This window comes from Macaca thibetana, chromosome 14 (assembly GCF_024542745.1).
Source record: "Macaca thibetana thibetana isolate TM-01 chromosome 14, ASM2454274v1, whole genome shotgun sequence".
NCBI classification, from domain to species: Eukaryota; Metazoa; Chordata; class Mammalia; order Primates; family Cercopithecidae; genus Macaca; species Macaca thibetana.
The window spans coordinates 57892005-58468720 of NC_065591.1; the positions used below are offsets into that span (position 1 = coordinate 57892005).

The following is a 576716-nucleotide window of genomic DNA, read 5'->3' on the forward strand; positions in this document are numbered from 1 at the left end:
AGCTGATTAATTAGATAAGCAGATTTGAACTATAATAGCATAAGAACAGCATGTAGGGGATGGGTTGTGAGGGGACGAATGCATGGACGTATGAAATTCTGCATTAGTTTGAGAGACAACAAATGAAGGCTTGAACCAAGGCAATGTCCACAGAATGAAAAGGAAGGAATAGAAACAAGAAATGAGGATTGGGAGCCAATTAGATGAAAGGTTGTAAGGAACAAGGAGGAGGAGAAGATAGTATCAAAGTTTTGAGCACTAGAGACTAAGAAAAGGGTGCACAACAATAATAAAATCAGAAGTGGGGGCAGTTTTGCTGACCCAAGGAATTCTATTTGTAGCATATTGAGTTCTGAGGGAGACATCTAAGAAACTGTCATAAAAAATCAGGTCTGAAGTTCAGAAATGTAGAGATGACATCTGAAATGGAGTGTATGAATGAAACTGGTCCAAGGGATCATAGAGAGAGAGCATATGAGGATGAAGGCTAGAACCTGGGAAATACCTGCACTTATAGAATAAAGCATGAGGTCAGCAAAAGAAGAGTAAAGGGCCAGAGGTGGCTCATGCCTGTAATCACAGCAATTTGGGAGGCCCAGGTGGGAGGATCGCTTGAGTCCAGGAGTTCAAGACCCAGCCTAGGCAACAAAGTGAGACTCCGTCTCACGAATAATTTCTTCAAAAAAATTAGCCAGGTGTGGTGGTGTGAGTCTGTGGTCTCAGCTACTCGAGAGGCTGAAGCAGGAGGACTGCCTGAGCCTGGGAGGTTGAGGTTGCAGTGAGCTGTGATCATGCCACTGCACTCCACCCTGGGTGAGAGACTGAGGCCCTGCCTCAAAAATAAAAAGAAAGAAGAGTTAAGGAAAGAAAACCAATCATAGAATTTCAAGGTTAAGCAGGATCTAAAAGGAATCAAAAAGGCATCATAGAAGTAAAGACAGGAGAAGATTTCATGAAGAACAAAGAGTACATCAAGAAGAACCAGGAGGCTATGGTGTTTGCAGCTTCTAGAGGGAGGGGCTGTTGTGGTTAGCTGGCACAGCTAACCCTGACTCTCCTGGCTTTTCCTCCCAGCCAGGTGCAGTGAGCAGGATGTCACAGTCAGCGGGGCTGAGGGGGAGCTGCACTTCCCAGAAAGCCTCCACCTATATTATGAGAGCAAACAGTGAGTAACACCCTTTGCACTCCTCCTTACTCCCACCTCCAGTCTGGCTGTGCCCACTAATTGGACTGTGATAGTCATTTTCTGTCTAGAAATAACACCCTCTCCATGATCTGCCTACAGATGGTGTGTCTGGACCCTGCTGGTACCAGAGGAAATGCATGTGTTGCTCAGTTTTTCCCACCTAGATGTTGAGTCTTGTCACCACAATTACTTGTCAATGTATTCTTTAGAAGACAGACCCATCGGTGAGTGGATTTTCACAGTGTCAAATGGAAACTGGTGCCAAGTGGGCTTAATGAGGCCTCGTTATCTTATGTCTGGCACTGAGCCATTTGTAAATGCCGCACTGTCTGACTTCAGCTTTGAGACTCAGAATTGGGAGTGGGAAGGAACCAAATCTGAGCCTGGATGATGGCTGCAAGGTCACAGGGCAAATCTGCTTCCCATCAAACCAGGCTTCCTAGGCTCATTTGCCAGACCTGGTGTCCATGAGGAATAAACTCTAGATATAGTCAGGGCCTCTCAGGATCTCCAGACAGGTCACTGCTTTCCTAGCTGTGAAAATGACCTTTCCCTGCCTCATCAAGCTAAGAAGGGAAATACAAATAGACAACCATGAGAAGGAGACAGGTTACTTATAAGAAACAGAAATGGAATGGCGTTTCTGTGGTTTCTCAGCTGGAGGTGATGGACACATTTGGCAATGACTGAGAAGCATTTTTCAGTTGTCACAAGTGCAGGAATTGTCACTGGTAGAGGCCAGGAATGCTACCAAATATCCTACAAAAGATGCAGGATAGCAAGAACACAAAGAAGGTTCTGGCTCAAAATGTCAACTGTGACAAGACTGAGAAACTTAGGATTGGACTCCTGAAATATCACGGCAAATTCAGTTCTTCTTAAATCACTGAAGGGGGACTATTTTCTAGATTCTGAACAAAGAATCTTTTTTTCTCATCCTGCAGGAAAATTTTGTGCAGAAAGCCTCCCTTCATCCATTCTTGTTGGCTCTAATTCTCTAAGGCTGAAATTCGTCTCTGATGCCACAGATTATGCAGCTGGGTTTAATCTTACCTATAAAGCTCTTAAACCAAACTACATTCCTGGTAAAACCATTTACTTTTAATTACGTACTATCCCCACCTTCTGTAGAAGCTTAGGCCCCATAGGAATTAGGTGAGAGGCAGGGATGCCTCTCCCAAGGCTCAGCTGGCTCCACATGGGAGAGGGGCACAGGCTAACTAGGGAACAGGGGGCAGTCTCCCCCTCAACCCTGAGTTCACCCTGCTAGCTCGTAGTGATTGCCATCCAAGTGAGTTGAGAGGGCCTGAAGAGTTCTGGAGAATCATGCACTCTTTTCTTGTTGGCAATGTCTGAAAATGCAATTGGTATGCATCATTTTCAGGAGACAGGAGGGAGAGCAGTGAGAATTCTTCTTTATTTGAATGGTGCCATCTGTTTGGATTTTTTCTTATGTTTCAGATTCAGGTTGCAGTTACTTAACTGTCCTTTTTGAAGAAGGCCTCATACAGAGTCTAAACTATCCTGAAAACTACAGTGACATGGCTAACTGTGACTGGATTTTTCAAGCTCCCAAACATCACCTAATTAAGGTATTGACTTTGGCTGTACTTACTTAGCTATGGTAAATTCACAAAACAGCTAACATAAGGACCATGAGGTCAGAGGTTTTATCTGATTTATTCACTGCTGTATTTGCAGTACCTAGAACCTGGCACCTGACACACAAAGCTGTCAATAAATACTTGCTGAATGATGGATCCGCTCAGTTTCCCCTGCAACTACACATTTTTCCAGTAGATGACACTGTGCTCTTTACTTTTTGTTTACAAAAAAAAAAAAGTGCTGCTTTAATCTTTGCATTTAATTAGCCGGGCACAGTGGCGGGCACCTGTAGTCCCAGCTACTCGGGAGGCTGAGGCAGGAGAATTGCTTGAACCTGGGAGATGGAGGTTGCAGTGAGCCGAGATTGTGCCACTGCACTACAGCCTGGGCTACAAGAGCGAAACTCTTAAAAAAAAAAAAAAAAAAAAAAGAAAAGAAATCTTTGTGTTGGTGACTTTCTTAGTCTATTCCAGAAACAAGCATTTCTTCCTTATTTATTAAACTGCTCACAAACACATTGTAAGTTATAGATAACAAAAGTCAAGGACAATCAGGCCAAAATCACCAAGCCTTTCAAGCAGAGAGGACAGAGCAAGCCTAGAGGAACCAGTGCAGATCAGGCTCAGGGAATCACTGGTTTAAGAGGGTCTTAAGGTGTCCTGGAGTGGGCGGTGGAAGGCAAGGCGGAAGTCAATGTATGGAGGCCTTTGAATGTCTGGAAATGGAGTTTATTCCACATTTGATTAGCAGTGTTTGTGGTTACTTGTTTGTCCATTAAACACTAATGGATCATCTGCAGAGAGATATCATCAGGGAGGTAGAAGAAAGACTGCAGTCAGGGTGAGATTGGAATGAGGCGTTTTCTTACAGGTCTTTCTCTTAAAATAATAATTGAAAACAAGACAGTGTAAGATGGAGAGAAAGGAGAGTAGAAAATAAAGGGGAGAGGAGTGAGGGATGATGAGACCCCAGCGTTCTCATGTACTTAAGAGATGGAAAGAGCTCTGAGATGTGGGAGAACCAAATTGGTGTGTTCTTGTGACAGCCTGGAGAATGCAGCCTTTAACTTAAAACACAAACCAAACAAAAAGATGTGACCAATCATTTGGATACCACACTAAGTTAGAACTTAAACAGATGAGAACTGAGGTGTCCAGTCCCCACCACACACCTCCGTAAAAAGGGAGAATAATTAGACTGGAAATTGAACAATTGAGAGGAGTTTGGATTGGTGGTATCTGAAATATCACGTTAAGTCAGATGTTAATGGCAGAAAGAAGATCACACAGGTTTTATGAATGAGTGGGGAAAGATGATATGGAGGCAGTTGGTATAGATTTCTTTCTAAAAGTTCCTCAAACCTAAACAAAGTTGGGACAAAAATTTCAGCAGAATTAAGGAAAATTTGTTAGTGATGGAGGATAAAATTTAGGTTGTGAGCATGTTTCCAGGTGGAGGAAGAAGAGGAAATTTAGTTGAAAATCTGAAAATGCCAGAGCCAGAAGTGATTGAAAAATATCTCTTCAATAAATAAAGGTTGAGTGTTGTGCATCAGTGAAGTGATGTTCTCATACCCTGCCAGTGACAGCGTCATTTTGCAGAACTCATCTAAGATAGTAATTTGGAAATTGGTGTTACAAGTCATAGCAATATGCTCATCATTTGACTTGGAGAGAAAAGGGCCCCTTCCCAGAAAGTATCCCAGTAAGGGTTTAATAAATGTTTGAATGAATCCTATTTCTGATACATGTCCCCCTCCCCAAGCCTACCTTCACCATTAGTAATTATTTGCCTCCAGTTTTGTTTTATCCACACAGTCCTTTCTGCATCTCGCTCAGAGTCCGGGTCCCATTGAATCCCCACCAAACTATGTGTTAAAACTGGAACTCCTATTTCATCTGCCCTCTCTCCCGGCACTCTTCACTTCAAATTCAATTGGCTAGTGCTCACTAAACTGCTCCAAGATCACTCTTTATTGTTTCTTTGTTTCTCCTTCACACTGTTCCTTCTGTCTAGATAGTCCTCCCTTTTCCTGACACAAAACAAGTGTCCCATGCAGGGAATTATACAAGAGAAGAAAAAAAGTAAATGCATAAAGATATTCACTGCCAAGTTTTTAAGATAGCAAAAAATGCAGGTGTCAAGGATAGAGATAAATGAAATATTATGCTACCAATAAGCATCACAATTACAGAAACTATGAGAAAAAGTTTGTCATTATTTATTCTTGGTGAACCTAGGTTGATTCCAGGTGATCGCCTTTGTTTTCTAGGTCATTACTCATCATAGCCTAATAATCTACTTGAGAATTTTGCTGAGGTTTACATTTAAGCTTAGTATCCAAAATCAACTCTCTCTAACTCATACAAGGATTTCCTTTTTCATGCACATTCATGAGGATTGCTACATTTGACTCTGAGCCCACTTATGCAAATGCTTTCAGTAGCTCAGATGATACTTTGTTTTATATCAGCAATTAGACTCACTCATATCTGTGCCTTATCAGAATTTTGCTGTGAGGCATGGAAATTTAGTGGCAACAGGACAGAGTAGGTGAGAAGAATAGCCAGATATATCCTGCTGGGTAGAAAGACATGGTCTCCAAGGGGCACAACAAATTTTAGTCTTGATTCAGGAGAACTAGGGGTTCAAGATGAAACATCAGGAACCAGGTGAACAACACTAAGATGTCCAGAGAAGCAGTTTTGTGTATATGCAATTAGTTGAGTTGAGTGTCTAGTTGCTTCCAGGAAAAAAAAATCCCCATGCGGTAGCTCTTTTAATCTCTTAGGGTCGCTAGGAAGCTAAAATATTTGCACAGTTTCCTGCCCTTTGATTCAGGCCATATCTGGTAGCTATTTCAAAAAGTTAGAGAGCCTGTGATATAGAATCCTTTTGTTGGTAATCTGACCCACTCCTGAATACCCCATTAACTTTCTCATCTAAGGTCTTACTCTAGAACAAGTTGAGCAATTCAAATTTCTCTGCTGAATCAAAGTCAAGTAATTCATTCAGATTGTTTACTCTGCATGTAACTTCGCGTCTTCTCAGCTTTCATTTCAGAGTCTGGAAATAGAAGAAAGTGGAGACTGCACTTCCGACTATGTGACAGTGCACAGTGATGTAGAAAGGAAGAAGGAAATAGGTTAGGTTTGTGGCCCCTGAGCCTCAGCTCGCTCTGGTTTGCGTTTGGACCCAGTCTTGAGATGGGAACGAAAAGGAGACGGATCAATCTTCCTTCATCTTCCTGCACCACCTCCACCCCTCCCTGTGGTCTCACCATCACTCCTTTGTGTTCTTCATTATGGGGGCAGGAATAGAAAGAGGGAGAATCAAAGAACCACTGAAACAGAAATGTGAAAGGCCCATGAGGAAACTAGCAGTCAGAAGGGGGAAGTTCCATTGAAACAAGTCCTGAGGCTAGAACCAGTTCCCTTAACATCATTGAGTATGGGAGTGTTTGGGAGAGAAAACCAAATTGAAATGTCTTGGTGTTAATTACCTGTTTAAGGAGTGAGCCGCCTTCATTTTGAAAATGAATTGTGAAAAGCGTATTCATCAACAATTACCTGAAGGACAATTTTCTTTTTTCTTCTCTCCAATGCCATGGATATCTGCTGGGTGCTGGACAATGTCTTGCCTGGGCTGGCCTTCAACAAGCTCGGGTGTGTGGCTATGATGTCCCCACCCCTGTGCTGAGCCCCTCCAGCATCATGCTCATCAGCTTCCAATCGGATGAAAATGGGACCTTCAGGGGCTTTCAGGCTACAGTCTCCTTCATTCCTAAAGCAGGTAAGAAGATAGAGTCACCAGCTCTTTGGTTCCCAGTTCTAATCCTTGTGATATGAATTAGAGGGCAGTCTTTAGAGCCCAACACGGAGACAGTCAATTCTCACTATCTTCAATAATTACATCCTATCAAGTCACCATGGACACTGAACAAGAGAATACTCAGCCATCGCTCCTAGGAAATGTACAGGGTTAGGTGCCTGCAAGGTACATTTTCATCAGCTGATCAGTACATAAACTTGTTTTATGTGTGTTTCTGTTTAAAGACATCTTATTGAATATATATTGTTGGTTCATTACAATGAATTCATGGCCATTAAATTCATGACCAACAGCACTGTGACTCATGTCTGAACAAAGCTTAGATCTAACACGTGTGTTTTCTATGTGAGGCACATCACAGACTTTTGCACTTAGGAACACTAGATGGCACTTCAGCACTATGCTTGGGGCCATTTTAAACATCGAGGTCACCAATAAAAAGAACAGACTTGAAAAAAAAAAGTGCTACTAAATAGACCATGAAAAGGACACTTGTTTATAGGATGAGGGCTGAAGCAAAAAGGCAAAACATTGCCTTGTTTTACCTCATCTGGAAACATGTGTGTCTAACAACGTGTATTTTTCGTCACTCTTCACAAGCCTATGAATGATCCTGAGAACAACATAAGTATCACTTCTGGAGCTGTAAATAATTTTTAGTGAGTAGGTGAATTCACATATATGGAGTTCACAAAGAACGAGTGACTGTATGTCTGAATCCTGGCCGATCATTACTAGATGTGTAATCTTAAGAAAGAGACATCTAAGACTCATTTATTTCAACCCTACTAAGGGAAAACAATGCATCCCTAATAAGAATGCAGTGAGGATTAAATGAAATAAGATACACTTGGCCACAAGCAAGTGTGTAATACATAACAGAGACATAGAAATATGAAGTATCTTCACCAGTTCCAGACTCTGGACATCTGAACTACCTAACCAGCTTCCTTACACATTCTCACACCCATGATTCTTCTTTCCAAACCCCACAAAGTCAGTTACCTGCTTTCCAAGTTGTTCATTCTTGTCAGTATTAAGCAGCTGCAGATGGCAAAGCCAAGTTAAAGTTAAAATGCCCCACTCTTCATTTGAAATACCTACAGAGTCTAGCTGACTGAGGTGCCCCAGAATTCTAACAATAGCGTCATAAATCATTTTCTGATAAATCTTCAACCCTGGCCATCATTGTGGGAGCTGAGTAATTGTATCATACTTATACCCAATATACCCAGATTTAAACATCTCCGTATCAGAGGATGAATCAATGTTTCTGGAGACATGAGATGTGCCAAATGGACAAACCAATGTTTCTGGTAAGCTGTTTTGGGTACCAAGTGATACACACAGAGTATAATCCAGGGTTCAACTGAAGAAGCAGGTGATATAGATTTAATTACATCTTCCTCTAAAATATACTGGAGTCCTAACCTCCAGTACCCCAGAATGTGACCTTATTTAGAGACAGGGTTGTTACAGAGTTAATCAGTTAAAATGAGGTTATTAGCCTGGGCCCTAATCCAATATGACTAGTGTCCTTATTAAAAGGAGAAAATTGGAAGCAGAGAGACAAACACACACAGGGAGAAGATTGTGTAATGATGAAGGCAGAGGTTGGGGCAATACATCATCTACAGGCCAAGGGGCACCAGTAACTGCCAGTAAACCACCAGAAGCTAGAGGAGAGGCTTGGAGCAGACTCCTCATCAGAGCCCTCAGACAGAGTCAACCCTGCTGACACCTTGATCTTGGACTTCTAGCCTCCAGAATTATGAGACAATAAATTTCTGTTGTTCTAAGCTACCTAGTTTGTGATACTTTGTCATGGCAGCCCTAACAAACTGATACACCAGAATTGGCTTACGCAATTCTGGGGACTGACTAAGCAGGTAAATCTACAGGCCAGGCGGTCAGAAAGGGAAAATCATAGAAACACTGGAATTCCACAGCATGGGCTGAAGCTGTTCTTCACAGGCAGAATTTCTTCTCTCTTTTGGGGAAGCCTAAGCCCTGCTTTTAGGGCCTTCAAACTAATCAAGTCAGGTTCACCCAGATTATTCAAGATGATCTTCTCTACCTAGAGTCAAATGATTAGGAACTTTACTTACTTCTGCAAAATTTCATTACAGCAACAATTAGATTAGTGTCTGATTTAATAACTGTGGGTTGTCACCTAGCCAAGCTGACATATCAAAAAAGCCATCACATGGAGCTTCATGGTATGTGGTCATTGTCCCTTTTGCTCAAAGCAACACTGGAATATTTCCAGTCACCAGAATACAAGTTTCCATCTCAAGTGAATAATTTAGTGGCAATGACTACTTTCTGTGCCAAATTGTGGTCTCATCCACAAGATCCCACCTCTGAAAAATAGCAAGTATATCACTATGTTCTAGTGCCAATGAGCATCGAGAAGTTCTGAGCTTTCCGTGTTCCTTGTTTGTCCATGACATCCATTGGCATATATGAGTGACATCTTGTTCCATGTGGAAAACACAGTTGTGAGGAGAGCAGGCAGAAGATGAGGTGGGGAAACTTTTATAGTTTGCCATTTTGATACTTTATCAGGAGAAAAGTCAAGCCATTTTTTATTTTTATTTTTACAAATATTCTGACACATAGGACACAGAATAATAGAGAGAGTGGAGAATGAAAATTCCTTTTCCCGAGAAGGGATAAAAGCAGTTGGACTCTTTTTGTTCTGGCTTCTATGACAATGACCTCATAATGCATGGAAGCCCCGGGTAGAAAAATTTTTGTGAAGTGTGGCTGCAGTGATTCCTTCTCTTGGCCACCAGGGGGTACATTCAGCAAAGTCATTGCAAAGCACAGTATTTCCAAAGACCAAAAAAGAGAACTATCATAGCAGTAGCACATTTGAGGAGGGTGTGAGAGGTTGAAGATGAATTTAGTGTGTGCCTGTCAATTTACCTGTGGAATATCCAGCTGCAGATGTCCAGGAATTAAGAATCAAGCCTGGGATGGGGTGGTCTGGGAAGCAGCAGATAAAGGTGAGAGTTGCAACCCAAAAGAACCTATTTTTAGAGGAAAAAGAGAAAAGGGAAGACAGAAGAACCAAAGAAAGAGGCTGAAAGGAGCCTGGCATAAGGGGAGGAGGAGAACCAGGACAGACATGGCAGCTGTGTGGAAAGAGATTAGGTTTTGCTGTGGACTGAATGTTTGTACCCCTACCAAATTCATGTGTTGAAGCTTGATCTCCAATGTGATGATATTTGGAGTGGGTCCTTAGGGAGATAATTAGGTTCTGAGGGTGGAGCCCTCATGGATGGGATTAGTTCTTTTATAAGAAGAGATGCACGAGAGCGTGCTTCCTCTCTTTCTGCTCTCCCCCATGTGAGGATAAAACAAGACTTAGACAGACATCTTCAAACCAGGAAGGGGGCCCTCGCCAGACACTGGATCTGCCAATACCTTGATCTTGGACTTGGCAGTCTCCAGAACTTTGCGAAATAAATTTCTTGTTTAAACCAACAAGTCAATGGTATATTTGTTATAGCAGCCCAAGCAAAGACAGGGGAGAGAGGCATCAATAATGAAAAATGCTGGACAGAATCCAGTAATATAACAGTGGGAAAAGAGGCCTTTGGATTTGGCCATTGGGATGTTTTAGGTAACCTCAGTGAGTCGGAATTCCACGGTCTGATTGCTAAAGATGGAGAGTGAATAGGAGGTGAGAAAGAGGCTCCCTGGAAGTAGATTTCACTTTCATAAAGAAAGGTCCCCAAGTGTTGTTCTGAGTCTCTGGCCTCTGTTGCCTGAAGCTCTCAGGTTTCAGGAGTCATAGGGTCATAGAGGCAGTTCCGATACACTAGCATAATCCCAGTAACAATTTATTTCTCAGCCTTAGCCTTCAATTTTCTCAAAATTATGTCTTAGGCTTTATTATTATTATTCTTCCCACAGCCATCGCTTCTTACAAATAATGTTTTGGGTAACATCATATTTTTTGACAATTTGCACAGAAATATCACATACCTTTTAGGCCACATGGTGGAATCACCTTTCTTTTCATCTGTATGAATAAAATGCTCTAAAATATATCCCCTGAAAATATATTCTTTTTTTTTCGGGGGCGGAGGGGGGATCTTTATGACCTTAACAGAGATTCCTTGCCTTTAAGGTAGAAAGAAGTCTAACAAGCTACAGCAGCTTAAAATCCCCACCTTTGCATCAGAAGCATGCCAGGAGTATGCTGTGTTTCTCTCCAGAAATTCTAAACAGCGTAGCAGATGCGGGCAACGATTCCCGCTGGGTGAGCGCTCCAGCCGCCATCTTTCTGCTCTCCACAGGACACTTGGGGGCTGGGAGTGTCACTTTGTGGTTTGATGAAACAGCCTCTGGGTGGAGCTGCTGTGACAACTTATTTAAAATCTTCAGGATGCTCAGGGACACACTATAGACAATGTTAAGAACCTTCTTCTCAGAATTGAATGGTCTGTTCTAAAAAAAGCTTTCTGTGAATTTTTGGAAATGTTCCACTCTCTGATATGAAGTAAGGGAAAGGGTCCTTCTTTCATAGTTTCAGGATTTTGATTTCCTTTCTTCCTGCAGATACTTTATAGATTGGGATCAGGCTCAGTATAGACAAATTCATTTGTGAGAATGATGGTGCTTCTTTTTCTCTGTTGTTTTTAATAATTTTAAAAATCTATTAAACAACAAATGTCTGTCATTTTTAATTTAAAGTATGTAGTACTTGCTTGTTCATCATGAAAGAATGGCAACTAACATACATTAAGTGATAATTACTGTTATGGGTACTCTACAACTCATTTTTAAATCAAAACTTACGTAAAATTAATAATAGCATTAATATATAATTCATTATATGCTAGGCTTCATTCTAAATGTTTCATATGAATTAACTAATAAAATCATCGTATGACCCTAAGAAGAAAGAATCATCGTCATCATCATACCCATTTTAAAGATGGAGAAACCAAGACCTGGAAATGTTCAGTAATAGTCCCCAGCCAGATCATTTGTAAACTGGTGGAGCAGGACTTCATACCTCAGCAACCTTCTACCAGAGTTTGGCGCAGTGCTATGCTACCTCTCAGGTGGGCATATTTGGGTAGAAATAGAATTGCCTTAATAACACCCAAGTCCCACTTATTCCTGTGCCAACCTGTCATGAAGGGTCTCAGCTCTTACAAAATGCCCTTCCAATGTCCTGTAGCCCTCAAGGGGTATCTCACGTAGCTGGGTACAAGTATGCTCTCATAGGGTGGTGTGGTTCTTCTCCCTCCCACTCTGTGTCTACCAGGAACAGCATGTCCCTGCTCAGCCTCCAGCCCTCCTGGGGGACCCTGCCACCTGACTTCTCTGTGTGCCCCCACTCTCCTACCAGCTCCTCCACCAAGTCACTGGAAACCCAGCAGTGTCAAGACTCTCATGTTTCTTGTAAAGTGAGAAAGAATGTTTCTCCTCCATGAGAATTTCTTGAGTCCCAGTGTTTAAAGCAGACTTTAATGAAACTATTTTTTCAGTTTTGACTTAAAGACCTCAGTCTGGCTTTCCTTGAGATAAGTCTGGCAAGCTCAAGAGAGGGAGACAAATGCAAGAGGAAGACAAACACAAGAGACAGACACCACGATGTTCTCAGAATTTCCCCCTTAAGATGCTAAGATTTCATTGTCTCCCCAGACTCTCTGTGCCTGGATCACTGTTCCCTCAACCTAAGTTCCTCCTCAGGAAGCTCCTCAGCACTAAACAAATAGACTTTTGCTGATTCCATCCCACCAGTTCATACATCACTGGATATGTCTGAAATCTGCTTAGACTAAAACCAAGACTGCCCATCACACAAGAGAATCAAATATGTCTTATAAACAGACCATACACCTCATTTGTTGGGGCTAATTTGTAGTTACACTTAAGAAGCTAGGGACAAGATGAAAAAGAAATGTGCTCTAATATACCTTACCAAAACTGGATTTAAGAACCATTTTTTATATATATACATATACACACACACACACACACATATATGTGTATATATATTTGAGGGCAGGCAGCTGGCTTCCCAGGCACAGTGTCCCAAGGTGCTCTTCAGGGTCCAGGTCCTCAGCAATGTTGGCCCAGAAACTCAACCATGTCAAGATGCTCACAGGGACGAGGCTCACAAGAAATGAGTTCCCGACTCAACAAGAGGCTATGCAAACACGAAGTCCGGTATGTGAATGTGTGAGAAGGGCTATTTCTTTCCAGTAAATAGAATATATGTAGCATGAGATCCATACCTCCACTTCTCCTAACTTCTGCTGACAAAGTGTTTTGATGGTCAAGAAAGGTCAGGCATTATCCTCAAGGGCATCTCATCCAGGCATCCAGGTATAGAACAGGTCTGCTGACAAAGGATTCTGCAGTGAGAAAAACAGACAACAGTTTAGTGGGGATGGGGAAGCAGATAATAAGCAAAGAAGTAATATATATATTTTTAAATATTTTATATATATAAATATACATATATAAGAATGCCAGATGGCAATAAATGATACTGAGAAAAATAAATCAGGAATAGGGGATAGTGAATGCAGGTGGGCAGGGTATTGCAATTGTAAAAAAAAATATGGTCAGAGAAGAGCTGATAAAGAGACATTTGAGAAAAGGCCTGAAGGAGTTGAAGGCAAAGGCTATGCAGATAATAGGGGTTAGAGAATTCCAGGCACAAGGAATGAAAGGCAAGTGCGAAAGACCTGAGGTAAGAGCATGCCTGATATATATGAAAGCCAGCCAGGAGGTCAGTTATGTCTGGAGAGTCATGAGCATGGGGATATCAGAGAAGGTAGGTGGGAGGGCAGCTTGTGTAGGATGTTATGGGCTAAGGTAAAATTATTGGCTTTTACTCCAAGTGGAATGGGATGACATCAAATGGAGTAACGGGACCTAAAATCATTTTAACAAGATCACTGTTTCTATTGTATTGAAATTAGACTGCAGGAGAGGGAAAGGGAGGAAGCAGAGAGATCAGTTAGGAGACTATTGCAATAATCAACGTAAGATACTGAGATCTGAATGCTAACGGTGGAAGTGGTAAGTCAGATTCTGGACATATTTTCAAGAACAAACCAACAGGATCCCCTGATATATTGGATGTGAGGTGTGAAAGAGAGACATCAAAAGTGACCCTGGGGCTTTTGGCCTGATCAACTGGAAGTATGACATAGACCAAGGTATCAGAATTCAGGGTCGGGGCGGGTGGGGGGGGGCGATAGAGACCAGGAGTTAGTATTTGATCATGCCAAGTTTGATTTGCCTGTTCATTGAAAAGGATATACCAAGTGGGCAGTTGGATATATGAATGTGGAGTTCAGAGGACTGACCCATCCTGGATACGAAAACTTCAAAACTATGAGCATATTGTTGATATTTAAACCCAGGATGCAGGACAAGATCACCAAAGGAGCTGTCTGTGATTTGAGCCCTGGGACACTCCAACATTTCCAGGGGTTGGAAATGAGGAGAATTGACTGAGAATTGACCATTACATTAAATTTAGCAATGTGAGGATATTGGTGATTGCAACATGGGTGGTTTCAAAGGAGTGGTGAGAGTAAAAGCTTTTTTGGAGTAGACTTTAGAGAGAATGTGATGGGAAAAAAATAGAGATCACAAGTGTAGACAATTCTTTCAAGGAATCTTGTCATAACTAGGAACGTGGAAGTGTGTTAGCACCTGGATGGGGATAAGGAAGTAAAGAGAAGATATTTTGTCATTTAAAACATGGCAGAAATTACAGCACATATGTCTATTAATAAGAATTATCAAATGGAGAGAAGGAACTGATCATAAGGGGCAAAGAGAAAAGAACTGCTGGGGCAATGTTCTTGAGCACTGAGAGGAAAAGAGTGCTAGGACACAAAAGGAGCATGTAGTCAGATGGGAACAGTAACTGGAGGAAATGCAGAGGAAAAATGTATGTTTTCTACATCTCTGTACTTTCTCAATTTTCTTCCACTGGCTCTTAATCAAACTGCAGGCTGTGCAAAGCTGACACCTCAATACCAATGACCCAGTCATAGCCCTTCCTCCAAAAGCATCACTTAACATCTCCGGGCCTCAGCTTTACCAGCTGAAAATGGGGAGCTTCTTTCAATTTGAAATCAGAAATTTAAATTTGCATGACATTAAAATAAAAATGTTATTTATGCATTTGCTGGCCCACAGGTTGCTGTGGTGTGGGGGAAGAACACTAGGCTGGATTTAGGAACATGGGCTTACGTCCCAGCTTTGCTACTGTCGAGCGATGTGATCTTTGAGAAGGCAGAGAATCTTTCTGAGATTTTTTTTTCTCCAAACTAAATTGTTTGTAAAAAGATTATAACAATTTCAGAAAGATGTTTCATTGTTATGCTTTATAAACTATACAGCTCTATGAAAACGAAGGCTTTAGAACGCCCAGAATGGAGACTTTAGCCCAATTTGTTCTATTTTCACTTGTTTTGCTTTTTAAAACAGAAATTGTCATCACAAACAAAACTCTTCTCTGAAAAGCTCCTGCTTTTGTCCCCATAAAAGAAAAGGAAGCAGAGGCTGGGGCAAATTTGTGAAAAACCAAAGTCCTGGTCATGTTTAAGTAGGAGTCTGGAATGCGTCCCTTCATTTATCTTTTTTTTTTTTTTTTGACATTTTCCCCTTCTCCCCGTCATGGAAGCCAGCTTTTCTCCTATTACAAATCTGAAGCTCCCAGGCCCAGGCTTGCTCATGCAGGGGGAATTCTCCACTGGAAACTACCTCACTTACTCCTGGTTGTCTCCAAGCTGTGAACTCACAAGCAATTCATTCTAGAGGCTCTAAAACAGCCCCTGCCACAATAGATGCTGTTTATAAAGAGTTGAAACAACTGCTGTAAATATTGGTGAAGTAATTGACTAGCATCATTAGCACAGCTCTGTACACATAGCTAGGTGTGGAAGGTTCTACAGGAATAGGACCCTGAAAGTGGTTCTGTTGACTCTTCACAACCACACCATTTCTAGCAAATTCTGACCACTCCAGATTCTCAAGACTCTTGCTTGTATGCAGTCTTACCCTATCATGCCCACGTTAGCCCCACACTGCCAGGAGTGCACAAGGTTTTCCATGGGCACATTTATGTTGCATAAGTAATGGTTGAAGATATTCCAGAAAGCAAAATATTGCCATTGCTTTATGCCTGTCTATAGTGCTCCTTAGAGAATTCTGAACAGGTAGCATTAACATGCTTGGCATGTTAAAATCCTTGAAAAGGGAAGCTAATGAAACTCTGATTTAAGAAATATTCTGCATTGGTCAGCATTGAGTGTCTGAGTGGGCTGGGTGCTCCATCAGTGGTCCCTCATGAAGCTCAGCCCAGTCAACTGTACTAGTCCGCTGAGCCTCTTTGTTCAGGATGACATTTTAGCAAAATGCACAAAGGATGGGCCAGCGCCAGGGTGAAGAGGAAGAGATGGAGTGGGTGGGCTGCTTACAAGCTCTGGCAAAGACAATGAGCCGAAGATGTGACTGGGTAGCAGGGGGCACATTGGAAAAGAGGCCCACAATCAAAGCAAACAGAACATCAGAACAGGGGGCTCCTCCCTTGGGGGACTTCTGATCCAAGCCTTAGGAGATTTTTTAATACAGTAAATTCAAGTATAAATAAATAAGCCCTATGAGACAAAAGCAATCATTCATTTATTGTATTAGTTTCCTATTGCTACTGCAACAAATTACTACAAATTTGGTGGCTTAAAGCAACACAAATCTGGTCTATTACAGTTCTGGAAGCAAGAAGTATGAAATAGTTTCACAGGGCTAAAGTCAATGCATCAACAGGGCTGATTCCTTCCAGAGTCTCTGAGGGGAAAATCCATTTCTTTGCCTTTCAGCCTCTAGTGGTTGCCTGTATCCCTTGGCATGTGGCCCCTTCCCCCATCTTCAAAGTTCATTACGCCAATCAATCGCTGCTTCTGTTATGGCACTGCCTTCTCCTCTGACTCTCTTCTCCTGTGTCTCTCTTATAAAGACCCTTGTGATCACATCAGGCCCACCCGGATAATTCAGGAGAGCCTCTCTGTCTCAAGATCTTTAAATTAATCACAGTTTGAGAGTCAGAAAAAAAAAAAAAGTGTTTGTCCTGTTCTTTCTCTCAATGATCAACACTTCTGTGACCCTAGATTTGTGGAAATTTTTCCCCATACACCACGTGAGCCATTCTCCAGTAGACACTGGCTGAGAGTCCTCTAATTCAATTCATTTCTGACATCGTCTACTTGGAAGTAGCCTAAGAGACCACACATTGAGGGTTCAGTCCCTAAGACTGCCACCCACCCCAGATGCCAGTCTCAAGGCTGGGCTTCCAGAATTTCTGACTGATTGGCTATGAAGTGGGGTTCCCATGACTCCCTACTCAAATTAGATTAATTTGCTGGAGTTGCTCATAGAACTCAGGGAATCAAGCTAGTTATGTTGATCATTTTATAATAAAGGATATTCCAAAGAATACAGTTGAACAGCCAGATGGAAAAGATGCACAGGGCAAGGCATATGGGCAGGGTCATGGAGCTCCCATGCCTTCTCCTGGCACACTGTGCTCTAGGGACTTCCACATGTTCAGCTATCCAGAACCTCCCTGAACTCAGCCCTTTGAGGTATTTATGGAAACTTTGTTATGTAGGCATAATTGGTTAAATTATTGACCACGGGTGAGCGATTCATCTTTCAGTCCCTTTCCCCTCCCTGGAGGTTGGAGGGTGGGAGGCTGAAGGTTCCATCCAACCTTCTGTATTAGTCCATTTTCATATTGCTATAAAGAACATCCCTGAGACTGGATAATTTATAAAGGAAAGAGGTTTAATTGACTCACAGTTTTGCATGGCTGGGGAGGCCTCAGGAAACTTACAATCATGTCAGAGGGTGAAGGGGAAGCAAGCATCTTCTTCACAAGGCAGCAGGAGAGAGAGAATGAGGGAAGAACTTCCAAACACCTATGAAACCATCAGATCTGGTGAGAACTCACTCACTATTATGAGAACAGTATGGGGAAACTGCCCCTTAATCCAATCACCTACCTCCCTCTTTCCCTCTACACATGGGGATTATAATTCAAGATGATGAGATTTGGGTGGGGATACAGAGCCAAACCATATCACCCTCTAAACATGAGGTTGGTTTCCTTGGCAACCAGCACCCATCAGGAGGCTATTCAGGAGCCCCTAACAATCAGTCAACTCATTATCATATAAAAAGATCCATATCACTTGGGAGATTCCAAGGATTTTGGTTGTCGTATGCCAGGAAACTGGGAGGAAGATCAAATATATATTTTACAATATCATGCACAGCTACAAAGTCCCTTTTGTCATAAAGGGTAGCATTCATAGGTTGTGGGCATATCTGGGGTGCCATTATTCAGTCTGCTCCAATTTAGGTTCAACAGCTAGGACCTAAGAAATGGTCATTTATATAGAGAGTAAAATGGAAATAAATTATTTTCAAGAGTAAACACCTAATGAAAAGTTCACAGCTGCCTGGAAACCGTTTTGTGAGCAAACATTCATTTAAAGAAATTTTTACCTTTTATTTTAGATTCAGAGGGTGCATGCACAGGTTTGCTACGTGCATATTACTGCACAATGCTGAGGTTTGGGATACAAATGATCGTGTGACCTAGGTAATGAGAATATTAGCCAATAGGTAATTTTTCAGCCCATGCCTCCCTCCCTTCCTCCCCGTTCTAGTAGTCCCCAGTGGCTACTGCTCCCATCTTTATGTCCATGTGTACTCAATGCTTAGCTCCCACTTAGAAGTGAGAACATGCGGTATTAAGTTTTCTGTTTCTGTGGTAATTCACTTAGGATAATGGCCTCCAGCTGCCCCCACATTGCTGCAAAGAACATGATTTTGGTTTTTTTTATGACTATGTAGTATTCCATGGTGTATCTGTACCACATTTTCTTTTTCCAATCCACCATTGATGGGCACCTAAGTTGATTCCATGTCTTTGCTATTCTGAACAGTGCTTTGATGAACATGTAAGTGCATGTGTCTTTTTGGTAGAATGATTTATTTGCCTTTGGGGATATATCCAGTAATGGGATTGCTGAGTCAAATTGTACTTCTGTTTTCAGTTCTTTGAGAAATCTCCAAACTGCTTTCCACAGTGGCTGAGCTAATTTACATTCCCACCAACAGTGTATAAGTGTTCTTTTTTCTCCACAGCCTCACCAACATCTGTTATTTTTTGACTTTTTAGTAATAGCCATTCTGATTGGTGCAAGATGGTATCTCATTGTGGTTTTTATTTGCCTGCCTCTGATGATTAGTGATGGGGAGCACTTTTCCATATGGCAATCACTCATTGACCAATGACTTGGGCAGGACATCAGTTCCCCCAGAGGATACTCAGTAATGAAGGAGGCCTCGCTCCTGCACAGGAAGAGCTGAATCTTTGGGGGTGGAGTCTCACAGATGTTCAAACAGTGACAACAGAGATTCATCTTGTTTTGTTTTTCTTTTCCTTAGCAAATGCATGCTGAGAGCCTACCCTTGCCAGGCCCTATTATAAACCTGGGGATTTAGAGACATGAGACTTGTGCTTATGATTTATTTCAGGGAATTAGTAGAAAATGAGCCAAAATCCAGGCAGCACATGAGCATGTGAGGGACACATTTACAGTGTTTAGGAGTTAGGAGAAGAGAGGGGGATCACTGCCCTTTCAAGATTACCGGGAGCCCATATAAACGCCTTTTATCCTGCTCCAAGAATGAATAAAGAGAATGTGCTTGCTATCTGCCTCTCTAATAACAAGAGGGAACAGGCAGAGAAAATGAGAAGGAAGAATGAAGGGTAGAAACAAACTACTAAGAAAACCACAGGAAAAGGTGAGGTGCCTCTGGATTTCAAAGCCAAAAGTAAAGGTTTTTGACAGAGTCAAAGGGAGAAAACAATGTTTGTTCATTCATTCACACATGCAATAACTATTGAGCATCTACCAATTGCCAGACACTGTTCTAGGGATATAGCAGTAGCTAAAATAGACAAAGTAACTCCCATCCTCATGAAGCTTACTGATATGGTTTGGCTGTGTCCTCATCCAAATCTCAACTCGTAGTTCCCATAATCTCCATGTATTGTGGGAGGGACCCAGTGGGAGATGGTTGAATCAGGAATCATGGGGGCAATTACCCTTAGGCTGTTCTCGTGATAGTGAGTGAGTTCTTACAAGATCTGATGGTTTTATAAGAGGCTTTTCCCCTTTTGCTCAGCACTTCTCCTTCCTGCTGCCATGTGAAGAAGGATGTGTTTGCTTCCCCTTTTGCCATGATTGTAAGTTTCCTGAGGCCGCCCCAGCCAGGCTGAACTGTGAGTCAATGGAAACCTTTTTCCTTTGTAAATTAGCCAGTCTCGGGTATGTCCTTATGGCAGCATGAGAATGGACTAATACACTTACAATCTATGTAACAAATAAGTCAAATATGTTGTATAGGTAAAAAAAGTATATGATCTGGTGCTATGTCTTACGGAGACAAATTAAGCAAGGAAGGGAACAGAGTACGATGGAAAGGATTGTTCCTCTCCTAGGTGAAGAAGTATATATGGAGCAACTATCATGTGTTCTAAATGCTGTAGGGCAGAGATGAATTCATTCATTTGTTCATTAAATATTCATTGAATGTTGCCTTTGTGACAGTCAGTGTGCTAAACCCTGGGAAAACAAGGTGTCTGCCATAAAGGAACTTCCAGACTATTGTGAAAGTCAGTCATTTAATAATGCACTATTCAAATGTACAATTACAAACTCAAGTAAAAGCTATGAATAGGACCGGGTGTGGTGGCTCACACCTAAAATCTCAGGACTTTGGGAGGCCAAGGAGGAAAGATCCCTTGAGGCTAGGAGTTCCAGGCTATACTGTGCAATGACCATGCTTGTGAATAGCCATTGCTCTCCACCCTGGACAACAAAGCGGGACCCTTACCTCTACAAAAAATACAAAAATCACCCAGGTATATGGCAACAGTCCTTGCTACTCAGAGGCTGAGGCTGGAGGCTAGCTTGAGCTGGGGAGTTCAAGGTTGTAGTGATCTATGATCATGCCATTGTGCTCCAGCCTGGGCAACAGAGTGAGACTTTGTCTCTGAAAAAAGAAAAAGGCTATGAATAGAATAGTTAAAGTAAAAGAAAAATTAAATTTAACAGAGTTTCATTGAGCAAAAAACAAGTTATGAATCAGGCAACCCTAAGAACCAGAATAAGTTCAGAGCAACTCTGGGGCTGCCACATGGTTGCATAATACTTATGGACAGAAACAGGAAAGTGATGTACAGAAAATGTAAGTGAAGTACAGATACAGCGGGATTGGTTACAGCTTACCATTTGCCTTATTTGAACACAGTCTGAATAGTTGGCTGCCTATAATGGGCTGAAACTCCATGATTGGTACAATAGTCGGTTACAGTTCACTATGTACGAAGAAACTTTTAGGGTGAACCTAAAATATGTAAGGAGGCAGCTTTAAGTTAAACTTAATTTGACAGACAAATTAAGTTACAAACATTACAAGTTAAATTATGTTAAAACATTAATAGGTACATGTACTTAAGTTGGGGGATCACAGAAGCATCTCCAAGGGAGTGATATCTGACCCGAGATCCAAAGAATGTATAAGAATGAAAGACATAAACACTTGTTATAAACTACTGTAACTAAAACAGTGTGGTATTGTGACATGGTTAGGCAACTAAATAATGTAAGAGAAATGGGAGGCCAGAGCTACACTCACACACTTATGAAAACTGACATAGCACAGGGGTAGCAGATCAGTTGCAGGTCAGTGGCCAGGTGTGAGCAATTCAATAAATATTACTGAAAAAAACACATTAGCCACATGGAAAAATGAAATTGTATCCCTGCCTCACATCCTACACAGAAATCAATTCCAAGTGGTTGAAAAACTTAAATGTGAAAGGAAAATCTTTAAATCTTATTGGGGAAAATACACAATATCTTTAAGGGCTTGGGTAGAAATAGACAAGTCACAAAAATCACTAACTATAAAGGCAAAAAAATTGAAGATTGGTACATTTGGTTACACTGCAATTCAAATTTCTATTCGTCAGACTACACCACAAAAAAAGTGGGACAGAAAATAAAGAAAAAAGGAAGAAGTTACAAATTACAAGAAAACATTTATAACTCATGTAACTGGCAAAGAAGGGATATCTAAAATATATATAAAAGACTCCTAAAAATCAGTAAGAAAAAGACAACGCAACAGAAAAATGAGCAAAAATCATGAGCAGGCATTTCTTTTTTCTGAAAAGGAAGCTCCATGGGAAATAAATATATTAAAGATGTTCAACCTTATTAGCAGTTATTAGGTAATGCAAATTGGGTTCCTGAGACATCATTTTACACCTATCGCATTGTCAAAAATTAAAATATCTGACAATAATATCCAAGCACCTACGGGTAAATCAAAAGTAAAGGCATTTGATTAAGTCAAAGAGAGAAAATTAAGTTTGTTTATTCATTCACACAGCAAGAATTTTTGAGCCTGTGGTGGTGTGTGTTTTGGAGATAAGGGTTGGTGAAGTGTTACGGGTTATTGTTTTCACCCCGATTCTTATGTTGAAGCACTAACCCCCAGTACCTAAGGATGTGACCTTATTTGAAGATAGAGCCTTTACATAAGTAATCAAGTTAAAACAAGGTCATTAGGATGGACCCTAATTGAATATGACTGGTGTCCTCATAAAAGGGGAAATTTGGACACAGGGGACACACATAGAGGGATGAAGATGTGGAGATACAGGAAGATGCCCCTTCTCCTAGCCCCTCTCCTACAAACCTAGGAGAGGCATGGAACGATCCTTTCCTCCCAGCCCACAGAAGGAACCTACTCTGCCCACACCTTGATTTTGGACTTCCAGCCCCCAGACCTGTGAGACAATAAATTTTTGTTGTTTAAGCCGCTCAGTCTGTGGCTCTTTGTTACAGCAGCCCTAGCGGAGTCAAACAGGCGGGGATCTGCTCCTGGGCGTCTCTGTTTCACACAGGTCCTGAGGCAAGAATTTGCCTTTGCCTGTAATCAAGGGTGAGCGGGCAGCGAAGGCTCCAAAATGCACCGTGAAGACCCTCTAACTGTGCCTACTGTTCTGCTCCCCTCCGATCGGCGCGGGGCCCTCGTTCTCCCTCTCCAACCAGCGAATGAATGAACGCATGAATACATGAGTCTTCAACTCGGCGACGCCCCTGCTTCGGCCCCACCCGGAAAACACCCACCCCGGACCAGGCCCAGAGTAGGTGCCCAAGAGGCATATTGAATGAATATATTCACGCGTTCTTTGCAGCTGCCTGAATTCCTCCTTCACCAGCATCCCCCTCCGCCCAGTCCCCCAGACGGCCTTCTCCAGCCTTGCCGCGTTTAAGTAAGCTGAGGGGTGCTCAGTGTGGCAGCTCGGAAGGGGCCAGGATGCAGACAGGCAGCGCAGGAGCGACGACGCCCGGGCTCAGCGCCCCGCCAGCCTCAGGATCGAGCGCTGCCCTGGGGGCAGGGCTGACCCAGAGCCAGCGGCTCGCGAGTGAGAGCCCCCCGACCACGGCCCTTCTCGGGGAGCGGGCCAGCAGCCAAGGTCCCAGCCTGCGGGGTCCGCCCGAGCCTCTGTCCTCCTGGGCGCGCATGTCCGCGTCTCGGCCGGTTCCCCGTCGGCCAGGCGGAGCTGCAGGGCGGCGCCACGAGTCTGCGGGCCCGCGGGGGGAGCCGCGCACCGGCCCCCGGCCAACCCCAGTTCGACGACATGTTGGGCGTCTCACTCCGGGTGGGTTCCGCGGCGGGGTGTATTTATGGAGTATTTAAGAAATATCTCTGTCGGGACGGCCGGAAGGAAAGAGGCCGGAGGCCGGCTAGAGCCGGGAACGTCAGACCGGGCGGCTGGGAGCCGGAGCCGGAGGCGGGGGAGCGGTGGTGGGCGGGACCGCGAAGGGCTGGGAGCTGGGCGGGCCGGCTCGGATTCCGGAAGGCGTGGTGAGGGCTGAGACTCCAGCGCCCGGGCGGGAGGAGAGGGAACTTTCCCTGTCAGGCTTGCGTTGGGAGAGGAGCAGGCTGGCCTTGTGGGGTAGGGACAGATGCGGGGAGGCTGGCCGAGTCTCTGGCAGTTGAGTGCCCAGGCCCCCTTCGCCCTGTCCAGGAGAGTGTTGGGGAGTCCCCAGGCTCTAAGTCACGGGGCACCTCTTAAAGCTACGCACCCTAGTTCTGTCTTTAGGGACTGGGCCCCTTATTCCGGATTGTGTGTTAGGGGTAATGTCCTCCACCTTCACCTCGAGGAAGGGACTTCCAGTGTGTGAACCTTTGGCTGTAGCCAGGCGGGGCCTAGTGACCTGAGCACCCCAGGCCATGTGTGCGGCCCGGTCCAGGGGCCTGAAACATCCTTCCTGTGTGACCTGCAGCTGACCCCTCCCTACCTTCTGGTCCGCCACAGGCTGTCCCAGCCGCCTTCTGTGTCACTACCGCTCTCTTTGCCTATTTCCTTCAGGCAGAGCTCAGCTTCTGTGCCTTTGGTGAGGGGAGGGTGTACCGCGCCTGAGAGCTGCCCTGTCCAGGGCGGGCAAGACCTGAGGTGCTCTGCTTACATTGTGTCTACCAGGACCCGTCCCTGCTCCTGACCATCACCGTCATTGGGGTCACTGTGCTCGTGTTGGTCCTGAAGAGCATGAACTCCAGGAAGAGAAAGCCTATCACCTTACAAGACCCTGAAGCCAAGTACCCGCTGCCTTTGATTGAGAAAGAGGTAATGGGTCAGCCCTGCGGGTGTAAGGCAGTAAGTGGATGATGGCTGGGATGGCAGGGCAGCCAGACAGTCATCTCATGGCCTCCAGTTCACTCCCTGCCGCCCTGTGTGCCTGTGCTGGAATAGCGCCAAACGGATCTCCTTTCCCAGGCATCTCACCTGCCCAACAAGGCTTTCTAGAAAGCTGACAGAACCTGCCTATGTTTTGTTTTGTTAGAAAATCAGCCACAACACCCGGAGGTTCCGCTTTGAACTGCCTTCGCCTGACCATGTCTTAGGACTTCCTGTAGGTGAGCTGGGCTTGGGTCATCACCAGGACTGGGGCCTCTGGGGGCTAAGCCCTCCTCTCCGAACAGAAACACAGGTTTCCCACGTCCTGAGGTGTGGAAGATGCCCTCATGCTCCTCCTGAGCCTGTGTGCTCAGGAAGATAGGTGGATGCATGTGGGACAGAAAATTTATTTTCTTCATTATTCCAATTGGGCTGACACAAGAATGGTACCTCAGTGAGCATTGAAAAGAACTGAACCTAGAGCCAAAAGGCCTAAGATCTCACGGAAGGCTCCTTGCTGGGGAACTTTAGGGAAGTCCTTCAATCTCTCTGAGCCCCAGTCTATGAAATGAGATTTCCCAGGCCTGCCTGTCTACCTCACTTGGGTTGTTGTGAAAGTAGAGTGACTGATGGATATGAAAATTCAGAAACTGCAAAGTATTGTGCACCTGGGAGGGATGGGAGGAACCAATGGTCAGGGGAAAGGCCCAGAATATGCGGGCAGGCAGGAATGAGTTAGGTGTGCCCTGCCCCCACGGTCACTTGGATTCTCTGCAGGGGCCTCAGACCCACATAAGGAGGGGCCAGCCCTAGGAGTCCTAGAGTTGACTTATCCCATTTCTAATCTGTAACACCATCAGATAGCTGAGTCAGTCTTAGTGCAGTAGAAAACTGCTAGAATCAGGGATTCAGAGAAGCTTTGTATAATCTGCTAGTGCTGCTTGCCTGCCTGGTGGATCCTACTCCATGGCCTATTTGTCTTATATGCAAACAGGACAAAACTTTGACCTCAACTCCATCAGGGGGTGAGATTATACTCTAGCCAGCTGGCTGGGCCCCTGAGCCTCCTTGCTGCTCCCTCACTCCCTCTCTATGCACGAGAGCTCAGTGTTGTGCGTGCGGTCTCCCAGCTCTCTGCTTGGCCTGTCAGGCCGGTCCTGTTGGCAGGAAGCCTAAAAGAATGAAAAACTTTGAGATACAGAATTTCTTAGAAACTGCCTTGACCCACTATCTCCTCAGCCTTGGCCTAGGCCGTGCAAAGTTAGTGGGACAAGGTAATGTAGAGGCTTCTGAGAGAGTCTAATATGAAGCCTCAGAGTTCGCTGCTTTGTCCCAGGTCAGTGGAAGTGAAGCCAGTTAGAGATGGGGCCTGAAGGACCAGCCAGGGAGCCCCATTTGCCCTGGGGACAGCATCGGGCCAGGCCTAGGTGGCTGCATATGAAAGAGCCTTTCCAGGTTTCCAGTTTCAGGTTCTCAGAAGGAAGCTAGATGTCTCAGGCACTTATTCCTGCATATCCCTGGTGCCCAGAGGGACCATGACCAGAGTCATTGAGCCTGTTCTGAGCCCAGAGTGTTGGCACCTCAAAGACTTGGCTCATCCCCTTGAATCAGCTTCAGGGACCAGCCCCTCTAGTGCCTACTCTGCCTCCTTTTTTCTCCTCCTGCCACCTCCTCCTCCCTGCACCTTAGGTCTTGGTTTCTATCCATATTTCTGTTCCATGTTCCTTGTCTCTTGACTAATTTCCTGTATGTAGTCCACTCAGTTTCTGAGCGAGTAGAAACTGAGGGAGTAGAAACTGACTACATACAGGAAATTAGTCAAGGTTTAGGGTTAGGGTTAGGGTTACAAAACTTTATCTCTTGATTGCACTCCTGTCCCTGCCACTAATTGCCTTAGTAATTTGAGTCTCACATTTTGGATCCAACAGGTTGTAGCTGCCCAGTGTATCATCTGACAGTGGGATGTAGTCATGATCCATAGGTCTCCGGCCATACTTGGTTTATTGAATTCTACCCAGGAAGTGCAGAGTTACATGGTTTAAAACTTCACTGCTACTCCTCACAGGGCCATAGGCCAGGAAGACATGATATTGTTGCTTCATTTGCTCCATGGGTACCCAAATCCTAGGACCCTATAGTATCTATTAACCCAGGCCTGCTCTGTGCCTAATACCAGGATACAGATGGAGTAGTTGTAATTTATTCACAGACCCCAGTGATACATCCAGTTTAGGAAGAAATTAGTCTGTGAAGGCCACTATTTTTCTTGAATAGACAAATACTCCTTTCTGTATTTTTTTTTTTTTTTTTTTTTGAGACAGGGTCTCATTCTGTCGTCCAGGCTGGAATGCAGTGGCACAGTCTCAGCTCACTGCAGCCTCGACCTCCTGGGCTCAGGTGATGCTCCCACCTCAGCCTCCCAAGTAGCTGAGACTACAGGTGTGCACCACCACACCTGGCTAATTTTTTGTATTTTTTTGTAGAGATGGGGTTTCGCCATGTTGCCCAGGCTGGTCTCAAACTCCTGAGCTCAAGCAATCCACCCGCCTCTGGGCTGGGATTACAGGGGTGAGCTACCATGTCTGACCCCTTTCTGTAATTTTTAATACTCACCCTCCAACTTTAATGATCTTTTCCTGCTCCAAAAAGCAGTTATATTATGATCACAGGTGGGCAGACATATCATCCCTATTTTACAGATGAAGACACCAAAACCCAGAGAGGTGAAGTGACTTGCCTAGGGTAGCACAGCAAGGCAGAGCAGGCCTAGGATCCAGGCATCCCATATTGGGGCTCCTTCCCTGATCTCTCCTTCCCGCCCCCCTTAACATTCTGCCCCAGTATTTGCTCCCTTCACTGAAGCTCAGTCCTTTATCCGTGGGCCTTATTTAAGCTAAGTATGCTTTGACTCAGTGCTTGATGCCTTTTCTATAGGTAACTATGTCCAGCTCTTGGCGAAAATTGATAATGAATTGGTGGTCAGGGCTTACACGCCTGTCTCCAGTGATGATGACAGAGGCTTTGTGGACTTAATTATAAAGGTAAATAGTGCTCACCATATCTGGCTGCCTCGTGCTTTCAAGCCTATTGAGGGTGGTGGGGTGGAGGGGCAGTGCTTTTTCTCTGAGGGGACATATGCCCTAGACAGGGCTTTCCAGCAGTGAAGCTACAGTTAACCTTGAGGCAGCTTCATCTTCAGGGACTGCGTACAGCAATTAAGAGAGCAGAACATTTTCTCTGCAAAGCTTCCAGCAGTAAATGCATTTTCTGGTTGTGCGTGGCTGTGGCATTGTGTCTGGGAATGTGAAAGCAGTGCTGCCTTGCTTTTCAGATCTACTTCAAAAATGTACACCCCCAGTATCCTGAAGGGGGGAAGATGACTCAGTATTTGGAGAACATGAAAATCGGGGACACCATCTTTTTTCGAGGGCCAAAGGGACGCTTGTTTTACCATGGGCCAGGTACTGGAGGGGTTCATACTGGGCTCCCAGCCGGGAGGAAGATTCCTTCAATGGTTCCATTGTTCTCGTACACGCCTCAGATTTGAGTCACATGGGGTTGTCCTTAGTCTTCATTCATTCACACACAATGCATAATGACCACACTTGTTAAACATTCACACACCCACTTCATGAGGTTGTAAGCTTTTTTAAGGTAGGGGAATGATTTGGTGTTTCCTCGTCATTGTATCAATGTCTCCAGCACAATGCCTGATACATAAATGGTGCCTGCTAATACTGAAAAATGGATGGAGGAGTCCATGCTCCTTTGCTTACTCACATAGCTATTATTTACTCACTGGTTCACCTCCGTGAGTGAGAATGCTCTTTGAGTCTCTGTGTTAACTTCAGCTTGCCCCTCTTTTTCCTCAGAACCAAAGGTCCAGCGATTCCCTGAGCAGGCTCAGGCTCTATTCCCACTTTGTGCACTGGGGCGCCAGAACTCACTGAGGAGACTGCCCTGGCCTGCTTCACCAGCTTAAAATGGTGCAGACAGTCCTTTAGTTGGAGCTGCCTCCTGGGAGTCCTAAAGAATGTCAGTGATCTTTTGCAGTCTCTTAGGCAAGAACTGCAGAGGTCATAAGCATTCCCTGTGTTTCCAGGGAATCTTGGAATCAGACCAGACCAGACGAGTGAGCCTAAAAAAAAACTGGCCCATCACCTGGGAATGATTGCTGGGGGCACAGGTAAGAGGCTTCTAGGGGCTCCATCCGGAGAATGAGCCCTGAGACCATTCTGACTTGGGAGTCATTTGATCCTCGAAGGGACAACATGAGCGATTTCACCCCCAGCTGTAGAAGGTGGGAATGATGAATCAGTGACAGGTCTTGAAACTGACCCTGTGTGCCCTGCTTCCCCTAACCAACATGGTGGTTGCTCAGGAGCCTTGCGGGGACCTCTCAGGTCAGGCTGAGGGCCAAGCTGGGCAGGCCCACCCATGCTGTCCCAGGAGCGCCTGGATCCAGTTCAAGTCTGACTCTCCCCATCCCTTGAAAATGACTGCCTGAAGGAAGAGAACAATCTTTGAAGGAGACATACAATGTGCCAGGCACTGTAATAGGCACTCTTAAAGCTATCACATTTACCCATCATTAGTTGTTTGATGAATGAGGACACGGAAGAACTTAGAGTGTTCTTTCCATCTTGCCATATGAAAATGAGAAAGACCTTCTGACTTACTGTTGCATTAGAAAGGAAAACCAAAATGAAGGGCTGTTTCCCACTTTTGAGTTTTGGGGACAGAAGTGAGAAAAGGATAACTGGGGCTGGGGGCAGGTAAGCTTGCTGCAGGTCAGGGACTGTGGGCTTCAGAGACAGGGAGAAAGCTGGCTGCCCACTCACTATGTTCCAGGCATCACACCCATGTTGCAGCTCATTCGCCACATCACCAAGGACCCCAGTGACAGCACCAGGATGTCCCTCATCTTTGCCAACCAGGTCAGTTCCTGCTGAGCTTGCAGTGGCAGGATGGAATGTTTGCTGAGCTGGGCTCTTGTTTTCATTTCTCCTCCATTGACTGAGCTCATGCTGCTTGGGTGCCTGTGACTGTGGGAGGGCTTAGTGGGATCAACAGGGCTGCTGGCAGGGAAGCTGAGTCTAGGCCTGCTTTTTGCATGTATTTAACTCTTTTGTGTCTCCTCAGCCAACCCTAAGCACTAAGCATTCCTTTTTTCCTTAATATGTATTGCTACATTTTTGCTAAGTGCAAAATCACAGATGTCCTCAGTGGACACTTCAGAAAATACAGAATATAAATACTTATTTTTTAAATCTTTTTTCTATATATGCGATATATTTATAATTTATATATGCATTTTTTTCACTCAGCATTACCACACAGGCATTTTCTTCTCTTTAAACTGCTTTATAAATATTTTCATCATAGTTTTTATCAAGTTGCACTATAATCTAACTTCTATATTCAGGCTGTTTTCAGTTATAAATAATATGGTGATGAATAATTGTGCCTACGCTTGATTACTTTTAGATTATTTTCTAAAACAGAATCCCAGAAGTGGAATGACTGGGATGAGAATCATGAAGGTTCTGTGCAGGTCTTCTGTGCAGTACGTTTGAGCCTGTGACAGGTTATTTTTGGCTTTGGTTCCCTTTCTCCCAAATGAGGCTCCAGACTGTTTTCCTCTCCTTCACATATCCAGTACTGTTCTATCACAGGACTTTCTGAGCCCATTACATTTCTTCCAGAAGATCCTGGGCCTGCACTGAGCTTGTTCCAGTTAGGTTTGCTGTGCTAGAGCTCAGTGTAGATGTAGGAGGCAGGGCTGGAGCTCTGCGTGAAGCCATCCTGGCCAGTGCTTGGCAAAGGTCCTTCTAGCTGGAGGCAGTCACTACAGCTCCATGGGAACCTACATCCTACCACCAACTTCATCCACAAGACAAACGGTTTTGATCTTCACGAGCAGCAGCAGAACTCCTGTTTGCCCTGAAAGTTGGCAGCAAGCATTCCAGCTGGAGCGGCAGCAGCTTTGGCCAAGAGTATGCTGACCAGTGTAGTCAGTCCAGGGAACAACACGATGGCCCTGGAGGGGCTTTTCTAGTGTTGCTTCTTTTCTAGACAGAGGAGGATATATTGGTCAGAAAAGAGCTTGAAGAAATTGCCAGGACTCACCCAGACCAGTTCGACCTGTGGTACACCCTGGACAGGCCTCCTATTGGTACGATATCCAGTGCCCTCACCCACCATGGGTCAGCATCAACCCTTGACCACTTTGAGGACTGGTCTCTGTTTGTTTTGTTTTTGTTTTATAGGAACAGATGTGGGGGTGAAGCCTTGGGCTCTGGCTCCAGGTGGGAAATGTGAGAAATTGAGGGAGAGAGGATTTGGGATGGCCTGCTTTTAAGGGCAATCAAGAGCAGGTGTCTAATACATCAGCAGCACCCCACACACTGCACTGAACATCAAAAGGGACACTGCCCCTGTCCACTCTGAACACCCACCCACTCCACACACCATCACATACACATCTAATATGGGCACTGACCCCTTCACCACTCACGCCTCTGCTTACGGCCACCACACCCCTCACCACCCACCTCGCCTGGACAGCAATCTTCACATGCTGAGCCCCCAGACAGCTGCTGCAGCCCAGGCAGCATCCCAGCAACCACTGTGCACAGAGCACCCCACAGGCGCACATCTCACACTGCGCCCAGCGGTACCTGCTTGTCATACAGCTTCGTGGTTGGCAGAGGCCACTACCCGACTGAGCAATTCTGAGCAGTTCCACTAACACCAGGCCACACCCTGCCGGACAACTCCAGCCGGCCGTATTGATTCACACACCTCGGTATACCTCATTGTGTTCTCCTTCCTCATTAATGCTGACAGCTGACAGCAGCAGGGCTTCAGGGTCCCCGCAGTGAGCCTGGGACCTGGGGCGACTGCTGCAGAGGGCTGTTTACTAGTTCTGAGGCTTTTTGCAGGGAGCCGTAGTACAGACTTCTAAGCCTTTGTAGAGCAGCTTGTCACCTCCTCCCTGGTTGAGGGTGGGTATATAGGCGGCCTGGGATCAGGAACTCCACCTGGCATCCCACAGCTTTCTCCTGCGTCTGCTTCATTTCAGGCTGGAAGTACAGCTCAGGCTTTGTTACTGCCGACATGATCAAGGAGCACCTTCCTCCTCCAGGGAAGTCCACGCTCATCCTGGTGTGTGGCCCACCACCCCTGATCCAGACGGCAGCTCACCCTAACCTGGAGAAGCTGGGTTATACCCAGGACATGATTTTCACCTACTAACACCTCCATGTGCTCAGGAAATTTGCATGTCCCTTTTCATCTGTTTCAGAGTAAGTTCAGTTTCACCACGTTAAACTGGGATGTTTTCAAAAGTGCCTTGCCAGGTACCCTCACGCAGACACTGGTTCTCCTCTCTTTTGGGTGGGGGCCTAACAAGAAGGGCTTAAGGGGCTGGAGACTGGCTGCTGGGGCCTCCTTGCTTGGAGGCTGGAAAGAGCTCCATTTCAGTATCTTTCTCCATGGTTTTGTGAAATAAACTCAAGTACAAAGCAGACAGCCCATGAAGTGTGGCTCTGTGGGGGACCTGCTAGGTAGTCAGAGGCCATGGCCTGGCCTGTGAGTTGGCGTCTGCATACCCATGGGGGTCAGAACTGTCAAGTGTAGGGGCAATTCCCAAAAAACTCCAAGTGGGGTCACATCAACTCTCAAGAATCTCTCCATGGCACTGGGGGTCATGGTAGGAGTGGTTACACACAGAAACTTCTCAACTTTCAAAGTCAGATTCCAGAAGCTGCCTTAAATCCTTTGTAGTATCATGAAACCCAAACGATACGAGTGACCACATGGCCCCCTGCGGTTCATGGCCAGGATGACACAGTGCTGCTCTGTTACCTGTGAGTGGGTAGAGCTGCTTCTGCCCTGCTTCATAGAAGTCTCATAACAAACCAGAGATTCTGTAGGGATTTTGTTCTCCAAATTATAGATGAGGAAACTGAGGCCTGGAGACTGTGTTCCCAGGTCATTCAACCAGTGGGTGGCAAAGCTGGCCTTCAACCTAGGCCAGTTTTATTCTAAGTTGTTCCCCTTTTCACAAAAACTGACATAATGGTGGCCACATTGGAACTTGGTGTCACTGGACTTGTTACTCAGTGTGCATGTGCGTGAGGGAGAGGGGAGCGGAGAGAGAGAACAGGGCTCTGGGGAGCTGTCTGAAGTACAGCTGTGTCTGACCCTCCGGTGGCCAAACACAGAGATGACCTCACAGAAGGTCTGTGGGGGTGGGGGGAGGGGTGGCCAACCTCACCCATCCACCTGTTCAGTGTCTCCTTGGGGATCCTTCACTGTTTTCAAGGGAGACCCCACTCTGGCCACCCCTTCTCTCCAGGACGCACTCCAGGGTCTGGCTCCCAAGGCCTTTCTTGATTTGGCTCCTGCTGACTTTGTCAGATTTTCCTTTCCCTGGGCCCCCAACTCTGACCCCATTCTCTCGCCTAGTGGTTCTTCAACTAAGGGTGATTTTGCTGCTCAGGGAACAGATAACAAAGTCCAAAGACATGTTGGTTGTCAACTAGAGAAGGGGTGCATCTACCCTTTATTGGCACCTAGAGGGTAGAGACCAAGGATGCCGCTAAACGTCTTAAAACCCACAGGAGAGCCTCCATCACAGAGTATTACGCAGCCCAAAGTGACAGCAGCACAGAGGCCAGGAAACCCTGCTTTAGCCTACCAACTTTTGGCAATTCCTAGGTTGTGCTGCGCTGTTTCAAGTCTGTCTACCTGGAATGCCCTTCCCCTCTGGCATACCTGGGAAAATATGATTCATCTTTCCAAATTCAAGTGTCACCTCTTCCATGGAACCTATTCAGACTCCTTCCCCAAACCCCCATTAAAAATGATAACATGCTCTTTTAGGCTGCAGAAACTAATATTGGAGCATCTGTATCCTTTGGCAAAGTCTTGTTTGAAACTGGTCTGTACTCCACTAGACTGTAAGCACCTTCAGGCAGGGACCTTGGCATTCATGCCTATATCTGTAGCCCTGGCATGGAAGGTACTTAACACACACGTGTGAAGGAGTGGGTGGATGGGGAACTTAGGAGCATGGATCTCCTTGGCAATTGGAGGACTGTCCGTACGGGAACCAGCCCAGAGCAGGTGCTCCAAGTTTGTGGTGAGGACGGGTATGAAACTTCAAGGTGAGCTGTGCTCTGGCTCAAGGGCAGACACGGTACTGTGGGACACCTGACCTGTAACTGGATCATGCGGGAAGGCTTCCTGAGAGACGGTCTCTTTGCCATGCCTTGGGAGACAGGATTTTGCCTCATGAAGGGGACTAGGAGAAAAATGCATTCCCCAGCGAGGGAAGGGCCTGAGCAGATGCCTGGAGGGAGGAAAGACTAAAGAGTGGAGAGGAAACGGACATGTTTGGGAAGTTGGTGAGTTGCGGTGGAAACACGGAGCTTGAGGTGCCCAAGGGCCTTCCACTTGGGGGAGCTATTTAATCAGACATTATGCCTGAGCTGCTCCAAGGGCAAGGCCTGGGAGGCTGTGTGTCAGCTTGGGCGGAGGCAAAGGGCAGGGCGTGCATGTGTTGGGGACGCCTCTGCTCCAAGCTGGGAGGTTGCACAGATACCCCTTGCAGATGACGGGAGATAGAGTCAGGCAGGGCTATGGGAAAGGGGCCTCGTTGCTTTCCCTGCTCACACCCTAAACACCTGCCTTGCCCGGCCACAGTCCTGTGAATGGAAAAGCATGCTCCTGTGAAGCAGCGCCGGAGGGAGCTCCCGGTGATCATTTCACAAAACGCAGTCTCTACGGAACATTCAAAACAGTTTTTCGGAACTTTTTTTCCAGCAGGTTTTATTAACTAACAGCTCTCCTCCTCGGGTGTGAGAGCCTCCAGGATGTCACCAGGAATAGCATGAGCCATCTAGTCTGTGTGCTGATATCTCACTGCCCTCCCACAAAAGTGGTCCGCAGACCATGTATAAAAGTACAAAAGGTATGAAGCCTGCGGTGAAGAGCGCAGCATGGTTGAAGACACGCACGGACCCTGGGGCCACCCCTGGACACCTGTCCCACAGCTCTGCTTCGTGCCTGTCGGCACCCTGTCTGAGACACCCTGCCAGCCCAGACTGGGCTTGCAGAGAGGGCTGTGTGCCAGCTCCCCACAGAAGCAAAGGCTCTGGGCCCCCACACATGCCTCCCTACGCTCTCAGCCATGAAGAAAGTCATCTCCAGTCATCAGAGTCGGGGGCAGGCAGGCGAGAGTCATTCAGCAGCTGGTCCTGGCTCAGCATTGTCTGAAAAGGACACAGCCGAAGGGTCAGTTTAACAGAGTTTTGGTCCAGGCTGCCCTGCAGCAGCTGCATGGGAACTAGAGGGCACTGGGTGAGGGCTGCATCTGACGCAGGTGAACTGTATAGTGTTTATAGTGTCCCAAGAAACCCTGAGTATTGGATCAGAATAAACAATACTATTAAGATAAAAATAAATTGTTCATCTTAGAAATACATTTTCTATTTTCAGGCCACCGAAGGACTAGATCATAAGGGCAAGTGTGGTCAGATTCCTTTCATGGGTGGGCCAATAAATACAAACGTTGAATAAAACTGATGCTGTTTGGAGTCAGGGAGACTTCCCTGTTGTGTCCTTGGATACAAGGAGAGTCGTGTGTCCCTGTCCTTGTCCTGTCTTCCCAATGGGCCTTGTTAGACAAGCAAGCAAAGTACAGTGACAGGGGCCTCGATGGGGACAGACACTACAGCCAACAGGCTGAGTGATGGGATGTCCAAGAACTAAAAGGCCTTGGGAGTTATGGGTCCTCAAAAACAAATCCTGTGCTGTGGCTGCGCTCTGTGGCTGGCCTTTTCCTGCCGGCTCTAGTCTGCCTGTAAGCCTGGCAAGGAGGGTGTCATTAGCCCTGCTTTACAGATAACTAAGCCAAAGCTCAGGAGAGAATGACACCCCAGGTCACAGAGCTAGTGAAGTCAGAGCAGACTTGAGCCTCACTCCAAAATTGCTTTTCAAGGCCAAGCTCCTTCCCCATGATATAGTTTGTCCTTTCAGGCATGCCAGATGTGCTCACAAGCCTGTCAACACTTTGTGATACCCACAAAGTCAGAGGCACGATAGGAAATGCATTTGTCTCTGGGCAGAGGGTGGAAGTGTCCACTAGGACAGGATGCAGCCTGGGCTCTAGGCTGCTGAGACAGATGATCCAGAGCTGCTGAGCATTTTGGTTTCCTCATCTTTAAGCCTGGGAAGAGGACCTGAGATCTAGTGTGCTTTAGCTGGCTTTGGCTAACAGCCCATGAGCCTCCCCAATGCCCTTAAGGGCTCAAGGTCCAGTAACAGGCCAACAGAGAAGGCCCCTGGGCTGCTTTCTGCCTCGGGGCTGTTTCAGGCTCAGGCTGTGACCCCAGCACTGAGCACCATTCTTTGCCGTTCTCCAGGCCTTGTGCACTACCACACCAAAGTCACTGGGCCTCCCTAGCACCAGTCTAACTATGGGGAGAGGGTCAGAGTCCTACCGTAAGGCGGTGAATGTCTTGGGAGAGGAGCCCTATTTGCGTCACGGTACCTTCCGAAGGTGCCATCTGTAAAATGGGCAGCAGCCTGGTCAGCACACATGGACGTAGCTCGTGATTCACAGAAATGGCATGCAAGTCCTGTCATACTCAAGCCTGGCTTCTCCAGGGCATGCTTCCCTGGAGGGATGGGCAAGGAGGGGGCCGGGCCCTGAGGAGTGACAGGTGGGTGGAGCACAGGCTGCTTCTGTTTCCTGGGGAGAGGCATCAATGTCCCACACTGCATGCATACCTCTCCTGGGGCCCCACTGGGAACTGGCATTCAGGGTACACAGAGGCAGGACACAGGCTTGTCAGAAGCAGCCCTTCTGCACGTTTTCAATGTTCCAGCTATTTCCAGGAGCAGAGAGCAGTAGCAATGAAGGCCTTCAGGATGCTAAACACACTCACACTAACCAGGCAACAGAAGCTCAGACACCAATGCCCTGACATAGGTGGGCATCCTTCCTCACTACTCAAGAGCCTCCCTCCTGCCCCTCCTTCTCAGGTAATGCTGGTCTCTTCCTTCTTCCCTAAACCTACTTAGACACTGTAGATTTGGAAACATCCTCTGTAAATTTGGAGGGCACCAAGTGTAACCCCTCCCTTGTTTTATAGGTAGGAAAACTGAAGCCCACAAAGGGAACAGGACTTACTTGAGGGTGCAGAGAATCAGTGGCAAAACAGTTCCATGCAGGTTTTAAAAAGAGGCACATGCAGAGATCCCTGTACTGTGACATAAGAAGCAAGGGACAAAGCCTGCCCTGACTGGCTCTACAACTCCAATGGCCAGGCGTCAGCCTGAATGACCACTTCTCATCCAGCGGACCTGGGTACCAGGATCTAACAGCAGCATTGCCAGCTGGCAAGCTTGTCCCGACATCTCTCACCTCCTGTGGCAACAGACCATGCCTGAGGCTGCTGGTAGTTTAAGAAGCGAATCTTAGCATAGCCTCCATCTGGGACAGAATCAGAGTGCCACAATGGAATGGGGTCATCAGGCCGTGCCCAGGCCATCAGATGGCGGTGATGTGGTGTTACTTTTCTGCGATGAGGCCCAGGGGATTGAGGGGAGCCAAACGCTGCCTGGGGGCAAACTAAAGTCTCTTGACCAGGAGCCCAGACTGGCAAGGCACGTCTCTCCCTCAGTCCCAGCCAGACAAGGCCCATCTGGAGGAGCCATTATCAGTCAGTCAGTCTCTAAATCAAGGGGACAGATCTCTTTCAGTTCTGCCAGCAGACAGACCAGCCCCCACCATGGTTATGAGCCGGGCTAAATCAGTAACAGAGAAGCCAGAAAAACACATGAAAGAACAGAGAGTCTTTCCAGCAAGGTGCCCTTCTTATCTCCCCACCATCCCCTTCACTGAGGGAGCTCATGCCACTAAAACCAATCAGCTTTGAGGTCTGCACGACAGATGTGCCGTATGGTCAGGACGTGCATGAGACACGAAGCCCCCTCTGCTTCACAGAGGGAAGCAAATTCTGGAGCACTGAGGCCACAGACCTCCTCTGAAGGCTATGGGAGGGGTTCCCGCCTTGTTCTATCCCCTAGTGAATCCTGAGCCTGCACCTGGCTGAGGACCAGGCTCAGTGCCATCGGCTCTTCAGCTCTGCAATTGGTAGGACTCCATTTCCAGCTACCCTCAGCTCTCTTTCCCCAACAAAGTTAAAGATATGTTGCACTTCTTGCTTTCCACATAAATATTGCTTTTATTACAAGAAAGAAGAGACCACCTCTGAAGTAAGGCACAACACAATTCCATTGTCACTGTGGCAGAAGTCCCTGTGGCTCATCCCTTTGATCTCAGCCAAGACTGTGGCCCACGGGCCTAAGGCACTTGAGCTTTTCCCTCAACTGAAGCATAGAGGGTGCCTGAGAGCTGAGCCTCGTGGGAGTGTCCATGGTCTCTGGACCTGCATCGAAGTTCATGTGTTTCCACTGGTGCTGAAGATGAACATCAAGACTTACTAGAAATGTAAAGGTGTCTTTAAGTGTCTTTCCTGCTGAGTCCACCTTTGACAATGGTCCCCAAAGCCTGGCCCCTTAGAGATGCAGCTCCAGATCCTGGCCACCCTCAGAGTTCAAAGAGAGACTGGCCCAGGGGTACACAATTGCTGGAATGTTCTCTGCGAGTCATGCACATGTGCAGGGGTGAGGTGCAGTTATATGGTGACACAGTGTTACTGTGAGCTCTCAGGGTGCACAGAGGGCAGGTGACAAGGGCATCAGCTAATCTGTCCCACCTGGTCCAGCCCATCCAGTTCAGGGGCATCAAGGGGGCTGAGGTCCCGGTAGCCACTGTAGACCCTATGACTGTCACTGACACCGTCACTAGGCTCCATTGGGCAAATGTAGTCCGTCGATTCATCAAACTTCTTTTTTCTTATGTTTCCAAAGTGTGAAAATCCTAGTTTCCTTGGCTAAAACACAGCAAATGTAAGATTATGAGAAGGCAATCAGGGCAGTGTGCAGGTATGACTGACAATATAATTAAAATTTAAGAGCAGGCCCGCAAGGAGAGGAATGATGTAAACTGCTCCTAGAAAGATTCTGAACAAAACAGAGCTCTTGTAAGCAATTTATATGCTGCAGAAAGGCCAACAGGTAAATAATCTTGAACAATAAGAGCTGCCCCTCCAATACTATGCCAGAAACTCATGCCTGGCTGCCCCACCAAAGTGACTTTCTTATTTCCATAGATGAACTGGGAGTTTCTTTAGAATGTACTTGAGGTCGGCACTTGAGGCGAAGCACAGAGAACTTGCCTCAGCACAGCTACTGGCACCCCAACCCTTTCCCATCTGAGCACCTGGCACCATCTAAAGGCATGTAGGATAGCCCCAGGTTGCTCCCTGCCCTAGCGTCACACAGCACTGTTTCTGCTTGACTCCCCCAGACATACTTCCTGTCCTGCTCCCTTGGGGAACGAGGTCTGTGCCTGAGTTATAGCTGGGCATGAAGCCTCAACACTACCAGGGATAGGACCAGCCTGGCCTCCAGAGGTTGCCTGTGGGTCTTTAGTCTGGGAAGAATGTGGTTTGAGGATGCTGTGGCTCAGGCAGGTCTAAAGGGCTTTGTGGGATTCTGGGAGCCCCAGTGAGTAGTGTTGGTGCTTGGAAGACCTTGGGACCTCTGGGTATCTGTGTGCTGGCCACGTCACAAAGCAAGACAAATGGAACCAGCTTCCAATGGGAACACTTCCTATGTCAGCAGGACAGCTTTGGCCAAGATCCCACGGCATTGCGGCACGCAGGCAGGCCTGACCGAAGGAAAGCCAGACTCGGAGCACTTCTGCTCCGCAAGATGAGTCACGGCAGCAATGGGGTAGAGGGTGAGCTCTAAGTCACCTGAGGATAGGTGCTTCCTGAACATATTTTCTAGGTAAAGAAACCTGCACTGTCTTCCTTGGACTCAAAACTGGTGGAGAACTGGCTTAACAAAGACTGGCCTAACAGACCACAAGACCACAGCAGAAGCTGCAAGATCCTCCTTGTCCAGGCTGCGCATGCTGCTCTGGCTGCGGGCATCGAGCCAGGTGCTGTGCCGCCTGAGGGCCAGGAGGCAGCCCAGGGCCCACTCAGAAACGGTCTGCAACTCACCCGGACTTTGGCTGTGGTGGTCAGTGGTGTGTAGGCTGGTGAGGCCATCTTCTCTCGCTTTTCCTGTTCAGCCTCTGGACCAATCAGGGCATTGAACTTGGTGGTCAGGTGGCGCCTGAGGAGCGTCTTTTGTGGGGGGATATTGAGAAGCATAGCCAGGGTGTCCCCAGTGAAGCGCGGCTCCAGGATCTAAGAAGGAACCAGAAACAAACCTGGCCAGGAGCAAATACAAATAGCTCGAGGGGAGGATGCCGAGAGATTGGCCTGTTGGGCTGGGGGCACCTCCAGAGCAGGGGCAGGAGCTCAGTCACTTGTTCTGAGTCCCACTCCTCTCACTGGCTGGCACAGGACCTGACTCTGAGCACACACTAGCACATTTGCTGACTGACCACCTTGTTTTCACAGAGCAGCAGAGAACTGGGACCTTTTTGGTAAGGCTGTCTCTCAGGATCTCCTCTGGATGACATCCAAGCCACCACACTTCCTCATTTCCCCTCTGGCTTTGTCACTGACAGATCTGAGTAGTGATAAGAATCATACTGCAGCAAGTGGGAAGCTGCATTTTTATGGCTTCCCAGTCCCTTCCCCAGCCCCACTCAGGGACAGGCAGATCTGCCTTGTAAGCGTTGGTCTTCATGCAGCCCATTGACCTAGAATCCTCAGGTCTCATGCCAAGGAGGTGCTGCCAGAAGGCAGCTTGCTTCCATGAGGTATATTAATTCTCAAGGACAAGTTATCAAAATACTTTGAGATGTCAAATTATGCAAGAGCTTCAGATGAAGTACCTATTTTTTTGGTTAGATTTTATGTCTTGTCCTTAATAAATAAGTTTCTGAATATCCCATTTGCACCAAGGCAGGTGGGCTAGGCCAGAGAGCCACTCACAATAAGGCCTCCATGGACTCCACTCCCTCGAAGATTGGGTGCATACTCTGCCAGGTCCACAGATCGCAACCACTCCATCACTCTGTGGTTGGACCACTGTACAACTTCTGAAGGAGAAAGGTTACTCTGTCAGAGGGAGGAAAGTGAGGAAGTTAGGCTTAATAGGTCCCACCGTGGTCCTCTGTGGAGTCAGCCCCTGTAAGTAGCCCTGCCCCAGACGCATCACAACAATAGAAGACCCTCAAGCTTAGTGACCCACCCCATCTGCCAGAGCACCAGCCTCCCCAGTTTCCAGGAAACAGAGCTCCCACTGAATCTTGCAAGATCTTCCACACTGAGATATCTGAATCCAGAATTCTGTTGCTCCCTCATTTTCTGGCTAACTTTGAGACAAATAAATGAGGACATTATAGTTATTCTTTCAGTGATTCAATAGAACTTTAAAGATGACTGTCAATTACAATCCAAGTGGTTTACAGATGAAAGATCTCCCTGGCATGGCCAACAATTTTAGGGGAGCGCACCTTAAGATACTTATTCCTAAGTGCTCTCACCTAGCACTGTGGTCTTAAAAATGCACAGCGCTGTGCTTGACATATACAAGACATTCAAAACATGTTGGTTGAATAAGGAGAAAATAGGAGATAGATGGCAAAGGTAACAGCCTAGGAAGCTGAGTTAATTTTATATCAAGGTTGGACCTAGTTCCCAGGAACAGAGGAGACAGGATGTGACTGACAATCTGCAGTTTGAGGGTCCACCAAGAACTCCAAAGTTCATGGAACATAATCAGTTATTTCTTCATGACTTGGGGTGCTGTTATTTTCCTATACTGTTTCTTCTGTAGCAAGACTGCTCATGGATCCCTTGTACCTGGGCCTGGAAGTCAGTTAATTTTGGATCTAGAAGTAGGGATACCTATTCTGAAATGTCTAGCTTCTATGGGCTCCTGTTCCCTCTCCTCTGTCTCTTCTCTTCTACTGTGACACCCATCTTTCCATTTTTTGTTTCTGTCTCCCTCTCCTTTGCACCATATACTCATCTCCCTTAATCACTATGATGACTTTATAGCACGTGTCTCCCCAGTGGAGGGTGGGAGCTTAGAGGTTTATGGCTACTGTGAGACACAAAGTACAGGTAATGGGTGTTTGGGGCACCAGGAAGCACAAGCAAACAAAAGAATCCCAGGCACCATGATCCAAAAAACAGTGCTTTTATGATGTCATTCTTGTTTGCTCATGGTCGATGTTTCAGAGGTCCTGGTTCAGGGCTACCTGGAGAGATACTATTGTGGTCTCACCTCATCAGCTGGCCGCCGGTGCAGGCAGTGGGGGTTGAACTTGTTGACATGCAGCACGTGAATGGCACATTTGATGCTGAGATGATGTAGTTGGCTGGTGACTTTTAAGAAGAGTAAATCATTCTGAAAGAGGAAAGTTTGGTTGATACACCAGAGTTTCCAAAGTGACAAAAGACCTCTGATGTCCCTTACGAGACCAAACATAGACAAGTCAACCACATCTCAGGAAGGTGCACGCGGAGACACCAATAGCTTATCACAGTGGTTTGTACTCTGCTACTTGGGACCTCTTTTGTGACAAATGATACTATTTCAAGGCCTTAAGAATATATGGAATCAAGTTTAAAATGACCACTATGGGTACATGTGAGCTGAGTGCTCACAGGGACAACTGAAATTGAAAGAAAAAGTCCTCACCACAGTTAGGTATTGCAGCATTCGTCCGTCAACTCTAGATTCATGAAACTGGTCTTTGTACTGGGGTAAGCCAATATCATCAAGCCACCCTACAAATACAAAAACCCCAGATGTGTCAGGATTCATGAGAATCAGAGAATGTAGATGCAAAAAAAAAGGGGAGCAAATTATATTTTGAGGTTCGTGTTATTCCCCCAAAAGTTTAGTAATTCCTCTGCCTTTTACAAGGAGACAGCTGTCCTTGAGGTACCCATTTAACAGGGAAATTCTTTCTACCCTTAGTTGCTGCCAGAGACATACTTAATATATATATGCCTGTCCTTACGTGTCACCCAAATGTGGTCTAGCAGTGCAGACTTCTCCTCCTGTTTGGTGTTGATGGCTTTCACTGCTAAAACAAGCTTCTTCCTGTGGAGAGGGTGCTTAATTCCTAGCTCCTGAAATTAAAAGATGAAGACCACATGTGAAATTTTGGCAGGCAATTTGGTCCTCAGAGAAAGCTGTGTGTGGGTGGAGATGCTCTGAGAGTATGGCAGTGGATCTCTGCACCGTGCCCTGGGATGCCAACCTGCAGCTACAGAGGGACTATCACCCTCCTTCATCCATCCTCCTGTGTGTGTGACAGGAGTGGCGGACCCTGCCCTCCCCATGCATTGGTTTGGGAAGAAATGGGCGCCTCCTCTCCCCAAGCTCAGCCCTTACCTTTTCCATGTCCTGAGGGGTGGCTGTCAATAAAGTGTGGCCAGAAGATACCCACTGCCTGGCAAAGATCACATACTGAGCCAGGCCAAAGTCCTCCAGCCATGCACACACACGCTCTGTGCTCCACTGGGCAAAGGGGGCATTGGCGTCACTGGGAAGCAGGAAAACAGCATATTCCTGTTAGTGGGAGAGCCTGAGGTTCTGAATCTAATCATGTCTCACAAAACAAAACAAAAAACCTGTTTTTTAACAAACAACTTCCATCGTGAGATTCTGTTGAACAAAATTCCACTACAACACACTCATAGGAGGAAGACCCTAGAGTTTTCTTAATAACATAAGATCTGAATTTCAAATCTCAGGCTACTTAGAGAATGGGGCAGCCTGTATGACCCTCCTGAGATCATGTTCACATGTCCTGGGTGCACATACACACATATACATGACACAAGCCCAGAACTGTGGCCTCATTAGGCGGAATCATCTTTTTAGGAAAATGCTTAGAAAACTAGTTTTCTTAGCATTTAAGAGGGTCAGTTCTCTTAACATAAAAAAAAAAACAAAAAACCAAAAACAAACAAACAAAAAAAAACACACACCAAACACTAAAAGCAAAAACTTTCCAATCAACAACAGCTAACACATTACTTATTAACAAAACAAGAGGAACATTCACATTAAATTCAATAAAAGGACAATATGTTTTTTAGCAGTGCTAATAACACTGGTCTGAGAGTCGTAGCCAGTATTAGAGATAAATAAGAACAAGAAGTATAGCTATTAGGCAGAAATAAAGCCATTCTTTACAGATGACAGGACTGCCCATTTAGAAAACCCAAGAAAGCTCAGTAAGATGGCCAGTTATGAAATGCACATATAAACATATGTAACATATATGTTACAATACAAATATCAAAAAGTTTCTAATACCATCAATGCACAGATACTAATGCTGTTAAAACAATTTAAAAATCCCACTCATAGCAACCAACATTATAAAACGTCTAGGAATTGCCTTAACAAGAGATGTTTGGCCTTGTGTGATTATGTGTGGGGACTGCGGGGGTGGGGAGAGGTATTGACTACAACAGTCAACTGAGCAACATACAAAAGGACATGAATAAATGAAAAGCTAGATTATGTTCCTAGACAGGATGACTGGGTTTTATAAAGCCATCAGTTCTTAAAGACATCCATTTTTCATTTAAAGTGTGAATATAATAGCACACTAAAAATACCAATAGAGTCATTTTTTTTAGGGGGGGATTCGACAGAGCAACTTTATGTTCATAAATGAGGATTTATAGAATATTGAAGATTAGATATTCCTTCAAAGACCAGAAAGAGTCCTTCAAAGTAGCCCTAACATACTAGATTAAAACATATTTTTTTAAATGCCTGGTTGAGCTGTTCTTAAAGTGAGGGAATTCCTTAAAGGATAAGCATGATAAGAATGCCCCATTTTAGAACAAATGCTAGAGATGATGTATACCCTGTGGCAGGGACTGATCAATCATAATCTGGAACCTGGGCTTTCATGCGTCCTGAAAATGTTTTACGAGGCCTGGAACTTACAAATTTTCTCTTCAAAAAAAGTATAAAATTTGAATATGTAATTAGAAACAAAGGGAATATTTAGAATTAGAAAACAAGCCACAAAAATTGCAAGTTTTGCAAAACTGAAAAAAATCACAAAATGTAGAAATATTTTATTATATAAAAGCTTGAGATACCTCTATAGTTTGATTCTTTTTTGAGACAGGGTATTTGTTATTTCAGAGATGGGGTATTTATTTTAGAGACAGGGTTTTAGTAATTAATTATTTTTAGAGATGGGGTCTGGCTCTGCTGCCCAGGCTGGAGTGTATAGTGATGTAATCATAGCTTATTACAGCCTTGAACTCCTGGGCTCAAGCAATCCTCCTGCCTCCTCCCAAGTAGCTGGGACTACAGGTCTGAGCCACTGTATCCAGCTAAAGTACTTTTTGACTCTCATATTTTGGGTGGATACTCTTTGACTGCTTCTTTATATGTCCACAACTTTATAATATTTTCTATGACAACAGATGGTTGATTTAGTCTTCTAACATGATCAATATTTATCTTTTATGATAATAGTTAAAAAGTTTTGTCTCACAATTTATAACTGGTATGGTCATGTACATTTTTAGAATCATTTAAATTTAGAAAGGCCTCTATCAAATGTCTTTTATATGTAAGTTGTAAAACTATAATGCATTCAAGTTTTCTAATGCTATGGCTAATCTTAAACATTCTTTGAATTGACAGTATTCATTTAACTCATGTGTTGTCTATGTCCTTGTGGCAGTACATGAGTTTTATGTTATCTTTGTCACTGTCAGTATATCATGTAAACTCAGCAAGAAATTTCAACCTTTTCCCAGTGGGTTCATATCATTCATCTTATATGAACAACAATCTAGAAGGCTATTCACTTTTTTTGTTTAAAACTTACCTCTTGCTCTTAGCAAATTACGCTTTTGGTATGATCTGGATTTTTTGTTTATAATTTGTTTTTTAATGTAAGAAAGTAATTTCTCTCAAATTTCAATGTTCATTTTATCACTTTTGTTTTATATTCTATCTGGTTTTTATTTCATTTGTTTCCTTGTTTCTTGGAAGTGGGAAAAACAAACATATCTAAGGGACCTTTCAGTTCTTTTTTAAATTTTTTAACTTTTATTTTTTTGCCTAGTCTTTGTGAACCTAACATTTCAGCTCTAAAGGGGAAATAAGTGTTTTTGAGATCATAATTGGAAAACCTCTGTCCTATTGACCTTTTCAAAACCACCTAGAGCTCTGGGCCTCATCTCCAGTAGTCTTCCCATTTTTTGTTTTGTGAATCCTCTCCTCCCTCCTAAGCCTTGAAGTGTTCACACAGAATCAGACCCAGCTTCTGCACCTCCTCCTCAGCTCCTCTCAGTGCCAGCATCTCCCACCTCAGCCAGGGCACCACTGAACACGCTGGGAAATAATTTGGAGATGACAGAGAAGATGCCCTTCATATATAGCCAACCCATTTGTTTTGTTGACACATTCCAAAACATGTTTTCAAATTGCACTTCAAATGATGTAGCTGAGATTTCTCAAATATGCTCTTCTCATGGTAGGGGGAGAGCACGTGGCACATTTATAATTGTACAGTTCATAAGTGAGTACAGAGCACTGAGCGAATCGGCACAATGGGAAGTAGAAGAAATCCTGGAAGCCATTTGTGCAGTAGGAAAGCTAGTGAATTAAACCTAACTAAACTAAACATGCAGTGACTGCAAACCACACACACACACATCCCACCCTAAACCCAAACTACATGTATCCTCAGGCTAACTTCCCCTTAACAAGTCCCCCAAAATCCCCACAGCTGCCCTAACACCATCTGTTATAAGGAAAAGCATAGATCAAGGGAAAGTTGCAGTAAAAAGAGTCAGCAGTCTTAAAACTGGTTGTATTTAAAATACCTCTTTTATGCAAAATTTTCAAAACACCTGGCCCTGTTAACACTATGATCAGACTCTCTCTGGACCCTGGAAGGGCTCCGTACAAAGGAGGGTCCCTGAAGCTTAAGCATCTTTACATTCATGATGAATCTGACTCACTATGCGTGTAGGAAAAGGAAACAAAAAGGGGTCCAAGGTAGGGGAGCAGTAGGATTGGGGACCTCTCCTAAAGCTGGAATCCTGAAGGGCAATACACTCAGTAGATCAACTCAGGAAAAAAACACTCTGCAAAGATGGGATCCAGCCATGTGGCTCTAGAGCCTGTTTGCCTTAAACATTATACTTTACTGCCTTTTTCTCAAAAACAGTAACTCATAATAAACTCACAAACTAAAATAATTCCTAAATGGATTATTCAAAGTTTTTAAAAATCACAGAAAAAATTTAAAACAAAATGAAAGAATGCACAAAGTGGATAAACCTAATTCTATATCAACATAAAAATTCCATGTATCAAAGTATCAGAAACAAAAGTAAAATTCTGCCACAAACCTAAAAATACTATGTCACAATTATTAGACATGACTTAATATCTTAATAGAGAACAGTTAGAAATCTATAAGAAATACATTAATAATGAACAAAAATGCAGATAATTCACAAAAGAATTAAAATGACAAACATGAAAACTAAATTACCAATAAAAAGGAAATTTGGAGTTTCATTAAAAGTAGAAAACTTTGAAAAAGAAAAATGTAAATACTTAATGCTGACAAGGATGTGGGTGTAATAGACGCACTCTGTCCAGCAGTGCTGACTGGAATGTAACTCTGTAAAACTTTACCTGGGAGAAGAAAGCAAATAAAATGTGTTCGTCCATAATCTGAAAGAGAGTGCCTACGCAATGTTATCAATTCTCATATTTTTTAAAAAATCAATTGTTTTATTGAACAAAAAATGGTTGGGGCTGGAGGCTTTCAGTAACAAAGTACTTTTCCTAAAGAATACTAGCAACAACAGTTTTAAAGCTACACCTAAATATTAATATCTAGAAATTATAAATATTACCAGGGGACATTAACATATATCAAATTTCTACTTGAGAGTTATAAAGGCCTTTCTTTTCCACCAGCAAATTCATTTTGCACCGTTACGATAAACAAAGCAATCTCATCAGGACCTCTTCACACTTCTTCCCTTTCTCATCCACTGTTACGGTTAATAAAGCAGAAAGACATTCGAACAAAGCAGACTTGGGGCTGGAACTGCAGTTTTTTCCTTTGGCAAAGAAAGCTACTGACCCTGGTCATCCCATACCCTAAAGTGACTGTCAGAATACAGAGAGCTCCCTAACCATGCTCTCCTACTCTAGGGACAATGCTGAGGGGTCTTAGGAAAGTTTTTATACCCTGACCCAATGATTCCCCTTCTAGAAGCAATCCTTCAAGAACTAGCCAGAATTCAAACAAGGATGAATCATTCAAGCTTACTATAGCTTGATTTTTTTTCAGCTCACATAAATCAGAAACAACAGTAATATCTACATTGAGAAAATTGCTAAGTAAATTAGAATATCTAATTACTGAATATACAGGTAAGCTTTCTCTGGCTCACTTTCTAAGGGCTCTGAATTGGTCTCTGACTTACTTAGACTGTGTCCTTAGATTCTCTAGCCTGTAAAAGCTAGTGGTCTACACATTCTCATGTTTCTTTTCAAGGTACCTGGAGTCTGGGGATACTCATTCAAAGAATAAATGGATCTGGAAAGGTCCCATGTCTCATGCACCAGGAGGACCTGGTAAGACTAGAAACCTGTTTGGCAAGCTGGGGAAGTGGAGTATCATATCCATGTGCAAAATAAGCTAAGGCTCCCTTCCACAGGGGATGCAGGTCTGCAAACAATATGATGCATTTAGGGAAATGGCTTTTCTTCCTTAATTGGAATCTAGACTGTATTATTTCTGAGAACGGATATTTGAATTATACGCATCTTAACCAGCAACTACCTGTACTTTCCATTGGTATACGGCAATCTTGAGGGGACTAAACTGAAGAGAGTTACAGCTTACTTTTTGCTTTTTGGTTGGATATAAAATGTCACATTCAAATCCTGTGGAAGGCCCTCAGGAGTACTGATCTTGGCTGAGTAACTCAGAACTTAGGAGATATTGTGCTGGAGATGATGTTATTGTAGGGACTGCTTGGCTGGGGAAGAGAATATGGAAAGGGGTTTCCCCAAAACACAGTAGTAAAGATTCACCTGTGCAGGTTTGAGGGGAGATAGTCTTTTTCAGAGCAGGGAGATTAAAGGAAAGTGGGTAAAGCTAGTAACTGGAGGGTTTCCACCAGGGACACCTCTGGAGAAGTTTAACGTTTTCTATGCTTTTGTATTAAGGTATGATGGGAAAAGTGACATGAAACTTCCCACTTTGACTCCAGTGCCATCCCTTTGTAACCCCCTTTAGTTAACATCCTACAGTAAAGTGTGGCACAGGATTATGAAAAATAGTGGCAGGCGTGGCCAGCTCCACCAACATCTTTCTGCAGAGTCTTTGTGGCAGGATGGAGCTGACCCAGAGGCAGGTAAGAGACAAGGCTCACTTTCCCGAATATACTAGAGGCTGTTGACTCTTGAATGGCAGACAGCTCATGTAGTAGCTCATGTAATCCTCACGATAACTTTAATAAAACAATTGTTTTTGACATCTACTTTACAAGTGAGGAAATGAAGGCATAGAGAGAGATACTGTATAACCTGGTTTAAAGCCCACAGCTAGGAAGTGGTTGAGCAGCGATTCCCAGGAATTCCCTGGGATTCTAGAATCTGTGCTCTTCCTGGCTACACCAAGGCTATCCATCTAGTGTGTAAACCCACTGCTGAGAATGGGTTATACGTGTGTAGCACTGTTCAGGTGCTCAGGGAGGCCCAAGGGCCCACCCTTCTACCCTAGCTCCCTACCTCCAGCTGTAGGGAGCTTCTTATCTTTACCTCAGCATACTTCTTATCTTTACCTCAGCATACCTCAGCATACATGCATGGAGCAACGTCCATGCATATTGAATGGGCAAGTTGAGAAGCTCTGCACTAAGGATTCCTGGCTTCTATTTCTGGAGGCTGTGGGACAACAAGCACCCTCTCCCCACTCCACCCTGGCTGGGATTTTACACAACTTTTTGTAGATGGACTGGAGGGAACCTTACCTTTTCTGTCCCTTGGAGTCCCTGGTCCTAGAGAGTCTTGGCCCTGCGGTCGCCCGGAGCCCACCTCGTCGAAACTCTGCCATCCCCAGCGTGTCAGTGTTGAAATTTCCTGACTGAGTTCTTCGGATTCTGCATGGAGAAGAATCCATGGAGACTGTCATGGAATAGTTGGAAAGCCTACAGTCACTGTGCCTCCTCTTTTGCAAGGCCATGCAGGCCAGCACAGGGACTCTGGGCAGCATTGTTTCTCAGTACCTTCCTAGAGATCAAGGATCACAACCTATTGCAGCTCCTCCGCCAGACTCAAGCCTCAATTCTAATCCTGCCTCTGGGATTTGGTCACTTGCCATAAAGGTCAAAGCAAAGTTTGATGCCTTGTAGGAGGCCCCAGTTTCTGCCTCATGTCACAAAGTGGATCAGTTGGGTCAGCAAGTACTTGGCTTTCAAAGATTTTTCAAGGATTTCTTAAAACAGATTGACTCCTAAGAAGGGAGAATACAGTCTCATCTATGTCTGTCCCAAAGCCCATGTAGCTGCAGAGACTATGTTCAGGGTGTGTGGAATGGGTGGGTGCCTAGGATACATGACACAAAAGGCAACTGGATATATTTAATGGGTGCCTTTCATACTTCTCCTTCTCTTGGCCCTGAAAAATATCTAAGATTCTTCTCTTTAAACATGAACACTCTGTTCTGACTGCTGTTTCAATGTCTAATGGACCAGGGGCTTAGATAGACTCTTTGCCCAATCAAAAAGAAAAATTCAAAGCAATATAATTAGGATCAATAGCACCAACTTACTTTCCCCAGAACTTCTTAATGCCTTTGGGATTCCGTTTACCATCTGGTGTTAGAGGAGACTGAGGACCTGATTCAGTGCCCGATGATGTGGATGAGAGGTCATTGACCACAGCAGTGTCATCCCAGCCACTTTCTGTGTCTCCTGAGATTGGAAGAAGGCAATGAACGTGAATGTAGCCTCTGGAACCCTTCTTCCTCAAGCCTGGGCCCTCCCCTTCAGTGGGAGTCCAGAGAATCTGCCCAATTCTGCCTTCAGGGCAGAACTCCATACCAAGGTCCCAGAGACTAGTGGGGACTCCAGGCTTCCTTGCTGAGAAATTAGTGTGCTCAATATTTCAAATGTAGGTGAGCTAATGTCTTTAATGTTAAGGATTTGGGGTCCAAAGTACTTGTGGATTATTTCAACAAGGAGCTTGTTCTTTTTCCTCAGAGGGAGATGCAGGAATGCAGGCAGTAGTGGGACCCTGGCTGAGTGTTGGTGAGGGGGAGGGTTAGGGTAGGGAAACAAAGGCATTCTCACTCTCCATCTCACCTGGAATGGGTACAGTACCTAATACGGGGGCACTGACACTCCGGCCACGATCTCCAGTGAACCAAGAAGCAGAGAAGCCACATGAAGAAACAAGAGAGGCCAAAGTCCAGCCCAACAGAGTTACGGGGAAGCAAAGAAATAAACAAAAGAGTGTCATCGAGCAAGAGAGAAAAACTCAAACAGAAAGAAAAATAATCCCATGGAGAAGGATGGGGTGAGTGGTGACTGACATTGAGAGGAGGTTTCATGTGAGGGGACCAAGTGCTCCCAGTGCCCCTTTGTGACAGGCTGAGGTGTCCACACCCAGGGAAAGGAAGGGACAGCAGCAGGGGCTGAATACTCCAGGTCACGGGCAGCTCTTGTGCAGGTGCCTGGGCTCACTCAGCTCACACTAGAACAATCTGAAGCCGTAGTGAGTCCAGTTTGAGTGTCACTAGAACTCATTCAAGGGCTTATCTGAAGTTCCTGCAGCCAACGGCAGAGCTGGCCTTCACGAAGCCAATGCATAGGCCAGCTCAGAGAAAAGCTGAGGCTGAGGAGCCTCAGGAAGAACTCTGCCAGGACCAGAATGTTCCCTCCTGGGCCCTTTGAATCTTCTGCTGCTGGTGGGGAAAGATGGCTTGTTTTGAATGAAAAGCAGCAAAAGCCTCTGTGGTTTCAGGTCTTACCCACCGAAAGGATACCTGTAGACCGACACCCTTGCCCATTGGCCACTGACTCCATTTGCCTAAGGAAATGCTCCCACTTGGAGTGCATGATACCCTCCTACTGGGAATAGGGAAGCTGCAGAGAAGAAGGTGGAGGCAGGAGAGAGAAGATCAGAATGACAGAGGAAGGAAGCGCGAGGGGCAGGAAGGGTAGAAGGGCGTATCTGAGAGGAGGGAAAACAATGCTAGGAAGGACAGGAAGGGGTTCGAGAGGAGGAAGAGAAGAAGAGAGGAAATGAGGGTGAAAAGCTACAGCTGAAAAGAAGTAGGGGATACACACACCCTGGTTTGCTGAGACTGTAGAATGCTTACCTTAGAAAACAGCTCACCCAGGGGGAGCCTCTAGAGGTGGGACCACCCCAAGGTACAACTTGTTCCAGCCACCTACCCCACCATTCTCCAACTGTGGATTGTGGTGGTAGGTGCAGGGATCTTATACAATCACTGAAAGTGCCAAGGATGCTGCTCAGAGGCCACGAGCACCAGGACTGGACACTCACTCAGCCTCAGCAGGCTGCTCCCCGTGGCGTCAGGCTGGCAGACAGTGGGAGGAGATTTGGCAGCCTCTCCATTGGGCGTGGGTCCCGAAAGCTTCCCAGGTAAAGTGGGATATTTGTGCTCCGCCAAGAAAGGGCTGTCCTATTGGAAGGTGAGAGAAAAAGAGAGATATCGACTTAGCTGTCAGCCTCAGTTAGGAAATCCTTGGATACAGAACAACTCCCTGTTTTCTAAGAGACATTTTTCACATATGGTGACTTGAAGACCCCTCAAAGATTATTTAGCTAGTCTGAGAAAACGGACCAGAGTTCCAAGGAAGGAAGAAACTTTTCCAAGGCCACACAGTAAGACAGGGACAGAGTCAAGTGCAAATCTGGGGCTGACTGCAACTGCCTCTAATAGGAAGTGAAGTTGTCTTGCAAAGGGGCCTTTGCTGTCTGGCCTAGTGCACAGAGACCCAGTGAATTAACAGCCATGAATGACTCTGCAAGCTCTTTGGATATGAAAATTGGCATTCTAATAAAAGCTGCCTAGTGCTTTATCATACATACCTACAAATATATGTAAAATAACAATCCTGCAAGAGAGGAAACTGAGCTCAGTCTAGTCTGTTTCTCCCAGATTTGCTTTTCTGTGGTGAGGAGAGAGGTGTTTCTGCTCATTGGGACCCTTACTCAGACCAGGCAAGGGCAGATATCTGTGAGGGCCTGACCAACTGCACAAATGATATGGATCTTGCCTGAGAGTGGCTATGGTACAGAAGAGAAATTATAGTTTAAATTTGGAGCAAAAGAAGAAAAAAACCGTATATTGTGATCATGGCTTCTTTAAAAACATCATGTTAAGGCAAGCATAAAGATACACACACTCTTGGGGGAGGTGACAACAAGAAATGGGCCAGAGGACTACATGTCAACAGAGCTCTTTTGGGAACTTAGGATCATAGTCTGCACGAGGTAGAGCCTCAGTGCAGCCAGCTCCATGCTTGGACCCTGGCCATGGAAAGGTCCGAAAGAAACAAGTTGATTAAATGAGGAAGGAGATAGCACTTATTTGGTAAAGAGGCATATAATGGCCTCTAAATCTGCAAACCCGAGAGAAACACAGTGGAATGTACTGTGAAAGTGAGAATAAAAGAAAAGAGAAATTGAAGCAATGTCACTACAGGAATCAGCTGTGGATCACCTGATTAGATCCAGAAGAAAAGTAATATGAAAAACGAGCAAGATGGCCGAATAGGAGCAGCTCCAGTCTCCAACTCCCAGCGCGAGCGACACAGAAGACCGGTGATTTCTGCATTTTCAACTGAGGTACTGGGTTCATCTCACTGGGGAGTGCCGGACGATCGGTGCCGGTCAGCTGCTGCAGCCCGACCAGCCAGAGCTGAAGCAGGGCAAGGCATTGCCTCACCTGGGAAGTGCAAGGGGGAAGGGAGTCCCTTTTCCTAGCCAGGGGAACTGAGACACACAACACCTGGAAAATCGGGTAACTCCCACCCCAATACTGCGCTTTAAGCAAACAGGCACACCAGGAGATCATATCCCACACCTGGCCGGGAGGGTCCCACACCCACGGAGCCTCCCTCATTGCTAGCGCAGCAGTCTGTGATCTACCGGCAAGGCAGCAGCGAGGCTGGGGGAGGGGCGCCCGCCATTGCTGAGGCTTAAGTAGGTAAACAAAGCTGCTGGGAAGCTCGAACTGGGTGGAGCTCACAGCAGCTCAAGGAAACCTGCCTGTCTCTGTAGACTCCACCTCTGGGGACAGGGCACAGTAAACTAAACAAACACAGCAGACACCTCTGCAGACGCAAACGACTCTGTCTGACAGCTTTGAAGAGAGCAGTGGATCTCCCAACACGGAGGTTGAGATCTGAGAAGGGACAGACTCCCTGCTCAAGTGGGTCCCTGACCCCTGAGTAGCCTAACTGGGAGACATCCCCCACTAGGGGCAGTCTGACACCCCACACCTCACAGGGAGGAGTACACCCCTGAGAGGAAGCTTCCAAAGCAAGAATCAGACAGGTACACTCGCTGTTCAGAAATATTCTATCTTCTGCAGCCTCTGCTGCTGATACCCAGGCAAACAGGGTCTGGAGTGGACCTCAAGCAATCTCCAACAGACCTACAGCTGAGGCTCCTGACTGTTAGAAGGAAAACTATCAAACAGGAAGGACACCTACACCAAAACCCCATCAGTACATCACCATCATCAAAGACCAGAGGCAGATAAAACCACAAAGATGGGGAAAAAGCAGGGCAGAAAAGCTGGAAATTCAAAAAATAAGAGCGCATCTCCCCCGGCAAAGGAGCGCAGCTCATCGCCAGCAACGGATCAAAGCTGGACGGAGACTGACTTTGACGAGATGAGAGAAGAAGGCTTCAGTCCATCAAATTTCTCAGAGCTACAGGAGGAATTATGTACCCAGCGCAAAGAAACTAAAAATCTTGAAAAAAAAGTGGAAGAATTGATGGCTAGAGTAATTAATGCAGAGAAGGTCCTAAACGAAATGAAAGAGATGAAAACCATGACACGAGAAATACGTGACAAATGCACAAGCTTCAGTAACCGACTCGATCAACTGGAAGAAAGAGTATCTGTGATTGAGGATCAAATGAATGAAATGAAGCGAGAAGAGAAACCAAAAGAAAAAAGAAGAAAAAGAAATGAACAAAGCCTGCAAGAAGTATGGGATTATGTAAAAAGACCAAATCTACGTCTGATTGGGGTGCCTGAAAGTGAGGGGGAAAATGGAACCAAGTTGGAAAACACTCTTCAGGATATCATCCAGGAGAACTTCCCCAACCTAGTAGGGCAGGCCAACATTCAAATCCAGGAAATACAGAGAACGCCACAAAGATACTCCTCGAGAAGAGCAACTCCAAGACACATAATTGCCAGATTCACCAAAGTTGAAATGAAGGAAAAAATCTTAAGGGCAGCCAGAGAGAAAGGTCGGGTTACCCACAAAGGGAAGCCCATCAGACTAACAGCAGATCTCTCGGCAGAAACTCTACAAGCCAGAAGAGAGTGGGGGCCAATATTCAACATTCTTAAAGAAAAGAATTTTCAACCCAGAATTTCATATCCAGCCAAACTAAGTTTCATAAGTGAAGGAGAAATAAAATCCTTTACAGATAAGCAAATGCTTAGAGATTTTGTCACCACTAGGCCTGCCTTACAAGAGACCCTGAAGGAAGCACTAAACATGGAAAGGAACAACCGGTACCAGCCATTGCAAAAACATGCCAAAATGTAAAGACCATTGAGGCTAGGAAGAAACTGCATCAACTAACGAGCAAAATAACCAGTTAATATCATAATGGCAGGATCAATTTCACACATAACAATCTTAACCTTAAATGTAAATGGACTAAATGCTCCAATTAAAAGACACAGACTGGCAAACTGGATAAAGAGTCAAGACCCATCAGTCTGCTGTATTCAGGAGACCCATCTCACACGCAGAGACATACATAGGCTCAAAATAAAGGGATGGAGGAAGATTTACCAAGCAAATGGAGAACAAAAAAAAGCAGGGTTGCAATACTAGTCTCTGATAAAACAGACTTTAAACCATCAAAGATCAAAAGAGACAAAGAAGGCCATTACATAATGGTAAAGGGATCAATTCAACAGGAAGAGCTAACTATCCTAAATATATATGCACCCAATACAGGAGCACCCAGATTCATAAAGCAAGTCCTTAGAGACTTACAAAGAGACTTAGACTCCCATACAATAATAATGGGAGACTTCAACACTCCACTGTCAACATTAGACAGATCAACGAGACAGAAAGTTAACAAGGATATCCGGGAATTGAACTCATCTCTGCAGCAAGCAGACCTAATAGACATCTATAGAACTCTTCACCCCAAATCAACAGAATATACATTCTTCTCAGCACCACATCATACTTACTCCAAAATTGACCACGTAATTGGAAGTAAAGCACTCCTCAGCAAATGTACAAGAACAGAAATTATAACAAACTGTCTCTCAGACCACAGTGCAATCAAACTAGAACTCAGGACTAAGAAACTCAATCAAAACCGCTCAACTACATGGAAACTGAATAACCTGCTCCTGAATGACTACTGGGTACATAACGAAATGAAGGCAGAAATAAAGATGTTCTTTGAAACCAATGAGAACAAAGATACAACATACCAGAATCTCTGGGACACATTTAAAGCAGTGTGTAGAGGGAAATTTATAGCACTAAATGCCCACAAGAGAAAGCAGGAAAGATCTAAAATTGACACTCTAACATCGCAATTAAAAGAACTAGAGAAGCAAGAGCAAACACATTCGAAAGCTAGCAGAAGGCAAGAAATAACTAAGATCAGAGCAGAACTGAAGGAGATAGAGACACAAAAAACCCTCCAAAAAATCAATGAATCCAGGAGTTGGTTTTTTGAAAAGATCAACAAAATTGACAGACCACTAGCCAGACTAATAAAGAAGAAAAGAGAGAAGAATCAAATCGACGCAATTAAAAATGATAAAGGGGATATCACCACCGACCCCACAGAAATACAAACTACCATCAGAGAATACTATAAACACCTCTACGCAAATAAACTGGAAAATCTAGAAGAAATGGATAATTTCCTGGACACTTACACTCTTCCAAGACTAAACCAGGAAGAAGTTGAATCCCTGAATAGACCAATAGCAGGCTCTGAAATTGAGGCAACAATTAATAGCCTACCAACCAAAAAAAGTACAGGACCAGATGGATTCACAGCTGAATTCTACCAGAGGTACAAGGAGGAGTTGGTACCATTCCTTCTGAAACTATTCCAATCAATAGAAAAAGAGGGAATCCTCCCTAACTCATTTTATGAGGCCAACATCATCCTGATACAAAAGCCTGGCAGAGACACAACAAAAAAAGAGAATTTTAGACCAATATCCCTGATGAACATCGATGCAAAAATCCTCAGTAAAATACTGGCAAACCGGATTCAGCAGCACATCAAAAAGCTTATCCACCATGATCAAGTGGGCTTCATCCCTGGGATGCAAGGCTGGTTCAACATTCGCAAATCAATAAACATAATCCAGCATATAAACAGAACCAAAGACAAGAACCACATGATTATCTCAATTGATGCAGAAAAGGCTTTTGACAAAATTCAACAGCCCTTCATGCTAAAAACGCTCAATAAATTCGGTATTGATGGAACGTACCTCAAAATAATAAGAGCTATTTATGACAAACCCACAGCCAATATCATACTGAATGGGCAAAAACTGGAAAAATTCCCTTTGAAAACTGGCACAAGACAGGGATGCCCTCTCTCACCACTCCTATTCAACATAGTGTTGGAAGTTCTGGCTAGGGCAATCAGGCAAGAGAAAGAAATCAAGGGTATTCAGTTAGGAAAAGAAGAAGTCAAATTGTCCCTGTTTGCAGATGACATGATTGTATATTTAGAAAACCCCATTGTCTCAGCCCAAAATCTCCTTAAGCTGATAAGCATCCTCAGCAAAATCTCAGGATACAAAATTAATGTGCAAAAATCACAAGCATTCTTATACACCAGTAACAGACAAACAGAGAGCCAAATCAGGAATGAACTTCCATTCACAATTGCTTCAAAGAGAATAAAATACCTAGGAATCCAACTTACAAGGGATGTAAAGGACCTCTTCAAGGAGAACTACAAACCACTGCTCAGTGAAATAAAAGAGGACACAAACAAATGGAAGAACATACCATGCTCATGGATAGGAAGAATCAATATCGTGAAAATGGCCATACTGCCCAAGGTAATTTATAGATTCAATGCCATCCCCATCAAGCTACCAATGAGTTTCTTCACAGAATTGGAAAAAACTGCTTTATAGTTCATATGGAACCAAAAAAGAGCCCACATCTCCAAGACAATCCTAAGTCAAAAGAACAAAGCTGGAGGCATCACGCTACCTGACTTCAAACTATACTACAAGGCTACAGTAACCAAAACAGCATGGTACTGGTACCAAAACAGAGATATAGACCAATGGAACAGAACAGAGTCCTCGGAAATAATACCACACATCTACAGCCATTTGATCTTTGACAAACCTGAGAGAAACAAGAAATGGGGAAAGGATTCCCTATTTAATAAATGGTGCTGGGAAAATTGGCTAGCCATAAGTAGAAAGCTGAAACTGGATCCTTTCCTTACTCCTTATATGAAAATTAATTCAAGATGGATTAGAGACTTAAATGTTAGACCTAATACCATAAAAAATCCTAGAGGAAAACCTAGGTAGTACCATTCAGGACATAGGCATGGGCAAAGATTTCATGTCTAAAACACCAAAAGCAATGGGCAGCAAAAGCCAAAATTGACAAATGGGATCTCATTAAACTAAAGAGCTTCTGCACAGCAAAAGACACTACCATCAGAGTGAACAGGCAACCTACAGAATGGGAGAAAATTTTTGCCATCTACTCATCTGACAAAGGGCTAATATCCAGAACCTACAAAGAACTCAAACAAATTTACAAGAAAAAAACAAACAACCCCATCAAAAAGTGGGCAAAGGATATGAACAGACATTTCTCAAAAGAAGACATTCATACAGCCAACAGACACATGAAAAAATGCTCATCATCACTGGCCATCAGAGAAATGCACATCAAAACCACAATGAGATACCATCTCACACCAGTTAGAATGGCAATCATTAAAAAGTCAGGAAACAACAGGTGCTGGAGAGGATGTGGAGAAATAGGAACACTTTTACACTGTTGGTGGGATTGTAAACTAGTTCCACCATTATGGAAAACAGTATGGCGATTCCTCAAGGATCTAGAACTAGATGTACCATATGACCCAGCCATCCCATTACTGGGTATATACCCAAAGGATTATAAATTATGCTGCTATAAAGACACATGCACACGTATGTTTATTGCAGCACTATTCACAATAGCAAAGACTTGGAATCAACCCAAATGTCCATCAGTGACAGATTGGATTAAGAAAATGTGGCACATATACACCATGGAATACTATGCAGCCATAAAAAAGGATGAGTTTGTGTCCTTTGTAGGGACTTGGATGCAGCTGGAATCCATCATTCTTAGCAAACTATCACAAGAACAGAAAACCAAACACCGCATGTTCTCACTCATAGGTGGGAACTGAACAATGAGATCACTCGGACTCAGGAAGGGGAACATCACACACCGGGGCCTATCATGGGGAGGGGGGAGGGGGGAGGGATTGCATTGGGAGTTATACCTGATGTAAATGAGGAATTGATGGGTGCAGCACAGCAACATGGCACAAGTATACATATGTAACAAACCTGCACGTTATTCACATGTACCCTACAACTTAAAGTATAATAATAATAAATAAATTTTAAAAAAAAGTAAATAAATAAATAAAAAAAAAAAAAAAAGAAAAACAAACAGATTTCAAACTGACAAGTCAGAACAGTAATGGAAGGCTGCTGTGACTGAGACATCTTCTGAAGTTCCACTTAGCTAAAAGCCAAATATCCAATATATTTCCAATTCAATTTGCTTATAAATATATGTCCTAGAAATTGTTTGAGATTCAGTTCATTCATTGACGATAACTCCCTAAAAATAATTCAGAAAGGAGAGATACAGGAAGAGGAAACTGAATTCTGAAAGAATTCTGGAAGAACTGGCTGGTAGAGGAGAAGTAACTAGAACCTTAAGAGAGGAAGGCCATGAGATTTTCAAGTTTGTGATGACCCATGACATAAAGATTAGACATGATCAGACATGTGGTCAAGACCCACAGTTTCCAAATGGTAGTTCATGTGCTGGCTGCTCTTCATAATTACCTGCGGCACTTGTAAAACAACATGAATTCCCAGATCCCTCCTGTGCCCAGTCCCTGATTCAGTCCCTCTGGAAGCACACCCCAGATGTCTATATTTTTAACAAGCATCTCAGATTAGCTCAGATTATACTAATGCAGTCAAACCCAGGAACCACTGACTGTGAGAAGGTAGTGTTCAAAAATTTTAGAGACCTGAAGGACATGACTCCAAGCTCCCTATTATATAGGACATATGGGAGGGGGGAAGAGCTCTCAAAAACAGGTTTCTGGTTGCATCATCATGTATGCTCCCTCAAGGCGGGGTAGAGACAGCCAAGGAGCCAAGTGGGCCACCCGGGGAACTCCCTGAGGAGCTGAGATGCAAAGAGAACACATACCTAACCCAAGGATGGGGTTTAAAAGGCAGCCCAGACCTATAAGAAAGATAGCAAAAATGAATCAGTGACAATGGAAAGGACTCTCTGAGCTCTGCTCAGGCCAAGAATAAGAGCTGGGAAGAAATGACTCACTGATGTGGAAGGCAGTGCAATGTCAGGACATGACGCAGATGCTCAACTCCAGTTCTGTTTCTCCAGTCTCCAAAAAGAACAATCCTCCTGGCTGTGGGGGAACAGAAGCCCCAGCCAAGGGAGTAGTATAGAACTGATTACCCAGCTGCTTTAAATTAGAACAGAGAAGCAGCACTCCAGAATGGAAAGGGCCTAGCCTTTGAGTCAGACCAACTCAGACAAAGCTCTTTCTCTTCCACCTCTCAGGACCTCTGTTTGATCATTTCTAAATGGAGAATAACAATTCCTGCCTCAAGTTTGCCAGGAAATAACATATCCACAGGGCCTAGCACACAGTGGACAGTGGATAAGGAGAAAAACACAGGAAATATCACATACCCAGGGCCTAAAGAAACAGCAATCTAGAAGAGCAGTCCTTAGACCAAGGCAGGCGCTGGTGAGACTACATCTAGAATATCACACTCCAAGTCTGGTCCAGGGCACAACTTGAAGAATACATTGAGAAACTAATGCTGATCCTAAGAAGACTAAGTAGCAGCTGGAAAGGCTTGTGATCCATGCACATGAGAAGGTGATGTTCAGCACAGAGAACAGAGCACTCAGAGAGGGCAAGAGGGACTTAAATTCCAGAACTGTCAGAAGTAAAGGAGATTGACTTTTTCCATGGGCTAGACACGGAGAGAGAGGATCAGCAGATGCACATTTTAGAGAAGCTCACAGAGGTAGAAAAGAATACAAAGGATGTCTTACAATGAAATGAGCTCTCAGTCACAGAAAGCAAGAGCCAGTTTAAGCAAGGGCCAGATACCAAAGTTAGGAATGCTGCAGAAAGATGGCTGTGGAACGGTTCTGCACCTGTGGAGCAGTTCTGGGGAGGACAGTGGTGTATGTGGGTGAGGGGAGAGGGGTGACCATGTTGAATTACTGAGGTTGTATAAGATTGTGATTATGGTCAAAACCATAAAAGAATTAATCTTTTAATCTGGAGCATTTTTTCCTTTATAAATAGTCCCACATCACTCATATTTCTTGGTAATCAAATTGGCATCTTAAACCTTGAGCCTGTGAGCTGGGCATGTTTCCAAAGGAGGAGGTGGTCACTTACAGGTGTGCTTTAGAAACACCTGCGAATGATCTCTGTGAAGCTGAGGTGGGAGGGGGGACTGCTGAGCGATTTAACAGCTGTCTCCATAGGAAGCCTTTCAATTCACAAAGGGACCACACCAACCCCAGGCTCAAGGGCCTGTGTTCCAGAGCACCTGGGCAGGGGAGCAGGCAGAAGACTTTTGCTGTACAGTTCAGATGGCCCAAGGAATGGCTGCCCACTTGAAGCACCAACTGCTACAAATATGGAAGTGTAGAGAAGCCCCTTACATAGATGCAGATGTGCAGAAAAGATCTTTCTCTTACACAGATGTGGAGGAGCAGAGATGCCTCATATGACTCACCATATGGATGTGAAAACAAAATGACCCTCTCAGGCAGAAGTCAGAAAGCAATGAGAAGCTCCATGTTTCATATGGACATGGAAGCAGGGGACAGAGAAGGGAAATGCCATCAGCCTCACAATACATTTTCCATATAATGTTATAAATGGTCGTTGGGTGTGGCTGAAATAATGCTAATGATATGAATCTTCATTTCTTTATGGGCTCAACATTTGTGCACTGGCCTAAAAACTTAATCCTCTTCCATGACAGGCTTCCCTGGAGAAAATCAGTCCTAATGAAATTTTTATAACATGACTTGTTCATCAAAGCGGGACTGAGTATACACTCGTGTTTTTTTAACCATGACGTATCAGTCCAGAAAGGATGAGAGCTATCACATTCTTCAGTGTGCTGAGATCGTAGCAATCCCCTTCCCAGTGATTAAATCTGGATTACTTTGTTAAAGATTAATTTATCTGAGCCTACAAAATGGAGGTGATAATAATAAATCCTGTCCCACAGATAATGGTAGTGAAAGCATATTAAATAGCTGAGTGCACATAAAATTAAAATGGGAGAGAAAAGTTGCTTCTTTCCTCTTGCCCTCTTACTCCTTACAGTTAGCACATTTTAAGGTTAGGAAAACTATGACGTGCTAAGTTAAAATACTAGCAAACAGTGTAAGCACAAATAGGCGATGGGGCATGAAGTCAACGTACCTTGGGTTCTACCACCGGGAAGGGCTGGTTCCCATCCATACACTATGGAGTAACAAGAGGATTTCGTTTATGTGGAGAAAAAGAGACTCGTGTTATTCACAAACAGCAACAACTCAGGACTACCTGTTTGCTTAAATCTGAAAGGCTCACCCCCTCCCTCCACATCTTCATGTCAAGTAATCATCATCCACGGCAGGAAAGATCCCCATCCCACTCCATGGACAGATGTCCTGGGCAGCTGCCAGCAACATGACCATGGCAACCAAGAGACACGTGACCAGAGCCATTGAATAAGCCCAGGGCTCCTGCCAACTTCAGCCTTTATGGTTCTCCACTGTATCAACAAGGAGGCTGATGAACATTATTGGAGACCAAGGGATGGTATGCAGCACAGGCTCACTGAAGGGTCTCTATCAGGGCAGGTTCCCTTGGTCTCTAATGACCAAGCTCAAGAGCCTGCTACTATCCCTTGCAGGATGAGGTCCACCCACATGATCAAGGGCTACTCCCATATAAGGAGCCACAAAACCCTCCTCCATAGACTCTTACAACAGCTCACTCTCCAACATCCTGAAGATCTCACATCTTCCCTTGGGATCATCTCCTTTATTCACATTAATTCATCATTAAAAAATCGGTATGATGTCCCCAAGTGCCCCAGGGATATAGGACTAGTAGTCAAGATCTTCCCTGGCTTGATCTGTCTCATGGCTCTGACCTTACCTCGTTCTACTCCCCACCATTTCCCAAAACCTGCTGGTACCCGGCAGACTCTAACCAAGCTTTGCCGACCTCAACATCTTCTCTCATCAATTCCAGGCAGCATTTCCTGAATTGTCCTTCCTATAAGATGCTTTGGGCCATACCCAGTTGGTTAATTTTCTCAAAATGTTCATGTAATTCCTGGTTCTCCAACAACTTTATAAAATCCTCTACAAGGTAGGGACCAGGACCTGCCTGTATATATCCCAGTACTATGCTAGGCCCAAAAAAGTAACTCAGTCATCTTTAAGGATAGGTTGATGAGCTGACCTTATCCATAGATTCACTTCTCAAGTCTTCTAGACTACAAGAGAGCTTTTTCTGAGCCCTGAAAAAAACACAAAAGAAAGAAATAGTTATGAGAAGGAGGTACATGTTATCACTCATGCAGACGCCATTTCAAATGCTTAACCAGTGGTCTTGGGCTTAGGTTCAAGGTCATTGAAAAAAAAAAATTACCCTCTCATAATAGCCTTTACATACAAAATGAGACTGGCCCACCTTGGGGGATAGACTGGATCAATAATGTGTTAGCAAGGGCATGAGGGGGTCACTTAAATCCAAATGAAATGTTCTTGACATTGCACAAAAAGCCAGAATACACTCAATTCTGCTGCACTGAGGTGACAATTGTGTGGTCATAAAAGACCAAGGTCTACAGTGTCAAAAGAGCGGAAAGGCACTGATTACTCTGATTCTAAGAGTAATCCAGACACCAGGGAGCAGGGACCTGGGCCTCCTCAGAGTGCAGATGAACACATTAGCCAGCCATGGCTCTAGAACATCACCTGCTAGGACCCTTCCACACTCTGCTCTGGATCTGCATGCCCATCTAGTCTGCTTAGACTCATTTGGTTCTTTCAGGGTCTATTTTGCAGAGAAGGGCACCAAATGTGTCAAGAGGCAATGCCACCAGTGGTCACAAGGGTAACCTGTGCCAAGTCTCCTTGGCAGTCATATTTCTCAGTTTATACAAATAAGTCATCATTTAAACAAATATTAGTCTCTTGTAAATCTGGTCAGTCTGAGTTCCTTGGTATTGACCTTCCCTCAGTGAACTCATAAACCACAATTCTTATTCTCCAAAACTAAGGATTGCCTGATCAACTTCTTTAACATTACCATTTTCCTCTGGGCTAAAGGCTCAAGGGAACAACTGCTTTCTGGAAAGTGGACTCAGAGTGCAGGCTCTGGAGACTCAGCACCATTCTGGGGAGTTTCTGTGATGCTTGTGGTCATCTGCCCCAACACCTTAGCTGAAAGGCAGCCTGTTCTTTGTAGTGAAGCCTCCATGTTACCCTTACATGGGGCTCAATTTCAAAATGTGTGCTAAAGTGCAGGCCTAGGGAACTAGATTTAGGTTTATTTTAGAGGGAACAAGAGAGATGGCAGTCAAATGACCTCAGAGGTGAGCCCATTATTAGTTCATTGTTGTGAAGCATCCCTAAAGCAATTAGACCAATTGCTATGAGAAGACATGGCCATCCCTGGAGAGCTTTGATTGCCAAAGGGCTAAATTCGCTCTAAGAGCAGGAAGCAGAGGCTGACAAAAGCAACACACATCACACGATGCTCTCAGCTCTGAGGAGCTGTTGTAAGACACAGATGAGTTGCAGCCACCTCTCCTCTGACGCTCCAATCCCTGGCCAGATCCTTTCTCAGTGACAATGATCCACACCTTCAGCCTGAAGGATGAGAAGCCCCTCTGTGGCCAAAAGAGGTAGGCTTGGTTTGTAACTGCCCCTAACAACAGATGGGCAGGTGCACCTAGGATGCAGTGGCCATGCTTACCATTCACGGCCCTCACCATCCACTTCGGCAGCCCCAAGGCAAGCCTGAGAGCACACTGGCTGTGGGGAAATGCCCAGGTCTCTTACCTGGCTTCCAGTGATTTCTGTGGCAATGGAGGTGGCCCCACTGTAGGAGAGCTACATCTCAGAGGCATCTGCATCAGAGACAGAAGAGTCATGGTAGAGGACAGTCTGTTTGGGGACCACCCACCATCTTTCCCCCTTCTTTACATGATTCCTTTTAGGGAGATATTTCCTCCCTGGGTACAGCCATAGTGGATACATCATTATAGATGCCTTGCTCTTTCAAGATGCCAAGGGGGCGTGGTAGGCCTATCAGTCCATCTGGGCCAGCTTGCCTCTCCTTCCTGGGCCCTAGAGCGTAGATCATGTTCATATCCCAGCAGTAGAGTCCTGAGACCTGGGTTCTTGGGCTTTTTCTGCTCCTTCCCTTCCTGAGCTTGGTTCTTCAGCTTTTCCTTTCATTCAGCAAGCCACTGCACACTCTTTTAAAAACAATTCTTTTTGGCTTAGGTTAGCCAGAGCCAAATTTTGTTGCTTTCAATGAGAGAATCCCATTTGATATGGTCACCCAATAAACATCAGCAACATCTACTCCCTGCCAGGCCCTGTGCCAGGTCTGGAGCTAGCACTCCTCACATCTGGGAGACAGACAAGTAAATTAGGAGAACAGAACAATGTGCAATGTTCTTTTGGCTCCAACACCTGTAACACAATATGGGAATAGTGGGAGAGAGGGGCTCCCTCTCACTGATGGGAAGGCTGAGAAAGCTTTGGAGAGGAGAACAGCTGAGCTGAATTTTGAGAAATGAAAACTGGTTAAGGCAAGAAAGGAAAGAACATTACAGGTGGAACGACCACAAGCTAATGATGGTATGAAAGAATACAGTCCCGTGTCTTCAGTATTGCACCTAGCACAACACTGTGCCTTCAGTAGTGCACCTAGCATCACAGGCGGAGCCACCTTGAGCTAATGGTGGTTATGAAAGAACACAGTCTCCAGTACTGCCTCTTTTCTCTAGATCCTAGCATCCTCTTGGTCTACTATAAGAACAACCCTGGCATTACAGTATAGTTTTAAAAGCCTAGGCTTTGTGGTCAGACCTGGGTTCAAGTCCAGATTCTGCCAGATAGATTGTTCATCACAGTGACCACATGGAGGTATACAGTAAGACTTGGACACCGCTATTCTGTAATTGCCAGCAATCTGGTGTGCTTGTTCTGAGTCAATAACTGGCTCACTGGATGATGCTTTTGCTCCTTAATTAAAAAGGTTGAACTGAAGCACTAAGATTCTTTTCAGCTTGATAGTCTGAAGTTTCAGGAATCTTTTGGACCCTAGGCTGAAGCCCCTCCTTCACCTGAGGTTTTGTTTATTTGCATCTAGCTTAAGTCTAGAGAGAGTCATACAATAGGACCAGATTTTAAACAAATGAAATAGATGAGAAGGAAAATCTGTGTCCTGGCTATAGGGGCTGAAGGGCATATCTGTCAGGAAGGAACGCAGCATTTCAGAGGTTGCAGTTGATTCCTCTAAATGAGCAAGACATGTTCGTTCATTCAACAAATATTTGTTGAATTCTACTGGGTATCAGGCATTACTGCAGACCTTGGAGAAAGGGTGGTAGATAAATCAAACACCACCTTTGGTCTATGCTTACATTCCAGAGAAAAAAAAAAAAAGATAAAAATAAACTAGCAGCCTGATTAAAAAGAAGAACTTCTATCCTTGAAAGTTCCAGTATCCACCATGCTGCCTCCAACCAGAGCACAGGCCAGAGCCTCAGCCTCTTGCTCCCCTATCCCCACCACAGCCTGAGGGGCACTTTATTAAATTTAAGTATTCACCTGCCAAGATATGTACCTGACACATGTCTGACTAGATCCTCCCTCAAGCTTAGGGCAAGCTTGGAGGAGCTGCTGAAACCCTACATCATGGATGGAAACACAGTACCTCTTGTTTAAATAATTCTTCAGGGCCCTTATTTGTAGTGTTCCACTTTCTGAAACCTCCCTCTAGTTCTTCTTCATTGATTGAGAGAGTTCTCTCTGAAGGCCCTGCAAGCATTAATGCAGTAAGAGTGAATTGTTGAATTCATACTACGTGAATTGTTTAGAAACTTATAATCGTACCGCAAAATTTTAACATTGTTTCCCCTTCATTAAGAAGGACTAAGAAATATATAAAGGGACAGTAAGAGTGTGATTCTGAAGAATCTTCAGGGCATCTGAGCAAGGGCTGGCATCAGGATCATTTCAAGGTCAAAGTTTATTTGCAGAACAGAGGTAAGGTACCCCCTGCCTCCAAACTTCTCACTCCTTAGCTACAGGCAATCAAAGCCCTGAGAGTGGCTTGATCCATGATCTTAAAAAGAGGGCTGTGAGGCCAGGTGCAGTGGCTCACGCCTATAATCTCAGCACTTTGGGAGGCTGAGGCAGGCGGATCACTTGAGGTCAGGAGTTCCAGACTAGCCTGGTCAACATGTTGAAACCCCATTTCCACTAAAAATACAAAAATTACAGGCAGGTGCCTGTAATCCCAGCTACTCAGGAGGCTGAGGCATAAGAATTGCTTAAACTTGGGAGGCAGAGGTTACAGTGAGCTGAGATTGTGCCACTGCACTCCAACCTGGGTGACAGAGTGACACTCCATCTCAAAAAAAAAAAAAAGAGGGCTGTGTGTGAGGGCTGGCAGAGGCCCTGGTCAGTGACCAGTCAGCCACATCCTGGCAGAGGCTTGGCTTCTTCCCAAGAAGAGGCAGAAGCTCAGCCAGAATCAGAGGTTCCTGAATATCCTTCAAAGCAGCCCTGTGCTGTGAAACAGCTGCTTCCTCAGGATCTATGATGGAAGCCCAGGTCAATGGCATGAACAGTGAAGGCAGCCTGGCACATGCACCACTATGCCCATAAGAACCCTGATGCTGCTTGCATGTTGCATTCAGTCTGGGCAGCAAATATAAAACACAGCAGCTCTCTCTGTCCTGTGACTTCCTATAGCAACTCAGGCCCAGCAACTCGAAGAAGGCTCCCAGAGGGCCCTCTGAGTCTGCTGCGGAGCTTTAGATTTTCTAGGAGGTGGATGAGCTCTAATCCTCAATGACAGCACTGAGTTGATTTTTGATCCAGGTTTAATTGCACTTGCTGCCTCTAAGGTGTGTCCTGGGAAGGTGCATAAGAGACCCTCCAAGGATGGGGAATTCACAGGCTTTATATTCTTGGTGATCTGGATAGTCCCTGAAGGCCCTGAGCTGACTTCCATTTGGTAATATTTCTGGAAATCAACAACTGCTAATTTCTCATCATGCAGAAAAGTCTAAACAGCTCTGTTCTCCAGTAGGGAGTCTTCTCCGAAATAGAGGTGAAACGGCTGCTAGCAGGACTGCCCCTGGATTTAACACAGCTGATGGAATATCTTTCAGAGACAATGATAGGATTGCCCTTGCTCTTACCTTGAGTGACCACCACAATCTCCTTTACCTTCCGGTACTGGTTTAACAGCCCCGTAAGCTCCTCTATCCGACGGTCCTGCCACAGTGTGAGCAGAGATTTAGATTAATGCTACGCTGGCAGCTCAGATGATTTCATTTTGGGACCCACGCTATGTTCTGGGCACAAGGAGAAGAAATCCCACGTGGAACCAAAGGAAAAGAGTGTCCAGGCCCCATTCCACAGAGCTGGGATTTCAGTGGTCTGCCTCATAGGCATCTGCAGGCATTCACGACTCTACCTGAAGACTGTGAGTCATCTGAGACACCCTTCACAGGGCTTAAACATTTTCAGAAGCACGCAACTCACTGTCTTCCTACCTTCCTGAAGTGGTCATTGAAATCTGCCTCCTGGTCCTAGTGTTGCCCACTGGAGCGACACAAAAAAAGACTAAAATAAAGCTGTCATATTTATCCCAATATACTCATTTGTTCCCTAGGAGTCTGAGATACCTCATACTGCAGAGTAAATTCCCAGAGAAGATTGTTTCATTCAAGGCAAAGGCCTTGAAAGGAACTTGGGAGACCACACAGGTCGTAGATAAACTTGGGTGTGAAAGCTGGCTGTGCTATTTACTAGTTACCTGACCTTAGGCCAAATTACTTAAGTACTCTGAGTCTGTTTCCTCATCTGTAAAATGAAGGGTTGTGATCCTCAGAGATGATGTTTATACCAGCCAGGTACTCTTTATTTATAGAGGTGGCTATTTATGACTGTGCCAAAATTAGATGCAAAGGATATAAGATGGCAGAGTAAACTGAGGCACAGCATGCTGCCAAGTGTCTCTATGATGGTTCTATTGTCAGATCATGCATATGGGAGATTGGGGGGGCTATTTTGCTAGGAATTCCAGCAAGAGCTATGATATTGGCAGTGATCACAGCAGCAGCAGTATTTTTTTTCCCCCCACACCAGCAGGAACAGGCAGGGCTATAATCTGCCTTTAGGAGATTCCATTTAGACAAACTTTCCATTTCTCAAAGCTAAAAACAGGTGGCTGAGGCCAGGTCTCTAGGAGGCATAAGTCATTCTCCTGACATACCCCTATGTCAATGGCATAATAAGTATGGCCCTGTCCAGAATATCAGAGACCAGCAGGGACCAAACAGAGCCAGGGATGTAAGCATGGAAAAGACAAGGCTACCCAATGACCATCTCACCTTATCTTCATTGGCAAGCAGCAAAGTTTCCATCCCCATTTTCAGACGTTGAATTTCTTGGTCTAAAAGAATTCGGGTATAGAAATAATTATTTATATAAATGCAAACAGCTATCCACACTTGCTATGATGCCTCCCAAGTTCAAATGAAGACTTTCCATGTGAACATGGCTCTTTTAGTTCTTTAAAGAGGCCAGGATGGTGTCTGCCACAGACTCATTCTCTTTAAATATTTGCTAGACTACTAAATGAAGGAATCCAGTATGCTGTCTTCTCTTTACAGACATTTATGGGCAAAATCAAAATGCCCATGTACTTGAGGTGACACAGATCTTTCAAAACCAACATCTCCTAAGAATATAGACATTTTTATCCTTTACAACTTGAGTAGGCATGTACCTGGGCTTCTGGCTGGCTTTGAAGAAAATCATACAGTCTGACAAATCGTAGGAAGAGGAGAGTTTAACATTAAAAGAATCTACAGTTGAGTGAAGACTGGGAAATAAAAATTATGTAAAAGAGTTGGTACTTGGCTTAATTTGAAATGATATAGTCAAAACTGACTAACAAATGTTTAGATGTATTGGGATAGATACATATATGCAAATGCTGGGTTAAGGATGAACAATCTTATTTCATCATAAACCAGAATTTCCCTATGGGCTGAGAAATCTGTCGGTCTGCGGTGGAAAACCCGCAGCCTTCTCTCAGTTTGGACCCAACAGGGACTCTGTTGATTCCTTAACTGTTTTGGAGAGCCTAAGGAAGCTGGAGGTCATTTGCCAGATACTCTAGGAATTGGCACGTAGCTAGATTGTTCAAAGAAGGATCTATGCCTCCTCCTAAATGGGAATAGGGATGTCTATATCAAAAAAAAGTACAGGAGTCAAGGGAATATATAGGCCTCCCATTTTCTTTTGGGATGCTTGTTACATCTAACAAGAATAGCAACAGTAGATCTATGGACTTTGTGTAAACAGTTGTGGAGATGAATTTTCAGAATAAAGTGGATAATCGCTTGCTCATTATTTAGGCTCTGGGTAGCTAATATCAGCTCTGCAGCTCACTTTGCTGGGGAGGGCAGTAAGCTTCATATGAAGACTGGCAAACCCTGATCCACTGGTCAGAACCTAACTTCGACAGCAAATGACCCAAGGACCAGCTCTAGAAAGTACCCAGTAATGGAGTGGGGTCGGGCCTGGGAGGCTCAGACTGTGGGGAGAGGAGGGGTAGACTGGGAAGGCTGCCTGGCCTAGAAGTCATGACATGGGGCACTCTCTGTCCAGGCTTAGCATCAGAGATAGTCCAGGTTGTCTTAGTAGAGCCCGGCCTCTACAAGCAGGCCTTGGCAGGTAGGCAACACAGCCAATGGCTTGGGCGGACACTGAGAAAAGCTAGGAGAGGGATGAGCATGTTGATAACTAATTTCCTTCTCCAGCCTAAGCCATTGTTGCATGGCTTCCACACCCCAACTGGGGATCCAAGCTAAGCAGTGCTGAGGCCAGGATGTGACTAGGTAGTGACACCAACCCGTAGGACTATATGATCTTCAGCATTGCTCTGCAGCCTGGTAGTGAGTGGAGAAGTTGAAAGGTGTGTGATCATTTTGTATACATGGCAAACAGCCATAAAGATTTATGTGTTTATTACAGTAGTTGAGGATTTATCCTCTATTTTTGATCAGCAAGACTTGAACTCCTCAGGGACCATTCACCATCCTTTCACTTATTCAAGAAATATTTCTTAGGGAAATATTTCTACAATGAAATATTTCCACAAGAAATATTTCTACAATGGGCCGAATATTGTGCTGGGCTTTGTGGATACGCTCTTAAACAAGAAACATATAGTCCTTGCCCCAGAGTGGGGATAACACACAACACTGGTAAGTTATAATAAGTGCTAGGCAGGAAAAAGAAAGGATATGGAGTTAGAGAATAATAGGACTGGGACCACCTATTTGAGTTAGGGTGGCCAGGAAAGGTGTTTCTGAGAGGTAAGATTTGAAACCTCAAGAATGAAAAAGAACTGACTTGTTTCTGTAATCTCAGGGCCTTATACAAGCATCAGGCAGATCTCCATGAAACGACTGAATAAATTGCTAAAGCCTCCCCTTTGGTGATGATACAGAAGTAAGGCCTTTCAATCAAATGAGAGAGTTAGGTATTTCCTGCATTTTCAGTAAAAGCTCCAGAGGTGGCTGCACAGAACTTCTGTGCATCTGAAAAAAGCCTTCTAGTTAGGGGAGAGTTCCATGGGAATGATTCCACAATAGTGCTGCATTATAGGGACACACACAAACACACAAACTGGTGCATCCATTCACTTGGCCATGCTTGCACACATATATGCATGTCCATTAGCATGGCTATACACACAAGCATATGCACACTCATTTATAGAAAAACAGGCTCACTTATAAGAGTAGGCCCAGGGACCCAGACAACTGCATTTTGTCACAGCCAAGCTAGTCACCTCTCTCTGTGTGGTCACCGTGGAGAGCTGCTGTCCGGGAGAGCTGGCTGTGCAGACGCTCAATTTCTGCATCTTTCAGGGCCACCTGTTCTTGCAGCTGGGCGACTTCAGCCTGGAAAAGCAACAGAGGATCCCTACCAGGTCAGAAGGACTGCTAAATCATGATGAAGTGCCTCTCGTCAGAGTCCAGAGCCCATCAGGCACCAGGGTGAATCAGGAGTTAGGAGAAGAGGTGAGCAGTAGCAGGGGCTCACTGCCCTCTCTACAGGTGGAACTCTGCTGACTGAACTCACTCTTCTAGGCCATCCTGGCCCTCCCCCACAGCTCTGGACATCAATGTGCTTCTTCCCCTGCATCTTCCTACATGACCAGGTTTTCTCTCCCCTGCCCTGTGAGGACTGGGATTGTGATGAGGAGTTGGGATTGTGTGCAATGGGAGGGCTGTCCTTGGTGCAGAGGAGCATATTCTGGATGTGGTCTTCCTTCTCCCAAGATACTCATGCAATAACATTTAGAGACACCACTGTAATAAGTGCATGCAGCTTTCATCTTTCCAACCCACACAGAAAATACAGCAGAAGCCAAATCACCACTGGTGGAGAAAAGGTAAGCCAAGGGCTCCCTCCTTCAACACGCTCCTACCCTTTGGGCACAGTCACTGCCTCTCTCCAATGTCCAGGCATGTGTGCATGTTCACTCATATATAGATGTACAAACATTCAGGAGTGCTTAATTTACATACTGTGGCAAAAAAGCATGTATACACAGCTCATAAGTACACACATACATTCATATTTGCACACACACAGGCAGCTGCACTAGATGGTTCCCAGGTCGCAATTAAGTAGTGCAGGTTAAATTTCATACACAACACTAGGTGTGGTTGTTCATGCTTTCCCATACTCATTAGGAGATCAGAATTGTACAGGTCCTGTCCCAAGAGGTACCTGGATTTTGGAGTCAAACAAACCTTGATTCTCTTTAGTTGGGTGACCTTGGGCAAGTAAGTTAACCTTTCTGAGTCTCAGCTCACCTATAAAATGGGAAAAACTACACCTACTTCATGGGACTGCAATAAGGCTTAAGATAATGGTTATGAACGACCTAGTCCAATATTTAGTATATACTAAGAGCTCAATAAATGCTACTGCTATTTGCTCCTCTCATCCTATTCTTTTCTTTGTGGATAATTGGTTCAATTCTCTCTGCATCAAACCAGGTAAGAAAAGGGATGAGCATCGAATGTGGAGTTGGTCAATAAAAGACAGCAAAGGCTTCTCCTCTGGCCACCCCTTCCCCATGTGTTGGCCCTATCATGTCCCACCTTTGGTCCTGAAGGTCATAGTATGAGCTGTTCATTTCCACAAAGGCCCAAGTTAATATTTGAACAACCCCAAGTAATTAAGTGAATACTGGCCCTGTTGGCAACTCTGTTGCTGGACAGGCCTTGTGTTCAGTTTCAGCACAAAGACTGAGCACCCACCCTGATCAGCCCCTGCGCTCACTTTCTTACATCAAATCCTCACAAGAAACCACCTGAGGAAACAATATCTCCGTAAGTCATCAGGGAGCAAACGGGAGTAATACAAGATTCTGTGTCAGTCACAGAGCTACTTGGTGACCAGGCCAGGATGCAAACCCTGGCCTGCCTGCTCCAGTGTCAGGGCTCCACCCACCACCGCATGTCTGCTTCTGAGTTAACAGGACAGATGAAGGCCACTCTTACCAGGCTTGGGCTCCCTGAGCTCACCTCAAGGGTTTCTGAATCACCTTCCCTAACATCCCCCAAATAGGACAGGGATGACCATATAAAGAGATGACAAGGGGTAGGGTTTCCTTATTCCAAAGTTCATAATGAAGCACTGCCCCTCTACTCACAGAGGCCAAGAGCTGGGTCCTGCTGTGCAACCCGCTTGCTGAGACATGCAGCTATGGAGCAGTTTATCAGAGCTCACTCAAGGCAAAGATGCCCATGGGCTTATGACTCATGGTGACAATGGCTTCTGAAGATATTAGCTTTGGGAGTCTCAACATCCATTTCTACAAAGGCCAGATGATTCTTGAAAGATATTCCTTTAACTTTTCTTGTACCTCTCCACACCCATTTCTCCCTTTCTTTGTGGACAAGATGGGCACTGGTCTCTGTCAGAAATCTGGATACCTGATGCTTGTCTGCTGGCCCCACAGTTGGGAATTCAGCAGTGTGGACTGATCAAGACAGAATCTAGCACCTGGCACTATGAGGGCTCTTCTTCCTGAGCCCTGCCTCTAGGGGAGGTCCTGTAGGTATATACAATGGACCCTACAGACCACGTGACTGGGTCCAACCTGCCTTGTGCCAATTTCCACAGAAATAGGCCAGACTCTATAGGGGCTCTGTTATCCTTTGAACGATCTCTGTCCCCGCAGTTGGGAAGGCCAAGAACACTCCAGAGACCTACTTGACTGTGTATGTTACTGCCACTTGACTGTGTATGCTACTGTCTGAGTCCCTGCAGATGCTGTGCCTCATTAAACCCAGGGACCATGCCCTACTGTCATTGCACTGGGAGATGAATCCACTTCAGGGACTGAGAGGCCTTAAGCAGAAAAGTGAAAAACTTCCAAAAACAGTGCTGGTTTTCTCTGCAGGGAATCAGGATGATGTTGGAAACAACATGAAGGCACAGGAATGACACAGACCCAGATGTGAACCTCAGCTTGGCCATGCTGAGCCTCTGTTTCCTTCCCAGTCAAGTGAGAATAAAAAAACATATACCTCACTAGGTGATTTTATGGATTATATGATCAAATGTGTGCAAATAGCTTGGTACATTCTGGCACATAGGAAGTGCTCCACACCTGGTAGTTATTAAATAACCCTTAGCATCTCAAAGGTCTACATGCCAAGGCAAAGAGCTGGGGTAATTTAAAAAGAAAAGTATTATTTGGTTTTATGACAGAGGGTGTACAACTTCAAAGGTTTCCCCAAGACAGGGCTTGTTTGAGTGGGGCATTGTGATGGAAGGTTCTGAGCTACTGGACAAAACCAGTGCCCCTAGAGCTGGTGCCTGTGAAGCATACACATACACAACTACACTCAGATACACACAGGCCAGGACACAGATGGGTCTGATTGCCTAGGCTTGGTACCAAATAGCTGTAAAATCCTGGGAAAGTTAAATCTCTCTGTGCATCCATTTCATTATCTGTAAAATGATTAATCAAATTATTTTACATGTATACACTAGATTACATATTTACATATGTTCAGTGCTTTATTTTGATAACATGAGAAGTCATAAAATTTTAAATAATAGCATGATATAAAACTGCACATAAATTATCAACAATAAAAATTAAGAGACAGAGATAGGGAGACCCTGATGTTTGAATATTTCTTCCTGCCAAATCTCATGTTGAACTGTAACCCCCAGTATTGGAGGTGGGCCCTGGCAGGAGGTGAATGGATCATGAGGGTAGATTTCTCATGAATGGTGGTGCCACCCTCTTGGTGCTGTCCTCGCAATTGTGAGTGAGTTTTCACGAGATGAGGTTGTTTAAAAGTTTGTGGCACCTCCTCTCGTCTCTCTCACTTGCTCCTGCTTTTGCCTTCTGCCATGACTGAAAACTCCCTAAGGCTTCACTAGAAGCTGAGCGGATGCGACCAGCATGCTTCCTGTAAAACCTGCAGTACCCTGAGCTAATTAAACCTCTTCTTTATAAATTACCTAGTCTAAGCTATTTACTTGTAGCAATGCAAGAATGGCCTGACACAGACCTAAAACAGAAGAGAATACATGGAAGGAAATATTAGCACTGGTAGTACCTGGGTGGTATGAGTGCTTTTGATTCCTTTAATTTTTTATGTTTTGAACATTCTCTATAGTGTGTGTTACTGTTTTTATAATAATTAGCAATTAACCTGCACAAAAAATAAAAATACAAAGTAGAAGTTAAGAAAATTCTAATAAAAACGATCCAGTAATGCCCTTGGGTGGCACTGCAGACACAGTAGGGGAAGGCAGGTGTGAGCCTCCCATCTCCCCATACTCCCCAAAGGAAACCTAACTGTAGCCTAATGTAAACTTCCTGAAATTTAAATAACAATTCACCGTTTTAAAATCCAATGTGCAGGCCAAAAAAATTCATGGGCTACATGTAACCCACTAGTTTTGATCTCTGCACTTTAGTATAGGAAAAGAAGGAAGAAACAAAGAGGGGATGGAAGAAATTTATTTCACAATATAATTTATTTTTGGTGTCCTTTAAATTGCAGGCTCCCTAGTTTAAGAGAAACATGATTTGATTGAAGAAATAATTCAAAGCTTATATCATTTTTAGGATTATATTTTGTGCCAAATATAAAGCATGCCTATTTCTTGAAAAACTGATTCTAGAAGGGACTACTGAATTTAAAATGATGCATCCAACATCTGCTTTAGGACTCATGACTCACTGCTTGCCACTCACTTGCTCCCCCACTCCTAGCCCCTTCTTGGTCCAGCTTCAGCCAGGCATTATGGGGTGCAGGGAGAGGAAGCAGACTGGGTTACTACACTTGAGCAATTCATAATCTCACAGGCTTTCTCCATGAGGATCTTTCCTGGATCAAGTCTGTCTGCTGCCCAATCTGAGCACTGTTGTGTGTCCACACTGGAGGGCTGATTTGCATTTTCAAACTTAGGCTACTGGAAACCCCCAAGTTGGAATGCAGACCTTCTCCACAAGGCCCTCGTACTCTCTCCGTAAGCATCAGGAGTGCCGTTTACCTTAGTGGCCTTTAGCTTCCATTCATACTGGTTCCGTTCATTTTCCAATTCTTCCACTTTGATTTTGAGGTGCCTGAGCTCTTGCAGTAACTCCTAGAGGGATGAGGGAGAAAGACAAAGTTCTGATGGTTAAAAGATGTGCTCTCGATTTACCAACTTGGTTAAGCTCATGCATAGGGGATGCAGCAACCACATCAAGCTCCACATAGCAGCTTTAATCTTTAAACAAGACCCTTGTTTCAGGAAAGCTGTATGGCCATTAAAAAACAAAGGCCAGTGCATTCCAGACATAAGAAAGTGAAAACTTTCCTTTTAGTTTTAGAACCTGTTCTGCCTGCCCCTTTCTCTGACATCTATGTCCTCTGCGGGGTATGCCAGCATCACACACGTGAGTATAGGCAGGCAGGCGAGGCTTTGGAGTGGGAAGAACAGAGCTGCTGAAATGAAGCAGCTTCTTCCCTGTGATGCAAAGTAGTAGAAAGCAGGCTAATTGGGAGCATCTCTCTGTGCTGGGAGTGAAGGAAGATAGAAGAAGGGGCCTGTGATCCCGGAAGGCCTCACAGAGGAAAAAAATGAAACCCTAAGGGAACAAACGTTAAGGGCCAAATATAGATGTCATAATGGGTGTTCCAGTTCAGAGGAAGATAATAGTTTGAAGAAAGAAAGGAGGGAGAAAGCATCCAGGGAGGAGTAAAGATAGGAGACAGAAAGGGAGATAACTCATGGGGCTGGAGCTGAGGATGGGTGTAGGTACACAGTGGAAGATGAGGCTGAGAAGTTAAGGTGAGGCCCTAAGGTAAAGGCTTGAGGATGAGAATACATATGATGAGTTCTGATGCCATTCTTTGGACAGTAGTGAGTCACTGAAGGTTGCTGAGTGGGGAGGTGACACAAACAATTTTCTCTTACATGGAATTCAAGCCCCTATATTCTGACTCCAGGACCCTTGTTTGTGAAACTACTCCTTCTATAAAGATGACTCCACTAAGCACTGTTATCTTGAACCAAGATTCTCTTAACAGACAATTAGTCCTGCTGACTAGCTCCCATCAGAAGAATTGGCATAAAGATAATTATTTCCATAGGCTTTCTGAACTGCAGTCTCATACAACAAACTTCCTACTTAACATCACATGGATGCTCATAGGCATCTCCGGACCGTCATGTGCCAAGTGGAATCCTCAACTCCCCTCCTAGTTACTCTCATCTTACTAAATGCCATATCCATCGCTCTAACAGCTTATCCAGAAACATAGGATCTATCCTCAGCATCTCCCTCTCCTTCCTCCCCTATGTATGCAGTTCATCCCCAAGTTTTATTAATTCTACTTTCAGGAAAACGACTTGAATGTCACATTTCTTTCCCACTCAGGCACCACCACTCTGGTCTAGCAATTAGCACTGACAGCCTGGACAGTCAATTCATTGGTTGCTTCTCGGTTGTCTTGCTCCTCTCAAAGCAGTTGACCCCGTGGCATCTGGGGGAGTGATATGATCAAACCATACATTAGATCACGGCACTCCCATGCTTCTCAAAGCTCATAAACTTCAACACATGACCTGACACCTCCCTGCCTGCCTCTTGGATCACTCTTTCTCCCTAGTTATGCTCTAGCCACATGGATAATTTTCAGTTCCTCTCTCCAATTTAGGTGTTTGCAGGTAACATTCCCTCTGTCTGGAATTTTCTGCCAGGTTAACTCCTGCCCATCCTTCAGGTCTCCCTGAGTAAATCTATCCTGACCTCCATACTATATCAGGCCCCTCTGCTATATTCTCTTGTACTTCCTACATAATATGCAATTAAATATTTATTTGTATGACAGCTAACAGCTAGCTCTCCTCCTAAGCTGTAAACTCCATGAGGCATTTGCTAACCTCTGATTATCCTGCAGTGCCTGGCACATAGTAGGTATGCACAATTTGTCAATGAATGCACACGTGAAACTCAAGTCATTATTTAACTGGCCTGGAGGTCTTGGCCTTCTGAGATCATCCACCACGAAGTGACATTGCTTACCCTTGAATTTCGTAGGGTCATTTATTAAGATTGCCTTCTAGCTGAGGTGAGCATTTGCTGATGCCCATTAAAAACAAAACAAAGAAAACTTCTGGCCAGGCACGGTGGTTCACGCCTGTAATCCCAACACTTTGAGAGGCTGAGGTGGGTGGGTCACTTGAGATCAGGAGCTCGAGACCAGCCTAGCTAACATGGTGAAACCCTATCTTTACTAAAAATACAAAAATTAGCCAAGTGTGGTGATGAGTGTCTGTAATCCCAGCTGGAGAAAAAAAAAAAAAAAAAAAAAAAGGAAAAGGAAACTTCTCAACTAAGGCTATTGCATCCATGATCTGCATCACTGGATATCAAGGCCTCAGTTACCTGCTTTGACTTGCAGCAGACCCTGAATCATTCTCTGAGAACATTATTGGCCCTGCCTGAGAGGCTCCAATGCCCACAAGTTGGGGGTTCTTCTGCTCAGCCTTGTATCCTAGCCAGGCTACTCAGTCTGTTGGAGAGGGTGTCAGGCCAGCTGATATCAGAATCGGAAGTATGCAGGTTCCTACTGCCTGAGGAGCTGCCACTGTGGGTACACAGCGATCATCCTCTCCAGGCTCTGTGACCTCTGGAACATCCTCTTCCTTCCATGTTACTTGTTGTCCATCACTGACTACCAACATGAGTACACGCACATTTTACCTTCCTTTAAAAGTCTTGCTGGAGTAACCTACTCAACATAGGTCATGGGCAACACCCTCTCAAGGCTTCTCTATCCAAATCTACATTTACATCTTGACTTTCCTATTTTCCCCCTGTCCTTTAATGCAGCAGGAAATCTTTCCCACCGAATCCCTCCCCCCAAAACCTATGTCTAGATTTTCAACAGGCTCTCTAATTGAGTATGGACCATAGTAACTTCCTACAGAGCCAGGGTACCCTCTGTAGTACTCATGGCTGCTGTGACCTCAGTCTTTTCTTGGGGCGCTTCCAAGTCCTTTTCAACAGTAGGCCTCCTTAGAGGCATAGGCTTGTCTCTGCTGAAGCTGCTATCACCTGCCATGAGCAAAGTCACAGAGGACCAGGTCATCCCCATGTGGAGAGCCAAGTCCAGAGTCCCAGTCAGATACAGCCCTGCGTGGCCCAGTGGTTATAAAATCAGCCTGATGTGATTACGTGGGGGGGATTTTTCCTGGAAATTCAGATGACGACTTAATTATTCACAGCACATGAAAACTTGCATTTTATTTTTTCACTGGGGGTAAACATAAACTTGAAAGGATTCTTTTTCATAATACTTTTTTTTCCTTAAAAAAAAAATCATGTGAAACAAAACTTTGTTTAATCTCCCAGCCTGGGAGGAGGAATCAGGATCTGAGTCATATACATGGGAAGGGGAATCATGAGGCTTCCTGTGGCACAAATGCCCCATCACTCAGAGCACCTGGTGCACCTCATTCCCAGCCCTTAAGGAGATGAGTGCCACCTGTTTGAGGGTTGGCCTCACCTGCTCAGACCCTGCTCAGTGAGGGTCACTGAACTCACTTCACATCCCAAGAGGATTGAGTGAGTCCAAGCTCTGCCCAGAGGTAACAACAGATCCATGCCAAGCCACTGCACTCTGTTCTGGTTAGGAGAAACCCCAGCCCCTCCACGAGTGAAATGCCCCACACACGCATGCTCTGGTATACTTAAGTGTGGTTCCTACAGGTGACCCCTCCCAACAGGCACAGTCCTGGCCGCAGGACTGGGACTCGGCCACACCGTCACTGGCCGCTACCTCCTCAGGGTGGTCCCTACTGTGTAACAGGCGCTCTTGAATCTGCCTGTGGATGTCCAGCTGCAGCCTACACATCTGCTCCTGCAGCTCACTGATCACATTCAGAACCGACTGTAGGAAGGAAAAGAAAGAAGAGAAAAGCGCTCCAGGTCAGACAGCTCTCAGATGCAGAACTCCTTAAGAGAAAAGCACAGAGGTGCATGGGGCAGGGAGGAGGTGGCACCCAGTGGTCACTGTCGACAGCCCTCCACTTTCCTCACCAGAACCAAAAGACATGGCATTTTTCCTCAGGCCTGCCCCATCCAGGTGCCTGTCTGGCAGTTCAAACAAATCCCCAACAGCTCCTTTGTGCCATACAGTTGTGTCAACACCGAGATATGGAGTCTAGAAGAAACCCTTCATCCAAGCAGAAACAATAGCAGATGTGGGTGCACACCGGGGCACACACACAAACACATCCCCTCTCCACATATGCATGATACACATACTGACTCCCCTTACCCAAACACCCAGTGTGTCAGCACGTATGCACAGGCGACATACGGCACACATAACACTTATCCATGACAATATGTACCTAAACTCTGAACTCGGTCAGGCACCAATATGCTATTTCAGTGTCTTCATCTTACATTCCTCCATCTTGTCTACAAGATTATCCCAAGCAACGTTTTTGCAACACTTCAGTGAAATGTGGATTTACCTGGTCTACCACAAGACACATTCCTGGCCAAACTGATAAGGCCAATCTAATGTGACTCAATCCTCGAGGACACCAATCCCCACTACTTTGTCTCCTAGCTTCTTGCAAACCATCATAGAGTTGGCCCCAAACTCAATAGACTAAAATCTATTGAATCTATCACACTTTTGCCATTTTGAAAATCAAGAAGGAAATGGTTCCAGTTTTCTAGAAACATTTGATTTTCCTGATTCCTTAAAGTTAACTTATAGCAAGCACTTTGGGGGACTACTGTCCTAAATTTTTTGTACCTGTCAGAGGCATCCATGGAATCAAGTCCATTTTTTCTTTGTTTTTCTTATTAAGAACATAACTGTGTGTGTGTGTGTGTGTGTGTGTGTGTGGCTTTGTGTTGTCCTCAGCATTATCCTTTAGTTTGGGATGTCCCCTTCCTGACACTGGTCATGCAGGTGCACTTTTGTCTTTAGCGTATGTCCTTTCTGCCTTTTGTACAAGCCCCTCTGAAAACTACTTCCTTTCAAGACACCTCTAAGCTCTTCCTTTTTATTGGTATTATCTGTGAGATTGCACAGTCAGAATTATATTTAAGTAGTTCAACATTCTTGGGTCTTCCTCTATTTGAGAGTTCCCCATCCATTTTATTTTGAAACTGTCAGAGTTATGACTGACCCAAGTTTACAGTGCATGTCTGTTTATGCCTAGTTTTTTCCGTGCTCACCCTTGTGAACATTCAAATAACAACGACCACTTTCTCTCAAGGTACCTATCACTTTTACTTCATAAACCAGTGCCTCCTTTTGCTTCAATATTGGAGCTAGAATGGCAGTTTTCCTAGTTTTGTCTTCTACCCTCTGAGTAGAGGGTAAGCAAGTGAGAAAAACAAACAAGTAAACATTCAAATGCTTCAGAATTCAGCTGGGAGACATTTAGGAGCTAGCCAAGTAAGTTGCTGCTCCCCCTCCTCCATCACTGCCCCTTGTGTGTATCAGTCTGGAGACCTGCATCAGGAACACATCTGTTTTCCTCCCTCTGCTCAGCGTGTGGTGTATCCAAAACTTCTGGGCTACTCTGCTTTAATTCTCCTGAGCCATGTGTTGTCACTGTTTTATGGTATGTCTGTCCCCAGGCTTGGCATTTCAACTTAGCTTTATAATTTTTTTTTTTTTTTTTTGAGACAGAGTCTCGCTCTGTCTCCCAGGCTGGAGTGCAGTGGCGTGATCTCGGCTCACTGCAACCTCCACCTCCCAGGTTCAAGTGATTCTCATGTCTTGCCTCCCAAGAAGCTGGGACTACAGGCGCACAATACCATGCCTGGCTAATTTTCATATGTTTTAGTAGAGACAGGGTTTCACTATGTTGGCCAGGCTGGTCTCAAACTCCTGACCTCAAGTGATCCACTCTCCTCGGCCTCCCAAAGTACTGGGGTTACAGGTGTGAGCCACTACACCTGGCCTAGCTTCATAATTCTTTATCTCCAGGGCTGGCCCATCTCCTCTCTTAACAGGTCTGTTTCCCTCCCATAAAGCAGACCCTTTTGTAGCTCTATTCCATTCTGGGTCCCACATCATGATGTCTAGGTGGCATTTATGAGGTTATAATTGCTGTCCTGTGTTGTAATCTCAGCTCACTTTGTTTTTTAATCACACTTTGCCAACCATTAAAGTTCTTCTTTTATGGTTCTTTTCTGTGTGAAACTACTGAGCACCTCCTGTAATCACAGTTGTTCCCAATTCCATCTTACCTGTTAATCTTGTATATAATTTTACTTAGTTCTTTCTTCTTTTTTCAGGCTCAGTTTAATACTGTCCTGGCACTCTTATGCATTACATTGCTCATGGGAATATAACCTCTATGTTCTAGAGAGGGCAATTTGGAAATATCTGTCAAAATGTCAAGTTCACGTACTCCTTGACCCATAAACTCCACATCAATATCTTTACATATATACAAGATTATTCACTGCAGCATTATTTGTAATAGCAGAAACTTGGAAACCACCTCAATGTCCACTGAGAGAGGACTGGTTAAATAAATTAGGCTATAGTTGGATGGTAGAACAATATGCAGACATAGATATGAGGAGGAAGTTTTTAAAAACATACTTGGTGTAAAAAGAACTCCAAGACTACTAAATTTAAAAAGAAAGGTCTAGAATAGTGAACATCTGTATAAAAATGAGGGGAAGTGTGTGTGTCTGTGTGTATCCACATGAATGTACTTGTCCACACATAATATAACTCTGGAAGGATACAAACTGATGGCACTGGTTCCTGACTGCTGACTGGAGGACAGGTGTTGAATGAGATCTTTTGCTATATGCCCTTTTGAACTCTTGATTTTTGAATTGTGGGAGTATATTTCCTATATTGATGCAAATGAGTAAAGAAAGAAAATAAAAGCAAGAATAACAAAACTCTCCTCATTAGGCCAGCTCATCTCTGAGCAAACACAATCTTCCCAGATCTTGCTCTGTAGTCCAAGTCCATCATTCTGTTGCCTCAGTTCAGAAATCAGAATCCCTTTCTCCCAAGGTCCTAACCACAAGAAAGAAGAAATGATGGCATCATCGCTTGTGCTATAAGATGTGTCCATTTTCTGCAGGAAATCCTAAAGATTCTTTCCTGTTCTCTTCTTGCTCACACGTACGCCTGATCAGTTGGGCTGACTCCCCTTCCTAGCATATCTGGGGTCCTTGCTCCCTTCTTAACAGGCTGTTCTGGTAACTACTCACAGAACCCTCCAGTTACCACAGTGGGGTCCAGCTGCAGGTTGCCGGCACCCCCACAGCATGGGGAAGCCAGATTCCTTTCTCAGAGAAGACCCATCTGAGCAACACGCCTATGCAATGCTTTGATCTGTGGCCACACACAGGTTTCCCTTTACCTCTGGATCTCTTTCTTTCATGCTCCATCTCCTTATTGTGGTATTTACTTTCCATGTCAATCATTCTTCCATAGTCCTGCTTTTCAGGAGTACATCTAATTTATCCAGTCTTCAGTACCCTCATATGACACTGAACCATTGCAAAAGGCTGATGAGAAAAGGTAAAAAGGAAACCTAGTATTCATCCAAATCTCATTTGGGCCACTACTCATTCCTGAGCAAGGCTGGCCATCAAGGAACCTGTGCCTGCAAGTCCTCAAGTCTTACAGAATGACTGTCAGTAATCATTTCCACAACTTAAACAGCAAGATGCTGGCTTGAGCTATGATCAGAATCAGAGCAGAAGGAGCAGTCTGCAATGCTCTTGCCACCAGCATTCTCTTCTTTTCATTAAAACATAAAACAGAATTTGAGGATAAAGCCTGAGCTAAGCTGAGGAGGTTTATTTCAGATCTGGCTACCTCATACCTAAGGGGGGAAAAAAAAAAAAAGAATCCTGCCTGTTCCAAACCATACACAATGAGCCCTTAAGCTAAATACATTCACCGGAAAAAAACAGCTGCAGTACAGTATGGAAAGCAGCATTCCCTTTATTCATGCAATTACAACATCTGATGACCTCAGCTAGCAAAATGTCTCACTCAAAATAAACATCTCCATGCACATGACAATAGTGCAGCTTAAGCAGCACCCTGTGGTTTTAAACCCCTGGTGCTCCAGATACTCACAAATAGAGGTAGAAGTTCTGTGCATACCAGCAAAGATTATGTGCAACTACAAGAATGAGGAATTTGTTTCAGATCATGTGGCTGCTCACTGATTATCACAGGTTTGCACAGCCTGCAGAATTCCTCCATGTGGAAACCTAATATTTGTACTAGCAACTGGAAAGGGCTGTTATCTGGTAGAATTGAGGCCAGACACTCAGAGTCTACGTTGCCTTATGCATGAACAGACCAATGAAAAACAAAAACAAGAAATTCAGATTTAAAAATAATCCTTCAGAAAAGAAAGAAAAAAGCAAACAGCAAGATGACTGTGTTAGTGCTTCTTATCCCAGAAGCGGGAGCTCTCCTTCCTTTCTGATGTCCCTTTAAAAGGACTGCATTATCCCAGCTTGGTGCTAACTCTGCATACTTCCACAGATGGGCTGACTTTAATACTCACACCCCCCACCCCTCATGCACGGATCCCAGAGGTGACTGGTGTAGAACCAGGTATATGACCCAAATTGACCCAATGAAATGCACTCCTGGGGCTTTTGCTGGAATCTTTGAGAAAGCACCTCTTTGACTGCAGAAGTTGCCTGGCTGGTAGGATATCATTCTGGAGCTACCAATGGCTATCTGTGTCACCACTTGGGGAGAGTCTTCTTGAGAACAAGGCTAAAACAGAACCAAGTGATACAACTGAGACTAATTTCTAGTGACACTGTGAGATTACCTGGATCTAGTCATACTGCATTTTTTAAACCCTAGACTTTTCAAGTTACGTGACATAGGTCTCTCTCCTCCCTTTTTTTCTTGATTTTGAGTTGAGTGTCTGCCACTTTAAGCCTTCTCACAGAGTTTATGGAATTCTGCCCCCGAAGTCCTAATGTGTGTTCACATACAATCATGCATGTTGAAACATTGGTAAAATAACTTTAAACCAGAAGAAAATTCAGTTACTTCTCCCTGAACATTTAATTCAACTAACACTTCACACAGATTAGCTTTCAGGCTGTGTAAACTTTGCAATATGTAAATAACGTATCTATGTCTACATTTTCATTTCCAACATGCTTAACAATACTATCAGTAAGTGATCAATAAAAGCTAACTATTACTATGCTAAGAGTTCCACATACATTGTCTCATTCACTCCTCAGAATAACCAAAGAAATTGGAAGTATTACTACCTCCATCTTACAGAAGAAGAAACGGGTTTGGGAGGTTAAATTACTTGCCCCAGATCACAAAGCCACTGAGCTCAGTTTAAAGCCAGGAGATCTGATTCATCAGCCTGGACTCTTAATCAATACAAGCTACTGTTCTCAGCTTATTGGGGATATCTTCTTTTGGCAACTGTACTTCTAATTAATGAACATGTTCTCAAAAGCAATGCAAGGAATATGCTCGCACATTAGAAATATTCTAATCACCAGTGTGTTTACTCAGCAAACATGGCAGGTTTCAGTATGCACTAATGCTGGCACTTATCAGAAGGGAACAATATCTGTCTTTGGCCTAAATGTAGGAAGGAGATGAAGACATACCAGGTACTGACAAAATGCCAAATACTATGACAGGTACTTAACTTTCATGATTTTATTTGGACTTTACCACACAGTTATCCGCTAACAAGTAGTTAGGTCAGTAAATGAGCAAGGTGTTTCTAAACCTAAAATCTATCTTCTTTCATATCTCTCATTGTTGGTGTGAATACAAGAACTTAAAGGTAGAGGCACAAGAAGACGGTTATCTAAGGTTAAAACAGGCTGCCTGCTCTCAAAGGAGTCTGAGTCTAAAATTCTGTAAACATTTATTTAAAAAAGTCTGGCATGTTCCAGCCAATGGCATACAAAGACTGAAAAACAAAATTAGGAAAACATTCTCTAAGAGAAGGCCTTCAGATGGCCGCTCCATAAGACCCATCAGGAGAAAAGAAACACATAACCTGAGGTTCCACCTGGGTCAGGGAAATGCACGTCAAGAAATGTTTCCAGACTCCTTGGATCTAGTGACAATGGGCTGTTGGGAGGCCAACTTCATTATGGTACGTCGTCATTTCCTTGGTTCTCACAGAAGACATCTTGTGTCCCTCCATATTTTGTCTTATTCTTCCCCAACTATTGCTTCTCTTTCCATCCTTGTCAGCAGTTTGAGGGCAGATAAAGCCTTAGAGCCAAAACTGGGTGGTTTGGATATTGCTGAAATTTGCAGCCACAGCAAAACTTGATAACTTGGTATTAACAGATCACTGCATCTCTAGTGTATAGATATTTCTGGCACCCAATAGCTTCCAGGCTGGGAGTTGACAAGACAGCCTAAATTCACATTATGACAGCCTTCTCAGGTCTGAGCTTAAGACAGTACAAGTTCACCCTCACCTCTGCTTTTCTCTGCTTCTCCTCCTGCTCTCTCTGCTCCTTCTCCATGCCAACCAGCTTGAGCTTCAGCTCAGACACTTCAGTCATCAGATCAAGCTTCTGGGTCTCAAGAGATGTGCGGCTTAGCAGCTCCTGCAAGCAAAAACAGATCTTGAAATCAGAAACCACCATGGCAATAAGAACAGCTCTGGCTTCATCTACAGCACATAAGGCAATACCTAAATTGTGTGTTCAACAACACAGAATTGAGACTGGTACATATGAGTCACAGGCCTATTATGGATGGGCCTGGGCTGATGCTGGGCTATCAGGAATAACACACCCCCGATACCACCCACTATGCTTTGATAGACAAGGTGAGCTACATTTCTCAAATATGTTTGCCCATAGAGACCATTATTCATTATTTCCATATCGAGAAAAGCGAATGGATACTTTCAAAGAACCAAATTTATCAATTTTTTTAAAAAACAAAGCAGCAGATCCTCTCTATCAAAACAAACAAAAACGCTTAACAATATATTTTTTTCAAAGTCAAAATTTCTAGATCACTTTCTGGGCTCAACCAATGCTCAGCCCAGTCTTCAATATGTTTGAATACAGGACTTCACTGCAATGAACCTAGACAGGAGCTAGAGCACAAAGTAGATGTCCAAAGAGTATTGAATGATTACATATGAATCTTATGTGAGATGGATCTTTCCTGGGCTATTCCAAAATTATAATCTGGCCACTCTGGAATGTAAATAAGATTGTTCTTTCCCAATTGTGAGAACAGACCAGGAAGCTTATTACTAGTCTTGCCATCACTAGAACAGTAGCAGACTATAACCAAATAACCCAGGTCTTTGACGACAAACCTGTCACTAATAAAAACACTTAATAAGCATAAACAAGGTAAAAAATAAAGATGATAGACAAGACACCCACTTAGAACTAATATGATTATAAAGGACCTCAAAAATCAGGATCATTTCCTAAAGTCCAGGGCAACATATTTTTTCCATTGGCAAAGGACAATGTCCTGTAAGGTCCAAAATCCTGGCACATGGTAGACACTGGCTACACAGGTTGTGGCAAGAATAGACACAGCAACCAGGAATAGCAATGGGCCAAATGAACAGAAGAATATGCAATATCCTGCCATGGTTTGACCATTTTGTATCATCTTGGGCAACCCAAGCTCAGCACAAGAATGGCAATCTCAACACCCTGACTCAGCCACTATGAGGTCACAGATTTGGAACTGTCCTCAGATCATGAATCAAACCACGCAGGACAGAAATTTTTGACTTGGAATACATGATTCCCCAGGCCAACGGCCTGGGAAACAGCCTACCTGGGAACGGCAGGCAACAAACTGTTCATCTGCTAGTCTGAGGGGATGGGTATCTATCTAGAAGTCCAGCAACTCAGCATAATAAGCTCCCCAAGCTCTGGGACTAAGGAGGCCAGCTCTTCCTGGGCCAGCCAGACTGGAAGCTGGCTCACAAGGCAGAGGCAGAGCACTGCAGCCAGAGCACAGGCTACTTGGCCACTAGGAGTCAGCCAGATGAGTGTGTCCAATGCACTGGAGAACTGAAATATTTTGAGTGCCTCTTCTGTACCAGAGACTGCTGGTGCTTTTGTATACATCTTCTTAATAAACCCTCCCAGTGAGTTGGCAGTAAATATTATCCCAATTCTACAGATGAGGAAATAGGCCAAGAGAGAGTATGTAAATCTTTTGGCCAAGGACACAAGCCAATCAGCAGCCAAGTTAGTTTTTCTTTCTTTTTTTTTTTTTTTTTTTGAGATGGAGTTTCACTCTTTTTGCCCAGGCTGGAGTACAATGGCGCGATCTTGGCTCACTACAAGCTCCACCTCCCGGGTTCAAGCGATTCTCCTGCCTCAGCCTCCTGAGTAGCCAGGATTACAGGCGCCCACCACCACACCCAGCTAATTTTGTATTTTTAGTAGAGACTGGCTTTCACCATGTTGGCCAGGCTGGTCTTGAACTCCTGATCTCCAGTAATTCACCCGCCTCAGCCTCCCAAAGTGCTGGGATTATAGGCGTGAACCACCACGCCCGGCCAGCAGAGTTAGTTTTCAAACAAAACTCTGTTTGACCCCAGAACTCATTTTAGTCTATTGTATTACACAGTTTCCCAAACAGAGAAAGAAGTCCAAGCATTTTAAGAGACATTTTAAAAAAACACGCTAAAATAGGCAATCAACAAACATTCAGTGAGCCCAGGAAATGTCCACTCAAATTGCCAAGACTTCATTGAGCACATACTACCTATCAGGGCCTAGTGCTAAGGCTATGCAGGCCACAAAGGGCCTTAAGCAGTTCTTCCCTGAGTGTGAGGGCACACACAGTAAGTTCTCTGAGTCTTGAGTACATGAGTATCTTAAGATATAATCATCCCCCACACCACCTATTCTCTTCCCCTTCTTTCCTTTCCCTACCTCCCTCTCTTCCTTTATTACCTCATTCTCTAGTTCTCTATCCTTCTGCCTACCCACCTTGTTCCCAAAATGTTTTTAGGCAGTTTGCAAAATAGATATTTTCAAGTTAAAAAATAAATCATAAAAATTAAAGCAGGTAGGAAAATAAGTTAAAGTCAGAGTTACAGTCAGTAGAAAATCTATGCCATAAACTTCTATAAACAGCTAGAGATAGACTATAATGTACGTGTGAGCCTCCCAGCTGCCAATGCAAAGGGGAAAAGGAACAAGTGCACAGGTCAAGGTCCACAAGAAAATGTCTTTAGACTACTAAGATCTCAGGGAAAAAACATCCTCCATGAGACTTCATTCTTTCATTCAACAAATATGTTTTTAAACAGCTACCAGATGCCAGTGCCTAGACACATGACAGTTACTAATAAAACAAAGCCCCTGTTGAGTACTTGAACATCTTAAGATGATGCTCAGCCTGGGCACAGTGGCTCATGCCTGTAATCCTAGCACTTTGGGAGGCTGAGGTAGGTGGATCATTTGAGCCCCCAGGAGTCTGAAATCTGCCTAGGCAACATAGTGGAACCCTGTCTCTACAAAAAAAAAAAAAAAAAAAAAAAAAAAAAATTGGCACCCGTGGTGGCATGGGCCTATAGTCCCAGCTACTTGAGAGGCTGAGGTGGGAGGACTGATTGAACTGGGAGGTTGAGGCTGCAGTGAGCTGTGATCATGCCATAGTACTCCAGCCTAGGCGACACAGTGAGACCCTTTCTTAAAAAAAAAAAAAAAAAAAAGATATTCACGCAGTTTTGTCTTCTGATCAGCATTCAAAATATTGCTTTGATGTGATTTTTAAAAGTTTCACAATATATCTCTTTTGAAAGCTAAGAGTCTACTCTGCTTCCATCATGGCCAAAATCCCTATTTTAACTACCAGGTTGTGATTGGTCATACCAATGTTCCAGCTGATGAAGACAATATTTTCACTAGTTCCAATAGCCATTCCAATTGGTCATGCCAGTGTTTGAATTAGTCACACTAACATTCCAAATAGACATTCACAATTGGACACACTAACATTTTAATTAGAAACCTGGGGTTGTGGCCGGGCGCGGTGGTTCACGCCTGTAATCCCAGCACTTTGGGAGGCCGAGACGGGCGGATCACGAGGTCAGGAGATCGAGACCATCCTGGCTAACATGGTGAAACCCCGTCTCTACTAAAAATACAAAAAAAAACTAGCTGGGTATAGTGGCGGGCGCCTGTAGTCCCAGCTACTCTGGACGCTGAGGCAGGAAAATGGCGTGAACCCGGGAGGCAGAGCTTGCAGAGAGCCGAGATCATGCCACCGCACTCCAGCCTGGGTGACTGAGCAAGACTCCGTCTCAAAAAAAAAAAAAAAAAAGAAACCTGAGGTTGCTTAATTTCATATAGTTCACTGATAATAGAACATTACTTATTCTCTTCAGCTTATATCTATTAGCATGTGCTTCTACCTTTCATGATCATCTTCCCCTTGTCCCTGTCATAATTACTGTTCTGGTCCCTAAACTCAAAATCAGCCTTCAACAAACTTATCCCAGTCCAGCTCTACTTCCCCATCTCCAGATCCAGCAAGGCCCTTAGCCACTATTATGAACTGTGATCTCTAAAATGTGTGTTTTAATAGGAGTTAACTTATCCTACATCCTCAACTGCTCCTTCTACTTCCAACATAAAGTGAATCTTGTGCTTTCAACAATATTACACATTCTTCCCAGTCATTTCAGATGGAGGCCACTCAGCTTCTACCAGCCTAACTTACAGAACACTGTGCTCTCTATATTCCAGGGCTGCTTCCAACCCACTATTTGGCCCCCCGACCATCCACATCTATCCTCCTATTGTAAGGCAGTGCTCTTCACTTATACCACATTCTCCCCAAACCGAAGGAACTAACCCGCTTCCTTCAGGCTGTTTTCTTGATCAACAGATTTTCTACCTACTTTAGGCGCATTCCACCTCCTCAATAGCTTCCACATCCTTGTTATTAATTTTTCCATTCAGCATCCACTCTGGCTTCACATTCTTTGACCTCAGCTCCAATAGGCTTTGCTTTCCATTTCGTTCAGCTTTTCAGCAGCACAGTCACAACTTGGATCTCACGTGTATCCAGAATGTGTTTGCTTTGCTTCTAAAATCTTCAGCTCTGAAATTCTCTCTGGCCACAATCTTCTGACCTTTCATCTGTCCCACTTGCTCACTCAACCTCTAAGTTCTTCTGTGGCCACTAGTTACTTAGTAACTCTATTTTCCTGGTTTATCAACTTCCTTGAAGCAACATTGTTCTCCTTATCCACTCTGTACCTTGAGGTGAGTCATTTCAATTGTATTCATACCTACAGCAGAAAATCCTCATGGGATATCAACCCTGTACCAGGCCTCGTGTGCATTTGTTAGTCTTTTGTCTGATTCCACTCTCCACAGCTTAAAAATTGCTAGTAAAAGTAACTTGATGCCAGTTGGTTTCCATACAAATTTATGCTATCTAATTACAGCTGATCTTCCAATACTGCCTGGCAAAACTTGTGTTTGTCTCTGTCTGATTCCTTTCAGGAACTGTTCCAAGTCTTTTCTGTTCTGCTCAAGCCCTAAACCCCTACCATGTCCCCCTCTTCTCTTCAAATAATCTCTCCTCATATTTGCTGAAAAGATAAAATGCATCTGTTCACTGAATGTAAGTTCTATTTCAAAGTTTCCTAGCATCATCTTTCATTCATATATCTTAAATCCCTGTCTAGAAACAGCAAGCCCATAGTTCCTTTCCAAGGATAAATTGCCACAATTGCACATTGCTATCTTTTCTACAGGCTTCTTTCATCTTTGAAAACTGTTCCCTAGCTCAGAACACTTCCAGGTGCACATAAAAAGTAACCATCAAAGGATATAATGCTTCCAGAATTTGTTCCTGAATTGCCCCTGACTGACCTTCCCATTTCTGGCTATTTCTCAGCCTCCTGACTCTTCATAACCTTACGGTAACTCCCTGGTCAACCAGCAGCCTTTGGCCCTGTTCTCTGAGTTCTGATCCTGTTTCTCCCTCCAGCTGGTAACTCAGAATGGCTCCTGCTCACATGGTCCCAGACTCTCCCTCACTTCTATACTGCCTTTGAGCAAGTTCCTACCAAGCTCTGTGCTACTCTAGGTTAGGGCCATCAATCATCCACTCTGGCAGGCATTTAATCTCTCCCTAACCATCAGCTCCCATTCCTCAGGCTATAAACATGATCAAATTTCTGACATTCTAAAGAAACTTCCGTCTTGACCTTGCACTCAAAGCTACCACCATCAACTCCCATGTCCTCTTGCTGGACAGATGCATATGTGTGTGTGTGTGTGTGTGTGTGTGTGTGTGTGTGTGTGTGTGTGTGTATGGGTGGGTGAGTAGGTGTGTGTGGGGTGTGTATGTGTGTATGGGTGGGTGAGTAGGTATGGGGTGTGTGTGTGTGTATGTGTAGGTGAGTAGGTATGAGGTGTGTGTGTGTGTGTGTGTGTATGGGTGGGTGAGTAGGTGGGTGGGTGTGGGTGCATGTGGGTGTATGTGTGTCACTCCTCAATAAGATTTCTGCCTGCCTGAACCTGGCTTCTGCCTTCACTAACTAGGGCACAGAAATAATCCTGAAACCAATGTACAAACTTTGAGATGCAGCTTGCATTTCTCGTATCTTAACTGTCTCGCCCTTCATCCATTCAATGTAAGGTACTCCTAGCCACCCCATCTTCCTTGCTTCAGGTTTTCCTGACCTTTCTTTTTTCTTCTCCATCTCCTTTGCTGGCTGCCTTTATTCTGTCTATCCTGTAAGGAAAACATTCTTGGAGCCCTTATTCTCAAGACTGGAGTGAACTGTGATCCAGGCTGTCTGGAACACCCACATCCTCGCCAGGCAATGCTTGCCCCCTGCTGAAGGCTTCCTGACCTTCAGGGTGGAATTCTGTTGTAGTCATGCAGCTACCGCAGTGTATGAGGAGGAAGTTGAGGGGAGGCAGTGAGCTGAGGATAAGGGGCAAAGGCTTCACAGGCGGCATTCTGCTTCTGCTCTCAATTGTTTGAAGGTTGCCTGTGCAAATGAAGAGGGAGGTGGTCTGGGGGAGGGTGGTTTGTTTTACTCACTGTGATGGACCATGAAACTGGGTAATAAATGTTTAGAAAAAAATCAATGGACAAAACTGCCACTAACCTTTTCAGAAAGACAAATACTTCTTCTTTCTAAGAGATGAAAGAAAGTTTATATCTCGGAGCAACTCATCATTTCCTTTTTCCAAAACTCAGGTTCTGACTAAAGCTGAAAAAAAGAATTTGCCTTTCAACCTATTTTCTCCTTAAAGGGCCACATCTTGAAGCAATTACCTCTATCTTTCAGTGTGGAATATGACCCAGGGAGTTACTGACCAATGACAGAGGACTGCAGCCAGACTGGCAACCTGAAACCAGAACGAAAGAGTGGGCAATGGAAAGGCATAAAAGGAAAAATAAGTCTCTTTGCCCTTTGAAGTAAAAGGCCCAGGTCTTGCAGGGAAGTCTCTTTCATGAGTAACACTGTGCAGAGAAGAGGTGCTTGTAGTCAACTCGAGTTTGAGTCCAGACTCAGTCCTCAGTAACTCAATCATCTCTCTGAACCTCACTCTTATCTGTAAAATGGAGTTAAAGTATCTACTTTGCCCTGTAGTCTGGATACCCAACATCACATCGGATAAGCATGAAGAAACTCATTAGCTCATAAATCCCCAGAGGGAATTTTGGGGAATATTTGAAAAATTCCTGTTTTCTTCACTTCTGAATCAGTGTCTTACCCACCTCAGAGAGATTTGTGTTCCCACCGGAACATGTACACAGCTCTGTTTAATATTCTCTTTGAGATAGAAATACCTGCTTAAAGGCACTCCTGGGAAATTTACCAGGCAGCTACTAGGCCTAAGTCTCAGGCCCACGACCTCCTGCTCAGTGTCTTGACTCACAATGCCCAACCGTGTGATAGCACATGCTTAATAACACTGGAATAACTTTACTATAACTCTGAGAAGTAAGAGGTGGGCAATACAGAGTCCATATTGTCATCCTCAATCTCTACTAGTAAGAAAACAGGTGCACTGACTTTCCCAGATCAACAGCAAATAGCGAATCTATAGAAACTCATATCCATGAACTCTTAATCCCCTATATTTGTCACTCCCCAACCTCACCTAAAAGTAAAAAAAATGAAGTTGCCTAAACCCTGAAGCTCTGGCTCAGTAGGGAGGATGGAAATAGAGGCTGGTGTTGTCCAAGATTTCCCAAAAGCAGGATTATGTCCTCACAAGGTTTGCATCCTTACTTCCTCCCCACGGTGCTCCCTTTCCCTGTGTTGTTTTGACACTGAACATTGTTTCTGTTTATATGGATTATATCTGTAAATGGCCAGTCTCTGGAAAATGCTCCATTTGGCCACCAGCTCCATGTAAAACCTCTTATCCACTGAGTAGCATCAGCTTCTTCCCAGAGATCCTCTTCCTCTAGAGAAGGGTGCAGAACCTACTAGACCCCAGTGAGCTCACAGTGGCTACTTTAGAAAATGCCACCACGGGCCTCAAGTATATCACAGACCAGGGAAACCCTCCCCATGATACAGAGATTTTTGCTGCCAGCATAGTTTGAGCCAGTCACGAGAACATTGCTGGTCCGTGCCTGAAACCCTAGGGTACAATTCTGGGCCCTGGCCTCTGATAGCCTCAGTGTGCAGCTGAGCAATGCCTTGATCTGCTTAAGGACCAAAGAGGCAGGGCCCAGTGCTGTGAGTTCTACTTTCAGGCTCAGACAATACCAGACCAGTGAAAACTGACACGGACTGTCCCTCCCTTAAAGATCCTTTTGAGAAATGTCTCTTCATTTTATTTTATTTTTTTGAGTTTCATTCTTGTTGCCCAGGCTAGAGTGCAATGGCGTGATCTTGGCTCACTGCAACCTCCATCTCCTGGGTTCAAGCGATTCTCCTGCCTCAGCCTCCCAAGTAGCTGGGATTACAGGCATGTACCACCACACCTGGCTAATTTTGTATTTTTAGTAGAGACAGGGTTTCACCATGTTGGTCAGGCTGGTCTTGAACTCCTGACCTCAGGTTATCCGCCCACCTCGGCCTCCCAAAGTGCTGGGATTACAGGCGTGAGCCACAGTGCCTGGCCAAGAAATGTCTCTTCTTAATGGGGAAAGTTTCCTGGGCAATCCAGACATGCTCAGTGAGTCTAAGACCACATCTGACTAGGTGCTTCCATAGGCAGTCCTGAGAGATGCTTGTAGCTGTCTATACAGACAGCTACAAGGTATGTCTATATGTCTATGTTGACAGCTATGAGATGCTTGTAGCAGTCCTGAGAGATACTTGTAGCTATCATATTCCCTTCCCATCCCATATCCTGCCATGGGCTGCAAAATAGAAACATTATTTTGCCCTGAAAAGTGTTCATAATCTAGGTGGGCTCATGTGGACCTGCCCCTTTGCTGGCTCTGGTTGGTTCTGGTTTGCCTGTCTAACCCCAAGAGAGGTCTTTTTGTTCTTTCTGGAGGCTAGATGAGTTCATGTGTAGACAAAAATAGATACGAGTTGGGAGGTCAGCCTTGAGCAGGGACAGGCTGAGGATGTTGTGGCTGGGGATACAATGAGTACATTGTTCATGAACTGGGTAGGGAACTAACTCCTCACCTCCTGTGCTCCTGGAGGGAGGTTGACATTGGTCAAGAGAACACTATGGAGAGAGACAGCTCAACTGGGGTTCCTGGAGCCCCTCTAAGCACAAAGTTTGGGCTATGCTCATTGATTTGGCTTTCCCCAGGTCCCCCTAGAGTTATTCCAGACTGTGGAAGGGGCCAAGTCTAGAGGAGAGGTTGCAGATTAGAGGCCTGCAGGCCAGGCTTGACCTATACGTACGTACTCTATGATTCACACAGCATTTAAAAAAACTTAAATTAGCTGCTAATATTTTAAAAGCAGACGTCTTTAACTCTTTAAATCTGGATTTTGAGTCTTGTGAAAAATGAGAATATCTAGCATTACTGGGCCTAAATGGGCAGTCAACGAGTAGAATAGCAGCTGCTGCCTTCAGACAGGATGTCTTCAGCCTGCAGGGTTATCAGGAGCAGCAAACCCAGAGGAAGCACCTTATCTATAGGCAGTCAGAAGGGCGCATGCTGAGACAGTGAAAGGATTTCCTTTAGAGCCTTTGAGCAGTAGGCTCGCCTTGGCTCTGGGCAGGAATGGTTTCTGAGGCTGGCAGAAAGAGGCAATTGTTTGTCTCCATTCTCTGCCTCTAGGCCATGAGTCATTCTTGCTCCTACCACCAGAAGCCAAGGGCCCTACAGCCCAGGATATCTCAGTCAAATCAGGCAAGTGTTTGCCTGTCCCTAGCTCAGAGAATGCATACATAGTCCAGCCAGAGATATTGCATCAGCACTGTGGTGCAAGAATCAAGTGTCTTCACAAACAGCATCAAACAGACGTCAGGAAAGCAACAGCATGTGTGGCCGAACATTCAACTTTGGATTTAGATCTGGGAACTCAAAAGATCCCAAGCTCTGGTGCCACCCAGCCCAGCGAACACATGAGTGGGAGATGGGGCTCAGATGTGTCCTATGGCTTGAACTCAATTTGTTAAGAAAGGAGCACTGCACACTGCTATCATTTTACCCTTGACAATTTGAGAGAACACAATGAAAGCTTACGAGCAGAAAAATAACTTAGTCAAGCTCAGGAATCTTTGAAACTCAGAAGTGGCTACCATACTCCAAAATATGCCAGGTTAAGACATCTACTTGTATGGCACATGGTACCACATGCCCAATACCAAACCCACAGCACACAAGAAAGAGGATTTAGAATAAACAGAATAAAAAAGGTAACTGAGCTTATGACTTTTTAAAAAGTCTAAAATGGCATCCATGGGATGATGCTTAGAGGAACTAGACAGCCTCTCCCCAAGTGGCACAGGGCATCACAATCAGACTCCTTGTCACAGAGACTTTGACAATAGAGCAGAAACACTGCCGTGGAGAGCTATGCAGAGCAGGCACAGCAGCACGGGCAGTCAGATAACTCAGGCACTACAATGCAGCTATTCTCTGACCTCTGATTATGTGGTTACTCTCCCGGCATAACCTTCCTGAAACATCAGCCTTCTGACATGTTCCTTTCCATATTCAAATATTCTTGATCTCTTTCTGGATTGTTTACACCATTCCATCATCTTCCTCCCTTATCCTTCTCACCTCAAAACCACACCTTGTGCAGACTTCAAAACACAATCTAGTAGGTTGTTTTCTGCACTCTTTCTGAAAATACTTTCATCATTTGAGATTTTTATCCATCAGGCTATTTTCTTTCCTGGGTCTTCAAAAGAAAGATTCAATTAAAAAAAAAAAAAAAAAAAAGCTTCAATTCCTCTTGCTAGTCAGATTTTTAGGGAATATTATGAACAAGAGAAATGGCACACAACCTAAGTAGAAAATCAAATGGAGCCAAGAATGTGGTAATTTATTAATCAGCAATGAAAAGATAACAAACAAAAGTTTCAGAGCCATTGGAACTGGTTTTTATGGAGACATACATATAAAAACACTGACTTACATTTATATAAAGTTATTCAAAGGCACTCAAACTAGCAAACACCAGAATTAAGATGTTTATCATGTGACCAAAGGCAAAACACAAAGCCTATGTTCACCAGTATGCTGTCAAGAAACAATCTGAGTCTTATGCTGATCATGACAATTAAAAAAAAAATGCTAGTGCTTTTGAGGGAAAGATTGTAAGTAGTCCTCTAATTGAATCCACTCATTTTCAGGACCAAACTTTTGTTCTTTAAGTAATTGTGAGCACCTTTTATGTGCCAAGTACTCTGCCAGGAGTTATAAGGCATACACACATAAACTTCAGTCATTGTTTAATTTTCAAGATAACTTAAAATGTAAGAATGATTTAAGGAAAATTAAATATTAGATATATTAATACAGTTCATTTAAAAACCTAATTAGCTTCTCAACAAATTCTGAAGAGTTTTGATGCAATACAAATTCAACACCCCTTCCTAAAAAATTGTAGCTCATTATTTACAATACAGAAAAAGTATTTAAGAATTGAAAAATAGTTAAGTCAATTCTGATACTTTTACTAAGAAAATCTATTATAAGTGATAGTAAAGATGACAATACAGTAAAAATTTAAAATGGGATAAATTATATGATATTAAGCATACAAAATCAGAGGACTAAATTGCATATCTCTTGGGACTACAGATTTGGAAAGTACACGTATACACATAACAAGGACCAAAAGAAAATAAGGAGAAGACATTATTTGAATGGTAGGGAACAGTTTAATATTTTTTCCATTTTGATAGCTATTAAATTATATTAAAATGTTATTTATGTAGTAATTTTTATTTAAAAAACTATATAGAGTAGGAAGAGGTGGAGCGGGATGGGAAAGGGGCATAGAATCAGCTGAGAATTGACTTTCTAAAACTCCAGATGGCACCCACAGGATGAGGGTGAGGCCCCCAGCTGAGGGCTCCCTCACTGCACCAGGTCTGGGGAAAGTGCTATCTCGGAATCTGTCTAACCAGCTCAGCAGGTTATTCATCTCAGGGCAGCCCTTCCTTTCCCTACCCCCTCTGCCACCCTCAACGTACAGGTTGGTTTCACTTGCTGTATAAACACTATACACTGAGCAGCCAATCCCACCTCCAGGCAGGATGGGAAAGACGACAGCGAGATCTGTAGCCTGGGCATACAAAGGAGCTTCAGCACGAGCTGCTTCAGAACCCAAGGGCCTTCAGTGCACCCGCCCTTACCTGTTGAAGCATCTCTTCAGCAGCATTGAGTTTCACCTGGTGTCCTTCCAGACACACTTCCAGGTCTCGAATCTTCTCTCCCTGGGCTTCTACTTGGTCTGTGAGGACACTCACCTGTTCCAGGAAATAAAGCAATGGTGGAGGACCAGGGACTTCACATGGTGCAGGAAAGCCTCCCCACCGCAGTCAAGCCGTGAAACCTCACCACTGACTCTTAAACACAGGAAACAGTTTTGCTTTTTGCTGAATGGCGGGTGGAGGAAGTGCCCTGAATGAAGGCAGCTCCAGTTAGATTCTTACCTTACCAGGGAATCTCGGCCACTGCTCTGATGACATGGGTCACGTTTACTGTTCTTGACAGACTCAAGAGTAAAACACCCAACAGCCACAGGAGCTGCCTCTGGGCTGGACTCCTGCTCCTTATTCCTTTTCCAGAACAGCCCCAACCTCAAGGCACATCTCAGCTGGCTTGTCAGGACTTCTGTCTGCAACTTCATGTGGAAGAGCGTTCCAAACTTCATGGAAACTAACCAATGACCTTACCTCTCTCATAAGGGTGTGAGGACTGCTCACCTATCAGGCGAGTGTTTTGTTGCAATTAAGGAATGTGGGCTGTAAAGGGCATGTATTAGCGCTGACAAAACTTGGCTCCAGAAAGGTTTTTGTGCTTCACAGGCCAAAACATGACTCTAAGTCATAAATATAGAGGAGCCACATTACACATACGGTGGCAGGAACAAAGTCATCTTTCTGAAGAATACTGAGAATCTCTATTGAAAATATTAATTAGTAAAAACTCATTTACAGGAAGTCATTCAAATTATGCCCTAACTATATATTAACAATGGTTTTCATAGCCTTCTCTATTAGCAAACTGCCCCAGGATCCTTTTTCTTTATTAAGAGATGGCTCAAAGCAAGAAGAAAGAGAATGAGTGTCCTCTCCAAAGTGAAGAAATTAACAGTTGATAAACTGAGATCCTTTCGACCTTTTTGATTAGAGTCATTGCCATTTACATATAGATTATCTGGAATTATTTCCCAGTCTGTAATGGAATAATAGATGGAGCATGAGTTGATGTAATTCATTTATGAGTGTTTAAATAAACTTTCTGAATTATAAAGCGCCTGTTTAAAAAGGAACTAATCTAAATTAATATGCCTACTTTAAGATCTCCATTTTTATTTTCCCAAACGATGAATGAATTATTGAAACATATTCCTGGAGTCGACACATGGTTAACATTCCACTTTTAACCAAAAAATCTGTTTAAAAAAAAAAAAAAAAGGCTCTATCAACTTGGTCCACCTTACATGCAAACCTTTGTGGGTGGGTGTTTATTTATTAATTCCTGTGGCCCAACACTCTCAGCCATCCTGAACTAACTCCACTTTCAAAAGGGCAGGACTCTTGGGGTGGGCTTTGTTCGCTGGAATCTAGAGTTTCTGTTTGTGAAGGATGTTTTCTGGTTAATATTATTATGAGGGTTAAACATTTCTATGGTCTATACCATGCCTTGAGGCCATATGTTGGTGATACTCAAGGAATTATAGGATCTCTAGCATTCTGTAACTAATTGTTCAGCTCCAGGGTCCTTCTGAACCTCAAGGCTGATTCTAAGTATTACGAATGAAGGGATGTAGGAAATCCAGACAAAATACATAAAGGTCCTAAAATGTGACCTTCGTTCACTAAAAAAAACTATTTTTGAAACCCTAATAGATGCTAGGCATAATTTTAGGTACTGGAGGATACACAAGTTAAAAAAAAAAAAAAAAGGATGAAAATCCTTTTCTTAAGGAGTTACATTATAATGAAGATATAAGAGATTTTGGTTTTGTTTTTAACTAATCCTAGAAACAAAGTATTTTGTTATGTGTGATTTGCCTTTTTCTACCAGTAGAACCAGGAAAACTTTCTGGGCCAAGGACTCTAAATTAATTCAGTCTGGCTAAGCTGCTGTGTTCATTAAGCAAGAGGCTCTACCCTGCTGAGAATCTGCCTAACCAGCTCCACTGGGCCACTACAGAACAGCAGTGATCACGTAACAGATACTCCTGGAGTCTGCCCATAAGCTCCCAGTAAAGTAGAAACCACTAGGGTCAACTTCTGACTTTACTGGTAAGCAGCTTCCCAATTGTGTTAGGATTATTTAAATGGGGATTATTCAAGAATTCAGAATTTTAGAAAACTATGAATGTGAAAGGCAGCATTATTACACAGGACTTTAAAAAATTAAATTGTAATCCTCTCTAAATAGGAATGTGCTATTTCAATCATGAAGGGTCCTGGTTCAAAAGTTTGCAATGCCATACTGTTTGCTGCCAAATCTTACATTGGATACTCTTTCATTAATCATGTCATTGGGATAAGAGTTTCAAATTACATATCCCTCAAATATCTGTGCTACAATGTGCTATTCAATCTGGTCCCTGCTACCTCTCTACAAGGCAGCTTGCACCACACTTTTGGGCACAGACTCCAGGCACAATGGCCCCTTGCTATTCTTCCCACACCCCAAGCACACTCTTGCCTCATTGTGTGGGCTGGACTGACCACCTGCTCTGCCTGGAATGTACTTCTCCAGGTATCTGCATGGCTCCCTGCCCGGCTTCCTCCTGTAAAGGAGATCTTCCTTTTACTACACAATCCTCATCCTGCTTTACTTTTTTCCAGAGTTCTTACCAGTGCCTGAAATAGTTTATGTATTGGCTTATTGTCAATTCACACTCTCCTTTTTCTTTTCTTTTTTTTTTTTTTTTTTTGAGATGGAGGCTCGCTCTGTTGCCCAGGCTGGAGTGCAGTGATGCGATGTCAGCTCACTGCAACCTTCACCTCCTGGGTTAAATCAATTCTCCTACCTCAGCCTCCTGAGTAGCTGGGATTACAGGCACCTGCCACCATGCCTGGCTTATTTTTGTATTTTTAGTAAAGACAGGATTTCATGCTGGTCAGGCTGGTCTCCAACTCCTAACTTCAGGTGATTCACCCGCCTCAGCCTCCCAAAGTGCTGGGATTACAGGCGTGAGCTACTGCACCTGGCCCACTCTCTGTCTTTCAAATGGAAGATCCACAAGAATGGGAACTTAGTTTGCTTCCTTCACTGCTGCATCCTAGCATCTAAAACCAGCATCTCACAAGTTGTAGATACTCAATTATTTTATAATGAAGAAATTAATGAAGTGAAGAAAAACACAAAACTTCAAAGTAAAACTGTATATTTGGTATGAGCTCAGTTATTTAGAATAGAGGCAAGAGAAAAAAAAAAAAACATACACTGGAAAAAAGGCCAAAATGTTAACCTGGTTCTTCAAATTTTTAGAATTTTAAAAGCTTCTAAAATCATTCATTACCCTTATGTTCATAAAATACAATGAAAGAATAAAACATATAAGGTAAAAAGAGAGAAAACAAACACATTGCCACCTCATAACCCTAGTGCTCCAAGCTAAAGCCCACAGCCTGGGGTGGGGGCCAGGCCTCCCTCAACCCCTCCCTTCATTCTATCACTAGTCTAACTCATCACCCTTTAAGCTTTTAAGGAGCTGGGATTAGGATACGAGCCTTTATATTTTCCAAATCACCAATTAATATCTGATGCATACCAGACCTTGAATAAATGCTTGCTAAATCAATTTATATTTTCAAGAGTTAACACAGCAAAGTGCTAGACCTGCTTCTTCAACAGCCTTCTTATGAGAATACCTAACTCTATGTCCTACCAAGGCACACAAACTTTCAAGAGCAAAAAAAGCTCCCTTGACTATCCTTCTCCGTAAAAGGTTTTAGAGTTCCTCTCTTTCAAGCAAGACAGCGATCAAAGGCTTAGCCCATTACCAGCTCGAGGGGATTTGGCATCAAAGTGATCAGTCTAGATCCAGCGTCAGACAATTTGGACTTGATTCCATTAGCATTCACCCTTAGGCCCATATCACCCACAGCTCTGTTTTATTAGTGGCATGAGGATATATCTCCCCTCCCGCACAAGACTCAGGGGCTTCTGGGGGACAGGGCCCATTTTGTTCATTCTTAGTACCTGGAAATCAGCCTGGTCATGGGGCTTCCAGTGTATAGAGGCAAGTGCTTGGTAGTGCATGATCAATGAATGAATGAATTCACAGCCCCCCAAAGCCAAGTCTAGAGTTAAATGTCCCCTGAGTTACTTAATGTTTTATTTCAGGAAAAGTCTTTTCTAAAAACATATGCTTTGGAAGGAGAAAAATTCCAACAGAGAAAATCCCTTGTGCTTCCCTTCCACGTAGGGGAAACTACATAGTAGGAGGTAACAGGATAAGCTGGTTCTCACCAAACAGTACCCACCTGCAATATGAGGGACTCCTTATCCCCTTCTAGACGTGCCAAGCGTTCCTGGTAGGTTTCATTACTAGCAGCACTGTGGTGGTTTACCTGGGACTAAAGAGGACAGAAAAAAAAGAATACACTTAAAAGGTTGGAAAAACATCTTACCAACTTCTAAATGAAATAGGGGATGCATGTAATTTGTGAGGATAGCTTCACTGATTATATGTACAAAACCACTCATCAAAACAGGAAACCACAAGATTTCAAAACTACCATGAGGAGAACCAGATCACATGCCACTGAAAGGTGTGCCCTGGAAGTTGGCACAACCACCCCCTGGATGACCTCACTCCTGGCCAGGAGGGCCTCTGTGAAACTCTAGGCCCAGCAGTGCTTGACTTGACCAGCTGGGTCTGGGTTAGCCAGAGGCACAGCCTCCAGAGGCATGTTGACAGTGAGGGTCTGCTCTTTGAGGAGACTGGAGAGCTGGCACCATACACCAAGGGACTACATGGGAACAGCTTCTGGATAGATCTTGGTATCTCCTAACTCTCATGCCAGGGTCCCCTGAAGCCAAGGCACACCTTGCTGCATGGAGGCCCATCCTGAATATCACAGTGAGCACGAAGGATGGAGGATGTCAAATGCAAGGCCCTTCACTCACACATCCCTTCCCACCCCAATCCCACCCTCTAATAAGAGCTTTGGTAGCCAGGCTAGCAGGTCACATTTCTGCGGTGCTAGAGCTGAGAGAAGCAAGCTAAGACAAACATCTTGAGAAGAACTTAAATAATAGCCAGAGGGATGCCAGAGCAAAAGCACAGGAAATGACAGGTAGCCAGAAACTACAGAAAACAGAGGAAAGGGAGAGGATGTGAAATGTCAGAGGAGAAGCAGAATCTTACAAATGCCCCGAGCAGAGAAAGGAGGTGTCACTTTCTTGGGTGTGTCTGACCTGGTTGTGGGCAGACAGGAGAGAAGGAGCTAATGTCACCAAGCTGGCCCCAACACCTCCTTCCTCCATGCGAATGGAAGACTGAAACCAGACTGGTCTGCAATAGGCCACCTAAAAGGTTGGCAGTCTGAAAAAGTAGATCCAATTGCTAAATGCGGAACTGAGTATCATATAATCTGAGCTGGTCCAGTGAAATCAGTGCTTCAGTATTCACGAGGGAGGTGTCTACTACCCTAGAGGAAAGTCTTAATTGTGCAGAGGCAGATGTGAGAGACCCAGAGTTGGGCTACCTTGTCCTAGGCCATTTCCCCACATTTCAACTTTTAGCATGGGCTCTCCCACCACCATGAGAAAAGGCACCTCCTTCCTCCTCTCATCCCACCCCTTCCCAATGCACTGCATAGGTGAGGGAGGCAACAGAGTCATGCCCAGTCCTAGAACAGAAATGTGGACCAAGCATACTGCATTCAAACCCTGGAGTCTCACTAGTGAAAGATGCATTGCTTGTTTGTTGAAGGTGCAGCCGGAGGACAGGCCCAGGGGCCACTCCCCAGGCCAGCTGTGCCAGGCAGCACCTGCTGCCACACCTCTGTCTTCTGCTCCAGCCCCTCTGGAGTCTATGTCTTGTTCATTGTTATGGAAGCTCTTAAGAACGTTAACAATCACAAATGACTTCTTTGTTAATGGCAGTTTATTGTTGCTAAATTAATATTCCAGTTCTCACATGATCAAATCCTCTGACTAGAATCCAAGAATATATTATAATCTATATTTTCTCAGAACCTGAGAAGGAATGATAGGAGAATAATTCTTAATAGCAGGTCAACTTCTTTGTCAAATAATTCATATGATGGTGATTTCCAGTGGACAGAGAATTAAAAAGGACCCAGGTGTCCAAGTGAAGCTCTGCACGTAGAACCCCAGTGCCAAGTCCACATGGACACGGAGCCACCTAGCTCTGGCAGCTGCCCATTCTCTGGCAGGAAATGAAGGACAGAAGACTAAAGGGAAGACTCCTTCCACAGACTCCAGAAGCCACTGTACCAACTATGCCTTATTCAAATGGTGTGCAGTATATTCTTCATTATAATAAAAGGTCTACCCAATCACCCAGAGAGGTAACTATTTTTATTAGTTGACAAAGAGTAAGAAAGTTGAAATCAGAAATTCAGTTAATAAAATGTATGACCCAGATTCTATAACACATGCTAGAAGGGGGATCAAAAATCTAGATCCACGCTAGCAGCCAATGAAAAAAGAGAAGCACAATCAAGTTAACGGATGCGCAGATCAGTGTGGTAAAATCAAATCAATTGCCTAGGAGAAGCATAATTATTCTGGAGCAAGGGATAAACTTCATGTTTTCATCCAGAGATTTTGTGTAATGGGATCAGCAATACCCATGATGACACTCTTAGAGTAAACAGAGCCCAGTAGAACTCATTGTTTTTGTGTGATGTTCTCAGAATAGTTCAGAGGCTAGTGGACAATATGGGCCAAAGGTGAAAGCAATTCTATGGAGACTAATATAATACGATTCAGGCACAGTGCTGTAAATATACAGCAAGCACCTTGTGCTCAGTATGTGCCAGGCACTGTTCAGAGCACTTTGCCATAATGTTTGAGTTTCCTACAAAATGTTTCTATTAATTAAAATATATTTGAAAATCTAGAAGCACTGTTAGAGGACCTAGAACAGTGATTCCTGATATTTGTCCCTCCTATAACAGATTCAAGGAGCCAACTCCTTTCCTAGCAGTCATACTGGTCCATACAGCAGTGGTGTGCATGGCAGACAGGTCCCTCCCGCACCCAGTGCATCTTCCTCTTCTACAGGTCCTTCAAAATCACTGGTCTCCAGCAAGCTTTTTAAAGGTATTAAACAGCAGTGAAAGATAATGTTCCAGACAGAAACGCAAAGTATCACTAGCCTTTGCTTTTGATGAAGTCAGAGCCATGTGTTTTCATGATCTATATAGGACTGGGATGTTAAAAAAAACTGAATTCTTCAGAAGGGCATAGGCCAGGATCAAATGCCACCTACGCCTGGAGAAAAACTTGGAAAGCATCTGAGAACAGGGCCAAGAAGAGGATTGTCTTGCTGAATGCTAATACTCATCAGCCAAAGGTAAGGATTTGCCTTTGGGTGAATCTGTATATTCTGTATTCTTATAATATGGCAACAGGTTCAATCACATTCTGGTATCATTCTTGCATTATAAAATGACTACATCATCAGGGCATAATAAGCTTTGTGGTTATCAAAATGTGATTCCAATTTATTGAGAAATATATTTTAAAGGACTGAGTTAGGACACACCTCTGTTTTGCTCTACTTTAAAGAGAGCTTGATTGGTCAACAAGTATACCTGCTTCTTTAATAGTGGAATTGCAAACAGAAGGCTTGGATGGATAGTGGGTCCCTGCATGATTCCAGGTTTGAGGCGTCCCTGAAAAGTCTTGTCCATGTTCCTGATTAGGTAAATCAGTGATAGGGCAGTTGCCCAGCTCTCCATGAATGAAGTCAGGTTGCAAGAACCAAGCCCACATTCCACAGAAAAGAAAGTCCAATCAAATTCTGAAGGATGCCACATGCTAATTTTCTGGGTTTTTTTTTTTTTTTTGGTTGTTCTTTTTGAGATGGAGTCTCATTCTGTCACCAGGCTGGAGTGCAGTGGCGCGATCTAGGCTCACTGCAACCTCTGCCTCCTGGGTTCAAGCGATCTTCCTGCCTCAGCCTCCTGAGGAGCTGGGACTACAGGTGTGCACCACCACGCCCAGCTAATTTTTTGTATTTTTAGTAGACATGGGGTTTCACCATGTTGGCCAGGATGGTCTCCATCTCTTGACCTTGTGATCGGCCCACTTCGGCCTCCCAAAGTGCTGGGATTACAGGCATGAGCCACTGCACCTGGCCTACATGCTAATTTTCTATTGTTTCCCACTGTGATATGGCAAGTGACTATAAAGGAGAGTATCATCTACCCCCTGTTCTACTTGTTAAGGATGCTCAACCCACAGATGAATATAAGAAAGAGCTAATTTTTACTCAACCAATGACATTAGCCACTAGGCTAGACCTGCCAATGGTAAGCTCTGTTACATATATTTGATCAAACTTCCTCCCCCTCTGTTTTGATGGTTATTGCTACAAATGTGACAGGGAAAAGTCAATCTTCTCATTCAAATTTTCCATTGTCAGAACTGTTTCTGATACTGTAATTCAGGTTAGTTACCTAAAAATATTGTGAGAACCATGTGATCTGTGTGCCCTATGGAGAATTGTTAACTACAGATATTTCCATATCCTCTTCAATTTTGACTAAAGAATGCCACAGTGAAACATACTACCTCTCCTATATCATGGAACTGAATCAAGACAAGGGCTTCTTGAATGCATATCGTTAAGAACTCAGCACCTTTAGTCAAGATTATTGAAGCCAAACCACCTTTCTGTCTATCAAGCTTTGCTCTCAAGAGGTTGAAAAAAGTCTCAGACACAAGGAATTCATCCTCTAAAACTCAGATCTTGTGGAGGCAAATATAAAACACAGCACGGAGTTGTCATATCAAGGTCTTCCCTAGGCCTTGAGAGTAATATTCCAGAGTGTTTCAGAAACAGTGACAACACATCTCCTTGATTCTTACAGGTTATCCTAGGGTCTGTTTCTATAAGACCCAAACAGCTACCACTGCTGGGGCTGGGCAAGCCTAATGTGCAGCTTGAGCAATTAACAGCCTAAGGTGTGGGTATTTTCTAAGCCATCCCTAACTGAGAGGGGCCTCAGAAAGATGTATCAGCTGTGCAGGATATTCTATGGTTGGGATTCTGGAGTTGATCATGATAGTCAATCAGCCTCAGCAGGGAGAGGATAGAAAGAGAACTGTGAGTAGCCAGGAGGGAGAGGACTGGCTGACCAGCAAGATTCCAGCAGGGATAGTCTCCACATAAGGGGCATTTTGGACCGTACAATGACACTAGCCTAACCTAAACCAGGTCCTGTCCCTGCCTCTCCCATCCCTCCCCTTGGTCAGTAAGAAATTTACTCTTGATAAGTTCCTCAGGCACAGAGAGCTGGATGCTGGCAGACTCAAGAAATCAAGATTTCTGCACCTTGGAGAACATTGCATTTTAGGGATGAGATTTTCAGGGGATGTGTAAGGTCCAAAAAAGAAACTTCATCAGGAATTGTGGTGAACCCTAGATCAGCCGAATTTTCCCCTTGTTCTCTTGCGAAGGAAAAGGAACAGAGAAGACTTGTATCAGTCTTGGCAGAGAATTCTTCAGCACCCTGCTTTAATGGAATCTATTGTTTGTGTAGAGTAGGCTGAGATCATCGCTTTTACTGTAATTATAATTATGTGGCACAAATGAGGGCTGCCATCTTCTTAGAAAGATCCTCATCTCCCTGCCACTTGATCCAAGCTTGACTTGTTGAAATCCTTCCTCTGAATTTTTAAACTTGGGAACATAGCATGGTAGTGGTGGTGCAATAGTTCTGAGGTTGTCAGTGGCCATGTCCTGCTCCACGGGGAAAAAGCTGGTTTGCAGCAAGAGACAGCTATGAACCAAATGTGCACAGAAAAGCAAACAAAAGCCAAGAAAAAGACTGGAGGCATTCTCATCCCTGGTGCATGCTGTCTAAAAGCAGAGATATATTCCAGCCCTTCCTGTTGGTTCCCTCTTGGCCTGGTTCAAACTGAGTTTCTGTTATTTGCAACCAAAGTTCTGGTTAATGCATTTGTCTCAAAAGGTGATCAACTGACTAAAATTTACTCCTTTGGAAACAGACCTGTAGGAAAGAATTCCTGCTATTTGGATATAGTTCTGAATTGCAAAGGAATTCTGCCACTATTGCTTGATTTGTTTAAACTGGTAATTTTTAAGATAGGACTGTCGGTCCTAAGCCAACTATAGTTCAAACCAGGATTATCGTCAGGGGCTAACTGAGATCTACTTTGTGGCATAGGGAGTGTCTGTGTGGGATGTACTAGGATAAAAAGGAAACCCAGTCTCTTTTGTGTGTGGAATAGATGACTTTCTATCCACCACCTGTTTGCTTCCATTCTTATTTCCCATGTAGAGCAAAAAGGTTAAGACAGGGAATGAATACAAGATGCAACAGGCCCATGGGCATCAACCGGGGTTGGTGGAGGTGGGGAGCAGGATGTGGGATATGAAAAAGTAAGTTCAAACAAAACAAGAAATAAACAGGAGCTAAAGTCTAAAAGATATAATCAGAAAATGAATCAGAAAATGAATAAATGAAGGGTAAATAACAGAAATATATCTAACAACTGTTTAAGTAGTTATGTCGAGAGAATTACATGTCAGACACAGCTATACAAATGCCAGGTCTGGGCACTGGGAGGCTGAGAGCTCTGGGTTTCCTGTGCCCCTGATTTGGCCCAGCTGAACTTCAAGTCAGGGGATCCCTGGGGACTTTCTTGTGTTGCTTCCATATTCATTTACAGAATTTCTGTTGCATCCTCCTCCCCAAGGGACCACCTTCTCTGCAGAAAGAGGACAAACCAAGAATAATTAGGAGGCTGGGGATGCACCTAACCATGTGTAATCTCAGGTAGGTCACCTCATCTCAGGCTTTCCATCCTTTCAAAAGAAAAAATTATGCTTCATGGAGCAACAGAGAGCGTCAAGTTGGGTCAGTATACCTGAAAACGTGTGGTACTAAAACTATAGAATGCTCTTTATAGTAGGGTGCTCTAAGTATTCCTGTGTGACATAAACAGTTTTTGAATAATCATAGGAATACTTTTTTTTTGAATAATCATAGGAAATGATTTTTAAATTATAATTTAACACATGAATTTAGCTAACTTATAAATGAATTTAGCTTTGTTTAATCTAAAAGACCAATGTTCAGTTAGAAGCACCAGTTAGAAGGCATCATTTAATGCTTTCTACAAAAAGTTTTAATTAATTCACTTTTTTTGTGTAAGAGAACAATGGGGGCAATATTTCTGATCAGGATGCCTAAGAAATATCTATAAAGATCTGTACAAACAACCCAAGGAAACAATAACCAAAATACTTTCAGGCTTGAAATGAAAAACAAAACAAAACAAAAAGAAAGCCTCTGTGATAGTGACAACACAGAACCCATCATTAGCTAATAGCCCTGGGATCATGCCTTTGGGCCACAATGCCAAAGATGAGTTCACTTCTGCACTATCCCTGAAAAAGTGCTCACATTTTGGAGTCATATATTCATGGCCACATTTTTGGCTTTCGTACAAGTGTTTTATTGTGTACTGTAAGTATTATGTGCTAGATACATGTTTATAATGAGTATACTGGGAATTTCTGTAGCTAATAATAACCAATCATAAACACATGGGTTTTTATTTCTGTTCCAATCTAGTGGTTAGTTCAAATGCGGGTTAAACATGAACTTTTCAGCCAAGTTAACCCCCAGCAGCCTCCTCAAAGACATCACCCTCTGACTGCAGTGGCTGTTCATATCCATGACAATGCTCTCTCCTGGCCTAGCCCTTCCACTGTAGCGTGGCCACGGGATAGCCATATTAGTCTCTCCATGGAGCTCTAGACAGGGTGTGAGTGCTTGATGCCATGGCTGGGGTCCTGCAGATTTGTGGGCAGCATGACTGCTTTATGGCCTGGCTGGCATTTGCAAGGAGAACACACCCTTCACATGTGCTCTGGTACACCTCAGGGATGCTGGGTGAGGGCATTTCTGTAGCACTCCCCAACTGGCACGACCCAGGAGACTTCCTTCTGGCACTGTACTTCACTGAACTAGGGGAAGGAGTTGGTTCCAGAGTAGTCAAATGGGGCAAGGGGAAGATCACAACAGGGCTGTCATTGGTATACAAGTAAGGAGTGTGGGAAAATCTAAGACAGTCAGTTCCCCAGTGTGACAGCTCTAGCCATCATGTTGGTTTCTGAAGCCAACAGTTGCTTCTCAGGGCTCTTGCCTTGGGATCCTCAAAATGCATCTGCCTTCCTTTTTTTTTTGATATCAATAGCTGTCATCTTGGCCAGGTAGAGTTACATTTCCTTCAGTGCTTCTAATAAGCTATAAATTCCAGTGCCTTCAGGATCTTGGCCATAGTACATACACTGTCCCAACTGGTCAGAGCATGTTAAATTATATGACGGCTCTTTGCCTGTAAATACGCTGAGATTTTGAATACAGCATGTTGGGTAAGCCTGTAAATACGCTGAGATTTTGAACATAGCACATTGGGTAACCTTGTCCTGGATAAGCCTTAAAATGATTCTGCCTTATTTAGCCATTTAGATGACATGTATTTTTAGCTGAATAAGAAAACAAAAGAAAATGTATTGTGTTTCCATGCTGCCTGGTCAAAAGGATCTTATCAAAATCCAGAAAACCAGTTACAAGTGAACCATAGCTGCCAGGCACAGGGCATCAGGGGAGATATTCAAGTTACTAAGGCTATATCTTAAGCTCAGAAGCACCACTCACATGCAACCCCTTTTAGAAACTTAGAAGACATAAACCTTAAAAGTAAGGGGACCAAAATAAATAAATAAACAAAAATGAATGGATCACAAAAGCTAGTCAATTCCTGCTATAGGACTCTGGTTACCCAACACCAAGGGATCCCAGCAGTATGAGTGTAGGCAGGTGCTTATAAAAAAGAAAACTTCCCTTAGATTTTTTTATTAAGGAGTTCTAGGGCTTTCTGGCACTTATTATAAACCTGACTATTCCCAGGACCAGTTCTACTTTTTCTAGGTGAAGAATGGTCAAGCCAATCTACCATCTTTGGCACAGTGTTAAAGAAATTTCTTCCAAATGCAATGTGAATAGAGTGCAATCAGATCCTTTGCTACTAGGAGTCCAACAAGATAAAATCTATCCTGACCTTGACCCTTATGCCCTCCTCCCCTCAATTATATATAAGGTGAGGTTAAGTATTGCTGATGGGGTTATCATCCAATGATCTAAATGTCCTCTTTTAAGGAAGAACAAATCAGAGTTCATAAACAGCAAATAAATAGCTTCTTGGTTGACCAATGTTCACGTCATCACACTCCATGCATGTTCATTCAATGACTTGAATAATCTTGAGCACCCACTAGGTATCACTTTCTGTACTAAATAATGATTTAGTTCCTGCCCTTAAAAAGCTCTGTAGTATTATAGGAATAAGGACAGAAGTTAAAAAGAAATCAACCTTTGCAGCAGGATGTAATAAGTACTATCATAAAGAGTTGTACACACATGAATGGCAGGGGCATAGAGGAGAGACAAAAATATTTCACCTTCAAAAGAGAGAAGAGGCTTTAAAGTGGAGGCACCATTTGAATGATTGAGTCTGAAGGCTATAAAGGAATTCCCCTAGGAGAACGTGAGAACAGCAGCTTTGCAAATAGCCTTCCCAATACAGACATGCTACCCATGAAGCTATGACAATCACTACCCTTCAGGCATTCTGGTCTTCTGGAACTAACACGGCAAACACAGGACACCTTGAAGATGAACTGGCCATCAGCTCTCCAACCAAGGGGCTGGCACAAAGCTCCTAACTGATCTTCCTGGGGAGCTAGATTTGTAGAGAAACACATTTGATTTACCAAGATTTTTTTTCCCCAAAATTATAACCTTGGCTGAGCTTAGTCACTGCTAAATTCTCTTTATCTGGTGGCTGGACACTTAAAAAGCTTATATCACTGGGCTGCAGAAACAGCATTTGTATGTGTGCTGGTATCCTGTAATGAGAGGATGTGAAAGCCAAGAGGAGAGTAAAAAGAGAATACTCTTTGAAGACTGTCCTCACCTTGCCAACTCCAATAGACGCACTGAGTCATTATTACTGGAAACAGCTTCAGAGACAGTGCAGCAGGACTGGGTGCTAGAGTTGGGGTGGAGTGGGCGCTGTGACTCTCTTAGCTCCCCTGGAGGCTTTGGAGCCTGGTGTCTCTTCAACTGTCTAGACCTCCCATATGAGCAACAAACAATCATATAGGCATGAAAGATCCAAAGTTGGAGAACACAGAATTAGGCAAGGGCCAAAATGAGGAGCTACTCCTTGGGTCACAAGAATGCCATTAATCCTATAAGATTTCCAGATGGAAGTGAATACAAAGGAAAGTATATGGGGAAGATTGCTTGGGAACTAGAGGCAGCAAGAACATTACAGAAGGAATTTAAAAGCTGACTATAGGAACAAAGCTAGTGCTCACTGGCTTCAGGAGTGACCAGGAGGGAGTAGAGATGAACAAGCAGGCTAACAACTCACCAAGGATCTTACTGGTGAAAGGAAGGTAAGTTATAAGGCAGCATGAAGAGGCAAGCACAGGGTCAAAGACAGTTTTGATTTGTTTTTTCCCTGAGAATTGAGAAGCATTTTCCACCAAGGGCAAGGGACAAATAGGCAGGGAGGAGCCGAGAGAAGAAACAATCAGAGGAAGAAGAGGAGATGGAAGAGGACTGGGTCAAGGACAGGATACTGGGATAGCCTTGGCTGAGAGAAGAGACTCTTGGCCATGAAACAGAAGGATGCTGAAACACAGTTACATTTTGCAGTGAAAGGGAGGAAGCGTAAGAGACTCATCTCAGTTTGGCTGTCTTTTATTTCTTTCTTTTTTTTTTTTTTTTTTTTTTTTTTCTATGACATTGGTAGCGACATCAGTTGAAAGGGGAGTATAAGGTTGGAGACTAATGGAAAAGTGTGAAAGAGCTGCTATGGAGGATGGGACAGAGAAAAGCAGGGACGAGTCAAAGGATCCCTAAGTGCTGCTGCCAGCCCACAAAACCAACAATGACTGCGCTGCTCTGCAGTGCCCACAAGTTATTCAGCAAATGACCCTGGTGTGATGCCACTTTGTTAAATCCCACTGGGTAAAAGAGACCTCTCTTCAAGGAGCTGGCAGGAGTAACAGGTGCTGGGTGTCAGAGATCGCAGAATTCTAGCTTCTAAATTATACCAGGAAATATGATGTACAGGTACCTTGGGTGTGTTGACTAGAAATAGGAGGTATCATAGGAAATTGAGGACAGCTAGTGCTCTTGGGTGACCATATCCACTGTTGCCTTTCCCATGGGATTGAAAAACCTCTCTTTTCAGAATCAAGGTTGGGTACATGGCTCCTGAGTAACCACAGGTTGTCAGTTCTGATCGATGTCATCATCCCCATAACTCTAACACTTATGAAGTGCTTCCTAAACACTTAACACATATTGAATTGGCTGGGCACGGTGGCTCACGCCTGTAATCCTAGCACTTTGGGAGACCGAGGCGGGTGCATCATCTGAGATCAGGAGTTTGAGACCAGCCTGGCCAACATGGCAAAATCCAATCTCTACTAAAAATACAAAAATTAGCTGGGCGTGGTGCCGTATGCCTGTAATCCCAGCTACTCAGGAGGCTGAGGCAGGAGAATCGCTTGAACCCAGGAGGAGGAGGTTGCAGTGAGCCGAGATTGCACCACTGCCTGGGTGACAAAGCTAGACTGTCTCAAATATATATATATGTGTGTGTGTATATATATATGTGTGTGTGTGTGTATATATATGTGTGTGTGTGTGTGTATATATACACACATGTGTATATTATATATATAGAATTGTTTATCCATATATTATAGTCAAGGAAATTGAATTCTAAGAGGGTTAAATAAATTGCCCAAGTCTACACAGAGGTGAAATATGAGCCCAAGGAATCTAGATCCAGGATCCATGCTCTTAACTGGTAGAAACAGCCTTCACAGAAGCTCCTGCCTATTTCTATAACTTTCTCTGCAGTCCAACATGAATGCAAGACAAGTCAGTGTCTGGAGCAAGGATGCCTATGTGTCCGCCTTTGCAGCTCTTCTGGCCCAAGTGGCCAGGCTACTGGATCAACCATTTGAGCACCAGATGACACAGAATAAAGTCTCACATTAGCAGCTTAAGTTCATTCCACTTTCTACTGCAGAACCCAAGCCAATTGCATGGGGGACCTGTAGTGATTCCATTTTCTTTGTGACTTCGAGTTGGAATTTGCTTAAGCACTGAGAGTGCTGGAAGCCAGGAAGCAGTGTGAAGATGCTGACAGTCTGGGATTTCTGTTCCTGGGAAAATGAATTCTTGCTGAAAGAGCAGTGGGTGGGTCCCACAGACCCTGCTCGGAGCTATTTTTAGAGGCGTGTTCATGGTTGTGTGGGTTGGATCCACTGGCCTCAATGTAGGACAGGTGGGAGCTGTTTGTGACTGAGTCCCTCTGGATACTTGTGGCAGGAGACTACCTTATCCCTAGGCTTTGTCTGTTAGAGAATGAACTAGAGCATCAGCCCTGATTAGCCTTCACTCAGCAACCACAGCCAAGCTGGCCGGATCCAGCAGCCAATGAGGCCTCTGGTCACCTATGATGGCCCAGGTTGCAGCTGCCTCTTCTAGGTTTTCAATATGCTTGGTTTGAGACCTCAATCTGAGTGTGGGAAAGCGCATAGAGCTGAAGCACTGAATGGCCTGAGAGGCACTGCTAGGAGAGAACCTGGTCCCATCTGTTCCTCTTTCAACTTCTCCCTTCCTGATAATCACCAATAGCAGTTAATAGCACACATGTTATTGAGTATTTCCTACATGCATGACACTGTACTAATTGTATCGTTTTAGTCCTCATAAAGCCTGTATGTGGTAGGTACTATTATCTCCCTTATTTTACTGTTGAAGAAATCCAGGCTTTTGAGATAATTTACCTTGGATCACACAGCTGGTAAACGTGGCAATGCCAGGATTCTAATCCAGGCCTCACTCCAGACTCCATATTCTTAACTATAATGTTAATATTATAGTATCTCTATATATTATATATATAATATCTATATATTATATATATAGTATCTATATAATATTATATCTATCTATCTATATATCTATCAATATATCTAATAATCTATATATATTATATCTATATAATATTATAGTATCTATATAATATTATATACTATCCCATCCCACAAGGACCCTGGAGCAAGGTTTCTTTTCTGGGCAAATATTTCCCCTCCAGTTCCTTGCCTCTCTGACCATAGGTATCTCCCCTTTGCCCTGAGACACTAACTACCACCTTGGACTGCTCAAAGGGAAAGCTTTCCTGCTCTGTGCACCAGGTACCTCTTCTTCCAGAATCTATGCCCTCTGTAAAGGAGAATGAAGATGACAGTGTTTCTACCTTCAAAAACATGAGTTCAGAGAAACCAGCTCTCCATGCCACCTCAGCTGAAGGGAGCACAGGAGAAAGGGTGCGTGAGCTGTGCAGATGGGAAGTGCTGCAGACCTGGGCTACAGGAGGTGGGGAGGGAGGGCCAGCAGAGGTTTCCTGGGAAAAGACAGCCTGGATGGAGTCAGATGAAGTGGAAGAGAATTAGATAGGAGGTGGTCATCTGGGGTAAAAGCTCAGAAAAGGGAAGAAATACACTTGGGAGCTCATCAGGGTAGATATAAAAGATAAAACTAAAAAGGTAAGTTAAGGTGGGACTGCTAATGGTCTCAAAGGCCAAGCAAGCTGAAGGGCCTGAGATTTTTCTTCTAGACTAAGGGTGAGTCCAGGGGGGCTCATCATCAGGGTCATAGGATGAAACGGAATTTATTTTTGTTTTTTTTTTCAAAGAAGATTTTAAAAATCTGGCAGTAGTGTTTAGGGTAGAGAATAGGGAAAATACTCTTTCACACTGCCTATGAAATGTCTAACACTTTGAGTTTTGCTTTTGTAAAATGCTCTTTAAAATTCTAAAAGTAGAAGAAAAATATCTGTTTTGCTATGAGTCATCCTGGGGGGTTCTAAAGTCTCCTTACCTAAAGTTTCCCTAAGCAAACTTCTAACTGTCCACAGGAGCCAGAATACCCTGGGTCTTGGGACAAGAAGGGCCTTCTTACATTGCATCACATGCAAAATTAGTTCTTTCGCACACAGAACTTCTCCTGTAGTAGGCAGAGTTACAGTATCTGCCCCAGGGGCTGGGACAAGGCTCTGACAATCCTAGGCATATGTTGGCTGAAAGGATTTCTTGATTAAAAGTTTCATTTGGAATACAGGGAAAGAAGGACCAAGTGATGGACAGTGCATTTCTTACATATTTCCTGCCAGTATCTCCCCAGTGGGACTTTTAAAAAACGTAAGATGATGCAAACCCTTCCCAAAACGTCTGGTCATCTCAGCATGCTCTCTGGTGACTGTGATGCCCTAGGGGCTGGGCACAGACAGGATTTTTGCTGGGTTCTAAAGCAATAATTTTATACATACTTGGCAGAGAAGATGAATAAAGAGAACTAGACTGGGAGATACAGAACAGGGTTCAAAACCAGGCTGCACCACTAATAGCTATGACACTAATACCATGAGGTTCTTAGCCCATCTTGGGCTTTGTTAAATGAGGGGTTTGTACTAACCGATCTCTTCAAGCCCTACAGCCCTATAATTGTGTTCAGCTGCCTCACTTTTCCCAACATAGCTTACCATATACCACATCACAGCTAGAGTAATTTTCTTAAAATACAAATTGGACCGCCGTAAGGTATCCCATGTCACTTCCCTGCTACAAGTCCCCCAGCACACAAACCATGTCGCCCAAAAGCCTTACGGTGGCCTTCACTGTCCTGCGTGATCTGGCGTCTGCCCACCTCTGCCTGCCATCACTGTGCTCAGCCACACGAGCTCTCCCTCAATCTGGACACTTGGCAGACTCTGTCTTGCTTAAGGACCTTTGCATACATCATCCCCTTTACCTGGAATGTTTTTCACCCCATTCTTCACCTGACTCATTCTTACTGCTCTTTCAGTTTTCAGCAAAGTATAATTTTCTCAAACTCCCTGACCACTCCCCCCAATCCCCCACCCCTTGTCCATCAAAACAGCAGTCCCTTGTCTTCTGTTCTTCCTCCAGGCACACTTATTGTTTGTAATCTGAGGTTTATTTCCTGGGACTGTTTCACCTACATCTCCAGCATTAGGTAGAAGATCCACAAGAGACTGGCTCCATTTTGCTCACTACCATACACCCAGTACCCAAACTCAGTAAAGATTTGCTGAAGGAGTGCTGCTGCACTCACACAAAAGCCAGCCAGCCCAGTGTCTGGGAGTCGAGGTCCAGGCATCTGCATGCCCCTTCTGAACTGGATGCTTCCTGGCTCTTCTGTCCTTCTGCAGTTACAATGTCAAATTTCTAACCTGTCAGCTGCTTTTGCCATTCCTGCCTCTGAAAAACATTCAGCCTAAAATCCCTTAGTGTGAAAATCAGTTCATACCTATCTTAGCCAATTTAAAGGCAGCCACAAAAGAAGAAAGAGCCTTAGGAGTACGATGCTACTCCAGCCCCCAACGTCCATTCATTCCTTGCTCATACCACACACTCAGGTTTGTCCTCTAAAGAAAGGGCATGAACAACTTGCAACATAAACCCTCAGCTTCAGAGCATTCAAAAGAGAACTCCCTGAAAGCTTTCCTCCGGAAATGCAGAAGCTCATTCTGCTGATAGCAGATGTGTGCTCCACCGGATAACATCACAGTGAGAATGAGTTAAACAACTTCCGAACCCAGTACATTTAAAAAGGCAGCAGCTTCCTCCCTACATCCTCAAACTGAAAAGCGGTGGGCACATTTTTCTGGTCACGGTGTCTGGAGCTTCTGACTGTTTAAGTGCCAAAGTTAAAATAACCAACTTTCCTCACTCCATTCTTGCCTTTCTGTACAAAGGCTCATTCACTAGAATGTCAGTGGAGAAACAAAGACAGCTGACTGTTTACTCCCTGGTGTCTATAATTAGATTCTCATGAAGAACTTGGCCACAGCAGGGCTTTGCCGGACAATACCTCCCCCTACCACACACACGCACACAGCCCCAAAAACACCCTAAAGCGTCTCCCCCTCACTCATCTCCACGGAGACCCAGACAAAGCAGCCAGTCACTTACCCTCTTCAGCCACGAGAAATGCTTGTAAACATCAATGTCCCCATCCATGCTGGGCACCCATGTCAGCAGTTAGATGCCTTGGTGGAAAAAGCCCTTTTTCTGGCTGGAGACCAAGTTCTCTCCTCTTCCTTGCCTCTGCCCCCTCCCCCACTCAAGAACTCCAAGCTGTGTTCAAATTTCCCCACTTCCCTGGCCTGCGTCCTTCAGCCTCTCCCTAGACAGTTTCAGACACACAGCGACTCAGAGAAGAGCGCGCTGCTCCAGTGTCCTCCCCGACCACCCCAACAAACACACACACACACATACACGCACACACACATGCACCAGGACTGGGATTCAGAGCCCTGAGGAGAAATCAAATGTAACACAAAGGTAGGGGAAAAAGACTTGGACAGGAGTTGTACACACAACACACAAGCGCACACACACGGGACCGTTCTCAGTGATAATACCGGAGCCTGCCAGAGGGAAACAGTCCTGAAGAAAATTCCTTGTCTGGCTTCCCCCTTCTGGAGTGGCTGGAACTCATTACTGAGAGCCCCGATTTCCTGTCTCTGCTTCACTCTGCATTTACCCAGGGCTCCCAGCTGCTCTCAGTTTATTTGGGACTGGGGAGAAGACTAAAAATAAGTGCTGCTCTTGGAGGAGCTTGCTGGTTCCCACACACAGCCTGACCCCCACCCTGAAGCCCACGCCTACCCGTTTTCCAGGCGAGTGACAGGCTGTGCCCTGAGGAAAGCCTGTTGTTTCCAAAAAAGAGCAGATTCAGAAGCAGCTCCAGTCTGGGTTCTTGGTCCTGCTGTGCGATGGGCCCTGCACAGAGCGTTTGCTGTCCTTGGCGCTGGTGGTACCATCCATTAGAGACCAAATGCTGCAAACTCAGGGGAGTCTGGCCCTGGGCTGTTGGCCACGAGCCGGGGCTCCCTAGGGGCCACATTCTGGACAGGGGCCAGGGCTGGAGGGTCCTGCCTCTCTGGCTGTCCCCCACTCTGGACTACCTGCCTTACAAACCAAGGAGGTGGAAAGGTTGAGGCTGCTTCATGTGCATTTCCATGAGACTCAGGGAGCAGTGCTGGGTAGACAGGGGCCTTGGAAAGGCTGACGGAGACCTGGAGCTGTGACTGTTTTCCTCCTGTCAGGGCAGGTCACATGCGGGCTCTCCAGGTGGCCCCTCCAGCACTCCCTAGATGCCAGCCCCCACCTCCTCCTCATATTCCCATCTCCTTTGAGAGCTTCCCGCTAAAAACAGCTTTTCTCCCTTGCCCAGCCCTTAATGTGTGGCCTTTGGCTATGACTGATTATGAAAGTGACCTTTGATGTGGGTGCGGTGGGAATTGTGGTTACATGCAAGGCCCTGAGCTCTGCTGTGGCAAAGGACTTGCAGATGCATATCTTGTGACTGCCCTGGCCTTCCCAGGTCCCTTGGGGGTCACCTCCAGGGTTTCCTGGAACGCCCAGTCTGAAGAGAAGTCCCTATTCGGTGTCAGCATGTCCCTCAGCATGGCTTCAATGTCCACCAGGGCCAGAAGCAGGGCCCAACAAAGCCTGGCAGCACAGTCCCCAGCAGGCTGGGCCAGCCCACAGAGATCACAGAGGCAGCAAGGAGGAGAGCTCTAGCCAGCAGCTGGCATGAGGGGAGGAGTAAATTCCTGGAGACACACCCAGACAGAGGCCAGAAAGGAAAAGCAGGCTTTCCTACCCATGCGCTGAGCTCTAGCCCCTTGCTCCTTACCTCTGGCCCAGCTCCACAGCACAGTGTGACCCACCCAGCCCAGGTTCCCTGCCCATGCTATGGCAGGATGTTGCCAAGGAAGAATATCTCTAAAGGTACAGGGGTAAGTAGGTTGGTTTATCTCTGTCTAGAAGCCTGAATAAGTCACATAAAGAAATTCATCCAGTCAATACACATTTTCCCCGCATCCAAGGCAAACGAAAAACTTCCTGCCTTGGGTTAAGAATTACCACATGGTATGCAATAAAGGTATATCTAGGACTCCAAGGAAGAGGAGGTAGACAAGCTGATTTGGGAGCTGGATAGGGAGAGGTGGTGCAGAGTTCCAGCCTCTACAGGATGGTAGACAATCCCCCACGCTCCTGGGATGAGCACAGTGCTCTCCCTTAGGTTCTGGTACAAGAGAGGAGGAAAGAGAAAGGTGGCCAACATGGCTGCTCTCATCAGCCTTGCTCACTCCCAGCTTACACAGAGCTGTGACTCAGGTGTCCCTCTTCTATCCCCTCCTGAGCACCTGCGTTCCCTTCTACTTCATCACTGACCTTGTCACACCAGACCACCCCTACTGCGCCAGACTGTCAGAAGTATGTCTGATTTCCAACTCACTTCTCCTACTTCCATGCCTATAATTCTTAGCACACAGTATGAATTTAAACATTTTTTGGATAAAAGAATAAGGCTCAAATGATAAGACTGGTAAAGTAAGACTAAAATTCTACTTGAAGAAAAGAGACTTGAAGGTCTGTTTCTCCAGGGTAAAGATGTTTGACACAAAGAGGAAAAGACGGGACCTATTTCCTCTGTTAGCTCAACTCAATGTGTGATGAACAAAGGTGGGGGGTGCGGAGTGGGGGAGAGAAAGGGACAGAAAAGGGAGGAAGGTAGGGAAGAATCCAGATAAACTGCAGTTAAATTCTTGACATTTTTATGGCATCCTCAAGTAGCAAGTCTTACCTCAGCATTGTTTTTCCTTAAACACCAAAGTACATTTTACTTATATTGTAATTCAACTCAAAAATCACAAATTAACACCCCAAAAGACCTAGGAGCAGGTTGGCAGGGGGAAAACGGGAGGGGCTGAGTGAAATGGGATGGATTGAGAAGCTAAGGTGCCTCCTCACTCACCCCACCCCCAGGGGCAGCTGGGTCCCTGTTGTGGCTCCCTCATCACGCTGGCCTGGCAAGGCAAACCCATGGCTGCACCACTGCCCTAGAAGTCCATCCTGTCCAGGGCACCTCACTTGATCTACGGATGGAATTCCAGGGATCAGAAAAGCCCCTAAATATGTTCACCAAATATATACAAAGTACCACTATTTGTATTCACAAATCTTTCTCTGAAAAAGAGTTGTCAGATTATCAGAACAGTCCATGACTCCCAAAAGGCTAGAGGCCCAGATTTTATTTGGCCTAGGTAGTTACTCCCAAAGGTCTAGGCTGTCCTTATTATTGGGAGCTCGGGTGCCTGGGCTTCCTGCTCCCATTACACTGCTCCTGTGAGGTGGTGTCTCAGACTCGCTGGACCCGTCCCTGAAGACAGAAGTCCTCAGGAAGCACAGAGAGTACACAAATAGGGGTCACTACAGTGACCTAACAGCCCCCAGGGCCTTCCTGGAAGTACTTTGCTCACCTACAACCAGACTCATTACTGCCTGCAATATGCAGCAGTCAGCTATGGGAAAAGGGCAGGAGACTGTGAGGCTGAGCGTTCTGGGAGTGAAAACACAGCTAAGAGGCCAGGGTGGTCAGGTTTGCTGGGGAAAGTCACTATAGCTTGCTCCACCCCTGTCCTAAGGTCCAGAAGAGAACCCCAGGATTGTCACCTACCTGACTGGAATTCCAAGTACTTGAGGGAATGGCTGAAAAAGGAGCTGAGGTCCCCTGATGTGTTACTCCAGCTGCCTACCAGAAGTCAGCAGCATCTTATCAGGCAGAACTGTAAACTGAGAGGAATCTCATGGTCACATGCTGTTCCACTGACCTATCACCTACAGGCATCCTGGGCTCCGCTCAGCCCTGAGCCTTCACCTCTGGGCCATGGGTGGCAGCTGCTAGGACACTCCCTCATAAATCCTCATAAGTCAGATACAAACTTGTGTTCTTCAACAGACATGGTGCACAGTGGGCCCGCTGCTAGTAAGAAGAAGCGGGGGAAGGGAGTGAAGAGCGCAGTGGAGGAAGTCCTGGCCACTGCAGCTCAAGCCTCCACAGAACACAAGCATGGAGAACGCACTTCCAAAACAGATCAGGACAAAGGTCACCAGGCTTTTCCTGTAAAGGGCTAGATGGTAAATATTTTGGGTTTGGTGGGCCATATAGTCTCTCTCATACTCAACTCTCCCATTTGCAGGGCAAAAGCAGCCACAGCCAACACCAAAACCAGTGTGTGGCTGTGTTCTAGTAAAACTTTATTTATGAACACCAAAATGTGAATTTATGTTATTTTCCCATCTCAAAACATTCTTGTGATTTTTCTGCAGTCTTGAAAAATGTAAAAATTATTCTTAGCTGATGAGGGTAAGAAATATGCAGCGGGCTAAGTGTGGGCCATGGTTTGCTAACCCCTGGGTTAAAACAGTGCTTCCCCATCCAGAATGAACTGCCTGGACCCGAGGGGGTTCTAGTAAAAATGCAGATTCTGGTTCAGTAGGTTGGGTATGGGGCCTGCTGTTGTGCACTGCTGACAAGCTCCCAGGTGATGCTCGTACTACTGGTCCCAGGACAACACTTGGAGGAGTAAGAAGTTAGGAAACTGCTTTCAAAAGTTCCTCAAGGCCGGGCATGGTGGCTCATACCTGTAATCCCAGCACTTTGGGAGGCCGAGGTGTGGGCGGATCACCTAAGGTCAGGAGTTCAAGACCAGCCTGGTCAGCATGGTGAAACTCTGTCTCTACTAAAAATACAAAAATTAGACCGGCGTGGGGGTGCACAACTGCAATCCCAGCTAATTGGGAGGCTGAGGCAGAATTGCTTGAACCCGGGAGGTAGAGGTTGCAGTGAGCCAAGATCATATCACTGCATACCAGCCTGGGCAACAAGAGTAAAACTCTGTCTCAAACAAACAAACAAACAAAAAACAAAAACAAAAACAAAAACCTCCTAATTACTAAACAAACTTGCCTAGAAGCATAAATTCCCTGGAGGCCTGCCTGCCCACTAGCAGGTACCTGAAAGGGCAGAAGGCTCTTGGTAGTGTGTCTCTGGCAGGTTTTTCTTTTGTGAGTGGAGAGTAAGTGGTTGTCCACATGCTCAGACCTCAAGTTATGCTAACCTGGCAACATCGTCCACCATGGCCCCTGGGCCTGAAGCAGGAAATTTAGTGGGGAAGGATTTATTTGCTCTTTCACCAGTGTTTGCACATTCTTGGTCATTTATAAACATTGGTTCTTAGAGGCTGAAATAGTCTCTTTAGGTCAGGTCTGAAAGGAGCCGGATTGTTAGAATTTAGTAGGGTAAATTTACTTTAGGGGGCAGGGATCAAGATCCAGGAAAATTAAAACTGCTAAATTTGCAGTGGCTGAAGGCCCCCTTGGCTGCTGTGCCAGGAAAAGGGCATTCAAAATCCCCCAGGGGACAGGAAGCTTCTCTAGGGCAGGGCATGACATACACTGTGGGCTAGGAAATGCCCCCAGGAATGGAAAGGGCCATCCTACTAGCACCCCAGCAGAAGGCACTGCAGTCAAGAAATCTGGAGAGGTTTCTTCATATCCACAGGGGAAGGTCAGGTCTATGCTCCCAGGACCAGCCCTGTCTCTTCTCCCCCACCCTAAACAGTGGAGCCCTCCCTTGACTGCCCTTTGTCCACTGTTTCTAAGGAAAATGGCAAAGAATTATCTTTGCCAGCAGACCTAGGTGCAGTTAAGCAGTTTCAATAATGAGAGATGCTTATGTTATCTTTATCTAAAAGAGAAAAATAAAAAGTTGTTTTCTCATACAAAGCCCATGCTGTACCTCATTCTTTGGGATTTCACTTCCCAGCATTTGTCCCTGACTCCCACCTAGTGGCTTCTTCCAGCACTGCACAGGGACAAAGAACCGCCACTGGTGCCATGGGAGTCTGGCCCCGGAGCCCCTTGGGAGCTGAGCACAGAAAGAAAGCATGGACACCTATTCCTTTCTCATCTCTCACTCAAGTTCACACCTGTCACAGGGGAGGTAAGAAAACATGCTGGAAACAGGCTCTACTTTTTTTCTTGAAAAATAAGCACCGAATTTTCCCTCCTCTTAAGATCCAGAGGAAAAGGTTTACCTATAAAACTCCTTCTGTAACTTTTCAAAATTAAAATGTTCAACACACATGTATCCTGACTATCTTCTGTTTTCCATTCTGGAGATACAGAAATGAATCACATGGTAAAAAATTCAAGCTCACATTTTATAATTCACAAAACAACTTTTTCTCTCCACCATTTTTTTGCAACTCCTCTGGCTTTTCAATATGGTAAACAGATTTGCTACTTTGGACAGAATGAAAGATTGCAAGCTGGATCTGGCAGTAATGTATGGGCTTTGTTTGAGGAGCTTGGAGCTGAAGAAGCTGCCATCTGTGACAAGGTGGTTTGGAGCTGAGAAGGCGGGTGGCTGTGCTCCCCAGCCTGGGTCTGGGTTTCTTTGTTTTTTGGGAAACTAGTTAAAAAGGTAACTGAGGGCATCTGAACTGACTGCTGGGCTGTCAGAGGTGAGCACTTACCCAGCTGGGGCCAGCAGAGGCTGCTCATTCAGGAGGGCAATTCTTCAGGTTTTTCAATATGGTAAACAGATTTGTCTCTCCACTGTTGAGATGTGGGCCTCCGTCAAGCTCTAACATAAGGGCAGCAGTAAACTGAGAGGATCCTAACCTGTCTCCACACTTTGGAACTCAAGAGGTCAAGACTGAGGGAGGCAAAGGCGGTGCTTACAAAGAGACCACTCCATATAGCTCCTAGAACAAACTGCAGAATTGGAATGCTTGGCCAGATTTTGCAGACACTTTCAAACTCAGCTGTCATTTCCAGTAGGGAAACTGAGTCCCAGAGAAGTGAAAAAGAGGCTCATATGAGTAGTAGGGCCAGGGTAGAACCCTGGCCTTTTAACTCCTTCCTACCTTCCATACTCCCTCACCCTGGTTCAATTTGCTTTCAGGTGAAAAAGCACACTGACCAGGACTCTTGCAACCTTGCAAAGAAAAGCCTGGGTTCCTGCTGGGTTCCATGTACCCCAGTTCCAAACAGGGCCTACAGTATAACCCTTCTATGGGTTCTCTGCCAACCACCCCTCACGCTTGAGCCTGAGCTCTTCCTTGACTTGCCTTCACTTTGCTGCTGGGTTTGCCTACCCCCTCTCTGGCTTCATCTTGAAACTTCACTGAGAATCTCCTTGGCCCATACCCAGTGTACTAAACAGCAGAACAGACTGGCTGGCAGGTAGGAGATGAAGGGTATACATAACATACTGTTAGAGAAGCACCCATAGCTACTTCATATGGAGACTCTACTGGCTCTGGTATCTTCTGGGCATCACCCAAAGACCTGGGACACGAATCAACACTGTGTACCAGCCTAGGTCTACTCCTCCCAGCTAACTGGCTATTCCCAGCCCTGTAGAGCCCACTTGAATCTGCTGGCTAACCTAAGGTTTCCACCACCCAACCTAGCTGTAGATCTATGCAGCCAACCACCCAGCCAAGCCAAGCAGGTGTGGAGGGGTAGAGACACCCCTTTCAGACTATGGGAAAGCCCCACTCAAGGCACAGCCAAAATCCTGGAAGTGGTCACAGTTGTACCAGCTCCTTCTTGCCCGGGCCAGGTACCACATGCCAGGGCCACTGATGAGTACATGTCAGTACATGCCAGGGCCACTGATGAGCACTGCTTCCATTTCCGGGCTTCAGGACCACCTGTGGGGTTCTGGGGCTCCTGACCTGAAATAAGCACACCCTCCTGAGGGCATCATCCTACATTTCACCATAGTAAACAGAGAAGAAGGAGGATGCCCCTTTCTGGAACTCAGCTCTGTTCCCATCACAACAGAGCTGCCTCAGCCTTCCAGCCAAGGCCTCAGCTGCATCCTTCATGAGCACTGACCCTGAGCTTGGCTCTGTCTTCCAGTTATAAAGGACCACCTTCCCATCTCCTAAGGGTAACACTGCTCTGCTGCACCACAGGCAGGACAGCCTCCCAAATACTTCCTCTGCAGGCCAGGTCCCAGCTCATCTTAGACCCCAAGATACCCTCTATACAAGGTCCTCATTCACCAGCTTTCCAGAGGAAATACTGCTCCTAGACCAAGGGAATCCAGGCCCTTTGTTCCTTGCCTCACTGAGGCCCCAGAGGGTGTCCCCATTAAGAAAACCTCGCACATGCCCTTCTAGGCCCGGAGCCCACTTCTCCTCATTATACCTACTGTCAAGGGGCAGGATGCTAGTTTAGACCCCAGAGCATGGGAAACTCTCTCACAACCGAGTGCCACTGACTCCTGGGCAGGTCTGCTCCACTTGGCCTTTACAACGAGTCTGCTCTGTTTTATACCCATCTCCAGGCAGAGTCCTGGCCAACAGCACTCCTACTGCTGCCGACTGTGCTGGCCCAGCTGTGCTTCAGCTCTGCCAGGACCCAGCAGAAGAGGAACCAGCCCTGCCACAAAGAAACAGCTGCCCAATAGGAGGCACTAGGACTAGGAGTGTCCTTTCCATGTAAGACATAAAAGAGAGAGCCCAGGACTAATCTGCTATTTGTCCTATTCTAACTATGGACCACTCCTCCACATCTACCCCTGCTTCTCAGCAGTCCATTCTTCTGGTGGACCACAGATGCCCCAGTGCCAGAAGGTCTGCAGTCCCAGATGAGCAGCAGCAGTACAAGACCACATTTTCCACTACGTAATCCCTCCCCTCTGCTAACAGTTGATTCACTCTGGGGTAGACACCTGATCTAAGGTGTGCATCCATAGCTGTGAATAAATTAAAAGTCTTTAATGCCTGTTTCTTTTACACTTAACACTTCTTCATTGATCTGGAGGACTTCGCTCAAAAATAATTAACTGGGTCAATCAGATTCTTTTCCTGAGAAACTTGAGTTTAAAAAGAAAACATATTGAGAAAACATGGAAAGAATTTGTCAGTCAACAAGAGTAAACTCAAACCTAACAGAAGTTTGTGGCAGTCACTCTGAGCTGTCTTCCTGAGGGCCACTCACTTTCCCCCACTCTATCGTCATTCCTTTCTGACAGAGGCCACCTCCCTGTATGGCAGATGGAAGTGCCAATACTTGCTTCCCCAGCCTCCCTTGCAGCTAGGGTATGCACAGGTGAATAAATCCTGGCCACTGCGGCTAAATGGGAAGTCTGCTAGAGGGTTGCAGAGAGTTTCCCTCCTGATTAAAAACAACAACAACAAAAACATACTAAAGAAACGATTCTCTACCTCTGCACATAGTTGTATAGTTGTGTCTTGTAAGGACATGCTGCCTGCGGTTCTAGTGGCCATCTTGTGACTATTAGGGGATATGCCTGAGCAAAAACCACCCCTTGAGGATGGCAGGGCAAAAAGATGGGAAGAACCAGTGTCCGTGAGGTCACTCAGAGCCACTTATTTAACCCTGTGACTGTCTGTCTTCTGTACATCTTGTTAGTAGTCTATCTTGTTATTGTTTACATCATTTTACTGGAAAAAGTATCCCAACTGATATAGATGCCACAAGACAGAGTTGGACCATGTCAGGCCAGTGTCATGGCCAAGCAGGAACTCTAGGTGTGTAACAATGCCAGTGTGTCTACAGAGGAGAAGGGAGCAAATATGCAAGGGATGCACAGACATCACGCATGAGAAGGCACTGGGCAGTGCTGCCTAATCCTTCAAACCGTCTTATTAGTTCCAATTCCAATCCTAATCCACATGGGATTCTAAAAAAATAATTCAACTGAGTCTCCATGGTTGAAAGCAGTGCTTCTTAAACTTTAATGTGCTTATGAGTCACCTGGAGATGGTTCAACAAGTGTGAGATGGGGTCCATATTCTGCATTTTTCACAAGCTACTAGGGGATAAGAAAGCTGCTGAGCCAGAGACCAAAATTTGAGCAGCAATAACTTCTAACTAAAAGTGTCAATCTAAAGCCCGCGATGAGTTTGCTCACCAGTCTGAATTTTATTTCCATACAGATTAAGACCTTGTGTGGAATGTGGATGTGCCGATTGTAAAATGACTTTAGGTCTGCAAGATCTAAAATACAGACAGGCTATCTCTGTCCAGAATAAAAACTTTAACATACAGCTCTTACATCTTGGAATGTTTATATGAACTTCTGACCCCCTAAAAGTACTTGCTTCCCCATTCATAGGTTAGTGATGTCCATAATTACTCTAGAAGATTTATGAAAGCAATCACTTTTAGGGAAATCTCTTCAAAGGCAGGCATGCCCTAAACCATTGTAAATAACCCCAAGACAAAACTGCAAATCTGAATGCAAGCTGTTTTCTACCAATGCATCTTGAAAAAAAACAACCATGTCAACTGCCTTTGGATCAAAAAATATTTTTAATAAATTTCCAAAAACTGTTTTAAAAGTTAGATTCGTTGTTTATACCAAACACTAAAAAATATTGTTGATGGACTGGAGTTAACCATAAAATAATCAAACCATAAACTTACTAGAGGAAGATACAGGTGAATAGTTATTTGTTCTGAGGTTGGGAAAGGCCTTGCTAGGGCCAAAAGGAAAACAAGAAACCAAAATAGGAAAGACTGATAGAGTGAAGTACAGTTGGTTAAAATTTTATGTCTCAAAAAGTTCCCTAAACATTTAAAAACAGAGTGAGGAAAATATATGCTACAAATAAAGCAAACGGCTAATAAAAGTTCATTCAAATAGATAAGAAAAACACTAAAATCCTAATAGAAAACAACAGCACAGAATACGAATAGACTAGAGTGGGAGAGGCGCACCCAAGAGGCTCAAGGTGATTTCTGGGTGTATAGGGAAAAATATTGGAACTATTTTTTAATCTATCCTTTAAAACTCTATTTTGGTGAGCAATGGATACCCTAAATACCCTGACTGACTTGATCACTATGTGTTATATAACATGTAACTAAATTTCACATGTACCTCACAAATTCATACAAATAAAAAACTTCAAAATTCTGTTTTGTGGTATTTTTATAATTTAGGTATACTAGTGAAATACTGGCTAGGTGCAGTGGCTCATGCTTATAATCCTAGCACTTTTGGGAGGCCAAGGTGGGTGGATTGTTTGAGTCAAGAGTTCAAGACCAACCTGGGCAACATATGGAAACCCCATCTCCACACACACAATTTTTTTTTTTTTTTTTTAATTAGCCAGGTGTGGCGGTGCACTTCTGGGAGCAAGAGTTGGGAGAATTCCCTTGAGCCTGGGAGGTCGAGGCTGCAGTGAGCCATGATCAAGCCACATTGCACTCCAGTTTGGGTGACAGAGCAAGACCCTGTCTCAAAAATAAAATGCTGCATGTGAATATGTATATGGGAAATGCATTCTTTTTCCAGATAGGATAGAATCAAAAGTTTAGAGACCATACAGAGGAATACGAATAAACTAATTTTTAAAAGTTTAGCCTTTTTACCAAACAAAGAAATGCAAAAATAAGAAAACATTTCCTCCTAAGAAATTTGTCACGCTTTTTTTTTAAATCAATGAGGTAACCAGTCTTTTGTTTGTGGTAAGAAATAAGGGGTAGTGGGATCTAGCTGAGGGGAGAGACACCAGCCAGGGATTAGAACTCAATAAGCAGTACTTGTAATTCGAGGGTGTATGTGTGTATGTGTGAAATCGTCAATGTTTGTCCTTCTCTAGCCCTGGATTTCCTCAGGAGAGAGAGACTGTGGACCACGGAAGGGCAGAGGACATAGCTTAAGTCCCTTGACTGGGCTCTATACTCCTTGATAAGAAGGGCCACCCTGCAGCGTTGGCTAAAGTGGGATGGAAGAAAAGGCTAGAAGGTGTACAGATGAGTCAACAGCCCCAGTCAGTAGGGGCACTCCATGGGCTGCACCATTACATTCCCCAGTAGTTCCCAATCAGGCCACGGGACTACTCACCAAGCTCTCTTCAAACCACTCCTTTATGTAGGCAGCCGTTGGGCCAGGGATCTGGCTCAGGAGGGCTGCTCTCTCCTGAGGAAGCTCCAGCATCTCCAAGGCCAGCCTCAAGTCCTCGATGAGATGGAGCACCGGGAAGGAGTTCATGTATGAGGCTGGGGAAGCCAGTCCAGGCTCACAAGTACCATCACTAAGATCTGCACCTGTTTTAGTGCCTGCAATGAGAGAGAGGTGGAAACTCAGTAAGAAGGGTGGACACCATGGGCAAGGAACTAGTAAAGGGCAAAGGTGGTGAAAAAAAGGTGAAAGGGACAGATAAGAAGCTGGGAGTGAGCTGGGCATGGTGGTGCATGCCTGTAGTCTCAGCTACTTGGGAGGCTAAAGCAGGAGGATCACTTGAGTCCAGGAGTTCCAGGCTATAGTGCACAGTATCAGGCTTGAGAATAGTCACTACTCTCCAGCCTGGGCAACAGAGTGAGACCCCATCTTTAAATAAAGAAACCTGGAAGGCCACCTCGACCCCAGCTGAATCACTCACAATGTAAACTTTCCAGAAATCATCTTTATCTAATCTTGGGCTGGACAGTGTAAAAAGAGGCATGCAGAGGTGGATGACCATACCCTTTGGGACTGACATATGAAGCTCACACACTTAGACAACTGGGAAAGCACAGCCAGTCCTCACTAGGGACCACAAACTGCTAGTTTAGGCAGTAAGATCTCATTCTTCAGCTTTTAGAATAATTTTTTTCTTTATATTAATGTCATAGATTGCAGTTGGCCATCAGAGATTCCTCTATTCCTGTGTGTGCATTCCACTCCTCTGATAAAGGGATGGATCTTGACTCTGGGCTGGCTTGGTGACTTGCTCTGATCAACAGAATGCAATGGAAGTGACTCTGTACCAGCTCTGGGCCTGGGCCTTAAGAGGTCTAACAGGTTCCACTCTTTCTTTGACCCTAAACCACCATGTAACAAAGCCCAGTTACCCTGCTAGAAAAACAGCCCCACCTTTCTTAGCCCTCCCAGCTGTAGTGACAGACATGTGAATGAAGCCATCCAGGATCTTCCAGCCCCCAAGAGCCACCCCAGCTGACACCATGTGGAACAGGGAGGAGACACACCTGCAGTGCTACTCAAATCATGAAATTACAAGGAAACGATGGTAGTTTTAAGCCAATATGTTTGGTTTGGCTTATCCCACAGCAATAGATGACAATTACTATATTCATTTTGGTGAGGGTTTAGTGAACTGGAATCTTTCTGGATCTTCCCAGTTGGGAGATCTTCATATTCCCTATATATCTCTATATGTTCTTAAATTTGTATTTATATATATCTCCATACCTTATCTCTTTATTGTGGGCTGTGGAGTCTCTGAGAGAGTCCATGGTCCATGTTACATTTAGCCGAGTTCCCAGCATCATGCACTCTACCCAGTAGACACTGAAAAGGAATCTGACCAAATGCCTGCACATATACCTGAACGAGTATCTGGAGAGAGAGTGCTTCAACGTCCTCAGAGATCTGGTATATTGGGTCAGCTCTTTCTAATTTGATAAGCCCCAAATTCGACTGTTCCACCATTTTTTTTTTTTTTGAGACAGAGTCTCGCTCTGTTGCCCAGGCTGGAGTGCAGTGGCGCGATCTCAGCTCACAGCAAGCTCTGCCTCCCGGATTCATACCATTCTCCTGCCTCAGCCTCCCAAGTAGCTGGGACTACAGGTGCCCACCACCACACCAGCTAATTTTTTGTATTTTTTAGTAGAGACAGGGTTTCACCGTGTTAGCCAGGATAGTCTCGATCTCCTGATCTTGTGATCCGCCCACCTCGGCCTCCCAAAGTGCTGGGATTACAGATGTGAGCCACTGTGTCCAGCCTGTTCCACCATTCTTACACCCATTTAACAGCAGCAGCAGCAGCAGCAGCAGCAGCAGCAGCAGAAGCAAAAATCTCCTTTCCATAAGCTCAGGGATATATTTTTCAAATCAAAACTGGGGCAACAGTCTAACAAAGGAAGTCTGTGCTTCTTTCAGCAGTAAACACTTTAGAAACTATGGTTTAGGTGGTGGAATTTCTAGGGCATTTGGATTATTTATAAGGCCAACCGGATGAAAGATTTGAAATTAGGACTCTACTGGAAAATGTGAGCTTGGGGCCACCGCATCCATGGTATGCTGCAGGCCTGACGTCCAATTTCCAGGTCCCTTTACTCTTCTCAGAGCCAACCTCCTCCTTGCCAGGCAGTCTTGGGAATGAGAAATCCACACAGATGGAAACAATTACCATTTGATTGCCAGTTTGCTTTCTGAAAATGCATGATACAGGGAATCATGGATCACAATCCACAAACAAGTCAGAGGCTCTGGGGAGCCAGGAAACTGCCCAATTACCCACCACTGTGATGTGTGCTCAGCACTTTCTGGCTCCTACAAATCCAATTAAGAGTGGACTGGGAAGAGCCACAGCCAAACTTCAAGGAAGAAAATGGACAGAAGCAGAGCAAGACCTTCAATCTCCAAATCATTGCTGAGTAATCCCTCTCCATTCTGTATACACGAATTTCAAACACGTAGCCATTCAGTTTCATTTTAAGTATTTCATAAATGTAGGAAGAACGAGTCAGGCTAAAAGGTGGATGGAAGATCTGGGTTTTCATTAACTTTATACCACTGTGTGGCCTTGGAAAAGTCTCTTCCTTTCTCTGGGACCCTCTCTGCCCTAAAGCTTTGAGATTCTTTCCTACTATTCAGAGTGTGTGTGTGTACATGTATGTGAGTACATGTATATCTGTGCCAAGTTTTACAGGCATATGTGTATATATGTATAAAAACTTTAATTTATATTTCTTTGCAACTTATATTTCTTTTATTACTTTATCAAAACCAATAGTCAATAAATACTAGATGAGGGAAGTGAAAAGATAAATATTTTGTCCCTGAGCTAGTGGTAATGACAGTGACAGAAAAGCCTCAGACGACAAACTCCACTTGATTTTAAATTTAATCAGATAAGGTTACAGGGCAGAAAACGAAGGGAAGAAGAAACTTCCAGATGCCACCATTGGGCTTTGGGATGCAAATGACAAAATGATATTGAATAAGCATCTACACAAAAGGAGATACAATTCTAAATTTCTTCTCAGAGGAAGAGTTTGGTAACCAGCTTCCAATAAGCCGTCAGTGACCCATTCCTCTTAATGTTCGTAATTTGTGGATATTATATCATGGTTGCTCCATGTCACCAGTAGAATATGACAGAAATGATGGAACGTTGCTTCCAAGGCTAGATTATAAAAAGCACTGTGACTCCTTCTGCTTTATTATATCAGGCCACTCGCTCTAGGGGAAGGCCGCTGCCATGATATAAGGACATTCAATCATCCCTACGGAAAAGTCCATATGGTGACGAAATATGGCTACCTGTCAGCAGACATCAAAGAACTGAGCCCTTCTACCAATGGCCATATGAGTGAGCCACTGTGGAAGGGATCTTCCGGCCCAGGTGTTCCCAACCCCAGCCACAGACTGGTACCAGTCCATGGCCTGTTAGGAATTGGGCCACACAGCAGGAGGTGAGCAGTGGGCCAATGAGCATTACTACCTGAGCTCCACCTTCTGTCAGATCACTGGTGGCATTAGAGTCTCATAGGTGCGCGAACCCTATTGTGAACTGTGCATGCGAGGGATCTAGGTTGCTCACTCCTCATGGGAATCTAACAAATGCCTGGTGATCTGAGGTAGAACAGGTTCATCCTGAAACTTTCCCCCGACCCTCCAGGTTCATGGAAAAACTGTCTTCAACAAAACCGTTCCCTGGTGCCAAAAAGGTTAAGGATTGCTGCTCCAGCCCCAGAGAAGCCTTCAGATGACTGTAGCCCCAGCTAATATCTTAACTATAACCCTTTAAAAGACCTAAGCCAGAACCACCCAACTAAACCACTCCTGAATTCCTGGCAGATAGAAACAGATGATAAATGTTTGTTATTGTATGATGCTATGTTTGGGGTAATTTATGTTACACAGTAAAATAACTAACCAATAAAAATAGCTGAGAATATTCTGAGAAATACAATCAAGAGACACTTGCCATGCACTGCTAAAATATGTTACTAGAATTACTCTCACAGAAAAAAATAAGATCTTTATTCTATACCATACACAAAAATAAAATTTAGACAGACAAGGATTATATGCTTAAAAAACTGAACTAGAAATACAAAGAGAAGATAGATCAAAACTGAGTTAGAGGAAGATTTTATAGGCACAAGAGCAATTGAGCAAGACATAAAAGAACAATAAATCTGACTACGTAAAATTAACTTCTGGAATATTAAAAACACAATTAAATTAAAAGACAAATTATAGCCTGAAAAACCTACTTGTAAGGCCAGGCGTGGTGGTTAATGCCTGTAATCCTAGTATTTCGGGAGGCCGAGGCGGGCAGATCACCTGAGGTCAGGAGTTCGAGACTGGCCTGGCCAACATGGCAAAACCCTGTCTCTACTAAAAATACAAAAATTAGCCAAGCATGGTGGCAGGCCCCAGTAATCCCAGCTACTCGGGAGGCTGAGGCAGGAAAATTGCTTGATCCCAGGAGGCAGAGGTTGCAGTGAGCCGAGATTGCGCCACTGCACTCCAGCCTGGGTGACAGAGTGAGACTCCGTCTCAAAAAAAAAAAAAAAAAAAAAAAAAAAAAACCCTACTCATATCAATTACAACAAAAGCTCAGTACAGCCTTCATTAAAAAAAAAAAAAGAGAGACCTTATCTATCAATAAAAAAATCCCCAATTCACTTCTCACACATAAAACAGGCACAAGGTTCTTATGTGGGTAATTCTAGAATTAAAAAACAAAAGTAAAAATTAAAAATATGGAAAGAAAATGTTTTTGCACTAGTAAATAGAACATTTAAAAATGATATTCAATTTTCACCTATGCAAATTGTTGAAAATGCAAATGCAATGATAGTTAATGTTGGCAAGCTCGTATGCTATTCATAAGGGTACCCTCATACACTGTTACTAGACACAAAGACCAGCCTAATCTTTCTGAAAAGCAATTTGGCAAGATACAGGAAAAATATTCATGGCTTTTGACCTAGCAAGTCCAATTCTAGAAAGTTAACCTACGGAAATATAACCAGACATGTAGTCAAAGATTAATATATAAGAATCATCTCAGCAGCATCTTAATTTTCAAAAAGTAGGGGAAAAATCCCCCCAAATTGCTGAATGTTTAAATAACTTCTGAAACAAAGAATATGATTCATATAGCTATATAAAAAACAATTATCTAAAGACTCAATAACATGGGGAAATACTTGCCTTATTCAGTAAAAAAAAATTATAAATATATGTATACGGTGTATATATACAGAAAAATACACAAATGTTGACAATATTTTCATTACTTTTATAACAATTTGTTTTAAACTTTAAATTTGTTGAATGTAAGTGAGACATTCAAGTTTGACATTTAGTTTGCACAGGGACTGTAGGTTCTCTTGCTCTCTGAAAGTCCCCACAGGATGCTAGACAATATGGAAGAATTCAGGCCTTTATTTGGTCAGGAAATGAAGTGAGTAAACCCAGACAGGTTTCTTCCTTGTGCTATTGATTAGCTTTCCCTCTCTCCATAATTGCATTAGTGAAAGGGGGGAAAACCTGGTAGTATTTCCACAGAACAATCATTTCAGAAAATCCCAGAGCAGGCTTCTTGGTAAGCTAGCCATGTACTGCTTAACGGGGAGCCTTCTGGAAACAGGACAGACTCAACTGCCAGGAGTCCCTGTTACCCACAATGAACAAACAGAAAAGCTGAAAAAGATAACACCTTTATTTCATTTTTATTTTTTAAATGTGGAGCCAAGCTTGAAAGACAGTAAAAACCTTGGGTACCAGAAACAGAGCGAACTCAACAGTGAAATTAATTCAAGCTGACTCTACAGTAGCCCGGGGCAAAATACCCAGCTATACGGAGGAACCGAGGTTGGGGCTTGAGGTTTTAATGTCTCCAGTGAAAGCAGTAAGTTGAAAGTGAGACCCCTATAGAAAGAAAGTACCCCGAAGTATTGCCTATTTCATAAAGGGGTGTGAAAAATTTCACCCAATGGCAGGGAAGCTTGCAGTATGCTAAGGGGCCCCCTACGTGTTTATAATACCACGTATATACACCCTCCCTCACCCGCAGTGAGACATCAAACCTACAGGCCTCTGCATACTACTGGTATAGTGCCAAATTTCTACTATGCACTTACTACTGAAACCCCAAACCAGAAATCAACATACATGCACACAAAATGGTCCAGAATAGTGCAACACCTAAAGCCCAGCATTAGCAAATGCAAAATCTCCCAGGAGACTCATTTCCACACTCTACACACATTCCCCGCAATTATCCCCTGTAAAAAAAATTACAACCACAGTGGGAAACAAATCAAAATAGAACAAAAACAATAAATAAAGAAAATGTGTACCCTAAAACCTGGGATTAACAGGACAATTTAGAAGGCACAATAAACCACTAATACTGGATATGCCTAAATATAAGGCAAGATTTATCCCCCAAATTTCTCAGAAAAGGGTAATTCAACTTACAGTCAAGCCTAAAGTTTCTCTTTGGGGCATTCTATTTCATTTTGAGCAACGAAGTATTCAGAGTAGCACAAATGTTTTCAACTTTCAATGCTCACTGAAGTCACCTGAGCAGTTTTACAAACTACAGATGCCTGGGCCCTCCTCCAGGGATTCTAATTTAATTGGTCTGAGGTGTGACCTGGGGTAATAAAAAGTTTTCCAGGTGACACTAAAATGATGCTTAAGCTGAAACCATGGCACTAGCAGATCACCTCAATCAAGTCTAGCTTTGATGGTTATAGAGGTCACCTGAGAATTTTTATTTTAAGGAAGAAAACCAAAATTTAATGAAGATGTAGTAATTATTTTTGAGGATAAGACCACATACAATGCAAGTGTTATAGGATTTCATTGAAAGCCTTTTCTTTTCTTATTTTTATTTATTTTTTTGAGACAGAGTCTCTCTCTGTCACCCAGGCTGGAGTGCAGTGGCACGATCTCAGCTCACTGCAACCTCCACCTCCCAGTGATTCTCCTGCCTCAGCATCCTGAGTAGCTGGGACTACAGGCACGCACCACCACGCCTGGCTAATTTTTGTATTTAGTAGAGACGGGGTTTTGCCATATTGCCCAGGGTGGTCTCGAACTCCTGACCTTGTGATCTGCCTGCCTCCGCCTCCCAAAGTGCTGGGATAAAGGCGTGAGCCACCACACCCGGCTGAAAGCCTTTTAATGATTGCTTTTGAAAACACATAGGTATGTATGTGGTAGTGACTGGGGTTGTTCAGGTATTTTGTTCTCCTCTGCTTGCATTCTTAGTAGGCTTACAGTTCTGTCCCTTGAAGTCACTCATGGTCACATAACTTCCTTTGGCCAATAAACAGAAACTATGTGTATCACTGGGAGAAAGTCTAAGAGCCAGTACACAATTCCCCATATCTCTTCCACCTTCCCTGACTCCTGGCAATAGTGGAGACTCAATCAGCCTGTGTTCAAGTGAAGATGATAAGGACCAGAGCTCTTGGCAGATCTCAGAGAACTTGCAATGTGCACAAGAAGTAAACCTTTGTGTTTCAAACTACTGACATTTCAGTAGTTTCTCACTGCAACATAACTTAGCTTATCTTCATTCATGCAAAATATATATGTTGTACAATTAAGACATATAAACAAGATAAACTTTTAAAATCTAATCTTTTACTATGTAAATGGAGTTCTTTGGCATGAGATGAAATAGCTGATGACAGCATCATATGTGAATTTTAAAAGTGTTGTATTTAAAACAACTTCCAAGTAAGGATGGTGTGTTCTAAAACCTTGCCACTTAAAAGTGGGGTCCACATGAGTAGCAATAGCAAAACCTGAGAGTTCATTAGAAATACAGAGTCTCAGATCCCATCCCAGACCTACAAATAGGAATCTGCATCCTCAAATGCTCTACAACTGCTCTAGAATGCTAGGATTATTCAAAAAGAGCTCTTATAATGATAGAAACAAAGATAAGTATAAAAAGCTTGAATAAAATTATTTCATCAGATGTGCCAGTGACAGGACTGGTGGCGGGCACCTGTAATCCCAATTACTCAGGAGGCTGAGAATTGCTTGAACCTAGGAGGTGGAGGTTTCAGTGAGCCAAGATTACGCCACTGTACTCCAGCCTGGGCAACAGAGCAAGACTCTGTCTCAAAAAAAAGAAAAAACCAAGTGCCAATGAGACAAGAAGTTCATAAATTAACATATCATTTTGAATTACTGAAAGCCTTTTAATTAGTGCTTAAACATATAACTAAATTAATACATGAATATTATGAATAAATATTTTGTCTATTTGGGAATATTTGGGCATATTTCATATGTTTTATGTAATTAAAGGAGAAAAGGAAGAAATAAAAACCTTAAAGAAAATGAAAGCATGATTTTAAAAAATAGGAAAATTTGAAAAAAAAAATACAAACCAAAATAAAGAATGCAGCGAAACAAATTAAAAATTAAATGAACAGGTTAAATAGCAGATGAGAGAATTATTGGAGAGGAAGATAGATCTGAAGAATGCTGCATACAGAGACACAAGTGAAAAATATAAAAGAGGAGTAGCAAGCATGGAATTAAAAAAGAATGACAAAGTCCAACACAATTCTTCAGGAATTCCAGAAGAATACAGAGGATGAAGCAGAGGCAACAAATAAAATGGCTATGAATTTTTCAGAATGGAAAACTTGAGTCCTCTCAGTTTAAAGACACTCACTGAGTCCCAAGAATAATACATCGAAACAAATCCACCGAAGAAACAAGACAGTGAAACTGAAGAACACCAAAGATAAACAGGAAGTTTAAAAACAACCAGAGACAGAAGACAGATACAGATTGCCAGACTTCTCATTAGCAATAAATCCCTGTGACCACAAAATAATACCTATGGATAGTGCCCAACCTACAAGCCTGTATAAGATAAACTATCATTCAAGATTAGGAACATTTAAGGACATTTTTCAAATGACAACTAATACAATCTATTACTCACAGACTATCAAATTTTAAGGAAGAAAACTATATCATGCAAAAAAGCAGCAGGATGAAAGAATCAACTATGATTGGAGAGGTTGTTAAAATTGTTAAAACGCTGCCAATTTAAACAACAATAATTTGGAGAATATAAATAAAGATACTAGAATACTAAACAAAAATAATGTGGAAGATGGGGCAGTGATGGGAATTAAAGCATTCTAAGAGTCAAGTATTATTTATTTTATTTTTATTTTATCTTTTGAGATGGAGTCTGGCTCTGTCGCCCAGGCTGGACTGCAGTGGCGCGATGTCAGCTCACTGCAAGCTCCGCCTCCCGGGTTCATGCCATTCTCCTGCCTCAGCCTCCCGAGTAGCTGGGACTACAGGTGCCTGCCATCACGCCCGTCTAATTTTTCACTGTGTTAGCCAGGATGGTCTCGATTTCCCGACCTCGTGATCCGCCCGCCTCGGCCTCCCAAAGTGCTGGGATTACAGGCGTGAGCCACCGTGCCCAGCCCTCTTATAAAGAAATTTAATCGTAGTTTAAATTTTTTTCCACACAGAAAACACCAGGCCAAATGCTTTTATATGTTAATTCTATCAAACATTAAAGAATAATTCTAATCTAAGAAAGTATTTTAGATAAAATATAAAGGCCAACTTGATGCTAACAAAAAGGAAAGCCTCAGTAAAATGGACACATTTCTAGAAAAACTTAACTTGCCAAGACTCAATTAAGAAAACCCGTCCACACCATTACAAGAAAAAAATCTTCAAACAAGAATACATGATGCCCACACAGTTTTGCAGCTCAGTTCCTATACCTACAACTATAGCAAATATTTAAGGAACACATAGTTCCAGCCTTATCCACTCTTTCAGAGAATGGAAAACAAGGCACAGTTCCATAAAGGACTGGGAGATGGGGTCTACCAGTGAGGGAAAAATGGAATGAGGGCTGTCAAACAGCGGGTGCCCCAGTAGCAGTTTTGACCTCTTCATACAAAGGGCAGTCTTTAATAGCTCTGCCCCTTAGACACTCCTAAAACCCCCACTCCAGCTCTTCTGAACAAAGTCCTAGCAGGGCTCTCCCACCCCGCAATGGGAAACAGTGAGTCTGTTACTGATGACTGCTATATGAGGCTCCACCTCAGAGAAGCCGGGATAAGACCAGTTAAGGACTGTTCAGAGTATAGTCTCAACAGCCTTCAGCACCACAGCTGACTTCATTCATAGGCCGACGTGAAGAATCTTGGTCTTGATCAGAACTTTCTCTGCCCCTGCACAATCTTTTGTTGTTTTCTTTTTACAAACCCAGACGCTAATCAGAGTTGGCAGAATGGCCGCAGCTGACAGGGCAACCTCTTTAACTGTCATAAAACAGACTCCTCTTAACTATTCCTCCTCAATGAGTACTGCTTGTACATAACTGCATGAGTAACCTCCTGCACAGCCAAGAGGAATAAGTGGCCCTCTGTGTCCTGACCACGTGGCTCTCTGGTCCCCTGCCAGAAGTGGCCTGACAAAGTAGCCACTGAACCTGTCAGTTCACAAATTAAGCCCCATGCAAAATTAGTGTCTGTGGCAGTTGCTCTGGGCCATCCAGAGGGAGGTAATTAAGCAATATATAGTTCAATTTCAATTGTCAACAGTGTAATTCAATTACAGTGTAATTTGCAAGCAGAATCACAGGGACTAATCAGGAGGAAGACTAGATCAAAGGTTAACATCCTACTGAAAACTATAATAATGGTCTTTCATATTGGAACCAAGTCATTATTGACACAGGTCCTAGAGTCTTTAACAGCCACCCTTTCCCAACTTTCTGATATAAAATCCTGAGGTCCAAATCTAGTATAGTCCCACTCTAGTATAGTCTAGTCACCTGGGATTCAGCCATTCAGATTTCAAGAATTCAACTTTACAAGGAGTTTCATTTAATAGTCCTGCTTACAAGGCATTTCTTTTTGCATTTACAAGAACCAATTTCTATCTCTCACACCTCCCAAGCGTTGACCACCTGAGATGAAGGCCATCACACTATGGCTCTGGAGGGGCGTAATTACCACTTGCGCATTAGGATGTCCTCTCAGAGTACTCCTGGTCTGATTGTTTACAGGAGTGATAATCATCCTGCACTGTTTGCACTTTTTTAGTTGATGGGGGAGGAGATGGACATTTTTTTGCACTAAAAGCTTAATTACATAAACACTGATATCACATGCCCAAAGTGCACTCCTTTTAGAAGGAGTTTGGGAAAGTAAACAGTAACCTAGCCTACTGTAATTAATAAGAGGCAATTCCTTGTTACATAGTATATGATTATTAGTGATCACTGAATAAATTACATCCATTTTAGTAGGAAAATGTGTTGTTTTCGTGTAAGTGGCTACTATTTGGGAGGTGCAGGAAGCCCATAAAGGTTTTTTCCATTGAAATACATGGTAAAACACACTCTTTGGGTACTTGAGTACTTTGATGGAAAAGCAGTTGTGTTTTGGCAGTGGTGGTGGCACTACTTGACATCATGCAATCTGAAATCAGAGAATATAAATAAAGAGAGGAAGATTTAAATGTTCACACAAAAATGTCATTTCTGCAGGATCTATGGTATCATGATGTGGTGCCACAGTTTTTCAACTTCTTTAGCTGTGCCATCCTTAAGCAAAGGAACCCTTGTTTGGAAGAAATAATGTAAGAGAGACAAGAACAAAACCACTTTGGCTTAGGGATTGTGATCAAGAAGAGAAAAGTATCCTTCCCTCTGTTAATTCTTTTCTCTTACAGACAGCCCCACGCATCAACATAAAAACCAGCCCAGGAATAAAAGGAGCCCGGAAGAGACTCAGATGACCCTGGACTCAAATCTCAGCAGTATGATCTTGGGGGGTAAAAATAATTTAATGCTAGTATCAATAAAACAAATAACTTGGACCAATTCAGCACTTTCTAGGTGCCTTATTTGCATTAATTCAACCCTCACAATAATATGAGACAGGTACTATTATTACCGCTATTTTATCAATAAGTAAATTGAGGCTCAGAAGAATTAAGCAATTTGTCCAAAGATCCCACAGCCAGCACTAAATGGCTGAGCTGGGATTCAAATCCCTACAATCCAACTCTGTAGTCCACATTAATAACCACAAAAATTCTTAACCTCTTTGGTCCAATTTGGCTCAGCCATTTTAATGCCATCATAAAAATGAGGAAAAGTGTCCTCAACAATCTTGAGAAAAAGTACCCTCAACAAGACATTCAAAAGAATGATCATTATTTTTATCAAGAATAGCATAGAAAACACGCCCTCCAGATACTCACTAGTAACCTCAATGTTGAATAATGTGTCAAATAGCTCCTGTCAAATATCTACGCGAGCCAGTTACTACTTCAGGGATGGTTCACGGGACATACAAACTACTAGTTTTCCAATAAATAAATAAATAAATAAATAAATAAATGATTTGTTATTCCAAAAAGAATCAGTGAAACAAAGGTGAAAATAGAGAAAATAAATGAAGTTCAGTAGGCAGTCAGATAGAGGATGTATACAGAAACCTATATGTATACCTCCTAACCAATGAAAAGGAGATCCTAGTCACAAAAGCAAATAAAAAAAATACATCTAGCATATATTAAATGCTTATTAACTAAAATGCCTAAAACCACCAATTAAGGCACTGGAGATACAGTGGCAGAGCCTCTATCCTTAAGAAACTCACATGCTGGTGCAGGAGGCAGACAATAAACAAAGAGGCAAATATGAATGTAATAGGTCAGGAAATAAGTGCTATAAAGAAGTATAAACAAGATACAAGAACAGAGTTATGTGAGAATGCATGATAGACACAGTCAGGGAAGGCCTTCTGATATGGTAACATTTCAGCATAAGCCTAGATCTGGAGGAGGGCATTCCAGAAAAGGGGAGAGCAAGAACATGGTTAAAGTGAGATAAGCCCTGGGAACATAAAAGGGATGCATAAAGGGCTGCAAAAACCAAGTCATACCAAGACCTTGCTGGCCATGGTAAGGGTTTTAAACTTTATCTTGAGATGGGAAGCCATTGAGGAGTTTTGGAGACAGGAGTGATATGACTTAATTTACATTTTCAGGTTTACTCTGCAGCTCTGTGGAAAAGAGTCTACAAAGGAGCAAGAACAGACACAGAGGGCAATCAGAAGACTATGTATCAATCTTGCAGACCCTGGGCAAATCCAGCAATGGATGCACAAGCCGTATACAGTGAAAACCACAAAACTCAGATGGGTGAAATAAGAGCTTTAATAAATGAGAATGCTACCCTGTCCCAGAAAAGATTCAACATGATAAAGATTATTTTTAGTCCCTCATTACTCTATCAAGAACTAACATTTTATAGTGCTTACTATGTGCCAGGCACTGTTCTAAGCACCTTACGTGTGTTAACACAGGCAACTCTCCAAGATGGGTACTATTACTATTCTCATTTCAAATATGAGGAAACTGAGGCACAGACCATGCAAGTAACTTGTTGTAGAGCTAGGATTTCAAACAAGTAGTCTGGCTACAGGTATTCCTCCCTACCAATCTGCAAAGAACCAATTTGCAAAAAATGTCTTCTCTCTATAAAACTCTCACACCTGCTCCAGACAGAGAAGCCCAGGAGTCCTTCTAGATGGAACCTTCCAAGATGGAGGACTAAGGAATGGAAGGACAGAGCAGTTTGTACTGGAAGATCAGAAGAATAGGTCTCCTGGGTTTCACACAACCCACACTTAGGGCCCCTCTCTCCACACACATCCCAGATTCTCAATTGCAGATCCTGGGTCAAGGCAAGGCCTTAAGGATCCAGTCACATAATGTCTCTCAGAGACAAAATGAATTTTCCCAGAGGCTCTGTCATTTCAGGAATGCCTGTATGGAGAAATCAGGAAGCAGAAAGAGGTACTGACCCCATACAAGGCTACTTTTCTTTAGAAGTCTGATTCATCGCTCAAAAATTCAATATTGTGAAAGTGTCAGTTCTTCCCAACACGATCTAAGTTAAATGCAATCGCAATCAAAATCCCAGAAAGGTACTTTGTGATAAAAAGAAAAAAAAAAAAACAACTGACTCTAAATTTCATATGAAGAGGCAAAAGGTAGCCAACATAACATTGAAGAATAAAGTTGGAGGACTGACAGTACCCAACTTCAAGACTTACTATAAAGCTACAGTAATCAACACAGTGTGGTATTGGTGAAAGAAAAAATAAATAAATCCATGAAACAGAATAGAGAGCTCAAAAATAGACCTGAATATGTATCACAAAAATATAATCAAATGGCCTTTGACAAAGCAGCAAAGATAACACATAGAGAAAAGACAGTATTTTCATCCCTCCCTGACAACCATGGAAGAGGTCTGACAGGGGCTCGCTCAGTCTCCCCTTTGCTCTTTGGCTGAAGGCTCTGAAGTGCTGACTGCCTCAGGCATTTTCAGGCAATGATCCTGTGGCTCTTATCCCAATGCACATATGCTCCCAAGGAGCTCGCAGGTCAGTATCTCTAAAAGGATTGCTAGGAAATCCACTTTCTTGACTCTTTCTCCTCAGTAAGGCATCAGAGACCCTAATCTAGAACATGACATCTGTATTGGCCAGGGTTCTCTAGAGGGACAGAACTAATAAGAGATATGTATACATAAAGAGGAGTTTATTAAGTAGTATTAACTCACACAATCACAAGGTCCCACAATAGGCCGTCTGCAAACTGAGGAGCAAGGAAGCCAGTCACAGTCCTAAAGCTGAAGAACTTGAAGTCTGATGTTCAGGGACAGGAAGCATCCAGCACAGGAGAAAGATGTAGGCTGGGAGGCTAAGCTAGTCTAGACTTTTCATGTTTTTCTGCCTGCTTTATATTAGCTAGCAGCTTATTAGATGGTGCCTACCCAGATTAAGGGTGGATCTGCCTTCCCCAGCCCACTGACTCAAATGTTAATCTCCTTTGGCAGCACTCTCACAGACACACCCAGGATCAATACTTTGCATCCTTCAATCCAATCAAGTTGACACTCAGTATTAAACATCACGACATCCCAGTCTATGGAGCCTCTGAAAAGCAGGACATTAGTCATGGCTTCTCAAGGGCTCTCTATCCACTGAGAAATTGAGAAGCAGACAGATGATAGCTAGAATACATCACAGTACCAACAATAACCTGAAGAAGCTGCAAGACACAGGCACACTCTCCCACCTCAGGCTCAAACACTAAGAGCCCTCTGTAAGTCAGGTGAAACCCTCCAATGGGAAGGAAAAGCAAATGCCTGAGAAGCGGCAGTGTCAGGTACTCTGTATACTTCCTGGGGTCTAGCCACACTTGGCCCAATACCTTCCTCCATGCTCTCTTCCAGCCACAGCTCAAACAATGAAGAGCAAAGTCCCAAAGAAGCATATCCAATCTACCAATGAGGCTACTGAAGTGTACCTGGTAAAGTCAGAAGATTTGGGACCTTCTGGAAAGATTTCCAACAAAAGGTTTGGTCTAATCAATACAGGCTTCTGGTTGCTCCCGTAAAGAAAGGAATCAGCTGGAACAGCTAATGGATAGTACTTTCAAATTAACCACAACTTTGCTAGATCTTTTCTTAAAAAAAAAAAAAAAAAAAGTCCCCTACTGGCTAATGCAAATATTAAAACCAAACAGTTGAGATGGATAAAAAACAATATGGCATAAAGAACATTTGAATCACTAATTGAATCAAAACAAAACTGCCTCCCATCTCTGAAACACACTAGAGACCATCTGAGGAAGCTGACACCTGCATTAGGTGGCAAAGTCTGCTAGATTTCAAGTTTCAGATCAGCTGTAATAAGCCATGAAAAGCCCTGAAAATTTTACATTAGAATCAGTCTCACTGAACCCAAACTGCCTCGCAGCCAGAATCCAAACTGAGGCGGTAGATGGTAGGTACATCCACACTGTCTCAGCAGAGACCAGAACGATCACACCAGACATCAGAGAGTGGTATAAGTTCGTATCAAAGAAAAAAAGAGAGTTGATATACACAATAACACTATTGAAAAATAAATACAACAAGAGACTTTTCTCTATGCCAAAAAAAAAAGTAAAAGGAGAGAAGCAGTTTCTGGAATGTGGAGGATGAGACCTCAGTTGCTGGGGTTCCCTGGGCATACCTGCAATGATCCCGTCCATTTGCTCCAGGGCAGCTTCCAGCGCATGACTAGCATCAGAAGCCATGACTCCTTTTGCCTGCCTAGTCTCCTCCTCTTCTTACTGAAAATTCAAATACAGAACAAAAGAAAAATTACAGAGAGTTTCACGTTACGCACACAAGATCACAAAAACCTTTCATTCCATCATCACACAATGTGTTTTCATAAGAATCATAATAGCCGACATGTAGTTTCTGCATCTCCATAGCCTTTCCCCTCCTGGCATGAGTGCTTTTTCCATGAACCTTTAGCACACAATCCCATTCACTTCTGTAATGAAAAACCACCAGGGCTCTCCAGAGTCACCTGTGGCAGCAAGATGGCAATTGTTAACACTTCACCAGGTGTAACAATTGGAGTCCCAGGTTCCAGAAGCTCCAACCCCACTGTTTCACTGAGTCTACTTTGCCACTCCACTAAGTGGCGTAGGAGAGCAGCGTACCTAACAGGGATACTGCCAGGGTCAGGGCGTACAAGGCAATGCAGTGCAAAGGCAGGGCCTGGGACAGTCCCTGCAGGCATTTAACTGTCTTACATCTGCATTTGCCCTAGGCCTGCAGTGCTTTCCTTGGGTGGGTGTGAGCCAGGCTGAGAGGGCTCAAATGCCACTTCCACTCCTTCAATTGGGAAAGGGTGCACTGCCTAGGATGGCTACAGGCCACGAGGATGTAGAGAGAGCACTGTCCCAGGAGCACTGTAACTGACCATCTTAGATCCACTCTACCCAGCACCATTCGAGGTTCAGAATCCCATCTTTTCAGGGCAGATGAACACCTGCAAGGATACACAGTCCAGTCACTCCCATAATGCTGTATCCCCTAGCTATAGCAAAGGGGAACTGCTCAGTGCCTCTCCCCTGTCCCTTGGACAATTGCTTCCATCTCTAGACAACTCTACCTCAAGGAAGGTCTTTAGTTTAAACTCTCTTCCTGCCGCCTCCTCTCATTTTTCTTGTTCCCCACCCTCTCCCTGGGTAGCAGGGAGGGATTTACAATACCACTTGTAATCTCAAGAGAATTAGCTCACGTCTGTAAACTAGAGGAGTTGCTGTTTGCTCATTCAGCAAATCTACACATGTGCCTAATGGCCATACATGCTATGGAGAACAGAGGCACAGCTCCCACATTCAAGCATTGTGCAGCACAGGAAACAGGTGGTTCTGAAGCTCTTTGCCAGTTTTTCCTGTGAAGTGGGACATTTAGAGTGAAGACAGGAAAATGGGCACCACCCAGGAGTGGCTTTGGAGATGGTGTGGATAAGCATATCAAGACCAAGGAACCACACTTAACTGCACCAGGAAGTAATAGTTAAAATTCACAGGCTCCAAAGTCAGATAGCTTGAGTTCAGACCCAGCTCTGCTATGTATTATGTGATCTCTGAGCCTCAGTTTCTTCATCTGTAAAATGGGGATAACAGCATAATCCATAGATGTCATGATTAAAATTATGTAGAGAGCACTAAGCATATTCCTTTGCACAAAGTGTTCAATATGTTAGCTGTTTTTTGTTTGTTTGTTTATTTTAAGTGAGGATATAACATCAGGACATATTTTTGTCAGCTCAGAGGAAACTTTAAACAAAAATAGGTAGGTGCAGGGAGGGAGAACCAGATAAACTCAGGAGGCTGGTTTGTTTGGAGGTGGCAGGCATGGGGAAGGAAGATAAGCAACCATGCTTGTGAAGGGGGAGAGGGCAGGGATTTACAGGTGCTAAGGCCAAGGAAGGTTCAGAAGCAGGCATTCAGCCTCGGGGGTCAAGAACCGCTGCACAGTTAGCTTAGAGAGAATGAGAATGGGAGCTCTCAGGGGTGTCGGGGAACTTCAGTGTACCTTAGGGCCCTGGCAGGAGCCAGAAAAGGCTGCAACAAGGAACAGAGCTGCTCCGAGGTGAGATGAGCAGCCCAGGCTGCTACAGAGTGAACACGGTGTGGAAATCCTGGGGCCTGAATGGAGCCAGCTTCGGACAGGATAAAAGAAGAGGTAGCAGGGAAAAGGGGGGAAGCAGAAGGAGGGAAACAATCTGCAGACTGTCACCTGTTCAGCATAAGAGATATTAAAAGTTTGAAATAATCCCTCCAAATCCTTCCCACTGCTCTTTCAATAAGGGGAAAATTCCCAACTCCTCACTGTGGCCTATGACGCAGGTCTCAGGATCAGGCCAGGCCATGCTCACATTTCTCCCCTCATGGCTCCTCATGCTTCAGCAGCACTGGTCTCCTGTCTGCTCCCAAGTCCTCCAAGACCTTCCCTCCTCTGCAATACACCTGCCATCCCCCTACCCTGAGCTCACTTCCTGGTTCTCTGTACAGCTGATTTATTCTCATCCTTCAGGTCTCAGATCCAAAGTATCAGAAAGGTCTTCCCCACACTACCCTCCCCGGCACCAGGTAAAGCAGCCCCTTCAAGGCACAACAAATCCACAGTATCTTGTTCTATGTATTTGTTTCCTTGCTAACTGGCCACCTTCTCACAGAGGCAGAGGGACCCTGTCTGCCTTGTTTACTCCTAGGTTCCCACTGTCTAGCAGATAGATACTTACGAATAAATGGATAGATCCATGCAGCCAGCATTGTGCTAGGGCCTAGAAGGATACTGATAAATCAGACCTAGTCTCTGACCCCCATGAACCACACAATCTAGTGGAGGAGATGGAAGTATGAACAAATAATTATGACACAGTGCAAGGTGTGTTGATAGAGGCAGGTGTGCAACTTCCCTGGGTCTTGAAGGATGATAGAAGCTTTCTCAGAAGGTGAGGAGGAGAATGCTGTTCCAGGCAGAGAATGTGGTGCACATGAAAGCCAGGGAAGCATGCACAGGCAGGATGTAGTTGGCAAAGGCCAAAGTGGTTGATGAGATTATGCAGCAGCACCCAGCTGCTCAAGATGAGTCAAAGCCTTCCATGGAATTCACATATGCAGTACAAGGGCAATGCATGAGAGGAGCCTGGGAATCACACCCACCACATCAGGGGACTGGATGCCAGTGCCTAACAAATCAAGTGGCTTCAGATGTAAACATGACAGAGTGTCAAATCCAGAGGGCCCAGGCTATGTGCCCCTGCAACAGAAGGGCCATAAAACAAGACCCACGGGCCCTCTGCCCAGCGATGAGTTTGCACTTGGCAAACAGTAAGCTGGGTGGACCCGTGGGAGCTGGCCTGAAGTGAAACATGATTCAAGGTGTATCCTATTCACAATGCATGACTAGCATCAGAAGCCATGACTCCTTTTGCCAGCCTATTTTCCTCTTCCTGAAAATTCAAATACAGAACAAAGAAACATTACAGAGAGTTCCACATATGCATACAAGACCACAAAACCGCTTAAATCCATTGTCATACAATGTACTTTCATAAGAATCCTAGGAGCCGATGTGTAGTTTCTGACAACACAGAAGCAACCAAATAGAAGAGATGCACAGGGCAAGGGACTGGGTGGGGTGGGGAATGCATGGAGCTTCCATAGCCTCTCCAGGGCTGCTACCCAGCAGCACTTCCAGGGGTTGACCAACCCCGAAGTTCTCCAAACCCCTTCCTTCATTTAGGGTTTCTTATAGAAGTTCCATTCCATAGACATGATTAATCCAATCAGTCCTTGGTGATCGAACTCAAGCTCCAGCCCCACTCTCCTCCCTGAGGTAGGAGTCAGGAGGATGGGGAGTGGAGCTGAAAGTTCTAACCCTCTAATCACAAGGTTGGTTTCTCTGGTAACCAGCCCATCCTGCAGGAGTCGCCTCATTAGCATAAAGTTGAGTAAGGTTGAAAGGGGCTTATTATGAATAACAAAAGTTGCCCCTTTTCTGTGCTAGGAAACTGGAAGGAGACCAACTATATATATTTTTTAATTATAGTAGTCCCCTCTTATCCTTGGGGGATACATTCCAAGACCCTCAGTGAAAGCCTGAAACAGTGGATGGTACCAAGCCCTATATATAGAATACAATGTTTCCTGTACGTACAGACCTATGATGAACTTTAATTTACAAATTAGGCATGGTACAGTAAGAGATTAACAGTAATTAGTAATAAAATAGAACAATTATAATAATACACTGTAGAAACATTATGCGAATGTGTTTTTTTATTTTGTTTTTGCTTTTTTTGAGACAGGGTCTCACTCTGTCACCCAGGCTACAGTGCAGTGGCACGATCTCGGCTCACTGCAACCTCCACCTTCCAGGCTCAAGCAATTCTCGTGCCTCATCCTCCTAAGTAGCTGGGATTATAGGTGTGCACCACCATGCCCAGCTAATTTTTGTATTTTGGGTAGAAGACAGGATTTCACCATGTTGGTCAGGCTGATCTCGAACTCCTGGCCTCAAGTGATCCCCCCACCTCGGCCTCCCAAAGTGCTGGGATTATAGGCTTGAGCCACCATGCCTGGCCCTGTCTCTTTCAAAATACCTTACTGGATGGTACCTTGGGTAACCAAACCCCGGGAAAGCAAAACCATGGGTAAGAGGGGGCTACTGTATCTCATAGTATCACAGGTCTCAGAGGTAAACGTGCTGTCTGATGACATGCAGTGTGTTGTTCAGTGGCTTCCACATCGGTTCCTCCCACAGGGACACGGTATCTCCTAGGGAGCCAGGGCTCTTCAGGGATATGGGGCTTAACTGTACCAAGCTCCAGAAGCAACATGCCAGGGAGAAGACAGAGGGAGCCAGAATCCAAGACAAAATCCCAAGTAACATGTGAAAAATCAGGATATCATCTAAGCAGATGGTGGGAAGTAGATTTTTTTTTTTTTTTTTTTTTTAAAGGAGTCTCACTCTGCCACCCAGGCTAGAGTACAGCAGTGCAATCTCAGCTCACTGCAACCTCCACCTCCCAGGTTCAAGCAAATTCTCCTGCCTCAGTCTCCCAAGTAGCTGGGACTACAGGCACCCGCCATCACACCCGGCTAATTTTTTGTATTCTTAGTACAGACAGGGTTTCACCGTGTTAGCCAGGATGGTCTCAATCTCCTGACCTCGTGATCCACCCGCCTTGGCCTCCCAAAGTGCTGGGATTACAGGCATGAACCAGGATGTAGAATTTAAATCATGCTCCCCAGCAATGAGAGGAGAGCTACAGCAGCTAGTCGAGGGCTTTACACAGCACGGACAACAGAGGAATCAACAATGTGCCATGGGGACTGTACGAGGGGCACCTAACCAGCCCAGGAAAGAAAGGAGCGGACACAGAGAAGGACATTGCTCTTATCACAAACAATACAGTGACAGTTGTTACACGGAACCAAAGCACTTTTCATTCTCTCTGGACACTTAACATAGCTGGCATTTGACCCTAATGAGCAGGCTGGCTTCTGATACTGAGACACTGTCTCATCCCTGGCCATAAAGATAAGGCAGGGTATGTTGTTTAAGAAAAAAGGCAGTCCATCCACAATTCATCCTTCCTTCACTCACAGACCTATATGTGAGTATAGGTCTCACATATATGTGCTGTCATCTTCCTATCTGGGACAGCGTCTGAGGTTGGGGCTCCTGCTCATTACAGGACTTAACCCTTCTCTTCACTACCAGTGAGGGAGAAAATGATCCCACACCCTCTTAGCTGTAAATGCAGCCAGTGAGGAAGTAATAGCCATGTTTTAGAATGGCAAGGTATATGACATGCCACAGCCACATGAACTGCACCACACAAAGGCCAGTTTGGCACCTGGAAGTTGATTAGGGAGCAAGATCTGTATGTGTTCTAAAATTTAGAAAGTGAGTCACAATTGACCCTCATCATCTGGTATGTTCTGAGGCAAACAGTGATTTATATACTACGTTAACTCCTTTCATGTTTGGCAAAAGAAAATTCTAAGTAGGCAGCATCCACTGATTAAGGTGAGTTTGAAGCAAGTAAACCTTAATTTACCCCACCCACACTGAATTCCATTTCTAAACTTCTTTTCTCTCAATAAAAATGGTTAGGGTTGTAACTGACGTTTGGAGCAGGCTAACACAGCTTTGGATGCTGAAATGAACTAGGAACAGATCTGGAAGTCACCGCTATTCCCTGTTCCTCCAGGATATTCTGGGCCTTGGACACAGTTCGGCTAGAGCTGAGACCTGACTCCTCAGCAGCTGCCACTAGACAGGGGCCAGTATTTCTGCCAGAAGGCAAGGCCTGGGGAAGGAGGCCTCAGCCAAGAACCCCACCACAACCACAGAACCTAACTCCTTTCCTACCTCTCCCTTCCCCAAGTGGCGAACAGATGACAAAGAAGTGTCACCATATCACAAGAAACTGGAGTCTTTTCCCCACAATTTACAGGCTTCCCATAAGCCATAGCTGCTCTTAAATGGTTATTTTAAGAAATACCTTTTGCTATCCCTAGGCTTAAGAGAAAGCCTCTGAAAAGGATATAAGAAACCTCTTTGGTAGAGTGGAGCAAGAAGCCATTTGGAGCGTCCAGAAATAAAAAGGACAAAGACAGATATGAAGGAATTTGATGGCAGCGCTAACAACATCCCATATTAACCAATAACTACTTTCTTTCTAAAGGACAAAGGAGAGAGAGTACAGCTTTTATAGACAGACGAATTAAAACATGGGCTCTGCTGCATAATGGCTGTGAGTCTTTTAACCTCTTTTAGCCTCAATTGTCTCATCTGTAAAATCAGTATAAAATCACTTTCATTGTTATGGGCAAATGTAAATAAGAGAGAACTCAGATAAACACTGCAGGCTGAACCTAAACATTTAATTTAACTGCTAATTTAAACAAGAGAGAGATTTATTCTGAAAGACATAAACTCAAAAGGACACAATGTCATAGCCATAAGGGAAATGCTAGGGTCCAGTTCTGCAGCAAGCCTGCAAGGTCAGCCTTGGGAGAGACTTCATCAGTAATACGAAATTGACAGAATACCTGGTGCATCTGAACATCTTAACAGACTTATATAATTGGTGAAGACCTTGTTTAATTCAATAAGAACAGATAATGACAACTGGGGGAAAATAATAAAGCAGCACAACAAGCATTTTTCTAGAGCTACAGATAAAAATACAGGACTAGAAGAATTAAGGAGCTCCATCTGAGGAGGAACAATGGGGTGGGGAGGTGGAGAGGTGGCTGTTTTAACAAATTACATACAATTATTTGAGTCTTTAAATTGTGTGGATATATAGTGGTGACGAAAATTAGAAGAAATAAAAAAGATTAAAAGAGATAATACATGTGGCATGCAGGCACAGTGCCAAGATTAAATTAATGCGGCGTCTGTCTCCTCTTTAGTTACCATATATTGGGCAGATAACTGTTAGCTACTTGCTAAGGGTTTACCCAACATTATCTCACGTAATCTCCACACCAGTTAGGAATTATTCTCCCCCGTTACAGATGAGAAAACAGATTAGGCAATTTGCCTGAGGATGCACACCATTTTTCCTCCTGTTCTTCCACTTTCCTGAGACAGAAACCCATTTGGAGGGTTCTAAGGATAGAGTTGACATGATCTGACTTAACCTTTTAAAAGGATTACTCTGGCTGCTGCTTGGAAAATAGACTGCAGGGGATGCAGCAGTGAACACAGGAAACCCGGCAAGAGATGAAGTGACTCAGATCATAATAAATTAGATGTTCTAATTCCTGATATACCTTGAGGACAAAGCCCGTAAGATTTACTGATAAACTGGACATAGGCATGAGAGAGCAGAGTCAAGCGTGCCTACACGGTTTTTGCCCTGAGTACCTAGAGAATGTGGAGGTCTGCAGAAGCAACAATGTAGGGTGTCCGGGGATGAAATCAGGAGATTGGTTTTGGAAACATTCAACTTAAGATGTCTACAGACATCGAGGAAGTTACGCTAAGTAGCCATTTGGAAATAGGAGTCTGATGTTTACAAAGTCTGGGATGGAGATGTCAAATACATCTTCATAAAGATGTATTTAAGCAATTGCATGAAGTGACTTAAGAAGTGGTATTAAAACAGAGGAAGCCCCAGGACTCCCTGAAACATTCCACCATGCAGCCACCGGGGAGAAGAGGAATGGACAAAGGAGACAGGAGGAGCAGCCAGAAGTGAGAGTGGCACCCAGAAGCCAACCGAAGGGTTTCTGGATAGAGGGCGCAGTCAGGTGCACCAAATGCTGCTGAATAAGACCAGAGCACTTCTCTCCACTCTCACGCTAGTGGTGATCTCACCTGCTCACACAGCCTCACCTGTCCCTGTATTACCTCACCCTAGATGACTACAATAGTCTCCTAGCCGGTTACCCTTCTCCGAGCAGCCCTCCCCATTCACTCTGCACTGAAGATTCACCTATCTCAGTGGTCCTCAAACTCTGCTATTAATCAGAATCACCCTGAGAACTAATCGAGCAAAAAGCCCAACCTCCTGTAAGTAGAGCGCCTGACCTTTATGGCTGATCTAGTCATTCGGGTGATTCTGATTCTGACCAAAGTTGAGGAACTGATGGAATGCAAACACAGCCCTGCACCAGGCACCCTTTTGCTTAGACAGCCTCAGGGGCTGGCCACCAGCCACAACAGTAGAAATCATGGTCTATCATCATATGGACTCAACCTACTTGGTCACAGCTTTAACTTTTACCGTACATACCTTTTGGCAGACCTCTGCCCCATCCTAACCAGATGCCTTATCACTAGTGGACTGATCCCAATTGTTAGTTAATTGGCTGGCTGTCTGCACTGCTTTCCAGCTTTTATGCCCATGCCTACTGCTGTCCCTGCTAAATTCCCATCAAGCCAGCTCTTCCAGGTAATTGTACTTAATTCTGGCTACCTAAGTGGGATCTCCCTGATTATCTTTTTCATCCGGAAGGAAAGGGATGACAGCAGCTGTGCACAACCATCTCCCTGACAACTGTGCCATGTGTCTGGGTCCCTGTGGGGTCCCCCATTCTGTAAGCACTGGATAAATGTTTACAGATTTATTGATAAAATAACCAATTCATTGTCCATGGGAAGCTAAAGCCTGGGAGATAGTGGGGACTGGAGTGAGGTTACAGCAGGTTCCCCACAACAGCCCCCAAATCTTCCTATCCTGAACACCCACCTCCCTCTCTATATTCTCACAATGGGTGGCAGCCAAATGCTTCCCATCCCACCTTGGTGATGCCACCATGGTCACCAAGATAAAAACCTGGGAATCAGCCTTGGACCTTCCCTTTTGTTACCCATATCCAACTGGGCACCAGATCTGGTAAAATCTCCTTCCTCACCCTCTTTCAGATCTGTCCCCTCATCTTCACCCGCCCTGCCATCATCTATCAGAGTGGCTGCACTGGCTTCTAACCAGTTTCTCTGCCTCCAGCCTCACTGCTCCCCCATACACCTCATCCTCCACATTGCTGCCAGGAGGATGGGTCTATTTCACAAATTTTACCAAGGCTCCCCAGGGTTCACAACGCTTCACCAGCTTTCTATCACCCAGGCAACAAAGGGGTGCCTGGGGACCTGGAGAGGAAGTTAAGGACCCACAAGAGCAGTTAGGAGAGTGGGCTCTGTAGTCAGACATGCATGTAGATCCAAGTTCTTTGCTTCATGAGCTGTGCCCCTGACAAGCTCCTTAACATTACTGAACCTCATTTTACCTATTTATAAAATTCAGGTGAAAAGAGACACATTGTGGGATTGTAGAGATTCAAAACTGGGTGGGAGTTCACAACCCCAGCAGTCGTAATTCTCCTGGCTATATCTGGCTCCTGCCCTGAGCAACAGCCAAGCTATTGTCTCCAGTTTACTTCTGCTTTTGGGGCTTCCTTGGTGTTTTAGCTGAAGTCCTTCGTTCCACCTGCTTGACTCCCACTCCTGTTTTGAGGCCAAATTCCATCATCATTATCTCCAAGGATCCTCTTCCATTCCCCAGATGGAAGTGACTGCTCCTGAATGGGTTTGTCCCCCCTCGCCACTCCCAGGACAGACCTTTCTAGGGCACTTTTGTTGAGTGGTAAGGCCCTCACAGGCAGGGCCATGTCTCTGACCCCGGAGCTCAGCTCCCATTCTAAAAGGGAGAAAGTGAAAGGAAATAAAGAGGTCACTGGTCTACACTGGCGAAGCTCTCAGCATAGCAGTTGAAGTTGTCCCCACCTTCTGCCGGGGCCACAAGCTGTACCTGTCCTCTACAGATCCTATACCATCCTGAGGTCACCACTCCCACAGGATCAGATCTGACAGTGGAGAGAAGCCGCACACCTGGCCTGCGAAGACAGCTCCTCAGAGCAATGGCAGAGCCCACAGACACTGGCTTTATATCACAACGCTAAATTTCACTCAGGACAGAGGAGCTCAACACAGCAAGACATCCTGTCAGGACAAAGAGGAGCCATAGCAGGACAGAGGGGCCAGGCTGCTAAGAACATTGCTATCAGAGTTGCTGAATGCCTTTAGTGAATGTCGGAGTCTAATAAAAGTGAAGAGGCAGAGCTTTGTTCTCTTTTGTCAATGAATAGAAGCTTAAGTAGCCTAAAAGAAGCTGAAGATGAGAAAATAGAAGAATGCCACTGAAGGTGAACAAGCATGCTTAACTGGTCCCCATCTAATCATATTATCAGTAACTCCTAAGAGCAAACATTTGTTTAAAGCTTTATAGTGACAAAAATATTTGGCACATACAAGGTTCCTTGTTTCCACCTAAACATCCTAGATCAGGCTGTTCTGATTAGTCAGTTAAGCTCAGGCCGGTGGGGGCGGAGATCTGTCAGAACAGCCGAAATGGGCTCTGAATCTAGACGCAGGCTGGCAGTGCTGGGTGGCGGCAGGGGATGAATGCAATATTTCTTGCTTAGCATCTTTTTCCCGCTATACCAGGTTAGTGAGTTGTGTGCGCTGGGCATTCCCAGCCACTCCTTGTCAGGCGAGTTCCAGGACATCCTTAAGAACATTTGTGCTGGAGCCTAGTTCTGCTGAACCCACTGGGAGGATTCCTTTTGCTTTCCGGTCCTTCCATTGAAGACACAGCCCAAGTCCTGCTCCACCACCAGCCTCCTTTGGCATAGCCAAGCCCAGATGCTTCCACTTAAGCATTCCCAAAAAGCTCAAGCCCTTCTCACGAAACCACAGCCCTTTAAGCAAGGCTCCATGATCCCAAACAGCATTTCCAGCAACATATCATAACAGCAGGGCATTCAGTCACAAAGCTGAACACTGCCCTCTGAAGAAGGCAAAGAACAGCACCAGGCACTGAGACCTCACCTCCGGGCGCCCCGAGGCCAGACTCCCTCTGAGCCTAGCTGTCCCACAGTCTCAGGAGCGACATCCTCCTCCTACTGGAAATGGCAAGCTTCTTAAGAGAAACGCCACCCCAAAGACATGAGCATGAGACACCATGAGCCCAACCCACAAGGAGGAGCACAGGGTCTAGCCAGGAAACGGGTGTGAGTCTGAGGTTCTGATGGCTCACACCCAGAAGCACATCTGACCTTCTGGGCTTTAGGAACACTGAGAAGCTGATGTCAAGTTTCCTTCACTGTGTTTGCCTGATGTTGTTGAATGCTTGCTTCACCCTCCTCTGACTCTTCTCACCTCCTATTTCTGCTCTTGATATTCTGCCTTTGTTTCCCTCTCTCCCCAAGCTGGTCCTTTTCCCAACTCAATCATTGATTAGGGTAAATGGGCCACAACAATCTTGGTGACCAAGGCCATGCCTTAATGCCAGGTCTGTCAAAGAATGGTATGAGGAGACATCAAAGGTCAAACAGTGTAGGTACTCCAACAAGGAGAGGGATTGGGGGTGGGGGGGAAGCGAGGCAGGGTTCTGTGCCTTTGGGAAGAATTGAGATGGAGAGCCAGACAGCATCCAGGGAGCAAAGCATCACCAAACTCCATCAGTCTGCCCTTCAATACTGTAAGACAAGTATATCAGTGCCCTAATGGGGATGGGGCCCACCGCAGCCACTTAGAGAACTTGCAGAGAGGAGGCTCTTTCCCTTCCTTCTGAACCACTCAGAAAGAGTGGGTCTAAGAAGTAAACGTAAATGACAGTCTACCCTTTGAGGCTGAGATATGAAGAGCCAGGACTAGGAATAAATAACTCACAGATTCTAAGATTTGGCTGCCTGCCCTGGCCACACAGCCATTCACAATAGATCAAGATGATGGTGAATTACTTCATGCCTGTGCAATATCCACCTGTGTGTAAAAACTGCCTGCTCTGGAAGTTCACAGGTTTCCTGTCTCCTTTGAGAAGCTGCTGCCCCTGTGGAAAAAAAACAGTATCTTCCTTTTTGTTTTCTCATTTAATCTTCAAGGGGGTCCTGTGAGGGATATAGTACAATTATCAGCCCTGTTATACAAGGATGTAGCTCAGTGGCCAAAGAGCAGGGGAAAAGTGACAGCGAATGAAGCTGACCCAGCTTGAGAAGGGTCTCTCACCTCTCACCCCTATAACATAGCCTGTAGCCATTAGGCAATTACAGCCACCAAGGGAGCCACCTAGAAGCCACCCACTCTTCCCAGCAATAACATAGGAGGAGGAGGCGGGGACCTGAAGGAAGGATCCTTCTCAGTGAGCTCAAGGATCTCTCTGGATTCCCCTCCCCAAGGGTAACCATGCTCTGCCGGCCTGCCCCTCTACCTGCCCACTTCAGGTCCCCACCTATCCCCTCCCTCCCCACACTTCCTTGACTCCACTTCCTTTTTCGCCATAGCCCTATTCCGGACAATGTGGAAGCTCTCTCCCTGGCTCTGTTCGTCAGAGCGTAGAGTCCTCACCTCTCTCCAGCTGCCTCCCAGCTCACACTGAACCTGCTTCTCAGCTCATTCTGCCTCTCTGGTCACAACTTACCCTCATCCTCCCTCTGCCTGGGGTACCAGGTTCACATGTCTCTTCTTCCTTCTGCTCCCGGGATGCTAAACAACACATCAGACATTCATGCGCCCGGGATCTCTAATCTCATGTTTCTTCCTGTCAAGACTCCCTCAGCAAAGTACCATGCATCTTTCTTTAATGAGAAACAAAACCTCTTGATTTCCCTTCTCTCATCTCTTACCCTCTCTTCATATGCTGTGGAAAAGCTGCCGCTCCTCTCTGTGACCCCTAATCTCCAATCATCACTGAGATCCAACCTCTCAATTATTCCCCCTCCAAACTGAATCTGCACTCTCCCTCTCCTGCTGCTTCCTCTGCTATCCTAGAACATGTCCTTTGACCCTGCACCCGACTGCTATTATTCCATGTTTCTCCTTCGCCTCAGAGCCCCACTGCCCATCTCCCATGCTCTCTGACACCCCCAGTGGTGGGATGTCACTCATCTGTGTGCACCCGTGCCATGCTCTCATCCAGCCAGCTGCTTGTGTTTCCATTTCCTTAAGAGGCAGTCTAGGGTGGGGTTAAAAGCCCAGGCTGGGGTTGGACTGCCTAGGTGACAGCCCTGATTCCGACACTATATGTCCCAGGGCAAGACATTTAACCTCTGTGCCTCAGCTTTGTCATCTTTAAGATGAGGATAATAATAAAACTGCCTCCCTGACAGGGTGTTTGTGAAGGTTAAATGTTAACAGAGTAAAGCACTTAGACTCGCCATCAGTCAGCATTGCTCCAGTGCCTTCTTTGGCATCTCATCAGTGCTGATACTCTCCTCCTCTGGCATTTGGGAGAAGCGCTCTCCGGGTCCCTCCATGAATTATGCAGCCTGCATTCACCTGTCATGCTTCCCCACCCTATTCCCCTCCCCTGTGAGCCACCAGGTCTCTGTGGTCTCCCCCTGCAGGGATGCTCTTCTCCATCTCATCCTTTCCACTCCTACTGCCCAGACTGTGTTCAGGTATTCAGAACTAGGACACTGGAGGACCTCCTCTCACCTGAGTAACACCTGGCCTCTCCCACAGCAGTCCAAATGCATGAGCTGACATCCAAATTGCAGCTGACCCCAAAATATCCTGGACTCATGATGGTAATTATAATGGCTACCATTTATTAAGCACTCACTTCTATACTGAGCTAAGTTCTTATATTTATCTCATATCTCAATATTTATAACTATTATTATCCAGATTCTACCGATAAGAAAACTGAAGCTTGGAGAGGTTAAGTGACTTGGCCAAATCACACATCCAGGAAGCAGTAAAGATAAGATTTGAATTCAGGCAGTCCAACTCCAAGGTTATGTTCCTAACCACACTTGATGCACTTCCTCACTGAGCCTGACCTGCTCCTGGGTTCCTGATACCCCAGCCGCAAGAGAGCGTTCTTATGCCACTGTGCCTTTTTCATGCTGTTTCCTCAACTAAAGGCCCCTTCCCCAATCTCTGTCCATCAAAACTAATTAATTTTTCAATGCTCAGGCAAGTTTTCTCTGTGACAGCATCCCCACCCCTGCCTGTTCAAATGAATCTTGGCTGAGACATGGGCTCCCAACTCCATTTAGTTTCTGCTTCATGTTGTCACGGGGAAGATCCAATGGGAGGATACTGACTCCCTCTTTTTCCAGGATTTCCTCCCCGGGGAAACAGGTCAGTATCTGATGGTAGAAATCAAAGAAGGAACTGAGCATGTGCAGCTCAGCCCATTCTCCCCTCTCCCTAGAGCCACCTTGGTGAAGGAAGTGGCCTGTGCCAGAAAGAGCCTATGAGGTCCCATCGGGGCCTGTAGTGATACACCTACAATGGACATGGTGCCTTCCATTTGAGAGCATGGCTCCCCAGCAACCTGCGGATGATGCTGTAATTCACTTTCCCAGGTGGGGTAATGCCAGGAAGGCGGTCTGGGAAAGTAGGCATTTGTGTTGTGGCCACTGCACAATGCCTGCCAGAGTAAATTAAATTGGTGTCTGGCTTACGGACTAGCCTTGTCAGGTTGGTCAGTGTGAATTAAGCTCTGGGCAACAAACCCCTCCCAGAGAATGGATAAGGGTGTGTGACCTGTGGTAGTCCTTACCTCCGTTCTCTCCCCTGTCCACACCGCACCTGGCCCCACAGCAGACAGAGAGCCTCACGCTCCTGACAGGACCCTGTTGGCAACGTGCCTCCTTAGCCCCAGAACTCACCCTTCAAGGGAAGCTACCCTCATTTTCCTTCTTACAGCAAAGAACACACAGGCATACACACAATTTACCTCTAGGGAGGAACAAATGGACATGAAGTCATTTCATTGCCTCAACCGGATCATAAACAGATTCAGAGAAATGCTTCAAATGCAACCTCAAATTGAATATTTCCAAAAAGCTTCATCTCAAAAATTGCCCCCCTAAAAAATAATACAAGCAAGAGGTTGTTAAGCAAATGATAGGTGAGAGCATTCATTTTACTATTTCTATTTCTGTGTACATTTGAATTCTTTTTATAGTAACAGGTTAACACAAGAAACCAAACCACCACCTGGGGATGTGGACTTTTCAGGGCAGGGGGCACAGAATTCTACCTTCCCTTCCAGCAGAACTGAGATTTGAACCTAAGTTCCTGATGACTCATTTGGTGCTCTTTCTACTGTGCCATTCAAACTCCCTGAATAGGTCCTAACATTCCACCAAACTCTCCTTACCTCTCACCTCACCACAGTTTAGAACCTCATCATCTCTCAGCTAGATTGCAAAAGCTGCTTCCTCTGGGCTTTCTACCTCTAGGCAACTCCCCTGCAATCTTTCTTTCTTTCCTCGTGCAGGCAGGACATGTTCCATGGTGCTCATGACATGCTCCTCTGCTCCCAAACATTCCTCGGCTCCCCAGTGCTTTCAGGAGAGAAGCTGCATTTTGCAGCTCTGCCAAAGTCCTCTAATACAGTTAACCTTCCCCGCTACACTCCTCACCACTCTGAGTTCCAGCTTCACTGGACCACCTCTTACCCTCAAATACAGAAATACTCCATTTTCTGTACTTCCTCTATGTGGGTGCTTTTCTCCATCTCTGCTTTCAAATCCCACCCATGCTACAGCCTTATCCAAATGACCACTGCCAGAAAGCCTTTCCTAACACCATTACCCCGTCATCCCTGAAGGCGCTGGATGCCTCAGCTCTGCTCTTGTCATATCCAGTATGCACAAGCAAGAGGTTGTTAAGCAAATGATAGGTACAAGCCTATCTATAAACAAGCCATTATTTATAAAGATGATAATAATTTGTATTATTTCTCAATATGTCTGCCTCCCTGTCTAGATTAACTCCTAGGGAGCAAGGAGTATGCTCCATTTACCTTTCTATCCTCAGAGCCCAGCAAAGAACCTGGCACAGGACTTTCAGTAAATGTTTGTTGATACAAAATGTTAAGTGTTTGTGTATCTGAGTGGAAAGTTGAAGGGAGGTTGGGCATGTAACCTTGGCCAGCATTCTGAAATAAGGATTGGGGGCAATCCATGACAGCCTCTCCCATTGAACTTTCTCCATACCTGGGGCCCTTCTCTCTTATAGCCAGATATTCAGAGGTGAAAGCGTCTCTACCATAACGGGAACTTACGCTTGGGCTTGGCATGAGCGAGAGACATCACTGATGGATGCAATTGTATTCCTGAAGAACCAATGAGAAAAAAGGATGACACTTCCCCTAACAGATGATAAAACCAGGCATTTCTCCCCATTCCATTATTTTAGAATGCTAAGCAACAAGATTAAAAAAAAAAAAAAACAGATATGAATTGGTAAGTTTTCTCTATTAGCTGCAGCATGCATAACTTTTGCCTATAGCCAACTCCCTCCTACGAGCCTCCCTGGCTGCCTGCTGAGGGATAGGCCCCAGAATTTGGCAGGCTGGAGGTAAACACTAATTGAATTAATCAAAATGTATTCTGTAATTTGAGCCTTCATTTCAACATTTGTTGAACGGTTTAATTTTGATTCAATGCAATGCTTTTCCTCTTGCAATAAAAAAAAATTAAGCCAGTAGAAGACCAAAGAATTTCTTTAAAGACAGGCCTGTGTGCACCGTCAACAGCCTGGTCCCTGCCTCCATCAGAGGAGAAGGAGGCTTCCCCCAAAGGCCTGGACTGGAGGGTATTAGCAACTCTGTCTTCACTGGAGTTTCAAGGGCCACACGGGAGCCAGATGAAGTCACTGCACAGAAACTACTACTGCCAGAGAGCCTGACTACAAGTAAACAGCTCGGCCTGGAGCTGAGCTTTTGGACAAGGCCAGTCAGGCTTCCTCCATTAGCTAGCTGGGTCCACCATCCTCTCCTGGTCCCAAGGTTGGCAGGATCAGTAATAAGTACCTCTCCATCCTTCACCATGACACTGAGCCTTGTTCAGTGAAGATTTTGGAAACACCCTGTTATGAGCTGAATTGTACCCACACACTCAAAATTCTTATGTTGAAGTCCTAACCCCCGGTACCTGAGAATGTGACTATATTTGGAAATAAGGTCTTGAAAGAGGTAATTACATTCCAATGAGATAATTAGGGTGGGCCCTAATCCAATAGTTGGTGTACTTAAAAGCAGAGCAGATTAGGACACATGGGTACAGAGAAAAGACCATGTGAAGACAAAGGGAGAAGACAGCCATCTAAAAGTCAAGGAGAGGCCGGGCATGGTGGCTCACGCCTATAATCCCAGCACTTTGGGAGGCCGAGGTGAGTGGATCACCTGAGGCCAGGAGTTCAAGACCAGCCTCGCCAACATGGTGAAACCCTATCTCTACGAAAAACACACACACAAAAATTAGTTGAGCGTGGTGGTACACGCCTGTAACCCCAGCTCCTCAGGAGGTTGAGGCAGGAGATTCACTTGCACCCAGGAGGTGGAGGTTGCTGTGAGCCAAGATCGTGCCACTGCACTCCAGCATGGACAACAGAGACTCTGTGTCAAAAAAATTAATTAATTAATTAATTAATTAAAAATAAATAAAAGTAAAGGAGAGGCCCCAGAAGAAACCAATTCTGCCAACACCCTGATCTTAGACTTCTGGCCTCCATAATTGTGAGAAAATAAATTTCTGTTGTGTAAGCCCCCCAGTCTAGCACCTTGTTATGGCAGCCCAAGCAAACTGATACACACCCCCATTTGATCCTGCACACGCAGCTGGGAAAGTTATGGGAAGAAGGCAGCCTCCTCTCCCAGGCTGTCGGCCTCTATCCTGACCCACTGGTGTTCCCCTTCCCTCTTAATCCAGGGGAGACTTTGCTTCACATCCTCAGACCTTAAACCACATCCAGGTAAGCACAGTTCCCAATATTCCTTTATCTGTATTCTTTGTAAGTCAGCTCTAAGTCGAATCACACCTCTGGACCAAGACCATTTAGTGAGGCCAGTCTTTAGGATGCTACAAAGAGGAAACTCTAAGATCCTGCAGCCTGACCAGATGTCAAGCTGCATTCAAGGACCAAGAGCCCCAGGCCCAGCTCTCTTCAACTCAGTTCAAAAGCTCCAGCATGTGGGGAGGCAGGGGAAGGGTTGGTCCCTAACCTCAGCTTGCCAGTCACAAGATATTTGCCACTTGGATCACTTCCCTCCCCTAAGAATTCAGAAGCCAGAGAGTGGTTTAGGGACTTTCCCAAGAAAAGTGCTCCAGGAATCCCCCACTTGCACAAGTGTTCTGCAGGCCAAAGACTGGCCTGCTGGAGAATGACACTGTACTAGGTAGCCCCTTCCCTGCAGGCTCAATTGGTCTTGCTCCTGGAAGTTTGTTAGCTGGACTCCAGGGGAGTGGGAAGGTCTAACAATCTCCTGGGACCTCTCTCCTACCTTTCTCAGCTCTTCCTTTCCATAAAGCAGGGTCTTTATTCCCCTATAGAAGATACCAAAAGAGTTCCTCAGAATGAAAGGAAAAAGTGAAAAGCACAGAGGTCTATGTGACTCAAAAGGGCCACAGAAGGGACAGTATAGATGCCAGGTCCCCATATGGGGGGATGCTCCCCAGCCCCATGCCTTCTGAGGCTCCTTTTTTCCCAAGTGAGGAGGGGCTTCTTTCCCTGAAGAAAGAGAGGCGCAGCAGGCAGCAGAAAGAGCCCAAGCTTTGTCTTAGTCTGTCCAGGCTGCTTTAACAAAATTACCATAAATTGGGTAGGTAGCTCACAAACAATGGAAATGTATTTCTCATAGCTGTGGAGGCTGGGAAGCCCAGGAACAAGGCAGCAGCAGAGTCAGTGTCTGGAGCAGGACTGTTTCCTTGTTCACAGATGGTGCCTCCCAGCTATGTCCTCACATGGTGGAAGAAACTAGCTAGTTCTCTGGGGCCTCTTTATAAGGGAACCAATCTCAAGCATGAGGGCTCCACTCTCATGACTTAATCACTTCCCAAGGCCCCACCTCGTAATACCATCACTTTGGAGATTATAATTTCAACATATGAATTTTTAGGAGACATAAACATTCAGACCATAGCAAAGTCAGACAGACTTGGGTTTAAATCCTTGCTCCACTACTTATGAGCTGGATTCGTTTTTTACCTTAGGTAATATGGACATTAACCTTTCAAGTTACTGTGTAATGGATATAATACCTGCCTCACACAGGGTTAGTCAGAGGGTTAAGAAAGAGGACAGAATAAACTACCCACCTCAGTGTCTGGCCCAGTAAGTATGTAACAATCTGCCTCTCCTCATCAGAGAACAGGTTCCCAACTGCACTATTCCAGAAGATGGCTTTAGCCAAGACCCTTCATCGGGGCCTAAATGTTGGGATCAGGGGAAAAAAACAACCACCACGATGTTGAGTTCCTTTGAGAAGTTGCCAAATCTCTCGCAGGTAGCCCCCAAAGTGGCAGACCCTGGGGTACGGCAGCTCAAACAGCCCACATGCTCCAGGTTTTCTGTATCTCTCTAGTCGTACCTGACAAAACAGAGCAAGGCTAGGGCCACACGGCCTTCCAGAGCTGAAGGTATCCTAGGGATCACATGCCCACTCTTACGGCCCCTCGGTGCCTCCCTCAGCCATTCCACCAGGGTTACAAGGTGACCTGCTTAGGGACAGTGAACAGGCTGAGTTATGAGGCTCAGGGGCCATCCCAGGGGCAGGTACCTGACAGAGAAGACACCGCTGGGGAAATGGATTTGGGAGGCCTCAAACACATAGGCTAAAGCTGAACTGGGCTCTGTGGAGTTAGGGAGGGGAAGGGCCAAGTCTTGACCGTGTTCATGGCTGGCTGCCTTCAGCCTTGGTGTAGCAGGTCCCTGGCTCCATGCACTGGCATCCAGAGAGTCCACAGTAACTCTAGAGATGGCCTTGAGAGAAGATGGCTGAGCTGTACTGGTATCCGAAAAAGGCCTTCTGGTTATTCTCAGTGGACACCACACTCTTGGGGGACACCTATAGCCAGATAGGCAATCACCCCAGGAGTTACTAAGGGAAGGTTTCCATATACGATGTGTAACAGTGATGTAATGAGATGCATTTTTCATGCAACTGATAAGATCTGTCTCATTAACTCCATTTCCCATTCAGCTGTCACTTGGCTTATTTAAAATTCTCTTTTAAATATAAATCATAACAAATTTGTGACCCTGGAACAGCCTTTAACGGGTTCTCAAAGTGCTCCTTATTAAGCGGTAGGACAAGGAGGTAGAGCTTCCTCCCACATCAAGTCTCCTGTTAACTTGAGATCCTGAGTCACTGCAGCCCAGATGCTCCCCCAACTTCTTCCTCTGAATATTTCCTCTGTCTTCTCAGTGGTTACTACTGCCCCCCAGGTGGTCTCAACTTTTCTCTCCAGGCTGATGAAAAGCCTCCCATTAGGAAGTCTGAAGGACCCTGGGTCCACCCTGAGGACAGAAGCAAGGTGTGGCCACCAGGGCTAGATCTGATTTCTGAGCTCCAGGAGGAAGGTCAAACTGGATGGAGAATTGGGCCCTGGGCAGATCTGCTCACCAATAAAGACTGGCTGACTCTACTAGATATACACATCAGAATGAACCCCAACTTGAGCAGGCAGTCCCCACCAACACCCACCTGCTCAGAGCTTGAACATGCTATCTGTGAAAACAATGCTGTCCTTTCATGCAGGTATCCCAGCACCCACTCCACAACCCTGCATGGGCAGGCTCTCAGCAAACGCTTACTGAATTGTATCAGTCCCTCCTCTCAACCCCTACAGCCCCACCTGGGTTACTGCCCATGTTTCTCTGACTCTTACCCTCATCCCACCCTTCCAACCCACTTGGAGTACCACTCTTGCTAAATATCTCTTAGGGCTGACACCTTGGTATCCTAAACAGGTAAGGTTGGTTGTAGGTAACTTGTTACTAATGATAGAAGCTTTTTGTATAAATTGGAGAAGATTCAGGCTTATCTTGCCCCATTCTAATATACTTTATTGATGGGATGAGAAAATATTGGAATTTAGCCAGCAATTCAGAAATTGCCTGTAGCAGTCTGGGAGTAACAGTTTCTATTATAATGTGAAAACTGCATTTAGGAAGTTAGAGATTAACTTCCTAAATATACATGTGTATGTATACACATATATGTATTGGAACTGAGATATGCTTTGTGACAATCTGGCCATGTCCACCAAGTACCCTCTCAAAGGTTACTGTGGTTTGCCATGTGCCATCTGACCATCTTCCTGCCTCAGTACGGTAAGAACAGGCCTTCACTGTAAATTTAAGACTGGATAATCTGGACTCTAAACATAGTGGCAAGATTAAGTGGAAAGAACAGAATTTGGGGTCAGGCAGCCTGGACATCAATCTTATTTTGGCCACTCACCAGCTAGGGAACCTTGAGATGATCAGATATCTTCTTGGAGCCCATTTCCTCCTCAGTTAAAGCCCTGAAAGGCTGCTTTGAAATTTAAGTGAGCACAGACTCTGTGCTCAATGGCTGATGCATGATGGGTACTTTATAGATGGTAATTTCCAATTCCTGATGCCCTATTTAACCTCATTTACTCCTCAGTTCCAGCCAAATCATGCCTCCAGCTGTTTTCCACAGGTGCCCCTTAATTGGTGTTACTCATGCCTTCCTTTGTGCACTGCTGTTCCCTCTGCCAGCAATTCCCTTCAGCCCCATAGAAAAGCGTGTCTCCAGTCCCTGTCTTTCCTTCAGGACACACCTCAAATGCCACCTCCTCAGCAAGCCAGGTCCCCCAACATCTTTCTCTGAATATTAACTGTATCTTCTCAGCAGTTACTACTATCTGTTTGAGTAAGGGGGTATATTTCTTAAGTTCCATTCAGTCAGGTCAGGGGACATGTCTGTTCATCTTGTGGTCCCATCATCACCATTCTCAGCATAGAGGACAGTTCAAAAATTATTTAGAGACTGAAATAATAAATACTGTCATAAGCCTACTGATTCCACAGTACTTGAGAAGTACGCTCTACCTCTGCTGCTAAAAGGTAGGTTTCCCCAGATCCAATGGGCCAGTTCTGACCTTGGGGTTCCATGGCCACTCTTCCTACCATTCTGGCCAGACTCCCTCCTTGCCACCCAGACCAAGACATGCCGCTCAGGCATCCATGTTGCCTAACCACAGCAACTCTCTCCTCCCATACACCACACCCCACCCAAAACCTCAGCCTACTTGAATGAGGTACCCACATCCTTTCCTTGCCTCCCCTCCCAGGGATGGAACCTTGCTCACTCTATGGCCGGAGCTGCAGTCAGTCAGATTTCCCAGGGTAAGGTAGGTATAGAAGGGAGTGATTCAGGAGGACATTCTTGTGACCAGTGTCCTCCTGGATCACTCCTTTCTATACCTGCTATGCCCTCTAGGATGCTGTGAACCCAGCTGTTTCACACCACATGCCCTGGTTCTCCAGGTCTCAGGATCGTGTGTTCTCAAAATCTTCAAGGGATGGCAAGTGAGTCTACAACAGCTCTCAGGCCACAGTCAGGTGGCTGGGCCAAGGTAGGCATCAGCAAAGAATATACACAGTCCAGTCACTTCTTGGGATCATAGTCTCATTTTCAGCCCACAAAGACATTTGCTCAGAGCCTTTCCCTTCTCCCAGCCCTTGTTACTAAGTGGGATGTTCAGGCTGTGACTTGGGATAGAGAAGCTTCTGCACAGCTTTAAGGCTGCTCTTTCCCCAGCCTCCCACCCTCACTCCAGCCTACATCTGCTGCAAGTCATTTCTCTCAGAAGCCACCAATTATTCCCCACTGCTGACAGGGTAAAGTCCAACTTCCTAGTTTGGTATTTAAGTTCCTTTTCCCTTAGAGTCCCAACTTCTTTCTTTGACTTTTAACAATGGGAAGAAGCTGGTTTCCTTATGATTTCTTGATCCCACTTCACTCACTTGCACTTCTATGCCTTTTACTTACTTGACTGACCAGGGATCCCCAGAGAACCTTTTCTTCCCAGCTTCCCAGGATCCCACCCCAGTTGGTTGATCTACAAAGCCTTCCTTTTGCCAAAATCTTACAGTACTTTAATTAGAGCCATAACCTTTCAGTACACCCTCCTCCCTGTTATTTCATAAACTCCTCTCTAGTCAATACTGCTTGAACAATACCCTTTGCAGGTAGACTCCAATATCTGCTCTAAAACAGCTGTTTGGCCATAGAGACAAGCTTGAGTTCTTTAAAATTTCTTACATTATGTCAAAGTAGAATCTGCCCTGTCTTTAGTTTTCTTTGCCATCACTACCATAGGCCTTCGTCTCTGCCCTCTGAGCAACACAGAACACGCTGCCCCTCTTGCCCACCTGAAAATAGCAGTCATTCTGCTATATCTTCCTGACTGTCCTTGGGCCCCTCCAAAGCTTATAAGACAGGGATACTAGCTTTGCACACTCCAGGTGTGGCCAGTCTCAGCCAATGCAGGGAAAAGATACTCTACCAAGGTCTAAACCCAGGACTTCAATTAATGTAGCCAGGCTAAGCCAACATATTGGGCTTTTCTATATAGATGAATAGGACACTCACAGAATTAATTTTCAGGGCCTAAGGGCAGGACTTTGCACTTAACCCTGCCACGTCTCATCCAGCTGGTTTGGGCTCTGCGCTGTTTGCTTCTTTTGTCCTGTACGTGGGTGACCAGGCACCTGAATCCAGGCTGTTTTCTACCTTATCATATACTTCTGCCTCCTGGACTTTCCGCTCACCACCACCATGGCTGCCCTTTCTGTGTCATGCCTGGAAGCCCAGAGCGTGCAACTTCCCACCTGAAATTTCAGGATAAGTCCTCTGGATGATCGAAATACCTCTTGACAAACGATTTCTCTCAGGCTTCCTGAGAAGGGAATAATAGCATTTACTGACTACCTATGATGTGCCAAGCACTGGAGTCAACATTTCATCTCATCTAATTTTCTTTTTCTTTTTCTTTTTTTTTTTTGAGACGGAGTCTCGCTCTGTCGCCCAGGCTGGAGTGCAGTGGCCGGATCTCAGCTCACTGCAAGCTCCACCTCCCGGGTTTACGCCATTCATCTAATTTTCACAACCACCAAATGAATTGGCCTATTATTGTTCCCATTAAACAGATGAGGAATGTAAACCTCAAAGAGGTAAGGAGACTTGCTCAAAGGAGCAACAGCAAATTTGTGTAGAGCTGAGATTTTAATGGAGGACTGTAACCCTCCACTCTAGAGCTACCAGGGTCCTCAGGAGTTAGGGAGGCCAAGTCCTCATGCTGGAGAAAACCTGTTGCCTGCCATGATAGAATGAGGGGGCGGGGCAGGCAAGAGGAGTCAGTTTCCTCATCTCCAGAAGCAGGACAATAATCCCTGCCAGGGGCATTGTGCCGCACCAGTGAGCAGGCACAGTGAAAACCCAGACAGACACACAAGGCTGTTGTTGTTACCAGGTGAGCACATGCATCCAAGAACCAGATGTCTTGGCTGGTTGGTCACAGGAAAAGCTTATGTAATAAAACTTTTTCATGACATCCAGTCAAGGTCAGATGTCAGAGTCAAGAATTATTCCTCTGCCTTGGTGAAATGTTGAATTAGAAGAATCTGCTATTCCTATCCCAAATCAATTTCCACCCCCTCAGGCCAATCCACTCTCCCACCCCACCCCTTCCCTTTTCTGCCCCCATTGCTCATAGAATTCAGAGTTTTGAACACTGAATTTGAAACCACACATCCCAATGTGCCTGATCCTGATCTTTCCCAGGCCCCATCCAGTTTAGCATTTATGTGCCTCCTTTCACTTTCAAAAGTGTTCAGTTTGGACAATAAATTACATTAAATCTAATACTCTGGAACCTTCAAAAGTGTCTTTACTTCTCTGGCACCTGTTTCCCATAAAATGGGAATAACACTACCCTCACCTCAGGAAACAAGCCATTTGTCAAACCCATCAAAGTTGCAAGTTCTGCTCTATCCTTTCCTGTGGAAGAAACCTTCTGTGGGGCCAGTCTACACCTCCACTGCCTCCATGAAGCAGTCCAACATTGAACTAGTTATTCATGCAAAAATGTCTTTGATTTGGAGGGAACATGGACTTGCGTGTTGGGAGAAGGAAACTGTTGACCCTGAAGATAGAGGCTTTCTTGCCTAAGCAAGCAAGAAAGAGGTAACCCAGTTTTGGTCTTCCTAAGCTTAAGCGTCTGTGGCTCTACCCACTGTCTGTTCCCCTTGTCCCTATAACAAACCTCTTGATTCCTACACAACTCACACACACACACACACACACACACACACGTGCACGCACACACACACACACAATTGTCAACCAAGTAGTTCCTTTTGGCAGAGTTCTCTGAACCTTTCACCAGAAGCAACTTGGAGAAGTTTGCTAAGAAGGCCTCTTGGGATAACCAGTGCAGTCACAGGAGTGGCCCTCCAGGTCAGAGTGAGAGGCCCAGTTGCATGTGATGGCTGCATTTCAACCATGCATACAAGTCACTGTGGAAGTGTAACTTTACCCTGGAGAGCAGGGGCAAGAGTATCCCCACTAAACATGCCTCATTGGCATCCCTAAGCAGGCAGAGAAATCCTGAGATCTGGATCATCTCCTTCCCTATTCCCAGGAGGAAAGAGACATACCCGAAGCAGAGCCACCTAGGAACACCACAGTGGCCATAGGCCAGGGAAGAGGCAATGTAGGATCTAGTCCCCATAGCCTCCCTTGGGCTAACAAATCCCTTCCTGGAGATGCATTAGTGGTTCCTCCAACCACCTACTTCCTAAGAAATGGGAAGCACAAATCTAAGTCTGTAATCTGTGCAATTTGTGGAGTCCCTGACACTTTACTATGGGTGAGCAGGCTCATGCACATATTTTGGCCTTAATATGAAAAACAGAAACAAAAAACCTTCAGAACAAGATGAGGTATAAACTGGCAAGACCCCACTACAAAGCTCAAAAGAGAAGGGGAGGCTTGACAAGTTTTCCTTCAACATTGGCTCCCAGTATTCTTTGTGCATACGTTTTTATTTGGCAACTAACACATCTCAGACAATAATCCAAATGTTTCACATTCATTAACCCAGCTCTTCCTCAAGAAATAGAAGTGACCACTGTGTCAGCATCCACGGCAAAGACAAGACTCCATCCTGGGAGGCTGGAGGCTGAGGAGCCTGGCTGGGCAGAGAGCTGTGGAAGGGAGGGGTGAGGAGGATTGAGGAACTCCAGCCTCAGGGCCACTGAGTCTCCCTACAGCAGTACAGATTCTAGATAAGATCCTCACTCCTCATCCGACAGCTGTAGCCCTCATCCAGCCATCTGAGTCCCTGATCCTGACTCTACGCTGGCCCCTGCTTGGATGAGGTCCTCATGGCTGGCTGCCTTCCCTAGCTAGCTGTTCCCTGCACCCAATCCCCACTCCAACACTATAAGAGGCAACTTTTCATGAATTGGCTGGATGTGTCCCTGAAGTTTGGGTAAAGGAGGTGTTTGGGCCTTGGAATACAACTTTCCATGGAATTGATAAATTGACTGGTGGTTACATTCCCAGAAGAAAATTAATACACATGTGCCTACATTGAGCATAATAAGTATAAGAGCACTGATACCCTAAAAGTACTTCCTACCTCCAATCAGTCCCACATACAGCTAGGTCACAGGGCAAAAAGGAGGCCTCATGAGCCTTCAGGCCCCCATGGCACTGGCAACCAGCAGACATTTCCCATCTGGGTGCTTGACCTGTAAGACTCCAGCCTTAGCTGTTCTGCAGGCTGAATTCACCCCAAACCTGGTCTCATTCCCATTTTTCATTGCCTAATGGAATCTCCATCTCGACCTTCTGGCAGCTCTCCTCTGTCTATACTCATGCGCTACAGAAAATAGAAGCCCAGGCCATAACGTCAGGAGGCCTGAGTTCTACCACCAACAGCTAAGTGATCTTGGGTAGGTTTCTTTGGGCTTCACCATTTTTTCACGGGTAAACATATAAAGGGCAAGCAAGAAACTACCCGAGACTCCCTTCTGATTCCAAAAGAATCAACCACTTTCATTTCCCTTCCCCCTTCCATGAAGTGCCTCCATGCTTTCATTAACATGCTATTGACAGTTGCCTCATTCTTCTCCCAGCAAACTAACACACAATGTCAGTATCCAGTTTGACTCTTTTCTCTCTCCCTCAAACACAATCAGTCACCAAATCCTCCCAGATTTCTTGGCATGCTCACTCGCCTCTGCTCCCTTCTCTATTCCTACTGCCATTGCTTTGATTTAGGTCCTGAGCTACCTCAATGGGTTATTCTAACAGCCTGTGCTCATAAGAAGTTCCTCCCTGTCCCTCCAACCTGCCCTTCCCAGCCAGAATCATTCTGAACAAACAGTTTTACCATGTCTTTTCCATACTTGAGTATGGAACCTTCAATGTCATCAAAATAAAATTTAAATTATATAGCTCCAACTTTCAGGGCCTTCCATGATCTCTTCCCAGCCTGAGATTCTATCCTCACCTCTCCCAGTGTCCACCCAACCCCCTGACTCTAGCCATGTGGGCTCACTCTTCATTGGGCCTGTCCTTCCTCCCAGGCTCTCAGTTTCTGCTCCTGTTCCTTCTTTCATCTACCACACGAAATAACCAGCCCCTTTCCCTCTTTACTGAGGTAAACATTGCAAAGCCAGCCAGCTTAAGGCCCATATCTACCACAGACTCTTCCTGAACATCTGCTAACTGTGGGGCCACACACAACAGCTGATAGAGCCCTAAAGCAGCTCAGAGTTTAGAGGGGTATGGACAGAGACATACACATAAAGTGATGAAACAGCATCGCAGATCTTTATTTGATGTGATATGTATGTAACAGAAGAGTAAAAACGACTTAGGGGCAAGGGGGTTTCAAGAATTTGATCTATATCCTGAAGGATTAATAATCTTGTAGAACAGAGACAAAAGGGCTTTCTGGGAAGATAAAAATAGTGTATGCAAAGGCAGATAGGCACAAACAAATAGAAATTATTCAGCTTCTCAGTTTGGGGAACAGTAGAGATGCAGCTGGAGAGCTAAAGTAGGGCCCACCACTGCAGAGACTTGAATGCCATACAAGGATGGTATATTTTATCCTATCAGAGAGACAGTCCTATACACTTCTGTGTCTAGGCCTCCCATCTACAGGTATGTTAGGGGTCATGATTACTATGCAACATAGAATAGGGTGATTAAAAGCATCATGCACAATGAATGCTCAGCTTTCAGTGTGCATGAATGTGTACATATGAACAGGACAGAGAGAGGAAATGAAAGTAAGAATTACAAGGGAGAACCAAGCCAAGGACCGTAAAGCAAACAGAAATCATACATTTGCTGAAGACAAAGCTCAGAGTCAGCAGTCCCCTGGAACTTGAGGCGCTAAGGAGATCTGGACCTAAAGTTAAACAGATTGTTCTAGGACAGCCTCTTTTAGAGGATTATTTACCAGATGAGTGAGAGATAAGAATGAAGCTTGTGAAGATCCACAAAGTCAAACAAGACTTGACTTTAAGGGTATATAAAGGATAAAGCCCACCTTCCCCAGACTACACATAGATTCCATGAAGACAGAGACACATAGGTGCCATCAAGCATTGGAACCAAAGAATGATACTAAGAAACATAAAGTTCAAGAGAAGTGGAGCTCCTCTGAAGAAGAAGGAAGCAGGAAAAATAGTGACTCAGGAATAAACAAAGCTGCCAAAAGTTTCAGCCTAGTTGTGCCCACACCAAATGGGGACTGAATGTCACATCTTGAATGGGGATGAACAGGCTGTAGAATGGAATAAATGTTTAAATACCTTATCAGTTGTGTTTATATTAGTACTTCCTTCTTATATTTTGCATTAGGATATCCACCAGAGGATTTCAAACAGGACAGCATCATGAACAGATTTGGATTTCAGGGAAAAAAAAAAAAGATCTTAGGGCCAAGTAAAAAACCACTTCTAAACTGAAAGATTCTCCCTGGGATCTGAGAGCTTGAAGAGATAAGTAACTCCTCCCTTCTCAGGCCCAGTCCCAAGGCGCAAGGCCTACTTGTGCTAGCAGCCTGTGTCAGCAAGACAGCAGAAGCAGGAAGAGAGCCAGCCGGAAGACATCTACCCTGCCCGGAAGACACGTACCCCCTGAAGATCGAGAGGTGGGCCATCTGGGTACCGCCTAGCAGCTACCGCAGACTGAGACACTTCTTGTTTACAGGAGACTATAAAACCCCTACCCCATCCTCATTTGGTGCTGATGCTATTTTAGGCCTCAGCCTGCCTGCACCCAGGCGCTCATTAAAACAGCATGTTGCTCCAACCGCCTGGTGTTATGTGTTGGTGCGCTCTCGGGGTTTGAACCAATACAAGAACCTTTCATCTGGTGCTGAAACCCAGGAAGGGCTCGGGTCTGTGTCCCCCGTGGACCTACCACTCCACGCTGGAAAGCAGGCCACAGCAGCTGGACAAAGGAAGCTCCCCAGCCCCTCTGTGCATGCACGTCGGTCACTGATCTCGCTTACTGGTAAGTTTCGCCGGGAACCCAGTTAACAGGGAAAAATCCGCTCGGTCTTTCTTGGTTTCTCCAGTCCGAAAATTCAACGTTGGTCCAAAAAGGCTCCAAAGTGTGCCAGGCACTCGCTGATCATCTGGTCTTAGGGGGACACCTCTAAACCATTTGACCCCGTTCCAGGAACGAAAAAGACGGTGGTGACGATTGCTCCTTTTATTGTCTCCATCCCGCCATCCAGGACAGTCTCCTTTTTCCTTGTTCTCCTATGCCTACCCTCCGTTATGGGAAACTCCTGGTTCTCCATTCCAAAAAACAGCCCTCTAGGCTGCCTCATAAAAAACCTGCAAACCTTAGGCCTCAGGCAAGATATCCGCCCTAAGCGCCTTGTCTTTTTTTGCAATTCAGTCTGGCCACAGTACAAATTAGGTAATGGTCCAAATGGCAGGCAAATGAAACATTCGACTTTACAGTTTTAACTGATTTAAGCAATTATTGCCAACGACCAGAGAAATAGGGAGAAATTCCTTATGTCCAGACCTTTTTGCACTCAGATCACAACCTGACCTCTGCAATTCTTGCTCACCTGTTCAAATCCTTCTCTATTCTCGCCACCCTAATCGCCTTTCTCCTCCCAAACCTACCTCTTTTTCCCCATTAGATCCAGCAGACTGCTATCCATCCCTCCCAGACTCTACCTCTCCTCTCAACCATCTTCTTTAACCCTGCAAGCCCTTCTCTTTATCTTCTCAGCTGTACTCTTCTCAGCCGCCATCTTTCCAGTCACCATCTTCTCAGCTGCCATCTTCCCAGCTACCATCTTCCCAGTCAGCAGTACCCACTTCTTTTCCTACACCGTCCTCTCCTGAGGACAACTCTAGCATTATTTGTACTCATTCTCCTTCCTCACTGCCCTCTCCTGAAGCCTGTAAACCCATCCCGCCACCTTATGCCCCTATCTATCCTCCACTGCCTATCAAATCAAATCCCCTTCCCCATTCAAACCCTCAGCAGGAACCACTTCCGGCTTCTTCCTTCTCTCCTGCCCATACTTGCTTGAGTGCCATCTTTGGCCCATGCCCCACCCTCACTTCAGCACCAGTGCTAGAGTGCCTCCTTTGGGAAGTAGCAGGAGCTGAAGGTATTGTTAGAGTTCATTTTCCCTTTTCCCTCACTGATCTCTCTCAAATTAACAAAAGACTTGGTTCATTTCCAGAAGACCCTACCTCTTATATTAGGGAGTTTCAGTATCTTACCCAGTCTTATGAACTAACTTGGCATGACCTCTACGTTATCTTCTCTTCTACCCTCACCTCAGAAGACCAGGACTGTATCTGGACCCCAGCTTAGGTGTATGCTGATACAGTTTATCACCAAGCTCCTGCCGAGCCTACTGGTGCAGAGGCAGTCCCCAACCAGGCCTCCCACTGGGATTATCAAGACAGGGCCTCTAGATGCTGCCATCGAGACCACATGATTGTGTGTCTCCTTGCAGAACTCAAAAAGGGTACCCATAAAGTGGTAAACTATGAAAAACTTCCAGAAATTACCCAAGGTCCTGACAAAAACCTAGCCCTTTTTCTCTCTCATGTAACTGAAGCCATGAGAAAATATACCAACCTAGACCCAGCCAGCCCAGAAGGAACCACTATCTTAAACCTTCGGCTCATCTCCCAATCCATTCCCGATATGGCTCAAGCTTCAGAAGCTTGACGACAATGAGACAACAAGCCCTCAAACCCCCACAACGAGACCTTCTTAATTTAGCCTTCAAAGTCTTTAACAATCATGATGAGGAAAGTAAAAGGCAAAAACAGGCAGAGTTTCAAATGCCTGCCTCCACCATCAGGGGCCCTGCAGGCCCACGGGGCCACAGCTCCACACAGAAGCCTCCTAGCAATCCACCTCCACCTGGCGCCTGTTTCAAATGCGGCAATGAAGGCCACTGGTCCAGACAATGCCCAAACCCAGGTAAGCCCACTAGGCTGTGTCCCCTCTGCAGAGGACCCCACTGGAAGTCGGACCATGAGCAGCCCCTGCAAGGACCACCCCCATCCCTTCCCGAGCAGGCCAAAACCGCCTACTCGGATCTCGTCCGCCTTGCCAGTGAAGACTGACGGTGCCCTGGAACGGACGCCCCGGCAACTACCATTGCTTCATCTGAGCCAAGGGTAACCCTGATGGTGGCAGGTAGGCCAGTATGTTTTTAAATTGATACCTGGGCGACCTACTCTGCTTTACCTAATTTTTCAGGACCCACCCAGTCCTCTCACGTCTCTGTTGTGGGAATTGATGGACAAGTCTCCAAACCCCGAGCCACCCCTCCACTTTTCTGCTCCCTGCACACCCTTTCCTTCACTCACTCTTTCTTAGTCCTGCCCTCATGCCCAACTCTGCTCATAGGCAGAAACATCCTTTCAAAACTCCACACTACTCTCCACTTCCACGTTCCCCATAGTACCCAACACATCAACCCAGACCCATCTGAGGCTTCTAATTTTCTTCTACTCCTGCAACCTCCCACTCTAAAACCTGCAACCTTTCCTTATCCCCCATCTGTAGTTAACCCCACTGTTAGGGATACTTCCACACCCTCAGTCGCAAAACACCACACCCCACACTATTGAAGTCAATCCGCGCCTCCTAGGCACCACTTCCCAAAAAGCTGAACTCATCACCCTCACTCGAGCTCTCACTCTAGCAGCCGGACAACAGTTCTCTAATTTTGGAGGATTTAAAACCCTGGTAGGGACAGTAATCGTCATCACTGGGTTCCTCCTTTTCCTCCCCTGTGTTATCTCACTAATAATAAAAGCCACTAAAACTCTTGTTGAAACTACAGTTAGCCACCGGACAATTCAGATTATGCTCCTGCTACAGTGACACGATGGATACCAACCCGTCTCTCAAGAATACCCTAAAAATTAAGTTTTTCTTTTTCCAAGGAGCCCATGCCACCCCTATGTCACACCTGAAGTAGTTATTGAGAAGGTCACTCCTTATCCCTTTTTACTATAACCAAATAGACAGGAATGAAAGATTCTCCCCGGGGTTTGAAAGCTTGAAGAGATGAGTAACTCCTTCCTTCTCAGGCCCAGTCCCAAGGCGCAAGGCCACTTGCGCCAGCAGCGTGCGTCAGCAACATGGCAGAAGTAGGAAGAGAGCCAGCCAGAAGACACCTACCCTGGCCAGAAGACATGTACCCCATGAAGATTGAGAGGGAGGCCGTCTGGGTACCACGTAGCAGTTACATCAGACTGAGACACTTCTTGTTTACAGGAGACTATAAAACCCCCGCTCCGTCCTCATTTGGTGCTGATGCCATTTTAGGCCTCAGCTCACCTGCACCCAGGCGCTCATTAAAACAGCATGTTGCTCCATACCGCCTCGTGTTGTCTGTTGGCGTGCTCTCTGGGTTTGAACTGATACAAGAACCTTTCATAAACTTTACCTTAAGTATTACAGTCTAAAAGCCATACCATTCCTCAGGCCCAAAGCTGAATCTTCCCAGCATTGTTTCTCCCTCCTCACTTGTCATTCCATCTAATCAGTCTAGAGACTGTCCCATTCCCTAGTCCTCCGTCCTACAGATTCTATCTCTCCAAAGTCTCCCTACCTGTCCCCTCCTCACCACTCTCTCAGGCCCAAAATAAGGCCTCATCCCTTCCACCCTGAATCAGCCTCCCAGTTTCCTATCCAGCCTCACCGCCCCCACTGTCTTTTTCCCTTGGACTTTGCTTCCCACCACACTGCCAGAACTTTGCCATTGCAGCAGTGGCCTTCGGATTTGTCAACAGAATCACCTGGGGGAACTTGGTAAAAACATCCCAGAGTACTTAACCTGGACATTTTACAAAACTCCCCAGATTATGAGGCAGTTTGCAAACTGCTATTCTAAATTCTTGCTATACATAGGGAAATGATCAGCAAGCTCCTGGGAATCTGTTAGAAACGCAGAATGTCAGGTCCCACCCATGACCTATGGAATTGTAATTTGCATTTGAACAAGATGCCTGCATGATTCTCAAACTGGTTAAAGTTTGAGAAGCTCTGCTCTACAGTGTTGTCACATCATGCACTCCACAAATATTTACTGGATTTTCTCTGTATCAGGCTAGGAATTGGGAGGGTTAGGGACCAAGGTCTTTGACTTTGAGAAGTTCACAGAACCATCAGTCAGTCCCCTGCTGTGCCTTCAGACCAAGTCCAGACTTCTGCACTGGACAGCTGGCGCCATTTTCCAGCCTTATCACCAGTCTTACTGTCTAGCACTCAACATAAGAGCCAAGCTGGACCACTGACCACTTCTCATGGTGAGTCCATGCCTGCCTGCCCACACAGTTGTCACAGCCCAGGCCACACTCTACCCTTTTCTGCCTTGAAAAACCCAGGAGGGATCCTTTGAGGTCCATCACATCACCCTTTCTTAAAATTATCCCAGATTTCCCACTCAGATGAAAGACAGGAATTCCCATAACTTTGTTCCTACCGTCTTCATGTCATTGATCTCATTCCACTTAATCTTAAAGTCAAAGCGCATCTCCTTTAGCTACCCAGTAAAGAAGGCATCATGATGGTAAGCAGCTTGTCTCTCCAGTAGCAAGAAGCTAACAACTGTCACATCACCAAATCTTAAAATAGTATTACTAATAATTGAAATATGTTAAATAAAACATGGATATATGCAATCAGTGAAAACCTCATCAATCATCCCCATCTCCCACTTCAATGTTATTTAGATATTAATTTAAGCAAAGTGCAAATGGGTTGCCTCTTTTAAGCCAAAGAGAGAAATAATTTCTAAATTAGATAACACTTAGAGTTTTCCATACACCTATAATAATGAAAGACTGAATATGCTGAAGATGAATTATGTCTAAAGCCCACTACTTTTCTGTAGTTCACCATTTAACTTCACATAATACACTATAAAATTTGAAAAAAACTTCAGATTTGTATTATAATCAATTAAGGAGGGGTTGAGAAAAGAGAGAGATGAAGAGAAAGACAGAAGAGAGATGAAGAGAAAGACAGGAAATAGACCAAAATATAGAAAAAGGAGACGGATCTATACCAATTATCCGGTTGCTCTAAAAGTAAAAATATAATTAGATTCGTTTTTTAAGAAGATTAAACACTGGCAAAAATGCCTGTCTTAATCCTACCCAAATGCTGGAAGTTCTGTTCTCTAGTTACATAATCTTATTTTCATCCGAGGAAAATCTGCGGGTCTTAAGTCTGATGTGATGAGGTGAAGAGCCCACTTTTAAATAGGACCGTCCCCATCCTGCAATCTACGGGGAGGCAGTGGTTTTAGATTTTGAAAAGCGTGCTGTATTTTTGCACTTACACTACAGAACTGGCTTTAGCCGAGGCGTTGCATCTAGACACACGCTGTGTCCAACAGAGAATTGCCTGGGCTGGACAGACCTAAAGCTTCCGCAACCTCCTTAGGCTCCCTAGTCCACACAGCTGCTCCCCGGGCTGAGCAGGGCTGAGACGCGCCGCACAGAACTCAGGGACTGAGTTCAGGGACCTGAGTTCTGTGGGACCCCACCTCCCTGCGCATCTCCAGGGCCACGCTGGCACCTGCAGGAGTGCGGACTGTCCGCTGATCCCAGGCAGGGTGGGGTGGAGATTCGCAGCCAACCCACAGGAGTTCTGCCCTCCTCCCAGGCTTCTGGCCAGTGGAGTTGCAGAAGGGTCCCCGTCCTCGAGCCTGGGACACGCTCCGGGGCTCACGGAGACACTGACCCACACGCCCCCGTGGTTCGTAGCTCTGGGGGCGCTCCACTCCCCAGGCAATGCTCCCGACGGGGATCCCAACCCCGACCGCGCGGCGAGCCCGGGGTGTTGGGAAAGCCCACTGACCTGGGTGCGGGGCCGCGGCTCCTCTCCGGGCGGCTCAGGTGTGCGGGCCGCTCCCGTGTCCCTCCCACCTTCAAACATGAGAGCCCAGAAGCGAGCGACAAGCCACTGGCCCACCGACCAACTGCCGGACCAAGCGCCCGACCAACCAGCGGACCGACCGCAGCGGCCGGGGCCGGCGCCCACGTGACGGGGCGGGGACCTGAGGGAGGCTCTTCCCGGAGCGCCGCGCCCCCACCCCGGGACCTGCCAAGGGGACCACCCTCTCGGGAACCCGCTCCCTCTCGGGCACCGAGGAAGCCTGCTGGGACCCGTCCGCCAGAGTTCCTGTTCCCCGGGGACCGGCCTGGTCAGCCCCGCCCCTTCGAACCTGCCTAGTCCCCACCCTCTGGGCCTCGAGTCCCGGCACCAGCCCGGAGTCTCTCGGCGGACCGCGCCCCCTCCCGGGAGCCCCGCCCCGCCCCGCCCCGCCCCGCCCCGCCCCGCCAGCCGCACCTCCTCCTCCGCACAGCTCCGGTTGCTGGGAGGCCCGGGTGGGTCCCCAGCGCTCTGGCTGCTAGTATCCTGGGCTTCTCCAGCCCTTCAGCGCCGTTCTCCGGTCACAGGGAATGAAAGCGAGGAAGAAGGAAACTGTGTCGAGAATTGCAAAGGGAGAAAGCATAGAAAACCCACATTAGAGGCACACCCAGAGCAGCAACCCTTCGAAGCATCCCGACTTCCTCAGGCCGCATGGGATCCCAGCAAAACTGAGGTGGTCTCTGAGCCGTCCTCCCTAAGCAGGTCGGAAAGCCCCGAATCACCCCAGGTCCCGCCGCGCTCCACTCGCGACCTGGGGTGGTGGAGGTCCCTCTAGTGGTTGGCACCAAACAAAAGTTCTGTCTTGCGAAGAGCCGAGGTCAGGAAGCATTTCCCTCTGCCCAGCACCAAGGATCTGGGACCTTAGGTCCAAGAAAAGCGTTGGCAATGTCTGACCACAGGAATGGGTTCTCGAACTGGGGAGGACTGAACCCTGGAGACCTGGTCCAACCCCTACCTCCAGTGTGTGGCCTGAACCCGTTTTGGTTGTACTGCTAGGCTGTGGCCCTGCCCAGGCCTCCAAGGACTGGCTGCTGTTAAGCTGTTTAAAATCCCTGTAGGCCTCAGATGGCAGCGACACCAGGGACTCTGGCATAGTCCCCAGCTCTGGCAGGAGTCACCACAGCTCTGGCCTTTAGTTCTCTACAGGCTGGAGTGTCAACAAACTCCACAGGATACAACTTTTTCGAACCAAATTTACCCTCGCGGTCTGAAGTGACCAGTGGGCCCAGGAGACTTTTACATGTGAACAGAACCTAAGCCACCCTGGCAAATATGAGACGTGTGGTCACTGCAGGAACCTGGCCAGCAGCAGACCAAAGCACAGCCAGCAGGGGAAGGCTGGGGCCCGCAAGAGTTGTGTTACAACAGGACACCCTTCAGTTCTCTTTCACTTCCTTAAAATAGCAGCAGAGAGGCTTTTGTAGACCGAGGCTGCCGCAGTTCACAAGAGTTCGTGGCCGTTTCCAAACCCCACACTTTATTGCCCTAGTGGACCCACTCCCTTATCTCAGCCCCCAGAAACTGCTAGCCTGTTCTTAAAACGATACAATTACCTTTTTAAATGTTCTAAGTCACCGGCTCTGGAGCTTCTTTGCACTTTGGAACCACATTGCGGGAAGGGACTTTAAAAATACTGATGTCTTGATTCATCCCCAGAGGTTATGATTTAATGGTCTTGGGGGTATGGCCATGGCATGAGGACTCTTAAAACTCCGCAGGTGATTCTTATGTGCAACAAAGTTTAAGAATCACTGATGTAGGTCATGTTGATGTCAGTCTTCACTTAAATCCAACAAGACCCCAGAGCTAAAAAGTTCACCTGAAAGAAACCCCATTCCCAGGCCTGCATACTGACCTGCCCTGGCTCACAAGAAGCAAAGTGGTCCCTTAACAGGGGCTTCCTGGAGAAAATGTCTTGACCTAAAAGAGTGATTCAAGCTGCAGGGATTTAAGGTAGCTACCAAGGTGAGTTGTTAGGGGCAGATGTGCCCCGCAGAGCTGTCCATCAAATCATATCCCAGATGGAATCTAGAAAGCACATTTCAGGCAACCTCTTCTCTGTGCCTCCAAAGGAACTATGGTTGCAGGACTCACTCCTATTGATAAATCTACCCCATTATCCTCTGTGAGGCAGCCTACATTGCTTATATCTGTGAAATAGGTGGGTAATAGGGCAGGTAATATCACATTTATTTTATTCATACCTGTCTCATTCCACAAAGGATATGGGCTCTCTGTACCCTTCTGTTAGAACTGTGGGTAATTACACTGTATCCATGGGTTGAGTAATTCCCTTTTGCCAAAGATCTACTCAAATGCTATGGAAAAAAACATTTTGTCTTCACTGCCTATGGTCCCAGCCTGGGCTTGGCAAAGACAGGAAAACAGCTGCAAGCACACAAAGCAAACTTTCTCATGTGACCAACCTGGAAAGAGAGAGGCCTCAGCACGTGACACAGACTGGCACCACAGCCTGCACTTGTGACTTGAACTTAGCTGAATTGGACAAACACGTGGGAAACACTGAGGAAGCCCCTGTCAAGAGGCATGCTGCCCTCGGTGCCACAGGGCATGCCTGCTGTGGCAGAGTCGCTTGCCTGCTGTATGACTTCTGTCCAGATTCCAGAATATTTATTAAGGGCCTCAGTGTGTTGGAAATCATTCACTGTAAACCTAACACAAGCAGCACTCCCAGAAAGCTTTTATGCTTAGGGTATGTGGGCAAATACAACCTGATGGGGTTATTTGCTCAGTGTCACTTTTATTGAATTTAAAGCAAAAAGAGAGAAACAGAGGACAGCAAGACAAGGGGAGGCTAGAGTTGGGGGTCCTCACTCTTAGACTAGTTTTCTGGAGGAATTATTGTTTGAAAGGCCTATTGAAAGGTCTTGCACAGACATGAAAACTGGCTAAAGGGGCAGACTGTTATTTTTAAGCTGAAATGATGAACACATTGACTATAAGAGTAGGTGAACAAACATACATATTTGATGTTTCCTTGGGCGATGGAAAGACCGGCATTTGTATTTTCTAGCTGTATCTTTCACTTTGTAATTGTGTTACTCATCTAAACTCTAGAATGACAGCTGTAAAGACTTGTGCATGTTTCACAGTGGTGAAATGAGAATTAAATGATGTGCAAACACTCTACACCTGGAAAGTGGCATTCAAATGTTAACATTTTCACTTTATTATTACACCTGCCTAGCTTAGTGGAAGGGCTAGGGGAAATAGAGGTTAGACCTCAATAAGGACAGGGCTAGGGGAAATAGAGGTTAGACCTCAATAAGATATAGTACTTTAAGCCAGGTGTGGTGGCACATGCCTGTAATCCCGGGTACTTAGGAGGCTGAGGCAGGAGGATCTCTTGAGCTCTGGAGTCTGAGACCAGCCTGGGCAGCATAGTGAGACCTTGTCTCAAAAAAAAAAAAAAAGAAAGAAAGAAAGAAATATTAATAGTACTTTAGTTGGGCAGTGAAAATAGGAGAATATCAATAGACATTTGAAAAAGAGGGAAGAGCTTCAGCAAAGGCCAGGGGAGAGAAAAGCCAGTGGTGAATATTAGGGGCTGGTATATAACTCTAATTGTGGGAGGGAAGAGGGCAGAGTTACAGTAAATGCTGGGGGGGAGTAAAAGAAAAGGCTTGAAGTAAGCTGTATCAGAATGTGGTCAGCCTTGAGAACCAGGAGGTTTGGGGGAGTAATGGACATTGTTGAAACTTTTCTAATGATATGCTCTTGCTCTCATCTAAGCTCCTGGAAGATACCTAAGGCAGTGACATCTGGGTAAGGATGCATATGTATTTCCACTTCTACACACTCTTCCTGTGTGTGATTAGAGGGATACCATATTGTGAAGGGGCTGTAGCCTCACTGTCCTGTAGAACAGCTGCCAAAGCCACAGTGCTCTTTCTCCCAGCTGTAATGCATTACTTCAGAGGCAGCTTTCTCTTTGTCTGGAGCTTGTAAATGATTTGGTTTCCTTCATTCCAGGCATAGAGCTGCTTATCTCTGGGGTTGTAATGGATCATGGAGTGACTTCTTGGTCTCTTGGGGAAGAACAAGTTGGGCAAGTCCTCCTCACTGATAGTGCCCAGTGGATCATAGACACAGGTGATGCGATGAGGGCCCTGGCCTCCAGTACGGTAGACCACATAGAGAACCCCACACAAGAGGAATGAGGCTTCAGCATCCTGGCTTCTGCATGGGGTATCCCATGAATGCTCCACTCCCAGTGTGCCCGGCTCAATCTTTGTGAGAACCAAATGGCTATGAGTGCCTGGCCCGGAGTGGATGGCCCAGAGCCCATGCTCATCCACAGCCAGATCAATATAAGTTGAAGGGGAGTGCTGGTAAACCAATGCTCGGCCTACCCCTCCTGGGAGCAGCATTCGATCTTCCACAGTCCTCTTCTGCAGGTTATATTTGATTATCTCATTAGAAGTCGCTTGGTTGTGAAAAAATAGAAAACCTTTGTAGATCACTTGGCCTGTTCCCTGCCAGGAAAGTGTTAGGATTTGCTTCCGGGGAGCTGGCTTGGTGTTATCCTCCATGAATGCCCGTATGTTTGCAAATTCCCAAACAGTGTTGTTTCTGGATCCAATTAACAAGTACACCTTTGGAGAGTTATAGACAGCATCTTTCATCCAAGAGCCATGTGTGTCCATCATCTTCTTCACTATTTTCAGAGACTTTATGCTCATCAGCATGTTGTCACAGCCTGGCCAAACAGGAGAAAAAGGAGAGATTACTTTAAAAACATGAGCTGTCTGCTTTCTGGAAGGCTCACTGTGCTTGGTAAATCTTGTTTCCTTTCAGGTTTAATACTGGTGGGGAATATTTTCAGTTCTACTGTGATATGACAGTCCTTAGAAGAAGGGTTTCCCTTGGAAAATCCTAGAGTGAAAATGCAACATAGGCATGCATTTTGTTTCCTTAAGAAAAAGGGCATTTAAATCCCAGCAAGAAGCTAAGCCCATTCTTTCACCTCCTTATTTTCACAGATTGTTTTTTCCTTAGTGTCTATAATAGTTATTGTATATAGATCAACCACAATTCATTGTATGACTCAATGAATGAAAGAATAAATAAATGGTCTCTGTTAAGGGACTTGCTATCCAGTTCTAAGAGTCAGCATTTTATTCACTTTAGGATATTAACAGCTATTTGCTGTTTCACAGACCGTGTTCACTGTCTAGAGCACTTGGGATTGACACAGTGAGAATGACTTAGGTGTGAAGACACTAATTCAATTCCATTTACCACGATTTTATTGTACTGTGTACTTAGGTTACAATGTTTCCAGAATGGTTCTAAGTATGGAGGATAAAAAATACAATATCAACCCTACACCTCGAGGAGATTATCTCCTAGTGAAGGATTCTGACCCTTAACATGACTACAACATTATAAGAGCTCTATTTATTTATTCATGAATGTATGAATGAATGCATATAGTTAGCAGACACCGGATACCTACAAGGAGCAAGATAATGAGCGAGGTATTATGAGCTGGGGTTATGAGCATAAACTGGGCATGGTTCTTTCTATTAAGTCCAGGACTAACTAGAATATAGGGAGTAAAGTGGAATTTTAAGAATAGAGAAAGGAAATGTCATTTGATGCAGGGAAGAATCTGTATTTGATTTGGTCCTTGAAGGATAAATGGAGTTGAATACTCAGAGAGGAGTGGAGAAGCATTCCAGACAACAAACAAAACCACTTTCAGGAAAGTACTCTAAGATTAGGTAAAGAAGTGTAGAGTTTAGACCAATACAAGCTAATGTTTGATGTTGCTTCAAACTAGATATATAAAGCAAAGTACAGTTGACCCTTGAACATGAGTTTTAACTGTGCAGATCTCTTAAAATGTGGATTCTCTCCTGTCTCTGCCAGCCCTGAGACAGCAAAGCCAACCCCTTCTTTTCTTCCTTCTCAGCCTACTCAGTGTGAAGAGGATGATGAGGATAAAGACCTTTATGATGATCCACTTCCACTTAATGAACAGTAAATCTATTTTCTTTCCTTATGATTTTCTTAATGACATTTTCTTTTCTCTAGCTTACTTTATTTTTAGAATAAAGTTGCAGTGCTCTTTCTCCCAGCTATAACGCATTACTTCAGAGGCAGCTTTCTCTTTGTCTGGATTTGTAAATAGGAAAGGACCAGATTAACATTCACAATATGTGTTAATCGACGTTTACCTTATCAGTCAGTCTTCTGGTCAACAGCAGACTATCCATAGTTAAGTTTTGGAGGAGTTAAAAGTTATACATAGGCTGGACATGATGGCTCACACCTGTAATATCCCAGCACTTTGAGAGGCTGAGGTGGGCAGATCACAAGGTCAGGAGATTGAGACCATCCTGGCCAACAGGGTGAAACCCTGTCTCTACAAAAATTAGCTGGGTGTGGTAGTGCGTGCTGGTAGTCCCAGCCACTTGGGAAGCTGAGGCAGGAGAATCGCTTGAACCCAGGAGGCGGAGGCTGCGGTGAGTCAAGATCATGCCACTGCACTCCAGCCTGGCAACAGAGGGAGACTCCATCTCAAAAAAAAAAAAAAAAAAAAAATGTTGCACATAAATTTTCAAGGGTCAGCACCCCTAGCAACCACATTATCCAAGGGTCAATTATAGTAGATTGAAGCCATCTCTATGCCTGGAACCTTAAGGGCCAGGCTAAGGAATTTGGATTTTATTCCATAGATGGAGAGATACTGAAGTTTTTGAGCAGGAGTGAAATAAAGGCTGTCAAGACTGTTCCGCAAGGTTAAGCTAGAAGTCCTGTGTATGATGGACATTTGGAGTGAGACCAAAATCAGGGAAATCAATTAGTAGATTATTTCTTTAATCCAAATGGGATGATAAATGATCTAAACTGGAAGAAAGGAGAAAAGTGAAGTAAAATGAAGGAGTTACAGTTTTCTAGCTCCTCAGTGCCACTTCAGGCTACTATTCTTCCCACCTACAGCAAAATCTCTTCCTTTTTAGTATTCATGCTTTGTGTCTCATGCTGTCAACTCCTCCCAGTCTAAATCATTGGCAATTCTCCAGGACACTACCCTATATGCATGGAGCATGTCCACCTCTTCAATTCCATGGAAACTTACTTTTAAACCACATTAGCATCCTTCTCCAGGGTTATACTCTGATCTCCCATTCCCAACAACTATTCCGTATCTGAAATCGAAAACCCCAGTATCCCACTCACCATGGTTATTCTTCCATTCCTCACTCCTTTGCTCATGCCTTCCAGTCCCTTGGCCTCTACTTTCTCCCAGGTCATCAGCCCTCTCTTGACCTTGCTTTCTTTCCTATACAGCCTAAACCACTCTAATAGCTCTCTCACTGGCATTCTCACCCATCAACCCCTAGTTATGCCACAATATCCACCCAACAAAAGTCCCTGGCTCAGAATGAGTTCAAACATCTGCCTTGTCCTGGAGTTGAGTGTTGATGGAGGAGAAAATCTCACAATGGTGTATATTGGTGCCACTAGACATAAGGGGTCTCCAGTGTCAACTGAGCCCCAAATACCATACTGGTCTTCATGGTTAGCCCACCATCTTCACATAATACTAATATCTTCCCTACCCCACCCCACCCATCCTGCCCTGGCCAGTCCCTTCACCAACAGCAGATTAATTCCTTTGAAAAAACAAATACCATTAGACATGAACTCTTTTCACTTCCTGTCTCCTCACTTATAAACTTTTCTTTAGTTGTTCCCCTGTTGCTACCCTCACACACATCTTAGAAGAAACTGTGTCATTTCTCCTGTCCAAGACTAATACATTCACTTGTAGTGTGATCTCATCTTTTCCTGGCTTCTTCTAGACTTCCTTGATGAATTATCCCTTTTCTGTTATCTTTAATTTCTCCTTCATTACTAGATTCTTAGCCTTAGCTTATAAGCATCTAGCCTACATTAAAACAACAACAATTCACCTTCAACTAGGCACCTTTTTCTAGTTGCTTCATTATCTCTTTCCATCATTTTATAGCCAGCTTCTCCTACAGAATAGGCTATACTCTGTAATCTACATCTTCATCTCCCATTCTTTTACTTCACCATAACTCCATAGAAATTATTCTATATAATGTTACCAGGAACCTCATAACTGAAAACTCAAATAGATATTTTATGTCCATATTTTACTTGATCTTCCTGGAGCATGGTCTGTTCTTCCTCCTTGAAGATTGATGTGAATCAGGATAAGATCAGCTCTACTGGTCATTTCAAGAAAAGTCGGTCATCAGTTCTAATTTTGGACTTTTTTTTGGAGACAGCTTTTTAACTCTATTAAACAGGCTAGAGTGCAGTGGCATGATCTTGGCTCACTGTAGCCTCAACTTCCTGAGCTCAAGCAATCCCCCCACCTCCTCCTCCTGAGTAGCTGGTACTAAAGATGCATACCAACAGGCCCAGCTAATTTTGTTTATTTTTTGCAGCAATGAGGTCTACTATGTTGCCCAGGCTAGTCTCAAACTCTAGGACTCAAGTGGTCTTCCTGCCTTGGCCTCCCAAAGTGCTAGGATTACAGGCGTGAGATACCACTCCCAGCCAATTGTGGACTCTTGTTGAGACTGCCTTATCAGGCCATCTGTTGTGAGGTGAGCAATGTCATGGAAGCAGGGAGTGGTGGTCTTGCTAGGAGCATGAGGAAACTTGCAGGTCTACCGCAAATCCTGCTGAAGTTTCTTTTATGGGTAGGAAAGAGTAGTCTTAATAAGAGCATAGGAATCCTGGGCCTCCCTCATTGACTTCTGGGTGTGAGGTGGTGGAATGATAGTTAGATAGAGTCTTTAAAGGACAACTGAGCACTCTGAGGAGCTCCTTCAAATCCTTTGAAAGGCTTTGGTATAAGAAGCTGGATGTGGACCGGACACCGTGGCTCACACCTGTAAGCCCAGCACTTTGGAAGGCCAAGACAGATAAATCACTTGATCTCAGGGGTTCAAGACCAGCCTGGGCAACAGAGTGAGACCCCATTCCTACAAAAAAATGCAATAATTAGCCGGGTGTAGTGGTGTGCACCTGTAGTCACAGCTACTCAGGAGGCTGAAGTAGGAGGGTCATGTGAGCTCAGGGGGTAGAGGTTGCAGTGAGCTGAGATCATGCCACTGCATTCCAGCCTGAGTGAGAGAGCCAGACCCTGTCTCAAAAAAAAAAAAAAAAAAAAAAAAAAAAAAAAAAAAAAAAAAAAAAGTTGGATGTGTCAGCAGGTTGTCATTTTCTTAATCAGTGCTTGGGTTCTTAAAGCCCACTGAAGGTCAACTGGAGTCATAGGACAAGAAACAGAATGAAGGAAAGAAGACTGGACAGGAGGAAGAGAGATGCACAGTGAGATGGGTCCCAGAGGTTCGGAGGTAAGCAAGCATGTTAGCAAACTGCTTGTTATATGCCAGCTGTGGGCAGCAGTCCTATCACGCTTTCCATATGACTATCACACTTTCTCATCTCCCTGCAAGCCTCCATCATACCCTCGCATGGAGATCTTCCCACTTACTCCATGAGAAAGTAGAAGCAATCCTAGGAGAACTGCACCATCTCCTGCCTGGACTACTGTGGCAGCAGTCTCCTATATGGTGTTCATGCCTCCATGCTTGCCTCCCATAGTCCAATTCCCACAGCAGCCAAAGGCATGCTTTTAAAATGTAAGTCACATCATGTCCTGTGTCTGCTTGAAACCCTCCATTGGCTTCTCATTTCACTCAGAGTGAAATGGATAAAGCTTGGGTCTTTACCTCCAAAGCCACATGTAAGCTGTTCTCCTATTGCTTCTCTCTCTGTTCTTCCACTCCTTGTCCCCTACAACTTCTCCACCTTGTTCATTTTTTTCTACCACACTGACTTCTGCTATTTCTCAGATTGTACCAAACACACTCCTGCCTCAGGAACTTGGCACTTTTTGTTACCTCTGCTTGGAAACAAATATCTACATGGCTTCTTCCCTTGCTGCCTTTAGGCCTGTTCCAAATGGTCCTTGATCATTTAGACCTTTTCCCATTACCCTATAAAAAAGGCAACCCTCTTCTCCAGCTCTCCAGGGACTCCTTTACCCTAGATCATTTTTCTCCATAGTGCTTATTTTGTCTGACATATTATACATTTGTCATTAGCATATTATTGCTTGATTCCCCTCAATAAAATGTAAACGCCGTGAGAGTATAAGCTTTGTCTTATCTGTTTCATTCACTACTGTATCTCTTGTTCTTAGAATAGCATCTGGCATATAGTAGTTCCGTATTTTCTGAATGAATAATGGATTTTCAACAACCAAATCCATCAACAAACTGCTGCTGACCCTGCATTCTCTGCCGTCCTTCTTGCGTCCTTTACTTTTGCAGTGGATCTCTTACCCTTTCACCTACTCAAGAACTTATGACCTGAAATTATCTTCCCTTTCCTACCTCAGTAGTCTCTTCCTCCCTATTGGATCATTCAGTAAATCATCCATCCTGGAAAAACCTACTAGCATGGCCCCATTTCTCTATTCCACTTTATATTAAAACTCCTTGAAAGAGGCGTTTCCTTACTTCCAATGATCCTCTAAGCCATTCTATTCAGACTTCAGTTCTCCACTGGTCTAAACTCTGCTGCCCATTTTTCTGAATCAGTCTCTGTCAAGGTCACCAACAGCCTCCATGTTGGCAAATCCAAGGGTCAATTCACAGGATTCATCCTTATCAACTTTACAGCCGAATTTGATTATTTGGTCAATATTTTCCCTCGAAACTCTTTCTCTTCCTGATTCTGGGATATCTCCCTCATGTTTGTCCTCCCATCTTTCTGGATTGTTTTTTATTGGTGTCCATTGCCAGTTTCTCCTCATCTTCCTCTTTTAAATACTCTATCCTCAGGCCTCCTCTTTTCTTTGTCTACAATCACTTTCTAAGTCATTCCATTCTATCTCTGAGACCATGGAAGTTCTAAATAATGATGACTACCAACTTTGTATCTTCAGCCCCTGTCTGGATATCTACTTAGTCCCAAACCTATTTATCCACCTGCTTATTCAATGTCCCTACTTGGATATCTTCAAACTTAACCTGTCCAAAGCAGAACTCTTACTTTTATCCTCCAAACTCTCTTTCTCCCTACTTTTTCCAGTTCAGGCAAGATCCATAAACCAAGTTTCTTACTTAGAAATCCTTGATTTCTTTCCTTCTATTCTCCAACACCAGCAAATCCTGATAGTATAACTTCTCTTGAAATTATAATGTTACATAAGGCCAGGAGCGGTGGCTCACGCCTATAATCCTAGCACTTTGGGAGGCCAAGTTGGGCAGATCACCTGAGGTCAGGAGTTCAAGACCAGCCTGGCCAACATGGCAAAACCCCATCTCTACTTAAAATACAAAAATTAGCCAGGCATAGTGGTGCATTCCTGTAATCACAGTTATTTGGGAGGCTAAGGCAGGAGAATTGCTTGAATATGGGAGGCAGACGTTGCAGTAAGCCGAGATTGTGCCACTGCACTGCATCCTGGAGACAAAGTGAGACTCCGCCAAGAAAAAAAAAAGAAAAAGAAAAATTATAATGTTACATGAAAATACTCAAATATACATCTCACTTTCAACCTACTACCTCTTTTTTCCCTGGAATCCATTCATCATCACTTTTTGCCTAGACCACTATAATAGTCTCTACTTTGTCTCCCTGATTTTATTCTTACTTACCTATAGTTAGTATGTTCTCCATAAAGCAGTATGAGTGATCTGTTTGAAAACATAAATTATGTGACTGGCCTGGCTAAACCCTTTCTATCATATTTAAAATAAAATCCTAAACCCTTGCCTAAGGAATCTACATAACGTGGCCCCTGCCTTTCTCTGTGACTTTCCCTGATACCTTTCTCTCCTTGCTCACTGTGTTGTGATTACATTGGTTGTCTTCCATCCTGCCAGGATGTCAAGTGTGTTTCTGCCTCAGGGCTCCCGCACTTGCAATTTTCTGCCTAGAGTGCTCTTTTTCTTGATCTTCCCACAGTTAGCTCCTATTTAGCCTTCAAGTCTCATTTTCAATATTATGTCTTTAAGAGGCTTCCTGTGACCACACTATGTAAATATGTCCACCCAAAAATTGTCTACTCTAGCCCTTTTCTTATTTCCTTGAGATTGCTTATCATATTCTTAATTATTTCATCTGCTTTATTTACTAGCTCATTGTCCTTCTCTCCCGCTCCCAGGCTTCTAGTCTCTGCTCCTTCATCTTCATGGATAGTGTCGTATCCCAGTGCCTAACTCAGTGAGTTGGGGGTTCGTAAATATCTGTTGAATGAATTTAAAAATAGTCTCATTTAAGCAGATATTATTCTAAAGTCTAAATATTACTGCACTTCCAGAGTTCTGACTGCAGGCCCATCTTAAGTAAATAATAATTTGTAAAGTACTTTAAAGCTTTTAAGATACTTTCAAACCCATTATTCCATTAAAAAATCTGACCCAAGGTTTTCATGAAGGGAATACATGGCAGAAGTGGGGGTGGGAGCAACCCTAGCTGGGAAGAGCTGAGTCTCAGGAAGTCAGTCCTTTCAGTGGTCATGACATCACTGGCTGTTCCCAGGGACACAGTGGCCTTGCCTGGCTTACACTGTGGCCAGAGCCAGACTTGGAGGCAAGCTGTAGAAGTCTCTCAGCCATCAGCTGCCCCCATGCTCCCCTGCTGACATGGTTCATCAGCCTGAGGGGTTGCTTTCTTGTGGCCTCCAGGTCAACATTGTCCTGGGTCAGCCCGGGTTATAGGAAGCCAAAGCCCTGGGGAGTGTGGAGAAGTCTGGGACAACAGGGAACCTTATGCATTGCAGGAGCAGCTAACAGAAGGACCCCCTGACACACTGAGCTACTGGGGTCCATAGGCTGCAGTGCAGAAGGATGGGGAATGATCTGCCCTGTTTGCTAGGGCCACCCCTCCACCTGAGCCCGAAAGAGCTTTCTTCAGTTTCCCAAGCCTAACCTGTCTCATGTGAAGCCTCTGCTCTTCCCTGATTCTATGCTGATTACAGAGGATGAGTAAGGGTTTAAGCCTGTGAGTGACCATAGAGGACTTTTATGGGGTAAGAGGGAAGGTCTATTGGCTGTGAGAAAAGCCCAGAAGCTATTCCTATTAAGGAACAAGCACAAGGGCTAGAGAAGTTAATAAATATCCAACAAATATATCTGACATATAGTATGCTTGGTACTGTGCTAGGCACTTTACATTAACTAATATAATTCTTTTTTTTAAGTTTTTAAACATTTTTTATTTGATTATTTTAGAGATAGGGTCTTGCTACGTTCACCAGGCTGGTCTCAAACTCCTGGCCTCAACCAACCCTCCTGGCCTTGGCCTCCCAAAGTGCTGGTATTACGGATGTGAGCTACCATGCCCAGCCCTATATAATTATTATTTTTTTAACTTTTTAAAATTTCTATTTTTAATTGACAAATAATTATATATATTGGTGGGGGGATACTATGATGTTTTAATATAAGTTTAAAATGTAGAACTCACAATTCTTACAATAAGCTTAAGTGGTAGATGTTTCAATACTCATTTTCCAAATGAGAAAACATTAAGGCCTGTATAAATTACCTGGAAAGGTCACACAGCCATAAAGGGGGATGCGGTCCTCTGAGCTCAGTCTGAGCTGGGAGGCAGCCAGTCAGGACCCCTCCAGCCAGCCCCAAGGGCACAGTGATGTGTATGTATGTATGTGGAGGGAAAGGATGAATAGCATCTGGGTGTGCAGAACGGTGGATGAGGGCAATGGGCTCTCTGGGACCTAGTCACAGACTAGGGGCCTTGACTAGGAAGCCCCCAGCCTTCCCATCCTTCTTGCCTGAAGAAAAGCCAACAGGCTTGCAGCCCAGCTACGGAGGGACTGTGTCTAAGAGCAAGGTCAATTAATGTCTCTCCCATAATAAAATGTTCATTTAAAATACAGTAGAAATGACTGGGCCCAGTGGCTCATGCCTGTAATCCCAGCACTTTGAGAGGTTGAGGTGGGAGGATCCCTTGAGTCCAGGAGTTCAAGACCAATGTGGGCAACATAGTGAGACCTCACTCCACAAAACATACAAAAATTAGTTGGGCTTGGTGGCACACTCCTGTAGTCCCAGCTACGTGGGAGGCTGAGGTTGGGAGGATCACTTGAGCCTGGGAGGTTGAGGCTGTAGTAAGCTGACAGTGCATCATTGTATTCTAGCCTGGGCAACAGAGGGAGACCCTGTCTCCAAACAAACAAATAACAACAACAAAACAAAACAAAACAATAAATCAGTCAATAAAATAAAATACAGCAGAAACCAACACAAACTGCTTATTTTACCCTCTTCTTTTCTAATGCAGAACCCTTGGAGAAGTAACACAAGAGTGGATATATGGTTTTGGTCAGGGAAACATAGTTCTGGAAAAAAAAAAAAAATTCCCCCCATGTTCCTTCTGCTTCTCCTATTCCTTCCTTTGTAGATGAAACCCAGGATTTGGAGTCAGAGATGTGAGTGGTCTGAACTCAGCCTTTGGCTCTGTGTGTCTCCCCAAAAGTCCCTTTGTCAACCCAACCTTGTTTTTCCCAGCTGTAAAACAAGAGGTTTAGGTTAGATGCTCTCTATATGTAGTTTTCAGCGCTGATACTCTGTAGGTTTTATCAATTCCTTTTCTTTTGGAATTTGAGGATAATATATTAATTTACAGTGTTCAAGTAAAAGGGTAAGTTAAAACTCCCTGCTGTGCTTCTCTTGAGAAGAGATAATTAGCAGGAAGAAAAGGTTGGGGAGGGATGGGAAATAAATTTGAAACCTTTGGGTCCAGCCAAGATGCAAATTTTTTTAACAGAGACAATGACATGCAGGGTTTCCCTGGCAAACCAGAGAATGAGAATCTGGGTTTCCCCCTCAGGCAGAATTGCAGACAAGCAATTAGGATAGAATTTGGCACAAGGCCTCACAGTAAATTCATACACAAGTATTACTTATTTGAATCTTTTCATATAACTTGTAAATTCATACACAAATATCACTTACTTTAATCTTTTAAATACTTTCCCCTGATTTAATAGCAACACTTTCCATATCTGGTGAGACGTATTACTTTATGTGGGAGTCACTCAGTCTGAGTTAAGGATCAGAAACACTGGTCTGGCTGCTGGTGGAGAATGGCTTGGGGATGGGGAAGGACAGAGGGATACCAGGTAATGAGTTTGTAAGTATGATCCAGATGAGAACTATCCAAATAGTGACGGATATAAGTAGTTAGAAAAAGGAGAGATCAGGTTTTAATAACTGATTCAATTGAGGGAATCTGTTGATACCAAATCAGACTCAAAAATGCGATAGGGTACATGAGATAGCAGCAGAGAAGGTTGGCTTGGGAAGAGTGATGAATTCATTAAAGAGAAGAGAATTCTCTTAAAACCCTGAGTATTTTGACTGCTTCCTGAAATGCTGTTATAAAACTTGACTTTTTCAACCATCTAGATTGTATTCATGTTCATAAACATTTGTCAATACTAATCAGCTGATAGGTAGGATGTAGGCACTGAGATGACAAAGATGATGGCTTTCAGACTTGTAGTCAGATATAAAATATCTATAAAATTGTCAGCATGGACTTATTCTAAAAATTAGGGGTATTTCATGATTTCGCCCACGGAATAAGTTTCAGATATCTCAGCATAGCATGCAGAGTGCTTAATCAACTTCCTCTCTTGTCACTTCCTCATCATGCTAGTCACTAGTCACCAAACCTGCCATGGCTTCCCACAAGTTTTAGACTTTGCTCAGACTTCTCCTTAGCTCTCCTTTGCTAACTTGGGATACACCTGCTCATTATTCAAAACAAAATCCTCTGCTCCTGCAGAGCAGTTAGGTCATTCTCATCTGCGGAAAGCATTCTGTGCAACCCCTTCTAGGGCAGTTATTATGCTGAACTAGAATTGATTATTCACTTTGTTTCCTTGCAAGCACTTTAGACTCTATTTATCCTAAGTGCCTGGGACACAATATATATCTCCCTCAGTAGTCAATTTACTGCTTACTCTCCAAACTCAGAAGCCAATTAGATTCAGATTATGCAGAGTTTGTCAGTTTCCAAACTTGCTATCCCAATTCATGCTGTGCCAGCCTAGAAATCAAATAGATTAGCAGGTGATATTTCGCTGAGTGCTTCAGTGGATGGGTAGTAGGAAAATAGGTACTGTATAAAATTCAGTGAGCCATGGGGCAATTTGGCATTGCAGAAGGGCTGTGAACCCAGGGTTAGGGCTTAAACAGGGCCTGGCATACAGTAAGTGCTTTATATGTTGGTTTTAGTGAATCACACAGAATCCTTTATTAAATCCATATCATAGGTTTTTCTAGCTTTCCAGCACTAAATTCAGAGTATTCCATGGCACCCTGTCCTGAACCCTAACAGCTTTATTGATAATAGCAATAAATTATGAAAAAGAAACAGACTTGACGCATGGCTTTTCACATGCATAGATATATGTTGCCCAAAAACATCAAGTTGAGAACTTCAATGGAGAGTGTGGAAGCTGCGAAGATGTGTGAGGTATGAGTGTGAGTCCAGCCTGGCTCCACCATGGGGTCCCTACAGTTGGAGTCCAACACAGGCAACATAGACAACTTCCTTACAATGCCTCCTTCTGGAAGAGGCCAAGTCTCCATAACCCCTTTCCTTAGTTTATTTTCCTCTATAGTACTTATTATATTCTGTCTACATATTATACATTTATCTGCTAACATATTTATTGTTTGGCCTCCCTCAAAAGAATGTCAGCTCTAAAAAATGAAAGAAAAATAAAGCAGGGGCTTTGTCTTATCTGTTTTTCTTTTCACAGATGCATGTCTTATCCTGGAATAGCATCTGGTACATGTTATTACAATTTCTCCATTTTAATTATGAATATGATAAATGGTCAATAGTTATAACCAGCCTCAACAAAACCTATTTGGAGGCCTGAATAATTTTTATGACTGTAAAGGGTTTCTGAACCTGACAGTTTAAGAACTGTCCTAAAGCATCCAGGCTCGTCAACACTCACATAAAGCATGAAAATGGGCCATCCTCTGGGGAATTTATTTTTTTGAGACAGGGTCTTTCTCTGTCACCCAGGCTGGAGTGCAGTTGCATGATCAAGGTTCACTGCAGCCTAGACCTCCCAGCTACATTGTAGCTGGGACTACAGGCACATGCCACTATGCCTGGATAATTTTTTTATGTTTTATAGAGATGGTGTCTGGCTTTGTTGCCTAGGCTGCTCTGGGGAATTTCTGATCAGTTTCCATTTTCCACCAATTATCTGACTGCAACAACATTGTAACCATTCCAAGGTTATAATTATGAACTTCTTGTTTTTATTTATTTCTCATTTAAAGACTGAGCTGATTTTTGCAGTGTGTGTGTGTGTGTGTGTGTGTGTTTCCTGTAATATTCCAAACTGAAAAGGGTGGAAATGCTCTCAATTTCTAGCTGTGGCAATGCCATTCGCCTGTGTGTAGTTAGAAGACACAAAGTCATTTTGTTGTTTCCCCATGGATTCTTCCTGTGAAGTACATCTCATTTCATCCTATTCTTTTTATCCTTTCTCAACATGTGATGGTCTAGGGCCTGCTTCCTGAACCTGAACTTTGCAGCCGCCTTCTCGCTGGTTCTTTGGTGGATACTTCTTCAAAACTGCTAATCATACCAATGCCTGACTCATTGCTTTCATGTAGATGTTTACATATTTTAAAATCAGGCTTGATTGCTGCCCGTTTCCATGGGCATTGAGATGAAAAGCCTTATATGGGTATAACTAGAGGTCATAGTATATGGGTGAGCTTCAGAGCCATACTTGGAACACCAAAGTGTTAAAGTGACCAGGCTAAGTTCCTAGGGACCTTGTGTGCTTCTGCTTTCTCTCTTAGACATCTGCCTCCGTCATGAGGCCGGGCCAGGTTAGCGTCATACAGGAGCAGAGGCCACACAGAGGGCAGCTCAGTCACCCCAGCTGAGGCCATCCTCACCCAGCTGTTCCTAGGCAATGTGCCACTGACTGCAGGTGCACAAGTGAGCCTACCCAGCCACCCTATGGACCCCTGAGAAATGATAAATGATTGTTGTCTGAACCCACTAAGTTTGGGCATGGTTTGCTATGTAGCATTATCGTGGCAGCAGATAACTGATTCAGGGTGGGGTGGAGATTGTGAGTAGACACAGAGGCAGAGATGGATCTGGTGTGTCTGGGGTGGTGCATACTCCTTATGTGGCAGGAATGTGGGGAGAGGAGATGGGCTCTGTGGAACTCTCTAAGCCACAGTTTCTTCATCTGAAAAGGAGCTATAATAGTATCGACCTAGCAGGGTTGTTGTGGTCATCAGACAAGACATCAGATTTAAGGGCTGAATGCTATCTCTGGCAAATAGTTTCCTCCACTTTCGAATAAACGATTCTTTCAGGTCAGAAAAGATTGATCCCCTTCTCTGTTCTACGCACAATGCTAGACTTAGGGAACACAGCATAAATGACTCAGGCATGCATGAGGTATAGTTTACGTTTTCAGAATAGCAGGTGAGATGGACAGAGCACCAGACAGATAGGGACAGGCAGCAGCGGCACAAGATGCTGAGGGATGCTCAAAGTTGCCGTGTTCAATTGTTGGCTTCTTATCCACTTTTATGATAAAAGTAAGCACAACACATATAGTGGATACCATGGTCACAGTTTTTATTTAACTTGTAAATATTACTTTCATACTTAAACCAAAGAGAGCCAGGCTGGCAGGAGTCAGGTTGTAAAGGACTTTCTTTATATGTTATTTTGTGGGGGTTGCTTTACCCTGCAGGTTTTGGTTGCCATTGAAGGGGATAAAGCAGCGATGTGGTAACTCTGGCAAGATTACTCTGTGGCAATATAGGATAAGCCCTAGAACAGGGAGAAATGGGAGGCAGGAAGGTCAGCGAGGAGGCTTTCATAGGAATCAAGACTAGAGATGGTGAGAGAGCAGTGCAGGTGGAAAGAGTACACTTGAGAGAGATTCACAAGGAAAAATCTACTGGATATGGTGACCAATCAGACGAGGGCCAAAGGGAAGATTTCTAGCCCAGGAAAGTGTGTGTGTGACTATTCTGTTAACTGAGCAAAAAGTGGGGAAAGCACAGGAATTTTATTGTTTAAAAGTCAATGAAGAAATGGCAGGGAACTAAAAAACAAGAGGGTAGGGAAAGAAAATTGGACCTTCTTGGCCAGAGTTTAAGAATCTAAAACCAGTCTGTTTGTAAGTAGGAACCATCATCCAATAGTGACCAGGAAAACTAACATGGTCTTCATACTGTGACCCATGATAAGATCAGAAACAGCTAGAACTTCTAAGCCCAGGCACCTACTCTCACAACAGAAGGCTCCTACCTCATGTGCCTCCCTAGCAGTCCTGGAGATGGCTTCACTGGGTTCAGCCTGTTTCTTCTGTGTCCCCTCAGCCTCCCCTACTGCCATTCTGCTCTGCACCTTGTGGCCAGAATGAACCTCCTCTGAGCCCCGATACTCCCATTCTTATCACTACTATGTAGACAGCACAATGGAAGAGGTGAGTGTGTGCAGGACCCAGCCTGTCTGGGTCGAATTGCAGCTCTGCCATCTATTAGTTGTGTGACCTTGGACAAATGACTTATCCTCTCAGTGTCTTTGTTTCCTCATCTATAAAATGGGAGATAATATACAGTACCTATCTCACAGGGTTATTGTGAGTATTGCATGACATAGTCCAGTGAGATATGTAAAATGCTTAAGGATTATGTGGTACATAATACACATTCAGTAATATTAATTGCCGTCGTTCACATTATTCTGATTCCCTACAGCTTGCAAGTGTCAACTAGTTTAGCACAAAGGAGCTTAGCTCATGTCTGGTCCTTTCATCGCCTCTACAACTTCCTCCTTCACCTGAGCTCCATTGAACAACTTGCTCCACAAACACACTGAGCCCAATTATGCTTGTGCTGCACCATGCTGTTTCATTTTCTTGAAATGCCCTTTACTTGATTCTCCACTTAATTAGCTTTTTTCCATGATTAAAACTCAGCTTGAGGGCTACTTTCAAGATTCCGTAATCCCCCCATCTACATGGCAACCCTGACCATATCTACTTGATGCCTGTACCGTGTGCTTTTGTGACATCCTTTGCATCCCTCCATCAGAGCCATTATCACTCTGAATTTGTCTAGACAGCTTCTCCCCTTGGCCGTAAGCTTTTTGAGGACAAGAATGTTATCCTATCCAACATTCCATTTCTAATGCCTGGCACAATGCCAACATATTTCTAGAATTCAGTTGGACATTTGTTGAATAAATAAAACAACTAAGTTATAGCGAGAATGAGTGGATGTTCAGGGCACCTGGAGCCACAAGCTAACCCTCTGTGAGAATCCGTAGTGATGGGATTGGAGGTATCCTCATAGACCACAGGCCTTTCAGATGGATAAACAAAAGAAGTGCTATGTACGTAGGTCTTTCTGAACCCAGCACAGTGATCCATGGGCGTGGCTTCTCCAAGGGAAAGCACAGGATAAGCTGTACTCTACACATACGTCCAATGTTGCTGTCCCCGTGAATGCAGAAATAGCTGGGTGTACGCAGGCACATGTACACGCACGTGCACACACACACACGCACCTGTACTTACACTTGCATTTATACTTTCAATCCCTTCTTTTGTGGTAAACACATCTGTTGCAAATTAGTTATACTTCTTTTCATATTTTGTTCTGCTCATGACAAACTAATGGACCTTGAGAGTTGGCTAACAGATACATTTTATTTGGTTAATAGCGGGGATTTTTGTTTAGTTGTTTTGCTTTTAATGGTTTTGAATATGGGTCATGCACACTTATAAAACCTGGATAGATCCCGGAGGCTTTAAATATGTTGCAACAGACTTTCTTATTTGAAACATGATCTAGCAAAAGATATGACTTATTTAATTCAGCAGGGTGAAAATTACTTGAGGTAACTTTCATGCACCCTTGCAATAAAAAGAACTGGATGACAATAGGAAATAAAATAAAATCTGCCATAATGGCTTATTTTGACTGCCTGGAGAATTTTTCTTCACAGACTATTTACAAGTGAAAAAGAGGTTAATACTTGTATGCACACAAGAATGCAGCCTGTGGAATCTTCCAAAGAGTATCAGTTGGATAAATTCTTAATCTGGGTGTCTGAGGCAATGATTCTTTGTCATAAGTTATAAAGTGCAATGCAAAATTTTATTTTAATAATAGTTATAGTTTCAAAGACTTGGAATAATTTTTAAAAATAAGTTAGACTTAGTGTTATAGTCAAATAGTGTTCACTTCTTTGCATCCTAAATTGTGTATGTGTGTAAATGAGAGAAGAAGAGAGAGAGGGAAGAGTGGGAAAGTGGGAGAGAGAGTTAAGATTCTAAGATTGTACCTACCCCCAAAATGTCCCTGAGTTGAAGCCCTCATGTGAATGTCATTTGGGGATAATCTCTAAATAAAGGTTGAAGATTTGAGAACAGCTTTCTAGGGAATGGCTTAATTATAGAGCCATTTTATCTTATTATTCTCAGTACTTGGCCCTTAGTAGTTGCCTGAATAATATTCCTAAAATAAGTGAGAACCGTTGAAATTAGTACTAGAATTTCCTGGAAGTCTCCTGAGATATAAGGTTAAATTTTCCAAGAAAATTGTATCATCTATTCTGTAGGGGGGTTTACAAACTCTCTAAGACAACGCATACATATGAATGAAACCCTCTGAACTGACCTCTGGCAATGCCTTCCTAGCCCATAATCCCATGGTTTTTGCCCACAGAAGGGTGCTAACTTGAGTCTTCAGGATTTTAGGGGAAGGTCTGTAACTGGCACAGTCTCTATAGGCCAAGGTTGGAAGACAGGAAGATCAGAGTCGTCCAGGAAGAAGGCAGGTACAGGTAATTAGTAGCACCAGCTGAGCCTATCAGACTAAAGCATTGTGATAGGCAGAATTCTTAAACAGTCCCCAGGATTTTTACCCCCTGGTGTATATGCCCAGTGTAATTCCCTTCCCTTGAGTATGGGCAGGACTTGTGCGTGTATGACAGGACAACACTCTGTGATTGCATTACATTGTAAGACAAAGGTGAAGGAATTTTGCATATAAAAATAAGGTTCCAAATCAGTTGATTTTGAAGTTATCAATAGGAAATTATGGGTGGGCTGGCTGAATCACATAAAAGCCCTTAAAAAAGGGACTAGGCGCTTCCTAAAGAGAAGCACTCTCCATCTACTTGAAGGAGCAATAGATGTGTTGTGCAGTGCCTACGGCAAGGAGAGGCTGTAGGAGCTGAGGATTCCAGCCCTACAAGTAGGAGCTGAGGGTTCCAGCCCTACAAGTACCAGCAGAGGACCCAGCTAAGCCATGCATGGACTCCTGACCCACATAAACTCTGAGGTAGTAAACGTGTCTTGTTTTAAGATGCTAAACCTATGGTAATTCGTTGTACAGCATGAGAACTGATATAGGCATAGTTACTAAAAGAAATGGTAAAAAGCAGGAGTGTGCATAATATATACAATACAAAACAGTACCTAACAGGGGAATAAATTGACTTTCCAAAGTCTACTCATAGATGGAGAACCTCTAAAAATAATAAGCTGGAAGGGCACTAATCACACAGTTGTGCTTGTTTCTAGGTTTGTCTTTCCCTAAACTAAGCTCTGCAGGGGCCTCTGCCATCATTATTTCTTCTGTAAACAATTTCTGTGGCCTTCTCCATGGGAGGGCATGACCTAGACTCTGTTAATGCAGAAAAGAAGATGTCAGTATGTTTGTGGAATGACTGAGGAGTCAAACACATACAGACTTGTGTGGTCGGGTATGTGAGATGCTCCCTGAGAGGAATGAATGAAGTGCTCCAGGAGTACTGTAGGCCAATCTGCCTGGCAGCCCCCTCACCTCTATCCTTACCCTCATAGGTCTTCACAAAGAATTCACAGCATTTTTGAGTCACAAAGGATTGCTAGGAAAAATATATATAAATATATATTAATCATATACATTTTAATATATACATATATACACACATACATAAATATATGTATATGTATATTTAAACTGCATTTGGGTAAGTTATGGGAGAAGGAGCTGGAGATCAACTTGCATCACTTCATAAAGGGCCTTTCTTATATAAAAGAAAGCTAGGAGATTTCAATGGATTTTTTTGTTGTTGATAATTGATGGTAAATGACAAAAATATGTTCCTCACAGAGGAGAATTATGATCTATTTTGTGTTGTGGAAAGTCTACATGACAGCAGGCAGACTGTGGGAGGCAAGAGAAATGGTAAGGAAGCTAGAGCAGGATGCAGACGTGTCCTACTTGGTCCTCCATCCCTCCTGTGCAGCACAGGGCCCATACAGTAGTGGGAGGCAAGAAGTATTGGCTGATTTGCAAACCAACACAGCATCAAATGTGAGCTCCAGAGGCAACAGACAGGGATGCAGCAATCTCTGATAGGTTCAGAAATGTTTTCATATACCACAGAGCTAGGAGAGGGGATATTTCAGAAGTGCAGTATCTGAGGGGCAGAGGATGGGGGTTGAAAAAGCAAGTCCAGTCTCAGGACCTCCACTGAGCTCTAGCTGGAATGGGAAGGGGTAATCTCAACACCTGGTAGGCTGCGAGTGTCCAGGGACCAGGGACAGCTCAGGAATACAATTCAGCACAACTATTCAGACTTAGGGTCCTGCCTGACCCTCCAGTGTGAAAGTTCAGACACATTCTAGATCAGGCCACATTAGCACCCAGTCCTCTCCATGAGCATTCTAGGAAGCCCCTGTTCATCTCGGTTGGCCTATTTCCTTCCCTCACTCTGTGCTAACCCCCAGCTTCTCCCTCTTTGAGGATGATTCATCTCAGGACAAAGTCAGGGCCAAAAAGGATTGCTCACTTGACCTATTGCTTCATATTATAGGCAAGGCACCCTCCTCTCTTTCTTCTGACTCAGAGATAAGATGTTTTTTGGGTTTTTTTTTTTTTTTTTTTTTTTTTTTTTTTTTTGCCTCCAAAGCTTGACTAAGCCCTCTGCCTGTGTTGACAATCCCTACATCCATTCATTTATTTGTTTTAATTATTTAATTACTCACTGAAAACTATTTATTGAATAGACCTCATTCTAGGCACTGAAGACACAGCATTGAACGTGAAACTGGGGTTCCAAGTTCTCATAGAGCTGACATTACAGGTAGGGAGGTAGGAAATAAGCTGTGAGCCAATAAATGAACTAAACAGTTTCAAAATTATAAATGGTCTAAAAAAATCATACAGTAATAAGTGCTCCCAAACTCCTTTTGAGTTTTCCATTTCAATATATTTCATACCAACCATTCGATGACCTAAGCCCAAAACCTGGGAAACATCCTAGAGTCATCTCTCTCACTCATCCTTTACTTTTAATTAGCAGTCAGAAAGCCATGTGGATTCTAACTCTCAGTGGCTCTCAAATCCACCTGTTCTCTGTCCCATGACACTTAATGCCAACACTCTCACTTGTTGCCCAAATTATTGCAGCATTCCCTGACTGGTCTCCTCCCTCTAGTTTTACCCTCTTCCTTCTTATCATGCCCTTGTTTAATATTGCTCAATAGTTCTCTGTAGTTTCTCCAGTGAGCTTCAACTTCCTTTATCTAGCATGCAAGGTCTCTCATTAACTGGGTCCTGCTGAGCTCTTCAACCTAGTTTTCCTACTGTCACCTCTCTAAAAAGCTTTCACTCAGCCATATTTGCGGGTCTACATGTCAAGGTGCTACAGTACCCTCATGCCTTTGGTACATTGTGCCCTGACTTGAAGTACCCTCTGCTCATTCTTTTCTAACTTCTTTGTTCAAAAATCAGACCAAGTGTCACCTCATTTAGGAAGACTCTTTTCCTTATAGTGATCATGAAGTTCTTAGAAGGATTTCATTGAGAAGGTACGTGAAACTTTTAGTACAATGATGGCACTCAGCTTATATGTCATTTCCCTGATGGAGGTTCTTGAATTGGAACAGATGTAATTAGCATGTAAATAAAGTCTTCCTATTTGTAATGAAAACATCTCAGAATACAAACCCTGAGGTGGGAGATTTGTCTCCCTCATTGTTTTAATGAAATAGACTCATGCACAGAAAATTTTTCTTTGTCATTTGTGTGTTTATTGCCTGATACTGTTTATTATAATTTGAGCTGCTACACATTATTCTTAATGGCCTGGAAGTGATTCTGATGGATCACAAGATTAGACCACATCCCATGCCTATCACCATCTCAGACAGCACACACAGTAGTAATTCACTGCAGTTTCCAGCCCTGAGAGTTGGCTGTTGCCATTTCCAATTTAAGACTGTTTCTTGGTACGTTTGCAGATGCTATCTACACCCTGGGTACTGGATGTAGAATCCACCGAACTGCCACTTTCCCTGAAAAAATCTGGGACCACACATCTCCACCAAATCAAGGTTTATCAGGAGGTGGTCTCCTTGGGCTGACCTTTGACACTATAGTCTTGACCTTCTATGGAGTCTTTAGGCACTCTGTGTGAAAGAAAGAGTGGCTTTCTGAGAATGGATTTCCCTTTGGACACCTGTTCTCTTTATAGCTTTCTCTCTCAGCAATGCACACAAAAGCACACCTCCAGCTCTTTCATTACTCTACGATGCTCCCTGACTGCTCTGAGTCTGTGTGTTTCTGAGCATGATAGCCCCTAGAAGGGCTAGGAAAAGATGCAGTTTTCTTACTTGCATTCAGCAGAGTCCGGATCTTTTTCTCTTCTTCAGCTTCTTGGAGCAACATTTCTGCCAGTGTCTTGTCCTCTGATTCTATGCACTCGTCAGCTTCTCGAAGGTATTGTATGTAGTCAATCTCCCGTTGGGCACGTTCAACTCTCAGTGCCAAGTTACCCACCGCACTCTTGTACTCACTTGTGTAGGTCTGACATCTTCCCAGCATGACAGATATATTTTTTGAGAACTCTTGGAATTCTTGAATGTATGCCCTTGTTGCTTGGGTACATTTTTCCAGCCCTTGCTTCAATCAGAAAATAAATTTGCAAATTATTGCTTGTTATTTAAATTACCCAAATAATATAAATAGCTATCATTTATAGAAAAGGATTAGAAAATTATACATAATCGAATAGGAGAAAAATTGAAATCACCCCTAATTCCTAAATTCAAAGGTACTATTGATACTTTAGTATATCAGTTTTTAAAAGTTTTCCCGAGCATTTAGTCATACATATGTAAATATATTTTTAAAATGTGATTTTACTATATGTTTTGTATCTTTTTCACCTGTAGATATATTGTGAACATACTTAGATACCAATTAATGTATACCTATACCATAACTTTAATGAGCACATTCCATTGAGTTGATATCCCGTTATTTATTCTTAGACTCTTTTTGATGTATATTTACAGTTTTTAATTTTTTGTCATTCAATCAATGCTGAGAAAAAACTTTGTATTTACATCTTCATCAGATTATTTTAAGGGAAAAAAAAACCTTTGTATTTACATCTTCATCAGATTATTTTAAGACAGATTTCCAGAATATCCATCCCTAGCACTTGGCACAGGGCCAAGCACATAATAATACTCAATAAATATTTGCTGAACAAAAGAACAAATGAATGGGAATGGGATTGCTTCGTCAAAGAGAATGTCGACTTAAAGCTCATTTGCCATAGTTTATCAAAATGCTGTCCACAAATGTAAAAATGTATGCTCCAAACAGCAATATGTAAGGCTGTTTATTTTGAAGGGAGAAAGACAGAAAGACCCAAAATACTTCCCTAAATCCCTACCCTCTTTTTTCCTACCCTTCTGACACTGGCTTCTCAGGCTGGGAATGCTATCACTGTGTTGTTAAGTGTCTGCGCTGGCCAACGGTGACTGCCACATGCGACTTAGCTTCACCTCAGGTCAGGACTGGGGTGGGAAGATCTTGTCTTTTTCAAATCCACATTCATAACTATAAAAGGATTAGTCTGTACTTTATACCCTTGACAAGTTCTTAAGGTATTGAAAGACAATTTGCAGGGATTTGGCTGGCTTTACTCCCAAGGCAAGTCGGTGCTAAATGCAGAGGGATCCTGGGTGAGCATCATTCTGGCACTTCTAAGGAGGTGAGGCTCAGGAGGGAGCAAGTGAAGAAGCACAAGAGGCTGCTCGTCTGGGAACACTTCAGCCACTGCCTCCAGGCCTCAGCCTGTTGGCTGGACGCCCTTAGGAAATGTGTTTGGCCTGCTGTGTGGAATTACTTTACCCTGACTGTAACTAGAAGAACACGTAATTTGGACATGAAGATTTTTCAGGAAAATGTAGAAAATAATTGTTAGCAATAAGAGTGTCTTTGAAAGAAGATAAATAATTTATCAGTTTAGCTTGTACAAAAGCAAGTCATTAAGTATGAATAGTCAGTGCCAGGGTGTGGCAAAGGCTAGGGTGGAGGGTTACATTTGTCCCTGGGAGCCTGTCCAGGCCGCCAAAATGTTGGGTTTTGCACATTTTAATGAGGTGGTAGCCCGAATGCTTTCTTTCTGTTTAACTTGGCCAAAATCTGCTCATTTCTAAATCTAAATCCAGTTCAGCAAAAGAAACTAAGACTTCTCAATACATCAATATCATGACTTTTTACAGTGACCTAATGGTTTATCATAAAAGACAAAAAGAAAAGCTGAAATTCATTATCAGCCTGCAACACTAAACATGAAGAAAAAGTGACCAACATTTTTAAGTTTCATATTTTAAAAAATGAACTATGGTGAATAATAACATTTTAGATACATACCATTATGCCAGGCAGTATTTTAGCTATGGATTAAATCTTCAGAATAGCCTTACAACATAAATTCTACTGTTATCCCCATTTTACAGACGAGACAAACTGCCAAATCAGAGCACACAGTGCAACTATGCTCAAGGTCTGGGAGTGGCACACTGGACACTGGAGTTGGGCTCTAAACAGCTAGATTATGAGCATTTTGAAGTGTAACTTTGGCAATGTGTCATTTGCTATCTGGGAAAAATACAACCCAGTAGATAGAGAAACATGGGTAAAATAAGGTATTTCCGGGAGGCCTGTTCCTTGTCCAAGGTGTACAGATGCCACCTACCTCCAAGACTCGAAAGCGCTGGTAGATGTAATGCACCATTGCTGGGTCCTGAGCACACTGCGGCGGGGGCAGAAAAGCTGCAAGGAACAGAACGAGCAATGCAGAAGCTCCTCGAAGGGCCACCATCATCCTGCAAAACACCAACCAGGGTAATCTCTTACGCTGTGGCTCTCCTCAAAGAAGTCTCGAGGGTTCCAGTGGTGGTCTCCTGCTTTCTATCCACTGCTGTGGCAAATCCTCTAAAAACAGCGTTTTGCACAGCAGAGAGCAAAGTCGGCTTGTTATTCCACCCGATGCATGAGCTCAGTTTGCCAGCTAGTGATCAAGTCCAACTGTTGGTATGTTGGTCCCTGAGGCCTTGCAGACTGGCTTGTGGCAGAGAGCTCCCTGGGTCCAGCATCTGTTGCCCTCACCCTTGACACATGTGGACCCTCCCCAGGCTAGTGGTTGCACGCTGCTTCCAGGCTTAATTGTGTGTGCGTTGGGGTGGGGGGTGAAGATGGCTTCCCCCCTATTCCCTCGCCCTAGCTATTTCCTTTTTACTTTTGCTTTCCTCCTCCCTAGTGAATTCTGCAGTCCAATCACAGGCCTTCCCCAACACAAACCACCCCCAACTTTTCAAAGTTGGAATCTCAGTTTAGCTTCTGGCAGAAATTCCCAGGATCCTTTTCCCAGAAGTCCTACTGGGAGACCCCACCCCTCATCCAGACTCCCTTCACATTCCTGCAGCTCTTAAAGGCACAGCCAGGAAAAATAAACATGGATCTACCACTATCTCTGAACAGCCAGTGCACAGGGCTGTATCACCCCTTGGGCAGAAAGGTACAATGGGCTACAGGCCTGGCCACCCAGGCTGACAGCTGAAACTTCTCAGGATGGAGCTGAGAAGAATTTGATTAAGAGGAATAACAACAATCGTTGATACAGTGATGCTTCCAAAGTCAAGCCATCAACAAAATTAATTCCTTACAAAATTCCTTTGTAAGGAAATCCTTGAGTTTTCTCAATCATTAGAGGCAGAATTCCCTTCATGTAGCTGCAGGCCAGAAATATGTAGGACTAAACTCCTGCAGGCCCTGGTCCAATTGAAGATAAATTACAGCCCTAGGACAAGGTAGTAAAATCTTTGATTTTGTCTGCAGTCCAGCCTTCTTCTTATCTCAACCTGTCTTTCCGTGGGAAAGGCCAGGACACCTTTCTCAATCACCTGCCAAAATGAGAAAGGTTGGGGCATCTATGGGATGTGAAAAGAACGCTCTCCAGGAGTCAGAAGGCCTGTGTTTCCATTTGGTTCTCACAAGAGACACTAATAGATACCTTTATCAAAACATCTCATGTACCCCATAAACACCTACTATGTATCCACAAAACTTTTTTAAAAAGAGACACTAATAGACTGAGAATTTGCCACTGGTGGTCCTTAAACTTCCTTATCCCCAGTAATATTTCTCCCCACCCTTCTTCCATATGGCCACAGCTCCTAACTATTCCTCCTCACTCTCTTGCTAAAATCCCAAACAGTAGTTCCTCATCCTTAGAAACAATTCCTCATATTTCTGAGAACCATCTTTGCACTATTCCCTAAACCAGTTGAACTTCAGCTGACCCTGCCTCCTAAATCCTTATTAAAAAATCTGCCTGGCTCACGCTCCTTCTCCAAGTGAGAATATTCTCTTTGAAATTACTCATGCCCAGCATTTTTGAATAAAGTCTTAGAGTAAAGGTGCTCTAATTGATTTACTTCCACAAATGCCTCAAGTCCTAACTTTGAGACTGTGAACTAAGATGGATAAGGTCCACTGGAGGAAAATTCTGATTGTATCATAATTAACTTTTGGGTGGTGGTGGTGTGGATAATTCTTTCCTGGGTTTTCTAGAGCATGCTTATATTACTTTTTCAATGAAATACACATACCATACTTACGATGTCTAAAGAATTACAGGAGAGTCTGTGAGGGGGAAATGCAGTGGGAAGCCTTGGTTGCAGCAGAAGTCCTTGGGGTGCTTTCAGGGCTGCTGTTGCTCTTCTCTCTGTGGAGTGGGCTCCAAACAGCTTGCTCAGGCCTGGCAGGCACCATCTCTGCCCACCAGTGATTCAGGCCCAGTACCACCTTCTCTGCGGTCACCACCTTCTTCAGAGGGACACTCGTGGCCTCTCAGTTCTGACTGCCCACACCTGGTCTTAATTGGAGAGCTTCATTTACTCTTTGTAATCCCAAACAGGGACCGCAAATCTCACAGCTGGAACCCATAACCCATTAGGATTGATGACCCATGGTTCAGAACCAGAGTGGAAACTCTCATATTCTTGTGACCAGAGGTTTCATAAAGAAAAACCAAACTCACATTGGAGACAGACCCAACTTTGACTTGCGGTGGCCTACTGAAGCCATCTTTATTAGAACAGTCCCTCCTCAATGGGTGCCGGGTGGGTAAGGGTGAGAAAGATGGCCTGCTGCACCTAAACCTGCGGTTGGATGAAATCAGTTAGCTCCACTATCTTCATTACACTTAACCTCCGGCCTTGACTATTGCTGTCACTAACTGGGACAGTGGACAAGCACAGTGACTTCTCTTTTCTCCTCTGCAAGTGTCTGATCCATCAGCTTTTCTACCCCAGTATCCTGAGAGGGGAAATAAGCTCCTTAATATCCATCACTATTTCCTCTCTGTGGCTGGATCCAGGTGATTGGTCCTTAATCTATAAGCCAGGCCTGAGCTGACTGTTTTCTCTACATGAGAAAGAGCTGGGTATATCAATGCTCTCAGCCCAGTTAGCCCCCTGAAGCTGATTACATCCAGATCTCCAGTTCCTTTTGGAAATTGTTGCTGTCTTCATCCCTCTTGGCTCCATTTGCTGCTGTGCCTCCACATTAACTGACCTTCTGATATCTAGAGCCTTCTCTGCTTCCAGTACCCCCTCACTTTGCTGAGAGATGCTAGTCAACTCTAGCAAAGTCTGGAGGAGACTTTGCCTTTTTGAGGTTGCAAAACCCAACTCAAAAGAATTCCTTCTGGGATATTAGAATTCATCATTTAGATGTGAACAGGATGCCTCATTTTTTTCTGTTTTTTTTTTTTTTTTCTCTTTGCCTCTACTTTTCCCTTTATCTTTTATTTGTCATGCCTCCCCTGCTCCTCCCTTCCTGATAGCTGTTTGCTTTAAGTCATCTTCAAATCTTCCAACCTTTTACCAAGTTAATTGCATTGTTTCCTGCATGAGTGATTGGAACAGCCTCTAATTCCCTATCTTCATCTCCTTAGATAAAGTGTTGGCTGATTTTATGCCAAAATGAAAGCTTTTTACAATATAACCTCGACCAACCTTTCTTCCTTCAACTATTGGCATCTACCACATTCATCCCCTACAACAGCCACATCTAATTGTCCCCAAACTACCCATGAAATTTAACATGTGGTATCTTTCCTTATGCAGTTTCCTCAGCCTAAAAGGTCTCTCCCTTTTGTAACTAGTGAATTCTTCAAGTCCTCCTGCCACCTTTTTGACCCCATTCCAGGCAGAATAATACCCGTAACATGTTGAAGCCTGAATCTTGGAAATTTGAGGGGAAGGCTAATCTGGCCATTGGTGCTTGATGAGAGCTGTGGGCTTGCTGCCTCTGGGACAGACAGCAGTGTGGAAGGGGAAAGAGAAGAAACGTTGAACTGTTAGGGGCTGAAGTATGTTGCCTCCAAATTCATATGGTAGAGCCCTAACCCCCATGACTTCAAAATGTAATTATATTTGGAGTTAGGGTCTTCTAAAAGGTGTTTTAGTTAAAATGATACAATTAGGGTGGACTTTCCAATCTGACTGGTGCCCTTATACAAAGAGGAAATTTGGACCAGGGATGTAGCTGCACAGAGAAAAGCCCTATGAGGACAGAGCAAGAATGTGGCCATCTGCTAGCCAAGGAGAGAGGCCACATAAGAAACGAAACCTGCCCACACCTTGATCTGGGACTTCTGACTTTCAGAACCATGAGAAAGTAAATTTCTGTTGTTTAAGCTTCTAGTCTATGGTATTTTGTTATGGCGGCCCAAGCATACTGGTACATATTATATCCTAGTGTGTTCCGAGTACTGGACTATGCACTGGGGATACAACAATGGACACAATAGACATATTTCTTGCACCCTTAGAAGATGTAGTCTAGGCTGGGCATGGTGGCTCATGCCTGTAATCCCAGCACTTTGGGAGGCCGAGGCGGGTGGATCATGAGGTCAAGAGATCGAGACCATTCTGGCCAACATGGTGAAACCCCGTCTCTACTAAAAATACAAAAATTAGCTGGGCGTGGTGGCACACACTTATAGTCCCAGCTACTCAGGAGGCTGAGGCAGGAGAATGGCTTGAACCTGGGAGGTGGAGATTGCCCTGAGCCAAGATTGTGCCACTGCATTCCAGCCTGGCAATAGAGTGAGACTCTGTCTCAAAAAAAAAAAAAAAAAAAAAAAAAAAAAAAAAAAGGAGTCTAGTAGGGGAGGTAGCACATGGATACATAAATAGAATGCATTATAATTTGTCTAAGCATTGATGAGGTAGTACTAAATGTCATGACAACATAAAGACAGAGCACCTGAGCTTTGTGAATCAGGAGGACTTCCTAAAGGAGGTGACATCTTAGCTGAGACTTGAAGGTAAATAGGAAAAAGGTAGGAAATGCTCTAGGGAAAAGAAATAGCTTGTGCAAAAACCCATACAGCAGAGAGAGCTCAGTGGACTTGAGGAACTGATAAAAGTTCCATATGAACTTTCTATGTCTGAATAATGTTTCTGGGAGAGTATTGTAGGTCAGACTCTCCAGGAAACAGAGTCTGAGACCAATTTACATGCATGATGTTTCTTCAGGTGTGCTGTCTGGAATACCTGTGGGGAGTGAAGGATGCATGACTGGGCAAAGAGAGAAGTTAAACTGCCATGCAGTTACAACACAGGCCTCAACTGATCCCATGAGGGGCTCTGGAGATAGGAGGGCCCATCAGCTATGTCCCAAACTGAGGCAAGGAGACCAGACCTTGGCACTCCCGCATCAAGCAGTCATTGGATGAAAGCTGTGCCCAAGGAGGAAGAGTAGATAATCTTGAGTGAGGTGCTTTTCTTTGGATGAGGGGAATGCCTGGAAAGGGACTCAGCTGTGAGTTGTTAATAGCAACACTTGCACAGCTGGGAAATGAATGTCCTCCTAAAGAGTAAATTTCAGCGATGCACCACAGTGTCTGCTTCAGTAGGTTAAGCAAAAGCCAGACCTTGTCAAGTTTGTAGGACATGCCAAGTATTTTAGGTGTTATGGTAAGAACAATGAGACAGCAATTAGAGTTTCAAGAGAATAACACATAAATAGATGTGTGTTTACAGAGGTCTCTCTTGAGGCCAGGTGAAGGACAAATTGGAGGGCAAGACTAAATTCAAGGTGGGAGACGGATTAGGAGGCTGTGAGAATGATCTGAAAAGAGAATGATAAGAGCCAGAACTAGAGTTGTGTCAGTGGAGAGAGATCTAACTGGTTGCCTTTGAGAAATATTTAGAATGTAGAATTGCTAGAGCTTGGTTAGTGATTGAGAGGAAAGAGAGGGAGTCAGGTTGATGGCCAGATCCTGCGTTGTCTACAATAGGCTCCCTTCTAACCCCTTCAAGTCTAGCGTCCGCGTTGTAGCCAGAGTGAGGGAGCCAGTATGCAAACCTCATTGTGTAAGTTCCCTGCTTAGAAGCCTTGATTGTTTGCCAATTCCTTCCCAAGAACGTGTAGACTTCTCAGGCTCAGGGAAGTCTGCAGTTACATCTAAGCTAAGATCTACAACGTGAGTAACCAGTAGGCCAAGGAGGAGGGAGTATGTGTTACATTCCTTATGGAGGGAGACACACACAGACAGCCCTTTAAAGGTTGCTCTGAGGCAGAGGCAGGAGGATTGATTGAGCCCAGGAGTTTGATATCATCCTGAGCAACAAAGTGAGACCCCATCACTACGAAAAATCAAAAAATTAGCCAGGCATGGTGGCATGAGCCTGTGGTCCCAGCTACTTTGGGAAGCTGAGGTAGGAGGATTGCTTGAGCTGGGAAGGTAGAGGCTACAGTGGGCTGTGTTCGTACCACTGCACTCCAGCCTGGGAGACAGAGTGAGACCCTGTCTCAAAAAAAAAAAAAAAAAAAAAAAAAAAAAATCATCTCTGAGCCACGAGGCTCCCTGTAAGCATTGAACATTGAGCATTGCCTCTTCCAGATCCAATCTCTGCTGCCTGCTTCTTCTTCTTTCTTTCTTTCTTTTTTTTTTTTTTTTTGTCATGTATCTCCTACTTAGTTTTGGAGCCCTATTTGATCACCCTTGCCTAGACTAACACCTGAACCAACGGTACTTTTCTTCTTAGCCTGGGCTTTTGTCTGCCTCCAGAACTGGCCCTTTATATAATTCTTCCCGCCCTGACTTTGCAACCAAGTTGTATCACCTGATGTCCTCTTTGAAAGACACCTGCAAGTTTGCATGGATGCACGTAAGTACCTCGGCTCTATTATTGGGGCCCACTTAATAGATTTTAGTACAAATCATATATTTTTGAGGGGCTCAATTGTCTCTAACCCTTAGCAAACTGGAGACATGTGAAGTGATTTCTCTAGTTCAGCCTATCCCACATACCTGTGAAGACAACGCTCTTGGTAATGTTATATTTACAAACCATGCAATACTGTAGATGTGTCATCTCATTTCTCTATGAGACATTCCTTGTAAATAAATTTTCAGAAAACATGGGATTCCTTTTACCTTGGGAAAATGCCAAAACATTTTTTACACTTGATCTTAGCCAAAAGGTTGAAAAGCGATGCCAAAACATTTTTTAACTTTAAATATTTTAATGGAAATCTTCCCAAATGTGTTTCAAACTTACTTACTTTTCCAAAGTCATTTGTTAATGTCATAAGATGACCATAGAGATATCAGCTATTGTATCATGTATAGTGACCTTTCAGAGATTATTAAGTATATAGAAATGTCTGCCTTGGTACTTTCTGGCTAAGGAAAAAATAGGGATTTTGAGTTCCTGTGTCTGTTGTTATATTTTCTGTCTCCTTTTCCCTGTCTCTGTCCAATCTTTGTAAATAAAAGAAGCTAATTCTCATGCTGAGATTCTGAGCAGGTGAAATAGCCCTGTTTGGCATTAGGTTTAGACTTATGCTTCAGAAATCATTTGAGGTTGCCCCCTATTTTGCTCACTCAGCTGCTCTCTGTCTCTCTCCTGGGATCATAACCTTGATCCCAGTTTCCATGACTTGCCCTGGCTCTCCCGTGTAGCAAGATCTAGAACTGGATTTGGGTTTGTTATTCTGCTTCACTTCAGCCCCTTCTAGATCATGGCCCCTGGACTCTCTCCTCCAAGTTCATGGGTCTCAGCAGTGAGTATGGGATACACCATCCCATGACTCCAGTAGAGATCTGTGGGACCCACTGGAATAGGCAGGGGTGGATGTTTGATTATACCCTCTCTTGGAAGTCTCTATTCTTTTCATCTCTGGCTTCTGCCTACCACTTTCTGTAGCTCGCTGTAGGCTCTGTCGTGCATTTACATCCAAGGGAAGAACAGAAGTTTGACAGAGAAGGTTGGAAAGGACTTTTCAGGGTTTGAGGATCATCTTGTTTCTTCTTAGTCTGTAAAGAGTGGTTTTTTTTCCCGAATGTAAAAATTGTATTATAATCCACATGAAATTCAAGAGGCCCTTCCACAAGTTAAGGAGGAAATCATCTCCTTTCCACCTTCCCCCATACCACAGAGACAGTAAAAGATAACCTAAACCCTCCAGACTCCGTGGTGACTGTCCAGGGAGACCTTGGCAAGGACCATCATACCTCCCAAGTGCAGACCACTTGGGGTAAGGGAGTGGGCACTGAATGAAGAAGGGCTGGCCTCAAATACCAAATTAATTGTTACAAATTTCAGAGTTAGTATCTGTCAGTCTGTATGAAAATCGGAGCTAGAGTCCTTAGGAGTCTGGTTTTATTGAAGGTAAAGAAGAAGAATGGTTTTAATAAGTGTGCCAACTTATGGCTACATGTCTTTATTGACTTCTTGAGCCAATGTGCTATGAAAATTAGAAGACATGGCTCTGCCTTTCGGGAACGTACAATTACTAGAACACGCACACACTCAGAAAATAGTGTAAAAGAATCCAGTTGTGAGGCCACAAGAGTGAGAGATGCTGAGTGGGCATGAAAGAGTGTTCTTTCTTAAGTACTGTAATGTTCCCTCAGATATATTCATTTTCTTATCGTCTACTCTTGTCTTTTCAAATCTTTGGATTATATAAAAGAGAAAGATGTGAGAGTGGAGTTATAGGGAGCAATCTGTGGAATTTCATGACTAAATTCTGCTTCAGGTTAGAATAAAAAGAATAGATATGTTGAAGAAGGAGTTTAAATTAGATATTAAGAATAGTTTTCTGACTGAGAAGTTTTGGGCAAGAGGATGTTTAAGCAAGTGCGTATTTTTCTAGTGTATTTGGGAATCATTTAAAAATCTTCAATTAATTGTGTTAAGGAGTCAGGAGAGAGCCCCCTAGAAGGCCCCATAAAACCAGGGGCTGCCAACATTTTTTACATTGTTTACATTGACTGTCAAAAATGACAGTCATATGTAAATACTTGTGATATCTCCAATTATTGTCAGATATACATTTAGTTACCTTCTATCTCCACACACAATTTTCTGTGTCACCAACTTAGTCTGTCCAGACTACTATAATGAAATACCATAGACTGGGTGGCTTAAACAACAGTTTATTTCTCAGTTCTGGAGGCTGGGAAGACCAAGATGAAGGCGCTGGAAGATTTGGTCAGGACCTTTGTCCTGGCTTTCAGATGGCAGACTTCTGACTATATTCTCACATGGTGGAGAGAGAGCAGGTTCCAGTCTCTTCTGCTTCCTATGATTTGACATAAGTGAGAAGTTCCCCAAAATGCCACCTTTTCCCCCATTCCCTCCTCCTTCTTCTTCTTCCTTCTCCTCTTCTTCTTCTCCTTCCTCCTCCTCCTCTTCTTCCCCCTTCTTCTTCCCGCTTCCTCCTCCTCCTTATTCTCCTTCTCTTCCTCCTCCGTCTCCTTCACCTCCTTCTTCTTCTTTCTCCTTCTTCTTCGCTGTGGAGCCTCACTATGTTTCCCAGGCTTTAATGCAGTGGTTCCTCCTAAGTGCTGTTATAGCACACTGTAGCCTTGAACTCCTGGGCTCAAGCAATCCTCCCACCTCAACCTCCAGGAGTAGCCAGGACAACAGGCATCTGCTACTGCACCTAGCCATTCACTTCTTCTTACCCTTTTTGCTCACTTTTGGCCTCGGTCTACTCAGAGCAGAGTCTAGTCTTCTCAGTTCTGAACATTCTCCCCCAACTCCCTGTGCTTTACTGGAAATGCCTTGTGGTCTGAAATATCTCAGTGATTGGCAGTGGTACATTCTCTGCCTGAAGTGAAGAGCCTGGTCCTGCCTTCCCACAGCCCCCAGGATGGGACAGCTGCCTGCCCCACATGCACTTGGTGGAATGGCCTCACTCTGCTCTTTAAAATAAAAACCATGTGTGCCGGGGTCCCTAGAATGCTCACACCTCTCATTGTGATCATTCTGGTTTGGCTTTTGAAGTCACTTGGGAAGTTTCCCATGAACTTATTCTCCCTGGAGGCTGAGTATCTGGTCCTAACTGGCACTAGCCAAATGCAGGGTATGCCAGGTGTGGCTGGGTAGACTCAGGTGGCCTACACTGAGTCTCTGTTTCTTCAGCACCTGGTAACCATATCTCTGCCAAGGGCTTCTGAAATCTTGTTTACACCCACACAGCTTGTGGAGTCCCTGGGAGTGGATAGTGGGAAGGTTACAGGGAAGGGGACTGATTACTGAGGGCTGCTGATGGGGGTGGGATGTGGATTAGTGAATCTGGAGGTATGGAAGGTGTGGTTGCAGCTGGAGAAGGCATGCTGGCAAGGATATGATGTCATGTTGCTTGATGGTCACCTGCACAGTGCTTCTTCCCCGCAGGTGAAGGGAAGTACACCCTAGGGCCAGGGTTGGCTGGCATGGGTGGGAAGGCTGAGTCTTATTTGGCCTATGTGTCTCCCCAGGATCTTGGTCTCTGCTGCACAGGTTCCCAAGTTAGGTCTCTGGGGTTCTATAAACATTTTTTTTTTTTTTCTGGTGGGAATGGAGCACCAGGACATAAAGCTGAGGAGTTACCTGCTGTTCCCAGAGAGTTCCTCCTTGGGAGATTTTTGTTCAGTGTCCTAGATCCAATATTGGGTCAATGTTTGTGCAAACTATTGGTTTCAGAGCCTTTAGTTACTAAAGGCCAGAGGCTTTTCAGATAGTCATCTGACTATGGCCAAGGTACTAGTCCTTTTCCTTTTTAGACGTGAATGAGAACATATTCCATCTAGAAAAAGTACTGCCCAAAAACCCTCTCCCTTCTCGCCTCCTCACCCAATAAGTCTGATTTATATTCTTGCTAAATTGATAATGGAATGGGTAGTTTGATTTTCAAAAACATACGCTGATATACAAGCATAATGGTTCTTGCAGTCAATAGAGTATCAGGCCCTGGAAATCCACATCTCAGTCCGGTGCACACACAGGCCTGGTGGGTGGACAGCACTGGCTTGTGTGAGCCATGCAGTGTGGAGAAGGAAGGTTCTTGCTTTTGGTGCTCCAGACACCTCTGTCTTGATGTTCTCAGAAGCACAGAGTGGCATGAACTGGGGACAGATGCATGAGCTTCCTAGGATAAAGATTTCTATCACTGCCCTAGGTGAGGGATCACAGACTGGTTCTTAAAGAAGGAGGCTAGGGCAGGAGGGGCCCAGCATCCTCCCTGTGGGTCCCAGTTTCCTGCCCCAGATGTGAACCAACAACACAGATTGCCTTTCTGTCTTTTCTTCATCTAATACCTGCTTCTCTGTGCACAAGCTCCCCATCCAGGAGCCTCACCTTTCTGCTGCCCTCCTCTCACCCATCTGGCTTACTTGTAAGACTGTGATGAACTCTTTAGGGTATATTGAAAGAACTTATTTTGGTATTTAACTCAAAATGGAATTCCTGTGTTTAGAGGGCCAGTTGTGGTTTTATAATCCATGCTAGACATGACTGGTCATTACAAGGGCTTTCAGGACAATCTCAAAGTCAAATTCCTTTCCATTTATTAAACATGAAAGCCCATTGAAGAGGAAACTGAGAAACAATGGAATGGGTAAAGAGACAGCTGATGTCGGGGGAAATCACCAAAACCTCCCCTTCAGAGTTAGCCTGTGCTTGGATTTCCAGCAGTGTTGTCTAGGATTGCATAGGCCCTACCCCAGGTGTCTGGTTTCCTCAGTGCTGGGCAGAAGGAGTTTCCTAGATTCACAGACACACAGACACCAGAGGTGGAAGAGCATAGAACATAGTAGGCCAACTCTTCCTCATGTGAGAAGAAACTGTGACCAGCAGGGGTGGTTTCAGCCTCAGCAGCAGGAGCAGAGCTCTGGGACCCAGCCCCAGCTCATGGCTCTGCCCACCACACTGTGATCCATCTTGGTCTTGCCCAGTGTTCCTCAGGCTGGCAATCAGTTGCAAACACTGCAGGTGAAGGACAACTTTTCAATAGAAATGGAAGCCTTATCAAACATTAATGCTGTAGTCTTGGACACGATCGTTTTTTGACCCACATATGATGGGCCTGGAAAGGTGGGGTCACCTCTACTGATACTTTCCTGGCTACACACTGGGTTATGGAGGTGAGTGTCATCCATCCTCATATTGGATAAAATGATGGAGGAGCTGACATGACTGAGGGTCATAGGTATCAAAGGAGACAGGTGGCTTCTCAGAAGACTAAGCTACTCTGTTAGGTGGGCAGGTGCCTTATCTCTGGCATTTCCATGCAGCAATTTCTGTAAGAGCCAGAGAGTTTCTTTCTATAAAGGGATGCACAAAGTCAAGTCTCCCAGCTGTGATAGGATCATGGTCCCCTCAGCCACTTTCTTGTGCCTGGGAAGGACATGAAGCCCTGCACCAGCCTCTTTGCAGCTCTTCCTGCACAATAATTGCATCTGTGCTTGTGTGTGTATGTGTGTACAGTGGCCTAGAAATGCCAATCACCATTATGTAAAAACCAGTGATGGGCTGGGCCAAGGCAGGAAGTTCTAGGCCGGGGTTTCCCATGATCATGTTGTGTCTGAGTCTTTGGGGATTGCTAAAGTCTTAAGCCCAGAAGGGTGGGAGCCAAGTATAGTCACAGGTGCAGTGCTGTTTAGCCCTCAGATATGGCCGTGACCTGGCTGCACCAGGGGCTGAGAAATGTCTGGCAGGATCCCTGACAGCAGGGAGTGTCTAGGAAGGTGAGACCTGGAAATCACAGGATTGGTCAATGGCAGAGCAGGTCCTCAGCCCCATCTCAGAAAAAGGCTGTCTCCAACCTGCACTGTGCTTGGTGGTAACTGGGTGGAGTTCCCTTTGTACTTTCTAGGAGCCAGCTGGTCTCCATCACTATGTCCAACTACCAGAATGGGGCAAATATTTTAGGATTAGAATCCAAAGAAGTGAGATCATACACTAGAATAATTTCAAGTAGTGAGTAAAAGTTTAATCTTCCTTCCCAGTCATTAACCCCTGTAAAATTACAGCTTCAAGATTGAAAGGTACCTTTCCCAAACTAGTGATTTTTTCCTTGTTCCCTGGAGTCAAAGAAGGTCATAAGTTGAAGGTAGGTAGGGGAATCTTTCCTTATTTATATAAACACCTCTACAAAGACCTTCCCTCTTTATATAAACATCAGAAGACTTGAAGACCATGCTGGGGTCTTTTTTTTCAAAGCCAGAAAAGGCCCACTGAGGGGCAATGGGTCCCACTGAGGCTTCACACATGGAAGTGGTCCTTTAGCGGGGAGAATTGGTACCAGCAGAGAAGGGTACTGCTATAAAGATAACCTAAAAACGTGAAAGCAACTTTGGAACTGGGTAACAGGCAAAGGTTGGAACGATTTGGAGGGCTCAGAAGAAGACAGGAAGATGTGGGAAAGTTTGGAACTTCCTAGAGATTGGTTGAATGGTTTTGACTAAAATGCTGATAGTGATATGGACAATGAAGTCCAGGCTGAGGTGGTCTCAGGTGGAGATGAGGAACTTATGGGAACTGGAGTCAAGGTCACTCATGCTATGCTTTAGCAAAGAGACTGGCAGCATTTTGCCTCTGCCCTAGAGATCTGTGGAACTTTGAACCTGAGAGGGATAATTTAGGATATCTGATTAAAGAAATTTCTAAGCAGTGAAGCATTCAAGAGTTGACCTGTATTTTTCTGAAGGCATACTGTCATACATGTTCACAAAGAGATAATTTGAAATTGGAACTTATGTTTAAAAGGGAAGCAGAGCACAAAGGTTTGGAAAATTTGCAGCCTGACCATGTGGAAGAAAAGAAAAACCAGTGTTCTGGGGAGAGGTTCAAACTGGTTATAGAAATTTGCATAATGAGAAGCAGAGGAAGTTAATAGCCAAGATAATGGAGAAAATGTCTCCAGGGCATGTCAGAGATCCTAGTGACAATCCCTCCCATCATAGGCCAGGAGGCCTAGGAGGAAAAAATGGTTTTGTGGGCTGGGCCCAGGGCCCCTGCTGTTCTGTGCAGCCTTGGAATATGGCACCCTATGTCCCAGGCATAGCAGCTCCAGCCCTGGCTAAAAAGGAGCCAAGGTACAGCTTGGACCATTGCTTCAGAAGGCGCAAGCCCCAAGCCTTGGTGGCTTCCATGTGGTGTTGGGACAGCAGGTGTGCAGAAGAGTTGAGTCTTGGAAATCTCTGCCTGGATTTCAGAGGATGTATAGAAATGCCTGGATGTCCAGGCAGAAGTCTGCTGCAGAGGTGAAGCCCTCATGGAGAACCTCTGCAAGGGCATCGCAGTAGGGAAATGTGGGGTTGGAGCCCCCACACAGAGTCCCACTGGGGCACTGACTAGTGGAGCTGTGAGAAGAGGGCTACCTTCCTCCAGACCTCAGAAAGGCAGATCCACCAACAACTTTTACCAAATCCCTGGAAAATCTGCAGGTACTCAATGTCAATCCGTGAAAGCAGCCATAGGGGCTGTATCCTGCAGAGTCATGGAGGCAGAGCTGCCCAAGGCTGTGGGAGCCCATCCCTTGCATCAGCATGCCCTGGATATGAGACATGGAGTCAAAGATTTTGGAGCTTTAAGATTTAATGACTGCCTGGCCAGATTTTGGACTTGCATGGCCTTTGTTTTGGTTAATTCCTCCCATTTGGAATGGAAACTTTTACCCAATACCTGTACCCCACCATATCTTGGAAGTAACTAACTTGCTTTTGATTTTACAGGCTCATAGGCAGAAGGGACTTGCCTTGTCTCAGATGAGACTTTAACTTGAAATTTTGGGTTAATGCTGGAATGAGTTAAGACTTTGGGGAACTGTTGGAAAGGCATGATTGGTTTTGAAATGTGAAAAGGACATGAGATTTGGAAGGGGCCAGGAGTGGAATGATAGGGTTGACTCTGTGTCCCCACCCAAATCTCATCTGGAATTGTAATCCCCATGTGTCAAGGGAGGGACCTGGTGGGAGGTGATGGGATCATGAGGGCAGTTTCCCCATGCTGTTTTCATGATATTGAGGGAGTTCTCATGAAATCTGATTGATAAGTGCCTGGCATTTTCCCTGTGCGCCCTCTCTCTCCTGCTGCCATGTGAAGAAGCTGCTCACTTCTCCTTCACCTTCTTCCATGATTTTAAGTTTCCTGAGGCCTCCCCAGTCATATGGAACTGTGAGTCAATTAAACTTCTTTTCTTTATAAATTACCCACTCTCAGGTAGTTCTTTGTAGCAGCATGAAAACAGAATAATACAGAAGGCAACCGCCAGTAGCTACTTTTACATGGCTGGGAAAATGGACATAATGCAGCCAGTCTGCTAAATGTCAGTATCTGATCTACAGATATAAGAAGTATTTTAATAACTTACTGAAGTTTTTGGATTTCATGAGACTCTTTAAAGACATAGATATACCCCTTGTATTTCCTTTGAGTCCATTGTTCACATTTTTTGAAATTCCATCATTATTTTTCTGAAAATTTCAAGATTAATGAACTTTAAAACATAGAAAAAAGATAGAGATATTGCATTTGGTTGGCTTTAGGTGACGTTTCTCTCCACTGCCCTGTACATACACACACAGTGGGTGTCCCTGCTCTTATCCTGTTTGGTGACATGGATACATCCTCCATGACTTTGTTGTTTCTTTTTTTCAGGGGAAGGGTGAAGAGGGCAGGAAGGACATCTTTCAGAGTCAGGAGACAACAAAACTGTAGCAGTTGCTGCCAAAATGGGATTATCTTGATCCAGGAGCCCCAGAGGTTTTGTCTAAGCTGCTAAGTGTACTGCTACAGGTAGGACTGTCTCATCTGTCTAGGTGGTCACTGTGAAAGGACTTGCAGGCATTAACAGAACCAGCAAGAACCCAGGGACCCACTGTAGCAAGTCAGGCCTGACCAGCTGCCCTTCATACATAAATGCCACTGCCTCCTCAACATGGATGTCAAGTGTGGAAAACACTGGAAGTCAAAGTTTAAATGGGTTTACTGTTAATTTTATGTAAGCAAATACAATTCCTTCAAAATCAGCAGTGATGTTCAAGATAAAAATATCATATTGCCGTTTTCTTTATTGTGATGGCCAAAACACTTCCTTTCCCCTGGGGGCTTGCTATTGGGCTGCCTGGGTCTTAGTCTCAATAAAACACTTTGTATTCACCCTTTCCATCCAGAAAACAAAACTGGAATACACTGACCATAATATTGGGCCATAATGCAGATTCACTGCTTGTTTAAGAATGAACAAGGCCCTTGTTGGCACCAGCAGGCCCAATGAGCCTCAGCAGAGTTCCAGTCTGAGTTGTGGAAACACAGGCAGGAAAAGCGCATTTGTTTCTGTTTTCAACATGTACAATTTGTGGCAATGCTTTTCTTTATTGAGCTCTTATCTTGCTTGTAACATCTAGTATGCTGTTAAGGTAAGGATTGTTTGAAAGCTTTGTTTTAGATAGAAACATTTAAATTTAGTTCTAAAACTCTTTGAGGAGAAAATATATATTTTTAAAATCATTATGTTTTTGAAATGAAGGTAAAACTTTTTTCTGGAAGATCTACTTACCAGTTTATAGAGTTCATAAGCTCGTCTCTGGAGCCCTGAATACAAGTGTCTTCAGGTATTTGAAAAAGGATTTCATTAGTCTTTGAGCTTTGAAGTAGGCAAATTTTAAAAATTGCCTTTCTTTGATAAATTTAAATCTAAATCCAAGACCAAGCCTCTGTATGCAGCTGCTGTGCAAAAATAATTTTATCTAAATTGTGTGAATATCTTGAAGATGATGTTCACTTGGTAGGAAAAAACTATCAATATTCTTATGTCAAATAGTAGTTTTGAAATAACTTTAATTCAATGAATAATTATTGGAATAATAGGTATAACAAATTTAGTATTGAGCCAAAAAATTAATTTTTCTACTATATTTAATGTTTAAAATCACAAATTCAGTTTTCAAAAAATAAAGAAAATAGATAAAAGCAATACCATCCATGTACTATAAACTATAATATGCAGTATTGATTATCATCTATCCATTTCATATATATATTATGTTTTAAATTGTCTGGCAATGGTCATCCAACTTTCACAGAGTAATCTATCTTAAGATATAGTTTAGGAAGGCAGAATCAATGACTCAAGAGGACAGAATCTGTGGCCCAGGTTCTTTTGACCTATTCTTTCCTTTTTACCAGGAGGAGGTGTCATGGGAACCACTAGCTGTTGTGAAAGTTTGGCATTAGCCTATGGTGAGCTGGGGGCCCTAATGACAGAGACTTAGCCAAAATTTCTGGACTGCAGGGCTGGCTCCTGATCCTCTGAGGCCTTGTGAGCCATCTTTAACCTTGGTTGTTAATCCTTCCCAGGCCCAGAGCTCCTGGACACAAGTGGGAAGACACCAGGAAGTGAGGTGACAGAGGTGATCATGCAGCTAGTTGAATTTTGCAGCCCATATGCCCAGGGATCCCAGGCAGCAAGTGACAAGTCTCTTGAGTGAAAGAAGGAAGTGGGTTCCTGCCATAGTCCTTGGGAGAAGCTTGATCTGTTCTCTTGGGAGACTGAGCAAAGACAGCTTTATATCAGGGACACTGGAAGCAGGTCTGTGACACTGCTCAGAGCCTGCCTTCCTTCCTTCCTTCCTTCCTTCCTTCCTTCCTTCCTTCCTTCCTTCCTTCCTTCCTTCCTTCCTTCCTTCCTTCCTTCCTTCCCTCCCTCCCTCCTTCCCTCCCTCCCTCCCTCTTCCCCTCCCTCCCTTCCTCCCTCCCTCCCTCCTTCCCTCCATCCCTCTTTTCTCATTTTTTCTTTCTCTATCTCTTTCTCTCTCTCCCTCTCGCTTGCTTGTTCACTCCCTTTTGCTTCCTCCAAAAGAACATAGCCTATTTTTGCCTCAAATTCATCCTGGGCTTAGGGATGAAGACCAGGGCTCTCTCCTTCTGCAGCTCCTAGATTGCCAACATTCTCTTTTCCCATTTGTCTTGGAAGTTGTCCTGTAGGTCTTCCTTGGGATACTTTCTTGACTGATGAGACTTTTTTCTTCTGATTATTTTCTTTTCCTCAGTTTTCTATTTCACTTCTTCCATGAAGATCAGCCTATCTTGGAATGTACTCAATAGAAAGTAGAATAGTGGGCCTGGGCACAGTGGCTCACACCTGTAATCCCAATACTTGGGAAGGCCAAGGCGGGTGGATCCTCTGAGGTCAGGAGTTCGAGACCAGCCTGGCCAACATGGCAAAACCCCGTCTCTATTAAAAATACAAAAAAATTATCTGGGTGTGGTGGTGGGTGCCTGTAATCCCAGCTATTCGGGAGTCTGAGGCAGGAGAATTGCTTGAACCTGGGAGGCGGAGGTTGCAGTGAGCTGAGATTGTGCCACTGCACTCCAGCCTGGACGACAAGAGTGAAACTCCATCTCAAAAATAAATAAATTAATTAAAAATTAAAAAGAAAGTAGAATAGTGTGTGCTATCCCAGAAAGGCCCCATTCATACATGCCTCTCCTCTTGAAAGCTCATCTGAGACATACCAGCATTTCCTGAATATTGCCAAAGGCTTGACTCTGTCTTAGATGATCCCAAAGCAGCACCTCTATAGCTGGGGAAGTGTCCACAGTGATTGTGAAAGGATATTGAGGGGTATCCTTCCTCTTTGGTCCCAACAGGGGACTGAGAAGGAAGAGTCAGGAGTTCCCATTAGAGAGAATACCTGATTCTCAGAGGAGTCTCACTGGCCACTCAGCCTCTGGGTGAGTTGTGCTCTGTGCCAGCAACCAACTCAGGACTCCTGTGTGAGAGAGATACTCTTTGTAAGGATGTGGAAGGGCACAGTAAGCAACAGGTGAGCATTCTCTGGGTTGAGTTTGAGTGGCAATACCAGAGGTTGGGCACTCCTAAGCTAGATACTCTCAATAGTTCAAGGTGGCTATCCGTGAAGTGGGTGGTCAGGGGCAGCTAAGTGACCTGCAGAATTATCAGGAGCCACATACTGGCAGCAGACATTGTTTTTGGCTATATTCACATCCATATTTGTGTCATTTTCTCAGTTCATTAAATTACTTTGCATAAACTTGTTTTGAAAGTTCATAAGCACTGTATCAGTCAGAATCGGTTGTTTTTCTTTAGCTTATACTCTGTTTAACTGTCCATGTTTAGCCCTTCCCTTCTCCTCTTCCCCTTATTACTAACTGCATTCTCCATGTATGTTGAGCATTCAATGTGCTTTTAAAATGACAGCTATCTTGGAAGCCCTTTAACTCATTAACCTCCTGACTCCCACTCCCATCCCCACTGTCTCCAAAGATGGCCCTGATGAGCCACACTTTCTGGTATTCCATTCTTGTGTAATTTCTTTCCCTTTGAATCTGGGCTAATTCAAGATTATGGCTTGCTCTTGACCCATAATATGTGGCAGAAATGACTCTAGGTTCCTTTAGAACTTACTTAACAGAACCTTGTAGCATCTAGCTGGATCACTTGAAATGCTAGTTCTAGAGGAAGCCAGTCACTTTGTCAGAACACTATCTTGAGATGTCCATGCTAACCATGTGGAGAGACTACGTGTAGAGAGATGTCCAGCCATTCTGCAGCTGTTCCAGTTATTTCAATTCCAGAGCCAGATGTGAGAGAAGAAGCCATTATGGACATCCATCCTAGGCAGGCATTCAGATGATGCCAGCCCCGGATGCCATCTGAGAGCAACCATGAGACTCCAAGGGGAGAGCATCAACTAAGCTCAGTCAACACAGATAATCATGAGAGACAATATATTTCTATTTAAGCCACTATGTTTTGGTGCTTTGTTATGCAGCAATAAGTCATTGGAATGCCCCTCCCCCCCGGCCCCTCAAATTGCAGGACAGGATGTCCATGAAAATAGCAAGCCATTTTCCATACCTATCCTTTGTCAGTCTCCCTGACTCAAGTGTAAAATAATTATTTTCTTCTCATCATATGAAATGTAGTTCTACTGATGGCCATGTGAACTAAATCATACCTTTGTTTTTTTTCTTTTTTAGAGAGACAGGGCCTTGCTCTGTCACCCAGGCTGTTGCAATTATGGCTCACTGTAGCCTCAAGCTCCTGGACTCAGGTGATTCTCCTATCTCAGCTTCCTAAGTAGCTGAGACTACAGGTACATAGCTAATTTTAAAAAAATTAGCCAGGGGAGTCTCTTTTAAAATTAGATGGGGGGGTCCCTCCATGTTGCCAGACTGGTCTTGAACTATTGGTATCAAGTGATCCTCCCGCCTTGGCCTCCCAAAGTGCTGAGATTATAGGTGTGAGTCACTGCACCCAGCCCTAAATCATACCATTTAAAGTCATGATTGTTGGAGAATTTTGAAAACATCCGCATTGTATAAACCTTTCCCCTCCCCTCCCTGATCCTTGCTCCTGTCATGTACCAGTGTACTTCCTGGACATCATACTGCCTGCTGCATGTGTCCAGTTCACTGACTGGGAGGGTGCTTCAGCAGCAACACACATCAAGGGCAGATCTCCTTGAAGTCAACAGAAGTAAGAGGAAGGGGCTGATAATCAGTGCCAGTTGGTTGGGGGGACACCTGGCCTCTCCCTCTCTCTTGGCACCAGCTTTTCCCAAGGTCTCATCAGAATGTTTCCCTTCTACTGCCGTGTCCATTTTTTCATGGTATTTAAATTTACTTCTTTATCCTGGAAAAGACATTGGAGAATCCCCTTCCCCCAAGTTAAATGAGACAAGGTTGTAGTTTTTCAAAAGGAGCATTTACTAGGAAACTAAAGGGGAACCAAACAGAATGCAAGAGAACAGAGGCAGAGTTGCAAATGGGCTGAGGGAGTTCAAATTTATTACCAGCCTCTGGCCACAGCTGTACTGGCTAGGCAAAGCTTTCCAGACACAAAGCCACCTGCCTGCCATGTGGACAGTCCTCTTTGCCTGCTTGCCCCTACATAGCCACCTTCTATTTCATACCAACAAACCAGCTGCATCCTCATTAGTATCCCAAGGCTGCTGGCTTTCTGGGCAGGAAGCTCCTGAGGTGGGGAACAGTAGGCACAGCTGCCTCAGGATCTCCCGCCTAGGCTCCCATTGCCAAGGACATGTCAGAATTTATTGGGATGGCTGCCTGATACCTATTGAAGACAGTTTTCTTTCTCTGGGACCATTCTTCTGGGCTCATCTGCCTAGCGTTACAGACAATATTTCTGCTAACTATCCTGGTAGTGCTAGCCCTTCATGTTTTGGTTCTAAACACTGGTATGGCGGCGGATGTCTGAATGAGGAAGGATGAGCAGAGGGGAACCTTGAGCAGAGGAAGTTGAATTTTCCTTATGGCATCAGACATAGGCAGAACCTTGGATTCTCTGAATCCCAGTGGGTGGAAGTCGATCAGAGAAGTGAAGCTTGAATGTAATGACACTGCTTCCCACAACCAAAGGCCTATAGCCTTCTTAGATCTGCCATCAGAGTAGAGCTTCTTGTACAGTACTAGGCAGCTGGGGCAATGAGAACTTTCTGAAGATGTGTAACGATCCTTCTTCCACCCAGTTAGTTCCATGATGAAATGTTAATTGAAACAAAGATAATGAACTTTCCGGGAAGGTAAACTACTATCCAACTCTGGATTCTGCTGCAAAGAGATTGTGTGAAAAGAAAAATATTATTTTGGAGAAGTGGTGCAAATGTGTGGATGGGGTGCCTTGCACCTATAATGGGACAGAGATGACCATTAGGTAACAGCCCCCAGTCCTCCCAGGATATGCTGAGGCCTGTGGTTTCATTTACAGGGAGGCAGAAGCAATGAGGATGAGGCGCATAGCTGGCCATTGGTTGGCAGACTTGGTCAGGAAGGAAGCTGAGTAATGAATGAGATGCCTGGGGAGGGCCCTTGACCTTCACTCTTACAGGTATTTCCATCCCCAAGTGCTGTGAAAGTGATGTATGTGTCTGAAGAGAGAAGAAAGCCTCTGTGTGTGGTTGCCCAAGGCTATGACTCTGGGCCATTGCATATGGAAATACCCTAGAAGGCACTCAGGCCAGAGAAGCCCAAAAGCTGTGCCTTTCTCTAGGGGATGGCTGTGTTCTCTCTCCATGATCTCATCTTACCCCTTTTTGTTTGAGATGGAGTCTCGCTCTGTCGCCCAGGCTGGAGTGCAGTGGTGCGATCTCGGCTCACTGCAAGCTCTGCCTCCCAGGTTCACGCCATTCTCCTGCCTCAGCCTCCTGAGTAGCTGGGACTATAGGCGCCTGCCACCACACCCAGCTAATTTTTTGTATTTTTAGTAGAGACGGGGTTTCACTGTGTTACCCAGGATGGTCTTGATCTCCTGACCTTGTGATTCGCCCGCCTCGGCTTCCCAAAGTGCTGGGATTACAGGCGTGAGCCACCGCGCCCGGCCAACAATTACTTTTCATTCTAATAACATTCCCAGTTGAAAGGAAGTGGCTGCTGGTTACTGAGTGAATAGTGTTGGGGGTCTCTGATTCCTCAAAATCTGGTTTTAGCAGAAAATAGGGCCATGTTGATACTGGTACTCTCTACCATGTGCATGGGAGGAGGCAGTGAATTTGCTGTGAACTAGCCCTCCTTGCACTAGATTTTTTTTTTCCAGGGAACAGCCTGCTTGTCCTATTATTCTCTTGGGGCTCTTCCTTGCAAATCTGCAGCACTTTTGGGGCACAGTTATTTTCTGGAGACAGTCATTAGCTCAAAGGTAGTCATGTGTGAATTGAGATCTGCTGCCTATTTAGCACCTGGATATATTTTTAAATACTCTGTCCTTCCAGGGCATTCTAGAAAATAATATTATGTTAGAATAACAATTTCCAGGGCAGATGCTATGTCCTCATCACCAAAGGCTTCATATGAAACACTGAGTCCTGGTACTCTTGGTACTGTCACTATATCTATCATTTATTTTCATTCATAGTCCAATCTTGGTTCTTGGCATGAGAGACATGCTACCCTGCAGCACATCACCTTGGGCCACCTGCAGAACGTGGCTGAACCATTCAGGTTCACCAAACCCGGTCTAGAAAGAAGGCCAGTTATTGCTGTGGTTACAGCTGAGCGTTTGGTCACTGAAATTGTCTGGGTGTTGCTGGATGGAAAAAGTTACTTAAGATCTTTGTGAGATGGTTGTCCTATTGTGTCCTTGGCGCAAGCAGTCCTCTTACCCATGGTCATCGTTTCTGCAGGAAGAAAAAACAAAAAAATAATTTGGCTTTCATTCATACTTTTTTTCCTCTCTTTTTTTTTTTTTTGGGATGGAGTCTTGCTCTGTCACCCAGGCTGGAGTGCAGTGGCATGATCTTGGCTCACTGCAACCTCTGCCTCTTGGGTTCAAGCAATTCTCCTGCCTCAGCCTCCCAAGCAGCTGGGATTACAGGCACCTGCCACCACGACTGGCTAATTTTTGTATTTTTAGTAGAGACAGGGTATCACCATGTTGGCCAGGCTGGTCTTGAACTCCTGACCTCTTGATCTGCCTGCCTCGGCCTCCCAAAGTGTTGGGATTACAGGCGTGAGCCACCGCACCTAGCCCATTCATACATTTTTAATGTGCATCAAACAAGTGCCAGACATGCTAATAGATGCTGGGGATATAAAGACCATAAGTAGGACACTCACCCTGCTTTCAAAGGGCTCACAGATGGAGAAATTACAATGTAAGAAGCTGCATAGAATACTGCATAGAATACTGCAGGGGCAATGAGAGGGAGAAAGTAACTTCAAAAGGATTGAGGAGGTCTACAGAGAACATTCTGAAGGATGAGTCTTGAGGTAGGCCATTTAGGCTTAAGAGGAATCCCTCTGGAAAGAAGGAAGAAACGTCACTTGGGGTAGAGAAAAGAGACTGTGCAAAGGCAGAAATGCAATAAAGGGCATGGTGCATTGAAGGAATCATCACAATTTGGTGTGACTGGACTATAGTGTGAGGAGTGAAGTGGTCGGAGGTAAGGCTGGTGATGTGATTTAGTTATGCCCCCACCCAAATCTCAACTTGAGTTGTATCTCCCAGGCTTCCCATGTGTTGTGGGAGGGACCCGGGAGGGGAGGTAATGGAATCATGGGGGCCAGTCTTCCCTGTGCTATTCTCGTGATAGTGAATAAGTCTCATGAGATCTGATGGGTGTATCAGGGGATTCCGCTTTTGCTTCTTCCTCATTTTCTCTTGCTGTTGCCACATAAGAAGTTCCTTTCACCTCCTGCCATGATTCTGAGGCCTCCCCAGCCATGTGGAACTGTAAGTCCAATTAAAGCTCTTTTTCTTCCCACTCTCAGATATGTCTTTGTCAGCAGCATGAAAATGGACTAATACAGCTGGGATGGAAAGATGAGGTCTGAGTGGTGCAACATCATTCCTTGTCTCCAAGATGTGAAGGAGGGGCTCTCTTAAGGAAGCCCCAGACTTAGACTAGCAGTATCTCTTGTGTTTCACACTCAGCCCAGCATTCAACTTAATTTAAACTCAGGGCACCTGCCAGCACAGATTAAATGTAGTAATACTGTGGCTATAGAGAGAAAAAACTGAAGTGACTTCTATGGATATAAGAATAACAAAATTTACATATAAACTATGAAAGAGTAGCAACCATTCTGACACTGAAATTTATGGACTTCCTTTCAGGGATCAAAAGTTCACATGTGAGGCTATTACTTAAGGGAAGTATTAAAAAGCAGTGTGTTCACTGCAAAGGGAAACCATGTTTGATTGTGACCCATGGCTTTGAAGTGTGTGCATGTGTGCGGGTGCACACACACATCTCTGGGAAAGGGGTATTTGTTTCTGCGTCTAGGAAGAAAGCATGAATGATATTTGTCTTAATATTGTGGTTCAAATATCAGTTTGCCAGGTCAGCTGCTACCCTGGAACGTCCTCCGAATAGCTCTACTTTCTAAGCCACCACCTACGTCGGGCCTTTGGTTCCCTAGCCACTCTTTCAAACTGTGAAACCCATACCCATATCAGTTTGCCAATTCCTGAGTCCTTTCTCATCAGAGAAGGCAAATTGTTAATAGGCTCAGTGCCACCAATGAATGTGATCTGGAATTAAGTTGTGATGGTATTAGCCAATATTCCTTCATTTTTGGGTACTTACTGTATGCCAGGCACTGGGATATAGACTTTACAAGTTCTTAAAAGACCCCTTGGCGTTCTTTAATGGAGGATGCAGAGTTGTAGAGACACTAATTTGTGCAAAGCAACACTGTGACTAAGGGTCAGAGCTAAGATTTAAACCCAAGACTTCTAATTTCAAAGTCCAAGCTTTAGCAATTATGTCAATTTCCTCTGTAGGTCCAGTCCACATTTCTGATGTATTAAAAGTACCTTATCTGCCTTGGCTTTCTAGACTCTAAATCTAGCCAGATTAGCTGCCTTTAAGAAGCCTAGTCCAAACTAGTAGCATACAGCAGGTGCCATATCCCACTTGTGGCTTCCTAGCTGCTCATCCCATTTCTCTGGATTCCCCCAGCTAGTGACATGCATATGTAACTTGTTTCTCCCCTCAGTTCTGTGTACAACCTCATTTTTCCTTGTTATGACCTAGTTTTACCTCTTCATTTAAGCAGTTCCTTCAGAATGCTTTGGATTTAGCTCTCCCAAAGTACCCAGCCTTAGGGAACACCTCTGTACCTGATTTCTTATGGCCTGTCTAAAGCCTCCTTAGAGGGCTAGGCTGCAATCTCAGCCAATTTTTACCAGTCCCTATACCCAGGGATACCACTAGCAGAGGCATTGTTGCCAATGGTCAAGTCATAGCATAGCTCCGACCTGAACTCCATAGCTGGACTTTGCTCATTTGGTGAATTTCCTTGTGCATGCAATTAGCCAGTCAAGGTCAGCCTCTGGAAATATGGCGGTGTGGCCTACTAGTCTACCCCTTCTTAAGGTGCAGTCCTTCAGTTGGGTGAGTTTTCTGGGCTCTGAATCTTTTCCTCTTCTGGACAGTGCCACTAAGGTCCTAGAATGCTTATGAGCTGGGACCGAGCCCACAAGATGACAGGGTTAAGGAGTTTCAATACATCTGGTGGCGTGGTAGGGTCATTGATATCAGCAATCTTGCAAGAACAGCCTCTTGAAAACAAACTTATTCTAGGGAAAGTCAAGTATACAAGTTAGGTCTGAAAAAGTTGTCTCAGGAGAAGACATGAGTAAATTTTGCTGTTGTTGCTCAGCCCCTTTTTGTCTGGCTTCTGTTGGGGGAAAACTAGAAAAACTCAACCAAATCAAACAAAATAAGCAAATTACACCTTTCCAAACTCCTATAACCTAGTGAGCTGTTTTTCAGCTAAACATTTCATAAAACAAAATGGGAGAAAAGATTTTTCCATAATTCAGAAAAGCATTGACTCAGTGGGATTTTGGTGAGACGAAGGTGGTAGAGACTGAGGCATCAACACCAGAGACTGTAATGGTGGTTTAATAACTATTAAGCATAATGCTAGCCTGGCTGGTTCCAATGCTGGTGCCAGCCCTACTTCCACGGGCAGAAGCAGCAGTGTCCTTGTTATGAGACTTGGTGGGCTCCCAGGCAGTACCAGGGGTTTAGAAGGTACCAACAACTCCAGTAGTATCAACAGGAAATAGTGGTTACAATCCTATCTGAACAGAGGAGATTTTAAGTGAATTCAGTTGTCCTGAGACATAAGGATCTAATTTGAATTAAATTGAATTGAAACCAAAGATGAGAACTGTCCTAATGAAAACTGTAATGTGAAGTGACATTTCGATCACAAAAATGACAGCTGATATGAGACAGGCCATTGAAACAGACCCCAAATTAAGAACATGAAAAGACAGAGTGAAACATTAGATAATATCTCTCTGTGAATATGAAAATGGGACTTTATTACAGGAAGTACCTAAGGGCTCTGAACTAAGAAGCTTGTCAAAAATGGAAGTGATTCTTATTACATGATTTAATCTTATATGTACTTAATATTGTTAAACTTACATTTAAAATTTTATTTAAAAAGCACAAAAATCTCAGGATTTTGTTGACTGTTTATTGCTTACCACAACTTTGCAAATATATGAAGATTCATCATGCTCTGCTGGTTTAGAATCTGATTTTGTTGATTGTTGCTTAGCACAGCTTTACAAATATGTGAAGAATTATCACACTCTGCCAGTTTACAATCTGATTAGCTTTCTGTAAAGAGGGCATTCTATTTTTTTTTTTTTTTTTTTTTACTTTCCCTCTCCCCTTTAAGAACAAGTATGTTAAAGAAATAAAGCAGTATGAATGTGACTATCCTGCCTTTCAGGAGACTGGGTCAGTAGCATGGAGAATGAAAGAGTCCATTTGGGCAATAACTACTATTTATTGATTGCTTAAGCACTAGCTCTATCCTAAGAACTTTGCATACCTTATCCCCTTCACGCCTCACCTCAACCCTCTGTGACAGATATTACAATTACAGTTTTACAGTGAGGTAACTGAGTCTGAAAAAGGCCAAATAATAAAGGTAGTAAATGGCAGAGCCAGAATCTGCCACCATGCTTTTATGGATTCAAATGTATGCTCTTAAGTACTATGCCCAGAATGGTAAATTATTGTGCTTTGAATAGTAACTCCACTACAGCACCTTTCTAAAAAGGATTCGCAGTCCAGAAATGAATTCTGACCAGTCCGGACTTCATAGGAGAGTGTGTTAAGATTCACTGTCAAGTAGACCTTGAGGGGAAAGGTGGCAAATGGTGTGTGGCATGTGTGACATATAGACTGTTATTTACTGAGAGGAGCTCATTACAAACAATCAAGAAGCAAAGGCTACAGTGAAGGCACCATTCAGAAGGTAAGACAAGGACTGTCATATTTTTCAGATGAGGTGGCAAGATAGGAAATTACTACAGGGCCAAAATTACTATACCTGATGAAGTAAAGCGGAGGATGTTTGGAGTTTGTTACTTCAAATTAATATTCATTACATGTATTCATCATTCAACAAACATTTATTGAGTCCCAGGCATCTGTGCTGAGCAATAAGAAAACAAAGTTAGGCTCGGCGCTGTGGCTCACGCCTGTAATCTCAGCACTTTGGGAGGCCGAGGCGGGTGGATCACCTGAGGTCAGGAGTTCGAGACCAGCCTGGTCAACATGGTGAAACCCTGTCTCTACTAAAAACACAAAAATTAGCTGGGTGTGGTGGTGGGTGCCTGTAGTCCCAGCTACTTGGGAGGCTGAGGCAGGAGAATCACTTGAACCTGGGAGGCAGAGGTTGCAGTGAGCCAAGATTATGCCACTGCACTCCAGCCTGGGTGACAGAGCCAGACTCCCTCTCAAAAAACAAACAAACAAACAAAAAAACACAAAGATAAATAATGCACATCCTATTCTTGAAGGGCTCAGTGTGGTCAAAAGAAGACTATAGAATCAAGGATGAAGAGAAGGAACAGAGAGTAAAAGGACGTCTCAGCAGGAAGCTCTGATTGTGACTACTATGTGGGAGTGTGTGTGTCCATAATTCCATCTACCCAAATCAGGGAATAGGAATGATAAAAGTTATAACAAAAAATTCGATAAGGGTGAAATTGGAAAGATTCCAAGGATATATGTGATGCACTGGGTTACAAAATAAAATTTCATTAAAAAGCCTAGGATTGTCTCCCACTGACAGTACAGCAAGCAGAAGCCAACCAGAAGAAGAAACTTGCCTTATTAATTCATAGCTCTGGTAAAATTCCCCTGTGAGGCAACCAATGCCCCGTCCCATGTCTGTGCACAGTTATTCTACCTCTGCAATTTGGGACTCAGATCTCTGGTCATCTGTAATTTCAATTCCTAGAAAGAGCTTCTAAACTGATCATTTTGTTCCTATTAATTAGAAAAGGAACTGTGACACAGAAAGGTTTAACAAATAAGAATTATAAATGATGCTTTTGTGTAAATTTTAATTATTCAAGTGCAATATACATCTTGTTATTCCAGTTTTTCTTTTGTTTTTAAGCTAAATGCTTAACAATCTGATATACCAGAAGATTATAAAATTCATGATTTTAATGGACATATTTAGAATAACTTAACTAGTTAAATTTATAGTCACCATTTAAATGCTTAGGAAAATCTATTATACTACATTTATAAAGCTTATTTTTAAGATGTTGAAATGCTTAAGATAATTTCACCTAAATGTATAAGATTTTATTTATTAGCATTATAAGAGTTATGTGATTGAGAACAATTTTGTTTAACAACTGCATTAGATGTTTGGAGTGTTTAATATAATCACATTTTAAATTTATGATTTTAGTTTGAAATATTCACAGAAATTTAATTAGTCAATTGCTTAAACAATGCTTAAAAATTTAGGAGAATTTTACTCACTAGATTTCTATCCTTTTCCTTATTGAAAAATATTTAAGAGAATTTGATTAAACGTAAAATTGGTGTTTAAAAGTTTAGGAAAGTTTAATCTGTTAAATTAATGAGCTAATGAGAATTTAACAAAGAACAAGTGAAGAAAGTATTATTTCAAAATAAAATTATTAGATCTATAATCATTATAACGGTTAACATGTAGAATTTGGTATATACTATTATAAGAATATTAGATATATTATTACTCCTTACCACAATTCTCTGAGGCAGGTACTGTTATTCCTATTCTACGGCTGAGAAAATCAAGGTACAGACAAGTGAGTAACTGCTTTATCAAGTGTGTTAGTTTCTTGGGGTTGCCATAATGAAGTATCACAAACTGGATGGCTGAAAATAACAGAATTTTATTGTCTCACAGTTCTGGAGGCTAGAAGTCTGAAGTCAAGGTACCAGTGGGCCCATACTTTCTCTGAAGGCTCTACGGGAGAATTCTTCCCTGCCTCTTCCTACCTCTTAGTGGTTGCCAGCAATCCTTGGCTTATAGCTGCATCACTACAATTCCTGCCTCCATTGTCACATGGCAGTCTCCCATATGTCCCTCTATGTCTTTATATGACCTTCTTATAAGGACACTAGTCATGGGATTTGGTGCCTACCCTGATCCAGCATAAGCTCATGTTAACATGTTATCTGCAAACAACTTATTTCCAAATAAGGTGACATTCTGATGTTCTGCGTAGATATAAATTTTGGGAGGACACTATTCAAACCAGTACCCCATAGTCACCAATATCCAGCATATTGATAAGCCCAATGTCAGTTTGTAATCCTCATTTTGTTTACATCTTATTTGTCACATCTGGGCATTCCCTCTTTCTGGAAACAATTTCTTTCTTGCCTTCTAGGATACCACACCCTCTTGGTTTTCTTACTATTTCAATGACTTGCTCCTTCTCAGTCTATCAGTTTCTCTTCTTTTCTCTACCTTTAAATAGAATGTCCCAGTTCTTAGTCCTGGGACCTCTTCTCTTTACTATTTATATCTCATCCATTTTTATAGCCTGATCTTTCTCTGGAACTCTAGATTCCTGCATCTAACTGCTATTTTATGTTTTCCTATGGATATCCAATAGTTGCTTCAAACTTATTAGGTCCAACTCCTGATCATCCCACATAGGTGCTCTACCTGCAGTCTTCCCGAGCTCACTTAATGGCAGCTCTGTCTTTCCATGGTCAACCTTGGAATCATCCTTTACTTCTCTCTCTCATACACTACAGAAAACCCTACTGGGTCTCCCTTCAAAATATACCCAGAATGTAATCGTTTCTCACCACGTTCCCTGCTTCTACACTGTCCAAGTCTCTGTTATTGCCATCTGGATTATAGCAGTAGACTCCTAATGGGTATTCTCATGTCCAACCTTGTCTTTATCTAGTCTATTCTCAACACAGCAGCAGAGAGATCAGTGATAACTTTGGATCATGTCACATCTCTCTTAAAAATTGCCATCTTGGCAAATGAGCCAAAGTACTTTTGAAGCTCTACTGGGTTCAGGTAACCTGAGCTCTACCCACTGTTACCTTTCTGATCTCATCCCCTACTTCTTTCTCTTTTTTCTCTCCTGCATCCCCTACATTGCTCTCCTCACTATTCCTCTTGTGAACTTCCTTAAGACCTTTGTATTGGCAGTTCCCTTAGCCTGTATTTCTGCATGGCCACAGGGCTTGCTCCCTCATCTCCTTCAAGGGTTTGCTCAAATATTCCAATTGTTTGTGAGCCCTACCATTACCTCCATTAAAATTAACCCCCTGTAAAAAGTAAACAATCTATATCACACTTCTGATCCCCATTACATGCTCTATTAAATTAAATTAGTTAATTAATTAATTAATTTTTTGAGATGGAGTCTCACTCTTGTTGCCCAGGCTGGAGTGCAGTGGTGTGATCTCGGCTCACTGCAACCTCTGCCTCCCAGGTTCAAGCAATTCTCCTGCCTCAGCCTTTTGAGTAGCTGGGATTACAGGCACCCACCACCATGCCTGGCTAATTTTTGTACTTTTAGTAGAGAAGGTGTTTTGCCATGTTTGTCAGTCTGGTCTCAAACTCCTGACCTCAGGTGATCCACCCACCACAGCCTCCCAAAGCGCTGGGATTACAGGTATGAGCCACTGCGCCCGGCCCTATTTTATTTTTCATAGCATTTACCTTCAGTATAACATAATATGTCTGTGTCTCCCACTAGGCAAGTTTCACTAGAGCAAAGATTTTTGACTATTTTGTCCCTAAAAATGTATCTTCAGTACCTATAATAGATATTCAATCAATATTTGTTGAACAAATAAATAAATGCTTGAAACTTTCCATTTCCTTCTGCAAAGTGCTTGTTTCAAAGGAAACTTGCTTGACTCTTACTTGGACAGAATTCTTACAATACAGCAAACGATGCCATGTAATGAGGCACCTTGAAAGATTGCTGGGATAAGCTGACAGCATGGCAGCCAACATAGTGACTCCAGGCTTGCAGGAGTTCTGTGCTTTCTGGAGGAAATGGTCATGGGTTTCCCACCCTGCCTTTTAAACTAAGGTAAGTCTCTTATAAAGACCTTTGTGAGAACTGTTTGAGGCTTCATGCCACTGCAAATCCATCTGAGATGATGACTGGGACCTTCATTGCCATTGTCTTAATTCTCATGGGTGTTGACTTGCTCTCTGGCATTCAGAGTTAGCTCTCAGTTACTTTGGTGCATTAATAGAACCACTATGCCTGCAGATTTGAAAAAAAAATGACATGTAGAATTTGTCTAAGAAATCAGTAAGTAAAACTTGTAAAAATCATTTTACAAGTTGTAAGATAGAAGAAATTGAAATTTTATCCAACAAGAACTTATTCAATGCTGACTTTGTGCCAGGCATTTTGCCAGGTGGTTGTTATACAATGATGAATAACACTTAGGCCCATTCTCAAGGAGCAGTGGGAGGTGCTGGGGATGACACACACACAGATAACATCAAGTAGCACAAAATGCTATGTCAGGGGCAGGCATAGGGTGCTAGGAGAAGATAGCACAGACGAGAAATATTTAGCTCATACCACAGGATCTTCAGAATGTTTCCTGAAGAAGCTGACAACTGATTAGATGCTAAAAAGACAGGCTGGATCTAGCCAGGAAAAGAGGGGTTGAAAGGACAGCATAAGAAAAAGTTAAAGCAGAAGCAAAGGCATGGGGGTGAATAGAAAGCATTGTGTGAACCACCAGCAATTAGGTGTGGCCTCAACATAAAGTATAAGGAGGAGATGGAGGCAGAGTCTCAGAGAACCTTGAATGCCAAGGTAGGGAACTCAATCTTGATCTTGTTCGGAATGAAGGGCAGTTATTGAAGGATTTTTAAGTGGGAGAGTTACATGCTCAGATTTGCACTTTAGTACTTGAAGGAGTGTAGAGGTTGGATTGAAGAGCAAATAGGAGAGTCAGTAAAACAGAATTGAGTGATAGTATGGGATCAGCTGAAGCACCCCTCTTGCCTTGACAGATCCCACTGAGCCTGACCCTGTAGAATTACTGGTGAGTGAAGATGGGAAGGAGGTCGTTGGCTTTGGCACTTGAGAACTCTAGGTGGCAGGTTCTAAAACAGGACTAGGGTGTTTAAATTTAGCATTTCCTGAATAGGGACCAATGGAGCTCTGAAAAAATAAGTCAAAAATATAAATACCAAAGAGATAATGAATGAAGAGTCATATATCTATCACCCACTCTCAATTGACCCTAAACTTTAGTGATCAATAAAATGGACATTAGATCTGTTACCCTATGACCTTGACTTCAGGATATCACCATTACGACTTATGGAGGGTGGCCATTTTCTGGCTAAAGAGCAAGATCCCAAGGTCCTCTAGTTCTCATTCTCCTGACATGAGGAAGACACCGGAGGGAGGTATAAGCAGCCTGCTGCGTGTGCAGGCACCTTGCCTCTCTCCTCTGGGTGCCTCCACCCACTGTGAGGAGCTGTGTGCAAACTGCACCTTGTCTTAATCCTCCCTTGGGTACTTACACACTGACCAGCCCCCTCCTGCCTCCTGACTATTGCACACTAGAAACTTCTCCATGATCAGAGAGCAAAAGCTCAATTGCCATGTGTAGTAAAGGTCTGCAGTAAGCCCAAATCAACTAAATAGTCAATTCAGTGGGCACCGACCGACCCTATGCCCCAGACCTAAAGGAGTCCACATCAGGAGGGAAGACAGATGTATCTGACTAACTACAAAATAAAAACGAGAGGTGATAAGTGGTCAATGTACAATCAAATACAATATAAATACAATCAAACTATTAAGGGAGTACTTCATTCCAAATGGCGCATTGCTCACTAGAGACTTCATGGAGGAGGTGGCACCTAAAATGAACCCTGAGGATTATGTAGGACTTACAGATAGTGGGTGACTTCCTTCTTGGGCATCTGCTGGGATCAGCCCCATCTGACTGGATGGTGATACTTGCTTTAGCAGACATGACCCAGGGAAAGGTCATTTTTGCTCAGAATTTACACAGGCCACGAAGAGCAGCTGTAGAATGCATAGCCTATTGTGGTACCATGAAGGACTAAATACCAACCCCATGAAGTCCTCAAGCAGGGGCCTTCACCCCTTTCCCAGGACCTTCATGCTCTCCTTTCTTTTTCCAGTTGTGATTTATAGATATGTTTTTCTCTATTTGGGAAAAAGTCTCAGAATTAGCTTAAATGGGCCAGAGACAGCGGCTCATGTCTGTAATCCCAGAACTTTGGGAGGCTAAGGTGGGTGGATCGCTTGAGCCCAGGAGTACAGGACTAGCCTGGGCAACATGGTAAAATCCCATCTCTACAAAAACAAAAACAAAAAAAAACAAAAAAGCCCCCAAAAATACAAAAATTAACCAGGCGTGGTGACGGGTGCCTGTAGTCCCAGCTACTCGGGAGGCTGAGGTTGGAGAATCACTTGAACCCAGGAGGTGGAGGCTGCAGTGAGCCTAGATGGCACCACTGCACTCCAGCCTGGGTGACAGAGCAAGAATCTGTCTCAAAAAAAAAAAAAAAAAAAAAATTAGCTTAAACATTGGGATGTTGTATGGAATATACACATCTAATAGGTTGAACAGAACTTGATTTTGAAAAGTCAGTTAAATATGTGCTAATTTTAGAAAATGTATTGTCTTACAGCTTGCTTTTTTTTTTCTCAGTGAGAGAAAGAGACAGAAACAAAGGCCCTTAAATGTGTTTGTTTGAAAAGAGGATACAAGATAAGAAACTTTCTTTTATCCTTAAAGGTTTAGAGGCTTTTATTGGTATGTTATTAATAATATTAACATTTTTGGCACTATTCCAACTATTAGCTTTTCATCTCAAAGATACTCACAATGTCAAAACAAATAAAACCTATTAGCCGAATTCATTGTCTCTCATCTGTGTATCTGCTGTTCTCTATACACTGTGGCTGATAGTAGGCCATGGCATATATCTCTCAACTATACTGTTAGCATTGGGTCTTTGTGTGACTTAGAAACAGAAGCCTCCTCCAGGCAAATTCACCACTTGGTAAGTGGAGAGAAAGCTGATTTCAAGCTGACTTTAGCTTCACACATCTCCTCAGCCTGGCACCCTAGTGAAGAAATCACCTGCAAGACAGTGTGCTGGGGCCCTGGGGAAACAGCTCTTTGGGGAGGTATCAGGGGCCTTAGGTTATTAAAGGTAATGCCCAGGTCCTATCTCAGAATGACAGGCTGTGTTATTCTGCATAACCATGTAAAATGTGTTTCCCGTAGGCAGTTTCCTATTCGCAGACACAATTATGATATTAGATGGATGTTTCTTTCCCTGGCTATAGAATTTTCAATGTCAGTTACTTGCATTGTCTTATAATTCACTCGTGTTATCCCCAGCCCTGAGGAAATCTTCATTAAATGCTACAGTCTGGCATTTGCATGCTTTGGGGGAATGGGGAAAGGGACTGTATCTGTGCTTGGGATAGGATAGCGGGATAGGGCAGGGAGAAGATGGTGGCTGGGAGAAGCAGCTGAAAGCCTCTAAAGATGGCCGTAGAGAAGCCTGGAGTGCAGCGGGGAGCAGAAATGGTAAACATCATCTGGAATCATGACAAGCATAAAAGACCATTCCTCAGGCCACCGCAGAGACATATTGGAGGAAGAAATCAACTAAGGGCTAGAACGAAAGGGTGAGGACTCAAGGTATTTGAGTATTAAAATGAAGGGTGATTCTGGGAGCTGGAGGCTTAGAATCTCATCAAGGGCTGGAAATCGGGTAGGTAGCAAGGAAAGGAAAGAAAAAGGACTGGGGAGCAGCAATGTCAGAAAAGGGGCAACTTACCTGGACTTAGGGATTGGTGTCCTGCCCTGTGGGGAAGCTAAGCCCTTTTGGCCAGCTGGGAGCCTTTAGCCTGTCAAAGCAGAGGAGACCGCAGAGGGTGCCTGCTGAAGGAGACTGGGCTTAAGGCCTCTTCCCTGGTGCTTCTCAGGAAGGAGAGTGAGATCTGAACTTAGGGGCCATGCCCTCTGCACCCTGGCCTGTCTCCCTTTCGACCTCCTCTCCTACAACTCTACCTCTCGTTGCTCATGGTCCTGGCCACGCCCGCCTCCTCTCTACTTCTGGACAGGCCTCCCTGGTCCTTGCTCCAGAGCTGTGTGCTGGCCATCTGCTCCGTGATGGAAACGCACTTCTCAGGCCTTTGCTTGGCTGTCTGCTTCTGGTCAGTCAGGGAAAGTGTCATTTTCTCAGGGCCTACCCCAGCTACCCAGGACCAAGGAGTGCCCCATCACTGCTGTCACATCTTGCTGTTGTATTTGCATCCTCCAGCTTGTGATGACTTATTTTCTGTTCAACTGGATTCAGTTTGCCTGTCTCCCTCCATCAGAATGCAACCTCCATGGCGCAGGGGTCCCCACTGCCTTGCTCAACACCTTATTCCCAGTGTTGGGAATAGCATGCGGCATATGGCGGGGCGCAATAAACACTGGCTGAATGAATGTGTGCATGCTAGAGACCAGGACAACTGAAGATGGTCATGGGAACTGATGATAGATAAGCAAATGGCTGGCTCTTAGGGGTTAGGGAAACACTTTGGAGTATCTTCCCAGCTTGCACTCACAGTACCCACTCCTCCCCATAGTGGGCACACCACCATGCCTGGCTAATTTTTGTTATTTTTTTGTAGAGATGGAGATCTTAGTATGTTTCCCAGGCTGGTCTAGAACTCCTGAGCTCAAACAATCCATCCACCTTAGCCTCCCAAAGTGCTGGGATTACAGGTATGAGCCACTGTGCCTGGCCTTATTTTATTCTTTAAAGGAATTTCAGGGCTGGGCATGGTGGCTCACACCTGTAATCCGAGCACTTTGGGAGGCTGAGGCAGGGGGATCGCCTCAGGTTGGGGGTTCAAGACCAGCCTGACCAACATGAAGAAACCCTGTCTCTACTGCAAATACAAAATTAGTCAGGTGTAGTGGCGCATGCCTGTAATCCCAGCTACTTGGGAGGCTGAGGCAGGAGAATCGCTTGAACCTGGGAGGCGGAGGTTGCGGTGAGCTGAGATCATACCATTGCACTTCAGCCTGGGCAATAAAAGCGAAACTTCGTCTCATAAAAAGGAGTTTGAGTTAGGTTTTCTGTTCCTAGAAACCTAAAGCATTCTACTTGACTCAGGGTGTGATAACTGTCCCATTCAAAGCTCTCTGGGCAACTGGCTCCATTGCTATCTTGTATGGAATTTATGCTCTGCTCTAGGGACTAGTCTCTCTGAAAGGACTATGGGTAAGGCAACAACAAAAACAAAAGCACTCTGGAAGAGAGGGGGACTTTCAGAGCTGTCCTAATGGATAGACCAGCAGCAACATGTCGAAGCCCCAGTGAGATCATTTTGACTGTGTAGAAGCAAAACTTTGTCAAAAATCAGAACTTCTTTAGAATAGCCTCTCAAGACATCGCACAAGAAGATGGGAGAAGATTGCCTTTGAAATGGGCCCAACTTACATACCCATACCTCTGTGGAAAGAAGCAGTGGATAGAGTCAGAGAGCAGCTTTTCTGAGTGAGCAGAACTGCAGGGAACAGAATCAGGAGTGAGAAGGCCTCTGGGAGCCAGGACATTCTTATCTAATACTTGAGGCCAATGTGGCAACAAGCAGAAGTGCTTATGAGTAGATTTTCTAGATGTTAATTACTTAAGATTATTATGATTTTGATTTATTTCACATTTGAATTTGATTTCTTATCATTGTTTGTTTTGTTTCCTCAGTGTGTGTGTGTGTTTTTAAATATAAACCTGTAATGCTGTCAGTTCTGCCTTACTCAGTGACCCTTGATTGCTCATTCACATTTTAAAATTAACAACTGGGTATTTTGTATATATTTTCTCTGCTTTCGTGTGTGCAGACTAATTTTCTAGCTATCTCCTTCTCTAGAGTTGGGATCCAACCAGCAGCAATGTCAGATTTGTTGTTGTTGGTTATGAGGTACATGCTAGTCCCTTGCAAGAAACAGTTTCAGGCACAGCTGGATCCAGAGGTTCAGACAGTGTCATCAGGACTCATTATCACCTTCTCCACTTCTCAAGTATGCTTTCTTTTGTTTCACTCCATCCTGTAGTGCAGTCTATTATTTTGATGGTGAGATAGCAGCCAGCAACTCCACATTTATATCCTCGCAGCTTCAAGTCCAGTGGAAAGGTGTGACTTTTCCTGATAGTTCCAACAAAATTCCTGGGCCTAAATTGGGTCACACACTCACCCTGAACCAATCCCTGAATGTGATGATTGGGCTTAAGCCTGGGGAGATGCAAAGACGCTCCTGGAGCTGAAGATGTGGATACCTCTACCCAAACTACATGGTTAGAGGGGGAAGAGGGGATGAGTCTTCAAAGGAAAATGTGGTTCTTTTATCTGAAGAGGAGAAGAAAAGCTGCATAAGCAAAGTCATACATTTTCACTTCAGGCCTTTTCAAGCTAAGATAACGAGGGAAAATTATGTTCTGCTTTGGAGGAATAAAATCTTTGCAACTATAAAATTTAGTCTTAACAGAATGCAACATTTAAAACACATCCGTGGGAAAACCACACAGAACATAGCATGACTTCTAAAGTAAAAAAGAGTATTCCATTAACTTTCAGAGTTTTAAAAACAAAGGGCTTTCTGTTAATAAATGTTACTACATATTGTTCAGTGCATGTCCTACTGGGTTTAGAAATTGTGGTTATTTTGAAGCATTTGATTAGGTGGGGAGGAAACATCAGAAGCAAAGCAGCTGAAAGTACATTAGCAAAAAACCTACATCCCAAATTATTTGGGAATGTGAAGTCATAAAGGATGATGAATCGGTGCCAGCAGGATGGAAACAAAATAATTTTCTTTAAAATTCTAAGGCATTGTTCTAGTTTTAATTGTTAAGTGAGCTGAATAATAACAGCTGAGAAGGAAAAGTCTTTTAAAACCAGCATTACTGTGTGATCCCTACACTGACCATGCCAGAAACTGGTTGTGCTCTGATTGGCATAGCTGTGTCTTCAAAGCTGCTTGACCAGCACAGAAGTGAGGTTGAGAGGTTTGCTGACATGTGTCGGCATATGTAAAACTTTTTCCAGGGAGAGGGCAAGAGAAGGAAAAGAAAAGTTAAACTGGAACTCCAATAGGTTATGAGATTCATCTTGATGATAAAACAATGAAGAGAGAAAGCCTTTCCTAACAGGTGGAGAGAAGTAAGTCCACATTTGGACCCAAATAAGCTTGGTAGCTATGCCCAACAAGCACTGGGATGGAGGAACACTGTGAGTTTAAATCTGTATTTAGTCAGCTTTTGTTACAATAACAACCCCCAAATCTTAGTTGCTTACAACAATACATGCTAATTTCTTGCTGATGAGTTTGTGGTTGGCTGCAGCTCTGCCAGACAGGTAGAGATCTACTTCTGCATTGTCTTGTTTCAGGACCAAGCTGAAGAAGCCCGTTTTCCAGGGCATGTTATTCCCATGACAGATGCTAAAAGTTCAAGGGGGTGAGTAGAAACATGTGGAACTGGCATGTTGTCATCCATTCATATTCTGTTGATCGAAGCAAATCACAGGCCCGAGTCCTAAGTCATTGGAGTCAAGACCCTGACAAGAGTGTGGTGGGGCATATAACAATGAAGAAATAATACCATCTACCTTAATCTGACAGCTCGGCCAGTTATTTGTCTCATGATGTTGGATAAATTAGTTAAGCCTCAGTTTCTTTTATCTGGGGAGACAAAACTGTTTACTTCACAGGGTGACAGCTAAACTAGGGATGCTTGTACAGCGCTGAGCACAGTGGCCTGGATAGAGTAGAAAATCTAACATTGGATTGTTATTCATTGGAGGGATCATATTACAGGCAAAGCATGCCTCCTTGGGAGGAGTGGCATCCTGACTGGCATCAGGGAGAAGGCAGACAGGAGTTGAGAACTTAGCTGGGCACAGGGGAGGGTATGGTAGTGGGGCAGGCAGGAGGGGGTTTAAGGTGGAGGGAAGAGCAGGGGCCCACCAGACCCAGTGCTCACAAACACTGGGGAATGGATGAATAAATGGGTACATGAGGAGAAACAGTTCAGGCCCTCTCTCAAACAACTCCAGGAGAACAGCTGGTCTGAGGATGACTGTGGCTTTATTTTCTAGGACAGCCTGGTCACCTTGCTTCCTCTGGGTGAAGCAGACTTTGCCCCTTGAGATCAAACCTGGCAGGCTGTGCTTTCCACACCCCCAGTCCAGTTGCCTCTCTTGTCTCTCCTGTCATCATATCCTGCCCTGTACTTCCCCTTCTCCAAACCACTTCCAAACCCTGTACTTCCCCTTCTCCACTTCCACTGTCTCCAGCCCTCCTCTGGTGCTCCATGCCTACCTCCCCTACATCCTTAATCCTTTATGTAAGCTTTCTATCCACTTTCGCACTTCAACTGAATCCTGGTTCTCCCTTGAAGTCACAACACTTTCTTTGTAGCACTCTCAAGAGGCCTTTTAGTCCCTCACATTCCATGCATGTATGTATCTCAGGGTGGCCTGGCAAGGTTGTCACTTTTGCTCCTTGTTTTTTTTTTTTTTTTTTTTTTTTTTTTTTTTTTTTTTTTGAGATGGAGTCTCACTCTGTTGTCCAGGCTGGCTCACTGCAACTGTTGCCTTCTGGGTTCAAGTGATTCTTGTGCCTCAGCCTCCTGAGTAGCTGGGATTATAGGCACCCACCACCACGCCCAGCTAATTTTTGTACTTTTAGTAGAGATAGGGTTTTGCCATGTTGTCTAGGCCAGTCTCGAACTCCTGATTTCAAGTGACCCTCCCACCTCGGCCTCCCAAAGTGCTGGGATTACAGGTGTGAGCCACCATGCCTGGGCTCTTTGGCTCCTTGATGCCTTTGCTTCTCCACTTTCTCATAACCCTCTGAGTCTTGGCTTCTCCTCCCTGGTTCCATCAGCAACACCCTTGGCCACCCTCCTTCATTCTGTGAAGACTATGCCCCTGCTGCTCCCAGTTTTCCTTTCCACCTCAAGCCCTGAATCTGCCCCACCCCAGTCAACCGGGCCTGGCAGCCATCTCATCCTTAGTGCTGACCCATCCACTGTGAAGCCACGACTGAAAAGGGGGGTTCAGGTCTCTGGGGAAGCTGGAGAGACCCTGCCCCTCCCTCATTGTGCCTGCTAAAGAATTACATTTGAAGGCCTATGAAAAGTGAGTTATTTTGAGATAATTCTTTTTGCTCTGTAGAGCAGGGTTTGCCACTTTTTCAAACTATTTCAGTATGTCTGGAAAGCAGAACCACACATCATACAACATTGGAGACACAGGGGGCACAGTTGCCATTTTCAGCATAGATTGACGTGCATAATCGTAGTGTGAAATTGCAATAAATAAAGCACAGTCATCTTGCTAAAGCGGCACACTCACAGCGGATGCTGTCGTCCTTGGAGCAGGAGGTGTGTGCTGCTACCCTGTTCCGCCTTGAGGTAAGCCGCAGCAGGGATTTGGAGCCCTGAACAGAGAAGATCTGCATGAGTTGCCTGTATCACACCGCTTTTAGCAGGCGCCATCAAAGGCAATGATGTTTTCCCCAAGCCTCAAGCCAGATCCCTGAACCTGAGTATGGCACCCTCTCACTGTAAAGGCTGCATTCAGAATAAATCTCAGATAGAACCAGATGGCTCTGAAGCCCTTCGGAGAGAAGGCCTCCCGATTTCTCCTCAGTTTCACAAAGTCACTAGATTGTCTCAACAATATTTGGGATATTTGTGAAATATCCCAAAGTTCACGGGACCCCAAGCCCAGTGGTAATTCTTTCCTTGCAGACTGTCAAGGCTTTGCTTAAAGCCCCTCCAGAGAGGTAGAGCTCATGCTGTTAAGCAAAACATGAGATGCTGTTGGTGAGGGTGTTTTTCATTCAGCTTTTTAGAGTGTAGACGTTTGAATGTGCAATCTTCTGAAACCATACAATGATTGTCAATGAAGGATCTCTAATTTGTGAGTCTGGAATGAGTTTGCACACTTCATGCAGAGCACATGGGAAGCTGAGCCCACCCTCTTGATCTCATTCAGCCAACACTGAGCACCTAGTTGTGTGCTGGGGCCTATACAATGGTCTCAGGATTCAGAGATGAATGAGATACAGTATCTGTTTTCAAGGAACTCATAGTTTATTCAGGAAAACCAACACAAAATTACAAAATAGCATTTTGGGAGCTATCACAAAGAGATATATACAGAGAAAAGGTTGTCTGTATGTTGAGTTCAAAGGAAGTAAATGTTTGTGAGGGAGCTTTGTGTAGCTATCACAGACAAAGAGAACAGCACATGCAAAAGCAAAGTGGCACCGCAAAGCAGTGCTGCCAGGGTCCTAGAAGTGGTCTGTGTGCTGGGGCTGGGGCATAAAATGTTCAGAGGCAGTGATTGGCTATGCCTCCAGATAGAGAGGGGCCAGGTTGTGAAGGCCTCTGTGTGCCCTCTAAGGAACTGGGTTCTAACCTATAAAAGGAAGCCAAGGAGAGCCAGAGAGAAATACAGAGAATTGGAGTAAGGTACCAAGGTGAGTCGTGAAGGGGGTTGGCAGTTCCCTGAGGTATTCACTATGGCACAGGAAGGTGGCCACATCTGTCCCTGCTCAGAGAATCAGTGATACGAGGGCAAGATTGATCAGACTCTGAATCGGACAGTTCCAGAACATTGGAAAGCCTTTGTGGTCCATCAGACAGAGTGACCTCACCAGCTCTGCAGACACACTTCCATTTGCCAAACTGCAAATACTGAAGCAAAAGGGCACCAGGATGCATGCCTCTGGGCCCTGAAGTGGACAGCCCTGGTGATGCTGGTGTGTCCCATGCTTCTCTCCCAAGCTCCCCTCAGGGATTGGGTCCTCACTGCCTAGTGGATCATTCGTGATTCAGCAGTGATTGCAGGAGGCCTGCGGAGCTGACCAGGGACCAAAGTGGGCTCACAGACAGAAAGGCAGGGCAGGAACAACCTACCCACATTCTTCAGCGGGAGGGGAAGAGAAGCAAGGAGAAATGAGGGTACTAGTCTTCCGCTTCTGGAGAGGGAGCTTGTTGGTGTCACCTCCTGCTTCCCCTTGAGGGAGTCAAGGCAGAGGGGCTGGGGGGATGGCCAGGGAGGGCTTTTTCTTCCCTTGCTCTGGGAAGCGCTAGGATCTAGGTTCTTAAAAGACCGTCCTGTGGTGCCTGTGGTACCACATGCTAATGTTTGGGATCAGGAAGTTGTTATGTTGTCACTGGCTCCAGAGATCACTGGACAGGAGGACCAGCCCAAGAGTAAGCCCTCTTGAGAGTTCTCAAAGCAGGAGAATCAGTGTTTCCGGCCAAGACTCCATAAACCTCATGAAGCCTGGTTTCTCCTTTAATAATAATGATACTAATAATAGCTAATATCCATTGAGCAAACATTAGGTACTAGGCACTCTTGTAAGTGTTCTGCATTTATTAACTTATTTAATTCTTACAACTCTCAGAGGTGGTTAAAAATTAGTCTTCACTGTACAGTCCTTCCAACGATAACTATGATTATCCTTGAACACAGAGACTTGATATTCCAGCTCCATGATTTCAGCAGTTGGGAGCTTCTCATTTCCTTTGCAGCCCTTGGCTCGGCGATAGGCACAACTATAAGGTCAAGTGGGTATTTTCCAGGCAAGTCTAGCACGTGAACTTGATGCTGTGCCTGAGGCTGGTTCCCAGCTTGGGGCTCCCACATAGAGGCTGCTTATGCCAGGGCAAAAGCCAGCCTTGTGACCAGTTCTATGCCAGCTACAAGAACTGGGTTTTTTAGTAACTTCAGCACAGGAACCATGTGCCGTGGGCAGTAGGGTAGGATGGTCTGAGCCCAAACACCGGCCAGAGGACTAGTGCAGCCATCTGGAAGAGTCAGCTCACAAAGACGAGACTTCCCCAGGGCCCCACTGTATAGATAGTGCCTCTGGGATTCCAGTATTAGGCATAGTCTGAAGAGGATTCAGCCCAAGCCTCCTGTCTATTAGAAAAAGTGTCTCCCTGGCTGAAGGAGGCCAGGAAGCAGTTGCATCCCTGTGGGCCATCTTCTCAGATGCTGCTTTGTGTGGTGTAGTAAAAAACAAAAGTGACTTAGGTCAGAAACTTGAGGCATGACTATGTCCCACTGTTAGCCAGTGAAAGCCCATCAGAAAGAGAGAAAAGGGTGGTTGGAAGTGTAGGAGGAGAGCAGGCATATTCAGGGGGCCAGCAGTGCAGCAAGGTTTTTGGAGAAGCACCAGGGCTGGAGCCATGAGAGGGCAGGGTCAGAGAGGAGGGGTGCAGAGGGGGACTGCAGTCAGAGGCTCCCAGGGGACCATCCCCAAGGGAAGTCAAGGTCAGAGAGAGCAGAGAGCGCCCGTGGAGTCCAAGGCTGGACAGCGAAGCCCAGGGGCAGCCCCAGCCCATGCCACATGTGCTTTCAGAGGCCCTAGTTCCCGCTGAAGCACATTTTTGGACATTTGATTTCTCCCTTCTGCTTCTCTTCTTTTCTTGTGCATACATGTATGTTAAATAATATCAATTATCAAAGTTTATCTAGCATCCATTAAGTTCTAGATGCTGTGTTAAACATGTTACATTCATTTCTTCACTTAAGTCTCACACAACTCCCTGAGGTAGGATCTATTGTGTTGCTAAAGAGTAGAAGAACCTGAGGTTTAGAGGAATTTAGAAACTTGCTCAAGGACATACAGCTCAAAAATGGCAAAGCCAGAATATGAAGCCAGCTCCAGCACTCATGCTTTTAAATACCACACTGTCTCCTGGGTTCGCATAGTGAAAAGACCCCATCCCGGCTTTGATAAGCGGATGACGGCCCAGGGCCCTAGCAGAATCCCAGCAGGGGAAGACTCTCCTGGAAGCTCCTTGGCAAAACAAGTCACCTTCTAGTCTGTCCCCAGCCACTGACCTCTAAGTCCCAGTGCTAATCCTGCTTTGGAAAATCACAAACTACATGGGAAATCAAAGGCAAAGTCCCAGCTCCCTCCTATCAATCCATTCCTGCTTGGCCCTTTATGTGGTGCAGGCCCCCAGGGAGGCAGCAACTACAAGCCAGGAGATACTCTTGGCTCTGCTTTCATAGAGAAAACCTCCATTGGCTATGGAAATTGGGCAATTTTTCACTTAAAACCATCTGAAAACAAAATTCAGTGCCTTCAAAATTATATATTCACAGAACATTTCCAGACTCTGGAATAGGATTAGATGGTAATGATTTAATTGATGGTTAAGTGTGTAGATAAAATGAATATGCTGAATTCTTTCCGTAATTATCTCTCCAAGGAGCCCCAGCAGCTGTAATTACTGTCTGAGGCCAAAATTACAAACCAGCTGTAGTTTTAAGCAAAATACATTGCAGCCTCCACTGGATCGCTGAGGAAAAGTCGGTCCCTACCAGCACAGAGGCCCACTAGGACCCATCAAAAAGGGAGCACAGCCCTTAAAGAAGTTTATTCCCAAACCTCAGGGAATGTGTTCTCGCAGCATTGTTCTACATCCTGGTGCTTCACTGTCACTGCACGCTGCTCTCTCGTTGCAGCTGGAAACCCTTCTTCCTCCCCTAGGAAGATCAGTTCATACTGATCTCTCATCCTGAGGACCAGAGAGCAGACTGAGCAAAAAGAGGCACTATTAAATCTCAGCCCAGGGAGGATGGGGGAGCCCTCGCGGGCCTGCAGGGAGACTGGCGGTCTCACTACAACTCAGAGTCTGTACCCTTTTGGTAGCCAATAGGCCAAATTAGGTTCTAAATCTACTTTTGGCTATAGTAAACTGGAATGGCTGATTCCACTGATCAAATGAATCCAATCATGACCAAATTCTCTGTAGAAGCTAAGCTCCTTCCTGAATAGTTATGCAAAATCCATGCATTCATTCAACAACCATCACAGAATTATGGAGTACCTCCTATGTGCCAGGCACTATGTGAAGGATTGGGTATACAATGATAAATAGAGCAGATATGGCTCCTGCACTATTGGACTGTGGCTCTTGAATTATCCTTCACTTGACTTGGAACCTGCCAACAGTCCTGTCTGGGACACTAGGATCTGCATCTTTAGATGAGGTGGTTGGGTAGAAGAGAGTTTCAGGATGAAGTGGGCATGCTGCAGGTGAAGAATGGAGCACGTGAGCTGCTGATTTCAGCTGAGCTGGCTGGAGACACTGGCCTTGGCTCCCAGGAGCTTTGTCTGCTCTGCAGCCTCTTTCATGCATTCAGCACTTCCTGAGGTGCCTACTGTGTGCACAGACTGTGCCCTCTGTGGTTCACTCCTTTACCCCCTAAAACATGGACATCATGCCCTATCCTTGTTGTGTGGAGCTCTTGCTAGGTATGACTAAGACAGAATACAGTACCAGGTAACACCATAACTGTTATTAAACAATCTCTATTATTTTCTTATGTCTATTTCCTCAGCCAGATTGTAAATTCTGTGGGGGATGGGACCAGCATTTCCCCATTATACCTCCAGTGCCGGGTAGGGTGCTTTGCACTTGCTCAGAAATACTCGGTTTAAAATAAATTCTCCAACTCCACTTCCAAAGGGGAAGCCGGGGGAATTCCTTTTCAGGTGAAGGTGTTAGGCAGTGGGGACTGCAGAACAATGAGCAAATCGAGACTTCCACAAGGGCACACCAGAATCCACTCATTCCCATTCAAAAAGTCCTCTCATTCTCATTCCTTCTTTCATTCTCATTCTCATTCTCATTCATTCATTCATTCATTCTCTCTCTCTCTCCTTTTCTCTCTCTCTCTCTCATTTTCCTCCTGGAAGACAGGTGCCATGTATTTTTATCACTGAATCCTCAGTGTCTGGACATCGCGTGGTACAGAGGGCCCCTAAACAAGTGTTTATTGAATCGACCTATCAATGAATCCATCAGAGTCCTGAAGAGTTACCTGCAGTGATGTCAATGGCCAGGGGAGGGCAGCAAAGGGCAGCAGAGCTGACGGCTGAGGCCCTAGGAAAGGGCTACTGCTCTTTGGGAGACAGATGCTTGGCATTGAGTCAAGGAACCCATTACCCATGTGAGTATCTGCAGACACTGAGAACCCCAGGACTGGAGAAAATGGCTGACAGGAATTCAGCCAGTGTCAGAAGCCCAGTGTCATACAGGAGGGGGACTAATTTGAGTGGGGAGCTGCTGAAGTGGGTGCCCAGTGCTGGTGGTGAAGGTGTGTGGAGAGAGGAGCTGAAATCCCGATTCCCAGAGAGATAGTCTAGAGTCACAGTGTTGGCAGCATGAGTCCTGTGCTGAGCTCTCTGGGATTCCAAACATGCCTGAAGGGTTTTGACTCTCTGGTTCTTGAAATGACAAGTGTTCCAAAAGTCGGGTCTCACATCATCCTCCACCCTGGTTTGCACTGCAGAAGAGTGGGAAGAGAGAGAGAGCCAAGAGCAGACCACAGCCGCATGTGTGTGGAGACGTGTTCTCCAGCCCCTCCTCAAGTCCCACCACAGGGGAGGGAAATGGCAGCGTTGGGTCTGTAGAGGAAAAGCTCCTCCCCTCAGCCATTTTCACTGGAGAGTAGAGCGTTGATGGCATGTGCAGAGACATGGCACGAGGCGGTGGGTTTGCTGGGACCATCTCTTATCTGGAGAGTTTCTCAGTGGGCGCTGCTGGTCTGGCAAGCTTTGAGATTCAGATTTGGTTTGTTGCCCTGTGGTGTGTGTGCTGGCTTGAGCTTTTTGGAATAGGCTACAGAATGGTTTGCTTCCAGGAAGGTGGATAATGGAGTGCAGAGTTGTCATGAGAAGAAATCGGGTGTCTGTGGGGGAGAGTTGGCTGGAAGGTTGGCTGGGTATTGCCAGGGGAGAAGGGGATGGTGTTTTTCTTGGTGTCCCAGAAGAAGGGATCCATCTTCAGGGCTGAACCTGTTTGGCCCACACAGTCCCATTCCTTTTGCCAATGACTGCTTCAAACACTGGCATACTTCTGGCCATGATGTGTAAGGAGCCGGTTTGCTGGGCACTTGAATAATTTTTTCCTTGCTCTTAACAGAGAGCTACAAGAAGTACATTTTCCTGTGGATACTTTCATGTCTGGATGCAATGCCTAGATCTGCATCCATCTTGCGACCAACCTGAAGATGAATCGAAAGGAAGGAAGGATGGCCCAGTAGCCTGGGAAGAACTGGTGTTCCTGATACCATCATTAACCACAGAATCTACAATCCCTGAACCCCCCATCCTTAACTACAGAATCTACAATCCTATCTCTAGACACTCTGTCCGGATGCTACACTTTCTTTGTTCAATCTAGTTTGTGTCAGGATTTCTGTTCATTACATCCAAAGTATTCTAATACTGGTAGCAAAACAACTGGAGAAGTTTTCACTTTGTCTTTAACCAAAGAAGACTTCCAGGAAACATCTCCTCAGTGGATTTCTCCCTCACCACTGGATTTTTGTCTCTGTACTAGTGCTTTGATTTGTTTTAGGAGTTTCACCTCTCCACCTGTCATATGCCCCTGGCAGGCTCCTTTCTGCTAATGCCCACAATATGCATATCAATGAGCTTTCAACCTTAGGTACGCAGCTCTTCAGGCATGTATAGCACATTAATCTGTCTGCTTCTAAGTGGTCTGTTGATATGTTTGGGTTACAGTTATACCTACAAGGCTGTGGTCATTGTCCTGGGTTATTCTATTTGTTCTCTCTGCAGGATGCATTAGGACACCCAAGGCCATGGCCGTCATTTGCATCTAGGATTCAATCTTATCTCCTGTGAATCACTGGAAATCTCCTGTCCTGGAACCCTTTTTTTCCACATCCCACTGGATGTCATTCATAGCAACTGGTCTTGTGGGTTGTCTGTTTGATTGTGTTGTCTTACTCTTCCTCTTGGTATCAGTTTTTAAATCCTCTTGATGAGATCAACTAATCAATCACTAAGCAACATAGTCCCTCATGTAAGATTCTCTGCACTCTTGGCTAGAATGATTTATTCTGGTATCTTAAGCTGTGTTTCAGAACCTCATTCTAAATATCAACCTATTCTTGTGAGTCCACTACTGATCATCTTTAGATATTCTTCAGTCTTCCAGAGTTCCAAAGGGCAGTAGGAAGAAGCAATGAAAATACCACCTGTATTCTCACATTTTTCATTTTTCCACTCAAAAAATACTGCCATGTTCACTCCTGGTGAAATGTTTATGTCCATGAGAAGCAGTGGCTTTGAATAGTTTTGGCAGACTCTTCATAGCGCTTTACTCAACATTGGGAAGGTATCTTGCCATCAGACCTTTTGGGTCTCCATGAAACTTCTTATACCCCCTCTAGGAAAAGTCAGTAACTGTGATCTTTCTGAGCTTCTAAACACAGCATTTTTTGTACACTCAAGTGAGTGGGGGTCCTCCCTCATTTGTGCTTCTCTTCCTGTAAGTGTGACTTCCTCGCAGTAGGATGAATCTCATGCCTATTTGTGTTATTTTGCTAATTCCAGCTTCTGTTCTACTTGGGGCGGGGGGTTCCAACTCTTTTAGGGTTTCATCTTCAGCACTTCTAAACCATGGGAAACTATGTGAAAACAAATGTAGTAGCCAAACACACCATTCATCACTGTGCTTCTGGACAGCTACAAGTCCATACGTGTTCAGGTGAGTCTTCAGGTTGTACGGGGATAGAGGCTCACTCAAGGTAGTTCAATGAAAGTCTAGATGGGAGTGCTTATGGTGTTCTATAATAAAATACTCATGGAACAATAATAGAAATGGATTCTTAGAGAAGCCCAAGAGAAGGAACTATGATTGCTTCATTTCCCTGACATTTCTAAGTTTGGTGGCGTAATCTAATCAACTCAACTCACCTTAGGGTGCCAGGCCATGTCATAAGTCACTGGACTGCCCATAAACAGGTTTCTGGGAGCATGTCCCCATCTTGATCCAATCACCTGTGGCCAGGGACACACATTTTACAAACCATGGTGGTTAGGGCTGCCTGTTCAACAGATATTAGGGGTGAAGTTGTACATGCATGCAGGGGAGGCTGAGATGGTAGGCACCGTGAGTAACATGTTCCAGGGTGGGCTCTGCCTCTTGTCTGCTCTGTGACACACCCCGGCTTCCTTGTCCTGACCTCTCATTTGCTAAAGTCTGATTTCCATCTTTAAAGTCTCTGCTCAATCTTTCCAGCCTTCTGCTCATGTCTTCACCTCCTACCTTGCAGCCTGTCTTTTGACTTGATGTTGCTTGACTGCAATTCCCGTGGTTTGGCCTGAGGGTCCACTCCAATGAAATGCTCCTCTGGCAGCCTTGGCAGGTGTGTCCCAGTGTTCCTGGCTGTCTCCTTGCACCAGTGCAGGCTGCTTGAGATTAGACATGCTCCTCCCTCCTATCAGTCCACCTTGGCCCTGACACTGACTTTTCTCAGCCTCCTTTTGTTTGTCTGCTGGGGCAGAACAAGGTTTCCCAGAAGGTTTAAATTTACATTCTTGGTCAAGGTCTCACACCATCATGACACTGAAGCAGAGAGAGTGACTTCCTTCTCTTCTATGCTGTATGCATGCCTCCATGCCCCTACTAGTCTGTATAATTCCAGTTTCTATACTTTCTTCCATTCTTTCCTGAAACTTTGTCCTCTCTGTTAAAGTAGATTTTTAGGGATTTGTTTCAGGTTGGTTCATCCCTCGGAATATCTTGGGTTTGTCTGATTGAAGCCAAATGGACACAGTGAGTGTTTCCTTTCTGAGTGGTGGGAGGTGGCTCTTGCATCACCTTTGGGTCCCTTGGAGCTTTAGAGTAAATGTTCAAAGACTGCCCACAGCTGGACTAGAGGCTGTGAATTAGATCTGGGAGGAGAGGACTTAGCAGGAAAAAGCTTCTGTATCTGATGCTAAAATCAGAGATGAAGTCTGAACAGAAGTGGGACATCCAAGAGTCAGGGGTGGGATGTAGGAGGTGCATGGGATGACAGAGGCGGGGCTCAGTTCTGAGAAGGGCAGTTTCAATGTGCACAGCAGAGCACTGGGGAGGGGATGTATTGTTCCGTACAAGCTGATGAAAGTTGATAGAAGAATAGGAACAAGGCTTGGATGGTGACAAAAGACCTACCTGCACCAATGTGAAAAAAGTGGCCCTTTCAAGGCTGAGCCAGGTTGGAAGAGGGCAGAACTGCTTCCACGACACCAGAGAGTGCTGCAAGTATGTGAGAAAACCTGGGCACCAAGAGACCTGGGAGAGAGGAGGCAGATGATGGGTGGGCCAAAGTTCTGGTAGTTGGGAAAGGTGATAGAAGGCATTGCATTAATGCTGGGTCCTCTGCCCTTGTCCTAAGAGCAGCACATGGCTGCTTCCGAATCCTGCCCATGTAGTAACATTTGTTTCCATATGCCACAAAGATGAGATGGGGCCCTGATGTGCCTGCTATAGGAGGGCAGAGCATCCTGTGTGCTCTGTGAGAAGAGCTGGGCCACGTGTCTCTGGGTCAAAGCCCATACACCAGTTATCCCCTCTCTCTCGTATCTTCAGCCTTTCCTTCCCTATTGGGAAGGATTTCCATATTTCCAAGAGCCTGCTCAAGTGGGGTCAGCATGTGTCTCTGGTCACCACCCTCTCCCCTGTGGAAGGTTGGCAAATTACAAAATTTGAAAGCACCAATTATATGATTGACACTGTTACACTGGAAAACAATTTCCTGTCAGACTCCCCCACTAGACTTTTTACAGGCAGGTGCTACATCTTCGTCTCTCTCTCCACAGCACTTGTTGTAGTATTTGCAACCTGGCAGGAATGAAGGAGTCCACGTGGAGTCAAGCACCTCAGGGAACCCCTTCATGGCAGTGACACATACCTCCAACAAGAATTGCCTCTTCCTTCCTTCTGTGGCTTTGCACAGCATTTTTCTTTAATTATAAATACACAGTTGGTCTCTCTATGCTGTTTAGGCTAAGCACAGCACAGCTCCAAACTGGAAAGTTAAATATTTGTGGTAAAAATAACTTATTTGTGCCTATGCAAATGTGGCAACACAAACTCAGGCATGTAGTGTTCTATGCAGAGAAGCTAAAACCAAGAGATGACATTAATTTCCAGTGAAAATATGTGATGACAATTTTAGAATTCTGGCTTTTCAGAAAAAAATCACTCTAGAGGGTCCTAAAAATATGTGCAGTTAGTTATGAGTCCATATTTCCTTCTTACACTCCCACACTGGATCAAAATGCAGCGGTCGTTTTCAAAGTGCATATCACACAGTGTTTTTTGAACACTGTGTGTGTTCAAAAATGGGCTGCTGCCCATTATGGGTTTGTGCAAAGGCAGTGCAATGGCAGTGGCCCATTATGGGTTTGTGAAATTAATTTAATGATTGTGACCAGTAGTCTATTTTTAATAAAAAAACAAAAAAGTGCATCATGTTATATGTATTAATTTCATGAAACTGTTGTTTCAGTTTTATATCTATGTCCATGTTATGATTGAAATGTATATCCAAATGTGAATCAATGCCAAGAACATTTGAGGCGCACTGCTCCCTTCCATGTAGAACTAGGGACTTATTGAAATACTGTGCTACATCTTACATTCTTAACACTAAAGTCTTTGTGAAGCACTGGAAATTCCAAAAGCCAGAGAAATGAGAAACTTGGGCTATCTCTGGAAAAGTTATCCTTATTTAAGCAGTACAATAGAACAATAAAAAATAAGCTACTGGAAAGCCAGTATAGGTAGAGTTACAGCTTCCTAGAACCTTAATTGGCTGCAGAAGGGACACAAACACTTGTCCAACATCCTTCACTGCTTTCACCAGATACTATGCTAGGTGCTTTCATATATGTTATATCATTTAATCATCCACACACAGTTATCTAAAACCAGCTACTAATATCCCCATTTTACAGAGGAGGAAATGAATCCTCAGAGAGAGAAGATAATTCGCTCAAGCTCAGCAGTTCTAAGTGGCCTAGCTGGAATTAGGTTCCTCTTCCTGTTAGACACTAGTAACAACAGCACAACTGAGGTTGTCCACCAGGAAGCTGAGCTGTGCCATGTCTTCCTCTTTGATTAAATGATTTTGCTTTTCTCAATTTGTCTGCTTCGATCCCAGTAGCTCTTGCATTTATCTGTTTTAGACATTCAACTTTCAAATTAGATTTGACTTCATTAATGAATTTGGCCAAAAAGAACCCAAAAAAACAAAAAACAAAAACCCAACTGGACACCACTGTATTAAACAAGTAATTTAAGCCTTTGTGTGTATGCTTAAGTTTGCTAAGAGCTCTTACATTTGTACATATACATGCATATAAACAACATATTACAAATAATCTAGAAATACATACGAGCACCATGGACCCTCAATCTGGGATCAGACTAAGCAACTTCTCATTTTACAATTCAAATGCAAATCCATGTTAATCCTACAGAAGATACTGCCCCCACTTTCCCTTCCTCCAAGGCCACCAAATTCCTTTCCCTGTGGCTGGCTGCTGCACCAACACTTCTATAACCTGCTCTTTCTTCAGCTTCTTTACTGCCTGGAAGGAACCTTATGTAACCTACCACCCTACCCACCTCAATAGCAAGCATGTCCTGCTCAGCAGCACAGTGTCTTAAACACAGAGGCCACCTAATGTTCTCTTAGCATGGAGTGGGTAGTGATGGTGGAAGGGCTCAGTCCTTAACTTCCAAGCCCTCCTCTCTAAAATTGGAATGCGTGAAGTCCTGAATCTGGCCCAGATCTGTTTCTCCTATAATAGTCCTGGCTCACCATTATTCCCTGTCTCATGGAGTTCTCTTCTGGTCTTTTCAGCTGATTTTTTTTTTTCTTTTTCTGAGATGAAGTCTGGCTCTGTTGCCCAGGCTGGAGTGCAATGGCACAATCTTGGCTCACTGCAACCTCTGCCTCCTGGGTTCATGTAATTCTCCTGCCTCAGCTTCCCAAGTAGCTGGGGTGACAGACGTGCACCACCATGCCCAGCTAATTTTTGTATTTTTAGTACAAACAGGGTTTCACCATGTTAGTTGGGCTGGTCTTGAACTCCTGACCTCAAGTGATCCACCCACTGTGGCTTCCCAAAGTGCTGGGATTACAGGCATGAGTCACTGCGCCCGGCCTTTCAGCTGATTTTCTAATCAAGAAGCTATATCAGTCTTTGTCTGCAGTTTGTCAAGGGCTCTCTTTTAAAGTGCAGAGACTATCCACCTCAGCTACAGCACAGGGCTCAGCACTGTATTTCCAGTTATGGAATACAGTTATTTCAGTTATTTCATATATGTTATATCATTCTTAATTCTGTCCCTAGTTCCTGCTACTGAGGAAGTCCATACTCTGCAGGATAGTGTCCTGGTCTGCCATGAATTCAAACACAATCTGTAAAGAGAGTGAAGGAAGCTACATCTGTGCTTGGGGGCTTTAGGGAATTATTGGCTTGAAGCAATAAGAGGAACATCTGGGCTGAGTAGTCCTTGAAGACTCTCATGTGATTCAAAAGTCCTTTCCTTCCTTATTATTTCCTCTCTTGCTATCAAGCATCTCCTCTGGTAGCAGCAACTGAACTAAAAGTGATTTCTCTATAACAGTGAGCAAGTTTCTCATGGCCTTTGCTATTAACTCTTTCATGCCTGCTGACCTGCAAAAGAATCAGGAGGGCTGGTGCTGGAGCGGATGGCGCACTGTGAGTGATGGTTTAGATTCTGCCTGGACTCAAACCATTTGGTTGATGGCAGTATCCTTGATTTTCCCCCTTCCTATCCTGAGAGTATACGGTTTCTCTCAATTATTACTTCTTTCTTTGCAAGGATCCATGGATCCTCATTCCTGATATAAGACTAGTTCTAGGTAAGCGCACATTCGTGTGATATATTGGTTCCATACTAGGCAATGGAAGTGCCACATTATCTGTAAGGAGCAGGAGAAGAGTCATTAGCCCTAATCCTGGGAATGAACTTTCTGTAACTTTAAGAAACATAAAATTTCAAATGCAGCTGAAAGGTTATATATATTCTGTCACCTCCAACTATTCACCCATAAATACAATAGGCACCATAGAGGCTAGGATAAAGGGCAAATTTAAGATTACAAGTGTGCTTGTAATAAATATTGACAACATCATGCCTTCAATGTTATCAATGTTGATGTCACCCTGCAGGTCTAAGGTAGAGAGGCAGAACTGCTCCCCTGGCTGCCCTGCCATGCTTTAGGGTCATGTGATACAATCTTCCATAGCCACGGGGCCTTGGTTTTCAACTCATTCCTGGACCTTGTGTGCCAAAGTGAGTCCAGCTTCCACACCCTTTACCTCCACCTCCAGGCTGATCCAGACTGCCAGGCCAGGATCCTCCAAGCAGGATCCTACCTTGATCTGAAAAACTTCCTATGAAGAGCTCTACCATCATGTTTTCTAAAACCAGAAGCCCACCCTAATCCCTGCCTGGCTTTTGGTTCCTTCATTAGAGGCAATCACTGCCATAGAGAGCCCCACTCACTATCCCTCCATAGATGCTTCTAGAACTAGGTTGGGAGCACGAGATGCTCAGCCTTTATATTTTGTTATCTTGAACCACAAGGGAGTCTTTGAGGACTACCCAGCCCAGATCTTTCTCTTAGTACTTCAAGCCAACAATTCTCTAAGGCGCCCAAGCACAGACGTAGCTTCCTTAACTGTCTTTACAGATTGTGTTTGAATTCATGGCACAGCAAAAGACTGTCCTGCTGTGTATGAAGTTCCTCAGTAGCAGGAACTACGGACAGAATTGAGAATAGCACTAACACTGGAAATACAGTGCTGAGCCCTAACACTGGAAATACAGTACTGAGCCTTGTGCTATAGCTGAGGTGGATGGTCTCTGAGTCTGTGGACCTCTCTTCAGCCAGTCCAATTCCTGTCTTTCTCTTGTGAATAAATGTTGCTGGCTCCAACTCAGCCTTATTTCTTGATGTGATTCTGACTCCAGTCATTAAGGGGGATGTCTTAGTCCTTTTGGGCTACTGTAACAAAATATCTTAGACTGGATAATTTATAAATGACAGAAATTTATTGCTCACAGTCCTTGAGGCTGGAAAGTCCAAGATAAGGTGCTAGCTGATTTGGTGTCTGATGAGTGCTAGCTCTCTGCCTCATGGATGGGGCCATCATTCTGTGTCCTTACATGGTAGAAGGGGCAAACAAGCTTCCTTGGGCCTCTTTTATAAGGGCACTAATCCCATTCACGAAGGCAGAGCCCTCATAACCTAATTGTTTCCCACCTCTTAATACTACCACATTGGGGATTAGGTTTCAACATATGAATTTTGGGAGGATGCAAGCACTCAGACCATAGCAGAGAGAGACTGCAGATAAGGCCCAGCAGAAAGCACAAGCAGATGTGGATGTATTTGGATCCACTTCTCCATTCCCATTTCCAGGACTTCATTAAGCATTAATAACAGGAAAAAAAATTCAGAATGTTCATATTTTAAAATTTATAGTCAATCTTAATCCCTTTGGGTGGTATTTACTTTCTTGATTGGTATATTAGTCCATTCTCACATTGCTATAAACAAATAATCCAAGACTGGATAATTTATAAAGAAAAGTGGATTAATTGGTTCACAGTTCTGAGGGCTATATAGGAAGCATGGCACTTACATCTGCTTGGCTTCTGGGGAGGTGTCAGAAAGCTTTTACTTATGGCAGAAGGCAAATGGAGAGCCAGTGTGGCAAATGGCAGAGCAGGAACAAGGGGGTTGGAGGTGCCACACACTTTTAAACCAGATCTTGCAAGAACACACTCACTAGCATGAGGACAGCACCAAGCCATGAGGGATATTATCCAAACATCTCTCACCAGGCCCTACCTCCAACTTTAGGGTTCACAATTCAACATGAGATTTGGGCAGGGACAAATATTTAAACTATATAATTCCACTCCAACCCCTTCCAAATCTTATGTTCTTCCCATATTGCAAAATACAACCATGTCTTCCCAATAATCCCCCAAAGTCTTAGGTCATTCCAGCATTAATTCAGAAGTTCAAAGTCCAAAGTCTCATCTGAGACAAGGCAAGTGCCTTCTACATATGAGCCTGTAAAATAAAAAATCAAGTCATTTACTTCTAAGATACAATAGAGGTACAAGCATTGGATAAACATTCCCATTCCGAAAGGGAGAAATTGGCCAAAAGAAAGGGGCTAGAGGCTCCATGCAAGTTTGAAACCCAGCAGGGCAGTCATTAAATCTTTTTTTTTTTTTTTTTTTTTTTGAGATGGAGTCTCACTCTTGTTGCCCAGGCTGGAGTACAATGGCACAATCTCAGGTCACTGCAACCTCCGCCTCCTGCGTTCAAGCGATTCTCCTGCCTCAGCCTCCCAAGTAGCTGGGATTGAAGGCACCTGCCACCACACGCAGCTAATTTTTGTACTTTTAGTAGAGACAGGGTTTCACCATGTTGTCCAGGCTGGTCTCGAACTTCTGACCTCAAGTGATCCACCTACCTTGGCCTCTCAAAGTGCTGGGATTACAGGCATGAGCCACCATGCCCGACTGTTGTTAAATCTTAAAGCTCCAAAATAATCCCCAACTCTATGTCCCATATCCAGGAAACACTGGCGCAAACGGTAGGCCCCCAAGGCCTTGGGCAGCTCTGCCCCTGTGGTTTTGCAGGGTTCCTCCCTCAAGGCTGCTCTCATGAGCTGGGGTTGAGTGCCTGTGGCTTTTCCAGGCACACAGTGCAAGCTGTCAGTGGATCTACCATTCTGAGGTCTGGGGGATGGTGGCCCCCTTCTCATAGTTCCCCTAGACACTGCCGCTGTGGGGACTCTGCGTGAGACCTCCAATCCCACATTTTCCCTTGGCACTGCCCTAGTAGAGGTTCTCTGGGAGGGCTCAGCCCCTGCAGCAGGCTTCTGCCTGGGCACTCAGGCTTTCTCATACATCCTCTGAAATCTAGACAGAAGCTGCTAAACCTTCACTCTTGTACCCACAGTTAAGCATCTGCAGACTTAATGCCACAGGGAAGCTGCTCAAGCTTCTGGCTTGCATTCTCTGAAGTAGCAGCTGGAGGTGTATCTGGGCCCCTTTGAGTTATGGCTAGAGCTGGAGCAGCAGGGATGGGGGGAGCAGTGTCCTGAGGCTGCACAGGGCAGTGGGGCCCTGGTCCTGGCCCACAAAACCATTCATCCCTCTTAGGTCTCTGAACCTGTAATGAGCAGGGCTGCCGCCAAGGTCTCTGAAATGCCTTTGAGGTCTTTTTCCCATTGTCTTGGATGTTAGCACCTGACTCCCTTTTAGTTATGCCAGTATCTCTAGCAAGTGGTTGCTCCACAGCTTGCTTGAATTTCTGTCTTGAAAAGCCTTTTCTTTTATTGCCATATGATAGGCTGCAAATTTTCCAAACTTTTACACTCTGCTTCCTGTTTAAATATAAGTTCCAACTTTAAGTCATTCTTTAGGCTATCAGAAGCAGCCAAGCCAAATCTGGAATGCTTTCCTGCTTAGAAATTTCTTCTGCCAGATACTCTAGATCATCACTCTCATGTGCAAACTCCCACAAATCCCTAGAGCAGGGACACAACACAACCAAGTTCTTTGCTAAAGCATAACAGAGATGACCCTTGCTCTTGTTCCCAATAAGACCCCATTTCCACCTGAGGTCTCATCAGTCTGGACTTCACTGTCCCTATTACTATCAGCATATTGGTCACAAACCATTTAACCAGTCTCTAAGAAGTTCCAAACTTTCTCTCATCTTTCTGTCTTCTTGTAAGCCCTCCAAACTCTTCCAACCTTGGTCCATTACCCAATTCCAAAGCTGCTTCCACATTTTCAAGTATCTTTATTGCAATATCCCACTTCACTTCTGGTACTGCTTTTCTTGCATTGCTATAAAGAAATACCTGGGACTGGGTAATGTATAAAGAAAGGAGGTTTAATTGGCTTATAGTTCTTAAGGCTGTACTGAAAGCATGGTACTGACATCTGCTTGGTTTCTGGTGGGGCCTCAGGAAGTTTTTACTCATGGTAGAAGGCAAAGGAAGAGCCAGCATCTCACTTGGCAGAGCAGAAAGCAAGGCAGGATTGAAGGTTCCACACACTTAAATGACTAGATCTTGCAAGAACTCACTATCAAGAGGACAGCACCAAGCCATGATGGATATGACCCAAACACCTCCCATCAGGCCCCACCTCCAGCTTTGGGGATTACAATTCAACATGAGATTTGGGCAGGGACAAATATTTAAACTATATTAATTGGTTTTATGACCAACCTTTAGTAAACTTTATTAATATGAACACTTACTATTAACATGCAAAGCATCTAAGCACACACCATTCAGATCCTGAGCTATGAAGGAAAAAATCACCCCATTGTTTTCCTGCCTTATTCGTAACTGCTTCTGTTTCTGATAATTTGAGTATAACTCACCGTAGTGTACCATATACCTAAAAGTTACAATTGCATTGTGTGATTTCTCAATGAATTATAAAGTTCCCCTTGCTTTGTAGAAAGCCTCTTTTCTTTATTTCAAGCATTTTGATTATCAATATCATCACATTTTATGTCCTGAATTTTATCTAAGGTGTGAAAAAATATATGTCTACCACCACTGACTGAAGACTTTATAATAATAAAAATAGATAATGTAGAAATAAAAATAATACTACAATTGCTAAAATTATTGTTGTTAAAAGAGTATAGATTTTCATTTTTTTTCTAAACAAATGAATTGCAGTACATCACATAAGACATTGAAGGGAAAGGTCAGCTATGTGACTAATCTTCACTCCTGAGGAACTGTGCCTTTATCAGCTCAAGGGAGTGATTATAAAATGAAGAGCTTCCCACAGGCCCTGAGACTCCATGTAGAATTTGAATAACATATAAATACAAAAGGAAAGCAGTTTTTTCCTTAACCTTATATAATATTTGTATGTCATTGAAAGCCAAGTGTCCCTCTTTTCGCCATGCTTGCTTTAACACACAAGTTAATTATCTGAACATTAATAATTTGCTCCATTAAGAAAACTTTAATGGGAGTCTACTGTCACTACACACTTTGTAGGTATTGGACATACCACAGTGAGCCAGGCAGAAGAGCTGATCTCGCGACAGCTTTGGGAATGGTTCTCTTCACTCCCAGAGAACACCACCTGGGGCAGTGTGAGTGTTCACCTGTATCCTAAATAAGATGTTTTTCATTTCAAATAAGAGAAATTCTGCTTATCACTGCTTACACAACAAAGGGAATTTATACATTTACATACTTATAAAGGCCAGAGGTAACACTATGTTTGGGAGAGGTTTGATTCAGGAGCTCAACCACGTGACTGAGAGTCTGGTTTCTTTTTATCTATGGGCTTGGTTTCTCCCTAAACCTGGATCTTTTATAGAGATCCAAAGAAGCCACAGCTGCTCCCAGGGTATATAGTGCTTTGTTTATATCCAACAAGAAAGAGAGAGTATCTTTGTCCAAACATCCACACCAAATGTTTTATAATACTGTTGGACTGAATCAGTGCATGCAGTGGTAATCCCTGTGGTTAGCTTGACAGGTTTAGCCTGGAACTAAGTCACACATACTGTCACCAGAGACAAGAATGGAGCCAGGCTCCCTAGAATCATTAATCAGAAATCAGGGCCATCAGAAAGGGGGCTTGATGCTGAGGAGGCAACTAATAAATATTCACACTGTTGGTGTATGGGTCCCCACAGGACTGGGCAGGATCTTTTGTGAGGTTCCCTTCTGCTTTTTGTTGCTGGAGTGTGAGTACTAAAACCACCTATCCCAACATAGACTCTCCATTAACTTGGCTGTACTAGTCTACTGCCTTTATTACTACAACTTAAGTATTCACTCATGGGACTTCCCAATTTCTATTCCTTAGGAAGCATCAACAGTTTACACCCCAAGACTCTTTGAATCCCAGGCTCAAAATCATCAACTTGCTGTTCCACCTCAGCTATTGTATCATGACACTGATCCAATCCTAACCAAGGTCCCCATCCCCCCACTTCATCTCCCTCATCGCATGGAGAGACCCACCTTAAACCACACTTCAAAGTCTCAATAAATAAGACTCTGCCCTTCCCCTTCCATTACCTGGGAAAGCAATAAACTCAGCTTTGTCTTATCAATAGGTTGTTCTGGTAATGTTTGGAAGACAGCATTTGACAGGTGCATCTTCTGAAAGATTCATATCCAGGAGCAGTGGTCTTCCTGAATGTCCTCTGCCAGGGTGCTCCGCCTTTGCCCCAGGCCCCATTCCCCAGGAGGGAATAGTCTTCCTCCCACCAGACTATGAGGAGGGAGTGTGTTTCTTTCAGAGAGTGGTATAAACCATTCTGGTTCATTTCATCTGCGGGGAAAGAATTGGCCTATCACGTTAGCAATCACCTCTGAATGCCATCCCTGGAGATGGAGACAGCTGATGGCTCAAGCCCACTGTCATTCACCTTCCTATTTAATAGCTATACAAGTGTGCAGCAGGGATGCTCCAAGGCAGTGACTACTGGAGCAAGGTCATCTGTGAATGAGAGGAGAGTCAAGATGCAGTTGACTTTCTGTTCAGGCAGAAATGTTATTTTCTACCACATTGTCATTATCTTTTATACTTCTAGTGTTTACCCTAAGTACTTCTATGTTTTGTATGATTACTATCTCTACAAACCTTCAGAAAAGTCACAAAAGTCACCCATTCCTGATAAAGATGAGAAAATGCCTACCGTCTCTCTCTCTTTTTTTCTACAGATAATTCAATACAAGAAAGAAGATTTGCTTGGGAAGGTCTGAATGACTCTGGCTTTGTTTGTTAACCATAACCTCTACCAGCTGGAAACACAATGCCCCACTAATACTAACACTGCCTGCTTGTCCAAGCAGCATTCTGGCCACTTATAGCAATTGACACAAATTCTAACAGGTCTGTTAACGTTATTCAGATCCCAAACTTGCAGTACATTTTTATGTTCTTGGCAATCAGTTTTGCTTCAGCGGCCCTGCAGGTGTTTATGCATGCTGGCACGCTAAATCTCACCATTCAAAATAATTTAATTTTACAACAAAATCTGAAGAATAATTTCTTCATTTTGTCAAAAAATACCCCAGTCCTATTATTTTTCTCTTCTTTATCTTCACGGGTAGGTGGGGCAAAGAATTACCTTGTATAAAACTGCTGCTAAAATATATTCCTAGTGAGAAAGGTCAACTTTCTCCTCCTGATCAACTGATCACCTCCTGATCAGTTTTCACTCAGGGGACAGCAGTCCGCCATTCACCATTGGGATCTCTGTGTGTTTCTTCTCTCTTATGAAAGGAGATATTGAGTGCTCTAGGACTTGGCTACCCACATCAAGTACAGGGGGACCCTCATGATTCGCTAAGGGGCCTCAGTTCTGAATATTTCTCATTATTCAAAAATGCAAAGCCATTGTCATTATGTGGCAGTTCACTGGAACCAAGGGAGGAAATGATCCCTTTTCATGTTCTTCTCCTAAATAGAGAAAAGGTAATTAAAACTTGGAGCTTAATAAGGGCCATCTCCATTTGAACAGCCTAATACAAATCCATTCTCAATACCTTTTTACACCTTGTCTGAACTGACTTCTACTGTGTACTCCACTGCATGGAGAATTCTGGAAATTTAGAACGAAGGGAACCCAATCATTTTACATATATCACATTCATTCTTTTTTTTTTCATTTATTCACCAAATGCTAATTCAATACCTATGTAACAGAAATAATGTTCTTATTGTCTGTAAATCATGTTGTCCCATGCATTGAATACATGCCATATATTATAGGAAGCTGAGGGCTGATAACTCAAGGCAAATGATCAGCTAGTTCCCTATGAAATAAGTATCTTATTTCATGTTACATGTAGAAATGACCATGTAACTTTATCTTAAAGCCAGGCCTTGTTGAGAAAAATGGGATCCAAATTCCAAATGTTTCCTTACATGTTGAGAGGAAACCTTGGAGGTCTGAGCATGAGTCATAGGTAGAGAGAAATCATGCTAGGATATATAGTGTTTCCACCAGATAGGAAGACGAAGCAGAGAGTCTTTGGCAGAAGAGATACAGAGAAGTGAGGAGGAGAGGTTCTGGCTTTACCATTCAGGCTTGAAACTCCACGTTCAGATGGATTGAGGGGGAAGCTGAAGGCAAACTTGACCCTTGGGTCAACACAGGCTAGAGGAACAATGTAGAAATGACCATGTAACTTTATAGGCATGAACAGGATGCCTGTGATGGCACTGAGTCTCCTGTGGCTCCCTTGTGTGCCCAAATGCCTGAAGGGTGTGAGAGTATTGGTTGTTAGAATTTCAGGGAATTCCACCAAGTGGGGAATGACTCTGTATTAAGGGCTGCAAAGAAAAGCTCCCAGGCCAAGCATTGAGTGGGAGGTGCTACCCACCCCCGGGGATCCACAGGGACTTCAATAGCTGATGTGGGGCCTCATCAGCCTCAAGATGGCCAAGTTTCTATGCTGAGACAATAGCCCACAGTTACACCAGCCAAGATCCTCAGCAGCAGAGGCAGTGATGATGAAGTCTGACGCCCAAAGGCAAGCAGAACAATATGCACAGTGCCGGTCAATGCCATGAGGTAGCCTTCGTACTTCCCTATACCTAGCTGGGAGGGAGGAAGGAGAGAGGAGACCCCCAGGAAGAAGAGAAAATAATTAACCCAAAGAGACTGACATAACCTGGAAAAGACTAAGAACTACTAATTAGCAAGATAAAGTTCATTTTCCCCTTACTGTTTCTTACCAAGATGGTATGTATCCTTTTAGATAATAAAGAAATTTATGTTTTCTTGCCCTATTTTAATGTGATTTAAATGTTTCTTGTTTTTTCTATTTTCATTCATAACAAAAATTTTGTTCTCAGAGACACTAAGACATGATGCTGGACTATATGGGGGGAGCACCTCATAATATGGGCAAGATGCTGCAGCAGCATGTAGCCCTCCATGTCCTGACTGCTCACTTCTCTTTTGCCATCCCCTAATACACATATTAGGCTTTTGCTGTGTTTATTTACCTAGCCCATAAGCCACTCCTTCAGAGGGCAATGCATGGAATTGCCAGCCTTGGTTCCACACCAACTGAAAGGGGTCTGGAATTCAGGTGTTTCCAAAGACCTGCAGTCTTGGGTGCCTTAATGCTTGCTGAGTAGCAGCACTTTCTAGGATTTTCCCCATTGTATGTTTCAGTCCATACTTTTCTTTTTTTCATGTCTCAGTCTTCTTCCCTGCTAGTCTGGTTCTCAACAAGACCCAAGCCCTGCAACACAACCAAATCCCCTTGATGGGAGCCTGATTTCCTACGTGGCTTTTCCCAGTCACCCCATCCTCTCCCCACTCCCATCTTTCCTGGTGAGTTACTCCTTTCCTAAATCTGTTGTGAATAACAATTTGGCCATAGTGCTAAAGCCTCTCACTTTAAATTCCTTTGGGAGGCAGTCATTCACATTCATTTTAGACAATTTCCCTGTCCTGTGAGGACTCTTCTCAAGAAGTCTACTCCCAAAACTCCTGCTGAGGTGGGTACCAGGTCACATTTTCATGACTCCAGACCCGCAGCAAATTGCACCAGGATGGACACCTAATCAAATCTTGGGCAATCAGATACATTCTCCTGGGAATATGTGGACCTCCAAGACTCCAGATAGGCCCTGCTGGACAATTGATAGATAATATCTAGACATGGTTTATGGGGGCTACTTGTGTAACTCCAAGACAAGTCTGGGTAAAACTGACAGTTGCTGTAGTCCTTTGACTCTACGTTTATACCCTTCTGGATGCTGGGGGTGATAAATGAGGGCTCTGTTTATGTCTGGGCATATTGTACCATAACTGCCCTCTGGTTATGCTTGGCATTATGTAGTCCTGAGTTGAAGAGGGCCAGGACTCTCAATGAGCTGGTCCCAGCAGACAGTCAGACATGCAGAATTTTGTAGCTGTATGTATGTGTATGTACAAAGGCTGAGCTTGGAGTGAGGAAGACATCCAAAATGGGCCACGCCTTGAATAGAACTTTGGTGTTTGGAATCTTACACCTATGCCTATTAGGATAATATTGCTGATCTTGACTGTATATTCTGGTTGGATTCTCTTTCTTCTGTCTTTTAGAAAAGTGAAATTTCATTTAACCAGATAGTATCTGTGTCTGTTCTTCCCACCAAACCAAGATTAGTACTTATTCATACAACAGATGTTACATGGCACTACACAGGGAAGCGATGAAAACTTGGAACTATGTCCTGTTATTCTCCACGAGGCTCATGATGTTGGTTATCTTGACATATAGGAGGGTAGGAAAGGTGTTGCGATATGGCCAGGCCAACACCATCTTCTCTTGAATTGGTGGACAAGGGTGCCGAGCGAAGGGAGCTCTTAGAGCTCTGTCATCTGAGGCCCTATGAAGGGGGCGCTCTGATCCCTAAACCCCAGGCAGTCTGCTCGGGGGAGTTTTCACAGCTTTCCAAACCTTTGACATCATGGGGAGTAAAGGGAGCCCTACTGGCTGACCTTTGAGTGTGCAGTGAAGTCATCCAGAATCCCTGTGAGAGAAACGGATTTTTGAACTCACTGGCTTTGAAGATTCCATCTGCCACCTGCCCTGGCAAGGTCAGGGTGTATTGGACACAACCTTGAGCAGGCTGCCAGATCTCTGCAGGGCGCAGAGTTTAGACCTAACCAATTCCTCAGCAGTGAAGAGCTTCTGTGAGGCCAGCCTCCCTCCATGCTAAATCCCAGTGCCCCCATCTTTGTTCTCTCTCCCTCTCTCTCTGTCTTCTATACAGACATGCTCATGAGTGCACCCTCACATACTCTGTTATCATGAGCACTGAGATTTAATTGCTGGTTTTTGTTTTAAAGCAGACATTTAAAAGGTTCTTAGAGAGCATAACAGCAGCTTGTCTTTAAGACCACGAAAAAGAGGAAAAGAAACAAAACTTAAATATGTACATCTGGTTTAGCCAAGTACTGGATGACCCCTTCCTCCAATCTGAGATGATGGCTCACTGGGGTGCAGGAGTGGTGGATTCCTGGCCTTTCTCTTATTCTCCATGACACACATGGATGATATTTCTTCATAGGACATAGTCCCATAAGGACACACAGCAGCCCCTCAGAATCTGGGGCATATATAATAACAACTGTAACTGAAAGCTTTACTCAGTGTTTACTATATATACATCAGCTACAATGCTGCATTTCATATCAATAGATTGTTTAATCCTCACCATCCCTCTTGTGAGACAGGAAATGTTATGGCCACTTTACAGATGTGAACACTGAGGTTCAGAAGGCGAAAAACAAACATCTAGTGAGTGGAAGGACAGCAATTTGAATGTAGGCCCTTCCAACTCCAAAGTGAATGTTTCTGGCCACTCTGCCTATTGCCTCCTCCATCCTTACAGCTGCTAACGAAGTATGGCCAACCTCTCCAATACTGTTTTTCATCTCATCTGGTACCATTGCCCCAATTCTGCGAGCTCAACGTTCATTTTTAAAAGAAAAAGCATCACTTCCTCTCTCAGGATGGATCTGGAGTCCCGGACGTGTACTTCAAAGACACAGGAAGCAACAGGGAAGAGGCAGCCTCCCTCTGCCTCTGCTTACATGAAGGTTTGCCCTCCCTCTGCTTATATGAAGGTTTGTCCTTCATATAAGCCGTGCAGGCATTTCATTTCCTTAGTTCTGCTGTAACAGTTGAGAAATGACCATTGTACTGGCCAAAGTAATTTTAGCCGCTGTAACAAATGACTTCTAAGTTTCAGTGGTTTAACCCTAATGGCATTTACTTTTCAGTTACATAACTGTGGAGCACAGATTTCCAAAAAGCTGAGTGTTTGGGGTTTAAGGAATATCTCTCAGGTGAACGAATTTATACCACACTTTTTCTCAGCCATGAAGGAAAAGGCCTCCAAGGCCTGCTCCCTGCACTCTCCTTTGTGTAACACATGCATATACTGCCACTCAGGGGCCCATGTGCAACACTCTGCCCGGGGCTACTCCCCTGCCTAGGTCACCAAAAAAAAAAAACTGCTGGTGCACGAATCAGGGCTCATCTCTCAGCCCTACACCACACGCCTCATCCTTACTCCTTTCTCATTTCCTGTTTCCTGAGAAGCACAGAACTTTAATACTCTCTGATACTACTAATTACAAATAAGAATTAAAATCAGCAATGGCTCATAAGGGTGCAAAAAGTCTATTACAACTCTTCTAAATGCCACTGCTAGTGACAGGCCCCCAAAATTTAATGAGCCCGCAGATGGACTCCTTTGAGAATTCCACCAGGAGCTGAAGAAGTGAGGTATAGTTCAGTGGACACCAGTCCCCAGCTCCTTCTCAAGTAGCTCATAGATCCTGTGGGTCTCCCTTAGGGATTAATTTTGAGTCTAGAAAAGAATGATTTTTGCTCCTATGGCCCAGGGGCAGAACTATCCTTAGGAACCTGCAAATTAGGGGGCCTTAGGCTCTTTTTGAATACATCTGGGTGCCCTGATAGAATCCATAAACCCTGTCTTGCCCTTCTCCTTCCTGCACCACCTCCAACAAAGATGTCCCTTGGTTCCCCTGTCTGGGTTTGGGGCCTCTCTGTCTCTCCACAACTGCCCTGTGTTCACTTCAACCAGACTCACCTGACTATCAATGGCAGGGAGGCCCACACTGGGTGAGGCTCTAGTCTTGGCCTCTCAGATGGCTTTGCATGGAATGGAGCTGCCTGCACCAGGAGAACAGTGGAAAGTTCTCTGCCTGGAACCCATGTGTCCTCAGTAAATAACTGCTACTGCCTTCCTGGTTTTCCAATTCCCGGAGGCTCAGTTCTCTTTACTTATTGAGAGCATGAAGGAGAGATGCTTCACAGTCTCCTCTAAGCACAATAAACGCCTCTCTCCTTTGCACTTTTGTAGCACTTTATATGGATGGAAATGCTTACATTTGTGTCTCTCAGTGATTAGTTTACATGTCATCTTTTGTTTATTTTACAGTCTGTAAGTTCTACAAGTGAAAGGACTGTTTCTTATTCTCATCTGTATTCTCTGTAGCTATTATAGCATTTGACCCTCAGAAATGTTACTTAGGGAGTGCAAATTATTTTTGAGAGAACGAGTTAGTGAATAAATAAGAGAGTGAATCAATGAGCAAAGATAAGTAGGGGAAGAGTGAATGAGAAGTAAAGGGGGAGGGAGTGAATGAATGACGATGTGAGTGGCAGAATGATGGCCAATTGCCTTCAGGTTTTCACTCTCCTCTTATTCTATGCAAACAGAACCCTCGTTTTTAGTTGGACACATTGACACCCAACAAAAAGATTACACTTCTAACTATTCCCTGCAATTTGACATGTCCACGTGACTAAGTTTTGTGACTAAACTAAATGTAAGTAGCAGTGTTGCATGAGAATTCAAAGAGAATCCTTAAAAAGGGAATGTGTGCCCTTTCGGCTCTTCCCCTTTTGCACATTTTTGCGGCCTAGAAAATATGCAGTGGTTGGAGCTTAGCAGCCATATCGTATAATGAGGGTACTTCAAGGAACAAAGCCACACTGGGACAGTGAAGCAGAAAGATAGAAGTCTAGGTCTCTTGTTGAACATGGAGCTGCTAAGATATCCCAGACTGCCTTCCTCTAGACTTTTTTTGTATATAAGAGAGAGACATAAATTCTCATTTCATTTGTTTTTAATTTATAATTGGTTGTTTTGGTTTTTATTATATGCAGTTGAACCTGATACTAACCAGCTTGCCCAGAATCACAGGTTGGTGCCAGAGCTGGTCTTAGAATCAAGGCCTCATGTTTTTTCCAAAGTCAGTCTCAAGTCACTGTATGAAAGCCTGAAAGTCCACACTCACCCACACCTTGCAGATGCCCTCCAAGTACCAACCCAAAGCCTTAACACAGAAGTACAGAATCTTGATCTTTTAAAAACACAATCAAAATGAGGGATGATCTCTGATCAATATTCAAAACCCACCAGACTGGTGGGAAGCACAGATTCAGCCTCAAATTGAATGCAAGTCCCAGCAGCCCCAGGAAATGTAACCAGGAAAACCTGTCTATGACATCCATCCTGGTGCGCTCACATGTTTGGCAGCTCCTGCATTTCAACACTAAAGCATTTACTCTTATGTAAAGTGGAGCATGTGGGTTAGGGTCTTACCTCCACCAGGGAATGCCAGTGTGCAATGGGCTTCCGAGGATATGACAACATTTCACTCCAGTGGTCTCTGCCCAGCCTCTCAGCCTCGTTGCCTACTTGACACACGCCGATGATCTCATTGTGACCTACACTGTGAAAATGGCCCACAATAGTTTTTTCTTAAAATTTTGGTATGTAAGATCAACAGCTACTCAATTAAACTGATGAAGGAATTGGGGACGTGGTGAGTTTTTTTTTTTTTTTTTTTTTTCATTTCCTCACTTAAAACTGCAGGCTAAGCATCACGGCCAATAGAACTTGGGATCTAACATATACCCTGGCTGTCCTAACACTGACATGGGTCAACTTGTTTCCAATAACCTTGTTCGAAGAACCCCATGATTTGTGCTAAGGATGCCACCTCTTGTTCTGGATCTAGGCTGGCCTCCACATAATAAAGAGGAAGCCATCTGAAAAGAGTTTCTTGCAATAATGGCTGCTCTAACTCCCACAAGAGGCAACCAAGCATGGGTGAGGGAGCAGTTTTGTGTCTGGCAGCCATGGGTCTTGAGCCCACAAAGTAGAGTAAGTGAAGGAAGCTCATAGATCTTCCTGCTCCCTCTCTTTAGAGAAGACTGTTATTGTCTTATACTCATCCCTCTTTTCTTCTAAGTTCAGCCTCTTTGGCCCACTTAATTTCCCAACTATAGAAAGATACATAGCTCCTTTGACCTTGAGGCTAATATTTCCTTTTTTTTTTTTTTTTTGAAATAGAGTCTCGCTCTGTTGCCCAAGCTGGAGTGCAGTGGCATGATCTCGGCTCACTGCAACCTCCAGCTCCCGGGTTCAAGCAATTTTCCTGCCTCAGCTTCCAAGTAGCTGGGATTACAGGTGCATGCCACTATGCCTGGCCAATTTTTGCATTTTTTAGTTGAGACGGGGTTTCACCATGTTGGCCAGGCTGGTCTCGAACTCCTAACTTCAAATGATCCACCCGCCTCGGCCTCCCAAAGTGCTGGGATTACAGGTGTGAGCCACCGTGCCCGGCCAAGGCTAATATTTCTGAAACTTTCCCTAGGTAGGTCTCTGCCTTGAGCCATTTTTGTTTTCCCTAGCAGTTTTTTAAAAAGTCCCTGGTATAACTGGACTGATATGGCCAATTCTTTAACTCTATAGGATCCAAACTCACATACTTTCTCTTTTTTTTTCCCTCCTGCAAAGACGAGTGATTTTTCTCCTATTTGTGTAATGGAGCATAAAGGTAAGATGAGGGTGGGGAGGTCATGTGAAGGATATTTGAGTCTCTGCTCATTAAAATCAAATGCATGCAGAAGCCCCATGAATTCTGCCATGAATTTTTCCAGGCCAGATTCATGAGTTTACTGAGAATTAAATTAAGGCAGAGCTCACATAATCAGATTTGTCCATGCAGGAAACTTGGCAATAGCTTAAAAATTGCTGGCCTAGGCTTCCACGGTTGGTGGGCAATGTCCCCTACTGGGGCCTGACACTATTGGTGTTGTTTCTTGCCCACAGGAGATGGGACAAGGTCTACTGCTCAGCATGGGTTGTCACACTCGTGGGCAGCTGAGCCAATCCACGTGCTCCTTGGGTTGGAAGACTGTCATGCTTCACGCAGGCATCTGCTGGAAAGAGTGTGCAGGTCACTGAAGCTGCCTTCCTGATATTTCAGAGGTATGTGGGAAAATCCTTAGTCACAAATAATATTAGAAGTCAGAATAATTTTTTTTAAATAATGTGCCCAGACCATGTGGGAGGTTTCCAATTAAAGAGAGACTTTGCATTTCAGTCTAATGACTGGTTTAACATGTATAATTCCCTGTTGGTACTTCCTTTGCATATTAAAATGACTGTTTTTCAAATCTGTCCTTTAAATACACAATTGGCTACAATGCAGGCTATAAATATCTCTTCTGTGCTGTATTAATTAAAAAGTCGAGCATCTTATACATTTTAATGTACCTTGTCATCCATACTGATTCTAGCATTTTCAGGAGAACATTTTTGTGTTTGCTTTCAGACTTAAGTGGAAGGAAACAATCTTTATTAAATACTTGCGAGAAGGAAAAAGATTGAAGTTGTGTATTTAGAAATGTTGATGGTCTGGCTAAAGTAGTCATTCTGCCATTTTCAGTGGAATCTTTCCAACGAAGGGCAGTGAGGACTGCCTGACAGAAGATAAAACCTGTGGGGCCACAGTTCTTCAAGCTGAGATTCTAGGAGTTATGCAAAGATGAAAAGGGGAAGAGGTGGAGGTTGGGGGAGGATGGAGGAAGAGAAAAAAAATGAGAAAGGGGCAGAAAAGAATGGGAGTGCTGAGAGACACTTTGGTAGTCTGACTCTACAGCATGGTTTAGAGGTGACTCCTGTCAATGTGCTTCCCATGCACTGCTAGTTGACTCATTTCCTGCAGCCTGGAACACCAGCTAAGAATCTGTGGCTGCTGCTCCCCCTCTGCCCTCCCAGCCCTGGACGCACTGAACTTGCACTGGAAAAGAGTTCCAGGTATCTCACCGGTCATAGTCCATGACTGCTATGGACAAGTGGATTTGGTCAATGTTCTCGGGAGGGACATCAAAGACTATGGCTTCATTGTAAACAGGATTCAAGGTGTTCCTCTTGGTGGATGTTTTCCTCTTCTTCAGTCGTCTGCCATCACACATCAGTGAGACTTTCACGTAGGGATCTGGACAGACCATGAGAAGCAGGAGTACTGTGAGGATTAGTGTAGATTTAGGTGGGCAGTTATATCACTGTGGGTTTTCATGAACTATGGTATGTCGAATTCCTTTACCTGCCTGTGGACTGGAGTTGGAGGATTGTCATTAATATGATATCTGGGGAGCAACTAGAGTGAGGATAATTAAGTCACTAATTCAAGATAAAGCACAGGATACTGTCTCCTGAAAATGTGTGAAATTTAAAAATAGTTTGAAAACATCTGTTATGGAATTAGGAGACATTCCAGCTAGAACTCAAGACTGGCCTGGCCAGGATGGGAAGAGAAATGCACCGGCATTTCCAAGGCTGAAAACAGGCCCCCCAACTCTGAGCCACCTCAGGGAATATTTTCAGGATTTTAAGAAAGGGAATTCCTAGACTCTTTTAATTTCTGAATTCCTAGAGGACAGAGAGAACATCTGGGAGTGGAATTCCTTAAGTACAGAGACTCTGAGCCCCTAGAGTGGCCTGCCCTTGGGTTGCAAAGGGAGAAGCAGCTCAGCATATCAGGGAGAGAAAGGCCACAGGCTTCCTTGTGGTGCAACACTGTGATGGGGTGACAAGTGGCAAGGCTGGCCTCTGCTCCAGATAGGGCTCTTCTGGTCCTAACAGCTATCTCACTCTTCTTCTGTTCGGTGGGAAGTCCTTGTTCTCTTTTCACCTGCATAACCATGCATTGCTCTGACTCCTATATACAGTCCAGTAGGGACTTAGATGACCAGAGGGACCACAGCTATTTTTTTTTTCTGCTTTAAAAAAAAACACTGGGGTATAGGATGCAGAATATATTGCATATGGTGTTCTTTGATTTCAGAGGATGTAAGCCAGGGTGTATTGGGTGTTTTGTGACCACATTTGGGAAACACCTGCAGAGGTTGCTTGTGAATTTGCAGTTAGCAATGCATATAGAGGCATTTTTTTCTTGTTAGGGTTCAGAATTTAATGCTTGGTTTAATGGAAAAACTAAAACTCATAGTTCACTTTAATAAGGAAATAGGATTGTTCTCAGCCTTCAATGAGCCTCGGATGATATTTGAGGAAAGACCAAATTAGATAAGCTTTATCAATGTGTGTAAACAATAGGTCCAATTCAAAATTATGGTGAGGGAGACCCAAGAGAGTACTATTGTCCCTTGTTATCCACAAGGAATTGGTTTCAGGACCCTTCATGGATAGGAAAATCCAAGGATGTTCAAGTCCCTTATATAAAATGGCATCATATTTGCATATAACCTACGCACATTATCCTGTATACTTTAAATTATCTCTAGATTGCTTACAATACCTAATCTGGTATAAATGCTGTGTAAATAGTTGTTATACTGTATTGTTTAAAAAACTGTATTATTTTTATTGTTGTATTTTTTTTCCTGAGTATTTTAAATCCATCATTGGTTGAATCTACAGATGTGGAACTGGTGGATACAGAAGGCTAACTGTATTAATAACAATAACTAACAATATGTAGCATTTAATATATGCTAGCACTGTTCTCATGGCTTTATATTTATTAATTCAGTTTTACAACAGCCCAGTGAGCCAGATATCATAATTACTCTCATCTTACCGATGGGAATCCAAAGCTCAGAGAGGTAAAATGACTTGCTCAAGGTCACACAGGTGTTAGGACTAGGATTAAGCCTAGGCAGTCTGGTTCCAGAGTCAACGTGCTTTATTACCTTACTAAAACTTCATAAGGTACTTACTACAGTAGAAGTGCATGAGAAAGTCTGAATTTGAAAATGCCCCACCTGATGCTCCTGTTATGTCCATTGCCTTTAAATTCCTTGCTTTTATAATGGTAATAGTCAGCCTGCCAGCCGTTGGAAGATAGCACAGGGAAAACATCAGCTCTCCCAGATCCACGTTGTCCTGTTGAGAAAGCACAAACTAAAGTATTAGAAAGTGTCTCCAGACTGGTGTGCAAGAGGCTCAGCTTCAGGCCTCACTGAAAGGGAACACACTGCCCCTTTTGCTCAGCTTGTAAATCCCTGGTATCTCTTCCCTTCATGTCAGTCTCAGGGAGAATAATAAATCCCTGCACTTTGGGAGCACCTCACCCTAAGGAGGCATAATCTATCTTTGGATGGCAAAGCTGTAAGCCTGTTCAGGCCTCTGCCACCATGTATCCAGCCACAGGCAGCCCTGTACAGACTCATGTGTCCAGGTAGCCCAGAACATATCCTCCAGTGCAGAGTCCCCCATGTGGCTCCATTCATACCACTACTACAATGCACACAGAGCCTCTAGGTCAAAGCTACACAAAGAGGTGCCCTGCAGTACTGTGGTGCGCCACTCACAGTCCAGGATAGCTCTGCACACAGCCCTATGCAGCATCATGAAGCCTCTCAACAGGTTTCCACACCGCCCCACACACTCCCCTACACAGCCCCCTCAAACTTGCCACCATATCCCTGTATACCCCTGCATACGCCCAACCTCCCACACGCAATCCCCATGCCACAGAGCACAGCGCACACCCTGGTTGCACACAATCTGTGCGGACCAGCACAGGGCTCCACTGGACCCTGGAAACTTACAGCCTGTCGCATAGCTCCAAATAAGGACACTGTGTGAGCCTGAGAGTGGCACCCTGCGAGCCTACACATTCAGAGCCCTGGACACATCCAAGTACTTGCCTAGTCCTGCACTGCCTCCATGCAGGGAGAGAACAGAGACCCAGACTCCCAGGTGGCCCTTGTGCCTCCCTCTCATAGTTCCACTTTGTGGCAGCTCTTTCCTTTTCTTAACGTGCCTCTAAAGACCCCCATTTCCCTCTACTGGGGAAGATATATCAGGCAGTGTGCAGCCATTCAAATAGGTCAGAAGACACAATTCTCTTTCTCCTTTTTAGCTCACGGGGAGTATAACCAGAAAGGAGGGGGAACAAAAGCCATTTCATTTCGTTTCAATTTCTGAGAGATACCTGAGGTTATCGAGCTGAGGTGCCTGTGTCTAATTAATACAGTTTCCTACTGACAATGCTCTGAGGATTCAGGTTCTTGCCCTCAGTGTCCACAGCTTTCCCTCCCCTCCTCAGTTCTCCAAGGATGCTTCTATTTTTAGAAGCACAGATTCAGCTCTGGAAGGTCACCTCGCCCAACCTCCCTTTCTTGATTGCTTCCACAGGAGGATGAGGCAAAGGGATCTATTTGGTCACTAAGGCAGACGGATTACTCTGTGTCTTCTTGCATCATGCATTGCTTGCCCAGTGTAAATAAATGACCTCTCCTTGTAAGCTTGGCTTTCCTGGTTCCGGAAGCCCTGACCTCAAGACACCCAGGTGACTGGGCCTTCCCCTTTTGGGAGATATGGGGGCTTGGGGACTAGAATTCTATAGGACTGGAGGTTTTACACACAGCAGACTCTGGCTTGCTCTGCGGTGCTGGGTTCCCTATTGTAGGAGCAGTGTCTGCCCTTACTGAAGAGGGGATTGACCCAGCCTCCTGCTGGTGGCAGAAAGGAAAGAGAGACCACAGCTGTCCCCACACATCACCCTTTTGTTTCCTGACTCCCTGGCCCACTTTGCTCTTCAACTTCTGTTCTTCCTTTAAAAGGCTTTTCACTGCACCTAGCTCTCTCCTCTCCCCTCATCCTTCTCAGAAAATCTTGGTTTGGCAAAGTAAACACAGAATTAACCAAAACTATGCCTATGAAGCTTCATAATCAATTCTTTCAACATACATTTCCTGAGGGCCTGCACTGTGCACACACTTTGTAAGGTTCAGGATGTGAAAATGCATGCCATCTAATCTCTGCCCTCAAGACTGAGGCACATAATTAAATGTGATGTGTCAGATTACTTCCATGCTAGGTATGTTGGTTTATTTGTTTTCCTCCGACATAAGCCCATTCACAAATATTTATACAATATAGCTATTTGCTCATAAGTTAAAAGAGAAAAGTCAAACCTCAGACTTGATGGTATATTCAGAATGTAAACCAAGCAAAAGTCCACATTTGTACTTTAAAAAATAGCAAATTAGCTGGGTGCAGTGGCACATGCCTATAATCCTAGCTACTCTGGAGGCTAAGGCAGGAGGATCACTTGAGCCCAGGAGTACAAGTGCAGTTTAGGCAATCTAGCAAGGTGCTGTCTCTTCAAAAAGAAAAAGAAAGAAAGAAAGAAAGAAAGAAAGAAAGAAAGAAAGAAAGAAAGAAAGAAAGAAAGAAAGAAAGAAAGAAAGAAGGAAGAAGGAAGGAAGGAAGGAAGGAAGGAAAGGAAGGAAAGAAAGAAAGAAAGAAAGAAACGAACAAACAAACAACAGGCAGCTAAGTGCCTCTACCATGGAGAAGAACCAAAATAGCAAGTAGATATTCACACTTTGAATAGATCATCTAAGGGAGAACACTGGAATTCAACAAAAAAGTGACAGGAAGCACCAAAAGTAACAAAGGAAAAGGAAGCAATGTAGCCTGCTCAGTGGGGTTTGGCTGGGAGCTGGGAGAAGCTCCCTAACATAGGGAAGGGGTTAAGTGAGAGACCTCTCAGGGTCCACATTTCCACCACATACTATCCTACTCACAGGAGAGCCCCTCGACCCTCACAGTCCTCGAGACTAACAGAGAGAGCTGCCTAGAAATTGCACAGTGGTATTGTTTCAAAGAGAGAGCTCATGCTGTGACCCACAGGCCCGTAAGCCCTGAGCAGCTACAGCACAGTGACATTCTGAAAGCTGAGCCCCTAAAGGACTTGTCTTACCCTGGTTTTGGTGCCATTGATGCTACTACCAGGCCAGGGAGGAGATGAGGCCAGATCCTTTCATGCACCCTAAGGATAAATAACACTGTCACTAGTGCTGCAAGCTGCTGGGGGACTGACGCATGAGCAAATCACATGCTGCACAACTACCTACCTATGCTGCTCCCAATGAGAGTGTCTGTGCCCTCCCCAGTGGCAGCCCTGAACTGAAGCCACCACTGCCCTCATCTGAGCATTCTTCTGACTGCCTGGGGACCACCCTGTTCCTGCCTATCATAGGTATGCCTGAACATATTACCAGGGGGCCTGAGGACAAGTCTCAATTCTGGCAACCTGGTCCTGTCTCCTCAGTACTTGCAAATGCCATCCAGGGGCCTGGCAATCATCCAGCCTAGTCTATCACTGCTGGTACATGTGCACTCTTCCCAGGGTCTGAGGTGGGGGCAACTCAACCCCCTGGTACCACAACAATTGGCACCCACTTGCAAGCACCATGAGACTGGCCCATCCAACCCATTACAGCTCAGACCAACTTGGATTTCAGTGAGTGGCCGAATCACTGCTATTGCCATTGCTCACATCAAGCCTGCTCACCTAGAGCAAGAGAACCAGTTTACATGCCAGGCCCACTGCTGCCACTACTAGCATTTCAGCAAGACACCTGGAAGCCCAATAATTGGCCCACTTGGATCCACTAATACCAGAGCCAGCATACATCACTCTGGGGCTCAAAGACAGGCATCTTCAGCCCACTGCTGTACCACTGGGGCCAGAAGACTGGCCTACCTAATAACTTAGTTCCCAGAAAACTTTACCACAGTCTCCACTATCCACACCCTAAGCTATCAAGGAAATCACAGATACCACTGACGCTATTTATAGCCAAGGAGATCATAGAGACTACGCTATTGCTTGCATCCAAAATGAAACCCAAAATGCCCTACTCAACCAACATCATAGATAATCTTCAGAGAAGAGTCCTCTCTACAAAAGTAAATTTACAAAAATTGGAAGAAGTGATTGTTACACCAGATGTGCAGATATTAACATAATGACACAGGAAACATGAGAAAGCAAGAAAATATGACACCTTCAAAGGAACACAATAATTCTACAGCAACAGATACCAATAAAAAAATCAATGAAATCATGGGTAAACAATTCAAATTACTGCTTTTAAAGAAGCTCAGCAAACAAGATAATTTTGAAAAACAATATAGAAAATTGGAAAAGAATTCATCAGAGAGATACACATTTTTAAAAGAACCAAACAGAAATTCTGTAACTGAAGAATTCATTGAATAAAATACAAAATACAGTCAAAACCTCCAACAACAGATTAGATTAAGCAGAATAAAGAATCTCAGAACTTGAAATCTTTTGAAATAATCCAGTCAGACAAAAATAAATAAAAAGAATAAAAAAGAATGAGAAAGGCTTTGTGACATATGGGACAACATAAAGCGACTCAATATTCTAATTATCAGTGCCCCCCTTTTTCGCAACGGGTTTGCCGCCAGAACACAGGTGTCGTGAAAACTACCCCTAAAAGCCAAAATGGGAAAGGAAAAGACTCATATCAACATTGTCGTCATTGGACACGTAGATTCGGGCAAGTCCACCACTACTGGCCATCTGATCTACAAATGCGGTGGCATCGACAAAAGAACCATTGAAAAATTTGAGAAGGAGGCTGCTGAGATGGGAAAGGGCTCCTTCAAGTATGCCTGGGTCTTGGATAAACTGAAAGCTGAGCGGGAACGTGGTATCACCATTGATATCTCCTTGTGGAAATTTGAGACCAGCAAGTATTATGTGACTATCGTTGATGCCCCAGGACACAGAGACTTCATCAAAAACATGATTACAGGGACATCTCAGGCTGACTGTGCTGTCCTGATTGTTGCTGCTGGTGTTGGTGAATTTGAAGCTGGTATCTCCAAGAATGGGCAGACCCGAGAGCATGCTCTTCTGGCTTACACACTGGGTGTGAAACAACTAATTGTTGGTGTTAACAAAATGGATTCCACTAAGCCACCCTACAGCCAGAAGAGATACGAGGAAATTGTTAAGGAAGTCAGCACTTACATTAAGAAAATTGGCTACAACCCCGACACAGTAGCATTTGTGCCAATTTCTGGTTGGAATGGTGACAACATGCTGGAGCCAAGTGCTAACATGCCTTGGTTCAAGGGATGGAAGGTCACCCGTAAGGATGGCAATGCCAGTGGAACCACGCTGCTTGAGGCTCTGGACTGCATCCTACCACCAACTCGTCCAACTGACAAGCCCTTGCGCCTGCCTCTCCAGGATGTCTACAAAATTGGTGGTATTGGTACTGTTCCTGTTGGCCGAGTGGAGACTGGTGTTCTCAAACCCGGTATGGTTGTCACCTTTGCTCCAGTCAACGTTACAACTGAAGTAAAATCTGTCGAAATGCACCATGAAGCTTTGAGTGAAGCTCTTCCTGGGGACAATGTGGGCTTCAATGTCAAGAATGTGTCTGTCAAGGATGTTCGTCGTGGCAACGTTGCTGGTGACAGCAAAAACGACCCACCAATGGAAGCAGCTGGCTTCACTGCTCAGGTGATTATCCTGAACCATCCAGGCCAAATAAGCGCTGGCTATGCCCCTGTGTTGGATTGCCACACGGCTCACATTGCATGCAAGTTTGCTGAGCTGAAGGAAAAGATTGATCGCCGTTCTGGTAAAAAACTGGAAGATGGCCCTAAATTCTTGAAGTCTGGTGATGCTGCCATTGTTGATATGGTTCCTGGCAAGCCTATGTGTGTTGAGAGCTTCTCAGACTATCCACCTTTGGGTCGCTTTGCTGTTCGTGATATGAGGCAGACAGTTGCGTTGGGTGTCATCAAAGCAGTGGACAAGAAGGCTGCTGGAGCTGGCAAGGTCACCAAGTCTGCCCAGAAAGCTCAGAAGGCTAAATGAATATTATCCCTAATGCCACCCCACTCTTAATCAGTGGTGGAAGAACGGTCTCAGAACTGTTTGTTTCAATTGGCCATTTAAGTTTAGTAGTAAAAGACTGGTTAATGATAACAATGCATCGTAAAACCTTCAGAAGGAAAGGAGAATGTTTTGTGTAACACTTTGGTTTTCTTTTTTGCGTGTGGCAGTTTTAAGTTATTAGTTTTTAAAATCAGTACTTTTTAATGGAAACAACTTGACCAAAAATTTGTCACAGAATTTTGAGACCCATTAAAAAAGTTTAATGAGAAAAAAAAAAATTATCAGTGTCCCCAAGGGCAAAGAGAGAATGAAAGGGTTAGAAAATCTGTTTAATGAAATAATAGATGAAAACTTCCCCAATCTAGAAAAAGACTTATACAAGGGGCTCAGAGAACCCCACATAAATACAAAGCATGAAGGTCTTCTCTGCAGCATGTTATAGTCAAACTATTTAAAGTCAAAGATAAAGAGGGGATTCCAACAGCAGCAAGACAAAAGTGTCTAGTCATCCATAAAGGAAACCCCATCAGGCTCACAAAGTATTTCTCAGCAGAAACAATACAGGGCAAGAGAGACATATTCAAAGTGCTGAAAGAAAAAAAAAAGCCATTTAAGTATACTATCTACCAAAATTATCCTTCACAAAAAAAGTCCTTCCCAGAGAAGAAAATGCTGAGGGAATTTATCACCACTAGACTGGCCCTAGAAGAAATGTCCAAAGAAGTCCTAAACCTGGAATAAAAAGATAATATTTACCTTCATGAAAACACATCAAAGTATAAAACTCACTGGTAAACCAAACACACAAATGAGGAAGAGAAAGAATTCAAATGGTACAACTACAGAAAACCACCAAACCAAAATGACAAACAATTAGAAAAAAAGAGAGGAATAAAGAACATACAAAACAACCAGAAAACAGTGAAGAACATGACAGGAACAAAGCCTTGCATATTAAAAGCAATCTTGAGGCCGGTTGTGGTGGCTCACACCTGCAGTCCTAGCACTTTGGGAGGCCAAGGCAGGTGAATCACCTGAGGTCAGGAGTTCGAGACCAGCCTGGCCAACATGGTGAAACCCTGTCTTTCCTAAAAATACAAAAATTAGCCAGGCATGGTGCTGGGTGCCTGTATCTCAGCTACTTGAGAGGCTGAGGCAGGAGAATCACTTGAACCTGGGAGGTGGAGGTTGCAGTGAGCTGAGACCATGCCACTGCACTCCAGCCTGGGTGACAAGAGCAAAACTCTGTCTCAAAAAGAAAAAAAAAAGAGCTATTGAATGGAAATAGATTAAATTATCTCTTTAAAATATATAGACTGGCTGAATAAATAAGAAAACATTATCCAACTATATGCTGCCTACAAGAAATACACTTTACCTGTCAAGATTCATATACACCCAAAGTAAAGAGATGGTAAAAAATTCCACTCAAACAGAGACCCAAAGTGGGCAGAAGTAGCTATACTTAGATCAGATCAAACAGACTTTAGGTCAAAAACAGCAAAAATGACAAAGACAAAGAAGGTCATTATATAATGCTAGAGGGATCAATCCAGCAAGAGGATACAACAATTCTGAATATTTATGCATCCAACCCTTGAGTGCCCAGATTCATAAAGCAAATATAACTAGAGCTAAAGAGAGAGATAGACTCCCATAAAATAATATTGGAAAATTCAGCGCCCCACTCTCAGCATTAGTCAAATCATCTAGACAAAAAATCAACGACAACAAAAAATTGGATTTAAACTACACTTTAGAAAAAGTGGAACTAATAAACACACACAGAACATTTTATTCAACAACTGTAAAATACACATTCTTCTAAGCACATGAAACATTCTCTAGGATACAGCATATGTTAGGTCACAAAACAATTCTCAACACATTTTTAAAAATCAAAATCATACCAAGTATCTTCAGGTCACAATGGAATAAAACAATAAATCAATACTAGGAGGAATTCTGGGACCTATAGATACATGGAAATTAAAAAACATGCTTCTGAATGACTACTGGGTCAATGAGGAAATTAAGATGAAAAGCAAAACATTTCTTGAAACAAATGTAAATAAGACATGTGCCAAAACCAATGGGATAGAGCAAAAGCAGTGTTAAGAGGAAGTTTGACATAGGCAATAAATGCCTACATCAAAAAAGTAGAATGATTTCAAACAAATAACCCAATGATGCACCTCAAGGAACCACAAAAGCAAGAATAAACCAAAGTCAAAATTAGAAGAAAAGAAATAATAAAGAGCTGAACCAAATGAGATAGACTAAAAAATACACAGAATAAATGAAATGAAAAGTTGATTCTTCAAAAAAAGACAAGCAAAATTGCTAAACCACTAGCTAGACTAACCAAGAAGATAGAAGACAAAACAAGAAATGAAAAGGGAGATATTACAACTGATACCACAGAAATACAAAAGATCATCACACACGATTATGAATAACTGTACACTAACAAACCAGAAAACCTAGGAGAAATGGATAAATTTCTGGAAATATACAAGCTACCAAGATTGAATAAGGAAAAAATAGAAAACCTAAACAGACCAATAATGAGTAGCAAGATTGAATCAGTAATACAAATTCTCCCAACAAAGAAAACCCAACTAGTGGATGGATTCACAGCAGAAATTTACAAACATATAAAGAAGAACTAATACAAATCCTCCTAAAACTATTTCAAAAAATGACAGTGGAAAGCATTCTCCTCAAGTCATTATATGAGACCAATATTATCCCAGTGACAAAACCTGACAAGGATACAACAAAAAGAAAACTACATAAATCCTCAACAAACTACTAGCAAATCAAATCCAACACACATCAAAAAGATAATATACCATGACCAAATGGGATTTATACCAGGGATGCATGGATGGTTCAACATATGCAAATCAATAAATGTGATACATCACATAAACAAAATCAAGGACAAAAATCATATGATCATCTCAATAGATGCAGAAAAAGCTTTTGATAAAATACACCATCCCTTCATGATAAAAACTCTCAATATACCAAGTGTAGAAGGAACATGCCTCAAAATAATAAAGGTCATCTATGACAAACCCACAGATAACATCATACTGAATGTTAGTATGAATATTACTACTGAAAAGATGAAAGCCTTTCCTCTCAGATCTGTAACTAAACATGAAGGCCCACCTTCACCACACCTATTTAACATAGTACTGAAAGTCTTAGCCAGAGCAATCATGCAAGACAAAGAAATAAAAGGCATCATTCAGAACAAGGATCTCTGAGGAAAAGAAATTTAAAAAATGAAATAATAAAAGGCATCCAAATTGGAAAAGAGGAAGTCAACCGTTTCTTTACTGATGATATGATCTTATAGAAAAATCTAAACTCCACCAAAAAACTCTTAGATATGACAAATTTAGTAAAGTTTCAGAATGCAAATCAACATACAAAAATCAGTGACATTTTTATATACTGATAATGAACTAGCCAAGACAGAAATCAAGAAGGTAATCCAATTTACAACAGATACAAAAAATACCTAAGAACAAACTTAACTAAGGCATTGAAACATCTCTATGAGAAAAACTACAAAACACGAATGAAGAAATTGAAGAGGACACAAACAAATGGAAGGACATCCCATGCTCATGGATCAGAAGAATCAATAATGTTAAAATGACCATACTACCAGCTGGGCATGGTGGCTCACGCCTGTAATCTCAGCACTTTGGGAGGCCGAGGCGAGTGGATCACCTGAGGTCAGGAGTTCAAGACCAGCCTGACCAATAGAGAGAAACCCCATCCCTACTAAAAATACAAAATAAGCTGGGCATGGTGGCACATGCTTGTAATCCCAGCTACTCAGGAGGCTGAGGCAGGAGAATTGCTTGAACCTGGGAGGCGGAGGTTGCGGCAAGCAGAGATCATGCCATTGCATTCCAACCTGGGCAACAGAGCAAAACTCCGTCTCAAACAAACAAAAAAACAAAACCATACTACCTAAAGCAACTATAGATTTAATGCAATCTCTATCAAAAAACCAATGTAATTTTTCACAGAATTAATAAAACAATCCTACAATGTGTATAATACCAAAAGAGAGCCTGAATAGCCAAAGCAATTGTGAACAAAAAGGACAATGCTGGAGGTATCACGCCACCTGACTTCAAAATGTACCAAAAGGCTACAGTAACGAAAACAGCATAGTATTGGTATAAAAACAGCCATATAGACAAATGGAACAGGATAGACAGTCCAGAAATGAATGCATGTATTTACAGCCAACTGATTTTTGATGAAGGCACCAAGGGGAAAGAACTCATGCTTCAATAAGTGGTGCTGGGAAAACTGGAGATCCACATACAGAAAAATGAAACCGGATACCTATGGTTTCCCATGTATAAAAATAAACAAAAGATGAATTAAAGACTTAAACATAAGACCTGAGACTGTAAAACTAGTAAAAAATGGAGAAAACATTTTAAGACATCAATCTGGGAAAATATTTCGTGGCTAAGGCCTGCCTGAAGAGCAGACAATAAAACAAAAAATAAACAAATGGGATTATATTAAATTTATTAAATTTAAAAGCTCATGCACAGCAAAGGAAACAATCAACAGAGTGAGGAGACAATGTGTTGAATGAGAAAATACTTGCAAAGTAGTCATCCTAAGAGGAACTAATATGCAGAATATAAAAGGAACTCAAACAACTAAAAAAATTTCAAAACCCCAAATGATATAATTAAAAGTGAGCAAAAGACATGAATAGATATTCATCAAGAAAAGAGATACATACAAATGGCCAACAGGTTTATGAAAAAATGCTCAACATCACCAGTAATTATGGAAATGCAAATTAAAACCACATTGAGATACCATCTTATCCCAGTTAGAATGGCTATTATTAAAAAGACAAAAAATAACATGCTAACAACGATGTGGAGAAAAGGGAATTCTTACACACTGTTGGTGTGAATGTAAATTAGTACAACTACTATGGAAAACATATGGAGATTTCTCCAAAAACTAAAAACAGAACTACCATATGATCCAGCAATAACACTACCAGGTATCTAACCAAAGGAAAGGAAATCCGTGTATCAGAGGGATACCTGCACTTGCGTGTTTGCTTCAGGGGTATTCTTAACAGCAAGATATGGAATCAATCTAAGTGTCCATCAACGGACAAATTAATAAAGAAAATGTGATATATATGATATATACGATATATATCATACACACACACACACACAATGGAACACTATTCATCCATAAAGAAGAATGAAATCATGTCATTTGCAGCAAAATGAATGGAAATGGAGGTCATTGTGTTAAGTGAAATAAGTCACGCACAGAAAGACAGATACATGTTCTCACCCATATGTGGGAGTAAACAAGATAATCTCATGGAGATAGAGACTAGAATAGTAGATACCAGAGATCAGGAAGGGTGTGTGGGTGGCAGGTGGGATACAGGGAAGTTGGTTAGTAGATATAAACATACAGTTTGATAAAAATAGGTTCCATAGAGGTCTTTATAGTATTCTCTGATGGTAGTTTGTATTTCTGTGGGGTCGGTGGTGATATCCCCTTTATCATTTTTTATTGTGTCTATTTGATTCTTCTCCTTTTTCTTCTTTATTAGTCTTGCTAGCGGTCTACAAATTTTGTTGACCTTTTCAAAAAACCAGTTCCTGGATTCATTGATATTTTGGAGGGTTTTTTGTGTCTCCATCTCCTTTAGTTCTGCTCTGATCTTAGTTATTTGTTGCCTTCTGCTAGCTTTTGAATGTGTTTGCTCTTGCTTCTCTAGTTCTTTTAATTGTGATGTTAGTATGTCAATTTTAGATCTTTCCAGCTTTCTCTTGTGGGCATTTCGTGCTATAAATTTCCCTCTACACACTGCTTTAAATGTGTCCCAGAGATTCTGGTATGTTGTATCTTTGGTTTGTTGTATCTCTGGTATGTTGTATCTCATTGGTTTCAAAGAACCTCTTTATTACTGCCTTCATTTTGTTATGGACCCAGTAGTCATTCAGCAGCAGGTTGTTCAGTTTCCATGTAGTTGAGTGGTTCTGATTGAGTTTCTTAGTCCTGAATTTTAGTTTGATTGCACTGTGGCCTGAGAGACAGACTATAAACACCTGTACACAAATAAACTAGAAAATCTAGAAGAAATGGATAATTTCCTGGACACTTACACTCTCCCAAGACTAAACCAGGAAGAAGTTGAATCCCTGAATAAACCAATAGTAGGCTCTGAAATTGAGGCAATAATTAATAGCCTATCAACCAAAAAAAGTCCAGGACCAGACGGATTTACAGCTGAATTCTACCAGAGGTACAAGGAGGAGCTGGTACCATTCCTTCTGAAACTATTCCAATCAATAGAAAAACAGGAAATCCTCCCTAATTCATTTTATGAGGCCAACATCATCCTGATACCAAAGCCCGGCAGAGACACAACAAAAACAGAGAATTTTAGAGCAATATCCCTGATGAACATCGATGCAAAAATCCTCAATAAAATACTGGCAAACCGAATCCAGCAGCACATCAAAAAGCTTATCCACCATGATCAAGTGGGCTTCATCCCTGGGATGCAAGGCTGGTTCAACATACGCAAATCAATAAACGTAATCCAGCATATAAACAGAACCAAAGACAAAAACCACATGGTTAACTCAATAGATGCAGAAAAGGCCTTTAATAAAATTCAACAGCCCTTCACGCTAAAAACTCTAAATAAATTCGGTATTGATGGAACATATCTCAAAATAATCAGAGCTATTTATGACAAACCCACAGCCAATATCATACTGAATGGGCAAAAACTGGAAGCATTCCCTTTGAAAACTGGCATAAGACAGGGATGCCCTCTCTCACCACTCCTATTCAACATAGTGTTGGAAGTTCTGGCTAGGGCAATCAGGCAAGAGAAAGAAATAAAGGGTATTCAGTTAAGAAAAGAAGATGTCAAATTGTCCCTGTTTGCAGATGACATGATTGTATATTTAGAAAACCCCATTATCTCAGCCCAAAATCTCCTTAAGCTGATAAGCAACTTCAGCAAAGTCTCAGGATATAAAATTAATGTGCAAAAATCACGAGCATTCTTATACACCAGTAACGGACAAACAGGGTTCCAAATCATGAATGAACTTCCATTCACAATTGCTTCAAAGTGAATAAAATACCTAGGAATCCAACTTACAAGGGATGTAAAGGACCTCTTCAAGGAGAACTACAAACCACTGCTCAGTGAAATAAAAGAGGACACAAACAAATGGAAGAACATACCATGCTCATGGATAGGAAGAATCAATATCGTGAAAATGGCCATACTGCCCAAGGTAATTTATAGATTCAATGCCATTCCCATCAAGCTACCAATGACTTTCTTCACAGAATTGGAAAAAAACTGCTTTAAAGTTCATATGGAACCTAAAAGAGCCCACATTGCCAAGACAATCCTGTCAAAAGAACAAAGCTGGAGGGATCACGCTACCTGACTTCAAACTATACTACAAGGCTACAGTAACCAAAACAGCATGGTACTGGTACCAAAACAGAGATATAGACCAATGGAACAGATCAGAGTCCTCAGAAATAATACCACACATCTTTGACAAACCTGACAAAAACAAGAAATGGGGAAAGGATTCCCTATTTAATAAATGGTGCTGGGAAAATTGGCTAGCCATAAGTGGAAAGCTGAAACTGGATCCTTTCCTTAATCCTTATACAAAAATTAATTCAAGATGGATTAGAGACTTAAATGTTAGACCTAATACCATAAAAACCCTAGAAGAAAACCTAGATAATACCGTTCAGGACATGGGCATGGGCAAGGACTTCATGTCTAAAATACCAAAAGCAACGGCAACAAAAGCCAAAATTGACAAATGGGATCTAATTAAACTAAAGAGCTTCTGCACAGCAAAAGAAACTACCGTCAGAGTGAACAGGCAACCTACAGAATGGGAGAAAATTTTTGCAATCTACTCATCTGACAAAGGGCTAATATCCAGAACCTACAAAGAACTCAAACAAATTTACAAGAAAAAAACAAACAACCCCATCAAAAAGTGGGCAAAGGATATGAACAGACAGTTCTCAAAAGAAGACATGCATACAGCCAACAGACACATGAAAAAATGCTCGTCATCACTGGCCATCAGAGAAATGCAAATCAAAACCACAATGAGATACCATCTCACACCAGTTAGAATGGCAATCATTAAAAAGTCATGAAACAACAGGTGCTGGAGAGGATGTGGAGAAATAGGAATACTTTTCCACTGTTGGTGGGACTGTAAACTAGTTCAACCATTGTGGAAAACACTGTGGCGATTCCTCAAGGATCTAGAACTAGAAATACCATTTGATCCAGCCATCCCATTACTGGGGATATACCTAAAGGATTAGAAGTCATGCTGCTCTAAAGACACATGCACACGTATGTTTATTGCAGCACTAATCACAATAGCAAAGACTTGGAATCAACCCAGATGTCCATCAGTGACAGATTGGATTGGATTAAGAAAATGTGGCACATATACACCATGGAATACTATGCAGCCATGAAAAAGGATGAGTTTGTGTCCTTTGTAGGGACATGGATGCAGTTGGAAACCATCGTTCTCAGCAAACTATCGCAAGAACAGAAAACCAAACACTGAATGTTCTCCCTCATAGGTGGGAATTGAACAATGAGATCACTTGGACTTGGGAAGGGGAACATCACACACCGGGGCCTATTATGGGGAGGGGGGAGGGGGAGGGATGGCATTGGGAGTTATACATGATGTAAATGACGAGTTGATGGGTGCAGCACACCAACATGGCACAGATATACATATGTAACAATCCTGCACATTGTGCACATGTACCCTAGAACTTAAAGTATAATAATAATAAAAAAAAGAATAGGTTCCAATATTCGATAGTAGAGTAGGGTGACTATAGTAGCAACAATATATTTTATATTATAAAGTAGCGAGAAGAGAAGAATTGAAATGTTACCAACACATAGGAATGATAAATACTCAAGGTAATGGATCCTGCAAATACTCTGACTTGATGAATACACATTCTATGCATGTAAGAAATACTCATATGAACTCCATATATATCTATAATATTTTGTATCAAAAAAAGGTATGTAAGCTGTGTAAGAACAGGAACTTTCTCTGTCTTGTTGCATCCCAGCTGCCTAGAAAAGCACCTAGTTCAACAATAAAAGATGCTCAACAAATACTAGTTGACGCCTCTAAGGAAAACAAGCAGATTTTTAAAAACGTTCTCAAGGAGAAAATGCTTGATTTTATTTTCAAGTGCTTGTAAAAACATATCCTTTTAAATTTTCTAAATTATAAAAATTAAAATGACAAAATTCCAATATAGAAATTTTCAAGTAAAATAGTAAAATATCCCATTTTCTCATACATACATTAGCCCATGTCATTCCTTTCCTAAGAGCAACAGAGTGAATAATCATCCAGATTTTAAAATTTTCACTCATTCATCCATCCATCAATTTATTCATCCATTCACCTATTCTTTTAGCATTTGTTGTGGTTGTGATATTGGAGCATTGTTTTTCCAGAGGCTGGGAGCTAAGTCTTCAGTGGTAAACAACAGACACTATGTTTTGAGGAGATATGGGCTTGCTAGTATATGGAACAAGAGTTCATTGGCATCTGATGCTAATTCTGCTTCCTCCCCATGAGGTGATGTCAATTTGTGGTCAAGAAGCTGTAGATCTTGATGTTTGTAAACATTCCCTTAAATCAGTGATTCTCAACCAGGACTAATTTTGCTCCCCAATATGACATTTGACATTATCTGGAGGAATTTTTGCTTTTCACAACTGTGGAGGAGGGTGTGTTACTGACATCTAGTGGGCAGAGCTCAGGGATGCTGCAAAACATCCTATGATGCATAGGGAAGCCACTCAATAAAAAAAATTATCTAGTCCAAAAGGTCAATAGTGCTAAGGTTGAGGAACTCTAATTTACATAGAAATGCTTAGATTCTTACTAAAAGTTTTCTGGAATGATAATAAAAGTCAAATATAAAGGGGTGGCAGAGTATTTGGCTTTTTTTTTTTTTTTTCAGCTTGACAAGTATCAGATGTGAAGAAGTGTTACTGATAGCTGGGTACCCTGGAAAGCACAAGGGGAAGAAAAGCACCATACAAAGAAAGCTTCATTTACCCCTGCTTTGTGTGGCTAAGTTTGGTATTGTTAGAAAGATATATTGGAAATTTATAGCAAACCGATGTGAATTCTCTACCTGTCAATCTGTAAACTCTTTCTGTGATCTGTATGGTTGTAGTAGCCTTTGATCACTGAGGTTTTTGTTGAATCAGTGCATTTTTGCATTCCTTTTCTCATGTAGTTTGGTGAACTCCTTCCCAACTTCATGAAGTTCTGAAAGGGGTGCTGCAGGAATTCAGGCTGACCAAAGCATTCATGCCTTGTCCACTGTTGTTTGTTTAGGGATGTGCATGTAATCCAAACAGGACCACTTACAGTCCTCTCTGGGGTTGAAAAATCGATATGGAGACACATAAATGTTTATTTTATTAACCCAAATAACCGCAGCTAGAATTGTTGAAACTGTTGTAAGGTTCTTATACTATATATGGTATAAATGGCATAATATCACTCCAAGTTAGCTAGTATAAGTTAAAGATATAACTCTAAACCTGAAAGAATTGGCTAAAATAAAACAAAGAGTTATAGCTAATAAACCAAAAAAGGAGATGAAATCAATGATCAAAAATATGAAGTGAATCCAAGAAAGGCAGAGAAAAGGAAAAGAGAAAAAGATTAGAAGAGACAAATTTTGATAGAAATAGATATCAAATAGTAAGGTAGTAAATGTAAACTAAACTATCCCAATAATTACATTAAATGTGAACAGTCTGAACCTCCAAATAAAGGCAACAATTGCCTGATTCAATAAATGGCAAGACCCAATTATATGCTGCCTTCAAGAAATCTACCTTAAATGTACAGATATAAATAGATAAAAAGTAAAAGAATTAACTAATAAAATAACTAACACTAATAAAATTAAATGCCACACCAACACTAATAAAAATAAATCTGGAGTGGCTAAATTAATATCAGACAAATTATATGTCAGAGCAATAAATATTACCTGGGACAAATAGGGTCATTACATTATGATAAAGACCTCAACTCATTAAAAATGTATAAAAATTCTAAATGTTTATGCACCTCACAGCGCACTTTCAAAATACATGAAGCCAAAACTAATAGAACTGCGAGGATAAATAGACAGACACATCCCTAATTATAGTCAGAGATTTGAATACCTAAATAACACTATCAGCTCACTTGGCCTAACTAATGGCATTTTATAAAGAGCTGTTTACCAAACAGTAACAGAATATATATATTTTTAAGGTGCACCAAGAACACTGTACAAGATGTCAAAAAACAGGTTTCATTTAAATTTGAGAATTTCAATCATACAAAGTATATTTTCTTACACAATGGAAATAAATTACAAACAAATAATGAAAAGGTATCTAAAAAATATCAATGTATTTGAAAACTAACACCTCTCTCTCTCTCTCTCTCTATTTATTTTGAGACAAAGTCTTGCATTGTTGCCCAGACTGGAGTGCAGTAGCATAATCACAGCTCACTGCAGCCTCAATCTTCTAGGCTCAAGAGATCCTCCCACGTTAACCTCACGAGTAGCTGTGACTACCGTCAGATGTCACCATGCTTGGATATATTTTTTAATTTTTTTGTAGAGATGGAGTCTCACTATGTTGTCCAGGCTGGTCTCAAACTCCTGAGCTCAACACCTGAGCCTCCCAAAGTGCTGGGATTACAGGCATGAGCCACTGTGCCTGGCCCCAACACACTTCTAAATAATCCATAGGTCAAAGAAAAAATCCAGAGGAAAACTAGAAAGTATTTTGACCTGAATTAAAATGAAAACACACATATTAAAATTTGTGGAATGTAGCTAAAGCAGTATTTTCAGGGGAATTTACAGCACTAAATATCTATTTGACAAGGACAAAAATTTCATGTCAATAACCTCAGCTTCTGTCCTAAAAATCCAGAAAAATAAGAACAAATTAAAGTAAGCAGAAGAAAGGAAATAATTAAGATTAGATAAGATAAAGATGTATAATTTCGGCCAGGGTGCACCCAAGATGATCGAATAGGAACAGCTCCAGACGCCAGCTCCAAGTACGAGCGACACAGAAGACGAGTGATTTCTGCATTTTCAACTGAGGTACCGGGTTCATCTCACTGGGGAGTGCCAGACAATTGGTGCTGGTCAGCTGGTGCAGCCCCACCAGCGAGAGCTGAAGCAGGGCAAGGCATCACCTCATCTGGGAAATGCAAGCGGGAAGGGAATCTCTTTTCCTAGCCAAGGGAAACTGAGACACACAACACCTGGAAAATCCGGTAACTCCCACCCTAATACTGCACTTTACAAAGGGTTTTAGCAAATGGCACACCAGGAGATTGTATCCCACAGCTGACCGGGAGGGTCCCACGCCCACGGAGCCTCCCTCATTGCTAGCACAGCAGTCTGAGATCTAACCGTAAGGCCGCAGCGAGGCTGGGGCAGGGGTGCCGGCCATTGCTGAAGCTTAAGTGGGTAAACAAAGCCACCGGGAAGCTTGAATTCAGCTCAAGGAGGCTGGCCTGCCTCTGTAGACTCCTCCTCTCGGGACAGGGCATAGCTAAACAAAAAGCAGCAGAAACCTCGGCAGAGGTAAATGCCCTTGTCTGATAGCTTTGAAGAGAGCAGTGGATCTCCCAGCATGGAGATTGAGATCTGAGAACGGATGCACTGCCTGCTCAAGTGGGTCCCTGAACCCTGAGTAGCCTAACTGGGAGACATCCCCCACTAGGTGCAGACAGACACCTCACACCTCACATGGCAGGGCACACCCCTGAGAAAAAGCTTCCAGAGCAAGAATCAGACAGCAACACTCGCTGTACAGCAATATTCTATCTTCTGCAGCCTCCGCTGCTGATACCTTGGCAAACAGGGTCTGGAGTAGACCTCAAGCAAACTCCAATAGACCTATAGCTGAGGGTCCTGACTGTTAGAAGGAAAACTAATGAACAGAAAGGACACCCACACCAAAACTCCATCATTACGTCACCATCATCAAAGACCAAAGGCATCATCAAACCACAAGATGGGGAAAAAGCAGTGCAGAAAAGCTGGAAATTCAAAAAATCAGAGCGCATCTCCCCCCGCCAAAGAACGCAGCTCATCACCAGCAACAGAACAAAGCTGAACAGAGAATGACTTTAACGAGTTGAGAGAAGGCGGTTTCAGTTGATCAAACTTCTCAGAGCTAAAGGAGGAACTACGTAACCAGCGCAAAAAAACTAAAAACCTTGAAAAAAGAATGGAAGAATGGATAACTAGAATAATCAACACAGAGAAGACCTTAAAAGAACTGATAGAGATGAAAACCACAACACGAGAAATATGTGACAAATGCAGAAGCTTCAGTAACTGACTCGATCAACTGGAAGAAAGAATATCAGCGATTGAAGATCAAATCAATGAAATGAAGTGAGAAGAGAAGTGTGGAGAAAAAAGAGTAAAAAGAAAAGAGCAAAGCCTCCAAGAAATACGGGATTACGTGAAAAGACCAAATCTATGTCTGATTGGTGTGCCTGAAAGTGATGGGGAAAATGGAAGCAAGTTGGAAAACACTCTGCAGGATATCATCCAGGAAAACTTCCCCAACCTAGTAAGGCAGGCCAACATCCAAATTCAGGAAATACAGAGAATGCCACAAAGATACTCATCGAGAACAACTCTAAGACACATAATTGTCAGATTCACCAAAGTTGAAATGAAGGAAAAAATGTTAAGGGCAGCCAGAGAGAAAGGTCGGGTTACACACAAAGGGAAGCCCATCAGACGAACAGCAGATCTCTCGGCAGAAACTCTCCAAGCCAGAAGAGAGTGGGGGCCAATATTCAACATTCTTAAAGAAAAGAATTTTCAACCCCGAATATCATATCCAGCCAAATTAAGTTTCACAAGAGAAGAAATAATAAAATCCTTTACAGACAAGCAAATGCTTAGAGATTTTGTCACCACCAGGTCTGCCCTACAAGAGATCCTGAAGGAAGCACTAAACATGGAAAGGAACAACAAGTACCAGCCATTGCAAAAACATGTCAAAATGTAAAGTCCATTGATACTAGGAAGAAACTGCATCAACTAGCGAGCAAAATAACCAGCTGGTATCATAATGACAGGATCAAGTTCACACATAACAATATTAACCTTAAATGTAAATAGACTAAATGGTCCAATTAAAAGACACAGACTGGCAAATTGGATAAAGAGTCAAGACCCATCAGTTTGCTGTATTCGGGAGACCCATGTCACATGCAGAGACACACATAGGCTCAAAATAAAGGGACGGAAGAAGATCTACCAAGCAAATGGAAAACAAAAAAAAGCAGGGGTCGCAATCCTAGTCTCAGATAAAACAGACTTTAAACCATCAAAGATCAAAAGAGACAAGGAAGGCCATTACATAATGGTAAAGGGATCAATTCATCAGGAAGAGCTAACTATCCTAAATATATATATACCCAATACAGGAGCACCCAGATTCATAAAGCAAGTCCTTAGAGACTTACAAAGAGACTTAGACTCCCATGCAATAATTATGGGAGACTTTAACACTCCACTGTCAAATTTAACAGATCAATGAGACAGAAAGTCAACAAGGATATCCAGGAATTGAACTCAACTCTGCACCAAGTGGACCCAATAGACATCTACTGAACTCTCCAGCCCAAATCAACAGAATATACATTCTTCTCAGCACCACATCACACTTATTCCAAAATTGACCACATAGTTGGAAGTAAAGCACTCCTCAGCAAATGTACAAGAACAGAAATTATAACAAACTGTCTCTCAGACCACATTGCAATTAAACTAGAACTCAGGACTAAGAAACTCAATCAAAACCGCTCAACTACATGGAAACTGAACAACCTGCTCCTGAATGACTACTGGGTACATAATGAAATGAAGGCAGAAATAAAGATTTTCCTTGAAACCAATGAGAACAAAGATATAACATACCAGAATCTCTGGGACACATTTAGAGCAGTGTGTAGAGGGAAATTTATAGCACTAAATGCCCACAAGAGAAAGCAGGAAAGATCTAAAATTGACACACTAACATCACAATTAAAAGAACTAGAGAAGCAAGAGCAAACACATTCGAAAGCTAGCAGAAGGCAAGAAATAACTAAGATCAGAGCAGAACTGAAGGAGATAGAGACACAAAAATCCTTCCAATAATCAATGAATCCAGGAGCTGGTTTTTTGAAAAGATCAACAAAATTGATAGAATGCTAGCAAGACTAATAAAGAAGAAAAGAGAGGAATCAAATAGATGCAATAAAAAATGATAAAAGGGATACCACCACCGACCCCACAGAAATACAAACTACCATCAGAGAATACTATAATCACCTCTATGCAAATAAACTAGAAAACCTAGAAGAAATGGATAATTTCCTGGACACTTACACTCTCCCAAGACTAAACCAGGAAGAAGTTGAATCCTTGAATAGACCTGAAATTGAGGCAATAATTAACAGCCTACCAACCAAAAAACGTCCAGGACCAGATGGATTCACAGCTGAATTCTACCAGCGGTATAAGGAGGAGCTGGTACCATTCCTTCTGAAACTATTCCAATCAGTAGAAAACCAGGGAATCCTCCCTAACTCATTTTACGAGGCCAACGTCATCCTGATACCAAAGCCTGACAGAGATACGACAAAAAAGGAGAATTTTAGAGCAATATCCCTGATGAACATCGATGCAAAAATCCTCAATAAAATACTGGCAAACCGAATCCAGCAGCACATCAAAAAGCTTATCCACCATGATCAAGTGGGCTTCATCCCTGGGATGCAAGGCTGGTTCAACATACGCAAATCAATAAGCGTAATCCAGCATATAAACAGAATCAAAGACAGAAACCACATGGTTATCTCAATAGATGCAGAAAATGCCTTTGACAAAATTCAACAGCCCTTCATACTAAAAACTCTCAATAAATTCCGTATTGATGGAACATATCTCAAAATAATCAGAGCTATTTATGACAAACTAACAGCCAATATCATACTGAATGGGCAAAAACTGGATGCATTCCCTTTGAAAACTGGCACAAGACAGGGATGCCCTCTCTCACCACTCCTATTCAACATAGTGTTGGAAGTTCTGGCTAGGGCAATAAGGCAAGAGAAAGAAATCAAGGGTATTCAGTTAAGAAAAGAAGATGTCAAATTGTCCCTGTTTGCAGATGACATGATTGTATATTTAGAAAACCCCATTATCTCAGCCCAAAATCTCCTTAAGCTGATAAGCAACTTCAGCAAAGTCTCAGGATATAAAATTAATGTGCAAAAATCACAAGCATTCTTATACACCAGAAACAGACAAACAGAGAGCCAAATCATGAATGAACTTCCATTCACAATAGCTTCAAAGAGAATAAAATACCTAGGAATCCAACTTACAATGGATGTGAAGGACCTCTTCAAAGAGAACTACAAACCACTGCTCAGTGAAATAAAAGAGGACACAAATGGAAGAACATATCATGCTCATGGCTAGGAAGAATCAATATTGTGAAAATGGCCATACTGCCCAAGGTAATTTATACATTCAATGCCATCCCCATTAAGCTACCAATGAGTTTCTTCACAGAATTGGGAAAAACTGCTTTAAAGTTCATATGGAACCAAAAAAGAGCCCACATTGCCAAGACAATCCTAAGTCAAAAGAACAAAGCTTGAGGGATCACGCTACCTGACTTCAAACTATACTACAAGGCTACAGTAACCAAAACAGCATGGTACTGGTACCAAAACAGAGATATAGACCAATGGAACAGAACAGAGTCCTCAGAAATAATACCACACATCTACAGCCATCTGATCTTTGACAAACTGGAGAGAAACAAGAAATGGGGAAAGGATTCCCTATTTAATAAATGGTGCTGGGAAAATTGGCTAGCCACAAGTAGAAAGCTGAAACTGGATCCTTTCCTTACTCCTTATATGAAAATTAATTCAAGATGGATTAGAGACTTAAATATTAGACCTAATATCATAAAAACCCTAGAAGAAAACCTAGGTAATACTATTCAGGACATAGGCATGGGCAAGGACTTCATGTCTAAAATACCAAAAGCAATGGTAACAAAAGCCAAAATTGACAAATGAGAGCTAATTAAACTAAGGAGCTGGAAACCATCATTCTCAGCAAACTATCACAAGAACAGAAAACCAAATACCACATGTTCTCCCTCATAGGTGGGAATTGAAGAATGAAATCACTTGGAGACACGAAGGGGAGCATCACACACTGGGTCCTATTGTGAGGAGGGGGTAGCAGGGAGGGATAGCATTAGGAGGTGTACCTAATGTAAATGACAAATTAATGGGTGCAGCACACCAACAAGGCACATGTATACATATGTAACAAAGCTGCACGTTGTGCACATGTACCCTAGAACTTAAAGTCAAAAAAAGAGATGTATAATTTCAAATACTAAAATAGCCACTAAAAAGCTAATCTGTATATTTAGTAAGCCATTATTACAGAAAAAATGGAATAATAAAAGTGCTCGATTCAAAAGAAAAATAAGAACAAAAGTACAGATGAAACAATTAGAAATTGTTAGAAAAGGCAGATTTAAACACTGACAATTACATTCAATGTGTATACTTAATAACTTCATTTGAAAGAATAGAAATGGTCAGATTGGATAACAAGGCATGACTCAACTATATGCTGTCTACAAGAAACCTACTTAAAATATCAAGAGAAAAATATATTTTTAAAGGATAAGAAACAAATTAGGCCATGTAAACACTAGACAAAAGAAAGCTAAAGTGACTATGTTAATCTCAAAGAAGTTTCCAGACTAAGGAACATTTCTATGGAGGAGACAGACATTTCATTGATAAAGGGTACTCAAATCATCAAACAGACATAACAATTATAAATGTCTAGGCATCTAATAACAGACTTTCAAAATACATTAAACAAATCTGATATAATCAAGAGTAGAAACAGTCAAATCCACAAGTAGAGTTAGAGATTTCAGCACTGCTCTATTAGTAACTGATTGAACATACAAGAAGAGAAGAAGAATATAAAAGACATGAACAATGTTATCAATCAACATGACCTAACTGGAAATCTCTCCACCCATCAATACTCCATCCTACAACAGCAAAATGTTCTTTTCAAGTGCATACTGAACATTCACTAAGATAAACCATATTCTTGGCCCTTAAACTCAAGAAGACTAACATTATAATGAAGTATATTTTTTGACAAGAATGAAATGAAACTAAAATTTATTCATAGACATCTGGAAAATCTCCAGATATTTAGAAATTAAATAATATGTTTCTAAATTATCCACAAATTAAAGAAAAAATAGCAGGGATATTAAAATTATTTTAGAATGTATTGGAAATAAAAACACAAATATCAAAATCTGTAGAACACAAAGCAGTGCTCCTCAAAATAATGATTTAAGCTTCAACTTAAGGAACATGAAAAACAAGAGAAAACAAAATGAAAAGGAGATATAAAGAAAGAAATAATAAATAAAGGGCAAAACCAATAAAATATAAAACATAAAAGAACTAGAGAAAAATCAATAAAAACAACATCCTAATGACACTGGATCAGAAAAGAAAATGAGAAAATATTAAATATCATCATAAAAATGGAAGTCTGTAAATTTGTATAGATGCCATAGACATTAAAATAATAAGGAAATTTTATGAAAATTTCATGGCAAGAAATTTGACATCTTATATAAAATAAACAAATTACTTAAAAGATAACAATCACACCACACTAAAGAAAAAATAGATAGCTTGAATAGTCTTACATCTACTAAAGAAATTAAAGTCATTGCTAAAAACCTTCCAACAAAGAAAACTCCAGATCATTAAGGTAAAACTACCAGTTCTACACAGCTTTTCGGGAAATCAGAAAAGGTGAGAACACTTCCCAACTAATTACAGGTTGAATATTCCTTATCCAAAATGCTTGGAGCCACAAGTGCTTCAGGTTTCAGGTATTTTTGGATTTTGAAATATTTGTATGTACGTGTATATATATGTGTGTGTGTGTGTGTGTGTATATATATATGTAATGAGATGTCTTGGGGAAAGGATAATGCCTAAGCCTGAAATCTATTTATATTTCAGATATATCTTACACACATAGACTGAAGGTAATTTTACAAAAAAAAGTTTTTTAGTAATTTTGTGCGTGACACAAATTTTGTGTACATTGAACCACCAGAAAGCAAAGATGTCATTATCTCAGATATTCCTGTGGAAAATCTATGGTTGTTTGGCATCACCATCATTCTTGACTCTAAATTTATGCTACTGATAAATAATCACTTTCTCATATGAATTCACAAATAAATAATAGTAATAATGACATATCATTAATACAGTGAAAAACTAATGTATTCAGGGTAACCAAATAGCACACTAGCGTCACCAGAATACCTGTATCAGCTGTTAAACAACAGCAACAACAGATAGCAGCAGGCTTTCAGTCTCCACCTACATTATTAAACATATTGCATATTATACATATGTTTTGATTAAAAGGTTACTGTATACTGTTTTTTATTTAGGTGAGAAGGAACATCAGAAGCAGTTGAGGGACGAGGAGGTGGCTTCTCTCAGGATGAGGAGGCATTCTGCTAGAATGGCTTTTAAAAATATTTTCTCCAGAGTCATCTGCTTTGACACTGATTTTTGTCTTAGAAGTTTCTCTTTGATTTTATAAACTGGCATAATTTCTAGTTGTCTTATATACGTATGCTGCTCTAGTGAGTGCTTCAATAAACCTATCACACATTTTCATCATGTTATCTATGGACACTTTTTCTGAAGTATTCCTAATGTTATCTTCAATGTCATTATTATTACAATCACCTTGTTTCAGAACTGTTTGACTGTTTCACCATTGTTTGGTTAATGAAGGGACAACTGGAGTCTAATTACTGATTTTAGAAACTTCTTAATATCCACTTCTTCCAGCTTACTGATAGACTCTGAAGGTATATTTTTTGCATATGGAAGAAGGTCAGACATTTTCTTCCCTCACTTGACATGTGGAATACTTCAAAGTGATCACTCTGTTCATCATGATCAGTGGACATAGTTACAGGACAGAAGTTGTGTCAGGCCTGCATAACTGTGTATTCAGTTGCTGTGTTCCAAGCACTGGCAACAGCATATATGGCATCATTCATGCTAAACTTCTTTTGAAAACACTCCACATCCATGCCTCTGCTCACTGCTGCTAGCATGCTGTTCAAGAAAGTGTTTTTATATTTACTCTTCACTGATCTAAGCATACCCTGACCACATGGCTGAACTCAGTAAGTCACATTTGGGGAAAGTACATGGTATAAACATTATTTTTGATGAAAATTTCAGCTGGAGGATGAGCAGAACAGCTGTCAAGAAATAACAAAATCTTGCAGTAATTATCCAGTCTAGCTTCCCTGCAGTGGGCAACAGCTACTGGTATAAAATGTTTGTGAAATCAATCAGAAAAAGATGTCCCTGATGATCCATGCATTTTTTGTTAGCATAATAATGGATTGGTAAAAAAACCACTCCTTGAAAACAGTGAGGATGCATGCTTTTGCCTGTGACAGCAACTTTACATTTATGTGTGTCTTATGCATTAGCATATCCCAGTGCAACAATTTTATACTTGGCATCCTTTGTTCCTATAGCGGATATCTCATCAGCTGTAGTCAGTGTCTTTCTGGGGCAATAACACCAAAACAGTGATGTGTCAACAACTTCATAGACTTCTGGTGTCAGATTTTCATCAGTGAAAACTTTGGCAAACTTGTCAGTAAATTTCTCTGCTGCCTCATGGTCAGCATATGCTTTATTACCAAAAATCTTTTAAAATTTAGTGCTGTGTCTTTTCTTAAATTTCTGCAAGTAGCCTAATAAATATTCATAATTCCCTTTAATTTTCATTGAATCATGGCAGATCTTTGCTTGTTTAATAATCGGCATACCATTAAGTGGCATGTGTTCACTGTGATGTTGATGGATCCACTCTTTCAATACATGATTGAGATCTCCATTTTTAATTTGGTGCAGTGTTTTTTAATTTTTTAAATTAACTTCTGTTCATCATTTTCAGCACAGAACTTCAGCAGTGTATCCTTCTGTTTCTTCAGGTCATATATGGTGTTCATTCCAACACCATACTCTTCTGTAAGACATTTCTTACTTATATGATCATCCAGTTTCTCCAAATAGCTTGAATTTCTGTGCAACAGACAAACATAAATGCTTCCTCTTTTTCTTATCACTGTTACCATAGGGATGTCTGCAGGTCTTTTTGACATTTTCAACAATATCTTTACACCACATTGCAGAGAATAAGCAAAAAACCACAACGAGTAAAACATACGTCTCGGCCCTATATGGAGCATCACGGGAGAACCTGCTGTTGGTGTGTCTAGGCTACACACACACCACTGTATTGTCCTTTGTGGAAATAATTGCATAAGTGTCTATGGAGAAGACATATCACAGCTAAACAGGGCTGGGGGGTCCTTTTATCCTTGGGAAGGCTGAAAATTGTGTGCTGAATGTTTTGACTACAAACTGTCACATGAGTTCAGTTGTGGAATTTTCCATTTGTTGGCACTCAAAATGTTTTCAATTTTGGAGCCTTGCAGACTTCATAGTTTTGGAATAGGGATGCTTAACCTGTACATGAGAATAGTAATATACTGATACTAAAACTAGAGAAAACCGTAGATCAGTGTCCTCATGGACACAGATATAATCAACCTTTGTAACATTTTAGCAAACTAAACCCATATAAATGTTAAAAAGGACATGTATTCTGAAAAAGTAAGATTTATTCTGGGAATGTAAGGTTGGCTTAACATTTGAACATCATAATCAAGGTAAATCACCAAATCATAGACAAAAAAACATGAATAGATGCAAAATGATCATTTAATAAAAGTCAATACTTATTCAGGATAGCAGCTCCAGAAAACTTGGAATAGAAGGAGATGTCCTTCTATTAGGATGGGGATCTATAAAAAGCTACTGCTAACATTACACTCATGATGAAAGACTGAATAATTTCTCCCTAGACTCCAGGAGCATGGGTAGGATGTCTACTCTCATCTCTTCTGTTCAGTATTGTACTGGAAGTTTCAGTCAATGAAATAAGAAAGAAATAAAAGACACATACATTAAAAAGAAGCAAAACCATCCTAACTTTCAATGCAATGCTTATTTATGCAGAAAATCCTTAGAAATATAAAACACGCTACTAAAACAAACAAGTTTAGCAAGGTCAGTGAAGCCAGTACAAAAGCATATGATTTTTATATACTAGCAATAAAATAATTGAGGAGTAAAATTTAACAATGCATTTATATGTATAGTTAGGGGTGCATTTAACAAATTATGTGCAAGACTTATATGCTGAAAACTACAAACATTGATGAGAGAAATTAGATAATATATAAATATATGAAGAGATTCCATGTTCATGGATTGGGATACTCAACATAGCTAAGATATCAATTCATTCCCATTGATCTGTAAATTTAGTGAAATTCCAATCAAAATCCCAATATACATTTCATAAATGTTGAAACACTGATTCTAAAATTAATATGAAAATGCAAAGAACCTAGAACATTCAAACTCATTTTGAAAAAGCAAAAAATGGGAAAACTTAACACTACTAGATTATGAGATTTAGAATAAAACTACATTAATCAAAATAGTGAGGTTGGCAAAAGGACAGACATAGCACTCAATGGAACAAAATGAAGAGGCTCTACTTAAACTCTCATTTATATGGTCAACAGACCCTCATTAAATGTTCATGATTTTTCTAGAAGGGTGCTACATAATTTAATAAAGAAAGGATATTCTTTTTAACAAATAGTGCTGAATAATTGGATATCTATTTGCAAACAAACAAACAAACAAACAAAAAAAGAACCATGATATTTTGTTCACTTTATATGAAGGACTTTGATGGAAATGGACAATAGATCTACATGTAAAAAGTAAAACTATGAATCATCTACAAGAAAACATAGGAGAAAATGTCCATGATTTGGATTAGACAACAAATCCGTACATGGACACAAAAAGCCCAAAGCCAAGCAGAAGAAAATGGATAAACTGTACTTCATTAAAGTAAAACACTTTTGCTCTTCAAAACATATTGTGGAAAAGGGGAATGGCAGGCCACATGCTGAATGATATTTGTAAAATATAAAACCAATAAAAGACTGTATGTATAAATATATAGAAGTCATACATTTCAGACAAACAATCTGACAAAAATATGGGCAAAAGATCTAAATCTACTTACTTTATCAAAATTAAATGGAACCATAGTGAGATATTTCTACACAACCACCAGTCTAATTATTTAGTCTAACTAAAATGAAAGACTGACAATATGAATTGTTGTATAGGATGTGGAGGAACTGACCATCTCATAAGCTGCTGTTTGAAAGGCAAAATGTTACATTTTGGTAAAACAGTTTGGCAGTTTCCCTTACAATTACACATTCACTTGTCAAATGACCCACTAATCCCACACTTAGTTATCTACCCAAGTGAAATAATATCATGGAGTCATGCAAAGACTTGTATGTCATTGTTCTGACCCAAACCGAAAAGATGCCCAGATGTCTATCAACTGGGGAATGAATAAACAAAGTGTGGTATATTCACATAATGGAATACTAACCAGCAACCAAATGGAACAAGCTACTGATAAAAGAAACAACATATATAAATCTCAAAAGCATTATGTCGAATGAAAGAAGCCAGACACAAGAGACAATGTACTATATGATACTCTTTACATCAAATTCTAGGAAAAGCAAAAATACAGCGAGATAAAGTGGTTGGTGGATGCAGGAGGCCAGGAGGAGGAGGAAGAGATTGATTGCAGAGGGCATAATGTTTGAAGAAAATAGAAAAATTCTATGTTGTGATCATGACAATGTTTACATGATTATAAGTATGGGACAAAACTTATATGCTTAAAATTGGTTAATTTTATTATATGTAAACAAATATTAATAAAGGGACTAAAATAATTCTGAGAAGGACAAGCAATCACTAAGGGAATTTGTTACCACTAGACTAGCCTTATAAGAGAGCTTAAGAAAGTTCCAAACATAGAAATGAAAGAACACAATCTGTTACCACAAAAACACAACTAAGTACATTAGCCAAAGACTCTATAAAGCAACTATGCAATCAGACTACAAAGAAACCAACTAACAACATCATAACAGAAACAAAACTTCACATATCAGTATTAACCATGAATGTAAATGGTCTGAACACTCCACTTAAATAAGATAGAGTGACAAGATGAATAAAAAAACAAGACCCAACTTTTTGCTGTCTTGAAGAGACCCATCTTACATGCAACTTATAGGCTCAAAGTAAATGGATAGAGAAAAATCTATTATGCAAACAGAAAGCAAAAAAGAACAGGGGTAGCTATTCTTCCATCAGGTAAAACAGACCTTAAACCAACATTAGTAAAAACGGACAAAGAAAGTCCTTACATAATGATAAAGGATTCAATTCAACAAGAAGACTTAACTATCCCAAATCTAAATGTACCCCACATTGGGATTCATAAACAAGTGCTTATAGACCCAGGAAAAGACTTAGACAGTCACACAATAATAGTGGGAAACTTCAACATCCCACCAAGAAGCATTAGACAGATTCTCTCTTTGCAGAAAACTGACAAATTATACATTTAAATTAGACACTTGACTGATTGGACCTAATAGATAGTTTCAGAATACTCCACTCAACAATCATAGAAAGGACACTCTTCTCATCTATACACAGAACAAAATCTGAAATTGGACCACATGTTTGGCCATAAGGCAAGTCTCAATAAATCCCCCAAAACTGAAATCATGCTAAGCACTTTTTTCAGACCACAGTGGAATAAAATGGGGAAAATAGTGGGAGGTAGGTGAGGGATAAAAGACTACAAATTGGGTTCAGTGTATACTGCTCAGGTGATGGGTACACCAAAATCTCACAAATCACCACTAAGGAACCTACTCATGTAACCAAATACCACCTTTCTCTCAAAACCTATGGAAATAAAAATTAAAAAAAAAAAAAAAAAAAAAAAGAAATGCCCAGAAGAACTCTCAAAACCACACACTTTACATGTAAGTTAAATAACTTGCCCCGAATGTCTTTTGGGTAAGCATTGAAATTAAGGCAGAAATTTGAAAATTATCTGAAACAAATGAAAACAGAGAAACAACGTATCCAAATCTCTGAGAGCAAAAGCAGGGTTAAGAGTAAAGTTTACAGGGATATACACCTATGTCAAGAAGACAGAAAAATCTCAAATTAATAATCTGACTTGTACCTAAAAGAATTAGAAAAACAAGAACAAACGAATCCCAGAGCTGGCAGAGGAAAAGAAATAGCTAAAATCATAGCAGAACTAAGAAATTTGAGACCTCCAAAAAACATACAGATGATCAATGAAATGAAAAGTTTGTTCTCTTAAAGGATAAACAAGATTAATAGACTACTAACTAGATTAACAAAGAAAAAGAGGGATCTAAATAAGCACAATCAGAAATGACAATGGTGACATTACAACCAATCCCACAGAAATACAAAAGATCATCAGAGATTATTATGAACAACTCTATGCACACAAACTAGAAAATCTAGAGGAAATGGATAAATTCCTGGAAACACACAACCTCCCAAGATTGAATCAGGAAGAAACTGAAACCCTGAACAGATCAGTAATGAGCTCAGAAATTGAATCAGTTAAAAAAACAAAACAAAACAAAACAAAAAAAAACTGTCAGTGAAAAAAAGCTCTGGACAAGATGGATTCACAGCTGAATTATGTCAGGCATACAAAGAAGAGCTGGTAGCCGTCCTTCAGAAGCTATTCCAAAAATTGAGGAGGAGGCTTATTCTACAAAACCAGTATCATCCTGATACCAAAATCTGGCAAATACACAACAACAAAAAAGAAAATTACAGGTCAGTATTGCTAATGAACATAGAACAAAAATCGCCCCAAAAATACCAGCAAACTTCATTCAGCAGCACATCAAAATGTTAATTCACTATGATCAGGTAGGCTTTATTACACAGAATAAGGTTGGCTCAACATATGCAAATGAATAAATGTGATTGGCCATATAAGCAGAATTATTTTAAAAAGGTCATCTCATAGACGCAGAGAAAGCTTTAGATAAAATTCAACATCATTTCATGATAAAAAAAAAAAAAAAAACTCAACAAACTAGGCATTGAAGGAACATACCTCAAAATAAAAAGAGCCATCTATGACAAATCCAGCCAACATAATACTGAATGAACAAAAGCTGGAAGCATTACCCTTAAGAACTGGAACAAGATAAGTATGCCTACTCTCACCACTTCTATTCAGCATAATACTGGAAGTTCTAGCCAGAGTGATCAGTCAAGAGAAATAAATAAAAGACATCTAAATTGGAAAAGAGGAAGCCAAATTATCTCTCCTTGCTGACAATATGATTCTATACCTAGAACACCCTTAAGTCTCCACCAAAATCTCCTAGACCTGATAAACAACTTCAGTAAAGTTTCAGGATAAAAGATCAACATATGCAAGTTAGTAGCATTCTATACAACAATAATGTTCAAGCTGAGCATGGAATCAACAATGTAATCCCATTTGTAATACACACACACAAATAAAATACCTAGGGATACATCTAATGAAGGAAATGAAAAATGCCTGCAAGAAGAACTACAAAAAATTATTGAAAGAAATCATAGATAGTACAAATGAAAAAATATTCCACGCTCATGGATTGGAGGCATCACTATTGTTAAAATGTCCACATGGCCCAAAGCAATCTATAGATTCAATGCTCTTCTTATCAAAGTAGCAATGTCATTTTTCACAGAATTAGAAAAAGCTATTCTAAAATTCATATGAAACAAACAAACAAACAAAAAAACAGCCTGAATAGCAAACAATCCTAAGCAAAGAGCAAAACCAGAGGCATCACTTTACTCTGCCTTAAACTATACTACAAAGCTACAGTAACCAAAACAGTATAGTACTGGTAGAACAACAGACACACAGACCATTGCAATGGATTAGAGAACCAAGAAATAAAGTCACACAGCTACAACCAACTGATCTACAATACTGACAAAAATAAGCAACGGCAAAAAGATTCCTTATTGAATAAATGCTGCCAGAATAACTTGATAACCATATACAGAAGAAAAAAGTGGACCTCTATCTATCATAATATATAAAAATTAACTCAAAATATATTAAAGATTTAATGTAAGGCCTCAAACTATAAAAATCTTAGAAGAAAACATAGGAAATACCATTGTGGTTATCAGCCTTGGCAAATAATGTATGACTAAGTCCTCAAAAGCAATTGCAACAAAAGCAAAAATTGACAAGTAGAACCAAAGTAAAACAAACAGCTTCTGCACAGCAAAAGAAACTATCAGTAAATAAACAACCACAGAATAAGAGAAAGTATTTGCAAACTATGCATCTAAACTAAGGACTAATCTAGAGAATCTATAAGGAAATTATGCAAATCAACAAGAAAAAAATAACCTCATTAGAAAGTGGACAAAGGACATGAACAGATATTATTATTATTTTTTTTTTGAGACAGAGTCTCACTCTGTCGCCCAGGCTGGAGTTCAATGGCATAATCACAGCTCACTGCAGCCTCAACTTCCTGGGCTCAAGTGATCCTCCCACCTCAGGCTCCCAAGTAGCTGGCACTACAGGAGTATGCCACCACACCTGGCTAGTTTTTTTTTTTTTTTTTTAAGAGATGGGGTTTTACCATGTTGTCCATGCTGTTCTCAAACTCCTGGACTCAAGTCACCTGACTGCCTTGGCCTTCCAAAGTGCTGGGATTACACACATGCACCACAGTGCTTGGCCTACAAACAGATACTTCTCAAAATAAGATATACAAGCATTCAATAAACATGAAAAAATGCTCAATGAAAACCACAATGCAAATGAAAGCCACAGTGAGACACTATCTCACACCAATCATAATTGCTTTTATTAAAAAGCCAAAAAATAACAGATGTTGGTAAGGCTGCAGAGAAAAGGGAATGCTTATACACTGTTGGTTGCAATCTAAATTAGTTCGGCCAGTGTAGAAAGCAGTTTGATGATTTCTCAAAAAACTAAAAATAGAACTACCATTTGACCTGGCAATCCCATTAATGGGTATATACCCAAAGGAAAATACATCATTCAACCAAAAAGAGAGGTGCACTTGTATGTTCACTGCAACACTTCACAATAATAAAGACATGGAATCAACCTAAGTGCCCATCAGTGGAGGACAGGATAGAGAAAATATGGTACATATACATCATGGAATAGAATAAAATCATGTCCTTACAGAAACACAAATGCCATTGGAGGTCATTATTTTAACTGAATTAATGCAGAAACAGAAAACCAAATATTATATATTATCACTTATAAGTGGTAGTTAAATTTTGGGTGCACATGGACATAGACATGGGGACAAGAGATACCAGGGACTCCAAATGGAGGGAAGAAGGCAGGGTTCCTATTGGATACTATGTGCACTGTCTCCATGACAGGACCAACAGAAACCCAAACCTCAGCATCGCACAACATGCCCTTGTAACAAACCTGCACATGTACCCCCATATCCCAACTGAAGATGGAAATTAAAAATTTTTTGAGAAGACCGGACGGATTTTTGCAAAGGACTATATCTTTGCCTTGTAGCTTTATTGCCTTGAGTTCAGAGAATATGCCCTGATGGTTTCAACCACTTTTTAATTCCATTCTATTCTATTATTTGTGCTCAAATGCACTTGGAAACAATGTACGCTTTATTCATAGGGGACAAATTTCTATATGTCAATTAAATGAAGCTTGTTAATTTTATATCCAAATCTTCCTCTAGAATTTATTATGCTCCTGTATTTTACATATGGCTTCTTACTATACCATTATGTTTCACAGCCAAATTATTAATAAACATTTAAACCATGTTTAAAGTGTTCTCATTTCTGTAACTGCTACAGTTTCTTAAAACGATCATCTATTCTTCCAAAACGAAAACCGTGACACATGGTTCATTTTGCTTGAGTATGTCACTAAGGGCTTCTAAAAACTTCCAGTGGGTTTCGCAGGTAGTTAAAATAATATTCATACACCATGGAATACTATGCAGCCACAAAAATGGATGAGTTCATGTCCTTTTCAGGGACATGGATGAAGCTGGAAACCACCATTCTAAGCAAACTATCTCAAGGACAGAAAGCCAAACACTGCATGTTCTCACTCATAAGTGGGAGTTGAACAATGAGAACACATGGACACAGGGTGGGGAACATCACACACCAGGGCCTGTTGGGAGGTGGGGAGCTGGGGGAGGGATAGCAGGAGAAATACCTAATGTAAATTACAAGTTGATGGGTGCAGCAAACCAACATGGCACATGTATATCCAGGTAACAAACCTGCACGTTGTACACATGTACCCTAGAACTTAAAGTATAATAAAAAATATTTATTGTGCTCTAATTCTTAACAGAAAGTTGACTGGGCATAGAGTTTAGGTTAAAAGTATTTTATTTTAGAATCATTTTACATCACAAAGTCTTCTTGTATTTCATGTTTCAGTTGAAATGTTTGATGCCATTCTTATGTAGGTTTTTTTTTCCTCTCAAGCAGGTTTAAGAATGTCTTTTCATACTTTTACTTTGTACTTGTACCTTCTGAAATTTCTCCAAAAGTTATTTTGATATCTTGTTTCACTGATCTCACTTGGTCCTTAATGATAGATGTTAATTAGAAATCTTTCTTCTTGCTTTGGTCTCCTTTTATTCAGTGATCGGTTGATTTTTTTTTTTATTTTGTACTTTCTCTTTTGTGATGTTGGTTTACCTCAGATTTTAGGACATTCAGAATGTCCTACAATATAAATTAATTGTCTGCATTTATAACAGAATGGTTAAACCAAAAAGTCTTCTATTGCTTATTCCTTTTGTAGTTAATCTACTCTCATTTTATGGGGGAGTTCTCAAGAGACAATGAGGGTAGTAGCATCTTATGTTTTTCACCTTACATATTTAACTGGAAGTCCTGGTGAATTATTCTTTAATACTACTTGTATATTTATATCACCAAAATTATGAAATATTGGCTTTACAAAAGGTCATGCAAGGTAGGCAAGGAGTAAGGTCACACAGGGTAGATAAGGAATTAACAGACTTTTGATACCCCAGTCTCCTCAATATTTTTTTAGTAGCATTGTGTCAGGGGTCCCCAAGACCATCCTCAGGTTCAATAATTCACTAGAAGGACTCACAGGATCCAGAAAAGCTGTTATATTCAGAGTTACAGTTTTCTGGAGTGGCCCAAGGTCTGTTATATAAAGAACTCTCAGGCAGAATATCCTAAGGGTTTAGAGATTATCTCTCTGGAACCAGTAAAAAGATGGTACTTTCTTTAGAATGTGCAGGTTCAAGCACACCAAGCCTAGTGACTTAACCCTTTATTAAACAACCACACAATGTCCTCACTTCGATTTCTTTTTCACACATATTTTCCTGGACTGTGAAGGGGAAAAGTGGTTGTGGTCCATATGCTTGTGTACCCAACCATCACACATTTTCATCCAGAGACCAAAGTTGATGTCATGAAAAACATTCTGGAAGGAGGTTAGTTAACATCAGGGCTGGCAAAGATGTTAGATCAGATGAGGAATAATCATAATGCAATTAAACTCAAAATCTATAATGACGAGATAACTAGAATGTTTCCATATGTTTGAAAATACTTCTAAATAAACCACGGCTCAAAATAAATAACAGAATGAAAAACAGAAATACATCGAACTCAATGATAATAAAATAAATGTCAAAACATTTAAAATGCTAAAAAATTATATTGAGAAATATTTTTAGCTTTAAATGAATAAAATAGACCAAAATAAGGCCAATTATCAGAGATCAAAGCATTTATCTAAAAAACTAGAAAATAACAACAAATTAAGTAGAATGAAACAAATAAATGTAAGAACAGAAAAAAATGAATAGAAAATAAGTATATTTAGGGAAGATTAACCAGCCAAAAGTTAGCTTTTGAAAGGCAAATAAAAATAGCCCTCTTTCAAGACAGAGAAAAAGGAAAGGGACAGGAGAGAGAGAGAGAAAAAAGGCACAAATAACCATGTCATAGTTGAAAATACAACACCACTTCACATCCTAAAGGTAATGAAAGATAAAAGAATTTTATAAAAAACTTTATACCCATAGATTTTAAAATTTGGATAAAATGGACTAGTTCTTCAAAACACAAAACTCATAAAATAGATAAGAAATACTGACTCTGAATGTCTATGCCTCATTAAAGAAGTGGAATCTGTAACTAAAAACCTTACCATAAAGAAAATTTCAGGTGCAGTTGGGTTCAAAGGTGAACTCTATTAAACATTTAGGGAAGAAGTAAATTCAATATATGCAAATATTTCAGAAAATATACAAAGAGGGAATATTCCCCAATTCATGGTTTTTAGACATAATATTTCAGGTATTAAAAGCTGAAAAGGCCATTACAAGAAAGGCAAAATTATAGCTCCATCTCAGTTATGAATTGAGATTAAAAAAATTAAACAATGTAAAACTGAATCCAGAAAAATACAATATATTACAAATGTTTTCAAGTTTACATGGTTTATTAAACATATGAAATTTAAACAACTTAATTGCCCATAAGAGAATAAAGAGATAAATTATGTGATGATCTAAATAAATGTAGAAAACGTGATGAAATCAGGCATCCAAACCAGATATGGAAAGGGAATTTTCTTAAAGAGAGCATCTGAAAACAAGACTACAGCAATGGTGTATTTAATAGTGAAATGTTGAAAGCTTTTTAATTAATGTTAGGAATAAGATACATCACCACTTCTATTAAACATTGTATTTGAGGTCCTAGATAGTGAAATAAGGTATGAAAAAGAAAGAAAAGGTACAAAGTTCTGGCATAAAGAATTCATTCTGTCATTATTCTTAGATGACATGATACGTAAAATAAATTCCTACAATTACAGATAAATTATTAAAATTTGTAAGTATGTTTATTGATGGTGATTAATAGAGTGGATACAAGCTTAGTAAACAAAAATAAATTGCCTTTTTATATACCAGAAAAAAACAGGTTAAACAAATAAAAATAGAAAAAAACCTCACACCTGCCTTAAAAACATTAAATATCTGGTAATACACTTACCAAAAACATCCAATATTTTTCTGCAGAAAAAGATAAAAATATTATTGAGCAAAGTTAAGGAAAGTCTAAGTAAATACAGCAATACTCCATGCTTATGAGTTGGAAGACTCAATATTGTGAAGATATTCCCCAGACTTATCTACAGGCTAAATATAATTACAGTCAGATTCCAACTTGACAGACTGATTCTAAATTTTATTTGGACATGCAAAGTGCCAAGAATAACCAAAATTCTTTTGATAAAAAGCAAAGTAGAAACATTTACTCTCCTGGATAGGAATAAGAATGCGACTGAACTAGCGTCCAGGATGGACTGCACTAGTGTCGCATTTGTGCAGGGTAAATAAACCAGTGGAGCTGCACAGAGAGCCCAGAAACTGACTCATGCATATAGATAGTTGCCTGATGTGTTGATTTTTTTAAACTTTTCTTTTTAGGTTCAAGGGTACATGTGCAGGTTTGTTACACAGGTAAATTGTGTATCACGGGGGTTTGCCATACAGATTATCTTGTCACCCAGGTAATAAGCATAGCACTCTATAGGTAGTTTTTCAATCTGATTCTTTTCACTTGCCTTCCTACACCACTGCCAGGCATGCTCTTTGTCCTAACATGTTGTCCTCTATAGAAAGAAATGAAACCTGATGTATTCACGAAGAGACTTAAATGTCTGACAGAGTTTGGAATGAATTGTCAATAGGCTGCATGGACACACACACACACACACACACACACACACAGCAAATAAAAACAATATAATTCATTCCTTTATTCTTCATTCAACAAACATTTATAGAAAGCAATTATTTATACCAGAGTACCTGGTACTCTGGGTTCTGGGAATCTGACAGAGAACCAAACAGGCAAAAATTATTTACTCTCATGAAGCTTATATTTCTTGTGTGTGAAGACAGACAATGAGCAAAATAAATTATACACACATGCACACATATACACACATATACAGAAGTACACATATAATATACATATGGAATGCAATGGGAAGAAATAAGCAGGAAAGGGAGTTAAGTAGTGGAGAGTTAAATAATATATTAAATAGGGTGGTCAGGGAAGGCATTATGAGAGGGTGACTTTTGAATAAGGACCTGGAGAAATGAGGTAAGGAAGCAAGCCACGCAGCTAATTGGGGAAATTTCCAAACAGAGGAGCGAGCACTGATGCCCCATGGTGAGAGAGTAGCCTTCTGTGTTTGAGGAAGGGCAAGGCAGGTGTAGCTGGAGTATAGTGAAAAACAAAGAGACTGAAAATGATGAGGTCAGAGAGGCTGTGGTGGACCAGATCATGTAAACTATGAAAGGATTTTTGCTTGTACTCTGAGTGGGAATGGAATTCATTACAAAAACTGAAGTAGAAAAGTAGCACAATGTAGCTCATGTAGCACACATACCACTATTACAGGATAGCCCACAGCAGTGTTAAGAATAGTCTGGGGAGATCAGGGTCATCAGTTAGAAGGTTACTTCAATGAACCTGGTGAGAAGTGACATGGTTTGTTCCAAAGAAAGCAGTGCAGGTGGTGAGAGGTCATCACATTTTGAAGATAAAGCAACAGGATTTTCTAATGGATGAAGTGATAGAGAAGATCAAGGACAATTTCAGAATTTTTTGCCTGAGCAAGTAGAGAGATTGAATTGCCATTAACACCCACTTCCAAGTGGAGGGGGAGAAATCACCGGACTATGGGAGAGATCAAGAACTCAGTTTTGCATACATTAAATGTGAGATGCCTATTAGACATCCAAATGCGGATGTCCAGTAGCCAATTAGATATAAGAGAATGGAGATCAGGGAAAGATTCAGGTTAGAGTTACAAATTACCAACTCTTGGGAGGAAAAAAGAATGAAACCACAGGGACATACATGGTTCAGCTATATTTATGTTTACATAACAATAATGATATAAACATGTATAATTATCGCCACAAATGTATAATCATTTTGAGAAAATGGGAGAGGGAAGTAAGGTGTGAGGGTGTGAGTGTGTGTGTGTGTGTGTGTGTGTGTGTGTGTGGCTAGTGAATTTAAGAGCTAAATCTTCATCTTCCATAATAAAATTTAATAGAAATATATATATATATATATTTTTTTTTGGAGATGGCGTCTCGCTCTGTCGCCTAGGCTGGAGTGCAGTGGCGTGATCTCGGCTCACTGCAAGCTCCACCTCTCGGGTTCACACCATTCTCCTGCCTAGCCTCCCCAGTAGCTGGGACTACAGGCTCACTCTGCCACGCCCGGCTAATTTTTGTATTTTTACTAGAGACGGGGTTTCACCTTGTTAGCCAGGATGGTCTCGACCTCCTGACCTTGTGATCCGCCCACTCGGCCTCCCAAGGTGCTGGGATTACAGGTGTGAGCCATCGCGCCTGGCCAGAAATACAAAATTAAAAATCAAGTCAAATCTAACATTTTATATAAAATATGAAAGCATATTTAAAATGAAACAAAGTAGCTGAAAGTATTTCTGAAGACAGGGAATTGAGGTTAGGTGTCTAAACCTAAAGATGATTTCATTTGTATTTAAAAATCTACTCATCTGACAAAGGGCTAATATCCAGAACCTACAAAGAACTCAAACAAATTTACAAGAAAAAAACAAACAACCCCATCGAAAAGTGGGCAAAGGATATGAAGAGACAGTTCTCAAAAGAAGATATTCATACAGCCAACAGACACATGAAAAAATGCTCATCATCACTGGCCATCAGAGAAATGCAAATCAAAACCACAATGAGATACCATCTCACACCAGTTAGAATGGCAATCATTAAAAAGTCAGGAAACAACAGATGCTGGAGAGGATGTGGAGAAATAGGAACACTTTTACACTGTTGGTGGGATTGTAAACTAGTTCAACCATTATGGAAAACAGTATGGCGATTCTTCAAGGATCTAGAACTAGAAGTACCATATGACCCAGCCATCCCATTACTGGGTATATACCCAAAGGATTATAAATCATGCTGCTACAAAGACACATGCACACGTATGTTTATTGCGGCACTATTCACAATAGCAAAGACTTGGAATCAACCCAAATGTCCATCAGTGACAGATTGGATTAAGAAAATGTGGCACATATACACTATGGAATACTATGCAGCCATCAAAAAGGATGAGTTTGTGTCCTTTGTAGGGACATAGATGCAGCTGGAAACCATCATTCTCAGCAAACTATCGCAAGAACAGAAAACCAAACACCGCATGTTCTCACTCATAGGTGGGAATTGAACAATGAGATCACTTGGACTCGGGAAGGGGACCATCACACACCGGGGCCTATCACGGGGAAGGGAGAGGGTGGAGGGATTGCATTGGGAGTTATACCTGATGTAAATGACGAGTTGATGGGTGCTGACGAGTTGATGGGTGCAGCACACCAGCATGGCACAGGTATACATATGTAACAAACCTGCATGTTATCCACATGTACCCTAGAATTTAAAGTATAATAATAAAAAAAAAATAAATAAATAAAAACTCCTGCAGCCTAGACATATAGTGCAAGGGACTGAAGCTGAGTTCAAGTCTTGACTCCTCATTTAATCATTCTGCAACATCAAATAAACTATGTTATTTCTCAGTTTCTCAATTTTCTGTTCGCATTCTCCTCCTTTGGAAAAGGAAACTAACATCTACAGCATAAGGTTGATAAAAAGGTTAAATGAGAAAATGGCTTTATGCAGTAAATACTGAATATGATGTAGCTGCTATTACATTTGATTACACATTTGTCACTCTCACCAGTCTGGGTTCTCTTCAAGGGGAAGGCCCACTTACCCACTTCTCCCCAGTGACTGCCACTTAGGAGTGGCTCTGTCCCTATTTCTTTCACTAATGAATTGATACACAAATGAAGGAAAGTTTAAGGGTCCTTGGATATGTGTTGTACCCTCAGTAGCCCAGCCTCCTGGGGTCTTTGGATCAAATGTCCAGTGAGCCACCAGGCTCTGGGGACATCTGGTTTCCCTTCCATCCTTCCCTGCCACCATATTCCCCAGCACTACTGGCTTACTGAGAAATCCTGTACTTACAGAGCGTCTTTCTAAAGCAAAAACCATTGTGAGAGACAACAGCAAGAAACCATTTATTTAGCAAGGGGAGAGGAAATATTAATTGTAACATTTCTCTCAAATGTCCTTAATCTTCACCTGTAATAATCACACTGATGCTCCAAACTGGGTCCACCTATAACATGGATGACGTTAATAATTTGATCATCCTATGTTCTCAGAAATGCCAACTCTATTCCTGATATTTTCCCAGACATGACAAGATTGGCAAAAAGTCCCTCTTAAGCGATGGATCCTACTAATAATTAGCAAGAACTGTTAAAGTAACTGTTGACTGCACTTTATTTATAGATATTAACATGATTAATTGAACTGGAAGTGTGCCTGGAGGATGACACTTTCTGAGCTGGTGCTGGGGCTCGGGCGAACTCTGCAGCCTCACAGGGCCATGGGAGGGGTCTGGGATCAGCCCACTCCTTTTCTCTTTCTGAACTGCTCCGTCAAATACTTCTAGGTCTAATTCCCTAGGACTAGCCCCAATTTGAAAAGAATTTTCTTTGGCCAGTGACATGTTCAGCTAGGAATGGACAAGATAACATCATCACATTATTTGCAAAGCTCCTTATGGTCAACGAAAAGCATTCACATCGCCATCTTATCTGAACTTCTCCAGTTCCCTGGTTTAAAATATCATTTATATATGAATGACTCCAACATTTACATCTCTTCCATGCACCATAGACTCATATATACAAGTGTTTTCTTATTTAATGATCTAATAAGCATCTCAACATTAATATTTTGAAAATGGAACTGATTTTTCCTCCCTTGCTCACAACCTTCCTACCCAAGTTGCCTGAAGGCAAGATGAATCTCGGTTTGGAAAAAAAAAAATTCCTCTCAGTGGCTAAAGCTAAAAATCTGGTAGTCACCATAACTCTATTCCCCTCTTCTCTCACCTTCCCACATCTGCAAGTCATGACATTTATCCTTCCAAAAATATCTAGAATCTGTCCAATTTTCTCCTTTTCCATAATGCTACCCTATCTCAAGATATCACCTTCTCTCTCACATGTGCTACTGCAGAACAATGAAGGCAAAAGGAGAAGTGAGTCCACTGGCCAGGATGGCTGGTATGACAAGCTAATATCACAGGATCCTATGTTATACATGAGCTGCACAGCACAGAAGGGAGCCTCAGCTGCTTGTTTACATATCCTCATGCCTACACTGCAACATGACTCTGAGTCTGGGCTTCCCAGTCTGGGCTGACGCACTGACACACAGGTGAGTGCTCAGAAAAGGCTTGCCTCTGCTCGTGGAGATGATAAGATATTATAGTTCCTTCCTTTCCCACATGATTGGGATTCCCCTCCTCCAAAGGCTTCTAGAGTACCAGCGGCTGGAGGGCTCCTATCTCATCTTCACCACATAGGCAACTGCTTGTATCCTAGAGCTGCAGTGGCAGATGGGATTGACAATAAAAATAACACAAAGAAGAGTTTAATAACAATAAGAGTAATAATTGCTCAATCTCAGTAACCTCTTTGCCTTCCTGTAGAAAAAGAGACAGCTCTAGTTTGTCTTGAATGACATGATGTCCAGTTTTGCACTGCTGGGATTTGAGTCTTTCACATTTCAAAACACACCCCAGTCAGGGAAGGTGTGGTACATTTGGCAGACACTCTCTTCTGTGACACACTTAGCCAACAATATCTCACTGAGGGTTTACCAAGTACTCTGCTTTTCTCAGTACTAAAGGCAACTGGCTTCTTTCTGCTCCATAGGGTCCCACTGTCTAGGATGACAGGGCAGAGCTTCACCACAGGGCAGTGGCCAAGGACCCTAACTGGCAGAGAGGGAAACCATATAGGTAAATGTAAAGAGCTCGGTCCTTTTCCTGGAAAAGTAAACTCAGTGCTTACTGAGGCATGTTGTCAGGATTTATTAAAAAGTATGATTTCGGAACCCCTAAAAATAATTGAGTCCCAATAGATTGATTAAAAGCAGATGATACCAGACCAATATCACTTCCTTTTTTCTGACTTGGGCTATTGGACTCACATATTAGAGAGCTGTTGTAGGCAGAGTAAATGTGGACCTTGACAGACCTTACCAGATGCTGTGTCAAGGGGATGGTCAGGGAAGACCTCGAAGATCTAAGAGGAGACCTGAAGGAAGTGAGGTAGCAGGCCATGTGAATATCTAGGGGGAAGTGGTTCAGGCAGGGAAAATGACCCTGAGCAACAGCATGGAGGCTAGTGTGGCTGGAGTGGAGAAACCCCATCGTCTCAGCCCCAAAACTCCTTAAGCTGATAAGCAACTTCAGCAAAGTCTCAGGGTACAAAATCAATGTGCAAATATCACAAACATTCCTATACACCAATAATAGAAAAACAGAGAGCCAAATCATGAGTGAACACCCATTCACAATTGCTACAAAGAGAATAAAATACCTAGGAATCCAACTAACAAAGGATGTGAAGGACCTCTTCAAGGAGAACTACAAACCACACTGCTCAAGGAAGTAAGAGAGGACACAAACGAATTCCATGCTCATTGATACGAAGAATCAATATTGTGAAAATGGCCATACTGTCCAAAGTAATTTATAGATTCAATGCTATTCCCATCAAGCTACCATTGACTTTCTGCACAGAATTGGAAAAACGACTTTAAATTTCATATGGCACTAAAAAAGAGCCCATATAGCCAAGACAATCCTAACAAAAAGAACAAAGCTGGAGGCATCACACTACCTGATTTCAAACTACACTACAAGGCTACAGTAACCAAAACTGCATGGTATTGGTACCAAAACAGATACATAGACCAATGGAACAGAACAGAGGTCTCAAAAATAACACCACACATCTACAACCATCTGATCTTTGACAAATCTGACAAAAGCCAAGCAATGGGGAAACGAGTCCCTATTTAATAAATGGTGTTGGCAAAACTGGCTAGCCATATGCAGAAAACAGACTGGACCCCTTCCTTACACCTTATACAAAAGTTAACTCAAGATGGATTAAAGACTTAAAAGTAAGACCTAAAACCATAAAAACCCTAGAAGAAAACCTAGGCAATAATTCGGGACATAGACATGGGCAAAGACTTCACGACTAAAACACCAAAAGCAACATAAGCTAAACTTGACAAATCAAATCTAATTAAACTAAAGAGATTCTGCACAGCAAAAGAAACTATCATCAGAGCAAACAGGTAATCTACAGAATGGGAGAAAATTTTTTGCAATCTATCCATCCAACCAAGGGCTAACATCCAGAATCTACAAGGAACTCAAACAAATTTACAAGAAAAAAAAAAAAAAACCATCAAAAAGTGGGTGAAGGATATGAACAGACACTTCTCAAAAGAAGACAGTTATGTGGCCAACAAACATATGAAATAAAGCTCATCATCATTGGTCATTAGAGAAATGAAAATCAAAACCACGATGAGGTACCATCTCATGCCAGTTAGAATGGCGGATCATTAGAAAGCCAGGAAGCAACAGATGCTGGAGAGGATGTGGAGAAATAGGAATGTTTTTTCACTGTTGGTGGAATGTAAATTAGTTCAACCATTGTGGAAGACAGTGTGGCAATTCCTCAAGGATCTAGAACCAGAAATACCATTTGATCCCACAATCCCATTACTGGGTATATAACCAATGGATTATAAATTGTTCTACTAGAAAGACACATGCACACGTTATGTTTGTTGCAGCACTATTCACAATAGCAAAGACTTGGAAACAACCCAAATGTCCATCAATGATAGACTGAATAAAGAAAATGTGGCACATATACACCATGGAATACTACATATTCATAAAGAAGAATGACTTCATGTCCTTTGCAGGGACAGGGATGAAGCTGGAAACGATCATTCTCAGCAAACTAACACAGGAACAGAAAACCAAACACTGCATGTTCTCACTCATAATTGGGAGTTGAACAATGAGAACACAGGGACACAGGGAGGGTAATATCACACACCAGGACCTGTCAGGGGATGAAGGCAAGGGGAGGGAGAGCATTAGCACAAATACCTAATGCATGTGGGGCTTAAAACCTAGATGATGGGTTGATAGGTGCAGCAAACCACCATGGCACATGTATACCTGAGTAACAGACCTGCACATTCTGCACATGTATCCCAGAACTTAAAGAACAACAACAACAACAACCCCTTTATCCAAATGTCAGATCTGACTATTAAAAAGCAGTTTAGTGATATATAAAGTTTAAATGTACAGACTGACAAAAACTAAAAATATGAGTATGTGTTATATGCTAATATTGGTAGTTTAGGAAATGTCAGTTTATTCAGACGGATTGAGATAACTTAGTATTTGGGAAAAATTAGTTAAAATCATTAGCTTATACTTTTACCAAATTAATTCCAAATGGATTCAAGTTTTAAAGCAGATATCACAATTTAGATTGTGGCCTCTGGAGTCAGACTACCTAGGTTAGATTGCAGGGTCTGCCACTCACTATGTGACTAAGTCACTTAAACATTTGTGTTTCAGTTTCTTCTTTTGTAAAATGATTTATAACAGTATGTGCCTCATAGAATTTTGTGATGATTAAAGGATATCATATACAAAGCTCTTAGAAGGTCCTGGCAAATAGTTAGTGTTAACTTAGTAAATGTTAGTTCTTAATGTTGTTGTTACTGTTAATATAAGCAGTTTTTATAATCTCAGGAATGAGGGTGTGGGTTGGAGGAGCATTCTAAGCCTAAATCCAAAGGCAGAAATTCCAAAGGAAAACAAATTGTATCTGAATGAATAAACACAGCAATATCAAAAAGCAAACAAAACCTGACACTTTTAATTTCAAAGAGATCTTAAAAATTACTAAGAAAAAGCATAAACCCCAACACAAAAATGAGTAAAAAAGAAGCAGGCAAGTCACAAAAGAAGAAAAGGAAATGGCTTAAATAAACTTACAAAAAGATGTTTAACTGCATCAATGTTACAATAAACACAAATCATGTCAAAATGACCATACTATATTTTGTCTATTACATTAGCAAGCAATGAAATTATGATAACAGAAAAAAATCTGGGAGATCTACACTAAATAAAAGGGGAACTATAACAACTAATGCAAAAATGAAAGCAGCTATAAAGATGGTCTCCTGGGAAGAAGGATAATGATAAGAGGGCATTTGTTGTCTTCTTTATACCTTCGTATACACCAGAGCACAGAATATCCACAAGAATCAGGTATAATATCTATAAGTCATAAGTTTACTGTGTGTATATTTATTCACAAAAATTTACAATATATTAAAGCTAATTCAATAATAATAATAAATGTTTATGAGGGAGAATTGAATCTGGCACTTGAACACAATTTGTGGAACTATAAAATAGTAAACCTAGACCAGTTGTATCAATATATGATCAAAAGCTATAAAATATGTATAACATTTGTCCCCAAATTTCTATTGCTAGGACTTGAGGAAATAATTGGACAATGTAAAAAATACATATATGCGGATTTACATCACAGCATAAAGCCAAAAACTGTAGCAACTCAATTATTAATCACCAGAGGATTGCTTAAAATATGTAATAGTAATAAACGTGAAATGGAATAATAATAACCAGGAGGATTATGACTTAAAATGAAGATGTGGATGTCTATTAATTAATATGGATGTCTATAATAGATGTGGATGTCCATTAATTAATGTGGATGTCTATTAATTAACTCTATTAAGAGTTTTATTAAGAGAAAACCATCAGATTACAAAGAAGTATGCATAGATTGACCTCAGGTTTATTGAAAACAAGTGTGCATATTTATGTTTATGTCTAAGTATTGAAAAAAATCCTAAAATACATACACCAACATATTAGCAGATTGTTAGATTAAGACTGCATAGGTAGAAAGCGGCCAGGACCTGGGAATTCGGAAGGTTAGAATAATAGTCTGTATGAGAGAGTGATCCATTTGCAGAAGAAGGCCCAAAATCCAGGTATGTCAGAGCTTAGAGAAACTGCTAGCCATAGAGAGACCAAGATAAGGTATCAACATGTCCTCATGGCTGAGCAGCAAGGAATCATGGGAGCCAGGATTGGAGAGTCATGTGGTCAGATAGGAGCACCTGGAGAACAGCTGGGCCACCGTCACATTTCAGTACCTTGAAGGGTAAGTAACCAAAGCAAGTAGGACTTTCTTCAAGGGCAATTACAAGGCTATAGGGTACATCAGCAGAACAGGGGTCAGAGATCAGTATCAGTGTCCCAAATTAGAGGCCCAAGAGCCACCAGTGTGGCATAGTACTGACTTTACAGATTGTGGCTAGAGCTGGATCGGAAGGGAGAAGCCTGATATATATCAACAGTAAATACTACCCAATCCTGCTCACATATTTCACAATTTTAAGTCATTTTGGTAACTAAAACAATAACTACAGCAACTAGAAAAAGCAAAATTAAAACAGGTATGAAATCCCCTGAAAACGCCAGTAAAGAGAAAACAATGAGAACCAGAGGCCAGTGAAAACTATTAGTAAAAATACTCTGAGAAGGAAGTTTAATTAACTAATTCATTCATTTATTTTTTAAAAAATTGTCACCTATACAATGTCAGGCATGGCAGGAGGTGTTAGGCTTTGCGGTGAGCAAAGACAAACAAAACAGTCCCCTGACCTTGCAGAATTCCAATTCAGTTTGCTCAGAAGTCCACATAAAATACCAACTACAGTTAAACCAACGAAATGCACATGATATCAGAACCTGATGTACTCTAAAGTCTAAAAAATAGTTTTAGACTTGAAAAGACAGAAAAGAAGACATTTAAGGTTTTCTTCCTTTCAGCTGAGAAAATACCAAAAAAGTGCTCTCCTCTATAAACTGGGAGGGGAATACATCTTTTATTCCATCTTGGATTTTTTTAGATTGGAGCATTTATTTTCCCAATGAATCATTTGTTCCCATTTTCCCACCCCATATTGAGGATTTCTAAATAATTTCATCAGGATTTTTTTTCACAGTCATGAAGACAAAAATGCTTACACTTCATTATCAGAGCTTTCCATTTCATAAGCCTTGTAGTCAATGGAGTGTTTCACTGTGCAAGGAAGTGAAGGCAGAATACGTGTGGGGTGGGCCTGGGAGGAGGGGTCTGGAAGCCTGAAAATCACACTCACTCAGACACATCAGGGCACAAATTGAGACCCCCAGCAATCCATAAAACCTGTCTGGGAGGCAAGTCTTAACTGTCTGAAAAAAGGTTCAGTTTAGGACAGATTCTTTTTCTTTCCTTTTTCCCTCTAGCATTTGCTCCCTCATCCATCTGTCACAGCTGCAGAGCTCCCCAGCCATGAAGGAATCTGACCCCAAATTCTATTTTAGTTCTAGTGATGCTTTGCATTTATCAGAAATAAATGCAACCACTGAAGACAACTAATTCTGCTCAGGCAGGTTAGAGTTTTCAACTGGGTCACAAAACGATCTTAAATATCCACATGAACTGTAATAAGGCCAATGAAGAGACAGCAGAGAATTTCCAACTAGCCAGTGAAAAACTGGAGGAGATAATTTGTCTTTGTCATACTCTTTTAATTTTTCAAATTAGTGTCAGTTTTAAAGTCAAACAAATCTGGGGTTCAGTCCCAGCTCTGCCATCTGCATGGCATACACCCCAGCTATATGAATTGGGGTAAGTTATTTAACATTTGTTTCTTTATCTGTAGAATGAGAATAATCACATCTATTGGATTTTTTTTGGTGGGCATTAGAAATAATATGTCCCTAACACTAGAAATTTAACAAAATGTAGTTATGTATTGATTGACCAGGCCTACATTTCTTCTCAAAGCTCTGACCTTTATTCATTATCAGAAAATGACTTTGCTTCTGACTTCATGTAGAAAACAAAAATCATTAGACAGAAACTGCCTTAACTCACTGCCAATGTCACTACAAAGAGGTTTGCATCTTTATCCTTCTTCCAATGTTGGCAGATTCTTCTTTGCGTCTTTATGCTTCTTCCAATGTTGCTTCTCATCCTATCAAGTGGGATGAATACCCCACCCCCCTGAGCTTTCTCAGAAACTCAGTGGATTATCTTTGTTGTCCTCTTTCTTCAGCCTTTTCTTTCCCATTGGATTCTCTATTAATATTTAAACATATACTCTATATTTTTAAATAAACCTCTTCCTTGAAAGCATGGCCCTCTCCCAGCTATTGCTTGTCATTTTCTTATCTTATCTGGCTAAATTTATCTAAAAGCCTGTTTAAAAGAAATAACTCTAATTCCATATCTTTCACTTGTTCCTCAGCTCACTTCTATCTGGCACAGGCACCTAGGGCTCTACCTAAATTGTTGTCACCAATATGCCCCTATGTTGCGGAACAGACATCTCTCTATTCTCATCTTGACTTCTCAGTGGTATCTGTTATAAATGATCACTCCCTCCTTGGGAAAACACTCATTTCTCCTGGATTCCATGATATTAGATTCTCTTGCCTCTCATTTTTGACTTTATCTTTTCAATTTCCTTTGGGGAAGCTTCTACTTCATTGGACCTTTAAATGTAAGAAGTTTTCATGGCTTGGGACCAGGCACAGATTTCTCTTCACTTTAGATGACCTAAAATGATCCTTTCTCAAGCCTTAAATATGTTCAATGTAAAGACTTATCTTTAAGTTTCAAGCCCATTTATCTAACAGCCTATACAGCATCACCCTTTGGATGGTGTACAGATAACTTACATTCACTATGCACAATTGCACATGAATCATGAATTAATTATGTCCTACTCTAAATATGTTTCCTTGCTCGTATTCTACATTTCAGTAATAGTATTGCCATTTATCTAGATGCTAATGTCAGAAATCTGAGCAACATCATTTTCCTTTCGTAAGTTCTTGGTATTAAAAGTGCTCAATTTAATTGGACAATGTGGGTAAGTTGAGGAAAACTTAGGCTAGTTGTTTTCCCAGTAATTTCTCTAGCTAGTCCAGTGAAGTCATTCTGTAGTAGCAGCAAGAGTAGATTCCAGGACACTAATTAGAAAGTAATGAAAAAAACTAGCAGAGTAATGATAGTATCTTGGGCCCAGATAGTAGTAGTGTAGATCCAAGGTAAATGTGCAAAATGAGATTTACAGACACTAGTGACTCATGGAATGTTTGAGAAGAGCAAAAGAAAGGTACAATGGAGCTGTCCCAAGTTCCTGATATAACTGATGTAAGAAAGACATGATGGATGACCAAAAGAAAAGAGCCAATAAATGGCAAGAAGAAAGATAAAAGAGACAAAAATTTAACATATTAACTAGAAAGTAAAACATAATAAAATGGTAGAAATAAATCCATATATATCAGTCATGGCAATATATGTAAATGGTTACATCTTCAATTAAAAGATTTTAAAATCTTGTTCTATGTTATTTACAAGAGACACTTCTAAAATATAACAACACATTAATGTTGAAAGTAATGAAATACATATATGCAATAAGTACTAAACAAAAATTCATATAAGGTTGGAAAGCATGGTCTTCAAGGTGAAAAACATTACTTAGGTTAAAGCAAGTATGGCATACCCTACCAATTTTTCAGCCTAATATTCTTCAATTTCTCTTCTTCCTGACTAATGGAATTTCAATTTGGTTTGGGCCTCCAATGGGCCCAGCTAAAAATACTCATTTTTCTACACTCTTTTGCGTCAAGGATGATCAGTGACCATTTCTGGACACAAATATATAGGTGGAAAACTACTGGGGCTGGTCACGGTGGTTCAGGCCTGTAATCCCAGCACTTTGGGAGGCCAAAGCAGAAAAATCACTTGAGGCCAGGAGTTTGAGATCAGTCTGGCCAACATCGTGAAACCCAAAAAATTAGCCAGGCACTGTGGTGTAGGCCTGTAGTCCCAGATTCTCAGTAGGCTGAGGCAGCAGAATCACTTGAACCCAGGAGGTGGAGGTTTCTGCAAGCCGAGATCACACCAGTGCACTCCAGCCTGGGTGACAGAGGGAGACTCCATTTCAAAAAAAAAGAAGAAAAGAAAACTGCTGGATGGTACTTTGGGGAAGACTATTATTTTCCTGATGTAATTATTTTCCTGATAGTTTTAGCTAGCATAGGGCTTTTGTCCTTCAACCTTCTACCACCTTCTTATGTGTAATGCCAAGTTGATGCTGGAGGAAGAGGAACTTTTCAGTGACCATAAATTTGAAAATAAAATCGCAAGAGTGGTGGAATAGGAAATTAAAAGGTTATAAGTCTTTGAAAACTAACTTGAAGAGCATGACCAGCCCTGAGCTATTACTAAATTTCTTATTTCTTGAGAAAAATGTAATTCTCTTACTAAGCCACTCTAGTTGATTTTCCATAACATGCAGCTGATCTCATTTCCAGCCAACATAATAATATAAGGAACAATTTGCCAGGAAGATATAATGACCTGAACCAGCATACATTTGCCAGAAAGAGCGATCAATAAATTCACAATCATAGAGGGAAAGTAAAACATACTGCTTTCTGTAAATGATAACCCAAGCAGACAAAATATATAAGAATATAGATTATTTGAACAATACATTAACAAGTTTGATTTAAGGAACACATATGGTACCATGAATTCAACAACAGGAGAGAATAATTTTTTTAAGGAATGAGAGAATAATTTTTTTAAGGAATCATGGAACAGTTATAAAAGTTGACTATATACAAGGCTACAAAGTAAGTCTCTGTTAATCCAAATAATTGGCATTCTTCAGACAATGTTCTACGACCAAAATTCACTATAAGTCAAAGACAAAATGTCAAACAAGTCCACAGATTTGGAATTTCAAAAACACACTTCTAAATAACCAGTTAAAACAGTGATTATTATGAGAATTTGAAGCTACTCAGAACTGATGACCCACAAGATGCAATGAAAGACCACATCAAAAAGTTGGAAAAAAGACTGAACTGCACCAAAAAGCAAAAGTCAAAACAAAATAGAAGTAAGGGGGGAAATGGAAAAAATAAAGAAAAAATATAATACCAAAAGCTGGTTTTAAAATTAGTTATTTCCATGATAAAATTAATCAAGAAAAAAGAGATAAAAAAGTTAGAAATGAAAAAGAAGCCATAACTATGTGTATTTTAGGAACTTTTAGAAATGTTAGAGAATACTATGACCAACTTTATGCCAAGAAATTTGAAAAGTTAATGAAATGGAAAATTGTCTAGAAAAAAAAAACAGCTACCAATGTGAGAATCAAGAATAGATAACTTTAAAAATTTATAACTATTAGATCAATCAAATCAGTAATTTAAAACCCACCTCAAAAAGCTCTCTAAGACAATCTTCAAGGAACCAATATCCTCTATCTTATACAAATTTTCTAGAGGAAAGATTTTAAAAAGGAATTTTCTCCAATTCATGTTATGAAGCTAATGTAACCTTGATATTATAACAACATGAACAGTAGGAGAGAGGAAAATGATAGGCCAATTGCCTTTATGACTAAAGCTACAAAAATCTAAAGAAATTAGAAGCAGGGAAAATGAAGCAATATATGGAAAAAAATAATAAATCATGATAAAGTAGGGTTTATTACCAACATTCAAGGATGACTTAACATTAGACAATCTAATATTGTATTCCACCACATAGCATGATGGAAATGGAAAATGTAAAACAATATTATCTTCTCATTAGGTTTTCTAAAAACATGAAAATTTAACACTCATTCATGAGACATATATTTTGCAAGCTATGAATCTTTAATCTGATAAAATATGTCCATCAAACATTCACCAAAGACATCATTCTTAACGATGAAACACTAGAACCATCCCTTTAAGAAAAAGACAAGAGTACTTGCTTGCCCCATTTCTGTACAATATTGTACAGGAGGACCTAACAGTGCCCTACTTAAGAAAAATAATAATCAGATGGAAGATTAAAGAGGAAGAAAAATTGTGTTTCGTTGAAAATGACAATGTTATGAGAATCTGCAAACCAAAATTAATAACCAAATATAAAAATTTCCTGGATATAAGATCAATTTTCAAAAGCCAATAGCATTTTTATTCACCAGCCAGAAAAAAAGGTAACTTTAAAAGAAACAATGTCTATGCTAGCATCTAAAACTATATTGTACTGATAAATAAATCTAAAAAACTTATGATTTTAAGAAGACCATTATTATTGAATGACCCCTCTATAAAACAGTATTCGTCATTCTTTAACCCTTTCTATACCATTGTCTTCTTTGCAGTACTCATCATGCATGACTTTATCAACATAGATAAAGTCAATATTATAAAGACATAAATTCTAGTCAAATTAATATATAAATGCAATGCAATTTTTAAAATAAAAATGGTTACATTGGTTTTCATAGAGCTGGATAACCTGATTCTAAAATTCTAAGGGAATAATGAAGGGCTAAGAATAATTAATTCATGTAAGAGGGAGGAGAGGGAAGTTGAGTAGGAAATTTGAGCTGGGAGTTGAGTGAGGTGATTCATGGTAGCAGGTTCAACAATTACTAATATAATTAGTATTATATTGATGGAATTGATAGAATATAAACTGATAGAACAGAAAAGAGTGCCCAGAGAAAAACAAATGCATATATGGAAGCTGACTTCACATTGATTTGCTATCTTTAGGATTCTCTCAGAGAAGTTGGGGGCCAATTACTACCGGTTCATCTGCATTACTGTCTTTGAGGAGACGTTTAGTGATACTCACACAGGTTTTGAAGACCAGTGTAAAATTAATATTGTTTTTGTCTTACGCTTTATTTGCATCATATTTTTCCAAACACCAGATATTGGCTCTCTTTTGCTATTCTATCAAGGTAAGATGATATTAACATAGTCCTTGACAATTTCCCAAGACACTGTCTTTTTTACATAATAGGTAGAGGGTTATTTTTTTAGATGCAAATGGGATATCACTCTCCTCCTAAAAATCCTTCAGTAGGTTTCCATTGTGGTTTAGAGGAGAAAAATCTCAAATACTTAACATGGCTTGTGTTTCCATTGTGAAATTCTCTTTGAACAACTTCTCTTTGATCCTCTTCTTCTGGTACTTTCTATTCATACTTTAGCCTCAGCATAAGTGCTAGTTCTTTGGGAAAACTTTCTCTGGCTCTTCATACCAGATTTTACCCCTTTGGTTCAGGTTCCTTGAGTATCTTGTACTTTTTCTTGCATTACTTCTCACTATTTTAACTAAATAACAATCTGTGTAATCATTTGCTTATGGTCCACCATTCTCCTAGTTGAAACACCATGAAGGTAGAAAACCTGGAACATAGCAGTGCAATGCCTGGCACATAGTAACAGTTCAGTGTAGAATTGTAGAATGCATAAATTTGCATGTTTATTATTACAATATGACTAGAAAAAAGTGAAATAAAAAATAACTGTATTCCAAATAATAGAACCTGTAAGTGAAGCTTCTATTACTGATGATCAAAATTACTTTTAATTGCATCTACTGTAAAATGTGACAGTTGTCTCCAAAGGACTCATAAGGTTCAAAAAGTGGCTTTTGTTACTATCTCAAATGTTCTCAAGTCAGAAGTTTAAGTGATTAAATTACAAGAGGAAAGGAGCATCAGTGGAGTACAGAAGAGTAAAGTGCAGCAGGGTGTCTTCTCCTCCTTCTTCCCTCCCTGGAGGGCTCACACTGCAGGGAGTCAAAGGAAGGTTGGGAGGAAGAGAACAGAAACAGCAGAAGGGGCAAAGCCCCCAAGCCAGACACAGGTTGCTAAGGCTACAGCCTTGATGTTAATTGCTCATAATTTAGAACACTGAAATACAGGAGTAGTCATTTCACCCAAGGGACAATGTGGATGCTGAATGTCAGCATTTCAAAGAAGGTATTGGAATTAAATTTCAAGAACTAGAAAAATGACTCAAGTTTGAAAGCACAAATGGTAGACTTATCAGTCTTTCCAATTAGCTTTTTGGAACTGCTTCTTCCATCCTTTGATGGGATTATCACCATTTTTTGACTGTAACTACAGTGACCAATCTCAGCTCCTGGACAGGCTCAAAGATATTATCAGTTGTATCATTCTAGACCTGAAACAGATGATGAGCAGAAAAGAAACTATCATTCCTTTGGAATGATTTGGGATTGATTCCCAAATGAAAGCAAAGGAAAATGCTTGAGTGTGACCAATTAGGTTCATATTGGAAACATCTCATGAGTTCCAACTTCGTGCAAGGCTGTGGGCCAGGCTCAATGTGGTAGACACAAGGCAATCAGGAAAGGACTGGACCACCAAGGAGCTCCTGGTATATTTGTGAGCAAAGACACAGCATGAGAAATGCAAGTAGCACAACTGTGGATCAGTTATTAGAATCGTGGAACTCCAATACCAGCTCCAGGTAATGCTGAACAAGTTCCACTTAACCTTGATAAGACTTCTTTTCTGTCTATATATCATTTGATCAGATGATCTCTAAGGTGAGTTCCACCAATCTCGCTGGCCCCCCTCTTCTCTTTAACTTAGCAATAGCATATAGGTGATGTCTCAAGGACAGTAGCTGAGTATTTGTTTAACTGTCTAATCAATGGATCAGACAATAACTGCAGTAGAAGCTTATGGAAGAAGGTGGGGTAACCTGCATCACATATATGCTTTTGTTTCTTCTAGCTGAGAAAGGCAGAAAAGAATTTAAGGGGAAGGTGAGATTTGAGTTGAGGCCAGAAAGATCAACAGAAGAGATACTAGGGGAAGAGTGTAAGGTAATTCCAACAGCATTGCCCTAATATTTTGTGTTGTGGTAAACACAGGAAGCCACATCTGGTGCATACTGGGGTAACCCCACCAGGTGAGAAGGTAAGGTTGGGGGTAAAGAGAGACCACTTGGTCTTCCACAAAGCTGAGGGAAAATTTGTATCTCAGCATACCTGTAGGTCATCAGTGGCACACCTATGTCCTGCAGCTGGCATTTGTGCCAGCTGGGAAACTCCGATCCAGGAGTCCGATAGCAGGAAAGAGCATTCTGCCTTTTTCAGATTTCTGGTGAAGTCAGGTGTAGAAGTGTGTGAGTAGAGGGCGCCTCTCCTGCGCCCTCTACTGACAGAGCTTAACATTGTGTTGGGTGGTAAAAGGAAATAGATGTAAAGGTCCGAACTCGACTTTTCCAGAGCAGAAAATGAAGGGTGAATTTGAAGCTGAGAGAAAATAAGAATTTGAAGCAGGGAGAAAACATATGGAAACATGCTTTTATCTTGGTTGTCGACCTTGAAAAAATAACAATTAATGTGTATTGAAAATCCCTTCTCTATTACAGGTACTAGTCCAAGCTATAATTCATTTTTTTTACAACTTTATAGGTAAATTCAGGTGTTAATATCTTTAGGAGAAACTGAGGCACAGAGGGACATGGTATCATAGCATCTGTGGAGGGGTAGCCTGGGAGAGTGTTCCTGACAGGCAATGCCATCACTGTGTGAGAGGCAATATCACTGTGGTTGGGAAGGGGATAGTGTCAAGTGAGATGACTGATATATTTCAACTGCCCCTGCACTCCAAAGGCTTCCAGCCTGAGAACTTCCAGCCTGAACAAACTTCCAGCCAGAACTTCCAGCCTGAGAACAAACTGTAAAGCATCAAGCTGGGCCCAGCACATAAGAAGCTTCTTGCAATGAAGTAGCAGTGCATTACGCTGTAGAAAGAACAGAGAAGCACACAATCAGCAGAGGGCGTGGGAAAGTAGAACCTGGAATTACTCAATTTACTTAGGAGCTTTTCAGAACTGAGGAGGGGTCACATATCAGATTAAAGGAAGGAATTCCAAGCCTCAGGGCCTGGGTTTCAACAGGAAAAGCCCTGGTGCAGCATCCCTCAGTGTATGTTCCCTACCTCAGGCCTGTTTGTGGGGTGAGCGAGGGTAGGTGACAAGACTGGGGAAAAAGACAGATGTTGGTTCTGCCAGGGTTTGGACCATCAGATTCACCATGGCCTTAGCCTGCTCAAAACTGTCCAGAGGTAAGTTTCACAGTTTATCATAAGACTGATAGGGAGCCAATGAAGTGCTCTAAGCAAGTGAGTGACATGATTTTTATGTGGATCACTATGGCTGGAGTATAGGTAATGGACCAGAAAGGAGACAAGGTGATGGCTTAGATCAGCTGTGTCCAAAGAGGACTCATATGCCCTGGAGGTGTGCATTGTGGTGCTCTGGAGTATGGTAAGGAAATCAAATAACTTTATCTTTGTTATTTTAAAAATAAAATAAAGTCTACTCAAACTGAGTATAAAGATGGACACAGGTACCCTCTTTTAATTCCAATCAAATCATTATTTGAAATTTAATTTCAATTTCAATCATTACTATTAATGATTAACCATATCTGGTTCATATTGTTACTTGAGATATTTGCTAATTACAGTATAAAGCCATTATAATCAAGATGGTTCAAAGACAATATTTCAAATATACAATATTTCATCTTTATCTTAGTAAGATTTTGTGTATGTTTTTAACATGTTTATGAAAATTAATCAAAGAATACATGAATATAATTGATAAGCAAGAAAATATACATATATTGGCAGTCAGTGCATGCTCAACATTTTTTATTAATAGAAATGCAGTGAATCAGTCTGGATCTGTTCAGGAGAGAAACCATCCAGTAATTCAAACGGGGAACGTTTAATATAAATAAATACTATAACAGAGGACTGAACTAATGAAGGATTGGTTAGCAGGAAGTACAGCGAACTCTTAAAAACTATAGGATTAGCAGATATGAGGAGCAGAGCACTCAAGGAAGAGATCCTCCCTGCCCTCACGGCTGAAACCCAGACCTTGTTGGAGAGGGCACAGCCATCACTCACAGAATGGCAGAGAAGTCAATGTGGTACTACACCAGCAGAACTTACTGGAAATCTGCCTCTGGCACTGGCCAGAAATCTGCCATCTAGGTGCTAGGAAAAGCTGTTCATGGGAAGGTGTCTCGCCAAGGGAGTGCCTGGGGAAGCGGCTGCCCATTGGGTGCTGCTGATTGCTACGCGCTGCAGGGGCTGAGTACTGGAGAGGCCATAGGTGTTGTCGAGCCTTGCACTGAAGCTGCTGCCCACATTACAGGAAAGCGATTCCTGGGTGCTGGAGGAACTGTGCCTCCCTGCAGAGGCCTCAGGGGAGGACAGCAGAGCTGGGAAGAAAAACTCCCCCTTCCTCTTGCAATGCCTCTCCTGCGCCCTCTACTGACAGAGCTTAACATTGTGCTGGGTGGTAAAAGGAAGTAGATGTAAAGGTCCGAACTCGACTTTTCCAGAGCAGAAAATGAAGGGTGAATTTGAAGCTGAGAGAAAATAAATTTGCAACTGGTACATGAATATCAAAAAATTGGGGGGCACATACCCTATATATATATATATATATTTACTTACTTATAAGTTTTATACCTGTATAGAATTCTAACATTATGTATGTAATAAACATATACAAAAGAGAAATAACAAAGATGAGAAAACATAAATAGAAGTCCTACTATTTTATTCTTGCACCCCAGTGTATGTCATCCCACAACCCACTTTGAAGATGACTGCACCCAGTCAAAGCCTTCAGGGACCAGTACCAAATGGCTTACTCTATGATGCCTTTCTCGTCGTCTTAGCTCACAGTAATCTCTGTGTATTTCACTTGTTTGTATGCATCCTGCTCTGTGCTGCTACTTCAGCTTTTCACAGGTGTGTCCTATCTTCCCTAACAAGTGCAGGGAGCACATGTCATATTATTTTGTACTATTCTTCATAGGGCTAGGCACAAATTACACAGTTATCATAGACCCGTTGGTTCACTGACTACTCTTAAATAACATCAATATTTACCTTAACGCTTCATTTTTCTTTTTATTCAGATCATAACCATCGAGAAGCATCATACGTTTCTGAACTTTAAACCATAGATCTAGGTCTTCTTGTCATCCAGGGATACTAGGCAAGTGAGTAATAAAGTGCATTCGTTGATTTCAGTATTGAATATCTGCTGCACAACTTTCTGACTAGTCTACACAAACCCTCTGTCAATCCCAGTGTAGATACTGGGGACAGGTGTGCAAACCCAGCTGCTTTGCTGGAGAGAAATTTATCTCCTCTCCATCTCTGATGTGACTAAACATTAATTGAATACAAATTCGAGATTCTAACCTAATATGAGTTTATGCTTCTTCAAGAAGGAAAACGCCTACTTCCTTTAAATTCATTTATGTCAGAAGTCAGTCTGAGGCAGACTGCTCTACACTGGGTAAATTCTCACAGCACTTCACAAACACATATATTTCCCAAGCCCCTCAGGGATGTTCAGTTATCTGCTGAGCTAGTTGGGATTTGACTAAATAGCCACACAATTGCTCACCATCTGGGCCATCCTCAGACCTAGACCTGCAAAGAAAAGGAAGGTCTGTTGGTCCCTCTGTGCCCTCTCACTCCCATCCTGTCCCCATCACTCCTGTAGAGTTTTGTTTTTTTTTTTTCCTGGAAAACACATTTGCAAGCCAATTACCATCAGCTCACCCATACGACAGACTCTGAAATAGAGTGGGTGGTTACTCATTAATTTTTCTTTCCTTTCTCCTTACTCTCAGGCCTGAGTGTCACACTCCTGGTGATGTCTGTAAAATAGAATCCTCCCAGCCCTGGGGATTCAAATACCAGCATATTTTTCAAGTAAACTTACAGTTTGAGGATAATTTGCTTGCTAGAGAAGCAAAATGTTGACAAAACATGGCTTAGTCTCATCTCAAGTTTCTACTTCCATCTTCAGAATCGATGAGGATGCTGGAAAGTGCATCATTAATCCCATTACATCATCTTATTGAAGATGCTGGTGTGGTGTTTACGAAAGGAGATGCTTTCTTTCCCCATAAAATCGATGATGACAGGGTAAGGCTCTGGGCAGGGAATGAGCAGTCTGGAGCTCCAATTCGACATACAGCTCCCACACAAGTAGCCCGTAACTCAGGGGCTGCTACCAAAAGTGGGCCAGCACTGCCACTGCATTCTACATTAGGTGGCTGCCTTTGGACAGGCTGTCCAAAGCCTCAGGGCCCTCTTGTACTGACCGTGGGAGCTTGACCCTGGCCAGCCACAACCCTGGTCAATTAGCATGGATGGCAGATGCTTAAAAATGTAACCACTGCTCCAAATGACGTTCAGATAATACTCTCCTTGTATAAAGACCTAGGGAATTACTGGGCTTTCAGTTTCTTTCCCCACCAAAGTTCATGATATTTAACCATTAAGAAATAGGCAATACATACCACTTCATCTTTTTCAAGGAGGTTAAAAAATCATTAAAGATAATTTTTTAAAACCCTGGTTATTTATGTAGGAGCAGGACTTTATCAGCTGGCCACTTTGATGTTGATGTTTTTCTTTAAGACAAAATCATGATATCATTAAAAATTCACTGGTTTTGTTACCCTAATACTTACTCCATGCCTAATCTCACGCCATAAGTGACCATCACTCACACATAGGTTGAGAGTGAGCAATGGGGTCAGGGTCAAGTATCCACTATAAATAACTGTTTTATACATTATTTAGAAATGTTTTTAAAGCTAAACATTTATCTGTTTGCTTTTAGATAGTGTCAAAATGCACGTAGCATTTATTTTCTCCCTCTTGCCCTACATCACATCTTCTGGAAAAATCATGCTCTCAGATTGAAAGTTGGTGGTGGTGGCAATAGCAACAGCAGTCACCAAAGGAGGAGCTGTGGCAGTGGGCATTGAAAGGAGAAGAGATTGGACCTGAAAGAAGAGAGAATGAGCCCTTAACATAAGCCTTGAGATACGGAAGATGAAGGAAACTGAGCCCGGGCCCCAGGGCTGCACTTTGGAGATATGTATCTATGAGGCAGAAGTAGGCTGAGACATAGGAAAGAGGGGATAAAAACTTGTGGCCTGCAGGACAGATCAATGCATGTAGGAGGCGACTTTGGCCATTCTTCAAACTGATGTTATTTAAATATCTGTTCAGTATTTATGAGAAGTTGGCTGCTCTGATGGGTAGAGAAAGAGGATTGTTGGAGACAGTGCTAGTCTTTCCTCTACCACCCAAACAGCTCAAGCCTGAAGCCTGCAGTTGCCTGGACCTACACCTTCAGGAGACATGTTAGTGAGCATCTACTGCAACTGGAGCTATTTGGGAATGTCATCACTTTTTCAGGTATTATTCCCAACTATATGTAATGTTCTCCCAGAAAGAAATAGAGATTAATAGGTTCCTCCACCTCAATGTTTTAGTACCCTTTATTGGAAATCTGTCTGGCCAGCCTATTCCTTATTCAGGCTCTGATGTATCATTTATTCAGCAAAAACTATATCGGCCCATGAGGCATCCTTGGTGGGTCCTCCTGACATGAGTGACTCACAGGGTGGAGTGTGATGAAAGCAGCAGAATGCCAGTGCCGCTGAAGTGTACTGGATTCAAGTCACGACACAAACTCATTTTTATTCTAGAGTTGATGGAAGCATTGTTCAGGATCTATTTTTATACAAAGATGGATATTTTGAAGTTTAGTATAAGCAGGAAAGCTGAGTTTTGGAACACAGGCTTTAAGTAGACTTACATTCAAATGCTATCTCACCTTTATCACTTGTGTGGCCTTAGGCAAGTAATGAACCCCTCTATACCTCAGTTTCCTATTCTGTAAGATGAACATAATAGCGATTTCACTTTTGTGAAAATTAAGTGGGAAACACACTGGAACTGGGGTCTGGCATATAGGCAATGTGGATAGATTTATTAGGACAGATGTTGGTAGGGTGATAGGCCTGGGCTCTGGGAAGCTGAGGGAAACGCAGCCCTTGCTGCATGGAGCCTCTTCTAAAATGAGTAGGTGGCCCCTGCAGGAATATTACCCCTGCCGCCACCCCACTTCACCTGGCTGGAAGCAGGGGCAACTCTATGCATTTGGGCCTGCGCCCTTCTCTGTTGTCTCCAAGTCTTATTTGCACTCTGGTAGAGTTTTCAGGGGGTGTATGTGTGTTTGTATATTTTTTATTGTGGTAAAGTGTACATCATAAAAGTTATCATTTTAACCATGTGTTTAAGTATACAATTCAGTGGCTATTAAGTACATTCACAGTGTTGTACAACCATCTCTACTGTCTATCTCCAGAATGCTGGCATCACCCCAAACAGACACTCTGTATCCATTAAACAATTTCCCCTCCCCGAAGCCCCTGGCAACGCTTGTGGAGTTCTCTAATCCCCAGTAAAGAGAGTAAGTGACTCTGACAGTGAGCAGGAGCCCACTTGAAATCTCCTATTCCAAACCTACCTCTGAGTTTTATGACTCCTTTGGAAGCCACTCCCTAAAAGCTGCGGGGAGCTCAAAAGCACATCTGGATGTGTGACCCCTCTGCCTGAGAGCCCAGCAGTACACCCATCCTCCCACCCCCAGCCCGCCTAGCGGTGGCCCTGCAACCTCCTCAGCGTGGGGAGTTCAGCTTTCTTTTCTTTCTCCAGGACCAGTCACACCTCCCTCAGCTATTTCTGTAACTGCTAGAATGGAGAAATATACAGAGCAGAGACAGGATAAGGGTCTGATGCCCATGACTGGATATGAAATCTAAGAGACAGTAAAATAAAAACCCATTTTAAAAAAAGATCAGGTCAATTCCTAAAATCCACCCATCCACACTTTGAAAATACAGAAGGAATTTCTTCTGTTAAAAAAAAAAAAAAAAAAAGAAAAAAGGAAAGGAGGTCTGATGGCTCTGATACGTGGAAGGGATTAAATACTAAAAATAGCCTAAGGTATTGAGAATGCCAAGGGAGTGCTCAGTTCATGAAGCTGAGGGCAGTAAAATCTGGTATTAAATGCTAACAAGAGAGGAGTTCTTACAGAATGTTCAGTATCTGTGAGTCACTGGGACCTTCCTCCATCAAATGTGAAGCAATATTCTTTAATAGCAGGATTACAGATCTTACTGTCCAACCCAGTGTGTTAAGAAAGCACTATATACCCAGTAAAGGATGCAAACTGACCTGAAATGATGGAAATGAATGATGGATTAGATTCTCTAATGCCTCCCTGTTTTGAGTGAAGCCATGCTGATGGCCAGGTGACATTTGCAGGGCCATCTGGTGACATTTCTTTTTGGGAACAGATTAATAGTGACTGAGGAGGGGGGTAGAGTTGGTACAGGGGCCAACACAAGATTTTCAGGTGGCTTCCTGGAGTTGAGTATGTCTTTGAAGGGGGAGGTCCTGTATTTTTTCTAGGAGAATGTGGCCAAACTATAATTGTTAAACACTGCATGACCTGATGGGGGACTCCTTCTGCGCAGAAAGAGCTCCTTTAAATTCTGAAAGCATGAATTAATATGAAACCCAAATATTCAGGAAAGTCCCTTGTTAGAAAAGGATGTTTCCCCCTTCCCCTCACTCCTCCAGGAACAGAGGGAAATAAATGCAGCTAGGGCAGAGTCACTGCTTCATGGAATTGCTTCCTGCTCTGATGACACAGACCTAGCCTTCTGCCAGCCTGTGGTTTCCTCCTTCAGTTTCCATGGGCATTCCAGTGCTAGCACGGAGCCTATCTGTTGAAAGAACAAATGCTTCAGGAGACCTGGGACCACTCTCTCATGCTCTGCCTTCACTCAGTTCTTGATCCCTGTCTCAATCTAGCAAGACTCCAAAATTCCTTGTCCTGTTTCCCACTCCCTCAAAAAGCTGCTGGCCAAGGCTGTTGTGAAAGAAGAGGAAACCTTTTCCTCTAGGCACAAGTAGAAGCACATATCCACAATCTTCCTGATTCCCCAGTTCCCACAGCATGTTTATTTGAGAGCTGCCAGCCCCAAGACCCCTGAAGCTGCATATGAAACTTCCCCATGCTTTGATTGAAATATTTGGACCAGGTGTGGTGGCTCACACCTGTAATCTCAGCACTTTGGAAGGCTGAGGTGGGTGGATCACCTGAGGTCAAGAGTTCGAGACCAGCCTGGCCAACATGGTGAAACCCCATCTCTACTAAAAATACAAAAAAAATTAGCTGGCCCTGGTGGCAGGTGACCATAATCCCAGCTACTCGGGAGGCTGAGGCGGGAGAATCGCTTGAACCGGGGAGGCGGAGGTTGCAGTGAGCTGAGATTGCGCCATGGCACTCCAGCCTGGGGGACAAGCAGGAACAACAACAAAAAAGAAACATTTTGATGAAAATGGTTTGAAAGCAGTATTGGTTAATTGATAAGTCCCAGCTTCTCTTCTGGGCACACTGACTGTGACCCCTCAGCCTCCAAAAGAGAGAAGACAGACAAGCTTCCTTTGAAGGCTGTGCTCTGCATTTTGGCTTGTTCAAGGATGCCTGGCTAGCAGGGAAGCCCTGATCTCAGCAAACATGGACAAAGGAAACGAAACCCTGTTCAGGAACAGGGGCCTCATCCACCTGCAGAAACGGTCCTTTGAGACCAAACTTTGTGTTCGGTTTCCTTACTTAAACAAATTATAGCAAAGAAGCTGGCAAAATAGTGTCACAACCATATAAAAATTGCAAGTGAAGAACCGTGGACGGAGATTATACAGGAAAGATATATCAAACTTTAACAGTGGCTACTTCAGGATTATCTACTCTTCTGTTTTCATTCAAGTTTTCTGTATTGAGCAGACAGATTACATAATAAAGAAAAATCTGGCAAATTATCTTTGAAAAGTAAAACATTTTAAAATTTAAAAAGGACCCAAGTTAAAGTGAGACTGATTACTGATTTTGTAGTTACTATAAAAGAAATCATCAGACCAGTACACACCAAAAGACCACAAGCTCCCTGAAGGCAGAGGCTCTTTCATACACTCAGCACACAGCCCTGTCTCTTCCCTCACAGAGAAGACAGAGACATTAGAAGGGCTACACTTGACTTCCTACCTTTGGATTCATAAATTCATAAGAGGCACTTTCACTTGCCTCTCCCTCCCACTGTGACATGGGAAGAAGAGTTTTATCAAAAGCAAATCCGCCAACTCTGTTCTGGGTCCCATCCACTCGTGCCATCCAATGGGGTCTCAGCTACAGGAACCCCTCTGCTGTTCATCCTCTCTTTCTTGCATCTCCAGGCTTCCCCACTACTAGCTTTTAGCTGTCAGTATTTAAATGATCTGTTTCCTCCCATTTAAAAAAATTCCTTCCCAATTTCAGTCCTCCTCTTCCCTTTTGCAGCCAAATGTGCCATGGAGCTAAACATGCTGCCTCCTGTTCCCATCATTTGCTTTCCAGTCTACTCTCTTCTGGCTTTGGTCCTTACTGCTCTATGGAAAGTTCCCTTACTAAAGCCACCAATGACTTTCCTGTCACATAATCCAGTGTGCTCTTTTCAGTCCTTTCTTCATCAACCTCAATGTAGCTTTGTCACTCAGTCACAGTGACTCTGACCACTCTTGGTTCCTTGAAACATTCTTCTAGTGACTGCCATGATACAATTAACCAGTTTCCCTTTCACCTCTTTGGCTGTCTCTGCTCAGATTAAGGTTTTCTATTCTATCTAAAGTCTAAACATTAGTATTCTTCAAAAACTGGACCCCTGTCCTCTTTTATCACTCTACATTCTGCTATTAAAGACCTTCGTCAACCTCTATTATTCAAATACCATAAACAGGATATGTTGACAATTTGTAAATTCATATTTCCAACTCAGGCCCTGCTTCTGAGCTCCAGTCTACTCTATACAACTGTTTTTTTTTTAATTTTTTTACACTTGAATGTCTCACAGGTAGCACAAACTGAATATGTTAAAAATGGAACACATGATCTTACTTATACCAAAATATAGACTATTCTTCACCTAATATTTTCTGTCTCAGTAAATATCAACATCTTCCTTGAGTTTGCTCATGCTGAAAACCAGAAAATCATTCATCTTTGACCACTCTCTTTCTTCAATTCTCACAGAAAATCAATCACTTCTGACAATGATGGAGAGGCAGGAAATGAATTTACTCTCACATTTTAAACAACTAAAAATCTGGACAAAATATATGAAACAATGATTGGACATTAGGTAATGAAGATATGTGATCCTTGAGTGACAGGAAACAAATGAGGCAAGAACTAAAATTGCCCATGTCATTACCTGGAGAGAGTTTCAAAGACACAGTACAGACAGGTGAAAACCCAAGCAGAGCCCAGTGGGCTCCCTCAGTTGAGGAAATGGACTTGGGAGTCTGGAGAGGCCATCTCACCTAGAATTTGCAGGGTAGAGTACCAGAGAAGAGAATGATAAACAATGAGAGAGCTCGAGAGACCTGTCTTAGAAAATATTGCTGAGGAAAGGTAAAGACAATGTACTAAATGGAGAGAGATACACTGTTTGTGATGGGAAGACTATTTTTAAGAGTCTTATTATTTCCAAATAATAGAAAGTGATTCTATATTTAATGCAACTGCAATAAAAATTCAAGTGTGTGTGTGTGTGTAAAATAATGAGCTGATTATAAAATTCATATGGAAATGCAAAAGACCTAGATAAGCAAAACAACTTTGAAAAAGTAGGGCAAAGTTGCAGCACTTACACTATTTGATTTCAAGATTTAGAAATCTGCAATCAAGACACTGTGATATTCGAGTAAAGCTAGACAAATAGAGCAATGGAAAAGAATAGAGAGTCCAGAATAGACTCATATATGTGATCAATTATTTTCTTCAAAGGTGCAAAAGGCAATTATGTGGATAAAATATTTTTTATCCACATGGACTTTTCAACAAATGGTACTGGAACAACTTTGTAGCATACACACACACACACACACACACACTCACAAGAAACAACTTCAAACCATATCATACTATACATAAAAATTAACTTAAAATGGATCATAATTATAAATGCAAGAGTTAAAATGATAGAACTTCTAGAGTAAAACAGTAAAAAAAAAAACTGTATAAATTTGGATTAGGCCAAGATTTCTTTGACACACTACTGAAAACATACCCTATAAAAGATCAAATTGAGTAAATGGACTTGAGCAGAATTAAGAACGTCTCTCTTTCAAAAGAAAATGTTAAGATAATAAAAAGCCAGCACAGCAACATGGCACAAGTATACATATGTAACAAACCTGCACGTTATGCACATGTACCCTAGAACTTAACGTATAATAATAATAAAAAATAAATGAAAATAAAAGATAATAAAAAGCCATAGCTTGGGAGAAAATATTCCCATACCATATATTTGATAAAGGGCTGACATCCGGAATACATTAAAAGCTCTCACAACTCAATAATAGAAAAGAAAAAAAAATATGGGGGATTTAGGAAGAGAGACTAGGGGAACCAGGCTGCAGGCCTCCTCCTGGTGGAAATTAATGAGGAATGTGACAAAAAAGAAGGAAATAATCAAGTGTGGAAGTGTTCACAATGGAAAGCTTCTCTTCCCTCTTCTTCCATAAAGACTGATATGGTTTGGCCATGTCCCCACCCAAATCTCATCTTGAATTGTAGTTCCCATAATTCCCATGTGTTGTGAGAGGGACCTGGTGGGAGATAATTGAATCATGGGGGCAGTTTCCACCATACTGTTCTTATGGTATTGAATAAGTCTCACAAGATATGATGTTTTTATAAAGGGTTTCCCCTTTCACTTGGCTCTCATTCTGTCTTGCCTGCCACTACGTAAGACATGCCTTTTACCTTCCATTGTGACTGTGAGGCCTCCCCAGCCACATGGAACCATTAGTCCATTAAACCTCTTTTTCTTTATAAATTACCCAGTCTTGGGTATGTCTTTATCAACAGTGTGAAAATGAACTAATACAGTAAATTGGTACGGGGAGTGGGGCACTGCTGTAATGATACTTGAAAATGAGGAAGCGACTTTGGAACTGGGTAACAGGCAGAGATTGGAACAGTTTGGAGGGCTCAAAGAAGACAGGAGAATGTGGGAAAGTTGGAACTTCCTAGAGACCTGTTGAATGGCTTTGACCAAAATGCTGATAATGATATGGACAATTAAATCCAGGCTAAGATGGTCTCAGATGAAGATGAGGAACTTATTGGTAACTGGAGTAAAGGTGACTCTTGCTATGTTTTAGCAAAGAGACTGGTGACATTTTGCCCCATTTTAGAGATTTATGGAACTTTGAACTTCAGGGCGATGATTTAGGGTATCTGGCAGAAAAAATTTCTAAGCAGCAAAGCATTCAAAAGGTGACTCGGGTGCTGTTAAAAGCATTCAGTTTTAAAAGGGAAACACAGCATAAAAGTTTGGAAATTTTGCAGCTTGACCATGCAATAGAAAAGAAAAACCCATTTTTTAAGGAGAAATTCAAGCACGCCATAGAAATTTGCGTAAGTCACAAGGAGCCAAATGTTAATCACCAAAAGAATGGAGAAAATGTCTCCAGGACATGTCAGAAACCCTTGCACAGCCCCTCCCATCATAGGCCTAGAGGCCTAGGAGAAAAAATGGGTTTGTGGGCTAGGTCCAGGGTACCCCTACCATGTGCAGCCTAGAGACTTGGTGCCCTACATCCTAGATGCACTAGCCATGGCTAAAAGGGGTCAAGGTACAGCTTAGGATGTGGCTTTAAAGGGTGCAATCTCCAAGTCTTGGCAGCTTCCACATGGTGTTGAGCCTGTGGGTGCACAGAAGTAAAGAATTGAGATTTGGGAACCTCTGCCTAGATTTCAGAGGTTGTATGGAAATGCCTGGATGTCCAGGCAGATTTTGCTGCAGGGGCAGGGCCCTCATGGAGAACCTCTGCTAGCGCAGTGTGGAAGGGAAATGTGGGGTTGAAGCCCCCCACCAGAGTCCCCACTGGGGCACTGCCTACTGGAGCTGTGAGATGAGGGACACTGTCCTCCAGAACCCAGAATGGTAGATCCAGCTACAGCTTGCACCGTGCACCTGGAAAGGCTGCAGACACTCAGTGCCAGCCCAGGAAAGCAGCTGGGAGGGAGGCTGTACCCTACAAAGCCACAGGGGCAGAGCTGCCCAAGACCAGGGAACCTACCTGTTGCATTAGCGTGACCTGGATATGAGACATGGAATCAAAGGATATCATATTGGAGCTTTAAGATTTGACTGCCCTGCTGGATTTCAGACTTGCATGGGGACTTTAGCCCCTTTGTTTTGGCCAATTTCTCCCATTTGGAATGGGTGTATTTATCCAATGCCTGTACCTCCATTATATCTAGGAAGTAACTAACTTGCTTTTGATTTTACAGGCTCATAGGTGGGAGGGAATTGCCTTATCTCAGGTGAGTCTTTGGACTATGGAATTTTGAGTTAATACTAAAATGATTTAAGACTTTGGGGAAGGCATGATTGGTTTTGAAATGCGAGGACATGAGATTTGGGAGAGGCCCAAGGTGGAATGATATGGTTTGGCTGTGTCTCCCCTCAAATCTCATCTTGAATTGTAGCTCCCATAATTTCCACATGCTGTGGGAGGGACCTTGTGGGAGATAATTGAATCAAGGGAGCAGTTTTCCTTATGCTGTTCTCATGGCAGTGAATAAGCCTCATGAGATCTGATGTTTTTATAAGGGGTGTTCCCTTTCACTTGGCTCTCATTCCCTCTTGCCGTAAAGCTGTGCCTTTTACCTTCCACCATGATTGTGAGGCCTTGCCAACCATGTGGAACTATGAGTCCATTAAACCATTTTCTTTATAAATTACCCAATCTTGGGTATGTCTTTATCAGCAGCATGAAAATAGAATAATACAAAGACTGACTGCTTCTTGCAAATGTGACTGAGATGTGAGTCATATCAGTATGATTACACATATGATTACACATATGTAATCATATATCCCCCACTGGGGCTCTTGAGCCAGTAATAGCTCTGCAACTGCCTGGGACAGAACTCCCAGTGGGAAGTGGATTACCATCTTTGCTGTCATGCAGTCATCACCCTTGCTATCTCCAGGCTTTAGAGAGTCTGCAGGGACCAGGGGCTGGTCCAGACCTCCAGTACAGAGTAGCTACCTCACAGAAAAGTGACCTGTTCTCCATACAGGTCCTGGTCCTCACTTATCCTCACTGGTTAGGGCTGCCTGATCTCAAACTCTAGCACAACCACCCTGCTCCTGCCTGACCATTTCAATCAGAAGCAGCCCAGCAGTTCAAAGAATACCCACATGCAGAGATGAGAAAGAACCAGCACAAGAACTCCAACAACTCCAATAGTCAGCGTGTCTTATGTCCTCCAAATGAGTGCACTAGTTCTTTAACAAGGGTTTGTTACAAAGCTTAGTTGTCTGAAATGACAGAAATAGAATTCAGAATATGGACAGGAACAAGGATTGTTAAAATTTAGGAGAATGGCAAAACTCACCTCAAGAAAACTAAGAATCACAATAAAATGATTCAGGAGCTGACAGAAAAAATAGCCAGTATAAAAGAGAACCTAACTGACCTGATAGGGCTGCAAAACACATTACAAGAATTTCACAATACAATTGCAAGTATTAACAGCAGAATAGACCAAGCTAAGGAAGGAATCTCAGAACTTTTAGACTGGCTTTTTGAAATAAGGCAGTCAGACAAAAATAATGAAAAAAGAATGAAAAGGAACAAAACCTCTGAGAAATATAGGATTATGTAAACAGGCCAAATCTATTAATCATTGCCATCCCTGAAAGGTATGAGGAGAAAGCAAACAAATTGGAAAACATATTTCAGGATATTGTCCATGAAAACTTCCCCAACCTTCTCAGAGAGGCCAACAGTCAAATTCAGAAAATAAAGAAAATCCCTGGCCGGGCGCAGTGGCTCAAGCCTGTAATCCCAGCACTTTGGGAGGCTGAGACGGGTGAATCACGAGGTCAAGAGCTCGAGACCATCCTGGCTAACACGGTGAAACCCCGTCTCTATTAAAAAATACAAAATACTAGCCGGGCAAGGTGGCGGGCGCTTGTAGTCCCAGCTACTCAGGAGGCTGAGGCAGGAGAATGGCGTGAACCTGGGAGGCACACCTTGCAGTGAGCTGAGATCTGGCCACTGCACTCCAGCCTGGGTGACAGAGCGAGACTCCGTCTCAAAAAAAAAAAAAAAATCGCTGCAAGATTCTACACAAGAAGATCATCTCCAAGACACATAATCATCAGATTTTCCAAGGTTGAAATCAAAGAATGTTAAAGGCAGCTAGAGAGAAAGGGCTGGTTACCTAGAAAGGGAACACCATCAGGCTAACAGCAGACTTCTCAGCAGAAACTCTATGAACCAGAAGAGATTAGGGGGCCTATATTTGAAGTTCTTAAAGAAAAAAAATCTTCAACCAGGAATTTTATATCCAACCAAAGTAAGCTTCCCTAGTAAAGGAGAAATAAGATCCTTTTCGGACAAGCAAATGCTAAGGGAGTTTGTTACCACCAGACCTGCCTTACAAGAGATCTTGAAAGGAACGCTAAATATGGAAAGGAAAGGTTGTTAGCAGTCAGTGCAAAAACATACTTAAGTACACAGACCAGGGACACTAAAACACAACCACACAAACAAGCCGGCATAATAACCAGGTAACAACACAATGACAGGATCAAATGCACATATATCAATATCAACCTTGAATGTAAATGGATTACGCGGCCCATTTGAAAGGCACAGAATGGCACGCTGGATAAAAAAAGCATGACTCAAGGACATGCTGTCTTCAAGAGACCCATTTCACATGCAATGAGACCCATAGGCTCAAAATAAAGGGATGGAGGAAAATCTACCTAGAAAATGGAAATCAGAAAAAAGCAGGAGTTGTAATCCTAATTTCAAACAAAACAGACTTTAAAGCAACAAAGATCAAACAAACAAAAAAAGCCCATAGAAGGTCATTACATATTGGTAAAGAGTTCAATTCAACAAGACCTGATTACTCTAAATATATATGCATCCAACACAGGAGCACCCACATTCATAAAGCAAATTCTTAGAGACCTACAAAAAAACTTATACTCCCACACAATTATAGTGGGAGACTTAAACACCCCACTGACATTATTCAACAGATCACTGAGGCAGGAAATTAACAAAGATATTGAGTACCTGAACTCAATATTGGAGCAAATGGACCTGATAGAAATCTACAGAACTCTCCACTCAAAAACAAAATATATATTCTTCTCATCACCACATGGCACATACTCAAATCGAGCATGCAATGTAGCAAATGCAAAAGAACCAAAATCATACCAAACACACTCTCAGACTATAGCACAATAAAAATGGAAATCAAAACAAAAAATCACGCAAAACTATGCAATTACATGGAAATTAAACCAGCTGCTCCTGAATGACTTTGGGGTAAATAATGAAATTAAGGCAGAAATCAAGAAGTTCTTTGATACTAATGAGAACAAAGATACAACATAACAGAATTTCTGGTACACAGCTAAGGCGGCATTAAGAGGGAAATACATAGCACTAAACACACACATCAAAAAGCTAGAAAGGTATCAAATTAACAACCTAACATCACAACTAAAAGAACTATAGAAGCAAGAGTGAAGCAACCCTAAAGCTAGCAGAAGACATGAAAATCAGAACTGAACTGAAGAATATTGAGACATGAAAAATAATTCAAAAGATCAATGAATCCAGGAGCTTGTTCTTTGAAAAAGTTAACAATAATAGATAGGTCACTAGCTAGATTAATAAAGAAGAAAATAAACAATATAAATTAGAAATGACAAAGGAGATGAAACCATAGATGCCACAGAAATACAAACAACTATCAAAGACTACAACAAACACCTCTATGCACACAAATTGAAAAACCTAGAAGAGATAGATAAGTTCCTGAACACATACACCCTCCCAAGGCTGAACCAGGAAGAAATTGAATCCCTTAACAGGCCAAAAACAAGCTCTGAAATTGAAACAAGAATAAATAACCTACCAACCAAAACAAACACAGGGCCAGAGAGCGGGTACCATTCCTACTGAATCTATTCTAAAAAATTGTGGAGGAGGGAATCCTCCCCAGCTTATTCTGTGAGGCCAGCATCATCCTGATATCAAAGCCTGGCACAGACACAAAATAAGAAAACCTCAGGCCAATATCATTGATGAACATTGAGGCAAAAATCCTCAACAAAATACTAGCAAACCAAATCCAGCGGCACATCAAAAAGTTAATCCACCACAATCACTTAGGCTTTATCCTTGGGATGCAAGGCTGCTTCATTATATACAAATCAATAAATGTGATTAATCACATAAACAGAATTAAAGACAAAAACCACATGATTATCTCAATAGATGCAGAAAAGACTTTTGATAAAATTCAATACCCCTTTATGTTAAAAATTCTCAATAAACCAGGTCTTGAAGGAACATACTTCAAAATAATAAGATCCATCTATGACAAACCCACTGGCAACAGATACTGAATGGATAAAAACTGAAAGCATTCCCCTTGAAAACTGGCACAAGTCATGAATGCCCTCTCTCACCACTTCTATTCAACACAGCATTGACAGTCCTGATCAGAGCAATCAGGCAGAGAAAGAAGTAAAGGGCATCCAAATAGGAAGAGAGGAAGTCAAACTATCTCGCGTTGCAGATGACATGATCCTATACCTAAAAAAACTTATCATTTTGGCCCCAAACATCCCTAAGCTGGGAAACAACTTCAGCAAATTTTCAGGATACAAAATCAACATATAAAAATCACTAACATTCCTACACACCAACAACAGCCAAGCCGAGAGCCAAATCAGGAACGCAATCCCATTCACAATTGCCACAAAAAGAATAAAATACCTAGGAATACAGCTAACCAGGGAGGTAAAGATCTCTACAGTGAGAATTACAAAATACTGCTCAAAGAAATCAGAGATGACACAAACAAATGGAAAAACATTCCATGCTCATGGATCAGAAGAATCAATATTAAAATGGCCACACTACCCAAAGCAATTTAAAGATCCAATGCTATTCCTATTAAACTACCAATGACATTCTTTACAGAACTAGCAAAAACTATTTCAAAATTCATATGGTACCAAAAAGAGCTCAAATAGCCAAGGCAATTCTAAGCAAAAAGAACAAGGCTGGAGGTATCACATTCCCCAACCTCAACATGTTACCCTGTTACCACAGGGCTACAGTAACCAAAACAGCATGATACTGGTACAAAAACAGAAGCATAGACCTGTGGAATAGAATAGAGAGCCCAGAAATAAGGCCACATACCTATAACCACCTGATTTTCGACAAAGCTGAAAAAAACATGCAGTGGGGAAAAGACTCCCTATTCAATAAATGGTGCTGGGATAACTGGCTAGCCATATGAAGATGATTGAAACTGGACCCCTTCCTTACACCATATACAAAAATTAACTCAAGATGGATTAAAGACTTAAATGTAAACCCCAAAACTATAAAAATCCTGGAATACAACCTAGGCAATACCATTCTGGACATAGAAATGGCAAGTATTTAATGATGAAGATGCCAAAAGCAACTACAACTAAGCTAAAATTGACAAATGGGATCTAAATAAACTTAAAAGCTTCTGCACAACAAAAGAAACTATCAACGGAGTAAACAAACAAACTACAGAATAGGAGAAAATACTTGCAAACTATGCATCTAACAAAGGTCTAATATCTAGCATTTATAAGGAATGTAAACAAATTTTCAAGAGAAAAACAAACAACCCTATTAAAAAGTGGGCAAAAGACATGAACAGACATTTTTCTGCAGACAGACACGTGGCCAAGAAAAACATGAAAAAGAGTACAATGCCACTGATCATTAGAGAAATGCAAATGAAAACCCCAATGAGATACCATCTTATGCCAGTCAGAATGGCTACTGCTAAAAAGTCAAAAAATAACAGATGCTGGCAAGATTGTGGAGAAAAGAGAATGCTTACACACTGTTGGTGGAAGTGTAAATTAGTTCAACCATTGTGGAAAGCAGTGTGGCCGTATCTCAATGAGCTAAAAACAGAACTACCATTTGACCTAGCAATCCCATTACTGAGTATATACCCAGAGGAATATAAATTGTTCTATCATAAAGACACATGCACATGTATATTCATTGCAGCACTATTCACAATAGCAAGACATGGAATCAACCTAAATGCCCATCAATGAAAGATTGGATAAAGAAAATGTGGTTCACATATACCACAGAATACTATGCAGCCATAAAAAATATTCCATGAACTACTATGCATCCATAAAAAAGAATGAGATCATGTTCTTTGGAGGAACATGGATGGAGCTAAAGGTCATTATCCTTTGCAAACTAACACAGGAACAGAAAACCAAATACCACAGGTTCTCACTTATAAGTAGGAGCTAAATGATGAGAACACATGGACACAAAGAGGGGAACAGCAAATACTGAAAACTTCTGGGGCTGGAGCATGGGAGGAGGGAAAGGAACAGAAAAAATAATTATTGGGTACTATGCCTGGAATCCAGGTGATAAATCATCTGTACAACAAACTCCTATGACATGTGTTTACCTATATAGCAAACCTGCAGATGTACCACTAAAGCTAAAATGAACATTAAAAAAACTATTAAAAATTGACCAAAGATTTTGTATACTTTATCAAAAAAGATAAACAGATGGTAGATAAGCACATGAAATGATGCTCAATTTCATTTGTCATTAGGGAAATGTAAAAATCACAATGAGATTCTATTTCATACCTCTTAGAATGTCTAAAATGAAAGACCAACTCTATCAAGTGCTGGTGAGAATGTAGAGCAACTAGAACTTTCACAGTTCATAGCTGGTGTAAATGTAAAATGATACAATCATTTTGGTAAACAGTCTAGCAATTTCATCAAAAGGTAGACATACACTTACCATCTAATTCAGCATTCTATTCATAGGTCATTATGTAAGAGAAATAAAAGCATATGTACATACAAAGCACATGAATGTTCATGGCAGCTTTACTTGTAATATCCCAAACTGAAAATAATCCAAATGTTCATTAATAGGCAAGGGATAAACAACAAGTAGTATATCTATGCAATGGAATAGTATTCAGCAATAAAGAGATTGAATTATTAATATATACAACATGAATTAATCTCAAAAATAATTATTCTGATTGAAAGAAGTCAAACAAAGTGGAGTACCTTCTGTATGATGCCTATTTCTATAAAATACTAGAAAATCCAAACTAATGTAGTGTGACAAAACAGATCAACACCTGCCTGGGGATTGGGGGGATGGGTGGCAGGGAGTGGAGGAAGAGGTTGCAAAGTGGTACAAGCAAGGTTTTGAGGTGACAGATACGTTCATTATTTCGAATGACTACGGTAAGTGGTTTCACAAATGTATATATATGTCAAATACTGTCAAATTGTATGCTTTAAACATATGCAGTTTATTATATACAATTATTCCTCAATAAAACTGCTTAAATAATATCTGGAATCTGCTGCTTTTCTCCATGTCTATTAAACACACGTGAGTGGCCTTCTATAATAGAATGACCATCCCCTCACTCCCCACTCCTGTCCATTCCTCATTGCAGCCAGAGTGCTTTCTTAAGAATGTAAATTTCTATGTGTCAATTCACTGCTCAAAATTGTTAAAAAATTACTCATAAAGACTCAAAGAATTATTCTTGCCTTAAAGATCTTAATTATTCTTGCTTCTGCCTGAGTTCTGGTCTCTCTTCCATTTTATTTCCCTATCTTTAACCACCCTGCACTTTTTGTCCCCTGAACTTGCCAAAACTGTTCCTGCCTCGAGGCCTTTCCACATTCCAGTTCCTTTTGCTTGGGACTCTTCCCTTCTTCAGGCAAATGCTTACCCGTCTTTTTGTCTCAGCTTCAATGTTATTTCCTCCAAGCATCCCTCTTTAATGTACCAGGCCAGGTAAGGTACTGCATGGAGCGCTTGCCTGCGTTTCCTCTGCAGCACCAATCACACATGTGAGTACTTATCTGTGCAATGTTTTGTTTCACTATCTATCCCTTCTTCTCACATTCCCATCCCCCAAAACCATAAGCCCCAAGAGAGTAGGGACCATTATGTACTTGATGCCCAATACATTGCCTGGCAGACAGTGAGTATTCAAAAACATTTGTTGAATGACGATAGAGACAAAACTGCAACTAACTTCCTGACCCAGAACTCACTTTCTGACTTCCAAATTGGATTTCTCTCAGTCCACTCATGCAAAATTCATCCTTCCATATCTGATAGCCAGATGTACTTGTCCTATAGCTATTTAGGTCTCAAACTGGTAAGCATTAAGAAATGTGTAATAGAGGAGTATCTTTACATATTAAAGACTTCGAACCAAAGTATTAGAAACCAAAGTATTAGACTTTTTATAAAAGAAGGTTAGCAATGTTTAACAGAGCCAAATTCATAGATCCATTTGGTTTTTAAAAGTCAGTCATGCTCATTTTAAAGATATATTTATTCTGGAAGTTACATTCCAAGACAGGTAACACAGGAGAAAACCAGGTTAGAGAGCCAGGGCCTTATAGAAAATGAAGTCATAGCTCCTTGATGAAGGCAGACTGATCCTTGATCCAGCACTACCATATCTTTAGCAAAGCAGTGGTCTAGATTCTCCACATAGCTGAGTGTGTGGAGCTGGAAAGATAAAGATTGCAAATATGGCCACTTTCCAAAACAGCTTCCTAAGAAACAGCCTACCTTCCCCTCCCTCTCACTCCCCCACTATGTTTATTTAGACTCCCCTTAATTAGTGCATTTCAGCCTGGAAGCATAATGCAATCTGAAGGAAAATTTCCCTGGAGAGCCATCTGTCAGAATTAGACTACACTTAGCTACTGGACAGTAAGGCTGTATTGTAAATACCACAGACTGTTTCGATTCTCGAAAGGTTGAAAACTCATTTTCCAAGCAAGCAAATGCCAATCCATGGGACAAAGCTTTCTGTCAGGAAACTGGCTCACTATTTTGGATAGTAATGCTTCCACAGGTAGAAGACCATTAAATGTAGTCCCAGGGGAATGTTCTCCCTTACTGGTCTCACCTTTCTTCAGAGATGAAATTGCTGTCCTTGACAACTCTATCAAGTTCTTTTACAGCTGTGCCAGGTTTGTAGACTTGTTTTTTCATGTAGTTCAGCCCTCGCCATGTATTCAGCCATGGAATAATTTAACTGTGTGAAGAGGATGCAGCAAGAGTCCATCTCAGCTCTCTGCAAAGCAAGCCTCCCTCTCAGGAGCATCCAGCCTGCTGTGCAGACACCTGTCTTTGGTAGCCACAGTGCCAAGGTAGCAAGCCAACTCTCGCCTAGGAAAGGAGTATGTGGGGTGGGAGGTGACGGGAAAAGGATTCCTTTTCTCTTTCTCCTTCCTTTTCCTATATCTCAGAGGTCATGGGAGTCAGGGTCCCACCTACATTCCCATAACCCCTTTCCCGTTGTCCTGTCACACTGCAGTAGACCCTATTGTTCCCTGCCTACATGCCCTTTGACCAAGCCAGTGCACCCATTCCTTAGCTGCTATGAGTGTTGGCTGCAAACAGTTTATGGCTATACATTTCTTGGGAAAATTCTCCTCAGCTGATGGGAACCATCTTGAAAATGACAGGCAAGTTTTACCCTTTCTCAGAGGTGGCCTACAGCCCATGAAAGACTAGCACAGGGTAAAATGGTGGTCCCCTTGTCTCAGGGTGGGATACCTCAGTGGTGCTCTTCATGCTCCAGAGCTCCTTGTGGGATCAGGCTCAGGAAAGGCTTTAGCTGATACACGTTTACCTCACTCTTTCCCCTCACCCACCTGCCGCCCCTTCGTCCTTATGGGTTTCACTTGAGAGCAGTCCTTCACTAAATCACTTGCATGAGAATCCCTCTCAGTTTCTGCTTCCAGGAATTCCAATTTAAGATTCACATGCCATGTTGGAGGCATTTTCATTTCATTCATTCACGTGTTCACTCAAAAAGAATTTTACTATCCACCTTTTAGGTTAAATACTGAGAATATAGTTACAGACTTTTTCTTAAAGGAGCAACTATTCTAGGGTGGTAGGCAGAGATACATACTTACAATCTAATTAGTGATAACTGTGGTGAAGAGGGACATATAGGATGCTCAAAGAGCACACAAGAAGCATCTAATCTATTCTGGTTGCACATATAGAAGGTTTGCTTAATGAGGACTTCTAATGTAAATAGCTTTTTTTTTCAGACAGGGTCTCACTCTGTCCCCCAGGCTGCATGCAGTGCAGTGGCACAATCAAGGTTCCCTGCAGCCTTGACCTCCCTGGGCTTAGGTGATGCTCCCACCTCAGCCCTCCAAGGAGGTGGGACTATAGGCACCCGCCACCATGTCTGGCTAATTTTTGTATTATTATTATATATATATAAAATATATATAATATATATAAAAATATACATATTTGGTAGAACCAGGGTTTCACCATGTTGCCCAGGCTAGTCTCAAACTCCTGGGCTTGTGAATAGCATTTAGTTAACCAAAGAGAAGTGGAAAAGTAAGGTTATTATAGGTAGAGAATGTGTGTGTGATTTCTTACAATACATACAATTAGAATTAGCTGAAATAATAGAAGGTAATTGGTTGTTTAAAACTTGTGGCAGACACTGCCACTAGATCCTAGTCTTCTCATGTGTTGAACCTTGATATTGCTTGTAAATCCTTCTTAACACAACACATTAGTCAGCTACTACCAGTTGATTGGTATTGGTCCTCAATATAAAAAAATCCCTGCTATCCCTTTTGCACATTTTTTTGTTGTTGTTTTATCTTTACACTTCTCCAAATCTACAAACTTAACTGAATTTGCTCTCACCTTTTCCCTATTAATTCCTATAACAAAGAAAATATTGTCCCCCAGCTGGGCACCATGGCTCACACCTGTAATCCCAGTACTTTGGGAGGCTGAGGCGAGTGGATCATTTGAGGTCAGGAGTTCGAGACCAGCCTGGCCAACATGATGAAATCCCAATCTCTACTAAAAATACAAAAATTAGCCGGGTGTGGTGGTGGGCACCTGTATCACTTGTGGTCAGGAGTTCAAGACCAGCCTGGCCAACATGGTGAAACCTCGTCTCTACTAAAAATACAAAAATTAGCCAGGTATAGTGGTGGGCACCTGTATTCCCAGCTACTTGGGAGGCTGAGGCAGGAGAATTGCTTAACCCGGGAGGTGAAGGTTGCAGTGAGCCAAGATTGCACCATTACACTCCAGCTTGGGCAACAAGCTGGAAATTCCATCTCAAAAGAAAATATTGTCCCCTTGTTTATCTAAAGTGAACCTCCATACCTATAGTTTAGATCCTGTTGGCTAACTTCTCGGAGAACTTTCTCTATTGATTATTCCTATCTATTCTATATCTTCCTAGATAGATAGAAATATTTTATATATTCCTGTATCTTCAAACTCTACCGTCACTCTTTTCATTAGATTTTTCTCATTTAATTAAGTCTTTATTTTTCTCCTCAAAAAAGTGATTTTTAAATTTTCACTTATTTTTGATTTGCAGTTCCAGCTCCTTCCAACCCCTTAATCCCCTCACACTGCCGCTTGGTCATCAACCCATCTCCCTATCCCGAAGCCCTGGCAAATGTTGATTTGTTCTCCATCCCTATGGTTTTGCCTTTTTCATAGTATCATATAAAGAGAATAATGCAGTATATAGAATTTTGAGTCTTGCTTTTTTTACTTAGCATTACACACCTGATATCCATAAATGCTACTGCGTGTATATTATGCACACATTGAGTGTTCCTTTCATTGCTGAGTAGCATTCCATTGTATGTATGTAACAGTTTATTCTTTTACCCATTGGAGGACATTTAGGTTGTTTCCAGTTTTTGTCAATTATGAGTAAAGCTGCCGTGAACATTCACATATAGGTTCATGGAGAGTTTTTTTTTTTTTTTTTAATAAGTATGTTTTAATTTCTTTTATAAATTTACTGTTTTTCAAATTCCATCCAAAATAAGGAAAACAAGGATAGATTTTATAGCGAAAAATACCACTATCCCCTGTAATCTTCTTTGGGCTGTGGATCCACCTCCACACATGTTCACAGGAATCCCAACAAAGCCAGCATGCTTTCTCAGCTTTCTTTCTTTCTTGGGTCCTTTTGTGGACCCAGTGTGACTAAAGGAGATGCTGCAGTTCAGACTCAGATTCAATAGAAGGTTCCTGAGCCTCTCCTTCTGTGGTACGGGGGCAAATGCTAGAGCCAACTTAAATTACATTTCCAACCCCTTCATCTGGCCACTTTCCAGAATACAGGCTGAAAAAGCTAAAAATATGCTTTCATTACTTTTCTTGAGTGTGAGGTTTGTTTTATAACAGAGCTTTGTCCACTAAGAAACAAGCGGAGACATTGGGATGACTTTTAGGACAACTTTGTCTTTCAAGACGAAAAAGAGTCCTTAGAGGTACTTATCACTGCTTTCTTTCCTTGTCACTTTCCTTTTGTCTCAAATGCAGAAGTGATGTCCAGCCATATATTTTATAATTATCTGACAGAAAATACTATATGAGCAGATAAGTTTAAAGAACTGAAAAGTTGTCAAAAGTATGAAAATGGATCAAATAATTACACAAATGAACAAAGTTTTAAAAGTCAAAGCTTCTAGGAATGAAAATTATATCAATGTAAATGAGAAATTCAATGAAATTATTAAGTAACTAATTGGAAACTGCTAAAGAAAGAATTACTGTACTCAAAAACAGATGTAAAGAAATTACCAAGTTGCACTATCAATAGGAAAAATAATAAACAAACAAACATGGAAGATAGAGTGAACAGGTCTAAAATATCTAAAGATATTTCCAGGAGGAAAAGATTGAAACCATCAGGGAGAGACAATATGCAAAGAGATCATGGCTGTGAATTTTCAGAATTGATGAGACACCCACATCAAAATCCTGACAACCTATGAATCCTAAACAAGATAAACAATACTTTTTAAAAATTCGACACCATTCATACTATAATCAAATTTCAGACAGAGAAGTCTTAAAGTATGGCACAGAGAAGAGAAAAGAATGTTACAAATAGCGACTTATTTCGCAAAACCAGGAGTTTGGAGGCAAGACTCTAAAAGAATAGGTACTGAGAAAAAGAATTATCCACACAAGATTTGTATACTTATGTTTTTTTCAGTTATTAATGTGAAATGGTAATATTTCCAAACAAGTAAAAACTGAGAGGGCTAACATCAATAGATCTTTAACTAAAAGAATTTCTCTATTGAGGGAATCCTCCCTAACTCATTTTATGAGGCCAACATCATCCTGATACCAAAGCCTGGCAGAGACACAACAAAAAAAGAGAATTTTAGACCAATATCCCTGATGAACATCGATGCAAAAATCCTCAATAAAATACTGGCAAACCGGATTCAGCAGCACATCAAAAAGCTTATCCACCATGATCAAGTGGGCTTCATCCCTGGGATGCAAGGCTGGTTCAACATTTGCAAATCAATAAACATAATCCAGCATATAAACAGAACCAAAGACAAGAAACACATGATTATCTCAATAGATGCAGAAAAGGCTTTTGACAAAATTCAACAGCCCTTCATGCTAAAAACGCTCAATAAATTCGGTATTGATGGAACGTATCTCAAAATAATAAGAGCTATTTATGACAAACCCACAGCCAATATCATACTGAATGGGCAAAAACTGGAAAAATTCCCTTTGAAAACTGGCACAAGACAGGGATGCCCTCTCTCACCACTCCTATTCAACATAGTGTTGGAAGTTCTGGCTAGGGCAATTAGGCAAGAGAAAGAAATCAAGGGTATTCAGTTAGGAAAAGAAGAAATCAAATTGTCCCTCTTTGCAGATGACATGATTGTATATTTAGAGAACCCCATTGTCTCAGCCCAAAATCTCCTTAAGCTGATAAGCAACTTCAGCAAAGTCTCAGGATACAAAATTAATGTGCAAAAATCACAAGCATTCTTATACACCAGTAACAGACAAACAGAGAGCCAAATCAGGAATGAACTTCCATTCACAATTGCTTCAAAGAGAATAAAATACCTAGGAATCCAACTTACAAGGGATGTAAAGGACCTCTTCAAGGAGAACTACAAACCACTGCTCAGTGAAATAAAAGAGGACACAAACAAATGGAAGAACATACCATGCTCATGGATAGGAAGAATCAATATCGTGAAAATGGCCATACTGCCCAAGGTAATTTATAGATTCAATGCCATCCCCATCAAGCTACCAATGAGTTTCTTCACAGAATTGGAAAAAACTGCTTTAAAGTTCATATGGAACCAAAAAAGAGCCCGCATTGCCAAGACAATCCTAAGTCAAAAGAACAAAGCTGGAGGGATCACGCTACCTGACTTCAAACTATACTACAAGGCTACAGTAACCAAAACAGCCTGGTACTGGTACCAAAACAGAGATATAGACCAATGGAACAGAACAGAGTCCTCAGAAATAATACCACACATCTACAGCCATCTGATCTTTGACAAACCTGAGAGAAACAAGAAATGGGGAAAGGATTCCCTATTTAATAAATGGTGCTGGGAAAATTGGCTAGCCATAAGTAGAAAGCTGAAACTGGATCCTTTCCTTACTCTTTATACGAAAATTAATTCAAGATGGATTAGAGACTTAAATGTTAGACCTAATACCATAAAAATCCTAGAGGAAAACCTAGGTAGTACCATTCAGGACATAGGCATGGGCAAAGACTTCATGTCTAAAACACCAAAAGCAATGGCAGCAAAAGCCAAAATTGACAAATGGGATCTAATTAAACTAAAGAGCTTCTGCACAGCAAAAGAAACTACCATCAGAGTGAACAGGCAACCTACAGAATGGGAGAAAATTTTTGCAATCTACTCATCTGACAAAGGGCTAATATCCAGAACCTACAAAGAACTCAAACAAATTTACAAGAAAAAAACAAACAACCCCATCAAAAAGTGGGCAAAGGATATGAGCAGACATTTCTCAAAAGAAGACATTCATACAGCCAACAGACACATGAAAAAATGCTCATCATCACTGGCCATCAGAGAAATGCAAATTAAAACCACAATGAGATACCATCTCACACCAGTTAGAATGGCGATCATTAAAAAGTCAGGAAACAACAGGTGCTGGAGAGGATGTGGAGAAATAGGAACACTTTTACACTGTTGGTGGGATTGTAAACTAGTTCAACCATTATGGAAAACAGTATGGCGATTCCTCAAGGATCTAGAACTAGATGTACCATATGACCCAGCCATCCCATTACTGGGTATATACCCAAAGGATTATAAATTATGCTGCTATAAAGACACATGCACACGTATGTTTATTGCAGCACTATTCACAATAGCAAAGACTTGGAATCAGCCCAAATGTCCATCAGTGACAGATTGGATTAAGAAAATATGGCACATATACACCATGGAATACTATGCAGCCATAAAAAAGGATGAGTTTGTGTCCTTTGTAGGGACATGGATGCAGCTGGAAACCATCATTCTTAGCAAACTATCACAAGAACAGAAAACCAAACACCGCATGTTCTCACTCATAGGTGGGAACTGAACAATGAGATCACTTGGACTCAGGAAGGGGAACATCACACACAGGGGCCTATCATGGGGAGGGGGGAGGGGGGAGGGGGAAGGGATTGCATTGGGAGTTATACCTGATGTAAATGACGAGTTGATGGGTGCAGCACACCAACATGGCACAAGTATACATATGTAACAAACCTGCACGTTATGCACATGTACCCTACAACTTAAAGTATAATAATAATAAATAAATTTTAAAAAAAAAGAATTTCTCAAAAATGTACTAAACATAAAAAAAAATCTAGAAGGAAAGTCTGAAGAAATAGTAAACAAAGAGAAGTAGTAAATATGTGGTAAATTTAAACAATCATTGACTTTATAAAACATTAATTATAATATCAAATTGCTGAGTGCAGAAAACCATGGCAAGATAGGAGTAAAATATCAGCAAATAATAGTTATGTCATCTGGAATGGGGGTAATCGGAGTCAAATATCCCAAAGTAAAAGTATAGTTTTGATGGAGGTTTAATACACTGATTAACTTTTTATTAAATTAGCCATGCATATTGTAATTTCTAGGAAATTACTAAACAAGTAGAAACAGAGGTTGTATCTTTTAAGTTGGTAGAAGGGAGAAAGTAAAATGGGGACAAAACAATTTAAAAGAAGAAAAATTATTTAAAAATTAGAATTAAAATAAACACAATGTAAAATGGTAGAAATAAACCCACATGTATTTATAATCACAATGACATAAATAGACTAATCTCACTAGTTAAAAGTCAATGATTTTCAGAACGGATTAAAAAAATCCAGCTATACTTTGCTTACAACATTTATACTTAAAATATAACGATGTAGGAAATTTGTAAGTAAAAAAAGAGAAATATACGAGACAAAACTAAAAGAAAAATTTTTAAACTTTATAAATGCCAAAGAACACTTGAAGGCCTAAAAAGCATTTCTCTACATAGAGACACTAAATAATAATAAAATGTTGAAAAGACCAGACATATATAAAAAGTACTAATATTTTTTATGTATACACATTAAGCAGAAGTTTTGATAGAACTACAAGATGAAATTGAAAATCCACCAGCATAGTAGGAGATGAAAAACATATTTTATCAATAACTGATATATTAGACTGATGAAAAATATTATTCAAGATGCAGATGTGAGTGAGACATAATCTTTTCAAGAAAACATAGCACATTTATAAAAACTGATGTGTAAGAGAACATAAAGCAAATTTGAACAGATATCAAATAATCTATAAAATACACTCCATATTATCTATTCACATTTTAATTGTTACAGAAATAACGCTTAAAAAAACTATGCAGTATGAAATTTTAAAAACACACCTTTAAACCACATATAGACCAAAGAAAAAATCATACTTGATATTAGAAGATGCTTTAAAAAAATGAAAACACTAAATATCAAAATTTGCAAACATAAAGCTAAAGCAGTACTTCAAGGGAAATTTATAGTCTTAAACGCATATTTAAAAAAAAATTTTAAAAGACTGCAAATTACTAACCTAAAGATACAAGTAATTATAAAAAATATCAACTGAATAAAGAAAAAAGAAAGAAAATCATACAGGAAAAATAATGGAAAACAAAAATTAAATAGAATTAATAGAATTAAAAGTTGGTTCTTTGAAAAGGATAAGAAGACTGATAAACTCCAGCGACACTGATTAATGAGAAAGTGAACAGGAATTAATACTCTATATTAGAAATGAGAAGAAGGACATAACCAGAAATAAGGCAGAAATAAGAAGTTAAGAAAAAATTATGAAGAACTTTAAGATAATACATTTAAAGCATAGATGAAATAAGCAAATTTCTAGAAAAATCTAAATCACCAAAATCAATTCTCAAAGAAATAAAAAATAATTTGGTATTATAATCATCAAAGAAATTGAATTAATTTCTCCTAAACATCTGACCCAGAAAGTTATACTAGAAAGTTCTAGTAAACATTGACAGGAAAGATTATTTCAATCATACACAAAATCTTTAAGAGACTAGGAAAAGAGATAATATGCCATAACTCTTTTTTTTTTTTTTTTTTTTTGAGACGGAGTCTCGCTCTGTCGCCCAGGCTGGAGTGCAGTGGCGCGATCTGGGCTCACCGCAAGCTCTGCCTCCGGGTTCACGCCATTCTCCTGCCTCAGCCTCCCAAGTAGCTGGGACTACAGGCGCTCGCCGCCTCGCCCGGCTAATTTTTTTGCATTTTTAGTAGAGACGGGGGTTTCACCGTGTTAGCCAGGATGGTCTCGATCTCCTGATCTCGTGATCCACCCGCCTCGGCCTCCCAAAGTGCTGGGATTACAGGCGTGAGCCACCGTGCCCTGCGCCGTAACTCATTTTTAAGGTTTGTACACCTTTAATAATAAAATACAGATGAAGAGAGAAAAGAAAATCAGTTTGATCTCACTCACGAGTTTAGTCACAAAATTTTTAAAATATTAGCAAACCAAATAGCTGAACACACACACGCATACACACACACATTCATGTATATCCATGTCTATAAAAAAGCAACACATTGTGAACAAGTTGGATTTATCTCAGAAATACAAGTTTTTATAAAAAGTATAAAATATAGCAATATAATTTATTACCTTAAAACGTAAAAGGTACAAAACACATGATTCTCTCAACAGATACAGAAAATCAACTGATAAAATTCAATATCCATTTAGGTTTTCAAAAAGTCTATAGCCAATGTCCTACTTAGTGATGAATAATCAAAGCATTTTTTTGAAGAACAGAAAACAAGCCAAGGTTTACTCTACTGGCATTTGTATTGGTGATTGTTATAAATGTAAAACAAGCAAAAAAGATGAGGTAGGGAGAGAAAGCAAGATAATTAAAAAAGAAAGAAGAAACAAAATTGTCCTTATTCACGCATAGCATAATTGTGAATGTACAAAACTCAAAAGAAATCTGTGGTCAAATTATTAGAATTATAGTGTATAGCAAGTCCAAGTGTTGGAGAGAACATAGTCTAAGGCGGTCTCAAATACTGCTAGTGGGATCGTAAGTTGGTCAAACTTCTTAGAGATACAATTTTCTTCAACCTAGCAACTCCATTCCTAGGTATATACCTTAGAGAAATTCTTGCATGTATTTACCACAAGACATATACAAGAAATATTAGTAGCAGCATTTTCTGAAATAGAAAAAACTTAAAATTAATTCAAATAACCATTGACAGAAGAAAGATAAATTGTTGTAGACCATATAATAGAATGCTAAAATCATGGTGCAAAACAACAAAAAAGAACTACAGTTATGTCCATGAACATAAATTATTTTAATACACATAATATTGAACATAACAGTTTGCAGAAGAACAGACACAATATAATATCTTTCACATAAATTTCAACAATGGGCAAAACTGAATAACCTATTCTTAAGTGGTAAAATGATTTTTAAAAACAGGAAATTATAGATATAAAATTCAGTATACAGATAATCTCTTAGGGGGATTTTTGAATGGAGGAGGGGCACATAGGAAGCTTCAAAGAGACTGATAATGTTCTCTTTCTTCAGCTAAATTCTGGATTGACTGATGTTTATATATTGGCTAATATATTGGTAGTTCATATGTTGATGGTTATATATTTTATTTAAAAAACCAAACGCTTTGTCCTGGCACCCTCACTAGAATAAAAGCTATTAAAGTCTCTTTGTCGGACACCTATAGCTTCATCAATCCCTTCCTTCAGTTGTGCTGTTCTACAGCGCCGCCAGTTTTCACTGCCTCTGAATAATCTAGACATCAAGGGGATAACATGTCTGAGGGATCACGAGTGGGAAAAATGATAGAGTGAGATTCAGTGGACTCTCATAAAGATACAGCTCAGTAGACCCCAGTGATATCCAGACTTCACCCACATTCTAGAAGGAACCTGGCTTCCCTCTTGGCAGCTGGAAATCATGGCTTTCTGTGGCGTTTTTCGAGTTGCTTGTCCCTTGGGATCAGTGAAGCAGCCGGTCCTTTTTGCATTTTTAGCACTACGTGTAGTGGTGTCCTGGAGCTGGCTCCTATAAACTGGCAACAGCTTGGGGAGGCAATTGTGGGTGAGCATCTCTTGCCAACTCTGCTTTCAGTGATGTCACACTGGCAACTTGAAATCAGCCCTTCTGGGAGTATTTACAACCCAGGAATCAGCAAATGCTAAAATCAGGTCCCCTCCCTTCCCCCATCCCTGCCCCACAACCAGTTGTTAAGCATCCACCAGGACACCACTGAATGTAACACAACCTTAACATCATACGAAGGGAGGACACGAGCAGGCTATTTCCCAGTCCTACTGGGATGAAGTGAAGGAACCAGCAAGAGCCAGCAGATAGCAAGGAAAGTGATCCCTAGCCGCCCTCACATTTGCATAATACACTCCTACCAGCACGATGACAGTTTACAAATGCCGTGACAACAACCCAGAAGTTACTACCTTTCCATGGCAATGACTCAGAGAAGTTACCGCCCCTTTCCTAGCAAGTCCTAAAACCTGCCCTTTAATTTGTATGTAATTTAAAGTGGGTATAAGTGGGTATATATTCAGTTGCCAACAGCTCATACATTGCTGGCTGTGGGCACACTGCCTATGAGTTACCCCTGCTCTGCATGGAGCAGTACTGTTCAATAAAAGACTGCTGTCTAACATTACCGACTTGCTCTTGAATTATTTCCTGGGTGAAGCCAGGAACTCTCCTGGGCTAAGCCCCAGTTTTGGGGCTTACTTGTGTTGCATCAATATAATAATCACTTATGACTTATGGTACAATGAAACGAAAACGGATTCAAACTAATAAATATCTTCAATCACAGAGCCTGCCTGCCCCATTTGTATTGAACTATGAAGAACAAGCACTCTGGACTTCCCCGAATACTTATATCCCCCCTGCCTGGGTGGTTCCGGGTGTCCATTTCCATCAGGTCTGCAAAAGGCCCCAGGCTTTTGGGAGACAGAACAGGGAAGTCTCCAAATCAGTGACTACAAAATAACAAATCTTGCTGAAATAAGATTTTTAAGTTCTTAACATTACCAGAAAGTCTATGCTGTTGTAAACTGCGTCCTTGCCTTTTCTGAACTGGAATCTATATTGGCATAGAGGGAAATTCATGACTTCTACTGTCATTACATGAAAACTGTGGCATCTTCTCCAAATCAGAGTCTAACTGAGGTGGTCATAGGTCCCAGAGAAAGTCTCCGAACCAGTTTCTAAACCAAGAAAGAGATTCCTGAAGTGTGCTTCATGCCTGCTTTTTCAGAAAGCCCCTAACAAGTGGGGTATACTAAAAATGCCAAGAGGATCGTCCTGACAGGCAACATTAACCCAGAACACTAGACTTATACTCTCCGATATTCTGACCTTTCCCCTAGATGCTGTCTTCTCTCTTGCTGACTGATAAAATCCTCACAAAGATGTATTGTACTATTATTGATTGATCTGGCTTCAGTAGTTGAGAGGTTTAATTACACCATCATTTGTACACTCCATAATTACCAGTTTGTTCCTTCATAGGAAAGCATGAGGATTAATTTTTATTTGAGTGCTAACATTTATAAAACTTACACTCTCCTTGGAGAAACAAAGAATTTTTTTAAAAAGATCAGTTTATGAGTTCATAACAGCCTCCAACTAAATCAGCCCCTAGAGCTTAAACAAATTAGTCCCTCATAAGGAGTTTCGCTTTATGCAGCAAGTGCTTATTAAATAGCTAACTTTCAGGCGCCATTCTAGAGGTTGAGCACCCAGTAGGAAGCAAACCAAATTTGGTTTTTGCACGTATAGAAAGAAAATTGAACAAATACACAAAAGAAGCACAAGTAATGATAGAAATACAGAGTGTCATGGAAACAAATGCCAGAAAAACCTACGCTAGTCCAGGGCTCAGAAAAAGACTTCCCTGAGGAAATGGCACATAAGCTGGGATTTAAGAGCTTAGTGGGAGTCAGCCAGGTAAAGAGGGGAAGGAGAAGTAAACCAGTGTATACGATCATTTTGAGCCACCTTTTCCTGCACAGACTGAATTGGTTTTTTAAAAAAACTTAGTCTTAATTTTGATTTGGCTATTATTCAGCTATGTAACCTCAGCTGAATCTCCTAACGGCCATTCATCTCAGCATTATCTGCTAGAATGAAAGACCTCTAAAGTTCTACTCAATTGAAAGACAAATATACACAGATTACTATTCAGTTAGTATAAGTAAAACAGCTTTTTAAAAATAAGCTTTGAGCAATATATCAGTGTTTCTTGCAATAGGTGTGACTACTCACAGAAACTCCTTCAGGTAAAAATACTAGATTAAAAAATTCTTCTTAATGTATAGCAGAGCTGACGGACCAGAAAGAGAATTTTTCAGTGGACAGAAACAAGACAGCATGAATCTATAGAGGTAAGTAAACTCGAGCTGGAGCTTGAATGGAGGTAACTGTGAATCTCTGGTGGCTTAGCTTCTGGCATTCAGAAGACTGCAGAGCCTGAGTGTCACATCATTAAAGGATAAACAACACAGAACTTCTGCCATGCTTACTAAATGGATATTGTCCCCAATATCATGCCTGTCTTAGACTTGCTCTATGTAAAAAAGAAACAAAAGTCCCCTCAGCCAGTTTCTAACCATTAATACAAACTAGCACTACCATAAGAAAACTACTCTTTCTAGCTGCATTTGACCTAATACTGACAACTCGCATTGTTATGCATTTTAAACTTTCGTACCTAAATTACTACTGAGCTAGTTTTATGGGGTCTGTAGTAATTATAGTTTTATTCCTATACAAAGGAATAAATATTAGACTAAATGTCAACTTCTCAAAAACAATTGGAAGTCAGAAGAAAATGAAATGATAGTTTTATAATGCCAAAATCAAAGTAACTCAGTTTTGTGCTCCCAAATTGTTATTCACAGACAATCTTTTAAGAATAAAGGCAAAATAAAGGCATATTCAGGAGCTGTGGCTTTCAGTTGAAAGTTATTGCCAGCCTACAGATACCTCAAGAAATAGGCCTGAACGACAAAGCAAGACTCCATCTCAAAAAAAAAAAAAAAAAAAGAAAAGAAAAAAAGAAATAGGGAAATGAATATCCTGACTCCACTCTTCTCCCTTTCTTGTTGTCTGAACCTAAGCAGAAGTCAGAAACTAGGGGTATTCTTCCAGTTTGAAGAAAGATATACAAAAACCCAAAGCCTTCAGGGACACTGAGCAGAAACAAATGGCAGGCACCCAAAATAATGCCCCAAACTAACTTTATAAAGCAAGAATTACCTCGATTCCAAGCCAGACAAGGACAGTACAAGACAGTAAATTACACGCATCACTCATGAGCACAGAAGCAATAAAATGCTAAATGAAATATCAGCAAACTGAACTCAGCAGTGTAAAGAAAATGTACTATATCAAGATCAGTGTGGATCACTCTAGGAATATATGATTGGCTCAAAATTAGAAAATCAATCAACATAATTGACCAAAATAGCAGATTAAAGGGGTAAAAAGCCTCACTAGATTACAGCATATGATAAAACAATTATGTGTAATAAAAAGGCTTACTCAACTCTGAATAGAGTAAAACATTCTTAATATGGTGAACATATCCACAAAATATATATAGCTAAGTCCGGGCATGGTGGCTCATGACTGTAATCCCAGCACTTTGGGAGGCCGAGGTGGGCAGATCACCTGAGGTCAGGAGTTAGAGACCAGTCTGACCAACATGGAGAATCCCCACCTCTACTAAAAATACAAAATTAGCCGGGTGTGGTGGTGCATGCCTACTAATTCCAGCTACTTGGGAGGCTGAGGCAGGAGAATTGCTTCAACCCGGGAGGCAGAGGTTAAGGTGAGTTGAGATCACGCCTTTGTACTCCAGCCTGGGCAACAAGAGCAAAACTCCATTAAAAAAAAATAGATATATATCTATATCTATCTATCTATATATCTAAAATCATACTCTATAGAAATTTAAAGACACTTTATTAAAATAAGAAACAAGTCAAAGATATCTACTATCATAATTATTATTTAGCATTGTACTGGAAATCCTAGTGTGTGCATTAAATAACAACAAAAAGGGAAAAAAGGTATACCGATTAGAAAGAAACAAAGAAAACTATCATAATTCACAGATGACTGATTATCTACAAAGAAAATCCAGGAGAGTCTACAATCAAATTATAAGAATTAATGAGTTCTAGGCTGGGCACAGTGGCTCATGCCTGTAATCCCAGCACTTTGGGAAGCCAAGCCCGGCGGATCTACTGAGGTTGGAGCTTGAGACCAGCCTGGCCAACATGGTGAAACACCGTCTCCACTAAAAATACAAAACTTAGACAGACACGGTAGTGGGTGCCTGTAATTCCAGCTACTCAGGAGGCTGAGGCAGGAGAATCACTTGAACCCTGGAGGCAGATGTTGCAGTGATCCTCAATTGCGCCACTGCGCCATTGCACTCCAGCCTGGGCAACAAGAGCAAACGCCATCTCAAAAAAAAAAAAAAAAAAAAAAAAAGGCCTTAATGAGTTCTACAAGACTGCCAAATAGAAGATAAATTAATATAAATAATTTTAACTATACACTAGCAACAGTTAGAAAATGAAATTTTAGGTGGGGCATGGTGGCTCACGCCTGTAATCCCAGCACTTTGGGAGGCTGAGGCTGGTGGATCATGAAGTCAGGAGATCGAGACCATCCTGGCTAACACGGTGAAACCCCGTCTCTACTAAAAATACAAAAAATTAGCTGGGCGTGGTGGCAGGCGCCTGTAGTCCCAGCTACTCAGGAGGCTGAGGCAGGAGAATGGCGTGAACCTGGGAGGTGGAGCTTGCAGTGAGCCAAGATTGCGCCACTGCACTCCAGTCTGGGAGACACAGCGAGACTCTATCTCAAAAAAAAAAAAAAAAAAAAAAAAAAAAAAAAAAAAAAAAAAAAGAAAATAAGAAAATGAAATTTTAGAAAAGATACCATTTAAAAGAACAAAAAGTAATATACCTAGCAGTAAATCTAACAAGATTCATGCAATATCTTAATGTAGAAAATTATAAGCTTTGGATAAAAAACTTTAAAGAAGAAATATGTAAATGAATAAGTAAATGGAGAGATATACCATGGTCATGTGTAGAAAGACTTAATATCACAAAAGATACAAAATTTTCATAAATCAATAGACTTCATACAAATCCAAATACCAAAAAAAGAGCATTTAACTTGGCAATGTGATTCTAAAATGTGTGAGAAAAGTCAAATACCAGCCAGGGCTGAACTAAAAAAGAAGCAGGCTGGATGATTTGCCCTTCCAGATGTTAAGGCTTATCATAGAACAATAGTAATTTGCAAATTGTGCTATTCATAGAGATAGTTAAACATCACAGTGGATAGAAAAGAGAATCCAGAAACAAGTTCTGCATATACAGAAATCTATATAGGACAGTGCATACAGTGCATATTATTGGGAAAATATGCCAGAAAATTTTTTACCCATATAGAAAAATAAAAATATGGATATGTTATGGACTGAATGTTTTTGTCCCTCCCAATTTATACGTTGAAGCTCTAATCCCCAGTGTGATTGTAACAGTATTTGGAAATGAAGCCTTTGGGAGGTAATTAGGTTTACATGAGGTCATGAGGGTGGGGCCCCCATCGTAGGATTAGTGTCCTTATAAGAAGAAGAGAAGAGACTAGAACCAGAGCTGTCTTCCTGTCTCCATCACATGAGGGCACAGTGAGAAGGTGCGCCAGGAAGAAAGCCTCACCAGGAATGGAATCTGCTGAAACTTGGTCTTGGATATCCCAGGCTCCAGAACTCTAAGAAATAAATATCTATTGTTTAAGCTGCCCAATTTATGGTATTATGTTATGGCAGCCCAAGCTGACTGATATATGATGCCTATATCATACTATATAAACATTTCCATTCTAGATGGATTAAAATCATAATTGGGGAAGACAAAACCTTAACACTTCTTATAGAAAGCATAGGAGAAATATCTTTCTGACATAGGATAGGGAAGTACTTCTTAAGTAGACACAAATGCGCTAATTTACAATGGAAAATACTGACACATTTTATTAAACTAAACATAACCTCTATTTATTAAAGACACCATAAAGTGAATAAAAAGACAGCTATAAACGGAGAGATGATGTTTGTAAAACACATAACCAACAAGGGATTTGCATCCCGACTGCTTAAAGAGCCTATGTGAATCAACAAGGAAAGGAAAATACTAGAGTAAGTGCTGAACAAGAATTTTCACAAGAAAGAAAACATGAATGACCAATAAACATATCAAAAGATGGTCAAACCAGGCAACTGAAGAAATACCAATAATACATAATTTTACATACATGCACACACATACATTAATCAGTGTGGCAATTGCAAGAGTTGGAGACAAAGTGGAACACTAGGGATTATTACATTTCAACAGTGGAAGGATCAATTTGTGATATGTGAAAATGACTGAAAAAGACTTTGTCATTATCTAGAAAAGTTGAACACATGTATACTTTACCTCTATCAGGGATACACCCTAGAGAAATGATTGCATATGTGAACCAAAAGATGCGTACAAAAATCTCTGCAATATTATTCAGGATCACAGAAAAACTAATAACATCCTGAACATCATCAATACAAGAATGCTAATTTGTCATATATTAATATTAATACAATGGAATATTATATAGCAATGAAGATACATAAGCCACAGCTGATCTACTTATTTCTATTATTAAATGCCATAATCAATGTTGACCAATGGAAAAAAACTAGTCGAAGAAGAGCTATAAAAGGCCAAAATAGACAAAACCTAAACCCATATTGTCATATCTATATGCATATGTATTTTTAATATCACGATATAAGTAAAATTAAAGATAGTAGTTTTCTCTTGGCAGGACTGAACTGAGAGGGAATGTAATAGAGAACAATTTGAGGGTCAATAAAAGTACTGGTAATGTTCTAGTCTTCAACTAAATGGTGGGCTCAGTCCTGTTCATTTAATTATTCCTTCATTAATCCATATTATTACATTTACTATATTATATACATTCTATATTATAAAAAGGGAACCATGGCAAATCTCAGATCTTTATGTTCAGTCTCTGTAAAAAAAAAAAAAAAAAAAAAAAAAAGACAAAAAAAACCAACACAGTCCCAAATAACACTTTTAAAAATGGAACTTAAAAATATGGCAGACTATGAAATAGCCTGTAATTTCATTGACAGGACCTACCCTCTCCCGTGGCCATCCAAAGGCTTAGATCAATGCTCAGAAGATTTATTGTTTGCCTGAAGAAACAACTGAGAAATCTGAAGCCTGAGGGTTATTGGTTTTCCTCCTTGATAAATAATTTCACATTCTCCTTATGGAAATCCAGGATTTTCCAACAATGGAAAAGAAAACCTTACTCCCAAGAGAATGCTGAAATGGCAGTGATTTCAGGGCCAGAAGGTCTCTACCACCTGCCACTCCATATTCTTGTCCACAGGAACCTGTGCTAGGAGTCGTTCCCACCAGGGATCGTCAGCCTTATCCAGATTTGTATCAGCCACTGTGCAGTCAGTGTTGCTCTCACCACAAAGTCTCTAGAAGGCAACTCTCAGCAACATCCTCACTGAACTTTCTAATAATCTCTCCAGCTATTTTATGGAATCCATTTGTCAAAAAATGTAAGTTGATGTCTCATTAGATGGTGTGACCAACACCTCCCTACCATACCTGAGATAAGACATAAGTTCAAGGCACCTCACTGCAGCTGGCAGTGTCTCAGCTCCCATAACCAGAGAGACTTAGTAAATACCCCAGTGAGAGGGGTGATGCCTGAGCCATTGGTATCTTTGTATAAGCAGCCTTCCCATTTTGTTTCTTTAAACGTTCTCTCATGTTGCTTCCTGATTTTGTCATTTGGGATTTGGGAGACAATCCTTGCTTTCCCCAGCATCCATTGTTGGGTTTACATGTATTATTATCTTTTAAGATAAGGAGACCTATTCCTTCGCCAGTATCCCAAATCACCTTGGTTTCATCAGCTGCTATTCTCTGCACCTAATCCAGCTCCAACTCCTTTCTTTCCTCATCATTGTGATAAAAGCCAGCAGAATCCCATGCTACATTTTGTTTATTTGGATAGCAGCACAAAGCTGGCACTGGAACCTTGTGGCATGTGGAGAGGAGGTGTCCCACAGGGCAACCAAAGCATGGGTGAGTTCCTAGTTTATAAAAGTGGCTAAGAGGGTACTGGTGTAGCTATTTGGTCATTAGGCAGAGGTTAGTCTTTCACTAAATAGGCTCCAGACTCAAGCTGAATCAGTGTCTGAACTGAATAAGGATGGTGGTGCTTGGTCCCTTTGGATGCCATGGCAGAGAAAGGGAGCTACGCTGGCCTCAGAATATTTCATATCCAAGAAGAGGAACTAACAAAGTTATCTCAGGGAATTTGGACAGGTGAAAGAAACAAGTGGCCTTAAAATATCAGAGTTACCTAAAAATGTTCAATTTTGCTTTCTATTTCTGGAATGCCAATACACCTCAACAGGATAATGAAAAGGATGTAAATGGAGTAGAAATATCACCTCTGAAATCTTGTGTTTAAAATGTAGACATAGATGTATTGTACCACTACACAGCACCTTTGACTTCTCTTCTGAGCGCTAAATTTGATGTGACTGTCGACAGATTAGTTTTGCCATTATCTATAGTTTCTTTCCAGACTTCCCTCCTTGTAGCTTGGATTTTGTGAGTTTTACATTTAAAAATGTGGTTCCAACTCTTCTCAACCACTCCCACTTGTAGGGTTGAAGTTGAGGATCCAATCATGGGAAATGCTCTTGAGCCAACTTGAGAACACAGGTAAGTACCTACTGTTCTCAGAGTCAGGTAATGGTCTCTTAGCTGCAGACTATGATTAATAGAATGCCGGGTTGCATTTAGCACAAACAACCTGAAAAAACTCTAAAGAAAATGAGGTATGGAGGACAGATAACACCTGTGTCTCTTAGGGACTAGCTAAGAATCTGAAAGTAGAAAAGAGAGAAAGTTATTCTTTAATGTTTGCATGTAATAACACTTGGAAACTTCAAAATCAATGTTGTTAAAACCCTGTTTCTGAAAAGGTACAAGGAGGTTCTGAAATAATTGCTACATGCACACTGATATGAATTTTACACTTTGCCCTCAAGATAATGTGTAAGTAATCTGTTTTCCTGCTAACTAAGATGCCCCCCACCACCAAAATGAAGAAATGCTGGACTCACATTGGTGACATATTCGATATCCTTCCAAAGGATGCACTCCCTGGGGAAATCAGCCAAGTCTAAGAAGTGATCCACCACCACTTGGCCGATTAAGTCATGACGAGAGAACCTGTCAAAGTCGTACACAGAGAAGTGAAGCTTCCGTGCTTCAAGGTCATTGTAGGAAACCGGAAATAAAAACACTTCATCAAACACAGGGTTCAGGGTCTTTCTGTGAACTTTAGTCTGGTGTTTTGTTTTCCGATCAGGAAGCAAATAGATCTTGACATAAGGATCTGAAGTCCCAGAAAAGTCCTTGGCGGGCAAATTGACAGCTTTGTGAATCTTCACTATGAGCTGTTCTAAGTCACAGTCATATTTTAAAATGAAGTTCAGTTTCCCACAAGCCTTGCTGTTACTCTGTCTCCCGTCATCATTATCCAATGACCTCTGCTTATATAACTCTGGTTTAATTCTACCAATTCCAGTCAACTGTTCCTGTTTTTGAAGCTGCTGGATATTGAAGTCCGGGTTTGACAAGTTGAGTTGTCTTCGGATTGAATTATGCCTTCAATGAAGAGCAACACAGAACAAAGTTACAATCTTATTAGCTATGGGTCTCTTGGAAACTTTTGCCTGGGATGTAGGTAGACCGTTATGTTTTGTTAGGAGCTTAGAACTGTGGGCTTTTTTTTTTTTTTTTTTTTTTTTTTTGGCCTAAATTCAAAATGCTCATCAGTGTGAGTAAGCTGTTCCCTAAGGCTTGAAGCTCAAAACCGAGGGTTGGTATCAGGAAATGAACCTAGGAGCATGTGACCTCGGAGCTTTAAAGGTTTAATACACTTTCTAAACTGTCTAATATGCCATTAAAGAAGCTTATTCATCTGGTGGAATGTAAAGATTTGTACAAACTGCTTTAAAAATAAAATTATTCAACTTTATATATAATATCATTCCGAAATTGAAATAGCCAAGTGTTGCCTTAAGAAGAATGAATCTTTCTCTAAATTACACAGAATTTCTTGCCACAGGCTTATAGCTTTATAAGGATATAAATTCTTACTGGTTCAAATCAAATAATTTCATCACAAGAACACAGCTTTTGCTCATGCAAAAATGTATGTGACTGGGATGTGTCTGTATGTAGTGGCTCTGACAGGTACAAGTGGGATATGTCTGATTGTAGTGGCTCTGACAGGTACAAGTGACAGCATTGGGATTGTGTTTTTGCTGTACACACGGGTGATTAGTGATCAAGAGGACAGGTTTTATTTCTGAAATAAACACTAATGGCACAAAAATTAAAGATGAGCTACTATAAATGTATGTATGGATTCAACTGGAGACGTTGGATACTGTTACTTTTAAATTAAATATTTGCTACTGTAGTATACTCTTCACCCTGTAAGTGTATTGGTTTGGGTTAGAAGTTTCCCTAAAATTCTCTTTAAAGCCTGTCTGATCTGTGCATTTCTTCCCAAGTTGAGAGTAGTTATCACATACAAGGTTGTTTTTAAGGTTACTTTTGTTGTTTTTAGCTCAGTTTAGAGTCATTATATTGTATTGTATGCATTTAGTCAACAACCTTAATTAAAATAGCCTCTTTACTAGAAGGTGAAAGAGAACAGCTGGGATGTCTCTTAGGGATTGGTAAACAGTTGGAGAGGCAGAGTAAACATTTGAATTTGCCCTTCTCTTCCTTCCTTCAGACAATGAAATAAAGATGTAAATATGGAATCAAGGGACCCCCAGATATGTTTGAAAGTGTTCTCCCTTGTCACCACAGATATTGCTATGCTGAGCATTCCTCTTTATCCTAAAATAGCCTCCTAATCACTAATCACCCACATGTATGACAAGAGTAATGTCACAGAGCTGTCACTTGTACCTGTCACATCTATCACAGTCCATAGCAAGCAGACATAGCCCAGTCACATACATTCCCACATGTACAAAAACTGTGTGGTCCGAAAGTTGCTGATGGGAGATTTTAATCACTTACAGAGAAATCCACAATCTTAAGGTTTCTCTGTATTTTATGATTTGGATGGGTGAGGGAGGGAAGACAGGAGTTGCTGTTAAGCATCTAAAACTGGCTTTCTGCGCTAGTGCAGCCAGGTCATTCCCTTGTCCAGAAGTGGAACCAATGTAGTGCTAGAATAGAGCTTGAGTCTCACTTTACTGGACTCTGTGGGCAGAAAGGACTGGGAGGCAGCAGAAAGTAGCCTGCTATATGCAGAGGTTGGAATAGGTTGGTGCCAGCCCTATTTCCCTTTGCTATTGATTTTTCTTTACAGACTAGATTCAAAAAAGGGCCATAATTGGGTCCTGCATCAGTTCCCACCCTTCTAGGTACTGTCTGGTAAGTGGCACTGTTTACATCATAAAAGTGCATCCTCAATATCCACCGGATGCTCCTTTTACAGATGAGTCTGTGGAAGACCAACAGTTCTGTGTCTACACAATCCAGTCCCAGACAACAATCTCGTGTCAGTCCTAGGCCCTGTCACTCTGCTGCTCTGCAGATGGTTGCTGGGCAGACTGTGTATTACAATTTACCTTTGAATTTTCTTAGTACTGGCATTAGATTAATCACAGCAACATTTTGTCTTCACCATTGTCTGTAGGACTAAATCTACCATAGTGGTGTTTTTTTGTTTTGTTTTGTTTTTTAGATGGAGTCTCACTGTTATCGACCAGAGTTGAAATGCAATGGCATGATCTCAGCTCACTGCAACCTCCACCTCCCAGGTTGAGGCGATTCTCCTGCCTCAGCCTTCTGAGTAGCTGGGATTACAGGCATGTGCCACCACACCCGGCTAATTTTGTATTTTTAGTAGAGACAGGGTCTCTCCATGTTGGTCAGGCTGGTCTTGAACTCCCAACCTCAGGTGATCCGCCCGCCTCGGCCTCCCAAAGCGCTGGGATTAAAGGCGTGAGCCACTGTGCCCAGCCACCATACTTTCAATTTTGATTTAAAATACATGGATTTGGCTACTTAGTAGTGTGACATATTCTGTTCTACATGTACATTTTCTTAGACATGAAATCTGAAGATAAATTGTCCCACATGCTCAGCCCTTCCTAACCAAAGTGGATTGCCAACAGGGAGGCGGGGTTGTTGGTAAAGGTCAAAGACTGAAAAAAGATCCCATTCCCTGAGAACCCAATTGCACAGGAATACCTCCAAAAATTCCCAATATAGCTGACCTCTTAAAAACCAATCACAGGCTAGGTTCAGTGGCTCATGCCTGTAATCCCAGTACTTTGGGAGGCCAAGGTGGGCAGATCTGAGGTCAGGAGATTGAGACAATTCTGGCTAATGTGGTGAAACCCCGTCTCTGCTAAAAATACAAAAAAATTAGCCAGGCGTGGTGGTGGGCACCTGTAGTCCCAGCTACTCGGGAGGCTGAGGCAGGAGAATGGCGTGAACCTGGGAGGTGGAGCTTGCGGTGAGCAGAGATTGCGCCACTGCACTCCAGCCTGGGCCACAGAGTGAGATTCTGTCTCAAAAAACAAAACAAAAACAAAAACAAAAACCAATCACAGTTATGGGCTAGGCGCAATGGCTCACACCCGTAATCCCAGCATTTTGGGAGGCTGAGGCAGGTGGATCACTTGAGGTCAGGAGTTCAAGACCAGACTGGCCAACATGGTAAAACCTTGTCTCTACTAAAGATACAAAAATTAGCCAGGCATAGTGGCACACACCTGTAGTCCCAGCTACTTGGGAGGCTGAGGCAGGAGAATCACTTAAACCCAGGTGGCAGAGGTTGCAGTGAGTGAAGACTGAGCCACTGCACTCCAGTCTGGGCAACAGAGAAAGACTCCGTCTCAAAAAAACTCAAAAACCAAAAACCAACCAACCAAACAAAAAACCAGTCACAGATATGAATACTATTATCTACTCAAACATTTTACATGATTAATTTCATTCCTAACACTTTCCCCCCCATTCAGAATCACACTTACTATTGGGAAATCAGTTGAATCTAACTGTAAGGTAGTGGCTTAAAGCAGAAAGCAAAGACTGCAACTGGGCATGACAGGTTCTCACTCCTGGGGCTCCCTTTCAATCTCTTTCAATTTCCATTCAGAAGAAAGTTAGAGTTTACTGGAGTTGGGGGAGAGGCATGGTAGAAGAGAGAAGCTTAGAACAGCCAGAGAACCAAGGTAACTCATAATCTTCCCATATAACCTCTGGAGGTCTAGGGGCTGAAAATAAGAAAGTAGAGCAGGGAGACTGCCCCAGGGATGTAAAGGAGAAAAGGGGGTGGAGAAAATGGAAAATCAATATTCTATAGCTCTCATACGCTACTCAAACAGAGGTGGGAAGAGAAAGCAAGTCCAAAGCAAGAGGGAGGAAAGATACGGAATATAGTGCCATGACCTGAGCTTGCCCCACCCTAGGTGAGGTGGCTCTAAATGGTCAATGGAGGTGGTTTTGAGTGCAGTAAATGCGAGGCTCCCAGGACAAGGGTCTAGAATTTTAATGCCATTGACTGATGGTTCCCCCCTCAGAAGAAGAGAGGGAGAAAGACCTCTGGCTGAGGAAATTTTTATGAAGGAGATGATACTTGAGCTGGGCTTGCCTGCTTAACTTGGCCTCATCCTTAGCCACCTCCAAGCTGATGCTGTAGATGTCAATATGGGCATTAAATCTGTTTTCATCTTGGTCCCAGTTCTCTAGCAGAATGGTACTTTCAGCTCTTCTGCCCCAGTAGCTTTTTCCAGAGTCCCTCACATTCACCCACTGCATCTTTGAGTCCAGGCTCTGTAAGCCAGCACTCATATCCCCAACACCCTTTCCATTGCGGGCTTTCACGTGCAGCCATGAACAAGTGCATCCTAATATGTGTTCGTTCACTGCAGTGGCCCATCTCAGAGGTGAAACCTGACCTGTCCTTTCCCTGGTTCTCGGGCACCAGTGTCTACAAGGCTTCAGGATCCAGGGAGAAAAAAGAGAGAAGCAAATTGTGGTTTCAGAAATGTTACTGGTTTCTTTCCTGTGTTCAAGTCAAGGCAGGGAATTATGGAAAGAAACAGTGGAGACAGGATGTTTTTCTTCTTCAAAATTCCCCTGGTCATGAAGAAGAGAGGGTTGGGTTGTCCTGAACCACAGGCATACAGAAGAAGGGGAAATCCTGGATAGGGACAGACACAGTTAGTAGAATACAAGGGCTGGAGGAAGTGGAAATTTGAGGTTTTCTTGGCCTGAAGATTCAAGGATTTCCGCATGAGTGAGATAATGATGAGACAGGCATCAGGCCTTGGGGCCAGTGGAGGTGTGTTGTCAAGGGTAGGTGGATACACTGAGGCAAGACCTGCTTCCTCCCACTCCCTCCCAAGTTAAACAGATTTGAAACCTTGAATACTTTATCCTCCATAACTAAGATGAGCCTTTGTTCACCAAAACGTTCTCTACAGTAGCTCACGTCTTATGTCTCTTTTCATTACCATTGATCCCAGCTGAGTTCAGGCCCTCAGAGAGGCTCCTGTATATATCCAATCTTCACCACTGTCCCATGCATCTTATACACTTATACATTCTTTCCAGATTAATCTTCTAAAGAACAAATTGAGCACTTCAGTGTGTATAATTGGTGCTCTTGCTGTGGGTCTTTTGTGGGCAGGGTTGTATATATTTTCTCTCTTTATTGACACTACCTAATACTGAATTTTGCACATAGCAAATGCTTGATATCTTAGAGTAAATACAGAAATGCTATGGATATAATAGTTTCTGATAATTTAATCCCAGTAGAGAAAACACTCATTTACATATCATTTCAGGGTCTCATGGAAGTTGAGATAGGGATAGGCAACTTCCACTTTTGAAGCAGTTAGTTTCTTTAAATCTAAAGAAATAACTTCAGATTCAAAAATTATGTTTTAGATGTTTACATTGAACCACTGTTCTCACCACACAAAAATATAACTTAATAGAAATGTGCTACTCATAGTATAATTACAACATTTAATTTTTGTGTACTATTTACTTGAGTTGTGGCCAATCACGGGACCTAAATTTAGAGTGTGATGGTTATCTTCCTCTTTCAATTCTGTCAGCATATTTCTGTAACTCTATGGATTGCTTAATTCAGAGATAAGGTCAAAAATCTAATGTGGGGCTCTTAATGAATGTGAGACCTGGGACAAATGGCCTTCTGCCAGCCTCACACCATTATAGGCTCTGCTCAGTTTATACTTCTGGCCCTTTGCCATTCTTGTCAGAAGAGCAAGAGAAAAGTAGCCTGATATTGACCAATGTATTCTGTCAGTCATTCATGGAAAAAAGTCCTCCGTGCACCAAGTGGTGCTAGGGGCTGGATAGACAGGAAGAAACAAAACAGATGTGGTCTCCGAGTTCACAGAACTCAGTCTAGAGGGGAGTACAAGCAATAAAGAATCACTTAAAATAATTTAATCCTGTGAATGAGGGAAAACAAGGCAATGCGAGGGAGAATTGAAGTGGGAAGGAGTGGGGACAGAACACAGGCTTCACATGGGGTGGCCGGGGAGACTTTTCTGAGAAGGTGATGTTTCAGCTAGGGCATTAGAGAAGTAAGGGACCCAAGAAGGACAGAAAAAGAAAAAAAAGAAAGAAAAGAAAAGCATTCCTGGCTGAGGGAACAACATGTGTCAAGACCTCAAGGCAGGAAGGGGCTTGGGATGCTAAAGGAACTAAGAGAGGAGCTAGTGCAGCTGCAGTACAACAAGCTTCTTCCACGCAGTCTCCTAGTGAGTTCATGTTAAAAGTGTCCCCTAGGGTCCTGCAACATGGTGGCCCTGGCCATAAGGTAAGGCTGTTGGAAGCAGACTGTGGCAGTATTATCATGCAGGGCCTTAACAGACCTGATAAGGGGTTTGTGGTGTGGTAATTGAAATTTTCGAAAAACCGAAGTGTTACATAAGAAATTTGAGAAAGCTTAAAAAAACAGGATGAACTTTCATCTTAGGGCATGAATCAGGAAATGGATTAGATGGCCTTTCAAGGTTCCTTCTATTTTGGGGATCTAGGGATTTTCATACATTTGGAGTAGAGAACTTTATAAAGCTCTGGAATTAAAAAATTCCGAGAAAATTGAAATATCCACATTTCCAGCATATTGGATCACTAAACAAAAAGGATTTCATTCAAATAAAAAAGAATTGACAGGAATTTTGTATGGTATTAGAGTCACTGAAGTAACTAGACACAGAACATGCTTGATCTTGAAAGTCATTCTGACCAGAAACATTCTTAGAAGATAAAACAAAGCTCATCTTTAGGACATTTCAAAAAGGCACCGTGTCAGCCAAACATATCCAAGGACACATCCAAGCTGAAGAGGCCAGGTGAGGTTGAGATTTTTGATGTAAATGGTGTGACAGAAACTGTGCCAATCACAAGGATCCTGAAGACACCTTTAAATGGAGGCTATGTCTTACGTGCAATGGGAACCCTGAGACTGTGATAATGGCTGTCCTGAGACAGTGATAATGGCTGCAGGATGGAAGCAGTAAGAGAGTGTCGGCAGGGAGGAAGTAAAGAACATAATGAGAAAGAAAGGAGAAGAAACAGTAACTGGAAAAGCAGACTGTTTAGAGCTTTCTCAGCAAAGCTTACCTTTCCCCTCCCCAAATATGGGTATCAAAAATATTACTTAAAGAAGAATGTTAAAAACGATTTGAGGCATAAAGGAAATTTCATTCTCTTTTTCCTTTTTGTTAGCAAAAAGTGTGTATGTGTGTGTGCATTTTCTCATGATGCAACATAATCCCCAAAGAATTAGAAGACCATGTACTGCTCTTATTGTGGTGAGATCCTGAGACAAGGATATATATTTCTAGACAGACCCCATAAAACTAGGTCAGTAATTTAGGTATGAATGTTTTAAATGCATAAAAATGCAAATTGTCAGTATTAGGTCAAATGCAGTTAGAAAAGAGTAGTTTTCTTATAGTAGTTCAGATGTTCCTAAACTTGATTTTTGTCATCAGAAAAGATAATGTAATTGCATGCCTTCAAAACTAAAATAAATCTGAACACAAAGTGCACTTTACAGGGACAATTCCTTCACTCTTCCTTTTAATTTTTTTCTTTCTACCCAATTTCTACAAATCAGTAGTGATGATAAGAGTTTTTATGTTTTAAGCAAATACTTATTGATTTGCAGTATATTTATATACTTTTCCAGTATAAATATTGTGATAATTAGAGTGGCATCATTGCTATTAGTTTGTTAAAATTATGGCAGAGTCCTCAGATCAAATCTAAAAAGATCACAGTACTACCACCATATATTGGAGGAACTCAGACCAGAAAAGTTACATGCAGAGTAGAACCAAATAGGAGGCAATTTCGAAGGAAATTTCAATGGAGACTCTATCTAAAAGGCTCTAGCTATTGAAATACTGAAAGGATTTTATTATGAGTCTGCACATTGCGTGAACTCTATGACAGCATCAAACAGAGCTCTAGTTATATTTAAGTTTTAAATCTGAAGATAAATCCTAGTGATAAAATCTGAGGATTTCTTCTAAATCAAATGGCAGACAACTACCCATCTCCTCACAGTGGAATATTTTAGATTTGGCTCTTTGATTCAGAATTGAAAATAATGCTAAAATAAGTTTCTGAAACAATCAAATTATAAACTGACATATTCCATCCCACTTAATGAAAATGAGTGGAGCCTCTAGGATAAACTCGATTAACATAAAAAGGGTAAAGTCTTATTTCTGTTTCTGGAGAACAAACAATAAAGATTTTAAAAAAATACCTCCAAATTGTGTTTTATACTTTACAAATAACAGCACATGCTATTTCTCTGGCCATCACTCAGGCCAATATTTTCATTCTACAGAAAGCTGCTTCCTGAGTCTCTTTTCCTGAAATATCTTATTGAAAATGAGTTTTTATATCCAGTGATTTAGAACTGGTTGTTTAGCCTCAAACACACTTTTGTGCAATGTCTGAGCCTTGGGAGAGGCCATAATAGCAATACTAACAGCAAAATGGTAGCTCACATTTTGGAGCTTTTACTAGGTGCCAGACCTGTGCAAGCACATGTTATCATTTCATTCTTAAAACCACCTACAAATCAGTAGTATCTATTCCTCTTTTGAAGAAGAGGAAATGGACAGATATGGAGTTTAAGTAATTTGTTCAATGTCACACATGTAAGTAAAGCCAATTCATTTGACTTGAGAGACCGCATCTTTTTTCACTGCATTATATTATTTCTCTACTGCTGAAGAGCATAAAGCATCCAGACAATAAAAAGAGAGTGACCTAGGTGTTGGTACTCTGTAAGCCTTCCAAAGGCTGAAGATGGACAAAAACCTCCAGCCACACGGTGGAGTCTGAAGAGAGCCTGTGTGTGACTGTTAGGATAGGTCAGACGCACAGGGAATAAATTTTAAAGCAGTAGGAGGGCAGCAGGGAAGAGCGGTTAAGAGTTCAGATTCTTGTGTTGGTTGAACCAGGGTTCAAATCCTGACCTGGGTATTTACATATATGGCTTTTAAAAAAATGTAATCTCCTTAAGTTTCTTCTGCTGTAAAATAAAAATGATATCAGTATACATTTCATGCTAAATTGTGAGCTATAACAAAATATGAATATAAAGTTCTTCCAGAGTACTTCACACATGCTGTCTTAATAATGTTAACTATTATTTTTATAAACTAAGTAGAGACCAAGAAGGGCTCAGGAACCTAACTTCAACGTTAGGTTAGCATGGAGTTTTCCATATTCATGTCTCTGATACAGAACAGAAATCTAAAAGGTTATAGACTCCTTGACCAATCAGTGCTATTTTTGCCAGAGAGGGGAATGGGGTGGTCCTTCCTTGCATTCAGAAAGGAGGAGGCATTACTGACCGAGCCGAGGAGGTTGGCTCTGTGACTTGGCGCTGCACGCGGACGCCATGGGCACAGTTCTCCTGGACTCCCGTCTGGGCGGAGAGGGGAATGTCAGGGGAGGTGTGGCTGATCTTCATGGAGGAGTCAGGGCAGGGTGTGGGAGGGTCTAGGAAGTCCTCACTGTTCTCCTGCTCATTGGTCTCTGTGTCCGTGTAGTTAAGAGGCTCCTGGTTGTTGTCTTTGCTACCAGAGGGCAGGCCTCGTTCTCGCCACGGAACCCAGCAGAGTTTCCAAGATACGAAGAGAGACACGCCAAACAGAGCAAGACCACAGGCAGTGACCACAAGGGTCAGCAGGCTCACTGAGATATCTGCAAAGAAGCAAAGATCAAAAGTCAGTGTGATCATTCCCCGCAAGTCCACCCATTGCATAGTATGGGCAGAATGACCCTCTCATCCACTCATCCCTTGGGAGCCGACTGTGGAAGGTCATGCTGGGGCGCACAGCTACGTTACTTAATTCTGGGGCAGTGGCGATGAGAATTCATACACAAACCAGAGGACCAGTGAGCAGAAACACAGAGGAGGTACCATAGCATGCAGGTCATGTTTAGAAACAATAAACAGCCTGCTATGGCAAGAAAATGGATACATTCATGGAGACTAGAATGCCCTTCAAGTGAAATGATACTCTATCCTACAGGCAGCACCAATCATTAATGTTTTTTGAGCAGGGCAGTTTCAAATGTCCTTAAAAATTATTCTGTCATCTCAGAGAGCTGTATAATGTAACTGGGGAATTGTGTAAGTCATAATTTTTTAAAATAAGAGAAACTAGAGGGCTTTTTCGGGTTCTATTTTTCCTATTAACTTTTACGGTTCTAAGCAAAATGAAGCTCAAATCTTCTGTGAATTTTGCAGCTTCAAGAATAACCCCCACTCAGTGGTAAGTCCTCAGGACTCAGGATAGAATATTATAGTTTGGGTTTCCCCAGTAGTATACCCTAAAACAAGTATTCAAGGGCAAAGCATTATTTAGAAGGAGAAGGAAACACAGGAGAAGTGATCCAGAAAAGGAAGTCAACAAAAGGTACACTGTCAAGTCAGTTCCCATAGTGAGGGAGTAAAGGTTAAGTCTGCTAGGGAGGTTTAATACACCTCAGATACACCTCACCCAAGTGGCAAGGGATCCGAGGTATTACACATTAGCTCTCTTTAGTTATTAATTGGAGGGCATTTCCCAAAGGGCATTAAATTCCCATCATTTGACACCTGCCCGGATGAACAAAGTAAGCTTCAGTGGCCAGGAAAATCCCACATTGAAATCAATGCAGAGGCTGCACTGGAGGTCAACAGGCACACAATGAAGTGGTAAGGGGACACGGCAGGTAATGACAGCATCTGCTACATGGATCATGGACCACAGCCCCACGGTGTCAGCAAGTCTTGGCAGTTCAGTATCCAGTGACTGTGCCCCTAAGGTTTAAAACAGTTCACCCCCTCCAGGCTTCTGCCCCAAGCTACAGTAGAGCCAGGAGGCTGAGCATCAATCTGAAAGCATTTCTGGCACTATGGTAGCCATAAAATCCTTATTTTTTAAAGGACAACACTGCCTGTCATTACGGTGCTTCATTACACCTGGAGCCCCATGGATTCTCCCCAGGGTTTGCCTCTACTGCCCATCATTAATATTTGCATTGCTGCAACCAAAGTTTTCTGAATGCCTACTACATGCCAAGTGCCACGCTAAGCTCTGGAGATACAATGAGGAATATGATAGGCGCACGCTATGTCTTCATGTATCCATATTCTAATGAAGGAGAAAATTAGAAATTGGTCATTTAGTACTCACAATTTCAACTGTGCACAGCACTGCCAACATACTATGATCTGTGACAAAGCTGTATTTCTGCTGAAGCATGCATAGGAACCCCTCCTGCAAGTCACTTACCTACTGAGTCAAGCTGAACAACTACCATCCATGTGCTTTTTAATATGACTCTGAAGGTACTTGGTCATTCTTGTGAACTGATAAAACTGTTTATCAAAAATTGCTCTTAAAAGCAAGCCAGCTGCCAGGGCTGTTGATGGATTTAACATATTTCCTCTTTGCCTCCAAATCAATCTTCACCCTTCTACTGTAACAATATTATATCTCTGTTTGAAAATACTGGGGTTGAAGTTTCAATATGGGTAACTGTGCAAATCTTTTTCACTTTTGTCTCCTCAAATCCCACAGAAATGGGATAAGCAATGGGAAATAAGAAAGGACATCATCAATTCATCAGTTAACCACTAACTTTGAGGAATATCTGGAATTGTTTTAAAAGAAAAGGCAGTTAGTGTTGAACATTTAACACAGGCAAATGAAGGGAGACTGAGAGAAAATAAAAATTAAAAATCCCAGGTGCAGAGCAACAGGCAAGGATGGGGGACAGGGAGTGGAGTCAGTGGGGTCAAAATAAAAGGGACTGTAGGAACTATACCTCACAGAGCCCAGCATGAGGTGGGGAGGGCATGGTTTGACCCCAGACTCCACCTGGTTCTGACCACTCACACAGGAGAGTAGACAATATGCTGGTGCAGACTTCTGTGGTGGGTGATAGTGCTGGGGGACCAGGAAGGAGGAAACCTTGTCCCAGGTAATCCAGCTGCAAACATCAATCCCCACCCTCTCCAACACAAAACAGGCTCCACATAGCAGTGAAATCTCTTAATACGTTCTACAGTCTAAATGGAGACAGAACTTCTTCTCTACATTCTGTTAATCACTTCAGCTCTGTCCTGACACAGACACTGCTAGGAGACCACCACCAGCAAAGGCTGGAGGAGGGGCACACTGGGAAGCCATAGGATTTAGGAATGTGATGAGATAACTGTATTATTAGACACTCTGCCCTATCACAGGGCTCCTCTCCAAGGGAGAAGCATAAATCCCAATCCTCAATGTTGGTCTTGGGCATACGACTTGCTCTGGGCAATGAAATACAAGTGAACATGGCCCACGTCACCTTGAAGCAAAGGTCCCTTGTGATCCCACCTTATGCATGAGAAAAAGAGCTCTCAGATAAAAGCTGATCTTCCAGCCTGATTGCCATAATGAGAAGACTTGTGGCATGAGCCCAAAGACCAAAACAAGGAGTAAACTTAAACATCACTGACAACCTGAGGCAAAGCTACAGCTGATCCACAGATCCATTAGCAAAACCTAAATATTTAGTGTATTAAGTCCCTAGAATTTTGAAGGGATGTTGGCACAGAAAAAAAAAAAATGGTAATTTATGTGATCATATAATTTACCGTCCAAAGCTGGGACACTTTTAGGAGAGAAAAGGGGTTATATTAATAATTACATGGGGATAAGATACTTAACCTAGGATTGTCCAGGCAAAATTAGGACGTAGGGTCATCATAAACTTAAGAACTCCATGTGATCTCTGAACTCATCAGCTTAGTACAACATGACCTCTTGGGATTCACTTGGCATAGTAGCATGCTAAGTAAATTGAAGTTCTGCCTCACTTTTACTAGTAACCACAGGACCCCGACCCAGTTTAAGAACAACTCCAGCTTGATAGTTGACTACAGCTCATGCACTCACAAAACAGCCTGCTCAGAAGTCCAGTCGTGGGGGATCCAGAAGAGCAGAGATCTTGTCTCTCTCAACACTGACTGCCAAGAATCTAAAAGAGTTCCTGGCACACAGTAGGCATTCAGTAAGTGATGAAGCCCACCTGAGGAGCCCTGTACCATGTGCTATGTCTACCTTGAATTACGGTTGTGTGGGTTGTGGCCTGTAAACTCTAGGGGGCACCAGTTACAGTCATAGTCATTATAGATTTTTGTGCATATTGTTATTTTTTAAATTGTGGCAAATGGCAGGAGTGGCTTTTTTTTTTTCTGATTTACACAAAGGTGCTGTGTGAGTTAGCAGTGGCCCAGAGAGAAATGCCACAGGAAACACCAGTGGTGACCTACACAGCCACACCAGACACCAAGCATAACTGTCTAGGCTTCTGTTTACAAATAGCCGAGTATGCCTTCTAGATGGTACATTTCTACCTTTCTCTTGTTTTTTCAGAAAGAGGTGCTAGAAAGCTACTTTGGTATCACTAAGGCTATACTTCCCACCTCAGACCCATGACCTCCAAAAACGGAGCGGGAGCATCAGCTTAGAATCACGAGATATTATTTCTTAAGTTAGGTGGTAGAAACATGACCATTTATTTTATTGTTAATTTTATATGTGTTCATGAGATTTATTATTGTCATTTATGGTATATCTCATTTTAAAAATTGAAAAATATATGACATTAAAAAAATCGTGACATAATTTTTGTAAAGAATAGGAATAGCATAATTAGTCCTTTTTCCCAAGAGTCGGGGTAATAGCCAGATAGTCCCTCAATGATGAAAAGAGGCAAATGGCAAACCAGTTCTGATCCAGATCCCTAGAAGTATGGCTGCTGTGGGGGTGATTGTGCATAAAACTATACCCAGAGCTGTCATGGAGTGTATTCTTCCCAGGAAAGGTGTGGTATAGGATGCCCTGTAATCATGCCTGTTTGTCAGAAACCTCTTCTACTGGCTATTAGCCCTAGCCATAAGACATGATGCATTGTAGCAACATCCCTAGCACACCACATAGAAGACACCCATGACACCTTGGACCCAGCAGACATTCCAGCTGGACACCTATAATACTAGAGGATTCCTGCAAGCATTAAAAAAAAAAAAAAAAAAGTGGACGTGTTTTACAGTGACAGTGATTACTGGCCAAGAAGTAAAACATTTAAGCCCACATACTAACATGGATGAAAAAAATTGGTTGTCTTCCTAAACTGTGAAGGGCCAGGAAGAACACATAAACAGACAAAAAAAAAAAAAAAAAGAAAAGTCATGGAAGAAATGGGCAAATCAACACCTCAAAAGAGGGTAACCAAGCTGAGCCATCAGAATAAATAGCCCCTGATATGAAACGAATTACAGTAATGCAAGAGGCAAATTAATTCATGTACTGAGATTTATAAAACAGCAACCAAGGGTGAGAATTATGACTGCAGCAGTAACCAGAAAAAAACACAATTGAGATCCAATCTGATCTAGAAGTAAAATAATGTGATCGGTGTAATAGAAGAAAAATTAAATAGAAAGCAAAGTCAAGGAACAGGTACCTGAATGTAGACCAAGAAAAACAAAACCAAACAAAACAAAGACTTGGGAAATTTAAATGAAAGATATGATATGTAAAGTATTTATCCAGGAGGTCTAATATTTAAATTTTCCAGAAATGAGGGCAGAGAGAATGAGAGAATGAAGGTGAAAGATATCAAAGAAAAAAACGAAGTCCCCTGGAACTGAAGGACAACTTGAAAGGGGTCCACTGAGCATCTATAATAAAATACCACTACCTTAATCGCATTATTGTGAAATTTCAAAACACGAAGATTAGAGAAAGTCACAAAACTTAAGAGACAAAATGAATTTGAAAAAATAACAAAGAAATTAGAACCATAGTGGCATCACACTTTTCACCAGAAACCACAGATAATTGAATAATGCCTGCAAACTTCTGAGAAAATTACATTTAACCTAGAATTCTATACCCAAGCATGATATCAATAAAGTGTGAGGGCTGAAAAAGTCATCTTTCAAAACAAGTCAGAAAAATTATTTTCAATGTATTTATCATAGCAAGTTACTTGAGGATGAATGTAGGAGATTAAAATGAGGCAGACAACACAGTGTACAGGAAAAATTGTACTGAAGTTGGAAGACTGGAGGAAGGAAGTCCCAGCATGCGAGCTGAGCAAGAAGCCTAAAGAGGGGTCAGTCCAGCCTGGATCAGTTACGTGATTGGGTTTGAAACACCATACAACTAAGACACATTTACAAAACAAGAAATATTTGAACTGAAAATGCAATGATATTAGAGATTATTGTTAATTATTTTAGGTATGATAATTGTATTGTGGTTGTGTGTTCTAGATACATATAGGAATAGTCAAATGATATGTCCACAATTTGCTTTACATTATAGGTAAAATAACATTGACTGTGAATTGATAATTGTTGAAACTGAATTTTGAGTACATGGAGTTTATTATATTAACCTCTCTACTTTTAAATGTGCTTGTCAATTTCCTGATGGAAAGTGAAAATAAAACATATTTTGGTAGGCAGAATCTCTGACTTCAATCTTAGATATTCTTATTTAATATGTCTTGGGTGAGGTCCAGAGTCTCCATTTTTAGCAAGCATCTCAACTCTGAATAAATCTGATCTCTCTCTCTCTCTCTCTCTCTCACACACACACACACATACACACACACACACATACACACACACACACACGCAGACACATACACACACACACACCATGGTTCAGAATACAAGACATTTTCCTGATCCTCAGATAATTGTGTGTGTGGGGGGGGGGGCTAATAAATATATTACTGGGAAATTTAGTTAGAAAATCAGTTCATGGAGAACTTGAGGATGTCAATGGTGCTTTGTAGGGAGGGTGGTAACATAATGAGATAGCGGAAACAGGTGGGACCAGACAGCTCTGATGTTAAGTGTTTCAAATTGCTGAACCAATGAGGAAACATTGTATTAAGAATGAATACCATAAAACCTTACAGATAATCCAGAATAATTCGTGCCACAATTACCTCATCAATATCCCTTTCACATAAATACAATGCCTTCATTTAATATCTTATTTTCTGTATTTTTAAACTTTATAAAATGAATATTTCTCTCTTTTGCAGTTTAAAAAGATATTCCTGTGAAACTAAAACTTCTCTAAAAATTAAAGTCTATTTAAATAAAAAGAAAGAGAAAGAGGAAGAAGACGAAGGAGGAAGAAGAGGAGAGGAAGGAGGAGAAATTGTTGAGTTTAAGCATCACAACATTCTGGAATTATTCAGTGAAGGAGAACTTAGATCCATACACACCTCAACAGGCCAGAGGGCATCCTGAGTGGTGATCCTGCAACATCTTGAAGAAGCATGTAATAGATTCTAGTTTAAATCAGATATTTTGTGTTTAAATGATTGAACTTAAGTCATCTGGGAAATGCAGTATTGCCAAAACATTGTTCTTTAATTATACTACAGGCACCATAGCACAGTAGTTGCAAACACAGGTTATAGAATTACACATCAATATCTGCATTTCAGCGTTGTGTAACCATAGATAAATTTTCTGTATCTTGTTTTGTCATAGTAATATTGGGATAATAATAGTACCTATCTCTTGGGGGTTTAGTGAATATTTAGGAAGGTAGCAGTGCTCACTGAATGTAAGTTATTGTTTCTGTGTTTTCCCTGAGGTAACCCAGGATTTAGCTGCTCCATATCAGACTTATTGCAAATAAATAATCACCTTGTTTACTAAATACTGAGGCTTCCTGCAGCTTTAAAAAATGGCCTGGCATCAAACCAATGTCAGGTCCTCAATAGGTGCTTATTGAACTGAATTACTGAGAACAAGAGAAGGAGCTCCTATGGAGTACCTGATATTTGCTAAGTATTGAATTAGGGATATAAAATAAATAAAACTAATCCTTGCCCTCAAGGAACTACTAAGCAAGAAAATTTCAAGAGTGCTAGTAGCAATTTATAGAGTACCACTATAGCCTAGAAGTCAGGCATACATAAACCAATACACGGAGTTCAGAGAGGCCTTTTAATAATACTAACAGAAATTGATACCAAGAAGTGGGGGTGCTGTTGAAACAAATAAATGCCTAAAAATATGAACGCACTTCTGAAATTATGTAATGGCTAGAAACTAGAAGAATTTTGAGGTGCATGCTTGAAAAAGCTTACACTGCCATGAATGGACCATTAAGAGCAATTCTAGTGAAGGCTCAGAAAGAAAAGAGGAGAGCTGTAGAGAAAGCCTCAAGCTTCTTACAGAATACTTATGTGCCCATGACCAGAATGTTGGTAGTGTATGAACAGTAAAGACCATTCTGATAAAGTCTCAGAGAGAAATGAAGAACGTGTTATTAGAAACTGGAAGAAAGGTGATCCTTGTTATAAATGGGGAAATAACTTGGCTGAATCATGTTCACGTTCTGCTGTTTTGTGTAAGGTAGAACTTGGGAGCAATGAAAGGGAATATTTAGCTGAAGCTATTTATAACCAAAGTTTTGAAGGTGCAGCTTGGCTCCTCCTGACTGCTTATAGTAAAATGAAAGCGAGAATGACTTAAAGACAGAATTGTTAAGCAAAACAGAATGAGAACTTGTAGATTTCGAAAATTATCAGTCTATCCATATTGCAAAAAAATGAGAACCCATGTTTGGAAGAGAACACTAATAGTGTGGCCAACTTACTATTTAAGAGATTAGTATAGGTATGAACCACAAACTTAATCACCCACCCCAGCAGGGAAACTGCCAATTTGAACCAAAGGGGAAGGAAATGAGAAGGAATGAAGGAAGGCTGTCAGATTTGGATTTTACAGGATGGGACCACAGTGCTTTTCAGCTGAGAACATTCACTATTTATCAAGAGAAATGATGAATGATCCTGAAGAAGATTAACAGATCATCAGGGCTGCCTCCTTGGTTTTAAAAAGGATGACAATTGTCTTCCTTTCAACAGGCCAAATGGTCCCACTGAATTGAGAACCATGGGGAAAGAGCTGCCCAGAGGTGTGGGTGTGTGGGCCATGTGGCAGAACCCTGGGGGCACAGTTTATACCTGGCAAAGCAACGGGGGCAGAGCCACAGCCCCAGGCAGGCCCTCAGTCCCATTGAGCCTGGAGGGTGGAATATTAAGCCAAAGAGGATGATTTTTGAGCCTTAGGACCTCATGGAGTTTGCCTTATACCTTGGACTTACTCAGGACCTGTTACCTCTTTCTTCTTTTCTGTTTCTCCATTTTGGAATGGAAATGTCCATCCTATGCCTTTCCACCATTGTATTTGGAAACATGTAACTTGTTTGGTTTCACAGGTTCACAGCTGGAGGAGCAATTTGCCTCAGGATAAATCATATTTTGAGTCTCATCCATATTTAATTTAGATAATAGTTAGCTGAGGCTGGATTATAGACTTTGGAGTTAATGCTGGAATGAGCTAAAACTTTTGAGGCTTCAGGCATGTAATGAATGTAGTTTGCAGCTACGAAGGGCATAGATTTTGGGTGGCTAGTAGTGGAATGATATAGATTTAATGCTTGTGTCCCTCCAAATTCGTATGTTGAGATCCCAGCATCCAATGTGATGGTATTAGGAGGTGGAGCCTTTGGGAGGTGATTAAGTCATGAAGGTGAAGCCCTCGTGAATGGGATAAGTCTCCTTATAAAAGAGACTTAAGCGTGTTCCCTTGCTTAAGTCCACCCTATGAGGACACAGAAAATATGCTGGTGCCTTGGTTTTGAATTTCCCAGTCTCCAGAACTGTGAGAAATAATTTTCTATTGTTTATAAGCCATCTAGACCATGGCATTCTGTTATAGTAGCCCAAATAGACTTAGACATCATAGATGAGGAGTGAGCCAACTACTACTTATTACTACTTCTCTTATACAAATATAAAACCCAGGTCATCTGTCATGTGGCCAAAAGACTTCACCAGGAGAAAGAGAAAGTGAGGGCTTCTTTCTATGGCCATGCATGTTGCACAGGGCACAACTTGCTGAGCTTTACATGGTGTCCCTGGGAAACAGCTTGTATATTCCAGGTGACCTAAGACCAGCTTTGCCATCATTTATATTTTGTGACCTTGGCTCACTGCCCCTCAGTGATCTTCCTCTATCATAACAGGTTTGGGCATGGCTCTCACATTATGTGGTTCTTGTGAAACTGCCATATGACTTGGGGTACACAGCAATGTCTGTATCTAAGACGGAAACCATTATAATACTTCTCATTAGTGACCATAAGTCAATGAGTGCTAATTAACTGAAGGCTAAAACCTAGGACCATTCCTGCTTTTCATTCTTGGAGCAGACATGTAGTTCTCTTAGTACTGACTCATGGTGAAAATTGCAAGGATTAAGGAGCATTAACCTGGATCTACAGGGCCATACCATTTTTAAGACACTGAGCCTGCTAAACAAAGAACTCTGCTGCCTTAAATATAAGAAGTTTGAGGGCTGGTAAAATGAATTGGAACATGGAAATTGGCAAATGGCATTAAACACATTTTTTTCTGTGACTGACACAGAGGGAAGAACATCTGAAATATGGCTGTTTCTGGCTCTCTGATTCCTTCCTCAGAAGGCTGCCCAGATGATTCTGCCTATGTTAACTAAGGAGCTGGCCTAAAATTAGCATTGAGAGAACACTTTCTGTTACACCTTCTATTTGCAAAGTGCTGTCTCATCAGTGTGACCAGCTCCTCTTCACACAGGCATCACCACCCCTGCATTACCCAGATGGGGCAGGGGTTGCTGAAGCTAGACACTGACTGCCTGGAGCCATATACCCTAAGAGCTGGATTTTAGTTCTTGTGTCCATAACCCTGTTGCACCTGAGTCCCCCCTGGCTGCATAACAGGAAGGTTCAGGAATCATTATTAGGTTCGCCACTGGGTTTCTGCTTTCTTTTAATTGGGGAAAAATCTACTTAAAAATATTTTATACCCACATAATTGGAAGTGCTTGCAAAATATACAATGTTTTCTACACCATTGGATTCTGGCCTGTTCAGTGTAAACAGAAACACTCAGATGTGCTAGGATTCTTAAGAAACTACAGAAAATCTGATGTGCAGAGTTTTAGACAATTGAGACTTTTTGCTGAAAAGAACTGTGAAACAAAACTCAAGAACACGTGGGGACTGGGGACAGGCCAAAGAGGTTAACAACCCTCTTTGGTGTGTCCACAGGAAGTGGGATCCTGACCTGCCCTGTAGGGCAGTGTGGAGTTGGAGGGGAATGGGATTCAGGATATGGAGACCAGCTTTGTTGCCTGTTGTGAGACTTTGGACTGCCTGCACTCTCTCCTAGGCCATTTCTCACCTTTACAATGGGGGAAGAGATTCCTCCTAGCCTGGCTATGCACTTGCATCTGTATAAAACCTGTCACAGTGCTTTCTTAGTGTTGCCTGAAATTCTTTTTAAGCTTGGCACTACTGTATTGGCTCAAATCTTTACACTTCCCACAGGACCCTTTTCCACACTTTTTCAGTGGATGTCCTTTCCTCGGCCAGATCTTGTCTTGCTTTGATGAAATTCATGTTTTAATCTCTCATCTACCCTGTGGAACAAGATCAAAAGGCTGCTTATAATCACCTTTGTGAATGAGCATTTAGAAAAATCTCATAAAGCAATATATAATGTGGGAAAGTTTCTTCCCATTTTTGCCTTCCATGAGAAGTGACTTTTCTCTAAATGCTTTTGCTCACTTCTCTCATCCCTCACTTCTGCATTCCAAGGAGAAGTGAGTTTTTTGATTGATTAGAAAGCCACACTCAGTCTTGCCTCTCCTTCTATTTGACCTTCACCTTCCTACACAAGGCAAGGTGCAATATTGGGATGTTTGTTTTTGCTCCAAACCCCAGGATTAGGCAGACTTCCCCTCCTGGCCTTCCTCAGGCATAGCTGAACATCTTCAGGACAAGGTCTTGATCCTTAAACACATGGCCCTACATGTTTTTAGAGAATATACTGCATATATGCTCTCTGCTAGCTGTGCTTATGCTGGTATGGGCAGAAGACTTCCAGGCTTCTTTTGGCATGAAGAGAGTACACGAGATTTTTTTTTTTCCCCCAGAGCACAGCAGTTGTGCAAGACACAAGATATATGAGAAAATGACTTGGAGATTGGGTGCAGACTTGTTTTTAAACACATGTGAGACACCCCCTAGAGCCTTCTCATAGTTCTTGAAAGAAGGAGCAGAGCCCCTGGTGAGTCCTGGCGAGCTGTTGAGAGCAATGGGCCAATGCATTTTGTGTGTGAGTATCTGCAGGCTGCTCAGGTTCTTGGCATTTCAGTTTATAATTCTATGATTGTAAAACAATATTTTCTCTTTCAAATTAGAAACTTAAAATATCCTATACTCAAATAACACAGCATTTATATGTGCTGCCCTTTAGAGTCAAAGACTCTCTTCCAACATCTGATGAATACTGAAACCATGTCCTAACATTTGCATTTTAAGTCTTTTAGTAGGGAACTATGGAAGTTCCATTTACTATTGCAAATCTACTCTCCTCCACTTTCTCCCCAGCTTTGTGCCCTGTGAGGCTGACCTACATGGACTACAACAAGGGATTCCCTTACATTTGGATTCTGTTGAGTCCAACCAAAAGAAGACCCTAAAGGGAAATGGGCGGGGGGCAGATGAGTGAAGTTATAGCACTTATTCCTCCAACTTTCTTCCCACTAAGTCACCCCATTGCATGTACCCCTCGACTGAAAGCCACAGCTCTTTTTTGGGGTTCTTTCAGGCCTGTGGATAGCAATGGCTCCCTACTATTACTAGCCCTGGAGTATTACACTGTCCTTTGCTCCTTTCCTTGAATCAAGTCCATATCTTTTTTATATGTTCCTGTACTAAAATCTCCTCAAATTACCTATTTTGACCATATCACCTATTTCCGCTGGGACTCAGACTGATTCACTGTAGACTGAGCTGTTTCCTAACATACAACATGAGATGAGCTTTTATATATTAAGGGGCTTCCATATCTCATATTCTCAAATTGTGTGAGAAAATCTATCTCTAAAGTATCTCCTACAACTTAGCATGATGTCTGGCACACCAGAGGAACTCAAATTTAATGAGTGATAAAATTCTAAGCTACATATCATTTCTATTTTATACCTATTCCTTACGCCACTAAAATGTGCTTTAGGAAAAGGAATTGGCAAAGAAGCTGTGTGTTTAAGTATATATACATATACAACAGGCATTAAGATTACATTTTCATCGTGATTGAAAATGATACAATATTTCATGCTTCTCTAAACATCTAAGACTCCACCGAGGCAGAGCAGTATAGTAGAAGGAGCATTGGTTCTGGGACAAGCATCATGTATTAAATTAACCTCACGACATGTTGTATTGAGCTGCTGCTCATGGAGGTATTATATAACTGGGACTGGAGTGGCCCATCTAGGCTGTTTCAGGGAAATGAATCTTCAGGAGAAGTTCCTAGTGCCTGATGATAGCTCCAAATAGTCTTGCTTCTGCAGTCAATATTAACTTTAGAAGAGTCTCTCCTGAGAAATACTTCCAAGCTACAAGGTTGCCTAATGTCAGAATAGAGAGTAGACTCCTGGTTCAAAATTTTCCCTATTTTTTTCTCATTTGTCTGTCTTCACCCCTTGTCTGTGGTTAAAAGCACAGACTTTGTTCCAACGTATAACTCCTTACTACTTGTACTGCTATACCTGAAACCCACCTCTACACCCCAGATCATGGATCTATCTGTGCTGAAAGCATGGTCAGGCTTCGACTATTAGTAATTGGTTAAAAGCATAGGCTCTTGTGTCTTTGTATTCAACTGTCAGCTTTCTACAAATAATATGATTTGAAGTCAATTTCATTTTAGCAAATAATTCATGCTACTAAATAAAGATGGTTTCTTTTAAATTGTCAATTTTTATCAGTAGTCATGCATAGCAGTTGGCGTTTATTCATCATTACAATGATTATTAACAATGCCATATGACCAAGAAATGTAGTAATTGTTTCAAAAATCATTGATCAATAAAGAAAAATAATACTTAAGATTACAACACAGTTTACTCTTAAATCAAAGTGGAAGATACAAAGAATACCAATTCTTTTCAGAAGTGTTCTCCTCAGGCCTGCCCTCTCTGAGTCTACAAATTCTGCATAACAGGCAGTGGACAGAGCTATAGCTATGAGCAGGCAGTGTTGTTTTTCCTAAGACATTTCTGTAATCTTCACTTATCTTTTAACCAAGTAGGGTTTTTTATTCACATTTTTAAAAATTGTAGCAAAATATACATAACATCAAATTTACCATTTTAACCATTTTAAAGTATAGTTCAGTGGTAATTAACTACATTTATCCTGTTGTGCTGTGGTAGTGGTGATCCACTATCCATCTCCAGAACATTTCACTATCCCATGCTGAAACTCTGTACCCATTAAATACTAACTGCCTCCCCCGGACCCTGGTAACCACTGCTCTACTTTCTGTTTCTATAATAAACCAAGCTGTCTCATTTTACTGAAAGTTGGTCACTAGACAGGATCTTTGCCTCGCAAAGGTACATATGGAAGAACAGGAGCCAGAGTGCTCAGGCAGCTCCTGAACAAATACTGAGGAAGGAAGGGAGTCTGCAGCATATCTCAAATGATGCTCTGGAGACTGAGGCAGGAAAGAGGGCTACAAATAGGTGTTTTACTAACATTTTCCAGATCCTCTGGCCCTAGATGGAAATTTTCTCTCCTCAGGATGCACAGAGCTTTTCACACTTTTCTGGGCATCCATCAGCATCCTGTATCACCAGGGGTCCAAGCAGCATTTCCATGAGACACTCTCTATAAAAAACTGGGCTTGAGATAGAAGTGCCTCCCTACACGCCAGAAATGTGAGCACTGGAGACAGGAATAATGAAGACTCCAAAGAGCAGCCATAGAGAGAGCAGGGTTCTCACACCTGAAAGAGTGGAAGAAATTGAAGCTGCATCACTAGTAGGAGATCAGACAGTCGTCTATGGACAGAACAGAGGTTAGCAGACAACAAGGCAAAGAAAACAGGAGCAGCATCAGGAGACAGAAATAGTAAGAACAAGTATAAATGAGAAGGAGGACAAATGCAGTAGGCTCAGATGAAAGACAGCAAAGCCAAAAATTTGGCTCATTTTATGTAAGATGTTATTCTCCACCATATCCCTAACGGGGAACTCACAGGAAAACACGAGAAGTAGTAGGACAGGGGTCCTTCCTATCTGTGGACAGGTAAGGGGTAACGATCCAGTAGGCCTAGATATCCAATGCTAATGTATCAGGCCCAAAGGGCATGATATTCTGGAAGACATTTGGGTGATGTTCTGGAAGATATTTGGGTTAAATAATAATAAATGGAACAGAAATAAGAGGTATTAGAAAGGGTGAGACATTATCATAAAAATATAAGAGAAGAAAATCAACTAAGGAAGCGGAAGGTAGATGAAGAGTTAGATTTTTTTTTTACAAATACATATAATGCCATAGTTTTACCAAATACCAATAACAGCTAGGTACACAGTCCCTTTCAAACTCTTCTGTCAAAGTACTCCTATGGAGTACTGCCTCTCCACCTCGAGAGTCTGGGGTCCCACCCAGGGTTTCCCAGGCCCCCGACAGTGACAGTCACATACTTATTTCCCACTATTGTGCCTCTAGGAATCTGTGTCAGAAGACCCTTGGATAATCCTGTAAAGCTAAGTGTAGGGAGCATCTCTGCCATCTGCTGTGATGTTATGATGTTTCTGTCTACTGGGAACACATAGCTTGCTATTTATCACTTGGAAAACATGGTGCACAGAACTTAAATAATGCCACTTCCATCAGCAAACTTATACAATATATAATAAGGAAACAATAAAAACATAAGGTGTTTGGTTGTCTTTTCATAACTTCTGTATTGTCTTGGGAATTCCTAGATGTTTGCTGCTTTATAATTCGTTAGAAACCAGAAGAGAGCCATTATCTCATTGTCCCAAAATAAGAAAGAAAAAGTTGCAGTTAAAAGTCATCACTATTTATCATGTCATAAAAAAGGGATGCAGATTTTCTCAAGAGGAAGATGCAATAACCAGGTTATGAGTAAGAAACTTCAGCATTAGAGAATGCCTTCTCCCCTTCTAAGACAGTGAGTAACTCAATTTCTACTCTGGCCTTTGAATAACTAAGGATAGAGGCCAAAACCACTAGTGAGCTGAGAAACCGGTGTGGGTGATGATATCCAATTATTACTTAATGTTATCTTGAGAAGAAACGGACATTGCTGAAACTGCCTTCTGACTGATGTTGGTCAGGGTTCTGAACTCTTCACTCAAGGACTTATAAAAATAACCACTAATTTAATATGGGCATTGATATGGTTTGGCTCTGTGTCCCCACCCAAATCTCATCTTGAATTGTAGTTCCCATAATACCCACATATCATGAGAGTGACCCAGTAGGAAGTAATTGAATCATCAGGGTGGTTACCTCCATGCTGTTCTTGTGATAGAGAGTGAGTTCTCAAGACATCTGATGGTTTTATAAGGGGCTTTTCTCCCCTTCACTCTGCACTTCTCCTTGCTGCTGACACGTGAAGAAAGGCGTGGTTGCTTCCCCTTCTGCCATGATTGTAAGTTTGTTGAGGCCTCCCCAGCCCTGCAGAACTGTGAGTCAATTAAATCTCTTTCCTTTATAAATTACCCACTCTTGGGTATTTCTTCATACCGGAATGAGAATGGACTATCACAGTAAATTGGTACCGCAGAGAGTGAGGTGCTGCTATAAAGATATGTGAAAATATAAAAGCGACTTTGGAACTGGGTAACAGGTAGAGGCTGGAACAGTTTGGAGGAATTAGAAGAAGACAGGAAGATGTGGGAAAGTTTGAAACTTCCTAGAGACTTGTTGAATGGTTTTGACCAAAATGCTTATAGTGATATGGACAATGAAGTCCAGGCTGAGGTGGTCTCAGATGGAGATGGGGAACTTGTTGGAAACTGGAGTAAAGTTCACTCTTGCTATGCAAAGAGACTGGCAGCATTTTGCCCTTCTTGCAGAGAACTGTGGAACTTTGAACTAGAAAGAGATAATTTAGGGTATCTGGTGGAATAAACTTCTTTTTTTTATTATTATTATACTTTAAGTTCTAGGGTACCTGTGCACAATGTGCAGGTTTGTTACATATGTATACATGTGCTACGTTGATGTGCTGCACCCATTAACTCGTAATTTACATTAGGTATATCTCCTAATGCTATCCTTCCCCACTCCCCCCACCCCCCAATAGGACCCGGTGTGTGATGCTCCCCTTCCAGTGTCCAAGTGATCTCATTGTTCAATTCCCACCTATGAGTGAGAACATGTGGTATTTCATTTTCTGTTCTTGCGATAGTTTGCTGAGAATGATGGTTTCCAACTGCATCCATGTCCCTACAAAGGACACGAACTCATCCTTTTTTATGGCTGCATAGTATTCCATGGTGTATATGTGCCACATTTTCTTCATCCAGTCTGTCACTGATGGACATTCGGGTTGATTCCAAGTCTTTGCTATTGTGAATAGTGCCACAATAAACATACGTGTGCATGTGTCTTTAGAGCAGCATGACTTATAATCCTTTGGGTATATCCCCAGTAATGGGATGGCTGGGTCAAATGGTATTTCTAGTTCTAGATCCTTGAGGAATCGCCACAGTGTTTTCCACAAAGGTTGAACTAGCTTACAGTCCCACCAACAGTGTAAAAGTGTTCCTATTTCTCCATATCTTCTCCAGCACCTGTTGTTTCCTGATTTTTTTAATGATTGCCATTCTAACTGGTGTGAGATGGTATCTCATTGTGGTTTTGATTTGCATTTCTCTGACGGTGAGTGATGATGAGCATTTTTTCATGTGTCTGTTGGCTATATGAATATCTTTTTGAGAAGTGTCTGTTCATATCCTTTGCCCACTTTTTGATGGGGTTGTTTTTTTTTTTTCTTGTAAATTTGATTGAGTTCTTTATAGGTTCTGGATATTAGCCCTTTGTCAGATGAGTAGATTGCAAAAATTTTCTCCCATTCTGTAGGTTCCCTGTTCACTCTGATGGTAGTTTCTATTGCTGTGCAGAAGCTCTTTAGTTTAATTAGATCCCATTTGTCAATTTTGGTTTTTGTGCCATTGTTTTTGGTGTTTTAGACATGAAGTCCTTGCCCATGCCTATGTCCTGAATGGTATTACCAAGGTTTTCTTCTAGGGTTTTTATGGTATTAGGTCTAACATTTAAGTCTCTAATCCATCTTGAATTAATTTTCGGATAAGGAGTAAGGAAAGGATCCAGTTTCACCTTTCTACTTATGGCTAGCCTATTTTCCCAGCACCATTTTTTAAATAGGGAATCCATTCCCCATTTCTTCTTTTTGTCAGGTTTGTCAAAGATCAGATGGCTGTAGATGTGTGGTATTATTTCTGAGGGCTCTGTTCTGTTCCATTGGTCTATATCTCTGTTTTGGTACAAGAACCATGCTGTTTTGGTTACTGTAGCCTTGTAGTATAGTTTGAAGTCAGGTAGCGTGATCCCTCCAGCTTTGTTCTTTTGGCTTAGGATTGTCTTGGCGATGCGGGGTCTTTTTTGGTTCTATATGAACTTTAAAGCAGTTTTTTCCAATTCTATGAAGAAAGTCATTAGTAGCTTAATGGGGATGGCACTGAATCTATAAATTACCTTGGGCACTATGGCCATTTTCACAATATTGATTCTTCCTAGCCATGAGCATGGTATGTTCCTCCATTTGTGTCCTCCTTTATTTCACTGAGCAGTGGTTTGTAGTTCTCCTTGAAGAGGTCCCTTTACATCCCTTGTAAGTTGGATTCCTAGGTATTTTATTCTCTTTGAAGCTATTGTGAATGGGAGTACATTCATGATTTGGCTCTCTTACTGGTGTATAAGAATGCTTGTGATTTTTGCACATTAATTTTGTATCCTGAGACTTTGCTGAAGTTGCTTATCAGCTTAAGGAGATTTTGGGCTGAGACGATGGGGTTTTCTAAATATACAATCATGTCATCTGCAAACAGGGACAATTTGACTTCTTCTTTTCCTAACTGAATACCCTTGATTTCTTTCTCTTGCCTGATTGTCCTAGCCAGAACTTCCAACACTTCCTATTCAACTATGTTGAATAGGAGTGGTGAGAGAGGGCATCCCTGTCTTGTGCTAGTTTTCAAAAGGAATGCTTCCAATTTTTGCCCATTCAGTATGATATTGGCTGTGGGTTTGTCATAAATAGCTCTTATTATTTTGAGATTCATTCCATCAATGCCGAATTTATTGAGAGTTTTTAGCATGAAGGGCTGTTGAATTTTGTCAAAGGCCTTTTCTGCATCTATTGAGATAATCATGTGGTTTTTGTCTTCGGTTCTGTTTATATGCTGGATTAGGTTTATTGATTTGCGAATGTTGAACCAGCCTTGCATCCCAGGGATGAAGCCCACTTGATCATGGTGGATAAGCTTTTTGATGTTCTGCTGGATTAGGTTCGCCAGTATTTTATTGAGGATTTTTGCATCGATGTTCATCAGGGATATTGGTCTAAAATTCTCTTTTTTTGTTGTATCTCTTTCAGGCTTTGGTATCAGGATGACGTTGGCCTCATAAAATGAGTTAGGGAGGATTCCTTCTTTTTCTGTTGATTGGAATAGTTTCGGAAGGAATGGTACCAGCTCCTCCTTGTACCTCTGGTAGAATTTGGCTGTGAATCCATCTGGTCCTGGATGTTTTTTGGTTGGTAGGCTATTAATTATTGCCTCAATTTCAGAGCCTGCAATTGGTCTATTCAGGGATTCAACTTCTTCCTAGTTTAGTCTTGGGAGAGTGTAAGTGTCCAGGAAATTATTCATTTCTTCTAGATTTTCCAGTTTATTTGCATAGAGGTGTTTATAGTATTCTCTGATGGTAGTTTGTATTTCTGTGGGGTCGGTGGTGATATCCTCTTTATCATTTTTTATTGCATCTATTTGATTCTTCTCTCTTTTCTTCTTTATTAGTCTTGCTAGCGGTGTAACAATTTTGTCGATCTTTTCAAAAAACCAGCTCCTGGATTCATTGATTTTTTTGGAGGGTTTTTTGTCTCTATGTCCTTCAGTTCTGCTCTGATCTTAGTTATTTCTTGCCTTCTGCTAGCTTTTGAATGTGCTTGCTCTTGCTTCTCTAGTTCTTTTAATTTTGATGTTAGGGTGTCAATTTTAGATCTTTCCTGCTTTCTCTTGTGGGCATTTCATGCTATAAATTTCCCTCTACACACTGCTTTAAATGTGTCCCAGAGATTCTGGTATGTTGTATCTTTGTTCTCATTGGTTTCAAAGAACATCTTTATTTCTGCCTTCATTTCGTTATGTAGCCAGTAGTCATTCAGGAGCAGGTTGTTCAGTTTCCATGTAGTTGAGCGGTTTTGATTGAGTTTCTTAGTCCTGAGTTCTAGTTTAATTGCAGTGTGGTCTGAGAGACAGTTTGTTATAATTTCTGTTCTTTTGCATTTGCTGAGGAGTGCTTTACTTCCAACTATGTGGTCAATTTTGGAATAAGTGCGATGTGGTGCTAGAGTGTATATTTTGTTGATTTGGGGTGGAGAGTTCTGTAGATGTCTATTAGGTCCGCTTGGTGCAGAGTTGAGTTCAATTCCTGGATATCCTTGTTAACTTTCTGTCTTCTTGATCTGTCTAACATTGACACTGGGGTGTTAAAGTCTTCCATTACTATTGTATGGTAGTCTAAGTCTCTTTGTAAGTCTCTAAAGACTTGCTTTATGAATGTGGGTGCTCCTGTATTGTGTACATATATATTTAGGATAGTTAGCTCTTCCTGATGAATTGATCCCTTTACCATTATGTAATGGCCTTCCTTGTCTCTTTTGATCTTTGATGGTTTAAAGTCTGTTTTATCTGAGACTAGGATTGCGACCCCTGCTTTTTTTTGTTTTCCATTTGCTTGGCGGATCTGCTTCCGTCCCTTTATTTTGAGCCTATGTGTGTCTCTGCATGTGAGATGGGTCTCCTGAATACAGCAAACTGATGGGTCTTGACTCTATCCAATTTGCCAGTCTGTGTCTTTTAATTGGACCATTTAGTCTATTTACATTTAAGGTTAATATTGTTATGTGTGAACTTGATCCTGTCATTATGATATTAGCTGGTTATTTGCTCGCTAGTTGAAGCAGTTTCTTCCTAGCATCGATGGACTTTACATTTTGACATGTTTTTGCAATGGCTGGTACCGGTTGTTCCTTTCCATGTTTAGTGCTTCCTTCAGGATCTCTTGTAGGGCAGACCTGGTGGTGACGAAATCTCTAAGCATTTGCTTGTCTGTAAAGGATTTTATTTCTCCTTCACTTATGAAACTTAGTTTGGCTGGATATGAAATTCTGGGTTGAAAATTCTTTTCTTTAAGAATACTGAATATTGGCCCCCACTCTCTTCTGGCTTGTAGAGTTTCTGCCAAGAGATCTGCTGTTAGTCTGATGGGCTTCCCTTTGTATGTAACCCGACCTTTCTCTCTGGCTGCTCTCTTAACATTTTTTCCTTCATTTCAACTTTGGTGAATCTGTCAATTATGTGTCTTGGAGTTGCTCTTCTTGGGATTATCTTTGTGGCATTCTTTGTATTTCCTGAATTTGAATGTTGGTCTGCCTTACTAGGTTGGGGAAGTTCCCCTGGATGATATCCTGCACAGTGTTTTCCAACTTGGTTCCATTTTCCCCCTCACTTTCAGGCACACCAATCAGATGTAGATTTGGTCTTTTCACATAATCCCATACTTCTTGGAGGCTTTGTTCATTTATTTTTATTCTTTTTTCTCCATATTTCTCTTCTCGCTTCATTTCATTCATTAGATCTTCAATTGCTGACACTCTTTCTTCCAGTTGATCGAGTCAGTTACTGAAGCTTGTGCATTTGTCATGTATTTCTCGTGTTATGGTTTTCATCTCTATCGGGTCTTTTAAGGTCTTCTCTGCATTGATTATTCTAGTTATCCATTCATCCATTCTTTTTTCAAGGTTTTTTTGTTTCTTTGCGCTGGTTACATATTTCCTCCTTCAGCTCTGAGAAGTTTGATTGACTGAAGCCTTCTTCTCTCAACTCGTCAAAGTCATTCTCTGTCCAGCTTTTTTTCCGTTGCTGGCGAAGAGCTGCATTCCTTTGGAGGGGGAGATGCGCTCTGATTTTTTGAATTTCCAGCTTTTCTGCACTGCTTTTTCCCCATCTTTGTGGTTTTATCTGCCTTTGTTCTTTGATGGTGGTGATGTCCTGATGGGATTTTGCTGTGGGTGTCCTTTCGGTTTGTTAGTTTTCCTTCTAAGAGTCAGGACCCTCAGCTGTAAGTCTGTTGGAGTTTGCTTGAGGTCCACTCCGGACCCTGTTTGCCGGGGTATCAGCAGCAGAGGCTGCAGAAGATAGAATATTGCTGTACAGCGAGTGTTGTTGTCTGTTTCTTGCTCTGGAAGCTTCGTCTCAGGGGTGTACCCCTCTGTGTGAGGTGTGAGGTGTTGGTCTGCACCTAGTGTGGGATGTCTCCCACTTAGGCTACTCAGGGTACAGGGACCCACTTGAGCAGGCAATCAGTCCGTTCTCAGATCTCAACCTCCATGCTGGGAGATCCACTGCTCTCTTCAATGCTATCAGACAGGGGCAATTACCTCTGCTGAGGTTTCTGCTGCTTTTTGTTTAGCTATGTGCTGTCCCCAGAGGAGGAATCTACAGAGGCAGGCTGGCCTCCTTGAGCTGCGGCGGGCTCCACCCAAGTCGAGCTTCCCGGTGGCTTTGTTTACCCACTTAAGCCTCAGCAATGGCAGGCGCCCCTCTCCCAGCCTTTCTGCCGCCTTGCAGTTAGATCTCAGACTGCTGTGCTAGCAATGGGGAGGCTCCGTGGATGTGGGACCCTCTGGGCCAGGTGTGGGATATAATCTCCCAGTGTGCCATTTGCTAAGGCCCTTGGTAAAGTGTAGTATTAGGGTGGGAGTTACCCGATTTTCCAGGTATTGTGTGTCTCAGTTTCCCTTGGCTAGGAAAAGGGATTCCCTTCCCCCTTATGCTTCCCAGGTAAGGAGATGCCTTGCCCTGCTTCAGCTCACACTGGTCAGGCTGCACCAGCTGACCAGCACTGATTGTCTGGCACTCCCTAGTGAGATGATCCCAGTACCTCAGTTGAAAATGCAGAAATCGCTCGTCTTCTGTGTCACTCACACTGGGAGCTGGAGGCTGGAGCTGTTCCTATTCAGCCATCTTTGACATTCAAACTACTCTTAAAATCTGGTGGAATAAACTTCTAAGTGGCAAAGCATTCAAGAGGAAGCAGAGCATATAAGTTTGGAAAATTTGCAGCCTGATAGAATATGATAGAAAAGAGAAAGCCATTTTCTGGGGAGAAATTCAAGCTGGCTGCAGAAATTTGCATAAGTAACAAGAAGCCAAATGTTAATCACGAAGACAATGGAGAAAATGTCTCCGAGGTATGTCAGAGACCTTCATGACAGTCCCTTCCATCACAGGCCTTGAGGCCTAGGTGGGAAAAATGGTTTCCTGGGCCAGGTCCTGGGACCCCCTGCTGTGTGCAGCCTCAGGACTTGGTGCCCTGCATTTCAGCGGCTCCAGCCATGGCTAAAAGGGGCCAAAGTATAGCTCAGGACATTGCTTCAGTGGGTGCCAGCTCCAAGTCTTGGCAGCTTCCATGTGGTGTTGGTCCTATGGGTATGTAGAAGACATGGGATTTCATAGGATATATGGAAATGCCTGCATGTCCAGGCAGAAGTTTGCTGCAGGGGTAGAGGCCTCATGGAGAAACACTGCTAGGGTGGTGCAGAAGGGAAATGTGGGGTTAAAGCCCCCACACAAAGTCCCCACTGGGGCACTGCCTAGCGGAACTGTGAGAAGAGGGCCACCATCCTCCAGATCCCAGAATGATACCTCCTCTGATGGCTTGCACCATGTTCCTGGAAAAGCCACAGACACTAAACACCTGCCCGTGAAAGCAGCTAGGAAGGGGGCTGTCTCCTGCAAAGCCACAGGGGTGGAACTCCCAAGGCTGTGGGAATCTACCTCTTGCATCAGCATGACCTGTGAAATATGGAGTTAAAGATGATCTGGGAACTTTAAGGTTTAATGACTGCCCTGTTGGAATTCAGACTTGCATGGGACCTAGAGCCTCTTTGTTTTGGCCAATTTCTCCCATTTGAAATGGGTGTATTTTCCCAATGCCTGCACCCCATTTTATCCAGGAAGTAACTAACTTGCTTTAGATTTTATAGGCTCAAAGGCAGGAGGGACTTGCTTTGTCTCAGGTGAGATTTGGACTTGGACTTTTGGGTTAATGCTGGAATTAGTTAAGATTTTGGGGGAATGTTGGAAGGGCATGACTGTGTTTTGAAATATGAGGCCATGAGATTTGGGAGGGGTCAGGGGTGGAATGATATGGTTTGGCTCTGTGTCCCCACCCAAATCTCATCTTGAATCATAGTTCCCATAATCCCCACGTGTCATGGGAGGGACTGGTGGGAGATAATTGAATTATGGGGGCAGTTACCTCCATGCTGTTCTCATGATAGTGAGTTCTCAGAAGATCTGATGGTTTTATAAAGCGCTTTTCTCTTGCTTTACTCTGCACTTCTTATTGCTGCTTCCACGTGAAGAAGGACATGTTTGCTTCCCTTTCTGCCATAATTGTAAGTTTCCTGAGGCTTCCCCAGCCCTGTGGAACTGTAAGTCAATTAAACTTCTTTCCTTTATAATTTACCCAGTCTTGAGTATTTCTTCATAGCAGCATGAGAACAGACTAACATAGTCATGGAAAGGAGAAAGAATCCTGCCTGATATTTAGCTCCCAAATTCCTCTGAAATAGGTACTAGGGATAGCTCGGTGTCTTAGGGAGGTGGAAATAAAGCCCAATGGTCCGGGTAAACTCATGCTAAGTTTTTGTTTGTTTGTTTCTCAATGCCCAACCTCCATAGTTAGGTGACAGAGTGGATGAAAAATAATGGTGAATGTGTCTTGTAAAGAGAAAAAAGTATGGAGAGGTAGGGGAGGGAGCAAAAGGTTCACCCACACTAAAGTACTCTGAGGTAAACTTTTGTCTTTGAAGACACTAGAAATATGAAGCAAATAGAGATAAAGCAATAGAGGAGCAAGGAAACATAGAAGATTAACCTAGAAGGCTCCCCGAAGAGAAAACAGACAACGGAGGGGAAGAAATTGGCAAAAAATAACATTTCCCAGAATGAAAGACATCTTATTTTTATTAACTGTCCTAGGAAATGCTGAGAAAGATGAATGAAAAAGAACACACCCAGACACATTGCTATGAAATATCAGAACTTCAACATGAGAGAGAAGACTATAAAGAGATCTAGAAGCAGACTGCCCTCAGACTTCTCTTAAGGAATCTAGAATGCTAGAAGCCTATGAACCCCTTTAAAATACTAAGAGAACATAATTTTCATTGTAGAATGTATGCTTAGCCAAATCATTATTTTAATATCAGGGCAAAGTAAGAGCATTTTTAGAAATGTAAAAGACTCAATACTTATATACAATGTTTCTTTTTTAAAATTTACTTAAGTATGTACTCCAACTAATTAAGGAAAAAGGAATTCAAGAAAGAGAAAGTAGGGAAACTAATGTACCTAACCTTCAAGTGGCAGTAACTTGAGGCTCAGCTCTGTGCAGGTTTAAAGAATATCTCTCTAGAAGAATACTGTCAAACAGAAGAAAGTTGGCTTCTCAATGCAAAATGTATGATCAAGAGGCTGGATATATTTAACAATATAGAGAAGAAGTATGCTTTTATTTAAAAGATGCTTTCCTTGTTTATGAAATATCCTAAGTATTTTATGATAGAAATCTTATAAAATAGCCTAAGAAACACATAATGCCAAAAGGAAAGCTAATAGCCAAATACCAAGACAATTAGAACATGACAAGATTTTGAATAATTGATGGAGATAACTGAAGGCTTTAGATGCAACGAACAGAAATCTTCAAGTGGCAAGAGATTAGCATAAAGCTGTGTTGCCTTTTTGGAGGGTCTAATCACACTTCAAGGCTGGGTAGTCACTAATTTTTTACAAAATTGCAATATTGTAATAGCAATAACAACAGCTCCACATTTGAGTTCCTAACAAGTGTCAATGATGTGATAAGGCAATTCACACCATGAAAACCCAGGATTACTACAAATTAACAGATAATGAATCTAGGCACAGAAAGGTGAAATAACTTGCTGAAGGCTACTCTTAACCACTGTACTCTAGAATTAAAAAGTCTTCTTGGCTAATGTGATTGGGATCAATTAATTGAAAATGTCACTTAAACCAAAAACCACCTCTGCTTAAACCTTAAATATTTTATTTTAATGTAAATATTTTATTTTTACTGAAAACATTAACTGAGCTTTTGACAAAGGGTAATGGTCTTTTCTTTGAATATGGATCCTCTGATTATATTTTTGTGTTGGCTTTTTACATAAAAATACCCATCATGCAGTTTGGTGTGTGTGTGTTCAACTTGTACTTCCTTAAAGTAGAATAAGAAATTAAAAATATTTGTGGAGTAATCTGAGAAGAAAATCCTTGTAGGTTTTTACCACTGTCTCCAATCTTTCACAGTTTTTCTCCATCCTAATTTACCAGCATTTTTATAAATAACTTCACTGAGTCTTACAAAGCATTTGATTCAGTTTAGGAGCAAAAATAGCTGCTTCTTAGTAAGTATTCAGTTTAACATATATATGTGTGTGTGTGTATGTGTAACATATATATGTGTATATACATATATATGTATGTATACACACACACACATATATAATCTAAAGTTGGTAAACCAAAAATTAAAGTACAAGTACATTATTTACAATATAGTGGGAATTATCAGAAACCTAAAACTAGAAAAGGGTAAATAAAATGGTTGCCTCTGGGAGCAGACCCACAGGTCCACTTTAAATCAAAGCTTTCTCTCTCTCTCTCTCTGTCAATCTCTGTTTCTCTCTCTCCCTTGGTAATGTGTGTGTGTGTGTGTGTGTGTGTGTGTGTGTGTGTGTGTGTGTGTGTGTTTAACACGGTGCATATATTACTTGAATAATTATTAAAAATTATAAAATGTAGAGAAGTTAAATGTAATTTAAAGAAAACATGCTTTAAATTAGAAGGCTGAAACATTCCAAATTCTGACTCACAAGGATCCATAAAGGGATCAAAAGGGGCGTGTCTCAAGGGAAACAGCTGCCAGAAAGCACAGGACAGCACCTAAGAATGTTTCTCCTCTCAGGGACTTCCTACCATGCTGTCTACAGGCTACTCCAGGTTGGAGAACCCCGAAGACTGAAGATACCTCTGGGCTAGCAAGCGTGCACACAGTACTCAAAGAGGTGCACACTAGAGGAGCTATTATTAGGTACTGCTGGTCATCAGCACCTTGTAGCCTGGAGTTCCTAGCCTGCCATCCATCTACCTACCTGTCTCTGTGAACTCACACCTCCATATTTACCTGGGCAAAGGATATTTTATAAAAGCCCTCAGTCATGGTTCCATTTTTTTTGCCCCGAGCCAGGGCCATGGAATCAGTTGCACATCCCCTTAGGAGATTTGTATGCAATCAACTTGGCTTGAAGAGAGCATGGAAAAACAACATAAATATTCTGAAATGGGTTTGGCATCTCCTCCCAGCCAAAAGATTATTTGGTTTTACGTTATGTTCTTTATAATATGGAAGAATGTTGCTTATTTTCATTTTATAATGTAAAATTTTTTTACATTATAGGAGAGAAGTTTTCTTACCCCAATCAGGAATGAGTAGACTCCATAAGAATTTTTACTTGAGATAGTATTTGAGGATCTACAGAAAATCTCTTATGGTTGAAATAGTAGCCAAGTTGCCGGGTCATGGCCAATGTCCACAGCAGGAAGAACAATTAGCAACTTAAAGCAATTTTGTGTTTATATTTGTTTGGCAAGCAAAGCTCTGTTTAAGTAGTCCCCTGTGTCATAATTACAAAAGTCAGTACAGAAAATATCGATAGAGCTCAGGTACCTACAGTGGGAAATTCCAACACACTTCTGGAAATGCTCTTGGGGAGCAGAATGAAGTTATTTAACAATTTGCTTGCAAGCATAACAGTGAGAAAACAGGAAGAGAGAAAATAATTGTGCACTAGAGGTATATAGCTTATTCTATTACCATCCAAAAATTCTATCCAACAACAACATTGCACAGCACTGTCTGTTTTTAATAAGAATTTACATAAAAGTTGTGGCCCAAATCCTCATATCTTTGTATGTGGCAGATAGCCTCAAACTTTGAGCTCCAAAAATTTTTACACACCAAATAAATTCTATATCTGGCTTTGAGTAAATGGCTCCAAAAATCTACTCTCATGGCCACAACTAGGCTGCCATCAAATTTTAATTGCAAACTGAATACCCTTTTACAGAACAGGTGTAGAAGAAAGGAAGTGGAAATGTAAAAAGCAGTAATATCATAACATCACTGTATTCCGAAGGGCTTGTAGAAAGTGTCAAGATATCAAAAACAATTTTGCTGAAATCAGTAGGATGTAACATGAGAGAGGTACATTTACATGTCAGAATATCTACTGATGCAATACACAGAGCTGGCAAAGAGTATGAGTCTGGAATCCTGTTCTATTGGATCTGATCTCCTCTGTTTAGGAACTCCTCTCACTGTGATGCCCGGGGCAGGACACATTTGTCAGACATGACACTGTTATGCTCTGGTTTAGAAGAGCTACATTTTTATGCAAATATAGAAATGTGCCTGAGTATCATACATATGTTCCTGCATAAAAGCAGGGATATAATCCTGTCACATTTCTGTGAGTTCAGAAAATCTGCCCATTCAGTAGTGAATTAGACTCAGCTCTCAGAAGCTCATAAGAATCAACTTAAATTTTCAGAAATTTTGAGAGCTGATTATTAAACACAGCCACTATGAAAAACTAAATTATACAACTTTAAAATTAAATAAGTTATGTTGAACACAAAGGTAATATTCAAAAGTCAAAGATGATATCCAAAGATAATTCTCAAAAGCTATCATTTCCTACTCATTTAACTATAATTTATTGTCTATGCTCTCAGTGTTACTTACATCTCTAGTATCTTCTTCTTCTCTACTTACATCTATAGTATCCCTTACTTACATCTATAGTACTTACATCTATAGTATCCCTTCTTCTCCACTTGGAAATACCAGATATTGATGCACTACTGCACATCTCTTCTCAGCTCCACGGTCAGCAATATCTTATCGGTATCTTGAAAAGAGCCAGGCTGGGAGCACTTATACCACAAAACTTGCAAACTCTACAAACCAGGGTTTTATTTATCATTCTGTTGAGGTCTTCTGAAAGTGATGTTTTATGAAAGTCTTACGATAGTGCTGGAGAAAATGTTAATAACAGATGAAAAGTGCGTCTTGTCTGTAGACATTACTTTGTAAACAGCACAAAATATTGAGGACATATTCTTCCAATATTAAAAAACTATTATCTGATTCAAGAAGTTGCTCAGCTTATTGATGAATAAGTGAAGTTCTGACAGGTGTCATTGTTTTACTTTCCTCTCACTTGTTAACAACCAACAGGCTTGTTGGGCCTACACTCATTTGTCAGCTGCAACCTAAGGTTGCTATGGATACAGGAGTTTGACAAAAATCAAGAAAAGCATTCTGTGAGAATCATTTGTAATGTAATCAATAAAATGCAATGTGTATTTTTTTTATGAATTGTGCACTGCATAGCATTTATATGAGTAATACTTAAAATAAACATATGTGTGTATATTTATGCATACCTTTTCTATTCTGGAGAATTAGTTGTTTACAGATGTATTGGTACATCCCTGCCCCCAATCCAGGCAGCATGGAGACTGAGTTTCTCAAGGAATTGTGTAAAACTAAGTTTCTTTCAGTATGCCTCATTGCTCTTCACCTAAGGTCTTTACCTGACGGAAAATCCCATTATACTGCTCAAAAGATTTGCCTCATCAGCCCTGCTTTTGCAGCATAAGTGGCTGTCACCAGAAGGCATTTGGGTTGGGCTTGACCCAGGGCAATTAGATGTAGAGGAAGATCAGAAATTTCTGGGTCACAATCATATATAAAAATGAATCTGCTTATGAAACAGCTAAAGGCTTTCTTTATTTCTCTAACTGGGTAGCTTTCTTCACAGCAAATAGTCTTATCTTTGAAGCAACAGTTCTGAAATTTGTATGTGCTTGGTAAGTATTTGGGAAGTTTGTTAAAAGTATAGATTCCTGAGCCTCCAGAGATCATGATGCCGGCTGGGGCATTTTAAATAAATACCCCCAAAGTATCTCTGAAGGCAGGAGGTGGTCATGGTTCTCAGTTTGGGAAATGCAGTATTAGGGGACACTCTGCACCTAGACCTGGTAGATAAGTTTCCCACTGCCTTCTTAAGCAGATTCTATCTGGCTCCATCCAGCTGCCCATAAGGAAGTATCTTCCTGCCTCTCTGGCATGAGCTTCACCCCTCCTATTCTTTCCTTGAATCAGTTTCTTTGTTCTCATGGAAAAAATACATGTTGGTTATCATAAACTGCCCAATGAAAAATATTGCTGAAGTCAAGACAGACTCTACCAGTAAGAGAAGCATGGGAGTTCACCGTAACTTTGTTTTACTAAGCAAACTCTGCAGCATCTTTCCTAAGTGCTCACAAGCCATCTGCTAAATTGACTTACGACTTTGCCAGAGATGGACACCAAGCTCACAAGCCTTGAGTTTCTAGGGTCCATGTATCCTCCACTGTGAGAACTGGACCAGGTGCCCCACTTTATCTGCTGGCATTGCTCCTGCCTCTATTGGATGTCTTCTGGCATCTGTTTTCATTACTCCCTCTCCCTAGGCAGAGAGATGTCTTCCTTCCTGATTCAAACATAAATTAACATACATTTTTGATTATTCTCTAGACGTTTCCAAAACACTAATTCATTCTGGCTATCAGCATTCCTGAAAATATCTTCATAGAATATGCCTCCTTAAAGTTCCTAGATGTAGTGCGTGGATGCTTCATTTGTGTGATCATAACGCTTTACATTTGTGCTCATCAGCATTAGTTTCCAAGTTAATGCAGTCTCCCCTTCTTCTCCACTTGTAAGAATTCGAATGTGAGAATCTAAAAAATCTTCCATGTTTTTCAATCCTCTTAAGCTACTTGGAATCTTACTACTTAAAACTATACCTAGTTTTATTCATTTAAAATTTTCCCCATATTATGGAACACAAGAACAGCTATATTCAGCTAAATCAAGTCAAATATCAAGTAAAATATAATAAAGAACCACCCTCTTTAAACCAGTCACCAGTGTTATTGCTCTTTGCAGTGGGAATGAGGGGCAGCTTCAGTTTCACTTCTTAAGTCCACCTGTAGGTGGCCCCAAGACAATGTTGCAGGATCTGTGGGCTCAGTAAAACTACTGAGTTTTAAAACTACTGTGCAGCTTCACTTACCTCAGTTTGGGACTGGTTGCTATGGTTTTAATGTCTCCTCCAAAACTCATGTTGAAACTTAATCACCAGTGTGGTAGTATTGAGAGATGGGGACTTTAAAAGAGGTGATTGGATCATGAGGGCTCTGTCTTCATGAATGAATTTGTTATTTGTGGATCATTGGGCTAATGGATTAATAGGTTATCATGGGAGGGGAACTGCTTGCTTTATAAGAAGAAGAAGAGAGGCCTGAGCTAATACATTAGCATGCTCAGCCCCTTTGCCCTGTGATACCCTGTCTTGATCCAGGGCAATTAGATGCAGAGGAAGATCAGAAATTTCTGGGTCCTTCCACCACCTTGGGACTCTTCAGAAAGTTCCCACTGGCAAGAAGACTCTCATCAGATGTGACCTCTCAACCTTGGACTTCCCAGCCTCTACAACTGTAAAAAATAAATTCCTTTTCTTTAGAAATTACCCAGTTTCAGATATTCTGTTATAAGCAGCAGAAAACAGACTGATACACTTCATTTTCTCTGCCATTTACATTCCATGCAGCATTCCTAGCTTTTAAGATGTCTACAGCATCATTAGCACTGTGCCTTTCCCAGTAATCTATGCATGCCACTGTGATAGAATTGTTCAACCTAAAATATTCTAGGCATGAATTCCAACAAGTTGATGATAAAGTTCTCCAACAGGAGCATTTGTTTTCACATTGAAAACCCAGATCCCACATGCATGCTGGGGAAAAGAGCATTAACTTTCAACTAAGCATACACTAATCCTGAAGAATTATTCACTGAGCCATATTGTCAATATGCCAAACATAATACATTTTATAATAAAAACACAATTACTTTACTACTGAAAAAAGTGCTCTTTTCTTCACATTTGAGAAAATGCTTCAAATTCATAAGACAAAAAAAAAAAAATGGATGTAATCTTCTATTGTTCCTATTCCCTCATTCTCTTTTTTTCTGTTTAGTTTTTGTGAAGTTGACTTTTGGACTTAATAGGACAACAGGGAAAGTAAGACATGAGCACTTTCTGAAAAGCAAAAATGCAGTTTTCAGTAGCACACAGCACATAATGAATTCCCACTTTGCAGATTACACTAATTTTTTTCAGATTTTGGAAATGTAATTTTATGCCATAACTTGATGATAATGACCAGATTTCAGCCAGAAACCTATCTAAATTGGTCATGCATTATTCTTTCATTTATTCAAATGTTTATCAAATCCTCATTATGTTTCAGTCATGGAGTTAGATGAGGAGAATAAAAAGATAAATAATACGCAGTCCTTTCCCTCAGTGAGTTCCCAATCTAATGAAGGAGGCAGACACATGGCAGACAATGTGTTTTTGTTTTTGTTTGTTGGTTTGCTTTTTGTTTTTTGAGACGGAGTCTCACATTGTCGCTTGGGCTGGAGGGCAGTGGTATGATCTCGGCTCACTGCAACCTCCACTTCCCAGGTTCAAGCGATTCTCCTGCCTCAGCCTCCCGAGTAGCTGGGATTACAGGTGCCTGCAACCATGCCCAGCTATTTTTGTTGTTGTTGTTGTATTTTTAGCAGAGATGGAGTTTCACTATGTTGGCCAGGCTGGTCTTGAATGCCTGACCCTGTGATCCACCCACCTCGGCCTCCCAAAGTGCTGGGATTTTAGGTGTGAGCCATGGTGCCCGGCTGGCAGATAATGTTTTAAGTATAGGTTCAGTGATAAAGAAAATGCACAAGAGGACAGAGAGTTTAGGTAACCCCAAAGCTGAGGCTTAAAAGGATGAGGGAGAATCCACCAGAAGGGGGAAGGCAGAGGGGAAAGAGAATCATTTTAGGCTGAGGGGACAGCTTAAGAATGGAGGCAGGAAACTGTGTGGCACACTCTGCAGTTACTATGACGCAAGGAGTGCACCTTATTCCACCATATTAGTCTCTCATGTGTCATGCTAAGGAGCTTAGACTTGATCCCGTAGTTGAATGGGCCCACTGAAGAGTTTTACAAAGGAAAATGGCAGGGTTAGATCTACTTTTTAGAAAGACCATTCTGGCTTCCATTGAGGCTGGATTTGGGTGCTTAAAAACTGAGGCAGGAAGCACCTTAAGAGGTGCAATAAGACAGAAGGAAGGTTTGATGGCTGGAAATAAGGTGGTCACAGGGATGGAGATAGAAGACAGATCTGATACATTATTACGAGATAAAACTGGCGGGAACTGGTGACTGTTGGATATGGGAAAGTGAGGATGCGGCGATGCTAACAGAAGTTTCTGGTATAACTCCAAGTTTCAGATCTGAGTGACTGAGGGTGGAACTGGTGTCACCCATCAAGATAAAACATACAGAAATCAGTCTGGGGGGTGGGGGATGGTGTATTCACTCACTTAATATTTGGACACCAGAAATTGTCTCAAACATAATGGTGAACAAGACAGATAAACAGAGCTTACATTCTAGTTGGGGGTGGGGAGCAAACAAACAAGTAAGAAACATTATATAGATTCAAATATATATGCTCTGAAGAGAAATACAGCCAGGGAAGGAAAAGGCACATATGGGGACTCCTGGAGAAGGTGCTGATTGGGCAGAGAGGATAATGAAGTCAGTGGTGAGCCATGCGGGGCCTGTGAGAAAAATATTTCAGGCAGAGGAACAGCAGCAAGTGGAAAGGCCAGAACGAACTCGGGTTGTGGACACATTGATTTAGAGGCTGCTTCATCTATGCAAATGGAGATGCCCAGGAGGTGGCTACATATACAGGTCTGAACTTCAGCAGTCTGGGCTGGAGTATGAGTCTTGAATTATCAGTATATTGGAGGCTGGTATATTTTAAGATTGGAGAGGACAACTTGGGAAAAATGCATAAGTGACAGAAGAAATGGGTCACAGTGATACAAAAAATGCCAACATTTAAGGGGCAAGTAGAAGAAAAGAAACCCACGAAAGAAAAAAGAATAGGATTTGGTGTTGTAAATTCAAGAGAACAGGAAGCAGTAATCACCATTTCAAACACAGCGGGATTCCAACAACTGAAATGTGTCCACTGGGATTAGCAATTAGCAGGTCATTGATGGCTGTAGTTACAGCAGCCTCAGAGAAGCGGTGGGTGTGGGAATTGGACTAAGGTGGTTTGGAGAAGGTGGGGAAGGAAATCTATTTTATGAGCAGTGTGGCTGTGAAGAGAAAGACACCATTTGGAGAGGGGAGAAACAGTGTATTACACTACACTGGTAAAGTTCAGAGCCAGCTAGTCAGGGAGAATCTGCTGGAGCAGGGCTGGTGGACACGTAACACACCCAGAACAGGCGCAGAGGCCATGCACACTCTGCTAGCTGGCTCTGTGCAGCCTTGGTGCCCAAGAACTAATTCCAACCAACAACCCAAACTTTACAGGGCCAGGATGGAGATACTAGATCACCCAGCCTTCCTCACTCCAGTGGGTTGTGACTTCCAGGAAGCTCTCCCAAAATCTGTGTGAAGAATCAGGTGTGATGGAAAACATTGTAACCAAAACTTCAAATAATGCTTGTTGATTGAGGAATGTGGCCATAAGGAAGAGGTTGGGGACCCACTGCTAGGTTTTCTGAGCAGATGGTCTTATGTGTGGCTGCTGCATCCTGTAAGGGAAAACTCCTCATTCCTCCATCCATACTATACAGCATCGGTTCCAAAAGTTTAAGGTGAGGTCCAGTTCTATGCATCAGGTTGGGTGAGAAGTGAAAGAAAGGAAGACCTGCATAGTGATGAAGAGAAGAGCCCAGCTGTATAGGAAGAAACTAACTAAACAAACTAACATCATTAAAAGATGAACTTGGCCAGGTGCAGTGTCTCATGCCTATAATCCCAACACTTCAGGAGGCCAAGGTGGGTACATCACGTGTGGTCAGGAGTTTGAGACCAGCCTGGCCAACATGGCGAAACCCCATCTCTACTAAAAATACAAAAAATTATCCGGGCATGGTGGTGCACACCTGTAATCCCAGCTACTCGGGAGACTGGGGCAGGAGAATCACTTGAACCCAGAGGCAGAGGTTGCAGTGAGCTGACATCATGCCACTGCACTGCAGCCTGGGTGACAGAGTGAGACACTGTCAGAAAAATTTTTAAAAACAATTAAAAAATTAAAAACAAAAAGGATGAACTTAACACAGGTATAAGAAAAGATGGTACAATCATGACTGATGTGAATTACAGAAACATGAATTTAGTCAACAAAACTTGAAATGCCTTAATGAGATCCAACATGGCCGATTAGGAACAGCTCCAGTCTACAGCTCCCAGTGTGAGTGACACAGAAGATGGGTGATTTCTGCATTTCCAACTGAGGTACCAAGTTCATCTCACTGGGGCTTGTTGGACAGTGGGTGCAGCCCACAGAGCATGAGTTGAATCAGGGTGGGGCATTGCCTCACCCAGGAAGCGCAAGGGGTTGGGGAATTCCCTTTCCTAGCCAAGGGAAGCCATGACAGATGGTACCTGGAAAATCGGGACACACCCACCCTAATACTGCACTTTTCCAACGGTCTTAGCAAATGGCACACCAGGAGATTATTTCCCACGCCTGGCTCAGAGGGTCCCATGCCCATGGAGCCTCGCTCACTGCTAGCATAGCAGTCTGAGATGGAACTGTAAGGGAACTTCAAGGCTGGGGGAAGGGCGTCTGCCATGGCTGAGGCTTGAGTAGGTAAACCAAGCAGCCAGGAAGCTCTAACTGGGTGGAGCCCACTGCAACTCAAGGAGGCCTGCCTGTCTCTGTAGACTCCACCTCTGGGGGCAGGGCATAGCTGAACAAAAGGCAGCAGCAACTTCTGCAGACTTAAACGTCCCTGTCTGACAGCTATGAAGAGAGTAGTGGTTCTCCCAGCACTGTCCATTCTCAGAGTTTGAGATCTGAGAATGGACCGACTGCCTCCCCAAGTGGGTCTCTGACCCCCGAGTAGCCTAACTAGGAGGCACCTCCCAGTTGGAGCCAATTGACACCTCTATGGCTGGGTGCCCCTCTGAGATGAAGCTTCCAGAGGCACAATCAGGCAGCAACATTTACCATTCTGCAATATTTGCTGTTCTGCAACCTCCGCTGGTGATATGCAGGCAAGTTTGTGGAGTGGACCTCCAGTAAACTCCAACAGACCTGCAGCTGAGGGTCCTGACTGTTAGAAGGAAAACTAACAAACAGAAAGGACACCCACACCAAAACCCCATCTGTACGTCACCATCATCAAAGACCAAAAATAGATAAAACCACAAAGATGGGGAGAAAACAGAGCAGAAAAGCTGAAAATTCTAAAATCAGGGTGCCTCTTCTCCTCCAAAGGAACGCAGCTCCTTGCTAGCAATGGAACAAAGCTGAACAGAGAATGACTTTGACGAGTTGAGAGAAGAAGGCTTCAGATGATCGGTAATAACAAACTTCTCCGAGCTAAAGGAGGATGTTTGAACCCATTGCAATGAAGCTAAAAACCTTGAAAAAAGAATGGATGAATGGATAACTAGAATAATCAATGCAGAGAAGACCTTAAAAGAACTGACAGAGATGAAAACCATAACACGAGAAATACATGACAAATGCACAAGCTTCAGTAACCGACTCGATCAACTGGAAGAAAGAGTATCAGCGATTGAAGATCTAATGAATGAAATGAAGCGAGAAGAGAAGTGTGGAGAAAAAAAGAGTAAAATGAAATGAACAAAGCCTCCAAGAAGTATGGGATTATGTGAAAAGACCAAATCTACATCTGATTGGTGTGCCTGAAAGTGACGGGGAAAATAGAACCAAGTTGGAAAACACTCTGCAGGATATCATCCAGGAGAACTTCCCCAACCTAGTAAGGCAGGCCAACATCCAAATTCAGGAAATACAGAGAACGCCACAAAGATACTCCTCAAGAAGAGCAACTACAACACACATAATTGTCAGATTCACCAAAGTTGAAATGAAGGAAAAAATGTTAACGGCAGCCAGAGAGAAAGGTTGGGTTACACACAAAGGGAAGTCCTTCAGACTAACAGCAGATCTCTTGGCAGAAACTCTCCAAGCCAGAAGAGAGTGGGGGCCAATATTCAACATTCTTAAAGAAAAGAATTTTTAACCCAGAATTTCATATCCAGCCAAACTAAGCTTCATAAGTGAAGGAGAAATAAAATCCTTTACAGACAAACAAATGCTGAGAGATTTTGTCACAACCAGGCCTGCCTTACAAGAGTTTCTGAAGGAAGCACTAAACATGGAAAGGAACAGTTGGTACCAGACATTACAAAAACATGCCAAATTGTAAAGACCATCAAAGCTAGAAAGAAACTGCATCAACTAGCGAGCAAAATAACCAGCTAACATCATAATGACAGGATCAAGTTCACACATAACAATATTAACTTTAAATATAAACAGGCTAACTGCCCCAATTAAAAGACACAGACTGACAAATTCTACAATGAGTCAAGACTAATCAGTGTGCTGTATTCAGGAGACCCATCTCATGTGCAGAGACACACACAGGCTCAAAATAAAGGGATGGAGGAAGATCTACCAAGCAAATGGAAAATCAAAAAAAGCAGGGGTTGCAATCCTAGTCTCTGATAAAAGAGACTTTAAACCAACAAAGATCAAAAGAGACAAAGAAGGCCATTACATCACGGTAAAGAGATCAATTCAACAAGAAGAGCTAACTATCCTAAATACATATGCACCCAATACAGGAGCACCCAGATTCTTAAAGCAAGTCCTTAGAGAACTACAAAGACACTTAGACTCCCACACAATAATAGGAGACTTTAACGCCTCACTGTAAACATTAAACAGATCAACGAGACAGAAAGTTAACAAGGATATCCAGGAATTGAACTCAGCTCTGCACCAAGTGGACCTAATAGACATCTACAAAACTCTCCTCCCCAAGTCAACAGAATATACATTCTTCTCAGCACCACATCGCACTTATTCCAAAATTGACCCCATAATTGGAAGTAAAGCACTCTTCAGCAAATGCAAAAGAACAGAAATTATAACAAACTGTCTCTCAGACCATAGTGCAATTAAACTAGAACTCAGGACTAAGAAACTCTATCAAAACCACTCAACTACATGGAAACTGAACAACCTGCTCCTGAATGACTACTGGCTACATAACGAAATGAAGGCAGAAATAAAGATGTTCTTTGAAACCAATGAGAACAAAGATACAAAATACCAGAATCTCTGGGACACATTTAAAGCAGTGTGTAGAGGGAAATTTACAGCACTGAATGCCCACAAGAGAAAGCAGGAAAGATCTAAAATTGACATCCTAATATCACAATTGAAAGAACTAGAGATGCAAGAGCAAACAAATTTAAAGCTAGCGGAAGGCAAGAAATAACTAAGATCAGAGCAGAACTGAAGGAGATAGAGACACAAAACTCCCTTCAAAAAATCAATGAATCCAGGAGCTGTTTTTTTGAAAAGATCAACAAAATTGGGAGACTGTTAGCAAGACTAATAAAGAAGAGAGAGAAGAATCAAATAGAAGCAATAAAAATGACAAAGGGGATATCACCACTGATCCCAAAGAAATAGAAACTACCGTCAGAGAATACTATAAACACCTCTACACAAATAAACTAAAAAATCTAGAAGAAATGAATAAATTCCTGGACACATACACCCTCCCAAGACTAAACCAGGAAGAAGTTGACTCCCTGAATAGACCAATAACAGGCTCTGAAATGGAGGCAATAATTAATAGCCTACCAACCAAAAAAAGTCCAGGACCAGACAGATTCACAGTCGAATTCTACCAGAGGTACAAAGAGGAGCTGGTACCATTCCTTCTGAAACTATTCCAATAAATAGAAAAACAGGGAATCCTTCCTAACTCATTTTACAAGGCCAACATCATCCTGATTCCAAAGCCTGGCAGAGACACACACAAAAAAGAGAATTTTAGATCAATATCCCTGATGGACATCGATACAAAAATCCTCAATAAAATCCTGGCAAAATTAATCCAGCAGCACATCAAAAAGCTTATCCACAACAATCAAGTTGGCATCATCTTTGGGATGCAAGGCTGGTTCAACATATGCAAATAAATAAATGTAATCCATCATATAAACAGAACCAAAGACAAAAACCACATGATTATCTCAATAGATGCAGAAAAGGCCTTTGACAAAATTCGACAGCCCTTCACGCTAAAAACTCTCAATAAACTAGATATTGATGGGACATATCTCAAAATAATAAGAGCTATTTATGACAAACCCACAGCCAATATCATACTGAATGGCAAAAACTGGAAGCATTCCCTTTGAAAACTGGCACAAGACAGGGATGCCGTCTCTCGCCACTCCTATTCAGCATAGTGTTGGAAGTTCTGGTCAGGGCAATCAGGCAAGAGAAAGAAATAAAGCGTATTTGATTTGGAAAAGAGGAAATCAAATTGTCCCTGTTTGCAGATGGCTTGATTGTATATTTAGAAAACCCCATCGTCTTAGCCCAAAATCTCCTTAAGTTGATAAGCAACTTCAGCAAAGTCTCAGGACACAGGATAGAAAATAAATGTGCAAAAATTACAAGCATTCCTATACACCAATAACAGACAAACAGAGAGCCAAATCATGAGTGAACTCCCATTCACAATTGCTTCAAAGAGAATAAAATACCCAGGAATCCAACTTACAAGGGATGTGAAGGACCTCTTCAAGGAGAACTACCAACCACTGCTCAATGAAATAAAAGAGGACACAAACAAATGGAAGAACAGTCCATGCTCATGGATAGGAAGAATCAATATCATGAAAATGGCCATACTGCCCAAGGTAATTTATAGATTCAATGCCATCCCCATCAAGCTACCAATAACTTTCTTCACAGAATTGGAAAAAACTGCTTTAAAGCTCATATGGAATCAAAAAAGAACCCGCAATGCCAAAACAATCCTAAGCCAAAAGAACAAAGCTGGAGGCATCACGCTACCTGACTTCAAACTATACTACAAGGCTACAGTAACCAAAACAGCATGGTACTGGTACAAAAACAGAGACATAGACCAATGGAACTGAACAGAACCCTCAGAAATAATACTATACATCTACAACCATCTGATCTTTGACAAACCTGACAAAAACAAGAAATGGGGAAAGGATTCCCTATTTAATAAATGGTGCTGGGAAAATTGGCTAGCCATATATAGAAAGCTGAAACTGGGCCCCTTCCTTAGGCCTTATACAAAAATTAATTCAAGATGGATTAAAGACTTAAATGTTAGACCTAGAACTATAAAAACCCTAGAAGAACCTAGGCAATACCATTCAAGACATAGGCATGGGCAAGGACTTCATGACTAAAACACCAAAAGCAATGGCAACAAAAGCCAAAATTGACAAATGGGATCTAATTAAACTAAAGAGCTTCTGCACAGCAAAAGAAACTACCATCAGAGTGAACAGGCAACCTACAGAATGGAAGAAAATTTTTACAATCTACTCATCTGACAAAGGGCTAACATCCAGAATCTACAAAGAACTCAAACAAATTTACAAGAAAAGAACAACCCCATCAAAAAGTGGGCAAAGGATATGAACAGACACTTCTCAAAAGAAGACATTTATGCAACCAACAGACACACAAAAAAAATGCTCATCATCACTGGCCATCAGAGAAATGCAAATCAAAACCACAATGAGATACCATCTCACACCAGTTAGAATGGCGATCATTAAAAAGTCAGGAAACAACAGATGCTGGAGAGGATGTGGAGAAATAGGAACACTTTTACACTGTTGGTGGGACTGTAAACTAGTTCAACCTTTGTGGAAGACAGTGTGGCAATTCCTCAAGGATCTAGAACTAGAAATATCATTTGACCCAGCCATCCCATTACTGGGGATATACCCAAAGGATTATAAATCATGCTGCTATAAAGACACATGCACACATATGTTTATTGCAGCACTATTCACAATAGTAAAGACTTGGAACCAACCCAAGTGTCCATCAATGGTAGACTGGATTAAGAAAATGTGGCACATATACACCATGGAATACTATGCAGCCATAAAAAGGATGGGTTCATGTCCTTTGCAGGGACGTGGATGAAGCTGGAAACCATCATTCTGAGCAAACTATCTCAAGGACAGAAATCCAAACACCGCATGTTCTCACTCATAGGTGGGAATTGAACAACGAGAACACTTGGACATAGAGTGGGGAACATCACATACCAGGGCCTTTCATGGGGTGGGGGTAGTGGGGAGGGATAGCATTAGGAGATATACCTAATGTAAATGACAAGTTAATGGGTGCAGCACACCAACATGGCACATGCATACATGTGTAACAAACCTGTATGTTGTGCACATGTACCCTAGAACTTAAAGTAAAAAAAAAAAATAAAATTAAAAAAAAGAAATGCCTTAATGAGGAGACTCCACTGGAAGGAAAAGAAAAGTCAGGCTTTGACAAATCAAAGGCAGTTCTACATAGCACAGCAGGTAATACTTCTTTCGTAAGACTTTATTTCAAAAAGCATACAAGCCAGAAATAAATATAAACTCCAAACATTTTTTGTTTGTTTTACTTTAAGTTCTGGGATACATGTGCAGAACGTGCAGGTTTGTTACATAGGTATACATGTGTCATGGTGGTTTGCTGCAACTATCAACCCGTCATCTAGGTTTTAAGCCCCGCACGCATTAGGTATTTGTCCTAAGGCTCTCCCTCCCTTTGTCCCCCACCCCTGACAGGCCTTGGTGTGTGATGGTCCCCTCCCTGTGTCCATGTGTTTTCACTGTTTAACTCCCACTTATGAGTGAGAACATGCAGTGTTTGGTTTTCTCTTCTTGTGTTAGTTTGCTGTGAACTCCAAACATTTAAAAATAAATCCCGTAATAATTTTATTTTATTCAATGAAATTAGGTGCTTTGCAGACCTCTCTATTACTGGAGATTGAGTATGGAGGATAAGCTCTTACTTATCACTAACCCCAAAACCTCATTCATACACTCCCTCAGACTACCATTAGGCCATGTCCTGGCCATGGGACTCACTTAGAAGGAACCTTCAAGTTTTTTTTAAGCAACTCCTGTGATATCAGAGGTTAAACACTCCCAATTTTTTCCTAATTGCCTTCAAAAGAAATAAATACTGGGTTCTCTCCCCCACTTTAACTATGTTCTTCTTATACTTTTCTCTCTTGGCTACATATAGTTGGGCCATAATTCCTTAACTATGCCCATCAGAATGTAAGGACATTCAGAAAAATCGATAAAAAAAAAAAAATGCAATCACTATCAAATTTCAGAATAATATTTGAAACTGTTTTTTTCATTTCAGGCCCATATTTACAACTACAGGGACTACATACCTTAAATACACATTTCTAAAACCCAGTTCAGTCTCTCTTTCTCATTCCCTCTACCTGCTCCTACTTCTGCATTTTATATGACCCAGCTGCCTAAATCAGAAACCTTAGATTTCCTTTATACCACTCTTCTACTGCATTTCATATTCTATAGATTCTATCATAAAATAGATAACTATTACGACTAGGATAAAATGTAAATTCTTAACATGACCCACAAAGCCCTTATTTACCTTTCTGACTTTAACTGTCATTACATAAACAACCCCCAACTCTAACTTCCAAATTCAACTCCACCAATCCTGACTTAGTCAGGGTCCCTAAGGTCACATGCCACTTCAAGCATTTAAACCTTTGCACATGTTGTTTACTAGAAACTCTTCCTCCAAATGCTTTACTGGAACACTCGTTCCCATGACATTTCAAAGCATTTCTTCTCTGGAGAACCCTTTCGTGACACCACTTCCTCCAAATTTGGGATAGTGCCCCTCCTATGTGCTACCAGAACAAAACACACTTTTCCTTACTGCACTGAGTTTCAATTGCCTGTTTACTTGTCTGTATCTTCCATGAGAAGGTAATCTCCTTGAAGACAAGGCTCATGCCTTTCTTTTTCACAAATCCAGCACTAAGGACAGTGACCAGTCCATGATAGGTTCCTGTTAAACGTGATGAGTGAATAGCTAGATTGCATTACATTGTCACTTAAGGTATGCAGAAGAAACAAGCAAACAAACAAACAAACAGGATAAAATGAAGCAAGAGGGGATAAGATGAAAAAAGAGGAGAGAAAACAATAATGGATAAGGGCACTAGAAGGTGGGTGGAGGAAAAGAAAAGAGATTAATGGAGGAATTAAAGAAAGCAAAAATAAAGAATGGGACAGAAGTCAGTCGTGCCGATTTTTGTGAAACATTAAAAAGACTTCTATTGAGGGGATTAATAAGAGAACTAACATTAATTGATCTCTAAATGACATGCTGTGTCCCAAAGTCATGATCTTACTCACACCCTCAGTTCCCCTATAAGCATTATTATCCTCATTTTGCAGATAAGAAAACTGAGACACCAAGAAGTTAGGTAATTCTCCACAGATTATATAACTATTAAGTGGTGAGGCAGTCTTTGAATTCAGTTTACATGGACTGCCCAGGATATGTCCTGCTCTTGTTTATTTAGGAAGTATTTAAATGTAGAACAAAAGCAAATTCAATGGTAAAAGACTGTAAGAGTCCAACTTATACGTGAAGCTCTGACTTACCTTCTTACAGCTCAGCTTCTGCATTTTTTCTCTAAATATCTATCTTATAGCTCATCCAAGAGCAAGCAGAGGCCAGGCGCGGTGGCTCACACCTATAATCCCAGTACTTTGGGAGGCTGAGGTGGGCGATCATGAGGTCAGGAGATTGAGACCATCCTGGTTAACACGGTAAAACCCCATCTCTACTAAAAATACAGAAAATTAGTTGGGTGTGGTGGCATACGCCTGTAGTCCCAGTTACTCGGGAGCTGAGGCAGGAGAATGGCATGAACTCGGGAGGTGGAGCTTGCAGTGAGCAGAGATCACGCCACTGCACTCCAGCCTGGGTGACAGAGTGAGACTCCATCTCAAAAAAGAAAAAAAAAAAAGCAAGCAGAATAATCTGAAGTCAGCAGTAGTTAAAATTCTATATAGGACTGAAATCAGGGGCATCCATTCCTTACTTGCCCCTCCAGGGAAATGTATGGCTGGCAGGCCTGGGCCAGGGACCTGGGACACATCTTGGTACAATGGATTGCTCTTGCTACAGACCCAACAGGATATAGGAGTGTTGCTTTTGAACCAAATAGCAATCCATTAAAAACAGTCCAGCACTGGGTTTTGCATGTTCTAGCAATAACCCTAAAAATGTTAACTTCTGGGAGTGCAGAGTTTGTGGGAGATATGGTCCTCAGGTTAGGCACCTATCAAGATGAAAGAAAAATGCTTCCTGAATTGACATCAAAAGTGGGCTTGGAGCCAAATTATATAATGTATTATTTTATATTGAAAAAATGTGTTCTCTATCTTTTCCCAAACTTCTATAACAATAAAATAGCTTTGTCATGACAGTTAGCATTCGCAGATGCAAGAAAAGAAAGGCTACTTCTCCAGTCAAATAATAGTGACTATTATGCTTCAGATTCCTTTATTTATATAAATCTTCCCTCTCCAAGTAGAAGCACAGTTCTTAGAGGCAGAGCCCTTTGCAGTCTTCCTTCATTCTTCTCACTTTTAAATTGATTAGGCTTTGCAGTTACCTGCAAAAACTCTCCACACCTGATGACACTCTCTCCACATTATGTGTGTGTATGTATACGTGTGTGTAAGTGTGTGTGTGTGTGTGTATATGTATATCTTGTGCATCTAAACATCAAAGTCAGTATCCTCTCATGGAAGCAGCTTTTCACAAGAAATTAATTTTAACTGATTCAATTCATTATCTAACAGTGGTTACCAAGGATACCAAATAGCCAAAGCCACTTGGCTCCAACTTGCTTGTTATCAGAAGATATTAACAGAAAGCTGTGAGGAATTATTGTTGCCTAAGTAATATGGCTAGAAACCATGCCCCCTTTCAATGTCCCGAAGTCCTGAACTCAGTTCAAAACACTCATCTATAATAACCACTAAAAACACACAATTTTTTTCTACAATTTGAAATTCACTGATTAGCATTTAGAAAAATGACCACTAATGGTTTTGCTTTAATTCACTTCCTGATGAAGCACTGAACTGAGAATGGCTACTGATTTGATCTTCTTATCAATCTGAAAGCAAACGATTCTCATTGTGGCAGTTAATTGAGCATTCAGGTAATCTAGCTGAATCTGTCCTAAATCAAATAGCCTAAAACAGCATTTGTGAGCTGCATTTAATGGATGAGCCTAAAATGTGCCCTTGAGGGGAGAGAATTAAACTAATAATGCCCCATACAAAAAAAAAATGCACCCTCTTGCTAAAAGGTCAACATGGTTAAAAATATATATATATATATAAAAGAATAAACATTGTCAATGTGGTATCATTGTACATTTAAGGAGTAATCAAAGAATTGATACACTCTCTCCAAAAGGCACAGTCAAGTGTGTCTTACACTTGACTGTGTAATGTATTTCAACAGTACATTTTAAGAATTTTAATCCTCTATCATTCATTGTTATTATTTTGTCCCACTTTGAAGTTTGTTTTAATTTTGCTGACGATGAACTTTGCAAAATAAAAATGCTTCTGTTGTTGTGCTTTTCAAAATCCGTCAACCTTGTCTTTTATGGTTTTTGCTTTAGGGTCATGCCAAGGAAGGCTTCACCTACTACAAAGATCACAGACACTGGTAGTTGCCACCCCATATCTGTTTTTCCCCTTTTCCAAAATAAGAGAAGTTAAATTGCATTTGAAGTGAAAATATATCAAGCTAAAAGACTACATTTCTCAATCTTCTAGTAGCTAGGGATGGCAATATGACTAAATTCTGATCAATGAGATGAAAGCATAAGTATAGAGTGGGACTTCTAGGAAGGTTACTCTAAAAGAGCAGACTCAGGTCGAAAGTGAGGTTTTTGTCTTTCTCAGGGATGCAAATGTAAGTGCTGGAATTCCAGCAACCATATTAGCCCATGATGTGACTTCGAATTTGAAGTCATGCACTAAAGAAGGTAAACACAGAAAGACAGAAGGAACCTGAATCTTAAGACTACCTAGAGCCTCTCAGACCTGGGCAGACTACTCCTAGGTCTCTTTACATGAAAGAATTTTAAAAATTTATCTCTGTGTCTAACCCGCTGTTATTGTTTTGCTGTCATCTATACAGTATTCTGATTATAAAATGATTATCACATAATTTCCTTTGGAATTTTAGCAGCTATATTTGTAAAATTTAAACCACATGAAAAATTTTGGGAGCAGGCATATAATGTTTTTCCCAAATAGTTACTAAATTATCTCAACCCCATTTTCTGAATAACCCATTTTCTCCCCCCGTCAACTGATCTGAAATGCCATCTTTACCAGATACTATATTGCCATGTCACAATAGCACAAAATTGGAAACAAGCCAAATGTCCATCAGCTGGTAAACGAATAAATAAAATGAAATACATCCATCTAATGGAATATTAATCAGTAATAAAAAGGAAAGAACTAATGACACGTGCTATGATATAGCCAGGCCTCAAAAACATTATGCTAAGGGAAGGAACCCAGTCTCAGAAGAGATCACATATTGTATGATTCCATTTATATGAAATGTCTAGAACAGACACATTAATAGAGACAGAAAGTAGATTAGTAGTCTCCTGAGTCAGGGATTAACAGAGAATTGATATGAGGAATCTTCCTGGAATGTTGAAAATGTTCTAAAACTGATTTATAGTGATGTTTGCACAACTTCATACATTTACTAAAAAATAATTCCATTGTACCCTTTCAGGGTGAATTCTACAATATGTAAAACATGTCTCAATACGGTTATATTTTTAAAATCAGAGAATGACTGGAGATAGAGGAAAATGTGTAAAGTTTGTGACTTATTTTGCATAAATCATCAAAAGTTAAAATAATTATATATATAAAACAACAAAAAAACCTATCTGTGCAATACTAGGCTTCCTAGTATTTTACCATTCCTGTAGTCTTAAATCCTCACCAGGTTACAGTACATCGTTATTTTTAATACAAAGCTGTATTTGTTTTACTATTATTTACAATATATTTATGTGCTTAACTGAGACTGGTATCAAGATATCTTTACTATTGTCTTTGTCAGATTTGATATTAGTGTGATACTAGCCTCACATAGTAAATTAGGATGCCTTCCATATTTTTTCTATGCCACAGTATAGTTTCTACAGTATATGAATTGTTAACCTTTGTAGAGGACAATTTGTTAATTTTATATCAAAATATTTAATGTGCATAAGCCTAGCAATTCCACTTCTGGTAAAAGTATTAACAGTGATTGTTAATGGAAGTGCTGATGACCTTTAATTCTTGTGCTCACTGAAAACTTTTGTTGCAATGACAACACAAATTTGTAATGACTATTTGTGGCTCCAACAAATAAGAGGGCTGATGTAGTACTTAATATTTTGTTACTTGACCTATAAAAATATTTAGGCCTATACCTTTCTACACAGAAAGTTCTTTGACCACCTTTCAATCTCTTCTAAATATTTTTATACTCACTCTAAGATGTTTATGCCTTCCACTTAATTTGTACCTCTACATCATTGACATATATGACATTTTCTTATGCTTTCTATCGTCTTCTATATCTGTTATTAAATCCTCTTTCTTGTTCTTTTTGCTTTATATTTGTGCTTTCTCATTTTTTCCTTAATCAGAATAGCACAATATTTATTTTTCATTTCAGAATGACACACCTGGGTTTTATTTATTAACACTGCTTCTTTGGGTTTTTTTCACTTTCTAATTCAGTAATTTCTTCTTTCGGTTTTACTGATGCTTTGCTCTTTTTTTTTTTTCTTCTTTTGATTTGCTTTACTTTTCTATTTTTAGGCTCTTAACTTCAATGCATTTTTTTTCTATTGCTGTATTTTTTTGCTATTAACAACTTAGAAATTTTCGTCTAAATATAGCTTTGGTTATACTCCATTGTGTTCTCAACGTCTATAATTTCAGTGTTCATTTCTGGTTTTTTTAACTCAAGAGATCTCTGAAAGAGTTCAATTTTTAAGTGTTTAGAGTTTTGGTATTGTTGTTGTTACTTCTTAATCGCTCATTGATTATTTCATGGTCAGTAAATGTGGCGCATGCAATTTTTACCGGTTGGAATTAACTTTTCCTTTGTATTGTCATGTCTAAAAAATTAATCACGTGCTGATTAATTGTTTAAGTGTTTTGTCAATATGATTTTTCTTTATTATTTTAACTATATAACTTCTATCCTCTGTGTATTTATTTTGTCTATTTGATGCATTCCATTACTAGTGAAGTATTGTAGTCTCCAACATAATTCTCATTTTTCTAATTTGTAAAGTTATAACAAACTTGGTTTTATATATTTACAGATTGCTTCATTAATGAAAAGTAAAAGTTTATGACTTCTAAGTCTTTATAGTTTATTGCACTATTTATGAACCTAAGTCTCACTTAATGACGTATACTGTATTCAGTATGTTTTTATAGGAATGTTAATTTAATTAGCATGAGATTTTGGAAAAAGAGAAGATTAAAAGCAATATAAATCAGTAGACAAATATTTTACTATATTTAATTAAACTATTTCCTAAACATTTAAGGAATCAGGTATTACAAAGCTAACTCCGATCCTCTTCTGACAATCCCCCATGTTCTAATTGCATCATTAAGGCCACTATTTACTACTCACTTTTCTCCAGGAGTTTCCCTGGGTCAAATCTGATGATTGTCTCTAGCACTATGGGACACCACTGCAAACCCTAAGACATCACATTTTACTATAAAGGCACATGAAGTAGACCTCCTGTTTTGTTAATCTGCCCAATTTAACTTCCCGGTTCCCACATACTGAGGCACTGGGAAGGCAGATGTGATTGAATTACTGAAGCATAAGATAATACAAAAATTAAAAGATAAAAAAAGAAGACAATGTAATGGAAAAGAGCTGCAGTTTTAATCTTTATCAGCGTGCAGAGTGGATCCTCTCTAACTGAACTTGTGGGGATTAGATTCTCCTCAAGAGAAGCCAACAGTAATCCACACATAAATGGCCTCTAAAGCAGTGTGGAGTTAGAATCAATGAATTTTCCTACCAAAGGCATCTGGAAGAAAAAAAAGAAACACTTTGGGGGATTTTCTAGTTCTCTTTTGTAGATTCCCTCTGAAATAGATTCCATAAAACGATTAATCTGAGTTCCCTAAAAATTAAAGTAATACACACAAAGTACTTTAAAAGCCCCAGAAGAAGGATGACCTATAAATTCGCGATATTACAGTTATATTAAATCTAAAGTAGCAGTCACGGTGGAACAGATTAAAGAAGAGCAAGCAGCACTGTTTTCTCATTCCCTCTGAAATGATTTGGGAAGCCTTCAGAGCTAGCTCAGCTATGCTAGCAATTGACATTCATATTATTTGAAAAAATAAGAATGGAAATATGTTTAACTTGGGATCCTATGACTCCCAAGTTAAAAGTGATAAAAGTGATTCTAATGTGGCCTCCTCATTCTTGTCCAGTTTCTTTCTCTGTTTCGCAGATTTTTCTGACAAGAAGTGAGCATATTGGCTAGGATGATTTATAGCCTACAGGAATCAAGCAACCATGTTATTCTCTAACCTCATGGCCTAGTTAGAGTTTTCACAAGGTTTATGTACTGCATGGTTATCCTAAAATAAGGACAAATGATAATCATATAACTTGCCTAGAGATAAAGAAGACCATGATTTTACTTAGGGCTAGGACACTACAGTTACATCCTAGAGCTAAATTTTCTACAGAATTTATTAGTAATTGTGCCAAGAGTAGCTGTACTTACTAATAATTTGAGAAAATTCATTGTGGTTAAAAAAAAAAAAGGAATCCATCATAGATAGAAAACACATTTTCAAGTTTGGGTTTCTTTGCCTAATATTTTATAAAAGTTTTACATAGACAGTTTGAGCATTTATTTTGACAAAGGGGCTGTAAAAAGTAATTGTAAACCATGAAGGCCGTAAGTGCATGTCATTTGCAACCCTAGCTGTGTAGAGGTATTTTAGATGTCACCCCTGAAGGCTGATTTGGTCAATCTTGGGACAGGGTAGTTGTGTCTTCAAAAGTTCCTTAACTGATTTTGATGCATAGCTGGAACCGGGAACCACTTTACAAAAATCTATGAGTTGCAAGGGGCCTTGACATTCAATCATTTTTCACCCTCCTTATTTCCAGTAACTTCTTCCCAGTTTTCCACCAGTCAACTGCCCTGGACATCTGCATGAGATGTCATATACATCCCAAACTTAATGTGTTTAAAATTAATCTCATGATTTTCCCACAAAATGTGCTTGACTTCCTGTGGTAAACCTAGTAAGTTATAGGGACATCTTTCCAGGCACATACGCAAAAAAATTGGGAATCAGAATCTCTCTATTTCATATCATTACGAATTATTTTATCTCTTAAATGTCTCTTAAGGCATCTCTACTGCCTTAAAATATTCCTTCAACACTTCTACTTAAGTAAAAATTAATAGTTTACTGCCTGTTGCTGTTTTCTTTAAAAATACCCAGATTTAAATCTCACACTGTCTGACCACACCACTACACCACAACCACCCATCTTGTTGCAGACATCTATCATTCCTCAGATCGCTTCCCCCACATTCCTGGAAGAGCCCAATTGCTGGCTTACTGTCACTTTCCAAAACTACTTTCGTCAAAATCCTCAGCAAACCCAATATCCATGTCGATAGCACTTCCAAAACCCTGGGCCTGTAGTTCTTTGAGCTCCTATCTTCAATCATTTGTCCCCCTCTCCCCATCGTGCCTCTCGTGATCATGTTCTGGACCTGGTCATGCCAACAATTGCAACTCCTCCAGAATGCTGATTTCAAATATCTCACTCTCCGACCCTCTTCTCCTCACTGCATTTTCAACAAGCATTCCACCCCTCCAGGACCTACAACCCACTAATCCTACCACGTCTTCACTACCCCTAATCCTTTTACATATCCGCTTTTCTCTCCTTGGTCTGATGAAATTTCAGAATCAATCATTCCAATCTATTCTATATACCCTCAACTCTTTTGCCACTCTTTCCTCATCATACACACAACCCTGGCTTAAACACAAACTTCCCTCTCTTCCATGACTGCACAAAAAGAGTTGAACATGGAAGAAAAACACGCACCTATGCTGATGGAAATCACTTTAAATTCATGATCGCCAACTTCAAGCAGGCCCTTGGTATTGCCTGGCAATCACACTTCCTTCCCTAATCAATTTGCTCTTCCACTCTCCTAGACATTTATAACTCTCTTATTTTCAAGTTGCCATTACTTCCTAACCATCCCCACTCAGACTATAAATTTGCTGCTTCCTATTTCACCAAGAATAGAAGAGCAATCAGAAGGCAAACTTCTGCAAGATTCCCAAACCACATCTGCCCACCTGTGCCCACATACTCTGCCCTGACTTCTTGACAATGAATAAAGTGTTGTTGAAAAACCCACCTACTCAGCCTACTTAGCACATCACTCCAGCAGTTCAATCCTCTACATCATTTTTCCCTCTCTCCAGAATACATAGTTATTTTGTCTTTCCTTTAAAAGCCTTCTTTTGAATCAGTTTCTCCTCCCTTTCCCTTCACAAAATAATACAAAAAAATTGCTTACTTTTCCCTCAATTTCTCTCCTCTCATTCTCTTTTTAAAAGACTCTAGTTAGACTTTCACCAATTCCACTCAGGCACCACTCCTCCAAAACCACTCGGTTCAAGGTCACCAATTAGCCTCCATGTTATTAAATGCAATGGTCAGTTCTTGGTTGTCATCTTACTTGACCTATCAGCTGTGTTTAACTCAGGGGATCCTTTTTCCCCCTAGGAATACTTTCTTAATTTCCAAGCCAGCATGGTCTTGATTTTTCTCCCACATTACTTTCTGGTCCTTCTCAGTCTCCTTATTTGTTCCTGCACATTTCTCTAACTTCTAACCAGTTGTTTGACTTCTTTTCTATTTTTTATTCACCCTTGGTAAGTGTGAAGGTCTGAATGTTTGTGTCCTCCCCAAATTCATATATTGAAACCTAATCCCTAGTATGAAAAATGCTAAGAGCTAGGGCTTTTGGGGAAGTGACTAGACTATGAGGGCAGAGCCCCCATGAATGGGATTAATGCCCTTATGAAAGAAACCCCTTCCACCATGTGAGGACACAGAGAGAAGGTGCTCTCTATGAGGAACAGGCCCTCACCTGACACTGCATCTGAAAGCTCCTTGCTCTTGGACTTTCCAGCCTGCAGAACTGTGAGAAATAAATGTTTGTTGTTCATAAGCTACCCAGCTTATAGTAATTTTGCTAGGGCAGTGCAAATGGATTAAGACAGTAAGCTCATCTAGTGTTTTGGCTTTAAATATCATCTATGTGCCTGTGGTGCCTAAATGCCTACACTGAACTCTTGGGAAATATACCCAACTTCTCAACCAAGTATATCATTCTAGCAATCCTCCCCTCCTTATCCTATATCATGAATTTTTGTTCTGTACTAGTCATTCCCATCACCTTGGTGCTGTTAAGTCTCGAAACTTATGAATAAATAAATAAATAAATAAACAAATACAACTCTTGATCTCACTTCCCTCACCGGCAACTACTATGCCTTTTATTTGCTCTTGTCAGCAGAAAAACTTAAATGAATATTCTGTCTTCACTGCCCCAATTCCTCTCCCTTCAATCTCTCTTAGAGCCATGCCAATCAGGCTCTTCTTCCCATCTCTCTATCAAAAATGCTTGTCAACATCACTTCCAATGACCCCTGCATCACTACCTGCAATGGTGAGTACCCAGTCTTCATTCTGCTTGACCTAACAGTAGCACTGGACACAGCTGCTTATTCCTTCTTATTTGATTACCTTCTTGTTCATCTTGGCTTCCAGGTCAACACTGTTGCTTGGATTTTCTCTTTCATTTCTAGTGTCTCTTCATTAATCTTCCTTTGTGGTTCCTCAAGTTCTCTCTAGCCTCTTACTGTTGGACAGTTCTAGAACTTAGTCCGGGTCCTCTTCACTCTCCTGTTCACTTTGCCTTCCTAGATAATTTCAGACAAACTCATTTTAAATATCACATACATGCTGACAACTCCCATGTTTATATCCTCAGCCTAGCCATCTTTCCCAAACTCCAGGCTCATATATGCAACTGTCTAGTCTGTATCCCCACTGGACTCACTAATAAGCATTTGCAACATCCCACATCAAAAACTGAGCTGCTGGTCATTCCCCTCAAGCTTACTTCTCCTGCAACTCTATTGTCCTAGCTGCTCAGGCCACAGTCTTAGTCTTGACTCGTCTCTTTCACATTCAATATCCATCCATTAGTAAATGTTGTCTTCTCTACCTTCCAGCTGCCCAGAATCTGACCACCTCCTACTATCTCCACTGCTATCGCTCTGGTCCAAGCCACCACCATCTTTCACCTACATGATTACAACAGCTTTATAATTCCTCTCCCTAACTTCAACTTTACCCTCCTGTAGTCTGTTTTCTATGTGCTGGTCAGAGTGATCCCTTCTCTTCCTAAGTCAGATGTTATCTCTCTTCTGATAAAACTTGCTAATGTCTTCCTATCTTACTGCAAGTAAAAGTCACTTAAAAAAAAAAGGCTTATAGAGGCCTATAATCAGTCTGCCATCACCTCTCTGACCTCATCTACTACTACTCTCTTTTTTGCCAACCTCACTACAGTCATACTAACCCTTGGCTAGTACCTAAACATGTCAAGCACAATCCTGCCTTGGGACCTTTGTACCCGCTGCTCTCCTGCCTGGAATGCTCTTCCCCTGCTACACGCGTATCCTGCTCCCACATTTCCTTCTAACCTTTATTCATTTGTCAACTTCTCAGTGATGCCAGTTTAGTCTTTATGTCTTGGTCTCTTTCCACGCTTTGTTTTTTTTTTTTTCCTTAGCACTTACTACTATCTAACATACTATATAATTTACATATATATTATCATTTTCCTCTCACCAGAATGTAAGTTTCATGAGGACAAACATTTAATTTTCTGTTTGATTCCCTACTGTATGTACAATACTGTGTCTAGATATCTACATTTGTACATACTTAGGACAGAGCCTGGTACTTAGTAGATGCTCAATAAACATATGATGAGCAAATAACTGGCATCCCCAACTACAGCCTCTCCAATCAATTTTCATCTGGTCTCCAGAATACCTAATTAAGGGTTAAAACTCACCTGAATTTTCAGCGTAAACTCTTTTAATGGTTCTGCAGTGCTACAGCTGATACAAACTAAGATGTCTTCAATAGGCAGGCATGTCCCAAAAATGTGATAAGCAAAGTGTACATGTATGGGGTGGGGACGAGGAGGCAGATATTAGAAATGGACAGCATGTGACCCACTTAAGGGCATTCAATCAATTATTTTTAAAAATTGTGCCTGTTAATTGGCAGCCCCTGTACACAGAATAAACAACCATCTCTACAGCATGGTTTGGTGAGCACTAGGCAGGCCTGCCATGCTTATTCCCTCTTGGGCCCTATAACTTCAGAGAAAACAGACTGTGCACATCCACAGACTGGGTAGTTACAATGCAGCTGAACACATTGCTTTTTTCATTATTAAATAACCAGGCAAGGAAGCAAGATGTCACTGTTGGCATAGTCAGGAATTATATCTGGAGTCCAGATGTTTGAACCAGATGACTAAACTTGCTAAAGGCAGTCTTTACAACTATTCAAGGTAATTACAGATGGGTTTCGGGTGACATGTTGGAGATCTAAAATGGGCAAACTTCCATTCATTGATTCCAATCTGTGAGGACCTTATCTTGGACAGAAAGAACATCTTTGCCAGTAACCTGAGTATATTTTCCATGAGGAACCAGGAAGACTTGAGAAGTTGCATTTACGGAACTGAAATCTCCTGGTGTGCTTTGCTGAGAATGGATGCTTTGAGCTTATCATATAAACTGTACTTCTTTCAAGATTTCTGTATCAGAGCGCTCCAGTCAGCCCTCAGCGGGATTTTGGCAATGGCATACAGGGGCTTTCGTGATCTGATTTGACCATTGTTTACTAGAGCAGATCCATCTCTCAACATTCGCAAAACACACTCAACTTACTGTTACCCAGAATTCATCCTCTTCTGTGTTAGGACCTTTGTAAATTCCTAGAACGCTCTTCCCACCAACAAATTCCAGGCAAACTCTTCTGCCCAAGAATAGCCTTCTGTAGGAAGCCTCTGCAGATCCGCTCAAGTCAGCTAATTACTTCTCTACTCTTTTTTTTGTACTGTATCCAGTAGATATCTCCCTTCTTGATTTTATTAATTGCCATTATTGTTTTATGTCAATTCCATAGGGGCAGTAAGCATGTCTAATGTATCTTTGAATGACAGATGCCCAACCTTGTACATAGCACTTAAGGGGCCCTCAATAAATGTTTTTGGAATTTAACTTAATTATAACTAGGAAAGATTGATCCGTTCAATGTGGTTAAGTAACAGCTACATAAGGGTAGGGTGGGGTGGTTTGGAGTGGGAAAGAAAACACAAAGAAAAAGAGATTCAAATTATAACAACTTTTCTCATATTTCATATTAATGAATGCAGCATTTTGCATTGGAAAAGAATGTTACAACTAATCCCTATTTATTGAAGCACCCCTGAAATTTCAAAAGACACTTTAATATAATGGGTTGATTATAGTCAGACAATCTGAGCTCATTCACTATACAATACTCCTTCTGTGAGCTAATTTGACAGAATATTTACATTCTAATTAATGGAAACTGGTAGAAAAAAACCTTAAGATTCTCAAAAAATAAAATTAATGGAAACTGGTAGAAAAAACCTTAAGATTCTCAAAAAATAAACTGGCACATGATAGAGAATGTGGTAGAGAACACAAAAAATCACATGAGTAAATATAAGGTTCAAAACAAAAAATATTCAGTCCTACCAACAACAACAACAAAAAACCACAAATCAAAACAACTAGGCAGCTATTTAAACCATGTTAAATTAGCAACTTTTTGTTCACATTATACACCTAATTCACTAGCGGATTTACTGTTGACATGTAGCAGGACTAACTAACATAGATCTACCGAAAGCAATTAGGGCTCACTGTTTATAATTTATCACGAAAAAATTTTCCCAAAAGGAAATAGGGAACTATAAATACAAGACATTATTCATACTAAAAAAAAAAAAAATTACAAGCTAGAATAGCCTCAAAAGAATGGTTAAATAAAAAAGGTATAGCCATTCTTTGGAATATACATAGTCATCACAATAATAATAATTACATAATAATAAGTGTTAACAATGGGAAAATTATAATAATAGAAATAATAGCTAGTATTTATTGAGCATTTACTATGTGTATTACTATGAGCATATACCAGGTACTATGGTATTTCATATGCATTGTGAGTTAGGTACTAGTATAGCGTTGTCAGCATCACCAAATAAAATTATAGGATGCCCAGTTCAATTTGAATTTCAGATAAACAACAGATAATTGTTTTGTATAATTATGTGCCATGCATTATTACCCATTGTTTATCTGAAATTCAAATTGGACTGGCAGTCTATACTTTATCTGGATACTAGTAACCCAGATACTAGTAATACATTTTACTGGTGAGAAAATGAGGACACAGAGGTTAAATAACGTGTCCAGGAACACACAGCTAATAAGAGGTAATAAAATGCTAAGTTTACAAAACAGTAAAAAATAAATTTAGCCTACAAATAATTACAAGTGGTAAAACATAAACATGTTTGTGGACTATAGCTGAAAGGAAACATGGGCAGGTGATACTACCAAAAACATCAATTTACTGATTCGTTATTTGAGCATTTACTCTGGGCACAGTGTTACAGCAATCTTCCACTCCCATTTTACAGATGAATAAAATGAATGGTGAAATATTTTACTCAAGGTCACTAAGGTGACCTTACTAGTGCACTTACTAGTGCAGTCAGATTCTAACTCCAAAGTCCTTGCTTATATCATTTTGTCATCTTGATGTACTGGAAGATATTTTTTCTCTCAGGTGCAGTTCTATCAATGTTGATTTAAATTTTTTGTGTGATAAAATACATGTTCAAGGACATATGAAGATTTCAAAGAGATCTGCAGAGCCTAGTCCTCAGGATTTGATGTGGTCTAAAGCCCTTTCTAGAGCCCACCAAATGAAACATTTGAAAGAAAAAGAAGTTGTGATGCACATTTCTTGCTCCAAGATTGCAGTGAAAACTGAAAACTTCTCCACAAATGGTGATTTTATTCAACTTCATTCAGAAAATAGAAATACGTACTCCATACTTATCCTTTTAAAAGTGAGATTGCTCCCCCATTTATGCCTCTCACTAAGCTCCTCCACTTTCTCTATACACTTTGGAGTGTGAACTTGTTAATTCCACCGAATCAACCTGTTAGGAAGAGATTACGAATGTTTTTAAGCAAACTATATGGGAAATTGCACTTGCACCACAAACATAAAAGTACCTCAATGCTTTTTCAGTGCAAGCAACATCTATGCTCTATACATAATAGAAAATTTTAGGATGATTTCCTTTAGGTGTTGGTTTAATTTTTCCTTGAGAGTTTATCCCACATCAAAAAGTTTGTGTCTTTGATTGTTTATTGTGAAAGAGGCAGCTGGCCATAGGGCTGCCTGCAATGCCTTTACCACAATTTGCTTTTGTTTTCCCCTCTTAATAATTACCTCATGACTAAACCACTCACTGGTCCATGTAGAGAAGTACCGCAGAGATGAAAACACACTTGTTTAAATAAAATATTTATGAAGGAGCCCTAAAATGTCACTGAAGTAAATGCGTATTAGATATTCACATATTGTGCATCCAATATGCCACTCATTCCTTAGAAGACTCTTTTTCCTGACTGCAATTAACATTAACTTTAAAAAATTAATCCCATTGTGCATAATCACACCAAGGTCTATTCATAAACATCCAGTGTTTCAAGATTGATTCTCTTTTGACTATCTTAGAAAAATTTGAATCAAGGCTAATATTTAATCCTGATGAATATTTTGGAGGTTTTTTCATAGAAACTATATTTAATTATTATTTTACATGTACATTTTCTAATAAGTGACTTGACTATAATTTAACATAAGGTGGGCCGGGCGCGGTGGCTCAAGCCTGTAATCCCAGCACTTTGGGAGGCCGAGGCGGGCGGATCACAAGGTCAGGAGATCGAGACCACAGTGAAACCCCGTCTCTACTAAAAAAATACAAAAAATTAGCCGGGCGCGGTGGCGGGCGCCTGTAGTCCCAGCTACTCAGGAGGCTGAGGCAGGAGAATGGCGGGAACCCGGGAAGCGGAGCTTGCAGTGAGCCGAGATCGCGCCACTGCACTCCAGCCTGGGCAACAGCGTGAGACTCCGTCTCAAAAAAAAAAAAAAAAAACAAAAAAAAAAAAAAAAAAAAAAAAAAAAAAAAAAAAAAAAAAAAAAAAATTTTAACATAAGGTGACATTCGTGAAGGTTCTATATTCTGACCTTTTAATGACACTCTATTTAGACAAGATTTTTCTTGATTGGTTTGTTTTTTCCCCTCTCAGATTGGATGGACATAATAGAGCCTTATGACATGTTCAACGAGCCCTCAAAATAAAAATTTGGGATAATGTTGTGAAAAGAAATTTAAGAATCAGTTGATATGGGTGCTAGCTGTACAGGGTAACAGTGAAGGTTCCTGGTATTTGATACTATCTTTCCTAACTTTGCAAGAAACAAATGTGAACTGAGCTGAGAAGGGTTAGGTGGATGCATTCTTTGCCCAATGGTCTCAAAGGTTGTTCTCTACTTGGCTGCACATGAGAATCAATAGATGAATTTTAAAAATACTGATACCAGGCCCATTTCCCAGAGACTGTGATTTAAAACTGATCTAGGGTGCAGCCCAATCATTGGTAGTTTTTTTTGTTGTTGTTTGTTTTTTCTGTTTGTTTGTTCCAGCTCCCTAAGTATTCCTAACGTACAGCCAAAGTTGAAAACCAGTGATCTAGAAAAAGCTTTTCTTGAATAGAGTAATATTTACGTGGAGAGAAGAGTCACTAATCACGAGTCTTAAGGCTCTGCTTCACACTCTGACCTGCTGAACCTTTTCTAGAGCTTGGGTACAAACACAGAGAACATGCACAAAAAATCTTCAGAATATGGAGTTGGAACATGAATGGAAAACCAGTATCCTGGATAACAGAATTCATAATCAAAAATACTAAGCTGAATCTTTATAACTATATAGAATGTGACCTACACTTGGGGATTAAATCCATCATACAAGTACAGAAGAGAGAAAGTAGGTCTAAGGGTGGCTCTTATGAAAGATACCTAGAAAATGTTCATTGACAATAACTCCTCAGTTTTCAGTATATGTGATGTGAGTACCTAAGAAGCTACTTTAACTTAGACCCAATTCTTTTAAATGGACTCCATGGCCCTGGGCTAGTTTACTTCTCCGCACTTCAGTTTACTCATATATATCAATCACTTTTAGCCATGGTTCTTGAACTTTAATGTGCCTACAACTCTCACCTGAAGATCCTGTTAATATACAGATTCATATTCAGTGGGTCTGGGACATAACTGAGATTCTCCGATTCTAACAAGCTCCCAGAAGCTGCTACTGCTGCTGGAACACAGATGAGTGCTTAGGAGACTTATGAGGACTAGTGAAATGACCTACATAAAGTGCTTGGCACCCTACAGAAGAAAAGACTTAAAAAGAAAATGATAAAAACATGTTTAAGACCTAGACATTACATGATCCAATCCTCCTTTCTGTTCCTTCAAAAGAGTGGATCTAGAGAAGTTAGGCTAGGTTACCTCCTAGTAGCTAAAGGTATATGATGGAGAAGAGGGATAAGACTAATGCTTTTTGACCAAAAAAAGTATAATCAAGATCCATGGGTAGAAATTTAAGATACCTTTTAATTCCCTACAAGGAAAACCTTCTAACAATACATGCTGTTCTACAACCAATTAATCTTCTTGACAGCGAAGTCTCCAGTTATAAAATACAAGCATAGAGCAATTGACATTAAAGAGGATAGTCATACCTCAGGTCACTTAACTGTAAAACAGCCTGGCTATCTAAAGAGGCATCACACACTTAATGTGTTACAAAAAGTTAAAGTAAAATAAAAAATAAACCTCATGATTTCCCTCCTCACCCCTACCTTCTTCCTGAAGACTTCTACTTGTACATGGAATTTTTAGGTCAAAAACTCTTTGAAGCTTCCTTAGTTGCCCTTCTCTCACCTTTCACATCTCTTCCTTCAATAAATACTTGTGGCTGTACCTGCAAATTGCGTTCATAATCCAATTACTTCTCATCAACTCCATTGCCACTATCGCTGTTGAAGTCACTGTCACCTCTGTCTGGATTTCTGAAATAACTTCCTAAGAGGTTTCTCTGACTTCACCTTTGCTCTTCAACATAGCAGTCAAAGTGTTGTCACTTCTCCACTCAGTACCTTCTAATGACTTCGTATCTCATTCAGAGTAAAACCAAAGTCTTTATAATGGTTTACAAGACTCTGCATGATCCACCCTCTCTAACTCTTGACCATATGTCTTACCACTCTCCATCTCTTTCACGCCTCTCCAGCCACCTCTGAAATCACCATTTCTAGAATCATATCAATAATGCTCCCACCTCAGGGCGTTTGCACTTGCTCTTCCCTCTGCCTTAAAGGCTAGTCTCTGAGGCCTGCAAGTTTATGTCCCACATCAGTAACATATAAAACACTATAAAAGCAACCAACAGCACATTCTAATTGCTTTCTATGGACGAAAGTGCTCACACTCAGCACTTTACTTTCCACAAGTTGGTACAGATGACAGACTGTGTGAGGCACTTCAGTTCCAATTGTAACTTAGGCTTATTTTTTAAAATTACAATTGCATCAAGTCCTCTGTGAACACCAAGTCAGGGAAATCTGGGTGCTGTACTCCCCCAACAGGGCACTATAACTACCTGAACAAAAAAATAACCTTTCTGATGGCTCAGGCCCACTGGTCTGTGCCCTAGTCTTTCCACACCTCTGAAAAAATGAGTAAATTTCCTAGATGCAGGGTCACTTTGCTCTCCACAGGAAATTATATCTTTTTTCTCCTTTTATAACCAAAGTCCTTAGTTGAGCTTGAGGAAACCTAGCTATCACTGGGTGGCCGTGAATGGACAATAACAGAGAAAGCTAGGACATGGCATTCAGGTGGATTCCTTTACAGAAAAAGAAATCATCCATTTACAGAGATGACTCTCTCTAGAAACCCATGTCTCAGGGCTGCTGTGCATGGTTGTTCTGGTTCACGCTATCATAGCAGGGACATTATTCACATGGTGTTGTGTGGTGCAGCTTTTCTAGCTACTCAGCTTTTAGGGTTCAGAGATTAAAGTCACTCTTGCTTCAGAGGGATGAAGACAAATGCATCTGATGTAAGAATTAATGTCGACAAGGCAAGGAAGGAGGGAAATGAAGGGAGATTTGGAAATGAAGGGAAAAGCATCCTGAAGGAGAGGGTGCACTTAGGATGTAATCTTTGGCCTCGTTTCCTCTCACCTCGCACTTGAACCCCCCACCCCCACCCCTTCCCTCATGAGCTGGCTACTTTCCAACACAAACCAAAGAGCCAGAGGGGCATGGGGCTACTTCAAAACCCTGTGTCCTAGTTTAAGAAAGGAGAGCACTAATATCAGGAATTCAGAGCAGCAAGGTCGACTCCTATCTATAGCTATTCCTCAGCCAAGGAATCAGATTTACTCTTGTAAGAAGTCCTCTTAGTGAATCTTTCTCAGGGGTTGCCTGGTGTAGGGGCTGAAGAGAACCTGAAAACACAGGATCCAGCCCCTGGATTAAAAGGAGCAGAGACAGAAAACTGGCCAAAAATACGTGATTCAAAGATAGGCCTCATCCATCGTCTCTTGTAAAGCCAAAGACAACTGCATATGTGGGATAACAAGGAAAGCTCGTGGTCCGGTCATAGGCAAGGAAGTGAGATGTTTCAATACTAACACTTGCTTTGGGCAAAGCATGTAAAATAATTGTCTTGCTTCTGCTGCTTAAGGACGAACTTCCCCAACTTAGGACATCTTCGATAAACTTAGTTAATATAACCATTGGCAATGGAAAACAATATTTTTTCTTTTTCAATAGAAAAAAAGCCTCCAGTAGGGAAAATCTGATATAAACTTTTAAATTTTAGCAGATGACTTCACCCCACACACCCATCTTGAATATATCAAGGAGACACTATTTAAGTCTGGCTCAGTGTTGACACTCGTTATAAATCAAATAATTCTTTAATTTATCTTTTGGATAAATGGATTTTTATATAATAAATTGGTTTCAGCTCGTCCATGATACTTTGCAAGGCAATAGCTCATTTCCAATATTTATACATAGCAATATCAAGAGAAAGGCCATTTTCTCATCCCATTTTTAACAATCTAACCACACAATGCTCTTCTGGTAAGTACTTAGGTTGGGAGAATATTCGAGAAAACTCTTTCTCCAGGTGAGAAACATCTCAAGCAAACATTGGAAGGAATGCATTTTCCACTAGCCAGTGGATGAGACGACCTGGGAGACACAAGGACCTCGGGAAAAGCAAATGGCTCCGCTAAAACTCCCTCCTCCAACCTTAATTGGTCAAATGCCAAAATAAATGAACTTTCCAAAGTTAAGAGCTTTGCAACTTTCACTAGGAATAACTACAGGTGCACAAGCCAGGACCGACGAGCCTACGGACCCCAGTGTGGCCGGCGGTAGTCGCTGGTCGAGCCCAGCGCCCAGGCCCAGGCCACCTCCACGCCGTGCGACCTGCCGGGAATGGGTTCAGGCCCGTCTGCCCAAGACGAAAAGCTCCCTGTCCCCGGCCCAACGCCGGATCGCGTCCCGCCCTTCTCACCCCAGACCAAGGAAAGGAACTAGACGCTCAGGAGAAACGATGAGCAGCACCCAGTGGGATTCGGCCCCAGCCCGAGGCCGTCCCCAACTCCCAACTTCCCAGAGTTTCCTTTGGCCTCGTCCCCCTTCCCACGGCTCCGAGGCCGCCTTGGCCTCACCTCGCTCTGAATGCAGATAGCCCAGGAAGTGGAGAGCGTAGCTCGGAGCTAGGGAGCCGCCCCCAGGAGCCCTGGCGATGGGAGCGCAGGTGGCGGGCGTGGTCCCTCCAACCCTGCCCCAGCCGACCCGGACTCGGCCTCCGTGCAGTAGCCACCGCCCGAGTCCCCGCCTGGCTACAGCATCAGGCCACAGAGCGATGGTTCTTGATCCCTCTCCTGGCTCGGTGGCCGCCCCCCGCCCTCTCCCAGTCCGCGTCGCTCTTCTGCCTCAGGCCCCGGTGCGGCCCCAAGTCCCAGCCCAAGGCCCTTGGGTCCCTCCAGGCGGCGGTGGCGGCACTCACCTGGGTCGCGGAGCCGGGGTCTGGCACGGTCCCGCAGGTGGTAGATGAAATCCTGGCAGCTGTCGTGCTCCAGGGCCCCACGGGCACAGAGCTCGGCCAGCAGCTGCAGCGCCTGGTGACAGAGCGCGTCCCTGGCCCCGGGCATCGCCCCCCCGCATCCTCGGACCGCGCCGGGCAGGCGGGCGCAGGAGACAGCCCTCCGCCTGCCAGCTCAGAGCCGCTGCTTCCGGGCCGTCCGCGCTCACCGCCAGGGACCCGCCGGGAAACGGTCCGAGCCCGATCCCGAGCCTCAGACCCAGCCGGCCCGGCCTCCCACCGGTTGCATGCAGCTCTTCGCCAGCCGGTCGGTCAGGTTTTCTCTGTCTCCCGCCGGGTCCCTCTGTCCCTCCCCCAACACCGAGGAGAGGCGGCGCCGCACAGCCCAGAGCGCCTCTCTGCTTGCGCTCCGCCCGCTACTCGCGGCCACCGCGGGGCGGGGCCGGGTCAGGAGTGCGCGCCGCAGGGTAGACTCGCGGCGGCCCCAGACGGGGACCTAGGGTACGCCCCGGCTCCTGGCCAAGCGGGAGACTTGGTTTGGGACCTCGCGCCCAGAGCGGCCGCGCCCTGGCTTGGGGAGTGTGAGCGTGTGCGCGCTCCGGGCGCTGGAGCTACTCCACCCCTCAGCCCTGATGCAAACCAAGAACCCGTTTCCACCACCCTGCGTGTGTCCGAAGCACGTTCTTGGATGCCTGGTGCGAAGACTGCAATCTGGACACACCCGCCAGATGCGCAGAACTGAGTCCCTATTTGGAACTTGGAAAGAGCTGCCTGGGTTTGAACCATGGGCCTATGGGTGTCAGATGCCCAAATGCAGGGTTTGGGTCCAAGAATCGCCAACAAAGGAAGGATTTCCCAAGCACAGGCCCTTTTCGACCACCGTGGTGATTTGGAGAAGGTGGAGGCTCTAGGTCAGAACTAAGATCAAATAAATAAACGACTCCCGGGAAAGACTCTGAGGCTTACCTGGGCGTCTTAGGTCTCGGTTAGTTTTCTAAGCAACCGTTTGGAAATCCAAACATTGCCAACGTGACTTCAGCACCCAAGGAGGAGTATCACAGAATCTTGGAGAGTTGGAAGGAACCTCAGGGCACCTTTCATCCACCCATCTTTTCAGCTTTTCAAGCAATAAAGCCTAGAAATAACCACGAAGTACTGTGTGTGTGTGTGTGTGCGTATCGCTGTGCCACAAGCCTTTTAGGTGCATAATCTCATTTAATTCTGTACATAGTTCAACGAGGTCTGTGTAACTGTTATCCTCATTTTACCAATGAAAAACTGGGGGCAGGGGACTCACAAAGGTGTTACTTGCTCAAATTCACACATGATGAAGGTAGTTTTGATCTTCTTTCTTTCTCTTTTTTTCTTTCTTTCTTTCTTTTTCTTTCTTTCTACTTTTTTCCTACTTTTTCTTTTGTCTTTTTTATAATACTGGTGTTCAGGCCCCCACTCTAGAACAATTACAGTAGGATCTCTAGAACTGTTAACTATCATTCTTAGCCATGAGGTTGTGCTGTCTCTACGGGCATTTCACAATTCATATTGCACAGAAAGGTAATTTGGGACCCCATAGAATGCTCACGCAACAGGCAAGCTTTGAAATCCTGCTGTCAATGGTACTAGGGCTTCAGGGAACTTATATGGGAATAGCAGAGAAAGTGCAAAGCTGTAAAGGTAAAGATGCCTCCAGAGAGTTGCAAAGAGACAAGCAGAGGAAGGAGAAACCAGCTTTCAGGGAGCCTGTAGGGGAGGTTGAGCAGATGCTGTTTCTTCAAAGGGGGGAACCCCTAGAGAAGGAGAAACCCTGCATTTGGGCATCTGACACCCATAGGCCCATGGTTCAAACCCAGGCAGCTCTTTCCAAGTTCCAAGCAGGGACTCAGTTCTGCGCATCTGGCGGGTGTGCCCATGAACAGAGAAGGTGACACCAGAGATAGTGTGATGCTGGGGGTGGGGGTGGGGGAACCGTATAGTAATGGTGAGAAGGTATGTGTGTTGAAGCACGTAAAAATATTACACTAATGCCATATGTCAGTGAGGAACTGAAAGCAACAAGTTCAGTTAAAAAATGACTTTCATAAACCAAGCAAGAAATGATGAAGGCTTAAACCAGGCCAAAGGCATTAGCTGATTGCTAGAAACATCCAAATTTGAAAAACATTTCAAGTATTAAGTGACAAGATTGTAACCAATGGAATAAGAAAGAAGCAAAATGCACAAATGTTTCAAAACGTTACATGGGTCATATATATTCACACCCTAATAACACTTAGAAATGCAAGCCTAGAGTTTAGGAGAGAGGGAAGACTGGCAATCATCATTGGAAAGGTAGAAATTGAGTTGCCACATGGGATGGTTCCTTCAAGAAAGAAGAGTTGAAGAAATAAAAGAGCAGTTTGGAAGGCAGCAATCACAGAAGGAGGAAAGATTGTACAGAGGGGAGTCATAGTGGTCATGGGAGGAGGAGTGTTTGGTAGAGGAGTGATCAACAACATCAACTGTAAACTCTCAAATATAGTTTAAGGAGAAAAAACTAAAAAGTGTCCTTTGGATAAAGCAGATAGTAAGACATTCAAGATTTAGACAGACTAGTTACAATGCAACCAACCTTCTACAAGTTAACATTTTTGTGCCTAGGGTTTCTCATCTTATTTCAAAGATAATGTGTATCTTTGGACTGTTGCAAAGATTACATAAAGCAATATGTTTAAAGTGCTTATAATAGTGCTGCCACATAGTATGGGCACAACCCATATGTGTTTTTGTTGTTTCTGTTATGTTTCTACTACAATGTACTAGGTGCTAAACACACTGTCTTAATCTATTACTTACAACATCCCAAAGTGGCTGATAGTATTATTTCCTATTTTACAGGCAAAGAAAGTAAAATCAGGTGGTTAAACAATGTGTTCAAGGACAAATTGACAGACTGTTTCCAAAGACAGCTACAGCCATCCCTCCCATTCCATGTGTCCTTTTGGAGTGTGTGAGTTAACTACTCTTCTCATCAACAAGTCAAGTCTATTCCCCTTCTCCTTGAATTTGGGCCTGCCTTGTGACTCACTTTATTCAACAGAATGTATGTAAGTGAAATTCTTAGCTGAGTCTAGACTTGAAAAGATCTTGCAACTTTTAAAGGATATCTTGCTGGAGAGGGGTCCAGAAGAATGAGGAAAAAATGTGGGAAAGGACATACTGTTATAGAATGAACTGTGTCCCCTGAAAATTCTGCTGTTGAAGCCCTAATTCCTGATGTCACTGTATTTGGAGATTGGACTTAATTAAGAATAAACTAGGTCTAAAGGTAGAGTCCTGATCCAATAGGATTAGTTTCTTTATAAGAATCATCAAACCAGTTGGCTATAAGTATTTGGGTTTATTTCTGGGTTCTCTATTGTGTTCCGTTGGTCTGTAAACCTATTTTCATACCAGTACCATGCTGTTTTGGTAACTATGGTCTTATAGTATAGTTTGAAATCACGTAATGTGATGCCTCCTGATTTGTTATTTTTGCTTAGCCTTGCTTTGGCTATGTGGGCTCTTTTTTTGGTTCCATATGAATTTTAGAATTGATTTTTTGTAATTTTATGAAGAATGATGGTGGTATTTTGATGGGAATTGTGCTGAATTTGTAGATTGCTTTTGGTAGTATGGTCATTTACACAATATTAATTCTACCAATCCATGAGCATGGGACATGTTTCCATTTGTTTGTGCCATCTCTGATCTCTTTCAGCAGTGTTTCGTAGTTTTCCTTGTAGAGGTCTTTCACCTCGTTGTTTAGGTATATTCCTAAGTATTTTATTTGGAAAGGATGCCCTATTCAACAAATGGTGCTGCAATAATTGACTAGCCACATGTAGGAGAATGAAACTGGATCCTCATCTCTCACCTTATACAAAAATCAACTTAAGATGGATGAAGGACTTAAATCTAAGACCTGAAACTATAAAAATGCTAGAAGATAACATTATTAAAACTCTTCTAGACATTGGCTTAGGCAAGGATTTCATGACCAAGAACCCAAAAACAAATGCAATAAAAACAAAGATAGATAAATTTCTGGGACTTAATTAAACTAAAGAGCTTTTGCATGGCAAAAAGAACAGTCAGCAGAGTAAACAGACAACTCACAGAGTGGGAGAAAAATCTTCACAATCTTTACATCTGACAAAGGACTAATATCCAGAATCTACAATGAACTGAAACAAATCAACCAGAAAAAAAAACAAACAATCCCATCAAAAAGTGGGCTAAGGACATGAATAGACAATTCTCAAAAGAAGATATACAAATGGCCCACAAACATATGAAAAAAATGCTCAACATACTAATGATCAGAGAAATGCAAATCAAAAGCACAATGCAATGCCACCTTACTCCTGCAAGAATAACCATAATCAAAATCAAAACATAGTAGATGTTGGCTTGGATGCAATGAACAGGGAACACTTCTACATTGCTAATGGGAATGTATCAACTCACTAGTACAACCACTATGGAAAACAGTGTGGAGATTCCTTAAATAACTAAAAGCAGAACTACCATTTGATGCAGCAGTCCCACTGCTGGGTATCTACCCAGAGGAAAAGAGGTCACTATACGAAAAAGATACTTGCACATGTATGTATATAGCAGCAGAATTCACAATTGCAAAAACGTGGAATAAATCCAAATGCCATCAATCAACGAATGGATAAAGAAACTGTGGTGTGTATATATATATATATGCATATTATATGTCATATATATGTATATGTATATTATATGTCATATATATATATGATGGAATACTACTCACCTATAAAAAGGAATGAATTAATGGCATTCATAGTGATCTGGATGAGACTGGAGGCTATTATCCTAAGTGGAGTAGCTCAGGAATGGAAAACCAAACATCATATATTCTCACTCACAAGCGGAGCTAAGCTGTGAGGATGCAAAGACATAAGAATGACACAATGGACTTTGGGGACTCAGGGGAAAGGGTGGGAAGGGGACAGGGGATAAAAGACTACAAGTAGGGTGCAGTGTATAGTGCTTGGGTAATGGGTGCACCAAAATCTCACAAATCACCACTAAATAATTTACTCATGTAACCAAACACCACCTGTTCCCCAATAACCTATGGAAATAAAAAATAATTTTTAAAAAGAGTCATCAAAGAGTTTGCTTTCTCTCTGCCATGTAAGGACACAGTGAGAAGGCAGCTCTCTGCAAGCCAGGAAGAAAGCCCTCACTAGAAATGGAATTGGCTGCAACCTTGAGCTTGGACTTCCCAGCCTTCTGACTGTGAGAAAATAAATTTCTATTGTTTAAGCCACCCAGTATATGCTATTTTGTTACAGTAGCCGTGGAAGACTAAAACAGATGTTTCAGTCAGCAGCCAGTCCAAGACCCCACACATGTGAGTGAGGCCATGGACCTCTCGAGCTTGGACCTTCCAGCCCATAAATGAGTACAGCAGACAATAAGTGAAGCAGACGTGAACCATCCCCATTGACCAAATTTCTCACCCACAAAATCATGAGCAATAAAATGGTGTTTTTTTTTTTTTTTTAATCAGCTTTGATTTTATTTTTTTTATTTTATTTATTTATTTTTTTAATTTATTTATTATTATTATACTTTAAGTTGTAGGGTACATGTGCATAACGTGCAGGTTTGTTACATATGTATACTTGTGCCATGTTGGTGTGCTGCACCCATCAACTCATCATTTACATCAGGTATAACTCCCAATGCAATCCCTCCCCCCTCCCCCCTCCCCATGATAGGCCCCGGTGTGTGATGTTCCCCTTCCTGAGTCCAAGTGATCTCATTGTTCAGTTCCCACCTATGAGTGAGAACATGCGGTGTTTGGTTTTCTGTTCTTGTGATAGTTTGCTAAGAATGATGGTTTCCAGCTGCATCCATGTCCCTACAAAGGACGCAAACTCATCCTTTTTTATGGCTGCATAGTATTCCATGGTGTATATGTGCCACATTTTCTTAATCCAATCTGTCACTGATGGACATTTGGGTTGATTCCAAGTCTTTGCTATTGTGAATAGTGCTGCAATAAACATACGTGTGCATGTGTCTTTATAGCAGCATAATTTATAATCCTTTGGGTATATACCCAGTAATGGGATGGTTGGGTCATATGGTACATCTAGTTCTAGATCCTTGAGGAATCGCCATACTGTTTTCCATAATGGTTGAACTAGTTTACAATCCCACCAACAGTGTAAAAGTGTTCCTATTTCTCCACATCCTCTCCAGCACCTGTTGTTTCCTGACTTTTTAATGATCGCCATTCTAACTGGTGTGAGATGGTGGTTTTGATTTGCATTTCTCTGATGGCCAGTGAAAATGGTGGTTGTTTTAAGCCATAGAGTTTGGGAGCAACTTTTTAATGCAGCAATAGACATCTGAAATTTGCACAAAACTGGTAAATGATAGAAACAGGACTGGAATCCATGTCTTTGTGGCTCCAAAGCCTCTGTTCTTCTGCAATTATAGTAGAGTGGTGCGGGTGGAACCAGCTGAACACAGGATTAAAAAGTACATGGAAACTGAAGAAGTAGAGTTAGCTGAAATATGCTACCTTTCCCCAACTATTTGTTCTTTCATTCATTGAACAAATATTTATTCCTCTATGATTCAGAAAGCATGACAAGTCCCCTGTGACTCAGGAAGCCTTCCAGGTCCAGGTTAATATATAAAGAAATAAACAATGATCCTTGCTCTCTGAGGCAGTGCTTCTCAGTCTTGTACTTGCCATGGCATAGATAGAAAATGAACTTTTTATAGCACATGGGGGTAAGGGACTAGGCCACTGGTGGCCAGCAGGGACGGTGGCAGAAGGAATCAATGTCTCAGCCCAGGTATTACCCATTCTGTGGCACACTGAGCTTCCCTGGTGCCCAGGTTAGGAAGTTTTGCTATTTAGACCTACCAAGTAGAAGTAAAAGTAAATCTTTTGAGAGAAGGACAAGGACAGAGGAGATGGTAACTGAAAAAAAAAGTGCATAGAAGAAAAGTTGTTTGAAGATAGGAGCGACTTCAGAATGTTTTTATCAATGTTTCCCAAAGTAAGGTTCATTTGCCTTCTGTTCTGAAATTGCCTGGATTTCTTAAGAAAATGCTGGTTCCTGGGATTCACCCAGACCTACAGAAGTATTTCATAAAGAGCATCCCAGATGCTATGGTTGGACAAAAATACATGTTGAAATTTAATAGCCATTTTAACAGTATTGAAAGGTAGAACTTTGAAGAGGTGATTAGGCCATGAGGGCTCCACTTGCATGGGTAGAATTAATGCTATTATAAAAGGGTAAGTTTGGTCCCCTTTTGTCTCTTTGCCCTTCCACCATCTACCATGAGATGATACAGTAAGAAGGCCCTTGCCAGATGCCAGTGCCTTCATCTTGGACTTCCCAGACTCCAGAATTATAAGAAAATAAATGTTTGTTCTTTTTAAATTACCCAGTCTTAGGTATTCTGTTACAGCATTGCAAACAGAATAAGACACTGGGTAATGCTTCTGAACAATGAAGTTTGAGAACCTCCAGTTTCTATGCTGAGGAAAAAAAGTCTTTGGTGGGTGACAGAATAGAACCCTGACTCAAAAAACAAAAACAAAAAACAAAATAAGAGAGAAAAGAAAGCAGAAAAGAAAAGAAAAATGCCTTCGGAAAAAGATATTTGAAGTCACCTACAGTGTCCCTGAATGATAACATTAATGATTATAACCGATCGTTATTAAGCATTTGTTACATACCATCATGTACTTGATAGATGTTGTTGCATTTAATCCTGACCACCCAGCAAGGCACACATTATGTTTCCATTTTACAGATGAGGAAACAAGAACAGAGAAGTTTAGTAACTTCTCTATGGAACTTCTCCGGCTTATTGGAGACAGCCAGCATTCAAATTCAGGTTTGTCTGGCTCCAGAGCCTATGTTTTCCATGCCACACTGCCGCTCCAAGTCATGTCCAGAGCACAAATATCCAATATATTTATCCATTTTTTGTGTGACATTGCTCAGGTTCTCTCATCATCTTATCTACTGTCTTCTATGTGTGCTGCAACTGGTCAAAATCCTTTCTGAAATAGGGCCCCTGAGCTGAGCCCAGCACTCCTTCACCCTTTAACATCAATGTCTTTCTCTCTCTGTGCCTCAGGCTTCTGAGTTGCTGCTTGGGTTGCAGCATCTCAACATGCAGTGGATGAAATCCCATAAATCTTTCATGCTTCTCTTAGACCACATCCTTACTGCTGTTCCTTTGACCTAGATTCTGTGCTTTGGGAAATGGTTTGGGATTCTTAACAGCAAAACTTTCTATTAATTGTCATTTTGTTTTATTCAGTTACTTGCCAGATAGTTGCTTTTAACAAAAGAAAATAAGATTTAATTAGCATGACTGGTTCTCAGTGAACCCATGCTACCTCCTAGCGATTAGCACTCCCATCAAATGCTCAAAAACTTCCTATTTAATTATCCAAAAAAGGTATTCATGCTAACATTTGCTTTAGAGCCTGAAGTATACATAATTTGTCTGGACCAAGAGACTAGCACTGATTTAGAGTTCATGTTCTGTGACAATCACTCTCATCTTGGGCATCAATAGCCTTTAATCTGTGAGCTTTATTCTTTACTGTTTCACGTGAATTTTCTTGAGAGATGAAATAAAAGCAAATTGAGAATTGAGCAGCTCTACTTTGCCCATGTGTATGTTATCATTGCACCATTATTCCAGTAGCAGTTGTTCTGGTATGTTCAAAATCCGTATTCCTCTCTCCTGGACTGTGTGTATTTCTTTCCAGTTTTATGACGTACAATTATAAAGTTATAAGTCCATTTCTTTCACTTTAAAGAAAATAGAGATTTATTGACTTTAGAATTTAAAAAGATACACCATACACAAAATATACTGAAACGAACAGAAGAGGATGTTCTGGGTCGGAGGGCCTGGCACTCCTCTGCTGTCTCTTAGTGGACTCTCATGGTTTTACATTTGTTCATCTTTTCAAAACAAGGCCAGAAGGGAGAGCAGAGGTCAGATTTCTGCTGAACTGAGACTGAGAAAAACCTGGACCTCAGTACCCTCCACCATCAGATGAATTTTTTTAAAAAATGCTTTCTGCGTCCCTAGAGCTGTCTTTCAAAGTGGCTGACGACTCTCATCCTGGGCAGGTCTGGGCAACTGCTGCAGTCAATCTGGATGCTCCAAAGACAGAAGAGGATGATGAAATCCAAAATTGGTTAGAGAGTGTCACAAGTGGTTGTAGACTATCCAACTGTCCAAAAGATGCCAGAAAAAATAATTCCAATGAACCAACCCCTTTCCTCATCGCCCACAGCAAGCCTTCCCCATCCCCAGTGATGAAAATGAATCTAGAGCAGGTGGACCGACACTCAGCTGCCTGCTTAGGAAAAAAAGGGTAAATGTGCACATTTATGGATGAGAATATGGGTCGTGAGCCCTTAAAGAAGAGTTTTAGCAATCCCTTTCTTGATCTTTTACTTAGTAACAAAGCTTTGACAAAAATCTCTGTGTACACAGAAAGAGAGGGAGGAGGTAAGAGGGGGAAGAGGAGGCAGAAGGGGGAGAAAGAGGGAGAGATCCACTATATTGCCACTGGCCTTATTCGGAGACCATAGAAAAACCATACATTTGTCTCAGCCCTACTCTGTGCAAAGAACCAGGCTTCAGGTTGTCTGCCGAGTTTAGTGCTTAATCACATTAGTCAAAAGCCAATCAATTAATCAAAAGTTTATTCAGTGAACACTAAATGCAAAGATATTTGATACAAATTTTGTGTTGGTTCTTAATTTCCATATTTAAGCTTCCCTTCTCTGCTTATATCATTCATTCATTAATTGTAACTGCACAATTATTGCTGTCTTATCATAGAAATATTTTTTCTCTGTATATATTTTATTTTCTCTACTTTTCAGAAATGTTCTTTCAGAAACGTTATCCTCTTCATATTGGTTATACTTTATTTTTATTTGTTTATTTATTTACTTATTTATTTATTTGTTTTTTGAGACAGAGTTTCACTCTCATTGCCCAGGCTGGAGTGCAATGGCACGATCTCAGCTTATGGCAACCTCTGCCTCCCGGATTCAAGCAATTCTCCCACCTCAGTCTCCTGAGGAGCTGGGATTATAGGTGCCCACCACCATGCCTGGCTAATTTTTGTATTATTAGTAGAGACAGGGTTTCACCATGTTGGTTAGGGTGCTCTTGAACTCCTGTCCTCAGGTAATTCTCCTGCCTCGGCCTCCCAAAGTGCTGGGATTACAGGCGTGAGCCACCTCGCCCGTCCTGGTTATACATTAAATTACCTCCATTACAAATTTTCTTGAGGTTTTTTCCCCACCTACCTACTCCTAACTTTATTCTTTCTCATTCTTTCCATAAATTCATTCTGCAAAGCTCTTCTTGGGAAGCAAAGTGAAGTTTAGAATCCTAGAGGTCTATTTCAAAGTCAAAATTACTATCATTGCTTTATTAAAATTATTTTTACTGTTTTTTGAAATCATACTATGTGCCAGACACAATAAAAATGCTCTAAATATATTAGCTCATATAATCTCTATAACAACCCTATGAGGAGGATGTTGTTCTTAATTATCACCACTTTTCTACTGAAGAAATGTAAGCACAGAAACCAGGTATCCTGCCCAAATTCGCACAGCTGATCAGCAGGAGAGTTGGGCAGTATGACTCCTGAGCCCTGCTCTTAACCACCCCAGATGGGTCCAGGGAAAAGCACAGAGCTCACATCCTGAAGCTGAATAGTCCCAAATGGCCAATAAAGGCAGCACTGGCTTTCACCAACTCTGCAGTCAGATCTATGCCTTCATTTTGTTTTCTGCTTGTGAGGATGGGCAGGGTCTGACCAATGCACATTAGAGCCCCATGTGGTCTTTCCAGACCAGCCTATGCATCCATTTACAGCAGACATTTATTGAGCAGTTGCTCTGCATCACATGCTGTATGCTGTGCTTTATGTGTTTTTAATTTAATCATTTCCATGAGCATTTGAAATAATTATTGTAATTAGCATCCGGACTTTATAGAAAGAAACATTGAAACTCTGAAGTCTAATTCACCTGCCCAAAGTCACATAGCTAGTAGCCAATGGGACAGAAATGTGAACCCATGTTTGGGAGACTCCGGAGACTGAAGTGTAATCACCACACAATATGTCTCCTATTAGAATTATCTGGCAGGATTTTTCAAATTTGATATACAGTCTTTCAGACTCTTATGACCCCCTGGACAAATGCAGGAAAACCAAATCCACACATTGAAATGAATTATACGCAGCTTACTAAAGAATTGATTAGAGCCCAGGTGATTATACTACAGACTATAAACAAAACACTCTGTGCTGTTGTTATTCTTCTAATCTAGTCCTACTTGACTAATCAATCAATCTGTGATCCTAATTAATCAGTCAGCGATTCCACTGTGGTCTGAATCCTTCCAACTTGCTTTTTCCTGGTCCTTAGCTACTTTTCTTCTGCACTTCAGCCTTTAATGTCCATGTACATTAGAGTTACCTTCCTTCACCACAGAGACTTCAATTTCTCTATCTGCAACTCACCAAAGTTCATACTTTGCATAGAAATTTTCTAATAACTGAACATTTTCTTTATATTCAATAACTGCAAAATAATTGCTGTTCATTACCACATAAATATGTTTTCTCTACTTCCATCTGGGTAGTACCTCACTAAGTTTCTCTGTTATCATTTTTCACTCCTTTTCATACAGATCTCTAAGATCCGTGCTGTGTGTGGGGGGTGAGAGAGAGAGAGAGAGAGAGAGAGAGAGAGAGAGAGAGAGTGTGTGTGTGTGTGTGTGTGTGTGTGTGTGTGTGTGTGTTTTAAATAACACCTCTTCCTTCTTGTTGGGAATAGAGTAACTCTTTTTCTAGGCTTGGCCAGTAGAGGAAGTAATGGACTCTTATCTATTACAATATAAACCAGTGTCTCAAGATACATGTGGATATAACAAAAAATATAGTTTGTTTTTCTTTTAAACCTTTTTATTCCCCATGGAAGACTATTGCTTTCCAAGGAGAATTAGAATTTCTCAGGTTTGTCAGTGCACAGCAGTGAGCCAAGGTGAGGTCTTATTTTGCATTTCTTAAAGGGTCTTCTCGGTTTAGACCCTTTCTGAGAGTGTGGTGTATTGAAAGGAGGAAAAACTCATTAAGTTTAGATAATGAGTTTTTATGCAAAATCTGAACTTCAATGAACTGTAGATGGCTGCCTGACTTGGAGGGTTTAATTAGAAGAGGTATATCTTAATTAGAAGACATATACCTTTTAAACTATAACTTTAACCTCCATTGATTAAAATACATCTTAATTTTTTAAGACATAAAAAAGTTCATTACATATCATTTTTCCTGTTTGAAATAGTAGTTCGTTTAAAGCAACATAATGTTATTTGTGAACTTCTTTAAGGATACTACTTGAATCAAATAGTAGGAGATTGTCTTCACTTCATGTTTTAAAATTTGTGGAATACTAGAAGACATATTCAAAGCTTGTTTGTGGAGGCTGGTTTTCAGTCATTTACTGTGACATTTATGAGGAAAATGTCTTGCATGTATTATTCAAGAAAGAAACAGTAGACAGGTTTTATAAAGCATTGGAGTTTTTCTTTTGTTTCGATTCGGTCCCTATTTTTCTTCAGTATCTAGCAGTGGTTAGGCTCAATTGACAGTGAAACTCACTTAAAGTCAATCTGTTATATGAAACTTCAAACACAGATGCAAGTTAAAATGTGGAAACTGGTCATTACCTTCAAATAAAGACAGCCAGGAATGGACTGGGGTGGGGTGACGTGAGGGTAGGGAGGAATTGGGACTCGGGAGGCTGGACAGCTAACCACTTGGACCTCTGAGATGTGCTTTGGTCTTCTTCTTTTCTCATGGGCTACTCTCTTTCTTTCTCTTTCACTGGCTTCCCCTCTTCTCCCTGACCTCTAACTGTTGGCATGCCACAGAGTTTGGTTCTCAGACCTGCATTCCTCCCTTGCTACCCTTGTTCCTAAGGATTTCACTCAGTTCCGTGGTTTTAAATTCCTTCTATATGCTGATGACTCTCAAGTTTATATAATCAGCCATGATCTCCCTTTTAGCTTCAAATTCATGTGTTAATCTGTCTATGTGCAACTATTCAAATGTGTAACTTCACCTTCACCTCAACCTGTTTCTACCCAACCTTTCTTACCTAAGTAAATTATTGATTTAATTGCTCAGGTCTAAACTAATGCATCATTCCTTCTATCTCATTTTTTCCCTTCTCCCTCCTAATCCAAAACATCAGCAAATCTTGTTGCTTTTAGGTATGTCCTTCTCTCTGCCCCTACTCTGTTACCCTAATACAAGCCACCATCACCCTCTGCCTGCATCCTGTAATAACTGCCTAAAGCAGACAGTATTGTTGCTTACTCAGTATCTACTAATCTACAGAAAAGCCCTATTTTTTAAATATAGCCTACCTTCTTCCACCTAGCCAGGTGCTTTAAGGGAGTCTGACTTCTTTCCCAGATCTTGGAGGTCAAAACTAATTAGTCCAAGGCAGTTGTGGTAAAACCATTCTTCTTTCCAGTGTTAGGTTTAGGATGGAGCACCTGACATAATTAGGGCTAATGAGACATGAAGGAAAGTCTATAGAGGGCTGCTGAATAAGGTGCCTCACTATTACAAAGAGAATGCTATAGTCAAACTGCCACCAGCCAGCGAGGATGACGAAATGCACAGGGAAAGGCCCAGGCTTGAGTGCTCCAGTACAGTGGACCCAGAATCTTGGCGATTCACCCCATGCAGTCCTCTTCTTCTGCACTTACTGTTAAGGAACTAGTTCATTCCATATTATTTAAGCTACTTTGAGGCAGCGTTTTCTGTCACTTGCCTTCAAAGGTTTTTATGTCAGTCTGGGTTCCTAGTTGCCAATAACAGAGCTCACTAGATAGTTTAAACAAAATGTATGAAAGAATATCCTGGAGTGAATCAGGCTTGGGGGTCAGGTAGCCAGAAACAATATCCATGTTCTGTCAGCAGACAGCTCCAATGCTGACTCTACCACTCCTACCACTGCTGGATGCAGCACAGCAATTCACAGGGACAGAGGTGGGCACAAGATTCCCCACTGGCAACTTTACCTCTGCCTCCTCTGAAAGCAAAATTTCCCTCCACCACCTTCACTGGAATTTGTTCTCTGCATTACTGGCTTCTTCATATCATTCTTTCCTAAGTTGAAGTCTCAGGCAGGAGGATAATGTTGACAAAGGTCAGGACTGCAAGGGAGGCTGAGTGTGGTAGCAGGGTTCACAAAGGGGATGCATTCATCATCTGTTGTTATGTAACAAATTACCCTCATAATGAACAGCTTAAAACAGCACATATTTACCATTTTTTAGTTTCTAAGTGTCAGAAATTCAGAAGCAGTTTAGGTGCGTGGTTCTGGTTCAGGGTCTCCCATGAAATTCCAGTCAACTTGCTGGCCAGAGCTGCATCATCTGAAGGCTTGACTGGGGCTGTTTTCAATAATGCCTACTGGTTGGCTATTGGCTGGAAGTCTCAGTTTCTCATCATGCAGGCCTCTCTACAAGGATACTGGGGTTTTCTTAAGAAATGGCAGCTGACTATTCCAGAGTGAGTGACAAGAGAGAGAAAAAAAGAAAAAGCAAGAGAGGGAGCTCAAGACATAAGCCACCATCTTTTATAACCTAATCTTATAAGTGGTATGCCATCACTTCTGTTGTGTTCTTTTGGTTACACACACTAACCCTGGTGCCGTGTGGGAGGGAATCACTCAAGGCAGCAAATGCTAGGACATGGGGATCACTAGCAGTTATCTTGGAGGCTGGTTTCCAAGTGGGAAATTCTTCAAACATAGATAGAGTGTATTAAAGAAGCCTGATGCCCAGAAAGCATGAAAAATATGTATTGAAGCAGAGCTGTCCAATATTTTTTACATTGTGGGAGACATGGAGGATGGTGCACATTTTTCAGCATTCTCTGGTTAAAGGATGAATCTTTCTATGGCCAGAACAGCCCCACAGCTTTGGCCAACCTCGTTCTCTCCTGTTTACACCAAGGGCAGAGGGGATCAATACCTTTTACACCTATAACCTGTTGATGTGCTAAAACATCCTAACTGATGCACTTCCTTCTTCCAATATTGCCTCCTACCAATTCTTTCCCCTCAGAGCAGCCATAGTGATCTTTTAATTCATGAGTTTAATCATGTTGACTTACTGCTTCAATCCCAAATGGCTTCCAATAGCCCTGGAAATTAAGCCCAAACTCCTTTGTTTGATCTATAGTGCCAGCATAGCTGAGCTCCCTCTACCTTTCTGACATCAGTTTGTGCCACTCTCCCTCTTGCTCAGTTTGTCTCAGTCACATTGTTCTCTTTCTGTCCTCAAATGCAATCAATTTGTTACTAACTCCCTGATGTTTCACTTGCTTCTTCCTCAACTTTAGGGACACCTTTTCTGCAGGCTCCTTACTTTTCTTTGCATATTGACCTATACATCACCTTTTCACAGAGCCTTCCATGTTGACCCTATCTTGCTGCTCTATTTCACATCAATATCCTTCATATCACTTATCACTATCAGAATCTATCTTGCTCATTCCATTAAATCACAAATATTTATTGAACACCTGCTATATGTCAGAAATGGTTCAGGGTTCTGAGTATCTGTTTGCTTGTTGTTATTTGTTTGTTTTTGTTTTTGCTTACTCCCATCCCCCATTCCCTCTGACAACTAGGATGTTCACTCCATGAGGCTAGGGACTTTGTCTGCCTTGTTTGTCACCAAGAATCCAGCATCTAAGACAGGGCCTGACACATAAGAGGTGTCCAGTGAATAATTATTAAATGAAAGAAGGTGGATAGTGAAGGGCAACACTCAGATCCAGATGGCCTAGGGTACTCATGAGAGCATGGGTCAGGAGCTTAGCAAACACGTAAGAACCATGCTGTTGTTTTCTTTTCTCTGGGCATAAAGTAATTGCTCAGTAATTCAGCCAGGCAAGTTTGTAGACAACAACTTGCCCAGTATTTGACGAAGAGTAGATTTTTTTTTTTAATGCTTGTCTGGTAATTGAGTGACCTGGTATAATTTCAAGAAAAACCCTTAGGAGAAATATATCAAAACCGTTCGATGATTTTGTCTGCAAATATGAAGATTCAAAAGCACCCGAGGAAGCTAATCTTTTCCTGCTGGCTGAAATGAAAACGCATTCCCCTTGTATGTAAAATTATAAAGCAACTGAGTTTAAAATGGAGAAGAAAACAGAAGGGCTTAGAAACAGGTCTGTAATTTTACACCAAGTTTGAAATATCTTACCTTGAATTTGTATCCAAGATTTAGGTCCTTACTATCTGTGCTACCTAGTGTAATGGATGGAAACCTGGGCCAAGAGCAGTTCCCTGGACTATTGTCTTTGCTTCTTTCCGATTGCTTAAGGCTGATGAGTTGAGCACCTCCTGGCTAAATATGGCCTTATCAGTCACTGTGTGCTCCTTAAATGTATAAGGTCAGGTTGTTACCTGCAGGGCCTCACATTAGCCATGTAAAAATTTTTTAATAAAATTATAAAACAATGCAAAGGGATGGAGAGAGTAATTCTATCTAGAAGAACTAGGCTATTATTTGATCGTGTGGCCATAAGAAATTTACTTACTATGTCTGGATAGAAGTATTTCCTTGGCAAAATAGCATGTTTGACAAGACAGGACCCTTTTGGGCTCTAATAATCTAACGCTGAAGTTAGAGTAGCTGGTTTCATATGTATTAGTCTCATCTTCCCTGCTAGACTATCATTGGGTAGGAATAATATCTCAGTCATCTCTCTATCCCAGAGCCCAGGGCCTGTGACCATAGTAGGCATCCATTGAGTGCACATTGATTGGTCAACTAAAATTCATCTTTCTATCTTACTCTAATATTTTAGAATCTAGTAGAATTCAGCATTCTACATTGACAGACTTCAAACAATGGAGTTTAAAGGTATATATTAAATACCTGCAGAGAGATATTTCTAGCCTGGTGCCTTACTTTTGTGAATCCTGATGAAGGGCTCAAAGAGGGCTCTGCACCTCAATTTTACTTTGACAGAAATCTATCTGAAAAGCTTCCTCTTGTGAGCTGATCTAAGCCCCTCGCCCCTCCATGATCCTCCCTGAGTCTTAACACCTTAGACCTGTGAACATTAATGTAAATATGTATCTTGAAGATGTGTCTACATGTGAGAATTGTGTGTGTGCATGCATGCAAGTTGTCTGTATCTCTCTGAGTGTGTGCTTGTGTGTTTTCTCCATTGAGAGCAAGTTTTCTATGCCCTGCAGAATTCCCAGCCCAACCTCAGAAACCAGAAGCCTTCCGCCAAGTTACAAAGTTTATCCCAGAGAACAAACATAGATGGAGCTCATGTTTCTTGCTTGTCAGTCCTAGGTCTTCATTCCCTATTCCTGGAGGAAGGAATCTATTCATGAAGATTTAGATAGAGATGACCATGGAAAAGCTACCAGTCTCAGGGTTGTTGGGTTTTGTTTTTGTTTTTGTTTTTGAGTATTAAAAGATAGCAAGCAAGTTTGACATTTTCTACTGAATAGATAATGTTCTGTCAGAAAGACTGGTGCCTGGAAAGTTTTTGCAGACACTTGCTTTAAGTTTATAACTTGCTTTGCTCCCACAAGAGCAAGAAAATGAATCATTTGTTTTTCAACACAGACACACACAGACACACAGACACACACACACACACACACACACACACACACACAGAGAACTATAAAATAAAAAATGATGGCCCAATAAGCTGTCCCCCACCCAAGTTTAAGTCATACCTGTCTGAGTGTCTGTACAATTTAAGCACTAAGGTATAAGTGGGTCCAAGTCTAGGTTTCCAGAGACTATCCTGTGAATATTAATATTAATCTGGGATTTTCCACGAACTCAAAGTAGCCTAATATTACACCACTAACACTGTTTCTGGGTCAGGATGACTCCTGAGACGAAGGAAACTTCTATACACTGGAGAAGCTTCAGGTTACTTTTCTTGTCCCCCATCACCTCCACCTTCCCCCAGCACTTGCTGTTCTATTACAGAACTAGTGGGAAGGAGCCCATGTGTGGAGTTGTTGCTGTTCTAAGCACTTTACAAATAATAACTAACTGATTCCTCAAAATAATTCTGTAAGGTAGGTGCTATTACTACATCCATCTTACCAGTAAGGAAACTGAAGCATGGAAGCACTTACTCAAGGTGAAAGAGCCAACAATTAGGAGAGCCAGGTATCAAACCCAGGCAGTCTGCCTAGAGACTGCTTTATTAACTGTGAAACCACACTATCTGATGGACCAAACCCTTGTTGCAGGCAGGTTCTAGAAATGAACTTGTAATGTCAATATTAAATAAGATCACAGTTTTAAATAGGACTAAACTTTGGCAATTATGTATTTGAAGATTAATTAATTTTAAGGATCATAACAAGGCAAATGTAAAAATGGAAAACACTGAGAACTTGTTGTAACAGCCCATGGACTATGATTTTTTAAATGTACTAATAAGAGCAAGGAAACTTCAATGATTTCTCTTCTTTTATCCTCTCATCTTGATATCTCTGGATACAGCGCTCCACCATCTGTCCATATATGCCTCAGCTATGTTGAATCCTGGGAATGGAATTCCTTAAAAGTATACACAAAGAGACCTCTGTAGCCCGTTTTGTGTGGTTGGAGGGGAGAGCAACTCCTCTGTATCCTCTGGTAGGTGAAAGCCCTGGACCTCGTAGCATCCTTTGTTAGTGATTTTACTTAAAATCTACCAGATTTTAAAAACAATATTCCTATGTAACTTTTTGCGTTTTCATGTTAGGTCATTGGGAAGTGAGGGAAGGCAAGTCAAAGTTTTCTAGTGAGGCTCTGTTGAACCTGTGTTGTCTCTTCTAAGACATATTGCATATGTATCTTAAGAAACAAGTAGAACCATGAAAATGAAAGGTTTGCTATAGTATCCTGTGGCATGTTGCTTTATACTATGATGTATCCTTGAACATAAATCTTTGTATTTCCTACACTCTGACTCTATTAAATGTTTTATTCCATTTAGAATCCCAAACATAGTCTTTGCCCAAAGTTGTCAACTATCTGCAACATACACTTGATTATTTTTCCCATTGAATTAATTATCTATTGCTGCATAAGAAATTATCCCAAAACTTATCAACTTAAAATAACATATATTTATTTACTCACAGTGTCTGTAGATCAGGAATCCAAGGGTGGCTTAGCTGGGTACTTCTGGTTCAAAGTTTTTAGCAAGTTGTAGATGAGCTTTAAGCCAGGGCTGTGGTCTCATCCGAAGGTTTGTCTAGGGGAGAATTTCCCTTCTAAGCTCACTTATATGATTACTTGGATGTTTCCATTCCTCACAGGCTGTTGAATTGGGCCATTGGCTGGAGAGCTTCTCTAGCAGGCCATTGGAATGGAGACCTTCTCTAGCAGGCCATTGGAGACCTTCTCCAATTCCAAGTCAAGTGGGCCTCTACACCGGAAAGCTCGCAACATGGCACCTGGCTTTCCTATGTCTGAGCAAGTAAGAGAATGCCCAAGATGTCGAGAGAGATGGCATTCTTAGTTTTTTTGTAATCTAATCTTGGAAGTGACATCCCATCACCTCTGCTGTATTCTATTTGCTAAAATTGAATCACTAAATCTAGCCCATAACTATCTAGGGGAAGGGTTTACACAAAGGCCTGGATATCGGGAAGTGGGGGTCTTCGGGTGCCATCTTAGAGGCTGCCCACCACATCCAGTTAGAACAGTCATCCCAACAGTGGGGATTATTGATATTCAAGCATTTATAATCTAGTACTCCCCAAACTCCCCCTTTTTCAAGTCTTACCCTTTGCATAGTATGCAAATAAGATGGTTCAAGCAGCCACACCACACACTGTGTGAAGTTCACCTACCTCTACCACTGGTGTAGATTTCCAGGGAGAGCTTATGTTCCAATGAGTCCCTCCTGAATCCTGCTTCACCCCTGTAACCTGCTCCTGATAGGTTTTCTTTGCTTCTCGGTCTATGTTACCTCTTGCTGGGGACTCTTTTCCTCTTCCTTCGTGGTACTTTCACAAATAACACCAGGTCATTTTAGTTAACAGATTTCCACCAAAGGCTTGGAGATGATAGGAAGTAATTATAGTCTATAAAGGAAACACCCTCAAATTTAATAGAAGATAGCACTGTTCCTTGAAATGTTTTCCCCACAATTAGAAATTTCTCACTGCCTGGGACCCTCCGTCTGTTTTCTGAGCACGGCTTCAGTGTAAACATTTTCTACTTTCTACTCAAAGACCAGATATGCCTACATACTTAGGGACAATGAGAAAAGCCAACCCTGGCAAAGACACACAGTCTCTGCCATGCCTTTTCTTCAGTGATGGGTGCCTACTCACCTAATATTTACATAATCAAGTAGGACCATTCAAGTGTTGGTTAAGAGAATGTGCTTCAATGTGAATTTCTATGTCCATCTAGACAAAGGCACATTTTGCAACTTCTCTTTCTAAACATTTTTAAAGCTCTCTTTTTCCAGGCACTCAGTTATAAAAGTATGATCTCATTTAGAAAGAAGAAACTCCATATTTATATAAATGTAAGGAAACAAACCGAGAAGCAAGACACAACCAACTGTTAGAGTAATTCCATCTGAGGAGTGAGGTTATTTAGAAGCCCTATAGGAGAGATTTCTACTTTATATAGTACACATATCTGTATATTTTAAAGAATAAAATGTATTATTTTTTGCCTTGGTCTTCAAAATTTAAGAATAAAGCATCCTGGCATTAAAGAAAAAGGAAGATCATGAACAAAGAAATAAAGGCCAGCTTCAAAATACTCTTCAGCAATGCCAAGTACTAGAAAATAATGGAACAACATATCACAGTTTTGATGGGAAAAGTTTATGGAAGAATTTTGTCTTCAGCTGTTTTTCCATACCTGATGACAGCAGAAATTCTCAGATATTCAATGGTTCAGCAGGTATACCATCCTCATATTCAGATGGAAGAAAATTGGTATATATGCACTTCTATGTCTTAGTTCAGCTAACCAGGTAAAGACACAAAGAATAAAAAATTTATAATTCAGAGTATAAAATTATTAAAGAACATAAATATCAATATAAGAGAGGATTCATTGACCAATCAAAAAGTATTTATTGAATACCAATTATGTATCAGGCATACTTCTAGAATCTTAGTAAATAAATCAGCAAATAAAACAAAGGCCTGTGCTCTTAAAGAGCTTTCATCTTAGTTACATAGTATGTTGATTGGCCCATTAAAAAGAAGGATAACCAATAAAGGGAAACCAGAGTATAAGGAACTTGACATCCAAGTTATAATTTCCAGAATGACAATTTAGAGATAGATGTAAAAGTCTTTACTAAACCAATGAAAATCATACAGTAGTATATTACAAGATAATGTTTAGACTATATTATGCATATTTTATTCTTGGAATATAATATTCACTTATTAATAGCTCATTTATTAATATGGTTCATCAGTAATAGGTCAAAGGAAAAAAACAACACAATCATCCTGCAGATGCTCTAAAATCATCTCATAAAATTTAATATCCATTCCTTGGAAAAGTCTTAGAAAAGAAGCAAGAAAGGAAATTTCCTTAACACTAGGATTAATATCAAAATGTAGAGGCAACATTCTGAAAAATTGAAATATCAGAAAAAGTTCATTTAAAATTCAGAGACAAAAAAATTATCCTTAATGTCTTCATTATTCAACATTACCTTGTAAATGTACAATGCAATAAAAGAGCCAAAGGTATTAAAGTAAGCAGAAAAATATTTTACAAATCATTAATTTACTGATCTAGAAGTCCCAAGATATTTTTTAAAAAATTATTAGAGCTAATAAGAGAAGATAGGAAAATGTTCAGATGCAAGAACAAATATAAAATATTAATAGTTGTTGGTGAAATCAATAATTCAGTCAAAATTATGATGGTGAAATTATTTTATTTATGCCATCAGAAATAATTAAGCAAATTTATAAATAACCCTGTGAAAAACAACTTAGAGAATTGTGTGTCATCTATATGAAAATAATTAGAAAACATATGGAGAGATATAATAGCATCATAAATGTAGAGATATACCATGTTTATGAATGGGAATACTGAATATTATAAAAGAAATTATTTAATTCTTCTCAAATAATTTAAAGGTTTAATGTGACTGAAAGATTTTATTAAAAAGTTATTCTAATTCTTACTTGACAAAGTGAGAACATAGCTCATTTTAAAATATATATAGTTTTGAATAGTGAAAAAGTTTCAAAAAGATAATATAAAGTAAGTTGGAAAGGACAGTAAAGAGAGATTTGTCTTACAAGATAACAAAACATACAATAAACTTTCAGCTATCAAGATAGTGTGCATCTAGGGCAAGAACTGACAGTTTGATCAACGGATCAATACAAACATTTAGAAACTGACTTTCGTACATGTAAGAATTTAATATACAGTTAAGTTTCTTGCATACATCAATATGTAAAAAGCAGAGTATTCAATAAATAATGCTGGAACAATTGGTTATGTACTTGGGGAAAAATAAAGAGAAATCAAAATGACTTAGTGCTATACTTAAAATTAAGACAAAATCAAACTAAATCAAAGTACACTATTCTAGTAATGAAACTAGAATAAACTATAAATGAGCATTTTTAGGCTCCAGGAAGGAGAAATTGTTTCTAAGGATGAAATATATGGAAGAAATCACAAAGCAAAAATAATAAACAAAACCAAGTCAGTATGTTTAACTTCTTAAAAATCTAAAACCTGTTTCTCAAGAGTTATTATGAAAATAAATTCTAAATATTTGACAAACTGGGGAATTATTTGTAGACAAAGAGTTAACCTTCCTTAAATATTTTTAAAGATTGCTTCCAAATTATAAAGAGACACAGTATTACCTCAGTAGAAAATAGTGGATAAAGGATATGGACGGATAGTTCACCAAAGAAGAAGCATAAGAAGATTTTCCAAAAAAATATGAAAAAAATAAAACGTTTGACCTTTTTAGTCATGAAACATATGGGTTAGAATAACAATTAAAATGTTTCCTGAGTTTAAATATGAAAAAAAGAAAAGTTACAATATTCAGTGAGGATTATACTAATACTAGATACAATCTTGTCTGGAAAATAATTTTGGAAATGTATACGAAAGGAAATAGCTATATATTAATATCCTTTGACTTAAATAATTCTAATGTTCTTAAAATAGCAGCTATTGTGGCTTGTGCCTGTAGTCCCAGCTACTCAGGAGGCTGAGGCAGAAGGATCACTTGATGCCGGGAGTTCAAGGCTGCAGTGAGCTACAGTCGTGCCACTGCACTCCAGCCTGGATGATAGAGCAAGACTTTGTCTCTAACATTAAAAAATCAAATAAAATAGCAGTTATTTGAAAAGTTTCATTGTCTAACAACAGGGAATAATAGTTAAATGTTGATAGATTAATAATAATAGTTCAATGTTGATAGGTTAAATGTAGATAAATAATATTGTACTTTTACCACAATTATAAATAATATTCTCAAATAAATTATTTAATAACATCAAAAAATATTCACAATGTAAATGAAAGATTGTTTATGTTACATTATCATATTTGTGTGTATCTATGCACACACACCTACAAATACCAATGCATGTGTATATAGAAAAATAACTAGAGGAAAATATTTAAAACCTAATTTTATCTTTACAAATGGATTATGGATGGCTTTTCATTTATTCTCTTCTTTTTTGCAATTTTGAAAATACTAAGAATATTGTGTTTTTATAATAATTAAATAATTGTTGAAGAAGGGTAAGGGGATACTAGTAGAATCCAGGAGTGTATGTAGTCATCCAACAAATATAACAAGCATCTACTAGTGCCAGGCATTGTTAGGTCCCCAGTATATAAAGGGTCAGCAAAACAGTCAGGTGCCTTTTGCTGGTGACTTTACAGTCCTTGTACCTCTCAAGATTTGTATTTCTGGTTTTCAACCTCTTCTTTTCTAATATTATCTTAGTCAGAATAAATAGGTTGCATTTTTCTCATACTCAGCAAAAAAATTTAGCTTGCTTCCCCACAAAGAAAACCTAGCAACCAATTCTCTTAACTTCCCATCTTTTTGCTCTAATAGGCAGCCCTCCCCTGGAGCTAACATTTTTCATGAAAGATGATTGTGTCATCAGCAGCAGCCACATTGCTAAATGACACCTTCCTTTCTCTCTGATGTGTTACCAGCCCAGGAGCTCAAGTTAGCAGAAAGCTGTGCTGAGGCCTGGAAAAGAATAAATTGTTTCCTTTAAATAAGCTCTGAGATGGATTCTAGGAAGTGCTATCATAAGCTACTTCCCCCCACTCCAAGATTTTGCTGTTATTTCTACAATATAGTGTGTGTCTGTGTGTGATGCACTAGTGCACGGGTGCTATATACATATTATATAGGTGTACTAGATTTCCCAAATGAAACTTTACAATTTATGAAAGATATGTTTAATAAATGATTACAAAATTAACCTTCCTCATTGCCCTTTTAGTTACTGATTCACTGGGCAAGAATTTTAAAATACTATTTTTCCTGCAGTCGAAACAGCTTCTGTCAGCCAGTCATTCAACATGTAGTGAGAATCCCTTCTAATGATCCTAGCCACTGGGAAAATTGAGATGAATGAGGCATAGTCTTTACCCTCAACGCCGTTAGAGGGTTGAGCAGAGATGCAAAGATGCAGAGAATATTACAATACTGTGAGCTAAGGACCAGGTTTCAGAAGCTTTGGGAGGCAAAGAAGAGTTTATTTAATAAATTCTTTTAAAATATGATATTTGTGCTAAATTTGCAAAGATGTGTAGAAGTGTGAATGGCACACAAAATGAGAACGGACGAGAAGGAACATGTGAAAAGTTAAGGACCCCTGCAAGAACACCATAAAGTGTGTACCAGGGTAATTTGTTGACCTACTAATGGTTATCTTGTTTCTGCTTCTGTGAGAGAATTGGAAAGACTGTGAGTTCCCTGTGTTTTTCTCATTGTATTTCCCTCTACTCTCCCTACATTCTAAGAAGTTACCACACACTTATCTAAATCTTTTTTATACGAAAAGGTTAGAAACATGCTACGTACTAATAAACCAGAATAAGTTCTAGTGTTCTATAGCACTTTAGGACGACCATAATAAACAATAATTTATTGTATATTTTCAAATACCTAGAAGAGAGAATTTTGAATGTTCCCAACACAAAGAAATGATAAATGTTTGAGGTGATGGATATGCTAATTATACTGATTTGATCATTACACACTGTATATATGTATTAAAATATCATACTCTATCCTATAAATATGTACAATTATTATGTCAATTACAAATTGTAAGTCACTAAGAAAAAACATTTAAAAAATAGCTATGGGTTATAAGGTTCATAGAAAAAGAAATCCAAAGGAGCGACAAACTGTGAAAAGATGTTCAGCCTCACTTGGATTTTGTGAAATGCAAACTAAAGCAACAACACAATGCCATTTTTCCTCTCTTCAAATAGGCAAATATTAAAATTTCTGATGATATCAGTTATTTGCAAGGATTTGGGGAAACAGAATTCTCATACATTACTGGTAGGAGCATACATTATCATAACAATTTCAGAGAGAAATTGGTAGCTGCCAGCAAAATTACAACTAGGCAAACTTTATGAGCTAACAGTCCACTTCTAGATGTGCAAACTAGAAAAAATTCTTATATGTATGTACCACAAAACATGGTTAATGAAAGTAATTAATCTATTGTTTAATATAAATAAGATAATATAAAGCTGACAGCAACAGAAATGTCTACTACAAAGAGAATAGGTGAATAAAATTTGATATGTTTTATAGTTGTGTAATGAAATACTTTACAGTGAATAAAAAGTGGGTTACCTCCCCTTCTCTCTCACCCATTCAAGTGTCAGATGGGAAGGAGAGATTACTCAAGCTTTGGACAGGTCTGTGGATTCTTGGATCAAAGAGAAAGAGCAAGAATAGCCAGGAAGAGAAATGATTTTTGAGGTGCATCCAGGAGATGGATATTGAGAGGGTGGGCCCCATGGGAGCTGGAGTGGTGGGGGTTTTCTTGTGTGTTCCCAGTGTTGGCTGTCACACTGGATGCCCTAGACAGGAATGGAAAAATGATGACCAGAGACCAGACTCAAACCCTATACTCCCATGCCCCATCTCTTGTCCCTGGGAAGATCCTCCAGAAATTAGGTGCAACCCTGGGAAGGGTGGGGGAATTCTCCAAATTGACAGAGATAAATTTCTGCTACACTGAAGGAATGGAGGCTCAAACAGAAATTAGACTGAGTTATCAAAAATGAACATATTTCTTGTATAGTTAAGTCTGCTGACTGACATTCATATCACTACAGTTGCATCTGTAGTAGGTAGTCATACTTCAGGTAGAAGAGTCTGAGAAGGGAAGAGTATGTGAAACTTACAAATAGAAATCTAGAGGAAAAAAGAAAATCATTAGGAACAAAATGACAATTTCAACTTGTCCCCTGTTTTTAATGCCATCATATGCCCTGAAGTCATCCTATTTGTTTGTAAAATCCCAAATTTATCTTTGATTGAAAATTCCTGCACCTATTTCTTGTGAGTTAATGTGACCTTCTGCTTGTACTTTTCAGACTCTGATCAAATTAAAACTTTTCTCTTGGGGGAAAAAAACCCCACAAAAACAAACAAACGAAAGTCCATGGGTCACTGGCTTCCTGGGGCTTCCCCAGGCTGGACCCTGGGGCCTAAGTAATTTTATTAGATTCTTTCCCTTTCTCTCTCTGTCTGTATCATGGTCACTGTCTCTCTCTCTCTCTCTTTACTAGATTCTCTCTATCTCTCTTTTTATTAGATTCCCTCTCTCTGTCCCTGTCTCTGTCTCTCTTTCTTTATTAGATTCTCTCTCTCTCCCCTCTCTCCCCCTTTCTCACCCACTCCCTTCTTCTCTTCCACTTCTTCCTCCTCCTCCCAACTTTTTAGTGCTGCTACTTGGCCTCATTTTCTCCAAGTGTAGATGGATGTTTTTTAGGCAGTTAGGGAAAATGGTTGCCAGAAGCTCCAGGTTTATACTGTCTGAGCTTAGTAACTTGAGTAGAAAGATAGATGCTTTTTCCCATATATCAACCTCAAGAAAGGGTTCTGATTTCCTTGTTAGGATCTTGTGTCTACTTGAAACACATAGGGTGTGTTGCCAGGAGGAGAAGGCACTGTGACGATATTCTACCAGACCAAGTGGAATGGGGATGGGGCATTTTCCCAAGTGGAAGAGAGATGCCATTACCAGACAAAGAGGAAGAGATGCTGGGCAACAAAGCTAATTGGTACCACACATCCACACAAAATTCTCTCTAGTTATTCTTAAACTTCGGTTACTTGAACTTCCTCTCATTAGTGATTCTCTGGTAAATTAAGGTGGAACTTCGAAGGAAAAGGACATTCATTCTCTGAATCGTTCTTCCATGGAGGTCAGCATGGTGGCAACAATGCCAATGTGATGCAGATGGCAGCTCCAAAGCTCCAGGTGATGGTCTCAGAGCAAAGACATCTTAAGGCATACATAAAAGTAGGTATTAGAAATTAGATGATAACAGAGAAGGCTTCAGCATGAACTGGCCCGGAAGTGGATACAAGGCAAATTTCTTCTTCCCTCAAATATTTAGAGAGGAAAATACCTTGGGATGGGGACAAGGAGATGGCCCTGCTTTTTCTTATATGTTTAAAATTTTCTTTATATTGCTTTGCTTTCCCTGCACTCCCCTCTGCTTCTTTGTTTGCCTCTTTTCTCGATTCCTTTTTTCATTCCCCTCTACCTCCTATGCCTACTTCCTCTCCTTTTTGACACACTGCTTTTCATCTTCTCTATTTTCCTGTAAGATCCAAAGTCATTTTTGATAAAACAGCCAACTCTAGATGTTTTAGGAAAGATGGTCATTATTTTTGCCAACTACTGAACGTGAGAAGACTCTCTATAGCTGTAATGTGATGAGAGTTGTTCCTCCTGTTTCAAAGGGTATGATTGAAGGCACCAAGAAGGAAAGATAAAAAGACATACATAGCAATGTAAGAAGATATATAATAGGTTAGAATATATTCACACAAACATAAAGGTATCTATTTGGAGGGGAAAAGCCCTGGGAAATGCATGGGAAGAGGTCACTTCCTTGAACATCTTCACTTTTTAACAAAGATGACAGACACACAACCAAAAGACCCCAAAATGTCTTCTGCAGACCTGAATGGAGGATGTCTTGAGTGTCTTGCTCTACAGGCAAGAGGAGGCACAAGGCTGTAGTATTAGTATTTGTTCTGTGCCTGGTTTGCTAATAACCCACTACCTAAAATTTAAAAAGTTTAATTTTGAATGCAGCCATTCCTAAAATCACCCCATGTTTTTGGCTGCAGCTTTAGTTCCAGTGTCCACCATGGGAAAGACCAAAACACAGCTTCCCTCTTACTTTCTACTGACTTCACAGCTCTCTTGTCAAATGGAAATGTGAGTGCTTTTTCATTCGTCCAGGGGAAACATCTGTCCTCCCTGAGCGTGGCCATGCTGTGAAAAGAGAGATGATAGAGTGTCGCTTTACAGCCTGCTTCCTCAGTAGCTGATCACCAGGCAAAATGTCAGAGCAGCTGGTGCTCATCAATTCACACTCTGTGATGTCAAATACCAATTAGGACTGTGAACTCCTAATTGCCTCATTTCTAGCCACATTTTAAAGTAATTAATAAGTAATTGAGTAATGCGTTAATAATAGTCTTAATCATTTTTCTAATGATCAGCTCCTGTATGTAGTCATCTTTATGACCTACGAGGAGCATTGCATCTCAGATCATATCTTGTTAATAGCCCCCAAGCTATAAAGTAATCATTTCTTAACAGGGCCATTTGCTTTCCTCCCCCAAAGCATCACCAAATATATATATTAACCTTCAAACTGCAGTCTGTAACACCTCTGTTTTTCTTTTTTCCCTCCTTTTTCATATTCCATCCCTTCCTCTCAGTTTATTCTCCCATTGGAAATCAGAAGTAAGTGTCAACATCCAGGAGCGATTTCTAATTGCAGTGAAACTTTACTGCATGATCATTCCTGAGCATATGCTTCCTTCACTGATAAGAACATTTATCTTGACTTCCAGTTTTGTTTCATCATAATTATAGCTCATATTTATCTGTTAGATATGAAAGCACTTATTAACCTCTGGATTTATATTTAAAAGGAATGATAGCAACTATAAAACTACCCAAACCATCAGGAAAGCTATAGGCAAGAGGTATAGAGAGTCATAAGGATTCCCCAAATAGGTTGAAACTTACTCTCCTGATGATCCACAGCAGTTAAGATCCAGGGCAACCAAGACATTTAGAAGTGCATCAGAAGAGCATTGGAAACCTCTGTCAGATATTATCAACTTTTGGTCTTAGAGGTTAGAGGGTTTAGGTATGGGAACTCTAACTCTAAAGATGCTTCATATAAGTCCAGTTCGATGATTGTGGAGATAAGTCTATTGGAGACTAATTTACAGGGCTTGGTTGGAATATGACAAGACCCTATACCAACTAAGCCCTGTAAATTAATTATTAATTATTCTTATTATTTTATTATTATTTTATTTCTTCTATTAGCTATTTATTCGTTTTCTAGAATTCATAACTCCTCTTTCCACTGATATTTTTCATCCAGAATATAAATATACTAAAGTGTTTCCTCAAAAAACCCCCACAAAACTTAGCTCTTCCAGTGCCTTTCCCCTTGCCTCTAGCAACTACCTAGTGTTGCTAACAGGCCATTCTATCTACAGTGACCCCTCAAAACAGGTCCACGACAATGGGCATTCAATAGTATTTAGAACAGTGTTTCTCAAGGAGGTGGTGGGGTGATGCGAGGTGTCAGAATTTGGGGAAGAAAGGTATCAAAGGTGGATAGAGGTAGGTACAGCTACAGAATATACTTTCCTTATCTCCAACTCCTGCTTCTAGTTGAGAACTACTGCCTTAAAATTATGTCATATTGACTTCTCATTTGGAGTCTTTTGATAAGTCCTCTAAATGATGAAATCAAGACCGTTCCTGCAGCTAGATCCAAACATGAGAGGCATAAAGGTGATTTTAATATATATATTCCTTCAGGTTAAGTTCCCCAGAGACCGACTTTGTAATCAAGATTTGATGCAGGAGTTTTGTTGAAGACTGTTCTTGGGAATAATCCATACAAAGGAGTAAGAAGGAAACTGGATTCTGCTGAGGGAATACTTAAAGTGAGATGCAGTGGCACTGATGTTTCAGCCAGTCTCATGGGAATTCTGAAACTGAGATGGCCCTTTGGAGATGTCTTGAACTGAGGCAAGGAGGCTGGGTCCTGATACCTCTGCAGCAACCAGTCATTAAATATAGGTTGCCAATGGGTAGGGAGCATAACCTTTGACAAGGACAATTTCTGGGAGAGACTCAGCCATTAGCAACCAGTATCCAACCTTCCTGGCAGCTGGAAGAATGAGTGCCTCACTCCTGGAAGGCGGATCCAGATGACACAGGCTGGCATCCCTACATTCATTCTTCCTCCCTCTAAGTCATCTTACTCAAGCACATGCTGGTACCTCAACCTTGCCCATCTTGTCTTATGCGTAAGTGTGGCGGCCTCCTCATTTCCTCATTTGCCTCAACCTGCTTGGTAGGAACCAGAATTTGTTTATCTTCTGGAATATAGCTCTATTCACTTCCGACAATAACAAACCACATATTTTCTTCTGATTCTTTGGTCTAATTTCAGATACTTCCTCTAAAACTTGTTCAAGGGGGGACTAACTGAAGTCAAATGCAATTCTCAGGAAAGAGATTGGAACTCTTACATTCCCTTTGTCTGTCCTTTTCTTGAATGAGAATTTTAGTAACTTCCTAATTGTCAAAGTCAAATGACATTTTTTAGTTTTCAACTTATTGGACATCTCTAGAATAGGACTTTATTCTACACTTCTACACCCCCTCCTCTCCTTTCACCACTGTTTTTGGACCTCACAGTCTCTTCATGTTCTGTTTACTTCTCTGACTCTTGTCCCTTAGATTCTAGACTCTTCTCTATTTCTTAAAACACCAGTATAATATCTAGACCATACTAATAACACAAAAATTGTATTTAGTTTTATTATCCTTTTTTACATATCAACAATATGCTATTAATATTCGTATGTATAGATCTGGCTCATATGTCTTTACTGAAAAATTTTGCTATGTATGTGTGATCTATGGTTGTAGACATTGGACATCTTTGGACATTTGCCCTGAAATGTCTTAGATAAGGTAGGCACAATATGGTCTCTTTTTCTTTCACTTAATTCCTCTCCCATTTCCCTGATTCGGGTAATGGCACCAGCAGGCACACCCATTAACAAGCCATTCTAGGCTCTGGCTGCTTCTTCTCATCCCTTGTGTAATCTAACAGCAAATCTGTTTACTTTACTTACTAAGTAATTTCAAATCTCTTCACTATTCTCTACATTGCTACTGATTCTAGTAGAGGTCTCATAAATTCTCACCTAAACCTCTTTAATAGCTTCCTAATGGGTTTCTTCACTGCATTCTCCCCTCCTCCAATTCATTTCCCACACTGCTACCAGAATGATTTGCTTACAACACACGTCTAATCTTGTTGCTTCTTCCTTAAAAGCCTCCAACTTCTGATTGCTTTCTGGATAACGTTCAAAAATCCTTGCCATGGTATTAAAAATCTCATGATCTGGCCCTTGCCCAGGTCTCTAGCTTTATCTTTTGCCATGCCTCATTGCAGACATACCAGATATTTTGCACATTCCAGAATCTATCATCTTTCTCATACCACCATGTCTTGCTCCTGCTGATCTATTTGGAACATCCTTTCCCTTATATAGGAACTCTTTTTCAGAAGTGAGTTATGCTTTCATATCATTTCTAATCTGACTGTATTGTCCGAGGAAACAATCTATAGGGGTGATGGCCAGTTGGCAAGTTTTACATGAATAATCTGTGACCCATAGAGGGGAAGATGAACGTAGATGATGGTTAATTCTTAGGGATAAATAAATGTACTTTCATTATTTCAAAATGGAAAAATAGAAAATAAAACATATAAGATATTTAGAACTCTGAGCGGATAGAAACCTAAGCTGAATTTGCTACTCAGGCAACCCAGTAAATATTGAAGGAAAATTACAGCCAAATAATCATCATTGGAAAACTCCCTTGTTACAGAGGGACCAAATGAACATAACTGCAACTCTGGGTTCATAAAAAGATGTTAAGAGGAGGATGGATTAAAGGACAAGCACATGCCCACTGTTTGCCATTAGTTGCTAAATGCAGGTAGAAGATAGTCAAGTGGCAGCTCTCTTGGCTTACTCAAGTCTGTGCCTCCCTGTTTCCTAGAAATAGACAAAAGGTATGAGCCAAAACTATCCATAGGTGCTTGCCCAAGTGAAAGAGCCTGCTTGGTAGTCATATTTCTGGCCCTCCTTCCTTTATAGTCTTTCAAGGAATTAATATGATGATTAGATGAGACTCCCATAGCCACTTTTATCATATAAGGGGAATCTCATAGTCATTTATATTTTAGAAGAGACCCACTTTCGGTGAACATATATGTGCCTATCTGCCGTGCATGAGAGGATTTGCCTACCTGTCATCTATGATTTTTTTTAGAAAACAAATCGGGGCGGAGCAAGATGGCCGAATAGGAACAGCTCCACTCTCAAACTCCCAGCGCGAGTGACACAGAAGACCGGTGATTTCTGCATTTTCAACTGAGGTATGGGTTCATTTCACTAGGGAGTGCCAGACAGTCAGTGCTGGTCAGCTGCTGCAGCCCGAGGGCAAGGCATCGCCTCACCTGGGAAGCGCAAGGGGAAAGGGAATCCCTTTTCCTAGCCAGGGGAACTGAGACACACAACACCTGGAAAATCGGGTAACTCCCACCCCAATACTGTGCTTTAAGCAAACAGGCACACCAGGAGATTATATCCCACACCTGGCCGGGAGGGTCCCACGCCCACGGAGCCTCCCTCATTGCTAGCACAGCAGTCTGGGATCTCGCGGCAACGCAGCAGGGAGGCTCCGCCATTGCTGAGGCTTAAGTAGGTAAACAAAGCTGCTGGGAAGCTCGAACTGGGTGGAGCTCACAGCAGCTCAAGGAAACCTGCCTGTCTCTGTAGACTCCACCTCTGGAGACAGGACACAGTAAACAACAACAAAAGCAGCAAAAACCTCTGCAGACGCAAATGACTCTGTCTGACAGCTTTGAAGAGTGCAGTGGATCTCCCAACACGGCGGTTGAGATCTGAGAAGGGACAGACTGCCTGCTCAAGTGGGTCCCTGACCCCTGAGTAGCCTAACTGGGAGACATCTCCCACTAGGGGCAGTCTGACACCCCACACCTCACAGGGTGGAGTACGCCCCTGAGAGGAAGCCTCCAAAGCAAGAATCAGACAGGTACACTCGCTGTTCAACAATATTCTATCTTCTGCAGCCTCTGCTGCTGACACCCAGGCAAACAGGGTCTGGAGTGGACCTCAAGCAATCTCCAACAGACCTACAGCTGAGGGTCCTGACTGTTAGAAGGAAAACTATCAAACAGGAAGGACACCTGCACCAAAACCCCATCAGTACGTCACTATCATCATCAAAGACCAGAGGCAGATAAAGCCACAAAGATGAGGAAAAAGCAGGGCAGAAAAGCTGGAAATTCAAAAAATAAGAGCGCATCTCCCCCGGCAAAGGAGCGCAGCTCATCGCCAGCAACGGATCAAAGCTTGACGGAGAATGACTTTGATGAGATGACAGAAGAAGGCTTCAGTCCATCAAACTTCTCAGAGCTAAAGGAGGAATTATGTACCCAGCGCAAAGAAACTAAAAATCTTGAAAAAAAAGTGGAAGAATTGATGGCTAGAGTAATTAATGCAGAGAAGGTCATAAACGAAATGAAAGAGATGAAAACCATGACACGAGAAATACGTGACAAATGCACAAGCTTCAGTAACCGACTCGATCAACTGGAAGAAAGAGTATCAGCGATTGAGGATCAAATGAACGAAATGAAGCGAGAAGAGAAACCAAAAGAAAAAAGAAGAAAAAGAAATGAACAAAGCCTGTAAGAAGTATGGGATTATGTAAAAAGACCAAAACTACGTCTGATTGGGGTGCCTGAAAGTGAGGGGGAAAATGGAACCAAGTTGGAAAACACTCTTCAGGATATCATCCAGGAAAACTTCCCCAACCTAGTAGGGCAGGCCAACATTCAAATCCAGGAAATACAGAGAACACCACAAATATACTCCTCGAGAAGAGCAACTCCAAGACACATAATTGCCAGATTCACCAAAGTTGAAATGAAGGAAAAAATCTTCAGGGCAGCCAGAGAGAAAGGTCGGTTTACCCACAAAGGGAAGCCCATCAGACTAACAACAGATCTCTCGGCAGAAACTCTACAAGCCAGAAGAGAGTGGGGGCCAATATTCAACATTCTTAAAGAAAAGAATTTTTAAACCCAGAATTTCATATCCAGCCAAACTAAGTTTCATCAGTGAAGGAGAAATAAAATCCTTTACAGATAAGCAAATGCTTAGAGATTTTGTCACCACTAGGCCTGCCTAACAAGAGACCCTGAAGGAAGCACTAAACATGGAAAGGAACAACCGGTACCAGCCATTGCAAAAACATGCCAAAATGTAAAGACCATTGAGGCTAGGAAGAAACTGCATCAACTAACGAGCAAAATAACCAGGTAATATAATAATGGCAGGATCAAGTTCACACATAACAATATTAACCTTAAATGTAAATGGACTAAATGCTCCAATTAAAAGACACAGACTGGCAAACTGGATAAAGAGTCAAGACCCATCAGTCTGCTGTATTCAGGAGACCCTTCTCACATGCAGAGACATACATAGGCTCAAAATAAAGGGATGGAGGAAGATTTACCAAGCAAAGAGAGAACAAAAGAAAGCAGGGGTTGCAATGCTAGTCTCTGATAAAACAGACTTTAAACCATCAACAATCAAAAGAGACAAAGAAGTCCATTACATAATGGTAAAAGGATCAATTCAACAGGAAGAGCTAACTATCCTAAATATATATGCACCCAATACAGGAGCACCCAGATACATAAAGCAAGTCCTTAGAGACTTACAAAGAGACTTAGACTCCCATACAATAATAATGGGAGACTTCAACACTCCACTGTCAACATTAGACAGATCAACGAGACAGAAAGTTAACAAGGATATCCAGGAATTGAATGCATGTCTGCAGCAAGCAGACCTAATAGACATCTACAGAACTCTCCACCCCAAATCAACAGAATACACATTCTTCTCAGCACCACATTGCACTTATTCCAAAATTGACCACACAATTGGAAGTAAAGCACTCCTCAGCAAATGTACAAGAACAGAAATTATAACAAACTGTCTCTCAGACCACAGTGCAATCAAACTAGAACTCAGGACTAAGAAACTCAATCAAAACCGCTCAACTACTTGGAAACTGAACAACCTGCTCCTGAATGACTACTGGGTACATAACGAAATGAAGGCAGAAATTAAGATGTTCTTTGAAACCAATGAGAACAAAGATACAACATACCAGAATCTCTGGGACACATTTAAAGCAGTGTGTAGAGGGAAATTTATAGCACTAAATGCCCACAAGAGAAAGCAGGAAAGATCTAAAATTGACACTCTAACATCACAATTAAAAGAACTAGAGAAGCAAGAGCAAACGCATTCAAAAGCTAGCAGAAGGCAAGAAATCACTAAGATCAGAGCAGAACTGAAGGAGATAGAGACACAAAAAACCCTCCAAAAAATCAATGAATCCAGGAGTTGGTTTTTTGAAAAGATCAACAAAATTGACAGACCACTAGCAAGACCAATAAAGAAGAAAAGAGAGAAGAATCAAATAGACGCAATAAAAAATGATAAAGGGGATATCACCACCGACCCCAAAGAAATACAAACTACCATCAGAGAATACTATAAACACCTCCATGCAAATAAACTAGAAAATCTAGAAGAAATGGATAATTTCCTGGACACTTACACTCTTCCAAGACTAAACCAGGAAGAAGTTGAATCCCTGAATAGACCAATTGCAGGCTCTGAAATTGAGGCAATAATTAACAGCCCACCAACCAAAAAAAGTCCAGGACCAGATGGTTTCACAGCTGAATTCTACCAGATGTACAAGGAGGAGCTGGTACCATTCCTTCTGAAACTATTCCAATCAATAGAAAAAGACAGAATCCTCCCTAACTCATTTTACAAGGCCAACATCACCCTGACACGAAAACCTGGCAGAGACACAACAAAAAAAGAGAATTTTAGAGCAATATCCCTGATGAACATCGATGCAAAAATCCTCAATAAAATACTGGCAACCGGATTCAGCAGCACATCAAAAAGCTTATCCACCATGATCAAGTGGGCTTCATCCCTGGGATGCAAGGCTGGTTCAACATTTGCAAATCATAAACATAATCCAGCATATAAACAGAACCAAAGACAAGAACCACATGATCATCTCAATAGATGCGGAAAAGGCTTTTGACAAAATTCAACAGCCCTTCATGCTAAAAATGCTCAATAAATTCGGTATTGATGGAACGTACCTCAAAATAATAAGAGCTATTTATGACAAACCCACAGCCAATATCATACTGAATGGGCAAAAAGTGGAAGCATTCCCTTTGAAAACTGGCACAAGACAGGGATGCGCTCTCTCACCACTCCTATTCAACATAGTGTTGGAAGTTCTGGCTAGGACAATCAGGCAAGAGAAAGAAATCAAGGGTATTCAGTTAGGAAAAGAAGAAGTCAAATTGTCCCTCTTTGCAGATGACATGATTGTATATTTAGAAAACCTCATTGTCTCAGCCCAAAATCTCCTTAAGCTGATAAGCAACTTCAGCAAAGTCTCAGGATACAAAATTAATGTCCAAAAATCACAAGCATTCTTATACACCAGTAACAGACAAACAGAGAGCCAAATCATGAATGAACTTCCATTCACAATTGCTTCAAAGAGAATAAAATACCTAGGAATCCAACTTACAAGGGATGTAAAGGGACCTCTTCAAGGAGAACTACAAACCACTGCTCAGTGAAATAAAAGAGGACACAAACAAATGGAAGAACACACCATGCTCATGGCTAGGAAGAATCAATATCATGAAAATGGCCATATTGCCCAAGGTTATTTATAGATTCAATGCCATCCCCATCAAGCTACCAATGAGTTTCTTCACAGAATTGGAAAAAACTGCTTTAAAGTTCATATGGAACCAAAAAAGAGCCCGCATCTCCAAGACAATCCTAAGTCAAAAGAACAAAGCTGGAGGCATCACGCTACCTGACTTCAAACTATACTACAAGGCTACAGTAACCAAAACAGCATGGTACTGGTACCAAAGCAGAGATATAGACCAATGGAACAGAACAGAGTCCTCAGAAATAATACCACACTTCTACAGCCATCTGATCTTTGACAACCTGAGAGAAACAAGAAATGGGGAAAGGATTCCCTATTTAATAAATGGTGCTGCGAAAATTGGCTAGCCATAAGTAGAAAGTTGATACTGGATTCTTTCCTTACTCCTTATACGAAAACTAATTCAAGATGGATTAGAGACTTTAATGTTAGACCTAATACCATAAAAACCCTAGAGGAAAATCTAGGTAGTACCATTCAGGACATAGGCATGGGCAAAGACTTCATGTCTAAAACACCAAAAGCAATGGCAGCAAAAGCCAAAATTGACAAATGGGATCTCATTAAACTAAAGAGCTTCTCCACAGCAAAATAAACTACCATCAGAGTGAACAGGCAACCTACCGAATGGGAGAAAATTTTTGCAATCTACTCATCTGACAAAGGGCTAATATCCAGAACCTGCAAAGAACTCAAATAAATTTACAAGAAAAAAACAAACAACCCCATCAAAAAGTAGGCAAAGGATATGAACAGATATTTCTCAAAAGAAGACATTCATACAGCCAACAGACACATGAAAAAATGCTCATCATCACTGGCCATCAGAGAAATGCAAATCAAAACCACAATGAGATACCATCTCACACCAGTTAGAATGGCAATCATTAAAAAGTCAGGAAACAACAGGTGCTGTAGAGGATGTGGAGAAATAGGAACACTTTTCCACTGTTGGTGGGATTGTAAACTAGTGCAACCATTATGGAAAACAGTGTGGTGATTCCTCAAGGACTAGAACTAGATGTACCATATGACCCAGCCATCCCATTTCTGGGTATATACCCAAAGGATTATAAATCATGCTGCTATAAAGACACATGCACACGTATGTTCATTGCGGCACTATTCACAATAGGAAAGACTTGGAATCAACCCAAATGTCCATCAGTGACAGACTGGATTAAGAAAATGTGGCACATATACACCATGGAATACTATGCAGCCATCAAAAAGGATGAGTTTGTGTCCTTTGTAGGGACATGGATGCAGCTGGAAACCATCATTCTTAGCAAACTATCGCAAGAACAGAAAACCAAACACCGCATGTTCTCACTCATAGGTGGGAACTGAACAATGAGATCACTTGGACTCGGGAAGGGGAATATCACACACCGGGGCCTATCATGGGGAGGGGGGAGGTTGGAGGGATTGCATTGGGAGTTATACCTGATGTAAATGACGAGTTGATGGGTGCTGACGAGTTGATGGGTGCAGCACAGCAACATGGCACAAGTATACATATGTAACAAACCTGCACGTTATGCACATGTACCCTAGAACTTAAAGTATAATAATAATAAAAAAATAAAAAATTAAAAAAAAAGAAAACAAATTCAACTGCTATTTCTGTAGGTCTACAGATGCCAAAGTTATATAGGATTTGAAGGAGCCCATCCCAACGAAAAAATATATATGTAACTCTTCAAAGGTAAAAAAAAAATGTCATGGAGCAAATTTTTAAAATTGGTACTTCAAAATAGAGTGTTACACTGAGAAATCAGGGCAAATGGGCCAATTTTTTGCTTAAAAAAAGAATTCACTTAGCAAATAGTTAAAATCTTTAGAGAATTCCAAATTCTGTCAACTGTTAATGGGGTATTGCATTGATAAGACATAGCCAGCTGCCATAATGAAGAAAAAAATGACAATAAGAAAGTGTGTTTCAATAAAAAATTGTATTCGCCAAAATGAAAAAGAATCAATAGAGACGATAAACAAGAAGGTATGGTATGAAAAACTGAATTAAGCATTTTAATATTTGAAATAAATAACTCCCCATGAGTACAGAGCAAGAAAACAAAGAGAAATTATGAGAAAACTCAAGTAGACAAATCCTGGTGTTCTAATTTCTAAACAACGGTAAATTAAAAGGAAAGAGAAAGCTTGTGGATAAGACATGGCAATGAAAATTGAACTGGAGGAGAATTTATCTGAGCTGAAAACCTAAACACTTGGCAAGGTCATTGAAAAATATCTACATACACTTACAGACATCGTGGTGACATTCTGGAATCAAAAAGTAAAGTCATAAAAGCTTCCATACAGAAAAGAGCAATTATCTAAAAAGGAGGAGACTCAGATTGGTACAAATATCTTCATTTATGATATTGGAAATACAGTAACAATGAAGCAGTATCTGTGGATTTTTTTAGGAAAAGAGATGGCAATTATGCATTACCATATCCAATCAAATTTTGTTCATTCATGAGAGCAAGAAATTTATATTTTTAGATATGCAAGCTCTCAGAAAGTATCACATGCATACTTCCTTTCTGATAAGAAAAAGAAACTCATCAAAGTACTCTAGCCAAATGAAGATTACATTAGCATAAAGATCTCAAGATGGCAAAGTTTTAATATACAAGAAACAGTAGCAATCAATGAGACTAGTTTTAATTCAATTTAAGTAACAGTTGATACTATGGTCCTGAAATATATATAGGAATTGTTAAGAGATAATTCTTTAAATAGAAGGGACATAATGTAATAAAAATGTGAATAACAATGTAAGATTTAACATTGAGTTAAAATGTGAATAACAATGTAAGAATGCAGGCTCTCAAACTTAAATGATATTTCTATCACTTTCTTGCTGTTATAATAAAGATTAATTAACCTCTTGTGCCTTAGTTTCCTTCTTAGTATAATGAGATTGATAATAGCATCTGCTTCATAGAGATGTTTTGAAGAATAAATTTATATATATGTTATATATATTATACATATATAGTTTAGAAGAATGCTTAGCATATAATAAGTGCTTAACAAACATCATCTATTATCATCATTGCTATTACTTTTGTTATGTCATTGAAGGGACAGAAACAAACACTATCTAATCCTTAACACTGCTAGAAAACAATATAGGCTTAAAATGTCCATTTAAATCAAGTAAACTGGTAGAAAACTAGAAAGAGTTTATAGAAATTTGAATTCAATTGAAGAGAGGGGGAACAAAGACAACTTGATTAATCCAGCTAATTAACTGAGATGACAAATACAGTACAAGGAGCTTGTTTGGGAATGAATATAAATTCAGTTTGGACACCACGAATTTGAGGTACTTCTTAGACAATTAAGTGGATATATGGAACTCAATCTGAGGGAGATCTGGGCCAGGGACACGTAATTTTTAAAATGAAAGTATGGAGGTATTTCAAGAAAGAGGATTAGTGTGATGTGTGGCTGAAAGGTATGATAATATAGTTAGATTTGGCCATGAAGAGACCATTGGCAACTTAGAACAAGCCTGATCATCGTGGACTAAAGAGGTGACTGATGCCCTGGCTACATGGAGAATCAGATGGCCAAAATGAATCATCCTGCCTGATAAATGCTACACTCAGGGAAGAGTATATCTGTCTGTGCTGAGGAATAAACCCTCACACATGAAGTGGCAATCTAGGAATAGGATTAGGTCATGAGGCAAATAAGCAGTTATTATGTAGTTAATTCCACAAATATCTATTGTCACCTATGTCCCAGAGCCTGTGCTAGACTCTGGGATATGGTGGGTAGAACACGCCTTCTCTGCCCTCACTGGGCATTAAGGTCTATAGTTATGGGAAAAAGAAGTATTTTCCTCAACCTACAACAGAGTGAAGTTTCCTTCCAAATATTAAACTAACAAGATAAATGCCAGAATATAAGAAGGCTCCAACTTCTTTTTTTTTCACCCTGTCAGAGACAAACATTTATTGATTATTTTTATCAGCATTCACTATGTCCTGGGATATAGGACTGTCAAAGGTATTACTTGCATCTCCAGTTCCTGTGCATCTCAGTAAAAGGGACTCCTTTCTTTTACTAGGGCTGTAGATCACCCACTCTCCTTACATAAGCAGACAGCAAGAGACAGTCTCTCTGGGCTCCTACAAACCGTAAGTCACCTATGCAGGAGAAAGCCTGGGCATTTCTTATGAAGATTCCTCCCCATCTCTTTACCCCACTCACCTCAAATCAATCTTAGGAAGGAGACTGGGTGAGAGAATATTTTTCTTGGTAGTCCTTGTGAATGTCATAGATTCAAACTCCATGGTTATCAATTGTGTAGTGACAACAGTTTCCTGTTCGTGTAACTTCACATTATCATATGATTGTGCTGCATTCTCCACTGCAGTAATAAGACAGTGGCCATTTCTCATCCATTGCCTCAAGTGCATGTGGGAAGCCTGGAAATTCAGAACTCCAGGTGAAAGTTCTGAAGATGCACCGTACATAGGACTAGGAACTGGAGCAAACAAATCTTTACTCAGAAATGTAGGAGGCAGAGGGCACCAAAACCAAAGGCATGCACAAGGCTCAGGTGGGAACTCTGAAGAGAGCTAGAGTAGCTGTCCTAAATTTCGGGTATGGATGCAGGAGACAAAAATCAGAGATGATGAAAGCAAGAGCAGCAGGCACCAAAAGGTTGGTGATTTCCATATGTGACTACTTACATTTAAATTGGGATAAGACAGACAGAGTTTATGAGGCCTATTGAAATTACGTATGATCACCATAAGCATGAAGCAATTTTCTCGGTGTGTTAAGTTAGAGAAAGGCTGTGTGGGTTATAGAAATGAGAATATAAATTTGTGCTAGCTCCAATATGCATCCCTTAGGATCAGCCCACTTTAGTTTCCTGGGAAATTATTACTATTGGCTGCAGGATATTCCAGTGAATTGATACATTATTGTGAACATAACCATTCCCTTATTGTTGAAAATTTGTGTCATTTCCATTGTTCACTAATATTATACTATGATTAACATCTTTGTACCTGCATTAATGTTCTCATCAAGTATTACAGTATATCCTCAGGATAGATACAGTTGCAGAATTTTAAGAAGAAATTTAACTTAATCACATCTGTATCTTAGAAAAACAATTTCAATGATAGGGAAAAAGAATTGGAAGCAGGAAGACCAAACAGGAAACCATTAGCAATAACCCCGGTAAAAACTGTAATTGCTGAACTCAGAAATTGGTTGTGTCAATGACTATTGAAGGAAGAACTGATATAATGGATGTCGGAGCAGATGTAGTCGGGAGACAAAGGAAAAACTCGGATAATTCCTTGGTTTCTAGGAGGTGAACCTGTTAAATTGAAGATACCTATGAGGCATCATGAGAGAGATATTGAATGGCTGATTGGGATGTACAGCTCTAGCACACAGGAGATTTATAAAGTGGAAGATATCACTATTATTTGTCTGCATATACATGATGCTCGAAACTGCAATTACATAGATGTGATTACCCAGGAATATTGTGCAGAGAAAAGAGGTCAAAAAAGACCAGTCTTTTTTGGTCTTTGGTCAGACTCTGGTCTTTTTTGACTTCTTGGTCAAAAAATATGGGTAGAGGGAGAAGATCTTCTATTTCTTCAAAGTAGAGGTCAATGATATAGAAGAACAAAAATATGATGTGATTAGAGAAATGAACTCAATGAACTTCAAAAATGGAATAACAATGTTTCCTAATCTTAAAGACAATTCCAGTGAGATAAGGATTAGAGAACAATTGGTATCAAATTTTCTTCTGACTCCTAGATTTCTTCCGTAGTTCTCATTCTCAAATTGGATAAAATTTGATTCTTAGTGAATTACTGGGGAAAAAATGCATACTTCTATGTGATGTTTGTCATAAGCCTAAATTTCACAAAATGATATATAATAGATTTAGTTCTGCTATAATCATTTTGACTGTTATTTTGGTTTATACCACATAATATATACTTACTTGTTTTAGAAATGATGTATAAATTTAATCATTTTTTAGGAGTCATCTTTGCTCCTTTGTGACATCCACTAAAATACTTTGTTTATTGCCATTTCTTACCAAATATTTACTGAATTTATTTACTTGAATCTACCACATAATTTTAAGCACCCAAGAGAAATACTCAATAAATGTTTATTGAATGAATAAACTAATGAGTCATTGTGTCTAAAGTCTTAGTCCTGTGCTACATAGCCTGGAAGCCTTGCTGCAGCTAGAGGTAATGTGGTATGACTGAATTAGCTGGTAAACATAATCATTAATCACTGACTGTGTGCCAGCCACTGGGACAAGCAACATGTTATCATCTATCTCTCCATCTACCACAACCTGCGTCTTTATTCTTCCTCTTTTTTCTCTCCTATAGATGGATATCTCCTGTGTCTATCTAAGGCCAGTGCTCTCACTGATGGACTCAGTGATATCCTCATAAATGTTTAACACCCTACTCTTTTAGGATAAAAAAGTCCGTATTTGTAGTATTTGCCAATTTATGTGGTATAAATAATCCCACCTCGACCTCTTACAAGCTGACAACATGATGTCACTGAATATGGAGTTCGTAAGAGATGCTAATGACTCGCTCTTGGGAGCCTGTATGAGTGGGGCTCAAGAACACCAGTAGATGTGCTAGATCCCACCCCTTTCTTGTCACCCAAGAACATTGTTTTAGCAATTCTTCCCTCTTGCTCCTGAAATAACAATTTCCCTCTCTACTGGAGCTTCCTTATCAGCCTGTGAACATAGTATCATTTCTCCTATTGAAAACACACACACACACACACAAATCAAACCTGTCTCCAGTTACTGTGCCATTTTTCTGCTCAGCTTACAGCAAAACTTTTTGAAAGAGTTGTGTATACTTGATATATATAATTCTTCTTTTTCTTTGTCTCTCAAATTCAGTCAGACTGCTTTCACCACTCCCTCAAAACACGTTTCAATATCAGTAATGACCTCAAAATTGCTAAATCTAATAACTCAATGTTTAATTTCATATTTAATTCCATTTGAACCAGTATTTAATTTCACATCTAGTCCATAGGATTGGACACTCGGCTTCCCTCTCTTGGATTCCCTCCATCCTCCTCACCATTCTTCAGCATCCTGTGTTGGTGCTTCCTCCTTTCCTGATTTCTTAATGCTGTAGCACCTCAGGGCTCAGGCCATGGACTTTGCTTTGTTTATTCTCTCTCCCTTGGGGACTTGTCTCTCATGGCTTTAAATATCATCTATAAAGGAAAAACTCCTAAATTTATCTCTCTGGTTTAGACATCTCCCCTGAACTCCTGACTCATATCCTACGTTTTCAACCTTTTTTCTTGAATGTCAAATAGGCACCTTAAATTTATCATGCCCAAAACTGAGCCTTCTTTCTTCCCAGCCCTCTCTGCTCCACCTGTGTTCTAGACCATCCAACTAAGGGCATCCTTCCCATCGCTCAAGCTCCAGCCTTGCATCATCATTGACCGCCCTCTCTCATAGTTCACATTGATCCATCAGTAAATCAATCCTTGAACATCTGTGTTCAACGTATATCTAGAATCTGACTACTTTTCCCTACATTCACTTTGATAATCATCTCCACTGGGATTAGCTTTCTAGCTAGCCTTTAGGCTTTCACCCTTGTCTCTCTGCTATTCAATCTCAACACAGCCACAGTGGTCAATGCATATCCTTTGAAATTTAAATGAGATCATGTCCTCCCCCTGCTCAAAACTCTCCAGTGGTATTTTCTCTCACTGAGAGTAAGGCCATGATTATTGCAATGACCAATAACACCTCACGTGATCTGGGTCTCTGCCACCCTCTGATTTTGTCTTTTACCTTTCCTTGTAGTTACTCTACTCCAGCCACATTGGTCTCCTTGTCATTCCTTGAACAAGGAGTGGCAAGGTTAAGGTTTCTTGAAAATTCAGGTTTTTCCACTGGCTGTTCCCCATGCCTACAGCACTCTTCCCCCAGGTGTTTGTCTGCTTAGTCAGTACATTTTTCAAGATTGTTGAAATGTCACTTTCTCAGTGGTAGCCTCCCCACCCTCACCCCAGAACTCACAGACCCTCTTAACTTGCTCTGTGTCACCGTAACACTTATGTTACACTACAATGATTACTATTTACTAGAATTACAAGTTTCTTGAGGACAGGAAATTCTTTTTCTTATTATGTTCATCAGTATATCCGATGCACTTAATACTTACTGGCTTCTAGCAGGTAATAAATATTTGTTGAGAGCATGAATAATATCATTTAACTCTCACAATGCTATGAGGTAGGTTTTATCAACTTCCCTATGGTACAAATTAAGAAACTGAGGCTCAGACCTTCCCCACATTCAAAGAGATATTAAGTGGTGGGGCTCAAATTCAAATGTATTAGTCGGCTGAATAAAACACTAAAAATGACTAATAGTGTCTGAACTTCATTAAAATATGAGCCTTTGATTATAATAGAAATTTTTCTCATTACCTTAAGAAAATATTGATTATACGATACAAAACTTGTGAATAGTAATGATTTCTTCCAAGGGATAGGGAAATTGTAAAAAACTTATTCCAGTGATTTGAAGTAGATGAAACCACTCAGTTTCCTCATGTTATGAATTAATAAAATAATCTTAGTAAATTTTACATGTCTTTTAGAGTATTGCTTGGTAAATAGGTATATTTGGGTAGAGAAATCTTCCCTTTTCAAACTGGAGGTTGAAAGGAGGTGTCACTTGTTAGAAGATATTGTCCTGGACTAATATACCTCTAAAATGTGAGGGCACATGTAGGATCAAATAATATGAGCTCTATCCCCCTAGTGAAATACAACTCCTCTGACTGTCAGATACCCAGATATTTGAGGCAATGGAAAAGGAAAATTAACAATAACAGTTACAGATATCAAACTTTGAAAGAGAATAGAGATGTACATTGTACCCAAAGGACAGAGGGCAAACCAAGGTCCAGGGGTAGGAAATTTCATGGCTTTGTTCATGGAATGGGAAAAAGTATAATATAAAATGAGAGAGAGAAAAGTTGGGAAAAACTTGGAAGACAATGGCAGCGATGCTAAGCTGTTTCTATAGCAATGGGAAATCTTAAGGGTCTTAAAACATGTGATATGTGTGCCATTGTGTGTGTGTGATTATAATTGTAGACATTCAAAAAAGAGGACGGGAGACTAGACTATAAAATCTGCCAGCCTCCAAATGACCTTATTTATTTACTTATTCATTCTGCATCTTAGTTCAATAAAAGAATTTAAGAGATAGCTTGTCAATAGGCTGTTGCAACCTCTCAGAATGAGAAAGGCAAATGCTGAGATAGATTATAGGAAAGACATAAACACTTGAAGCAAATAGGAACAGAAAGTGAGGAATTTAAAACATAAGCAATGGGAAGAAATGCAGCTAAAATCAATCGAGGTAAGTTAAGCATACACATATATGCACACACAAAAAGATACCACACCATTGCATTGCTAGAATGAAGGGCTTGATATAAGCTGTCACAATATGTATTGATGGTTCTGGTACATGCAGACTTCCACAAACTGGGTGATTACAGTCTATACTTGTCATTGCACATGCCAAGTGGCTCCTGCTGGGCTGTTACAGCATGTGGTGGCTGTGATGGAGCATGCAGGCTGATAACCTCTGGGCTACCGCAGTGTACACAGACTGTTAGAATACAAGCAGGATGGCACATGCTGAGCTGTCACATTGCATTCTGGTCTGCTAAGATGCTTAACATCCTCTGGGCTGTCATGATACATGTAGAATGGCACAAAATGCTCCCCCACTCAACCCCCGCTCAAGTAAAATGGCTACTATGGTTCATGCAAGGCTGTCATAGTATATACTGAACTTTCAAGGTACATGCAGAATATATATATATATAAATATATATAATATATAAAATATATATAAATATATATTTATATTTTATATAAATACAAATTTATATATAAATATATAATAATTTATATATTATTTATGTTATATTATTTATAATATATATTTAATATATTTATATAAATATAATATAATTTAATATATAATATATATTTATATAAATATATATAAAATCTGTGCTGTTACCGTATATAGTAGTCTGTCATGGTGTGTGAGATTGACACCTGACACACACTGGTGCCCCACAGTGTAAAATGGCTGTCAAAGTGCAACAGGCTGACATGTGCTGTGCTGTCACATATTTAATTAGTTTTGCATGGAGATTGATACATGCGGCTGTCCCAGCATAATGGACTGACATGGCACATATGGACTGACACATATTGGATTGATATGGTCCATTATGGTACCTGTAGACAAACATGTTGTGCTGCTTTAATGTCACATGGGTTGTCATGGTGTGAGCAGGCTGATACATCCTAGACAGTCACAGTGTATCTGGGCTGCTGGCATGTAGGCAACTCTCAGATAAGCTAGCCAAACAAATTTCCCATTTTATGTTCCAGTAATGTGTGCCTCTAGCTCCTATAGTAAATGACCAAAGAAGTGCCAATAATATTACATTATTAGTTAATAATAATAGTTCAAGTTGAGTTATAACGCGCATATTTATGTTAAAAGTTCTTTCATTCCAAAGGAAGCAACCAAATAGTTGAGCAATAATATTTCTTTCCCTAATACATATAAAGAATATCTTTGATTTTCATTTCTCCTTCAGTTACTTGATTTATATATTTTTTACTTATCTAGGCAGATGGCAATAAACATACTGTGTTTTCCCTAACAGATAATTTAGTTTCCTACACAGAATACACCAATACATCACAATAGTTGCCTTTCACTTCTCATGGCTAAATATATTTGCAACATTTAAAGAAATAATTGATAATTTTGAAATGTTTTAATTTTCAAAATAAGATAAAATATATTTTATGTATTTAGACTTTAGAGTGTAGACTGTGAGAAAATATATGCTAATGTAATATCACTTGGTTTGTATAACAAATAGAAACTTTTATAATAATCAAATATAATGCAATGGGACAAATGAAACAAATTATACTATCACATGTACTAAGGGTTCTGATAACCTGATCTCACATTTCTGTCAGCATGAACACTGGATGGATGTGCTGAAATGTGCCTATGGCATTTACGCCTCTATTCTGGGTTAAAACGCAGGTTGTAAAAATAAACACATCTAAGTAAAATCGGTCTAGTGAATGGTAATGAAGAGGAGACCAGAGTGCCTAGTGTGACCAAGTGCCATAAAAGAATTCACTCAAGGTGGTGGAGGTAAGCAAGTCCTGTGGAAAAGCATACTTGGGACTGAATATGGAAGTTGATAATTTATTTTAAGATGGTAGAAAATTCCACAGACTGTTTTATTCTTTTTTTTTTTTGGCATACATTTTCCATTTTCAAAAAATCTCAAGCTTACAGAAAACTAGTGACTACAGCACAGAAACCTTTGAGAGTAAATTGCTGACTTGACATCCATCAGCCCGTGAATACTTTGGTGTGTGTTTCCAACAAGTGAGGATATTTTCTTAATAATCATAATACAAATAACAAAATCAGGAAACTAATGTGGTACATCAGTATCATCTAGGCCTCAGATCCCATTTAAGTTTTCCTAAATGCCCTTTCTAGCAGAAGGATTCAGCTTAGAATTATGTATTAGCTTTTAGGTATTATGTCTCCTTAGTCTCCTTTAACCTGGAACAGTGCCAAGTCCTGGACTTTCGTGGCTTTTAAAGACGATAGGTTATGGCCGCACACAGTGGCTCATGCCTGTTATCCTAGCACTTTGGGAGGCCAAGGTGGGTGGATCACTTGAACCCAAGAGTTCGACACCAGCCTGGGCAACATGGTGAAACCCCAACTCTACAAAAAAAAGTATAAAAATTAGCCAGGTGTGGTGGCGCATGCCTGTAATCCCAGCTACTGGGGAGGATCACCTGAGCTAGGGAAGACAAGGCTGCAGTGAGCCATGATCGTGCTACTGCACTCCAGCCTGAGTGAGAGTGAAACCCTGTCTAAAAGAAAAAACAAAAAAGATCGCAGGTTGTCGTTTTGCATTAGGTCTCTCCATTTTGGTATATCTGATGTTTCCTCATGGCCAGGCTCAGGTTATGCAATTTGACAGATGTATTACAGAATAATGTCATGTCCTTGTCATTGCATCCTATCAGATGACCCAAGATTTTAATTTGTCTCATTACTGCTAATATTTACTTCAATCATTTATTTCAGATAGTTTATGCTACCCTTCTTTAATATGAGGTTACATTTTTTTCCTTTGAAATCAGTAACTTTTGTCAAACGGTTCTGTGAAACCATGTAAATACCTCATTGCTCATTAAACTTTCTTGTTTATATCAGAATGACCTATTGTTTCCTATGTTATTCAGTGGATTATAATACATTCCTCTCATGATGTATTTTGATGCTTAAATCTGATGGCCTTCGAGATAGTTTCTGTATCCTTTTAACATTTCATAATTTGGGGGGCACTTCTTTGCTTTCTGGTATTAAGAAGCCAAGATACAGGTACTACATGTTCTCACTGCTATTAAAGTGAGGCCTCCAAACCCCTCAGTCAATAGAGTTACATACATGTATCCACATACATCTACATTTTCAAAATCCATTTATATTCATAGAAGTCCATAATTTCACACCAATATGTCAAAATCGAATCTAACACCATGGGTTCATCCTGGTTTTCTCCCTTTCCATAGTTTGAACTCTTCTGTGATAGGCAGAAGCCTTTTTTCTATTATCCTTACTATATTTTCTTATTTTATCAGCTCCGCGGTGTAATAAATCTCCCATCACTCTTTCTAGCCTTCTCCCTATATGCATGCTTTCCTTGGTTGGTTCCAGAATCCCATGCCAGGGAGTCCCTCTGTGTGGATCACCTCCTGCCACTTGGTCTCTGACATTTCATGCCAGGCTGCCCTTCCATGTCAACACGCTTTACACCCTGCTCTGGAACTGATTTCCCATTCCATGCTGCTTCTCTACATAAACACTCTCCTTGCCTGACCCCAGGTCTGGCATCCATGTCAGCAATCTCATTTCTTCTTGATGAGTTACTAAGCCTATGTATTTGGGATATGTTTTGATCAGAGTGGTCGTAACAAAGAAAATTTCACGAAAATTTCACATTTTCGGTGTTGGGAAGTGGCCGAGTAGGAGAATTTATGGTTGTTTTATCAAGACAGGCTGTTTGCAAATCCCCCTTCTAATCACCACATTCAATCATGAAATACCTATCGAGAATATACTGTGGGTCAGGCACTAGGGCTGCTCTTCACTCATAAAAGTAACTTTGAAATACAATTCTTTCTATTAGATGTCTGGTGTATAGTAAATGGCCAAATGATATTTATTGAACACATTAATTGGCATGACTATTGAATCAATGCCTGTCTCATAATGTGTGCTCTGTTCTAAGCTCCATGGCAGGCATGAAGAAAATACAACGAGTAAGACATATTTCCTACTCTCCAGGAGATAATTTAGAGGTGGAGATAAACATGTAAATAGCTATAATGCAATATAAAGAAAGTGATATGGTAGAAGCCATGAAGAAATGTGAGAAAGAAAAAGTTTAATAACATTCTCTTGGAGAAAGTGGGGTTTCAGCTGACTATACAAGGATTAGTTAAGTTTTTCAGGGATGGTAAAGGCAAAAGAAATTGTTCCAGACTAAGTCATAGCAGGAGCAAAGGTAAGGAGAAAAAATCATGCAGGATATATTTGGAGGAGAAGAATAAAGTTTGGCTACACTGGGGAAAGTAGCAGGAGATAAGGAAAATAAGGATGAAATACAAACATGCAATTTCTAGAAGAAAGTCAGCTTAGCCATCAGATTAATTTGGCATTAGTTGACTAAAATTAACTGAGCAGATATGAAAAAAATGAATGAAAAAATTAAAGCTACCTCACTAAAAAAAGATTTATGAGTTAATGGGACTAATTGTGAGCCAAAGGGCTTCATACTGAACCATTAATTATCTACTTGGCTTAAAGGAGGGTAAAAAATGAGGGGAATTATGACACCGGTTAAAACTTGTTATATTTGATGGCAAGTGTTAATATTAATTAGGATGTTGCTAATAACATCCTATGATTTTATTCTAAGTTGAAACAAAAACTTCTTTACATTTTCAGGAAAGTTAAAGAGGGCCTGTAATATTTGACTCAAAACATCAATAAAGCGAGTAACAGAAAAAAAAAGACACTAAAACACAGTAAGGAAAAGTGGGAGACATCATCACACATGTTGATGCGACTAGTTGATTCTACATTTTACTTGGCAGCATGTCCCATAACAAGCACTCAATTTGTATGGTTTAGCACAACAAAAAGCAATTTCTTCCTCACATAGCAGTCTAATGCAAATATTCTTGGTAGGTGTTTATTATCTACCTTATTTAGGGCCACAGGTTCCGGCTGTCTTGTGGTTTCACCTTCCTCTGGGGCTCGGAGTCCTCTGTATTTATCCAGAAGATAGAAAGCTAAAGGGTAGATGTGGTGTCCTTTGACACCACTTCTCCAATTCTCTAAAACTAATTGGGTGTCCAGCAATGCAATTCAATTCTGACACTAACTACCCGGAGCTATGACAGATCCCATAGGTTAAGGTCTCAGTTCCCCAAGACTGCCCCATTTTCAGACTCAATCATAAGTCTCAGGTTGCCGCCTGTACTTCTGCCTGACTGGCTATGAATCAGGGGTTCTCAAAACCCACTCCTCGGGTTTAATAATTTACTAAATTTACTAGAATGACTCACAGAACTCAGGGAAGCATTTTGCTTACTATTCCCCATTTATTATAAAGGATACAGCCAAGGAACAGCTAAATGCAAGAGACACATAGGGCCAGGTATGGGAGGAGGTATGTGGAGACTCCATGACCTGTGCACACCACTCTCTGGTACCTCAATGTGTTCACCAACCCAGAAGGTCTCTGAATCCCATCTTTTACAATTTTTTATGGAGGTTTCATTACATAAACATGGTTGGTTAAATTACTGGACGTTGGTGATTGACTCAATCTCCCTCTCTTCTTCCCAGAGAACAGGGAGTGGGGTTGAAGGTTCTAATCTTTTAATCAAGGTTTGGTCTTTCTGGCAACCAAATCCCATCCAGAAACTATGTATGGTCCCCACTCTCCCAGTTATCTCATTAGTATACAAAAGACATTTATCACTGACTAGATTCCAAAGGTTTTAAAAGCTGGTGTGCCAGGAACCCAGGTCAAAGATCGAATGCATTTTTTCATCATACCATAGTGGAAAAGGCTAGTCTGCTTCCTAACCACTTCATCCTGGAAATGACACATGATTCAGCTCACATTCCTCTGGTGAGAACTTGTCGTGTGTCCACACATAACTGCAATGGGGGCTGGGCAGCATAGCGCAAGTGTGTGCTCAGATACAGGAGGAAATCCATTTGGAGAACAGTTTGAAGTTTCTGCCACAGCACTGTGAAACAATGTTTCTGAATTAAAGTTGTCCCGTATACCGGTTGCTACAATCCTTGTCTCCTGTCCCTTGACAATAACTGAAGGACTATACAAATATTATAAACTAAGACACAAATGATTATCTAGTTCAGTTTATTATGCCACAATTGGAATAGTGTCCAGCTATCCATAGGTGAAAATCAAGGAGAATTACTCCATGCCAACTCTTCAATAAATAAAAGATCCCATGCAACAGATCCTTAGCCTACTGTCTAACAGTTTTGCAAGATTTGTACTGCATCTCCATAAACGATGCTCCATAGAGTTGTGCAGTACATAACCTGTGCAGCTACAGATAGCAGCTCTGCTCCCCCATTTTAAATAAATGAGAACCAGAAAGGAGAGAATATGAAACATATTCATAGAAACTACAAAAAAGAAAATCTTGAAACAAAACCTCTGCATTCTCAGAGAAATTAGAGGACATATAGTCTTCAAATCAAAACATCACTGAAGAGATTAAAAGATCAAAATGAGCTAAAAATCAATAAGAAGAGCGACTGCCAGCTGATTCTTTATTTTACTTGAAAGCATAAATTTGGAATAATAATTGAGTATCTACGGTAAAGAATAACGAAAGAGTTGCCTAGCAGATGTTTAAAAATTGCCATTTTTAAAACTTACAAAAGTAAACACTAAGGTGTCAGTGTAAAAATCAGGAATTAGATCAATGGGAACATAAAAGAGAGTCCAGAAGCAGATCAAAGTACAAATATTATTTTAGTATTAAAGCGGTGACATTTAAAGTCTGTGAAGGAATGACTAATTATTAGTAAAATGATTTTTTAGTATTTGGCTCTCTAGTGGAAGATAAATGTAAAAATAAAAGATAATATAAAAATAAATTTCATATGGCTTGATAATCTAAAGGAAGAACTTAAAGTTGTGTAAATACTAGAAAAAACCCAAGAGCAATATTTTATTATCTTAGAGGATGGCATAAGAATGAGAAGTCATGAAGAAGATTGACTAATTTAATATAAAAACTAAAGTTTTCTCAACTGCCTAAGATATCATACAAAGTTACAAGAGAAATAGTTACAATAATAAGCAGTTTTCTATGATAGATAATGGCTAGGTGCTTTACATGCAACACAATTCTTACAATTACTCCATTATGGGGGAAACTACTATTATCTGTAATTTACGCTTGTGAAACTGAGGTTTTGAGGGGGTTAAATAACTTCACCAATGTTACCCAGCTAGTAAGTGACAAACCTAAGTCTTACAATCAAATGTTGATTCCAAAACCTATTTACTTAACCTGTACACTGCATTGCCTCCTTAATACACACAAAACTAGAAAAATATTTGGATCATAAGAGATTCATTCAGTAATACCTATAATGCATATAGAATTCTTGGTGTGATTTGGAAAGGGACAAACTAACTCGATAGAACCAGTGGGTAAAAGATATGAACAGAAAATTAATAAAAGGAATATACATGACTAATACTTATTTGAAAAAGTCAACCTGGCGAGTAACTAAAGAAATGCAAATGAAATTAAAATAAAAAATAGGTGGGTTTTTAAAATTCATCTTACTTGGTAATGGTGTGGAGAGTTAGGCATTATTATTTGCCACTGGTATATATGTGGAGAACACTTTGGAAATATTGACCATCATTTTACGTAGGTATATTTAGGGACCAAATTTTCAGTGTTAGAAATGTAGCATAGAGAAACACAAGATTTTGAAATATTTATGTGCAATATTTTCAGTGCAGCATTATTTATAATAATGAAAAACTAGATATAATCTAAATATCCATTATTAGAAGGCAATTACATAAAAGATTCTATACACATAAAATAGAAAAATCTACAGTTCTTAAAGTCAAATGAAAGCCAAATGTCTTATGTTGTATACAGCATGCTGCTAAAACAAGTGACACTACACCCAGCAGACTGCTAAAATGAGGGATGGAAAATACCAAGTTTATGCAGAATGTGGAAGAGGAAAACTACCTCTCAAACACTAGCTGGTAGGGGTGTATTAGTTGGGGTTCTCCAGAGAAAAAGAATCAATACAATGTGTATGTGTAAGAAGAGGTTTATTTTAAGAAATTCGCTTGTACAGTTGTGGAGGCTGGCAAGTCCAAATTCTGCAGGGTAAGCTGGCAGGCTGGAGACTCAGAGAAGAGTATGAAGTTTGTCTGCTGACAGAATTCTCGCTTCCTCCAGGAAGGTCGGGCCTTCAACTTATTCCATGAGGCCCAGCCACATTGTGAAGAGTATTCTCCTTTACTCAAAGTCCTGATTTAAATGTCAATCTCATCTAAAATATAACTTACAGAAATGTCTAGAATAATATTTGACCAAATATCTAGGTACCCTGGTATAGCAAAGTTGACACATAAAATTAACCATAACAAGGAGTATAAATGGTTTTTGGAAAATGTCTTTGAAATGTAGACCAAAGCTGAATATTATCAAAGTCCATGACTGAGTAATCTCATCCTTTGTTTTATAGTCAACAGAAATGCACATGAATGATTCCCAAAAGGTATGCACAAGAATGTTCACATCAGCACTATTCATGAGAACTCCAAACTGAAAACTACTTCAAAGCCTTGTAAAGTGCATTGGAGAAATACGTTGAGGTGTAGTCACACAGTGGAATACAAGGCATCAATGAGAATAAACAATTTACAACTACAGGTAGCAACACACAGATGCGTCTCAGATACATGACATTGAGTAAAAGAAGCCAGACACAAAAGCGGAATACTTTGTTATTGCTGAAGTTGCTATTATTACATTCATTTAAAATATAAAACTAGCCAAACTAATAACTCCCTCTAGAAATCTGCATAGTCAAAGCAGTGACTGCAAAGGGGCACAAGGAGATTTTTCTGGTGTGCTGGCAGTGTCCTGGGTTATTTTTGTTGTGGTGGTTGTTTTCATCTTAGAATGGGTACCCAAGTGTGTTCATTTTGTGAAAACTTGTTGAGATGTACAATTGTGGTATGTGCATTTTTATATATGCAAGAAATGCTTTCATAAAATATTTTTTAAAGTAGAAGCTTAATATATATTTCTAAATATTAATATATATCTATATCCATCCACGTTAGTAAAAGGGTAGATATGAATCTGAAGGTCTTAAGATTAGAAATTAGTCTGGGCGCGGTGGCTTATGCCTGTAATCCCAGCACTTTGGGAGGCTGAGGCAGGTGGATAACCTGAGGTTAGGAGTTCGAGAGCAGCCTAACCAATATGGTGAAATCCTGTTTCTACTAAAAATGCAAAAATTAATCAGGCATGCTGGTGCATGCCTGTAGTCCCAGTTAGTCAGGAGGCTGAGACAGGAGAATTGCTTGAACATGGGAGGCGGAGGTTGCAGTGAGCAGAGATTGCACCACTGCATTCCAGCCTGGGCAACAGAGTGAGACTCCATCTCAAAGAAAAAAAAAGAAAGAAAAAGAAAAGAAAAAAAAGATTGGAAATCAAATTAACAATGCTTATCTCTGGAGGCAGGTGTTGGAAGTCAGTGAGAGGAGCACTTAGACTTTCACCTTTTACTTTTGATATTTCTGTATCATCTGATTTTCTTAAACATGAGACGCACATTTTTAAAATTACTTTTCTTGGTGTGGGGGAGAGAGTGGACGGCCTTTCAAGCATCTCTGTATTTATAAATAGACATAAAACCTATTATTACAATTTTACAAAGCCAATATTCTGAAACCTTCATTTTTTATTCAACAAGATCTTTCCAGTAAATAAATATAGTGTCCATTTTTAAGAGCTTTATGAAATTCCTACATCATAATTTACCTTACTAGTCTATTATTGATGGACATGAAGGTTGTTTCACATTTTCAATATTGTAAATAGGCAGTAATGTGTATACATCTCCTTAGGGTAAATTCCCAGAAGTGTGTTGCATAATTAAGTATTTTACAGTGTAATAGGTACTACTGTGCTACTTTCCTAAGGTGATATGACTATTTTATACTTTCAACAATACTGCATGGGAAGACTTGCTGCCCCTCACAATTGCAAATTTAGGTATGTCAATAACTTTAATCTTTGCCATCTTGATAGAGGTAAAAAGACTATTCACATTTTACTAGCATTTCTTTGATTATTCCTGACACTGCACATATTTCAGATGATTTTGTGTTTCTTTGGTGGATTGCCTCAGAGTATTTTGCCCATTTTTCAATTAAAACATTAAATATTTTCCCTATTGATTTTTAAGAGCTCACTATTTATCTAGGATATTAATTCTTTGTCTTCATTTTACTGCAAATAATTTTCCAATTGGCCTTCTACCTTTCAACCTTTTATTGTGTTTATTTTTACACAGAAGTTCCATTTTTTTAAGTGGTCGATTTTACCGGTGTTTCCTATTAAATTTTCTGATGCTTGAGACAAACTTAGAAAGGTCTTCCCCAACCCAAGATGATAAAAATATTAATTAATGTGTTAGTATTTTATGGTTTCAGCAATAATTTATTTCAGTATAGTAAGTGAGGGAGAAATCTGGATCTATTTTTTTTTCAAATGTCTAGCTAATTGTCTTAATTTCATTTACTAATCTTTGTTTTTTGTATCAACTTAAAACACTACATTTATCAGACACAAACCTCCTGTATACATTTAGTTCTAACTCCAGAGTTGTATTCTTTCTACTGTTCTTTATTTACACTATATATATATAGTGTATAGTTATATATACATACATATATATATATATATATATCTTCATAAGGCATTTTAATGTCTGCTAGGGCAAGCCACTCTCCTGCTTTCTTTCTCAGCATTTTTGACATTTTCACTTGTATGTTTTTATAATTGTTTTGTAAAGTTGAAAAGAAATTCTGTTGAAATTCAATGGAACTGCATTGAATATATAAACACACGTAGAACATTAATATATTTATGGTTTGAAGTCTTTCTATCCTAAAACAATACAGACCTGTTTATTTACAATGTTTGGTAATGTTCTATAATTTTATAAAGTTCATTATTCATGTTACAAATAACTGGATATTTTCTAGTTGTTATAAAAGTAAACTATAACTTTTCTATTATATTTTCCAGTTGATTCTTATTGGTACATGTAAGATATATTGACTTGAGTACGTTAATTTTATAACCAGTCGTCTCACTCATATTTTCAGTATTTATTAGTTTTATTGAGTTTTGTTGGTTTTCTTGGATTTTCTAGGTATATATTTATATATATCTTCTTTCACTGTCTTGTGCAATAACACTAGCAATTGTATCATGTTAATGTACAGTGGAAAATAACAAGAGTCACAGTTGACATGCATGTCTTATTCCTAATTTTAAATACAATGTTCTAGTGTTGTTATTAACATTGACATTTGGTTTAAATTTGGATATACGTAGAATTCCATATGTTCAAACAAGGATGTATTTTTCCACTTACATGAAACTAATAATTAATTACTTAATAATTAATATCTTTTTAAGATCAGGGTAAGAAAGGCTTTATTGAACATGATAAAAAATTAAAAACTCAAAAGCAATTAAATAAATGACACATTAAAATAAAAAACATATTTGAGACAAAATAAATCATTAACAAAGGTAAAAGATAGAGCACATATTTGGAGGAGATATTAGCAATCCATAAATACTTAATTTATCTTTAGTGGGGAAAAATAATTTATAGAAGAAAGTTGAATGTTAATACACATTTTAAAGATGTTCAACCTCAGAATAATCAGGGAAATGCAAATAAAAAATTTAAATTTCACACCCATCTGATTGTCACCGGATTAAGAAAATGTGGCACATATACACCATGGAATACTATGCAGCCATCAAAAAGGATGAGTTTGTGTCCTTTGTAGGGACATGGATGCAGCTGGAAACCATCATTCTTAGCAAACTATCGCAAGAACAGAAAACCAAACACCGCGTGTTCTCACTCATAGGTGGGAACTGAACAATGAGATCACTTGGACTCGGGAAGGGGGACATCACACACCAGGGCGTATCATGGGGAGGGGGGAGGGGGGGAGGGATTGCATTGGGAGTTATACCTGATGTAAATGACGAGTTGATGGGTGCTGACGAGTTGATGGGTGCAGCACAGCAACATGGCACAAGTATACATATGTAACAAACCTGCACGTTATGCACATGTACCCTAGAACTTAAAGTATAATAATAATAATAAATAAATTAAAAAAAAAAAGAAAGATAGATTCAGGATTCAGAAAAAAAAAAAAAAAGATTGTCAAAACTTATAATTGATAATACCAAGCTGTAAGGTAGATAGACAGAACAAAAACTTGTGTACTCCTAGTGAGAGTGTAAATTGTCATGGCCACTTTGGAGTGTAATTTGGCTCCATATCATTAAGTTGAAGAAGTTTACCCTCTACCATTTTAAGGAATTTATCCTGGAGAAACTCTAGCACATGTGCACAAGGAAACATATGCCAGGAAACATTGCAGGACTATAAAACAAAACATAATAAGTAATCTAAATGTCTATTAACAGGAGAATGTATGAAATCAACAACCAAACTAATATTTTCAACCAATGGTCTTTCAATGAATAATCTAGATTTACATGTATTAATTCAGTTTAATAATCATATTGAATAAAAATAAAGCAAGTTGCTAAATGATAAGTAGATCTCATTAATATACAATGTTAAAATGTTCAAAAAATATTATATGTTTGAAGGATACAAACATATATGGAAAAGGAAGGATCCTATACTCACGAAGGATCTAAAACACACCAAAAAAAAATGTGGCTCAAACTTATGCAGAGTTTACTTTTCTCCTGCCATAGGAAGTCCCAGGCTAGTTGAGTGTCTCCTCAAGGACATCAAGGTCCCAACTCTTCTGCTCTTTCTCTCTATTTACTCAGCCATCCTTAGCATGTGCTTAGCACATAGTAACTCATGGGACAAGATGATTGCTCCAGATCTGGACATCCCAGACAGGAAGAAGGACAAGGGTAAAAGACAAAACATTATGTTCTGATGGAAACTGGTGACCTTTAGTTTTCTTAGGAGCTTCACTCAGCAAAGTCTGCTTACATGTCACTAACTAGAACAGGGTTACATGGTTAATTCTATCTGCAAGGAAATCGGGGAAATGTCATATGGTTGGGCACATCACTATTCCCAATGAAACTGCGTTCTGTTTACAAGGAAGAAGTAGAGAGGGAGGGAAGGAAAGGAGGTGGCACTGAATCAGGGTGCTTAAATAAGCCTTTAACAAAGAAAAGCCCTAAATATGGCAGGAAACATTAGTTAAATTTTTGTGACAGGCCTTTAAAATTAAGAGTTGAAATAAATCTTAATTGTAAAAATGTTATGGGAAAAACAGTCATATATGAAAGGTTAGAGAGGTGTGATCTCTGTTGGCCAGAAGCATTGAAAAAGAAGTTTCGACAAAAGCTGGAATAGACACCATGTGGAGCACTGCCCGCAGATCAAGTACCTCAGAAGCAGCCCACTGGAGTAGACACTGTGGTGCACTGCCCAGATCCACCTCAGGCCTAGACTCTCATTCTCCAGCCCATGGGAGTTCTGCCCTCTGGGAGCTCACATCTGTGCTTCCTGTATTGCTATACATCCTTTCTCAGATGTGTGTTTCAGATATCTTCTTTCCAGTTCGAAGCTTGTCTCTTTTTCTGACATCAATTTTACATTTATATAGTCAAGTTCATCAACATTTTCTATTAACGGTTATGCTTTTTGAGGTAGCAGAGAGTGCAGTTAAAAGAATACACTTTAAAGTTAGATTACCTGAGTTTATATTCTAGCTCTACCACTTATCTTTAAAATAAAGTTAATAAGAATACTCAAATTACAATATTCTATTCTTCTTTTAATGAAGAGCCTATTAATGAAGAATAGTATTATATTGTTCTTTTAATGAAGATTTACTGAGCTAGTATTTATAAAACAAATAGAATAGTGCCAGGCATATAGAAAGTACTCCATAACTCTTTGTTTTAAAAAAATGGTATAAACTTTGAGAATCTTTTCATATTCCATGATCATAAAGCTATTCTTCTAGATTTTCTTCCAAGAGTAATTTTTATATTGTTTTTAAACCATATGTAATTTATTTTTGAATCTTTTGCATAAGGTAAGGCTCATCCTCCTTTATCACATGGAAGTCACCTATAGCAATAAATGGATGATGTATATAAAAAAAATCTTCTCCCATAAAAAGTAATCTTCTCCCTACTGATTTATTGTACTCCTTCTGCTCTACACCATAGGCCTGGATTTCTGCCGTGCTGGTGTACAATTAGCTTGATGAACACCTGGTGGGCATTTCATAGAGAGGATTTAAACACTAATGGGGTATTGCATTTGATAACTTTCAGGTTCTCTTGAATGCTGACAATTAGGTGTTGGTGTTTTGTCTGGGTTTAAAAAAGAGAATCAAAAGGCAAAAGACAAACATATTACCTGTCACCTCTCAGATGTTTTCTAGCAACAAATAAACTGAGGTTAACAGTATTCACTAGACGATGCTTATTTCAGGCTTTTAGTAGCAAGTCGGAAGCATTACCATTAGCCTTCAGGGTATAGCTGTAGGTTTGCGGCTTAGCACTTGCTGGAGGGCACATCTGCCTTGACACAGGGCATGATGGAGAAAACCTGCTGATGTTATTACACATCTGAGTCAACACCTATTTTTCTGCTTGGAATTTTTAAGATTCAGACATTGCAATGATTTGATTTTTGGTGATTCTAACCTAGTTTTATTTTTAAGAAGAGTTTTTGCACTAACATGTCAGTACTTTTCACATGGTAAACTGTACTATGGATTATCAATCATTCACCACTACTTTTTCACTTTGATGCCTAATGGTGCAATATGTTTGTTTTTCTGGGTTCTCATATACAACTAAAAGGCCAAGAATAAATCTGTCACTATTTTCATGTAGACTGCATTATGTAAAAACACATTCAACTAGCTTTTTGATGGTGTGTACAACTAATTTAGCATCCATGAAAATACCCTGAAATATGATATTTCTCTGTTTTAATTACTTATATATCATAAAAGAAAAAAGCCTTAATTATTATAACCCTCTCATGGCCATGATAATACAGATTTTCTAGACATTTATATCTTTGAAGATATAAAGATATATTTATATGCTCTCTATATTACTTTTGTCAGTTGCCTGTGTGGTAATATTTTCTCCCAGATTGTGTCTTTGAACTTTGTGCAAAAGAGTACTGGGTCCTAGATTTTTGAGCTCTTAATCTAGTTGACATATGAGCCCCTCTTTAAGAAAAATGATACAAAGTTAAAATTCAAAAGTTTTTATGAAAATCAGTATTTATTTAGAATGAGGAAATAAACCATATACTACAAAGTTTAAAAAGCTGACAATAACCACAAATATTACAGTTCTCAAAAGAAAAACATAATCTTTTTTGAACAAAAACTTGAACTTTTATTTTAGATACAGAGCTACATGTGAATATTTGTTACATGGGAGTATTGTGTGATGCTGAGGTTTGGAATACATATCCCATCACCCTGATAGCATAGTGCCTGATAGGTAGTTTTTAACCCACTTCTCTCCCCCTCCTCCAGTAGTTCACAGTGTCTATTGTTCCCATATTTATGTCCATGTGTGCTGAATTCTTAGCTCCCACTTATAACACATGGTATTTATTTTTTTGCAATCTTTTTATTAGCCTGACATCCACATTTAATTTTTTTTACACTTTTTTCCTACATGCTCTTTGATTGTTTCTTCAGATGATAATGACTTTTTTACTATCGTTTTTGATAGAGGAGATAGTACAGTCTCTCCTTTAGTATGGTTTTCAAAATTTATTTTTTATTCATCATAGTTTACGGTTCTGAAATTAGGAAGTTTCTGCCTGCTTTCTGCCAAATTACATTTTTTGGCTCCTCCTAGGATACTTCCTTCCCATTTATAATTGAGTTTTTGAACAATCAACTATTCTAAAAAAATTATACCTAATCATTCTGAAATTAAGACACATACAAAATCAATTCAAATTATATTTAAGTTAGTTTTGTGCTGAGTTGAGCTACTTAGTTGTATAAAAAGATTATTTTTTATCCTGATGACATTGACTCATTGAGGAATACTTGTAGGAATTTAATCATGGGAACACATGTTTCCTTAGGCCATTTCACATGATGGTTGCAATTGTGTGTCATATTACTTGATTCTACCAGATGACAAGATAGATTCACTAAGACGAGATCTGATAGATTGGGAAGTTAAAAAGACAACTTCTTACATAGTTGTATTCATTATTTGTGATACTGCTACAGGTTTGTGCCTTACAAATATAATAACTCAATAAATTTTATTTCATGCAGTTCTAATTTTAAAAAATAAAAATAAATAAATGTGACTGCGAAAGGCCTAGGAGCTGGCAGCAGAAGACAAAAGCAGGTGGCCCAGCAAGGACTGCAACGAGAAAACCGCAGTGAGATTTTTTCCCAAGGGTGGGAGGAGTGGTGTCTGAAAGTCCCATGAGAGGAAGTCTCAGCTTTAGACACCTGCTACATCTATAAGCACTCACATCAACTGTAACTTTGCGGTCAAGTTAAGAGTTTTAAGCTTTATCTGTTCCCACTCTTCTTTTTCTCCTCAATACTCTCTGGAAAGGCCATAAATATTATCTCATAATCCAGAGGAGAAGGAGAGAAGGAAGAGAGGAATCAAACATGCCCTTACAGCAACACAAACTTCCACATCTAAAACAAAGCTCAACTTGGGAATGAGGAAAGCTTTACATTTAATGAGAGTTCACAGTTTTATAGTGTATAGAATTGGAATTTTTTTGAGGAAACCAAAGCAAATAAGTATATTGATTTGTAATCAACTTCTAAAATTCAAGTCAATATTTCTAACCATACAAAAATATACATACATAAAAATTATATGTAAGGGTTATCAAAAGAGCTAGGGTATTTCTTAATCAATAAATATCAAATATTCTTTGGCAATAAGCAACATGGTCTATTTAGACTGCTGCTGAGGATGTAATTTTTTTTACTTTAAGTTCTGGGATATATGTGCAGAGTGTGCAGGTTTGTTACATAGGTATACATGTGCCACAGTGGATGGCTGCACCTATCAACCCGTCATCTAGGTTTTAAGCCTCACATGCATTAGGTATTTGTCCTAATGCTCTCCCTCCCCTTGCCCTCGACCCCCTGACAGGCCCCAGTGTGTGATGTTCCCCTCCCAGTGTCCATGTGTTCTCATTACTCAACTCCCACTTATGAGTGAGAACATGCAGTGTTTGGTTTTCTGTTCCTGTGTTAGTTTGCTGAGAATGATGGCTTCCAGCTTTATCTGTGTTCCTGCAAATGACATGAACTTATTCTTTTTTATGGCTGCACAGTATTCCATGGTGTATATGTGCCACATTTTCTTTATCCAGTCTGTCATTGATGGGCATTTGGGTTGGTTCCAAATCTTTGCTATTGTAAATAGTGCTTCAATAAACATATGTGTACATGTGTCTTTATAGTAGAATGATCTATAATCCTTTGGGTATATATCCAGTGATGAGATTGCTGGGTCAAATGGCATTTCTGGTCTAGATCCTTGAGGAATCGCCACACTGTCCCCTACAATGGTTGAACAAATTTAGACTCCTACCAACAGTGTAAATGTGTTCCTAATTCTCCACAGCCTCATCAGCATCTGTTGTTAGCCCATATCCAAGTCCAGTAATCTCAGACATTCTCATATGGTACCTCTTTTCTTTGGGGTCTGAAAAATTGAAAAAAAAAGGAATGTAGGAAAGTAATAATATTATTGAACCTCATCTTGAAGGCAACTACAGTAAAAAATCAACATGAAAATAAAATAATTTTAAAGTGTAAAATAATTTTAAAGTGTAAAATAATTGTTAAGAAATGCAAGTCAAAGTCATAATGATATATCATCCCACACCTGTTGCGATGGCTATTATCAAAAAGATATGAGATAACAAGTGTTAGTGAGGATGTGGAGAAATGGGAACTCTTGTTGTTGGTGGAAAAGTAGACTGGTGTTGCCACAACAGAAAACAGTATGTCCATTCCTCCAAAAATTAAAGATAGACCTACCATATGACCTAGCAATCCCTCCTCTGGCCATATACTCCCCCAAAATGAAATCAGCTCTTTATTCGTTGTAGCATTATTTACAACAGCCAGGACATGGAAGCAACCTACATATCCACAACAGAGGAAAGGATAAAGAAAATGTAGACTAGGCTGGGCACAGTGCCTCACGCCTATAATCCCAGCACTTTGGGAGGCCGACGTGGGCAGATCACCGGAGGTCAGGAGTTTGAACAACATGGTGAAATCTCATTTCTACTGAAAAAAGAATACAAAATTTAGCCAGTCGTGGTGGTGTGCTCCTGTAGTCCCAGCTACTCAGGAGGCTGAGGCAGGAGAATCTCTTGAACCCAGGCAAACCCAGGCGACAGAGGGTGTGGTGAGCCAAGATTACATCACTGCACTCCAGCCTGGGCATCAGAGGGAGACTCCTTCTCACAAAAAAAAAAAAAAAAAAGTAGAATACAATGGAATATTATTTAGCCTTTAAAAAGAAGGAAATCCTCCATTTGCAACAACATGGATGAACATTATGATAAGTGCAATAAGTCATGCTGAAAAAATGAATAGGGCAAATATGTAACTTATTATCATTGTGAGTTTTTCTTTATCCAAATAACTTTCATGGAGAAAGAAGAATAAACACTATTATTTATAATTAGTTTATTTTAAAATTTATTAATCATATGAATCTAGAATTTATTTAAATATTAATAAAATTTCATTGAATATTTACACATCAAGTACACAAACTAATAAATTTATGCACTAAACAGATTACATTTCTTAAAACATTTAAATGTTGATTGCAAACTTAACCAAACACTTCTTAACCTTTAATTAGGATCTTTTGAATAAATTAGGGCTTCTTAAATCCCCTAAAATTTCAAAAATTCATCAAAATACACACCCAGTATAATTATTAGAAAGCTAATCAGATACCCACCAGAAAAGCTAAGTGTAAAGTGTTTGTGCCAGGATTTTAAAATTATTTCTTTCTTATTGTATATATTTAAAGTGTCCAATGTGATGTTTCCATATACTTATATGTAGTGAAATGATTACTCCAGTGAAGCAAACTGACATATCCATCATCTCATTTAGTTACCTTTTTTGGTATGGTAAGGACACTTAAAATCTGCTCTCTAGCAAATTTTCAGTGTACCAATAACAAATTATTAACTATAGTCCTCATGCTGTACATTAGATATCTAGATTTAATCATTCTATGCAACCGTAACTTAGTACCTTTTGACGTACATTTCCTGTTCTCTGACCCCATCCCCACACCCTGGCAACTTCTCTTCTATTCTGTTTCTATGTATACAATTTTTTTTTTAAGATTCCACATTTTATTTCTGTGTCTGGCTTATTGCACTTATAATGTCCTCCAGGTTCATCCATGTTGTTGATTTTGAATCAAAATCATATCCATTGCCATCCCCGGCTGCAAGGAGTACTGCCAGACTACTGCCAGTGTTCCCATAAGGCCCAAAGCCTCTTAAGTCAGCTGGTCATAAATGCTGCCTGGCCTGGGATTCACCCTTCAAGGCATTGGGCTACCCTCTGGCCCAGGGAAGGTCCAGAAATCCCATCCAAGAGTCAAGTCTTAGAATCGGGGATCCCAAGAGGCCGCTTGTACTCTACTCAACCATGGCCAAGCTGTTACCTAAGATGCAAGACAAAATCACCCTTTATTTTTCCCTCTGTTTTTCTCAAGCAGAAGGGTTTTGCCCCATATCCCTTATAGCTGGTAATGAGTCTCACCTGAAGCCAGTAAATCTCAGAGGTTTATCCAAGGCCCTCTTGTAATACCTGGGGATCACTGCTGGTTATTCAGGGCTCAAGGGCTCTTCATTCAGTCGCTGAATGCGGTCAGTGATACCACAAACCCACCAGAAGGAAGAAACTGCCAACACATCTGAACATCTGAAGGAACAAACTCCGGACTACCATCTTTAAGAACTGTAACACTCACCGCGAGGGTCCACGGCTTCATTCTTGAAGTCAGTGAGACCAAGAACCCACCAATTCTGGACACACTGTGAGCTGTGCATTCTGGGGTTAGGGAAGGGCTGATGCCAGTACTCTCTCAGCCACCCCAGCTGGTGTCTCAGTATGTTGTGTACCCCTCTAGTCCACTGTCTCTGAGCCTAGTTCAGCACCAGGACTCAAGGGTTTCAGACTTATGGCCTAGACTGCCTTTCAAGTTTACTTGGAGACACAGAATGCTGTAATCCTTGGTGCTGAGGTTTAGGATTGCAGGCACTCCAGTTCTGACCCCTGGGATCGGCAATTCCCCTCTGGCTAGGGCTGTTTTAAATGCTCCCTCTGTGGGTGTGTGTCAGTTGAGTTTGGTCTGGTTTTGCTTTCTTCTCTAACAGGACAGCATTGAGTTCAATGCCTCACAATTGTTGTATTCTCCCTCCCTCAGCACCCAGAGATGCTCTCTGCACCGAGCTGCCATGCAGTCAGGGTGGGGGTGGGGTGGTGATTCAGGACTGTTTTTGTTTTTTGTATCTCTTCAGTGCCCCTTTCAGCAATAAGAAGTTAAAAGCAGGTACTATGAATGCTCACCTGATTTTTGTTTCCATGTAGATAGTTGTTAACTGGGTGTCCTTGCAGAGGATGGGGGACCATGACTAGTGGAGATTTCTATTCCACCATCTTGCTCTTCCTCCTCGCTGTATTTATTATTAATACATTAGAATATTACTGATTTGTTTTTGTCTTGGAAGTGATATATCTTCTTTAGTAAAAAATTAATGCTATTAGGTCTTGCCAATTCTTTGAGATTTTCTAACTACACAGATACTATCTATGGAAAATAAAATATTGCTCCAATATTTCCAGTATGTACTGACCTCATCTATCAGAGTAAGAGAACACAGCATCACTGTCCAGATATCCTATCTACAAGAGTGAGCATTGGTGTCATTGATGACAACAAAGCACATTCATTAGCAATGTGGGCTACACAGGTGCAATTAGGGGACCTAAGAGATATAACACATACACGGAATACTCATTGGAGACTTCCAGAAACAACTGAAGGAGAATTTGCAGAATGAGAAATACCTTATGGTAAGTAAGGACCACAGCCAGAAAAATCTAGTTTGTTAGTAGATTTTGTTTGTTACTTTGAATATGTTACTTGGCCCTTATGACCAGAGAAACGTTGTTTAGACAACATCAACTATGAAAGTATACAAGAACTGAATAGTTTGGCTAAAAACAAAATATCGTAAGCATTCTAGAAACAGCAAATAGGACAAAAATAATTAAGAACAATTAATTTCAAATCTCTTTCCTAGAGAAATGATACAGATGGATTCATAAACTAACAGGCCAGCCTAGACATTAACTTAGAAAGAAATGACAAAGATTCATGTTTCCAGATACTTATATTTCACAAATTTTTCTCTTTTTTAAAAATTTGAGAACTTAGTGTTATCTTTCTTTGAGCCAAGTAAGAATGTTAAAGAAAAAAAAACTATCACTATCATTTTTTTAATAAGACAAAATACTTTGTAATAAAAAATTTAGGAATGATACAGACTCAGAATAAAGATGAGTTTTGTAAGTCGAATACACTTATCTTTATTACAAACTAATTTTATCATCCCAATATTTTTCAATTAGCCAAAGATAAATGCAAACTTCATCTGGGACTGGCACTGGCTCACAGACTGGTGAAAGGTTATCACACCAGGAAGATATTTAGAAATATGTTCCAACTGATGAAATGGGTACTAACCAGTCAGGACGGGTGCTACAACTAGAATAGATGGCAACTGTACACACAACAAGCAGAAAATAAAACCTAGGAAGTGTCACAGATGTAAATCCAACCTGTGCATAATTGTGGTGCCAAAAGAGATGTGAAAAAAATTAAAACGTAAAAGATCACAAAACTAAGAAACTAACCTAGAGCAATTTTCCTGAATCGATAAAAAAGATGTATCCTCGAGTTTGAGAGAGATCGAACATGTCTTCCATTATTAGCATGGAAGGGAGACAGAGAGTCACAGATACATACTTAACTTCTCAGATTACAAATTTAAAGAAATCGAACTACATGCAGATAGAAGGAGAGGAGACCTAACATCCAAAGGTGGTGAAAAAATAAAATCTTCACTTTCACAACTTAAAGATTAGAGGGCTGAAGAGTCTGGGAAAATCCTTATAGAGCACTTATGGTATATGTTTTCTCACCACAGATCAATTATCTTGCTAAGTTGCTAAAAGGAAATTCCTATTTCCTCTGAAGGAAAAAATAAAACATTTCCAAAACCACAATAACAGAAAAGTCCCTGCCTCTGGCAAATACTATGATGATTGATTGAGCTAGTTTTACAGAGAGTACACATTGAAAAGATAAGTGGGCAACATCTTAACATTCTTGGGTGGGCTAACAAGGGACAATTGTGAAGTAGAAAACATACTACAGTAACTGTGAGGTCTGAGAAAAAAGCCACAAAAGGTATTAAGATTATCAGGAAATTACAAGGAAGGTTAAATGCAGGTAAGTGTTAAAAGCGAAAGGACTAAATAGTAAAACAAAATAAAATGAAACCCTAGTTCTCCAGATGGTCGTGCAAAATTTTTTTTTTATTATTATTATACTTTAAGTTCTGGGGTACATGTGCAGAACGTGCAGGTTTGTTACATAAGTATACATGTGCCATGGTGGTTTGCTGCACCCATCAACCCATCACCTACATTAGGTATTTCTCCTAACATTATCCCTCCGCTAGCCCCTCACTCCCTGACAGGCTCTGGTGTGTGATGTTCCCTCCCTGTGTCCATGTGTTCTCATCGTTCAACTCCCAATCATGAGTGAGAACACGTGGTGTTTGATTTTTTGTTCTTGTGTTAGTTTGCTGAGAATGATGGTTTCCAGCTTCATCTATGTCCCTGCAAAGGACATGAACTCATCCTTTTTTATGGCTGCATAGTATTCCATGGTGTATATGTGCCACATTTTCTTTATCCAGTCTATCATTGATGGACATTTGGGTTGGTTCCAAGTCTTTGCTACTGTGAATAGTGCTGCAATAAACACATGTGTGCATGTGTCTTCATAGTAGAATGATTTATAATCCTTTGGGTATATACCGAGTAATGGGATTGCTGGGTCAAATGGTATTTCTAGTTCTAGATCCTTGAGGAATCACTACACTGTCTTCCATAATGGTTGAATTTTTTAAAACAGTTCTTTTCAAACAGGCATCAAGATTGGATTGAAGTAGTCAAGTAGTAAGTTTAGATGTTCTTAAAAGTTGATTAGCTCCCTGTGGAGAGGACTAAATAAATACTTAGGCCTTTACCCTTTGACTGAGCAAATCCTAGTTCTATAATTTACCTTGAAGATACATCTCCACAAATATGATATAATATATGCACACGGTTTTTTATTGCAGCATGATTTATAATTGTAAAATCTATTGAAATGTGGGGCAACACAAATTCCTATTAGTAGGAGCATGTTTAAATAAACTACATCTGCCTAAAGAAGTACTATGGCAGCTGTACAAATAAATAAGAAGAATTCTATGAATTGATTGAATTGATATGAAGAAGTAATTTCTTTTTTTTGTTTGTTGGACACAGTGTCTCACTCTGTCACCCAGGCTGGAGTGCAGTGACACCATCTCAGTTCACTGCAATATCTGCCACCTGGGTTCAAGCAATTCTCCTGCCTCAACCTCCCAAGTAGCTGGGATCACAGGTGTGTACCACCACACCCAGCTAATTTTTGTATTTTTAGTAGAGATGGGGTTTCCCCATGTTGGTCAGGCTTGTCTTGAACTCCTGACCTCAAGTGATCCACCCGCCTTGGCCTCCCAAAGTGCTGGGATTACAGGCGTGAGCCACCGTGCCTGCCAGTAATTTCCATTTTTAATTTCCACAGATAAGTAGAAAAAAGGGTACAAAAGAGTATATAGAGAGAATGCTTTCTTTAGTGTAAAAAAAAAAAAGGAAGGGAAAACAAAAATAAAACATGTGATTATTTTTGCAAAAAGAAACACAGGAAGGATGAATCAGACACTAATGATAATGATTACCTAAATTGGGTGGTTGCCTCATATGGTTACCTGAAGTGTGTGGGAGTAGGGGGAATGGATAAAATTAGGAGCAAAGCAACCTCCCAACCTTGAAATCTGATCCCCCATCAATACCTGATCAAATTCCTCATCCCCCTGACCGTTACTATCTCATCACCCTGGCCTGTCTTCAGCAAGAATCTCGTTGATTTAGCAGGAATCCCCCTCCTCTTTATGTCTCCTCAGTAATTTTTTATCCATTGACCCGACCCCTTTATTTTGCTCATTGGCTATAAATCTCCAGCTGTCTTTGTTGTATTTGGAATTGAGCCCATTTCTAGACTAATATCTCTATTACCCTATTGCAATAGTTCCTGAATAAAATCTGTTTTTATACCTTTAACTACTGCCTGGCTCTGTTTCACATTGACAGTTACACACAGTCCATATTTGTTTGCTTTATAAAAAAGACAAGTACCGCTTTATTTTGAACAGGACCATTGCTTATGCCAACTCTTTTTGATTGATAGGTATGATTAATTTCTCTATTTTTAAATTTTTCTTCTTGTGGGAATATGAGTAAATAGATGAGTAGACAAGTATCTCCACAGACTGTGAAGAAAGACTTCTATGATAATCATGCAATCGAAGTATAAAAGGGAAAGAAATAGCCATCTATTTTAATAATTTACCCAGTAAGTAATAGTAACCTGAACTTAGGCAGGAGTACTGTGTGTCATGGGAATTGAGATGAGGTGATAAGCTTGAGAGTTATTTAACAAAGAGAATTGGCAAGATTTAATAATATTAGAGGTAAGAAGTAGGGGAAAAACTAGGAAATGTTCATCTTTTTCTCTAATTATGGGAATGGGGAAAAATCCACAAAACAAATTGGGATATTCCAGATTTACACTAGAAATGAAGGTTTCATACAGAACAGTATAAAGGAAAAATGGAAATGGTCAAATGGTTAGTCACACCACATGCCTGTATGAATCCAGGAATATGCAGTGTATATGAGATGAGGCTTCCCTCGGATTTTAGCAGTGATGGATTTCACTGGCAAAGAAGAAGAAGGCACAATGGACTGGAGAATTTGCTACTGCACCCCTCTACATATGTGTGGGAGGTATTTCAGGTTTACCTAAACATTCACACTTAAAGAGCCTTCTGCATTAACTAAAGCATTTTCCCCTGTCAAGCAATGGTTAGTATTACTACCAAGCAGGCTAAGCATAGATTCTTCTCCAAGTTACAGAACTCTTAAGCTCATGTGTTTCAAAGCTTAGTTACTGCTTCTTCCTTCCTCTTTCCATTGCTTAGTGGTCACCTGCTCTTGGCCTTTTGGGTGGAAAATTTCTGGTTAGGCCATACATTTGCTACAGTTGCGAAGCTCTCTAATCCTGAGGCACTGGGAAGCTTTTCTCGTTTGCCTCTTTGGCTTTCTGCCTGCTCCTCCTCTTGCACGCCTCCCTGGACTCTGGGGCCTGCCTGATCTTGGATCCGCCCTATTTTTCTTCTTTTGACATCCAGACATCCTGGTTATAGATCCTGGCTAACTTTACCTCTCATATCTGTGAGATCTAGAGGTGGACCCAATGATGAACTTGCTGCACCAGGTGCTTGGAGTGCTATCAGTCACAGCCTTCAGCTGCCAGTCCCTTCAGAAATTGCAGAGAGCTGCCCTTCCCAGTGTTTCACTCCTTCCTGGGTTGGCCCACATCCAGTGACTCACTGATGCAGGAGTGTAAAGTCTTGGCCATCTAGACCCAACTTGGGACAACTTTAAAGGGCCATTGCGGCTCCCGTGTCTCATTGAGATTGGGCCTGCATTGCAGCTTGACTTTTCCCTCTATACATTCCTGTTTTCTTCTTTTGCCTCTCTTCCATGGGTGTCGATTCTAGGGATACTCCTTAATAAACATTCTGTTTGGTGAATTCCATCGCAACATCTACTTTCCAGTGAATGCAACCTGCAACCCCACAGGTATGTATGTGTGTGTGTGTGTGTGTGTGTGTGTGTGTATATATAGGGGTGTGTGTGTGTGTATGTGTGTGTATGTATATCTGTGTATATATTTATGTATACATCTATATTTAAAATTTTCACTTACCTTTACAAAGTGTAATAAAAATTCTTTAATATTCACAAAATAAGAATAATATTGGAATATTGTAATCAGCTCCCATATACCCATCATCCACATTCAATGATTGTCAAAATTCACTCTACTTGCTTCATCTATTTCTTTTAACTTGGTGAAAATGCATTTTAAAGTAAATTGCATAGCTTCAGTAGCTTAAGTAGGTACCGTGTTTTAAAAGTATATTTTCTTACACAAGAACAATGCCATTATTAAATGAACAAAATTTCAGTAATTCTTTGATATTATCTAATACCCAAATCCATATTCAAACTTCCCCAATTGTCTCAAAATTATCTTTTCAGTTGATTTCTAGAGTCAGAATTCAAACATGGTCTGCACATTGCTTTTCATTATCATGCCTCCTAAAAGTCTTTTAATCTTAAGCAATCTTTCCTTCTTTTGAAATAATTTATCTAATTTGTTCAGGAAACCATGTAACTTGTCCTGTTGAATGTTCACATTCTGGATAAATCTATTTGTTTCCTTAGAGTGTCATTTAATCTGTTCTTCTCTTTGCCTGCTTCCTGTAAATTGGAGTTAGGCTTGAGTAGATTCAGGTTTAATTTGGGCAGGGAGAGCAAGAATCCTTTATAAATAGTACAGCTTCAGTGTCACATGAGGAAGCTCACAATGTCTGCTTGTCTAAGACTGATCTGTGGTTTTAGATGGTGACAACCTGGCCTCTGTATTGTAAAGTTACCCATTTATCTTTTATTTAATAGTTTTATCTATCAATTATTTCATTAGGGGTTATGAAATAATTATTTTTCTAATTCTATTATTGTTTTCTAATTTATTATCTATAATTCTTCAGGAACTTTCCCTTATTAGCTAGGGCTGTTTGGATACCTTGAAATGGGATTTGCATAAAAAAGGCAAAATAAATTTTGTTGCTGTTGTTTGTTTTTGGTTTTGCTTGAGACAGAGTTTTGCTCTTGTTGCCTGGGCTGGAATGCAATGGCGTGATCTTGGCTCACTGCAACCTCTGCCTCCTGGGTTCAAGCGATTCTCCTGCCTCAGCCTCCTAAGTAGCTGGGATTACAGGCACCTGCCACCACACCCAGCTAATTTTTTGTATTTTTAGCAGAGACGGGGTTTCACCATGTTGGCTAGGCTGGTCATGAACTCCTGAGCTCAGGTGATCCACCCGCCTTGGCATCCTAAAGTGCTGGCGTTACAGACGTGAACCACCGCATCCGATCAATGTTTAATTCTTTCTCTTTTATTATTAATTTTCAGCATTAGGAGTTGATGCTCTGGTTGACCCTGGTCTTTTTCCTTTGAAATATTATTTTAAACTCATGGATTTCTATATATTTAGTATGTTTCAAACTATTGTAATAATTATCCCTTTTGATTCTCAGATTGTTCCATATTGGACTAATAAAAGATCTTTCAATTTTAACTGTGCCTATGTGTGTGTGCACACGAGTGTGTGTGTATGGATGTGTGTGTTTACTTGTTAAATGCAATTTTTATTTTAAAATAGTTATTAAATTTTGCTCTGATCTTAGTTATTTCTTGCCTTCTGCTAGCTTTTGAATGTGTTTGTTCTTGCTTCTCTAGTTCTTTTAATTGTGATGTTAGGGTGTCAATTTTAGATCTTTCCTGCTTTCTCTTGTGGGCATTTAGTGCTATAAATTTCCCTCTACACACTGCTTTAAATGTGTCCCAGAGATTCTGGTATGTTGTATCTTTGTTCTCATTGGTTTCAAAGAACATCTTAATTTCTGCCTTCATTTCGTTATGTACCCAGTAGTCATTCAGGACCAGGTTGCTCAGTTTGCATGTAGTTGAGCAGTTTTGATTGAGTTTCTTACTTCTGAGTTCTAGTTTGATTGCACTGTGGTCTGAGAGACAGTTTGTTATAATTTCTGTTCTTTTACATTTGCTGAGGAGTGCTTTACTTCCAATTATGTGGTCAATTTTGGAATAAGTGCGATGTGGTGCTGAGAAGAATGTATATTCTGTTGATTTGGGGTGGAGAGTTCTGTAGATGTCTATTAGGTCCGCTTGGTGCAGAGTTGAGTTCAATTCCTGAATATCCTTGTTAACTTTCTGTCTCGTTGATCTGTCTAATGTTGACAGTGGTGTGTTAAAGTCTCCCATTATTATCGTATGGGAGTCTTAAGTCTCTTTGTAAGTGTCTGAGGACTTGCTTTATGAATCTGAGTGCTCCTGTATTGGGTGCATATATATTCAGGATAGTTAGCTCTTCCTGTTGAATTGATCCCTTTACCATTATGTAATGACCTTCTTTGTCTCTTTTGATCTTTGATGGTTTAAAATCTGTTTTATCAGAGACTAGGTGGCAACCGCTGCTTTTTTTTTTTCTTTTTCATTTGCTTGGTAGATCTTCCTCCATCCCTTTATTTTGAGCCTATGTGCATCTCTGCATGTGAGATGGGTCTCCAGAATACAGCAGAATGATGGGTCTTGACTCTTTATCCAGTTTGCCAGTCTGTGTCTTTTAATTGGAGCATTTAGTCCATTTACATTTAAGGTTAATATTGTTATGTGTGAACTTGATCCTGTCATTATGGTATTAGCTGGTTATTTTGCTCACTTGTTGATGCAGTTTCTTCCTAGCATCGATGGAGACACAAAAAACCCTCCAAAACATCAGTGAATCCAGGAGCCGGTTTTTTGAAAAGATCAACAAAATTGATAGAATGCTAGCAAGACTAATAAAGAAGAAAAGAGAGAAGAATCAAATAGATGCAATAAAAAATGATAAAGGGAATATCACCACCGACACCACAGAAATACAAACTACCATCAGAGACTACCATAAACCCCTCTACGCGAATAAACTAGAAAACCTAGAGGAAATGGATAACTTCCTGAAAACTTACACTCTCCCAAGACTAAATCAGGAAGAAGTTGAATCCCTGAATAGACCAAAGGAGGCTCTGAAATTGAGGCAATAATTAATAGCCTACCAACCAAAAAAAGTCCAAGATCAGACGGATTCACAGCCGAATTCTACTAGAGGTACAAGGAGGAGTTGGTACCATTCCTTCTGAAACTATTCCAATCAATAGAAAAAGAGGAAATCCTCTATAACTCATTTTAGGAGGCCAACATCATCCTGACACGAAAGCCTGGCAGAGACACAACAAAAAAAGAGAATTTTAGACCAATATCCCTGATGAACATCGATGCAAAAAATCCTCGATAAAATACTGGCAAACCGAATCCAGCAGCACATCAAAAAGCTTATCCACCATGATCAAGTGGGCTTCATCCCTGGGATGCAAGGCTTGTTCAACATATGAAAATCAATAAACGTAATCCAGCATATAAACAGAACCAAAGACAAAAGCCACATGATTATCTCAATAGATGCAGAAAAGGCCTTTAACAAAATTCAACAGCCCTTCATGCTAAAAACTCTCAATAAATTCCGTATTGATGGAATGTATCTCAAAATAATAAGAGCTATTTATGACAAACCCATAGCCAATATCATACTGAATGGGCAAAACCTGGAAGCATTCCCTTTGAAAACTGGCACAAGACAGGGATGCCCTCTCTCACCACTCCTATTCAACATAGTGTTGGAAGTTCTGGCTAGGACAATCAGGCAAGAGAAAGAAATCAAGGGTATTCAGTTAGGAAAAGAAGAAGTCAAATTGTCCCTTTTTACAGATGACATGATTGTATATTTAGAAAACCCCATTGTCTCAGCCCAAAATCTCCTTAAGCTAATAGGCAACTGCAGCAGCGTCTCAGGATACAAAATCAATGTGCAAAAATCAAAAGCATTCTTAAACACCAGTAACAGACAAATAGAGAGACAAATCATGAATGAACTTCCATTCACAATAGTTTCAAAGAGAATAAAATACCTAGGAATCCAACTTACAAGGGATGTGAAGGACCTCTTCAACGAGAACTACAAACCACTGCTCAGTGAAAGAAAAGAGGACACAAACAAATGGAGGAACATACCATGCTCATGGCTAGGAAGAATCAATATCATGAAAATGGCCATACTGCCCAAGGTAATTTATAGATTCAATGCCATCCCCATCAAGCTACCAGTGACTTTCTTCACAGAATTGGAAAAAACTGCTTTAAAGTTCATATGGAACCAAAAAAGAGCCCGCATTGCCAAGACAATCCTAAATCAAAAGAACAAAGCTGGAGGCATCACGCTACCTGACTTCAAACTATACTACAAGGCTATAGTAATCAAAACAGCATGGTACTGGTACCAAAACAGAGATATAGACCAATGGAACAGAACAGAGTCCTCAGAAATAATACCAAACATCTATAGTCCTCTAATCTTTGACAAACCTGACAAAAACAAGAAATGGGGAAAGGATTCCCTATTTAATAAATGGTGCTGGGAAAATTGGCTACCATGAGTCGAAAGCTGCAACTGGATCTTTTCCTTACTCCTTATCTGAAAATTAATTCAAGATGGATTAGAGACTTAAATATTAGACGAAAAACCATAAAAACCCTAGAAGAAAACCTAGGTAATACATTCAGGACATAGGCATGGGCAAGGACCTCATGTCTAAAACACCAAAAGCAACGGCAACAAAAGCCAAAATTGACAAATGGGATCTAATTAAACTAAAGAGCTTCTGCACAGCAATAAAAACTACCATCAGAGTGAACAGGCAACCTACAGAATGGGAGAAAATTTTTGCAATCTAGCCATCTGACAAAGGGCTAATATCCAGAACTTATAAAGAACTCAATCAAATTTACAAGAAAAAAACAAACAACCCCTCAAAAAGTGGGCAAAGGTTATGAACAGACACTTCTCAAAAGAAGACATTTATATAGCCAACAGACATATGAAAAAATGCTCATCATCACTCGCCATCAGAGAAATGCAAATCAAAACCACGATGAGATACCACCTCACACCAGTTAGAATGGCAATCATTAAAAAATCAGGAAACAACAGGTGCTGGAGAGGATGTGGAGAAATAGGAACACTTTTACACTGCTGGTGGGACTGTAAACTAGTTCAACTTTTGTGGAAAACACTGTGACAATTCCTCAAGGATCTAGAACTAGAAATACCATTTGACCCAGCCATCCCATTACTGGGGATATACCCAAAGGATTGTAAGTCATGCTGCTATAAAGACACATGCACACGTATGTTTATTGTGGCACTATTCACAATAGCAAAGACTTGGAATCAACCCAAATGTCCATGAGTGACAGACTGGATTAAGAAAATGTGGCACATATACACCATGGAATACTATGCAGCCATAAAAAAGGATGAGTTTGTGTCCTTTGTAGGGACATGGATGCAGCTGGAAACCATCATTCTCAGCAAATTGTCTCAAGAACAGAAAACCAAGTACCGCATGTTCTCACTCATAGGTGGGAATTGAACAATGCGATCACTTGGACACAGGAAGGGGATCATCACACACCAGGTCCTACTGTGGGGGGTGCGGGGAAGGGATACCATTAGGAGATATACCTAATGTAAATGACCAGATAATGGGTGCAGCACACCAACATGGCACATGTATACATATGTAACAAACCTGCACGTTATGCACATGTACCCTAGAACTTAAAGTATAATAAAAAAACAAAAACAAAAAAAATAAAAAATAAAAAGTAAATAATAAAAAAAAGTTATTAAATTTGTGAAGATAGTACAAATTTCCCATATATCTCCACACCCAGTTTCCGCTATAATTAACAACTTAACACTAATATGATACATTTGTCACAATTAATTTTAAAAATTGATACATTATTACTGAAGTCCATAATTTATCCAGATTTCCCTTGTTTTTAACTTCATGTCATTTTTCTGTCTCAGGAACACATCTGGAATACCACATTAAACTCCTTTGTAGGTCTCTTGAGGCTCCTCTCGGCTATGACAGTTTCTCAAATCTTGCTTGTTTTTGATGACCCTTGACAGTTTTGAAGAGTACTAGTCACGTATTCTGTAGACTGTCCCTCAATGAGAATTTGTCTGATATTTTTCTGACAATTTGCCTATGGCTATGGATTTCTGGGAAGCAGATCAGGAAGGAAAAGTGGCATCCTTATCACCTGATTTCAGAGGTGCATACTATCAACATGATTTATCAGTGTTGCTGTTGATCACTTAGCTGAGGTAGTGTTTGTCGGGTTTCTCCACTGAAAAGCTATTTTCTTTTCCCTCTTTCCACACTATGCTGTTTTGGAGGCAGTCATAGATGGAGCCCACACTAGTGGGGTGGTGAATTATGCTCCACCTTCTTAAGGGCAGATGTCTACATGAATTATTTGGAATTCTTCATCATGGGAGGTTTGGCTCTCCTCCATCATTTAGTTATATATTCAATTACTTATTTATATTCATATTAGTTTGGACTCATGAATATTTATTTTATACTTTGGCTTATAATCCAATACTATTTTATTTATTTTATTGCTCAGCTGGCTTCTCTGTTCTTTTGATGTGTGTATGTGTATTTGGGCACTTCCTTTCTGGCACAAGATCCCCCAGGTTCACATCGACTATTTCCAACCCCAGTCCCAGAAACATTCATTTTCTAATAATCCACAGTTCCTCTTATTGGAGAATGGTATTGGAAACTAAGATCTGGGTGCTAAGTACATTCATTGCTATTAGGGTGTTGTTGCTTCTAGGACCTTTCAGATGACAGAGCAAGGAAATATAGGTGTGTATACTAACTTATACATACGCATGTCTATAGTTATTTCTTTATAACATTTATATAAACGTATATTCAAGATATCATTCTATATATAATATATAATTTTTTCTGTATATAGTCATCTGTATGTATATTAAGCTAAACATGCATTCATACTGATATCTGTGACTCAAATCCATTACCACATGGACCATTCTACCTTACTCCCCTTGCTTGTCTAACTTCCAACAGTGAGAAACCTGGCTCCCACCATCTGCCATCCACGTACTTAATTGTTCCACTTCGGTTTACACATATAGTGGCTTCAGAATTATTAACCCATAACCCCATGGACATCAAATTGTCAACGAGAGAATTATGCTTATATTCCTTTGTCTTTATTATTAGAGGCTTCATTCATTTTCAAAATCGTTTATGTCAGCATTTTTTCCTGTCACTTTCCCCCTCCCTTCAGTAAGATGATTTCATACAACATAATTGTAATACGACTAGATTCTTCTGCCATTGTCTGCATTGGAATCCCTGACCTTCTAAATGACTTCTAAAATTTGCAGACATTAAGGTTCACTCTGCTTTTCTAATGTTCTATAGGTTTTGATAAATACATAGTGTCATGTATCCAGCATTACAGTATTATATATTATAGAATAGTTTAACCACTCTAAAAAAATCCCTTTCATTTATTCAATGGTCCTCTTCCCTGAACCTCTGGCAACCAATGATTTGACATTTTAAAGGGTATTGTAAACATTACTGCAGACTAATAACTGTTTGGTACACCTGGATGGCACTATGGACAGTGACATAGAGACTCTGCTACAAACAACTCTGAAGCTTACTGAGTGAACACTATCACTTCCAAGAAAACATACAACAAAACTTCAGGTCCAAAAGATCCCACAGAATGTAGGATATGTACAAGGATGAGAAGAGGGCAGTACAAATAGTATAAATTTTAAATTAGAGTATAGGCATAGCCTATACTTAGTGCAAGGATATTTTCTTGGAAAGATTTCCACCAATTTCTACTGATATTTACCTTTCATTGTCTTGCCCATTACATCAAATGCCTTGAACCACACTGTAAACTTTACATTTTAACCATTGGCATAAAAATTTTCCTTGGAAATTTTGTGGCACTACAAGAACTCCCTTGGCATATTTTTTCATAACCAGAAAGGGTTGAATTCATTCACAAAAACAACTTAATAATGGCAGAAAGTAACATCAGTCTGAGTCTCAAGCCCATATTCTAACCACTCTAGTATACTACTCCCTGATCTCTCTACTCTGCTGGTGACTGAATATGGGAAAGATATACATTAATTATACTCATATATCTAATATATATGTATATGTATGTAAATATACATACATGCTACTTAGGATATGAAAAGCACAATAAAGAATAATAAATTGACACTTCATGCAGAAACACTGAGGTAAAACTCTATTATTAAAATAAAGTACTAAAAATGGCCTGGAAATGTCAATGGAAATTCAATAGTGTATTTATCATTCTCTAACACTATTCTCTTAAACACCTTTGTGCTTCTACACCAGATGTTTTCAATACCTAGACTGCCCTTTTCATCCTTAGCTGACTGTTGAATAATAATTACTACTCGTCTTTCAAGATACATGATATTATCATTTCCTGCATGGAAACTTCTCCAACTCCCCCAAGCAGAATTAGTCACACACTTGGCTAAACTCTCATTATTTTGTTTATACACCTTTTATACAATCTGTAAATGCTCAGTGCAGAAAACAGAAACCACTCTTAGTAATTTGGGCAGAAAATTTAATACAGGGAATTAGATGTTTATAAAACTGTTATAAGGGTTCTAGGCTGGGTCTCTTGAAATGACACAGAACACTACAGAACTGACCTTAGTACAAGAGCACACATCCTAACCACGACCCAATCAGAAAGTCAGAGTGGGAACGTTGCTGACACAACAGCTGAAATTGCCTCTTGACAGTCATAAAGTTGGTAGATGAGCCTCTAGATGCTGTAGCAGAAAACTGCAGTCCCCAGGATATTGCTTGCCAACAAAAAAATTATCAAAGGGAAAGAAATTTGTCCTTTCAAATCGTGTGAATCCATTCAATTGGTGGAACCAAATTTATAACCAGAACCCTAGCTCAAAAGAAATCTAGGAAATTAAGGCTTTAACTTTTCAGCCTTTGCAAACAGCAAGGCTTGGCAGGAAGAAGAAAACTGAAGCTGAGCGAGCCAATCCATATCACTCATTATGGTATCTTGCATGATATATTTTGATGTATTTGCTTTCATTAGTGGGTCATAAAGGGGTGCAACATTGTCTTATATGACTTTTCTAATCCCAAATACTTAGTGCAGACACGACATCAACAGATATTCAGGGAATGAAGAATAATTCTTTACCATCTCCTATTTATTTTGCCACCAAGTTTATAGGAGAATATGGGGCGCTATTTGGCTCGTTATTGACTTGACATGCTCCATGTATACTGAAGAGCCAGCGGGTGAGCCTGAAAAGCCAGATATAGACTGGAAAAGCAATAGGAACTTGGATCTATTATACCAAATTCAGCCATTTCTCAAATGACAAGTAGGTACGCTAGCATACCACTTTCTGTATTGGAATATGCCCAAACTCCAGATCCACATATTTGGGGAATTTCCTAATATTTTCCTAAACCAAATTTGATCACAAAAATTTAGGAAAAAACCAGACTGGATATTTGGAAAGTAGCCTCTGGGCTTCAGGAGAAAAGTCTCAGTGTTGCTGCCACCAGGAAGACTTTGACTGAGATTGGTTTTTCACCCCATTAATGCCATGCTCTTATTTTAAAAATTCTTTAATGGCTCCCATTTACCCAAAATAAAATAAAATAAAATTTTCTTACTATGTCATTCAAGACCAATTACTATAAGGTCCATAACTACCTTTACAAAACCATCCCCTTACACTTGCACTTCCAAGTGTCTGCTCCTGATCCAGATGAGCCATAGGCTTGCCTCCATGTTTTGCCCTTGACATTTTCCTTTGTGAATAATGCCCTATTTCTTCCTATTTTGAATTCAGTTTTCTCTGTTTTATGCACTCTCAGTACTTTACAGTCTTGTCCCTATACTGCCTCTTCTATGAAGCTCTCTTAAGGGACCCAGTTCTTTAATATTTCTCCCTCTGCCCACCTGCTATTCTACTGCCTATTCCACTTATTACATATGCCTTGAATTGGTATCTTGTTTTTGCCTATATGCCCTGCATTTCACTTAAGGTGTTAGCTGCTTCACAGCAGTAACTCATAATATATTTTTCTCCATTCACTGGTTCAGTAACTTACATCTTTGTTAAATGTCTGATTGTAGGTAGGAATGAGATGATGACATAATTGCATTTTTTCTTAAATTTTATTTAGAGTATTTTTGATAACTAAAGCAACACAATTTTGTTAAGTACCTACTATGTGTTCCCCCTTTAGCCGTTCATTCTGGAAACTTCTACTCATAAAATATTAAGGTCAAATATCATCTCTAGAGATTTTCCCTAACTGGCCTCTGCCCCAGTAGGCTGGGTTTTGTTATATTAATTTATCACATCACTTATTCCACTGGACCAAAAACCATTCCCAAACATCAGTCACTTAAAATAATAATCATTTATTGCTCATCATTCAGTGGGTCGGCAATTTGGGTTGAATTCAGAATCTCTGCTCCACATGGTTGGCTGGGTTTACTCATCTAGAGAGATAGCTGGGAAGGCTGGGCTTCCACCACTCCATATGGTCTATCATCTTCAGCAAGGCTGGTGTTGACTTGTTTTCATGGTTGAAGTGTCCCAAGGGAATGAGAGAAGATGCTGCAAAAAGTTATACAATGTTGCTTCTGCTACATTCCATTGAAAAATCACATCACAAGAGCAGTCAAGGGACAAGAGAATAGATTTCACCTTTCGATGAAAACACTTGCAAAGAATCCATGGCCATTTTTATCCACTAATTCAGTGTATTCCAGCTGTGTATTGTCTATTTCCATAATTAGATTGAGGCATCTTCATGAGCCTTCTCTTGATACTGATTTTAATATACTGAGTGACTGGCACAATGTAAACTGCTCAATATAGGAGTGAATAAATATCAGATTGCATATTAGGCAGTGATCAGAATACATATCTATGTGGAATACAAGACACAGTCCCTGTTCTTGAGTATACCAAGTGCCTGGTACCATCTGATAGGAGAGAAAAAAATGGTGAGACGAAATTTAAAGGGTGTTTTCAAACAATAGAAAAAGTACTATTCCAACAGGAAAATGCAAAAACTAATTACTATATAAATAGGATACACAGGTCAGATGAGCAAGCACACATTGAATCTGGTATTTGCATTAAGACTTGCATTATGTTTTGAGGAGGGGATTTGGATTCTTAAATAATTGGGCATATTAATTCATAAGTAGCCAGTCATTCCATTAGTAGATGGAACATGTGAGAAATATCCCAGGGGCAAAAAAAGTAAAATTGTATTTTCAAAAAGACTGGCTGCCCACTTTGCCCGGAGCAGGAACTGGTGTCAGGATATGCAGGAAGATTATAGGAGAAGCTTGGTATAAGGCTCTTTGGATTTTATCTTCTTGGTGATAGGATTTTAGAGCAGAAGACCATTGGGATGAGTATTACATGTGGAGAGTGAACCATGGGAGCAGATGTAAAATGGACAGAAATGGGAGAGACATAAAGTAGAAAAGAAGCAAGTATGATGAGAGCCTAAAGATCATGGTAGCTGAATGAATAAGAGCAAGTAGGGAGACTGGCAGTTTTGGAGCCCTGCTGTTCTTCAAGATGTATTATTTTATCTTCTGATAATACTGTGATATAGATGTCCAAGCCACCAATTTACAGATGAGAAAAGTAAAGCTCAGATAATTTAGGTAACTAGCTTTAGACCATATACTAATTAATAAAAAAGCTGGTTCTTCTTACCTTTGAGTTAAATGTTTTATTATGCACTTCTCAGGATATAAAAATATGTTATTGTGGCTGGGTGCAGTGGCTCATTCCTGTAATCCCAGCTCTTTGGGAGGCTGAGGTGGGCAGATCACAAGGTCAGGAGTTTGAGACCAGCCTGGCCAACATGGTGAAACCTGTGTCTACTAAAAATAGAAAAATTAGCTGGGCTTGGTGGTGCATACCTGTAGTCCAGCTACTCAGGAGGCTGATGCAGGAACATCACTTGAGCCTGGGAGGTGGAGGCTGCAGTTAGTCGAGATTGTACCACTGCACTACAGCCTGGGCCACAGAGCCAGACTCGATCTCAAAAAAAAAAAAAAATATATATATATATATATATATATATATAAAATCCAACTTTTATTTTTCACAAGTTTGTGCAAGTTCCTCACCAAGTGGTGAGTGGGTTTCTAACATAATAATATGTTGATCCTGCTCTCTCTGTTTCTGCTCATACAGTAGAGAAGGAAACAGGCACTTCAAACAAACTTCACAGGAGTGAAGAGGAGATGGAAAAAGGAAGATTGAGCACAGAAATATTAAGCCACTAACTTCCAACCTAAGTATTAAGTATTCATTCCGTGTATATCTAGCACTTAATAATGTACACACCCTGAGGAGAGTGCTGGGAAGAAAAGATAAATCAAACATGATTCCCATCTTTCACAAGATAGAAATAGTAGAGGAAATTGGCAAGTAAAAAAGAAATGCAATAATTATGGCAAAAGAACATAGGAAATTCTGCACAGTAAACCAGGAGTCACATAGGAAAGGCCTAGTTTGTGCTGAAGCGTTGAAGAAAAGCTTCATAAAGGCAACGCTCTTTGATATCATGTTGATAAATGAGAAGGTGCCCAAGTAGTAAAAAGGGGTATGGAAGCTAGGACAGGTGTTGAGGATATAAAGCAGGGTACAGTGACTACAGTATACAAAGAAAGAAAGGATCACATGGTGGAGGGGGGACAGATTATGTAGGACAGGATATTTTAACTGGAGACAGTGTAAAACAACAGGTAAAAGGGTAAATACTAGACCCAGACTGATATGCTTCAAATTCCAGTCTGCACTTTCTCCCAATTGGCTTTAGACCAGTTGTTCAACCTGTCATTAAGCCACCATCTGTAAAATGGAAATGATAATATCAAGCCTTTCTCTCCTGACTTCTAGACCAACTGGAGAACAGACAAGTGTCAAATAGAAATCAAAATATCAGCTTTAATCTGATGAATCTGGATAGTGTCTCTGGCTTAGATTTGCTATAAAAATGCACTTCCTAACACTTGCTCCATAGCTCATATGTTGGGCCCTACAGGTAAGGAGAGTTGGAGCTTCTGAGAAAGCACCTAGCATGGAGAACTGAAGTCGACTCGAACCCCCATTGAGTCTTGTTACTGAGAGTATGGTCCACAGACCAGCAACCTCAGCATTATCTGGGAGCTTGATCAAAATGCAGAATCTCAGGGCCCAGACAGGACCCACTGGGTCAGAGTCTGCACTTGAAGATCCTCCAGCTGACTTTTATAAACATTACAGTTTGACAAGTGCTGAGAAATTGGACTAGTAGATTATTTTCTCCATCTGGTCTATTAGATCCATCACTTCTTCTTCAGTGGGAGCAAGCCAATGAAAGATGGACAAGAGGCAGAAGGCCCTATCTGATACCTCTGTGAGGGCATAAGTTCCTACCTGGGTCTGGCAGAAATTCAGGATGGGTGATAGGATGCCTTCCCTTACAAATATCGGAATCGGGGAGGAAGATGACCTCATGCATGTGACTCTAATGACTGCACAACACATTCCCTAAGATTTCAAATGCAGGACAAGGGGGAAATTGAAGAGAAAGACAGAGAATCTATTTGTGGTATGTTTCATAATTTTACTTTCTATGTTAAAAACATAGATCTATCTAGAATTTCTTCTAAGTCTCTGCTCAAATGTCATCTAACAAGATATTCTCGGAGTACCCTATACAAACCCCTACCACCGCCACCACCACAACCACCACCAATGCTCAGCACTCCCTGATTCTCTTTCTCTGCTTTACTTTTTCTCTTCCTGTCCCTACTAGAATGTAAATTCCATAAGGAGCTATAAGTATTTTGTTCATTATGGTTTCCCTGGTACCTAGAATAAAGTGACACGGAGAACATAAGACAGGTACTTGATAAACACTTGTTAAATGAATGAATATGAGTTTGAGGTCCTATTAGACATCAGGTGAAGTTGTTCAATAATAATTGTGGTATTTGTAAGTCTGGAGCTCAGGAGAAAATCTGGGTTTGAGATAAAGATTGAGAGTCATCTGCTATTGGTGCAAGCTGAAGCTAGGAGGCTGGATGAGATCATTTGTAGAGAGTTATGCATTTGTGGGAAAGATGATTTGTTGGTTTCATTGAGATGATGTGGGATTCCAGAAAAAAAGATGTGTCATCCCCAGCCAGGCCTGGCCACAGAACATAAGCAGATCACTGTGAACACTATGAAATGCTGCCATCTCTTCCTGTTTTCCTCGGTCAAAGCCAGCAATTTCTTGGAAAGTTTTATGATGTCACGAAGGGTAAAACAGCCAACAACAGCATTTATCATTTATGGAAAAACACTTTAATAATTCACTGCTTCAATTAACATTTGCTGTTAATCAAGATTTCATGTCTGAAAGCCTCATACCCAAGCCCAGCAGGTCGATTTAGAATCAAGCTCCATCTGTCTGTCATGGAGCCAACAAAGAGACAAATACCAGACCTAGTTAAAGCTGGAGGTGGGGGCCACCTTCCAAAGCAGGCTGCTCCTGGGAGTGGGGCACCCCATGAAGTTAAAAGAGGCAAACTTCTGCCTCCAAAAGGGGTCTGGATTTCCCGAAGGAAACTGCAGAGTGTTTTTCCTACATAAGAGAAAGACACATTAGTTTGCTACTGAGTCTCTTATATGTTCTTTAATAAAATATTACGTCACTCCTTCATTTATTCCTTTCCCACAAGCTGAAGAGGCATTCTATATTATTATCTATATGTATTCTGGAGCAGATAAAGCCTTGTTCCTATATTTGATAATTTATAACCTGGTAATTTGCAGATAACTGTTTCTACGAAAAGCTAGCACTTCCCCCTGAACAAGAAAGAAGCAAGAAAGGATGCTTTTTACCATTTGTTGTTAACTACTGTTCTAAGATGTATAAAATCTTACTTAGAAAAGTTGTAACTACAATAAGCACACTTTACTATGATAAAACCATACAAACAGTTTACTACATAGCATCAAATGATCACAGATCCTACTCTCTGATTTAAATAGCAGTTACTTAATCTCTTTGAGCCTCAGTTTCTCCATCTATAAAATGGAACTAATATAGGGTGTAACTCAGAAGGTTGTAAGTATTAAAGGAAACACTGGAAAAGCATTTTGCATATTTGTTTTCTCCTGGAAAACACTAAAACATTTTAACTATTTATGTGTAATAGGTGAGATGCACTTTATGCTCTTAGGAAAAATACGTGAACACATCTGCTTTATTTTTTTAATTATTCATCTCAACCTTTTCATTCATTCAGTAAACACTTATTGGATGACTACTATGCACTAGACATCATTCCAGGAGCTGAGAATCCATTCAAAATCCCCACTCCCATGGAACTTGCAGGCTAATTCTGGGAGAAATACTAAGTGAATGAATTCATAACTAGCCAGTCATTTAATTATTCATTCATCTTTCACCATTCCCCTAGCACCCCCACCATGTTAGATTATATATTAGTAGCTAGATGAGAGAGATGATATACAGATAGGTAGATAGATAAAAATAACTAAAAATTTAGGTGATAATAAATGGTAATTTGAAAATATCAGAGTGATTAGAGTGGGAACTACTTTAACTTGGGTATCTGAAAAAGGCCTCTCTGGGGATGTGCCATGGAAACTAAGGAGTCACAGGAAATGCAATGCAGGCAAAGGGAACAGTGAATGCAGAGGCACTAAGGTGGGAAGGAACTTCCCTGTTACACATACAGAAAGTCTCTTGGCTGGAGGGCAGGAGCAAAAGGAAGAATGCTAAGAGAAAAGACTGTAGAGAGTCAGACCTTATAGGTCATTGTAGGCCAGTATGGGGAGATTTGATTTGATTATGAAGAGGATGTTAAGCCAATTGAGTGTTTAAGCAAGGAAGTGGTAAGTTTGGTTTACATTTTTAAAAGTTACCTCTGTGCAGAGAGTGACCTCTAAAAGGGTGGAAGATGAAACAGGAGTTGGGAAGCCAGTAAACTGCAAAGGCAATACCAGGAGTCAAACAAGCATCATAGAAGCAGAAATAAAGAAGAGCAGATGGATTCATTTAGGTTTTAGAAGTAAAGTCATGAGGAATTATTGATAGATTGAAAATAGGAAAAAAGAAAATAGAAATTCAAGTTTTCTGACTTGAGCAACTTTTAGGAATCCAGTTTCACTTGCTTGAAGCCCCCATGGTGTCCACATGAGTAGGAACATAAGAGGCTTACGTGGTTTGAGTGGGTCCATTCTGCTTCCAATAACAGATGAAGAAGGAAAACCAGAAAGCATGTCCATTCCATAATTGTCATTGTTCCCAATACTACCTCCTGATATTTCATCACTGGTTTCATAAGATCAGAGGGGTGCTTGCCTCAATAATCTCCATAAATATCCTTGACTGCCATAGCAATTCTTTATCCTTGGATTCCATGTTTATGACTGAGTCAGCTAAAAAAAACCTATGTTCGGTCTTTTTCCGTAAAGTTTCACGTCCTACTAGGGTGGCTGTGCCAGCTGTATTTGCCAATCTCAACCACATATTGAAACAGAACCCCCTAACTCCTTTCAAGGTCTCCTGTGTTACACTCTGGGACACAGCCCAGACTTTCCCATGAAGAGGTCCTGTTTAGGGCCCTTTGTGTCATTTCCAGCCCTAGGCCTCATGTTTGCCAGCTAGATGGACTCCAGGAATTTTTCCTATCATCAAATCTCCTTATGCAAATTTGAACATCTCCTTATGCAAACCATTTCATGTCCTCCCTCCAAGCTCAGCACGACGAGGACAGGACCATGAGCATAGATAGCTTTTACTTAAATAAGAGAGAGAAATGTTCTTTTAAACCTAGTTCCAGGGTAAGATTGGTCATACACCTAAATAAATAAAGCAGCTATTCCAATGTTTTGTCACAATGAGAAAAATCTTTCCAATTGCTATTTCAATCAGTAGAAATAGAAGACTTCCATAAACGCAAATTTTCTACCTCAAAAGCTACTCACTCACATGAGCAAAATTTACGATATTTCTTACCTAAATTAAAAAAAAATACGTATATGTGTAGGTACAAACTTATTCTGAGAAATACTGGTAGATGAGTCAAAGCAAATATAGAGACTGAGAATCATGTAGAAACATAATTTATCTTGGTGGCAAGTGGGGAGCATGCCATTTTGAGGAGAGATGAACAGACTCTCAGATTAACTGGAGCAGGCAGTGTCCATTCTGCATAGCAAGGAAAGGCCCTTTTATAGTTAGTGTAGTTCCTGCTGTAAAGCAGGCCAGGCTCATAGAGAGTCAAATGTTCCTTAACATAATATAGTTAATAGTGAGGTTTCACAATGGGCAAGGTCCAGAGTCATGCAGCTACAAATGATTTCTCTCTTGGCATATATTAAACTATAATACCTTGATGTGATGTGTTTACATCTTAGGTTAAATATTTTTTTAAAGCTAGTTTTACATTTCCTCTTTAGGAGGGACTACATAAAGTTAAGCCATATCCCTACACCACCCCTCCAAACCTACCAATGAGGAAGGAAACTGCAATGAGCACACCAGAGAAATGTGAGACATTGCTGGAGTTTGCAAGATGCAAAGTGAAACATTTAATCCTAACATGTAAAGAGGGTTTTCTGAGTAAAGAGAGATGACAGAGAAATGATATTGAATGACTTAATAAGATAGAGTTGCAGGAGGAAAGAAGGAAGCTGACATTGGGGGAGGCAGTTAAAGAGAGAGAGAGAGAGAGAGAGAGTGTGTGTAAATTGGAGGAAATGCCCACTGGGGGCACCATCTTTGTAGAGCATGAATGGTTTTCATGGCAGGAACTAGACTGAGTTCTGAGCTTATTCCTCCCACACCATGCTCCTATACTGAGAAGACCTTATCCTTCCCTTCTATTATCATAGCTCTGCCTGTTTGCTCTGATAAAAAAACAGTGAGACTCTGGCAGAGCTGCCAGAGGAAGGCTTTGTCGTTGCTGGTTCCATCAAAGGACTTTGGTTTTTAAGAGTTTTGGCCAAGGCGGATTGTTAAATTACAACTGGTTATCAGTAGTGACTATCCTGATAGAGATCACCTCTGCCAGATATGAGAGACTTGGTTGCCCCTCACAGATGAACAGAGCTGAAAAAGAAGGGCCCTGCCATACCCAGATTACAGTGAGGCCAGGGACTCCACTGACATGGCCATACAGTACACTAGCTAATTTCTTGCTCTTATTTCTTTCTTTATGGGATATATGTGATCTACTAAACTCAGTTTTACAGTTAATTTACATAAACTGTATATAAATATGCCTTTTATTTCTGTTATCAATGGAGACATTATAAATGCACTGAAAGAAGTTTCAAAAGAAGATACTGGCAGATGAAATAGAAAGTTTCTGTGGATCAAAAACAAATAAAAAATGAAAAGTAAATGATAAACCAGGGAACATTTGCAGTAACATAACAGATCAAGTGTTAATATATTTAGAATACAAACTCAAATGAAAACAATGATAGTAATATTTCACCCATTGTAGTAGCAAACTTTATTTTAAACTGAGAATGCTCAGTGCTGGCAAGGGTACAGTATAATTATTTCTGGGGAGTAATTTAGTAATTGGTTTCCAGAGTTTTAAATATCTTCATATCCTTTGATTCATGAATTCTAATTCTGGATTAGATTTTAAAATAAATATACATATAAAGAGATCAAACATTTAAATACACAGCAGTCTTTTAAAGCATAAGTTATAAGAACAAGCCAAATGTCCGATATTTGGAGAATAGTTAGGGAAATTATATGACGTCCATATAGTGGGACATGATGCTGCTATTAAAATAACGCTCGTGAAGTTTTGAATGAAATAGGAGAGTTGTTATGAATGTTTCTTTTGAAATGAAAATGCAATATATTAACTTACATGTAACATGATTTCAATTATGTAGAATTTCATTGCAAAAGATCTGGAAAAGCATATATTAAAATATTATCTGTAGTTCCCTTAAAATTATAGGATATTTTTTGCTTTGTCACACTATTATGCTATTTCCACATTTCTGCATTGAGAATATGATTTTATAATTAGAAAACACAGCAAAATACAATACAAACGCATATTAAAAGAAATCAAGATGCCTTAAAGAAATGGCTGAATTCAAATTTGGAATATAAAAGCTATAAGATATGCATGAAGCATTTTGTTGGTACCCAAAAGTGGAGAAGCTTTCAAAGATTGTTGGGTTAGGTTATTCCAAAAGAACACAGGAGCCAACTTGAAGGGGTTCCCATTGTCCAAACATGAGACAATCTGAGGACCAAAAAGAAAATGAATAACTACAAGTAATTGGACCATATCAAATATGTTTTTAAATGCTTGAGTTCATAATGTTACTAGAATAAAAATTACTAGTCACTTTTCAAGGTTTTTAAGGAACTGAATAATTATTCCAAAAACTGAGAAATAAATAGAAATGATCAAGCATTTATTCAGGTTTTCTCTATACAAACTATACCTTAGAGAAGTGCTTCTCAAAGTGTGGTCCCTAGAACAGAAGCATCATCTGAAGATCTGTTCAAAATATAAAATCTTAGGCCCCACTTTAAACCTACTGAACTAAAATTCTGTGGATGGGCCTGAGCCTGAAAGGATTAAAATAGGGCTCTCTAAGAATTAGATCAAATTCTGATTTGGTTTTTATTTTCTTATTTCTTCATCAATTAGAAGACTCTGTGGTAGGCTTTCTTTATCAAAGAGATATAAAATCCTGGATTCACGTGTGAGCTTACAGGAAAGAGGCTCAGGTAGCATTCCAGCTTGTTTTATACAAGGGCATACAGATCAACCCAGCCTAAGGGAGAATTCTCCAAGTGCCCCAGCATAGCTCAAGTAAGGAATGCATTGGGGTTTGGGACCAAAGTCCTGGCTAGTACATTGATGCTCCTCTCTTAACCACTGTCTCAGGAAATACACCTTCCCCCAAATAATACTAAGACTATACCATTTCACAGATCAGTTCTTCCAAACCAGTAGGTAAATAATTCCAATCCCTGTAAAATGGTTCCAGAACATAAAGAATGGTTACGAAGTAAGTATAACACTGATATCAAATTCTGACAAAGACAGTGCTAAATCAGATATTACCAACCAGTATTGTATATGATAATGAGTCTAAAGCCCTACATTGGGAAAAACTGGTAAAATCTGAATAAAGTATGTAGTTAAATCGTATTTTACCAAGGTTACTTCCTTAGGTGTGACAAATGTAGCACAGTTATATAAGATACGAACCACACAAGAAACTGAGTGAAGGGTATATGGAAACTCTCTATAGTATCTTTATAACTTTTCTGTGAATCTAAAATTAGTATAAAATAAAAAGGTTTTAAAAGTTATGAAAACAATTTTTTTTTATTATATTTTAAGTTCTGGGATACATGCCATGGTGGTTTGCTGCACCCATTAACCCTTCATCTATATTAGGTATTTCTCCTAATGCTATCCCTCCCCTATCCCCCCACCCACCAATAGGCCCCGGCGTGTGATATTCCGCTCCCTGTGTCCCTGTGTTCTCATTGTTCAACTCCCATTTATGAGTGAGAATATGTGGTGTTTGGTTTTCTGTTCCTGTGTTACTTTGGTAAGGATGATGGCTTCTAGCTTCATCTATGTCCTGCAAAGGACATGAACTCATCCCTTTTTATGGCTGCATAGTATTCCCTGGTATACATGTGCCATATTTTCTTTATCCAGTCTATCATTGATGGACATTTGGGTTCGTTCCAAGTCTTTGATATTGTGAATAGTGCTGCAATAAATACATGTGTGCATGTGTCTTTACAGTAGAATGATTTATAATCCTTTGGGTATATAACCAGTAATGGGATTGCTAGACCAAATGGTATTTCTGGTTCTAGATCCTTTAGGAATCACCAGACTGTCTTCCACAATGGTTGAACAAATTTACACTTTATTTACAAATAAAAGTGTTCCTATTTCTCCACATCCTCTCCAGCATCTATTGTTTCCTGACTTTTTAATGATCGCCATTTTAACTGGCATGAGATGGTTTATCATTTTGGTTTTGATTTGTGTTTCTCTAATGACCAGTGATGATGAGCTTTTTTTCATATGTTTGTTGGCCACATAAATGTCTTCTTTTGAGAAGTGTCTGTTCATATCCTTTGCCCACTTTTTGATGGGGTTGTTTGTTTTTTTCTTGTCAATTTGTTTAAGTTCCTTGTAGATTCTGGATATTAGCCCTTTGTCAGATGGATAGATTGCAAAAAAATTATCCTATTCTGTAGGTTGCCTGCTCACTCTGATGATAGTGTCTATTGCTGTGCAGAAGCTCTTTAGTTTAATTAGATCCCATTTGTCAATTTTGGATTTTGTTGCCATTGCTTTTGGTGTTTTAGTCATGAAGCCTTTGCCCATGACTAGGTCCTGAATGCTGTTGCCTAGGTTTTCTTCTAGGATGTTTTGGTTTTAGGTCTTATGTTTAAGTCTTTAATCCATCTTGAGTTAATTTTTGTGTAAAGTGTAAAGAAGGGGCCTAGTTTCAGTTTTCTGCATATGGCTAGCCAGTTTTCCCACACCATTTATTAAATAGGGAATCCTTTTCCTATTGCTTGTTTTTGTCAGATTTGTCAAAGATCAGATGGTTGTAGATGTGAGGCGATATTTCTGAGGCCTCTTTTCTGTTCCATTGGTCTATATATCTGTTTTGGTACCAGTGCCATGCTGTTTTGGTTACTGTAGTTTGTAGTATAGTTTGAAGTCAGATAGTGTGATGCCTCCAGCTTTGTTCTTTGTACTTAGGACCGTCTTGGCTATACAGGCTCTTTTTTGGTTCCATATGAAATTTAAAGTAATTTTTTCTAACTCTGTTAAGAAAGTCAATGGTAGCTTCATGGGGATACCATTGAGTCTATAAATTACTTTGGGCAGTATGGCCATTTTCATGATATTCATTCTTCCTATCCATGAACACAGAATATTTTTTCATTTGTTTGTGTCCTCTCTTGTTTCCTAGAGCAATGGTTTGTAGTTCTCCTTGAAGAGGTCCTTCACATTCCTTGCAAATTGTATTCCTAGGTATTTTATTCTCTTAGTAGCAATTGTGAATTTTGAATTCACTCATGATTTGGCTCTCTGTTTCTCTATTATAGGTGTATAGGAATGTTTGTGATTTTTGCACATTGATTTTGTATCCTGAGACTTTGCTGAAGTTGCTTAACAGCTTAAGGAGATTTTGGGATGAGACAATGGGGTTTTCTAAATATATAATCATGTCATCTGCAAACAGAGACAATTTGACTTCCTTTTCCTATTTGAATACCTTTATTTCTTTCTCTTGCCTGATTGCCCTGGCCAGAACTACCAATAATATGTTGAATATGAGTGGTGAGAGAGGGCATCCTTGTCTTGTGCTGGTTTTCAAAGGGAATGCTTCCAGCTTTTGCCCATTCGGTATGATATTGGCTGTGGGTTTCTCATAAATAGCTCTTATTATTTTGAGATACATTCCATCAATATCGAATTTACTGAGAGTTTTTAACATGAAGGTGTGTTGAATTTTGTCAAAGGCCTTCTTTGCATTTATTGAAAGTTCTGGTTATCCACAAAGGGAAGCCCATCAGACTAATAATGGATCTCTCTGCAGAAACTCTAGAAGTCAGAAGGGAGTGGGGGCCAATATTCAACATTCTTACAGAAAAGAATTTTCAACACAGAATTTCATATCCAGCCAAACTAAGCTTCATAAGTGAAAGAGAAATAAAATCCTTTACAGACAAGCAAATGCTGAGAGATTTTGTCACCACCAGGCCTGCCTTACAAGAGCTCCTGAAGGAAGCACTAAATATGGAAAGGAAAAACTGGTACCAGCCACTGCAAAAACATACCAAATTGTAAAGACCGTCGACACTATGAAGAAACTGCATCAACTAATGGGCAAAATAACCAGCTAGCATCATAATGACAGGATCAAATTCATGCATAACAATATTAACATTAAATGTAAACAGGCTAAATGCCCTAATTAAAAGACACACACTGGCAAATTGGATAAAAAGTCAAGACCCATTTGTGTGCTGTATTCAGGAGACCCATCTCATGTGCAAAGACAAACATAGGCTCAAAATAAAGGGATGGAGGGATATTTACCAAGCAAATGAAAAGCAAAAAAAAGCAAGGATTACAATCCTAGTCTCTGATTAAACAGACTTTAAACACACAAAGATCAAAAAAGACCAAGAAGGGCATTACATAATGGCAAAGGGATCAATGCAACAAGAGCTAACTATCCTAAATATATATGCACCCAATACAGAAGCATGCAGATTCATAAAACAAGTTCTTAGAGATCTACAAAGACACGTGGACTCCCACACAATAATAGTGGGAGACTTTAACACCCCACTGTCAATATTCGACAGATCAACGAGACAGAAAATTAACAAGGATATTCGGGACTTGAACTGAGCTCTAGATCAAGTGAACCTAATTATATGTCAAGGGAAGGCTCTTGACACATAATATGTGTTTAATAATAATCACATTACTGAATATATTTGTTTAATTTCTTAGTTTCCTGGGTTAGCTTTCCTGGACAAAAAATAATTGAGACCAATTTTACAATAAACATTGATTCCTCAGAATATATAGTTTTTCCTAGTATATGAATGCATTAACATACTGGAATTATCACATTTGAGTGAACTAGTCTTCCCAAAGCTTTGACCTCCTTAAATCTGACCTGTGGGACTTAAAGGCCTTGTGCACTAATGGGACCCTCTTAGTGCAGCTTCTAGGGGTCTTGGCCTGAAATTAACAAAATTCCAAATTGCATCATCTTGTGTTTAAAATAAGTTAGAACAACTGTGAATTCCCTCATGCATACACTTCTTCAGATGATTGGTGACCTTAGGAAAATGTTCCCAGGCAGGAACACTCAGAAAGAGATCAAAGTTGGAAGAGAAGAGTTTACCAATTAGGAACTAAGATCCCTGAGACATCAGAAGACTATGAAGCAGTCTAACTGGTTCCTTGAGAAGACAGCAGTTGGATCAGACATTGATCCAACTGCTTAACCGCCCACCATTATGTTGGATCACAGAGGCATCAATAATCTGAGTAAGGTACTTCCTTCAAACAGCCCCCGCAGTCAGAGTGCAGGCGATTCACCCTCTTTGCTCCATCAGGTATAGGCTCCATTTATTCTGGGTCTGCTCTTTTAATCCTCTGTGAGCCATTCACATGTGTAAGGCCTCTGGTCTATTATCAGAGTGTAATCTTTTCACTTTTCAAAATAGCTTCTCTCTGGAGCCAGAAAGTATAAATAGGGCACCAGAGTGCTAATCACCTCCCGTTCATTTCTGGGAATGGCAAGGCATCTGTGCAACAGTCAAAACAGAGAAGAAAAGCTGGATTCCTTTGGTCTGACCAGGGATGCAGTAATACCACCCTTAGCTCCCATTACAAAGACATTGGCCTGGTATCCAATTAGTGTAAAGGGGAGAAAGCATGACATGCACTGCAACTGTAGAAAATAGAACAGTAATCAGCATTTAGTTTCTCTCATAGCCATTAGACTCTTGGTAGAATAAGTTAGACGCTTCTGGAATAAATTCATCACCAGGACATGGAGGAAAAGAGTTCTGAATCATCTATCTTTTGGCTTGATATGAAAACAAAGGTTCATCTTCCTGGAACCTTCTTCTCCTTAGTTAGGATTTCTGTGCCCATTTTTATTTTATGATCACTCAAGTCCCTAAACATTGATTCCTTAGTCAAGAAGCAGCATAAATAAAATGCTATATTTCTACATAGTTAACCCCAATCTTCCTTAGATTTATATACATTTTTAAGACACAATGAAAATTAGGGGGGTGATTTAACTTCAGGGAAGAAAAAACCTATTTAATTCTTCTCTGGGAAGGGTTGTGGGGAAGTTAGAGCAAGCCTAGGAGGGGCACAGTTAAGGAAGGCCAGTGTCAGAGTTGGGTGCCAGGATTCTCAATGAAAGTAGGAAGAGTCAGCCTCCAAAGTATCTAAAAGTGGATAAAATCAGAAGATAAGGATAAGCCACGTCTTAGAGGACACTATGGCCAAAATCAGGAATGTCACATCTCTATTCTACATGTCCCACATCTAATCCGACAGCAAATCTTTTCAGTTATACCTTCAAAATATATTCAGTTGCATCACTTCTTCCTGCGTGTACTATTACAACCTGTTCCAAGCTACCATCAACTCTTTCTCAGATAACTCCAATAGACTCCTAACTCCTCTCTCTTCTTCTAATTTTATCTCCCGCTACCCCAATCCTATTCTATATATGACAATCCAAGATATGCTATTAAAACATATAAGATGATAGCACTTCCCTGCTCAAAGCTCTTCAGGAGCTCACAGTCTCAGATTATAGTCAAAATCTTTACCATGGCTTAGAAGACCCTACATCCTATGCTCTCCTTATTCTCACTACAACTATCATCTCTTACCAGTCTCCCCCACTCACTCTGTCCCAGCCTTTACACTGGTATTTCTCTCTATTAAAATGTTCTTCTCATCAGACACAAGCATGACTTTCACTCTTAATTCCTTTCAATCTCTGTTCAGGTGTTATCTTGAGAAGCCTTCTCTGATCACATATATAAAATAGTAACCCCCAGTCTCCTTGTCTTTCTTACATTGATTTTATTTTTCTTCATAACACTATTGTGTACCATAAATACATGGCATACAGCATGTGTATATATATGTATGTAAATGACCATATTTTATATATATATATATATATATATATATACACACACCCATAATATATATATATATTATGGAGAAGGAGAGAGAGAGAGTTTATATTTTGACCAGTACCAGAGGTAAGTCCCATTAAAACAGAGACATTGCTTTACTCACTGGTGTATTCCCAGCATCTAGAATAGAGTCTGGCATATGACAGACATTCAGTCAATATTTGTTGATTAAATGAATTAATTAAAGTCAATTCAGTGTTTTATTCAGAGAGTGAGGACAGAGTTATAGCCAAGAGACAAAGCTAAGGACTAGAAGCTAGGAGGACATAGCAAAGAAGAAGGACTAGGGGCTAGAGCAAAATCAAAGTAAGATGAGTCTATAATTCAGAAGACCGAATCTCACTTTTGTTGCCCACCAAATGTTTGACATGGGGTGTGTCAACCTGGTTTGAAGCCTTGTTGTCTAAAAACCAGGAAGCCAGTAGTTCAGGGAACACACTTCATTCCCCTAGGAGAAATCAGAACATTTCCTCATCTCCAGCTCCAGTCCTATACTCTGGAATTCTTCAAATTCCCAAGGAAATTATATCGTATTGTCTTCATCTGTATTCCCAGTGTCTGGCCTGGTGCCAGGAAAAGGACAGAATGTTTGATAAATGATTATTTAAATGACCAAACTGTGAATATATTAAGAATTCCCTTTGCAAACTCTTAGAAGGTAGACTGTAAACTCTAGGTCTGATATGAGCTGAAACTCTGATGTTCCACCCTCCCTCTGCACTCTTTTCCTTCTTTCAAAAGTCCAGAGTCCTTCCCAGCGCATTATACCTTGAAAGAGAAGAGAGAACCAAACCAGGACTGAGACATCTACTTTCTCTCCATCTGCAAAAATATTTATTAGAGCATGATCCTCAAGCAAGGTCTGTTCTGCAAAAATATTTATTAGAGCATGATCCTCAAGCAGGGTCTGTTCTGCTCTTTCTTAGTTTTGCCAGTGGCTAAAAACAAGCACCCTACCCTTTCTTTCCCACACAGCATTTGTTGCAATTCTAGCATACTTGAACATAAATTTCCTAGACACAATTCTTATATATAATTGTCTTTCATTTCAGCTTCATTCACACAAATATTTATTAAGTTACTTCTCAGTGAATAGCGCATGTAAGGCAGTCTTTGGTTGTGTGTTCTTTTCTTTCATCTTAGATTGTCCTAAGCTGATCAGACAGCTCCCTCTACGGTCTTCTTAGCATCTTCATGTTCCTCTTCCATTTTTTTCTCTTTACTTAGTATATTTTGTATTTTTTAAATCAGAATTTTCCAATACTTTCAAAGCCAACTTTCAATTTAAAGTCTCATGGTGCAGAACTATGATAATCATTTTTCTTATCTTTAGAATATCTACCACATTAAATATTTCATATCTGTATTTCCAAATTTAATATGACCCTTTCACTTCTTTGCAATTTTTACATCAGCAAAAAATTCCTTCTTATTTACAAGAATTCGGTCCTGTATTAGGATTCTCCAGAGAAACAGAACCAACAGGATATATATATATATATATATATATATATATATATATATCCTGTTTATATATATATATATAAAAAATATATATATATCCTGTTATGGTCATATTATTGCTTAATTGAAAGGATATGTTCTGAGAAATGTGTTGCTAGCTAATTTCATTGTTGTCCAAACATCAGAGTGTACTTACACAAACCTAGATGGTACAGCCTACTGTACACCTAGACTGAATGGTATGGCATATTCCTTCTAGGGTGCAAACCTGTACAGTGTTTTACCATACTGAATACTGTAGGCAACTGTAATTCAATGGCAGTAGTTGTGCATCTAAACACATGTAAACACAGAAAAGGTAATGTGTTTTGATATTATGACAGCTACAACATCACTAGGCAGTAGGAATTTTTCAGGTCCATTATAATCTTATGGGACCACCACCATATATGCAGTCTGTCATTGAGCAAGACTTTGTTATGCAGCACATAACTGAATTGGTAAACTGTGTGTGTGTGTATTGTGTGTGTGTATATATATATTATATATATACATATATATTATATATATACATATATTATATTATACATATATATACTCTTATTACTCTCTCCTGTTGGCTTTGTCCACCCTCTCTGAGGAGAAGGTCCATGCTCAGTCTCTGGATTTCCTTGCAGACACTTATACATGGAGAGAGACTTATTAAAAGGAATTGGCTTACATGATTATGGAGGCTGGGAAGTTCCAAGATCTGCAGTTACTGGAGACCCAGGAGAGCTAGTGGTGCAAGATCCAGTTTGAAAGCTTGCAGCCTTGAAAACCAAGAAGAATGAGTGTTTTAGGTACAGTATGAAGGCAGGAAAACCCTGATGTCTCAGCTCAAGCAGTCAAGCAGGAGGGGTACCTTCTTAGTCATTTTATTCTATTCAGGTCTTCAATTGATTGGATGAGGCCCACCCACATTAGGAAAGGCAATCTGCTATACTTCAATAGACAATTTGAATTGTTTATCAATTCAAATATATACTCCAATGTATACATTTGAATTGGTATCCAATGTATCCAATTTTAACCAACTCAAATGTATACTCCAATACACAATTTGACTTGTTTACCAATTTGAATTGTTCATCAATTAAAGTGTATGCACCAATGTATATGCCAATGTATACATTTGTAGACATTGTATATATTCAATGTACACATTTGCATTGTTAAACATTAGATACATTAGATACCAATCCAAATGTATACTCCAATACACAATTTGAATTGTTTACCAATTCAAATGTTAATTTCATCCAGAAATGCACAAACTCAGAATAATGTTTGACTAAATATCTTGGCACCCTGTGGCCCAGTGAGGTTGGCACATAAAATTAATCGTCGTGAGATTAATCACCACAGGCCTTTAGTAGCTATATCTCCCAGTGTTTGTTCTACTTTTGGAAAATAAAATTTCAGAGAAGAATCCAGGTCATTCCAGACTGCTGGAAGGTTTCTTACAATATCTAGTTAATGCTTATTCTCCTTCATACAATAAATATCCTGTCCCTGCCAGGTTCATAATTTGCATCAGGTATGCACATTATTCAATCATTTATTCCACAAGCAAATATTTTGTCTTGATCACCTATTATGTGGCAGGTATTGTGCCAGGAATCATCCACTTCTTTCATCTTGCTCAGGGGCCTACAGACACCCGTATTCCTCTCTATTACTCTCTCCTGCCAGCTTTGTCCACACTCTCTGAGAAGAGGGTCCATGCTCAGTCTCTGGGTTTCCTTGCAGGCACTTTTCTTCTTCATATTCAAGCAGTATTTTTCTTACTTCTTGTTGGATTTTTAATTTTATTTATTATTTTGCACATTACTTATGACTTGTAACTCATAGGCAAAGCTAGTCATTTACTCACAGTAAGATAAATACAGGTAGGAAATGACAATGGTTTGTAGTTCTCCTTGCACAACCTGGCAATGGGTTAACCCACTTGGACAGGGCAAAGAGACACTGAGTGACCCTCTTGGCTAACAGTGGTTATCAAGCCATGTCCACAATCTCAGTGTTGGAGAACTACTGAGTGTTGGGCAGAAAGATGGTACCGAAGTTGCTGCTAAAGCAACAGGAAATAGAGTGAAGTGATGGGGAATCCATTGTGGGAAAAACTCTGAAGGACCAGAGACAGGCTGCTGGCACCCCCAAATATTTTTGTTTAATTGACTGGATTGAAGTTCAGGGACAAGACAACAGTTTTTGGAAAGAGAATTGGCAAGAACAAGGCCTGACTTTGGTGGTTAAGAGTGCAGACTCTGGAGCCAGGATGTCTGGTTTTAGATTCACTTCAGAGCCAAAAAATATTGGGAAAACTATTTAATCTCTTTTTATCCTGATTTCCTTCATCTGCAAAGTAAAAAAAAAAAACTAAAAGTACTCACTTCATAGGACTGTTATAAAGTGGTTTAAATTAATATATGTAAACTAAAATATGTAAAGCCTCGCAATTAGAATATGTAAGCATTCCAATTTAATTTCTGCTGTTACTTTATAGGTTATCTCAATAGGAACTAAAGCAGAAGGCTAATTATAGGGAGTAAATTAAGTGAGAATTGGGGATGATTTTGTGTTTGAAAAATTTAGTGAAGATTTTCTCAGAACAGGAGATTGGGTGACTGTAACATAGTCATAAATGTGGGAGTGAAGTGAAAACAATCTATCTTGGTACACTTGATCCAGCTCTAGAGACCCTTGCTGAGAGTGTGGCTTTATAGATTAGCCCGACCTTATAAGCACATGTTTAAGAATCTCCGGTGAGGAGGTAACGACCCCAGGCTTTAAGTATTCGGGCAGGTCAGTCTTAAAATTGTGTTTAACCACTTTTTTCATACAATTATTTAGTGATTTTCATTATGAAATATATCATTACAAAAGAATATGTAATACAAATAAAATATACACCTGCATACTTACCAACCTACATAAGGTACAGAGCATCACTAGAACCTCTCAAGTCCCCTGAGTACTGTTCCATAATCACAACCTTCACACTTCCCCATAAGTTGGCACTACCCTGGATTTTGTTAAAGATTTTTACCATCTATATAGTGTGTTCCTAAATAATGTGTTCCTATTTTTTTAATGTTTTGAATTTTTGTGTCATAATGTTTGTATTCTTCTATAATTTGCATGTTTTTCTCAGCATTATGTCTTTGAGATTTATCTATGTTGATGCATGTGCCTATAGAGCTTTCATTTTCATTGTGAATGGGTGCTGTTAATTAACAAAAGTTTCAATTCACTGGAAAAATATCAACATTTTAAAATTGTGGGCATTAATGACATAACTTTAAAACATAGAAAGCAAAACTTATTGTAATTACAAGGGGAAATTAACAAGTCTACCATCACAAAGGGCTATTTTAATCTAACTTTATTAAGATTTAATAGATCAAGTAGAAAAAAGGAGCAATCATACAAAAGGCAAAAACAAAAAGCAGTTACATAGATAGGAAGGAGGAATTGGTCAGCATTCATGTAAAATTTTATGAAGAGAGCTGGAATGGTTTAGAGTAAGATTATTTTTTAAAATGAGCATTCACCAGAACATCCTTTTTATCTGTACCTCTTGCTGGACTGGGAACAGAAACTCAGAGATAATTACAAAATTATCAATACTTGCATACCGTGCCTGCCTTTTCTTAATTCTTCCTACCAAAAAGGAACATCATTTTGATTAGTTGGATCCAGATCACTAATTGGGCCACATTTAATAATGAAAAAGGGTCATTATAGATTTAAAAATTGCCCATATATTGGTTCTCTCTCCTTTCTTTTCCACTTTTTCACAAAATGGCAAATTGCCTTTGGACCACTCCTGGTAGGTGCACAATTCTGAGATTGTGTCTTGGGGCTTCTAAGAAGGAACATGAAATAGAAGCCCCTTAACTGTGTCCTCCAGTACAACTTAGATGCATTCTCAGCCTTAAAGCTAAGGGCCCAGTCTATTTGGCTTCCCATTTTCCATTACTCCTTGTAGGAAGATTTCTCTTGGGAACTTAATGGGGATGTGTAGTTTGGTGTGACACACAATTCAGTTATTCCTAGATTCCCTGAAAATAGTAACACCTGCAGTTTACCAAATGCAATCTTTTTTTTTTTTCCTGACAAGGACACATTACTTATTTTGAGCTATCTCCCCTGAATCTGTCTTCTCCTCTGTAGGAATCATCTCCAGTTGTTCAGAGTTTCTTCTGCATCTTTTCCTGCTCTAAGTACCCTTCTCCATACCCTGACTCTTGATCAGGCTTTAATTCTTCAGTTCATTAGGACCCTGTACTTTCAGGTTGACTATTTACAGTATTTCCCCCATTTTCCCTCGTAACTCTGTGTCCTCCCCATAAGTAAAAGAGTAGAGGAACTTTTCTTATACTCCTCTACTTCCTAAGAAACAGAAAGACTAAGTTGCTTTTAATATATATGTAACTGGTCCTTATATGAGGGAATAACTCACCCGTTATCACAGAGTATATGTGTAACCCTGGTCGTAAGGATAATGTGTTTGCATTTGAATGAGATGGCTAAACATCTCAGCCTACAATAAAAGCCGTAGGTATATAAAATTATTCCTGGTGTCAGTCACATAACGAATAAGCCCATTTTTCAGATTGAAAACTAGAACTGAAAAAGTAGACAAATAGATATTCAAAAGATATATATGTAACAGATATGTTAAAAATTCTCATTTGGCCTGAGAAGTGATGAAATTTTTTAATGAAGTTCATCAGTGAGGGGGTGGAAATGGGGTGGTCAAAATTAAAACTGATACATAGAGCCTGACCAGAAACTAAAAAGCAAGGGACACAGATGAGATTTCAATGAACTAGGGCCAATACAAATCTACAAAGGGATGGTAAAATGCTACAAAACTATGATGAAGGGATTAGATCACTGGGTTTTGTTAAATAAAGTATTTTGACATTCCATCAGTTTCTGATTTTTGTTGTTGTTGTTTGTTTGCTTTTTAGACGGAGTCTTGCTCTGTTGCCAGACTGGAGTGCAGTAGCTCAATCTTGGCTCACTGCAATCTCCACCTCCCGGGTTCAAGTGATTCTCCTGCCTCAGCCTCCCGAGTAGCTGGGACTACAGGTGCACGACACCACGCCCAGCTAATTTTTTTTTGTATTTTCAGTAGAGACGGGGTTTCTCCATGTTGGCCAGGACGGTCTCACTCTCCAGACCTTGTGATCCACCCGCCTCGGCCTCACAAAGTGCTGGGATTACAAGCGTGAGCCACCACACCCGGCCTATTTCTGATTATTTTTCTATGCTTTTCCTTCTTATTCTGTCTTTGGCAGCTTCAGTCTGTCTTGGACCTGCGAAGGCCAAAGACTTGGTGATTACCAGGCCTAGAAGGATGGGCTCAGTTGAAACTGAGCTGAGAGAGTCCTTCAAGGAGTGAATAAAATTCAGAGCACAGAGTCACCACTATTTTAAGCAGCCCTTCCACTCCTGGAAATTCTTCCTCCAGAGATAAACCATACTAAGTCTAGGTTTCTCTTTATCTGATGGGGGTAAGTTCTTTAAAACTCAGTTCAAGCAAGAAGAAAAACAGCATACACTTTTCACATTGTCCAATTCTGGCAATTCCCCAAGGTCTCTGATGAAACTGAAGTTCTTTGAGGCCCTTACTTCCTGACTTATGGCCTGCCTCATCTGTCAGTTCCTTTCTGTAACCGTGGTTCTGCCACATTCTTGAAAAACTCATTCCCAGTGTACTGGAGTTTATTTCCTAAGTGAATCCTCAATCTGGGACCCTGTCTCTGTGATCAGATCCTCCAAATGTCAAAAACTTGCCCAGATAATTCCAAATACCATTTACACTGTATTCTTAAGATACCAGGCAATTCTCTTGGGTTTCTTTATCACTGCCTGTTCACACAAAATACACCTTTTCCTGACTTTTTAATAATTGCCATTCTGACTGGCATGACATGGTATCTCACTGTGGTTTTGATTTGCATTTCTCTGGTGATCAGTGATGTTGAACTTTTTTTTTTTTTGTATGTTTTTTGGCCGTGTAAATGTCTTCTTTTGAGAAGTGTCTGTTTATATCTTGTGCCTGCTTTCGATAGGTTTTTTTCTTTTTCTCTTGTAAATATGTTTAAGTTCCTTGTAAATTGTGGACATTAGACCTTTGTCAAATTGGTAGATTGCAAAATTCTTCTCCCATTCTGTAGGTTGCCTGTTCACTCTGATGATAGTTTCTTTTGCTGTGTAGAAGCTCTTTAGTTTAATTAGATCCCATTTGTCAATTTTGGCTTTTGTTGCCATTGCTTTTGGTGTTTTAGTCATGAAGTCTTTGCCCATTCCTATTTCCTGAATGGTATTGCCTAGGTTTTCCTTTAGAGTTTTTATAGTTTGGGGTTTTACATTTAAGTCCTTAATCCATCTTGAGTTAATTTTTGTATAAGGTGTAAGGAAGAGGTCCAGTTTCAGTTTTCTGCATATGACTAGCCAGTTTTCCCAGCACCAATCACTGAATAGGAAATCCTTTCTCCATTGCTTGTTTTTGTCAGGTTTGTTGAAGATCAGATGGTTGCAGATGCGTGGTGTTACTTCTGAGGTCTCTGTTCTGCTCTATTGGTCTATATGTCTGTTTGCTGGTGAGGCTGTGGAGAAATAGGAACACTTTTACACTGTTGGTGGGAATGTAAGTTAGTTCAACCATTGTGGAAGACAGTATGGCGATTCCTTGAGGATCTAGAACCAGAAATACCATTTGACCCAGCAATCCCATTACTGGGTATATATCCAAAGGAATATAAATCATTCTACTATGAAGACACATGCACATACTATACATACTATACAGATACATACTATAAAGACACATGCACACATGCAGCACTATATACAATGGCAAAGACATGGAACAAACCCAAAATGCCCATCAATGATAGACTGGATAAAGAAAATGTGGTACATATACACCATGGAATACTATGCAGCCATGAAAGGAATGAGATCATGTCCTTTGCAGGGACATGGACAAAGCTGGAAGCATCATCCTCAGCAAACTAACACAAGAACAGAAAAGCAAATGCTGCATGTTCTCACTCGTAAGAGAGAGTTAAACATTGAGAACACATGAACACAGAGAGGGGAACAGCACACACCAGGGCCTGTTGGGGTTGAGGGGTGAGGGGAAGGAACTTAGAGGTTGGGTCAATAGGTACAGCAAAACACTACGGCACAGGTATACTTATGTAACAAACCTGCATCTTCTGCACATGTATCCCCTCTTTTTTTTAGAAGAAGAAATACAAAAAGGAAAACATAAATAAATAAATATCATTTCCCTATACTTAAAGAAAAAGAAAGACAGAAAAGAAATACATCTTTTCAGGGGTCAATATGGTCGTAATAAAGGATCCAGATTCAAAATTTTAAATTGTCTTTTTTGTTCATCAATATTTTACAGGCAAAAAGGAGAAATTACCCATCCAGACATGGACAGCACCACTCCCTCAGAAACATAAAATGCCAAAATTGCAATCATTACTTTTATAAACCTTGATGTGAAATAGATATGCACAGATAGTTTAGGAACTTGGACAGTTATCAAAAGTATCTTTTGTAGAGCTGCCTTTCTCTAGTTTAGGGAGGAAGAGATGTTATTTTATTCTAAGAACTACATTTTCTTTTTCTGTGGTCAGGGGTTTCTTGTGATACAGGGATTGATGAGAAGGAGTATATTGTAGACCATGGAGATTGAGGTTACTTCTGGCAGGGGAAAGGTGAATGGAGTCTTCATCTCTCATCATACTGACTTTCTATGTTATCCTTGGTAGTAGAGATTGTTCCTTCCTGTTCCATTTTGTATAGCTACATGAAAGAGGACCCGGACTTGAACAGAGGTCTGTGTCACTGGATCATTCCCAACTGAGTTCCACTGTGTGACCCTAGACATGAGAGGATCATTCTTCCAGAGGCCTAAGATTCCATAAGATATCTATGATAGTCTTGGGAAATGAAGGAAATTTTGTAATGAAAGGAAAGATAGCTTGGAGAGAGGATAGTGACCTCACTGGCAAGGCAATATGAAGAGTGAATGAAGGGAGAGCAATGGCCCATGAGATCTCTTGATAAAGACCACAAAACAGCCATACCCTGCTGTAGATCCTTAAAAGTGAAGTGCTGTGTACTGAATGAATAGAATAAAATATGCCATATGGAAGAGTTCTGGTTCTAGATGGCAGATTGAGCATATTTTGCCTTCCCTAATCCCTGAATCCTATGAAAAGAATAGTAAAATAAACTTTTTAACTCATATAATCAAAATAGCAAAGAGAACAACAGAAGGTAAAAGAAAGTGTGAAGATGCAGTTCCAGCAAATATTTCAACATATTTCTGTAAGTGAAAAGCAGATAGAAGAATGCTGACAAATTCAATAAATTGGAGGGAATCATAGTCTGAGTACAGCTGCAAGGCACCAAAGGGAAAAGGAAACTACATGCCTAACAAAACCCTAGGTGAGGGCAGAAGTTGGTTGCAGACTAAAAAATTAATTAAAGATCTGTGTATAGAACAGGGTCTTCAAACCCTCACCACAACAGAAAGAATCATCAGTAGGAAAAATAATTATGAATAAATTAAATGAACTCTTAAGGGAAAATGAGGGTGTCTAATGAAGCTCTTATCATACCAAAGTTAGCCCCTACTTTCACAAAGCTTTCTCCTTTTCTAAAAATTCATTTTAAGGAAAAACTTCCAGTTACCAAGCCCACCCTAAAACACAGACCTCCTAGTCAGCTCTCCTATCCTCTATTCTTAAAAATGATAGATGTTTAACTTATCTATTGCTATGTAACAAATTACTTCAAAACTCAATGACTTAAAATAACAAACATTTATTATCTTATATACTTCCTTTGTTCTTTTCTTTTTTCTGAGATGGGGTTTCGCTCTTGTTGCCCAGGCTGGAGTGTAATGGCACAATCTTGGCTCCCCACAACCTTCTCCTCCCAGGTTCAAGTGATTCTCCTGCCTCAGCCTCCCAAGTAGCTGGGATTACAGGCATGCACCACCACACCTGGCTAATTTTGTATTTTTAGTAGAGATGGGGTTTCTCCATGTTGGTCAGACTGGTCTCGAACTCCCAACCTCAGGTGATCCACCCACCTCAGCCTCCCAAAATGCTGGGATTACAGCATTGAGCCACCGTGCCCGGCCTATCTCACATACTTTCTGAGGGTAAGGAATTCAAAAGCTGCTTAGCTGGGCCATTTTGGCTCAAAGTCTCTCCTGAGGTTACAGTCCAGATGTTGGCTGAGGCTGCAGTTATCTGAAAGCTTAATTGGGGCTGAAGGATCAGCTTCTAAGCTCATTCACATTGCTGTTAGCAAGAGGTCTGTTTCCTGCTATGTGGGCCACTTGTCATGTTATGGAAGTCAGCTTTCTCTAGAGTGAGTGATCCAAAATAGGCCAAAATAGGAAGCAGGAAACTACAGTGCCTTTTATGAACTAACCTGTAAAATTGCATACCATCATTTCAGCCACATTCTGCTGGTCATACAGACCAAATCTAATACAATGAGGAAGGTAACTATAAAAGAACATGAATATCTGGCTGGGCACAGTAGCTCACACCTGTAATCCCAGCACTTTCAGAGGCTGAAGCATGAGGATTGCTTGAAGCCAGGAGTTTAAGACCAGCCTGGGCAACACAGCTAGACTCCATCTCTACAAAAAATTTAAAAAGTTAGCCGGGCATGGTAGCACACACCTGTAGTCCTAGCTACTCAGGAAGCTGAGGTGGAAGGATTGCTTTAGCCCATGGGGTCAAGGATGCAGTGAACCATGACCATACCACTGAACTCCAGCCTCGGTGACAGAGTGAGGTCCTGTCTCTATTTTTTTTTCAAAGAGAGAACATGAATGTCAGAAGGTGAGATCACTGGAGACTATCTTACTTGGAGGCTGGCTGCCACAGTAGGCAAAAGAGAATTACCAGATAAATGGAAAAAATCTGAAATATAAAAGGAAAAGACCAAGGTAATCAAATGTGAAATGTGACTCAAGATGGTTCATGAGGGAATAGAAGAGGATTTAAAAACAATACAAATTATTAGAAACATTGATTGGTATCCTTGCATAGATTTTACAAACAACAAAATGGGAGGATGGGCCAAAAGAAAAGAAGAGAGTTGAGAAAATAGCATTCCCTGAGATGAAGGTGCATGCAGAGTACTCTTTTCCATTTTGAGATACTCTGGAGATTGGGACACCACCAATCCAGCCACAGGTAGTAGCTCTAAGAATTGACTTAGGTTCTGAGTATAACTGCTGAAGAGAATGTTGAAGAAATGCTGTATTTATTAGGTCTTAGAATTAGTATCTGCATCTGAGGGTGTTTATTATAAGCCCCTTTCTTGAGGTCCTGCATAACTGCAAATGGAATTGCTGTTTGCTTTGCTTTCATTGGAGGTGGACATTATTGGCATATGCAAGCATGCTTTGCCCATTTTTAAACTTGAAAATATTTATAACACTGCTGAGAGTTAAGCATTGAGGATATCTTACTGCTTTTCAGTACACCTTACTGTTTTTCATATTGAAAGCTAGTTGTCCTTTTTCTAAACATCTATGAAAATAATTTCAACTTTAAAGTCTCTGTATTTCTACTTTTTCCTTGCACAAATTCTGAGAACTGCTGTGTACTAGACATGGAGCGTGCAATATACAATATATAGGGTAAGCAAGTAATTTTAATATCAAATGAGAAATCCTGAGATGGTAGTACAAGAAGTTACAGGAATATATAGAAGGTGCTCCTAACCCAATCCTGGGGAGCATGCAGTAAAATAAAAATAAAAAGGTTTCCCACCTCCCTCTCAAAACCCTACATCTAACACAGCACAATATCAGATTGATTTTGCTTCATAAATGTCTCTAGGATCCATCTAAACTTCATTTTTATCACGTTGCCCTGAGTAGGCCACTGTCATCAATTAACTAGTCTATTACAATAGTCTTATTACAATAGTCTTACAAATCAATGGTCATCCTGAATCCACATCTGTCCTGTTTTCCACATAGCAGTCAGTATGTTATTTTGAAAATATATATCTTATCATGTTACTTTTCTGTTTAAAATATTTCAGCAGCTTCTCATTGCTCTTATAATAAAGATAAATTCCTCAATATGATTCATCTCATATCTATTTTTCTAATTACATCTGAAGCCATGTACCTCAGTCACATACTTTACACAACACACATGGTCTTTTGTGTATGACAGTCTGCTTTCATGCTAAGGTTTCTGAACATATTATTTCCTCCTTACATCAACATTTTCCCTCCCCCTCTTTGCCTTGTTAATTCTATATTTTCCTTTAGAATTCAATGGAATCATTTCCTTGGAGAAGACTTTTTTGACCTCCCTTACATCCTGGATACAATGAAATACATTTTACTTTATGTTATTATAAAAACATAGTTTTCTCCTTCGTGGCATTTATTAAAACTATGATATTACTTCTAATTGTCTGATTATTTGACCTCCTGCCACTGTTCCCCCAAAGCCTCTAAAATCAGAAATGTAGGAATGAAACCAAACTCACTCTCTCCCACCTTCCCTACTAGACTCCTTGCTCCCTATGGTCAGAAAGTTTTCTTTTAGAAGCAGAGAGAATTGAGAGAGATGAAGTTAAGCAAAGGCTATGCCATAAAGACTTGTAGGTTAAGCTAAGGATCTTGACTTTGACTCTGAAGTCAGTAGTTATCACATGGGCAATGAAATATCATATCTGAGATTTTTTAAATTTTACTATTGTCTTACTTTCAATGATAGAAATTGATTTATGCTTAACAGATTAGTTATCCACTCAGCAAGTTGTTATTGAACAATTAAACAGGAGAGAATACAAATTTCCTTCTTTTTTTTGAGACAGAGTCTAGCTCTGGCACCCAGGCTGGAGTGCAGTGGTGCGATCTCGACTTACTACAACCTCTGCCTCCACATTCAAGCAATTCTCCTGTCTCAGCCTCCGGAGTAGCTGGAATTACAGGTATGTACCTCCACGCCCAGCTAATTTTTGTTTTGTGTATTTAGTAGAGATGGGGTTTCACCATGTTGGCCAGGCTGGTCCTGAACTCCTGACCTCAGGTGATCCACCCACCTAGGCCTCCCAAAGTCCTGGGATTATAGGTGTGAGCCACTGCATCTGGCTAAATTTCCTTCTTAAATGTGAGAACATTTGAATTCTGTCCTTAAATGGAAAAGAATTTGAACTAAATTATTAGACAGATAAGAAATCAATTTGCTGTATTAAAACTAAGCATGGTAACTATTTAACCAGAGGAACCGATTAATCCAACATACGCTAAAGGAAACATTGCAGTTCCCTTGAAGACAGTCTACAATTCTCCAAAGACAGAACCTGAGGGACTTTTGGACATGGTCCTCATAGCCTAACTTTTGCCCCCTACTGCCACTCTTTCCCTCAAACCCCTAAAATCAGAAATATAGGCATGAAACTGAATTCACTCTCTCTCACCTTCTAAAATCTCTAATTTCTCTTTCTATTTCTTAAAGTTGATTTTACAGAGCAGACATGGCCTTGTCAGCTGTGACTCCATTAAAAAAAAAAAGCTTTTGCCCAAAAGAAAAAGACCAATTCTCACTTGGTCTTTGTTGTCCAGTAATTTTAGTATGTGGTTCACAGAGAAAACAATGAAAGCACCTTCAGAAAGTTGGGAAGAAAGTTGTACATTGAATTTTAAACTATTTTTAAAATAATTATTTAAATTAGAGAGGTATATAAAGTCACAAAGCGGAGACAGAATAAGCTCTAGCCAAGACTTGAACAAAACTGTTTAAATGTACTAACACGTATAGAGTAAAAACATGACTATCCTTAAGATATTTAGCCAATAAAAGATGTTGAGAAAAAGGAAAGTCAATCCTTGGTAGTATTTTATTTCATGATCAGAAGAGAGAGTGTCCTGGCCCAGTATCAAAACCAACCAAGGTGATATGGCTGATATGATCCTGTGGTGGAGATGTACTTAGTAATTTCCAGGGATCTGTGATATCAGGCATTAAAATCGCCAACTAACTTCTTTTTTACTAGTTGCAGGCTCACTAAGCAGCCTTTTCGTTATAATTGAGAAACCATTTGTTCTAAGTCTATCTGATGGCTAAACTTCTTATTTTAAATTAAGTAAACTAATTGTCATTTAAGGTTTTCGTCATTAGCCTCCATGAGCTTGTTTAATGTGAGTACACTTTGAGGTCCAGATCTAGGCATTCATTATGCTGACAATCATGTTTTCAAGCTGATGGCCTAAAGACTTGTACATATTCAGGCCTGCCATAAATTTTCCAAGGAAACAATCAGTGAACTTGTAGAAAGAAAAGTAGAAATTATTTACTTGGAACAACAGAGAAAAAAATAGTCTAAACTAACAGAGCTTCAGAGACCTGTGAGACTGAGACTATAACAAAGATTTAATATTCGCGTCATCAGAATCTCAGGAAGAAAGGAGAAGGAGGGAGGGACTGAAGAAGTACTCAAAGAAGTAATGGATAAAATCTTCCCAAATTTGGAAAGGAGTGTTAACTGTATACTGAAGAAGCGAAAAAGATAAACCCAGAGAAATTGAACCACACTTATATTAACTTAATTTCTGAAAACTAAAGATAAATGAAAAGTCTTGAAAGCAGTCAGAGGAAAATGACACTTTGCCTGCAGAGGAAAACCAATTTGAATGACAGTGGATTTCTCATCAGAAACCACTGAAGTCAGAAGGAAGTAACACAGTATTTTTCAAGTGCTAAAAGAACTGTCAACTCAGAATCCTATTCTCTGTGAAAATATTCTTCAGAAATGAAGGGTGAAATCAAGAAATTGTCAAGTGAAAGAAAATAATGTGTTACCTACAGACCTACCTAAAACAATGGCTAAACAAAAATGAAATGACAGCAGAAAATATTGTGGAAGATTAGGAAGAAAAAAGTATGCTAAACAAAAATATAAACTACAATAGGCTTTTCTTTTCCTCTTGAGTTTTCTGAATTACATTTGATGGTTAAAGCAGAAAGTCATAATATTGCCTGACACGATTCTAAATACATGTAGAAGAAATGTTTAAAGACAATGATAATATAAATGTGGGAATGGAAAGGGATGTAATAGAAAATAAATTTTCTACATTTCAGGTAAACTGGTAAAATGATACCAGTAGACTAGGATAAGTGATATACAGATAGACAAAGACATAGATATAGACAGTTATAAATACAGATAGAGATCAGCTCATATCTAGAGCATATGATAAATCTATATAAAGAGACACATTAGAAAACATTACACATACATCAAAATGGAATTCTAAAATATTTCTAGTAAACCACAAGAAGACAAGAAAAAGAAAATAAAAGAGAAAAAAACAGAAAACAAAGAAAAATGAGTGCACTTAAACCATAGCATTATCAATAATTATATGTTATCTAAATTCACTAACTGAAAAACAGAGATGGGCAAAGTGAAATTAAAAAGCACTACCTGACTATATGCTGTGTATAAGAAACTCACTTCAAATATTGCATATATAGAGAGTGAGAGTAAAAGGATCAAAAAATAGATATTGTGCAAACATTAAATAAAAGAAAGCAGGAGTGGCAATATTATCAGATAAAATATACTTTAGAGCAAAGAAAACTACCAGTGAGCAGAGGTGGCAATATTATCAGATAAAATGTACTTTAGAACAGAGAAAACTACCAGTAACGGGGAGGTACATTATATAACGGTAAAAAGGTCAACGCAACCAAAAGACATATAGTAATCCTAAATGTTTATATCCTAAAGAAAAGAGCTGTAAAATATACAAAGCAAAAACTGATATAACTGAAACAAGAAAATAACAAATCCACAGTTACATTTGGAGACCTCTCTCAACAATGTATGGAACAGCTAGACATAAAATCACCAAAGATATGGAATAACTCAACAACATTATCAGCCAATGGGATTTAATCAGTACTTATAGAACACTACACCTAAAACCAGCAGAACACATTTTTGTTCCAAGTGCCCAAAGAACATATACCAAGATAGGCCATATCCTGGTCCATAAAGCAAACCTCAACAAAACTAAAATAAAGGAAATTCTAGAGAGTGTGGTTAATATAATCAAACCATCAAAAGCAGAAACATAACAGAAGAATGTCTAAATAATTTGGAAAATGTAAACCCACTTCTATATAACCTACAGGTCTTAAGAGAATGTCTCAAAGGAAATTATTAAAAATATCTCATTGAATAAAAATGAAAATACAACATATCAAACTTTTAGAACACAGCTAAAGCAGTGTTAAGAAAGAAATGCATACAATAGAAAAGAAGAAAAGTCTCAAATTGATCATCTAAGCTGCCACCTCAAGAACCTAGAAAAAGGAAAACAAAACAAACCCAAAGCAAGCAGAAGAGATGAAGTAATGAAGATAAAAATGGAAATCAATAAAACTGAAAACAGAAAAAAAGAGAAAAATCATTTGGACGAAGATGGGGAGATAATGAAATTGGCAAACCTTTAACAAAATTGATATTAAGAAAGAGAGAAAGAGAATACGAATTACCAATATATGGAATGAAACAGAAGATCTCACTATAGACCCTGCACACATAAAAAGGATCGTAAGGAAATAGTATGAACAACACTGAAACCATAAATGTGCTAACTTGGATGAAATGAGCTAGTTCCTCAAAAAACACAAAGTACCACAATTCACCCAATATGAAAGAGATAATCTGAATAATTCTATAACAATTAATAAAATTGAATTTTAAAAACTCCCCCAAAATATATCTCCAGACTCAGATGGTTTCTCCAGAGAATTTTACCAAACATTAGAATAATAATTAACATAAATTCTACATAACTGCTTCCAAAAAATAGAAGATGAGGGATTGTTTCCCAATTTATTTTATGAGGTAATATTACCATGATACCAAAACAAGACAGTATATTGAAAAAGAAGCTAAAGAACAATATCCCTCATGAATATAAGTGAAAAAGTCCTCAAAATATTAGCAAATACAATTCAGCAAGATGTAAAAAGAATTATATACCATGACCAAGTTGAAATGATTCCAAAAATGCAAGGCTGGCTCAATATTTAAAAATCAACCAGTATATACCCAGTAATGGGATGGCTGGGTCATATGGTACATCTAGTTCTAGATCCTTGAGGAATCACCATACTGTTTTCCATAATGGTGGAACTAGTTTACAATCCCACCAACAGTGGAAAAGTGTTCCTATTTCTCCACATCCTCTCCAGCACCTGTTGTTTCCTGACTTTTTAATGATCGCCATTCTAACTGGTGTGAGATGGTATCTCATTGTGGTTTTGATTTGCATTTCTCTGATGGCCAGTGATGATGAGCATTTTTTCATGTGTCTGTTGGCTGTGTGAATGTCTTCTTTTGAGAAATGTCTGTTCATATCCTTTGCCCACTTTTTGATGGGGCTGTTTGTTTTTTTCTTGTAAATTTGTTTGAGTTCTTTGTAGGTTCTGGATATTAGCCCTTTGTCAGATGAGTAGATTGCAAAAATTTTCTCCCATTCTGTAGGTTGCCTGTTCACTCTGATGGTAGTTTCTTTTGCTGTGCAGAAGCTCTTTAGGCTATAAAGACACATGCACACGTATGTTTATTGCGGCACTATTCACAATAGCAAAGACTTGGAATCAACCCAAATGTCCATCAGTGACAGACTGGATTAAGAAAATGTGGCACATATACACCATGGAATACTATGCAGCCATCAAAAAGGATGAGTTTGTGTCCTTTGTAGGGACATGGATGCAGCTGGAAACCATCATTCTTAGCAAACTATCACAAGAACAGAAAACCAAACACTGCATGTTCTCACTCATAGGTGGGAACTGAACAATGAGATCACTTGGACTCGGGAAGGGGAACATCACACACCGGGGCCTATCATGGGGAGGCGGGAGGGGGGAGGGATTGCATTGGGAGTTATACCTGATGTAAATGACGAGTTGATGGGTGCTGACGAGTTGATGGGTGCAGCACAGCAACATGGCACAAGTATACATATGTAACAAACCTGCACGTTATGCACATGTACCCTAGAACTTAAAGTATAATAATAATAAAAAAAAAATCAACCAGTATAATCCACTATTTTAACAGACTATAAAAGAAAAACCACATGAACATAGCAACAAGTTCAGAAAAGATATTTAATAAAATTCATCACCCATTCATGGTAAAAACTCTCAGAAGCATAGGAATAGAAGGAAATATCCTCAACTTGATAGAATATCTATATAATATCTACAATACCATTATCTTTAATGGAGAAAGATGCTTTTCCCTTAAGGTTGGGAATAAGGCATTCACCACTCTTATTCAAAATAATGCTGGAAGTTCATCCAGTGCAATAAGACAAGAAAAAGAAATGAAAGGCAAACAGAAAAGGAAGAAATAAAACTGCCCCTATTTGCAAACAAAATGATTGTCTAGGTAGAAAATATCAACGAATCTACAAACAACAACAACAACAACAAAAACCCCTCTAAATTCCTAGAACTAGTAAGTGGGTTCAGCAAGGTAATGAGATACAGGATTAATATACAAATGTTATTCATTAGTAAAGATCACATGGAAAATGAAATTTAAAATACAGTACCATGTATAATCACTTGAAAAATGACACAGGTATAAATCTAAAAAAAAATGTACAAGATTTGGATGCTGAAAACGACTAAATGCTGGTGAAAGAAATCAAAGATCAAAAGAAATGGAAAGACATACTGGTTTAACAGATTGGAAAACTCAAAACAGTAAAGATGTCCATTCTTCCCATATTCATATGTAGGTTTAGCACAACTCCTATCAATTTCCCAGTAAGATTTTTCATATAGAGAGATGAGATAGACAATCCTAAAATTTATATGGAAAGGTGAAGGAATGAAAAAAGCTAAAAAACATATTAAAAACAAAAATCAGAAAGAATTGGTCTATATGATTTCAAGACTTATTGTATAGTTACAGTAAACAAGACTGTGTGGTACTAGTGGAGGAATAGATCAATAGAACTATGGGACACAACAGAGAATTCAGAAATGTACCCAAAAGTGTTCAATAGATTTTTGACAAAAGTTCACCGGTAATAAAGGTAATTTAACAAAGGAAAGATTACCTTTTCAACAAATGGTGCTGGAACAACTGGACATCCATAGACCAAAAGCAGCCACACGTACATGTGAGCATGTGCACACACACACACCCCCCTCAACCTGTTTTATACCTTATACAAAATTAACCGAAAATGAATATAAATTAAGCCCATAAATGTAAAATGTAACACTTATGATAAGTTTAGAAAAAACCTAAGAAAATATCTTAAGGAATCACGATTAGGCAAAGATTTCCTTGACTTGATACACTTAATCATAAAAGGAAACACCGATAAATTGAACATCAAAAATTAAAATTTGTCTCTGTGAAAAACAGTTAAGAGAATGAATAGGCAAGCTACATGGTGGAAGAAAATATTTGCAAACCACATATCTGACAAATTACTCATATTTAGAAAATAAAAGGAACTCTCAAAACTAACCAGTAATAAACAACTTAATTACAAAGTAGGCAAAGGATATGAAGAGACATTTCACCAGAGAATATGCATAGTTATCCTCTGGCATATGCATATGTCAAATAGGCACATGAAAGGATGTTCAACATCATTAGCCACGCAGGAAATGTAAATTAAAACCACAAATGAGACCTCATTACATATCTATCAGAATGGCTAAAATTAAAAATAGTGACAACAGCAAATGCTGGCAAGTTTTTAGAGAAAATGACTTACTCTTACACTGCTGGTGTAAATGTAAAATGGTACAGCCTGTGTGGAAAACAATTTGGCAGTGTTTTAAAAAAGTTATACATGCAACTACCATATGATCCAGCAAT

The 576716-nt window shown here is 41.3% G+C and overlaps 7 protein-coding genes and 1 long non-coding RNA gene across 17 annotated transcripts in view; 4 read left to right on the forward strand and 4 right to left on the reverse strand.

Annotated features, from left to right (window-relative positions):
- The window catches only part of OVCH2 (ovochymase 2), a 17021-nt gene extending 9114 nt beyond the window's left edge, over positions 1–7907 (forward strand). Inside the window, exons 9-15 of the mRNA XM_050756218.1 lie at positions 1075–1165; positions 1286–1410; positions 2131–2271; positions 2648–2778; positions 5843–5936; positions 6452–6583; positions 7825–7907. Of these exons, the coding sequence (XP_050612175.1) occupies positions 1075–1165; positions 1286–1410; positions 2131–2271; positions 2648–2778; positions 5843–5936; positions 6452–6583; positions 7825–7907 (797 nt within the window). The remainder of the gene's footprint in view (positions 1–1074; positions 1166–1285; positions 1411–2130; positions 2272–2647; positions 2779–5842; positions 5937–6451; positions 6584–7824) is intronic.
- A 14973-nt stretch (positions 7908–22880) lies between these two features.
- LOC126935194 (NADH-cytochrome b5 reductase 2) lies at positions 22881–31975 on the forward strand. Of its 5 annotated transcripts, none has more exons than XM_050756391.1 (9): positions 22881–23426; positions 24252–24395; positions 24613–24685; positions 27381–27487; positions 27778–27907; positions 28549–28632; positions 29298–29383; positions 30522–30621; positions 31531–31975. In XM_050756391.1, exons 1-9 carry the CDS (start codon positions 23406–23408, stop codon positions 31701–31703), a joined length of 918 nt encoding a protein of 305 aa, XP_050612348.1. In that variant the 5' UTR covers positions 22881–23405; the 3' UTR covers positions 31704–31975. The 5 variants fall into 5 exon arrangements, with proteins under 5 accessions (XP_050612348.1, XP_050612352.1, XP_050612350.1 ...); XM_050756395.1 differs by having other exon boundaries at positions 22946–23426; positions 30526–30621; XM_050756393.1 differs by lacking the exon at positions 22881–23426 and adding an exon at positions 23573–23632.
- Positions 31976–32730: 755 nt separating this feature from the next.
- On the reverse strand, positions 32731–183920 carry PPFIBP2 (PPFIA binding protein 2). 5 transcript variants are annotated; one of them, XM_050756120.1, is made up of 27 exons: positions 183485–183920; positions 147950–148049; positions 131712–131926; positions 104091–104183; positions 99771–99884; positions 87474–87605; positions 77018–77110; positions 72267–72378; positions 69793–69854; positions 68596–68671; positions 67101–67204; positions 65213–65280; positions 63606–63663; positions 62574–62615; positions 52098–52236; positions 50909–50941; positions 50359–50500; positions 49559–49687; positions 42900–43050; positions 42523–42634; positions 42198–42286; positions 41781–41903; positions 40481–40606; positions 39596–39784; positions 38240–38416; positions 35957–36022; positions 34256–34726 (listed from the first exon to the last, which is right to left on the reverse strand). In XM_050756120.1, the coding sequence occupies exons 2-27, from the start codon at positions 148011–148013 to the stop codon at positions 34655–34657; spliced, it is 2781 nt and encodes a 926-aa protein (XP_050612077.1). In that variant the 5' UTR covers positions 148014–148049; positions 183485–183920; the 3' UTR covers positions 34256–34654. The 5 variants fall into 5 exon arrangements, with proteins under 5 accessions (XP_050612080.1, XP_050612077.1, XP_050612079.1 ...); XM_050756122.1 differs by lacking the exon at positions 50909–50941; XM_050756123.1 differs by lacking the exons at positions 131712–131926; positions 147950–148049; positions 183485–183920 and adding an exon at positions 119930–121378 and having other exon boundaries at positions 32731–34726.
- LOC126935309 (uncharacterized) lies at positions 65445–67092 on the reverse strand. Its single transcript, XR_007719215.1, has 2 exons — positions 66089–67092; positions 65445–66057 (listed from the first exon to the last, which is right to left on the reverse strand). It is a non-coding gene; the product is annotated as an uncharacterized LOC126935309 (long non-coding RNA).
- LOC126935268 (transcription factor NF-E4-like) lies at positions 179377–179885 on the forward strand. The gene has a single exon (XM_050756517.1). It carries the CDS (start codon positions 179402–179404, stop codon positions 179786–179788), a length of 387 nt encoding a protein of 128 aa, XP_050612474.1. The 5' UTR covers positions 179377–179401; the 3' UTR covers positions 179789–179885.
- Positions 183921–185728: 1808 nt separating the features above from the next.
- OLFML1 (olfactomedin like 1) lies at positions 185729–212381 on the reverse strand. The gene is made up of 3 exons (XM_050756255.1): positions 211679–212381; positions 209298–209586; positions 185729–188279 (listed from the first exon to the last, which is right to left on the reverse strand). Exons 1-3 carry the CDS (start codon positions 211805–211807, stop codon positions 187489–187491), a joined length of 1209 nt encoding a protein of 402 aa, XP_050612212.1. The 5' UTR covers positions 211808–212381; the 3' UTR covers positions 185729–187488.
- Positions 212382–231015: 18634 nt separating this feature from the next.
- Positions 231016–457656, reverse strand: SYT9 (synaptotagmin 9). 2 transcript variants are annotated; one of them, XM_050756215.1, is made up of 7 exons: positions 457277–457656; positions 393699–394050; positions 383853–384399; positions 284678–284798; positions 282720–282891; positions 280206–280335; positions 231016–234436 (listed from the first exon to the last, which is right to left on the reverse strand). In XM_050756215.1, the coding sequence occupies exons 1-7, from the start codon at positions 457419–457421 to the stop codon at positions 234428–234430; spliced, it is 1476 nt and encodes a 491-aa protein (XP_050612172.1). In that variant the 5' UTR covers positions 457422–457656; the 3' UTR covers positions 231016–234427. The 2 variants fall into 2 exon arrangements, with proteins under 2 accessions (XP_050612172.1, XP_050612173.1); XM_050756216.1 differs by lacking the exon at positions 231016–234436 and having other exon boundaries at positions 280239–280330; positions 457277–457477.
- LOC126935075 (elongation factor 1-alpha 1-like) lies at positions 289105–290873 on the forward strand. Its single transcript, XM_050756224.1, has one exon. It carries the CDS (start codon positions 289186–289188, stop codon positions 290572–290574), a length of 1389 nt encoding a protein of 462 aa, XP_050612181.1. The 5' UTR covers positions 289105–289185; the 3' UTR covers positions 290575–290873.
- Positions 457657–576716: the final 119060 nt, after the last annotated feature.

What these genes read in the sequence shown, in the direction of transcription:
- LOC126935194 (XM_050756391.1), top strand. Translation starts at nt 23,406, where the DNA reads ATGTTGGGCGTCTCACTCCGG. An exon ending in TGTTGGGCGTCTCACTCCGG is followed by an intron (nt 23,427 to 24,251) that starts GTGGGTTCCGCG and finishes TGTGTCTACCAG; the next exon opens with GACCCGTCCCTGCTCCTGAC. An exon ending in CCTGGACAGGCCTCCTATTG is followed by an intron (nt 30,622 to 31,530) that starts GTACGATATCCA and finishes GCTTCATTTCAG; the next exon opens with GCTGGAAGTACAGCTCAGGC.
- PPFIBP2 (XM_050756120.1), bottom strand. Translation starts at nt 148,013, where the DNA reads ATGGCTTCTGATGCTAGTCATGCGCTGGAAGCTGCCCTGGAGCAAATG. An exon ending in GACTCCAAGGGACAGAAAAG is followed by an intron (nt 43,051 to 49,558) that starts GTAAGGTTCCCT and finishes CCTGCTTCCCAG; the next exon opens with TGACGCCAATGCCCCCTTTG. An exon ending in GAGTCCATGGAGGCCTTATT is followed by an intron (nt 39,785 to 40,480) that starts GTGAGTGGCTCT and finishes GTTCCTTCTTAG; the next exon opens with ATCCTGGAGCCGCGCTTCAC.
- LOC126935268 (XM_050756517.1), top strand. Translation starts at nt 179,402, where the DNA reads ATGATGAGGAAAGTAAAAGGCAAAAACAGGCAGAGTTTCAAATGCCTG.
- OLFML1 (XM_050756255.1), bottom strand. Translation starts at nt 211,807, where the DNA reads ATGATGGTGGCCCTTCGAGGAGCTTCTGCATTGCTCGTTCTGTTCCTT. An exon ending in AGCGCTTTCGAGTCTTGGAG is followed by an intron (nt 209,587 to 211,678) that starts GTAGGTGGCATC and finishes TTCTGATTGAAG; the next exon opens with CAAGGGCTGGAAAAATGTAC. An exon ending in CCGGACTCTGCTGAATGCAA is followed by an intron (nt 188,280 to 209,297) that starts GTAAGAAAACTG and finishes CTGTTTGGCCAG; the next exon opens with GCTGTGACAACATGCTGATG.
- LOC126935075 (XM_050756224.1), top strand. Translation starts at nt 289,186, where the DNA reads ATGGGAAAGGAAAAGACTCATATCAACATTGTCGTCATTGGACACGTA.
- SYT9 (XM_050756215.1), bottom strand. Translation starts at nt 457,421, where the DNA reads ATGCCCGGGGCCAGGGACGCGCTCTGTCACCAGGCGCTGCAGCTGCTG. An exon ending in ACCCCGGCTCCGCGACCCAG is followed by an intron (nt 394,051 to 457,276) that starts GTGAGTGCCGCC and finishes GCTTCTTTGCAG; the next exon opens with ATATCTCAGTGAGCCTGCTG. An exon ending in GAGCCAACCTCCTCGGCTCG is followed by an intron (nt 384,400 to 393,698) that starts GTCAGTAATGCC and finishes TCTTCATTGAAG; the next exon opens with GCATAATTCAATCCGAAGAC.